Below are 576,716 nucleotides of genomic sequence, written 5' to 3' on the forward strand. Positions count from 1 at the left end.
TCACAGTAACATAGTAGATGATGGCAGAAAAAGACCTGCACGGTCCATCCAGTCTGCCCAACGAGACAAAATCACATGTGCCACTTGATTTGTATCTGTCATTTTCCGGGCACAGACCGTAGAAGTCTGCCTAGCACTAGCCCCGCCTCCCAACCACCAACCCTTCCTCCCCCCACCGGCTCCGCCACCCAATTTTGGCTAAGCTTCTGAGGATCCATTCCTTCTGCACAGGATTCCTTTATGTATATCCCACGCATGTTTGAATTCCGTTTCCGTTTTCATCTCCACCACCTCCCGCGGGAGGGCTTTCCAAGTATCCACCACTCTCTCCTTGAAAAAATACTTCCTGACATTTTCTTGAGTCTGCCCCTCTTCAATCTCATTTCATGTCCTCTCGTTCTACCGCCTTCCCATCTCCGGAAAAGGTTCGTTTGCGGATTAATACCTTTCAAATATTTGAACGTCTGTATCATATCACCCCTGTTTCTCCTTTCCTCCAGGGTATACATGTTCAGGTCAGCAATTCTCTCCTCATACATCTTGTAACGCAAATCCCATACTATTCTTGTAGCTTTTCTTTGCACCGCTTCAATTCTTTTTACACCCTTAGCAAGATACGGCCTCCAAAACTGAACACAATACTCCAGGTGGGGCCTCACCAACGACTTGTACAGGGGCATCAACACCTCCTTTCTTCTGCTGGTCACCCCTCTCTATACAGCCTAGCAACCTTCTAGCTATGGCCACCGCCTTGTCACACTATTTCGTTGCCTTCAGATCCTCAGATACTATCAACCCAAGATCCCTCTCCCCATCCGTACATATCAGACTCTAACCGCCTAACACATATGTCTTTCGTGGATTTCTACTCCCTAAGTGCATCACTTTGCATTTCTTCGCATTGAATTTTAATTGCCAAACCTTAGACCATTCTTCTAGCTTCCGCAGATCCTTTTTCATGTTTTCCACTCCCTCCCGGGTGTCCACTCTGTTACAAATCTTAGTATCATCCGCAAATAGGCAAACTTTACCTTCTAACCCTTCGGCAATGTCACTCACAAATATATTGAACAGAATCGGCCCCAGCACCGATCCCTGAGGCACTCCACTACTCACCTTTCCCTCATCCGAGCGAACTCCATTAACCACCACCCTCTGTCCGTCAACCAGTTCCTAATCCAGTTCACCTCTTCGGGTCCTATCTTCAGCCCGTCCAGTTTATTTAAGAGCCTCCTGTGGGGGACCGTGTCAAAAGCTTTGCTAAAATCTAAGTAGATGCCTGAGCAAAATCCACAATAAACCTCTCTCCCCCTCCTTATTCCTTCTGTCCTATTGCTAATGTAGTTCCTTTCCTCATTATAATTTTCATGATTATAAACTGCTTAGATGATGTGCCCTTATGATTTGGTATATCAAGAGTAAATTAAAGCCCCTATGTATGGAAAGGCTGGTACTTATTTTCTTATATAATAACTAGCCGTTAAGCCCGTTAAAACGGGCGAGATTTCCAGCAACCCTCCTAGCCGCCGCTCCCTCCCCCCTCCGTACCGGGCCCCCTGCACTGACCTGACAGTGCCTCTCACCTCCGTGTGAAAGCGCTGCAGGCAGCAGCAGATCGTTCTGCTTCTGCCTGCAGCGCTTCCACATGGAGGTGAGAGACACTGTCAGGTCAGTGCAGGGGTCCCGATATGGAGGGGGGCAGGAGCGGCGGCGGGGAGGGTGGAAGTTGTGCGGGATGTTCATTTCCAGGCTCCAGTGGCAGCGTCCGACTCCGTTTCCCTCTCTGTTCCGCCCTCTGACGTCATCACGTCTTGACACAAGGGCGGGACAGAGAGGGAAGTCTCTACTGCGCTTTTGCAGGTGAGTCGGTCACTTGCCATTTATATATTTGATACTCACTGTGAACCTGGCTGCCTGTGTCCATAACTTTGGGCTCCGAAGCCCCAGCTGACGTCACTGGACGTGATCAAGTTGGAATCTGTTTGTGTGCGTGCGTCAAACGTCAGACGCACGAACACAAACTGATTCCAACTTTATCATTCCTCCACGACTCCACGCTGCGCGACCGAGAACAGGACTTCGATTGGCGGGGGTGGGGTCCCCCGCCAACACAGGTACGCGACGGTGGCGGGGGAGGTTTGGCGGCGGGAAGGGGGGCTCGAGAGGGTCGCGACAGAGGGGTCCAGGGGTCAGGAACTCCGGGGGGGGGGTCTGGAAATTGGAGGGAGGGGGCTCTGCTAATCGGAGGGAGGAAGGCAGGGAGGTGGGATCTGCAAATTGGAGAGAGGGAGGCAAGGAGGTGGGGTCTGGAACTTGGACAGTGGGAGGGAAGGGTCTGGAACTCTGAGGGGGGGTCTGGAATTCGGATGGAGGGAGGGGGGTCTGGAACTCGGAGGGGGGTCTGGAATTCAGAGGGGGGGTCTGAAACGGGGGAGGGATGGGGGTCTGGACTTCGGAGGAGGGGGGGAATGCACCACCTGTACAAAAACTGGGCAATGTGTATTCCCTCTAATATTGCAAAAACTGAAAAACAGCCAAACACAATCCTAAAGGGTTGTGTAGAGTGAACATACAGCAATGAAAAAAAGTGGGAAATACCCTCAGAAACCGAGGCTTCCGCCAAGGTCTGAGCAACAGGACACTGATATCTATATACGATTTTTGTGTCCGTGATCTAGTTTCTTTCATGGGGTAGACTTTCTCACCTACTCTCAATCCAAACTGCCCATAATAGAGCACAGGTTTCAAAGCATTACTGAGTAGCCAAACTTTTCCAAGCTACAGCATAGCATAAATAAACTTAGCTTTATCAAGGCTGGCTTGGCAACCCCACATTTCAACTGCTGATTTTCATTCTTTCATTCAACGGGGCCCAAATCGTTTCACCCACACCAGGGCTTCTTCAGGAACCACTCAGTTAAATCATAATTTCAGGGCTATTGATCTAAGGTGAAAACAAATGTTAAACTCGGATAATTTCCAAACTTCCAAAACACTCACACACTCACAATCATGTTGACTAACCACTTCAAAATACAAAAGACAAAATGCATTGTACAAAACCCACCCAACCCTATGGCACTTACTTTAAGCTGACTAGACTTCCGCCCATCTCACTACTCAATATAAGGGCGCTCAAAAATGATGACAGCCATACAAAATTAAGAAATCACTGACGTCATTGAAATCGCAACTGCATTGCACAGAGATATAAACATCTTATACCAATATAGAAAAACAGCAACTATCTGTCACAGAACAAATATCGCCAATTCAAACCGATGACAAATGCATATACATAAAGGAACGCTAAATGAGTAATAACCCGTAGAGCTCAAAAGCATTCACGCGATCACGCAATCATGGGAAGAAGAAGGTGTTGTTTGGCTGTATGTGCGGGGATGTTGTAGGTGGGGCAACATGCTCACTTGATGATGATATATATACTGTTAAGAATCAGTGTGTGTGGCGATAACGTAATGGGACTGAAACTATATTCTTGGAATGTGGGTGGTATATCATCGCCCATTAAAAGAAAGAAAATACTTCATAATTTGAAGAAGAAAGGGGCGTCAATAGCTATGTTACAGGAGACGCATTTAACATCCCTGGAACATAAGAAACTACAAACTTGGTGGGTAGGCAATATGATAGAGGCCCCTGCGGTGGGGGAAAAAAGCAGGGGTAGTGATCTTATTCCACAAATCTCTTCAGGTGGAAAACCACATGTGTACGTGGATCTCGAAGGGAGATATATTGTGGCTCGAGTATTGATAAATGGAGCATCTTTTCTCCTGGGCAATTTGTATTCCCCCAATGTTTACAATAAACAGTTTTTTAGGAACATTATTAGCAAGTTGCAGTTGGCTAACCACACGGAGCTGATCATAGGAGGAGATTTTAATATAGTGGCGGACCCAGTCATGGATAGATCTCACAATGCTCATAGAACTTCCATTGATATCACAAAGGAAATACCGCTGCTATGTGATATGTTGGGGGTGGTGGACGTATGGAGGCTGTTGCACCCGGAAGTTAGAGATTATACTCACTACTCCCGGGCACATCACACCCAATCACGTATAGACTATATTTTGGTGGATGATGGGAGTTTTGCTAGGGTCCAGGCTGCGGATATAGATCCAACAATAATATCGGATCATTCGGCTATATTTATAGAATTGAAAGAGCGGGGTTCACAGGTCACACAAAGAAGGTGGAGATTTCCCCTAGAATTATATTATGATCAAGAATTCTTAGCATTTATAAGGGATAAATGGATGGATTATAAGGTTCATAATGGTGTACATAGCCATAATACAATTCTTTACTGGGAAGCAGCGAAGGCTGTTTTAAGGGGGGAGATAATTGCGTACTGTAGTCAAAAAAAAGAAACAAAGAGACAAGGATATAATTAGGCTGGGACGACAACTGACTACCTTACGGAGAGCATATGGTGTAACTTCAACAAACCAAATTCGAGAGAGGCTTTTGGCCAATCAAGCAGCTCTTAATTAACTGTTGCACCAAAGGGCGATTAAATCGGCTGCCTATTATATATATCAACTTTATAGATATGGGGATAAACATGGTAAACTTTTGGCCCAAATGGTGAGACAAAAGACAGGCATGCAAAGAGTGCTGGCCTTACGTCAACCTTCGGGAAGATTGGTACACACTGATGAAGAGATTCAGCAGATATTTCATAATTACTATAGGAAACTATATGAGTCAGATTCATCAGATGAGCTGGATCCAGGGATGTATCTTAGTAACTTAGACTTACCAAAACTGTCAGAGCAACAGAAAATGATGTTGAATAAACCTATAGACCCTGAAGAGCTTCGAAGGGAGATAAAGAGGAGTTCATTGAATAAAGCACCAGGCCCAGACGGGTATCGGGCTGAGTTCTATAAGCTTCTGGAGGTAGATATAGCAAAGCCACTAGCGGACTTCTTTAATACATCTGTAGAAGCTGGTGAGCTGGCATCATTACGTTTAGTAGATATAATGGTATTTCTTAACCCACAAAAAGATCCGACTAGGCCAGAATCATATAGACCCATACCACTAATTAACTATGAGTCTAAATTATTTGCAGGGATTATGACCAAGCGCCTAACAGGATTGTTATCAAAGATCATTGTGCTGCCTCAGGTGGGTTTCATCAAGGGTAGACAAATGGTTAAAAATATTCAGATGATCTTAGCATCGTTAGAGTGGGTACGTAACAAACAACAGGACTTACTAATAAGTTTTCATGCCGAAAAGGCATTTGACAGGGTTAAGTGGGAATTTTTATTCCAAATATTACGCACATATGGATTTGAGGGCTTTATTGAAAAGGCAGTCTCTACACTTTATAATGAGGCTAGGGTATGGGTCAATGGTGTCTACACACAAGCATTTACAATAAACAGGGGAACGCACCAGGGCTGCCCACTGTCTCCTTTATTATTTGCTCTAACATTAGATCCATTGATTCGGGAGATTTTGGGGAACCCTGAGATTACTGGGATCAAAATGGGAATTTAAGATTTCAGCTTTTGCTTATGATTTATTGGTCCACATATCTAACCCATGTCAATCTCTGCCGGTGCTATTAGACAGCTTTGCCGAATATGGGGCATTCTTGGGGTTTAAATTAAACACCCAAAAGTTGGAAGGCTTGCCCACTATCTCTTCGTTGCGGAATCGATGGGAGGGGGGTGGGGTCCATTGAGGTGGGCAGCAGAGGAATTTGCCTATTTGGGAGTCCTGTTGACTGCAGATTCTTGTCTAGTGTATAGGAGAAATATAGATAGACTTCTGCAGGACACGAGACAGCAGCTACTACAGTGTCAGCATTTGCAACTATCTTTGAGTGGGAGAATTAGTCTATATAGTATGATAATTTTTCCTAGATGGCTATATGTATTTAGACAATTACCGTTATACATCTTACAGAAAGACCTTAGATAGCTTAGATCAATGTTATCACGATTTTGCTGGGGAGGTAAGAAACCTAAGCTTAAACTAGAACAGCTATACGGAGGATGGAGATTGGGGGGCTTAGGACTAACCAATTTAAGATGGTACAACTGGGCATGCTTGTTAAGACATTTGGCGGATTGGGTATTGGGTACGGAAGAGTTTACACCTTGGGACTTGGAGAGAGATCTTTTCTGTCCCCTTCACCCACATTTCTTGCTCCATGTGTCCTATGGACGTATACCTAAATTGTGGCGTAAACACATCCTTTTGCCTGCCATGAGACGTACCTGGCAATACTTACTTTTGATATTGCATAAGAACCCTTATTGCATGGATATGATACCTTTTATTGGAAATTCCGATTTTGGCCCGGGGTTAGCACAGGAGAGAGTTGCTGAATGGGCGAAGAATGGGGTGGTCTGTGTAGCGGACATGGTGCAGGAATCAGGAGAGATTAAGTCTAGAGAGAATATGGAAACTATAGTGGGGAGTGGAAATTTGGATTGGTATTCATATTTCCAAGTATATAACTATCCAGCTTATAATCGAAAGTGATCGCCGGCCATCTTCCAACATAAATTGGGAGATGGCCGGCGATTTCTTAAAAGCGGCGAAATCGGTATAATCGAAAGCGGCATTTTTTTACAGCTAGATTAGCAAAGGCGAGACATGGGTGGGCATGGGCGTGGCTACCAGGTGGCCGGCTTTCGCCGATAATGGAAAAAAAAAGCGGCGTTAAGCAGTATTTCGCCGGCTTTACTTGGTCCTTTTATTTTCACGACCAAGCCTCAAAAAGGTGCCCCAACTGACCAGATGACCACTGGAGGGAATGGGTGATGACCTCCCCATACTCCCCCAGTGGTCACCAATCCCCTTCCAAACTAAAAAAATAAAACTAAAAACCTTTTTTCCAGCCTGTATGCCAGCCTCAAATGCCATACCCACCTCCATGACAGCAGAATGTGTTGTATCCTCCGACAGCCTTTCCCTGGTTGGGATGTGGCTCTGGGGTGAGTATGACATCTTTTCTGTTAGGTGCCCTGCAGAGAGACACATTACCAATGCATTGTGGTGGGTTTCGGGTACTGGACTCTACTCCCATGGTGCTTTTCCCCCCTGCTAACTGGGTCAGAGTGTGCCCTGTTTTGTTTCCTGTTGTAGTCCTTGCGGTAGTGGCCATTTTTGTAAGCCAGTTTTAGTTCCCTTTCCTGTGTTACCCACGTTAGAGAAGGTAGTTCTTACCTTGAATGGTGCTGAAAGGGCATTGTACACCATTGTGCCAGCTCTGACCTACTGCTAATCTTAGTACCAGGGGACTCTTTGCCAGTGGGGCACAACCTCTGATCTGCAGTTAACTGTGAGTAAACGTGGTTATTTCAAGAAAGAACTTTTTTCAGAGAGATTTAGTCTTCAGGTGTGAACTGGTGTGCCAAAGTTATACAGCAGCAATAAGTCCTAGAGGCTGTATGCAGGTCCCTGGAGCAATTTTAGTGGGTGCAGTACATTTGTGGGTAGTGGGTTTGGGGGGCTCAGCTCCCAAAGTAAGGGTGGCTGGTTGGTGTCCTGGCATGTCAGGGGGGCCAGTGCACTAAAAATGCTGGCTTCTCCCACGGCCAAATGCTTTGAATTTGGCCGGGGTTTGAGATGGCCGACATAACTTTCCATTATCGCTGAAAAACAAACCCGGCCATCTCAAACCCGGCGAACTCCACGGCATTTAGCTGGGCTGAACCGTATTATCGAAAAAAAGATGGCCGGCCATCTTTTTCGATAATACGGTTCCGGCCAGCTGTAGCGCTGCCGCCAACATAGATCGCCGGCGATCTATTTGGCCGGCGACGTTCAATTATGCCCCTTCACGTCTCCCAACTTAAACGGTCTAATTGTACCAGAGGGATATATAGAATATTAGAGCAGTTCTTTCTGCCATCGGAGAATGTTCAAATTACAATCTCAGCGATGTATAGAGCTATAGTCATGGTGAATCCACATAGAAACTATGGGGATATAGCGCAGAAGTGGACAGCTGAGTTGGGGGTGGAAATCCAGGATGGGGACATACTACAAAATCTGAGAGAGATATATGCACATACATATAACGCAAGACATAGAGAACTTCAATTTAGAATTATTACTAGAGCATACTTTTTCCCCAAACAGGCATATTATGCCGGATGTTTAGAGGAGCCCAAATGCTGTAAATGTGATGATATGGGCGTGTCATTGCTTCATATGCTTTGGACGTGCCCATATATAAGAGATTTCTGGAATAAGATAACGAGATACTGCGGGCACTTATTGCATAGAGAGCTTCATTTGGCACCCAAGGATATTGTGTTAGGAATGGTGGGGGGGGGGGGGGGGCAGGAGTCTGTTTAGACGGGCAGAACGCTCGTTGATCTATAAAGCCAATGTCATAGGGAAGCAGTGTATCTTACAATATTGGACACAGGAGTTGTCGCCCTCCTTTTGGCACTGGAGGAATGCCTTTCATGCTTTGTTGGTGGTTGAAGCCCGAGATGCCTGTTGCACATTTAATCGAAAGAAAAAATTTTGGGCAAACTGGGAACCATATATCCAATCGCTGCTGGGACGAGCACCTAGCCTGATTCTGAACTCCACGTCACTTTAAGACACAGTGAAGGAGAGGGTTTAGATCTTTGCTTAGGGAGGGAGTGTGGGGGATGGGAGGGGAATACAGGGGGAGGTGATAGGTATTGGGGGTAGGGAAATATAAGAGTTCAGGTTCCCTCCGGTTTGTTTGAATGTTTGCTTTAGGAATGGGAGTTAGGGGAAGTGGGGGCTGGGAGGGGGGTGGGGAGGATCCTGGAGCCTGGGGGGCAGAATGGTGAGAATGGATATTGGAAATATGGCTCAATAGGTGTAAGATTCACTACCTGCTCTATTGATACGGAGCTCTTTAGAGTTTAATGTAATGACATGATGTGGCTTTTAGGTGTGTTTATGAGTTAGTAAAAGTTATGCTCCGGTGGGTTGGGGGGGATCACATGCATTGTTAAATGATGAACTACAAATAAGTTTTTGTATCTGTTATATTATCGGTTCAATAAAGATAATTAAACATTAAAAAAAAAGAAATGGCCGTGCACTAATCATAGGGATTGGCGCACGGCCATTTCCAGGGGAGCTCTTACCACCACATATTTAGGTGATGGTAAAGGCTCCCATGCTAACCTGGCGGTAACTGGACAGCAAATACCACTTCCACCGGGAGGCTGTTCCACAGATTCACCACCGTTTCTAAGAAGAAGTATTTTTTCAGGTTACTTCTGCGTCTGTCCCCTTTTACCTTCATCCTATGCCCCCTTCTTCCAGAGTTTCCTTTCACAGAAATATGACTCACCTCCTGTGCATTTATGCTGTGTAGGTATTTAAATGTCTCTATCATATCTCCCCTCTCCTGCCTTTCTTCCAAAGTATACATATTGAGATCTTTAAGTGTGTCCCCTTACTCTTTATGACGAAGACCACTAAAGAACCGGCCCAAGAACCAAGTCAGTCAGTCACTTTAGGGTCCATGCCAAGGTCACTCAGTTTATTTATTAGTCATTATGCGGAACCATGTCAAAGGCTTTGCTAAAATCTAAATACACCACATCTAGCGTTCTACCTTGATCAAACTCTCTAGTTGCCCAATCAAAGAAATTAATCAGATTTGCTTGACAAGACCTGCCTCTAGTGAACATGAAAATTACTAAGGTCCATCAAGCCCAGTATCCTGTTTCCAAAAATGACCATTCTAGGTCACATGTATCTGGCAGAATCCCCCAAAATAGATACAGTAGATTCCCTACTGCTTTTCTCTAGGGTTAAACATTGGATTTCCCAGCTACAATAACAAACTTTGCCACATCATCTGACAACAAATTCCTGAGCTCAATTATTCATTGAGGGCAAAAATATTTTCTCTGAATTTGAGATTTGTTTCATCATGTGTAAGATAATGATTTGAACTTACTGGGCTTCACTAAACATCCCCCTAAATTTGTACCTGACATGAACCTAAGTGGGATTTGGCTTCTCTAACTGCTAGTCTACTGCTGCACTCTTAAAAGACCTTACCAGATAGTTCAGCCCAGTTACTGATCAAATTCATTCAGTATTAAATATGCAGTATTCAAAATGAATGTGCATATTTAACAAGGATGCATGTTATGTTCTACTTCCATGCAAGCATGTATGTGTTTTAATGTGTGGGCACTAGTTTTATCATACAATATAAGCATTTTTGCACCTCATTAAGGCAGTTATGACTTGTCTGTGGACCTGATTTTATAACAGGATCTGCCAATGTGCCTTTATAAAATTGGCTCCCAGTTCCAGCCCAAACAGCACGCAAATGCCAATGCAGAAATTTACACCTTATCTGAAAAGGTGTACGTTTGTGTGTGTACTCTGTTCATACATGTGCTTTTTATAAAATTCACATATATTTCACTTCAGCTCTGCTCTACCATTAAACTACATCCCTGGGAATGCCTATGTACGGATCACATGAAAGTATTTCTTATGTGTGTGTGTGTGTGTGTGTGTGTGTGTGTGTGTGGTTGCACAATTTTATAGAAGCCTTTTTTTGCTTGTAAAACTAGCTTTTTATGTGGAAAAAGCTGTATCAAATTACTCCCTTCAGTATGTCCACTGAATTAATATCTATGCTAAATCCACCTGAGGAGAATGTCTCTGTCTTGTCTTGCTGTACCAAGCAATGTCTGTATTTGCAGAATCAAAAGAGCCCTTATAGGTATGACCTGCCTTCCCAAAAGATCTTTTTTGTCTCCACCCTGCAGTGTAAACCCAAGGTTCTAGGTCAATTCCCACCTGGACTGTTACCACTGAACCAATTCCCACCTATAACCCCCCAAAAAATGCAAAACACACTAGGACAATCGGGCTCATTTTCAAAACACTTAGATGCACAAAGTACTATAGGATACTATGGTACATTGTATGTCTAAGTGCTTTGAAAATGAGCCCCTTAATATCCTTCACTTTCCCCTTCCAGATCGTTTGGGAGGGCAATACGCTCCCCACACCCCCTCCAAATATTACCTTTTACACATCCCTTTCCCCTTCCAGACATGCAGTTCATTTGAGGGGGGGGCAGTGCCCCCCCACCTTCCAAACTACACCCATCCAAAAAGAAAAGACGTAAAACTAGTCGTCCAGCATAAGTTTTCATCATAAAAAATTACTGCTCTACCCATGAAAAGTTATTCTGTTGTTATACTTCCTCTGTCTACATCCGCATGCTGCACAGGATATATATATATATATATATATATATATATATATACGGGGATGATGGCTGAACGGACGATCCTCCCTGTCAGCGTCTGAAAGAGCAGCACCACAACTCAATACAATGCACCACCAGGACTTATGGGAATTCATTCGTAAAAAAAAAAAAGAGAGAGACCAGGTACAGCAATGAAAACAAGAAGAAGCTCCAGTAAAAAAAAAAAAAAGGATATAGAGAGTGGGAAATGACTGGGGGGAAAGGTTCTGGGTGGGAATTGTCCCAGGGGGAATTGTCATAGGGGGGAATTGTCCCAGGGGGAATTGGTGGGTGGGAACTGTCCAGTTGGAACTGTCTGGGTGGCTACTCACTGGATATCAAACCCAAATCCTTAGCAGCTTGAATCCTCACACAAAACTCCTGAGTTCTTTGGGAGCCTGATTCATAATCAGTTGACTGATTCAGTAATTTGATAAGGAAATAATTGTACATTTGAATGTCGCAGACTATAATCTTTGGAATTATTTTTTAGTCTTTTGTATATTTTTCTGCATGTACCCCCAAATTATATAAAGGGCACTAAAATTGGGCACATAAGGGTCATTTAGCTAACCAAGGGCTCCTTTTACGAAGTGGCGCTACTGATTAGTGTGCACTGAATGTGAAGAAGCCCATTCAGTTCCCGTGGGCTTCGCATTCAGTGCACGCAGATTGGTAATGCTGTTTTGTAAAAGGAGCCCTAAATTAGCTAACTGATGATAAATTGGCATTGAGTTCCAATAATTGGCGCTAATTTGTGGTTACACGTGTAAGTGACTTATGCCCCTCTTCTATAAACTTATTGCCAAATTCTATAGTATGCAACTCCAAGGGGGAGTGGACAAAGGAAGGGCATGGGTGGTTCAGGGGCGTGCTGAGCAATTAGACGCTAAGTAATAGACATGTATGACAGTATTTGGGTCCAAATATTTACACCAGCCCTTGACATGGCGTAAGTGTTTGTGCCTAGAGTTAGGTGCCAAAATGCATACTTACATTTCTATTCACGATATTGCTGTTATAGAATTGGCACTTAGTGCCCAAAACTTTTGGTGCCCTTTACTGAATTGGGCCCATAACGTCCATATGTATAATTTGTACATTTCGTATCACATCAAAACAATAAAATTTTGAATCCTCAGCAACTGACCTCTGCTCTGTTCTTCAGAATCCAACTATTAGCTCCTATACTCTGCAACCTTGCAATCAAGTTCAAAGTCATGCTTCATAGTAACATAGTAGATGACGGCAGAAAAAGACCTGCACGGTCCATCTAGTCTGCCCAGCAAGATAAACTCATATGTGCTACTTCTTGTGTATACCTTACCTTGATTTGTATCTGTCATTTTCAGGACACAGACCGTAGAAGTCTTGCCCAGAACTAGCCCCATTTTCAGAACACAGACCATAGAAGTCTTGCCCAGAACTAGCCCCATCACCTAAACAGCAGACCCGCTTCAGTTTATCAATACAAAATAAATCTACAAATATTATTTTATGAGGACATTAATGCCTTCTGTGCAGGGCAATTTCTAATAGTTAATGTTCTCATCTTGCTTCGGAAGTAACGTGAGGCTGCTGCTAGAGATCACAGCTGCCATTTTGATGAGGCAGCCATGTTAGGCAGGAGCACGTAATTGCCCATATTCCCCCTGGACCATCATGCAGCTGCAAAGGTAGACTTGTGGGGACTTAAAGGGATGGGGGATCAGCCCAAGCCAAGCTGTTGCTTTGGGAGGGGAAGAATTGGAGGATTTGAGGCACCTCTGCCATTATTTGGGCCCAGCTGATAGTTATGTCCCTATAATTGTTTGAATATCAGCCAGGACCTGCATAAGCTCTGGTGGCCAGTGTACTTTCAGTTAGCCCCAGATATTTAATGCTGGTGCCCAGACATGGTCCGGCATTGAATACATGGGGCTTTTTATGCCACGGTATCAGTGTTTAAAAAAACGCTGATTGCAGCTGGCTGAATATCGACCAGTAAGGTGCCAAAGTACATTAATGCTTTGAAAGCATTAAATGATTATGCTAATCGCAAGCAATTAACACACGTAAACTAGCTTGCGGTAAGAAAAAACAAAAATCTATGCTATTGAGATCATAAGATGTGTGCATATGCAAAATAGCTCTTTATGTAATTATCTCAGTGAAAACGTATACATGGTAATGCAAAAAAATCTATCTCCTTAGATTAATGTTAAAATGTTATGCTCCTGAGTACTAATGCCTCCTTTTCAGGTGTGGTGATACATGACTTTTTTGCATCTCATTAACATCATCCCTTAATGTACATAAAAACCACATTTGTGTATGTTAATGGTAACATTAACACACTTTAGTACATCAGCATGAAATTAGCACAGAAGAATGAAAGATAAAACGTAACTTTTGTATTATGCTGCACACTGAAAGGAAATGAGGCCTACGTTATCTGTCTCACTTTACTGTAGCATACTCGATATCATGATTCTTCTGTATATATTGCCTGCATTTCCAAAAAACACATTTGCTGTAACCACTTCAGTACTTTAGGACCTAACACTTATTTACTATTTCACTGAGTGACTGACACTGGTACAGTGTTTGCTCTGTGTTTTCTATACAATGGACAGCTTAACCATTTATAAAATGAATAATGAATAACGTCTTTCTGTTTGCTTTGTTGCACACCACCCTTTCCAAGGCACTGCTTATATCTCCAGAAAGGAATGTGCTAGTGCAGCAGTAGTGAACTCCAGCAGCAGGCTGATCAACAATGCCTTAGTGAGAATATTGACTTAACATACATTTATATTCTTATATTTCTTTTTAGAAAATTATGATTTAACTTTGGCTTTATATTTTGTTCAAAATTTATTTGAGTACATTTCAAAAACAGTTCCACTTATTCATGGCGCATCCACAAGCACTAAGGAGATGCTTTAACTGTCCAATTCAGCTCAACAAGGGCCCCCTGTTTTGCCAGACCTGCATTAGGAGTTTACTCTTTCAAATCACCAAACCATTTCTTCCACCCTTCCACCCAGCTGCTTCTTTTATCAAGTTGCATTCAGGGCTTAAAATGATGGTAAAATAACCTCAGTCAAAGGCCAGGGTTGTTTTACTGTGTCAGGAGCCTCAATCCTCAGAGTCACAGCCCAATGCTCCTGGGTGGAAACTGAAGGGCCAGTATCATTACCTTCCCCCTACCCCCAAAGACATCTCCCACCCCACAAAGGCCCCCCCCCCCCCCCCCCACCATCCTGAAAGGCCTATCATACATATCCTTTTCAGGAAACCTGACCCCCTAGTGGTAGACAGTGCCAACAGGGCAAGAGCAACTGGGGATCTCTCCTGCCCAAAGATCAACGGACCATCAGGTATACATAGGGAAGGCCTTTCAGGATGGTGGGGGGTGAGAGATGTCACCAGAAGAGTGATGGCCTTGATCTGTGGTGGGGATGTCTTCAGGTGAGATGGTAGTGTGGTACATACTCAGATAACAACCTTTTGGGGTGTTATTGGGGAACCTGACACTTAGTATATATTACAAAAAGAACAGGACTCTGCCACGTTCCAACATTAGACAATGTAGTGTCATGTGTTCCCTTTTATCTTTATACCTGAATTCCCAATGCCCAAATAATAATAGAACTTAACTCCACAACCGAGTATTATAAAAATAGAGTGCTAATTTATTTACAATAGCAGCAAAAGAATATGAAAGTTGCAGGAATGAAGGCAGGAAATGGTCTTATCATAGAAACAGTTAAGAATAAATGCACAATATCCTGGGCAGACTTATAATTCAGTCAGCTACTCTACCCCCACAGCACTTAAAACATCAGTACATGGCAACTATACAACCTGATGTAGACGTTCAGCAGATGGCAGAGTATTCCTCAGATGGTCAGTCAGACAGACATCAGGGGCTGCACCTCAGATGAAATGTCAACACAGAAGCCTTTTATATCAGATATGAGCCCCTTTTTGTACAGTAATCATGAGCTCCAGCTGAGCTAATAAAGTGCATTCTGGCCTTGTCAGTGATGCACACATAACTTTGTTTCTCCGAGGACAAGCAGGCTGAATCATTCTCACACATGGGTCGACGTCTGCGTTGGCCCAGGAACTGGCATTTGACATAGCAAAAACAAAAAACTTTGCTAGAGCCTTCTGGCACGCGTGCACGTACCTCAGTTTCTTTTTTTCTGCAACAAGGTGCAGCAGGTTCCTCCTGTGCTCCTCATTTTGGCCCAGGAAGAAGAGACTTCTTTTTCAGCAATTTTTTTCGCATGTGTTTTTCCCACTGTTCTTTAGTTTCTTTAAGAAAAGAAAAGAGTTTGTTTCCCTTATTTACATCCTCAGTTCTTTTTACCTTGTTTTAAGCTTTCTTTTTCGACGCGGCTGCTTTTAGGCCATGCGGTCGGGTTTCTCCCCTTTTTTGTGCCCTTTTTACTAGGTACAATCAAGTCCTTTGATTTCGCCGGTGCCATTTTTCCTTCCATGTCATCGAAGACACCCAGCAGCTTCAAACATTGTACCGAGTACAGTGTCGAAGACTGCACCGAGTCGATGCGTCCCTTGATGTTGACGCCGCTGACATCGAAGGACTGGACTGAGCCCCAAAAGGTTTCTCACGTTGGGCTTCTTGAGCTACTTGGGTCCGTTTCTTCATACAAAGACACAGAGCACAACTAGCTGGGCTATGGTTGGCCAAAGGCACTGGGTATCAGTACCTGAGATGGTCCGGTTGCACCGAGTACAACCAGACCATCTCAAGTACTGATACCCATTCTTGGTGTATCCAGTACCTTTGGCCACCATAGCCCAGCTAGTTGTGCTCTGTGTCTTTGTATGAAGAAACGGACCCAAGTAGCTCGAGAAGCCCAACTAGATAAACCTTTTGGGGCTCAGTCCAGTCCTTCAACGTCAGTGTTGGCATTGGTACCAAGGTCGTCGGCGTCGACTTCAAGGGACGCATCGACTTCAGGAGCAGAGGTAATGGCTGCTGAGAAGTCAAGATGTGCTGGGAGCAGTGAGGTATCAAGTGGGTCTCCACCTGTCTCAAGGCCTTCTGCTGTACTTGCCCCCCGGGACTGACCATCGTCAGACCCGACCCCGAGGTGACGTTAGGATCTGACATCGTCCTCATTGGCACCGAGGAGCCTCGGTGATGGGCATCGAGCGAAGGCAAAGAAGCACCATTACCATTCGCCTTCGACACATGGTGCCGGGAGCTCCAGGGCATCGAAGGATTCGGCACCCGAGAAGCGTCAGCAACAGGAGGAGTGTTCTCCCTCCATACAGGAGGTGCCGATGCATCGGCCTCTTAGCAGTCCGGTTCCTTCTGAACCTCAAGCGATTCTGCCTCTGGCTGCTCCACCGGTCCCTCAGCCTTTTACATGGCGGCTCTCAAGCACATCCGGGCCCTGCTTCCAGAACTTCTGGAAGAACCGCTGCGCCAGTCTGTTTCGGCGTCGGGGGTGCTTGCACGTTCTGTGCCACCTGCTGCAGTGGCATCTGACCCTTCACCTGCGGTGAGGTCCTTGTCCTTGGTGCCACTTGCAGCGCTGGTGTCGGCTGCCACCCAGGTCGCCTCCTCTTTGACATCAGTGGAGGAAGCTTCACCGCAGTCCATGTGGGCATCGGCTTCTCGACATTGCTATCGACGTCGATCCTCAGCATCGAGGCAGGCTCAGTCTCAGAGCTTCCTTAGGGAACTGCTTCCTGATACTGAGGAAGAGAACTCATGGGAGTCAGAGGAAGAGCCCAGGCACTTCTCCTCCGATGAGTCTTTTGGGATTGCCTCTGAACCTTCCCCTTCACCTGAAAGGAGACTGAGAGCCTCTCCTTTACTTCGTTTGTGTGGGAAATGGCTGAGGCCATTCCATTCCCTATGAAAGTGGAGGATGAGCCCAGGGCTGAGATGCTCGAAATCCTGGCTACACCTCTCCACCTAAGGAGGCTGTGACTGCTCCCTTGCATAAGGTATTCAAGGAAGTCCTTATGCGAAACTGGTCATTCCCTCTGTCTGCCCCCGTGATCCCTAAGAACACTGACTCAGTATCGGATCCACGGTGAAACTGGGTTGATGAGGATTCCACCCTCAAGAGAGCCAAGAGTACTAGAGACTGTGCCTCGGCAGGCCCAGGCAGGGAAGCTAGGACCTTGGACTCTTTTTGGAAGGAAGACGTATCAGGCAGCTATGCTCGCTGCCCATATTCAGTCTTACCAGCTCTTCACAAGCATTCACTTGCAGAACTCGGTGAGGCAGCTGTCTACCTTGGTTGATGCCCTCCCTCCGGAGCAGGCCGAGCCTTTACGCCAGGTGGTCAGGCAGCAGAAGGTGTGTCGTAAATTCCTGGCCAGGGGCGCTTACGACACTTTTGATGTGGCATCCAGAATCTCTGCTCAGGGTATAGCAATGCACAGACTCTCATGGCTGCGTGTCTCTGACCTGGATCATTTGGTCCTGCAGAGGATGGCGGATGTACCTTGTTGAAGGGATAACCTTTTCTGAGAGAAGGTGGAAGATCTGGTCGACTAGATCAAAAAGCACAATGATGCTATGGCTTCTCTCTCCCGCTGGGTGCCTTCTGCTACAGCCTCTTCAACCAGGGGTTTTTTTTGGGGGGGGCACAGATTGCTCCCTATTCCTATGTTAGATGTAGGTACACTCCAGCGTCCTGACAGCCTGTTCAGGCTCAGCCCCAGCGCGCTCGTTCTCGTCAACAGCGTGCATCTAAGGCCCCTGCTGCTCCCCATCAAAAGCAAGGGACAGACTTTTGACTGGCTCCAGTGAAGCATAGCCACAATAAAAGTGTCTGTACCAGATGACTTGCCAGTTGGGGGGAGGATTATGTTTTTCACCAAAAGTGGCCTCTTGTAATCTCTGACCAGTAGGTTCTTCAAATAGTCCAGTTAGGATACACCCTCAATCTGGAATCCAGACCTCCAAATTGCCCACCGGGAGCTCATTCATACAGCTCTCAGCACTTGCAGAGGAACTCTCCACCCTCCTGATGGCCGATGTGGTTGAACCCGTTCCACCAGGAGAAGAAGGGCTGGGATTCTATTCCAGGTACTTCCTTGTGCAAAAGAAAACAGGGGGAGATGCGTCCCATCCTAGACCTAAGAGCCCCGAACAAATTCCTAGCCCACAAAAAGTTCAGGATGGTTTCCCTCGGCACCTTCTTCCCATGATTCAGGAGAACATTGGCTATGCTCTCTGGACTTAAAGGATGCACATTTAAAACAAATAGGAAAAATGTATAGTTACGCTTTGGATCTCATTGCCAGAACAAGTGGTAAAAGCAGTTAATGTAGCTGGGTTTAAAAAAAAAGGTGTGGACAATTTCCTGGAGGAAAAGTTCATAAATCATTATTAAGATAGACCTAGAGAAAGCCACTGCTTAACCCTAAGGTTAAGTAGCATGGAATCTTGCTACTTTTTGGTACTCTGCCAGGATGGTACTTGTGACTGGACTGACCACTACTAGAAACAGAATACCAGGCTAAATTGACCCTTGTTCTGATCCAGTAGAGTAATTCATGTGTTCTTATGTTCTTATCTTAGTGTTATTTTCAAACAACCCACTGAACTTAGTTCTCTGAATTAGTGTATTGTATCAAAAACACAACTGAGAAATAAAACGCACAGTGATACATACAATGCGATGCTATTCTGCAATTGGACAGAAGGTGGCAGCCTGCAGATTTCTTTAGAACTGCACAGCACATACTACTGTGACTAATCTGACTTAAAATGTCACAACTGACACTAGTGGCAATACATTCCAGTTACTTAATGTATGCATTATAAATATAAAGCCAGTCTTACACCTTATAGTGCTTCTTGAGTACACCAGCTCCCTGATCTAGATTTTTGCTTTCAAATAGAGACTGGTTCAAAACCCACAGCCACTGGTGGTTCATCGGATACATTTACAGGACAATTTTCAAAGCTTCTCCCATGGATAAACAGTAGTATATACATGAGTAAAGCTCCACAGAAAACTGTACCTCACCCCCTTTAATGCATGTTCTAAAGGGCATGGAATCAGAGGAGAAAGAAGTTGGGAAGGGAAAGTCTAAGCAGATATAAATGTTTGTGGTATACTGGACTCTAGTGTCTCCCCAGATTTTTAAAGGGAAAACCTACACAAGGATTTTGTTTCAAAATGCACCAGTAGCATACTCAGTAGCCTGCAAGCACCATGGGTGTATCAAAATTGCCTTGTTCATGCTTTATTGTTTTGATTTGTTGTTTACTACTTATTTTCAGTCTAGACAACAGATCCTGCCTTTTTGTCCTCTCTGCCCATTTATTTGTCTTCACCTGCACAGTAGCATGCTTAGACATGATCAATACTAGCCTTTAATTGTAATTAACCATGGATTTTTCTTTGAGAGAGCAGGGAAACTCCTCTTTTAAGAGGCAGACACATTCTTTTTGAACAGAGCTTGTGCATATCCTGGCCATAGATGGGCGAAGAAGAGCCCGCTTTTCTTTCATTTTTCAGCTACTGCTGACTTGAGGGATTGGGCACTATGGTTAGCTCAGACTCTAAGCCTCAGAGCTGCCAACATAGACCCTGCTAGGAGCTCTTTTAAGAAGACATTTTCATTTGGATGTCAGATTTAATTACTCACTTGTTCAAAACAGTTCTTATTTGTTAAACAGAGAATCCAAATCATTCATCACTCAAGAAATCTGACATAAAGGGCGGAACCAATACTTGTGGCATCCAGTTATCCCAGTAAAGCTGGAAAGGGAGGAGGCTGAACAGGAAAAAGATGAACTAGTGTTCTCACCCTAGCATTATAAAGCACCTTTAAATAACAAGTAGGAGGTACCCTGCTTCATCCTATGGTGTAGTCATGTTCTTCTCACAGAGATAAACGCTCTCACCAAGTGAAGTCACTGTAATCCTCATTCATTTACTCCACTTAAGCCAACAAGCAAAAGAATGCATTTTTATTACCTTTCTCACTGTGCAGATACCTTTATTGTTTGGAGCTTTTACACTCAGAGTAACTTTCAAGTCAGCTGGCATCACTTCTTCAAATTCTAGTGGTCCAATGCCTTTCACTTGCCCCCTTTCTTGAGCAGAATTAGAACCTGAGGCTATCAAAATCCAAAGCTTCTTGGTTTCTAGAATTGCCTCGGGCAATTGAGAGGTATAAACCCTAGAAAAATACAACAGCACTGCCTCCCCCCATCTTCAACAAAATATCATCATCTGCTCCATGTAGCCGCTGCATGCATATCCCTACCGTGAGAAGGAGTGAAGCCATGCTGACTGACACTTCCCCAGGCCTGCACTCACAGATCAAAGTGTTCTGTACGCCATGAGATAGTCGTGTCCATATATATGTCTGTAAGAAGCAGACACACAGGTGATGGTGACACCCCATGTCCAAGGCCATTCATTGATACATGGGTACCACTGTCCCCTATGTGGCAGATAAATGAGACAAACTCTGCATACCCCTGCAATCCATGTGGTGATGGCAATGGGACAAACCTAGCAGGCTTTGGGACGGGGGGGAAAGATGTTGTAATGGTGGGTTGTGAGGAGCTGCACACTGTCACTATTGGAACCCATTTGAGGAACAGGTGGCCTTCAGGATGACTCGGAGAGCTACTGTTTGAAGTGCTGACCAACTTTCCCCTCTAACAATAACATCAGCAGACAGTCATAGGGATCCTAGGGAACCCACACTGATGTGTCTGCTGATGCTCTTGACCTCTAAGAAACCAATGGTACCACATTTCACATCCTCTATTATGTTGGTACAGCAAAAGTAAACACGATGCCACATGCAGGCACCTCTGACTCACAGGCAAGGCCAAACCACTACCAACAAGGGAACATTAGCCAGAGGTCAATGGATAGTGGAAATGACATGAATTAATTTCTGCCTCTTTCCTATTATAATTGTATTTTCTTTTCCCACTGTGAAATAATATTGTAGCTGTACACCAATTTGATGGCTCGCCCTTAGGCAGTAAATCAAATAAAATGCAACCCTGAACCTTGATGAGATAGGAGGGTACACGTCTAAGAGACAGTAAATAAAGGTTGCTTCAACCACACATGTTGGCAATATGCCCCAGGCACCCTTTTGCTGAGATTAACCACAATTCCTTCCCTCCATAGAAAACTTGCCACTTGATGAGCCTTTCAAGAAGGAGGAGGGGGAGGAAGGAGAAAGAAGATGAAGAGGACAGGCTGGGTGCTATAGCATCCCAGTGCACTTGGGCAATAGCATCAGACCCCCACAAAGGCTACCTGACTCCTACTGGGTTCCTCCCCCCCCCCCCCCCCCACCCCATGAGCCCATCTCAGAGGCCAGTGAGAAGTGAAGCAAGAAGAGGGAGGGATGATGGGTATGTTGGGACCCATCCTGCCCCTGCAGCTTGTCCCCAGGCCACTACATCCAGCAGGGCAGCTGGGAAGACATCAGCTGCAGGAGTCAGTCCTCAGACCAATTGTTCAGGGTGTGCCCCTCTAGCAGCTGGTGTCCCCCTACCCCTCATTAGCGCCTGGTAATGATAGTGCTGACCATGAGCCATGATGGGTGGGTGAATTCCAGCATCAGTTTGAGGCTGTTTGGGGAGACATGATGCCAGCCTTCACCCACATCCACAGGATCATGGGCTTCAGTCACAAAATGCAAGGGATGCGGGCCGAGGTACATGCTCTTGCGGACGCCTTCAGGCACTGTGAAGCACAATACAATACAGTTTAAATACTTATAGTCCACAGCTTACTAAAGGTCTAGTGTGAATTACAAAAGTAAAAAGAAAAGGGGAATTATCCTCTGATCTACAGTAATTTTAAAATACATAGCAATTTAACAGAGTTCAAAATTTTCTGAAAAAAAAGTGTTTAACAATCTTCTGAATCTAATATGAGGATTCAATCCTTATTTCAAATGGCAGACAATGTTAGAACATAATAGCCATAATGGTTCATCTAGCCCAGTATCCGACTTCTAACAATGGCCAATTCAGGTCACAAGTACCTGGCAGAAACTCAATTAGTAGCCACATTCAATGCTACTAATCCCAGGGCAAGCAGTGGCTTCTCTCATGTCTATCTCAATAACAGACTATGGACTTTTCTTACAGGAACTTGTCCAAACCTTTTTGAACCCCAGGTACACTAACTGCTGTTACCACATCCTCTGGCAACAAGTTCCAAAGCTTAACAATTTTTTGAATGAGAAAGTATTTCATCTTATTTGTTTTAAAAGTATTACCATGTAATTTCATTGTGTGTCCCCTGATCTTTGTACTATTTGAAACAGTGAAAAATCAGTTCACTTGTACCTGTTCTAAACTACTCAGGATTTCGTAGACCTTAATCATATCCCCCCTCCTCCCCAGCCATCTCTTTTCCAAGCTGAAGAGCCCTAACCTCTTCAGCCTTTCCTCATGTGAGAAGCATTCCATCCTCTTTATCATTTTGGTTGCTTTTCTTTTAACTTTTTCTAATTCCGCCATATCTTTTTTGAGATACGGCGACCAGAATTGAACAGAATACTCAAGGTGAGATCACACAATGGGGTGATACTGAGTTGTTATAATATTGTTGGTCTTATTTACCATCCCTTTCCTAATAATTCCTATCATCCTGTTTGCTTTTTTGGCCACCACACACTGGGCAGAAGATTTCAGCCTATTGTCTACAATGACTTCTAGATCTTTTTCTAGCATCAGTTAACTATAATTTGGATTATTCTTCCCAATGTGCATCACTTTACATTTGTCCACATTAAATTTCATCTGTCATTTGGATGCCCAGTTTTCCAGTTTCCTAAGGTCTTCCTACAATTTTTCACAGTCAACATGTGTTTTGACAGCTTTAAATAATTTTGTGTCACCTGCAAATTTAATCGCCTCACTCGTTGTTCTGATTTCCAGATCATTTATAAATATCTTAAATAGCACAGGTCCCAGTACAGATCCCTCTGGCACACCACTATTCACCTTCCTTCATTGAGAAAAATGGCCATTTAAACTTTCCTTCTGTTTTCTATCAAAAAAAACAATTCCTTATTCACAGAAGGACATTCCCTCCTATCCCATGGATCTTTAATTTTCTCAGGAGTCTCTCATGAAGAACTTTGTCAAAAGCTTTCTGAAAATCTAGAAATATGGCATCAACTGGCTCACCTTTAACATGTTTATTCACACCTTCAAAGAAATTAAGCAAATTGGTGAGGCAAGACTTCCCTTGGCTGAACCCATGCTGACTCTGTCCCAGCATATCATGTTTGTCTATGTGTTCCTTAATTTTATTTGTTTAGTTTCTACCATTTTGCCCACCACTGAAGTCAGGCTTACCAGTCTATAACTTCCAGGAACCCTTTTTAAAAATTGGTGTTACGTTCAGCACCCTCCAATCTTCAGGTACTACGGATGATTTTAATGACAGGTTACAGATCACTAACAGCAGATCAGCAATTTCATGTTTGACTTCTTTCCGTACTCAGGTGTATATCATTTTGTCCAGGTGATTTATCACTCTTTAATGTGTCAGTTTGGCTCAATACATCTTCCAGGTTCACCGAGATATCTTTCAGTTCCTCTGCATCATCACCCTTGAAATCATTTCTGGTACAGGTAGACTCTGACATCTTCTTCCGTAAAGACCAAAGCAAAGAATTCATTCAGTCTCTCCACTATGGCCTTGTCCTCTCTGAGTGCCCTTTTTGCTTCTTATTGATCTAACGGTTCAATGCAGTGTTCCCTCTATGGTGAGCGTGTGAGCGATTACTCATACAAATCGGGAGTGTTGCTCACTTAAGATCAATGTTTGCTCACTTCAGAAGGATGCGAGACCCACAGGAACAGTAAAAAGTTTTGTTCCCACAGTAAAAAAATCCTTTTCTCCCTTCCCATCTTCCTCCCCGCAGTTCTCACTTACAGGATCCTGCAGCCTCCGTGGCCTTCCTCCTGCCGCGTCCCGCCCTCTACTGCAACTTCCTATTTAGCGTCAAACAGGAAGTTGCAGTAGAGAGGGCAAGACGAGGCAGAAGGAAAGCCACAGAGTGAATCGCTGCCGGCTGCAGGAACCCAAGGATCTTGGATAAAAACAGAAGACAGGCTGCTGCATCTATGTTGTTATTCTTTATTTTTTGTGGCATTTTTATTTAATCTCACTTATATTTTTAAACAATGCGGTTTGTGCAGCATACGGATATACACAGAGGAAGTATAACAGAATAACTTTTCATAGGTAGAGCTGTAATTTGTTATAATTCATAATCAGTGTGTCATTTGGAGGGCCTGGTTATAGGAACATGAGTTAGGTTGAAACTTTTTTTTTCCTGTGCCTAAATCAAAATAGAAAGATGGTTTATAGGAACTTGTTCCTTTTGTTTATGTGTTTATAGGAAACTTTCAAATAAATTAAAAATCTGTCGAATAAGTTAAAAAAATATTTTGTCCTCCACCTTTTAAGGCACTGCCTATCCAACTGGAACAGCTTTAGACTTTTTACAGATGGACCACGCAGGTAGCTCAGGACACCCCCCCCCCCCCCACCCCCCTCTTTTTTGGCTGTTGGACTATTTTCAGTGCTCACTTGAAAAAAATTGCACACAGCAGGTTGCTTCTTAGAGGGAACACTGGTCCCATGCATTCCCTCGCAGGCTTTCTGCTTCTGATGTACCTGAAAAAGGTATTACAATGAGTTTTTGTCTCTGTGGCAAGTTTCTTTTCATATTCTCTTTTAGCCTTCTTTATCAATGCTTTGTATCTAGCTTGACAGTGCTTATGTTGCTTCTTATTTTCTTCTTATCTTTTTTCCATTCTTTGAAATATGTTCTTTTGGCTCTAATAGCATCTTTCACTTCACCTTATAATCATGCTGACTCGTTTGCTTTTCTTTCCAGCTTTGTTAATATGTGGAATACATCTGGTGTGGGCTTCCACGATGGTATTTTTAAACAATGTTCATGCCTGATTCTAACCTTTGCGGCCAACCCTTTCAGCTTCTTTTTAACCATTTTCCTCATTTTATCATAGTTGCCATTTTGAAAATTACATTCTGCTACGGTAGATTTCCTTAGCAGAGCTGGTGGTTGGGATGCGGGGCTAGTGCTGGGCAGACTTATACGGTCTGTGCCGGGGCTGGTGGTTGGGCGGTGGGGATAGTGCTGGGCAGACTTATACGGTCTGTGCCAGAGCTGGTGGTGGGAGGCAGGACTGGTAGTTGGGAGGCAAGGACAGTGCTGGGCAGACTTATACAGTCTGTGCCAGAGCTGGTGGTGGAAGGCGGGGTTGGTGGTTGGGAGGCGGGGATAGGGCTGGCCAGACTTATACGGTCTGTGCCCTGAAGAAGACAGTACAAATAAAAAAGTAGCACATATGAATTTATCTTCTTGGGCAGACTAGATGGACCGTGCAGGTCTTTTTCTGCCGCCATCTACTATGTTACTATGTTAGTGACTTTACGTCATGTAACTCAAATTTTATCATGTAAAGAGAGGTGACAATACCTTTTTCAGATATATTGGAGAAAGAAGAAAAGATAGGAATGGAATTGCAAGACTGAAAGATAATGAGATTGGCTATGTGGACAGCGATGAGGATAAAGCGAATGTGCTAAACAATTACTTCTCTTCGGTGTTCACGGAGGAAAATCCTAGAGAAGGACCGTGGTCTGCTGCCAAGGGAACATCTGGGAATGGAGTGGATTCTGCGCTGTTTACGGAAGAAAGAGTTTATAAACAGCTTGAGAATCTGAAGGTGGACAATGTGGGGCCGGATAGGATACATCCCAGGATACTGAGGGAGCTCAGAGAGGTCCTGGTGGGACTTCTTAAAGATTTATTTAATAGATCTTTAGAAACGGGAGAGGTTCCATGAGATTGGAGATGAGCGGATGTGGTCCCTTGTCACAAAAGTAGAGACAGAGTGATTGCATGATGATATTCTTTCCAATGTGCCGATAATAGGGCATCCACTTTATCTTGGCCACTCCCCCTAAGGAGACATTTCTATAGCAGTACTTTTAAACCAAATTGAGCAAAATATTTTTTCTCTGAACACATAATTAGCTCTGGAACTCATTGTAATAGGATGTGGTAAAAGGTTTGGACTAATTCCTGGAGGCAAAATCCATAAACCATTATCAAGGTTGACCTGAGGAAAGTCACTGCTTATCCTTGGGGGTAGGTAGCATGGAATCTTGAGGCTTTTTGGTATTCTGCTAGTTACTTGTGACCTGGCTTGACCACTGTTAGAAGGACCTTTGGTCTGACCAGTATGGCAATTCTTATGTTCAACTGCTTCATGAATTATTACATACTAGTAAAAAAGGCCCGTTTCTGTCAGAAATGAAACGGGTGCTAGCAAGGTTTTCCTTGGAGTGTATGTGAGAGAGTGTGTGTGAGAGATGGAGAGTGTGATAGAGAGTTTGTCAGAGAGAGTGTATGTGAGAGACAGAGAGTGCGTGAGTGAGTGTGTGCCCCCTCCCCCTCCCTTTATGGTCTGAGGCCCCCCTTCCACCCCCACCTCTCTGGTCTCAGGACCCTCCTCACCTCCTCCCTCCAGCCACCCATGTCCAGCGACCCTCCTCTCCCCCTGCCCCCCCTGCAGCCACCCATGTCCAGCGACCCTCCTCTCTCCCTGTCCCACCTGTAGTCACTCATGTCCAGCGACCCTCCTCTCCCCTGCCCCCCCTCCAGCCACCCAGGCTGACGTCACTCACAGCTGATTACCAGGCAGGGTGAGGAGTAGGGAAACACGCGGAGCAAGTGGCAGGGAGTGGCACATCAAACAACGACCCTCCTCTCTGCCCTGCCCCCCCCTGCAGCCACCCATGTCCTGCGACCCTACTCTCCCCCTGCCCCCCCCTGCAGCCACCCATTTCCAGCGACCCTACTCTCCCCCTGCCCCTCCTTCATCCACCCAGGTTGTGTAACCAATTCTTCGGGGCAGGCAGGAAAGATCCCCGGTCCTGCCTGCCTGGTGCTGGCGCTGACGCGCCCCTGCTGCTGGATCGCTGTTCAAAATGGTCGCCGAGACTTCCAATGGCGGACTCGCGAGACTTCTGCTGAAGTCTTGGAGGCCGCCCTTGTAAGTATTGGCGGCCATTTTGAACAGCGATCCGGCAGCAGGGGAGCACCAGCGCCAGCAGCGGGCAGGCAGGACCGGGGATCTTTCCTGCCTGCCCCTAAGAATTGGTTACACAACCTGGGTGGATGAAGGAGGGGCAGGTGAGAGAGCAGGGTCGTTGGACATGGGTGGCTGGAGGGGGGGCAGGGGGAGAGTAATGTCGCTGGACATGGGTGGCTGTAGGAGGGGCAGGGGGAGAGGAGGGTCACAGGACATGGGTGGCTGGAGTGGGGCAGGGGAGAGGAGGGTCGTTGTTTGATGCGCCGCTCCATGCCACTTGCTCCACGTGTTTCCCTACTCCTCCCCCTGCCTGGGATTCAGCTGTGAGTGATGTCAGCCTGGCTACGGAGCCTAGCTCAGCTGCCTGGGAATCAGTTGTGAGTGACGTCAGCCTGGCTACAGAGCCTAGCTCAGCAACTCCGAAGGCGCCACGGACATAGGCAGACACATTAGAACATTGGTGGTGAGAATTATTATATAGGATTAGTTAGAACTAATTGAACATCACTGAAAGGGGATGGGATTTGATAGACCACCTTTCTGTGGTTACAATCAAAGTGGTTTACATATTATATACAGGTTCTTATTTTGTACCTGGGGCAATGACGTGCCTAGAGTCACAAGGAGCTGCAGTGGGATTGAACCTTGTCCCCCAGCTGCTGCACTAATCAATAGGCAACTCCTCCACTCACTAACATTAATTACAGAAACTTGATTCTTTTTAAAAGTCATGTGACACTGCAAGATTGTGTCTTCATCCTATCCAGAGATCTCAGACACTGAAACAGGATTTTGGGGGCACCTGACCAGCTAATGAAATTCTGATTTTTAAAAAATATTTAGTTATTTGGATTTATTAAAAGAATTTGACATTCTACTCTTCAAAATATTATCAAAATTGTTTACAAATAGTAAAAGAAATAATCAGAAAAATTTAGAGATTATAAATTTAACACTGAACAGGAAAATAACAATGGACTACAAAAGGAAAGGGATGAATGGCACAATTCAAAGCAAAGAGCAATATACAACTGAGACACATAAGGAGAAACCAGCATCTACAAAATGTGCTAAGACTTAAGAGCCTCACTTCAAAAAAAAATTTAAGACAAATTAAATATCTGATTAAAAAAAAATCCATGCCTTCACTCCTGGTTTGAAATTCATATATGAACTTTCCTGAAAGTGCAGTAACTTTTACTAAAGCTTAGCACATGCTGAATGCTAAGAAGCCCGTTTTATACCTATGTGCTTCTTAGCATTTATCGTGTGCTAAGCTGTAGTAAAAGGGTCCCTAAAAGTGGTATTCTGAGAAGAATCCAGTCTCAATCCAGACACTGTTGGGATAGTCAGGAAATGTGTCTGTGAATATCTAAGTTTACGAGCCAGTCAGTATCGAATTAAGTCAGCGTCTGAGTAAGCTGAGACCCCTGTATAATAAGGACAATGTGCTAGGTCTAAGATCTTAAACCTGAAACAGAAGCCAATATGAGATTCATCTAAGCTGCTGTACAGCAGGTATATCTTATTTATTCATGACATTTATACCCCACATTAGCCCGAAATAGACTCAAGTTCAATGTGGCTTACAAACAAACAATAAAGTGAATAAAACATAATAATGTACAGAATATAACAAAATTACAATAACTTCAAGAAGCAAATTAATACATATGCAGTACATAACCAGGGATTTAGACTATCTCAAGGACAAACAAATAATTAAGGGTGGATAGGTGAGAGCATAAAACTTTCAATTTTTTAAGTATAACAGTAATGAAATGACTAAATATAAGCATAAATTCAACTGACAATGTTAACTTGGAGACAGGCAAATTAAATCCTAGTAATATGAATAACATGATATGGAGGGACATTTTCGATATGACGTCTAAATCTGACTTTGGATGTTGTGCTAAAAACATCCAAAATTCAAGTAGTGAAGGTAGTGATTTTTGAAAAAGAAAAACATCTATCTTTTTGTTTCAAAAATGGCCATTTGTTAGACTTTGTTGTATTCAGTGCATCTATACTTTTGGACCATTTTTGAAAAATGCACAAAATCAAGTAATTGGGATGTAGGAGAAGCCAGGATTCATAGTAGACTGGCCACACAGACATCCCAGCAGAACAATGAGGCACCCTAGGGGGCATTGCAGTCGACTTCACATAAAAGGTCCCAGGTGCACATCTCACCGTTGCTCCCTTATCTAGTATGGTGAGCCCTCCAAAACCCACTGTACCCAACTATACAGCACTATAATAGCCCTTATACCTACAGGTGTCATTTATATGTAGGTACAGTAGGTTTTTAATGAGTTTTGGAGGGGTCACACGTTTCACCACAAGTGTAACAGAACGGGATATGAGCCTGGGTCCCCTGCTGTACAGTCCACTGCACCAACCACTAGACTACTCCAGGGACCTACTTGTTGTTCTAATAGGACTGGCTATAATATCTGAGCTGTCATAGAGTCTGGTATGTACTGTTTCTTTCACTTCTTGGGGGGGGGGGGTGGGAGGGGGTCAGTGACAACTGAGGAAGTAAGGGGGGTCATACCATAATCCCTCCAGTGGTCACCTGGTCATTTAAGGCATCTTTTTGTGACTTAGTTGTGATAAAAAGAGATCTAGACCAAAATGTCTAAATTGTAGCCCTGGACTTTTTTGTTTTGTTCCATTATGGCAGGAGAATGTCCAGTGTTAAGAATAGAAAAAAATAATTATGCAGGTCCTGGCCAATATTCAGTGTCGGGACCCACATAGCTAACTTGGCCAAATTAGGACAGCTTTGAAGTCCCTCCTGCCCGCTTAAATAGCTTTGAATATTGAGCAGAAGGTGTCTAGCAACCTAGTCCAGATGTGGAGTGAGTGGACAATCAGTTGCCACATGTATTAAAAGCTTGGGAGAAGATCCAGACTTTCACCTGCTTCCTGAGGTAGAAGTAATCTTGAGTTCAGTGTAGCCCCTCTGGGAATGAGTTCCAGAGTGTGGGGGCTACTCTTGAGAAGCCTTTCTGGTGGTATTGCTTTGTGTGATTTCTTTTGACAAGTTTACAGACAGTGACGAGGACTTTAGAGGGCTCAAAGCCATGTTGAGGGCTAACTTATCTTTTGGTACTCTGGTCCATTTTATCTGAGGGCCTGGAAAATCAAAGATAGAGTTTGTACCATTTGTACCACTATAAACACATCTAAGATCTTTTAGTGCTGCCGTTGCTAGGATGATTGGAACTGCAAGCCCATAGATGCAGTAGGGAAAAACCAGTTGATCTGGGTCAGGTCATATCCACAGGCAGCATATGTAGCATCTGACTGCACAGGCACATATGTCCTGCAGTCACTAGGAAGCAGTACCAGGTGCTGCCTCACTCCCCAGGAAGTAGTATTTTATATTTGAACAATAAATAAGTCACAGGCCAAAAGACAGTCCTGTTTCTCCAGGTTGTGAAACATTATGTGCTCTTTTTACAGCCACCTTTCCTACACATTGAACCCAGGGTGAAAGTTCTTTGTACATAAAGTCCTGTGAGTGGGTGGATAGTTATAAATATATGATGGATTCTGTACAGGAAGACAACATTACTGTATTGATGAGTCATCTTGCTTCTCTCCCCAGAATGCATTATTCGCTTTGTGCAATTTTATTAGCCCTTGCAGCCCAATGAGTTTCGTATATTGTAGCAAAATCAGCTTCTACCCCAGATAGTGGTTTAATATAGTAGATAATGTCTAGTGTAACTTATTCTACCTTACTACCTGCATGCTGAGGTGTCAACCTAAAAGCACAGTATCATCTATATTTCACCCTGCTCTTTTTAGTTTTCCATTAGGGGAAAGAAGTTTAAAAGGAATGCAAGAAAATATTTTCACTGAGAGGAAAAGGGGCACTTTGAACAAACTTCAGCAGAGATGGTAAGAGCCAAAAGTAACAGAATTCAAGCATGCTTGGGATTGACATAAAATTGGCAAGGGAAGGAAGGAAGAAGCTCACAGCCTGAGTAAGAGTTGTGGCAGCAGAGCAGACAGATACCAACAGGCAGATCCTTGTTTGCCAACAGCCTTGTGTCTTTCCATCCACCTTTCATAAGGAATTACTTATAGCTTCCATTATTTTTCATATATATTGGCCAAGAAGTACTAGAGAGCTATCCTAGAAGTAAGAAAGTCAGTGCTGAGCTCTTTCCATTACTGTGCTTTGCCTACTCACTAGATGCTAGAAAAATAAAGTTACCATTTCATCTAGGACAGGGTTATCCATTACCGGTTTTATCCCACTGAATATAAGGATTGTAGTTCTGAGTTCTTCAGCAAGAGCAAGACTTCATCACTCTGCGTGCAATTTGGATAAAGGAAAGAGCCTATCCTAGGTGATGCAGAATCATCTGGTATAGCTCTACCTGGTGCTCCCTTCTTTGTGATTTTGTAGCATTCCTTGAAGCATTAGGAATCAAGAGCTAGACTCAAGAAAAAAAAACAAAAATGCATCATAGAAAATGAGCGCAAATAAAAAATATATATGGTCTATCCAGTTTGCCCATCCATACCAACTACTAAGCTCTACACTTCCTTCCACAGTTACACAGTAAGGACCCAGTTCTACATATGGCACCTAAAAACTCAGGCTGAAAAAATTTTCACCTACACATAGTCTTTGAACCATGCCTAACTTTAGGTGAGGTTTATAGAATACAACTAGAGCCCTTACACAAGCCTAAACCTAGTCGCGGGAATTTACACCAAATAAAACCTGGTGTAAATACAGGCGCCTAAGTTAGGCATGGTGCAGGGGTATTTTATAACCATGTGTATCATTTTTTGTAATGCCCATGATCCACCCATTCCACGCCTATGGCCATACCCCTTAGAATTTATGCACACCACTTTATAGCGTATGCCTAGCAAGTTGTGTGTGTAAATTCTAACTAAACCCAATTAATGTCAATAATTGCCTGTTAAGTGGCAATTATTGGTGCTGATTGGCTTGTTAACGAATTACATTGTGCATGCAAATACAGAATATGCTTGAATTTGTGCACATAATTTCTGTTGCGCTATATAGAATCCAGGAGTAAATCCAGTCTGCCCAACAAGGTGGCCAGAGCTGCACCCGTCACATAAATACTGGTTGGCAATTTGCCATCATGCCAACCATATATAAACAGTTAAATATGATTCAGTCTTAGAACAATATATAAGTTTAAACCAAAAGTATTGCTAACAGTATTTAACTTGCTAATTTCAACATTAAAATGTCTTCATCTCCTCTTTGAGATCACAGCACCCTCACTCACAGCATATAATATTAAAGTGATAAACAATATGCAGACTTGGTCCATCTGGCTTTTGCCATCTACGGTTCACAGACCGCAGAAGTCTGTCTGGCACTGACCTTAGTCCACAACTGCTCCTACCCAACAATACACCTCAACAGCTCTGCTTTCCTTCCATTCTCTTTCTGTTTAAGCATACCCTGTGTTTATCACAAGCATTTTTCAATTCCCTCACCATTTTAGTTGCCACCACCTCTACCAGGCAGGCATTCTAGGCATCTCTGTGAAAAAGTGTTTTCTAATGTTACTCTTACATCTGCCGCCCTGCAACGGGAAAGGGATTTGATATACCGCCTTTCTGTGATAACAATCAAAGAAGTTTACATATATTATATACAGGTACTTTCTTTGTCCCTAAGTGGGCTCACAATCTAAATATTTGTACCTGGGACAATGGAGGGTTATGTGATTTGCCCAGGGTCACAAGGAGCTGCAGTGGGACTCAAAAGCAGTCCCCCAAATTCTCAGCCCACTATAAGCTATTAACCTACTGCTCCACTCCAATAAATTGCTTGCCACTAAGGCAAAGAATTGAGTCACCATTGCCTGTTTCCTGAGTACAATACTACAATCAGTAGAGAGGATCTACAAAGTATATAAATGTGGAGACTTGCTATATTGTCAAGTACTCTTAGCTGTTCAAGGGAGAGTCTCATACAGTCACCATAACAGTGGTTTCCTGAGTAAGCACAATACCCTCAACAAATATGGAAACATATATACCACTGATGACATTACTAGAAAAAAAAGTCTCCTTCCATTTTAAGTGAATTATGTGAAAAACATATTACATGTTCTTCATACCTACTGAAAGAGCCAGAACTAAAGCCAAAATCCCCCAATTGGTGGTAAAGATTGTAAAAATAATTGTTATCTTATTGCTTGCTTTAGTACAGTCTGAGTTGATCGCAGGTCTGTGTAAATGTGTTTCAGTGTATAAATGTGTATTGGGGGAGGGTGTCTAAGAATCCCTGTCCTTTATGCATGTGTGTCCACAGAGAAGCAAAGCAAATATTTCAGAGAAGAGGTACTGGGGATGTTCTGACACCCCTCAGTGGGACATGTCTAAGAGCTGGTGTAACATAGTAAAATAGTAACCTAATAGATGACGGCAGATAAAGACCTATACAGTCCATCCAGTCTGCACAGCAAGATAAACTCATTTCATAAGGTACAATGTGATACTACATATGTATACCTGATCCTTTTTTTGTCCTTGCCATTTTCAGGGCATGGACCATAGAAGTCTGCCCAGCACTGTCCTTGTTCTAAAATTTCTGAAGTTGTCATCAAAGTCCCTGGAAAGTTCCGCTCCAGCCCATCCAAATCTATTCAGCCATGATCAGGGCACAGACGGTAGAAGTCCTCCCAGCACTGGCCTTGTCCCCCAACTTCAGAAGCTGAAACTGTCCAGCCAATATCAGGGCACAGACCATAGAAGTCTGCCCAGTACTGGCTTTGCTTCCCAAAATTACCAGTGTTGCCGCCTAGTCTCAGCTAAGGTTCTTTGTATCAATTCCTTCTAAACAAGATTCCTTTGTTTTTGTCCCACACAATTTTGAATTCCGTTACTGTTTTCATCTGCACCACCTCCCGCAGGAGGGTATTCCAGGCATCTACCACCCTCTCATTGAAAAAATACTTTCTGACATTATTCCTAAGTCAACCCCCTTTCAACCTCAATTCTTGTCCTCTAGTTCTACCACCTTCCCATTTCTGGAAAAGGTTTGGTTGTGGATTAATGCCTTTCAAATATCATACCACCCCTGTTTCTCCTTTCCTCCAAGGTATAAATGTTCAGGTGGTCAAGCCTCTCCTCATATGTCTTGCTACACAAACACCATACCATTTTTGTCACTTTTCTTTGAACCGCTTTAAGTCTTTTTACATCCTTAGCAAAATATAGCCTCCAAAACTTAACACAGTACTCCAAGTAGGGCCTCACCGATGACTTGTACAGGGGCATCTACACCTTCTTTCTTCTGCTGGTTATACCCCTTTCTATGTAGCCTAGCATTCATCTGGCCATGGCCACCACCTTGTCACATTGTTTCGTTATCTTGCGATCCTCAGACACCATCACCCCAAAGGCCGTCGTCTCCTGAGCCGAGCTTATCAATCTCTCCCCTCCTATCTGGTACACCTCCTTTGGATTTCTGCACCCCAAGTGCATCACTCTGCACTTCTTTGCATTAAATTTTAACTGCCAGACCCTTGATCATTCTTCCAATGTTTGGAGATCTCATGGTTTTTACGCCCTCCAGGGTATCCACTCTATTGGTTATCTTCGTGTCATCCGCAAAAAAGGCAAACCTTTCCTTCTAATCCTTCAGCAATGTCTCGCACAAATATATTAAACAGAATTGGCCCCAGCCCCAACCCCTGAGGCACTCCAATGCTCACTTTCCTTTCCTCCAAGTGGATTCCATTTACCACCACCCACTGCTGCCTGTCGGTCAACCAGTTTCCAATCCAGTTCACCACTTTGACTCCTATGTTCAGCCCTCTCTGCTTATTCATGAGTCTTCTGTGAGGGACTGTATGAAAGGCGTTGCTGAAATCCAAGTAGATTACAGCTAGCGCATGTCTTTTATCCAGTTCTTTGGTCACCCAGTCAAAGAAGTCAATCAGATTAGTTTGGCAGGATTTTCCTTTGATAAAGCCATGTTGCCTCGTATCTTGTAACCTGTTGGATTCTAGAAAGTTAGCTATCCTTTCCTTCAGGAGCGATTCCATTACCACCAACGTGAGGCTTACTGGTCTATAGTTTCCCACTTCTTTCCTGTCTCTGCTTTTGTGAGGAGAGACCACATCAGCTCATCTCCAACCCCACGGATCCTCTCCTGTCTCTAAAGATATATTAAATAAATCATTACGAGGTCCTGCCAGGACTTCTCTGAGCTCCCTCTGTATCCTGGGATATATCCCATCCGGCCCCATAAGTTTGTCCACTTTCAGATTTTCGAGCTGTTTATAAACGCTTTCTTTCGTGAATGGCGCAATATCCACTCCATTCCCAGATATACCCCTCGGCGGCCAACTGTGGAACTTCTCTAGGATTTTCTTCTGTGAACACCAAAGAGAAGTAGTTGTTTAGCCTGTTTGTTTTATTCTCATCACTCTACACATAGCCATTCTTAGCATCTTTCACTCTTACAATTCCATTCCTAGCTTTTCTCCTTTCCCCAATATATTTATTTTTTTATTTTTGTTACATTTGTACCCCGCGCTTTCCCACTCATGGCAGGCTCAATGCAGCTTTACATATTACTGTATATACAGGTACTTATTTGTACCTGGGGCAATGGAGGGTTAAGTGACTTGCCCAGAGTCACAAGGAGCTTCCTGTGCCTGAAGTGGGAATCAAACTCAGTTCCTCAGTTCCCCAGGACCAGAGTCCACCACCCTAACCACTAGGCCACTCCTTCTCAAAAAGGTTGACTTCCCTATGAGGAAAGGTTGAAGTGGCTAGGACTCTTCAGCTTGGAGAAAAGATGGCTGAGGGCAGATATGATAGAGGTATATAAAATAATGAGTGGAGTGGAACGGGTAGACGTGAATCGCTTGTTTACTCTTTCCAAAAATACTAGGAGTAGGAGTAGCTACTAAATAGTACATTTAAAACAAATTGGAGAATATATTTCTTCAGTCAACTTGCAATTAAACTCTGAAATTCATTGCCAGAGAATGTGGTAAAAGCAGTTAGCCTAGAGGGGGTTTAAAAAGGTTTGGATATCTTCCTAAAAGAAAAGTCCATAAACCATTATTAAAATGGACTTGGGAAAATGCACTACTGATTTATAGGATAAGCAGCATAAAATGTATTGTACTGTTTGGGATCTTGCCAGGTACTTGTGACCTGGATTGGCCATTGCTGGAAACAGGATACTGGGCTTGATGGACCTTCGGTCTGTCCCAGTATGGCAATGCTTATGTTCTTATATGTTCTTGTCACCTCTCTTTACATCTTTAGCCATTTTGTTTTTCACCTGCGCTTTCGCTAGCCATATTTCCCTCTTCACACAGAGCACTGCTTCTCAACCCAGGTTTTCAGGATATCTACAATGAATATGCATGAGATAAATTTGTATACCAAGAAAGCAGTGCATGCAAATCTATCTCATGCATATGCATTGTAGATATCCTGAAATCCTGACTGGCAGGTGTGCCCCGAGGTCTGGGTTGAGAAACACTTCTGTGGAGAATGAGACCAGTGCAGAATTTTCTGGGTTTTCTCTTAAGGACTCAAGGTCAGAATTCCTGGAACTACAAGAGAGGGAGTGGAATGTTTAATTTTTTTGCTGTGGTAGAAGCCACCCAGATTTTTGAAGCAGTGGAATTAAATACAGTAGCTTCTGCTCTAGAACACTGGTAACTGAAATCTCTTCTACAGTGAATTCAGATGCAACTCAGAGGATAAACTAGCAAAGGGAACAGATCTCATTCTGATGCACGGAACCTACCTATGGATTTAGAAGAAAAGAATAATCCATTAGTTGGATCCAGATACATAAAGGGATGTTCCCCCCAAAACTAGGAAGTCCCTGAGAATGTGTGTATGTTGTCTGGTATAAGGTGAATCCCTGTTGGATGACTTGTATTTCTGTGGATGTTTGGATGTCTGTTCTGTTATGGAATGTTGTGATTTGTAAACTGTTTATCACTCACTGATGGTATCAATATTACTGGTGTGAGCAGTGTATTGTTTAATGTCAGGTGACTTTATCCTGCCCCTGTGGGCCCTAAAGCTGTGGTTCTCCTCACTGAAAGACTCCAGGAACTGCAGCAAGCTGGCTGGAACTCTACAGTTGCAAGCATGTCCCTGCAAAATAGCTGAGGATGAAGGATATAAATGTATCCAGTGAAGGGGATGGCCCTTCCTCCCTCTTTGCTACTCCCTGTCTGTGTCCTTTCAGCTTTTATTAAGAAACTGCCCATATTTCCCATGGAGGAAATGCCAAACCTGTGAGCCTGCGGGCACACACACACACACTGGGCTAAGGAGAGCAGTGGCTCAGCTCAAGTACAGCTTCCAAGAACTGCTCTGACGGCACTTTGCCACAAGAGGCTCATTGTTTGAACTCAGCCATTTTCCTAACATTGTGAGGTTTTGCTGGCAAGTGCGCAGCAGCCATCTCTCTGGAAGTCAAAGTATCATGTGCAAATGTAGAGTCAAATCCCAAATGCACTGCGAGTAGAGCACCTCATGAGTTCTGGACACTGGTTCACATTGTACCAGAACAGGAGGCTAGAATACTACTACTACTACTACTATTTAACATTTCTAGAGCGCTACAAAGTGTACGCAGCGCTGTACAAACACAGAAGAAAGACAGTCCCTGCTCAAAGAGCTTACAATCTAATAGACAAAAAGTAAAGCATTTAAATTTAAAATATTTAAGCAGTCAAGCACAAGAGAACAGTCACAGAAGGACAGAAGATGTTGAAGGGTGGTCAGTGTGATTAGGTGTAACTCTGGTTGGAGTAGTGGGAGAAGGTGATAGAAGAATAGAAATGGGTGAGGTAAAGTAATGAGTGGGTTGATAGGGAGGTTATATAGGACCTGATGTGGTAATACTATTATTATTACTACTAGTACTACTACTTATCATTTCTGTAGCGCTACTAGACATATGCAGCACTGTACACTTGAACATGAAGAGACCGTCCCTGCTCGACAGAGCTTACAATCTAATTAGGACAGACAAAGAGGACAAATAAGAGATTATTATTATTATTATTTATTGCATTTGTACCCCACATTATCCCCCCTATTTGCAGGCTCAATGTGGCTTACAGAGTGTTGTTATGACATCGTCATGACAGGATCTAGATACAATCAATATTAAGCAGAAGATGGAAGAGGGATAAGAGAAGGAAGGGTTATGTAGGGTGGTGTAGGGTATGTTTTAATTCTTAGGTGGGTTGGGTGGTGATAGTGTCCTTAAGGGTTCATTTTGTAGGCTTTGTTGAAGAGATATGTCTTCAAGGATTTGCAAAAGTTGGTTAGATTGTCCATGGTTTTCAAGGCTGTGGGCAGTGCGTTCCATAGCTGTGTGCTCCTGTACGAGAAGGTAGTGGCGTATACCTACTTATATTTAATTCCTTTACAGCTGGGGAAGTTCAAATTGAGGAATTTGCGGGCTGATCTTTTGGCGTTTCTGGGTGGTAGGTCCACTAGGTTTAACCTGTAGAGTGGGGCATCTGCGTGAATGATTTTGTGTACGGTCGTGCAGATCTTAAACTCAATGCGTTCCTTAAGAGGGAGCCAGTGCAGTTTTTCTCTTAAGGGTCTCGCACTTTCGTATTTTGTTTTTCCAAATATGAGTCTGGCTGCGGTGTTCTGGGCTGTTTGGAGTTTCTTAATAGTCTGCTCTTTGCAGCCAGCATACAGTGTGTTGCAATAGTCCAGATGGCTTATTACCATTGACTGTACTAGGGTACAGAAAATGTTTCTCTGGAAGTAAGGTTTCACTCTTTTGAGTTTCCACATCGAGTAGAACATCTTTTTCGTCGTGTTCTTCATGTGGGTATCGAGTGTGAGGTTTCGATCGATGGTGACTCCAAGGATCTTCAGATTTTCTGATATAGGAAGAGTGCAGTATGGTGTGGTTATAGTGGAGTATTTGTTTGTGTTGTATTGGGAAGTGAGTACTAGGCATTGAGTTTTTTCTGCATTGAGTTTTAGCTGGAAGGAATCTGCCCAGGAGTGCGTGATTCGGAGGCTTTGGTTGATCTCGTTGGTGATTTCATTTAGATCATGTTTGAATGGGATGTAGATTGTGACATCGTCTGCATATATGTACGGGTTAAGATTTTGATTAGCTAAGAGTTTGGCTAATGGTATCATCATTAGGTTGAAAAGAGTTGGTGAGAGGGGGGATCCTTGAGGAACTCCGCATTCCGGTATCCATGGTGGTGATCTTTCATCATTCGTTGTTACTTGGTAAGATCTGGTGGTGAGGAATCCCTCGAACCATTTGAGAACTGGGCCTCCGATTCCGAAGTATTCTAGTATATGAAGTAATATTCCATGGTCAACCATGTCGAAGGCGCTAGACATGTCAAATTGTAGTAGGAGTATGTTCTTACCAGTTGCAATTGTTTTTTTGAATGTGTTCATTGCAGACACTAGTACTGTTTCGGTGCTTTGATTTGTTCAAAATCCTGATTGGGACTCGTGTAGGATTGAGTGTTTAGTTAGGTACTCAGTAAGTTGTTTCGTCACTATGCCCTCCATGAGTTTGGTAATGAGCGGAATGGATGCAACTGGGCGGTAATTGGTTAGGTCCATTGTGTTTTTCTTAGCATCTTTTGGCAGCGGAGTGAGCAGGATGTTTCCTCTATCTGAGGGGATTAGACCATTTTGGAGTCTGTGGTTTACTTGATTCGTGATGTCTTTTTTTAATTGTTTGGGGGTGGTTCTTATTAGGCTAGTAGGGCACGTGTCTAATTTGCATTGAGACTTGGCATATTTTCTAAGCCATTGTGAGAGATCATCTACTGAGATCTTGTTGAAGTTGATCCATGATCGGTCTGGTCACTGGTGGGTGTTCACCAGGTTTTGGATTTAGGCATTCAAGGATGGTTGTGTATTCGATGGTTTTGGTGGGTATCATGCGTCGGAGCGTTATAATTTTTTCGTCGAAGAATTTCGCTAAGTTGGTTGCAGATGGGGTGTCTGTGTTATTAGAGGTAACTGGTGTAGTATTTAGGAGTTTATTTACGAGTGAAAAGAGTTTGTGTGTATCCTTGTAGTTTGGTCCTATTCTGGTTTTATAGTATGTTCTTTTGGTTTGTCTGATGTTGTATTTGTATTTTCTTTGTAAATGTTTCCAGTCTTTGAGGGTCTGTTCATCTTTTTTCTTGCTCCATGCTCTTTCTAGTCTTCTGACCTGTGTTTTTAGTTCTTTCAGTTCTTCATTAAACCATGGTGTTGAGTTTTTCCTATTTGAGGTTCTGGTTTGTAGCGGTGCTATATTATCTAATACTACTTTGCATCTGTTCTCCCATTCTTATAGAAATTGGGGTGAATCTGTGGGTGTTGTCCATTCGTCGGTGTAAATTTGTTGCCAGAATAGTAGATAAGGGAATTACTAAGGTGGGGGTGATAAAATAAGGGTACTGAAAAAGAGAGTAAGGGTAGGGGAGAGTAAGGGTTAGGAGTTAAAAGCAGCATCAAAAAAGTGGGCTTTTTGCCTAGATTTGAAGATGGCCAGAGATGGAGCTTGATGTACTTGCTCAGGAAGTCTATTCCAGGCATATGGTGCAGCAAGATAATAGGAGCTGAGTCTGGAGTTAGCGGTGGAGCAGAAAGGTGCAGATAAAAGAGATTTACCCAGTGAACAGAGTTCCCGGGGAGGAATGTAGGGAGAGATGAGAGTGGAGAGGTACTGAGGAGCTGCAGAGTGAATGCACATGTAAGTCAATAAGAGTAGTTTGAACCAGAGGCGTAGCTAGACACCCAATTTTGAGTAGGCCTGGGCCCAAGATGGGTGGCCAGAAGAATTCCGCCTTGTCCCACAAGTGATTTGGTCTCTCACTTTCTCGTCTGCATGTCAAATGTTCTCTCAAACATCCCCCTCCCCCGCATGCCTTTTAACTAGCAGATTTTCATTGGCTGTGAGCAGCAACTAATACACATTGCTCATGTTGGGCCCACAGCCTTCCCTCTGATGTAACTTCCTGTTTCCACATAGGCGGGAATACATCAGAGGGAAGGCTGTGGGGCCGGTTTGAGCAGTATGTATTAGTCACTGCAGGCGAAGATCTGCTATTTAAAGGTATGCAGGCGGAACAGTTGTTGGGAGTTTTCAGCTGGTGGGGCTTGGGAATCCTTGCCAGACACATTATAGATGTGCTGCTACTGGGTAGGCCTGAACTCAAAGTGGATGGGCCTGGGCCCACCCTGGCCCACCCTTGGCTATGCCACTGGTTTGAACTGTATGCGGCAACGGATAGGGAGCCAGTGAAGTGACTTGAGGAGAGGGCTAATATGAGCATAGCGACACTGGCGGAATATAAGTTGTGCGGCAGAATTTTGAACAGATTGAAGAGGAGAGAGATGGCTAAGTGGGAGACCTGTGAGAAGCAAGTTGCAAAAGTCTAAGCGAGAGGTGATAAGAGTGTGGATAAGGGTTCTGGTAGTGTGCTCAGAAAGGAAAGGGCAAATTTTGGTGATATTATAGAGAAAGAAACGACAGGTTTTAGCAGTCTGCTGAATATGTGCAGAGAAGGAGAGAGAGGAGTCGAAGATGACCCCAAGGTTACGAGCTGATGAGACAGGGAGGATGAGAGTGTTATTCACAGAAATGGAAGGAGGTGGCTCTACATTTCATTACTGTATCAGGTATGATTCTTATCTGCACCTTTCTCTCATCCCCCCTCCCCTGCTCTTCCTTCCTCCCTCACTTACTCCTGAATTTGCTCTTACACTCCAGTTGTGGGAAGTATTTCTGAGTTGGAGCTGCTGCTGTATCACATCTCTGGCCATCTTCTTGCAGATAATTGGCTTATTCTATTCATCAGAGCCAATCAATTGCAGGAGATAAGGAGAATCATCTGCAGCTTAGCCATGCTTCCATCTAGCTCCCATGGCTGCTGCCTCAGTGTTGTTGGATATATGATGTAGATCAGTAATGACAAAACTAGTGGGAACATTTTAGTTTTCTAACTCTGTCAGAAAAATAGCAAATAGAATTACCAACTTCATTGAGGTAGGAAGAAGCCTAAATCTATTCCTGAGCCTCCCCGGTTCGACAGCACCCCTTCTGCTTGCCGAGGGTTCCTCAACCAATGTCTTATGCTGTTTGAAATGCAACCGGCAGCCTTTTCTACAGGTAGACTCAAGATAACTTATATCATCTCTCTACTCTCTGGATCCACCTTGGCTTGGGCCTCTCCTCTCTGGGAGCACTGATCTTGGAGAATTTCTTTGCTGCTTCCGGTTAGTTTTCGATGTGCCGGGACGGCCCTCCTCTGCAGCCGCAGAACTTTTGCGAATTCAACAAGGCAATTGTTCTGTTGGTGCCTATGCCGTTCTCTTTCAAACCCTAGCTTCAGAGGTAAGATGGAACCAAGAGGCCCTTACGGCCATTTTCTGACAAGGACTCAATGACCGGATCAAAGATGAACTGGCCGGCCGGGAACTTCCAAATGCTTTGGATGCTCTGATCACCTTCTGCATCAGTATCGACGTACGGTTTCAATAAAGGTCACTGGAATGCTCTACTCAGCGCTGCTCTCAGAGACCATCTCCTCAGATGCCGCACCCTTCTTCTCCCAAAGGTGCGGCAAGCTCTACTTCTGGAGTCCCTAAAGAGTCAATGGTTATCGGACGGCATCGCCTCTCTGAGAAGGAGAGGGCTCACCATCGGGACAATCAACTTTGCCTCTACTGTGGGCAGGCTGGCCACTTCCTAAGACATTGTCCGAATAAACCGGGAAATGCCTAGACCCAGGGTCACTGAAGGGGGTGGCTCTGGGTTGTTTTTCGCCTCCTCCGGATAACCTTGTTTCTGTTCCAATCTCCTTGCATTGGAAAGAATTTTGTGTTAGCACCGAGGCTTTGATCAATTCAGGAGCAGCAGGAAATTTCATTGACGCCAGTGTCCTGAACCAACTAGGAGCTCCTTCTATTCCTTGCAAACCTACGCTACAAGTGACCTCCATTCAATGTTTAACTGTTCCCTACTCCATCACTCATATTGCCTAGCCCTTGCAGATGCAAGTTGGATTTTACATAAGGAGGAGATTCAATTTCTGGTGCTTCCCCGGGCCATTCATCACGTTATTTTGGGCCTACCCTGGTTACGACAACACGCACCAAGTATCAACTGGACTATTGGTGATATCGGCAGTTGGGGTTCTCAATGTTTCGCTACATGTCTCACGCCAGTGGTGCCATCCCCGTGGACTGTTGCTACCTCCCTGGGGGTCTTGTGCCCGTGTGATGCTTCTCTCCCCAAGGAATACCGTGATTTCCAAGACGTCTTTAATGCTCAGGAGGCGGACTCCCTTCCTCCACATCGCCCTTTTGACTGCCCCATTGAGCTACTCCCAGGCAAAATGCCCCCTCGGGGCTGGCTCTACACCCTTTCTCGGGAGGAATCTAATACCATGCGGGAATATATTCAAGAAAACCTCCATAAGGGCTTCATCAGACCCTCTTCATCCCCAGCAGGGGCAGGGTTCTTTTTTGTTACCAAGAAAGATGGCTCGCTGCAACCCTGCATTGACTACCGAGGTCTGAATGAAATAACCATCAAAAATCGATATCCGCTTCCCCTCATTCCAGAACTTTTTGACCGTCTGCAAGGGGCATCTATCTTCACCAAGTTAGATCTCCGAGGGGCATACAACCTAGTCCGAATTTGCCATGGGGATGAATGGAAGACCACTTTTAATACCCATGAGGGACATTTTGAGTATTTAGTTATGCCATTTGGCCTTTGCAACGCACCTGCGGTGTTTCAGGAATTCATCAATTTTATTTTTCAAGATCTTCTGTACTCCTCAGTCATAGTTTACTTGGATGACATCCTGGTTATCTCTACTTCTATTAAGGACCATGTCCATCATGTGCATACGGTCCTTCAGTGCCTCCGGAGCCACCGCCTATTCGCCAAGCAGGAGAAGTGCTCATTTCATCAACGGTCTATCCCATTCTTGGGATATATCGTCTCCTCGAATGGCCTCCAAATGGACCCCACTAAATTCCGAGCCATCCAAGATTGGCCCATGCCCCAGGGTCTCCGGGCCTTGCAACGATTTTTGGGCTTTGCTAACTACTACCGGCAGTTCATCCATCGATATTCCACCATCACTGCCCCACTCACCGCACTGACCAGGAAGGGAGCAGATGTGAAGAACTGGACACCAGAAGCCCAAGACGCCTTCACCACTTTTTAACGAGCCTTTCTGTCCACCCCTGTACTTCGAAGTCCTGATGTCAAAAGACCGTTCGTTATGGAGGTTGATGCCTCTTCCCTCGGGGCAGGGGCTCTTCTTTCTCAAGTCTTAGAGTCTGGCAAATGTCATCCCTGTTTTTTCTTTTCTAAAAAATTTTCTCCATCTGAATAAAATTATACCGTCAGAGACCGGGAATTGTTGGCCCTTAAATTGGCCTTTCAGGCACTACATCCTGGAAGGGGCCCTGCACCCCATCACGGTAATCATAGAACAAAAGAATCTCCTATACCTTCAGGAAGCCAAAAGGTTGAACCCAAGGCAGGCATGCTGGTCATTATTCTTTGCCCGTTTTAACTTCTGCCTGGTGTTCTAACTGGCCGAGACATATACGCAAGCTGATGCCCTATCCAGGGCCTTCGACCATTCTGAAGAACCCGAAGAGTGTTACCCCATGCTCAATCCTGCCTGCACTGCCTCCACGACCTTGGTCTCACCCAAATCTACGAGAACTTCCATGCCACCTCAATCCAGGAAGAAGGGCCTCAAATGGGGACACTCCTCCACTTTTGCTGGTCAGCCCGGTTTCCGTAAGAGTTTTAATTTAATATCTCAAATATTATTATTTTATTATTATTATTATTTACCAAATATTTATTACAAGTGAAACTTGATTAAGAAAAAAAACAGACTAAATTCCCTATTTATTGAAATACAAATAAATTGGAGATAAAGAAGAAAAAAAACAAAGGGAACTTATATCTGTCCTCTTTAGACCACTATTATTAGTGGAGCGTATTCATAGATTGTTTTGGAGAAAACCAAATGAAGAAAAAATTATAACGTATATAGCTTAACATGCACTAAACCTGTACCATATTGCAAATTATATTCCCAACCTTATTTTAAGGATATCAGACTGATTCCAACTTTTTTAGACCAACAAAAGCACTTAATTGTTCTGGTTGGAAAAGCACATATTTTAACCGTGAATATTTAATTACACATTTACATGGATAATTAAGATAGAGAGAGGCCCTAATTACTAGAGTCTCTCTTCTCAGGGCCAAAAAGGCGTTTCTTCTTTCTTGTTTTGTAATGTCTGGGTACATCCATATCTTTTTACCATAAAACATAGTATGTGCTTTCTTGAAGTATAACCGCTTCTAAATCCTGTTCAAATATAAAGGAAACTAGTAATGTCTGTCATTCTTTCAGAATCTTCTGAAATAGATGATTCTAATATGTCAGTTAAATTCAGGTCTTCATTTTTATCTTTTAAATGTTCTTGAGGGTCCTTTTCCAAAAACTCCTCTGGGTTCTTTTTTGGCTATATATAGTAAATCCGATTGATTGGAGGAATATGATCTGGTGCATAATTCAAAATTTCAATCAAGTATTTCTTAAATGCTTCCAAAGGACTAACCTCCAGAGTTCTAGGAAAATTTAAAAAACGCAAATTCAACCTACGATTGTAGTTCTCAATCTGTTCAATTTTCCTACTTATCAAATTTCTTTCTTTTATTGTTACTATTGAGAATTCTTGTAATTTCTTTACATCTTCTTTAAGTACGGAAATTTGAGTATTCTAATCTGTTTTAATAGCTTCCACAGATTTAGAAATTGTTTCAACTGTACTCACTAATGCCGCTATTTCTTCTGTTGAGTTGGTCAGTGTAACATCCAATTTTTGGAGAGCTTCCCATATGCTCTCCAAAGTCACCATCTCCGGTTTTGATAGTAGAGCTTTCCACTCTGTTTGATGGCCCAAAGGCCTCAAACCTCCATTGGTTCCCAACTCCTCAGAACTTCGAGCCAGGGGGCCTCCCTCACCGATTTCCAATTCAAGTGACCTCTGCTGGGAGTGGAGGCCTATGGGAAGAGGCGGTAGGTTGAGTACCGGGGGAGAAAGGGGAACATCTAATCCCAAGTTGCGTGGTTCTCCTTCCAACGAGACAGCGGGATTCCTCCCAGTAAACTGGTCAGGCGTTCTCACGGTGAATCTCTCAATGGTTTGTTGCATCGGTGAGGAGGTCCTTGCTGTCGAGGTAACGGCTTTGACTGTACCCTTTCGCTTTGTATGAGGCATTTTGTTAACGGGGAATATTGTTTAGTCACAACTTCCTCGAGAGAGCTCAACCGCGGTCACAGCATGCCGCCATCTTGACACACCCACAATATCTCAATATTATTGGTGGCCCCACATGGCTCAAGATATCATACATTTTGTTTCTACTTGTCCTACTTGCGCCCGGAACAAGTTACCTTCTAGCAAGACATGGGGACTCCTGCAGCCTTTTACCAGTTCCGCAACTCCCATGGCAGGAAATATCAATGGATTTTGTTACTGAGCTCCCTGAATCCCAAGGGCACACAGTCATTTGGGTAGTGGTGGACCGATTTTCCCGGATGGCCCATTTTATCCCCATGAAGGCCCTTCCTTCTGCTGCCACCCTTGCCACTGCCTTTATCCAACACATTGTCTGCTTACATGGTCTCCCTCTGCGGATCATTAGTGATCGGGGCTCTCAATTCACTTCAAGGTTCTGGAGAGCACTGTGCTCTACCTTTAAGATTACCACTCACTTCTCATCCGCCTATCACCCACAGACCAATGACCTTGTGGAACGAGTCAATCAAACTCTCAAGGCCTCCCTACGGATGTACACTGTCGAAAGGATGACTGGTTCGCATTGCTCCCCTGGGCAGAATTCGCCTATAACAACGGTTTTCATACAGCCTCTCATACCTCGCCATTTTTTATAGTGTATGGACGCCATCCTCATCTACCACTTCCAATCCCTCATACACAAGCCTCGCCTCTGCTCCACCGGACTCTCACTGACATTCAGGATATCTGGGCCAAGGTCCAGCAACATCTCTAGTACTGTGTTCAAGTTTGGAGTATATAAAAAGATTTGAACTGCTTCAGACACATGGACACACTGTTTATTTACAATTGAAATCCAGTGATGGACATAATGAGACCTTGATTCAAGTACACCAAACCAAACCCAAAGGTAGAGGTAAAGTAACCCTACATGTAATCCAAACAGCAAACCAAGAAGTAGGGGTGGACCAAGAAATCTTCACAGCCAAGGATCAATAAAAACACCTTTTATTCAGCACCACAGTGGGTGATCTCTTTGGGGTTTTTTGGCGGGCTTATTGGCATCTGACTGACTTCCATTGCACTCGAGCGGCTTATCATCAGTTGTACCTTTCTGCGCTCACATTGTGTGATTCTCTACAGCAAGCATCAGTCCCCTGATACAGATGGTTGTTCCGTTGAAACACGGCCTTGTGTTGGGTCATACAGTACTGTGGTGTGAATAAAAGGTGCTTTTATTGATCCCTGGCTGTGGAGATTTCTTAGTCCACCCCTACTTCTTGGTTTGCTACCTTGATTCAAGTAGAATTGTCACCTGCCATTTTAAGGGCTCTCATTATAGCCTCCCCCCCCCCCCCCCCCCCCGCGTCTCTGATCTGAGGATTTCATATTTGTTCATGTATATGTTTATTTTATATATAGTTTTTTCATAGTAGTTTGTCTTATATTACTTTTTGATAGGGTTACTTATTTTTGTATATTGCATTTTATCTAGTGGGATTGGGTTAAATTGGTCTTTATGTGCCGTTGTTTGCTACATTAGTATTTAAACCCACATAAATTTGTGTCACCTCTTTGTGTGGGTATTTTTTCAAGGCAAAACTTGGCATGTATTTGATACATACCCATCCCTGCCCTAAAAATTCCTCCAAGCCCTGCAGGTACTGGTCTCAGTCTATAGGAGGACGAGCATGTATCAATCCATATGGAGCTGTAGGACATTAGAACCAGAACCCTATGGCTGACTCTAAGCACTGTTAACACTGGTTTGCAGATTTGCCAGGAATTGAACAGGAGAGCTACTACTATATCAGGATATTCTTTTTTAAACTTTAATTGCTTCAGTGGGGATAAAAAGAAAATAAACTTGCATCCATTTATCAAACAAGAAAATCAATAGAAATCAAACAAAATAAAACATGGAAAAGAAAATAAGATGATACCTTTTTTATTGGACATAACTTAATACATTTCTTGATTAGCTTTCCAAGGTTGCCCTTCTTCGTGGGAAATAAGCAAATGTGCTAGCTGACAGTGTATATATAAGTGAAAACATTCAAGCATTACTATGACAGTCTGACAGGGTGGGAGGAGGGGGTGGGTAGGAGGTATGCATGGGGACATCAAAGCATATCATTGATATTCTAACAGGATGGGTGTGGATAGGTGAGGGGTGGGGTGATCAACAGAGACATACAGCTTTTAAAAAAAACTATTTCCATACTCTCATTGCTTGCCTCTAACAAATAAATTGTATTCTAATTCGGGATCCGACGGTTCTCCCCGGCCCCGGAGAGGCTCTGTACCGGGGGTGGTGGAGGGTGTTATACGCCGGGCAAGGCAAGCAGGCAGGCGTGTACGTGTCTGTGTGTGCCACGCCCATCGTGCTCGGCGACACGCCCCCTTCTCCGTGATTTGATCCTAACCTGTAGCTCCTGTTGAAGTCACGCCTCCTGCTTGTGCAGTGCTGCCCAGGCTCGCAGTCACACCTGCCCTTGCACGGGAGGGACTTGGGACGCTGATACTGACAGAGGCGAGAGCAAAGCTAAGGACATTAGCAACTAAAGAGCGATATCTGGACCTGAGGGAATTTACTTTGAATTGGTTTTGACAGTGGGAGGTGACTGAGGTGCTGGGACCCTGCTACATCCAGAGAGAAGCTTGCGCTTGCTGCATCCAGCTGCCTGAGTGGCTGTGGCCACTGCACTGTCTTCAGCTCTTGGTGAGTGAACGATCGTTTGCATTATTGCCCTTTGAGTGCATTTACTTCAGTCTTACTTCAAGTAACGTCCTTGGTTCTTACAAAACAACTTGGAGAGAAACTTTGTTGCTATTTAAATGCCCAAGTGGAATGGAAAGACCTAGTAAGAGCCTGCGTTCCTCTGCTCGTGATTAGGGAAGCTGTACCCAGAGGATTTCGGGTATGTAAGGGGCCTACCGTACAGGTAACAGCATTCAGTGCTCCGGGCAAGTATCGCAGGACAATTAACAGTGTGTGTGAGGCTGAGATTGTGAGAGATCACACTCTGATACAGTAAGAGGTACCATCCTGCAATGTCTAAACTTATTTTTTTTAATGTACATTTTACATTTGTGGGTGTTTATAACTTTAAATATTTTGGAAAAATTCTGTGGGATAATATTCTCCAGTGGATCACAGTGGTATAGTCAGATTAGTGAGGGGTTAGAAGCCAGGGCAGTTAATTAGCTCAGTACCCATGAAGCTTCATGAAATAGTGACTAAAGTGTTATGCCCAAGGGATGTGTGTAATGACAGTATAAGTTATGTGACCAAAGGCCCAGCACTGTGGTTGGAGTGGAGTAGCCTAATGATTAGTGTAGTGAGTTGATATCTTGGGAAACTGGTTCAATTCCCACTGCAGCTCCGTGTGACCCAGGACAAGATACATAACCCTCCATTGCCCCAGGTTCAAAAAATACCTTAGATTGTGAGCCTACTAAGGACAGAGAAAATAATATAATAGGATTGATATTCAGCTCATTGCAAGCAGCCTGTAATTGGCCCAAATCCTGGGCCGTTTCCGGTGACTGGCATTGAATATCTGGATTTATTTTGTCCGCTAAAAAGTTAACCAGCTATGCCGATATTCAGCGTGAACTGGTTAACATTTTAGCAGTCAAAGATAGGCTTGCTATTTAAGCAGCCTATTTTGACTGCTCAACATAGCCAGTTTGGAACTGAATATCCACGTCTAACCAATTATGTTGCGCAAACCAATTATCTCCCACTGAATATCCGCAGTTGGGAACTTAAAACATTATTTAATCGGCAAGGAGCCAGGGTTAAATAATTTTGAATATGTGTACAACGCTATGTATGTCAAGTAGCGCTCTTAGAAATAAGTAGTTGTAAAGTTTGTCACTTGTCACTCTCTGACATCTCCCTAGCCATTACCTGCTTTTAAGGTCACACTGGCTAGAAAGTTCTTATACACAATGACAGCTCCCTGTAACATCTCTGTTTATAGCAAGTATTAAATGTGTAAATTACAGCTACCCTGTTTCCCCGAAAGTAAGACATCCCCCGAAAATAAGACCTAGTAGAGGTTTTCCTGAATTGGTAGATATAAGGCCTCCCCCGAAAGTAAGACCTAGCAAATTTTTGTTTGAAAGCAGGGCCGCCGAGAGTCGGACAAGGCCGCCCCCCAACTCGAGGTCGCCGGGCCCCCCCCCCCCCACCCACCCACCCACCCACCGTCGCTCCCAGAACTAACCTTAAATGCCTCCTTTCACCTTCGCAGCAAGCAGCAGCAGGGCAGACCTCTCCTTCCTTCCCTGCCCTCGCGGACGTTATGTCAGGCAAGGGCGGGACATGGAAGGAAGGAGTGGCCTGCCCTGCTGCTGCTTGCTGCGAAGGTGAAAGGAGGCGTTTAAGGTTAGTTCTGGGAGCGACTGAGTGCGGGCGGGCCAACCCCGATCCAACCCCAATGTTTCCCCGAAAAATAAGACAGCCCCTGAAAATAAGACCTAGCACATTTTGGGGGGCAAAACTAAATATAAGACAGTGTCTTATTTTCGGGGAAACACGGTAGGATGTCCTTCTGGGCTCAGTACCATTGTTGCACATTGCCGTGAAGAGGAACCTATGCTTGCTGGCACAGGTTTTTCAATCCCCAAATCATCTATGGTGTGGGGTTATTACAGACATTCTCAGTAGAGAAAATCAGGGGATGTCACAGTCGTTACTCAGTGGTGACCCCTGGTGACTGGGTTTAAGATCTATTTTTACAGGGCTACAATGACTGGATTACAGTAAAAGTACTGAAATGAAAGCTCAGGACACCAGATTTCAGCCTTGAGCTAGTAAATTGGCAGTTCTGGTGTAACCTGATTCTTTAGAGAGCCCTCTCTACCTTCATTGAGCTCCTCAGGTGCAATGCCGAAGATTCTGGATGCTATGCTATGCTGTGGGTGACTTATATTCCGCAATAACTCCACTGGATTCACTGCGGATTACAATCAAGGAAAAGAAGCACCCAAGTCAGGTGGAATTACATTGCATAAAAAAGCAGAAAAACAGCCCCAAATTTTCCATTCCCTGCTGGCTAATAGTTTCAGCCAACCAAATGTCAGCACTGATTCTGTCACTGGCCTAGGGTGTAAGGTGTCCTCTAACACTGGCAGAATGGCACTCTCCCACTTCCCTGCCCCCCCTTCCCCAGTTCATTCTATCCTCCTTGAAGGCTGCTGGATAGAAGATCTGCCAGCTTCAGTTTCATTCAGTCCATGCATTCGAGGGTGTTCTGCTTCTCACCTCACTAGCTCTTTGGCACATTTAGTATTTGTCTTTTGTCTCTAGAATTGCTAGTGCGCTATTTGGGGTCACAAATGGAATTTATTTATACTGCTTCCCTGCTGATGGACCCTATACTTCTGTTCTCTCCCCAAATCGCCTTCTCGCAGCTCCCACATCTTAAACTATGCTGGGTGTTTTGTAAGCATTGCGCTCATGCATTGGTTAGTTTTTTAAACATGGTAGTGTTTAAGTATGGTTTTTACCAAGGGGATGTCCTGTATTGTAAGGGTGTATAGGGGCAGAAATTCACTAAAGCAAACAGAGAAATTAGCAAAGCACCCTGCTGAGTGCAGAGAGAACCAGTTTTGTAGTTGAAATTCATCCTGTCTGATCCCCATTACACCCACCCTTCATCCCTGGAACCTGAGGTCTGCCTGTCACCCAGCTCATCCTGCACTCACTGCCCTGTCAGGTTTATTTGTTCACTGCCATGACAGCTTTGCAGTGTAGTTGGAAAATCAGAATGCATGGGGCAGCAGTTTCCTTTCATCAGTTACTTTCTCTTTTGGCTTTATTCTAAAATCCCCCTGCCTTTTTTTCCTTGTGTGCAGTTTTAGAATAAGGGATGCGCACTTCCATTTGTAAAAATGCCTTTTGCACTTGTCACCTCTATACTGTTTAAATGAAGAAAGCTTTTTTATTTCATGGTGAGAACATCCATTGCTTCATGACCTTGAGTTGGTGGATTGCTCCCTGCTGTATCTTTTTTTCTAATCCCAGTTCTGCCACTGACTCTCTGGGAATGTGGACAGCCAGCCACAGGTATCTCCTTGGACCTTGGTGTGATAATGTTTGTGTTTTTTTATTGTAGAATTGATATGCTGCCTTTTTACTAACCAAAAGATCAAAGCACTTTACAAACATTAAAATTTAGGTAAAATGAAAAGGAACTCTAGTTAAGACAGTAACACGAGGCATATTTTCAAAGCACTTAGCCTTCCAAAGTTCCATAGAAACCTATGGAACTTTGGAAGGCTAAGTGCTTTGAAAATATATATAAGCATGTCAGTTCAGAGAGGAGGAAAAAAAAAAAGAAAAGGTGGGGGGTACAGCTCTGAGAATTTGCACAGGCTGAAAGCAGCGGATTCTGGGTCCTAGGCAAATCAAATGCCTGCTGGAAAAAGTGGGATTTTAATAATGATTTAAATCTTGCCAAGGAAAGTTTTGCTGTAACATTAGAGGGAAGATTATTCCAAAGACTTGGTGCCAAATAGTAGGATGCTGAAAATCTAGTGGCTTCGTAATGTGCAGATTTCAATGGTGGCAGAAGCAGTCGATGAACATCTAAGGAACGGAATGAGCGATTTTAGGTATATGGAATAACCAGTGAAGAAACGTAGAGAGGAGATCCTGTGTGCAGCACCTTGTGAGTGACAGTTAGGATTTGGAAGCAAATTTGGAACTTTATGGGCAACCAGTGTAACTGCAGGAAAAGAGGGGTGGTATGATCATATTTCTTAGCCTGAAATAATCAACGTATTGCTGAATTTTGAAGGGTGAAGGCATTGAAGCTGAACTTGAGAAATACCAGCATACACAGTGTTACAATAATGTTGCCTTTCTCAAGCAATACATGGTTTTGAGATGCTGTGTTGCTATAACATGCTGTATCACTCCCAAATTAGTTTTGCCTCTATAGAACAGCCTGTTTTGCAGAAGTGCACATTACTGTCCAGAAGCTGGAATAATAAGCGAATGTTTGTCAGAACAATTCAGCTAAAAACAGAATTCTTCTCAAAGTAAATAAGCACAGTCATAGAAACTCAGTCCCACTTTATATATAACCCCTGTGGCTCTAGTCACTCCCCCCCCCCCCCTTTTGCTGGCTTTTGTTTAATTAAGAATGGGACAGGCCATTGAAGGAGGCCAGATAAGAGAGCCGGCAGGGAGGGGACTCCCGTTGCCTCTGTTTACAATCCACCCATTTGAGCCAGTTCCGCTTTCCTCCATAGATCCAGCTTCTCAAAGAACAGCATGGGAATAAATTTTATTTGTTTATTGAACTTGTGCAAGCCCATTGATGTTATGGGTCCAAAGTGAAGTTGACTTTTAATACCCCTTTATTGAATGAAGATAATACATTTTCCTGACTAGCCTTCAGGATGTGCCATCCCCTTCCTCAGCTTAAAACAAGAGCAGATCCTGCCTGAATGTAGCTGTGAATTATAGATTACATGACAGTGGTGGTGGGAAGGGGGAAAGGAAGGAGGGCAGATGTGTTTGCAAGGCAATCAGAAGGTGACAGGATTGATATTAAATCTCCAAGTCTGGGTAGGTCTGAATTTTCCCATTGAGGAAGTGATCTGATCCTGAAAAGATATTGCCTTGCTGTCCTTTGTGACTGGTAATAGAGATAAGATTACCAGTCACAAATTACTTATCTCTTAGTTGCTTTATTCTGGAGTTTTTGGCCCTTGTGAACTGCAGTTTCTGTCCAGTTCAGTGCCACTAAACTGTTTTATCTAATCTAAGAATAGCAAAATTTTTCAGTACAGGGAGTCAGGGCCGCTGAGAGTGGGGTGGGGGCAGGGGGGACAAAATTCCCCGGGCCTGGGCCTCCAAGGGGGGCCCGGCACCGCAGTTCCCTCCACCCACCATGAGGCTGGGCCCCCCTGAATTCAAATCATAGTGCCTCACCTCGACCTCGCTCCGTGTGAGAGAAGCGCAGCAGCGGCAGTCTGCAGATCGCCTCCCTTCGGGCCTTCCCTCCCTGTGTCCCGCCCTCATCTGACATAACTTGCACGAGGGCGGGACACAGGGAGGAAAGGCCTGAAGGGAGGCGATCTGCAGACTGCTGCTGCTGTGCTTCTCTCACATGGAGCGAGGTCGAGGTGAGGCGCTATGATTTGAATTCAGGAGAGCCCGGTGGTGGACGGAGGGGGGCGGGTGGAGAGGGGGGACGACGACCTCGGGGGGGGGAGGGGCAGCGGGCCTGGCCCAGTCTCTTGGCGGCCCTGCACGGAGTAAACCCCAGGTATGACTGAGCCTTGTCATCTTAATATGGATCCTGTAGTAGTAGTAGCAAAGGAGGGCCAGACTGAGAGTATTCTGGGCCCCCTCCCCCGCACATGCTATCACTGCCCCATGCGGTACCGCCACCCCTCCCCACGCGCTACCGCAGCCCCGCAACCTTTACCTTCCATGTCCAGCATGTTCTCCAATCTTCTCTTCTGCCCTCCTCATGCCCAGCATGTCCCTCTGACTCCCCTTTCCCACCTTCTTCCATGCGGCAGCTAAGCGTGCCACTGCTGCTGCTGTCCGCAGCGGCTCCACAATTTAAAATGGCATCTGCGAAGTCTTGCGACAGTTTGTGGCCACCATTTGAAACTGCGGAGCTGGCATAGGACACGGGCAGCGGTGGGGAGAATCGTCACTTCACCAGGGCGGCTGTAGTGTGCAGCGGTGGCCACTAGACCACCAGGGCAACTGTAGTGTGCGGTGGCAGCGGTGGGCAAGGGCAACCAGGCAGAGCCTCTGGGCCCTCAGGCACTTCCCGGTTGCCCGAATGGTCAGTCTGCTGCTGTAGCAAAGGTTAAATTTCCAGTTGAGAGAGGACTGGGTATTGTTTGGGTTGCCTCCTTTGCAGTGTTCTATCTGTCACTCCTAGGTCACGTTGACTAGACGGGTAATTGTCCCTTTTCTCAATATAAACCCCTCCAGATGTGCTTTCTTCTTCTTTATCAGATTTTCCTCTTTACTTATTCCACAGCAAGAAATAAGAGATAACAAGAAGTCATATTTTGCCAGTTGCATTCCTCAATTAGATACTATATACACAGAGCTGAGAATTCAATAAAGGGGACCAAAGTCTGTGCACTGAGAGAGCATTTTATAACAAAATCAGGGCGCTCAGATTCCATTATTGAATAGAGCTCTGGCACTTATGCAGTATAAAAGGCAGGTGAAAATGTTAGCGTTTAAACATTTTAACATATTTAAGTTATTGAAAAAAATTAGAAAAACATAGAAAAATAGGATTAGAAGATCGATGAGCATTATGTCACTACCTCCGAGACATGCTTGGCTCATTCTAGCCATAACAGAGGTAGATGTGCGGATCTGATGATCTAATTAAAGGGTCTTAATCTACCAGACCAATGATATATGAATTTTAAAAGGTATATCTGAAGCTGAGCGTTATATGTTATTAAATTCTTGCGCCCTTCATCTATATAAGAAACTTTGCCTAAGGAAAGCGTTTAAACATTGGCATTTTTTGCACATCCTATATTTTCCTTGTAAGTGTGTGACCTGCTCATGCCCCCCCCCCCCCTCGAAGGCACAACCCCCTTGCAGTTATGCACTACCTTAGAGAATAGCACTTAAGTGTGGTTACAGCGTAACTGCCATTTATCCCCATTTTAGCACCCCCTGGTTTATGGCGCATTTTATATAGAATTAGAGGGAAGGAAATGATCAAATAAAACATCTCCCTTGGTATGACTCTTACCCAGAGGAAATTATATCTGTTCTCTGTGCCATGTTTTACCCTCTTTTGCTTCCCTCCCCACCATTCATTCATTCACTTACCCCTTACATCTGCTGTATCCATTCCACATCTGCCCCCACCCCCAAGATTCCTGATTGCTTCCCACAAGTCATTCTATCCCAAAAGCATTATCACCATTTTTCTTTGCTTCTCACCCCTTGTACGGCATACTCTTTCCAGAACTTGAACCATAACCTGCTATAGTGCACCGCTTTTGGTTTTCTATTTGATTTCTGTGCTCACATTTTAAATAAAGCCTTTCTTCCATTCTGCAAAACCACTGGCTATATGGGGTGGGGATGGGAGCGTCATCCCCCACCCACCATTGCAAGATCACTTTGGTGCTCATTTTCAAAGCACATAGGCCCTGCTGCTCAGAAGCAAATGTGGGTTCTAGATGCCATTAGCACCAGACTAGCACCCGTGTTTGCTAGTGCAGAATGTTCCGAGGGCTCCAGCGTAGGAAACAATAAGCGCACCAAAGGATAGAGCAAATAGCATGCTAAGATAGTCAAATGAGGTCATTTCCTATTCACTCCCAGTGCTCAGAGAACAGTGCACAAGAAAAAAGCTGCCTTACCGCTGCAAAAATAATGCCATCAGGGAGCATGTGCTAGGGTGCCAACTGACTTGCTCTCCAGTACATGACAGCAGAAGACTGCTCTGAGACCACCCCCTTCCCATCTAAGAGCCAACAGCTGAACACCAGCCTGTTCTCAAACCTTTTCAAATGCAGGCCCGCTGCTTAAAGCTCCGTTCCACCAAGGGTGAGGGTTGGAGGAATCCATGGCAAACATTTGTGGGTCATGACCAGTTTGGCGGTGCCAATCAAGTGCAGGGCCCACTGAGTGGAGTTGAGGAGCTTGTATGCTTCCGTTTTCTTCCAGTTATGGTGAGTATAGGAAGGAGAAGCAACACGATGAGATGGGAGTATCCCACCAGCTAGGTTCTGATGGCAGAGAGCTTTTCTGCGCATGCCGTGTGACAGAGCTCTTCTGTGCATTCCCCAGGCACAATCATCCCCCCCTTAACTTCCTAATGCTCAACACTAGCAGCACGCTTTTATTTGCATACCATTAGCATTGAGCATTAGCAAGTTGTTTTGCCGTGCTGTTGCGGTGTTATTTTTCCGGCGCTGTTCCATACAGCGCTGGACTTCTGATCATGAAAATGAGCCTCTTTGTGTACCAGTAATAGGGTAGTTAGCACAAACTACTTTACCGCCCATGAAGGTTTATTTCCCCCCACCCCCCCCCAAACACAACTTTGCAATTCTCTAACAAAAACAGCCTATATGTATATTCTAACTCCCTTCTCAAAGCCTGTTCAATTGTTGCAATCACCTGTGTTTAGATCTCCTATGAAAGAATGTATCTAGGTGCCCCCCCCCCCCCCCCACCTTGCCTTTTGCATTTTAAGCAGGTAGCCTCCTCTGAGCTTCACCTGAAAACCTTTCACCCTGGTAATATGTGCTATGTATTATTTTATTTATTTATTTACCACGAAGGAATTCACTCGAGGTGGTATACAGCAAGAATAAGGCAAACAAAGGCAAAAGACAATTACAGCAGTAAAAAATATTCAAATAACAATACAAGGTATGTTATAGTATGCCACATTACAATGTCAACACAGTATCCAATAAAACATTTTAATAGACAACATATTTTAAATAGTGTTTCCTGCAAGTCTGCTCCCTTTTTTCCATACAATTGCTAGCTCTTATGTGACCTCAATACCTAGGTCCCTTAATCACACTTGGGTTGATGCCCTTAAAAATGTCTTCTTGTCCCAATTACCCATCGATCAATTTATTACACTTCTGTGGGAGGGACACAAATTCTCATCTATCTTTTTAACTTGTGTAGTTCCTCCAGCCTTTCTTCATAGTGCCCTGCTTGCAAATAATGAGCAAATGTCCATTCGGTAATTGCCTTGTGTTCTTCACCTAATCAAACAAAGGGAATGTATTTATTGAAAAAAATGTATACCCCACACTATTCTACCTACTAGGTGGGTAACAAAAAAACATACACAATAATTTCCACTAAAGAGCACTGTCTGATCTCCCATCCTCTCGCAACTCCGTGAAGCCCAGTGTTGGAATTGAATGTTACTAGATTTCTGCTTCTTGAGCCAGTTTTTACTTTGATGTCTTCTGATTTGTTGCTCTGGTTCCTGCTACCTTCCTCTGTTCATTGTACCTTTTCTATATGCTTGAAGAGGTGCTCAAATACACACTGCCAGCATTTAGACTCGCATGTACAAAAAGACACTCTTTTATTTAGCACTCGGACACTGGGGGTGACAGAAATTCTCGTAGATGAAGGGGCCAGCGTATTGCAAGCTGTTCATCTCCACTGTACCAAGCCAGATGGAAATGCTAGTGCAGTCGAACCCTGATGTGATTGCTTCTTCAGTGCACCAGTATGGACCTGCCGAAGAACTGTCACTTGTTCTAATATGTTAAATTATCTTGTTTAGAAAAGGGTAGGTAACATTTTTCCAGAACTGGGTGATAGGGACAGTTGTCCAGGGTGTAATGCCCTTGGGTGGTGTAAAAATGATTGAAATGTAAGTGAGGCCTAGCAGTGGACGACAAGCCAGGCACCTCCAAACGTGGTGTGGGAAGAAGCAGGAGGAGAGAGAAAAACAGAACTGGTAATCGGAGTGGAGAGGGTAGGGTGTAGGGAGAAAGTGGGTTCAGGGTGGGACAAGAGCACAAATGTCTTGCATGCCCTGGATGCAAAAATGCCTTGTTATGGTTGTGATTGTCAGACTTTACCTAGGGATCCCAAGAGGGGATCTGGGGGAAGGGGATAGATGGAGAGAACCTGCAAAGCAGAACTGCTGTTCTTACACTGGTTTAAGCCACCAAATGTGCAGTAGCACGGTGATTGTCAGAGGTTCTAAGTAAAGGCAATGATATGTCGTTATTCCAGCAGAACCAGAGGTGAGTCACTGAGTCATTTATAGTATGATTAGGAAACTAGGCTGAAGGCATTGGCTCTCCTCATCACATTTGCCCTGGTAACTGCCAAGCTGTATGAGTGTTGTTAATTGTTCTCATACCTCACACTAACGTTATCGGCTTTTGTCTCACCTAGAATGTAAACCAATATTAGTGGTATACAAGGATTGATTTGATTTGATGTTCTCTTGAGGTACTCAGAGCAGTGACATAAAAAAAAAGGTGTGTTTTTGCTTAGCCTGTAGCAAAAAAGCCACACCACAGAGCCCACGACAGGATTGGATGTGGGCATTTCACAGCTCTGGGTCAGAATTTTACCTTTATGTCCTCAATAATCGGCTTATATGGGAAGGTCAAAGCAGACTTATTTCAAAATATTCAGGTTTGCTTAAAGACTGTAGGTTTTATTGGGTTTTGGAGAGGGGTTATGCAGCCTATGAGCTGATATTTTCCTGGAGAGTGTAGCTGCTTTGTTTAAGGCCCAGCTGGTTTGTTAAAGTGTGAATAAACATGAGGTAAGTACTGGCCTGAATGTGTTTCAGGGCTAGATGGATCAATTTCCATGCTGACAAGTTTGATTTAAATTTTGAAATTGCCCTTAATTATGGTATCAGTAAACCAAAACCAGAAAGGATACAGTGAGTATTTTAATATGTCTTACAGTTACAATGTGCAAAGGCTTATTGGCTTTGTAGACAGAATACAGGTGTGATGTGAGCAAGTTTGAGGCACTGGATCTCGGTGGGAGGGAGGAGCTTAGTAACGGAAAAGGTCTGTAGAGCAGTGCCCCTTCCCAAGGACTGAAGGTTGAGAGAGAGTTGGTCTTCAGATACTTCAAGAGAGAGGAACTTCAGAGATACAGGGCAGAAAGAGAAAATGTTCTGGATATGAGACTGAGCAGTGGAGAAAAAAGGGGGCTGACTAGAGAAAGAACTGCATGGGATAGGGGGATTGCTGCAGTAGAATCAAGTCTTTCCTGTAAATGGGAGGTAATTTCTCTATTACAGAGGTTCAGCAGATTCTTTGGTTCTGAGGGTTAGAAAGAGGTAAGAAGTAAACTGGACAGAGAAGTGGGGGGGACAGACACCGTGGCTATTTTAAATGCAGCAGCAGGACGAGAAGTCAGCATTTAGTGAAGGGAAGCCTTGATACAGCTTGGTCAAACATGTGTTGGCACAATAATCTCCCCTACAACGAAAGAACAAGAGACTGAGCAATACAGTGCACAGAATCTCCACTTGCCCAAGATAAGTACAACATTCCGTTTAAGAGTAAGAATAAAATATAGAAAATATAACAAAACAAAAAAAGAAAGATGTAAGCCGCATTGAGTCTGCCATGAGTGGGAAAGTGTGGGGTACAAATGTAACAAAAAAAAAAATCTTATTAAGCATTGGGACCAGTGAAGAACTGGGTATGAAACCTACTTCCTACTTATGAGAGAAAATTCTCTCAAGCAAGTCTACCTCTGACGATCCCTTCACATCTGCCATCACCATCGGAGTTCCAGGTCCTGTGCTGAGAACAGAGGGATATCATTGTCAGACAGGCTGCCACGTGACTGTTTCTGGAGTGAAGACTGTACGGTACCTCTTCCTGATACATAGTGGTACCAATAATTTTTACTGCATATAGAAAAAGTTGGACTAGAAGTTCTGTTGCACATTAGGGTGACAAAATCCAGAACTGGCCTGCACTCATTCTCTGTTTTCAGGGGAACCTACACTAGGGTTTAATGGATGGATGGCTCCAAGTTATCAAAGACTGACAGTACAGGCATTTTGCCCTTGTTGCCCTTTGGACCTGTGCATTTCAGAGATGAGCAAGACTAAAATGGATAGGGGAAGAACTTGGACCAATTTAGCCTTTCCCTGGTCAGATGACATCATCTGCTAAACCAGTGGTGTAGCCACAGGTGGGCCTGGGTGGGCTGTGGCCCACCCACTTAGGGCTCAGGCCCACCCAACAGTAGCACACGTTTAGTAGTTGCTGTGGGATCCCAAGCTCGGCCAGCTGAAGACTTCCTCCAGATGGTAACGAAAACGATACTCTCCATGATACTGGCACCTGCATATGTTCAGTTTTCAGCGCATGCCTGCTGCAGACTGCCAAGGTGGAAAGAAGCATTTTCCCACCAGCTATTTTTTGGGTGGGGGGGGGGGGGGGGAGAACAATTGGTTCCCACCCACTTCTTCCCTAGGCCCACCCAAAATCTGTTGTCTGGCTTACGCCCCTGTCTAAACATTAAAAATAAACACCGATTTGTAACTGGGGGATAATAATTGTTTAGCATATCTGCAAAGCATGGTGGATAGAAGTACAATAAGAAGCACAAGTGTGTGTGTATTAATTGACAGCAGCTGGTGACATCACCACAGTTTTATGAAGCTGCTGAAATTATGGTTTGGCATTTTATATTGTTTTTTATGTAGTGAGGTGGTGATCCTGTCATCTCCATAACTCAGTCAGTTTTGTTTGTGTAATCTCCCGGATCTCCTCTGGAACCCTTTTTAAAAATCTGCGTTACATTGGCCACCCTCCAATCTTCCAGTACCATGCTTGATTTTAAAGATAAATTACATATTACTAACAATAGCTCTGTAAGTTCATTTTTCAATTCTGTTAGTTGGGATGTCCAGGTGATGTGCTACTCTTCAATTTGTCAAATTGTCGCATTACATCTTCCCGATTTTACAGAGATTTGTTTGTTTCTCTGACTCGTCAGCATAGAATACCATTTCTGGCACTGGTATCTCTCCCACGTCTTCCTCTGTAAAGACCAAAGCAAAGTCCAGTTCTGTTCAGACTTTGCACTGCAGGGTAGGCCATCATATTGCATTGAGAGATGACTAGGATTCTGTCATAACCTCCTGAGAGCCTTTGGTTACTGGACGTTAATGTTGTTGCTTGTAGGAGAGTGGTTTCAAAACTCAGTCCTCCAGATCCCCAACCAAGGCTGGTTCAGTGGTTTTCTACACCTTGTCAATGGATATTCAGTACATGTATCTGTCTACGTTTGTTCTAGGAATCAAATTGATGTATTATGGTTATGCCTGAAACCCGGGCCTAGATGTGAGTCTTAGGTACAGAGTTTGGAAATAAGGATAGTCTGACCTCACAGCAGCTCTGTGAAAGCATCGTATCAGATTCTAGATGCCCGTGTTCTGATTTAGATCCATAATACCAGTGACGTTCATTTAGTGCTGAGATGTTTCATCTCGTGAGGCAGAGTCCAGGCTGTCAGAATCTCCTGTAGTTTGTAACAATAAATTTAGTGCAGTACCAACAAGAAAACTAACCAGATCACAAATCCAGTTCTATGTCTTTGTTGCTTTATTCAAAAAGTGTTTCCTGCTATCCTTTGGCCCTCTCTATAGTGGTGAGGGCAGCACTGCTTAGTCACTGTAGTATTACTTTTAATGATCTTCTGATGGAAAGAGGCCCAGTAAGATCTGTATCACTGTTGCTGTAGCAATGTGTACCAGCAAAGGAGGGTCCTTTGTTTAGTTTGGACATCCAGGGTTGTACTGAGCTGTGAGGAAAATGTACTCAAAAGCAGAGAACAAGGCTTCTGTTAACCTGAACATGGAAGCAGTTTGCTTTGGGGAAAAAAAAGTGTAAAAACTTCCAAAAACAAATATGTGGCATTGACTAATGTTCAGAAAAGTGCTTCCTTGTTCTCTAGATTTCAAGGTTGTTTTTACTTCAAAATGTAGAAACATTCTAACACCTTCCCTAAAATGAGGGACAGTAAGGACAGCTCATCATCCTATTCCAGTCTGCCTAGCTCAGTCGCTCTTATATGCTGTCACTACAAACTTAACTCAAGCTCTGGTCATCTCTTGCCCATGCCCTAATACCCCCCTCTGGATGCTGGTCTGGTCTGTTGTGGAAGGACTTATTTATAGCACATATTTTCCCCGTGTCATTTACTTTGAAAATTTTTTTGGAATGACATTTACCAAAACTCAGTTCATGAGTAGGTTTCCAGATAACTGGCAGAGCCTGAATTCATGATCAAACTATTTCATTCCATCTCTAGACACTCCTTATGATCTTGGGCAAGTCACTTTATCTCCTGTTGCCTCAGCTAACCCACTTAGAGTATAAGCTCTTTGGGACAGGAACTTATTGTACCTGACTAATAATACTTTGAGCTGCTTTATGCATTATTTGGAAAGGTGAGTAACACCCAAATTATTATTAGTTCATTGTGGCCAGTCTTGCATCTCTCATAGATATTAATGAAGGGAAAGACTTTCAGAAGTGAATTAATTTCCTGTTTCACTGAGTAATTGCTGCTATTTAATAACATACTTTATTGTGAGCTGCGAGTATCTCTTCCACTGCTTTTTTAAATGTACACAGAGGATATTGCTTACTAGCAGTGGCGTAGTAGGGTAGTTGACACCCGGGGCCAGTCATTTTTTAACACCCCCCCCCCCCCCCGAAATCCAGTACTAGGCATACCAAGAATACAAAACACTCAGGACCTATAGAGCAATTCTACCATACCATAAGCAGTAATTTGTACGAGTCACACAAGGAAAAGGAAAGCATCTTAAACACTACAGTGAGCACTAGAACATCAATTCACCTATTGTAAAACGAAAACATACAGCTTAGTACAGATCGTCGATCCTGCACAGTCAATGCCAACCGAAAGCCATGTCTTTTTCACAAATACAGATACACCCTAATCCACTAATCATAAACTTTCTATTTAGACAAAAATTAAACTGAACCCCCGATGCCAGACTCTGCATACAATGCAACACCACAGAAACAGAAAATGTCCTCTAGTACTGTGCAAAATATAAAGACAGCAGATGTAAATTTGAAAAAACTAACAAATACCAATCACCACTTTACAAATTAACAAATAGAAATAAAACAAATATTATTTTATTGGACTAATACATTTAGCTTTCAGAGGCCAAAACCTCCTTCCTCAGGTCAATTCAGTATAGTACTGTCAGACGCCGAACTGGATTCAACGAATCAGCACTGCAGCGTTACTTCCTTGAAGCACATGGCCACGGAGGAAGACGAAATACGGAGATTGTGGGTCGGACCTCGGCTGGCGGGGGTTGGGGCCCCCCGCCAGCAAAAGTAAGCAGCGGGGGAGGGTTGACGGCGGGGAGGGGGGCCAGGGCGAAATCTGCGGGGGCCCAGGCCCCTGTGGCCCCGCGCAGATACGCCCCTGCTCCCACCCTCCCTAATCCCCTTTAAGCACCCCTCTGAGCTCCCCCACACCTCCCCAATCCCCTTCTCCCCTCTCTGAGCTCCCCACCCTCCCTAATCCCCGTTATGCACCCCTCTGAGCTCCCCCACCCTTCCCCAATCCCCTTCTCCCCTCTCTGAGCTCCCCCACCTCTCCCCAATCCCCTTCTCCCCTCTGAGTCCCCCCCCCCGACCCAGCTGAGATCCGTTCTCCTGCTGCTCCTACCCTGTCCTGCCTTTACATTTTTTTTTTGAAGCGCCGGAGAGGGGCAGGCAGCGCACCTCGCGTCTGCCCTGCTAGTAAACAAGATCTTGTCGACGTCATCGTCCTTCCCACACTGAGTCCCGCCCGCCCTCGCGGTAATAGGAAGTTGCCTCAGAGGGGGCGGGACTCAATGTGGGAAGGGCGACGACATCAGCGAGATCTTCTTTACTAGCAGGGCAGACGCGAGGCGCGCTGCCTGCCACTCTCCGATGCTTCAGAAAAAAATTTTTAAAGGCGGAGCAGCGGGAGCGGAGCATCCCCCCCACCCGATGACACCCGGGATGGACCGCCCCCACCGCCCCGCCCTTGCTACGCCACTGCTTACTAGAATATGATGTTGGCAAGCTTGGAGTACCAAGACCCACGTCCTGCTGCTAGCAAGGGGGACCCAGTGTTTTTTCGCTAAAAAGAAAAAAAAGCAGAATATGGAAGCCCAAATCTGTCTGTGCTGTCTCGATGGCATTTCAGTTTTTCAATTGTTTTAAAAAACTTTCTAACCCAATGAAATTAGGAAACAGTTATACTAGAGGTGTTGAATGTCTGTCCATCTGTCTTCTAGGAGCAAAACTGAAAATGAATGGAATGAAATTTAGAATGAGGGGGGAAGAAAGACACAATGGGACCAATGTTCAGCTGGTGGCATTAAACCCGGAAATTCAATTCCGGGCCATGTCCGGGTACCAGCATTGAATTTCTGGGGTTTTGGAGACAGCTAACACATAGCCAGTTAATTTGATATTCAGCACTTAACCAGCTATGAGTTACCATATAAAGACAGGACTAGCTTTTATGTGGTTAACCTGGCTGGTTAGAGTGCCGACCCTGCCACTGGAATGCCCCCAAAATAGCCATTTTTCAGTTGGGCACTAACCGGTTAATTGCCACTGAAAATTATCAGTTAGCCTCAAACAGTCAATTTAATTGGCCAGGAGCCTTTTCTGGCTAGTTTGAATCACTTTGAATCTTTATTTATTTGCTATACCATAGTGGGCCTGAAATAGGCATCCATGCGGTTAACAAGTTAAATAAGGGGGGATGGGAGGGGAAGGAGTAGGGATAGAAGGGATCTTGGAGTGGTGAACCTGAAGGATTCTGTGACTAGATGGGTTTTGAGCAGTTTCTTGAAGGATGTAACAGTGGGCGGATTTCTGGTGTGGAGAGGGAGCTTGTTCCATAGTTTGGGGCCTAGGTATCTGAAAGCAGAATCACGTGAGTATGTGGGGTGAAGGATGGACAGAGAGGGGGGTGTGAGGAGGTTATTAGCTGAATGAAGACATTGTAGGGGATAAGCAGGTTATTGAGGTAGGCTGGAGCTGAAGGGAGATGGGATTTGTAAACTAATAAAAGAATCTTGTATTTAAATGGGCAGTGATTGGAGCCATTGCTCACAATGGAGTATAGAGGTAACATGATTGAAATGACGGGAGTTGTTAAGTAGTTTAACAGCCGTGGACTGAATAAATTGGAGGCCTTTTTTTAAAGGTGTATAAAGGGATACTGGCATAGAGGGAATTGCAGTAGTCCCCGTGAGACTACTGCAAAGAAGTGCAGAAGGGAGGATAGACCAAACAGTGAAAGTGAGCTTTAAATCAAAGGTGACTCCTAGAATTTTAATAGAGAGGGCAGGAGGAGCGGAGTTTATTTATTTGGATTTTACTTACACCTTTTCAGTAGTAGATCAAGGCGAGTTACATTCAGGTACCCCGGGTATTTCTCTGTACCTGGAGGGCTCACTATTTAAGTTTAAACCTGAGGCAATGCAGGGTTAAGTGACTTGTCCAAGATCACAAGGAGCAGCAGTGGGATTTGAACTGGTCACCTCTGGATGTCAAGATGGGTGTTCTAACCACTAGGCCACTTTTTCCAGTTCTCGTATTTAGTGGAGTTTAGAAAGAGGAGACTGGATTTTAATCAGGATGCAACATGGGTGAGACAGTTTGAAAATGGGCCAAATCAGATGAGGGGTTCCAGAGAAATGAGCGCCCACAAAATATGTCCCAATGCATTTCTGTGAAAGAAGTAATTCCAACTTCTATAACATATTAACGGAATGTGGTGAAACTTGGTTCGGGGGGGGGGGGGGGACGACAACAGTAAAAACACACACTTAGTTCAAACATTAGCCTAATCGGACTAGGGGATCCAGAGAAATGAGACCCCCCTCCCTCCCAAAAAAATATTGCCCAATGCATAGCTATGGAAAAAGGCATTTCAGCTTTTGTAGCATAGAAACTTGGAGTGAAATGCAGCAGTTACAGAACAGTGCAAGGCAATTTACACCTTGGATCTTGTGCACAGTGTCGGATTAAACTCTGGCCAACTTGATGGGTAGGCTGGATGGCCCGTGCAGGCCTTTATCTGCCGACATTTACTGAAGATTTTTCATATATAGATCTACCAGATATGCAAAGCAGGATTCGGGAAAGGAAGAGAAACAAGAGATATCATCATTGATGCACACTAGATAATTGAAAAAGCTATAAAGAGTATCAGAAGGGAGTTTGTATGTGTTTTATTAATTATGGTAAGACCTTTTGATTGTATCGACCATGTCAAATTAAGGAGCATCCTTAAAACAATGGGTATACCTGAACAGCTGATCACCCTAATGTGGAATTTGTACCAGGGCTGTGGAGTTAGTCGTGGAATCACAAGCAATTTGGGGTGGAATTAGAGTTGGTAAAAATGTACCGACGCCACAACTCCAGCTTCAAAATAAAAACTTAAAACATAATATATAGTAAATGTTTATTATTTTATACTTCATCCTGAATCTAAAATACTGTTAAATGTAAGTTATATTTACCAGTATTTTAGATCCAGAACAAAGATATATAATATATAGAACAAAAAATGTGAAGCCTAATATCAGGAGCTGGAGTCGCAGTAGAAAAATAGAGGAGTTGGAGTTAAAGTGTCGAACTTTAATTAAAAAAAACACTAGCCTGTGCTGAATTTAGCAATTGTTTGTTAATATATATCAATATATGAGGACATACAAGTTTCTCAATGGCAAACTAGGTATGTTCTAAATTCTGGACCGAGGCCCGTTCCTTATATAGGGAATTTGGCATCTTGAACACAAAAGGATTAAAGGAATACATAAAAAAGATTCATTATTACAGGAGCATAGGTTAGTTTACCAATAACTGCATGCATATAATTTATTGCCTCTGGGCTAGTCTCCTTCACCTCTTGACCATCAGATTATCCATTATATACTGAAGTCATAAATTGCTCCCTTAATTGAGATACAAAAGACTTATAATGTTTTTCCTTTCCTAAAGGTACCTAGGTCACTTAACAGTATACTATTCTATTCATAGTTAAACAGTAAGGTAATTCACATCCAGAAAGTGGTCATATATACTGGATTCTAGCCTATACTAAAATATATTTCTAAGGTAGAATTTTTTCCACAAAATGTTTGGTGTAAGAACTTCACAGCTCTGATTTGCACATTGGACAAGAAGCTACAATCAAGATAGAACATTGAATTCTCACTAGAAGGTCACATGACTAGACTGAAATGGTCATATTTTGGCCTCATGCGATGGCCAGAGTCCCCGAAAAGGCAGTTGTGCTAGGAAACGTTGAAGGAAATAGAGGGCATGGAAGACCAGCAATAAGATGGATTGATTCAATTGCCACAACAGTGAATGCTCTGCACACAAATAGAAGATTGACTTTCTCCAAAACATCCTATCTGTATGGTTGCCAGCAGTCAACTTTGACTTGATGGCAATTAATCAAATTAAACATAATATGAGCTAGAGAGGATACTTCTGTGACATACAACTCTGTAATCCTCTTCAAAATATACCGACTATATTTTAACTTTTAGCTGCATACTTCATACTCCATTCTTAACAGCTATTAAGCAAAATAAATTGCTTAATACAATGGAGGAAAAAGCCTCAAATGGGCTCCTTATAATTATGGCGACCAGCTTTCTATATCAAGGAGCATTCACTATCATCATTGGCAAAAGACCTCCATTAAATTTTAACTCGTACAAATCTCTTTATAGCAGAACTTATCTGAACACGATGCCCAGCGTTGTCCATACGCTATGGCCGACTATGGCCAGAGTTTCAAACCTCCTTCAGGGTGCGTGGCGGATCGCACTTTTGGATACAAAGCAACATATCAGTAGTTGAAAACTGTAATGCAACTTAGTTGCATTGAAGAGGATTATAGAGTTGAATTAATCAGTCATATGCAGTTCTCCAGTTTCCACCCCCACTTGTGAGTGAGTCTGCCCTGCCTGTGCATTGTAACTAGCAGCAGAGACTGTAGGTAGGATCCAGCCAATGGGGGGGGAACAGTGCAATTGAGGACCAGAAGCAGCTCCAATCATAGGAGGGGAGGAAGTGATCTGGAAGAAATTTCTATATGTAGCGGGAACTCTATTCCTCAGGAAAGTCATTCTTATCTGTACCCTTCCTCTTCACTGCCAACTCCAGATCCTTTTCCTTTTATCTTGCCGCACCCTATGCCTGGAATAGTTTTCAAGTTGGCATGTCAAGCTCCGTCTCTGGCTGTATTCAAATCTAGGGTAAAAGCCCACCTGTTTGTGGCTGCTTTTAAGTCTTAACTGCTATACTCACAACAAATAACCCCCTAATCCCTTATTTGTCCTGTTTATCTGTCTTGAGTATATTATAAGCTCTGAGCAGGGACTGTCTCACACATATTTTGTGTACAGTGCTGTATATGTCTATTAGTACTATAGAACTAAGTAGCAGTAGAAATTTGAGATGCGCTGATCTGCACCTCTCAATTCTTACTTAAACGACTTGCATTTCTGTATATCTCCTTATTGGATTTACCATCATGAATACGGAACTTCACACTAATGACTTGCAGTTATTATCCAAGTGTTTTAATACAATATCACCTCTACCTGCAAAGGAACGAGCATATGAGTGACTGCCTGCATCCTCTTCCAGTTTAACTATGAAGGTTGATCTGTGTAGGGCCCTGTGGTGTTAAGACCTGTCATGCCTGTGTGGGCTAACATTGTATTCAAACCAGCAGAGATTGGAATCAGGTAGTCACAGGTTAAAAGCACTGCTGCTTTAATTCCATTTTGCTGGAGATTAGGGAGAATAAATTAGGAGCAAGGGGGAATAAGGGGGAGGTTGAGAGCAATGGGGCTAGGAGAGAGGGAATAAGTGTTGGGGATGTGAAAGAGTGAGCAAGGGTGCTACCATCTGTGGGGTTTTTTGGCAGGAGAGGTGGTGACAGAGTCCCAGGGGCAGAGGGAGAAAGCTGCAGAGCTGACAGATCTGAATTTGTGTATTAGCCGTTGGGGGGAGGGGAGGAAGAGGAGGAGTTGAAGCAAGGGGTTAAGGGTAATGCTTCCTAATTTTCAAAGGGCGTATTTATGAAATTTAAGTATAAAAGCCTTCATCTTTTAGATATTTGGAAATTACAGGGTCAGTATTCAGCTGAGCAGGCTGTCCACTGATATTCAGTGGCACTACCCAGTTAATATCAATTCTGACTATCCCAATACAATTTGGGCAATGCTGGGGTGGTCAGGGGGTGAAGTTAGGGTAAAGCAGGAATATATGCAGACACTAGCCATAAAACTAAGTCCTGTCTCTACTGACACTGAATGAATATTATCCAGCATCTGCATAACTTCTGGGCCTGCCAGTGTCGTGATAAGGCGCAGCATTGAATATCCGGGTATACTTAGCTGGTGGCAGTCAGCTGACCACCACTGACTGAATATTAGCCTGTACATATTTTGAGACTACAACTGGTTATTACAGGTTTTCATGGAGCCATGCTCCTCTTCCCCTCCTCCATCTCGCCGTAGCTCAAAAGTGATACAAGGGGGGGAGCAGGTGTCCCAGATTCACTCATCAAAAATCTGCTAACTTTAAAATAGGCAGTGAAATGCATTTCTGTGTGGAGAAAAACATATGTTATGAAGCAGTACACTTTTTGAAACAGACAGTTAGGATAGCTGATCAAGTTACCTGCTCTACCTTTATAGTCTGTGGAGGAGTATCCTAATGATTAATGCAGCAGCCTGAGAACCAGGGAACTGGGTTCAATTCCCAGTGCAGCTCCTTGTGACATCGGGCAAGTCACTTAACCATTTATTGCCCGAGATACAACATAAGTATCTGTATATAATATGTAAACTGCTTTGATTTGTAACCACAGAAAGGCAGTATATCAAATCCCATCCCATCCCCTTTCCCTTTCTGACATGAGACGTCAAAATAGGCCAAACTTCTCTCACCTCAGTAATGAAGGTTTGAATCTCTTTTTGAAAGCTAGAAAAACATCCCTGCATGCAGTGGTGTGCTGGAGCTGGCTCGCACCAGCTCACGTGAGCCAGTTGTTGATTTATGTCCAATTTGAGCCGGTTGTTGCTGTAATCAGCTGGGGCAGGAGCAATCTCATACGTTCCTGCCCATGCAGTTTTCAATCTCCTCTGTATTGAAAGTGGCTGCTGTTTCAATGGCAGTCTCACGAGATTCCCACAGGAACTTGCAGCAGTCTCGTGAGATTGCTGCGGGAACTCGGGGCAGACATTTTCAGTAGTACGGATTATGGAGGCGAGTGCATGAGCAGGAGCGTATGAGGATCACTCCTGCCCCAGCTGGCCACTGGACCACCACGGCTGTGTAAGGTAAGAGCAGAGGGCTGTGTAAGGTGGGAGCAGGGAGCAGGAGGGGGTTTGAAAAACTTCTGCATGAGGGAGAGGACAAGCTACATGGATGAGTGGGTTAGAAGGGGATAAGCTGCATGAATAAAAGGGAGGTAAAGGGGACAAGCTGCATGGATGAGATGGAAAGAAGAGGACAAGCTGTGTGGATGAGAGGGAGAGAGAAGAGGACAAGCTGTGTGGATGAGAGGGAGAGAGAAGAGGACAAGCAGCATGGATGAGAGGGAAAGAAGAGGACAAGCTGTGTGGATGAGAGGGAGGGAAGGGGACAAGCTGCATGGATGAGAGGGAAAGGACAAGCTGCGTGAATGAGAGGAAGGGAAGAGGACAAGCTGCATGGATGAGAGAAAGGGAAGGGGGGCAAGCTGCACGGATGAGAGGGAGCCATGCCTTATATGAAGGGAAAGGAAAAGGGAGAAATGCAACATATAGAGGGGGCCATGCATGCTGCTCATGGGTGGGGGGAAAAGAAAGGGGGATATGCTGCTCATAGTTGTTTGCTTTTTTTTTTTTAATGCTCATGTATATTTACGTTTTTTGAAATATGTATGTTTTCTAATTTTGTATTTAGCGGATTATGGAAGAAAATGCATTTCTGTTAATTTTACCAGTATTTTCACTGCAAATATAATCTGGCTTTCTTGGGGGAGGGGGTCTCCAGTTTTTGTCTGCACATTTCTTGTGGCCCCCTATTTTGTGTATTTTGTATCAGTTAAGTTTCTGTCCATGTTCTGCATGTGTTAATGAGGTGAAGAATTCTGCTGGCATGTAGCGTCCTTATAGGAATGTGTAACTGTCCAGCTTGTTCCAGTTTCCCAATAGTGGGTAATTGGTATAGGGTGAGAAATAGTCTGACAGTAAATCATCTGTCAGATTTAATGTCAATAAATTTGTTGTATAAAGAATTAGCAGATTGGGATGAATAGCAAATATAGGCTACAGATACAAGAGTATGGTGAAAATCAATTGACCATTTGGAATTTACAGTAAAGCATATTGTATGTTGTAATATTATTTGTAAATTGGTTGCTGCCTGCATATATCATTTGTACTAATAGAATGTATAATGTTAAGTACATATCTATGGGTGGTTTTTTTTGGGGGGTGGGGGTGGGGGGGGGGAGAGAGAGCTTGTTAAAAATTTACCAGCACACCACTGCCTGCATGTCTACCACACTGAGGCCCTGCACAATCTCCCCAAAATATTTCATTAAATACAACAGAAGATGTTGTGTTTAAAATTTGCAGGAACTCCCCCAAAAATCAGCATTAGATACAGTAGAGAACCCAGTCCCTTTGTTTTGAAATGTTGCAGGAAACATGAAATGCTAATTGATTAACATAAATCTCTTCTTATAATCTGGCCTAAATTTACTTAGAGGGTTCTCATTTACTGTAAGTTACCCCTGACCTGTTATCATACTCTAAGTGTTAATATGAGCAGTAGTATGGATCCATTTTCAGTGGAATGTGTTTGAAAGTAAACATCACAAAAGGTTCATTCAGCTCAGCTCCAGCAAGGCCAGTAATATCAAAGGTTAAGTGTTGCAACTGCTGCTGTGTGTTTTCATAATGTTTATGCTGAGATGTGCCCCATACATTTACAGAACTTTGGGTTCAGAAGTGCAGCACACGCATTCAAGGGTGGAGAGGAGAGGAAACATTTGCATGCTCAGTTGTGACGCTGCATTCTGTCCTGGGTTTCAGAATAAATGGAAATTTAGAGATCCATTGAGGTGGTGCCAAGTCACACTCATTTCAAGGCTCTCTCACTCTCACACTGTGAGCCCCTTATGGGTGAAAGGGGGCATGGGCCTGTGTCCGCCTGCCTGAAGTGCAGTGCACCGACTAAAACTGCTCCAGGGACCTGCATACTGCTGTCATGGACCTGAGTATCACTTCTCAACTTCCTGTTCCACAAAAATGTTCACTTAATATATAGTGTGGATATCATGTATGTGTGTGTGTATATATATATATCTATATCTATATATACAGTGGTGGAAATAAGTATTTGATCCCTTGCTGATTTTGTAAGTTTGCCCACTGACAAAGACATGAGCAGCCCATAATTGAAGGGTAGGTTATTGGTAACAGTGAGAGATAGCACATCACAAATTAAATCCGGAAAATCACATTGTGGAAAGTATATGAATTTATTTGCATTCTGCAGAGGGAAATAAGTATTTGATCCCCCACCAACCAGTAAGAGATCTGGCCCCTACAGACCAGGTAGATGCTCCAAATCAACTCGTTACCTGCATGACAGACAGCTGTCGGCAATGGTCACCTGTATGAAAGACACCTGTCCACAGACTCAGTGAATCAGTCAGACTCTAACCTCTACAAAATGGCCAAGAGCAAGGAGCTGTCTAAGGATGTCAGGGACAAGATCATACACCTGCACAAGGCTGGAATGGGCTACAAAACCATCAGTAAGACGCTGGGCGAGAAGGAGACAACTGTTGGTGCCATAGTAAGAAAATGGAAGAAGTACAAAATGACTGTCAATCGACAAAGATCTGGGGCTCCACGCAAAATCTCACCTCGTGGGGTATCCTTGATCATGAGGAAGGTTAGAAATCAGCCTACAACTACAAGGGGGGAACTTGTCAATGATCTCAAGGCAGCTGGGACCACTGTCACCACGAAAACCATTGGTAACACATTACGACATAACGGATTGCAATCCTGCAGTGCCCGCAAGGTCCCCCTGCTCCGGAAGGCACATGTGACGGCCCGTCTGAAGTTTGCCAGTGAACACCTGGATGATGCCGAGAGTGATTGGGAGAAGGTGCTGTGGTCAGATGAGACAAAAATTGAGCTCTTTGGCATGAACTCAACTCGCCGTGTTTGGAGGAAGAGAAATGCTGCCTATGACCCAAAGAACACCGTCCCCACTGTCAAGCATGGAGGTGGAAATGTTATGTTTTGGGGGTGTTTCTCTGCTAAGGGCACAGGACTACTTCACCGCATCAATGGGAGAATGGATGGGGCCATGTACCGTACAATTCTGAGTGACAACCTCCTTCCCTCCGCCAGGGCCTTAAAAATGGGTCGTGGCTGGGTCTTCCAGCACGACAATGACCCAAAACATACAGCCAAGGCAACAAAGGAGTGGCTCAGGAAGAAGCACATTAGGGTCATGGAGTGGCCTAGCCAGTCACCAGACCTTAATCCCATTGAAAACTTATGGAGGGAGCTGAAGCTGCGAGTTGCCAAGCGACAGCCCAGAACTCTTAATGATTTAGAGATGATCTGCAAAGAGGAGTGGACCAAAATTCCTCCTGACATGTGTGCAAACCTCATCATCAACTACAGAAGACGTCTGACCGCTGTGCTTGCCAACAAGGGTTTTGCCACCAAGTATTAGGTCTTGTTTGCCAGAGGGATTAAATACTTATTTCCCTCTGCAGAATGCAAATAAATTCATATACTTTCCACAATGTGATTTTCCGGATTTAATTTGTGATGTGCTATCTCTCACTGTTACCAATAACCTACCCTTCAATTATGGGCTGCTCATGTCTTTGTCAGTGGGCAAACTTACAAAATCAGCAAGGGATCAAATACTTATTTCCACCACTGTATATATATATATATATATATCTTAACTAATAGTGTCCTCAGCGGTGCTCGTTACTAGAAATTGAACATAGTAATGGAGGACCTTGCGAGACTGGGAGAATGGGCGTGCAAGTGGCAGATGAAGTTCAATGTTGACAAGTGCAAAGTGATGCATGTGGGTAAGAGGAACCCGAATTATAGCTACGTCTTGCAAGGTTCCGCGTTAGGAGTTACGGATCAAGAAAGGGATCTGGGTGTCGTCGTCGATGATACGCTGAAACCTTCTGCTCAGTGTGCTGCTGCGGCTAGGAAAGCAAATAGAATGTTGGGTGTTATTAGGAAGGGTATGGAGTCCAGGTGTGCGGATGTTATAATGCCGTTGTATCGCTCCATGGTGCGACCGCACCTGGAGTATTGTGTTCAGTACTGGTCTCCGTATCTCAAAAAAGATATAGTAGAATTGGAAAAGGTACAGCGAAGGGCGACGAAAATGATAATGGGGATGGGACGACTTTCCTATGAAGAGAGGCTGAGAAGGCTAGGGCTTTTCAGCTTGGAGAAGAGACGGCTGAGGGGAGATATAATAGAAGTGTATAAAATAATGAGTGGAATGGATCGGGTGGATGTGAAGCGACTGTTCACGCTATCCAAAAATAATAGGACTAGAGGGCATGAGTTGAAGCTACAGTGTGGTAAATTTAAAACGAATCGGAGAAAATTTTTCTTCACCCAACGTGTAATTAGACTCTGGAATTCGTTGCCGGAGAACGTGGTACGGGCGGTTAGCTTGACGGAGTTTAAAAAGGGGTTAGATAGATTCCTAAAGGACAAGTCCATAGACCGCTATTAAATGGACTTGGAAAAATTCCGCATTTTTAGGTATAACTTGTCTGGAATGTTTTTACGTTTGGGGAGCGTGCCAGGTGCCCTTGACCTGGATTGGCCACTGTCGGTGACAGGATGCTGGGCTAGATGGACCTTTGGTCTTTCCCAGTATGGCACTACTTATGTACTTATGTACTTATCTAGCACCCACCTCTTCATCGATTACACTCCCAAATTCAATTCTATATATTCTTATACATTAATTATATTGCTTTGATTTAATCCATACTCATCTTTTTAGATGTGTCAGACTAGGGGTTAGTAGCGTCCGACATGCATTTTTTGCCCATACAATGGGCTGTCTCAAGGACTCACCCCTGCAAGGACAATAAGAAAGGGGAGGGGATGGTGGTGGAGGGAGGGAGGGAGCTGTAAAAAAATGTGGGTGGAGGGAGGCTGGAAAAAAGATTGGGAGGGAGGGAAATATATAAAAGGAGATGGAGAAAACAGGAGAGGGGGATATGCTGCTCATGAATGGGAGGAAAAAGAAAGGGGGACTTGCTCATGAAATGTACATCTTTTCATTTTGTATTTAGCAGAGTATGGAAAAAAATACATTTCTGTTACTTTACCAGTATTTTCACTGCTTATGGAATCTGGCTTTCTTGGGGTTTTGGCAGGGGCAAGGTTGAATGTTATTTTGTGTCCTCTTTTTTTTTTTTTTTTTTGTCACGGCAAATATGGTAACCCTACCTTGGTCTCCCATCTATTATGTATGTATATGTGTGAGAGCTATGAAACTTATTTGCATATTTGTAGTCACTAAATGGAAGGTAATTTTTAGCCTGGAGAATTTACACAGGTTGGTTACATGGTCAAATTCTTTATGAAATTGTCCTGATACTGCCTCCAGTCTATCTGCATCCTTTCAGAGACTTTATAGAAATGCAAATACCATTCTATATTGCTTCTTTCATTTGGACAAATCAAACTCAGGTATATTTATAAAGTATCACATACTGTGCAATGCACTACAACACTTAAATCTTTCTTTCTAGATTTATACATCATACACGTTGTCTGAAAAGTCTCTCATTTTGGCCTTCAGTCTCACAGGTTAGGATGGATCATGCTTGGAATTCTTGGGGCATGGGGAGCATGTAGTTTGGATGCTTCATGGACAATTTCCAACACACTCCCAAGCAGCAGCTAGACCCAATGGATATGGGGATGGAGAATTTGAGATGAGGCGACCTGTGGGTAGAGCCTTGTCAACTCAGATATCTGAGCATTGAGTGCAAGATGATGCAATAGGACTTAAATATAGGGAAGGACAGAGGAAGGCAGGGTTTCGATAGAGGTGCTAAAAAGACAGGGAGCCAGTGCATAGGCATCTCTATCGAAGCCCTGCCTTTTTGTTTGTACAATAGCTCTACAGTTGAATTTGTCACATTGCAGTGTTCAAGAGGTTTTGTGTAGGATTTGTCCTGTAATGTGGTGTTCCTGTGATCTGGCAACGCTGGGATAGCACTCTGGATAGTAACGTTCAGAACTTGGCAGATTATAGTGTGATCTTTATACTACAGTGTTCCTTTGGTGGTAATCTGGTTTTAACAAAAAAACACAGGAGTGGAAAGTACACAGATATCCCATGAGGAGTTGCATGGAAAGACAAAGAGTGGGAACAGAGTTAGGCTCTTCAAAATGGCCTAGAGATGCTGGATGAGGGTTGTGAACTTTAATTAATGATGACTCAACAAGGTACCATGTTTTGGCACACAGGGTGCCTTCTTCAGGAGTCTTGGTATACGTGTCAAAAAAAATCTGGATCCTCAATATGTGAACTTTAAAAAGACCTTTTGGGGTAGTGACGAATGCTGCTGCTGCTTCTGTATGCCGCCTTAAAGACCATCTCTTTTTAGAGTTCACATATTGAGGATCCAGATTTTTTTTGACACGTATACTAAGTCTCCTGAAGAAGGCCCCCTTTGTGCCAAAACATGGTACCTTGTTGAGTCATCATTAATTAAAGTTCACTATCCTTATCCAGCTTCTCTGGTCTGTCTTGAAGAGCCTAACTCTGTTCCCACTCTTTGTCTTTCTGGGTAATCTGGTTTTGTCATGTTATAGTGCAGTGTACCTTGAACAGATGTCACACATTGATTGTATAGTTTGGTCCGCTGTAGTTCTATGGGACACTTGGATACTGGCTGAGCCTCTGGAAACTGCGCATATATACCATGCCCTAAAAATGCTCACAGGGACCCCTGCTCTGTTGTAGCTTGTCTTGAACCAGTACTGAAAAAGGTGTAAACTAAATCCTTATAATAAAAATAACTCTATTCCATCTTTGAGTGGGATTTTTGTATAGTCCTATATATAAATATTATCCTTATGAAGTGGACCTGTCAGATTGGCGGGGCTGAGGGATACACTATGCACAGCATCATTTCTAGAGTCTGTGGCTACTGGTGGCTCAGAGATAGAATCCACCCATTACAAAGCAGGTGGTCAGGGGTTCAAGTCTCACTTGTTACTTTGATAAACATAAAGGAAGAAATGGATCCTCAGAAGCTTAGCAAAGATTGGATGGCAGCACCGGTGGTTGGGAGGTGGGGCTAGTAGTTGGGAGGCGGGGCTAGTGCTGGGCAGATTTCTACGGTCTGTGCCCTGAAAATGGCAGATACAAATTCAAGGTCAAGTATACATATAAAGTAGCACATATGCGATTATCTTGTTGGGCAGACTGGATGGACCGTACAGGTCTTTCTCTGCCGTCGCCTACTATGTTACTATCGGGCTCATTTTCGAAAGAGGAGAATATCCATCTTTCGACATAAATCGGAAGATGGGTGTCCTCCCAGAAACGTCCAAATCAGTATAATGGAAAGCCGATTTTGGACGTCTCCAACTGCAGTCCATCGCAAGGACGTCCAAATTTCAAGGGGGCATATCGGAGGTGTAGCGAAGGCAGGACTTCGGCGTGCCTAACACTTGGACGTCTTTCACCCTTAATCGAAAAAAACAAGGACGTCCCTGATGAACACTTGGACGTTTTCACCCAGACCTGTTTTTATTATGAATAAGGCACAAAAAGGTGCCGGAAATGACCAGATGACCACTGGAGAGAATTGGGGATGACCAGGGCTGTGCCAACACGGTAAGCGGGGTAAGCACCGCAAAGGGGGCGCCAACCTCTGGAGGGCGCCACCGCGGTGCCTACCCTCGCTGTCACCGCTTACCGCAGCTCGGCGCGAAGGGAAGACTGGAGACGTGATGTTGGCAGCACTTTCACTTACGCTGCTCAGCTGCTGCGAGCCTGCGACCGTCGGAGGTAAAAAGACAGGATGCGTCGCGCGCTTGCTCTGTGATTGCCACATCCCCCGCAGCACGCGCCCACTTTTCAGGCCTTTTTTGAGCTTCCTCCCAGCGGCGCGGCGTGTGTTTGTTCCGTGCACTGCACGTACGGCTACCATCCATGCGCCCTTCTCTCATTGAGCAGGTTGGCGACATCGCGCGTCTATTCTGTTCAAGGCTGCTGGTTGCCATTATTTCGGTGATTGGTACTGCTCTGTCTCTCCCTCACTCTGTTCCTCGCCACTGCTGCAGTGCTGTTATCCCGATTCCCAGGAGAAGCACGTCCATCTTTCTTTTGATCAAACTTTGATCAATAGAAAGATAGACGTGCCACTATCTCTCACCTACCTGCTACTATCTCCATTTTCAACAACCTCATTGTCCTCTTCAAAACCTTCTTTGGAATTGTCTAACAAATTCCTAACAAATTAAAAGAAGCAGTTATTACCCCAATCTTGAAGAAGGGAAAGAGTGCAGACAGCAGTTATTCTAATCTTTGTTGTATTTCAAATTTGTCTTTATTGCCTAAAGTGCTAGAAGTGTTTTAGACCAGTTGTCTGGTTTTGTGGAGAGGAACCAACTTTTGCATAGTCATCAGTCAGGATATAGGTATTATCACAGTACGAAATCTCTTTTGTTATCCATAGTAAATGAAGTATTAGTAAAGGCAGGTCAGGGTTTTGATGTTCTCTGGGTGCACCTTGATTTGAGTGCTGCTTTTGATACTGTCTCTCATTCTAGATTACATGATCAGCTGTGTAGAATAAGAATTGGTTTAATTCCTATCTTTCCAAACATGTGCACTTTGTATGTTGGAATCAAGAGATGTAATCTGATAGAAATGTCATTAGTTTTAATCTCTCCCTTGAACCATTGGCTGGGCTATTAGAAAGCTCAACTTCAGCTTTAAATTTTTTACTGATGATATTCAGCTGGTCATCTTTATGAAGATCATGTCTGATTTCAATCATAAGTTAATCATGTTGGATGATTGGTTTCAAGAACACAATTTGATTGTAAATAAAGAAAACTCTTCAGTGGCTATCTCATAAAGCTAAGCCAATGCTGCAACATAAACTACTTCTGCTTTAGGTTGATATTATTACCTTGGGTTTTCATTGTGATAATTCACTGAGGTTCAACTTGCAAATTGGCAGTATTGTGAGGTCTTGCTATTTCCAGCTGCAGATGATCCATCAGGGCCCAGGGAGAGGAGAAATTGCTGGAAATGGAGGGGAGGGGAGAGAGAAGAATTGCTGGATATGGATGGAGGAGGGAAGGACAGAAAGGGACAAGGATGGACATGGATGGGAGGGAAGGGCCCAGGGAGAGAGGACAAATTGCTGGACATAGAGGGGAGGGGAGAGAGGAGAATTGTTGGACATGGTTGGAGGGGAGGGAAGGGAAGACAGAGGGAGGAGATGCACATGGATGGAGGGGAAGGGGGAGAGAAGAAATGCTGGGTATGGATGGAGGGGAGGGAAGAGAGAGGAAGGAGATGAGGAAAAAGGAAGAGAGGAGAAAAACTGCACATGGATGGAGAAAATAGGCAGAAGCTGGATCCACTGGACAGTCAAGTCTGCGGAGGACCCAGCTTTTACTTATGGATATAGAGCAAGAAATGAAGAAGAAAGGAGGAAAGTAAAGAAATAAATGGAAAGGAAGCCCTGGAAACGGAGTTAAGAGGACAGATAGCAGCAGATTCAGATACTGGGCCAGCATGATCAGAAAAAGAAAGTCACCAGACAACAAAAGTAGAAAAAGATCATTTTATTTTCATTTTAGTGTTTGGAATATGTCCACTTTGAGAATTTACATCTGCTATCTTATTTTGCAATGTATAGCAATTTGTTTCTAAGAATATTGCTGACAATTCCTGTCAGTGTGGCAAGTGGTGAGCGATCATTTTCACGGTTAAAAATCATAAAAAATTATTTGCGATCAAGTATTTTGCAAGAAAGGCTTGTAAGCCTTGCCATGATTGCTATTGAGAATGATATATGTGCCCAGTTAGATATCAAAGATTTAATTACTAATTTCGTGAACATGAAAGCACAAAAAGCTAAGTGGTTGTAAACCCTCTATTTGTTCAGCAATCCCACAAAGATGCACTCTATCTTTCAGCTCCTATTTCCTTTGCATCTTGTGCCACACCGGGGGGGGGGGGGGGGGGGGGTGCCAACTGATAGTCTGCAGGGGGCACCAGAGACCCTAGGCACGGCCCTGGGGATGACCTCCCGTTCCTCCCCCAGTGGTCACTAACCCCCTCCCACCCTCAAAAAACATCTTTAAAAATATATTGTGCCAGCCTCAGATGTCATACTCCGGTCCATGACAGCGCATGCCTGTCCCAGGAGCAGTTTTAATGGGTACTGCAGTGCATTTCAGACATGCGGACACAGGCCTATACCCCCCCACCTGTTACATTTGTGGAGGAAACAGCAAGCTCTCCAAAACCCACCACAAACCCACTGTACTCATATATAGGTGCCCCCCTTCACCTGTAAGGGCTATGGTAGTGGTGTACAGTTGTGGGTTTGGGGGGGGGGGGGCTCAGCACACAAGGTAAGGGAGCTATGTTCCTGGGAGCATTTTATGAAGTCCACTGCAGTGCCCCCTAGGGTGCCCAGTTTGTGTCCTGGTGTGTCAGGGGGACCAGTGCACTACAAATTCTGGCTCCTTCCATGCCCAAATGGCTTGCATTTGGACGTTTTTGACATGGATGTCTTTGGTTTCGAAAATCGCCGAAAGTGAGAAACGTTCATGTCTACGGACGTCCAAATTTAAGGATTTGGATGTCTCTGATGGTATCTTTGAAATGAAAGATGGATGTCCATCTTGTTTCGAAAATACAGGTTTCCCTGCCCCTGGATTTCGCTGTTTTGCAAGGACGTCCAAATCGCAACTTGGGACGGTTCTTTCGAAAATGCCCCTCCACGTCACTGTCCTCAAAATTCTCATGCCATCCAGACAATAGCCTGATAATGAACTGAAAGTGCTAGCTGCTAAAAAAAATAATTAGGCACAGTAAATTTAATTAGAATACAACTCCCTTGGGCTCTCCAGTAATGTACAAGTATGGTTTATGGTTTTAACTTAATATACTGCTTTTCATATAAAATGGTAAAGCAGTGTAGACATTTTTAATCAATTAGGAAAAGAAAGGAAAAGAACTACAATTTCAATAGTACAGATAAATGCAAAAGTAACAGGTAGTTAAAAAATGAAAATTAGGTCAAAAGAAGAAGAGTTGAGTTTTTAGTGCATTCTTGAATTTAGGAAAAGAAAGCTCAAGGCACAGGTATTTTGGAAGTGAGTTTCAGAGAGATGTGCCAGGTAGAACATGGCCGAAATGCATGTTGACTCAGGATGAGCTGAAGATATTTTAGGAGTATGTAAATGATGATCATCACGGGAATGAAGGACACGTGGGAGTGTATGGAATGATGATAACAGACAAATAAGCTGGAAGTCTTAGTTGTAGTATTTTGTGAGTTAATGTAAGAATTTTGAAATTTATTCGGTAAGCTATTGGTAACCAGTGCTACTGTATCAGAAGGGGGGAGGGTAACATGATCAAAATGAGTCTGGTGGAATAAAAACAACTTTTTGTGAATGTATTAACCTGTGACTTGAAAGAAGTTTATTGCCAGAAATGATTTCAAGATATATTTTAAAATTGGAAACAAGAGAGAGAGATTTGCCATCAAGCAGTGGAGCCAAAATTGGAACTGGAAAATCTTCAGAGACCCAACTTCCAGTAGTCTTAAAGCAGTTAAGGGCAAGAAGGTTAGTAGCCAGCCAGTTGGTGATCTTATTCACTGACAGTTGCAGTGGAGAAAGATCAGGAGTAAAAAGATCAATGTAATGAACAAGGAGAATGTCATCCGCATAAGAAGACCTTGAATAAGTGTCGTCAAAGGAGAAAAGACAATATTAAATAACAGGTATGGGCGGGTGGGGAGGGGGCAAGGACCAAGTCCTGTGGTACCCCATAACGAAGAGACTTCGGAGAAGAAATAGAATTTGGAGTAACAACTGTGAATGATCGTTTGCTGAGAAATGATACAAATCATTGCAAAACTTTGCTACTCTGAAATTGACGGATAAGAAGAGAGTGATGCACTAGTGAAATAAGTAATGCAATTTTACCTAGAGCAGATTGAAGATCACTAAGGGGACTGGCTATGAGTGTTTCAGTACTATGAAATTGACGAAATCCTCACTATTTGGGGTGAAGAACATGCAGAAGAAGGGAAAAGAAAACAATAAGTCAAATGGTTCATAAAAAAGTGAAACAATTACAAAAAAATCTTATTTATTCAAATAGTTTTGCTGAATTATCCACCTCAAACTTAAGCATCTTTTGCATTTATTCACAGGGCTGGATAGATGTAAACAGCCTTACTCCACTGAATATCCCTGCTTAGTCCTGACCAAGTGATTTAAATGGTCAGGAGTCACTCCTGGCTGTTTAAATCATTTTGAATATCCACCCCTTTATTTTTAGTTTAGGATAAGGCAGTGTGGTAGCTTTTGATAATAAATATAAATAGAAAATGGAAATAAGGTGATATCTTTTTATTGGACTAATGTTAATACATTTTTGACTAACATTTGGAGGTCAAATTCTCCTTCCTCAGGTGGGGACAGGATTCCATAACAGCAATATACTGCCCTGACCTGAGGAAGGAGGTTTTGGCCTCTGAAAGCTAATTGAAAAATGTAAAATGCTGGTATATTTTTTAATTTTTGTTTTATTTTTATTTGTTAATTTGTAATAATGCAGTGATTGGAATATGTCAGTTTTTAAAATTTACGTCTGCTATCTTTACTGATTATCTGTATCTAACGTTTGGAAACTCAACCGTAAGCTAAGGACTAGTAGAGCTGAAGCCTGGTGGTCATATGGCAACCTAGAAACATTGATAGAAATCCTGAGGTTACTGGCAACCATAAAATACTTTACCGTTTACAGTGCTGCTGAACATCACTGTTCACATGGCCAGCAGATAGACTGGGAAGCTTGGTCTGACTGAGAGTTAAATGTTAAAGTACCTGCATATTTTGCCATGCATTATTTTTATTTTTTTTTTATTTTTTGGTATATAATTCCCTGGAGTGTATACATTGAAGGAGTCATTACCTGCTGTCTTCAAAAGTGCCCCTACTGTACTTTTTATTTTCTTTTTTAATGAGTAGTGCTCATACAGACGGATGTTTAAGCTGTGCTAAACATCCAATAGCCAAGTAAAATTTGTGGAGGAGTATCCTAATGGTTTACAGCAGCTAGCTGAGAACCAAATCAGTAGAGCCAGGAGAAGAAACAGCCGATGGGGATACGCAGTGCATTTTTTCTAGCAAAAAAGGTGCTAGGCCACCCTTCAGGGGTGAGGTGATCACTGAGGTACCCACCCCATAATAGCCAGGTCCCCTGCAGCCAGTCACAGAATCTATGACAAGACAGAATTGGTATGTAGAGCCTAAGTGCTTCCATTGAAACTTGGGGTCCATGGGGAAATTTTAGCAGACAATGAAAAGGTGCCAGTACTCAGTACCCCCTCAAAAAAAGCCCTGGGGATATGATAGAGTCCTATAAAATACTGAATGGAGTGGAATGGGTGGATGTGAATTGCCTGTTTACTTTTTCCAAAAATACAAGGGCTAGTGGGGCACACAATGAAGCTACTAAATAGTACATTTAAACCAAATGGGAGAAAATATTTCTTTGCTCTATGAATAATTAAAACTCTGGAATTGATTGTCAGAGAATTTGGCAAAAGCAGTTACTTGGTTCCTACATGAAAAGTCTGTAAGCCATTATTAAGATGGATTTGGGGAAAATCTAGTGTTTATGTTAGAGCAGGGGCGTAGCCACGGGTGGGCCTGGGTGGGCCCAGGCCCACCCATTTTCCCTCCAGGCCCGCCCATCCGCATTGCTGTCTCCCTTTTGTCCCACGGAGGCAGCGCTTCCTTCCTGCCCTGTCTTCTCCCGAAGCTCGGCTGCATCGGTCCCGACTCCCTCCCTGCAAGTAGAATCCTCCTTCGCCGGTCGCGCAGCTACGCTCCTCCCCCTGCCGCGTCTATCTGGCCCTCTGTGATGCACTTCCTGTTTAGGGCCGGATGAACACGGCAGGGGGAGGAGCGAAGCTGCGCGACCGGCGAAGGAGGATTCTACTTGCAGGGAGGGACCGATGCAGCGGAGCTTCGGGAGAAGACAGGGCAGGAAGGAAGCGCTGCCTCCGTGGGACAAAAGGGATAGAGACAGCGCGAAGGATGCGGATGGGCGGACCTGGAGGAAAAATGGCTGAGCTGCTGGGACATGGGAGGGAGAGGAGGAAGGGGCTGGAGGGAAGGGAGAGAGTTGCTGGGACATGGGAGGGAGAGGAAGAAGGGTCTGGAGGGAAGGGAGAGAGCTACTGGATATGGGAGGGAGAGGAGGAAGGTGCTGGAGGGAAGGGAGAGAGTTGCTGGGACATGGGAGGGAGAGGAAGAAGGGACTGGAGGGAAGGGAGAGAGTTGCTGGGACATGGGAGGGAGAGGAAGAAGGGACTGGAGGGAAGGGAGAGAGCTGCTGGGACATGGGAGGGAGAGGAAGAAGGGACTGGAGGGAAGGGAGAGAGCTGCTGGGACATGGGAGGGAGAGGAAGAAGGGACTGGAGGGAAGGGAGAGAGCTACTGGATATGGGAGGGAGAGGAAGAAGGGACTGGAGGGAAGGGAGAGAGCTGCTGGGACATGGGAGGGAGAGGAAGAAGGGACTGGAGGGAAGGGAGAGAGCTGCTGGGACATGGGAGGGAGAGGAAGAAGGGACTGGAAGGAAGGGATAGAGTTGCTGGGACATGGGAGGGAGAGGAAGAAGGGACTGGAGGGAAGGGAGAGAGCTGCTGGGACATGGGAGGGAGAGGAAGAAGGGACTGGAGGGAAGGGAGAGAGCTACTGGATATGGGAGGGAGAGGAAGAAGGGACTGGAGGGAAGGGAGAGAGCTGCTGGGACATGGGAGGGAGAGGAAGAAGGGACTGGAGGGAAGGGAGAGAGCTGCTGGGACATGGGAGGGAGAGGAAGAAGGGACAGGAGGGAAGGGAGAGAGCCGCTGGACATGGGAGGATAGGGAGAGAAAGAGGGGAGATGGATGGAAGGATGCAGAGAGAAAGGGGAGAGACTGGAAGGATGTGGAGAGAGAGAGAGAGGGGAGACTGAACAGAAAAGGGTAGAGAGATAGAGACACTAGATGGAAGGATCAGGAGAGAGGGTAGATGGGTGGAAGGATGAGGAGAGAAAGAGGGAAGACACTGGATGGAAGGGTAGGGAGAAAAAGGAGACGCTGGATGCAAAAGAAAGAGGGGAGCTGCTGGATGGAAAGAGGGAGAGGACAGAGTAGGGAAAGACTGGAGAATAAGAGGAAGGGGCATGTGGAGAACAATGGTGAGGAAAAGATGAAAAGCCATAGGTGGTGAATGGACAGGAAACCCTGGCAAGAGAAAGACGAAGGAAAGCAGAATCTAGAGACTGGGAGCAACACAGTGAGAAAAAGTAAATGGCCATACAACAAAGGTAAAGAAAATAATTTTATTTTAATTTAGGATAAAGTAATATGGTACCTGTGTTAATAAAGTTTCAGAGACCAATACTTACTTCCTTAGGTCAGGAGAGGATACCATAACAGCGTCATGCTGACCTGAGGCAGGAGGTTTTGGCCTCTGAAAGCTCATTGAAAAGGGTGTTAGGCTTTTAAATACATTTTCTGAAACCTGATGCACTGAAAAGCAGCACTTTACCCCTATGTGACAAATGCATCTGATTAGTGTGACTAAATTTTGCTGGGGAAGGGGGAATAGAGAGAAAATTTTGTGCCCACCCACTTTAGGTTCAGGCCCATCCAAAATTGGCAGTCTGGCTACGCCACTGTGTTAGAGATAAGCAGCATAAAGTATACAGCAGAAGATTTTCTTGGAGGTGGTTCTGGAGGAGAGTGGGCACTGTTACAGGAGACACTTTTTAAATTGTTGCACAGACTTTATATGCCCCCAACTTGGGTAGCTAAAGTATGGCCTAGACACTCGGCTTATTGTGCTAAGTGTATCCATGGTGAGGTAACTTATCTCCATTGCATCTGTGATCAGATTAGACAATTTTGGGAGAGCCTCTGTGTTGATCTGCAAACTTTGATATCTGAAAATATGCCCATGATTATGAAGCTGTGTCTCGTGGATAATGTGGATAATGATTTTGTTTATTAGAATTTATTTACTGCTCTTTTGAAGAAATTCACTCAAGGTGGTGTAAGGAAAGAATAAGTCGAACATAGGCAATAGACAATTACAGCAGTAAAAGTATTTGAACAACAGTACAAGATATGGTATGGTATAGTATGCTAGTATGTATGGGTTGGAAACAGATGATCCCTTTCCCTACTCATTCTGGAGGTCATATTTTAGATTTAGGGTTTTTTTTAAATGATGTTATTGGAGGTTAATTTTAAACCCATTCTGGGTTTGTAAGAGGCCTAACAGAGTAACTAGAAAGTTTAAACATCCAGATTACCAACTTCAGGTTTTAAAACAAGAATGGGTACTGTTGTTGAATACTCTTGATGTAACATCATTGTCTGATATGGTAATTTTTTGTCATGATTCTTTGGATCAGTGTTGGAGAAAATAGCACCTTTGGAAATAATTACTTTTAAACGGCTAATTTATCATGCCTGGTATACTTCAGAATTGAAGCAAGAAAAAAAAAAGAGAGTTGCAGAAAATGAAACAACAGTAGAAGTCCTGTTCTGATGCTTATACACAAAATGCTTATAATGAAACTTAAAAAAAAAATTGTGGGATTCTTTTTCGAAGCTATGGCAAAAGGGGCCTGTGCTGGCTTCGGTGCGTGTTTTTGATGTATGCCGAGGCCCGCTTTTACCGCAGCGGGTAAAAGGCAGGTCTTTCTTTTTTTTTTTTTTTTTAAAGAAATGGCCGTCCAGCAAGTGAATCACTTGCCGCGTGGCTATTTGGGAGGGAGCACTTACCTCCATCCATTGAGGTGGCAGTAAGGACTCCTGCGCTAACCTGTCAGTAACCGGGCAGCGCACAGTACTGCCAGGTACACGCTGGCGCTACAAAAATATATAAATATTTTTGTAGCGCCGGAAATGAGAACTACCATTGAGCTTCTGCAGTAGCTTGGCAGTACTTTCATCAATTTACTGATTTTGTTGAACAGAATCATTTACTTCATACTTTCAATGTGTTTTTTGTTCAAAGCATAGCACAGAAACCTTTTATATCAATGCTTGATGAGATACAGTTGGGCTTTGATAGAGGGGAAAGATTTTTTTTGGGGTTTTTTTCACTAGATGTTGCTGCTGCATTTGGTACTGTAAATCATGACATTTTTACTTTCACGGTTGCCTTCATCTTGAATTTCTGATAAGGTACTTTTATGGTATAGGTCATATTTAGCAAGATGTCAGCTTCAAGTTGTACAAACCCACTTTAAATCAGATTGGATGTCTTTGGTTTCAAGCATGCCACAAGGCTCATCACTTTCTTCTTTGTCATGTAGTCTTTTTGTGTATCTGGTGTGTAAGCTTTTAGCAAATCTTAGGTGTTGGTTATCGTTTATATGCTAATGATTTACAATAATATTTTCTCGTACCTGAGAGGATACATGAGGGATTTAAATTGGTCAAACTTTATATGTGTGCAGTTTGAGCATGGAGGTCTGCTAATCACTCATCTTCGAATGTGGCAAAAACCACAAATTGTTTGGTTATCATATAGTGATACAAGTACCACCTTCTTTAATTTTTTATTTTAAGGGCGTTACTTTGCCTATTTTGAATTCAGTTAGAAATCAAGGTATGATTTTGGATTCTTCTGTATCTTTTTACATTACAGATTGCTGTGGTTGTTTTATTTATTTAAGAATGAATTATTGTCTGAGAACTTTCATCTGGTAATGCAAAGTTTTTGTTTGTTTTAGACTACTTTAATGCCCTTTGTTGTGGTCTTCCTAGATCTTCTTTAACAGCCCTGCAAGTTGCAGAAAACTCTGCTGCCTGTGTAATAAGGGGGTATTATAGAACAGATAATATGACTCCCCAACTTATTAAATTGTTTTGGCTTCTGGTTATATGGTGGGTCAAATTTAAGATGCTTTTCCTGTTGTTCAAAGCTGTGCAGAATGATGCTCCAGCTACTATTTCTAAAGTTTAAAAGTTTATTGACCCAGTAGGAATTTAAGATATCAGTGAAGATTGTTATTGGATGTACCCTCATTCTATCAGGTCTGACTAGAGGAGGACCTTTCCTGGATGTTTGTGGAATGATCTTTCCCTAGAATTGCAGTAAATAACCTCACTAATGTCACTTAGAAAGCAACTTAAAAGGTATTTATTTCAAAGGCATATTACTGAAGATTCATTATGACTATGTTGCTTAATATAACAGATGTGGATGATTGATTATCATAATCTGCTATAATTTTTATTTATTTTTCTTATATTTTGTTTAGCTGTCCTTTGATTTTTAATTTCTCTTGTATATTATGATTATGTTGCATTTTATGTATGATTTTTGTTACCTGTTTAGATTTGGATAATTTGAGATATAAAACATTTTAATAGCATAGGTTTTAAGCAAAAATGGAACATATGGAGGGGCATAATCGAATGCAAACGCCCATCTCCATGGGCGCCTATATCTGTGGGCGCCTATTTCCGTGAACGGGACAAACCATATTTTCAAAAAAAGATGGGCGCCCGTCTTTTTTCCGATAATACGGGTTGTGCGGTGCAAATGCCTAGGAGTTGGCCGTTTTTCAGCTGGGTGCTATCGGTTTTCAGCGATAATGGAAACCGAAGGCACCCATCCCAAAAACGAACAAATCCATGGCATTGGGTCATGGGAGGGGCCAGGATTCATAGTGCACTGGTCGCCCTCACATGCCAGGACACCAACCGAGCACCCTAGGGGGCACTTTTACAAATAATTAAAAAAAAACAGTAAAAGAGCTCCCAGCTGCATAGCACCCTTCCCTTGTGTGCTGAGCCCCACAAATTCCCCCCAAATCCACTGCCCACAAGTCTACACCATTACCATAGCCCTAAGGGGTGAAGGGGGGCACCTACATGTGGGTACAGTGGGTTTTGGAGGGCTCAGCATTAACCAGCACAAGTGTAACAGGTAGGGGGGATGGGCCTGGGTCCGCCTGCCTGAAGTTCATTTCCCGGCATAACAACTACTCCAGGGACCGGCATACTGCTGTCAGGGAGCTGGGTATGACATTTGAGGCTGGCATACAGGCTGAAATAAAAAGTTTTAAAAGTTGTTTTTTTTTTTGGTGGGAGGGGGTTAGTGACCACTGGGGGAGTCAGGGGAGGTCATCCCCGATTCCCTCCTGTGGTCATCTGGTCATTTAGGGCACTTTTTTGGGACTTGTTCGTGAAAAAAAAGGGTCCAAAAAAAGTGCCCTAAATTCTTGCTAAAAACGGCTATTTTTTTCCATTATCGGCGAAAGCCGCCCATTTCTGTTTGGACGATAACCACGCCCCAGTCCCGCCTTCACCACACCTCCGACACGCCCCCGTCAACTTTGGCTGTTTCCGCGACGGAGTGCAGTTGAAGTCGCCCAAAATTGGCTTTCGATTATACCGATTTGGCCGCCCACGGGAGAAAGACACCCATCTCCCGATTTGGGTCAAAATATGGGCGTCTTTCTCTTTTGAAAATAAGGTGGATAGAGTAACAGGAGTTAGAAAATAAGGGGACTAATTTTTAATGAAAATGACACATGAAATCATAAAGATGCATGAGTATAATCCTCAGCTATGGTAACAATGGATTGAGCTGTAACTCATTGAGCATGAGGTATTTCTGCATGAAGCCTGTCTCATTGCTAACAAATGTGTTTTAATCCAATGAATACACCCTGAGCCACCTACACTTCCATTGTGGAAAAATTTTATGCATGACCTACAATGAATGGAGAGAGTGACTTACCATGTTTCAGGCAAGGGAGAGAACAGTTACCAACTTTATGCATGTTTAGAGCCATTTTGGGTCTCCTCGACAAAGCGATTATGTAGCACTCTTTTGATTTTTTTTATTTTTGAGGGGGGTGTTAGGGTTAGATGTGTTAAAGGGGGAATTTCTTTCAAAAATTGTTTAAGATCTGTTCATTATAGTGAAATGGACTTCTCTGTTTTGGCTTTTTTTCTATAAAATCAAAGATGATTTTTCCACAGTGTTAGCAACTGTAAAGTGATGCATGGAAGAGGAACCCAAAACTATAGCTGCATGGTGCAAGGTTCCCCATTAAGAGTCACTGCCCAGAAAAAGTATTTAGGTGTCGTCATTGATGATATATTGAAACCCTCTGTTCAGGGTGCAGCAGCTAAAAAAGTAAATAGAATGTTAGGAATTATTAAGAAGGGAATGGAGAGCAAATGTGGATATTATAATGCCTTTGTATCACTCCATGGTGAGACCATACCTTGAATATTGTGTGCAATTTTGGCCACCGTGTCTCAAACAAGACATAGTGGAATTAGAAAAGGTACAGGGAAGGGTGACTAGAATGATTAAAGGGGATCAGACAATTTACCTGTGAGGAAAGGCTAAAGAGGCTAGAGCTTGTCAGCTTGGAGAAGAGAAAGCTGAGGGGAGTTGTTTCAGTATTTTAATTTATTGTAAACTGCCTAGCGAGCCCATTAAAGTGGTATGTTTACATTTATTATAACTTTATATGAGTTATGAAAGAGGTCTGTAAAATACTGTGTGACGTGGAATGGGTAGACTTCAATCACTTGTTTACTGTTCCAAAATACAAGGCCTAAGGGGGTACATAATGAAGCTACTAAGTAATAAATTTAAAATAAATTGGAGAAAATATTTCTTTACTCAATGTGCTATTAAGCTCTGGAATTTGTTGCCAGAGAATTTAGAAAAAGCAGTGTAGTGGGGTTTAAAAAAAGTTTGGACAAGTTCCTAAAATAAACGTCCATGAGCCATTATTATGATGGACTTGGGGAAACCTACTTCTTATTCATAGGATAAGCAACATATTTTATTTATTTATTTATTTATTGCATTTGTATCCCACATTATCCCACCTTTTTGCGGGCTCAATGTGGCTTACAATTCATCGTGGATATGGGAAATAGAGGGGAACATACATTTATTATAACAGTTTTGCATTAAATGATAGTAATAAAGCAAAAGATAGTATAAAACATTTCTGGATAAGTCAGAGGTTATATAGTTACATGTGTTGCTCTTTGTAGTATATCTTGTCGAAGAGATAGGTTTTCAATTGTTTGCGGAAGTTTGTCAGTTCATAGACAGTTCTCAAGTTGCATGGCAACGCATTCCAGAGCTGCGTGCTCATATAGGAGAAGGTAGATGCATGCATTAATTTGTATTTCAGGCCTTTGCAATTTGGTGGGTGAAGGTTGAGAAAAGTGCGAGAAGATATTTTTGCGTTCCTGGGTGGAAGTTCTATTAGGTCTGACATGTAGGCTGGGGCGTCACCATGGATGATTTTATGGACTAAAGTACAGAGTTTAAACGTGATGCGTTCTTTGAGTGGGAGCCAGTGTAGTTTTTCTTGTAAGGGTTTTGCACTTTCGTATTTTGATTTGTCGAATATTAGTCTGGCTGCCGTGTTTTGAGCTGTCTGGAGATTTTTGAGTATTTGCTCTTTACAGCCGGCGTAGAGTGAATTACAGTAGTCCAAGTGACAGAGTACCAATGATTGTACCAGGTTGCGGAAGATGTTCCTTGGAAAAATGGTCTTATTCTTTTTAGTTTCCACATTTTATTCTTTTTTGGGGGATCTTGTCACACTATTTTTGCAAAACTTCACTGGCTACCAGTACAATACAGGGCCAAATTTAAAACTGTTTAATCTTCAAGGCCTTTAAAGGAAATGGCCCTCTACACATCTCCAAGGTCACTAAGGTCCTCCCAAGGAGTATCTCTAACTACACCCTTTCCAAAGGACATCACAGGATGTGATACCCTCAAGTGAGCCTTCTCTGGTGTAGCCCCCACACTATGGAATGCACTCCCTGAAAGGCACCGCTTAACCCAAGACTATCTATACTTCAGGAAGCAGGTGAAAGCTTGGCTCTTCCACCAGGCTTTTAACTCCTAACCTTTATTCACTTGTTCAGAACCCTTATTTTATCATCCTCACTTTAATATTCCCTTATCTCTTGTTTGTCCTGTTTAGATTGTAAGCTCTGTCGAGCAGAGACTGTCTCTTCATGTTCAAGTGTACAGCACTGCGTACATCTAGTAGCACTATAGAAATGATAAGTAGTAAGTAGTTAATGGAAGAAGTAACTAACTTGCTAGATGCACATGCACATTTATCCACTCCTAAGATAATATTCATACACTCTTCTGACCACATTTGCAACTTTCTTTAAAAGAGTAAGAAAATAAGGGATTATCTTTTTTCATTTTACCTATATCTTTGCTTACACCTTATGCTGTCTGTTAAAATGTTGAGTTGTTGCTGTACACTATCTTGAGTGAAGTCCTTCAAAAAGGCGGTAAATAAATCCTAATAAATAAATAAATTTGTGACCAGGTTTCGCCACTGTTGGAAACATTGTGGCAATGCTTATGGTCTTATTTCTACAGTTGAATAAGCAGGGAAATCATACAGAGCATGGTTCATGGAAAATTTTCCAACCTTCCTGTGTAGTGTTCGTGCATGTATGCACATCGGTGTTTTGTATCTGTAAGACATGCTCACAAAGTAATGTAACGGAAAAATTTTGCTCACGTCAACTCATTCCTTATTAACATGACACAGAGTTCTCTCCTGGGTGCTACAGTGGCAGTACTGCCCAGTAAATTGTGCCCTGGGAGGAAGTTTTGGACAAGCCTAGCTGTTTGATGACTGCCTTTTGATGCATTTTGGGCTCTGTAGTGCAGATTTTAAAGGGCAGAAGCAAAAGTACGCTTACCAGTCACTTAAGCATATCGCACAAATTACCCAGGAGGCTAGGGTAGTCAGTCCATGTGCTACTGCTTAATTTTCATATAATACAAAGTCAGACCTCAGCACATGTCTTGTTAAGAAGGTGAAACAGATGTATCATGTCAACCCCAGTGCTTCTTCATGATCCATCATACAGATTTTCTGCCAACTTTTTAACCTTAAAAAAAGGTACACATCATTTGTTAAATTATGTATGCTAACAGTAATAATCCCCACAAATAGCAATTTATAGAAGGCATATTAATGTATGCTGAATCCTGCTGTGTGGGGTTTTGTGTTTTTAACTCTGTGCAGGGTGGAGCAGCAGACTAGACTGTAGTAGTAGACGATGCATGATACCACCTTCTCCTACATGAGCACGAAGTTATGGAACGCACTACCTAGAGACCTGAAGACAATCAACAAAACAACTATCTTTCGCAAATCCCTCAAGACGTATTTCTTCAACAAAGCTTACAATGAAAACCCAGAGCTGTACTAATCCACCTCTGAAAACCCATCGTCTAAGAAAACCCATCGTTTAATATTCCTACTAAATTCCTTCCTTCTTCTCTCTACTTCTCCCCCTAATTAATCTCTGCACAACAATAATTGTACCTGACATCCAGGATTAACTGTGTATAACAAAACTATGTAAGCCACTTTGAGCCTGCAAATAGGTGGGATAAGGTGGGATACAAATGCAATAATAATAATAATAGTAGTGTTACCATCAGTCCCGGGGTCAACTAGAAGCAGTAGTGATGCACGTGTAAAAGATTTTTGGGTCATTTTTGAAGTTCTTTTCCTGTGTTTTTTGGTCTTTCATTCCCATTAATAACATTTTAACATATATTAGAACTTTTTTTAATCAGCTCTACACATGTTAATCCATAGGTTAACTTGTGTTAAATTAGTTTAGTGCACACTACATTTTTTTAAAGGTATACTAATGAACCAATTGCACACTAAAATTGCACATCCCTAAGAAGCAGCACTCTTTCGGTATCCTCGATCTAGCAGAGTAACAGTAAGAGGCAGGGCTGACTGTTGAGTCAAGGCAAAAATGTCAGAGGAAGCCCAGTCATGGCTCATTGCCCTCTCTCACTCCACCCGCTTTGGTTTCTTAGGTGCTCTGGTTGCTAAACAGCTTCAGAGAGCCTTGGAGCCCTGTATCATGTGTCCTCAGTGAGTAATTGTAGTGTTGAAGGACACTTAGAATATTAGAGCAGGCGGGCCTGCACCTCAAGTTACAGAAACTGGTCTCACACCTCTGCATTCCTACCATTCCAGGCATACTGCGGGGCTGTGTACTCTGAGACAGGCACCTCCTCACAGCCTCCTGTCACTACATCAGCCCTGCCTTGATAATAACACCGGGCCAACTGCACAGAAACACAAACAGAAAATGACAGCAGAGAAAGGCCATATGGCTGTTCTAGTCTGCCCATCTATACCAATTACTAAGCTCTACAATCCCTCCTTTATGCATGTCCCATGCTTTCTTGAATTCTCTTTGGGGACAATATTCATCTGGCGGCTGCCAGTGGGTTTTTTTTTTTTGTTTGTTTTAAATGCTAGCCATCGCCAACTGAATTAGATCAAGTGGAGGAGTGGCCTAGTGGTTAGGGTGGTGGACTTTCGTCCTGGGGAACTGAGGAACTGAGTTTGATTCCCAGCACAGGCAGCTCCTTGTGACTGTGGGCAAGTCACTTAACCCTCCATTGCCTGCTGCATTGAGTGGGAAAGCGCGGGGTACAAATGTAAGAAAAATAAAAAATATTGAGCTCTGGCCCTTGTCTGCCTACTGTGAAGTATCCAAGTTTATTATATAGTTGATATACCAGCTGTCGGCAAACACCATTTAAGCGGTTTAAAATAAGGGAAATACAATACTGCGATAGGAAAGGATGAAGATTGTGCTACTGCATGTCTATGGATCCCTTCACCATCCCAACCAACACTGAGCGTTGAACTGGCAGAATATTATCCAGGATAGCATTGTAAGAACATGTGAATTTAGTGCGGCTGCTAGGCGTTACCCAGGTACACTGATATTTAGCAGTGGGACCCGGAGAGCCACCCAGTTACATAGAACAGCCCTTTTGCTGTCCTAAGTTAACTGAATAGCTATTCAGATACTGCTGAATATCATCAGTGCCCAGAAAACTCCTGGCTCTGTCCCAGACCACCCCAGCTTGGGCTTGTACTTGGGATACACTGATCATTGCAGTTAGAAATCTATTTTCAAAATTTTCCATCCCTGGGGTTCCTCTTTAGATGCTGATGCTGTTTTAATTGGGGTGTCTCAGGAGGTTGCAGCCTCATCCCTTGAGGTCCCTCTTCAGCTATGTATGTTATATTCATGTTTCAATTGATGATTAGTACAGCAGGACCTTGGTACTGTTGGCTATCTAGATAGAAATTAATCCAGTTTGGCAAGTTCTTTTTTTTTTTTTTAATTTTAAACAAAATGATACAATCCAAAAAGAGAGGAAAAGAAATGGATAAACCATTCCACAATTTAGCAAAAACAAACTACATATTGTCCACTAGCTTTCTGCTGGACTCTGATATAAAAGAGAAAGGAACTCAGGAATCTCTAAGGTACATTTTATGCTTACATTGTGCAGCTAGGTCACACAAAAACACACCAATCCAAGAGTGACATTAAGAGGGTAATTCTCTATAGATGGCCTAAAATTAGGCAGCAGGATGATGTGCACTGAATGCGAGTTCTGTAATGGTAGTTGTGCACAGAACTGTCATGCGTGGGATAAACATAAAGGAATCCTGTTCAGAAGAAATGGATCCTCAGGAGCTTAGCCGAGATTGGGTGGCAGAGCTGGTGGTAGGAGGCTGGGCTGGTGGTTGGGAGGCGGGGATAGTGCTGGCCAGACTTATACGGTCTGTGCCAGAGCCGGTGGTGGGAGGCGGGGATAGTGCTTGGCAGACTTATACGGTCTGTGCCCTGAAAATGACAGTTACAAATCAAGGTAAGATATACACAAAAAGTAGCACATATGAGTTTGTCTTGTTGGGCAGACTGGATGGACCGTGCAGGTCTTTTTCTGCCATCATCTACTATGTTACTATGTTACTATGTTATAGAATTCTAGTGGAAGTCTGCACTTGCGTGCCTAACATTAGGTATCGGCACCAGCAAAATGAACATAAGAGTAGCCATACTGAGTCAGACCAATGGTCCATCTAGCCCAGTATCCTGTTTTCCAAACAGTGGCCAATCACATATACCTGGCAGAAACCCAAATTGTGGCAACACTCCATGCTGCAATCCCAGGACAAGCAGTTGCTTCCCCAGGTCTGCCTCAATAGCAGACTATGGACTTTTTCTCCAGGAAGTTGTCCAAACCTTTTTTAAACCCAGATATGCTAACCGCTGTTACTGCATCCTCCGGCAAAGAGTTCCAGAGCTTAACTATTTGTTGAGTAAAAAAGTATTTACTCCTATTTGTTTTAAAAGTATTTCCATGTAACTTCCTTGAGTGTCCTCTAGTTTTTTTGGCAAATCAAAAGAAAAAAAGCAGATCAAAAAAGACAAAAAAAATAGAACCGGAGGGTAACAGAAGAAGTGGTTTATTACAAGTTACCCAGAGGGAAGGAGTGACGGCCTATAGCATACACCTTCTCCTCATACCTGTGAATCGGAACCACAGCAGCCAGGTGGTTGTATGACTACATTTAGGGGTTCACTTTGCTTTTTACCCCTATTAGTTTTTTTACCCCTGACGCAGCCTGAGGGCGAAACGTGGCCACGTCGGGTAACTTGTAATAAACCACTTCTTCTGTTACCCTCCTGTTCTATTTTTTTTGTCTTTTTTGATCTGCTTTTTTTCTTTTGATTTGCCATTTCTGTGGCAGATCTTTGCCTTTTTTTTGTTTCTGTCTGCTCTAGTTTTTTTGTACTTTTGGAACGAGTAAAAAATCGATTTACTTCTACTTGTTCAACACCACTCAGGATTTTGTAGACCTCAGTCATATCTCCCCTCGTCCTTCTCGTTTCCAAGCTGAAGAGGCCTAACCTCTTTAGCCTTTTCTCATATGAGAGGAGTTCCATCCCCTGTATCATTTTGGTCGCTCTTGTTTGAACCTTTTCTAATTCCACTATATCTCTTTTTTTTTGTTGTTGTTGTTGTTTGAGATACGGTGACCAGAACTGAATGCAGTACTCAAGGCGAGGTCACACCATAGAGTGATACAGAGGCATTATAGTATTTTCAGTCTTATTCACCATCTGTTTCCTAATAATTCCTAACATCCTGTTTGCTTTTTTGGCTGCTGCCGCAAATTGAGCAGAAGATTTCAGCGTATGATCTACAATGACACCTAGATCTTTTTCTTGAGTGCTGAACCCCAAGGTGGACTATGATTCAGATTATTCTTTCCAATGTGCATCACTTTGCATTTGTCCACATTAAATTTTGTCTGCCATTTGGATGCCCACCCTTCTAATTTCCTAAGGTCTTCCTGCAATATTTCACAATCCGCTTGTGTTTTAACAACCTTTAATAGTTTTTATGTTATCTACAAATGTAATCACCTCACTCGTTCTGATTTCCATATTATTTATAAATATGTTAATTAGCACCGGTCCCAGTACTAATCCCTGTGGCAGTCCACTGTTCACCCTCCTCCATTGAGAGAAATGATCATTTAACCCTACCCTCTGTTTTCTGTCTATAATCAAATTTCTAATCCACACCAGAACCTTGCCTCCTATCCCATGACTCTTTAATTTTCTCAAGATTCTCTACTCATTCAACCACTTCTAATGCAAAGTCTCCCTCATCCTCAACTTAATTTTATGAAAGTTCTCATAATCAGCAGTCTGATTCTTAATATACCATCAGAATTATTAAATTTATCACTTTTTCTCCAGCAGCAAAAAAAACTACAACCAGTGGTGTTCCTTGGTCAGCTGCCATCTGGGCGGGGTGGTGGGGGTGATCCGCCCCAGGTGCACACTGCAGGAGGGGTACAGGGAGCAGCTGTGCAGCTGTCGGCTCTGCTGGTTCCCTGCTCCCTCTGCTGTTACTTCCTGTTCCGGAGCAGAGGGAGCAGGGAACCAGTGGAGCTGACAGCCGCACAGCTGCTCCCTGCACCCCTCCTGCAGCGCGCACCCGGGGCGGACCGCCGCCCACCACCCCGCCCTCGGTATGCCACTGACTACAATGTGTGTATAAGCATCATCTCTGCCATCTGTTCAGGCTACACAGTCAAACCCTAATTTACAGAATCAGCTTGATCAACATTCTCAAGAACAAATGATTGGTCTATCTCTTCCTCACAACCTAAAGAGGATGAATCTCTTCCTCATTCACCAGTTTCTTCTGTAGGACATTCAGTGTGTTCTCCTGCTCCATCACCTGAGCATCAACAATCTACTACTAGATTTAAACCTTCTTCAATCACTCATTCTCCTCCTAAGGACAATCCTATTTCTACAGAAGATATTTTTTACTCCAAATTTCTTCTCAAATTGGCTAATATAGTAGGTTCTCCACCCGGCTAGCGAAAGCGTAGTGGACGACAAAATGGCTAAAGAGGTAAAGAGAGGTGATAAGACCTTTTTTAGATATATTGCGGAAAGGAGAAAAAATAGGAATTGAATTACAAGACTGAAAGATATCGAGAATAGCAATGTGGAGAGTGATGAGGATAAGCGAACATGCTAAACAAATATTTTTCTTTGGTGTTCATGGAAGAAAATCCTTGAAAAGGACTGCAGTCAGTGGCAGAAGGTATATCTGGAAATGGAGTAGATATTATGCTGTTCACGGAAGAAAGCATTTTATAAATGTCTTGAAAATCTGAAAGTGGACAAAGGTTTGGGGCCAAATGGGATACATCCCAGGGTACTGAGGGAGCTCATAGAAGTCCAGTGGGACCTCTTAAAGATTTATTTAATAGATCTTTAGAGACTGGAAAGGTACCGAGGGATTGGAGACGAGCAGATGTGGTCCTTTGTCATGGGGAAGAAGTAGAAAACTACAGGCAGGTAAGCCTCATGTTGGTGGTAGGAAAAATAATGGAATCACTGCTAAAGGAAAAGATAGTGGACTTTCTAGAAGCCAGTGGGTTACAAGATCTGAGGCAACATGGCTTTACCAAAGGAAAATCCTGCCAAACTAATCTGATTGACTTCTTTGACTGGGTGACCAAAGAACTGGATGAAGGACGTGTGATAGATGTAATCTACTTAGATTTCAGCAAAACCTTTCCTACAGTCTCTCAAATAAGACTCATGAGTAAGCTGAGAGGGCTGAACATAGGACCCAAAGTGGTGAACTGGATTGAAAACTGGTTGACCAACAGGCGGCAGAAGGTGGTGATAAATGGAATCTGTTCGGAGGAAAGGAAGGTGAGTAGTGGAGTGCCTGAAGTGTCTGTACTGGGCCCAATTCTCTTTAATATATTTGTGCAAGACATTGCAGAAGGGTTAGAATGCCTTTTTGTAGATGACACGAAGATAGCTAACAAAGTGAATACCCTGGAGGGAGTAGAAACCGAGAGAAGATATCTCCAAATGTTAGAAGAATGGTCAAGACTCTTGCAGTTAAACCTTAATGCCAAGAAGTGCAGAGTGATGCACTTGGGGTGCAGAAATACAAAAGAGATGTACTGAATAGGAGGGGAGAGATTGGTAAGCTCTGCTCAGGAAAGGGACCTTGTGGTGATGGTGTCTGAAGATCTCAAGGTGACAAAACATTGCGACAAGGTGGTGGCCGCGGCCAGGCGGATTCTAGGCTGTGTAGAGAGGAGTATAACCAGCAGAAGAAAGGAGGCATTGATGCCCCTGTACATGTCACTGGTGAGGCCCCACTTGGAGTATTGTGTTCAATTTTGGAGGCCTTATCTTGCTAAGGATGTAAAAAAAACTTGAAGCGGTTCAGAGAAAAGCAACAAAAATGGTAGGGGGTTTAGGCAGCAAGACGTACATGGAAAGATTTGCTGACATAAACGTGTATACACTGGAGGAAAGGAGAAACAGAGATGATATGATACAGACCTTCAAATATTTGAAAAGTATTAATTTGTAAACAATCCTTTTCCAGAGACGGAAAGGTGGTAGAACTAGAGGACATGAATTGAAATTGAAAGAGGCAGGCTCAGGAATAATGTCAAGAAGTATATTTTTTTTCCACTAAGAGGGTGGTAGATACCAGGACTGCCCTCCCAGGGGAGGTGGCGGAGATAAAAAATGGTATCGGTATTCAAAAATGTGTGGGACAAATGCAAGGAATCCTGTATGGAAGGACTGGATACAAAGAAGCTTAGGGGAGATTAGGTAGGAAAAGCGCTGCTGGGCTGACTTCTACAGTTTGTGCCCTAATGGAGGCTAAGTAGATTTGGATGGGCCGGAGTGGAGCTTTTTGGGTGCTTTGACAACAACTTCAGAAATTTTAGAACAAGGCCCGTGCCAGGCAGACTTCTATGGTCTATGCCCTAAAAATGGCAAGGATAAATGAAGAACAGGTATACATATTTTGTAACACTTCATACCACATGTAATCAGTTTATATTGTTGGGCAGACTGGATGGACCGTACAGGTCTTTGCCGCCATCTACTATGTTACCCCTTCAGGAACAACCCAATCTGTGATAAATGGACAGCAGCAAAATATCTCAATGTCTCTAAAGAAACAGTAGCCCTTCCAGTTGCTCCAGTTCTTAAAGAACATTATCAAAAGCTGTGTCTAATGCCATATTCCATCTGTCCTACACAGAGGGCATTAGATAAGAAATACAAAGTTGAAGATGTATTGGGATTTGGTAAACAGCAACTACCACATGCATGTTTAGTTGTTCATTCTGCCGTAAGAAGAAACAAAACACAAAAAGATTTCATGAATCTTCCACTCCCCAAAGATTTAAAATTATGGATGTTATGGCACGCTGATTTTTTTTCAGTCTGCAATGCTCTCAGCTTGCATCTTAGTTCATACTTTCCGTCATGTAGAATACTTGTACACTATTATGGATAAGCTTGCAAAGCTACAATCTATGATACCTCATGAAAAGCTGTTTTTCTCACCATCATGTCTAATTTAGAAGATTTGTTCCAAACGGATGATTAGAGCTACCCACAAAAATTATGATACCTCTATTGAGGTGCAGCTTCTGCCATTGCCTCCTGTAGTGCAGCCTGGCTGTGAGTTTCAGGTCTTAAGTGAAGATGTTTTTGACAAAGTAGCTGATGCTCCATGTGCGGGAAATTCTTTATTTGGTGATAAGATTAAGGAATTGGTAGAAGGCTTCAGGGTTGATTGTACTACCTTGGACACCCTGAAATCTGATAAACAACACCATCAAAGATCCAATTACAAAATGTGGCCTTATTATTCATCAAAATCCCATTTCCAACAACGTAGAGCTTATGTCTCTGACAGATCATCGTATAATTGTAAAATAAACCAAGGACCTCAAGAGATAAAAGAAATCAAAAGGTTACGTCTTCAGTCCAACCAAAGCAAACATCTTCTTTTTGACAATCTTCTCCTGTCTGACCTTCCAGTCGTAGGAAGACTCCCAGAATATTCACCAAGTGGCGTACTGGCACGCCTGGCATAAATTCTATTCCCTTATCTAGATTTGGCTCATTGTAGCAGATTGTCCAGGAAAAAAAAATCTGACAGCATTGGATCTCACAAGTCAACTACTTTCTGAGTTAGGTTTTCTGATCAACTACAACAAATCCTACCTCATTCCGACACAGAGGTTGGCATTTGTAGGAGCATACCTCAACACAACCATACCACTGTTGAACTTACTTCCTCATTTCATCTTAACAAATACATCATTTTACCAGTATTTTTTTTCCTCCACCTCATCACTCAGACAACAACAGTTGCACACACTTGACTGAGCAAGAGTACATACTATGTACCTTGAAGGTACTGCTTCCCTTAATAGGCTTTCTCAGTTATTTCTGTCAGTTAATTCTGGTCACTCTAAACCAGTTAGTAAGCATACAGTATCGCACTGGATTGCAAGTTGTATGCACTTTTGCTACCAGAACAATAGTACTCAAACTCCTCAAACCATTCCAGATGTAACCACTCAAAGACTTCAAGCAATGGCTCCCCCACGACTCATCTACATCAGGCCTCCATGATAGACATTTGTCAAACAGCAACGGTTTCCTCTGTCCATACTTTTACTCCACACTACTGGTTGGATACTACTTCGCCAGCTGATTTCAGTTTCTATCAAGCTGTATTGGCTTCCAGCTTCCGAACCGACAACTGGCCTCTTCCACCAGACATAAGGAATCCTACATTTTATTTCCACATTATTTTGAATATAATGTACATTTTTATATTCTACCTATGTACAGCTTGGAAGTCTTCATCTGTGTGGCTACAAGATCTTCTAGTTCATGGAGAAATAAAAGTTCCTTACCTGTAATAGTTCTCCATGGATAGAAGATCTTCTAGCCACATAGTCTCTCCCTCCCTGAGTTGTTGATTGCTACTTAACCACGCCCCTTACCTCAATTTTCTTATCTACTATATATACTTTCTGTTTGGGCGGGAAGTTAGGGACATGCACAGCAGGCTTCTAAAGTTTGCAAAGCTTGCAGAAGGACCGGGTCAGTCTGACATCATTCATCTGTGTGGCTAGAAGATGATCTATCCATGGAGAACTACCATTACAGGTAAGGAACTCTTATTTCCAGGTACAGGTACCTTTATGCGAAGGCGGTAGAACGAGAGGACATGAAATGAGATTGAAGGGGGGCAGACTCAAGAAAAGTGTCAGGAAGTATTTTTTCACGGAGAGAGTGGTGGATGCTTGGAATGCCCTCCCACGGGAGGTGGTGGAAATGAAAACGGTAAAGGAATTCAAACATGCATGGGATAAACATAAAGGAATCCTGTGCAGAAGGAATGGATCCTCAGGAGCTTAGTAAGGATCGGGTGGCAGAGCCAGTGGTGGGAGGCGGGACTGGTGGTTGGGAGGCGGAGATAGTGCTGGGCAAACTTATACGGTTTGTGCCAGAGCCGGTGGTGGGAGGCGAGGCTGGTGGTTGGGAGGCGGGGATAGTGCTGGGCAGACTTATACGGTCTGTGCCCTGAAGAGGACAGGTACAAACAGGGGTGTGCTGGTAAATTTTTAACAGGCTCTTTCTTCAGACGTAGCCAGTTCTGCAGTTGGAAGGGCTAGGGGTGGCTGGGGTGGGGGGAGCAATACTTGCCTCTCTCTCTCCTCCCTCCCTTCGTGTGGGCACGCTAGGCATACCTTTGCTGGCAGCCAATAAATGGACTGCCACTACTCCCAACGTCTTGCTCTGAGCAGCATGCTGAAACTTCTCACACATGCTGGAGAAGTCCCAGCCTGCTGCTCAGAGCTGGAAACAAGGAGCGGGGAGCAGCAGCAGTCTATTTACTTGGCTGGCAGGGCTCAGCATCCCCACCAGCAAAGTAAAAGAGAATTCAGCAGGGGGCCCAAGCCCATATTTTGGGAGCCAGTTGTTAAAGTAGCCATGGAGGGCCCTATTTTAACAACCGGCTCCCAAAATTCTTAAAAACTTAACAACCGGCTCTTGCGAGCCTGTGAGAGCCTGCTCCAGCACACCACTGGGTAAAAATCAAAGTAGGGTATACACAAAAGGTAGCACATATGAGTTTATCTTGTTGGGCAGACTGGATGGACCGTGCAGGTCTTTTTCTGCCGCCATCTACTATGTTACTATGTTATGTCTTCCCCTCTCTATGGTAGACCAAAGGCAAGAAGCCTCTCTGGCCTGCATTGCTACTTTCTCTGCTCCTCCTGTTAGCACAGTGATCAGACTTTCCTTAGTCAGCCAATAGGTCTCAGGGGGAGGCAGGAACAGTAGCTTAGGAGACACCAGCCTTCCTTCCTGCTTTCCCCTGCAGCCCTGTATCCTGAAGCTTTTAGCTTTTGTGCCAGGAAAAAATATCTGGGATGCCCTGGTAGCCCCAGCAGCCGCTGAGCTGGTGTCTATGGCTGCATCTGCCTCGTGCAGGATGAGTTCTGCTCATAATTCATGATTTTGTTTGGGTTTTTTAAGTGGTTTTTAAAACCAGTGGGAGAAGTATAACTGCCTCAATCATATTGAAACCCGAGGCTCAAACTAGCAGTTATTTACGCTTATGCTTGATTCAAAGTTTTGAAGTATGTGTAAAATGGAAAGTACAGTTATGTTTTAAAGTCCACCCACACCACATCCAGAATGTTCCTCTTTGAAATCTAAGCAGGCTGTAGATATGCACTTGTAAATAGTTACACATGTATTCTCATTGGAATTTTACACTTGTAAGTGCAGGGGGAAGTTATCAACGTGGGCTATCGTTAAGATGTGTTATTTTACTGTTAATCCCAAGAGCCGCATTGAGCCTGCCATGAGTGGGAAAGCGCGGGGTACAAATGTAACAAAAAAAAATTATTAATAACTAGGAGTCAATATTCAGCCAGCAGTGCTTATCATTTTGTTGACTGTCTCTGGAATTATGTCCAGAAATTCAATGCCAGGCCGTGTCCAGGATTCGGCATTGAATTTCCAGGTTTCTGGAGCTGGTTAAGTGTGGTGATCAGCACATAACTGGATATGGGGCACCACATAAAGGTAGGACTGACTTTTATGCGGTCCGATTTATGCAGTTAACCTGGCCAATTAGGACTGAATATCAGCACTTAACTGGCCAAGTGTCAACTCTGCCCCTGAAATGCCCCCAAAATAGGTGATTTTGCTGTAAGCACTAACTGGTCATTAAGCACTAACCGGTCATTTTCAGCAGCACTAACCGGTTCAGTTCCGCTGAAAATGACCGGTTAGCAACCGGCCAGAGGCCGTTTCTGGTTGGTTAAATCGCTTTGAATATTGACCCTCTAGGTCTCTTGGCACAAAATTGGACCTATGCTAATATAGCACGAGTTAATGTTAAATAACACATCTTAACGGTAGTCCACGTTGATAACTTCGCCCCTTAGTAACATTAGAAAATATTTTTTAACGGTAAAAGTAATGAATGCATGGAACCAGTTCCAAAGGGAGGAGATAGAAGCAAGAACAGGAACAGAATTCAGGAAACCGTGGGACAGACAGTCCTCTGAGCCAGTCAGCCATAGATGTTAAAGGCTCCGTAGCCTCTCGCCCTCTCTCTTGAGCTGTTCAGCCATAGATGTTAAAGGCTCCCTAGCCTTGTGCCCCTCCCCTGAGATGTTCAGCTGTAGATGCTAAACATTTGGTTGCCTCGTGCCCATTTTCTGAACCATTCAGTTGTAGATGGTAAATACTCCGTATACTTATATGAATTCCCTGAGCTATTCATCTGTTGATTTTTTTTTTTTTTTCTGGTCTTCTTACTGCTAGAATTCTTTTTTTACTTTTCTTTATTCCTGTGCATGCCTAGTTTTGCTAGTCCCATAGGTTGTTTCTTGTTTCCTTTCTCTATAATTTATAGACTTTGTTGTCTTGCAGGTGAACATCTAGGAAGTAACATGAGTCTGAGTGGATCTACAAGCAGCTTCCCAGGTTCCTCAAAGTAAGCTGGAGCGTTTTTTAATATAAATCTATGTACTGCAGGTAGTGGAAATAGCCTGGAGGCTGGTACGAATGAGAGATCCATGTTCAATAAACACTGAGTGGGAAAGTTAATTTAACTGGACAGCATCATCTAGATATTCAGCCTGTATCAATATAGAATGAATATCTGGTCTCCAGTAACTTTAGGAAAATTATTTGGCTGACTAGTGCAGAATATCAGCTCTGATTGGCTAAAGTTAAAATGTGCTTTGGGGATGTCCTCAATACAGCCGCTTATATCTGGGTAGATTGTGCACACACTGGCCAAAATTCTATATATGGTGCCAAAAAAGCAGCACTGATAACATTTCATGCTAAGTGCTGTTCTATATCCACGCCCAATTTTACATGTGAGGATTTATACCAAGTAAGACTTAATGTGCATTCTTGCGCCTAAATTATGTAAGGATCGCCATTATTTTATTTAAAAAATAAGTTGCTTACCTGTAACGGTAGTTCTCCTTGGACAGTTGATCATCTAGCCACACAGCTGAAATGGATTCTGTATGATGTTACTGATCCAGCAGGGTCAGTAATGTCACCCAGGTGTCACTTCAGCTGTGTGGCTAGATCACACTGTCCTTTGAGAAAAATAAGTTGCTTTACTGTAAAGACAGTTATCACCTAGACGTCACTTTAGCTGTGTGGCTAGATGATTAAACTACCCATGGAGAAAAATAAGTTACTTACGTGTAACGGCAGTTCTCCTTGGACAGTTGATCATCTAGCTACACAGCCATGGAGAACTGCGTGTAAATTCCAGGAACACCCCCAATCTGCCCGTGCCCCCTTTTCGGATCGTGTGGATCCCAGCACCTAAAAATGTGTGTAAATTTTAATTGATGCCAATTAGTGCTGTTAATTGATTAGTTCTCAATTATCGGCACTAATTGGCTTATGCATTTAAATTGCGTACAGAAATTAGGTGCATGCCAAAATGTCCACATTTGGTTGTGAACGTCAAATATAGAATTAAGCCAACTATGACTTACCCAAATGAATTTCAAATGATCAGTGATTTGGGGAGGAAGGAGCTGGAGAATTTAGCCATGAAGATTGTTCAACCAAACAAACCTTTTGAATATCAATGTGTGATAAATTAAATGTTAAGGGATTTTGAGGAGCGGGTGTAGCTGAATTGTATGTGAGAATGCTATATTCATGCTTAGACATTGCTCCTCATAAATGAAGATTTTATTTTTGGGTTGGGTGGGGGGCAACTGGGCTAGCTGGACATTCTGACGTAAACTCAGCAAATGATGAAGTTAAACACTAGTTTTGTTTTACTACTACTACTACTATTTAGCATTTCTATAGCGCTACAAAGCGTACGTAGTGCATTCATTATATTCTGCCTTGGTCATTTGCTTTCTGATTCTCTGTGATTCTTTCAATACATTGCATGTTTTATAAGATATCTCCCTGCTTTATGCTGTGTAGCAGTCCTTGCAGCCTACTCTTCCTTTGTGATATTTTATTTCACAATATTTCAGGATTACCATACTTTATTTCCAAGAAATAGGGGTAAAACTAAAAGTCAGTAAAGAAGCTGAATGTGATACTTAATATGTTTCTGACCACCTTTCCACCTTCTTCAGGCCAATGCAAAATGAGCCAAGGTGGGATATTTGTGCAATCTGATGAATGAAAAGATATTGCACCTGAAAAAGTCTTTAAAATACCCTTCTCAGGATATTCCTGATAAAGGTGTGTAAGGGGGGGGGGGGGGGAAAGGAAAGATAGATGGAGAATAGGTAGGAAGTCTGAGAAGTTATCTTAGGGTGAAACAGCCATGAAGCTTTGCAAGGAATAAGTAATTTATGGGTTACGCTCCCCATCAGCTCCCATGTAATTCTAACACTTTTATTCATTTTGTTTCAGTGGGGGATCGACCAAAATGAGTGCAAAGGATTTATTTGGTGAGTTGGAACATGGAAAGAGTCCTCTGTGTGCTGTTGTATTGTCACTGCTAGGGAGGTTGTCTGCAGGGCCGTGCCAACACAGTAAGCGGGGTAAGCACCGCAGGGGGGCGCCGACCTCTGGAGGGCACCGCCGCGGTGCTTACCCTAGCTGCTTACCTCAGCTCCGCGCCGCCCTGGGGGCTTTAAATCTTTTACCTCCGACGGTCGCAGCAGCTGAGCAGCATCAGTGAAAGCGCTGCCGACGTCTCCAGCCTTCCGTTTGCGCTCGTTGGTTCCCTCAGTGTCCCGCCCTCGCAAGGAAATGACGTCAGAAGAACGCGGGACACTGAGGGAACGAGCGAGCGCAAAGGGAAGGCTGGAGACGTCGGCAGCGCTTTCACTGATGCTGCTCAGCTGCTGCGACCGTCAGAGGTAAAAGATTTAAAGCCCCCAGGGCGGCGCGGAGCTGAGGTAAGGGAAGGGCAGAGAGGGACATGGATTGGAGGGCAGGGCCCAGGGAGAGAGGAGAAATTGCTGGAAATGGAGGGGAGGGAAGAGAGGAGAATTGCTGGATATGGATGGAGGAGGGAAGGGCAGAGAGGGACATGGATGGACATGGATGGGAGGGCAGGGCAGGGCCCAGGGAGAGGAGAAATTGCTGGAAATGGAGGGGAGGGAAGAGAGGATAATTGCTGGATATGGATGGAGGAGGGAAGGACAGAGAGGGACAAGGATGGACCTGGATGGGAGGGCAGGGCCCAGGGAGAGAGGAGAATTGCTGGATATGGATGGAGGAGGGAAGGGCAGAGAGGGACATGGATGGGAGGGCAGGGCCCGGGGAGAGAGGAGAATTGTTGGACATGGATGGAGGGGAGGGAAGGGAAGACAGAGGAAGGAGATGCACATGGATGGAGGGGAAGGGAGAGAGAAGAAATGCTGGACATGGATGGAGGGGAGGGAAGAGAGAGGAAGGAGATGAGATGAGGGAAAAGGAAGAGAGGAGAAAAACTGCACATGGATGGAGAAAATAGGCAAAAGCTGGATCCACTGGACAGTCAAGTCTGCGGAGGACCCAGCTTTTACTTATGGATATAGAGCAAGAAATGAAGAAGAAAGGAGGAAAGTAAAGAAATAAATGGAAAGGAAGCCCTGGAAACGGAGTTAAGAGGAAAGATAGCAGCAGAATCAGATACTGGACCAGCATGATCAGAAAAAGAAAGTCACCAGACAACAAAGGTAGAAAAAAATAATTTTATTTTCATTTTAGCGTTTGGAATATGTCCACTTTGAGAATTTACATCTGCTATCTTATTTTGCAATGTATAGCAATTTGTTTCTAAGAATATTGCTGACAATTCCTGTCAGTGTGGCAAGTGGTGAGCAATCATTTTCATGGTTAAAAATCATAAATAATTATTTGCGATCAAGTATTTCGCAAAAAAGGCTTGTAAGCCTTGCCATGATTGCTATTGAGAATGATATATGTCCCCAGTTAGATATCAAAGATTTAATTACTAATTTCGTGAACATGAAAGCACGAAAAGCTAAGTGGTTGTAAACCCTCTATTTGTTGAGCAATCCCACAAAGATGCACTCCATCTTTCAGCTCCTATTTCCTTTGCATCTTGTGCCACACGGGGGGGGAGGGGGGCGCCAACTGATAGTCTGCAGGGGGGCACCAGAAACCCTAGGCACGGCCCTGGTTGTCTGCAGCATTGGACTGGAAGAGGAGTCTGCTGCTGGCTTCCAGGTGCTAAGAGAAAGCAAGGAGCAGCAGGGAAAATGGAGCTGGCTTAAAACCCACAGGAAAGAAACCATCTGCAGAAGGGTGCATTCTTCCATTTATTAAATGGATAGCCATCCTGTAGGGCAGACTATGCTCCTAGCAGTAGAGGAAACCTACTCTGTATCATTCAAGCAAGGTCAGCAGCCACCAGAGAGTGTCCAACACCTTGCAGGAATAGAGGCCATTGGTCATGTTCTCTAGGGCCTGATATTCAAAGTGAGTTATGTGTTTGTTGGCATGTTGGCAGGTTGCGAGTTCATAACTTGCTTTTAACCCTTATGGAGGTAATTGTGTGAAGTCAGTTTTGCATGTGTGTGGCCTTTTACAAAATAACCAACTGGTGTGAAGGAATGTGCTTTGACATGGCACGTACAGGGGCAGCATTTGAGCAATGTAGGCCTGATTTCTGTTGCATATCCTATGCTAGTATTTTTATAAAGACAAGTAATGCACCTATGAAATACCCAGTGTACCTATATGTAACTCACCTTGAACTACTATTGAAAAAGGTGTGAGCAAAATCTAAATATTATGTGTCTTTATAAAATAGTACCTAAGAAGGCGCCTATTTGCTCTCTTACCAGATCGCGTAAAGTTGGGCTCCAGAATGATGTACACTAAGCGCTGATTCTGTAAAAATTGTGTGTGCAATCACTATTGCAGCATACTAGCAAGTCTGCATTTATGTGCCTAACTTTTAGGCGTGAGCACTTACCCCAGCCAAATGGATGTAAACACTCACACCAAACTGTAAATGTTCTATCATCCATGTGTGCAACTGCTAGGCATACCCCTGACCTGCCCATGCCCCTCCAAGGTCTATGCCCTCTTGCAGTTGCAGTTACACACACAACTGCTAATTAGTGCCAATTAGCCCGATTAACATTAATTAGCAGCTTGTTAGCTAATTAAGTTATGCATCTAATGGACCTTATTCTGTAAATTGCATGCACAGCTTTGTGAGCTAGTTGCAAAGTTGAGCATTCAACTCAATAGAATTAAGGGATATATGAATAAAATTGGGTTGTTTTAACTTGCTAAATGGTCACATTTTAAGGGGAAGGGAAGACGAAGGTGTAGTCTGCTCTTAAATGTTTAGCAGTCATCTTCAGCTATTAACAAATAAGTTATGTGTTTAAAACTTTGAGACTTAGGCTAATTTTATAAAGCTTTCATAAAATGCTTCCTGCACATAAAACCAGTGTAAAAGAGCTTTTATATAACTGCAAAATGGCATCTGTATGTGAAAACTATGTGCATGGAAAGAGTTTTCCCATGGTATGTAGGTGCTTGGATAGAGCGGATGTGGAGCTGCGTTCTACATCTGCATTTAAAAAAAATATGTGGGTGCATATATTTACACCTCTTTTGGATCTGGTGTAAATCTGTGCCTGGATGTTTGTATATAATTGGGGCTGGTTCCGACAATCTGTTTTATGAAGGCATTTAGACAACTATCCAGCTTATAATTGAAAAAGAAAAACGCCTATATTGCGACCCAAATCGGGAGATAGACGTTTATCTCACAAAAACGAATAAAGCGGTATAATCGAAAGCCGAATTTGGACGTTTTCAACTGCACTTCGTCGCGGATGCGGACAAAGTTGATGGGGGCGTGTCGAAGGCGTGGTGAAGGCGGAACTGGGGCGTGGTTATCGGGCGATCAGAGATGGGCGCCTTTCGCCGATAATGGAAGAAAAATATGCGTTTTTAGCGAGAATTTAGGGCACTTTTCCTGTACCCTGTTTTTCCACGAATAAGGCACCAAAAAGTGCCCTAAATGACCAGATGACCACTGGAGGGAATCGGGGATGACTTCCCCTGACTCCCCCAGTGGTCACAAACCCCCTCCCACCACAAAATATGCCGTTTCACAACTTTTTATTTTCACCCTCAAATGTCATACCCACCTCCCTGGCAGCAGTATGCAGGTCACTGGAGCAGTTATTAGGGGGTGCAGTGGACTTCAGGCAGGTGGACCCAGGCCCATCCCCCCCCCCCCACCTGTTACAGTTGTGCTGGTAAATGGGAGCCCTCCAAACCCACTGTACCCACATGTAGGTGCCCCCCTTCACCCCTTAGGGCTATAGTAATGGTGTAGACTTCTGGGCGGTGGGTTTTGAGGGGGATTTGGGGGGCTCAACACCTAAGGGAAGGGTGCTATGCACCTGGGAGCTCTTTTACCTTTTTTTTTTGTTTTTGTAAAAGTGCCTCCTAGGGTGCCCAGTTGGTGTCCTGGCATGTGAGGGGGACCAGTGCACTACGACTCCTGGCCCTTCCCACGAACAAATGCCTTGGATTTATTCGTTTTTGAGCTGGGCGCTTTCATTTTCCATTATCACTGAAAAACAAAAACGCCCAGCTCACAAATTGTCGAATAAAACATGGACGTCTATTTTTTTTCGAAAATACGGTTTGGTCCGCCCCTTCACGGACCCGTTCTCGGAGATAAACGCCCATGGAGATAGACGTTTTTGTTCAATTATGCCCCTCTATGTTGCCTTCATAAAGTAGGTTTAAATAGGCACCTTTTGGACTTCACCCAGGTGTCCTGATATAAAATCAAGCCTTAATGAATACTCACAGTGCAGTCACCGGTCAAATGTATATTCAGAACCTTAGTGAAAGGGAGAGCGCTGTTGAATATATGTATAAACTTGAACCCCAGTGCGGTCCTTCCCTGAATATCATGGAGTGGAGGAAGAAAAGAGGCAACAAATGCATGAAACAAAGCGAATCAGACCAGCATGGTGAATAAAAGTTTGTTTGTTGAAGATAAAACACCACATAAAAAGCCCAGTGTGGCCATCTTTCGCCCTAAAAAAGGGCTGCATCAGGGATACAATAGGGAGTCAAAGCTCACACAAATTCCCTTCTTTAAAGATTAAATTAAAACTGGGTAACAAACAGTTTGATGCCAGATACTTTCACAAGAGCTTTTAATTAGCACTATAAGGCAATCAGTGCCACTATATTCTTGTTTCCGAGGATGCGGCCCTTTTTAGGGCGAAGCATGGCCACATTGAGCTTTTTATGTAGTATTTTATCTTCCATAAATAAACTTTGATTTGATTTATTAAAACGTATTCGTCTTTCGTCACAAGAATAACAAAGTGATATAAAGCCAATTTAAAAAAAATTAGAAAAGAATACTAACAAATGAAAGGACAGAGAGGAGAGGTCAAGACAGTTGGCTAGTGAATGCAACGAGACCATCCAGGCCTGGAGCATGGAGAAGGCCAATTCGAATAAGTGGGTTTTTAGAAGAGCCTTAAACAAATCTGTTTTTCTTCCTGCCCACTTTCCTAGTGTTTGCTTAAAGAGTTGTTAAGGGATATTGAAAGAGTGTTCATTACAATGCCAGAAAGGGGCATAATTATCAGTGGGAATATGGCTTTTAGCTTAGTTACTATTTAATTATTGAGGAGAATTGTTACTGGGAAAGTTTATCAGATATAAATTTTAGTGTATGATCTCTGTCACTTGTTATTGGGGATAACTACCAGTGCATGATAGTCACAAGTTTGATTTTCAGTGCTCATTGGCAGTATGTGATTGATTGTTTATTAGTAAGATCCTACTTAAGTTATACCATAGGCATGATATTGAGGGACCCACAGTAAAGGCAAAATTGTTATTTAAGTATGGTCTTACCAATTGGCTGTTTCCTACTGATAGGGTACTGCCAAACTATTTCTGTAATTTTTATCCATCTTGTGTAACTCCAGGAGCCCCCTTTCTGCCCTGCGGATGCTTATACCCTCCAGGATACTGTCAGATTTCTGAACATTGGGATTGAAATCAGGGTTCTGGGACTTTGTGCCTGCTAAAGTGTGGATGGCTGATATCAAAAGATACAGTAGCTCTGTGACTAGCCCCTTTTTACCCCTAAATATACCAGAGAACAGATAGTACTCCACAACAGTCAGCTTTGCCTTATACGTAGTAACTGTACTATACACTGTAGCATACAAAAATATTTACAAGAATATAAAGAAATCAGTTCTTCGATTATAATAAAGCATTAAAATTGATTTTAACAAAAGCGAATACCTTGCAGCATTGGTAAACGTGCACCCTAGAGGAAAGGAGAGATAGGGGGAGACTTAGGAGCAATGTCAAGAAATACTTTTTTACAGAAAGGATGGTGGGTGCCTGAAACGTCCTCCCACAAGAGGTTGTGAAGACAGAAACAGTGACGGAATTCAAGAATGTTTTGGATAAACACAGGGACAGAGATGAAGTCAGTGGCGTACCAAGTGCGGGGCGGTGGGGGCGGTCTGCTGCAGGAGGGGTGATGGGGCTGTCGGTTCCGCCGGTTCCCTGCTGCCTTTGCCCCGGAGCAGGAAGTAACAGCAGTGGGAGCAGGGAACCGGCGGAACCGACAGCCGCGTGGCTGCTCCTTCACCCCAGCAGGTAAGAAGAATGCACCCCCGGGGGGGGGGGGGGGGGGGACTTGGAAGTGATGCACCGGGGGTGACGGTAAAGTGCCGAGGGGATGCTTCACCCTGGGGGTGGACGTCATGCTGCATCCGAGGAGGACAGACGATGCTGCACCCAGGGGAGGGGGGTGTGCAGTGGCGAACCGCCCCGGGTGAAAGCCGAGTAAGAAACGCCACTGGATTAAGTATACCAGTGTTTAATCATGAAGTGAAACCTGTGCAGAGTATGAGATTTAACTTGGGCTACCTTGTTGAGCAGACTGGATGGACCGTTCAGGTCTTTATCTGCTGACATTTACTATGTTACTATGACGGACAAAACCAAAAAAGCATGAATAAAACACTCACAGGTCACACGGGGCCAAGGTAATATGGTAGAGATGTAAAGTTTTCCTAGGCAGCTCCTTGAGAGCTCTAATATCAAATAAATCTTTACTTGAGGTGAGAACTCTCCAACTATTCAGCCTCTGTGTAACATATTCTGAAACCAACCTTTGTAGAGCCCTGCTTGGACAGTAGTCTCTTCCTGGGCTAAATGCATCCAGATGCATTTCTTTCCTAATTCCAATTTTGGGTGAGATTTTGTACAGTTTACCTTTTATTAATGATGATGCATTTTGTGTGGAAATCTCCTCTGTATCTGCTCTGGCTTCAGGCTGGGGGAGGGGCTCAACTCTTTGGTTGAAGCTTTGTAGCTTTTCAGCTCTGCTTGCTGGAACCCCTGTGGTTGTTCTGGATTTCTTCAGCCTAGATCCACTTTGGGACTCATTTTCAAAGTACTTAGATTTACAAACTTCCATAGATTCTTATGTAACTTTGTAAGTCTGAAAATACACCTCTGAGTGTCTTCCTTTGTTCTCTCTCGGCTCCGCCTGCTGCTTGGAAGCTCCGCCTACTAGCTTCAGCTCATATAATGGACTAGATAGGTTCACTTCATCCATCCTCCTTGCAGGAGATAGTGCAAGGCTATTTAGCCCATTATATGGGTTGAAGCCAGTAGGCAGAGTCACAAATGCACCCACAACAATAGCAAACGCTATTGAAAGCAATAGTAAAAGATTATTAGAAATAATAGACTGCCTATGCATGGTCCATCTGTAAAATGCCAAAAGCCGTTCCAGTTGGATAGGCAGTGCCTTAAAAGGTGGAGGACATACTACAAGAACCCTTCCCCTCCTTTCCTATAAGCCCACCCAGCTTTTTCCACTTACCAAAATAACACAACAGATGTACAGATCAGTAGAACCCAAGCATTACAAAACAAGTAAAGTCATAAACAACACAGTTTATACCAATTTGTTTAACCACCCTTAGGTTTTGCCTTTGGGTTTAACAGTGCATGTAAGGTCTAGATAAATTAATTTAAACAATCTATTTAAAGCATATGCCCTAAATATGTAATACTTAATAGCAATAATGAAAGATTGATGGAATATTCACATAGCAGGCAGCCAACAGATTTAATGCCCAGTGAAAATAATTGAACTTGGTGGCTAACATTGTGCTGCTTGCTATTTTGTATTTTGGCAGTGTATTGTTTGCCTGCATAATAACATCTTGGCAATCTGTCTTTTAAGCAAATTTCCAATGCCACAGTTTTCAAGGATTTACACACTGTCACTGGAGAGCATATTGTGCTTCTTAAGATTAGTTATGATTGCACTGAAATGAGCTGCTTTCTTCTGTGACCGACATTTTGCCTATTTAATTTTATTATGTGCTAAAGAAAGTTCTGTTTCTGCATGTTCAAGTTTCCATTTTAGAGCTTGCTTTTGTGGTGTATCTGGATTATTTAACAAACCAGTGTCAATAGTGGCAGGTTCAGGAAGTGGCAAGTGTATTTCTTTATCAGAAATTGGTATGAGTGATGTATTAGATGATTGGTATGTATTTGGATTATTTAACAGAATTGTCTCTGTAGTAGCAGGTTCAGAAAGTGGCAGCTACATTTCTTTATCAGGATTTGGTTTGGGTGGTGTATTAGATGAGCATGTCTTTGGAGGTTTTCAGGTCTTTTCAAATGTTTGAAGATAAGATGGAAAAATATCAAATATGCTTGACACAGCACCTTTATGCAAACGAACAACTACCAAGCTACCTCTGTCAGTCATCATCCCTGAAGTGCTTTGAGCACAAAACTGCAGTTCGTGAAGGGACAAAATCTTTACATTGAATAGCAGAATTCCAACACTGTTGTATAAGGGGCTGTGATGGAAACCTAAGCAAAGAACATGTGACAATTACCAAACTATGAACTGTGGCTATTATTATATGGGTTACCCTAACTACCATCAGAGGCAGACACAGTCATGTAATTAACATTATAATTGTGTTTGTTTTGGGGTATTAATTGAGAAAATGGTGTTCTCAAATCATATTAGAAAGCTTGAAGTCCACTTGGTTAATTCTGCTGAATATCAATCAGCTAATAGTTTTAAGCCTAGATTTTGTTTGCTGAACTGACGCTGACTCATTTCCACTCCACCAGATTTGTTCCTGTCGCTTAGCTCCTTTTACTAATGCTGTCCCTTAGCCTTCATTATTCGCAGGACGCATCTTTATACATTATTTAGGGGATCTTTTACTAAGCTGTGGCAAAAGGGGGCGTATTTTTGACACACGCTGAGGTCCCCTTTTACCGCAGGGTTTTTTTTTTTTTAAAGAAATGGCTGTGTGGTTGCTGCGTGGCCACTACAGGGGGAGCATTTACTACCACCCATTGAGGTGGTGGTAAGGGCTCCCACGCTAACCTGGCAATAAGCAGATAACCTTACCGCTGAGTAAACACCAATGCTACAAAAATTAAAAAATATATTTTTGTAGCAGCGGGAATATCGTGCGCTAGGGGTGGGAACAACACTGCTTAGTAAAAGACCCCCTTTATATCTCTCTTGTAAATAGTAGTAATAAACAATATTAAGTGTATTTTTATAATATACCACTGTATTCCACAAAACAAAAGGAGCAAGTTCCCACATGCCATCTTTCTCTCAAACTAGGCACAGGAAATAAGAGTTTAAATGCTCCCAGGTTTCAACCTAATTAATGTTTGATGTGGGATATAAATGGCATAAATAAGTAAAGAAATACATAGATAAAAACTCTGTTAAGCACTTGATTTTCAAAACATGATGTCTGTTTTAGTGGCCCTATTACCATGAGAAAAAAACAAATCTCTGCACAAATATAACAGTGCTAGGGTGTCCCTATAACCAGCCCCTCTAAATGACACACTGAGTACGATTTATAACAAACTACTACTGTAACTATGAAAAGTTATCCCGTTATTATACTTCCTCTGTGTACATCCATATGCTGCACAGACCGGCATGAAAATATAAGTGAGATTAAATACAAATGCTACCAACAATAAAGAACGACAGCGTGGATACAGCAGCTCATAGCAGCTCCACCAACTGGGCAAACGCATTTATGTAAGCCACATTGAGCCTGCAAATAGGTGGGAAAATGTGGGATACAAATGCAATAAATAAATAAATAAATAGGTTTGTTTGCTTTGTTTTGAGTGGACACAGATCAATAGCTGCATAGGGAAAGGGAAACGCACACAGATAAGCCTAAGTGGCTTCAACTTTTTGATGTCATGCCGTCTCCTGTTCTCAATGAAACCTCCTTGCTCCAGATCAACAGACTTTCAGGGAAAAATATTGGGGGTCCTCAGGCACCCATAACACCCACAGAGCTAGCACCTGTGCTGCTTGTAGCACGCTGCCTAGTGCTCTGAAATATGTTTTTCCAGTTGCACACTTACATTTGTTCATAATGTTCATTTGCCGTTTTGTGAGTTACTTCATGATCTGTGCCTAAGGCAAGCATAATATAACTGCCTTCCTCACCCTTTTGTGCACTTTGACCTCCCTCCCTCTATCTCATACCCCCCAAAACGGTCTTGCGTCTACATAAGTACATAAGTATTGCCATACTGAGAAAGACCAAAGGTCCATCAAGCCCAGTATCCTGTTTCCAACAGTGGCTAATCCAGGTCACAAATACCTGGCAAGATCCCAAAAAAGTACAAAACATTCTATACTGCTTATCCCAGAAATAGTGGCTTTTCCCCGTCCATTTAATAATGGTCTATGGATTTTTTATTTAGGAAGCCGTCCAAACCTTTTTTAAACTCCACTAAGCTAACCGCCTTTACCACATTCTCTGGCAATGAATTCCAGAGTTTAATTACACGTTGAGTGAAGAAAAATGTACTCCGATTCATTTTAAATTTACTACATTGTAGCTTTATCGCATGCCCCCTAGTCCTAGTATTTTTGGAAAACGTAAACAGACACTTCACATCTACTCGTTCAACTCCACTCATTATTTTATAGACCTCTATCATATCTCCCCTCAGCCACCTTTTCTCCAAGCTGAAGAGCCCTAACTGCTTTAGCCTTTCCTCATAGGGAAGTCGTCCCATCCCCTTTATCATTTTCGTCGCCCTTTTCTGCGCCTTTTCTAATCCCACTATATCTTTTTTGAGATGCGGAGACCAGAATTGCACACAATATTCGAGGTGTGGTCACACCATGGAGCAATACAAAGGCATTATAGCATCCTCATTTTTGTTTTCCATTCCTTTCCTAATAATACCTAACATTCTATTTTCTTTCTTAGCTACAACAGCACACTGAGCAGAAGGTTTCAACGTATCATCAACGACGACACCTAGATCCCTTTCTTGGTCTGTGACTCCTAACGTGGAACCTTGCATGACTTAGTTATAGTTCGGGTTCCTCTTTCCCACATGCAACACTTTGCACTTGCTCACATTAAACGTCATCTGCCATTTCGACACCCAGTCTCGTAAGGGCTTCTTGTAATTTTTCACTATCCTCCCGCGATTTAACGACTGAATAACTTTGTGTCATCAGCAAATTTAATTAATCCCATCTCTCGGTCATTTATAAATATGTTAAAAAGCAGCGGTCCCAGAACAGACCCCTGGGGAACCCCACTAACTACCCTTCTCCATTGAGAATACTGACCATTTAACCCTACTCTCTGTTTTCTGTCTTTTAACCAGTTTTTAATCCACAATCGAACACTACCTCCTATCTAAGCACGGCAACTTTTTAAAAAGGACAGTCTTGCAAGGCTATCCATCCTGACTTCTTCCCAGGCAGATTTCAGGCTGTTTCCTGCCCCACCAGTCTTTATCTCCTTGGAGTATCCCCAGCATGTACAGTAAGCTTTGTGCTGGTTCCTTGTATACCGAGACCAGACATCCTTATGTTTTGCATGCTCTCTCCATATGCAGTTATAGTCAGACCATAGGCGCTGACTCCGTGGGTGCTGTGGGTGCTCGAGCACCCCCAATATTTTGACCCGCCGGAAGTTCCCTTCCCAGCCAGCCCAACCTGCCTGATGCCCGCCCTCTTCTCCCTCAACAGTCCTCCACCCTCTCCTTCCTGCGTGCCGCCCAAAATTTAAAACTCATATTACCTTGGGGTCCCGGCGTTAGCAGTGAAAGGCGAACAGGCTTGGCACTTCAGCCTTCCCTTCTCTCTCAGCTCTGGTCCCACCCTTGTGGAAACAGGACATGAGGGCAGGACCAGAGCTGAGAGAGAAGGGAAGGCTGAAGCACCGAGCCTGCTCGCCTTTCACTGCTGCCACTGGGTCCCCAAGGTAAGATGAGTTTTAAATTCTGGGTGGCACGCAGGAAGGCGAGGGCGGAGGAATGTTGTGGGAGAAGAGGTCGGACTGGGATTGGGACTGGCACTCATAGGAGAGGAAGGGGGCCTGGAACTGGGAGGAGAGGGAGGGGGCCTGGAATGGAGGGAGGGAGGGGGCCTGGAACTCGGAGGGAGGAAGGGAGGGGCACCTGGAACTCAGAGGAGAGGGAGGGGCTAAAAGGGGCAGGTGGGGCAAGTTACTGGACATGGAGGGGAGGGAGAAGAAATCGTTGGACATGGAAGAGAGGGCAGGGGAGAGATGAGACTTGTTGGACATGGATGGAGGGAGGGGAGGACAGGGGAGAGAGGAGAATTCACTAGACATGGATGAGAGGGGAGGGTAGGGGAGAGAGGAGAATTGCTGGATATAAATGGAGGGGGGAGAGGGTGGAGGGGGGAATGCACCACCTGTAAAAAAAAAAAAAAATTCAGCACCCCCAATCGTTTTGAAAAGTTGGCTCCTATGATTCAGACCCCCTGAACTCTATGTGATAGTGTCTCTGTGTTCTTCTGCAACTGTGTGCAGGTGACTTTGTTCTCTACATGTATAAACCCAAGTAGTTGTCTCTGTTTTCTATTCAGATTTATGGTCTGACTTCTGTGCTGCCTCTGAGCAGAGCAGGAACAGATCCAGATGTTGCCTATTCACACATGGGTGGTACCTGAGTAATTGCCAATATCAAGTGTGAATAAAAATGTATCCACACTCTTTTGCAGGCAGGATAAAGCAGACCCCAGAGTCGGTGTTGGGTTTTTTTTTTGTCCAGCCAGCCTCTGCTCAGACTCCAGACAGGTGGACCAACCATAATTAAATGTTTGTTACCTTATTATCTTACCAAAGCCTTTTCTTCTAAGCTCTAAAGAGGACTGCAGTCAATCCACTTCCACATATTTGTACGGATTAGTAAATAATACAGCAGGATTAGCTATTGAACTTTCTACTCAGCGCAACAAGAAATATTACCCCACACACGTGTCTTTTGTATGCAGCAACCATAGGAGGGCTGGCAGAGTAAACTCCCTTTTGTGCCATGTTCTTTTTATTCACGCTGTTTCATGCTCTCCCTAAGTGTATTTTACGCTCTAAAGCAGTATTTCGCAACCCGGTCCTGAAGGTGCACCTAGCCAGTCAGGTTTTTGGGATTGCCACAATGAATCGTGCATGAGATAGTGTTGCATTCACCAGGTCTCTAGTTTGTACAAATCTATCTGATGCATATCCATTGCCCCAGTCCTGTTCTTCTTGTTGGTAAAGTGCTCTGTACTGCAAACATCATTTTGGATAAGGTCAAGTAATCTTGTGGCTCTAGCCTCATTTACTTTGGCAAGAATTGTCCTTGTGGTTTTGGCTGTGATGCAGTGGCCATATTTCATTGTTATTGGACATATTGATGATAATAAATCTTTTCTCAGTTGTTGTCTTCTAGTTCCTTCACTCTTTCCTGGTGTCTGTGGTTCAAACGCTGATGCCATATCTTGCCTATGTGGACCAAGTGTCTGCATCTTTATCATGTTCCAATAGTAGAGCTGCTCATCGTAAAGGGACTGCTAACAGTGTTTTCTCTTTTTTACAGTAACTGTATGTTCATCTCCCTACAGTACAATTGAATTATGAACCCTTTTGCTACCAAATGCTTCTTAGATAAGTCTGCCTTTCAAGTCAGGAACATAAACTTTTCTTTCATTATTACCTAATTTTTCTTTATGTGCCTTGTTGCAATTTAGACATCCTTGTCCAGTTCCTTCTTTAGTGTTTCCATCTGTGATGTAGATATTTTCTTTATTGCTTAGACCCAGCTATGTGTGAAAGCTTCTGTCACAAGTCATGTGACTCATAGTGCCAGAGTAGGCACACCATCTTTTCAATACCTTGTGTGGCCTTAAAACCTGAGTCCCACTGTTCCATGATTTTATCACAGTTACAGCCTTAGCCCTTTGTGTGGATGCTTGTGGAGTTTTATGTTGTTGTTCTGTATAGATGGGCAGTCTTTCTTTACTGTTTCTCCTTGCATTGGAAACCTTTTCTGGTTTCCTTCTTGTGTGCTTTGTTGGCTGCAGTTTTCAGTACAGCTTTCTGTCCTTGTCCAAACATGATTCTCTTCCCTTTCAGGAATTCATTCATGAGTCTACCTTTCACAAACTCCAGTGCTGGTTCAGCCTCAAGCTTTGTCTCGTTTGCATTAGTCAGGGCTCTGTGTGATTCTGGCAGGCCTCAGAAGATTCAGGTTCTTACATGATGATTATCTTTTATATCCTCTCCAGTTGCTTCCAACTTGGCATTGATGTGCTCCTGCATCTCCTTTACTTTGCTCAAAAATTTGCTATAATTTCCTCCAGGAGAGAGAAAGCTTACTCTTTTTAAGATGGTCTTTTCATGTACCCTTTGCTATATATTCCACATGCTCATTGCTGATGTCACATTCCTTATATGTATTATCTGTATTAACGGATTATCTTTCACTAATAAAATTTTCTGTCCTCGGTTTGTTGCTGGCTTATCAATAGTGATAATCCTTTTTGCCCATCTTTGGATAGGTTCATTTCTTCTTACAGTGGGTAAGCTGAATAATAAGAACTGGCAACAGTTTTGGATCGCGTGATGGATTGAGAGAGAGCAGACGTGTCTTGGCTTTCTCCCGGGCGAGCCCCCCCTCTTAACCTCATAGAACGATAAAATCCGGGACTGAACCCTGAACGCTATACTCAAGGAGAGTGCATGGACCCCTTTGTAGTTCGGGAACAGAGGGTGATGTCGACCAGGACGGCAAAGAAAGAGATTGAAAAACTCCGAGGGCAGGGAGAGCACAAAATGGCGGCGAGCCCGAAATCGGAGAATATAACAACTTTTACCACAGCCCAAATCTCCCAGCTTACAGAGGCGGTGAAATCTGCACTGGCACCTCAATTTTCTAAGCTTTCTGACCAAATAGCGGGTATGGAAACCCGCTTGGAAGAAACGATACGTAGGACCGGGGAATTAGAGGTGCGCGTGTCTGATATTGAAGACACTGAATCAACCAGAGCATCTGACCTTAAAGAAATACGGCGCGAACTTGGACTTCTTACCCAACACTTAGATGACCTGGAAAATAGATCTAGGAGGTCGAACCTCCGCCTGATTGGAATACCAGAGTCTGTCCCGGACCGATCTCTTGCCGTGCAGCTTGAACGCTGGCTTAAAGCGGAATTCGCGCTCTCTGACAGTACGGGGCCTTTGTGTCTGGAGAGGGCCCACCGCCTGGGGAAACGGAGCAACACAGGAACCAGACCCAGAGCAGTAATCGTCAAGGTGCATAACTTTATACACAAAGAGGAAATTTTACGAGGGGCCCGTCTAAAATGGGATACACTGTCTTTTTTTTAAATTATTTATATATTTATTAACATTTTCCAATATTTTACAAGACAATCCGCTTGTTCGGGAAAAGTATCTAGTAATTTACAAAACATGTAAAAAAAAAGAAGAATAATAATACGAACAGGAAAAAAAAAAGTGAAGCCGGAGCTTCACAATAACAGGATAACTATACTCAAGTCCATACATATGATCCAAGATTTCAGGAAAATACTGGAGACAAATTATCTAAAGGTTTATCGAAAAAAAGGAAATTATACAAATACTGTTAAGTAGAGCAAACATTTATAATTAACGCTTATCCGTTTTCACTGAGGTTATGAGTGAAGATACATGAGACGGCTCTGTAAATACATATTTTTTCTCCTTAAGCCTTATTATACACTTGCAGGGGTATCTTTAAAAAAAAAGGTACCCCCCAAGTGTAGAACTTCAGGCCTAAGGAGCAGGAATTGTTTCCTTCGTCGTCGAGTCTCCTTAGAGACATCAGGAAAAAGTAAAACTTTTAAACCCAAAAAGGGTTTATCTCTATTTCGGAAAAACAAACGAAAGATCCAATTCTTGTCTGGTAATAATGCAACTGTAGCCACCAATGTAGCCGCAGTTGCTAGTTCGGTATCAGAAGTCTCAAGTAAAAGAGAGACATTAATCGGAGCTTCGGGTTGAGAGGTTCCTTTCCCAGGAATATAATAAACCATAGTCATTGGTGGCAAATTCTGTTCGGAAATTAGTAAATTTTCACGCATATAGCGTTTCAGCATATCCATAGGAGTAACATTTTGAAGTCTAGGAAAGTTGATAAATCTTAGGTTATGATTTTTAGTGTAATTATCAAAGATTTCCATTTTATCTCTAAGACTCGTCAAATCTTTCACCATAGTTGGTTGTAATGTTTCAAGCTTCATAATTCTCTGATCCAAATTAGCAAATTTCCCATTCAAGTCTTTAATCTGTTCCTCTTGTACCCCTAAATTACTTTCCAGAGATTTAACTTTAGGCTGAAGATCATTTATCTGCTTAAGGAAAACTTGTCCTAGATTGGAAACCAAATCCCACAAAGCTTCTAATGTCACATCTTTTGGTCTAGTCATAAATTCTTTAGGTAGTTCAAACCTTACAGGCTGGTCTCGGTCCTCACTCTGCCCCTCTGCTTCTCTCCCCTCAGTTTGCGGCGTTACCACGGGCAAACTGTTCTCCAGTCCCGCCTCTATAGTAAGGGAGGCTTCGATTCGGCGTTCTTCTGGGCCCCTGACCTCTATGGGAGTGGACCCCGTCGAATCCAGGAGGAAAGAACTGGCGCCAATCGGCTGGGGAGGAGGAGTGCGTTCGGCGGGGCTAAGGGTCACTTCAAAACCAGAGAGCGCCGAAGTCTCCGTTTCGCCGGCGCGCACCTCTGGAAGCAAACCGCCGTCTCGGTGAACTCCCTGCGATCTCAGATATCGATCCATCGGACCAGGTAATGAGGGAGTTAGCGGGGAAGCCCTACCCGCTAGTCTCCCCCTTCGTTTCGGCATTTTTTTTTTTTTTTGGGAGCGTGAGTCGCAGCAACCTAACAGCTTGCGGCCATCTTGGATCTGCCTGGATACACTGTCTTTTGATGGAGCGCCCATAAAAGTGTTTCAGGATTACTCAATAGCGGTACAAGAGAAGCGGAGGGCTTTTGGGCCTATATGCAGACGCCTAGCAGAGAGTAAACAACGATTCATGTTGTTATACCCAGCACTACTAAAAGTACAAATCGAAGGCGCGTGGAGAACTTTTCCAACGCCACAAGAAGCGCAACAAGGGCTAAAAATAGAAACAGACAAAAACGCTGAACAAGGCTGAAGTCAACACACAAGGAGAAGGAAGAACAGTAGAGGCCAAACCGAAATCAGGCAGACCTGATGAAACGGCCAGCAAATGTCTGCAGGACATTCAGTTAAGTTCATAGGAGCTTTGGTTACCACATGTTAACATTATGAAAATGTGTTCAGTTGAGAATTGTATAGATAAGCTGTATTTTATAAGGGTTCACCCTATTCAGATGCGTTATGAAAAAGAGGGGGGGCAGTCCACCATCATTAGATCCACACTCTTTCAACTGTAACGTGGGAGGAAGAGTGAGGGGATAATGGTAGGGAAGTATGGAGGGTTGGGTAAATACGGGAGGGAAGGGAAGGCAAGGCGGGGAGGGAGGGTAGGCAGGAGGGAGGGAGGGAAGGGAAGAGACGGATGGAAGGCAAGGCACAAGTAATACTACTGAAGGAATGTAGATACTTCATGGATGAAGGGTTAAGAAGGCACCATCAATCCAGATTAGAGGGTACTCGGGAACGGCAAGAAATAGTAGGGATCAATCAGGAGGAGGGGAGGGAGGCCACGGTGAGCTGGGCACCGGAGGCGGCGATGGACAAAAACGCACAGCTAGTTAGTTTTCTAAAATTACACTATACCCAAGGCCACATCGACTAGGTTCCTCACGTGGGGGGTGTTTCGACCCCTGTAAAGAGAGCTAAAATCTTGGCGGCATTAAAACGCCATAAAGCAGATGTGGCCTGCCTACAAGAAACTCGCTTAACCCCAGAAGAACATCAAAAATTGAAACGGGGCTGGGTGGGAGAAATACATGCCACATCAACAGAGGGAAGGAAGAGAGGGGTAGCGATTCTAATACGCAAAGGTCTTGTAGCTAAGTCCCACTTAATAACTAGTGACCCCCAGGGAAGGTATGTGATCATCCGTTTATGGCTGCAGTATAAAGAATACCTGGTAGCAGCGATATATGGACCGAATTTATATGATAAAGCATTTTATGAACAAATAGCGCAAATATGTTTACCATACAAGTCACTCCCACTGTTAATTTTAGGTGACTTTAACTTAGTAGCAGACCCAATGCTAGATTGCTCAACTCCAAGACGTGCAATGTGGGGGGGACCCAGTGCCAGAGCACTACATCACTTCATGCAAGATCTTGGAGTAGTAGATGCCTGGCGGAACCTATACCCAGAAAGGCGGGAATACACTCACTTATCTAGAGCACATGGTACTTTCTCTAGAATAGATTATGTATTGGTAGACAGAAGGCTATTCTCCCAAATAGAAGAAGTAGAAATCGGGCCAGTAGAGATATCAGATCACGCTATGGTGTGGGTGGCCCTGAAAGACTCAGACAACAGACAAGGTGCTGCGGGGTGGCGATTCCCAACATACCTAGCTACAAACAAAGACTTTCAGAGCTATGTTCAAAACAGATGGACAGAATACACAGAACTCAACGCAGAATATAAAAACCGCCCCACCATATTCTGGCCAGCAGCAAAAGCAGTTATAAGGGGAGCTATTATTGCATACACAGCTAGGCGAGAGCGTAGAATGACAGGGGCCATTATCAATTTGGAGAAAAATTTCCAAAAAGCGAAACGGAGATATATCCAGACACCGAATGATTACCATAAAGAACAAATGCAGGCGGCACAAATAGCGCTAAACACTTTGCTCCATGAGAGAGCTAATAAAGCGTTAATCTTTAGGAAATACAAACTCCAGAGATTTGGCAATAGAGCAGGGACGCTATTGGCAAGCTTGGTTAAACACAAAGGAGGGCCCCGTGTGATAACAGTGGTGAAGAACAGAGAGGGAGTGCCCCAACACAAAAAAGACACAATAGCACAGGTTTTCCAAGAATTTTTCAGCTCTATGTACAAACAAGGTCAGACACCAGACAAAGGGGCTATACAAAGCTATTTCCAAAAGGCAGGCATGGACCAACTGACATGTGATGAGGCGCGGGCCCTAGAAGCACCCATATCAGGGAAAGAGTTACAAGAAATTATTAAATCACTACCTACATGTTCAGCCCCAGGCCCTGATGGATACACTAGTGAATTTTATAAGATCTTGGGACCCTCAGTGATAGGGGTCCTCCAGGACTACTTTGAAGAGGTAATACAACAACAATCTTTCCCAGCGCATGCAAATGAAGCATTGATAACTTTACTCTTAAAACCAGGGAGATCAGACATACAGGCAGATTCTTATAGGCCCATCTCCTTAATAAACGTAGACGTAAAAATCTTGGCCAAACTACTCTCCAACAGAATCCACCAGTGTCTGCCTAGATTAATAAGTCCCAGTCAGGTAGGATTCGTACGTAATCGACAATCAGTAGTAAATGTAAGACGGCTATTGTTAGCTATGGGGCATTGTCAACAGGCAAAAACAGAAGCAGTGCTAATCAGCCTAGATGCTGAAAAAGCATTTGACTCTATAAACTGGGAATACATGTTTGAAGTGCTTCGACTTTTGGGGTTCCGGGGTTGGATACATCAGGCGATCCAAACACTATATTCTCACCCTACAGCTGCAATACTAATGAATGGAGTCCGCACCTCACAATTTCCCATAGCCCGGGGAACTAGACAAGGATGCCCTCTATCCCCCACATTATTTTTACTAGCGATTGAACCGCTATTGCGGACACTGATTGGGGAGAGGGGCATACCAGGGGTGGAAGTAGGGGGAGACACTGTCAAGGTGATGGCTTTCGCTGATGATCTATTGATAGTGACAGCTCACCCCGAAACGTCACTCCCCAGGTTGATTCACCATATGACTGTATTTGGAGGTCTGTCGGGCTTCAAGATTAATTTACAGTAATCAAACATTATGCAGGTGTTCCCCCAGGGGGCGAAGTTGCGGGTAACAGGGGACATTCAACTACAAATGAAGACAGCAATTAAATACTTGGGGGTATATATCCCACAAGACTTGTCTAAATTATATGAACTGAATGTCCACAGGTTACTGTCAGAAACCATAACAAAAATGGAGAGGTGGCAGGGACTCCCAATATCATTGTTAGGACGTATTGCTATGTATAACATGATGGTGATGCCATGCTGGTTATATGTATTCCAAATGCTACCAATGTATTTAAAAAGTATAGATGAGAAAAAATTGACCTCAGCTTTGACTAAATTCTTGTGGAGAGGAAAGAAATCTCAACTACCAATGAACTTGGTGGGTACTCCTAGAGAATATGGAGGCCTGGGATTGCTGAATATCAGATCAATGACTATAGCTTGTGCCATGAGGCACCTAAACGACTGGTTCAGAAACACTGCAGACTTCTCAGCAACAAAGATCGAACTTGAACTATTTAAACCATACCATTTTAGTAGCTTGCTTCATGGATTACAATGTCAAATATCACCAACGCTGGAAATATCCCACATTTTACCCACGGCTCAAAAAGCATGGAGGTGGATTTGCAAATTACATCACTGCTCTTTTAGGGTAACTCCACTCCTACCGTTGGGTGGCAACCCGGGCTTCCCACCAGGCCTCCTTTACAACATATTCACCCGATGGAAAAACCAAGGAGTTGCTTACCTACTACCAATACTTACCGAAGATGGGAGATTACAGCCACAAGTACAACTACAAGGAAGGAAACTTTTAGGACCCAAGGATCAGTTCCATTATTGGCAAATAAATCATTATGTGAGCAGCCTGCCTTGGGAGGCACTCGCAGAGGACATTCAGGAAGAACTACCAACAGCTCTATCTTTGAACTCACAACAAAAAGTACCATTACTGTATCACCACAGACATATAAAAGACACTAAATTAGAATTGGATTATGCGAAATATGCTAGAGACTGGAGCAAGGATTTGGCAGCGCACATACCCCCGAGTACATTTAAGGAATATGTGGTGTCGCTGAGACAGGTAAATAACTGGGCTGCATATTGGGAGACCCAGTATCGGTTCGCCGTGAGGTTGTATGTTCCACCCCGGAGGGCATTCCATATGGGTCTGTCTCCTGACGGGGCCTGCCCTAAATGTGGAGGGGGTGGAGCAACCCTAGGACACATGTTCTGGAGGTGCCCAAGAGTTGTGCATTTCTGGACCAGCCTAATTGGGCAAGTAGAAGGACTGTGGAAGGCAAGATGGACATACTCACCTTTGCTTTTATTTGGCAAGCCGGAACTCAGCAAACCGAGACCCAAAGGCTATACGGCATTTGTGAAAAGAGCCATCATGCTGGCGAAGAAAACAATTCTAATAGACTGGCTGGAGACAAGGGGACCATCGCTTCAGACATGGAGAATACAGATGATATCCCTATTGAGAATGGAGAGACTAATCTGCAAAGAAAAACCTTGCAAAGAGCTCAATCTATATATAGCGAGATGGAGCCCATTTCTAGACACTATGCCTTCTAGAACAAGAAGCCACTTATTGAATGTATAATTTTGTGCTTTGTCGACAGTTGTTATGAAAGTTAACTGTTAGAACGTTGAGGGGGGGGGGGTAGATGGGCTAGAGGGACGGGAAGAGAGGGAAGGGAGGGGGCAGAGTAGGAATGATAGGGTAGGGAAGTTTATAATGATGGAAGCTGTTACATTATAAAGATTGTATTGTTTACTACCATCAATAAAAATGATTTAAATATAAGAACGGGCAACAATGGAAGTTTAAAGTCCGAGTTTCGAGCTGCTGGTTTTCTGTTTTCTTAAATCTTACAGTCCTTATCTGGGAGCCTTCTAAGGTGTGCCAACTAGTTAGAGTACTTGCTGACAATCAGGGAAGCTTGGTTCAAATTTCACTGCTGCTGTTTGTGATCTTGAGTATGTCACTTAACCTTCCATTGCCTGAGATACAAACTTAAATTGAGAGCCCTCCAAGGACAGGGAAATACCCAGTGTATCTGAATGTAACTCACCTTGAGCTATTAGGGAAAGGGAAATGGGACTTCATACCGCCTTTCTGAGGTTTTTGCAACTACATTCAAAGCGGTTTACATATAGTCAGGTACTTCTTTTGTTACCAGGGGCAATGGAGGGTTAAGTGACTTGCCCAGAGTCACAAGGAGCTGCAGTGGGAATCGAACTCAGTTCCCCAGGATCAAAATCCACTACATTAACCACTAGGCTACTCCACTCCACTGAAACAGATGTGAGCTAAATCCAAGGTGATATTTTAATTCAATGCTTTTACTTTTAACTCTAATACCATTTTAATTTTGAATGTATTCTTGTGTGTATGGTTCTTTCCTTTAATATATATGGCGTTCTTTTTCTTTTCTCAGTTTTCGTTATACTTGTAAACCGCTTTGATTTGTGTCTCAAGTAAAGTGGTATATCAAAATAAAATAAATAATAAACAATAAATATTTAAGTAAATTGTGTGTTCTTCCAGGCTCCTCCAATCTTCTGGATTATTCTGAGCTGTTTTCTGGGTTGTTATGGGTTACAGAGCAAGCTGATTATAAGATATTCAAGAACAAGATGCAGCAGGAATCTTGAACAGGAAGTTAAGTAGTTTAAAGGGCTTTTCATCATGTTACAACCTGAGATAAGGAGTGCATGGAATCTCCACAGTTAAAGATCAGTAAGAGTAGGAACTGGATAGAATTAATTAATACTTCAGTCTTCAAAACAGACTGCACTGCTGATCTGTGAATTGTCCACAGTGTGTTACCATCCACACTGCAGTGCTGTGGAGGCTGCTGCTTTTATTGGCTTTGTCTTCTGCACCAGACATTGCTCTTAGTTGTCTCAGCATCTCAAATTGGGCATTGTGACCCCTGAGGCAGGCGTCTGTGTCTGCCGAAACATTGCCTATGTCTGGTCCTCGTGTTTTGGTGCTTTAATAAATCTGCTTTGAACTACATCTCCCTGGTGAATTTGGTCATACTGTCATCATCTACCCCTGCTTTGGCTTCTATGTTTGGGTTTCTGTAGAGGATGTCTTCCTGCTTCTGCTTTGGACATCCTCTCCCCATCCACCATCCAGTATCTCTCCTCTTTGTCTCTCTTCCTTACCCCTGCCATCCAGCATTTCCCCATCTGTCTGTCTCTTGCCCCCTACCATCCAGCATCTTCTCTGTTTCTCCATCTCTTCTCTCTCTCCCCCCTTCCCTGTCACCCAGTATTTCTTGTGTGTTTCTATTTCTCTCCCCTGACATGTAACAATGCCTGTTTCTCTTTCTCTCTCTACCATTTAGCATTGCCTCTTCCTATATTTGTTGTCTATAAGATGGCATGAACAAAAGGTGTAGGCTGGAAGTTATTAACATGGGCTATTGTTAAGCTGGGTTATTAGTAACTAGGAGGTGTATTTTCAAAGCACTTAGACTATAGGGGCTCATTTACTTTATAAGTCTAAGTGCTTTGAAAATATGCCACTAGTAACCTATGGAACTTTGTAAGTCTAAGTGCTTTGAAAATGAGCCTCTAGGTCTCATTGCATAAAATGGAAACAGTGCTAAAATAGCACAAATTGTGGTAAAATAACCCATCTTAATGGTAGCCCACATTGATAACTTTCCCCTTTAATTGTGTAGATCTAGGTGATGAATAAGGTATACTTAGTCAAGATAAGAAATGTGGTAGTCCTATATGATGAATTTTATACACCAGAGTTAGGATCTTGAAAGTAATTCTATGTTAGACTGATAGCCAATGTTCACTTTTTAACAATGGGGAGACATAATGAGCCCATTTTTTTAGCCCCCTTTAATGAGTTTGACTGCTGTATTTTGAATTATTTAAAGAGAACATAAATCAAGTTGTTGAATGCCAGATGACAGAGTAGTAGTGTAGTCAGTATTACTGATGACTAATGAAAGTGACAGTGTTTGTAACACATCTGAAGATCACTGATGCCCTATATAAGAGGCTTGGGGAGGCTAAGCCTTACCCACTGGACCCACTCAGTGCTGTGCAGTCACAGGGAGGGGGGTGGGGGGATATTTCCAATTGTTTATGCAGCCTTATAATGCTTTTTAGGTAAATATGAACTTTTTAACACTTTCTTTGAAAGGGAAACGACATGGGTAGTTTCTCCTTGAAAATTACCTAGAGTGTGTGTTATGGAGTGCACTTTTGTGTACCACGCACCTGCTATTTCCATGGTTAGCAGAACAGTGCAAATCCAGCTTTGTGTTTTTATTGTCCTCTAATATGCCCTGTGAAGCACCTCTTTTTGTAGTCTAGCTAAAAGCCAGAGCACTGTGGAAGTCTGCAAGTGCTATTAGCAATTTTCAACCAGGTAGATTTACCTGGATAACTAAACTCTACAAGCAAAATAAAACAAAGGTCAGTGACCCCGCATTATCAAGCACTTTTCACCAATTCAGAACATAGGATACATAAATCTGACTGTTTTTACTGCAGAGCTCCAGATTAAGGCTGTAAGAAAAACTGTACCTTGCCCTCCTCACGCATGCTGCCACTGCTTTCTTATCTTGTACTGCAGTACAGCCTCACTCACCCTTTCATCGCTGACCCTAAAGTCCAAGTTATCTTTCCCTGAATAAGGCAGATTGCAAGGCCAAACAAGCTACTTTATTCATTTTATATTTGCATCTCATTATTACTTAAGGGCAGGGTTAAAGGGTCATTCTGTGAGGGATGTTCCTGATCATAGGAGCCAACATTTCAAAATTATTGGGGGTGCTAAGCCCAATGGAAATAACCCCTCCTTGGACACATATAAGGAATTGTCTCAATATTGGGGGTGCTCAAGCACCCACAGAGTCGGCTCCAATGTTCCTGATAGAGAGGGTGGGAGTGAAGTTTGTTTTGATTTGTTTTTATAGTATTTTCGTAAATGTGTTCTTCTGTTTTTGTGTATATGTATTATAAACTGCTGAGGGCAGGAATTATCCTAGATAAGCAGTATTTTATATTTCTTGCAAATCAGCTTGTATTGTGCATTCATGCATTATTTTCATTTAATGTGATAAACGGTCTCTGTCATAAAACGTATAGGGACAGGCTTATGAACCTCAACACGTATACACTGGAAGAGAGGCAGGAGCGAGGGGATATAACAGAGATGTTTAAATACCTTGAAAATCTAAAGGTGGACAAAGCCGTGGGACTGGACGGGATCCACGCCAGGATATTGAGGGAGCTCAGAGAGGTTCTGGTGGGTCCTCTTAAAAATTTGTTTAATAAATCCTTGGAGATGGGAGAGATTCCTTGGGATTGGAGAACAGCGGATGTGGTCCCTCTTCACAAAAGTGGTGATAGGGAAGAAGCTGGAAACTACAGGCCGGTAAGCCTCACTTCGGTTATTGGAAAAGTAATGGACGCGATGCTGAAGGAAAGAATAGTGAATTTCCTGGAAGCCAGTAAGTTGAAAGATCCAAGACAACATGGTTTTACCAAAGGTAAATCGTGCCAAACGAATCTCATTGAGTTCTTTGACTGGGTGACCGGAGAATTGAATCATGGACGTGCTATAGACGCAGTGGCGTTCCTAGGGGGGCGGACACCCGGGGCAGCGCCCCGCCCCCCCGGGTGCAGCACCCCCCCCGATGCAGCGCGGACCCCCCCAATGCAGCGTGGACCCCCCCCCTAGGTGCACGCCACTGGGGGGGTGCCGCAGCGCACGCCTGCTCAGAGTTCCCTGACTAAGCGCGTTCGCTGCAGCTCCCTTGCTCTGACCCGGAACAGGAAGTAACCTGTTCCAGGGCAGAGGGAGCTGCAGCAAACGCGCGAAGTCAGCGAACTCAGAGCAGGCGCGCGCTGCGGCACCCCCCCCCCCCCCAGCAGCGTGCACCCAGGGCGGACCGCCCCCACCCCCCCCCCCCCCCCCTTGATACACCACTGTATAGACGTAATCTACTTAGATTTCAGCAAAGCTTTTGACACTGTTCCCCACAGGAGGCTCTTGAATAAACTTGACAGGCTGAAGATAGGACCTGACGTGGTGAACTGGATTAGGAACTGGTTGATGGACAGACGCCAGAGGGTGGTAGTTAATGGAATTTGCTCGAATGAGGGAAAGGTGAGTAGTGGAGTGCCTCAGGGATCGGTGCTGGGACCGATTCTGTTCAATATATTTGTGAGTGACATTGCCGAAGGGTTAGAAGGTAAAGTTTGCCTTTTTGCAGATGATACTAAGATTTGTAACAGAGTGGACACCCGGGAGGGAGTGGAAAACATGAAAAAGGATCTGCCAAGAATGGTCTAAGGTTTGGCAATTAAAATTCAATGCAGAGAAATGCAAAGTGATGCACTTAGGGAGTAGAAATCCACGGGAGACGTATGTGTTAGGCGGTGAAAGTCTGATATGTACAGACGGGGAGAGGGATCTTGGGGTGATAGTATCTGAGGATCTGAAGACGACGAAACAGTGTGACAAGGCGGTGGCCATAGTTAGAAGGTTGCTAGGCTGTATATAGAGAGAGGTGTGACCAGCAGAAGAAAGGAGGTTTTAATGCCCCTGTATAAGTCATTGGTGAGGCCCCACCTGGGGTATTATGTTCAGTTTTGGAGGCCGTATCTTGCTAAGGGTGTAAAAAGAATTGAAGCGGTGCAAAGAAAAGCTACAAGAATAGTATGGGATTTGCGTTACAAGATGTATGAGGAGAGACTTGCTGACCTGAACATGTGTACCCTGGAGGAAAGGAGAAGCAGGGGTGATATGATAAAGACGTTCAAATATTTGAAAGATATTAATCTGCAAACGAACATTTTCCGTAGATGGGAAGGCAGTAGAACGAGAGGACATGAAATGAGATTGAAGGGGGGCAGACTCAAGAAAAATGTCAGGAAGTATTTTTTCACAGAGACAGTGGTGGATACTTGGAATGCCCTCCCGCAGAAGGTGGTGGAGATGAAAACGGTAACGGAATTCAAATATGCGTGGGATAAACATAAAGGAATCCTGTTCAGAAGGAATGGATCCTCAGAAGCTTGCAGAGATTGGGTGGCAGAGCTGATGGTGGGAGGCAGGGCTAGTGGTTGGGATGCGGGGCTAGTGCTGGGCAGACATCTATGGTCTGTGCCCTGAAAATGGCAGATACAAATCAAGGTAAGGTATACACAAAAAGTAGCACATATGAGTTTATCTTGTTGGGCAGACTGGATGGACCATACAGGTCTAATAAAAAAGGTATCATTTTATTTTATTTTCTACTTTTTTTTTCATTTTTACTTATTAACTGGCAAGAAGAAACTTCAGGGTGACCAACAGGAGGAGAACCAGTTGGTCACATCCAAAGTTGATTTGACTGCTTTTTTATAAGATACTCAGGATGTGATAAATATTAGGTCCACTCTGATGGTCTCTTTGGCTCCTGATTTGGATAAGAATTTGATATTGAAGAGGTATTTTCAGAAAAAGAGTCAGTTTTGTCATTTTTCCAAATGTATCCAGAGCAACGCAACTCAGCCATAGGGCCTTTTTGGCTCTGAAACCTAGAATTCTTGCTCTGGGTGCTTCTTTATTCCTTAAGTTTCCATGCAAATGTATTCTTAATTTCCAGGGTAAAGATATTGTGTTTTGGGATTCTATAATTTGTAGACCACACTTTTCCCAGCGGGAGGTTCAAGGTGGTTAACATTATAAGATCACTCATCACTTAATGAGGAATTACATACTCAAAATGCTTATTACAATATTAATCTAAAATTTTCCAAAAAGAAAAGTTTTAAGATTCCTTTGAAACCTCGTGTAATTCTGCTCAACTCGTATTTGCCTAGGAAGGCCATTCCAAATTCTAAGTACTCAATAAGAGAATAAAGCATCAAAATGTTGTTTAAATCGAATATCTTTAAAAGCAGGATACTTTAACTGAAAGGAATTGCACAGTCTAGTTGATGAAAAAAAGAGATTTGAAAATAGTTGCATAAGTAATCCAGATGTATTTCCATACAAAGCATGAAATATTATGCAAATGGACTTAAAAGTAATGCGTGCCTGACTGGAAGCCAGTGACGTTTCTCAAAATAATGAGGTTTACCAAATTTTTTAAACAAAAAATCAGTCGAACTGCAAGGTTCTGAATTATCTGAAGTTTATGCAGAAGTTTAATACTTAATCCTATATACATAGAGTTACAATAGTCCAGATGCAGTAAAGGTTACTAATCAGTGCAAAGTGTATTTCAAAAAATAGGATCTGAGTAGACGCAGTTGTTTTAAACATTAGAAAGTGAGTCTCCATAAATTTTTAATGTGAGAGTCAAAAGTAAGGGATGAATCCATTATGACACCTAGTACCCTCAATTGTTTCTCCACTTTTAAACATTTCCCTCCTACCAACGGTATAGAATTTGGAATAGACATTGTAGAGGTGGAAAACCAAAGAACCTTAGTTTTGGTGGGGTTCAATTTAAGCAGGTTTTCATGGCCCAGTGTTGGATAGTATTCATACAGTCAGACACACTAATAAAAGTATCTTCCTGTAAGAGATGCACAAGTACTAACATTAAAATATCAACAGCACATGAGAAAAGACGAATATCATCAGGGAAAGTAATGGTACCTAAAGAGCTCATAAACAAATTACATAACATAGGAGATGGGGATGAGCCCTGCGGAGCACCACTACTTAAAAGCCAATCTTTAGAAAAAAAAACCCCACCTTTCCAGACCTACTACTCAAAAATTCACAAAACCTCTTCAGGACTGGGCCTCCAAAGCCAAGCTCACTTAACTTTAGCCTCAGTAGTTCATGATCCATCACGTCAAATGCAGCGGAGATATCAAATTTTAACAACAATAGCTGTTTTCTCTTAAATAGATAATTACAAGCGGTAGATGTCAGTGTAAGTAATAAGGATTCAGTGCTGTGTTGGGACATGAAATCTATGTTGAGAAGGATGTCAACAGGAAAATGATTCTATAAAAAGAGATAATTGTTTGCTATTTAATGTCTCCATTAGTTTAGTAAGTAATAGAATGCTGGCCTAAAACTGGAAGGGACAAGTCCTGATCTCTAGATTTTGGTATTGGTGTGAGTGGTATTTGGCTTACCTCTATAGGAAATTTACCTAACCCCAATTATAAACATCACTAACCATAAGATAATAATAGGTGGAGAATGAGTGAATAAATGTGAGGGACAATCATCAAGCACACAATTAATTTTTGTAAGTCTGGACAATAAGGCTTTAACATTGTCTCTACAACTGGAGCAGTTTCTTAAAGGTCATCAGAAATAAGTTCTTTGGGGTATTGTGAGTGCATTTAATGATGAGTCGTAGAATTAGAAATTAGGGTAGCCTAATTTTTTTCTTGCTTAGGTATTTCATTTTTTTGTATGGTAAAGTTATCTTCCTTGATGTGGGCTTCTGGTTTTCCTGTTTAATTCATGGTTGTACTTTAAATTCAATTCTTGTACATTTTTGTCTTGTTGACTTTGTTCTTATAAAAAAAAAAAAAAAAATATACTGAAGTCCAAGGCAGAAATTTGGTAGAAGGCTGAACGCCCACTAACAGGCTGTATCTTCTTCAGCTTCATGCAGGTTTGGGGCCCCCTGCAACATGAGGTTAAAAAGCGAGATTCTTTTCTCATTTCCTGGTCTTAAAGCTAACTTGCTCTGGGACATAGTATATTCAAATCAATAACAATAATATAGTAAATCATAAATATAATTTGTATTATTACCCACTTAAGATTTTATTGTTGTATTCATGGTATGTCCACTTTTCTTACACTAGTTCTGACTTTGAAGGCTGAAATAGTGTAAACATTTTGTATTCCCTAGAAAATCTGCATGGTGTATTTCTAAGAACCTAGTGTGCTGACTAAATACTGAATGAATGCTACCAACCTGCACATACTCCAGTGTCTCTGTAAGAAAACTAAGTAGTCCTCAGTACTACAGCCTCTTGAGGTCTACCAGTAAGAGCTTTTGCCAGGACTACAGCTTTATGGGGGTCTACAATTACTAAGCTTTCCTCATGAGGTCTATATTCACTACCACCAGGGAATATACTAAAAAGTGCTCTTTTTAGTATCGTAACCTCATGAGGGCCATATGTTCAGCAACCAATAAGAGCTCTCCTCAATACTGCGGCCTCATGAGGGCCATATGTACAGCAACCAATAAGAGATCTCCTCAATACCGTGGCCTCATGAGGTCCACCCTTCCTAGCACTGAGATGAGCACTCCCTGCTCTGTGGTCGCATAGAATCTACACTCACCATTGCAGAACTGTGCTCCCCAAGTACTGCAGCCTCATGAGGTTCCCATTTGCTCCGCCAACTACGCTTTATAGTCTCATGAGGTCAACAGTCACTGCTGTCAATCTTAAGTTCTCCCCAGATCCACACACTGCTGCCACACTGAGTGATTCTCCAGTACTAAGCTGTATATAATCTTATGGGTTACACACTTGCTGTCCCAATAGTAAAATCTTGTGTGTTTACACTCAGTGCAACTTAACTGAGTTCTCCCCAGTCTCACTTGTGCAACTAGAAATTTTTATGTTTCAACCTAGCAATTTCAGGTGTGTTCATATATAGAGCTCTGTGTACTGTTAATTCTGTGTAAACATAAACATTAAAAGGGAAGCTTAAACTTCAACAACAGGCTGGCAGATATTTGGAGGGCACTTGGTAGTGTTTGATAGCAGCAGATGGCTTAGAGTGACAAGCATACGGTTAATTTATCACATGTTCATGTCCACAAATAAACGTTGTTCTCACTTCTACATGGTATCTGCCAGCTGTTCAATTCAAAGTTTGTCTTTCCTGACTCTTTGTTATGGTTTATTTTTAAAACTCTTTGTCTTGGGAGATTGCTAAAAGCTGCTATAAATTAAACTGAGAAACCCTAGGGGTGCCTAGCGATCTGTAAATTATTAAGGGGTACTGGGAGTTTTAAAACTTCAGTAAACTGAAGTCTCTAACCTTTGGCTGTCAGTGTTGTGTGTCCGATCAGGTGTCTCCTCTCCCTCCACTCTCTATTTCAGTCAATAGCACCCTCATCCTCCCCGTCTCATCTGCCCACAACCTCGGAGTCATCTTCGACTCCTCCCTCTCCTTCTCTGCCCATATCCAACAGACAGCCAAGACCTGTCGCTTCTTTCTCTATAACATCAGCAAAATTCGCCCTTTCCTCTCTGAGCACACCACCTGAACTCTCATCCACTCTCATTACCTCTCGCCTTGCCGACTGCAACCTACTCCTCACTGTCCTCCCACTTAACCATCTATCCCCCCCTTCAATCCGTTCAGAACTCTGCTGCGCGTCTTATCTTCCGCGTAGACCGATATGCTCATATCACCCCTCTCCTCAAGTCATTTCACTGGCTTCCAATCAGGTACCGCATACAGTTCAAGCTTCTCCTACTAACCTACAAATGCACTCAATCTGCAGCCCCTCACTACCTCTCTACCCTCATCTCCCCTTACGCTCCTACCTGTAACCTCTGCTCACAGGACAAATCCCTCCTCTCAGTACCCTTCTCCACCACCGCCAACTCCAGTCTCCGCCCTTTCTGCCTCGCCTCACCCTATACTTGGAATAAACTCACTGAGCTCATATCCCTACCCATCTTCAAATCCTTGCTCAAAGCCCACCTCTTCAATGTCGCTTTCGGCACCTAACCATTGTACCTCTATCCAGGAAATCTAGACTGCCTCAATCTTGATTGACTGCACTTTTTGTCCTTTAGATTGTAAGCTCCTTTGAGCAGGGACTGTTCTTCTTTGTTAATTGTACAGCGCTGCGCAACCCTGGTAGCGCTTTAGAAATGTTAAATAGTAGTAGTAGTAAGTTTATCTAGTCCAGGGGTGGGCAACCTCAGTCCTTGAGGGCTGTAACACAGTTGAGCTTTCAGGATTTCCCCAATGAATATGCATGAGATCTATTTGCATGCACTGCCTCTGTTGTATGCAAATAGATTTCATGCATATTTATTGGGGAAATCCTGAAAACCCAACTAACTTGCAGTTCTTGAAGACTAAGGTTGCTCATCCCTGAAACCAGAGCTGAAAAAGGACAGAAGATTGGAATTGGATATCATCTAGTTGACAAACAGTTCCAAAGTAATTTCCTGACACACAGGCGAGAAAGAATGAACGTGTAGCCTCATCTCAAGTAAAAGCAAGGCTCCAGTTGTATCTGCATTGGGCTACTGTAATTTTCAATTAAATGCAAAACAGAGAGAAAGATGGAGAAAGCACAGCCACTCCTGGAATGGAAATAAGGCTGCCATTATCTAGGAATACTGTATAATGGTAGATAGAAAAGTGGAATGTCAGCCAATTTATAGGGGCTTTCCAGCACTCTGTCAGTGGAAGAAATTCATGACTCTTTCAACAGAATTTGCAAACTTCTCCATATTTAAGGTACTGAAATTCAAGCTCTTTATTCTAGGTCATGAGTGCTGCTATTTAACAGTGTAAGATTTAGGAGCAATGATAAGAATGTTGCTTCTCATCTCCTTCCTGAAGTGGGAAGTTGGTGTCTACTGGTGACCAGGCTGTGTTTGTAATAGTTATTGGAAATAAACCCCTTTTCCATAGCAGATATGGTTGGGAAAAAGAAAGAAAGAATGTTGTTTCCCTATGGCTGTGAGTAGATGGTTGGTAGGAGGAAGCATTTACTTGTAATAACTGTGAATTGGTTTATTATGTAGATGTGGGCATGACTATCGGAGATGACAAGTCTTGCTCATTAGGAGCATGCCACACTCATTTGAAAGCTTTCTCACTCTTGCATACTCTCAGCCCTACGTCTCATTCATCAGAGCGTCAGTACCAGTGCACTGATCTTGAAAGGGAAGCCTTAGAGATGTAAACCAAGTGATCCAACCACTAGGAAGAAATCTGAGCACACCTTTCCGCTACTGTTTCCCCTGTACATGCAAGTACATATACTCTGAAGCCGATGTACATACTTTTAACTACTGGATGGAAGGTAATTTTTAGCTCAAAATTGACCCAAATTGCTTCCCACTTTGTATTTCATTCAGAGGCTCCAGAAAACAGCCAGTATCATTTAATACCGCCTTGATTAATTTGCAAAGCAATACTACACTTAAATAATTCTAGATTTAAATCCTGGATGGTACCGTCTGAGGATTCTCATTCTTTGGCCTTCAGTCTCACTCCTTGGAGTGGTAAATCTGTGTCTTTGGGATGGTTCACTCTTGGCATCTCTGGGATATGGCTGTTGCCCACTATTGCTACATGTTGTTTTTATGGGGTATGATTATTGTAACTGTTGTGTGTAACTATCAATCTAGCAGATACTAATTTTAAACAGTAAATAATAAGCGGAGAAAGCATGGCTTCTGGAACTCTTTCCAATCATTTTGTGTGTGTGTAAGTCAGGAAAGGGGAGGGCAAGGCAGCTCTGGCCAATGGAAGACCAAGAAAGAGGGAACCAATCAATAAGATAGGAAGTAGAGCCTTTAAGGGTCCTTTCCCCAGGTTGAAAGAAGAAAGGAGGGACCTTCCAGAAGTCTCTGAGATGCTTTGGGAGGCTGGAAAAGAAGAGGAAGAACCCATGGACATCATTGAATGGGACATCTAGGAAGAAATGGTGGAGTCTTAAGAAACCTAAGGTAGTTTTCCTTTTTGTTTGCTGAAGTATTTTGTAGAAAGGCCAGTTGAGGAAGCAACTGGCTGTGAAAGCAAGTGGGTGGTGGCCTTCCTCCTTTTCCTTGCTCATACTACCCGGGCATGAAAAAGCTTTTGACAAGTGGGCTGAAGGAAACTGTAAATGTTTTTTTGTTTTGTTTTTTTCTTTTCTTTTTGTGGACTTTTAAAGCTAGCAACCCTTTTTGGAAACAAAGAGAATCCTCTCCCAAGGAAGAAGTTACTAAAGTGGAAGTAAACAGTTATAAGCCATTATTAAAATGGACTTGGAAAAATCTGCTGGATATTCTAGGATAAGCAGCATAAAATCTATTTTACTGTTTTGGGATCTTGCCAGGTACTTGTGACCTGGATTGACCACTGTTGGAAACAGATTACTGAGCTTGATGGACCTTTGGTCTTTCCCAGTATGGCAGTGCTTATTTCTTAATGTTTTAATAAGAACCTGGACATTTTTTTGAAGCCTTATGAACTTGGGCTGTTGGGGGGGGGAGAGAGAGAGAGAGACATTATTCTAATTTGCATATGCTGAAGAAGGGGGCCTTATTTGCATGTACTTTCCTTTATAGTGGAATTATTCTGTTTAATAAAGTATCCATTATTTACAAAGAGGCTATGACTGATTTGAACTTTGGTATACATTATTTCTCCTCCTCTCCCTGAGTAGAGAGTATAGAAAAAGAGTGACCTGAAACTTAGTGGGTCATGGCTTTATTAACAATTTCCTTTTGGAGGTTATTGCGGGAGGAGTTCTCCCTGAATCCTCTGGATTTTACACATTTTGGAAGTGGAGGACTGACAATATATATGTGTGTGTGTGCACGCACACACACACACACACACTTTCTTTTTGCTGTTTTCTCAACAACCACTTTGAATTTCAGTAAGATATTTTATGTACTTTAAATAATGTTTAATAGTAATACTACCTAGAGATTTTTGTGCATTAGAAATGTTTGACCAAAAACACAGTAAAATAACATTATTCAAACAATACAGTTAACAATGGGCCCCTTTTACTAAACTGCACTAGTGATTCCTGGTGCGGCAAATGCAATGAAGCCCATTCAATTCCTACAGGTTTCGGCACATTTGCCACATGGGAATCACTAGCACAGTATAGTAAAAGGAGTCCAGTATGTCCAAATTTTGCAATCACTCTGACAAACTTTCTTTACAGTGCTGAGCTTCCAGTTCTTGAGATGATATGCAGCCACTAATGCTTTCGCTCCGAAACCTTGTTCACGCAGTGTCTGGTTTCTCATTTGGTCTGCTTCTGACACCTTGCCCATGATTGCCGTTCCAATCTGAAATGCTTTTAAAGAAATTATCTGTAAATTTATATTATCAACTACAAATTATTCAAACTATTGTTTACAAAAGTCTACATCCATGTGATTTCATTAACATTAATGTCGCATCCCGCGTTCCTACCTGCTCCTCCGCCGCGGGGGGCGGGAGCCAGCGTCCTCCGCGGCGAGGGGTAGCGGCCCGGAGGCCTCGGCGGGGATCCGGGGGCCGCCGCAGTGATGGCTGTTCCGGCCGGGCCGGAGGCCGGCGAGTGCGGCCGCCGGTCTCTCGGTCGCCGGCTGTGGGGGCTATGTTCGCGCCGCCGAGGCGCGATGGTCGGCGTCTTCTTCCCTCCCAGACGGGAGGGCCCGGAGCTCCGCCTCTGAGGCGCCGGATTGGGAGGCCAAGTTGGTGGTCCCGCCTGGGAAATCGGACAGAGCCAATCAGAGGGGCTCTGCCGATACTCAGGGCCGGATTGGTCGACTTTACCTACGGGGGCGGGGCAGCTGATATTGTATTGTATTTAAGGAAGGGAACAGAGCTAGCACTTTGCTTCAGGTTCTGTTCCCGAGGCCATTCTCCATGGTTCCTGTGTTTCGTCGTTTCCCTGGTATTGCTGTTTCTGGATTTTGGACTGTTTCCTGGTTATCCCTGCCTAGCTGCCTGCCTAGACCTCTAGCCTGACTTTGACCCCTCTACTAGCCGCCTGCCTTGACCTCTTGCCTGACTCCGACTTCGCTATTGCTGTCTGCCCTGATCTGCTGCCAGTTTGTGGACATTTCTTTTCCACCTGCCCGCTTCTCTTCCGGTTCCAGCCAGGTCAGTCCGTCAACCCCGCGGTTCCTGAAGTCCCGATGACCGCCTGCAGCTGGGGGCTCAACCCTTGGTGAACGGCGGTCACCGCGGGTGAAGACTTGGGGTTGCACGGCTGTCCTCTGAGGTCCTTCTGGACCTTGCGGGACCTAAGGGCTCATCCACCTTGTGGACAAGACAATTAAGCTGGTACCCCTTTTTTTCCTCAAATAATGATAGTTTCACAGTGCAAACATTTTTTCAATGCAAGACAATAGCTGGGTGGTCACACTAAAAAGTCTGTGAACTTCCTTGTGTTTAATGATAATCTCATTCCACACATCATAAAAACATAGTAACAAATAAGGCTATAAAATTTCATGTTTAAATTCCAAGTGTTGCTGACAAAACAGCAAAAACCCTCTAGGTTTGCCTTACTTATATTGTGTGTGCGTGTTAATTTATACAGACATATACACACACATACATGTGGAGGGAAATTTTAGAAAGGAAGTCCAAGCTAGTATGTCATAGGTGGATGATCATTTCTCATAACTTTAAAACAGGATCTGCTGACACACAGTCTGCTGACTTTTCATTTATCTTGCTTGCTATGTCCAGCATGAAAGAGAAAAAGGATGGGGTTTGATATACAGTAAATTCTCAATTATCTGACCTAAACAAGACCAACCCGTTGTCAGATAAATGAAAAGTTGGATAATATGGAAAACAATGGTAACCCCTCAAACAAAGCAGAAACAAAGGCAGCAAAAGCAGGGTCTTGGCTCACAATGGTGGTAAAAGTAGGGGTTCAGCTTCGGAAAACGGAAAGAGAAGCTGCGTGATGTCACCGGGGTTCTGTTGGATCAAGCAGGAATTGAACCCAGTTCCTCTGGTTCTCAGGCCATGGCACTATATCATTAGGCTACTCCTCCACTCCAACATCCTTGTTACAAACTGAAACAAGGTACATGGATGTCTTTGTGGCAGCATAGGAATGTCCATATTATAAAATGCCACTTCACGGTATCAAAAATATCCTTATAGGAGGGGGTACTATATGTATCTTCACTTCTAATTACCCAACTCCATACATGTCTTCAATAACCCTACTTTAAACACTTAAAGGTATTAATGATTTAGGATCAGTCAGATATTCATGACACCACCATTTTGGCTATAATTGTGAACCATGCACGTTCTTATGATAGGCATATATTCTTCACTTGATCAATATTTTAATCCCCTTTAGATCAACAGTCAACTATATTATACTCAAACACTTATTTTTAAAATAAATTTTTGTTTTTCACTTAGCTTTAATAAATTTCTCTTCTTTTTCGTTTCATTAAATTCTTTTCCAAAAGCAATTACTCATCTCTGAGACTTTTAATCCGACATGAACTCATGTTTCGCACATCGTGCTGTGTCAAGGTTACGTCTCCTAGAATTAAAGAAAAGAATCAAAACTCCATCCCATTCTGTAAACACCTTCAATATTAAAAAATCCCAAATCATTCATTACCTCAGTATAACTGGAAACATCTCCATAGCTCATAGCGTTTCAAAATGGCCACGGCATTTTCCCCTCTTCTATTAAAGCTCCCATTAATTATTCCACAGCTGTTTTTAAGAGTCACGTAACGTAGAATCCATGGTAACTCCTCCCCTTTTAAATGACTGACATCCATTCAATCTCCTGATTTAGCCCATTAGGGCTTACTGAATTTAAAGAAAAAAATCCATGATTGTTCTTTATAATTTAAAATACTTTCTAAATTACCTCCCTCCCACCCTACTTTTATATTATCTATCACTCGCCATCTAATATCTGCAATCTCATGTTTCTATTCTATTCAATGCTGGACAAGTGGTGCTTCTATTTTACCAGTTAGAATACGGGATTTATGTTCATTCAAGCGTATCCTTATAGGACATTTACTTCTACCAACATATACCTTATTACAAGGACACATAATTATATAAACTACCATCATTGTAGTACAGTTGGTTAAGGTATATGGATTTACAGTCTTTCTCGTTTGTGGATCTATCCAACTTGCTCCAGATATTGTTTGTGTACACCATTGACATCGTCCACAGCATACATGTTGTGGGCTTACATCATCATCTCCCACCTTCCTCTTCTTCTTTTTAGATAATAGCTCTCCTATATTTTTCGCTCTAGAGAACGCCATCAAAGGTTTTTCAGGGAACATACCATCTAATTGCAAAATATACCAATTAGACATAATGGAGTTCACAATAAATTTAGTCTGGGAGGAGAAAGGAAGCACACAAATCAATTTTTCACCCTCTTCCCCTTCTCCTACCCTTTCTTGAAGGAGCAAATTCCTCTGGGCAAAATGAGTACTTAAATAAGCTCTTTTAAGTGTTCTGTCTGGATAGCCTCAATCTTTAAATCTTCCTTTCAAAATCTCTGCTTGCATTTTAAACTCAGATATAGATGAACACAGGCGTCTTAATCTAAGAAATTCTCCAATAGGTAAGTTGTTACGTAGGTGGAAAGGGTGAAAACTCTTGAAATGTAAGTAATTATTTCGATCTGTATCCTTTCTATGAATTGTCGTAAAGATTTTTCCCGCCACTTTTTGAATGTGGATATCCAAAAAGTCTATACATTTCTGGCTGTACTGGGCAGTAAACTGTATATTCGGATCTAATGAATTCATCCATTTTACAAATTCAACCAATGATATCTCCAATCCAGTCCATACAAGGAAGACATCATCCAGAAATCTTTTCCACATACTGACTGAAGTAAACTTAGAAGATACATATATCTGTTGTTCTTCAGATGCTTCCATAAACAATGCTGCTACAGAGGGAGCCAACGTAGCTCCCATCACCACTCCATGGTGCTGTAAATAATATATTCCATTATGCCAAAAATAATTCTTCTTAATCACCATCGAAGCCAACTCCATCAAAAATGTTGTGGAAATTCGTTGTGGAGACTGGCGCTTCTCCAAGTTCACTTTAATAATATTCAATGCAGCCTCCTGAGGTATGTTTGTGTAAAGTGAGGTTACATCGAGGGTAACCAGCCATGCTTCATTCGATATTCCGTCTATATTTTCAAGACAACGTAGCATATCCAAAGAGTCCTTTATATATGACTAGTAAAAAAGCCCCGTTTCTGATGCAAATGAAACGGGGGCTAGCAAGGTTTTCTTCTGTGTGCATGAGGGAGTGTGTGTGTCCCTGCCCTCTGCCCTCTCTCCCTTCCCCTGTGCTGTCTGTCCTCTCTGTCCCCTCCCCCCTCGGAGTCGAGTCCTTCAGTGTTAAGTTTCCTGCTGTGTTGTGTTTATGATACAGAGATAGTGAGGGCTTTTGCCCTCTCTCCCCTCCCCCCTCTGAGTCCTTCACTGTTACAGAGAGAGCAATTTGATTTTGTGCTTTGCTGTGTTTTCCTTCACTGTTTGTGTTACAGAGAGAGCGAGGGCGGGGCAGACACTCATGGGGAAACCGGATATCTCTCCCCCTTCACACTTCCGGCTGGAGGCTTCATTTAGAACGTTGGTGGTGCCTTTTATATATAGAGATATAATTTCCTTAACCATAGGTTGGAGAAACACATCTACAAATTTAGATAATGGTTCAAGAGCCGAATTTATGGTGGACACTATCGGTCTTCCCGGCGGATTTTCACGATCTTTATGTACTTTTGGTAAAAAGTAAATATACGGCACCGCTGGAGTTTTATTAATAAAAAATTCAGCTTCCTTTTTTGTCAACATCTCCCTCATTAGAGCTGGTTCTACAATCTCCATTATCTGCATTTTAATGTCGTTTGTCGGATCTCCTCCCAAAGGTATATAGAACCTAGTTTCATTCAATTGCCGGCTGGCCTCTACTTCATATTGATCTTTAGATTGAACTGTCACCGCTCCACCCTTATCCGCTCGCTGAATATATACTTCTGAGTTATCCCGTAACTCTCTCAAGGCCAGGGATTCTTTTTTGGACAGATTATGAATTATCCATTTCTTAGACGGATCCTTCTCAATCTTTAAAAGATCCGATAGTATCAGCTTCAAAAACGTCTGAATACCAGGATTCTTTATCTGTGGGTACCATTTAGATTTTAACTTCAAAACTGATATATCTACACTTGTTGCATGATTATAAAAAAAAAATTTTATTTGCAAAAGTCTAACAAATTGATATATCGCCACCCTCGTTTTAAATGGATCATATACTGTAGCTGGTACGAAGCCTAGCCCCAAATCAAGAACAGTTTTTTGATCTTCTGTCAACATACATCCTGAGATGTTTATTATCGTTGATTCTTTATTCAGTACATTCCTCTGTTCGTCAGGGATCTGTCTCCCTGATTCTTGAGCCGGCCTCTGCGTGTTCCGCGTCCTCGACCTCGATCTAAAGGGCGGCTTGAGTGGCCACACAGATATCCTTGTGGGGAGTAGCCTAATGTTTAGAGCAGTCAACAGAGAACCAGAGGATGCAGGTTCAAATACTCCTGCAGCTCTTTGTAAATATCTTTCTGTCTTAATTTTTAGCTAAATTGTGAGCCTTCTAGTGATGCACAAAATACCTGCTGTGACTTTTCTTACTCCTTCCAGTGTAGAACTGCTCAATTGGAGGGGGCGCTTCCCCTTCTGCAGTCAGACTTGGATGTGTATATTTTGGCTGCTCCCTAGACCCACCAAAAACATGTCCAGACCATGGTATTTGGACATCTATGCACTATCCTGGCCTCTGGCCAGAGACTGGCATGGAATATGTGGATTTTATTTTCAGTTATGGCATTTCCACTGCAGCTCAGTATTGATCCATTTATGATTTTGAGCAAGCCTTAGTTATTACAAGTGCTTTAAAAATATATATATATATTCTTTTATTGATGCTTCAAATATATGACAGATACAATAGTATTTTACACACTCTCTGTATTTACCTTAACTAACAGTTTTATCCTCTATGTCAGGGATTGTCAACCCAGTCCTCGAGAAACACTTAGCCAGTCAGGTTTTCATAATATCCACAATGAATATGTATGAGATAGATTTGCATGCTCTACCTCCTTTGTAAGCAAATTTCTCATGCATATTCATTGTGGGTATCCTGAAAACCTGACTGGCTAGCGGACTGGGTTGAGAACCCCTGCTCTTTGCACATTAACAGTCTTGTGCACTGTCCCTTATCCACCTGTACCTTGATTTTAATAACAATAATTATTATGCTACTTTTCAGATGTACAAAAAACAAGAATAGAGTTTCTAAAATAACCACCATATATACATGTTACTGTTGTATGTGTGTTTCTTGGAAAGCATAATACCGTGAAGCCAAATATGGTAATGTATTTAACCTTATGTCATCATCAACTATTTCAAAGGAGGAATTTTAAAGTTTAATCAGAGGGTGCCACTGTTCCAAGGCAACAGGTACTACTGTTTCTCCACCACTAGTTGGTAGTACACATAGCAACCAGTAACAAACTACATGGTTAGTCATTAGGTGTCACCATACAGAGCAACAATTAAGAAGGCTGTACCATTCAATCACTGGAATTCGCAGTAGAATTTACAACAAAGTCACAAGGTGTTGCTTGCTGATCGGTTTGCTGTTTTTTTTTTGTTCTCTCCGTGGATTAAACTGTTATATAACCACTTGCATACAAAAAGGATTTATCCAAGCTAATCAGCTTCTTTTCAGAGAAAGTTGTTTGTGACCCCTGAGGCAGGTGCTTTCGCACCGAAACAAGGACCGTGTCGGGTCCTTGATATGAATTTTCTAAATAAACTGCTTTTTGATATTATCTCCCTATTGGTTTGTACATCTGTGTTTGTTGTTTGCTTATGTGTGTGCCTGTGTGTCTGGGTTTTGTCACCATTTGTCTGAGCAGAGCACTTTTGGCAACTATCCACAATGTCTCTACTTCTTTCTAGTCCACATCGGGCAGTCTGAAATCTCTCAGACCAGCATCTCTCCTTTCATCCCCAGTTTATGGATATCTTCAATGATATCTTTGTCCAGCTTCTCCATTTGTGCTGGAGGTCTGTAGATGACAGTGTGGATACAGGTTCCATCTTCTCTTTGATCCATATTACTTCCTCTTTTCCCCAGGTACGCTGTATTTCAGCCACTTTAATATTGTTTTTCACATACAGCGCCCCCTGTACCACCCTTTCGACCCTCCTGAGCCCGCTTTAATATTGTTTTTCACATGCAGCACCTTTCTACCACCCTTTTGACTCTCCTGAGCCTTTCTAAATAGATTAATGCCTGGTATGTAGTATCCCACTCATGGGAATCATTGAACCATGTCTCTGTGATAGCAACAGTATCCAAGTCTGACTCAAACATCAAGGCTTGCAAATCCTGAACCTTTTTACTTAAGACTGTGAGCCTTTGTGCTCATTACTTTCTGTATGTTGCTGATGAACAAGTTGCTTAGATGGTTTTTATATTCACTTTCTTTTCCATTGCTGTCACACTTTTGCTGCGGGTGACTTCCTGAATTTCCTCTGCTTCTTTTTGTGATTCCCATTCCCTAGTTTAAATGCCTAGAAACATATTGTCCGAATTTCTCCCCAAGGATTTTTTTTCCTGCCACAGAAAGATGTAGCTCATTACAGTATAATTTTTTGTTTTTTTTCCATATATTGCCTCAAACTCCTATGTATCTAAAACCTTCTTGACTACACCAGGCTTTGAGCCATTTATTGTACTTCTCTGTATTATATAGTCTTTCCTCCCCCTTTTCATATGTAAGTAGTATTTTGGAAAAAAACTACAGTCTGAACCAAAGACTTGGGATAACGTATTTGGTTCAGACTGTAGTTTTTTCCCCAAATACTACAGTTCCCTCTCCCAGCGTCTGTGCTCTTAAGTGTGCTATTGGCCAGGTCAGTTGTCCCCAGGTAGATTACAATATCAGTGTTAGAATCCTTACTCTCTTCTTTGAGCATAGTTAGTACGTAGTATGCCGCTAGAAAGGAACCTGGAAGGTATTTAATCTTGTTGGGATCCATGGACTGTGTTCCTAAGTTAATGCCTCTGATATTGGAGTCCCCTAGCAGCAAGGCATTTTTCTGTTTTGAACTGTTTTGTCAGTGCTTTGTGGGTGACCTTTTTTGCATTGAGTTACTGTAAATGGGTGTAAAAATAACTTTGGCCCATTCTGGGGTTTACCTGGGTTACCTGCTCCTCTCTGTGCCATTTTTGACCATTTTAGGTTTTTTGTTTGTTTTCATTATTGGTGGCCAGTGCTGTGCTGGTCTGGGTTGATCTAGGCATTCCTGGATTCTTCTTACGCTAGCTTCGGCTGGCTCCCACATCATTGGAACCCAGTTTGGGTCCTGCGAGAGTCCTGGGGCAGGGAGCAGCAAAAATGCAGCAAGTGTGAATAGGCGCGCTGCCATGAATGAGAGGCATCGCGGGGAGACAGTAGGAAAATGCCTGTCTTTGGGCCTGGTCCGCCGGAGCTCCAGAGAATGCGCAATGGGTCAGGTGAGTTTCTGGTAGACCGCAATTGAAGCTGGGGCCTCAATGTTTGAGATTTCGTAGTGGGCGTCTGAGGATTATCATGCGACGGTGGCATCGAGACCCTGAAGAAGGACATGGACCACCAGAGGGATATGTAGGGATTAAGTTAGGAGGTCTTGTGGCCTCAGGTTTATTTTATTTTATTTTGGCATTTTTTGACTGTTTTTTGGACCTCAGGGAATTGTTTTAAAAATGTTCTTTTATAGTCAGGAGGTCTAGAGGTTCCCTTTAGGTGGACTCAGCTGTTTAAAAATTTTTTTAAGTTTATTTTTGAGGGTTATTTTACTCTGTTTGGGTACAGATTGCCTTATACTACCCGGGATGCAAATTTTTAGAATCTAATAGTGGTGCCCGCAAGCGAGAATTTATTTTAACGTATGTTGAAAGTGTGGTGTAGTTTCATTGAATTTTAAGGTCAATATTTGATAAAATTGTATAATATGGCAACAGAAAATGGGTTTTCTAAAATTTAAAACATGGACTGGGTTGTGTTTGACATGACATGGGTGATGGTATGGTTTTTTTTTTTAAATGTTGTGTTATTTGGACTCTGTTTTGTAAAGAAATCCATTTTCCCATTGAAATCAATGGGAAAAGTGCGTTTCAAAATGTATATTTCCACCAGGTTCCAAAGGGTAAAAAAATTAAACATTTCATATTCATGTGGTTGATTGACTGCGGAGGGTCAGGTGACCCAAGCCTACGTCTTGTCTCCTGGGCGACAGTTGTAACTATTGTCAGAGGAGCCCTGGATGTCAACGTGGCTGGACGTGTGTCTGTGACCTCAGAGAAAGAAAGTGACTGATTGATGGTATGGTTATTTGAATAGCCTGAGTTTGAAAAGGAAAGTTTTTTTTTGAAAGAACTGTTAATGATTTGAATGTGTTAAGCCTGTATGTTATCTGGACAGAAAACTGCCCCAAACTGTTGGAGGCACATTAGTGTGAAACTGAATTGTGTGCCAGGGGCCAATTTGGCCAGTTCACTATCTATTGAATTTGGCGGAGGACAAGTAAGAGCACTTTAAAGAGCTTGTGTGTGTGTTTGATATAGGAACAGGAATAGTGACAAGGCCTGTTTCCAGTATTGGAAGGCTGAGATTGTCTGTAAAACCTATTCCTGGTTGGAGTTAGTTCTAATTGGAGGAACTGGTAACTGTGTTGATTGATTGAATAAAGGCCTGAATGAATTACGGCTGGATGAGCTGATAGGCTTATATTTAAGCGCTCAATGAGAGAGTGAACAGGTGATGTTTGGGCCAAGACATTTTAAGCAGCCTGGCTCCTATAGGATAGGGTCTAAATAAAAGAATAGGAAGATTTACAGGGAAGAATAATTAATTTTTATTTTAAAAATTAGTTAAATCCTCACACTAATCTTATATCCCATAATCCAGGAAAGGTTTTGTGTATAAGAGTGATGGAGATAAGGTTTTTCCTCCTTTTTAAGTTCACTGTAAAGGCAGGTAACAAGCCTCCAAAGACAGTATCACAGGCCCCCACACAAGCAAGACTAAAGCCCTGTCAAGACTTCCAGATAAGTGGCGATTACACCTGCACATCTAAAGATAACAACATAACATTTTGGGACTTGATTAGTGCTGGGGAGGAGTTTTATGATTTTTTTCACAGTTACCTGAGAAGGTCTGATGCGTCCTGGTTGGAGAACCTGAAAGATAAGGTAACACAAAGGATCAGTCCTTTTAAAGGAAAATTTGGGATAATAAAAGTATAAAAGGTCAAAGTAAGGAAAAGGTTAATTTATTTAAAAAACAAAAAAAACCACATCTGACAAGTGTACAAATGTTTCTGGTTAAGCTTGAACTTGTTGGGTTGCTTGAAGTAAATTCTTGTATACACATTCCAAAAGAGAGAAAATTGATGGAAACTGTTGGAACAAAAATTTTCTTTGTTGTGCAGTTTTAGTTTATACATTTCAGAAACTCTGCACCTTACACCTAAGTGTGCACATTTAAACATCTCATGCACTTTAAAATTTGGATTAACAATACATAGCTGCATTAAAGACCATTAAAGTAATATTTTAAAACATATTTATGCTATTAACTGTTTTTACATTTTAAAAATGTTATATTTATTATATCTTTGTGCAATAAGAATATTTTAAACATCATCATTGTCCTTTTTCTTTTGAATTCCCTATGTGATGCTGATTTATAGGGAAACCCAAAGGCCATGACATTCTTACATCCAAAAGCTGTAATAACATCTCACACCACTAGGGCATCCACATTACTTTCTTTCTCTCTGGTTCCACCTTGGTTCTAATTTTTATAAGTGCCATAATGCTCTAATTTTATTTTTACTTTCATGTTGTTTAAAATCTATAGTCCATATGGTGTACCATTTTCAATGGGGTAAAGTATACATGAACAGGAATATACTTAAAAACAGTTTTAAAAACAAACATATTAAATACATCAAAAAGACAGTCTTAACTACCATGACAAGAAGACATAAAAAAATCATAGCATAATATCATAGATCATCACCAAAGGTTTGTTGAAACAAAGAGATATTCAAACCTTTTTTAAATCTTTCAAGATTCCTGACTGTTCTCAGAAAGTATGGCAATGGATTCCATAATTTCAGACCAGCAATATAAAAAAATAGATCATCTGTTTTCCTCTAATTTAACAGAATGGAATGATAGAAATCTATATTTGTAGAATGCACTTCAGAGGTTGATACAAACATAAATTCGTAGCCGTGACAACAAGTACATTGTTATTTTGAACATTGAAAATCAATAACTAAATTTTCCATTATGTTCTATCCCACTATTCCAGGACAAGTGGGTAATTATGTCCATCGACCAGCAGGTGGCGATAGAAAATCCAGAGCTGAGCACTACTACCTAGCCACATGCTAGCCCCCCAGTATCTTCTATCTCCAGCAGGTGGATGGACATACTTCGTTTCTCTCTGTGTTCCAGTTGGTTTCTCTTGGTCCGGTTGGTGACTGGTTCCCAGTTGAGTCACACTTGAGGAAATTTAGACATACCTGGTGGTGCTGGGTCCCTGTCTTGATCCCGCCTGGAGGCTTTCTTCCCTTTATTTCCCTCCTGAGCCTCTCTTGTGGCAGTGTCTGTGCAGCAACCTACAAAAAAAAAAAAAGAGAGAGAGAGCCACGTTTGCTTCTGGCCGTATCAGAACGGCTCCAGTCCGGTGGTGTCGGTTGTGGCTGGGGAGGTGAGGAGGTTGGAGAATTCGGGGGGTGCACACCCTGTTTCAGGATCTAGATGGTGAGTTGGGGATCTGTTAGCGGGCCATGGTAACAGTCGTGCGGTTCCTGCGGCGCGCCTCTTTTTCTATTAAACACTAGCGCCAAAAGTTTAAAAAAAGAAGAAGAGGGAGCAAGTTAGCGGGCTTACAGTGCACTCTTGCGAGTCGGGCCTCTGACCAGGTGTTTCTTTGGCACGGTGGCATGTCGGTCCCCGCTGAGGTGGTGAGGTGCTGCTCCTCCTGTGGGGGTAGATGCTCCTCGGGCTGCTGCACAGTGTGCAGACCAGTGTCCCCGAGTGGAGGAGGAGATCCTGGTGGCCTTTCTCTGGGGATAATGGGCCTGGATCAGCGCTCTGGGTCCCCGGAGGGATCTCTTGGCGACTCCTCTCTGGCGGAGGTGGAAACCAGCCATTTTGTCCTCTGCAATCAGGGAACGTGCTCTGCTAGTGGCAGAGAAAGGGGCAGTTGCAGCAAGGGGCTTACCTGATCAGGGTATGCCTTTTTCCCCTGAATTTGTCTTGTTAATGAACCGGGCATTTTTATTGAAGCAGGGGGACGCTGCTCTGCCTACTCCAGGGGTCCCGGGAGGTTCGGAGTCAGACTCAACCCCTCCTTCTCCCAAGAGACTTTGGCCTATCCTGTTGGACGACCCTTTGGAGGGTTGTTCACCCTTTTCTCCGGGGTCAGACGCATAGTCCGCTTCATCTTGCCAGCTCAGTGGGGATTAACATTTAAACCCGTTTGTATTTGAGATCATAAGCATCACCAGTGGATTTGAACTGGTGCTCCTAACCTTGAAGCTGCTTCTCCACTCTCTTGGGACAGGGACTTTCCTTGCCATTTGTTCACATTGATTATATCCAGTGGTGTTCTGGAGCTGGTTCGCACTGGCTTGGAAGAGCCGGTTGTTAAGTTTCTTTTTGGGTTTTTTTTGTTTTTTTAAAATTTGCAAGCCAGTTGCTGAGCCAGGTCGGCTGGGGCAGGAGCGATCCTTCTATGCTCCTCTCTCAACCCATTCCAGCTTCAGGCCCCCCCCCCCCCCCCCCCCAATCCTGGTAGCCAGTCAGATGCCCTCCTGCTCTCTGCACTACTGTCCTTCAATTTTTCAGGCAGCGCCAGTGAGGTAAGCACACTGCCTTCAGCAACCCGGACACTCTTCCTCTGCTACAGTTTCCTGTTGGAGGGGCGCTGTAACAGAGGGAGAGCATCCGGGGCCACTCAAGGCAGTGTGCTTGCCTCACTGACCCTGCCAGTGGCCTGGAAAATTAAAGAAGGGCAGCAGTGCAGGGAGCGGGAATGGAGCGAGTAGTACCGGATCCTGCAGGGGAGAGCATGCAAGAAGTGCTGCAAGGGAGGAGAAGAAACATAAGTCACCACATCATCAGACTGTGAAGGAGGAAGGGGAAAGGAAGGAGAAAAGCCAGACTGTGTTGGGGGAAGACAGGGGTGATGCTAGGTCAGATAGATAGGAATGCAGAGATAAGGTGGATAGTGGACATAAAGAGAAAGGAAGTGACAAATGGACAGAGAGACTGTAGCAAAACTGTTAAGAGAAAAAAAGAGGAAAGCAGAAACCAGAGACTGGTACCAACACAATAAGACAAATAAAATGACCAGACAAGAAAAGTAGAAAAAAGTTTTATTTTCTATTTATTTATTAGAGTATGTGTCTGCCACAACTGTTTTTAGACATGGCTGCCTGGGGCCCACAAGAAAAACCTCACTCATTGGCCTTCAATCTCCAGCATAGTGGTGGTAAATTTCTAGCTTTGAGGAGAGCCTCCCTTGCTATCTCTGAACTCCTTTACCTTTGCTGGTAGGGACACTGAGATCCGCCAGCCAAATAAATACTGTCACTGCTCTCCACTGCTTGTCTCTGGCTCTGAGCTGCATGCCAGGACTTCTCATGCAAGTATGTGTGAGAATTCCTGGCATGCTGCTCAGAACCAGAAACAAGCAGCAGGGAATGTCAGTAGTCCATTTATTTGGCTGATGGGGCTCAGCTTCCCTACCAGCAAAGATATGGTTAGCATGCCCGCACAGTGGAAGGGGGGAGAGAGGAATGCGTTGCCCCCTAGTCCACTCCAGGCCCCCTCCCCCGCCGCCCCCCCAAAATAAATTGCAGGGCTGGCTACACCTGGAGAGAGAGCCCATTGTTAAAATATTTCCCAGCACACCACTGCCAGTGTCTAATTCAGATAACTGAGACTTCAACTTCCTAATCAGTTCCCTTAATAATGTGGATGGATGTGTCTCATGTACTTTTTGTATCTTCACCACTTCAGCTTTGTTTTGTCTTTTACTGTTGTGTGCTCTTCTGATCCTAGCCACTTTCTGAATTAGTATACCCCTCATATATGACTTCCCCGCATCCTATACTATTCCTTGTAGATACATCCCCAGTATTATTGAAGAAAAGAAATTCCCTCCACTTATCCATAAGCAATTTATGGGTACTAGGCCTACTCAGCATTCTTATATTGGCAATCCACATGCCTCCCTTATTTGGGCCTCTGTTGAAAACCACCCTCCCTGTGACCTGTGCATGCTCCAAATAATAGGATGTATGGTTACCTCTCCCCAAAGGCCTACAGTTCATTTATCCACCTAAAAATAGTCCAACCTGGAGTATGACACATGTCTGCCCAAATAGCATGTCCAGTTGCAAGTATACCATGGACAGCTAAGCTTTTGGACTTTCTGGTAAATGAACAGCTTGAGAATTTTTTTAGAATCTTTTGACATACTACGTAGAATATAACATGGTTTTAGGCCTCGACATAGTACAGAGACACTGCTTCTTGTTCTTACCGGGCAGCAAGGGGGTGCACGGAACACTAGCATGGCTGTTGGCTCCACCAGTTCCCTGTCCCCCTCTGATGTTTTTTCCTGTTCTGGGGCAGGGGACCGGCTGAGCTGATAGTCGCACAACTGCTCCATGCACCCACAGGTGGTGAGGCTGATGCGCTTCGAAGGAGGGGAGGTGGTTGATGCGTCAGAGAGTTGATGTGCCGGGGGGGGGGGGGGTGTAGCGGTGACACACCACTGCTTACCACTAAAGTAATACAGGTTTTGAGCAGAGGTCAACAAGTTTTATTATTGCAGTTTGATATATTTGCAATTGACGCTACAAATCATTCAATTCTGCTTTTTCAGTTAAATTAGAGAGGTGTTACTCAGAAAGTATTGAGTTGGTTTGAATTATTTTTGAAGGTTAGATCTTACTGTGTCAAATGGAAAACTGGTAGATCATATAGCTGGAGTACTGGATGTGGAGTGCCACAGGGCTCGCCGCTTTCACCTTCTGTGTTTAATATATATTTGAGTTCTTTGGGTGATTATTTAAAACTAGTGAGATAACTGTGTTATCTTATGCAAATAATATTTTTTTGTTATGTCCAGTGTTGAAAGTTTTGTTGATACTTTAAAGTCTATTAGATATTATATTTCTGTTGTAGATGGTTGGATTTTTTAAAGTTAAATAAACACGAAGATACTTTGGTTTGGAGATGTCAATATAATTACAGTGAAGTCAGTAATTTTGGATGCAGGTGAAATTTTAGAAATAGAGGATCATTCAAGATTATTGGGTATAATCTTAGATTCAGGCTTATGGTCTGACAGGCAAATAAATGCCCTTAGTAAAAGATTTCTTTTATAAGCTTGGACAATTAAGGGTAATAAAATTAAATTTGCAACAGGAGGACTTTAGGGTTCTAGCCCAGGCAGTTTTGCTACTCCAACTGGATTATTGTGATTTGCTATATTTTCAGATGACAAGATATTTACAAAATCGTTTGCAGCTGATCCAGAACACTGCTGTCAGGCTGGTTTGTGGGCTGAGTAGTTTTGATAGTATGTTTTCGATGCGTGATCTTCACTGGTTACCAATACGTTAACGTACACATTTTAAGACAATTTGTTTAATTTTTAAATCAGTTTTTTGTTTAAGTTTGGAGGGGTTAGGAGAATTACTTGTTGTTCCTACTGCTAGTAGAAGATTGGGTTATGTAAGAACTTTGAAATTAGGTTTTTGAGAATTATTTATCTTTTTTGGGGGACAAGATTATGGAATATGTTACCATCAGATTTAAGACATGTATCTTCTTTTTTTTTTTTTCCCAATATATTTTATTGACTTTCTTTCTAAACATACAATAAACCAAGAGACAAGGAAAATCTAAACAAGAAAGGAGAAGGGAGAAAATAGTGTCATGCTCTTAACGTCATAAGAGGCATATATTAAAAAAAAATTGATACAACCAGATAATGATTGGGCTGTAGTGCAGTATGAAGAGATTGAAGATAATGTTCCATAGGAGTCCAAATTTTTCTTAGAGAAAGTTGTCCGAAATTTTTCCGCCATTGTATATTCAAATTTTTGATGTTGTAAAACTGTGTTCCACCAGAACTGGACATTTTAATAAGTAAGCAGATTTCCAGTTTTGTAGTATATGCTTCTGAGCAGTAGTAAGCAAAATGTCCAATAATTTTGCCTTTGGAGCTGATAAATTCAGTTGTTTAGAAGATGACTTGAAAATTACTATGGAGGATAAAAGGTCACAATCAGTTGACAAGATCTGTTGAATGATGCACTGTATTACTTTCCAAAATTTAAAGACTAGGTCACATTCAAAAAGCATATGAAGCAAGGTACCGACATGCTGGGAACAGTGCCAGCATTTATCAGAAGATCAAAGCCCTGCAGCAGCAAGTTTACGGGGTGTCCAATTGGGTTTATGATATAAAAAGAACATTGATTGTAACATAGAAGCAGAGGAAAGAGGCTTCACTACTTTTATCCAAAAATGAGTCCATGCTTCATCATCTAGAGCATATCCAGTGTCCAGTTGCTAACTGTTTTGAAGAACTAGATTGAAATTATATGCACTTTTAATGAAAAGTTGATAGATACAAGATGTCGTGTGACCATTTAGAATCAGTGTTTGTGCATTGGAAAACAATGAGGGTAATTGATGCGTTAGTAAGATGAGGTTCGGCATTGCATTAACACTGTGAGATAGTTGTAACCATTTAAAGTACATAGAATATGGCAAAGAAAATTGTTCAATAATTTCAGAAAAAGACCGAATACTTTTGTCTTCATTTACAATATCTGAGAGAGTCAAAATACCTTTATCTATCCATTCCTTCCAAAAGAAAGGAACCTTATTTACTAATATATGAGGGTTATACCATAGTGACATATGAAAAGACAAGGTAAAAGTAATAGTTTGTAACTTATCCAATTCTATCATGCATTTAATCGTGGAGATTATTATATCATCTATGTTATGAGATGGAAATGAGGTAGATGAGAGCAAAAAAGACAAATGAAGTGGGTATACCATAGCTTCTTCAAAAAGCAACCATGTAGGTTTATAGTCAGATTTATGATAAAACCAATTACATGCTTTAATGAGAAATAAAAGATTTATGATAAGTGTGAAAATCAGGAAACAGAATACTTCTTGAGTCTTTAGTACTTTTAAGTTTTTTGAGAGCAATTCTGGGATGTTTGTTTGACCATAGAAAGGAGGTCAATAATTTGTCTATCTGAGAATAAAAAGTGAGAGGAAAAATAATTGGGAGCATACTTAAAGTGTAATTAATTTTAGGAGAAACCATCATTTTAATCGTTTCAAGACAACCCCGCCAAGATAAATTTAAGGGGTGCCAGGTATGTAACAACAATTTGAGGGATTTAAGAATTAGGTCAGCATTAAACTGGATAGTATCTGAGAGTGAAGTAGCATTGCCCAGACCAAATTGAAAGATTTAGCAATGTCAGGGAGTGAGTATTTATTAAGGGGTAATAATTCAGTCTTTTGTTGATTGATTTTATAGCCTGAGAATTGGGAAAAGAGAGTAAATCGATGAGGTTAGATATTGATTGATGGGGACTAGACAGATATAGCAAGACATCATCTGCGTAGGCTGAACATTTCATTTCCAAATCCTTGTATACAATACCCTTTAGGCGAGTGTGAGACCTAATTGCAATCAGGAGTGGTTCAAGAGCTATATTGAATAAGTACGGAGAGAGGGGACAGCCTTGTCTAGTACAGCAATGGAGGACTATCTGAATCGATAGTATATTGTTAGTAATTACTCTAGCAGTTGGATTAGCATACAAAGTTTTAATTTTTAACAAATATTCAGGGGGACACCCAAACCAGGATAAGGCTTCAAAAAGGTAATTCCATTCAACCCTGTCAAAGGCCTTCTCTGCGTCTAGGGAAAGGGCCACAACTGGCTGGGCATAGGAAGATGCTATATGGGATAAGTGCAAAAAAAGCCTTGTGTTGTCGCTAATAAGTCTACCAGGCATGAAACCTACCTGACCCAGATGAATAATTTTAGATATGATTTTTTTTATTCTATTTGCAAGAATTTTAGCATATAGTTTATAAACAAGATTTAATAAAGAAATGGGGTGGTAATTAGATACAAAAAGAGGGTCTTTATTGGGTTTAGGAATCACAGTAATGATTGCCTCCGAGAAACGGCTAGAAGAAATATTTTCAGGAGATAAATCATTAGAGAGATTTAAGAGGATAGGTAAAAGATCTTCTTTAAACGATTTATAGAACTCGATGGGAATCCCATCAGAACCCGGGGACTTCCTAATCGGGGTGTCTTTAATGGCAGTGATGAGCTCTTGCTCAGCAATCTGAGCCTGAAGAAATTTGATATCATTTTCCGTCCGCTTAGGGCTAACTAGTGAGGATAGAAAATTATTCGTTAAATTTGGGGACTGAGGAGACTCAAATTGGTACAATTCAGAATCGAAATGAACAAATGCTTTAGAAATATCCTTTGTGGATAAAGCCATGCTGTGATTAGAGAGTTTAATAGCAGAGATCTAGACTTTAGATCGTTTTCTTTTAAGATAATCTCTCTATATAAAACGCACCACCAATGTTCTAATGAAGCCTCACTTTTCCAACGTTCTAAAAGTGAGGCGACAGAGATCAATTTTTCATCCATGACTGTCTGCCCCGTCCACACGTCAAACGTGATGACCTCGCGGGCAGAGCAATGACACTCACAGACCGTGTCGCACGACTGATTGGCTGAAGCCAAGGATGATGTCGCCAGCACAGCCGCTCCACAAAAAACAAAAAGCCAAGGAAAGGCGGGAGGAATAGGGAAACACGTGTAGCGTGTTTCCCTACTCCTCCCCCTGCTTAGGAATTCATGCAACTCAGCACCCCCCCCTTCCGATACAAACACAAAACAACCCCCCCCCCCCCCCAATGCATCTCATTTTACAACTACAGGCAATGTGCAAACACGAAGATCCGCCTCCTTTCCTTTCCAGGGTCACAGTTCAAATTCCTCAACTCCACCCATGGATCTCAATCTACAGGCAACACACGAGCACGAAGATCCGCCTCCTTTCCTTCCCAGTGTCAGAGTTCAAATTCCTACAGCTCACCCACAACCACCCCTTCCGATACCACAACTACTACTTATCATTTCTATAGCGCTACTAGACGTACGCAGCGCTGTACACTTGAAAACCACCCCCACACACACACATGCATCTCATTTTACATCTACAGGCAATGAGTGAAAACGAACATCCGCCTCTTTTAAGTTATGACAGCAAGCAACGAATCACCCTGACAGCAACGAATCACCCTGACAGCAACGAATCACCCTCCTTTTCCTAGCAACCTAGCATGCAGGAAGAGCTTTTGCAGCCAATCAGCGATGGTCTTATTGTTGGTGCTCCTGCGCTTGGGGCTGACTACTACTCTGTGCTCTGAAGAATTGCTTTCGCGAGGCAGGGTTACAAATGACCAGTGGCGTACCAAGGGGGGGGCGGTGAGGGCGGTCCGCCCCGGGTGCACGCCGCTGGGGGGGTGTCGAGGCGCGCGCCTGCTGCGAGAGTTCGCTAACTTCTCTCGTTCGCTGCAGCTCCCTCTGCCCCGGAACAGGTTACTTCCTGTTCCGGGGCAGAGGGAGCTGCAGCGAACGAGCAAAGTTAGTAAACTCGCAGCAGGCGCGCGCTGTGGCACCCCCCTCCCCCAGCGGCATGCACCCAGAGGGGGCTGTTTCGCGGGGGGGGGGTGTCTTTTGCCGGGGGGGGTCCACGCTGCATCGGGGGGGGGGGGCGCCGCCCCGGGTGTCCGCCCCCCTAGGAACGCCACTGCAAATGACACAGCTTCCCAGCAGCAGATTGGGAAACACTTAACATGAACCTAAAAGAAGCAACTCCTCCTCCCCTCTTCCCAACAGCAAGCAAACCAGCCGAGCAAGCTCGCTCCTAAAGTGTTAACGTTGATGTGGCAATAAAAGGGTTAAGCGCTGCAGTCGCTGACACGGTACCATTGTGCTTCTGAGGGAGAGATGGGACAGAAAACACAGATTTCTTTTACATTCAATGTGTATTTCTCATGTTAACATGAAAAATACTGAGGGTTTGGTTGGCTTTTTAGTTTTCCACTTCGCAATTCTCTTTGCTGCGGTTCTGCTTCCTTGGGAAGTTCTGTGCATGGTAAAGCACTTTCAGCACTGCTTTTGCACTTAACCTGCAGTTCACAAAACAACATTTTTGAAAGCTTTCTTGCCTTTTACCATATGCTTACAAACATTTAATTACTTGAAAGGAGTATTGACAGTTCTTTTCCAAGCATTTCATTCCTGAAATACCTTAGTCAGTAATCTCTTTTCTTCACACACACTCACTATCGGACTCACACAGTCTGTCTGTCTCTCTGTCTTACACACACTCATACAAACACTCTGTCACAGTGACCGCCCCTGTGGTCCTGCACACACACTCTCTCACATCAGATGGAAGGAGAGCAAGGGAAGGAGGGGGTCATGGAACTCAGTTCCACACACACACACTCTCTCTGTATCACAAACACACAGTCTCTGTCACACACACAGACACACTCTTTCAATCCCTCTGTCTCACTCTCACACACACTCACTCTCTGATTCACATAGTCTGTCTCTCTGTCTTACAAACACAGTCTCTATCACACACACACACACACACTTTCAATCCCTCTGCCTCACTCTCACACACACTCACTGTCTGATTCACACAATCTGTCTCTCTGTCTTACACACACTCTCACTCACACAAACACTCTGTCACAATGACCGCCCCTGTGGTCCTGCACACACACTCTCACATCAGATGGAAGGAAGGCAGGCAAGGGAAGGAGGGGGTCATGGAACTCAGTTGCACACATACACTCTCTGTATCTCTCTGTCACACAAACACACAGTCTCTATCACACACACACACAGACATAATCTTTCAATCCCTCTATATCACTCTCACACACACACACTCTCGGACTCACACAGTCTGTCTCTCTGTCTTACACACACTCTCACACACACAAACACTCTGTCAAAAAGGACCGCCCCTGTGGTCCTACACAGGGCCTCCTCCTTCCTCATTATACACCCTTCACTATTACTCCATCTCATTACAATACTTTAATATTAAATATTTGGTTAACAAAAAACAACTAATCAATATAACCTTGCCAGCGCCCGTTTCATTTCTAACAGAAACAGGTCTTTTTTACTAGTTTGCTAATAATTTACTACTTTTATCTTTTTCAGTATAATGCTTGGAATGAAACTCAAAAATTTGCTGACCAGCTTTAAGACTAAGCAATTTATTTATCCTATACTTTAAATTAAAGTATTAAGGAAAATAGTATTCCCTGTCTGAAAATATTTAGATTCTGCATCTTTAATTTGAGATTCAAGCTGTATTATTTGAGCACTATCCTTTTTAGATTTGTGGGCAGCTAGCGATATAAGTTCACCATGGAGGGCTGCTTTAAAGGCCTCCCAAATTATTATTGGACCAAGAGTGGAGGAGGAATTGTTAATGAAAAATTCTTCAATGAAAGTTTTCAATTTTATACAAATTTCTTCTTCTATAAGAAGGTTTAAAGGGAGTCTCCAAAGTGGGGTCTTCTAGAAGATAAAGTAGACCAGTTTAGGGCGAATGAGATTGGTGCATGATCAGAGACTACAATTGGTGAAATATTGGAGGTGATTGTTTCAACAAGACTATTAGAAATCAAAAAATAGTCCAATCTAGAGAAACTTTTATAAGGGGAAGAATAAAAAGTGTATTCTTTAGATGTCTGATTACATAATCTCCATGGATCAATGAGATGTAATTGGTCTATAAGAGAGTGTAAAGTGATAGATGATTTTGAAGGTGACACCTTACTTTGAGAATGCCTATCTAGAAAATAATCTAAAGGAATGTTAAAGTCTCCTGATATAATAATAGGAATAGAATCCAGTGACTGTATTGTTTGAAAGAGATTTGCGAAATACTCAGGAGAGTCAGTATTTAGGGCATATAAATTTACCAACAATACTGAAACATTATAGACACTTTGACAACTATCCATCTACCATTTGGGTCAATAATCTGCTCTAAGATAGTTGCATTGACATCCTTATGAAACAGTATTGAAACTCCATGTTTCCTACCAAGAGAGGGAGAATCTATAGAGGAAGAAATCCAATTACATTGTTTAATAAGAGGTAGAGTAGAAGAACGGTGAGTTTCCTGTAGAAATAATTATTCCTGGTTTGAGTTTTTTTGAGATAAGTATTTTCTTACGTTTTATAGGATGACTTAAACCATTTACATTCCATGTCACAATGTTAATTGGACATAGCTCAAATCAATTCTCTATCTTAATTTATAGGAAGAAATGGATATATAGCACATAGCCCATTACAAAGAAAAGCCATATAGTTAAGAAAAATTATGCATGTCTGACAAAAAACAGAAAGGAACAGCATAAAGAACTAAGAAATTAGTTAAACCAAAGAGATGAAATAGAGATAAGAGAAACTGAGAGTAGAGACGAGATGACACTCAGAGAACCCTGCAAAATCTGAAGTATAGAAAGGAAAGGGTGATCTAAGGAACCATAAGTATAGTACCAGTAAATAAAAAAAAAAAAATAATACACAATGTGTGTTGAAACAAGGTGTAATAATAGCATGCGAGCATAGAATGTACTAAAGCAATTAACCATATAATATAGCTAATAACATAATAAAATAACTGAGAGCCATCTGAGAAGGCCGATAAATGCAAAGACAGATATAAATATGTGTTGAAAAAGAATCAGGGAGACATGCCGTGAGACTGCATTTGATCAAGATATATCTGCAATTGTTCAGGTGAATCGAAAAACTTAGTAGTATTATTTAATGTTACTTGCATACGAGCGGGATATTGAAGGCCATATCTGGCTCCAAGAGATCTGAGGCGCGGTCTCATGTCCAAAAAGGCTTTCCGCTTCCTAGCAGTAGTTTTTGCCAGGTCGGGCACAATCAGAAATCTTTTCCCATCAAATTGAAGATCTTTTATTGTACTTGCCGCTGTTAGGATTTGTAATGCCTGTTGAAATTGCAGAAGTTTGTAATAGTCGGTCTTGGGCTTTGAAGGCCTTGTTTATGATGAGATGGCGATCTATGAGCTCTTTCAAACTGTAACAGGAGGTCCGCCTCCATATGCAAGACTTGCAGGAGCCAAGAGGTAAGAAATTGTATAACATCAGATCCTTCTGCACCTTCCTTTAAGCCAGTGATCCTAACATTGTTTCTCCAGTTCCTGTTAGAGAGATCTTCGATCTCTAGCTCTAATTTTCAGAAACGCTGATCAGTTTTTTCCTGTTGCTGCGCCATAGTCAGAGTAGTTTGATCTGCACGTGTTTCTAAGGTCTCAACATGGATTTGAAAAGCTATTAAGGCAGATGAAAGGGATTGCAAATCCGATTTCAGATCACAGGTTGTTTGAAAGTGTTTAGTCATTAGTTCTTTTAGAGCTTTTATTTCTTCTGATATCCGACGTGGAAGGCGGTAATCTTGCTTGTAAGGCCTTCTCTGGTGTTTGCAAGTCAGTTTTTGTTCGCTTAGAACCAGTCTGAGGCAAATTAAGAGAATCCAGCTTCGACGATTTAGTTAAAGACATTATATAAGTAGTTGTTTTAGCCGATGATAGAGGAAAAAGGATTTCAATTGATGTTAATTTGGAACAATATTCTTGCTAGAGCAGGGCAGAGAGATCTTCAAGCGTCCATTCTCATTGGTAGCTCCACAGCGCCCCAAGACATGTATCTTCTTATTTTTCTTTTAAGAAAGGTTTAAAGACTTATTTTATTGATCAATAATTGGGATATGTTAGTTGCTATTTGTGTACTGTAAACTTTTGTGATGTTATCTCTCTCTATTGTAGAGTTCTCTTAATATGTAAACCACCATGAATCCTTTTTGGAAAAGGTATAAAAGACTCCACTAGAATAGAATAGAATGTGTATTGCTTTTGTGAGAGTTGGAATATTTTCCAGACATCCTCTAACGCTTCACTAAAAGTCCACTTCTAAAAGTGAGCCCTTCCTTAACTTCTTCCTGGTGTTCTATCCAATTTTGCCTACACTATATTCATGGCCCCCCCTTCCCCCCCCCCCCCCCCCCCCCCCCCCCAGGATAAGATCCCCAGATCCCTTGGAGCAAATAATATCAAACAATTCTGAAAAAAAAGGATCTCTTCAGGCCCACCAGTGCATATACATTGAGCAGGGTAAATTCCCACTGATTCTATCCTCCGCGAAATCCAAACATAACGACCCTGGCTGTCCTCTCCCGAGCTGTACTTGAATGAAGGGCATATGCTTACTTATTAGAATGGCCACCCTTCGAGTCTTCGAGACCCCTGACAAATAATAGATCTTACTCCAATTGCCCCCTTTAAGCTCTAACATTTCAACAGGCTCAAACTTTAGCTCTTGTAGCATTGCTATGTCCACCTCCAGTCGGAGGTCTATCAGATGTTTTAAATTCACTTCCTTCTAATTGGGTGATTAGCCCCTCCCATATTCCAGGTGGCAAGTTTAACCCCTTCCTTTGCTGTAATGAGAGCTGCTGTCCACAATCTCATCCCCCACTCCCCCTCTGTCCCCCATAGCCAACATTCCACCTACATGGCTCTATTCCTCCAATCCTCAACAGGTGGGCAAAGCTATCCCCTCCCCCGCATCCCCTCCCAAAACCACAAAAAACCTTCTTATATTCCAATACCCCTTCCCCTCTACCTCATCATACATTTTCTCCCTCAACCCACGCACATCACATCATGGACTTTATCCATTCCTGGGACTTTGCTGGAATCATCAGGCAACCCACTCAAAAGGACACATTCTCGACCTCCTCTCCTTCAAGACTGTTGATTCACATTCCTTGCAATTAACTAAAACTCACTGATCAGCTATCCCTTGGTCGGACCATTTCAAGCTCAAATGTACCTTACTATGGCAGGTAAAGGGTTCACATCGTACCACACCCCAGCCATCTTACAGCACGAGAGGTTTTATCTATCCCAAGATATTCTGGGAGTCCATGTATGAGACAGCTTGGCTGGAGCCGGTGGCCTCCGAGAACTTCCTCTTGCACTGGGATGATCGATGCAGTACAGTATTAGATGCCATAGCACCAATCAGAACAAGGACCAGAAAGCGGGTTATCGCTGCCCCTTGGTTCAATGAACACCTTAAGAAACTAAAATCCATTAGCAGAAGACTCGAACAGGCATGGAGAAAGTGTCAAGACACTCATCATCTCACTGCCTGGAAGCAGTTGCAGCGAACGTACAAATATGCGCTTAGACATGCAAGAGAACTCTATTACAAAACCAAAATTGAGCCGGAATACAAAGACACAGAAAAACTCTTCCACTTTGTTCACAAATTATTGGATACCAGTGCGCTCACATTATCCAGTACAGACGCCCCATCTGCTGCTAGCCTGGCCAAATACTTTAAGGAAAAAATCGAAACGCTACAGAGTTCCTTACCTCAGAAAAATTCTAGCGTAAGTGATTTCATCAATGGCCTGTTTCCGAGCACAGTGGAACAACCAGCTGACCGTTTTTTCTCAAATTTAAAACTCCTTTCCAAGAATTTAGTCAAGCAGGAACTCTGCAGATTTTCCAGGAAGTTTTGCAAACTAGATATTTGCCCAGCTCACTTGCTCCAATGTGCCCCTGATTGCTTCCTTGCAGACTTAACACTGCACATTAACTTCATGCTTGGCAGTGGAAAGTTCCCAGAGAACTATGGAAACATCTTACTTACCCCGATTCCGAAAGATGCAAAGAAAAAATGCCATGATCTTACCAACTATCGGCCGATTGCTTCTATCCCGCTTTTTGTGAAATTAATGGAGAGCATGGTAAACAAGCAGCTCAATGAGTACCTGGACAAGTTCAACATTTTGCATGATTCACAGTCGGGATTCCACCCACTTCACAGCACTGAGTCCGTGCTTGTCACACTTCTGACTAACTTTAAACGGGAGATAGCAGTCGGAAAGAGCATTCTACTATTGCAATTTGACATATCCAGCGCTTTTGACATGGTGAACCACCACATCTTACTACAGTTGCTCGATTACTTTGGTGCCAGTGGAAACATATTAGCATGGCTGAAAGGTTTTTTTAACATCCAGAACCTACCAAGTGAACTCCTGCTCAAGCTTATCTCCTATCTGGAAGGCTACTAGTGGTGTGCCACAGGGCTCCCCACTTTCCCCGACTCTTTTCAACATCATGCTGGTCCCTCTGGCCACTGCCTTGTCTAAACTTGGTCTAAACCCGTTTATTTATGCCGATGACATCACAATCTCTATTCCTTTTGCAACTGACCTTAGCGAGATCCTTGCAGAAATAAGACTCGGACTACAAACTGTGCTTAACTGGGCCAACTCCTTAAATAAATTCTCAATTCTTCACGAATCTCAATCAGGATTTCGGTTGAACCACAGCACTGAAACAGTACTAGTGACTTGAATGAATAAATTTAAACAAACAATTGCAACTGGCAACAACATACTTCTCTTACAATTTGACATGTCCAGTGCCTTCAACATGGTCAACCATGGAATATTACTACATATCCTAGAATACTTTGGAGTCGGAGGTAATGTTCTCAACTGGTTTAAAGGATTCCTGACCACAAGATCATATCAAGTAACAACTAATGCGGCAATATCTGGCCCATGGACACTGGAATGTGGAGTCCCTCAAGGATCCCCCCTCTCACCAACCTAATGATGATACCTTTAGCCAAGCTACTAGCCGATCAAAACCTCAATCCATACATATATGCAGATGATGTCACGATCTACATCCCGTTCAAACATGATCTAAAAGAAATCACCGACGACATCAACCAAAGTTTCCAAATCATGCACTCATGGGCTGATGCATTTCAGCTAAAACTTAATGCAGAAAAAACACAATGCCTTATACTCACCTCACAACATAACACAAGTAAATTCACCACCATAAACATACCCAACTTTTCCCTTCCCGTCTCAAACACTTTGAAAATTCTTGGAGTTACCATTGATCGAAATCTCACACTCGAAAACCACGTGAAGAATACCACGAAGAAGATGTTCTACTCCATGTGGAAACTCAAAAAAGTAAAACCTTTCTTCCCAAGAGCCATTTTTCACAACCTGGTACAGTCAATGGTACTAAGTCACCTGGATTATTGCAACGCACTCTATGTTGGCTGTAAAGAACCAGATCATCAAGAAACTTCAGACAGCCCAGAATACCGCAGCCAGACTCGTATTTGGAAAAACAAAATATGAAAGTGCAAAACCCCTAAGAGAGAAATTGCACTGGCTCCCACTAAAAGAACGTACTGCATTCAAGATCTGCATGATTGTTCATAAAATCATTTACGGAGACGCCCTGACCTACATGCTAGATCTTGTGGACCTACCTCCCAGAAACGCTAAAAGTTCTGCCTGCACATTTCTTAATCTACACTTCCCCAACTGTAAAGGACTAAAATACAGACCAACACATGCATCCAGCTTTTCCTACATGAGCACACAGCTGTGGAATGCACTACCAACTAACTTGAAAACAATTAACGAAATAACTCACTTTCGTAAATCTCTGAAAACCTATCTCTTCAACAAGGCCTACCACGAGAATCCATAATTTACATAGTAACATAGTAGATGACAGCAGAAAAAGACCTGCACGGTCCATCCAGTCTGCCCAACTAGATAAATTCATATGTGTATACCTTACCTTGATTTGTACCTGTCTTTTTCAGGGCACAGACCGTATAAGTCTGCCCAGCACTATCCCCTCCTCCCAACCACCAGCCCCGCCTCCCACCACCGGCTCTGGCACAGACCGTATAAGTCTGCCCAGCACTATTCCCTGCCTCCCAACCACCAGTCCCGTCTCCCACCACTGGCTCTGGCACAGACCGTATAAGTCTGCCCACCACTATCCTTGCCTCCCAACCACCAACCCCTTTTTCCCCCACCGGCTCCGCCACCCAATTTCAGCTAAGCTCCTGAGCCACCCAATTTCGGCTAAGCTCCTTAATTATAACACTTCTCCACTCTTCCCTTTTCTGAATGTCTTCCTTCTACACTGTCAGGGCCGGTCCTAGGGTCTCTGGTGCCCCCCTGCAGACTAACAGTTGGCACCCCTCCCCCACCCTGTCTAGCATCTCCTTTCTCTCTTCTCCCACCCTGTCCCCTTTTTCAGCCCAGTGCAATTCTCCTTCGCCCCCATCCCCCTCCCATTTATGGCCACCTGCCCTGCCTGCCCTCTTCTCCGACTCCCCCCAACATCCCCCTTTTTCTTCCTGCCACCCTGCGTGGTTTAAGTCTTTTTTAAATTTACCTCCGTCCCAGCAGCCGCGTCATTTCAAAGCCCTGCCCGTCTCTAGCCTTCCCTCCCTTCGTGAGTTCGTTCTCTCAGAGTCCAGCCTTCTGACGTCATTTCCTCTTTCCTCGAGGGCGGGACTCTGAGGGAATGAACTCGCGAAGGGAGGGAAGGGTAGAGACGGGCAGGGCTTTGAAATGACGCGGCCGCTGGGATGGAGGTAAATAAAAGATTTTAAACCCCCAAGGGCGGCACGGTAGGGCATCGCAGCGCCCTTGAAGGCAGGCGCCCCCTTGTGGTGCTTACCCCACTTATTGGGTTTGACCGGCCCTGTACACTGTTTGCCTAGCTCTTTTTTGTATCCTCGGTCTCTTTGTAACACCAATTGTATCTGTACCCTGGAATGGCGATGCCATAACAGATCTTTGTAAGCCACATTGAGTCTGCAAATAGGTGGGAAAATGTGGGATACAAGTGCAATAAATAATAACGCCCCTGAAAAGCTCCACTGCAGCCCATCTAAATCTACTCATCCACGATCAAGGCACAGACTGTAGAAGTCTTGCCCAGCTCTGGCGTTGCTTCTCGTTTAGCAGTGTTGCTACCTAATCTCCGCTAAGCTTCTTTGGATATATTCCTTCCAAACAGGATTCCTTTGTGTTTATCCCACACATTTTTGAATTCCATTACTATTTGCATTTCCACCACCTCCCTTGGAAGGACACCACCCTCTCAGTGAAAAAATACTTCCTGACATTATTCCTGAATCGGCCCCCTTTTAACCTCATTTCATGTCCTGTATCTAAATCAGCTTCCCTTCTCTGGAAAATGTTTGTCTGTGGATTTATACCTTTCAAATATTTGAATCTCCATGAGACTCATTTTCAAAGCACATAGACTTACAAAGTTCCACAGTAACCTATGAAACTTTGTAACTCTAAATGCTTTCAAAATACACCTCTATATCATATCGCCTCAGTCTCTCTCCTTTCCTCCAGAATATACATGTTTAGGTAAGCAAACCTTTTATCGTATGGCTTGCTATACCAATCCCATACATTTTTTGTTGTTTTTCTCTGAACCAATTCAAGTCTTTTTACATCCTTAGGAAGATACAGCCTCCAAAACTGAACACAATACTCCAAGTGGGGCCTCACCGACTTGTAGAAGGACATCAACACCTCCTTTCTTCTACTGGTTATACCCCTCTCTATGCAGCCTAGCATCCTTCTGGCTTCAGCCACCGCCTTGTCACATTATTTTTTTCACCTTGAGATCCATGGACACCATCATCCCTAGTTCCCTCTCCTGAGCCAAGCTTACCAATCTCTCCCCTCCCATCTGGTACATCTCTTTTGGATTTCTGCACCCCAAGTGCATCACTCTGCACTTCTTTGCATTAAATTTTAACTACCAGACCCTTGACCATTCTTCCAATGTTTGGAGATCCCTTCTTATGGTTTCTTCGCCCTCCAGGGTATCTACTCTATTGGCTTTCTTTGTGTCATCCACAAAAAGGCAAACTTTTCCTTCTAACCCTTCAGCAATGTCTCTCTCAAATATATTAAAGAGAATTGGCCCCAGTACCAATCCCTGAAGCACTCAACTACTCATTTTCATTTCCACTGAGTGGATTCAATTTACCACCACCCTCTGTCACCTGTCAATCAACCAGTTTCCAATCAAGTTCACTACTTCGGGTCCTAAGTTCAGCCCTCTTAGCTTATTCATGAGTCTTCTGTGAGGGACCATATCAAAGGCTTTGCTGAAATCTAAGTAGAGTACATCTAGCACATGTCCTTCATGCAGTTATTTGGTCACCCAAAGAAGTCAATCAGATTTGTTTGGCAGGATTTTGCTTTGGTAAAGCCATATTGCCTCTATTGCCCCATTGGCTTCTAGAAAGTCAACTATCCTTCAGCAGTGACTCCATTATTGTTCCTACCACTGACGTGAGGCTTACCAGCCTGTAGTTTCCCACTTCTTACTCATCTCCGCTTTTGTGAAAAGGGACCACATCAGCTTCTCTCCAATCCCACGTAACCTCTCCCGTCTCTAAACATCTATTGAATACATCCTTAATAGGGTCCCGCCAGGACTTCTCTGAGCTTCCTCAGTACCCTGGGATGAATAGCTTTGTCCACTTTCAGATTTTCAAGCTTTTTATAAACTCTTTCTTCCGTGAATGACGCGATATCTACTCCATTCCCAGATGTTCCCTCGGCAGCAGACCACAGTCCTTCTCTAATATTTTCTTCCGTGAACATTGAAGAGAATTTTATTAGGATTTATCACTTTTTTGAAAGAATTCACACAAGGCAGTATACAGCAGAATAAGTTGAAAATATGCAACATACTACAGCAGTAGATATATTTAAATACAAGGTAAGGCAAAGTATGCTATATTACAATATCCAACACAATATTCAATTAAACATTTTAATAGACAGTATAGGATGTAAGAAAAGATGGAACATATAGATAGATAAGCTAGAGTAACAGGAGTTAGAAAATAAGGGGACTAATTTAATGAAAGCTGCACACAAAGTCAAAGGTGCTTGAATACAATCTCTGCTAGGGTAGGAGTGGATAAGCAAGTCGTGCTACAAGATGTGCAGTCACTGTTAGTCCTTGTGTGAATGAGACTAGCAAGTTATGTTCTGCTCGGTCTCCTGATAGGTTCTCTATACTCAGGAGAATAGCGTGCAGTTAACCAGAGTATAGAATGTCACTATAAAGATTCAGAACTCTGGAACCAAAATCTTTATTTAATACAAATTTAAACAAATGGAAACAACTTACAGTTAGATGTGCTGGATAAGAGTTTCTGCCTTGCAGAACTGGGAGTCGGTTCTCTACCAGCTCACCCTGTATACATTGGGAGCTGGGAGGTCTCAGCACCGAGAGAGTAGATGCTGTGAATACTTATAAACTGGTAAAAACTTTGTTATTTTACAATAGCTTGAAGTGGGAGTATGCAACAAGGTACAGCAAATCAACTCACAGTTCTTAGAAAACCATGCTGCAGGCACTCTTTAAACGCTAAAGGAGAAAGAAGGGGTGGGCTAGAATCCAGCATACACAGGGACAAGAACCAGTGATGGCTCTGCTGAAGAAGTTCCTTGTTTTCCAAGGAAGTCTTGTGTCAAAGCTCCCAGGTGGTGCCAAGTTGTCAATGATGATCTGTAGTTCTGTATTTTTGATGGTGTTTTGGTGGTAAGTGTCTGGTCTTTCGTCAGCTGGTTGATGCGATGAAGGTTCAATGTTGATGGCAAAAATAGTCATCTCAGGACAGATCTCTGCATCAGAGGCAGGGTTTATAAGTTCAGAGGAGTTCTCTGTCATTGGAGATGTGTGGTTTCCATTAGATGGGATGCTGTCACTGCTTTGGTGGCACAATCTGCTGGATTTTGGTCAGTTGGCATGTAATGCCATTGTTCTGGTTGTGTTGACTTTTTGTATTTGCTCTACTATGTTGCTGATGAACACTTAAAATCTCCTGCTTCGGTTGTAGATGGTAGCCCAAGACAACTTTACAGTCAGCTTAAAAATTGACTATATGTATTTGAATGTCCATTTAATTGAGTATCATTTCTGCTATCTCTACTGTTAGCACTGCTCTACACAATTCTAACCGTGGAATGGTATGATCGGGTTGTGGGCAGTGGTGTACTGGTAAATTTTTAAAAGGCGCTCTCCCCGCCCTGCAGTTTGGGGGGGGGAGGGGATGCAGAGGTGGACTGCGGGTGAAATGCATTACTCTCTCTCTCTCCTTCCCCCCTCATGTCAGAGCTCCCATTAAACCATAAGACCACCATTAAACAACAAATCTTTATAGCCCAAATCAAATGCAGCTTGCACTTTGGAATTTCTCCACCGAGGCTTCTCATCCTGAGACCCAGCCAAAAAATTTTAGGGTCCAGACCTTCAGTTTGAGAACTCATTCCTGCTTGAGTAAACAGCTTGGATCAAAGAAACTAAAGGAGAATGTTGTCATGCTGAAGTACAAATTTTGATAATGAAACTGTGATTGAATGTTTACATAGCAAACACCCTGAGCCAACAGATTTCTTTTCCATTGAGCATAATTAACTTTGTATGAACTTGGCTACTAATAGTGTGCTGAACTGAACAATTCTGACACATTTAAACTGACTCTAGACAGTTCTGCATGAAGGAAACCTTCCCTCATTAATCAATACATTATCTGTGAAGCAGTAGAAATAACAGAAAGGCAAGTGCATTTTTATAATATTCCACAAAGCAAAAGGATCAAGTTCCCACATGCCATCTTTTTTTTCTTTTTGTAGGCACAGGAAAAAAAAAGATTTTAAATGCTCCCAGGTTCCAATCTAATTCATGTTTAATGTAGGATAAAATGCCATAAATAAGTAAATAAATAGATAGAAACTCTGAATGTTGAGCACCTGATTCTCATAACATGTCTGTTTAATGGCCCTTTACCAGGAGAAAAAAACGTACATTTACAGTATCCTCCCCACCCCATAGAAACTCTGAATGTTGAGCACCTGATTCTCATAACACGATGTCTGTCTAGTGGCCTTTAACCAGGAAGAATAAAATCTCTGCACGTTTTACAGTATCCTCCCCACCCCACCCACCCACCTACCTATTTCAGACCTCCTCCCCACTCTCCCGGTCCCCCGAGCACAGGGTCCCAGCACATACCTGAACTGAAGCTACCCTGGTGGTCTAGTGGATTCTTTAGGGCAGGAAAGATCCCCAGTCTTTCCTGCCCGCTACCGGCGCTGACCCTCATGCTGCTACATGTTCTTTAAAATGGCTGCCTAGACTTACAACAGGATATTGGGCTTCATGGACTTGTGTTCAACTGGTAGAGTACCTGCACAACTCAAATGATCAGTCATCTCAGGAAACTGTAACTTGTCCATAATAATACCCAATACCAGGGAACTCTCTCTTCTTAGGAGACTGAGACAGTGGCTAAACCCAGGGTCTCTCTCTTGTCTCAGAAGATTGGCATTGTGCCCAAATTGAAACCCATTCCCAGGGTTAGTCTCTCGTCTCAGGAAACTGGCAGTGCCCACAGAATAATACCCAGTCCCAGTGACAGTCTGTAATGTCACTCTGTTTCATTCTGCTTTTCATGGTAATGACAATTCCACATACAGCTTTTTGAAAACACACAAAGTTCTTTTTTTTTTCTAGTGTATTCTATCCATCCTGAATATAAAGGGAGGATAGCAGAGAAGGTGAATAGAGGTGACCCTGCCCCACCTCCAACAGAAATGCCACATTTCCTTCTCTCTGCAGACAGCACATTGGAAACAGTTTTGTTTACTGCTGCTTGTGGTGTTTGGTTTGGAGTGGTTCCATTTAGCCGCATCTGCTCCTGAATGTGTCTGATGTACAGTGCTTTTCTTCTGGACCTCCTCCTCTTTGCCCTCACCCTGCAGCATACATACTCCTGCTGTTTATTGCCTTCCCTGTGTACTCTTCCCTTCCTAATGTGCACTACTAAAACAGTTACATAAAAATTAATTTTCTTTCTCACAGTTCAAAGTGTCTCTCTGTCAGAGCATCTTGTTCTGCAGAATATCTTGCCTTTCCTTTTGCCATTTTAAATATCTCAACATCCTCAGTAACAGCAGTTTAGACAAATAGAGGGACCCTTTTCAGGGATGAAAGAAATATCTGGCTTCTATGCCAGGCTTTGTAGAAGGTGACAAGTATTAACATGATGGGACCATGGAATATGCTATGCAACAGCTGCTGCTTTTTTTTTTCCTATGTTTTAAAGTGTGGGTGGATAGTGCAAAGAGCAGTTGTGCAATTAGCCTCAGGATCTTGAGACTGTTCAAAGATCTTGTCCTGATGATGATAATCCTCCACTTAACAGTGTTCTCTCTCCTTTTTTTCTTTTTTTTTTGCAGAGCAAAGGAAGAAGTATTCAAACTCCAATGTAATCATGCATGAGACCTCCCAGTATCATGTGGAGGTAAGTCCTGTTCTTGGAGAGACTTTCAGCAGCTGCTGCCATCACAATGACAGTGTTTTCCCTCTCTAAACCTGCAGCTGTAACACTATTTCTCTCATAAACTTCATTTCATTATCTGCAGATTGCATTGTCCTTCAGCCATTTTGATTCTTGTAACACAGGTAAATATATGCTCTCCAGTGTGCCTCAGTCATTTCCTATGAAGGGCTGAGAGTGGAGATCAGGGTCCATTGCTATTCAGTCTTATATCTTCTGAGATTGTTGCCTTAAGTTGCTAATTAATTACTACCAGTTCTGATGGGTGAAAGTTTCCATCATATCCCTTGTTGTTCTTATATATTCTGAGGTTCATAACGCTATAAAAACCATCTGGCAGTTTTCACAACATACAAGGGGGAGGCATTTTCTATAGACTATGCAAAGAAAGGGGGTTACATATGAAACTGGAGGAAATAGTTTGAGAGGTGTGGGTATTTGGAAAGGCCCAGCAGTATAGGACATGATATTTCATCGCACATGGAACAGATTCAGAGGATAAGTAGTAAAGGTAATGGAGGAAGAAATGGGAGGTGGAGTTGCTCCTGCAATGACATAGATGTCAGAGGCAGCTGAGCAGACGAGTAGGCCAAGAGACTTATCTGGCAACAACTACTATGTTACTCTGAGGTCAGTAATCTGCAGGGTGTTTACTACAGTTATTTGGGTAACGTTAACTGGATATTCAGCAGCACTTGTCTGATTGTCTGCTATTGAATGTAATCAGTTAAAGAGTTAAAGGTATCTGAATAACTCACGCTCTCTCTCGCTCGCTCGCTCGCTCTCTCTCTCTCTCTCTCTCTCTCTCTGATTTGTTAGTATTATCTCGTTTAGGTATTCAATATTGCTTCTACGCTGGCGACATCCAGTTTTATTTTCCAGTGAAGAGTACTGTTATTACCACTTTGTCTTTTTTAGTGATGTGTCTGCAAATGTTTAGGTTGTGGTTTAATGCTAATACTTAAAACCGAATGTAGGGAAAATGCAGATACTATTTTTATCAAACCAGTTGGATCCCATGCAATTGCCTTGTTCAGTAAATTTGATGACGCCAAGTTTGCAGTTCCTTCAGAGTGTAAGTATCTTGGAGTTATATTGGACTCTAAGGGCCCTGTTTACTAAGCCATGCTAGAGGCGCATTAGCATTTATAGCACGTAGTTAACTTTGTGTAGATGCCCATGGGCGTCTACATGGTTCGCATGGGCTAAAAACACTAGTACACCTTAGTAAACAGGGCCCTATTTTTCACAACACAAGTAAAGCATGTTATTCAGAAGGCCGAGACTGTTAAAACGCCTGAAGAAATTATCAGAAGTTATTTTCATACAGTGTTGCAGGTGATGATCTTATCAGTTTTAAATTATTGTAACTCACTTTATTTAGGCCTTTCAAAAACACTAGTTCCAGGGACAGAGCTATTAGTAGGACTGGGTGGGCCCAGGCCTAACCAGTTTCTCCTAATCCACCAATTGACGCGGTCTTATGCTGAGTTGGGAGTGCACAACCTTTCAGGAAATATGGCTCCAGCTTCCTTGCCTCTGCTCACAGCCACATGCATTAGACAGTCAGCAGGAAAAACAGGAGCTCTCCTCTCCAGTTCTCCTGCCTGCAGTAACCGACCTAATTTTATTTTAGTGTGGGTCGGGAAGTCAGCCCCTCTAGCACCACGCCACCACTGGGCTTTTCACTGCCTAGGGGGGGGAAAAAAGGCATATTTAATGATTAAATATACCTTTTTTTCCCTCTAGGCAGTGAAGAGCCCACATCCACCAAGAAGCCCACCACCGGCATTACACTGTACATTTAACAATATAATTTACCTGGGCAGCTGGGCCCGAGTTTTCAAAATTTGTGGGGTGTGGTGGCAGATATCTCAGAGAGCACTGTAGACTGTGCTGTGCTCTGTGTGCTGGCTGGATCCTGTGCCTGTTTGCGGCCACAGAGGGGTGCTGAGGCCTTGAGGGCTCAACTAAAGGCCGAGTGAGCTCAGCGAAGGCCCAATAACGTCTTTTCCAGCCCCTCTAGCACCACACTGCCACTGCTGAAGCTGTTGAGTGTTCTGCTGCTCGCGCCCCCACGCCAACCGTCAGTAGTTTATATTGATGCAGGACAGCTGTTGGGCACACTACATAGAAATCCATTATTAAGTGCTACTCAAACCTTTATACATAGTGCGCAACCATATTAGCTCTGGGCCCACCCAAAATGTCAGGTCTGGCTATGCCACTGAATAGTTCATTCTTTAACTTGTTCAGAATTCTAATGCTAAATTATTGATGGGTTTGTCAAATTTTGATCAGATCGCTAGCATTAAAAGAGTTACATTGGTTACCTTTCTGTTGGTGTATCAGGTTTAAGGTATTGACATTGATTTTTAAGCCTTGATTGATGATGCTTCACTTGCTTTGGCTCAGTCACTAAGGCTTTATCGGCCTATTCATAGTTTATGGTCTGCTGACAAATTATTGTTAGATATTCCATCATCTAAATATGTCAGACTGGAAATAAATCGTACAGCAACGCTTCAGATTGCAAGTGCATGTATTTGGAATATGTTGCCTACTGAATTACATATGACAACATCAATACTCAAAATCAGGAAATAATTAAGTGTTCTTTTCTCTCAGGCTTTCTCAGATTAATAGTTTTTCTTGAGAAATCCACCTTTTTTACAGATTAACTGGCTGTGCTGCAGCTCTGTCTGTACATTTTAGACTTAGCAGCTCTGTCTCTGAATCTCCCCCACAAATTCAAACTTAGTGGGTGTGACCTGATTCTCTGTTAGAGGGGCAGCCTTCTATACCAGTTTTTCTTGAGAAATCCACCTTTTTTACAGATTAACTGGCTGTGCTGCAGCTCTGTCTGTACATTTTAGACTTAGCAGCTCTGTCTCTGAATCTCCCCCACAAATTCAAACTTAGTGGGTGTGACCTGATTCTCTGTTAGAGGGGCAGCCTTCTATACCAGTTTTTCTTGAGAAATCCACCTTTTTTACAGATTAACTGGCTGTGCTGCAGCTCTGTCTGTACATTTTAGACTTAGCAGCTCTGTCTCTGAATCTCCCCCACAAATTCAAACTTAGTGGGTGTGACCTGATTCTCTGTTAGAGGGGCAGCCTTCTATACCAGTTTTTCTTGAGAAATCCACCTTTTTTACAGATTAACTGGCTGTGCTGCAGCTCTGTCTGTACATTTTAGACTTAGCAGCTCTGTCTCTGAATCTCCCCCACAAATTCAAACTTAGTGGGTGTGACCTGATTCTCTGTTAGAGGGGCAGCCTTCTATACCAGTTTTTCTTGAGAAATCCACCTTTTTTACAGATTAACTGGCTGTGCTGCAGCTCTGTCTGTACATTTTAGACTTAGATCCCTCCCACCCACCCCTAGGGTGATAGTTCTTATATACCCTCCCAAGCAACCTAATCTGCCTGCAGATAACTGCTCTGTCTCTGTGTTCAGGCTCTTCATCTCCTTTCCTCCCACATTTTTCAAACATAGTGGGTGTGACTTGTTCTTACTGGGCAGTGCCTACCTGCCTGCTGCCTACCATTCCAGTTTTAAGCCTCTAATCCAGCTCTGCCGTTCTATCTATCGCTTAACACCTCAGTCACTACATATATACCCGTAACACCTCAGTTACTACTTATGGCCCCTTTACACATTCTCTTCCTTGCCCTGTCCCTTCCTAATCTTTTTCCCCTCCCCCTACCGCTGTCTACCACTGGAACTCACTGCCCACCCATGTCCTCTCCCATCTTGCTCACTACTGCAATACCCTACTCACCCCCGTCCCTCACCACCTCACCATCTCTCCTGTCCCCCTCCTCCTTCCTAGCTCTCAACCTTCAACACTTCCTTCCTGCCATTAACCCATCCCCATTCCTCCTAAGCGCATCCCGTCTTCGTCGCCTTCATCGCCCTACCTCCCCCACCCTCCTCCGCACTCTCTTGCTCCTCCTCCTGCTATCCGCAGGAGACATCAATCCCAATCCAGGTCCCCCACACCTGTCCTCGTCCTATCCATGCAAACGTTTCCGGGATGTCTCCAATCTCATATCTATTCCCCTCCTCCCCCCCTCTTCCCTCCCCTTCTCATGTGCACTGTGGAATGCCCACTCGGTCTGCAACAAACTTCCCTTCACCCACGATCTCTTCATCTCTCATTCCCTTCACCTGCTTGCCCTAACTGAAACCTGGCTCTCCCCTGACGACTCTGCCTCAGTTGCGGCTCTATGCCATGGAGGCTATCTCTTCTCCCATACTCCCCGCCTAGTTGGCCGTGGAGGAGGCGTCGGGTTACTACTCTCGCCCTCCTGTAGCTTCCAACCCCTCCTCCTACCACAGTCTCACTGCTTCTCATCCTTTGAAGTCCACTCCATCCGTCTATTCTACCCGTTGCCACTCAGAGTGGCAGTCATTTACCGCCCCCCTGATAAATCCCTCCCTTCCTTCCTCACCGACTTCGATGCCTGGCTTTCTGTTTTTCTTGAACCCTCATCTCCATCCCTCATTCTCGGAGACTTCAACATACACGTTGATGACCTGTCCAACTCTCACGCTTCTCAGTTCCTCACTCTAACATCCTCCTTCAACCTCCAGCTATGTTCCACCACCCCTACTCACCGTGATGGCCATTGCCTTGACCTTTTCCTCTCCTCTTCCGGCTCACCCTCCAATTTCCACACCTCAGCTCTTCCTGTCTCTGATCATCACCTGATCACCTTCACACTTCTTCACCCTCCCCCTCAGCCCCGCCCAACATTAACCACTACTTCCAGGAATCTCCAGATTATTGACCCTCCCACCTTATCATCTAGTATTTCTAATCTCCTCCCCTCCATCATGTCCTCCGAGTCTGTTGACGAGGCTGTCTCCGCTTACAATGCCACTCTCTCCTCTGCTCTGGACACCCTTGCACCATCCACCTCCCGTCCCACAAGGCGTACTAATCCCCAGCCCTGGCTGACCCCTTGCATCCGTTACCTTCGCTCCTGCGCCCGATCTGCTGAACGCCTCTGGAGTAAATCTCGCACCCATTCAGATTTCCTTCACTACAAATTCATGCTATCCTCCTTCCAGTCCTCACTATTCCTTGCCAAACAGGACTATTACACCCAATTGACTAATTCTCTCAGCTCTAACCCTCGTCGTCTCTTCGCCACCCTTAACTCCCTCCTCAAAGTGCCCTCCGCTCCCACCCCCCCGTCACTCTCTCCTCAATCACTGGCTGACTACTTCCGCGACAAGGTGCAAAAGATCAACCTTGAGTTCACTACCAAGCCACCTCCTCCTCTTCACCCTTCAACCCTCTCCCTCAACCAACCAACCTAGACCTCCTTCTCCTCCTTTCCTGATATCTCCGAGGAGGAAACCGCCCGCCTTCTTTCCTCCTCAAAATGCACCACTTGTTCCTCTGATCCCATCCCCACCAACTTACTTAACACCATCTCTCCTACTATCACCCCCTCCATCTGTCATATCCTCAACCTCTCTCTCTCCACTGCAACTGTCCCCGACACCTTCAAGCATGCTGTAGTCACGCCACTCCTCAAAAAACCATCACTAGACCCTACCTGTCCCTCCAACTACCGCCCCATCTCCCTCCTACCCTTCCTCTCCAAGACACATGAGCGCGCAGTCCACAGCCGCTGCCTTGATTTTCTCTCCTCTCATGCCATCCTTGATCCGCTTCAATCCGGTTTTCGCCCTCTTCACTCGACAGAAACAGCACTTTCTAAAGTCTGTAATGACCTGTTCCTTGCCAAATCCAGAGGCCACTACTCCATCCTCATCCTCCTGGATCTATCCGCCGCTTTTGACACTGTCAATCATGACTTACTTCTTGCCACACTGTCCTCATTTGGGTTCCAGGGCTCTGTCCTCTCCTGGTTCTCCTCCTATCTCTCCCACCGCACCTTCAAAGTTCACTCTCATGGATCTTCCTCCACCCCCATCCCCTTATCTGTTGGTGTTCCCCAGGGATCGGTCCTTGGACCCCTTCTCTTCTCAATCTACACCTCTTCCCTGGGCTCCCTGATCTCATCTCATGGTTTCCAGTATCATCTCTATGCTGATGACACCCAACTGTATCTCTCCACACCAGACATCACCGCGGAGACCCAGGCAAAGGTATCGGCCTGCTTATCCGACATTGCTGCCTGGATGTCCAACCGCCACCTGAAACTGAACATGTCCAAGACCGAGCTTATCGTCTTTCCACCAAAACCCACTTCTCCTCTTCCTCCACTTTCTATCTCAGTTGATAACACCCTCATCCTCCCCGTCTCATCTGCCCGCAACCTCGGAGTCATCTTTGACTCCTCTCTCTCCTTCTCTGCGCATATCCAGCAGATAGCCAAGACCTGTCGCTTCTTCCTCTTTAACATCAGCAAAATTCGCCCTTTCCTCTCTGAACACACCACCCGAACTCTCGTCCACGCTCTCATTACCTCTCGCCTGGACTACTGCAACTTACTCCTCACCGGCCTCCCACTTAGCCATCTATCCCCCCTTCAGTCTGTTCAGAACTCTGCTGCACGTCTCATATTCCGCCAGAACCGATATACTCATATCACCCCTCTCCTCAGGTCACTTCACTGGCTTCCGATCAGATACCGCATTCAATTCAAGCTTCTCCTTCTTACCTACAAATGCACTCAGTCTGCTGCCCCTCACTACCTCTCTACCCTCATCTCCCCTTACGTTCCCGCCCGTAACCTCCGTTCACAGGATAAATCCCTCCTCTCAGTACCCTTCTCCACCACCGCCAACTCCAGGCTCCGCTCATTCTGCCTCGCCTCACCCTATGCTTGGAACAACCTTCCTGAACCCTTACGCCAAGCCCCCTCCCTGCCCGTCTTCAAGTCTTTGCTTAAAGCCCACCTCTTCAATGCTGCGTTCGGCACCTAACCCTTACCGTTCAGTGAATCCAGACTGCCCCAATTTGACTGTCCCTATCGGACCGACCGTTCACTTGTCTATTAGATTGTAAGCTCTTTGAGCAGGGACTGTCTCTCTTTGTTAAATTGTACAGCGCTGCGTAACCCTAGTAGCGCTCTAGAAATGTTAAGTAGTAGTAGTAGTAGTAGTAATAGTATAAGGCTGCTCACAGTATGACACCTTTCTTTGGGTTTTTTTTTTTTTAGGATTAAGATATTTTTGTAGTTGTCTTAGTATGTTTGTTGTGACTGGCTGAGATTGTTTAAATTGAACACCGCCTAGTACTATTGGATAGAGTGGTTTATAAATATTTTAAATAATTATAGGCCTGCTATTTCTGCGATCAGTCTTACCCAGGTAAGGTTAGCCAGATAGTGCTGGTATTCAACTCTAACCACAAATGTAATCCCAGCCATGGAATTTATTGAGCCCTGCTTCATCTTAACCAGCTAAAAGTTTCTCTCATAACAAAATTTTAACCAGGCAGCACAGAGAGGGAGAGGGATGGGGAAGGTGAGGACGATGTTAAACACCAAGATTATTCCACATAACTCTAAATGTTGTTTGAACAGATCTTTTGAATATCAATCACTCCATTGCTATTTAAAAACAGTAGAGACAGAGAAATGATTTTCTCATGAGCTGGGCAGCCAGACTAACTTGGAGGATACAGGAAGGAAAGGGATCTCCAGCCAGTGGCGTACCTAGGGTAGTTGACACCCGGGGCCGGTCATTTTTTAACACCCCCCCCCCCCCCCCCAAATCCAGTACTAGGCATGCCGAGAATACAAAACACTCAGGACCTATAGAGCAATTCTACCATACCATAAGCAGTCATTTCTACGAGTCACACAAGGAAAAGGAAAGCATCTTAAACACTACAGTGAGCACTAGAACATCAATTCACCTATTGTAAAACGAAACCAGACAGAATAGTACAGATCGTAGATCCTGCACAGTCAATGCCAACTGAAAGCCATGTCTTTTTCACAAACACAGATACACCCTAATCCACTATAGAATAAGTAATCATAAACTTTCTATTTAGACAAAAATTAAACTGAACCCCCAATGCCAGACTCTGCATACAATGCAACACCACAGAAACAGAAACTGTCCCCTAGTACTGTGCAAAATATAAAGACAGCAGATGTAAATTTGAAAAAAACTAACAAGTACCAATCACCACTTTACAAATTAACAAATAGAAATAAAACAAATATAGAAAGTAAAATAATACCATTTTATTGGACTAATACATTTAGCTTTCAGAGGCCAAAACCTCCGTCCTCGGGTCAGTACAGTATAGTGCTGTTACAGTATCCTATCCTGATCTGAGGAAGGGGGTTTTGTTCTCCGAAAGTTAGTCAAAATATATTAAAATTAGTCCAATAAAAAGATTACCTTATTTACATGTTCTATTATAAACATTTAACACATCTATAATACTTTATCCTAAAGCAAAAAAAATAAAAAAATATATTTTATTTACAGTTTGTTGTCTCTGGTTTCTGCTTTCCTCATCTTCTTTTCACCGTCTTCCTTCCATCCAGCATCTGTCTTCACTCTCTCTCTCTGCCATCCAGTGTCTGCCCTCTCTGCCGTCCCTTCCATCCACTGCCTGCCCTTTCTCTCTGCCCCTTCAATCCACCATTTGCCCTCCCTCTCCCATCCATCTGAGCGCTTCTAGGTTGAAATATTTTCTCCCCTCCCCCTCCCCTGTCTGAGATCCCCACCCCAGTTCCCTTCTCCCCTCCCCTTCCCCCATCTGAGACCCCCACCCCAGTCCCCTTCTCCCCACCCCAGTCCCCTTCTCCCCTCCCATTTTCCCCTCTGAACACCCCCACCACAGTCCCCTTCTCCCCACCCCAGTCCCCTTCTCCCCTCTGAGATCCCCACCCCAAAGGCCCAAAGAAGAAAGCGAATGACATAACCAACTACCGCCCGGTAGCATCCATCCCTCTGGCAGTAAAACTGATGGAAAGTATGGTAACCAAGCAACTTATTGACTACTTAAACAAATTTTCAATACTACACGAATCACAATCAGGATTTCGATCCGACCACAGCACTGAAACAGTACTAGCCACTCTCCTAACATAATTCAAACAAACAATTGCAACTGGCAACAGTATACTTCTCCTACAATTTGACATGTCTAGCGCGTTCGACATGCTTAGTCATAAAATACTATTGAACATCCTTGAATATTTTGGGACTGGAGGAAGCGTACTGAGATGGATCAATGGCTTCCTAACCGCAAGAACATACCAAGTGTTAGCTAATTTGAATACCTCATCACCATGGAAACCAGAATGTGGAGTACCCCAGGGATCTCCGCTCTTACCTACCATTTTCAATCTGATGATGACACCACTGGCCAAATTGCTATCCAACCAAGGCCTTAATGCTTATATCTACGCAGACGATGTCATGATCTACATCCTGTTCAAACAAGACCTAACTGAAATCACAAATGAAATCAAACACAGCCTCCAAATAATGAACTCATGGGCGGATGCATTCCAACTAAAGCTCAACGCAGAAAAAACACGTCTTATCCTCTCATCACAATATAACACGAACAAACCCACCACTATAAATACCCCGGACTACTCCCTACCTCTTTCGGACAGCCTGAGCAAATTGAAGCCGCCTTTTAGCCGTTGTGAACCGCTACCATCCTCCTGGTTCAAATTACCCAATCTTGGGCTGATACCCACTCTTCTCCTCATCATCAACCATAGTTTACAAAATGGCCTTTTTTCCTGATGCATGGAAGCTTGCCACAATTCATCCATTCCTAAAAAAAAAAAAAAAATCTAATATTGACCCAACCGTGCCAAGTCACTACCATCCTATTTCCAATCTTTGTTTTGTGTCAAAACTCTTGGGAAAAGTGGTCTTTTATTCCATTAACATCCTTTTCTGAACAAGATTTAGCCCTACATCCCCAGCAGTCAGGATGTAGACCAAATTACAGTACCAAGACTGTGATGACAGCCTTGCTTAGTGAAGTACATTCTCACTTTGACAAACATAACATTGTTCTAGCAGTTTCCCTTGACCTATCTGCTGTGCCTTGACCTTGTTGATGAAATGTTGCTTCTACCACATCTTGCCTCTCTAAGGATCACTGGCACAGTCATTTTATGGTTCACTTCCTTCCAGCATTCTTTCTGGGTCTGCACTCATGAAGAGTTATCGCAGCAATGGCAACTTTGCTGTGGTGTCCCCCAAGGTTCAGTATTATCCCCTCTTCTGTTCAACCTGTTTCTTAGTTCCCTTGCATCACTTATCCAGTGTTCTGGGATTTCTTTACATTTTTATGATGATGATATTCCCTTGATTTTTCCCACTAGCTCACACTCCAAAGATCTAGACTCCCTCCAATCCTGCCTTGACCAAGTGGATAAGTGGTTAAGTGCACATAGACTACTTCTTAATTATGATAAAATAGTTGCTTGTAGGCTAACGGGCCCTATGCCTCAACTCTCTGTCCCGTTATCACTTATCGTTCCAGACCCAAATTTCTGCCTTGTCCAGATCTTGTTTCTTTGTGTTCTGGCAGTTATAGTTGATTTGTCACCTTTTCACCCATGACTCTATTCATGCCGTTGTTTTTTTCATGACGAGGCTAGATTACTGTAACATAGTTTATACAGGTCTGTTTGGATATGCACTTAAAAGGCTTCAGATGCTTCAAAACGCCACCATCAGATTACTGTGCCACGCCCACTACTATGTCATGTCACCGACCTACTTAAGAACCATCATTGGCTACCAGTCAAACATCTATAAGATTGTAGTTCTTACTTTCAAGGCTTTGAGGCTTGGAAGCCTAGGCTATCTATTTGATCTCACTGTACCTTATTGTCCTAGCGGACTCCTCAGATCCTTCAACCACCACCGCTTAGTTTTTCCCAGCTCTAAAGCTGTACTGTTTGAGTCCACCTGACACACTGCCTTGGTCAGTTGTGTAATATAGTAAGTTTTCAATAAACCATAAACAATTCACAGCATCTACTCTCTCAGCTTGGTGCTGAGATCTCCCAGCTCCCCTTGTATACAGGGTGAGCTGATAGAAAACAGACTCCCAGTTCTGCAAGGCACAGACTCTTGTCCAACACATCTAACTGTAAGTCATTTTCTTTGTTTGAATTTTCATTAAAGAAGATTTTGATTCAAGAGTTCTGAGTCTTCGCTGTGATGTTCTATACTCTGGTTAAATGCATTCTAATCTCCTGATCCTTGCAGCACTCTTCCACTGAGAGAAATGTCTATTTAACTCTACCCTCTGTTTTCTGTCCAATAATCAATTCCTAATCCACACCAGAACTTTTCGTCCTATCCCATGACTCTCTAATTTTCTCAGGAGTCTCTCATAAGGAACTTTATCAAATGCTTTCTGAAAATCTAGATATTCTACATCAACCGGCTCTCCTTTAGTGGAGAGGAGGAGTAGCCTAGTGGTTAGTGCAGCAGACTATGATCCTGGGGAATTGAGCTTGATTCCCACTTCAGGTCCTTGTGACTCTGGGCAAGTCACTTAATGCTCCATTCTCCCAGGTACAAATAAGCACCTATACATACTATGTAGACAGTTTCGAATGTAGTTGAAAAAAAACACCGAAAGGCAGTATATCAAGTTCCATTCCCTTTCTCCTTCCCCTCTTTATCCACGTTCGTTTATTTTTATTTATTTCCAGTGCTTGATACACCACAAATTGTTCATACAGCAACTATGCGGTGTACAACATAAAAGCGATTAGGGTACAGATACATGATGGAGGGAGGACAATTATGTAGAGGAAATCCTTCAGAAAATGGAAGAAGGAACCGACTGAAAATAATAAGAAACAGCAGAAGGAATGTCTAGTCAAATGCAAAGCGCTGATAAGGAAGGCAAAGAAGGACTTTGAAAAAAAGATTGCATTGGAGGCAAAGAGGCATATTTTCAAAGCACTTAGCCTTCCAAAGTTCCATAGAAACCTATGGAACTTTGGAAGGCTAAGTGCTTTGAAAATATGCCTCAAAAACACATAGTAAAATTTTTTTTTAGGTATATTAAAAGCAGGAAGCCGGCAATAGAATCGGTTGAACCACTAGATGACCGAGGGGTAAAAGAGGCGATCAGGGAAGACACAACCATAGCGGAGAGATTAAATGAATTCTTTGCTTCGGTCTTCATTGAGGAAGATTTGGGAGAGATACTGGTGCCAGAAATGGTATTCAAAGCTGACGAGTCGGAGAAAATGAAATCTCTATAAACCTGGAGGATGTAATGGGGCATTTCTACAAATTGAAGAGTAGCAAATCTCCTGGACCGGATGGTATTCAACCCAGAATACTGATATAACTGAAAAATGAACTTATGGAACTATTGTTAGTAATATGTAATTTATCCTTAAAATCAAGTGTGGTACCGGAAGATTAGAGGGTGTCCAGTGTGTAACGCCGATTTTTAAAAAAAGGTTCCAGATGAGATCTGGGAAATTATAGACTGGTGAGTCTGACATCGGTGCCGGGCAAAATGGTAGAGACTATTATAAGAACAAAATTGCAGAGTATATTCAAAAACATGGATTAATGAGAGGAGTGGCCTAGTGGTTAGGGTGGTGGACTTTGGTCCTGAGGAACTGAGTTCGATTCCCACTTCAGGCACAGGCAGCTCCTTGTGACTCTGGGCAAGTCACTTAACCCTCCATTGCCCCATGTAAGCCGCATTGAGCCTGCCATGAGTGGGAAAGCGCAGGGTACAAATGTAACAAAAAAAAAGCCAACATGGATTTAGTGAAGGGAAATCTTGCCTCACCAATCTTATATTTCTTTGAAGGGGTGAACAAACATGGATTAAGGTGAGCCGGTTGATATTGTGTATCTTGATTTTCAGAAGGCGTTTGACAAAGTACCTCATGAAAGACTCCAGAAGAAATTGGAGAGTCATGGGATAGGAGGTAGTGTCCTATTGTGGATTAAAAACTGGTTAAAAGATAAAAACCAGAGAGTAGGGTTAAATGGTCAGTATTCTCAATGGAGAAGGGTAGATAGTGGGGTTCCCCAGGGGTCTGTGCTGGGATCGCTGCTTTTAACATATTTATAAATAATCTAGAGATGGGAGTAACTAGTGAGGTAATTAAATTTGCTGACGACACAATGTTGTTCAAAGTTGTTAAACCGCAAGAGGATTGTGAAAAATTACAAGAGAACCTTACGCGACTGGGTGTCTAAATGGCAGATGACGTTTAATGTGAGCAAGTGCAAAGTGATGCATGTGGGGAAAAAGGAACCCGAATTATAGCTACGTCATGCAAGGTTCCACGTTAGGAGTCACCGACCAAGAAAGAGATCTAGGTGTCGTCGTTGATGATACGTTGAAACCTTCTGCTCAGTGTGCTGCTGCGGCTAAGAAAGCAAATAGAATGTTAGGTATTAGGAAAGAAATGGAAAACAAGAGTGAGGACCTTATAATGCCTTTGTATCGCTCCATGGTGCGACCGCACCTCGAATATTGTGTTCAATTCTGGTCGCCGCATCTCAAAAAAGATATAGTGGAATTAGAAAAGGTGCAGAGAAGGGCTACAAAAATGATAAAGGGGATGGGACGACTTCCCTATGAGGAAAGGCTAAAGCAGCTAGGGCTCTTCAGCTTCGAGAAAGACATCTCAGGGGAGATATGATAGAGGTCTATAAAATAACGAGTGAATGGGTAGACGTGATGCGTCTGTTTACACTTTCCAAGAATATTAGGACTAGGGGGCATGCGATGAAGCTACAATGTAGTAAATTTAAAACGAATCGGAGAAAATGTTTCTTCACTCAACGTGTGACTAAACTCTGGAATTCGTTGGCAGAGAATGTGGTAAAGGCGGTTAGCTTAGTGGAGTTTAAAAAAGGTTTGGACAGCTTCCTAAAGGAAAAGTACATAGACCGTTATTAAATGGACTCGTGGAAAATCCACTATTTCTGGGATAAGCAGTATAAAATGTTTTGTTCATTTTTGGGATCTTGCCGGGTATCTGTGACCTGGATTGGCCACTGTTGGAAACAGGATGCTGGGCTCGATGGACCTTTGGTCTTTCCCAGTATGGCAATACTTATGTACTTTATGTTTCTTCACTCAACATATAATTCAACTCTGGAATTCGTTGCAATAAAATGTGGTAAAGGTGGATAGCTTAGCAGAGTTTTAAAAAGGTTTGGATGACTTCCTAAAGGAAAAGTCCATAGACCATTATTAAATTGGACTTCGGGAAAATTCACTTTTTCTGGGATTCCGTCCCTTCCATAGTACTGAAACTGTACTAGTCACTCTTCTAGCTAAATTCAAACATGAAATTGCCATAGGTAAGAGTATATTCCTCCTCGCGTTTGACATGATAAATCATAATATATTGTTGCGTCTACTTGATCACTTTGGGATTGGAGGAAATATACTTAATTGGATCAAGGGCTTCTTAATCACCAGAATATACCAAGTTAAATTAAAAATAAACATTTCAACACCGTGGAATGCACATTGCGGACTACCTCAAGGTTCCCCATTATCACCAATACTCTTCAATATAATGATGTCCCCTTTGGCTAACTTTTTATCCAGTCAAAGCCTTCATCCGTTCATTTATGCAGATGATGTTATAATATATATCCCTTTCAGACATGACCTTTCTGAAATCTCCAATGAAATCATGCGCTGTCTAAACAATGGATTCATGGGAAATTCATTCCAATTGGAATTAAACACCGAAAAAACACACAGTCTTATCCTTTCATTCCCATACAATAATTATACACCCTCAACTCTGAACACTCCTGTTTATTCTCTTCCTATTTCTGATAGCCTCAAAGGTGTAACTATTGATAGCCACCTTACACTTGAGATCCAAGTTAATTCCATTATAAAGAAGATGTTTCATTCTATGTGGAAACTAAAACGTCTAAGATCTTACTTCCCGAGGGAAATATTCCATAACTTGATACAATCAATGGTTCTGAGCCACGCAGATTACTGCAATGGATTATTTGCGGGATGTAAATTACAGCTTTTGAAGAAGCTCCAGACAGCCCGAAACACAGCAACCAGGCTGACATTCGGTAAAACACATTTCGATAGCACTAAACCTCTCCGATCAAAACTGCACTGGCTCCCAATCAAGGAACGCATTACCTTCAAAATTTGCTCTTTGGTCCACAAGATTATCTACGGTGAAACCCTGGGATACATGGTTGAACATGGTTGACTTGATAGATCTTCCGACTAGAAACAGAACCAAAGCGTCACGTTTCTATCTGAACCTTCACTATCCAAGCTGCATTGGACTCGGATACAAATCAACCTATGCATCCAATTTCTCCTACTTAGGTACACAAATGTGGAATGCACTACCAAAGAGTGTGAAAACGATTCATGACCATCTAAACTACAGGCGATCATTAAAAACCTATCTGTTTTGCAAGGCCTACTCTACTGATCCAACTTAAATGCCTTAACTCCGTAATGCATCAAAACCTCACATCGTAATGAATATTATATATTCCTTAGTTTCTTGACCCTTGTTGTACTTGTATACCCTAACCTTACCTGACCCTTATTTTAAACTGTATTTGTTTAATATCTATTGGACTTGGCGATCGCCTTGACAGTATTATGTAAGCCACATTGAGCCTGCTAATGGGGGGGAAAATGTGGGATACAAATGTTACAAATAAGCAGCATAAAATGTTTTGTACTTTTTTGGGATCTTGCTAGGTATCTGTGACCTGGATTGGCCATTGTTGGAAACAGGATGCTGGGCTTGATGGACCTTTGGTCTGTCCCAGTATGGCAATACGTATGTATTTCTGTACTTATAAGATTCATTAAACAGGTGTGTCTTGAATAAAACCGTAAATTTAGGGTAGGAGGATTCTGAACGGATGGAAGATAGGAAAGAATTCCATAGAGGGTCCTAGAAAATTGAAGGTGGAAGGAAGGGAGGGAAGGAATAGTGAGTAAGTTACCAGAAGCAGATCGGAAGGAGTATAAATGTATGTAAGGGGTTAAAAGGAAGGAAAGGTAAGCAGAAAATGAAGGAAGACAAAATTTAAAGACAAAACAAAGAAGCTTAAACTTGATACGGGCGGAAACCAGAAGCCAATCCTGGGAACAGAGAAGAGGGTCACATGATCGAAGCGGCGTGAAGTAACTTAACAGTGGAGGACTGAACAAGCTGAAGATGTTGATAGATGAAGAGGGAAGACCAGCAAACAAAGTAATCAGTCCCTCAAAATGACGACATGATTAAGATTTAGGATAAATTACTACTCTGATGAAAGGTTATTCCGTTGTGATAGTTTCTCTGTGTACATCTGTAAGCTGCACAAGTCTGCATGTTTTTAAATATAACTGATATAAAATAACAATATGCAACGACAATGTGGATGTAGCAGCTGATAGTTTGTTTTGGAAGTACCAATATGGCGGCTGCACGGTGGAGATGGCTTGAGCCTTGTGACCTCAGGCCTTCTCCTGCCTTATCAAATCTCTTTCAGTGAGCTGGAAGATAAATGAACCCCCGCCAAAAAAATGTCACAATGCGTTTCTATGGGAGAAGCACTTCCAACAGCTCCAACAGCTGTTTCACTCTATTTTAACCAGTAGATGAAATCTCCAGCAGGAAGCTTCAATGATGTTTTGCGGTTTGGTTGACTGAAGAAGAATATCGAAACGGGACCATTGTAATCAACACACAAGCTGGAGCGTGCTTTCAAAAGATAAGTGTATTGAGGCACTTTTTGTAAGACTGTGATCAAAGAAAAAATTGATGCATGAACAGTGTTTTGAATATTTAAGACATATATAAAAAAATAATCAAAAAATATTAATAGCTACGGGAGGTTTTTCAAGTCGATGATGACTTTTTTTGCGTGCAACCAAAGAATTTTTCTAAGTGATTGCCGCAACAGTTGAGACTTTTGTCACGTTTTCACAGCAGGAACTAGGTTTGTGAGCCCTTGGGCCACTGCTGAGGAGTGGCAGCTGCAGGCAAACCCACCCCACACCAGAGACAAGGCAGAACTCTGACAAACAGTTAGGCTTCACCTGCACATGGCCACCTTTCACCAGGAGTTGAGCTCCTGGCTGCAGGCAGCCGGCAGAACTTATAGGACAGGGCAGGAACAGGATCCCAACTAGGGACTGAGGGTCAGAGGGGAAAGGAATATACAGGGGGCAGCAAGGCAGGGAACGGATAAGCGAAAGGACAGAACTGAAAGCTGCAAGCAACCACTAAAGACAGGAGACACAGACAACCTAAGAACTACACAAAGAACTACAAACAAGGAACAAGACTAAGAAACAAACAACCCTAATCTAAACTACACACAGACTAACTAGAAACAAACAAGAATCACAAGCAAGAACAGAAGTGCAGCAAGCACCAACAAACCAGGGCCTAAGGCAAGGCAAAGCAGAAAGGTTTCCAAATGGCTAATAAGCCCAGCAGCAGCTGAGGCTCAGCTGCAGCAATCACCAGGCAACTACAGGTGCTGTGCAGGTTCAAACAAAAAGAACAAGTCTGGAAGATCCGGACCGGACTGGGCTGAAATCTGGAACGGGTGACAGTAACCAGACAGTCCATAGCAGCCACCAGGTCTGGCCACCAGGTGGCGAGAAGGAGAGTACGAAACATGGGCACAACAGTGACAACTCCCCCCCCCCCTTTTTTTGAAATAGACACCATAGTACTGCTAGTGTTGTGTGTTAGTTTACCTAAAGTTGCCAACGTTGGCCCATCCCAAAACTGGAGACTTACCACCGCTATGCAGTTTCTCTCGTGGGTATCAGCCACATCTTAAACCAGCTCTAGCATACGTACATTCCATAAACATTCTAATCAATAAATAGAAAATAAAATTATTTATTATTATTTATTATGATTTATCCTTTGTTGTCAGGTTTCTGCTTTATTCTCTCTTCTTTTAATTCTTTTGCCAGGGCACTTCTTCTCTCTCCATGTCCATCATTCATCTTCCCTCTACATCCCTATCCACTCTGTCCCCTCTGTGTCCCTGCCTCTGTCCTCCTGCTATGTTGGCATTCTCCCTCCTCTGTGTCCTTATTACCCTGTTCATCATCTCTCCTCTGTGTCCTCTCTCTCCCCACACACCACCCACCCCCACCTCTGAGGCATCCTCTCTCCATCTCTCTTCTCTCCAGTCCCCCCACCATCTGCAGGAGCCAGCATCTATGTTTCTTTCCTCTTGTCCTGCATCTGCAGGGGCCAGCATATTTCTTCCTTTCCTCCTGCCCCCCAACACCCCACCCCATCATTTCTTTTCCTTCTCTCCACCCCCAGGGGCTAGCATCTCTTTTCCTTCTCTCCTGTCCCTTCACCCCCAGGGTCCAGTATTTTTCCTTTCTGTCCCCCTGCCCCCAACCACCATCTTTTTCCTTCCTGCTCCCCCCCTTCACCCCAGTAGCCAGCATCTCCCTCTCTCATCCCTTCCTCCTACTCCCCCCCCCCTTCCGAGTCTAGCATCTTTCTCTGTTCTTCCTTTCCCATTTCTTCTTCTTCATCCCAACCCCTCCCTTCCCCATGGAGTCCAGCAAGCATCCTTCTCTCATTTCTCCTTCCTGCATTGCCCCCTGCCTTTGGGTACAGCATTGTTCTGCCTCCTACCCTGGACATCTTTTCCTCCCCTACTCCATCCACCATGTGTGGATTGGCACCTCTCACTCTCCAACCCCCCCCCCCCCCCCCACCCACCCCCGTGCACCATGAGCCTTGCCTGTCTGGCCAGCAGCATTGAAGATGCTCTTTCCAGCTGGCACAAGCCTACTTCCCTCTGCCAAAGTTGGCCATCCTCCTCCTCTGATACAACTTCCTGTTTCTGGTGGGTCAGCTGTGACAAAGGGAAGGAGGCCTGTGCTGGTCAGGAGGAGCATCTTCAATGCTACCAGCCAGACAGGCAAAGCTTGTGGTGAGTTGGGAGCAGGGTGTGCAGAGTGAAGATACCAACTGCCTAATGGGAAGAATAAAAGCAGAGAGATATGCCAACTGTGGCAGCGGCGAGCAGAGTAAATGCATGTGACAAACACATTTAGATATGTGAGCTGCAGAAGGGGCCTAAATATGTGTGTCACACAGCAGATGCGTGTAACTTGACATATTTGTTTACCGCAGGGCTCTTTTTAAAAAAATTTTAATCAAGTAATTATTCAGCAGCTCTCTTTCCCCAACTTTTGTTTCCTGCTTTTTTTTTTTTCACTGATTTATTTTGGGGTTTTGTTCTTCAATATATATTTTTTTAACCTCGGATGCCTAGGCAATGTACAATTAAGACATACATAAAACCTGTACAATTAAGACATACATAAATCCGTGCACCTCCCTTTCCCAGATTTAAATACCAGTTTAAATTGGACTTGCACCAAGGACTAAAGGTCACAATACCTTTTGTAAAGATGTTTATCCTCCTAAATACCTCCCCTGTCACCATATGTCCCCCAGACTTCCTTGTACGAGTCTTTAAAACAGAAATGAAAGCTCTATGTGAAAATGATTCCTTCTACTGCTCTTGCCTATTGCACACCACACCCTCTCCTGTTCCTTGAACTGCTTTTGAAGCTTTCCTAGCTCCTCATCTTCCACTTCGTCTGTACCAAGGTCCACCTCCCTCTTGTGTTTCTCTACTATACTTTGGACTTGTTGCCCATCCCTCTAAGCAACAGCACTGAATTTACAAGGGTAATATTATGACTTGAGTATATAGAGCAGCATTTTATTTGCTCAAATAGGTGCTTATAAAATTGTCCACAGCTATATATGCATAAAAATTAGGCACTCAGAATGCTCTGCTTTTATGTAGTATAGACACACAAATTTCTCAGGGATGGAGAATTGATGAAGTGGGGACAGGACTGCCCCTCATTCATGTTTCTTTCCTATTTTCCCTACATTAAAAAAAAAAAATAAAATTCACAGAAGCACAGATTCCTACTGGTACATATGTGCACAATATTACTCCTACCTTGGAGCAGATGTAGCTTTGTGTGTCAGCTTTTGAGTAATACTCTTGATAATACTGGGGATCCTGATCTCAGGCCTGACATTCGACCACCGCCCTTATACTCCCTCACACACACTGCACACGTACCCTAACCACCAAATCATAAGGCTCCTATCTGATTATCCAGACTTTATGCAACAGAACATCACAACACTAACAAACACCAGAATGCATGCACACACAGGGACAAACAATACCATCAACCTACCAAAACACAAAAATAATCCCTTATAAGATCGAGCCTGGAGAATAAACGCCCTCTATAACCATCTCAGTTTCTGCCTATTAGCTAAATGCGAGGTCACTTGGAAACAAAACCACTACAATCAGACTGGATAGAACTCCACACACCAGGCCTGGTTGTGTTCTGACAGTGACCCACTCTTAAATGAAATCTGTCCTCCAGGCTACAAATTGTTACTTGTCCTGAGAAAACTAAAGAAAAGAGGAGGTCTAGGCCTTATGTAGAACGAGATGTTTAAAATCACTCTGACTCACTTCACTCATCAGACCTAGATATAATGGCATGTAAAATAGAGAACATCACCCTATTAAACCCATTGACATACATACTATTCTATTGCCCACCAGGGAAACGGCGCACAGCTAGTACAGACTTCTTTAATTTTTCTTGCCAAGAATGTAGACTTGACAACCTGCACCCTACTACAACAAGAACAGAAAAACAAGAACACCACACACCTTCACAACCAGAGGGAAGGCAGATAATCGCACCATCTGGATGACAGCAATGAACGACCAAAGAAACATATCACCCAATAACACCCACTTCTTGAGAAATTGGGATGAAGTAAGTGAAAATACGCTGATGAAAATAGCACCACTCAAAAAGAAAACAAGAACTAAAAAACAACCACACCCCTGGTTTAATAATGAGCTCATACACATGAAGAAACTCTGTAGGAAACTAGAAAGCAAATGGTCCAAAAACAAAACAGACATAAGCAAAACAATTTGGAGGAAAGTCCACAAGAACATATAACAACAACATTAAAAAAAAAAGTGAAAGCAGAACACTATAGTACATATGCAAATCCAGAACAAATCAATGTGAAGAAAATATTCAAACTTATGAACAGCCTACTAAAAACCCAAACTGTACTAGCATCATATGAAACATCACCAACTGCAGATGAACTTGCACAACATTTTGAACAAAAAATAGTAAAAACTAGATCAAACCTTGTGATAACAAACATCCATCACAGAATTTCTACACGACTGTGAAACCCACAATGTGCACATCAAGGCAGACAGAATCTAGTCCTCCTTCAAGACATCCACAACCAGCACAATCAAGACATTACTGACAAAATATGCACATGCAAACGGTCTACTAGATAACTGTCTTAACTATATGATGAAACAACCACCAGATTGGTTCACTGAAAACCTTACCAAACACTTCACATGCATGTTTTCAAATTGTCAGTTTCCAGCAGAAAAGGGCAACTAGCCTTCCATCTCAAAGAGAAAATAACCAAAATCAGAGCACAATTCAACAATACCAAAAAGGAATATGAAGTAACCAAACATTCTGACATGGTAATACCCACGGATATGACATGGGATAACTGCCACACCATGAAATGGTCCGAATTAGATTGACTAACTGGGAAATTCTCCAAATCCCACTCCCGAATAGACATATGCCCATCAAACCTCATGAGCTGCGCCTCTCCAAAGTTCAAATCCCTTATCTACAACTGGCTGACCGACTCCATATCCAGAGGTTCCTTTCCACCATCATTGGGAAATATTATCCTCACTCCCATACGAAAACCCCCCCAAGAATCAAGGGCCAATGTTAACAACTACCGACCTGTAGCATCTATACCATTCCTGATAGAAACATAGAAACATGACAGCAGATAAGGGCCAAGTGACCCATACAGTTTGCCCATCCTCAGTAACCACTAACTCCACCTTTTCTAAGGAATCCCACGTGCCTGTCCCATGCTTTCTTAAATTCTGACACAGTCCTCGTCTCCATGACCTCCACCAGGAGGCCATTCCACTCATCCACCACCCTGTCCATGAAAGAGCTTTTTCTTTGATTCCTCCTAAGCCTGTTTCCTCTTAACTTCATTGTATCCCCCCTCGTTCCAGAGTTTTCCTTCATTTGAAAAAGGCTCACCTCCTGTACATTAACGTCACTGAGTTATTTAAACGTCTCTATCGTATCCCCTCTCTCCTGCCTCTGTTCCAGCTTATACATGTTGAGGTTCCTAAGTCTGTCCCTATATGTTTTATGACCGAGAGCACTCACCAATTTTGTAGCCACCTTCTAGACCGACTCCATCCTGTTTATATCCTTCTGTAGGTGCGTTCTCCAGAATTGCATACAGTGCTCTAAATGGGGCCTCACCAGAGACAAGGGCACAATTGCCTCATTTTTCCTGCTGGTCATCCCTCTCCTTATGCACCCAAGCATCCTTCTGGCTTTAAGTGTCATCTTTTCTACCTGTTTGGCCTTAAGGTCATCAGATACAATCACCCCCAAGACCCGCTCTTCTTTCGTACACAGAAGAAGTTCACCCCCTATATTGTACTGCTCCCCTGGATTCTTATAACCCAAGTGCATGACCCTGCATTTCTTAGCATTAAATCTTAGTTGATAAAGTTAATGGAAGGAATAGTCACCATACAACTAACTGAATACCTGGAGAGATTCAATATACTACACAGCTCACAATCAGGATTCAAATTTCAGCACCAAAACCACTCTGTGATCTGATACATGGTATAAACACCCTTCGGGCCAAGAGGAAGAAAGCACATCGTGCAGTTTGAACCCTCAAGTGCCTTCGATGTGGTAGATCACAAATTGCTCCTAATGATCCTAAACAACATCAGCATAACAACAGGTCATGTACTAAACTGGTTTTGAGGCTTCCTAACAAGCAGATCTTACCTAATTAGGATGAATGGAACATACTTAGAAAGAGCCCCCAGGGCTCGCCACTCTCAAAGCAGCGGGCTTCAGAACATTTATATACATAGATGACATCACCATACTAATTCCAACAAATGACAACATTCAATAAAACAACATATAGAGGGCTGCATCACCCTAATCACAAACTGGATGGCAATGAACCAATTAAAACTAAATTGTGATAAAACAAGATTCCTACTGACGGGCCATAACACTACTATAGAACAAAACAGTTCCTTCTTAGTGAATGGTTTATCCTACAAACTAGAGCCCTCCCTCAAAATCCTAGGCATTACAATAGACCAAAACCTTATTTTACACAAGACTCGTGGTACAAGCTCTAATTCTAACTCAGCTAGACTACTGCACTATTCTAATTAAACTGTCCTAAAAGCTTAATATGCAAACTACAGACAACACAAAACACAGCCATAAGACTAATCTATGGTCTGAAAAAATTCAACAAGGTCTCTCACCTATATGCCCAGCTAAACTGGCTACTGGTAGAGGCCAGAATTATCTTTAAACTCTGTTGTTTTGTCTTTAAAATCTTTCAGGGCTGTGCTCCCCAATACATGTTCTCTTTACGGGACAAGAAACTCTCTAAAATTATCCTTCCCATCCTTCAAAGAATTTCAACTCAAGAGACTTTTCTCAAGCCTATTCTCTTACCAAGCTGCCAAGTTCTGGAAAGCCCTACCGACACCAATGCTCAACATCAACTTGTACACTCAATTCCGTAAAGCCTTAAAATCGTTCTGTTCAAGAAATATGTCTTGCCAAACTCCTCGTAAATCTGATTCCCCAACATGACTTTTTCAGTATGTCTAACGTCAAACTGAAGTCCTTTTCACTGCATCTATGTATTACACTGACTTATCTACCTGCTAACTGACTCTTTAATCTGCTATGAAACTTTTCTTCCCAATGTAATCTTGTTGAATTCTCTTTACTGTGTAATCCGCTTCGAACCTCTCGAGGTGTGAGCGGAATATAAGCACTGGGGTAAAGTGGAGGAATGGCCTAGTGGTTAGAGCACTGGTCTTGCAATCCAGAGGTGGCCAGTTCAAACCCCACTGCTGCTCCTTGTGATCTTGAGAAGTCACTTAACCCTCCATTCTCTCAGGTACAAACTTAGATTGTGAGCCCTCCTGGGACAGAAAAATATCCAGTGTACCTGAATGTAACTCACTTTCAGCTACTACTGAAAAAGGTGTGAGCAAATCTAAATAATAAAGTAAACAATTTTGTAATGGTGCATAGGCAGTTTTAAAATAGACGCAACATATGTGCTTATGTGACTTGACAGCCTAGATGACATGTTACAAAAAAAAATTACCTTCAAATTGACTTCCTCCTCGTTAATTCCTTAACTCTATACGGTGGTATTAGAATTTGCATTTCTGTTCAGGTTTATATTTATTATTACTTTATATATATATATATATATATAATAAGTACAGATCCTGTTACATTGATAATGTGGGATATAAGACTAAATAATAAATAAATGGAAATGACCTGTGTATAATATGTAAACCACTTTGATTGTAGCCACAGAAAGATAGTATATCCCATCCCCTTTCTCTTTCCATTTCCATGTACTGTTCCTCTTGAGGGGATAAATCAAAGCCAAAAGAGGAGAAGATAAAACAGACTCATGGCCAGAGCATGTATACCACAGAGGAAAAGAGGGACAGGGACAACATGACACAGACGTCCAATATACAAACAAATCTTTTCCAGAGACAGGCATGGCAGAACTGAGGCTGCAGGGAGGTAAACTCAAGAGAGCCTCTGCCATCTTTTGTGCAGCCCTAATTACAGCTGAACCCCTCATCAGCTTTAATCTCTGTTGCAGGTGCTTCCAGTAGTTCCCCTTCTGCACCTTAAATATGGGGTTACATTTTTGCAGAAGACCAGGACAAGTTCTACCAAGTATACAATAAGATGAATTCATTACTGTGGAAGCTGTCCTGCAATTTCTCTGTTTAAACCAGGGGTGGAATTTAAGTACTATACACTTTCAACTTCTCAGCTGCAGGTGTTCGATAGAGCGAGAAAATCCAATTTAGGAACAAACTTTGAATGAGAGAGCAAATTATCCTAATTCTAGATGACTTCTGTTCTAAACTGAGGAGCAATGGAGGGGTAGCCTAATGGTTAGTTCAGCGGACTAAGATCCTGAGTTCAATTCCCACTGCAGCTCCTTTTAACCCTGGGCAAGTTACTTAACCCTCCATTACTCCAGGTACAAAAAAAAAAAAGCAAAACTTAGATTGTAAGCCCACTAAAGACAGAGAAAGTCCAGCTCTGTGTACTTCTAGTAGCACTATAGCAATGATTAATAGTAGTAGAAATAGGTCTTATAATCTCCTCCTCAAAATCAAGAGAATAAAGTATAGTTCTGACTTTATATAAATAAGAAACAAAAAATCTGACCCTAATTTGTAGAGTCAGTAGAAGAGGAATGTGGGTGAGTTTTTTATATCAAAAGATATAAGTAGTGGCATCATGTAGATATCTATCTACGTGATGCCACTACTTAATATAAAAGAGAGATTTTACAAAAGGTTTCAACCACTTAGCTTTTCATGCTTTCACATTTATGAAATTAGACATCAATGAACCAATTGCTATCTAGGCACATCGCACACATATCCTTCTCAATTGTCAGCAAACTGTTAGAACAATGTTGATCACACAAAAACATCTCCACATACAGATACTTCCCATACCCACATCACATACACTCTTTCACATATCCACATATCCACCCACACACTTTGTACACCTTTCTAACACATTTATCAAAGCCTCATACATACATACATACCAACGAATATCTCCCCGCTATTACCACTCCTCCTTTCGTATATTGTGATTCTAATACACATACTCTTGAAACACTACCTAACTCTCTATCCCCCTATACCAGTAGTCAATGGCGTAGGAAGGGTGGGGCAGTCCGCCCCGGGTGCACGCGCTGGGGGGGGGGGGGGGGGTGTCGGCTCACAGGTTACTTCCTGTTCCGGGGCAGAGAAAGCAGGGAAGCAGCAGAGCCGACGCAGCTCCCAGTGACGTGCACTGGGGTGGATCGGCCCTCCCGCCTGCTCCCCGCTGAAAGGTAGGGTGCGTTTCGGGAGGGGAGTGCTCCGGGGGGGGGGGCGCCATGCCCTGCACCCCGGGGGTGGGGTGCGCAGCGGCGACCCGCCCCGGGTGTCAGGCACCCTCGCTACGGCACTGCCAGTAGTCTTCATTAGTTTTTAAGTCGGGGCCATTTTAGGCCCTAAAGGGCAGAAATATCTTCCTATGTGGGACCATGATGCATCTGTCCCCAGCAGAACACAATTCCTCTTCAAATACAGGAAAAGTGAGCACAAACTAAAAGGACTAATGTATACAGAAATTAAGCTGAATGCATGCAGCGCAGTGCCAGAGAACTAGAGAGAAATGCATTTCCTCCTGTACAGTACAAAACATAACGACAGAAAATGTAAATTCTCAAATCTGACATAGTTTAATCACTAAACTGAAAATAAAATCATTAATCCTACCTTTTGTTGTATGGTGATTTTATTTTTCTATTCATCTTTTTCCGATCCCTGGTTTCACTTCCATCTGTCTCTGCTTTTAACTCAGTTTCCAGAGCCTCCTGCTCATTCATTCATTTTATTTTATTTTATGTGCAATTTCTTCACTTACTGCACTGATCTTTTATGTACAGTTTTCTTCCATTTTTCTCTGCTATCAACTTGTTTTACCATCTTTATTAAAGATACATCTAGTAGAGACGAGGGAATCTACATTTTCTTGAATGGAACAAACTGCAGATGGTGTTGTCAGTGCTAGTTTCTAAAGACACAGTTAAAAACTATTTTATTTATTTATTTATTGTGCATGCATATGGTCAGCAGTGATGGTTGAGAAGTAGTACTGAATGAGGGGGCTCTATTTGATTGACACCTCTGTTTGTGTCATATCTTGTAAAGTTTGTATTGTTTTATGTGAATTGTAACCCGCCTAGTGATTAGGTAAACTAGAAATCTGCAATAAACAAATACAATAAATATCCTATATAATAATTCTCACCTCCAGTGTTCTATTGGTCTTGCTGCCTGTGTTCGTGACTTCTTCCGAGTTGGTCTGCTAGACTCCGTAGCACAGGCTGACATCACCGTACCCATTATGATGACCACATCAGAACCTGCGAAAAAAGGCGCCCATTGGTCACGGTGACGATGGCCAAGCAGGGGAAGAAGATGAGCGCTGTCAGCAGCAGCGAGTAGGGCACGTTGCTGGCGTAGTCCAGGTTACAGAGCAGCAAGGCCCGCGAGAAGTAGATGCGGATCACAGCACCACCAGGGATGGCGATGGGAAAGAGCAGGGCGGCAGCAGCCAGGCTGCGGCGATCAGGAGCCACACCCGCCGCCGGCTCATCAGCAGCCTGTAGTGCAGCTGGAAGAATACTCGGAGGGAGGGAGGCCCTGAAACTCGGAGGGAGGGGACGACCCTGAAACGCGGAGGGAGGGGGGACCCTGAAACTCGGAGGGAGGGAGGGGACGAACCTGGAACTCGGAGGGAGGGAGGGGGGATGACCCTGGAACTGGGAGGGGGGGCCCCTGGCACACACTCTCATTCTCACCCACACACTCTCTCTCACAGACACACTCACACCCAGTCTCACTCTCTCTCTGTCACACACACACACTCGCACATTCACTCTCTCTCTCTCTCGCAGAGTCACTCTCATACACAATCCAAGGAAAACCTTGCTAGCGCCTGTTTCATTTGTGTCAGAAACGGGCCTTTTGTACTAGTTAACAAATATTGCCCATTTACAATATTTTGTGGTTTATGAGACAAGTCGAAGTTGTTTACAATATAAAATCAAGTAGAAAAGATGGAAAAGAACTATAATTCAAATAGGAAAGAGCCAGGCATTCCAGGGAGAAAGATACAAGAAACAAAAGTTCAGTTCCAATTGCAGAATCCAAGGCCTACAATCTATGGCTTTTTAATCAGGCTTTCAGTGCCCAGTAGTGGCTGTTGGATCTATGTTTACAGTTTTTCCCTTCTTCCCCCTTCTCCTACCCTTGTTTTCCAAGGAATTCTTGCATGATTGGCTGTGTTTTCCCCATTGTCCTATCTAACAAATCACAGTTCCTTTCTTAGTCTCAATTTTTATTCTATCAATTTATTCTGTAAACCACTCAGTTCTGTCCTCAGATGTAGCAGTATATCAAGGGCGGATAAACAATCATAACTATCAAACAAAAGCTTTACCAAAAAGATGAGTTTAGCAGCACACAAAGGAATAAGCAGATTGTTCCAAAGATAAGGGTCTTGGGAGGGCCAGGAAAGGTGATGATCTTTAACAGGACATAAGGCACAGGAGGGGGTTATAGGGAAAAAGAAGGAAGGATGAGTATGAGGGAGAACCAAAATAAAGGGCCTGAAAAGTTAAAACAAGAACCTTGAATTGTACTGTATTTTTTCGGGAGCCAGTGAAGCTGACAAAAAAAGAGGGAACACATGGTCACACCTATGGGCACGGCAGAGAAAATGGGCTGCTGTGTTCTGAAGAGATTGAAGTCACTTTATTACTGATTAAGCAAGGCCAGCAAAGATCACAGCATAGGTGCCAACTTTTCAAAATTATTGGGGGGTGCTAAGCTTAATGGAAATAACCCCTCCCTGGACACATACAAGGAATTTTCTCAATATTGGGGGTGCTCAAGCACCCACAGCACCCACAGAGTCGGCTCCTATGGATCACAGTACGGTAATTGAGTGTTGAACCAACAAAGGCATGATAAGAGTGTGACGTGCATTGGAATTCAGGACACATCTGATAGACCTAAGGTTATAGAGATTTTAAAAAAACCTAATTCAGGATCAAAGAGATGTGTTATGAGAACGTAAACCTTTAGCATAAAATGACACTAAGGAAATGGAGTGACTCAACTATGGGTGTGGGAGAATTTTTAAAAAATGGGAACTACAGAGGGAGATGGCCATCGGGCAAAGACACTAATAACTGTGCTCCATTGCCCTTAGAGGTAGCTTACCTGCCCCTTTATGCCTAAATGAAAAGGGAAGTCGCAGGCTCCCTTCAGCTTGCTTTCTGTTCCCCTTCTGTGACAAACGGAGATTTAGCAGTTTGTGCACCAGAGTGCCGCTTCGGGCATTCCTTCTGCACAGGGCAAGAGGATGAACCCTCATTTGGGGAGTGATGCTTCGCTCAGCCTGGCTGGTTCATTTATTCCTCCAGCACTCTCTGATATAGCAATGCTTGAGATACTGTCAGTGGCTGGAACTACACCGCTGGTTGCAGTTTCTGTTGGGGGTGCTGGCTCTGCCTTCCACCTCTGGAGTTCTTATATGTGGAACCAGAGGTTCTATCCCATTCTCTCCTGGACAAGCTTTAGATGATCTAGGGAGGAGATTAGTTATTCCTCCTTTGGTGAGACCGATAGAGGTGACTCTTGACTCCATCTGGAATGCTTTAGATTCACTATATAAGGTATGTGCCTTATGCTTGCCAACTACTGGTGAAAATGCTGTCAGGATCCAGAAATTGGAGGAAACCGTGACTTCTAATGGAGGGAAAATTGAAGAACTTTCAGGTCAAGTGCAACAGTTTTGCAAGAGTGAATGTTATTTCAGAGAAAGTTGGTGAATTTTGAGAACTATACAAAATGGAACTTGTTTGTTAAACTTTCCTCAATTAATGCCATTATCACCTAAAGAGTTGCTCTATAAATATTTGAAAGAGGTTTCTAAATATACAGCTGAAGGCTTTCCTCCATTACATAGGATTTACGATCTTCCTACTTCAAGGAAACAGTCTACTCCTGAAAGAGACCTGTCTGCAGTAGATGTTTTTCTTCAGATAGTTTGGACCTGGTGGGCATTCTAAAGAAGTCCCACGAAAAAGTTATTACAAGGTCTATTTTATTAGTGACTTTCTGTTTTCCAACCAGATAAGGATGTTTTAATACTACTTTAAAACTAAAGACTTAAATTTTGTTGGAGGGCAAGTATTGATTTTTCCTGATGTGGCTAGGTCTACTTAATCCAGATTAAAGCAACTCCTAAACCTTTGTCAGCGAGTTATTGAGTTAGGGGCTAAGTTTCAATTTAAATATCCCTGCAAATATGTTGTTCTGTTTGGTCATTTATTATTTTTTTATGATTCTTCTCAATTGCATTTTTTCTTAGAAGGCAAAGGTTCTGTTGTTAATGGAGAAAGAGCTGCCTCTTTAATGCTGAGCAACTGTAGTAATTGACATTCAACTTGCTAGTTTTCTTTGTTTTCTGTATTAAGCCCTTCTTCCTCAGGGGTAATGGGATTCTTGCCTCACCCATTAGTGGACTATATAGTCAAATGTTTGTCTCAAATTTCAGTTTTTGTTTGTTGAATTTCTTTTTATGGCTCTTTATTCAAAGTATTCTTTGATGTATTTATTGTATGCGAGTTCAAATAAAAAAAAAGTGCACATCAAGTGAAAGAAAGCTTGCTTGTCTTACAGTGCCCCGCTTTCACACAGTGTGCACTCTTTAAAAAGAGTGCAGATGACAGCCCATCCCTACTGTATACACAAGCACTGATGGAATGAGGTAGACACACACATTCATAGAGATGGAGAAGCAGAGAGAGTCACAGAAGGAAAGAGGCAGGCTGCCACAGATACAGATAGAAATGAAGAGGGAGAGCCATTGAATCACAGAAAAACATGAAGGAGGAGACACACAAAGTGGGGGAGACACAGGGCTCTATTTTTTTTTTTTTTTTTTTTTTGCTCAACTCTCCCTCCTGAACTTTAGAAAGTGATTCTCAAAAGAGCTACATAAGACCTACTCCTCAGAGCTGATTGGTTTTCAGGAGCTAACTGAGCCAGTCAACCACTGAAGGCAGCAAGTTGTGCTCTGACTGCTTCCTACTGCTTGGGCCACTTTTCTTCTCTTAGGCCGCCTGTCATGAATGCAGTGATCAGGATCAGTTCACTGGCACTGAGGCTGTGATGAGTGAAGGGACTCAGAGTGTGAGAACCTTCAAATTAGTGTGACACACTCATAATGAGGGAGGGAAGAGGCTTAGAGTGTGCAAGTGAGAGAGTCTTCAATGAGTATGACAGATTTCTAATGAGTGAGGAAAGGGGCTCAGAGTGAGAGTGCCTTAAGGTAAGTGCAGAGGTGGACTGACAGTGATTTGGGTCCCTGGGCACTAAGGGTCATGGGCTCCTAATCCCCTATCAAAAATTATTAAAATAGATGGCAGCTAGGGGAGAATAGGCCCCTTGGGCATTGCCTTTCTGTCTCAATGGTCAGTCCTCCCCTGGGTGAATATAACACATTCCTAATGAGTTGGAGAAGGAGCTCACAGATAGAGAACAAGAGTGCCTTCATTTCAGTGTGACACACTCCTAATGAGTGAGAGGCTCAGAGTATGCGAGTGAGAGAGCCTTCAATGAGTATGACAGACTCTTAATGAGTGAGAGAGTCTTGAGCTAAGTGCATGGGTGGGCTGACAGAGATCTGGTCATTAAGGATCATGGGCCCCTAACCACTTATCAAAAACGGTGATGGAAGCTATGGAAAAAAGGTCCCCTACTGTTGTGGGCCCTTGGGCATTGCCCTATTGTCTTAATGGTCAGTCCACCCCCTGGGTGAGTGTAACACATTCCTAGTGAGTTGGAGAAGGGGCTGACAGATTGAGAACGAGAGCGCCTTCAGCTGAGTGTAACACACTCCTAATGAATGAGAGAAGAAGCTGTGCGAATGAGAGAGCTTTCAAATGAGTGTGGCACACACAATGAGTGAGAGAAGGGGCCCACAATGAGAGAGTGACAGAGCCTAAAAATGAATGGGCTGTGTCGGCATTACCACGTGGCTTAGTAAATGGGGGGTTTGTTGAGTGAAACTTGACATTTTTGCAGTAGTCCTGCCAAAATAGATAAGGCAGCTGAGTATTTATTAGGCATACAATAATGATGTAGGGAATCTGCTGGTCTTTATGCAGTAAGCTTACTTCCGAATAATGTTCTGCAGTGTTTCTGATCTCATCCAGAAAAGGATCCAGAGCACTCTGTCAGGTTTTTATTATTCATGTAGAATGGCATTGCTGTGTGTAGTAATATTTCTTTAACTGCTAATTTTAACTTCCATGAGCACCCTCTTACAGTCTGTTACTGGCTCGGTGGATTAGAGAAGCATTCTGTCTCCCTATCAGGTATTTATGACAGCTTCTTGGTGTAATCACATAAGATGTTTAATTTTATTTTATTTTCTGTTTCCCATTGATATACATTCATTTGGCAAATATACAAAATAATGTAAAACACCTTCCTTCCTTCCTTCCTTCCTTCCTTCCTTCCTTTTGGAAGTCTCTCTGTATCCTCATTAATATGAACTTGTGTTAAATTTCTTTCTTGATACATTGTTTGCATGTAAGATATTAATCAGAAAATAAGAATAAATCTCTCTTACATGCCCTTACTAAAACACTCTGCCCAGTTTATCCTTGAATTTGACTTTTTCAAAATGTAATATTTTCATGTTACTTTTTGCCCTTTCTTCATTTGGTCTGATTTCAGAAGATCTCATATTGTGGTCAATTTTTTCTTCAATATTCAATGATATGTAGATCATCCACTGCCCTTCCTTGGTTACTAAAATCTAGACCCAAACTGGATGGGACTTCTACATAATGGAGATGAGTTAGAGAGGACAAAGGAGGTAGAGCAAGAGACTGCGGGGATTTTCAATTTGATCAGATTTTTCCAATTTGCAGCAAATGATTTCAGCTCACATCAAGACCATCCCATATCCATTTGCCGAGGTTCAGACTGTTCTGAATCCTGACCGATTTTCCCGCTTCTTATGGGCGTCATCTGTCAGTAGTTTGGATTCATCTTAAGCTGGATGCTGAGTAAAGCTGAGGTGGGAAAGCCCGGTGAAGTTATCAGCAGTCCTCAGACTGCTATCCTTGCTCTCATAATTCACCATCATTTATTTAATAATCGGATTATTTTCTCCCTATATCGTAGTGTCTAATTTCATTATGTAATCCACATTCAATATGTGATACCAATTGTATGTAATCCATGTTAAATATGTGTTACCTGACTGTTCATTATATCATCCATGTTCTATATGTATTACCAATTGTATCTGTATTCTGAAATGGCATAAGTCATGACGGAAAAATTGTAAGCCACATTGAGCCTGCAAATAGGTGGGAAAATGTGGGATACAAATGCAACAAATAAATAAATATCTGACATTAGCAGGGTCGGTGCAAGATGATATTAGCATACTGGGTAACATACTTGCCTTACGTTTAGGCATGAGCACTTAATGCCAGCCATAGAGCTGGTGTAAATTGCTGAAACTTGCATGTAAATTGTAATAATCTATCATTTATGTCCAGACCTGAGGAACAAATTTCTGGCCTTCAAAATCTGCTCGAAAATATATTAAATTGGTGAAATAAAAAAGGTTTCATCTTATTTTCTTTTTTTGTTTTCTTTTATTTGTGTTTATTAACCTGCAGAAGTTGCAATTCCAGCTAAATTTACAACATTCACATTTAGTACAGTGTCTGAAGAGTCAGAGAAGTCATTACAGAAGGGAAATGGACCACACTGAGAATATGGTCCTCTGTTTTATCCAAGTTCATACATTTTCTGTGTTTTATTTCCAGCATCTGGCTACATTTGTGATGGATAAGAGTGAAGCTATTATAACAGTTGATGATGCCATCAAAAAACTTGTCCAGCTAGAGGCCAAGGAGAAGATTTGGACCCAGGAGATGCTGTTAGAAGTGAACGATAAATCCATTCGACTACTGGACTCTACAACAAAGGTATGAGATACGGAGAGGGGCAGGATGAGCATCTGAGAAAGGGGGAGAAAATATAGAATCATTCAAAACTTTTGATAGTTGGTCTATCCAGTCTGCGCAGCTGCGCTAGCTACTAAGCTCTACAGTTCCGTCTTCTCCCTCTGAGATCCTCAATGCTTTTGTTCCATGCCTTCTTGAATTTATATACAGTCCTAACCACCACCCTTTCTATAATGAAATATTTACATAAGTACATAAGTGTTGCCATACTGGGACCATGGGCGTAGTTTGACTGTTTCATTTGGGGGGGCATAGTAGCATATTCATTTATATATATATATATATATATATATATATATATATATATATATATATATATATATATATATATATATATATATATATATAAATATATAAATATGCTAATATGGAGGAAGGAAGGGAGAAAGAGCTGGCTTTTTTATGAATAACCATAATGAATATGTACAGTGGGGGAAATAAGTATTTGATCCCTTGCTGATTTTGTAAGTTTGCCCACTGACAAAGACATGAGCAGCCCATAATTGAAGGGTAGGTTATTGGTAACAGTGAGAGATAGCACATCACAAATTAAATCCGGAAAATCACATTGTGGAAAGTATATGAATTTATTTGCATTCTGCAGAGGGAAATAAGTATTTGATCCCCCACCAACCAGTAAGAGATCTGGCCCCTACAGACCAGGTAGATGCTCCAAATCAACTCGTTACCTGCATGACAGACAGCTGTCGGCAATGGTCACCTGTATGAAAGACACCTGTCCACAGACTCAGTGAATCAGTCAGACTCTAACCTCTACAAAATGGCCAAGAGCAAGGAGCTGTCTAAGGATGTCAGGGACAAGATCATACACCTGCACAAGGCTGGAATGGGCTACAAAACCATCAGTAAGACGCTGGGCGAGAAGGAGACAACTGTTGGTGCCATAGTAAGAAAATGGAAGAAGTACAAAATGACTGTCAATCGACAAAGATCTGGGGCTCCACGCAAAATCTCACCTCGTGGGGTATCCTTGATCATGAGGAAGGTTAGAAATCAGCCTACAACTACAAGGGGGGAACTTGTCAATGATCTCAAGGCAGCTGGGACCACTGTCACCACGAAAACCATTGGTAACACATTACGACATAACGGATTGCAATCCTGCAGTGCCCGCAAGGTCCCCCTGCTCCGGAAGGCACATGTGACGGCCCGTCTGAAGTTTGCCAGTGAACACCTGGATGATGCCGAGAGTGATTGGGAGAAGGTGCTGTGGTCAGATGAGACAAAAATTGAGCTCTTTGGCATGAACTCAACTCGCCGTGTTTGGAGGAAGAGAAATGCTGCCTATGACCCAAAGAACACCGTCCCCACTGTCAAGCATGGAGGTGGAAATGTTATGTTTTGGGGGTGTTTCTCTGCTAAGGGCACAGGACTACTTCACCGCATCAATGGGAGAATGGATGGGGCCATGTACCGTACAATTCTGAGTGACAACCTCCTTCCCTCCGCCAGGGCCTTAAAAATGGGTCGTGGCTGGGTCTTCCAGCACGACAATGACCCAAAACATACAGCCAAGGCAACAAAGGAGTGGCTCAGGAAGAAGCACATTAGGGTCATGGAGTGGCCTAGCCAGTCACCAGACCTTAATCCCATTGAAAACTTATGGAGGGAGCTGAAGCTGCGAGTTGCCAAGCGACAGCCCAGAACTCTTAATGATTTAGAGATGATCTGCAAAGAGGAGTGGACCAAAATTCCTCCTGACATGTGTGCAAACCTCATCATCAACTACAGAAGACGTCTGACCGCTGTGCTTGCCAACAAGGGTTTTGCCACCAAGTATTAGGTCTTGTTTGCCAGAGGGATTAAATACTTATTTCCCTCTGCAGAATGCAAATAAATTCATATACTTTCCACAATGTGATTTTCCGGATTTAATTTGTGATGTGCTATCTCTCACTGTTACCAATAACCTACCCTTCAATTATGGGCTGCTCATGTCTTTGTCAGTGGGCAAACTTACAAAATCAGCAAGGGATCAAATACTTATTTCCCCCACTGTATGAGATATCTCATATATATTCATTATGGTTATTCTCAAAAAAGCCAGCTCTTTCTCCCTTCCTTCCTTTCTTCCTTCCTTCTTTCCTCCTTATTCAGAACTCCCTCTTCCTCTCCAGTAGTATTTCCCCACTCCCTTTCCCATACCATGCCAGTGTAGACCTTAGAAATGCATAAGCTCTATATGTAGATCCTTCAAGAGGTAGTGTGTCATGATTTAGGCTCTACAACCCTTTCTGATGTTTTGGTGCCACCTCAGTAACACACAATCTCTCCACTGCAAAACACTATACACAAACTTGTGCAAAAACCCACTCATACTCAAACCATAACAGCACTAATTCCAAGGACAGGACAAGCTACAACCTTATGCGTGGAAAGGCAGCACTGTAGTTACACCGGGCTCCAAAACACCAGTACACTACCTAGTGACAAAAAAAACAAAAGAAAAAGGGCTGCAGATACTACACACTAGCAGAATACTGCACCTTGATCACACATGACACAACAGATATGACACAAGGAACTAGAAATAAAAAAAAATATGAAGGCAAAATACTGAACTGGAAAGTTACCTCAAGAAGTCAGACTCAGCATGCAGCAATACTAGAAATATTGAAACTTACATGCAAAATATCACAGATGCACATTTCCAAAAGCTGACATATTCCAATTAATAAATTCTGAATAAAATATTCATTTGTTTATGTGTGTGTGTGTGTGTATATATATATATATATATATATATATATATATATATATACACACACACACACATAAACAAATGAATATGTTAATATGCCTCTCCCTATCCTTTGCCCCCCGATATGAGACAGTCAAACTACGCCCATGTATCTAGATTTGGACACATTCCTGGAGGAAAATTCCATAGTTTGCTATTGAGCCAGACATTAGTAGCTTGCCCCAGGATTAGTAGCATGGAATGTTGCTACTAATTGGGTTTCTGCCAAGTACTTGTGACCTGGCTTAGCCACTGTTTGGAAACGGGATACTAGGCTAGATGGACCGTTGGGGTGAGCCAGTATTGCTACTCTTATGGTCTTAAGTGTTTGACTATCAAGCGAGAGGGGATGGTTTTGTGGAAACAGCTTGCAGAGGAAACTCAGTGTGCCTGCATTATCCTAAAATGCATAAGTATTGCCATACTGGGACAGACCGAAGGTCCATCAAATCCACAGTGGCCAATACACAGAAAACATACAGTTAAGCAACTACGCTTTCTTTGTGTCCACAGACTTGCAGTTTTCACTGGAAATATCCCTATAGTGACTTTGAAAATTGGTGGCCAGAGGACTTGTATATTCACTGGCAGCTAGTAAACATAACAGTCCTTTTGAACGTCAGCCTACCAGTTTTCAGGGCAATGATAATTTTCATAGCTTGGTTCTGAAATCCATTCCACTTATGGCTCTCTGTGACTGGTTTTGTAGGCCCTACTGTAATCTAGTGTAGTCCAATCCTTGTTCTGCTTTACAGGAATCTCAAAATATAGTTATATCTCCTCCATATTTTGGGATCCTTTTGGCCTTATGACTAACATCCAGGTATTGAATCTGAATCACTACTTCCATTACATGTAAGTTTCTTGAGTATATTAATTCCTCAGTCTTAGCAGAATGGAACAGGTTTTTTTTCCAAGGTCTGCTTATATTTTATACCATCCATAATCTCTCTTGAACTTCACAACCTCGCTGTCCCTGTTAGCAGAACAGTGATTGTAAACACAAGGCAAAGGCAAAAGCAACAATGGAGTAAATGAATGCCCTCAAGTGGCCCAACCAAAGCTTAGATCCGAGTCCAATACAAATTCTGTGGTAAGACTGCTGTCCACAGATGCTCCCCAATCAAACCAAAAGAGCTGGAGATATTCTGCCCAAAAAGAATGGGCATAAACTGCTCCATCCTTATCTGCAAAATTTGGTAGATACTTATCCTATGCAACTCATGGTTGTTAATGGTTGTTTTTACTACAAAAGGGGCTTTTGCCATGTATTAACTTAAGGAGGTGTGAAAGCTTATGCCAGTGGTCTTCACTCCCAGTCCTCAAGGGCCACCAAAAGGTCAAATTTTCAGAATATCCCTAATGAATATGCATGGAAGAGATTTACATATAGTGGAGGTAGAAGGTATACAGAAATCTCTCGTGCATATTCATTAGGGGTATCCTGAAAACCTGAATTGTTGGCAGACTTTGAGGACTGGGAGAGAATATCTAGGGCTTATAAAATCAATACTTTAGGGTTTCATATTCTTAATTACATTCTGAATATTTCCATCGCTATTGTTTTCTGTTGAAAGTGCACAGTAAGTTGTACAGACCAGTGAAACAAACTTCTACTTTAATGTGTTTTAAATTGTATTAATATAGGCCTCAGAATATGAAAAATGTACAAAGGCTTGTGCAAGGCAAAATGGAGGAGTAACATAATGGTTAGTGCAGGGGCCGAGACCTGGGGAACTGGGTTAGATTCCCACTGTGGCTCCTTGTGATCCTGGTTTTTGCTGCAGGTGCAAAAACTTAGATTGTGAGCCCAATAGGAGCAGAAAAAACACCTGTATATAATATGTAAACCGCTTTGGTTCTACCACAGAAAGGCAGTATATAAATAATCTAATAAAACAAAGTACCTTTTATTGGACCTGCATTATCATTATCCAAAGAAGGATGACATCTGAAACTAAGGTTTTTGTGGTCTAGAAAGCTCATGTATTTTATCTTCTTTAAATAATTCATGTATGGAGTAGAAGCAACAGATGATGGGCCAGAGTCTTAAGTTGTCTGCCTTCTGTTACTCTGTGATTACATGTAGAGAACTGCAATCATTTGTCTTCTCTGAATATGAACATTTATGTCTATCCTGTGATGCACCATAGAATCTGATTGTTCTCTGATTTAACAGGAAGAGCTGGAAGACTTCCCACTGTCCATCATCCATCACTGCCAAACAGTGGCAACAGCTATGCGGTACTCCTCTGTGCTACTTCTGGTGTGCCAGGACTCGGAGCAAAGCAAACCAGACATTCACTTCTTCAACTGTGATGTGGAGGTCAGAAGCAGTGGGAAGGGCATTCACAAACAGCAAGGCCCTGCATCACAAAGATGCTAACACTCTAATAATAGAACTAATAAAAATGCATGATTTGTTTTAAATTTAGTTTATACCTTTTCATCAGTAGCTCAAGTTGAATTGCATTGAAATACACTAGATATATCTTTTGTAAGAACTTTTCACTAGCTTTATAATAACAAAGTAATATTTATTTGATTTTTACTACCCCCCCCCCCCCCTTCTTACTTCTGTCCATCTAGGTTGCCTCAGGGAGACATCATGCATGGTGTCTGTCCTTACTCATTCCCCTATAGTTTTCTTCAGGCAGCTGTCACACACAGCCTCTCACCTCATTCCCTTCTGTTTCTCTGTCCTCAGGGACTCACACACCATTTCTTTACTCTTCCTGCCTGGCTCTTATTATTTCCACCTCTCTAGAATAGGAGAAATTGGGGTGCAGTTGTGCTCATCTTTTCCAGAAACCTGAGGAAGGAGAACCCTGATGAATTTAAGCCATCAATATGGCCTATGCTTCAGTATCTTTTGCTAAGAGGAAAAGATTTCAGGAAGTGGGACATGTCCATAGCCAAACATGCACACTATTTACTGTAAAAAAATAAGAAATGGAAAATCTGTAAAGAAAGGAGATGGAGAAAGTAAGCCTAATACCATGGTAAAGAAGGAGCAAGCAGGGTCCATGACACTGAGGGATGCTAGCAGCTCAGCGACTTTCATACAGCTGGAGTTGCTTCCTGGTCTCTGCTGTGTCGAAATGAGGCTCATGTTTTTTTTCTCTTGCAGGCAGAAATGATCCATGCTGATATCGAGAGTGCTCTTGCAGACAAAAAACAGGGAAAGAAACTGCGACCACAGACACTCAAGTAAGTGCAGCCACCACAGGGATGGAATGCCATTGTAGCTTCAGAAATAAAGTGCAATGATTAGAATCTAAAAGGCAGACATATTAAATATGTCATTTTCTAAAGGGAAGGCACTTTGATCCTCAGGACTTTATCACCACATCTCGTCCATCGAGATGGATAAAAGGCTGATTTTTAAATCTCAAAAATTCACTGGGCACAGGGATCCCTTACGTTGTATAGGTATTTTGTTACCATGTCACCCTGCTCAACTATATATAGGACCCAAGGGGCAGACAGAGCTCTGAAGTCTCAATGAGTGGTTGAGACGATGTTGCAGGAATGAGGGATTTAGATTTGTTAGGAACTGGGCAACATTCTGGGAAGGGGAGGTAATTCTGAAAGGATAGATGCCACCTTAACTGGGATGGAACCAGGCTGCAGGCACTAATGTTTAAAAAGGAGAGAGAGCAACTTTTAAACTAGAATTGGGGGGTGGAGGAGAAGCCAACAGTCACTCAGGAGCATATGGTTCAGAGTGGAATATCCTTAAAGGATACTATTAAAACAGGATATTGAAGGAATCCCAGTAGGAGGTTTCAACAATGGTGAAACAAAACCAGGAGTGTTTAAGGGGAGAGCAGAGTAAAGGAAGCAAATTATCCCCATCAACTTCTGAGCAGCTTGTAGATGCAGGGAAAATACACAATTTGAAGTGTGTGTATACAAATACTAAGGGCCAGATGCACTAAACTTAACAAGCCTTTAACGAGCAAGTAGATTACCCTGGCATGCACTAAACGCCCTTTTCCGATGACGATAGCAGCTAACGAAAACAGAATGCAGATGAGCAAATCATGTAGAAACCCTATTGTAATGAGATGCACTAACATTTTCTGATTGCCTTAACGGTGGAAAATGTAGCGAGAGGTCTGTACCTCTCGTTGGGGCTGCGCGGGATTGAAAACTTCATGAAATGTGGCGGAAAAAATGGCCAAGTGCTCATCATGGACGTCCATTATGGGCGTTCTTCACCCCAAAAAACCGCCCAAGTGTGTCCTTTATGGACGTTCTTCACTATTTAAAAAAACCCCACCCTTAAGCTTTATTAAGCTCCGTGAGTTCTCCACCAGTGATGAGAGAGGCAGGCGGCAGCGCTCAGTTACAGCAAGGTGTAAATTATACTTGTACTTGTTCTGCAGTCCGGTGCGTTCAGACAGAAGACAGCAGGGAAAAAAAAGAAACACCTCTACACCGGTAACACAGGAAAGGATATGAGAAGCCGGGACTGCGACATGCTAAATGCTGGAGACTTTCTTTCACCCACTGCAGCTGACTTCCACCCACGCCGAAAAGCGCGCGCCGGGCACCGCACCGTCATTCACCTATCCAGCATTGACTTTCCGGCCTGCTCGAGAGGTTGCTATGTCTGGCCTGCATACTAGCTAGCTCGTGTGTGAGCATGCGCTGAAGGGAAGACTTGTGGGATAAATGGTGTACGTAGGTTTTAACTTTTCTGCAAAGAAAAGAATGCAAGCAGTTTGATGAGCTTGTCTCGGTGCAAGGAGGTTGGCACCCTAGGCGAACCTTCAAGAATTTACCCCCCTTCCCCCACCCTACACACACAATTAATTTTCAGGCCACTTGCCTGCAGCCCCTCACCTTCAAGATTTTGTCAATTAAACAAAAATTGTGGAAAAAGGTAAAAGTCGGATCCTCTTCTCGGAGTAGCCGAGTAGAGTTCTTTTTTTTTAACTCCCACTTCCGTGTGCAGCGAGCTCCCTTGCTGATGTGCTCTATTCTGTGGCAGGTGACCCGTGTCCCGCTCTCACAATAAGAACTCTGTATCAGGGTACTGCCATCCTTCTGGTGGGAATGTGCTGAATCCAGCCCTTTTCCCAAAAGGGACATTTTTATTATTGCGGGGGTGGATAATGGCCAAATAAGACGTCCATTTTGGGCAGCCTCCCCCCCCCCCCCCCCCCAAATAATAAAAATTTCCTTTTTGCCCGTCCTTCACTCAGCTGAGAGACCCGGAAGTCTCTGAGCCAATCACAACGCGTTTAGCTCAGCTAAACACACTGTGATTGGCTCAGAGACTTTCAGGTCTCTCAGATGAGTGAAGGACGGCCAAAAAGAAAGTTTTTATTATTGCGGGGTTGAATGATGAAGCCTGCAGCATCGGAGCCTGCAGCAGGCCGTGGAGGGGGTGAGCGGCGCGGCGTCAGCAGGCGGCACAGGAGGCATATTTGGCATGCGCAGAGCAGCCAGCATAACGCTTTGCTGCTCTGCGCTTGCTCGACCGGCCGATTGGCTGACTGTTTAGTGATGGAATAGAGAATTCAAGTGAGCTGCAATGAGCAGCTCATTTGCATTCCCTTTCCTTGATGCGCAGCCGTTCCCTACCGATTCACTATGGATTCGGTAAGGGAACGGCTCTTCCGACGACTTTAGTGCATCTTGGCCTAAAAAATAAGATGGGAGAGTTAGAATATATAGCACAAAATAAAAGAGGTAGATATAATAGGCATCTAGGAGACCTGGTAGAAGGAGGATAGTCAATGGAATACTGTGTTATCATGATACAAATAATACCCAATGATGGAATGGATCAGATTGTGGAGGGGGGGAGCATTGTGCCATATATTAGAGGGAATTGAATCAAACAAAATATTCTGCATGAAGCAAATAGCATGGAATCCTTATGGATAGAAATTCCATGTGTGAAGGGAAAGTGTATACTAGTAGGACTGTACTACTTTCCGCCAGGAGAGAACGAACAAACTTTATAGTGTCTATTGAACAGAAATTCGCTGAACCACAAAGAGAACTTTATTTAAATAGCAGAATGTTGTGATAGACCATGCTGAAAACTGCTGTCAAATCGAACCGTAAGAGAATCATAGCCTTTCCTCTTGATAGCATGCTTTTCGCATCAGCTACAGTTGAAAAAAGGGTACTTTCCATACTATAACATGGTCTGAACCCAAACTGCAAAGGATTTAAACAATTATATATTTATCCAAAACTCCATCTTCTGTTTAACTGAAGAATCAGTTTGCAGCCCTCAAGGCAGAAGAGCTGAAAACTAGGGCTGCTCATCGATTAAAATTTTTAATCTCACAATCAATCGTGAAAAAAATTTTAAACTTTCAATTAATCACATAAAACATTCCCACTCACATTTCCTCCTGTTCAGTACAAAATATAGATAGCAAGAACTGACATGTTTCAATTACTAAACTGAAAATAAAATCATTTTTCGTACCTTTGTGGTCTGGTGATTTTATTTTTCTAACCATCTTGTTCCCTGTCTCTGTGCTCTGAACTCTGTTTCCAAGACCTTCTGTCCATTCACTATATCTTTTCTCTCCTCCTTTCTTGTTCATTCCCTCCCCTATATCCATCTTTCATGTCCAACTTTCTTCCATTTTTCTGCATCCTTCTCATGTCTATCTAGTTTCCAACTCTTCCCTTTCCCTCCATCCATGGGCTGCAAATTCTTCCTCTTTTCTCTTTCTTTCCCTGCCATCTATGTGCATTTCCCTTCTACTACCTTCTGTTGATGTCCACCATCTTCCTTCTTTCTTTTTTTCATCCCCCATTTCCACATCTATCCCTCTCTTCCCCTGCCATCCAGCATCACCCCTTTCTCTCCTCTTTTCCCGCTTTCTCCAACCATCCAGCATTGCTTCTCTCTCTCCATCATCCACCATCTACCCATCTCTCTCTGTTTCCTCTCACCATCCAGCATCACCACTCTCTCACTCCCCCCACTGTTCAGTATCACCCATCTGTTCCCTCTCATACACCACCATCCAACGTTATTCTGTCTCTCGGTCCTGCCCCCCAACCATCTACCATCACTCCCTCCTCCTTTCCCCACCACCACTACCAAAAAACAAAACCATCATCTGTCACTGCCCCACCTCTCTCTCCCTCTCCTCTCCCCACCCCAACCATCTATTATTGCCTTGTCTCCCCTATATCCTGTATTGCCCCATCTTTTCCCCTCCCTATAGTGTGCACTGCTCTCTCTCTCTTCACTCCCCCATAGTGTGCACTGCCCCGTCTCACCTCATCCCCATATCCTGCGTTGCCCTATCTCTTCCCCCAGCTTCCGTATCCAGTTTTGCCCCATCTTGTCTCCCTGTCCCCTCCCACTTGCTTACTCATTTTAGTTGGTCTGGAGCTCGAGCGCCGATCCCTTACTTCTCACTTCATCGTGGCTGTAGCAGCAGCAAGCAAAGGACAGGCGCAGGGACTTTCCTCTTCATGCTGCCACTGGCTGTGCCAGACCCAGGAACAGGAAGAGAGAACGTCCCTTCGCCTGTCTTTTTCTTGCTGCTGCTACAGCTGCGGTGAAGAGAGAAGCAAGGAATCAGTGCACGAGCTCCAGACCATCTGAAATGAGTAAGCCAGTAGGAGGGGGAGAGGACGGGGAAACAAGATGGGGCAAGCTGGATTCAGGGGATAGGGAGACAGAGGAATGCATTAAGTACGTTAAAATTTTTAACGCTAGTTAAACATTTAGCATGCTAACTGTGTTATTAACGTGTTAAATGTATAGCCGTACTAAAAACATCTAAAAAAACAGGAGGAAACAAAAATCAAAAATCCCAAAGCTGCTGGATCGTGGCCAATAAGAAGCAAACGGTAGTGATGATTCTGAGGGGTACTGAGGTGCCCATCTGCCGACCAGACATGATGTCTATGGAGGTGCGCTGTCTGCTTGGTGCCAAAATTTGAGATGTAGCGGAAAGATTGCCTAGACTCATCAAGCCCACTGACCACTAACCTCTGCTGCTATGCATGTTGGCACAAATAACTACAAGGTATCCTAAACATATCAAATGTGACTTCATGGCTCTGGATCAGACGGTGAAGCACCTAGGTGCACAGGTAGTGTTGCCATCGATCCTTCCTGTTGAAGGTAAAAATGAAATGAGGGAAGCTTGCATACTGGAGCTAAATGTGTGGCTGCGTGGATGGAGCCAGCACAAGCACTTCAGTTTCCTAGACCACGGGATGATTTTCCAAGAGCTACTGAGTAGTGATGGTGTCCATCTTTAATGGAAGGGATAAAGTGTCTTCAGTAGCAGACTGGCTAAAGAGGGCTTTACACTAAATTTGCTGGGGATGGATAAGAAAAGCCCCAAAGTCACTAATAACCCTCAAGATGTTAAGACATCAAATATCCTTATAGAAAAGGGAAAATAGAGTAGCATCTGGAGAGCCTTGTATACTAATAGGAAACAAATTTCTAGATCTAGAGGCTACCATGATAGAAGCTGACTTGCATTTAGTGGCGGTCAAGACCTGGTTCACAGTGAACCATGATTTGGATATAGTTATACCTGGCTGTAATCTATTCATGAAGGACAGGGTAGTAAAAAAAAAAAGTGGAGTGACATTATATGTTAAGAATAATATTAAATTGACAGAACTGCAGGATATATGGGATAAGGAAGAAGCACTGTGGGTTAAACTGGTAAGAGGGAAAGGAAAATGTATTTACATTGGTATAGAATGTAGGTCATCTTCGCAGTCAGAAGGAATGGACAGAGACTTAATTGAAGACATCCACAAGATAGCTAGGAAAGGGGAAGTACTACTGATAGGTGATTTTTAATATGCCAAACGTCGATTGGGGTGTCCTTGCTGTGTGGTTGCCTAGAAGCAAAGGGATCCTGAATTTCCTACAGGAAGAATTGTTTCAGCAGTGAGTAACGAAACCAACACGGGATGGAGCTATTCTAGACCTGGTGCTTACAAAAGGGGAGAATGCTTCTGATGTTGTGGTGGGAGATCATTTGGTATCTAGTGATCACTGAATGGTATGGTTCAATATTAAGACAAAGGAGAAGAGGGCGTATTCAAGATTGAAGGTCCTAGATTTCAGAAGACCTAACTTTGCACATGCAGGAATTTCTCAAGCAAGAGTTAGTTGGATGGGAACTGCTGAAAGAAGTAGAACAGCATTGGGCAAAAATGAAAGGAGCTATTTTAAAGGCAACAATCCTTTATGTTAGAGAATTATGTAAAAGTAAGGGGGAAAGAAGGCCGCTCTGTTTCTCAAAGGTAGTAGCTGAAACATGTAAGGAAAGAAGGTTAGCCTTCATATGTTACAAAACGTCTCAGAAAGATGAAGACAGGCAAAAATACTTGGAAAAGCTAAGAGAAGCTGGAAAAGCTGTCAGGAAAGTGAAGAGGCAAGTGTGTTGTCTAGTAAGTTTTGTCTCTTTGTGGATGATAACAAACTCTGTAATAGAGATGGTGTGGATAGCATGAGGAAGGATCCGGCAAAGCTTGAAGAATGGTCCAAAAATTGCCAACTAACATTTAATGCTAAGAAATGCAGGGTCATGCACTTGAGTCACAAAAACCTGAGGGTGAAGAGCTTCTGTGTACAAAAGAAGAGCGGGACTAGGGGCTGATTGAGAAGAGCGGGACTAGGGGCTGATTGAGTGTATTGACCTTAAAGTGGCCAAACAGGTAGAAAAGATGCTCAAAGCCAGAAAGATGCTCAGGTGCATAAGGAGAGGGATGACCAGGAGGAAAAAAGAGGTGATAGTGCCCTTGAACAAGTTTCTATTGAGGCTCAATTTAGAATACTGTGTGCAATTCTGGTGAACACACTTAAATATAAACAGGATGGAGTTGGTCCAGAGGGCGGCTACAAAATTGGTCAGCAGTTTCCATCATAAAACATACAGGGACAGGCTCATGAACCTCAACATCAACATGTATACGCTGGCAGAGAGGCAGGAGAGAGGGGATATGATAGAGATGTTTAAATATCTCTGTGGCATTAATGTACAGAAGGTGAGCCTTTTTCATATGAAGGAAACCTCTGTAATGAGAGGGCATAAGATAAAGTTAAGAGAAAAAATGCTTAGGATGAATCTGAGGAAATATTCTTTCACGAAAAGGGTGATGGATGTATGGAATGGCCTCCCGGTGGAGGTTGTAGCGACGAAGACTGTGTCAGAGTTTAAGAAGGGAGGAGTTAGTGGTTATTGAGGATGGGCTTCACTAGAGGCAGGTCATGCCAGACAAATATGATTGATTTATTTGACTGGGTGACCAAACAGTTGGTCATGGGAGGGGCACTAGATGTGGTGTACTTGGATTTTAGCAAAGCCTTTGATACTGTTCTGCACAGGCGACTGATAAATACTGTAAACTGAGTGCCCTCAGTATGGGACCTAAAGTGACTGACTGGGTTAAACACTGGTTAAATAAAATGAGACACAAGGTAGTGGCAAATAGAGCTTGCTCTGAGGGAAGGGATGTTATCAGTGGTGTACAGCAGGGATCGGTCCTCGAGCCATCTCTTTATAATATCTTTGTGAGTGATATTGAGGAAGTACTGTCTGGTAAGGTTTGTCTGTTTTCAGATGATACCAAACTCTGTAATAGGATGGATATCTCGGAGGGTGTGGATGGCATGATCAAAGCTTGAAGATTGGTCCAATAATTGGCAACTAAGATTTAATGCTAAGAAATACAGGGTTATGCACTTAGGTTGTAAGAATCCAAGGGAACAGTACAATATAGGAGGTGAAGTGCTTCTGTGTTCAAAAGAAGAGTGGGACTTGGGGGTGATTGTGTCTGATAATCTTAAGGTGGCCAAACGGTAGAAAAGGCGACAGTCAAAGCCAGAAGGATGCTTGGATGCATAAGGAGAAGGATGACCAGCAGGAAACAAGAGGTGATAGTGCCCTTGTATACAGTAAGTCTCTGGTGAGGCCCCATTTAGAGTACTGCATGCAATTTTGGAGACCAAACCTATTGAAAAATGTAAACAGGATGGAGTCGTTCAAGAGAGTGGCTAATAAATTGGTAGATGATCTCTGTCATAAAACAAATAGGGACAGGCTTAACATGTATACGTTAGAAGAGAGGCGGGAGAGAGGGGATGTGATAGAGACCTCAGTGGCATTAATATACAGGAGGTGAGCCTTTTTGAAATGAAGGAAAACTCTGCAATGAGAGGGCATAGGTTGAAGTTAAGAGGAAATAGGCTTAGGAGGAATTTAAGAAAATACTCTTTCACGGAAAGGGTGGTGGATGTGTGGAATGGCCTCCCAGTGGAGGTCGTAGAGACAAGGCCTCTGTCAGAATTTAATAAAGCATGAGACAGGCACGTGGGATTCCTTAGGAAAAGGAGGAGTTAGTGGTTACTGAGGATGGGCAGACTGGAAGGGTCATTTGGCCCTTATCAGCCGGTCATGTTTCTATGTTTTCATGTTTACTCTTTTGAAAAGTACAAAGACTAGGGGGCACACGGTGAAATTACATGGTAATACTTTTAAAACAAATAAGAAATATGTTTTTCACTCAATGAATAGTTAAGCTTTGGAACTTGTTGCCCGAGGATGTGGTTTCAGTGGTTAGCATATCTGTATTTAAAAAAGCTCTTGACGAGCTCCTGGAGGAAAAGTCTGCTATTGAGATAGACATGGGGGAAGCCACAGCTTGCCCTGGTATTGGTAGCATGGAAAGTTGCTACTATTTGGGATTTTGCCAGGTACAGTACTTGTAACCTGGATTGGCCACTGTTGGAAACAGGATATTGGGCTTGATGGACCATTAGCCTGACCCAGTATGGCTATTCTTATGTTCTTCAAACCACTATAGTTCCCTAAAATGTGAAGGTCAATTAGTGCATCCTTTACACACTAGTTATGTGTTACATTCTAGAGGGCTGAATCTGACAAAAGAGGTTAAATGTAATATTTTGATCCATCCTCTTGGTACCATATGATAATGGATTTGTAAAAGTGAGGCTATTCCTTGGTATATGACAGTACGGTTGCCCATTTTTGGAAATGCAGATTTCCTCATAGGCATGACTAGTAAATCCTTTGAAGTTTGGGAGGCAAGGGGCAGAATACTGGGGATCAATATAGTGGATGAAGAGGGCCATGTTTCATTATATCCCAGCTTTAAAAATCAAACTCACTTGTTGGAGAGTGATAATCCTGCTTATATACAAATAGGCATTCTATTCAGACACTACCAGTTGCACAGTTACAGGAAAATATGGTGGAGCAGATTGAAGAGACCTTTGTATTAGCTACTGAAACCGATTACAGCGTTTTCTTTTTATCTATAGTGTTATTGGCAGATCACACTATTCGATTTGGCAGGTTGGGCAGAGAAGTAGCTATGAGATTTAAGGAGTTGATAAAGCACAAGAATTATTGACGGCATTATTAAAACATTGTCCAGTAAAATTGATCAATGCAGATTTGCAGGAATAATGTTATAAATTTATATTTAGAGCTTACATTGCAGCAAACAGGGAAGTTAAGATGCACATTGCTGAAGATAGTTGCTGCTTGAAATATGGAACAGAGAAAGCTAATTTGGGGCACTTTTTTTTTAAACTGTTTATTCAAATATTTTGATAATAAGCAAGTACAAAAGTACATCATTCAACCTCAAGCTGTAAAGTCAGCACTAGGGTAGGAACAAACCTACCCCCTGCTCCCAAAACCCACTTCTTCCCAGCGCCACCTCCTACCTCACCTCCTACCTCATCCTCTTTACCCCCCCCCCCCCCAACTGCTGTTCCCGCCACTAAAAGAGCACACATTGTTCATTCTTCAATGAGCACCAAGCCCCTCCAGCCAGTACCCTCCCCCATCTCACCTCACTAAGTAATCTGACCCATATGATATCTAAATCAGCATTAAAGTAAGCTATGTCCATTCTTGCTGTGCAGGATCATCAAAACATCGATGATGTCTGTCCATAAGTTGCTCCAAATCACAAACCACTGTCAAACGAAGTTTCCAGTCCTGTACAGTAGGTCCATTAGATTGTTTCTACTTGGCTACTATTTCACACTTAGCTGTGGCTAAGCACATCTTCTTGAGCCGAGACTGCAACTTATCGCCCCTCTGGTTCCCCACTCCAAGCACCTTTTTTAGCACTGTAGAGTTATTAGGGTTTTCTGAGAAAAACTGTTAATATTCAACAGTTATTGTGGCTTCATTTGCCCCTCCAGCCTCAACTCTTCCTATTGATCAATTCTACATTTATGACTCTTTAAAGAAGGGCATGCGTCCCTCATGGGACGACATTGAAAAACTCACCTGCACATAAGATACAGGATCCTGTCTTGCCAAAGGGATTGTTTTAATATCTAAACAAATTTTTTTTATAGTAGAGAAAGGGGGTGACGAGGTCTATTTCTGTGGATAACATTCTCATCAGCTCGTAACCTTGGGGTCATCTTCGACTCGTCACTCTCCTTCTCTGCACATATTCAACAGACTGTTAAAACCTGTCATTTCTTTCTCTGTAATATCAGCAAAATTCGCCCTTTCCTTTCTGAGCACACTACCAGAACCCTCGTCCACACTCTTATCACCTCTCGCTTAGACTATTGCAACTTGCTTCTCACAGGTCTCCCACTTAGCCATCTCTCTCCTCTTCAATCTGTTCAAAATTCTGCTGCACGACTAATATTCCGCCAGTGTCGTTATGCTCATATTAGTCCGCTCTTCAAGTCTCTTCACTGGCTTCCTATCTGTTTCCGCATACAGTTCAAACTCTTCTTATTGACCTATAAGTGCATTCACTCTGCAGCTCCTCAGTACCTCTCCACTCTCATCTCTCCCTACATTCCTCCCCGGGAACTCCGTTCACTGGGTAAATCTCTCTTATCTGCACCCTTCTCCTCCACTGCTAACTCCAGACTCCATTCCTTTTATCTTGCTGCACCATATGCCTGGAATAGACTTCCTGAGCCGGTACGTCAAGCTCCATCTCTGGCCGTCTTCAAATCTAAGCTAAAAGCCCACTTTTTTGATGCTGCTTTTAACTCCTAACCCTTATTTACTTGTTCAGAACCCTTATTTTATCATCCTCACTTTACTATTCCCTTATCTCTTGTTTGTCTTGTTTGTCTGTCCTAATTAGATTGTAAGCTCTGTCGAGCAGGGACTGTCTCTTCATTTTCAAGTGTACAGCGCTGCGTATGTCTAGTAGCGCTATAGAAATGATAAGTAGTATTAGTAATTATATTACATGTTCATTTTGGCAATCAGGAGTATATAGATCCATTGACGAATGTCAAATCCCCTTAATATTGTACATTAGAGAAATTTGTTATAGGCCATGATATTAAAAAGACTTAGAGTGGATAGAAGGGATCCTCGAAAATGGAAGATGTATCAGCAAATCTGGGAACCCATTTGGATGGCTTTACCATTGAGGGTGCATAGCTGGTTGCTTAATTACTAACTGCTTTGCGATTTGATGGTGATTATCTTAGTCCTAGGGGAGAGGTAGTGGGCTATGGTTGTTTTATTAATATTGGTTTGATAGAGGTGGCGGGGGGGGGGGAAGCTGGGAAGTGGAGTTGGGGGACAGATTTTGAAAATCTGACAAAACTTTAATCTGAGATATAATGTTTCACATGCTGTACTGCAAAATGCTGTTTCTTGTAATTATCTACTTGATTGGAACTATGAAATGTCATCGCTGATGGACTTAATTTGTTATTATATAACAGTCTTCTGTTTGAATTATGTTGAATTTGTGAATAAAATGTTTTTTTTAAATCTCAAAATAAGACTCACGTGAAATAAGGCTGCTTATTTTGAATACAGTGCCTTATGGATGAATGTCCATATAACAAAATCATCACATGGTAGACTTTCTTTGGTCAGAAATTGCCTACAGCAAATAATTCAGAGCTGGATGAGATGCACTGGTAGATGTGTTAAGGGGAAGATTGCACTATTGCTGCCTGTGCTGTACTTTTAGCTGTGGTGAAGCAGTGTATGTGAGGGAATCATACTGCTGCAGCTTGTACTGTCTGTTCTGTGGTGACAGTTTGTGTGTATATGTGTGTATATATATAACCTGTTTAGTGGTGAGGTAGTATGTGTGTGTGTGTGAAGCTTGTATTGTTGTGCCTGTTCTGTGTAGTGTGTGTGTGTATAGCTTTCTGCACTATCCCTTTTCTGTAGTGGGACATTGTGCAATATGCGAATTTATAAACCAAACTACTTAGATCTTTAATATGGCAGTTTTAAGATTTGTCTTATACTGGAATTTTGATTATTGTTGTTTGACTCTTTAAAGTTACAGCATTTGGCTAATGAACTGGTGTGGTTAGAGTTTGGTGCTCTGCTTGTTGAGTCACTGAGAGTTCCAGTGTTGACATCAATATTTTTCAATAGGGTGAACCAAGAAAAGATCAAAACTCAGAGAGAATCTATTCTGCCAGCCCAGGGACCTACTACGAGCCCCAAGCCCAAAGGATTCCAGATGAATGCCAAGAACCGTGTGATCCCTCCATCAGCGCCAAGTGAAATAGGTACAGAAGGAACTTGAGTTCTGGCCTTTAAGCAGGGATGAAGCAAGGGGTTCTAATACTCTGCAATCTATAAATCACATACTCCCCTTGCCATGTCCAGCATCTTATCTTTCCTACCAGCTCAGCTTCACCTTCACCCCCACTCCCCAACCATGCCTGTTGCTGCCAGGTGCAGCACTGTCCTACCTCTGCATATGAGATGCAGGAAAGAAATCTAGTGCCTGTCTCCAGTCTCGCAGGACTTGCAGCCGAGTTCCTTCCTGCTGTACACAGCTTAAAACTAAGAGCTGAGTCGCATGTGCTGAGGCAGAGCAGCACTCAAGGCAGCTTTTGGTATCCCCCAAATGTTCATAATATCCACAAACCAAGGGAATCAAAGTCAATCACATAACTTATAAAATAATGTGCATACTCTGTGTAATCATTTAAAATTAAGATTAAACACCTAATGACCTCAGAAATATAACTCACCCATGCAACTAACCAGAAATCTGGTAGCTAAAGGAGGGTGGACAAGTTTTTTTCATTCATCAGGTCCTTCACACTGCAAACCAAAGCCCTTAACCAACGTTTCCTTCACAAAAAGCAGTGTGGCAGAGCAAACCAAATTAAATGAATACACTGTGAAAAAGTACTAACATAACATAAATCAATGTAGCAATAATCTTTTTACACAATAGAATATCAAAATTCAGCAATACTCCTTCAAAATTAGTCCTTCACTACAGATCTTACTACTATAGATTCTCCAAATGAAAAAATTTTAAACATGTAATTATCTTCATGCTAGCAGGCAAGAAACACTCCCACCCGACAACTCCACAATCACAGTGCCTTGGAAAACCAATGTTTCTTAATACTGCCCCACTGAGCGTTCAGCAATCTTCACAGCCTCCCTGAATTCTCGTTAAGGTACTATAGCCCAATGCTGTACTGTAAGCACTGCACAAATTCTTTATAATACTTCACAAACCTATTGCACTGTAGACACTGCACACAGCCCTATGTAGTATGGCGTTGACTTGAGATAGAGGTACAGCCTCAAAACACTGACCTACTGTTCTTCTGTATCTGGCAGAGTTTGATCGGCGGAGCACCAGCTCACAGGAGCAAGAAGAATCCCGAGAGGTTTTAGCCCAGAAGATTGAGAAAGAAACTGTGAGTGGGAGACATGCGGGGATCTGTGTCCTGGGTCAGTCTTTGTGAGTGGTTACTGGGAAGAAGTGAGGGATCTGTGCTGCTGATGGAAATCCACGACATATTATCGCAGGACACGTTTATCCGTTCCTACCCTAGCTAAGATAACATTCAAGCACCTTTCTGACCCCATGTGCATTCTTCTTTAAATTAGTTCCCTTATTTTCTTACTGTGTTCCATCTTTGCTTCCACCCTATGCTATCTATTAAAATGTTTTATTGTGTTGACATTGTAAGTTGCGAAACAGAAGGGCACTTTTTCTCGAGGAAAGACATGTAGCTTCAGCTAATGTGGTCAGAGCTTACCCTGGGATGAATGTTGAATGCTGGATTACTACCTGGGTTGAGAAGCTAAGTGACTATATATTTTATTTTTGCTGTGCACATGCTTTTTTTGATTGTTGATTATCTGTTCCAGTGGTTTGTTTTCAAGAGATATGTTATTAACTTAGCACTTCATTATTCATTTTATTAACAACTTAACCGCTTTTTTTTTTTTTTTTTGCTGCAGTATTTTTTTCTCCATTAGGGAGTTGTTTTACCCTGCAGTTAGTTTCAGAGGCTTAAATTGAAACCTATGATGTGAGTCAGTTAAAGGGAAGACCATCTATGTAGGCGCCCTAGGCTCTTGAGGTTTCCTTTATTTAAATTTATTATATGTTTGAAATCCTAAGTTATTAACTATTAGAGCAATTTGTGGTATAGTAAGTAGTATACTATGCCATATTTTGTATTATTTGAATATTTTTACTGTTGTAATTGTCACTTATGTTTGACTTATTCTTGCTGTACACCGCCTTGAGTGAATTCTTTCAAAAAGATGGTAAATTAAATCCTAATAAATACATACATAAGAGCACTGATATGAGGTAGGCATGGGTATCCTTATACACAATACTTCTAACTGAACTCTACAACTTCACCCCAGTCCTAGCCTCTAGTATGTCTGTCTTGCTGTTCCAGCACCGAGCCCTACATACACCTCTACCATTGTTTTGGTTTCCAGCATTTTTCTATTCTACACTCCTTTCTTTTCCAGCATTGAGCTCTCACAATTCTGCCAACGTACTTCAGTTCTGACCTTCAGCACCCCCTGCTATTCCAGTACTCAGTTATACAGCCAGCTATGCCAGTGCAGCATGGTCCTTTCCTTCAGAGCAGTGGGTCCCAAACCTATTCTATTCACCCCACAGCTTGTCTGACTTTGTCTAGGCATAACAAATATGCAAAAGATACACTAGAAGATCAGTACTTATATATGTGACTTTATATCATACATATTTATTTTGGATATCCCTAAAACCCAGCTGGCTAGGAGTACTTAGGACAGATTTGGGAAGCACTGCTATAGAAATAACTTTAGTTTATACTGCAAGAGAAATCTTCAGTCACTTGTACTGCCATTTAATTTGGCATGTAGTTTACAGTGATATAGGAAGACATTACCAAGCAATCAGTGAGCTCTTAAATACAGTACACAGGGACTGCAGTAAAGAGCTGAATGTTCACCTCTACTCACACAGCAGACTTCTGCACCCCATTCTGATTATGTTTGGTATTTTTGATTTATGCAGTTTTCCTGGGTTTCTTTTCAGCAAACACTGAACTGCACCTTGGATGACATTGAATTCTTTGTAGCAAGATTACAGAAAGCTGCCGAAGCCTTCAGACAGCTAAACCAGAGGAAGAAAGTTAAAAAGAATAAGAAAAAAGCTCCAGCAGGTACATCTATCTCCCTGGGGGTAGCTAGCACAGTCTTCTATCTCCCTGGGGGTAGCTAGCACAGTCTTTTATCTACTCGTATAGATGATTGCAATGTCACTTTGTCTCATCCTTTTGGGAGAGATGGAAAGTGAAACATCACTAATGCTCAAGTTTCCAGTTCAGTTGCCTCTGGCAGTATGTCTGCTGGAGAGTTGCCTGGGCCCAGGCCCATGTTAATATCATAGACAGCTGATGGAACTTCTTTTGTTAGCTGAGCCCTCCTGGGACAGAGAAATATCCAGAGTACCTGAATGTAACTCACCTTGAGCTACTACTGAAAAAGGTGTGGGCAAAATCTAAATAAATAAATAAATATAGCTTGCTTGATTACACCCTGGCTTAATCAAATGCATGGTGTTGTGAAATGTCTGCTTTTATTCTAAGGGGAAAATGTGAAGTATGATCATATCTGGGGTCCTGTTTTTTTACAGTTCCAAAAGCTAACTTAGATTTGTTTTTTGTTTTTTTATGGGGGTGGGGATGTCATACAGGCTACAAAAATCCATTCTATGGAAGGTTTTGCTATACTGTAATGTTACTGGGTCTAGTATTTAAAACAAAAATACCTCAGCTCCTTTATACAACCAAAAACACATTTTGAGATGTCTGTATATATGGTAGAAACCTCCAGCCCTCCCCCTTTTTTTTCCTTTCTGCTTCTCCACCTCCTCTTTCTTCCCCTTTTTCTTAATGTGATTCTAGTTGTGAATAGTTGCTTCTTGAATGTGAGCTCCAGTTTTGCCATGATTTGTAAATGTTGCTTGTTGTACTGTGGTGAGCTCCTGCTTCTATTGTATTGTATTGTATTGAAATCCAATAAAAGATATTAAACTTAAAAAAAAAAATTGTAACATGGTATATTACTGTATATGTGCTGTTGTGTCCCCAACTTGTGGCAACTTGCTTTATATATCCAAAAGAGTCTTTTATGTCAAGTTTTTTCCAAAGCACTACTCAGTGCCGTATCACATAAGACACTTTTAAATGTGCACAGTACGTTTGCCACTTATCTCAGTGTTCTTGTCCACACTACCGTTGTTTCATGATATACTCTCTATGATGTTTAAATTGCCAGTATATGACATTCAAACTCTGATTTTCAACTCCTGAACGTTGTCACTACGCAGCTCTGAACTCTTCCGTTTGATGCTACTGCTGACGTTCATGTGTAGCTGAGAGGCTTCCTGGTGAACCTCCAAAATAAATCAAATAGTTAACTAGTCATCAGTTCCTCTATGCGTGACCGCATTTCGTGGTGCTTCTTGAGGAGGAACCACTTCCCATGATCTATGTCAATTACAACAACACACATCCTATCACAAACTTCACAATTTTATTAATTGTACAATTATATCATTCTATATTCTTCCTAGTAATAATGCAAATGGCTGCTTACCCATGGGAGTATTGTCCTAACGGAAGCCTGGATTTCTGCTACTGATACTTCATATCCATTCTGTCTTCTTCCGGGGTTAAATACCTAACCTCTGAATTTACCACACCCTTGCTTAAATACTCTTTTGGATATACAGTGGGGGAAATAAGTATTTGATCCCTTGCTGATTTTGTAAGTTTGCCCACTGACAAAGACATGAGCAGCCCATAATTGAAGGGTAGGTTATTGGTAACAGTGAGAGATAGCACATCACAAATTAAATCCGGAAAATCACATTGTGGAAAGTATATGAATTTATTTGCATTCTGCAGAGGGAAATAAGTATTTGATCCCCCACCAACCAGTAAGAGATCTGGCCCCTACAGACCAGGTAGATGCTCCAAATCAACTCGTTACCTGCATGACAGACAGCTGTCGGCAATGGTCACCTGTATGAAAGACACCTGTCCACAGACTCAGTGAATCAGTCAGACTCTAACCTCTACAAAATGGCCAAGAGCAAGGAGCTGTCTAAGGATGTCAGGGACAAGATCATACACCTGCACAAGGCTGGAATGGGCTACAAAACCATCAGTAAGACGCTGGGCGAGAAGGAGACAACTGTTGGTGCCATAGTAAGAAAATGGAAGAAGTACAAAATGACTGTCAATCGACAAAGATCTGGGGCTCCACGCAAAATCTCACCTCGTGGGGTATCCTTGATCATGAGGAAGGTTAGAAATCAGCCTACAACTACAAGGGGGGAACTTGTCAATGATCTCAAGGCAGCTGGGACCACTGTCGCCATGAAAACCATTGGTAACACATTACGACATAACGGATTGCAATCCTGCAGTGCCCGCAAGGTCCCCCTGCTCTGGAAGGCACATGTGACGGCCCGTCTGAAGTTTGCCAGTGAACACCTGGATGATGCCGAGAGTGATTGGGAGAAGGTGCTGTGGTCAGATGAGACAAAAATTGAGCTCTTTGGCATGAACTCAACTCGCCGTGTTTGGAGGAAGAGAAATGCTGCCTATGACCCAAAGAACACCGTCCCCACTGTCAAGCATGGAGGTGGAAATGTTATGTTTTGGGGGTGTTTCTCTGCTAAGGGCACAGGACTACTTCACCGCATCAATGGGAGAATGGATGGGGCCATGTACCGTACAATTCTGAGTGACAACCTCCTTCCCTCCGCCAGGGCCTTAAAAATGGGTCGTGGCTGGGTCTTCCAGCACGACAATGACCCAAAACATACAGCCAAGGCAACAAAGGAGTGGCTCAGGAAGAAGCACATTAGGGTCATGGAGTGGCCTAGCCAGTCACCAGACCTTAATCCCATTGAAAACTTATGGAGGGAGCTGAAGCTGCGAGTTGCCAAGCGACAGCCCAGAACTCTTAATGATTTAGAGATGATCTGCAAAGAGGAGTGGACCAAAATTCCTCCTGACATGTGTGCAAACCTCATCATCAACTACAGAAGACGTCTGACCGCTGTGCTTGCCAACAAGGGTTTTGCCACCAAGTATTAGGTCTTGTTTGCCAGAGGGATTAAATACTTATTTCCCTCTGCAGAATGCAAATAAATTCATATACTTTCCACAATGTGATTTTCCGGATTTAATTTGTGATGTGCTATCTCTCACTGTTACCAATAACCTACCCTTCAATTATGGGCTGCTCATGTCTTTGTCAGTGGGCAAACTTACAAAATCAGCAAGAGATCAAATACTTATTTCCCCCACTGTATAGGGCAGGTTGCCGCGGGTTGGGGATACAACAGTACATATGCAGTTAAATACTATGTTACAATTTAACAAGTTATTAAGTGAGGTGGATTGACAAGATCAATGTTAAAATTCATTAGGTAATGTTGATGTGTATTTCTGAATGACGTAATGAATGTGGAGTGAGAGTGAATGCTGAGTGAGCTTTAGGATAACATATGTGTTAATGTAAACTGATACAATAAAATAAGTATAAAACTGAAAAAAAAAAAAAAGAAACCTAAAAATAATATGGGAGAGTTCAAGCATATAGTACTAAATATAATAGGCATCTTAGAGACCTGGTAGAAGGAGGATAACCAGTGGGACACTGTTACCAGGATACAAATTATATCACAGTGACAGGGTGGATCAGATTGGAGGTGGGGTAGTGCTATATGTTAGAGGGAATTAAGCCAAACAAAATAAAAACTCGGCAGGAAAAAACATAGAATCCTTATGAATAGAAATTCCAAATGTGAAGGGACAGAGAACACTGGTAGGACTATACCAACATCCACCTGGCCAGAACTTACAGACAGATGACAAAATGTTGACAGAAATTAGGGAAGCTAATACATTTGGCAACACTATAATAAATTATTTGTTACCCCAATAGTCACTGGATAAGTATCATATCAGGAAATGCTAGAGAGGTAAAGTTCCTAGATGAAATAAATGACTGCTTCATAGAGCTGCTGGCTAAGGAACCAACAAGAGGGGGAGCTATTTTAGACTGAGTCTTTAGTGGAATGTAGAACTTGGTGCAAGAAGTAATGGTATTGGTTCACTTGGCAATAGTAATCATAAAATTAATAAATTTGAGTTAATAACTGGAGTGAAAACACTAAAGAAATCTACTGCATCAGCATTTAACTTTCAAAAGGGCAACTATGATAAAATGAGGAAAATGTTTTAAAAAGCTAAAAGGAACAGCAGCAAAGGTTAGGAGTTTAAATCAGATGTGGACATCTATCTTGGATGATGACTAAGTACCTAAAATTTCTCACTGAAATTCAAAGCAGTTGCTGGGGAAAAAACCCCAAACTCTAGGGGGTTACATTTTTTGCCTCACTCTGTATGATTTTTTCACTTTTATTGGTGTTTCATATGACATGTAATTTTCAAGGGGCTAGCTCCTGTACTTTTCAAGATACTGTATAAGCAATCACACCTAGAAAAATCAAAGGATCAAATTGACCCCTTTGATATTTCAGCCCATCTTACTTTCTTCAGGGTGAAGCAGAGTCTGTGTGTGGGACTGTTTTTTGTAATATTTCTCAGTCTGATGTGGGAAAAGTCATGAGAGGAGTGGAGTAGTGGCCTAGTGGTTAGGGTGGTGGACTTTGGTCCTGGGGAGCTGAGTTCAATTCCCACTTCAGGCAGCTCCTTGTGACTCTGGGCAAGTCACTTAACCCTCCATTGCCCCATGTAAGCCGCATTGAGCCTGCCATGAGTGGGAAAGCGCGGGGTACAAATGTAACAAAAATTAAAAAAAATAAATAAATTTAGCATCTCCAGAGGAAAAGGAGGGGTGTGGGTCTTTGTTCAATTTGAAGTAAAGGTAGTGAAACTGTTGGTCAAAAGGGCTCAACTGGACAGGAGAGGCAAATGACCTTCCAGTGAAAAATCTTTGATCAACTGATCAACGTTGTATGTGCGTACAATGTGCTGCGACGTCAGACTCCGAATTGGATTCAAATCAATCAACAGCGTTACTTACAGCATGGCCACGGAGGAGTCGGTTGAAGAAGAAATATGAAGACTTCAGGTTGGCTGGCGGGGGTTGGGGTCCCCCGCCAGCAGAAGAAATATTTTTAAAAGCAGGAGGAAACGGGGCCCCCCCGCCAGCAAAGGTAAGCAGCGGGGGAGGGTTGACGACGGGGGGGGGGGGTGGAGAAAGTCGGTGGTGGCGGTGGTGGCAGTGGGGGGGAACTAAAATGTGCCCCCTCCCTCTGGCTCTGGCCCCCCCCCTACCCCCGGACTCCAGATACGCCCCTGCTTACAGCAGTCGCTGAAACCAAGTACCTTTTGAACGGCTTCTCATACATAGGTAAAGACAATCACCAACAGTGCTGGTGTTAAACATGCTGGGGCCCAGGGCAGAAATTAAGGAATGGATCCCTGAAAGGAATCTTGGTGAACCTGAAAGATGTACTGAACCAAACTGACAAATTAAAGAGTAGTAAATCACCTGGACCGGATTACATACATCCAAGGGTACTCAAAGAACTCAAGTATGAAATTGCTGATCTGCTGTTAGTAATTGTAACCTGTCGTTAAAATTGTCCGTAGTACCTGAAGATTGGAGGGTGGCCAATGTGACACCGATTTTTAAAAAAGGTTCTAGGAGTGATCCGGGAAATTATAGACCGGTAAGCCTGACTTCAGTGCCGGGCAAAATAGTGAAAACTATTATAAAGAATAAAATTAGAGAACACTTAGACAAATGTGATTTAATGGGACAAAGTCAGCATGGCGTCAGCCGAGGGAAGTCTTGCCTCACCAATTTGCTTCATTTCTTTGTAGGCATGAATAATCATGTGGATAAAGGTGAGCCAGTTGATGTAGTGTATCTAAATCTTCAGAAAGCTTTTGATAAAGTTCATCATGAGAGACTCCTGAGAAAATTAGAGTCATGGGATAAGAGGCAAGATTCTGGTGTGGATTAGGAATTGGTTATTGGACAGAAAACAGAGGATAGGGTTAAATGGTCATTTCTCTCATTGGAGGAGAGTGAACAGTGGAGTGTACAGGGACCGGTACTATTTAACATATTTATAAATGATGTGGAAATCGGAACGATAAATGAGGTGATCAGATTTGCAGATGATACAAAACTATTCAAGGTTGTTAAAACATTTGCAGACTGTGAAATATTGCAGGAAGACCTTAGGGAATTGGAAGACTGGGCATCCAAATGGCAGTTGAAATTTAATGTGGACAAATGTAAGGTGATGCACATTGGAAAGAATAATTCGAATAGCACAACAAAAAAATTTTTTTTTGTGTGCTACTGGGCAAAAACCATTTATCCTATACTAAATTCAGTGTGCGTATTCCAAATCTGAAGTCAGAATTGTTGTAACACATCAGGAAATTTTGTTATGCATAAGTTTGCCCAAATTAATTAAGCACTTGGAAAGCATTGAATAATTTTTTACAGAACGAGTTTTACTCCAACAATTACCTGATCTACATCAAAGGTTTCGTAGTAAACAGTATATGAAAATGTAATGGAATAACAAAATTTCAAAAAAGTCTCGTATTCCAGTTTAAAAGTCTTACTTCTGCAAGGCCCAGGACTGTTAAAAGTGCTTCAGGCATCTGCTTTTGCGTTTATGACTGGTCATATTTTCCCGTTGCAAAAACCAGCAGTAGTCCCCCATCATGTTGGGATTCTAGCAGCCTTGATATATGTTCTCCATTGTAGAAATGTCTTTTATGGAACCTCTCTCCATGTTCATCACTTACGTGTCCCAAATTGGGTGGGAAAAAGTCAAGATGGGAATGTAAGAAATGCATTTTCAATGACATTCGGCAGCCAAGTTGTTCATATGCTTTTAAGCATGTTGTCTACTAGTTCAGCATAGTTTTCAGCTCGTCTGTTCCCAAGGAAGTTCTGCACTACTAGCATTAATGCATCCCAAGCTGCAAGTTCCAGAGGGTTGAGTTTTGTTCTGAATGTGTCATCATGCATTAGTTTGTTGATTTCGGGGCCAATAAAAATTCCGGCCTTTATTTTAGCCTTAATTTTCAGTGTTCTAAACATCTTCAAATACTGGAAACCATTTCCATCATGATCAAGTGCAATTACAAAATTTTTTATTAAACCAAGTTTAATGTGAAGTGGTAGAAGATAAACTTGAAGTGGATCGACCAGTGATTTGTGTTGTACATTGTACTGACCAACTGTATGCTCGACTCTAAGAGGCCACTGTCTCATTTTGAAATGATTTTTATCATCACAACTGTTCCATAGGTACAAGAACCACATATGCTTCGTGTACCCTAACTGTAGGCCAAGCAGCAGTGCTACCACTTTCAGGTCAGCACAAATATTCCATTTATGTTCAGAGTATTTGATCATTTTCAAAATTAACTCCATAGAAGCATGAGTCTCTTTCATTCCAACCCCATGAGCCAATGGAACAGGTGGTTTTTCGTTACCATTGTGCAACAAGACAGCTTTCAAGCTCGTTATCATCTAACTCCATTTACATCAGTACAGAAACAGACATCGCTTTCCATTGCATAGTATGCAGCTAACTTGGTGTGTCGATGACGAAAGTGTGAAGTTGTGGTGCTTCGTTGTAGCAAATTCCATTCCCAAAATCTAGAAGCTAGCAGTTCTGACTTTTCTTTAGATAATGACAGATCTCTTACCAGATCATCTAAATCTGATTGGCTCAGCAAGTGCGGCTGACCCTTCAGTTGTTCTGGATCAGGAAATACATCATGCCAATCAACATCTTCATCAGGATCAGAAGCATCAGTTTCAATTGCTGTTCCTGCTGCAGGAGGGGCAGGCACTGGATTCTCTACATTGTGTGGTACTGGTTTAAGAGCAGACTCAGTCAGGATACACAATTTGGGACTTGTTTCTCTTTGAATATCCGGCGATTTTAGTCATGCAAAAATAACAGTGGTGATTTTTCTGCTCACGCCAAACCATCGGCACTGCAAAAGCCATTCCTTTCCTTTTACCATTCAACCACTGCGTTAGTCCAGAGTAACACACAGTGCAACAAACATGAGGTGCCCAGCTTTTATCTTGATCTCCAATTTGACAGTCAAAGTAATACTTGTAAGCAAGACGCACTCGCTTTGTCAGATTCTTGCGCTGATCAGTTTATTTGCCACATATGTAGCAGAAATTGTCCGGATCGTTAATACATTTGCGTCTATCCATCTTGCCTTATATACTTACTGTTGACATCAGCCAATAGACCTGTCTGAGCGCATCCAGGCACGTCCGTTGGAATATTTCCAATATATATTCCAATGCATTAATATTAGAAATGAATAGGCTTTGCATGTATAACTTAAAATCTAGACATGTCAGGCAAATTCGGAGTTCATATTTGGAATCCGCGGGTTCGATTTAGTATAAATCACATGTTTTTCTCTCAATAGCAAAATCATTGTTGCATTGTTGTAGGGTCCACTGGGGGGGGTCAGCGCTCAAGAAAAAGATTTGGGTGTCATTGTAGATAATACTCTGAAATCTTCTGCTCAGTGTGTGGCGGCGGCCAAAAAATCAAAAAGGATGCTATGAATTATTAGGAAAGGGATGGTGAATAAGACCGAGAACACTATAATGCTTTTGTATTGCTCCATGGTGCATCCGCACCTTGAGTTTTGCATTCAGTTCTGGTTGCCATATCTCAAAAAAATGTACAGTAGAATTAGAAAAGGTTCAAAGAACAGTGACCAAAATGATAAAGGGGATGGAACTCTTCTCATATGAGGAAAGGCTAAAGAGGCTGGGGCTCTTCAGCTTGGAAAAGAGACAGATGAGGAGAGATATGATTGAGATCTACAAAATCCTGAGTGGTGTAGAACAAGTAGAAGTAAATTTATTTTTTACTCGTTCCAAAAGTACAAAGAATAGGGGACACTCAAGGAAGTTACATGGAAATACTTTTAAAACAAATAGGAGGAAATATTTTTTTTTCACTCAACGAATAGTTAAGCTCTGGAACTCTTTGCTGGAGGATGTGTAACAGCGATTAGCGTATCTGGATTTTAAAAAGGTTTGGACAAATTCCTGGAGGAAAAGTCCATAGTCTGCTATGCAACTGCTTGCCCTGGGATTTGTAGTATGGAGTGTTGCCACGATTTTGGTTTCTGCCAGGTACTTGTGACCTGGCTTGGCCACTGTTTGGAAAGCAGGATACTGGGCTAGATGGACCATTGGTCTGACCCAGTATGACCACTCTTATGTTCTTATCCCCTCTCTTCCCTGCCCCCCTCCTCCACCATGACTACCACCCATAAAACAACTTTGAATGACTTCTTCACACATACACACACACAGCACAGACAGACCTTCAAAAAATATAAATAGAATTATGAAGACCAAAACTGAATTGGGAATCCCAAGAAGTTAAACTCGGTAAATACTGCAACACTGCAGAAATAAATACAGAAATGTACTGAACACAATCAATGGTGTAATCGAACATGTGGGTGGGTGGGGGGTGCAGCAGTGGCAGCAAGAGCTTGTGGACGTAAATAGGAACAACATAGTTTGAAATGTCTATATGCGAATGCCAGGAGGCTAAGAAATAAGATGGGAGAGTTAGAATATATTGCACTAAATGAAAAATTAGATATAATAGGCATCTCTGAGACCTGGTGGAAGGAGGATAACCAGAGGAACACTGTCATACCGGGGTGCAAATTATATCATAGTGATAGGGTGGATCGAATTGGTGGAGGGGTAGCATTGTATATTAACGAGAGCCTTGAATCAAATAGATTGAAACTTCTGCAGGAAACAAAACACTTCTTGGAATCACTGTGGATTGAAATTCCATGTGTAAAGGGGAAAAGGATAGTGATAGGAGTGTACTACCGTCCGCCTGGCCAGGATGAACAGACGGATGCAGAGATTTTAAAGGAAATTAGGGACGCAAACAAACTGGGCAACACAATAATAATGGGCGATTTCAATTACCCTGATATTGACTGGGTAAATGTAACATTGGGGCACACTAGAGAGGTAAAATTCCTTGATGAAATCAAGGACAGCTTTATGGAGCAGCTGGTACAGGAGCCGGCAAGAGAAGGAAAAATTCTAGACCTAGTCCTTAGTGGAGCACATGATCTGGTGCGGGAGATAATGGTGCTGGGGCTGCTTGATAACAGTGATCATAATATGATCGGATTTGATATTAGCTTTGAAGTAAGTATACATAGGAAATCAAATACGTTAGCGTTTAACTTTAAAAAAGGAGACTATGATAAAATGAGAAGAATGGTGAAAAAGTAATTAGAGGTGCAGCTGCGAGGGTCAAAAATTTACATCAGGCATGGATGGTGTTCAAAAACACCATCCTGGAAGCCCAGGCCAAATATATTCCACATATTAAAAAAGGAGGATGGAAGACCAAACGACAGCCGGTGTGGTTAAAAAGTGAGGTGAAGGAAGCTATTAGAGCTAAAAGAAAATCCTTCAGAAAATGGAAGAAGGAACCAACTGAAACAGCATAAGGAATGTCAGTCAAATGCAAAGTGCTGATAAGGAAGACTAAGAGGGACTTCGAAAAAAAGATTGCGTTGGAGGCAAAAACACATAGTAAAACTTTTTTTAGGTATATTAAAAGCAGGAAGCCGGCAAAAGAATCGGTTGGACCACTAGATGACCGCGAAGTAAAAGGGGCGATCAGGGAAGACAAAGCTGTAGCAGAGAGATTAAATGAATTCTTTACTTTGGTCTTCACCTAGGAAGATTTGGGTGGGATACCGGTGCCAGAAATGGTATTTGAAGCTGACGAGTTAAAGAAACTTAATGAATTCTCTGTAAACCTGGAGGATGTAATGGGACAGTTCTACAAACTGAAAAGTAGCAAATCTCCTGGACTGGATGGTATTCATCCCAGAGTACTGATAGAACTGAAAAATGAGCTATTGTTAGTAATATGTAATTTATCCTTAAAATCGGGCATGGTACCCGAAGATTGGAGGGTGGCCAATGTAACGCCGATTTTTAAGAAAGGTTCCAGAGGAGATCTGGGAAATTATAGACCGGTGTGAGTCTGATGTCGGTGCCGGGCAAAATGGTAGAGACTATTATAAAAAACAAAATTACAGAGCATATTCAAAAGCATGGATTAATGAGACAAAAGTCAACATGGATTTAGTGAAGGGAAATCTTGCCTCACCAATCTATTACATTTCTTTGAAGGGGTGAACAAACATGTGGCTAAAGGTGAGCCGGTTGATATTGTGTATCTGGATTTTCTGAAGGCATTTGACAAAGTACCTCACGAAAGACTCCAGAGGAAATTGGAGAGTCATGGGATAGGAGGTAGAGTTCTATTGTGGATTAAAAACTGGTTAAAAGATAGAAAACAGAGAGTAGGGTTAAATGGTCAGTATTCTCAATGGAGAAGGGTAGTTAGTGGGGTTCCCCAGGGGTCTGTGCTGGAACTGCTGCTTTTTAACATATTTATAAATGACCTAGAGATGGGAGTAACTAGTGAGATAATTAAATTTGCTGATGACACAAAGTTATTCAAAGTTGTTAAATAGATACGTCATGCAAAGTTCCACGTTAGGAGTCACAGGCCAAGAATGGGACCTAGGTGTCGTCGTTGATGATACGTTGAAACCTTCTGCTCAGTGTGCTGCTGCGGCTAAGAAAGCAAATAGAATGTTAGGTATTATTAGGAAAAGAATGGAAAACAAAAAGGAGGATGTTATATTGCCTTTGTATTGCTCCATGGTGCGACCGCACCTCGAATATTGTGTTCAATTCTTGTTGCCGCATCTCAAAAAAGATATAGTGGAATTAGAAAAGGTGCAGAGAAGGGCGACAAAAATGATAAAGGGGATGGGACGACTTCCCTATGAGGAAAGGCTAAAGCAGCTAGGGCTATTCAGCTTGGAGAAAAGGCAGCTCAGGGGAGATATGATAGAGGTCTGTAAAATAATGAGTGGAGTTGAACGGGTAGATGTGAAGCATCTGTTCACGCTTTCCAAAAATACTAGGACTAGGGGGCATGCGATGAAGCTACAATGTAGTAAATTTAAAACGAATTGGAGATAATTTTTCTTCACTCAAGTGTAATTAAACTCTGGAATTCGTTGCCAGAGAATGTGGTAAAGGCGGTTAGCTTAGCGGAGTTTAAAAAAGGTTTGGACAGCTTCCTAAAGGAAAAGTCCATAGACCATTATTAAATGTAGTTGGGAAAAATCCACTATTTTAGGGATAAGCAGTATAAAATGTTTTGTACTTTTTGGGATCTTGCCAGGTATTTGTGACCTGGATTGGCCACTTTTGGAAACAGGATGCTGGGCTTGATGGACCTTTGGTCTTTCTCAGTATGGCAATACTTATGTACTTATGTACTCTGCTGCCAGCTGCAGAGCTTGGAGAGTTCTGGTTGCCAAACCAGAGGAGAAGGAGGTGGTCTTCAGTTGGCTGGTCTTGGGGATCCCCACCAGCTCATGTTTTTCTATTTTGCATTCAGGCAAGAAGTGGGAGGTACCAGGGGGAGGACAGAGGATGGAGAGAAAATTTGGTGCCCACCTTCTTTTGGCTCATGCCTGCTCTCTTCCCCCCCGCCCCCCCCCCCCCCCCCCCCCCCCCCCCCCCCCCCCCCCCCAAAAAAAAAAATCAGCCATCTGGCTATGCCACTGAATACAATATAAAAACACCTGCAATGCACATATTCCAAAGCTAATATATTTCAGTTAATAAATCCAAAATAAAACCCTGTTTTCTGTCTTTGTTGTCTGGACATTTTATTGTTCCATCATGTTGGTTCCAGTTTCTCTTTTTCACTTTGTGTCTGTGCTCTGCTAATTATTTTTCCAGTGTCTGATGTTCATTTCATTATCTCCTGTCTTATACCTGTCTCTAACATATTGATCTTTCGCTTGCAGCTTTTTCATCCTTTTTTAATTTTTCTTTCCTACCTTTGTTTACTCAGGCTTTTTCTTTTTAATTTTCAGATACCTATCATCTTTCTATCTCCTCCTCTCACCTAGCTCTCCCATTTCCTATTTCTTTCCATCTACTCCACATTACCACATTTCAACTTCTGTACTCACTATGCTCCTCTCACTCAAACCCGTCAACCTCTCCCAAATGGTTTAACCATTTCCAGTGTCTCCCCTCCCTCTGTCCACTCTTGTAGCCCAGCATCTCCTCGTCCTAGGCGGAACACAGCAGATTGAAAGCGCCAGGGAGGCCTTCTGTGACATATCAGGATCGCTGCCATGCCAGCGAGCCCCTGAAGAGAAACATCCATTTTAAGGTAGACTGGGAAGGTGAGGGGCAGGGAGGGAGACATCAGACCAAGGGAGATGTCGGACTGGGTAGGGAGAAGATGAAGAGATGCCAGACCATGGGCCCCCTGGAGCTGTGGGGCCTAGGGCAGTTGCTCCCCCCCCCCCCCCCAACACTGATGAGTCTCTTTTAGAACATATTGTCCTCAAGCTGCTAGGCTCTTTCATGAACAAGGGGAAAAAATGTTACTACCCAACAATATTTTTATTTTCGTGAAACTAGCTGAGAAATTGGAATCCAAGAGACCAAGCTTCATGGTCACAAAGAGAGGTTCCTCTATTGGTGAAAAACTTCAGAACGAATCTTTACAACACCATAGTGGTGAAGCATGATGATTGCATGAAGCATGATGATTGCATGTTTACCAAGGGAAAGGTAAATAAAAACTATTCTGCTACTGAGCATCCTCTATCCGGATGTCCACATTGGATCAGACTGAAAGAAGGTAGCTGATACAGTTGCTTTTTACAACAAGACAAAACTGGGGATCAACACTTTGGATCCAATGGCTTGAAAGTATTCCACAAAACTGAGAAGTTGCGGATGCCGATTTCCAGGTTTTCCACAACATCTTTGATCTGGCTTCAATTAACACAAACAGTGTTGCATAATATTGTTACTGACAAGAATATAAGTTTATCCTTCAGTTAGCTTTGGAGCTTTGTTAGCATCACATCTCAAAAAAGTGTAGGCTACAGACACCTGTTGACTAAGAAGAGCCTGGAGGGAGCTGCAGTTGATCTAAATACCAGATGGTGATATGCAATGGAAAAAAAAACATGAAAGTTTGTGGAGCCAGCAATAAGTTTGTGTATGGAAAGGGACCAGAAAAGTTGACAAGCACTTTGTCTTGCATACGTTCCAGACTAACTGATATTCATAGAATGACTCTTGTTTTAGAAACACCTTTGATTTTTACTTCCATTTGTTTAATTATTTGTTTATCATTTTCACCAATTTTCATAATTGTTTGAAAAATGAATTTTCAATCAGTTATAATGAATAAACATTGATTTTTATTTTAAAATACTATATTTGCTTGTAATTCTGTTGAGTTAACTGTAGTTACATCTCCCATGTTTACATAAGAAGTAGTTTAAAATTAGGGTCAAAATGACATGCTATTGGTTATCCTAGGTAGGGAAAATTATTGGTAGTTCTAGTGTTAAATGGCCGTGTAGTAATGTGAACAAGGGTGGGCCCCAAGTCCTGGTAAGGCGGAGCCACACAGCAGTTGCAGGTGAAGGAAAGCAACATATATTAAAGGTGTTAGTTCAGGGGTCCTGTTCCATCAAAAGATAGGAGAAAAAGGCAACATTTAAAAAAAAATCTGTAAATGTGACAATGTCGTTGTGTGGCCTATTTCTGCAGGGCCATTTTGTACCGTACTGTTTCTCAGCACACTTTATTTGTGTCTGGTCTGGTTCCTCAAAGTTACCAGTGTAATCTCTAGCAGTTACTCGGGGCAAAAATCTTCATCTCAATGAAATCTCCAAGATGTTTTGGTCTGATAATACAGTTCCATAGCAACGTCTATCCAGATAAGTGTATGATCAGACACTTCCATCAGGCGTATGCGCTGATTGCACTGAGGAGAAGCCCGCTGAATCAAGAGGGTAATCAATTTTAGAGAGATCCATGGGCCCAAACCAAATGTGTAACATCCTTTTCATTAGGTTATAATAAGTGCCATGGGTCAACTAAATCTATAATGCCTGACAAATATATCTCAATCCCTTCTCTTTCTCCCTATGGGATACCACTAGACTGGGTGATCTATCCATCTGTGGGTCCATAACGAGGTTGAAATCCTGTGCCAGTATTCAGGGTTTACCAACGTAGACATTGCACAAGCATGTGATTTGTTTGTAAAAGGTCATAACTATTTGGGTCATACAGTGGTGGAAATAAGTATTTGATCCCTTGCTGATTTTGTAAGTTTGCCCACTGACAAAGACATGAGCAGCCCGTAATTGAAGGGTAGGTTATTGGTAACAGTGAGAGATAGCACATCACAAATTAAATCCGGAAAATCACATTGTGGAAAGTATATGAATTTATTTGCATTCTGTAGAGGGAAATAAGTATTTAATCCCTCTGGCAAACAAGACCTAATACTTGGTGGCAAAACCCTTGTTGGCAAGCACAGCGGTCAGACGTCTTCTGTAGTTGATGATGAGGTTTGCACACATGTCAGGAGGAATTTTGGTCCACTCCTCTTTGCAGATCATCTCTAAATCATTAAGAGTTCTGGGCTGTCGCTTGGCAACTCGCAGCTTCAGCTCCCTCCATAAGTTTTCAATGGGATTAAGGTCTGGTGACTGGCTAGGCCACTCCATGACCCTAATGTGCTTCTTCCTGAGCCACTCCTTTGTTGCCTTGGCTGTATGTTTTGGGTCATTGTCGTGCTGGAAGACCCAGCCACGACCCATTTTTAAGGCCCTGGCGGAGGGAAGGAGGTTGTCACTCAGAATTGTAAGGTACATGGCCCCATCCATTCTCCCATTGATGCGGTGAAGTAGTCCTGTGCCCTTAGCAGAGAAACACCCCCAAAACATAACATTTCCACCTCCATGCTTGACAGTGGGGACGGTGTTCTTTGGGTCATAGGCAGCATTTCTCTTCCTCCAAACACGGCGAGTTGAGTTCATGCCAAAGAGCTCAATTTTTGTCTCATCTGACCACAGCACCTTCTCCCAATCACTCTCGGCATCATCCAGGTGTTCACTGGCAAACTTCAGACGGGCCGTCACATGTGCCTTCCGGAGCAGGGGGACCTTGCGGGCACTGCAGGATTGCAATCCGTTATGTCGTAATGTGTTACCAATGGTTTTCGTGGTGACAGTGGTCCCAGCTGCCTTGAGATCATTGACAAGTTCCCCCCTTGTAGTTGTAGGCTGATTTCTAACCTTCCTCATGATCAAGGATACCCCACGAGGTGAGATTTTGCGTGGAGCCCCAGATCTTTGTCGATTGACAGTCATTTTGTACTTCTTCCATTTTCTTACTATGGCACCAACAGTTGTCTCCTTCTCGCCCAGCGTCTTACTGATGGTTTTGTAGCCCATTCCAGCCTTGTGCAGGTGTATGATCTTGTCCCTGACATCCTTAGACAGCTCCTTGCTCTTGGCCATTTTGTAGAGGTTAGAGTCTGACTGATTCACTGAGTCTGTGGACAGGTGTCTTTCATACAGGTGACCATTGCCGACAGCTGTCTGTCATGCAGGTAACGAGTTGATTTGGAGCATCTACCTGGTCTGTAGGGGCCAGATCTCTTACTGGTTGGTGGGGGATCAAATACTTATTTCCCTCTGCAGAATGCAAATAAATTCATATACTTTCCACAATGTGATTTTCCGGATTTAATTTGTGATGTGCTATCTCTCACTGTTACCAATAACCTACCCTTCAATTATGGGCTGCTCATGTCTTTGTCAGTGGGCAAACTTACAAAATCAGCAAGGGATCAAATACTTATTTCCACCACTGTAAACAACTAAACTGCTGTAATTGTTTATTGAATATATTTTGACTTATTCTTGCTGTACACGATCTTAAGTGAATGTCTTCAAAAAGACAGTAAATAAATCCTAATAAATAGAATATTTCACCCTTGAAGATTAATTTGGAGCATCAAATAGCACCCCTCAGTGTCATTGGCTATTAGGTGACTTAACATGTAAAGATTTTCTAATGAGGACTGCCACACGTCCCCACCACCACCACCACCACTTCTACACCCTGAGGAGGAAGAGTACACCTCCTTACCCATTGTCGCTTCAGCTTTTGGTGTTCTACGTCTGAAAGCCTGGTTTCTTGGAGACATACTCTATCAGCTCTGACTATTAAATGTTGCCAACATTTTGATCCTCTTAATGGGGGCTGTTATCTCAGCTACATTCCAGGATACAAGTCTATTAAGAAAATAACTCAAAAAGCTAGTGTATGTAAGAGTATTATCCCAATATTCAATTTCATTTTCCCAATTCTGAGAGCCCCCCCCCCCCCCCAGGATACTCCCAAGCAGCATACAAACTTTTCCATTCCCCAAACAAGTGGCATACAGCAGGATTGCATCATCACTTATGCCATACTTTAATTATTTAATAGATCTCTGTCTTAGTACCCAGCATCTGTGCATTACTATGACTCGAAGCCCCTCATCTCCTCCCCTCCACCCTTTAGACCCCCCTACTCCCAACCTCTTCATTCCCCACACCTCCCCATCCCCCACCATCCTCTTTACTGGCCTGGGCTTCCAGGATGGTATTTTTGAGCAGCTTCCATGCCTGATGTAAATTTTTGACCCTTGGCAGACACTCCTCTAAGGTCTTTTTTCACCGTTCTTCTCATTTTATCATAGTCTCCTTTTTGAAAGTTAAACGCTAATGTATTGGATTTCCTGTTTATACTTACTCCAAAGCTAATATCAAATCTGATTATATTATGATCATTTTTATCAAGCGTCCCCATCACCATTACCATTACCTCCCACATATATATCCTGTCTAACACTAAATGGCTTACAATAAAAACTAAGACCAAACATCAACTAACAAAAACATCTGAACAGGATATTTTTATCAATTAATACACCTCAACATTTAGGTATTAATGAAAGCTTGCAGAAGCAAATGTGTCTTTAATATTTTCTTAAACTATTGAATATATCCATGGACCCTGCTCCATAATAATGGACCTGCCACGAGAAAGCACATGCTGTTGTCTCTGCATAATGGATTTTACTCAAAATTAACAAACATCTATCATTGTCAGATCTCAGTTGTCACAGTAATCTACACAGCTGTATTATTTGTTTCAGATACTATGGGCTGGCTTCATACAAACTCTGATAAATCAATGTCAAAACCTTATACTGAATCTGATAAAAACACAGGCAACCAGTGTATAACTGCTTTAATAGAGGTGTAACATATTCAAACCTAGTACCTCCCCCCCCCCCTCGCTGATTTCTGGATTTCTTGCTCTATTACGTGACTTAGCCATTCCTAGATACAAATCATTACAGTAGTCCAATCTTGTCAGTATTAAATGTTGCATCACTGTCCGAAAATCATAAGTACTCAGAATAAGTTTCAACTTGACTAATATACGTAAGTTGAAAAAACATGATCTCATGACCTATCCTACTTGTTCCCGAAGAGACAATTGGGAATCTAAGATTACACACAAACTTATCATTTGCTGCTTCACAGGTACTAATATGTTGTCCAATGAACATGTAACCAAAGATAACTTACTGGATTTCTTATCCCTATTTCAGTTTTCTTCGAAAACTGGAACAGCAGCCAATGCTGTTGCCTCTGGAGGCATTGGAGTCTAGGCTGGCCCATGTGGTATCTTCCCTTGGGGGAGAAAGCTTCCCCACGGCCAGATGGTGCACCTGCACCTCAGCACCTTGAATGGCCTGGACATTCCTCCAATAGACCGAGGCAGGTGATGACTCATTTCTCCCAGGAGGAGCTTTTTGAATCTGAGGTGGGCCAGTCATGGAATTCTGACATGGTGCCGACTACTTCTCGGAGGGGAAGTCTTATTGCATCCCCTCAGACCACTTCCCTCCACAGGAAAGAAGGAAGTCCCTTACTGAGGGACTCTCCTTTACCAGTTTTGTTAAGTGATTGGTGGCTGCTAAGTTGGAGACTAAGGACGAGCCTAGGGTAGAGTTGTTGACCATTCTGTACTACAACTCTTATCAATAGGGAAGCAATTGCTGTACCCCTCCATGCCAACCTCAGTGATGGACAGATGAAGAATTGGGAGACCCCTCTTTCTATGCAGGTTATTCCTAAGAAGGTGGATTTGATATACTACATCCAAAAGGCTCCAGGATTCGAGAAGACCCAGTTGCTGCATGCCCCATGGCGATTGAATCTGGTCTCAAGAGGGCCAAAAGCTCCAGGACTTGGGCAGGGAGGCCAGGACTCTGGATTCTGCTGCATCCAGGCCTATCAACTCTACACGAGCCTGTACTTGAAGTCCATGGTGCAGAGTCTGCTACACTTTGCAGACACTCTTCCATCACAGCAGACTGCAGAGTTTCATCAGCTGGCTACACAGCAGGAGGAATGCAGGGCATTCCTGGCCAGGGACATGTTTGATACTTTTGATATTTGCGTCCCTACTCTCTGCCTTAGGAGTGGAGATGTGTAGACTCTCATGGCTGCACGTCTCAGACCTTGAACCAGCAGTTCAGGAGAGATTAGCAGACGTTCATTGGTGAAGAGATAACCTATTTGGCAACAAGATGGATGAGGTCATGGACCTCATTAAGAAACTCTCTGACACCATCAAGTCCCCTGTCTTGGCAACCTCCTTCTGTAACCACCTCCTCGTGAAGGTTTTCAGCTTGGCCTCATAGGACTGCCTACTTCTTTCAAAGGTGTAGATTCACTCTTTCTACCTGTCCCATCCAACAGGCTCAACCCCAGCGCTCCCAGCCCAGGCAGCAGCACACCTCAAAGCTCAAACTGGTTCCCCAGTCAAAGCAGGGGACAAGCTTTTGAGTAGCTCCAAGATATCATATCCAAGTAGCTATTCCGTGTGACCTACCAGTAGGGGAGGAAGCTGATTTTTTTTTTCCTGGAAAGGTGGCCCCATGTAACCTCTGACTGGTGGGTTCTCTAAGTAGCCTGCCACGGTTATGCCCGCCATTGGTGCAAACATCCTTCAAATTGCCCACCAAAAGCATTTTAACTCAGCGCTCTGCACAAGGACGTACTTGCAGAGGAACTCTCCTCCCTTCTAAAGGCCAGTGTGGTTGAGCCCTTTCCACCAGGGCAAGAAGGGAAGGGATTTTATTCCAGGTACTTCTTTGTGCCCAAGAAAACGGGAGAATCTCATCCCATCCTAGATCTGAGCAGCCTGAACAAGTATCTGGTCAAGGAAAAGTTCAGGATAGCTTTCCTGGGCACCCTTCTCCCCATGATTCAGGCAAATGATTGGCTATGTTGTCTGGACTTAAAGGATGCCCATACCACATTCAGATACTTCCCAGTCACAGGAGGTATCTCAGATTTCATGTGGGGAAATGCCACTTCCAGTATCATGTACCACCCTTTGGCCTTGTGTCAGCTTCCAGGGTCTTTACCAAATGTCTAGTGGCAGTCACAGCATTGCTACACATACTGGGAGTGCATGTGTTTCCCCAGTTGGACTATTGACTGGTCAAGAGCACATCGAAGGAGGGTGCTCTTGACTCCATGTGGAGGACTATTGCTGGAGCTATAGGGGTTCATGGTCAACTATCCAAAATTCCACCTGCATCCTGTACAGCAATTGGAGTTCATTGGAGCCCTGTTAGGCATGGTACAAGCTCGGGCAGATGCTCTAATAGTCATTACCACTTAGGTCCGCAGCATCCAGCAGGTCAAAGCTCAGCAGACGTGCTGGGCCACATGGACTCAACATTTCATCACACTCTTGGCGTGTTTTCATTTGAGGAAAGCCCAGTGATCCTACCTTCCTAGTGGTCTCAGGCTAAGGGGATCCTAGTGGATGTCATCCATATCACTCCCAATTTGGCTCACTTCTCTGGTGGACCATTCGCTCCAGTTTGACCCTGGGACTACCATTCCAAATTCTTCCACCTCAGAAGGTCATAGCCACAGGTGTGTCCAACCTGGGCTGGGGGGGCCAATGTAGATGGGCTCCACACACAGGGGCTTTGGTTCACCCAGGAAACTTGACTGCACATCAATCTCTTGGAGCTCTGGTCAATTTGGAATGCTCTAAAAGCTTTAAGAGATCAGCTGATGAACCAAATTATCTTGATTCAAACAGACAACCAGGTTTCCATGTATTATATGAACAAGCAGAGGTGTATGAGATCCGACCCCTTGTGTTAGGAGGCAGTCAGAATGTGGACCTGGGCCACCAGCTATGGCATGGTGCTCCAGGCTACATATCTGGAAGAGAAACAGAACAGTCTGGTAGACAAGCTGAACAGGATCATGTGACCGCATAAGTGGTCTCTTAACATGGGCATTGCCCACAAGATCTTCCGAGAGTGGGGCTCCCCCTCGGTAGATCTTTTTGCCACTCATATCAACAACAAAGTCCCTCAGTACTTCTCCGGACTGAGGTATATGCTGCTGGCCTGCTATGCAATCTTTCTCCTCCATTCCTCTAAAAGGGAGGACTCTCCTGAAACTCAAGCAAGACATGGACTCTTGATCCTCATTGCCCCATTCTGGCCAGGGTAGGTGTGGTTCCCTCTTCTTCTGGAGTTACCCTCTAAAGAGCCATGAAGATTGGAATGTTTTTTGACCCTCATTACTCAGAATGAGAGGGGTCTCTTCTTCATCCCAACCTCCAGTCCCCACCTCTCGTGGCCTGGATGTTGAGAGCCTAGAATTTTGCCTCCTCTGCCAGAGGGTGTCTCCAGTGTCTTGCTGGCTTCCAGGAAAGATTCCACCAAGAGGAGTTACTCTTTTAAATGGAAGAAGTTTGCAGTTTGGTATGAGATTAAGACCCTAGATCCTCTCTCTTGCCATACACACAAACTGCTTTGGGGGGGGGGGGGGGAGTGATGTGCAGTATGCTTTTTAAAACCGTCAACGAACTGAAGATGGAGAAGCTTTCCTGTACTAGGCTCCATCATTAATGCTGCTCTCTACTGAGAACACCTGCTACAGGTAAGTACCTGGGTTTTATTACTTGTTTAATGATTTTATGCAAGTAATTTTGGTTGTATGGTTTGTTTGCTTTTTTTATTGTACAATACCGAGATATTTTTATCAGTGATATAAATTGGCAGCTATTTTGTACACTGCATGAAACAGGCGTAGAAAGAAGGAACAGGGATTACCCATGGTAAGACAGGTCCAGCAGATACATTGCATGAATTGGAGATGGGAGTGATGCATTGAGACAGAATTAGGATATAAAGGAGGACATAGGATGATGCAATATTTACAACGTCGCCATGCTTTTCAGTAAAGATCTACCTGGTGAAAATGCAGGTTTAAGTGTCCACTGCTACTTTTTATCCAAGAGACTGAAGCCTGAATCTGCATGATTTTCTTCTGTCCTACAGAGGGTATGCTCACACTGCGAGCCAAGCCTCCCACAGAGGAAGAGTTTATTGACTGCTTCCAGAAGATTAAGCTGGCCCTCAACCTCCTGGTAAGGCACAACAGCATTGATAAATACTGTATATTCTTCTGAATATATTCCGTCTTGTTATGGCTTCGTGCCTAGTGAACTAATTTGATCTTGCTGTAATTAGGAGGGTAGAAACAGAGAGTGATTAGTATATAGAGGTAGTCATTGTCTTGTTGTTTGTGTTTGTTAGTATTTTTATTGTGAATGTTTTAATATTGGAACCCGCTTAGGTTTTAGGAGGACTATAAGTGGGATAAATAAATATACAATAATTCATATCTCCTTCTGACCTCAGCGGTGTAAAGAAGGTTCTCTGAATACTTGGGAGATAAGTTACAAATGTGTCGATTTCAAAAGAAGGTTTTGTATTGCCAGGCAAGCATTCAAGGCTGCTGCATAGTAAAGCATGGATGCAACTGAAAAATCTGTGGAAATGAATATAATTATTTTGATTTGGCTTTTTTTTTTTTCAATTATTTGTGCATTGCTATGCAAGCTGAACAAAGCTGATAAAAGTGGAAAAATAAAATGGTAAAGAGGACTCCCTATCCATTCCAAACCATTTTAGGATTGTTACTGTGGCTACAGATTTCAGGACATGCTGATCGAGTCCTGGCTTTACCGTACTGTGTGCAGAGACATAAAGGGCCCTTTTACAGAGCGGCAGTAAGCTGAATGCGGGCTTACCGCACGTTAATTTGGAACTACTGCTGGCCAAACATGGGCACCGGTGGTATTTCCAGCCCCAGCGCACACAATTTGCCGCTCCAGGGAAAATATTCCAGCATGGCGCTAACCTGGCAATAATTGAGCAGCTTTTAAACAAAAATTATTTCTCTCATTACTCAAATTATATATATAATTACTTTTTGTGCAGAATCCAGTAAAATATATAGATATTTATTTGTTGTGCTCAGTTTTTTGGTGTATTGCTGTGGACTGAAAATCCAAGCTTAGCAGGGACACCTGCTAAGCTTGGATTTTCAGTCCACAGCAATACACCAAAAAACTGAGCACAACAAATAAATATCTATATATTTTACTGGATTCTGCACAAAAAGTAATTATATATATAATTTGAGTAATGAGAGAAATAATTTTTGTTTAAAAGTTTTCATGAAGGTGTCTGTTATATTTACCAATTTTGTAATTTGAAACCGTTTCTTATAGAATACCCAGAATTACGTTTGGTAATAATTGAGCAGCACCACACGATACCTGGTTAATGCCAGGTTAGCCAGGAAGCCCTTAATGCCACCTCTGTGGATGCCATTAAATGCTCCCCCCTCGCAGCATGGCCACGCAGTAAGTGAAATCTTACTGCATCGGCATGCCATTTTTTTGCCTTTTTACCTGCTGTGGTAAAAAGGGCCACAGTGCATGGCAAAAAGGGCCTCCACCGCAGGGCCCTTTTTACCACAGCTTGGTAAAGGGATCCCTAAGTTTCTTAGAACATGTAGTCGAGGAATCCAAACAGTGATTCCTACAATTGAGGAAGTAAAACCAAGACTGAATCAATGAGTCTGGAAAATCTGAAGTCAGCTGGCAACCCCAAGATAGATTACAAATACCTCTTCTGCAAGTAAGCACTTTTTGACTCCGCTGCTTTGATCCTACTGTTTTGACCCTTCCGATCTGACCCCCACCTTTTTGGCCTGGCCATTTTGACCCCCTCACTTTGATGCAGCCTGCGTCCTTGGCATCTCTCAGCTTGGAAAAGAGACGGCTGAGGAGGGATATGATAGAGGTTTACAGAATCTTGAGTAGTGTAGAACAGGTAAAAGTGAATCCATTTTTTCTTTTCACTCTTTCAAAAAGTACAAAAACTAGGGGATACTCAATGAAGTAATTGGGTTTCTGCCAGGTACTTGTGACATGGATTGGCCATTGTTTAGAAGCAGGATACTGGGCTAGATAGACCATTGGTCTGACCCAGTATGGCTATTCTTATGTTCTAAGTCACATCAAAATACTTTCAAAACAAATAGGAGAAAATATTTTTACACTCAACAAATAGTTAAGCTTTGGAACTCATTTCTAGTGGATGTGGAAACAGCAGTTAGTGTACCTGGATTTAGAACATAGGAGTAGCCAAGCCAGGTCACAAGTACCTGGCAGAAACTCAATTAGCAGCAATTACTACTACTACTACTACTACTATTTAGCATTTCTATAGCGCTACAAGGCATACGCAGCGCTGTACAAACATAGAAGAAAGACAGTCCCTGCTCAAAGAGCTTACAATCTAATAGACAAAAAATAAATAAAGTAAGCAAATCAAATCAATTAATGTGAACGGGAAGGAAGAGAGGAGGGGGTAGGTGGAGGCGAGTGGTTACAAGTGGTTACGAGTCAAAAGCAATGTCAAAGAGGTGGGTTTTCAGTCTAGATTTAAAGGTGGCCAAGGATGGGGCAAGACGTAGGGGCTCAGGAAGTTTATTCCAGGCGTAGGGTGCAGCGAGACAGAAGGCGCGAAGTCTGGAGTTGGCAGTAGTGGAGAAGGGAACAGATAAGAAGGATTTATCCATGGAGCGGAGTGCACGGGAAGGGGTGTAGGGAAGGACGAGTGTGGAGAGATACTGGGGAGCAGCAGAGTGAGTACATTTATAGGTTAGTAGAAGAAGTTTGAACAGGATGCGAAAACGGATAGGGAGCCAGTGAAGGGTCTTGAGGAGAGGGGTAGTATGAGTAAAGCGACCCTGGCGGAAGATGAGACGGGCAGCAGAGTTTTGAACTGACTGGAGAGGGGAGAGGTGACTAAGTGGGAGGCCAGCAAGAAGCAGATTGCAGTAGTCTAAACGAGAGGTGACAAGGGTGTGGATGAGGGTTTTGGTAGAGTGCTCGGAAAGAAAGGGGCGGATTTTACGGATGTTGTAAAGAAAGAAACGACAGGTCTTGGCGGTCTGCTGGATATGAGCAGAGAAGGAGAGAGAAGAGTCAAAGATGACCCCAAGGTTTCGAGCTGAGGAGACAGGGAGAATGAGAGAGCCATCAACAGAAATAGAAAATGGGGGGAGCGGGGAGGTGGGTTTGGGGGGGAAAATGAGAAGCTCGGTTTTGGTCATATTTAATTTCAGGTGGCGTTGAGACATCCAGGCAGCAATGTCAGACAAGCACGCTGAAACTTTGGTTTGGATGCAAGGTGAGATATCAGGGGTAGAAAGGTAGATTTGGGAGTCATCAGCATAGAGGTGGTAGGAAAAGCCATGGGATGAGATTAATGAACCAAGGGAAGAAGTGTAGATAGAAAAGAGGAGGGGACCAAGAACAGAACCCTGGGGTACGCCGACAGGCAGAGGGATAGAAGTAGAAGAGGATCCACCAGAGTGAACACTAAAGGTGCGGAGGGAGAGGTAGGAAGAGAACCAGGAAAGGACAGAGCCCTGGAATCCAAGTGAGGACAGGGTATCGAGAAGTATGCTGTGATCGACAGTGTCAAAAGCAGCGGAAAGATCAAGAAGAATGAGGATGGAATATTGACCTCTGGATTTAGCCAGTAATAGGTCATTGGAGACTTTAGTAAGCGCAGTTTCGGTTGAGTGGAGAGGGCGAAAACCAGATTGTAATGGGTCAAGAATAGCATGTGAGGAGAGAAAATCAAGGCAGCGGCGGTGAACAGCACGCTCAAGTAATTTGGAGAGAAAAGGAAGGAGGGAGATGGGTCGGTAATTAGAGGGACAAGTAGGGTCAAGTGAAGGCTTCTTAAGGAGAGGTGTGACCACAGCATGTTTAAAGGCAGCAGGGACAGTCGCAGTGGAAAGTGAGAGGTTGAGAATGTGACAGATAAAAGGAATAAGAGTAGGAGAGATGGCATTAAGAAGGTGGGTGGGAATGGGATCAGAGGAACAGGTGGTACATTTTGAGGAAGAAAGGAGAAGTGTAGTTTCCTCAATAGTAACTTCAGGAAAGGAGGAAAGGGAATGAGGGGAAGGAGAGAGAGGGGAACGGACTAGTGGAGGGAGAGCTGGTGAGGTAGAGAAAGCAAGGTTTATCTTTTGAACCTTGTTGTGAAAGAATTCAGCAAGGGTCTGAGGAGATAGTGAAGGGGGAGTTGGGGGAGGGGGCACCTTGAGGAGAGAGTTCAATGTGGTGAAGAGAAGTCGAGGATTAGAGCCAAGAGAGTTGGTCAGTTGGATATAATAATCCTGTTTGGCACGTAAAAGAGCAGATTGGAAGGAGGTCAGCATGAACTTAAAGTGTAAGAAATCAGCAAGGGCCCGAGATTTCCGCCAGAGGCGTTCGGCGGAGCGGGTACAGGAACGTAGGTAGCGGATATTAGAAGTCAGCCAAGGTTGGGGTTTTGTACGCCTTACAGGGCGGGTCATCAAAGGTGCAAGAGTGTCTAAGGCAGAGGATAGAGTATTGTTGTAAGAAGAAACAGCCTCGTTGACAGACGTGGATGGTGCCACAGTAGAGAGGAGGTTTGAAACATGGGAGGATAGAGATGAAGGGTCAATGTCGTGAAGATTCCTAGATAAATTAGATAGGATAGGACGGGACTGGGAGGGAGGAGATTTAAGTGTGAAAGTTATAAGATGGTGATCAGAGAGGGGAAGATCGGAGGCAAGGAAACTAGAGGGTGAACAGTTGGAGGAGAAGATGAGATCAAGACAGTGACCATTTTGATGAGTGGGGGAGGTGGAGCATAGTTGGAGATTAAAGGACGACGTTAAAGCGAGTAACTTGGAAATATAAGAGTTGGAAGGATCATTAGCAGGAATATTAAAGTCACCAAGGATGAGAGAGGGGGAGGAAGGATCATGGAAGAAGGCAAGCCAGGCATCAAAGTCACTGAGAAAGGATGAAAGGGACTTATCAGGGGGACGATAAATGACCGCTATTCGAAGAGGCAGAGGAGAGAAAAGGCGGATAGAGTGGACTTCAAAGGAGGAAAAACAGTGAGATTGAGGTGGAAGAAGGGGTTGAAATCTGGAGGAGGGAGAGAGAAGTAGTCCAACACCGCCCCCACGGCCAGCAGGGCGAGGAGTATGTGAAAATAGATAACCGCCATGGCACAGGGCTGCGACTGAAGCAGAGTCATCAGGGCAGTTCCATGCTACCAATCCGAGGCAAGCATTGGCTTCCCCCATGTCTGTCTTAATAGCAGAGTATGGACTTTTCCTCCAGGAATCTTTTTTAAAGCCAGATACACTAACTGCTGTTACCACATCCTCCAGCAGAGTTCCAAAGTTTAACTATTCGTTGAGTGAACAAATATTTCCTCCTATTTGTTTTAAAAGTATTTCCATGTAACTTCATTGAGTGTCCCCTAGTCTTTGTACTTTTGGGATGATTAAAAAATCAATTTACTTCTACTCCTTCTACACCACTCAGGATTTGTAGACTTCAATCATATGTCCCCTCATCCGTCTCTTTTCCAAGCTGAAGAGCCCCAATCTCTTTAGCCTTTCCTCATACGAGAGGAGTTCCATCCCCTTTATCATTTTGGTTGCTCTTCTTTTCTAATTCCGCTAGATCTTTTTTGAGATACGGCGACCAGAACTGAACGCTATACTCAAGGTGCGGTCACACCATGGAGCGATACAAAAGCATTACAGTATTTTCAGTCTTATTTGCCATTCCTTTCCTAATAATTCTTAGCATCTTGTTTGCTTTTTTTTTGGCTGCCACTGCACACTTAGCAGAACATTTCAGCATATTATCTACGATGACACCTAGATCTTTTTCTTGAGTGCTGACCCCCAAGGTGGACCCTAGCATCAGGTAACTATGATTCGGATTATTCTTTCCAATGAAAAAAGATTTGGACAAGCTCCTGGAGGAAAAGTCCATAGTCTGCTATTGAGATAGGCATGGAGGAGGCCACTTGCCCTGGATTCAGTAGCATGGAATGTCGGATTTTATTCTGGATTCATTAATCATCTATGGGGGGGGGGGAAGTTTTTTAACTTGGGCAATTAAGACTGGTCAGATCTTATTTTGACCAGCTGAATTTTGCTTTGCTTATTCAGGCACTTGTTCTATCTCATGCTGATTATTGTAATGTTTTTTATTTAGTACTATCATCTAGGCTGATGTCTAAATTACATCTGATTCAAAATAAGTCTGCTATCTTAATCTTCAGGTTACAAAATTTTGACAGGATCACACCATTCTTGTGTTCACTCCATTGGCTTCCAGTTCATAAACGAGTATTATTTAAAGCTGTCTGCTTATTATTCCAAGTAATTTACGGCCTTACATTGGCGTTGCTAATAAATATGTTTAAAGATTTTTTTGTTTGGCTACTCGATACAGTTACAACGATTATTGTTACTTTGTTCTCCCAGTGTGAAAGTGTCCATTTTTAAAAATATTTTAATTCCTTATTCTCTGTTGTTGTTATTCCATTTTGGAATAGTTTACGTGTTCTGGTGCATCTTCAATCTTCCTATATTGTATTTAGGAGGAAATTGAAAACTTATTTGATGATTGAGAATTTATTGTTGTAATTGTTTTATGCTATATTCAGTTGATTTGTTGTAAACCTTAGTGAACCTTTAAACAATAAATTGATATTGATATCTGACGTTAGTGATATGTAACTTGTTAAAATCATGCGCAGTACCTGCAGATTGGAAGGTGGCCAATGTAATGCCGATATTTAAAAAGGGTTTCGGGGTGATCCGGAAATTACAGATCAGTAAGCCTGACTTCAGTTCTGGGCAAAATAGTAGAAACCGTTTTATAAAGAAAAATTACGGAACACATAGATACACATGGTTAAATGTGACAGAGTCATCATGGGTTCAGCTAATGGAAGTCTTACCTCACCAATTTGTTTCATTTCTTTGAAGGCATGAATAATCATGTGGATAAAGGTGAACCGGTTGATGTAGTGTATCTAGATATTCAGAAAGCTTTTGACTAAGTCATCATCAAGTAATTGGTGAGGCCCCACTTGGAGTTTTGTGTTCAGTTTTGGAGTCCATATCTTGCTAAGGATGTAAAAAAAAAGCAGTTCAGAGAAAAGCACGGCATGGTTCTGCACCACATGACATATGAGGAGAGACTTGATGACCTGAAGATGTATACCTTGGAGGAAAGAAGAGACAGGGGTGAGTGATACGGACATTCAAATATTTGAAAGGTATTAATCTACAAATAAACCTTTTCCAGAGATGGGAAGGTGGTAGAACTAGAGGTTGCAGGAGGGCCAACTCAGGAATAATATCAGGAAGTACTTTTTCACGGCGAGGAGGGCAATGTCCTCCTGGGGGAGGTGGTGGATATGAAAACAGTAACAGAATTCAAAAATGTGTGGGATAAACACAGAAGAATCCTGTATGGATGGTGACGCATGTAATTGAGAAGCAAAGCCATTACTGGGCAGACATCTGTGGTCTGTGCCCCGATCATGGCTGGACAGGTTTGGATGGGCTGGAGTGGGACTTCAATGGCAACTTCAGTAGTTGGAGAACAAGGCCAGTGCCAGGCAGACTTCTACAGTCTGTGCCCTGAAAATGACAAGAACAAATCAAAATCAAGTACGTGTATGTAGTATCACATCACACCTTATGCTATGAGTTTATCTGGTTTGGCAGACTGGATGGATTGTACAGGTCTTTATCTGCCATCATCTACTATGTGGCAATGTTCTTTTGTGAATTAGGAACTGGTTATTAGACAGAAAACAGAGGGTAGGGTTAAATGGCCATTTCTCTCAGTGGAGGAGGGTGAATTGTGGAGTGCCCAGGGATCTGTACTGGGACTGGTGCTATTTAACATATTTATAAATGATCTGGAAATCAGAACAAATTAGGTGATTAAGTTTGCAGATGACACAAAAGTATTCAAAGTTGTTAAAACACATGCAGACTGTGAAAAATTGCAGGAAGACCTTAGGAAATTGGAAGACTGGGCATCTGAATGACAAATGAAATTTATTGTGGACAAATGCAAATTGATGCACATTGAGAAAAATAATAGAAATCATAGTTACCTGATGCTAGGGTCACCTTGGGAGTCAGCACAGAAGAAAAGATCTAGATGTCATTGCAGACAATACACTTAAATCTTCTGCCAAGCGTATGTCGGCAGCCAAAAAAACAAACAGGATGCCAGGAATTATTAGGAAAATAAGACCAAGAATATTATAATGCCTTTATATTGCTCCATGGTATGACCTCTCCTTGACTATTACATTCAGTTCTGGTCGCCGTATCTAAGAAATGATTTAACGGAATTAGAAGAGGTTCAAAGAAGAGCGGCCAAAATGATAAAGGGGTTGGGACTCCTCTCATATGAGGAAAGGCTAAAAAGGTTAGGGCTCTTCAGCTTGGAAAAGAGACAGCTGAGGGGGGATGTGATTGAGGTCTACAAAAATCCTGAGTAGTGTAGAACGAGTAGAAATGAATCAATTTTCTACTCGTTCCAAAAGTACAAGACTAGAGGACACTCAATGAAGTTACATGGAAATACTTTTAAAACAAATAGGAAGAAATATTTTTTTCACTCAACGAATAGTTAAGCTCTGGAACACGTTGCCAGAAAATGTGGTAACAGTGGTTAGCGTATCTGGATTTAAAAAAGGTTTGGACAAGTTCCCTAGAGGAAAAGTCCATAGTCTGTTATTGAGACAGACATGGAGGAAGCTACTGCATACCCTGGAATTGGTAGCATGGAATGTTGCCACTATTTGGATTTCTGTCAGGTATTGTCACCTGGATTGGCCACTATTGGAAGCAGGATACTGGGCTAGATGGACCATTCATCTGACCCATAATGACTATTCTTATGTTCCCTTTTTGTGTTTTCCTGTATTTTCCTTTGTCTTCCCTTAGTCCTGCTCTTCCCCTCCCTCCTTTTTTTCCCTCCTTCCCTTTTTACCCCTTTCAGTAGGCATACTGTTTCTGCTTATGCCCACAGAACCGTTTAGAATACCCCCTTATAATGCAACAGTGTTTGGTTGTTTGTAATACAAGGGTATATAATTGTAATATACCATCTCTATGCAGCAGCTCTGTTTGTTTTCAATAAAAAGAAAAAGAAATATCTCCAAACTGACCAGAAACTTCTGCAGTTAGTCAGAGATCTTAACAATCACACAAATTTGGAATATCTCCATGGTGTTGCAAATGACTTCCTAATGACCTAGTGTGGGTCTGGTTTTAATTCAGTATAAAAATGTAATTAAATGTAAAAACTTATTATTTTATTAAACTGATTTTAAATGAGGGTTCAAATCATCTGGGATCAAATTGGTGGGGCTAGGGTCAAACAGCGGGGTCAAAATGTTCTGCATTCCTCTACTGCAGAGGGCTGGGGAGAAGTGGGGGTCACCTTCCCTATTAACACACTGAGCCTTTTCCTCATGTTTCAGGCCAAATTAAAGAAACACATTCAGAACCCAAGCTCCTCAGAGCTGGTCCACTTCCTGTTTGGGCCTCTGGAACTGGTATGTATTGCCTATAGTTTGATCTGAAGTGCTGTGTGGGAGAATGTAGTTCAGGATAACAGCTACTGAGTTTAAGTCAAAGGGAGACTTGTGGTCCATCGTATTCACCATTTTTAGCTGCTACACAGTGATTCAGGGAAAAGCAAACAGTTTTTAGTGTCCCAGCAGAATCATTGCCCAAAATGCCTGTTTCTCTGGAACAGCAATGACATTTCTCCCATACCTCTTCAGTCGAGTCTCTTGTGCACTGTCCTAGCCAATGTTGGTTCAAATAGTCTGCTAGTTTTACTAATGACTTTTCCTTGGAAAATAACAGATTATTTCTCCATCTCATCTGTATAGGAAAATATTAGTTATATAATTACTAGGGATTCATTTTGAGTTACTTAGGGTTAGTATCATGTTTTGTAGCTACATCTTCATTACTGATGTGATTGAGAATTTCCCACTGTCTCATTCATGAAGAAATCTCCTGTTTACCAGTTTAAGCAGGGCTGGTCTTAGCAATTGTGGGGCCCTGTGCAGACCAGTTCAGTGCTCCCCCCCCCCCCCCCCCCCCGTTCCAATCTAGCCCTGCCCCTTGTTGACAAGATGTGTTTTAAAACATTTTTTATTTCAAATAAAGACAAATCAAGCAAAACTTGTACAGAAAAACTAATTCAAATATGTACAATGCTAACATAGGAAACCTTTGGGTTTAAAAAGCAAAACCATGTGCATGTAAGGACTGGATAAATTAATTAAAACGTATCCCCTTAATATGTAATACTTGGTAGCAATAATGAAACAGTGATTGAATATTCACATAGCAAGCAGCTTGAGCCAACAGATTTATTTTCCACTGAACATGATTAACTTTGTATGAACTTGGCTGCTAGTAGTGTGCTGAACTGGACAATGTTGGCACATCTATACTGACTCTGGACAGTTCTGCACGAAGGAAACCCTTCCCTCATTAATCAATACCTTCTCTGTGAAATAGTAATAATAATTTTAAAAAAAGGCAAGTGCATTTTTATAATATACCACTTTATTTCACAAAGCAAAAGGAGCAAGTTCCCACATGCCATCTATTTTTCTTTTGATGTAAGCACAGGAAAAAAAAAGATTTAAATGCTCCCAGGTTTCAATCTAATTCATGTTTAATGTGGGATAAAATGCCATAAATAATGTGGGATAAAATGCCGTAAATAAGTAAATAGATAGAAACTCTGAATGTTGAGAACCTGATTCTCATAACATGATGTCTGCTTAGTGGCCCTTTACCAGGTGAAAAAAATCTCTGCACAAATATAACAGTGCTAGGGTGTCCCAGTAACCAGCCCCTCCAAATGATTACAATTTATAAAAATTACTACTCTTCCTATGAAAACGTATTCCATTATTAAACTTCCTCTGTGTATATTTGTATACTGAATAAGCTGGCATTTTTGAAAATATTTAAATGAAATTAAATAAATATGCCATCAACGATAAAGAATGATAACGTGGATGCAGCAACTCGTAGGCTTGGAAGGAATGGATCTGAAGCAACTTAGCGGAACTTGGTTCGGAATCTGAACATATAGCACTGTGTAGAGCTCCATCACATTCTTAGTGTGGATTCTGCCTGACCTTGTTTGTGGAACCTTGCAGATTGTTCAGAGTATTGGAGGCCCGGAGCTGGCCAGGTCTGTGCTCAGCCCTCTTCTCTCCAAGGATGCCACAGACTTCCTGAGGGGACACTTGACACCAAAGGAGATGGCACTCTGGGAGTCACTGGGTGAGACGTGGACTCGATCCAGGTAAGTGAAGCTATACAATCTGGCAATAGCATGAAGTTAGCCACATAAGCTAGTTTACTATTATTTGTTATACCCCAGGAAATTAAATCTATTGAACTTGTAGCCAGAGGAAGTAGCAAAATTCCATTGGGCATGGTGACCACACACTAATTTGGCGAATAGTTTTTTTGTTTTGTTTTTTAATTGTATTTTTTTTTATCAGTCATTGGTCAAATGAGACCATCTTTATGCAACTCTGGTTATAGAAATGAAGGATTTATGTCTCCATTAACATTTATGGGAGAAGCCATATCATTATTTTGTTTACTTAATTGTGTTTTTGTAGGCTACACGTTATAGACTAACCAATTTATTGAAGCATGAGCCTTCGAGGACTACAGTCCTTTTCATCAGATATGTGAAGTTTAGCACATGCATGTTTATACAGGAATTTGTATGTGGGAGGGAGAGGGATACAAAGGCCAAAATAGGCAGTGCAGGGGCAGTCGGGGTGGAGTTGGGGAGGAGGCAGCTCTAATGTGGGACAGTCCATATTCCGTGCACAAAAGGCTGTCCTGTCTTTGGCTGCTTAGCTATATGGGTGCCAGCACTGAATATCATTTGGCATCCAAGTAATTTCTGGGGCACAGTCATCAGATCACTGATCTGATCTTCCTCCACCCCCTGATTTCCCCTATCCTCCCACTCCAATCCCCTTATTCACACTCTTATCACCTCTCGCTTAGACTATTGCAACTTGCTTCTCATAAATCTCCCACTAAGCCATCTCTCTCTCCTTCAATCTGTTCAAAAATTCTGTTGCACGACTAATATTTTGCCAGTGTCGCTAAGCTCATGTTATCCCTCTTCTCATATCACTTTATTGGCTCCCTATCTATTTCCACATACAGTTCAAACTCCTCTTATTGACTTACACGTGCATTCATTCTGCAGCTCCTCAGTACCTCTCCACTCTTATCTCTCCCTACACTTCTCCCTGGGAACTCTTTTCCATGGGTAAATCTCTCTTATCTGTACCCTTCTCCTCCACTGCCAACTGCAGATGTCGTTCCTTTTATGTTGCTGCCATATACCTGGAATAGACTTCCTAAGCCAGTATGTCAAGCTCCATCTCTGGCCGTCTTCAAATCTAGGCTAAAAGCCCATCTTTTTGATGCTGCTTTTAACCCCTAATCCCTATTCACTTGTTCAGTACCCATGTCTGTTTTATCATTCCCATCTTAGTAATTCTTTTATCCCTTATTTTTCCTGTTTGTCCTGATTAGATTGTAAGCTCTTTTGAGCAGGAACTGTCTCTTCATGTTCAAGTGTACAGCACTGTGTACGTGTAGTAGCGCAATAGAAATGATTAGTAGTAGTAGATCCAATCTCTCCTCCATATCCCCCTTTCTGATCCCCTCACTCTGCTCCTCTAACTCCCCCCCCCCCCCCACCCATTCTAACCCCTTCTCTGGTTCCAATCTCCTTCCCCAGTGCTGGTACCCCGATCCCTCCCCCACCTGGCTCTGGGTTCAAAATGACAGCAATAAACCCCTACTGGTAGTCTCACAGTACTACTACTATGGATCAGCCTTCCATTTAAGGGCATATTGTGGAGCAATGAAGTACCCATGGCAGTACTATTGACTTGTAGATACAAGTCTTACAGTCGTGCGTTTTGAAGAAGTGTACCTGAAAGTCAAAGGCATGGCCATGGGTATCTGCATGACTACTACTACTAATCATTTCTATAGAACTACTAGATGTATGCAGCGCTGTACACATCATAAGCAGATACTTTCTCTGTCCCTAAGGGGTTCACAATCTAAGTTTTTTGTACCTGGGGCAATAGAGGGTTAATTGATTTGCCCAAGGTTACAAGGAGCTGCAGTGGGAATCGAACCCAGGTTGCCAGGATCAAAGCCCACTGCACTACCCATTAGGCTACTCCACTATATACTAATATTTTCATGACCAAGTTAAAGCACTTTCTCAACTCCTGCACCCAGAAGTTTCTACTCTACGTCTCTACCTAAGTTACATTGATGATATCTTCATCATCTGGGACCATGTACTTGTAGCCCTTAATAAATCCTGTCAAAAATTCAGCAATCCCACTATTAATCTGAACCTAGAACAGCCCACACAATAGGTTCACTTTCTGGAAAACACTATGCAATTATATGAGGAACACATAAGAACCACGTTATACCAAGTTCCATGATAGTTTATTTATCATTTGATATACTGCATCATTCATAATACCATCTAAGTGGTTTACAAATCATATATAAACATAGTAATAAAAATAGAAAAGAATTTAAAATATGTTAATAGAAATAGATGTCTTTACCTCCATGTCCTACTGTTCCCCCTCCCCCCCCTCCCCCCCCCCCCCCCCCCAGGGTTCTGCCACAAGTAGGCTGAAACTACACCTGGTTCAATCTCTAAAATATTTATTTTAAAAAAAAAAAATTTTGTGCACTTCTAAATCTGTCATAAAATAGCTAGTGGCGTAGCCAAGGGTGGGCTTGGGTGGGCCCATGCCCACCCACTTTGGGTTCAGGCCCACCCAGTAGCAGCATACCTATGATGTGGCTGGCAGGGATCCCCAAGCCCCACCAGCCGAAAACTCCCAACAAGTGTCCCTCCTGCATACCTTGTAAGTAGCAGATCTTCACCTGCAGTGAGCAGTGACATTCATACTGCTCGCACCGGCCCCACAGCCTTCCCTCTGATGTATTTTTGCCTAGGCGGAAACAGGAAGTTGCATGAACAGTGTGTATTAGTTGCTGCTCGCTGCTGGTGAAAATCTGCTATTTAAAAGGTATATGGGAGAGGGGGGATGTTTGAGAGACTATATGGCATGCAGGCGAGAGAAGGAGAGACCAAATCACGTGTGGGACAGGGCAAGGTTCTTCTGCCCACCCATCTTGGGCCCAGGCCCACCCAAAATCGGGTGTCTGGCTACGCCCCAGGGCTAGGCACTAAAGCCGTAGCAAGTTATTCCACGGGGAAGGTCCCAGCACACTAAATATAGATGAGTGAATATTATCAAAGCAGACTGGGTGGAAACATAACCTAAAAATAGCCAAACCAATGGTCCATCTAGCCCAGTATCCTGCTTAGAGCAGTGGCCAATCCAGGTCACAAGTACCTGGCAGAAACCCAAATAGCAACAACATTCTGTGCTATCAAACTCAGGGCAAGCAGTGGCTTCCCCCATTTCTGTTTCAATAGCAGACTGTGGACTTTTCCTCCAGGATCTTGTCCAAACCTTTCTTAAACCGAGATACGCTAACTGCCGTTACCACCATTGATTCCAGAGCTTAACTGTTCTTTGTGTGAAAAAATATTTCCTTCTATATGTTTTAAAAGTATTTCCATGTAATTTCATTTAGTGTCCCCTAGTCTTTGTGCTTTTTGAAAGAGTGAAAAATCAATTCACTTTTACCCATTCTACACCACTCAGGATTTTATAGACCTCAATCATATCCCCCTCGGCCATCTCTTTTCCAAGCTGAAGAGCCCTAGCCTTTCCCTATATGGGAGGAGTTCCATCCCTTTTAGCATTTCGGTCACTCTTCTTTCTACCCTTTCTAATTCCGCTATATCTTTTTCGAGATACAGCACACAGAATTGAATGCAATACTCAAGGTGAGATCACACCATGGAACAATACAGAGCTATTATAATACTCTTGGTCTTATTTTGCATCCCTTTCCTAAAAATTCCTAGCATCCTGTTGGCTTTTTTGGCCACCACCACACTAGACACAAGATTTCAGTGTATTGTCTACAATAACACCTAGATCTTTTTTCTTGAGTGCTGACTCCTAAGGTGGACCCCAGCATCAGGTAACTATGATTCGGATTATTCTTCCCAATGTGCATCACTTTGCATTACATTTCATCTTCCATTTGGATGCCCAGTCTTCCAGTTTCCTAAGGTCTTCCTTAAACCTTTCACAATCCGCATGTGTTTTGACAACTTTGAAGGCATGAATAATAAGACATATGAGGATACACTTGAGGATCTGAACATATACCCCCTGGAGGAAAGCAGAGACAGGTAATATGATACAGACAAATATTTGAAAGGTATATTTTACAAACAAACCTTTTTCAGAGACGAGAAGGTGGTAGAACTAGAGGATGTGAATTGAGGTTGCGGGGGGGGGGGGGGGGGGACACAATTCAGGAATTAGGAAGTACATTTTCATGGAGATGGACCTGAAATGCCCTCCCATGGGAGGTGGTGGAGATGGAAATGGTAACAGAATTCAAAAATGCATTGGATAAACACAAAGGAATCTTGTATATAAGGCAAAGAACCAAACAAGCTTTAGCAGTAATTAGATAGCAACACTGGAAATTGGGAAGCAAAGCCAGTGCTGCGCAGACTTCTACGGTTTGTGCACTGATCATGGCTGGACAGATTCAGCTTCAGTAACTGGAGAAGGTCAGTGCCAGGCAGACTTCTGTTTTATTTTTGTTTTGTTTTAATAACTCTTTATTTAAGATTTATGAACATCACACAATGCACAACACTTGAGGCAAAATGAACTCTTCATCACCTCTATTATACAACAATACAAATATCAATAGGAAGTTCAAGATCCCCTCCGTCCCCCATATCCCACACCCTGGTTGGGAGGGGGGACTAGTGCTGGGCAGACTTATACGGTCTGTGCCGGGGCTGGTGGTTGGGCGGCGGGGATAGTGCTGGGCAGACTTATACGGTCTGTGCCAGAGCTGGTGGTTGGGAGGCGGGGATAGGGCTGGCCAGACTTATACGGTCTGTGCAATGAAGAGGACAGTACAAATAAAAAAAAGTAGCACATATGAATTTATCTTCTTGGGCAGATTGGATGGACCGTGCAGGTCTTTTTCTGCCGTCATCTACTATGTTCATGTCCTCCCCCTGCCAACAACACTTCAAATTTAGTCTGTGCCAGGTACTGAGGTGCTTTCGCCCTGCTATTTGAATTTAATTTTTGACCTGCAAATAAGGAAATATGTTCCTCCTGTGTAGGCCATATCTTTATTGTAGGTCAGAAAAGGCTATGGCTTGACCCCCCCTTCCACTAACTGCCCAAAATAACATAGCTGAAGCTTCTCCCAGCAATGAAACACCCCACCCTCCCTTCCTGGTTGAAAAGCAGGCGTGTACCCAATAGGTTGGAAATACATACCTGCGCTTCCCTCCACAGCTTAATAGTGGTTCATATGAATGGATTGACTATGCTCTGAATCTCCCTAAAACTCAACTCCACCCAAGGCAAATAGCCCAAGCAAGGTAACCCATGAGGTAGATCCATAAGCTCTCTCCTGACTAGAACTATTTTTTCAGGTTTTATGATCCCATTCTGGAATGCATTACCAGCTACTATTAAAAGATAGTTTTTCTCTTTCCGAAAGAAGATTAAGTCCTACCTGTATATCTAATCTCAGTTTTAAAGAAAGATATCTTATTTGAATTTGTTCTTTTGGATATGTATCTTGTATTTGTATTCTTTGATTTTTTTATAAACAGCACTGGACTCGTTTATTTTTATTTTTGTTACATTTGTACCCTGCGCTTTCCCACTCATGGCAGGCTCAATGCGGCTCAATATAACATCAGAAAGATTTTATTGAAGATACCGCATGTAAACAAATTGCCCGACATAGGCCATGTTTCGCCCACCAAGGGCTGCGTCAGGGGCTAATTTGAAACCTTCTGAAAGGAGCAACTCTAAAAACGGAAAACTTGTGGTGTATAATAGATTGGAAAAAACCAGCGCATACAGCAGATGCCTAAAATGATGTGACTCTTAACACAACACAAGCAAATGCAATTTGTTTACATGCGGTATCTTCAATAAAATCTTTCTGATGTTATATTGATCTGCTGGCTTCTTTTTCCATATTGGATTTTGCAGATCGCTTGCCTTGTTGTTTTTTGAGGCTCAATGCGGCTTACATGGGGCAATGGAGGGTTAAGTGACTTGCCCAGAGTCACAAGGAAGCTGCCTGTGCCTGAAGTGGGAATCGAACTCAGTTCCTCAGTTCCCCAGGACCAAAGTCCACCACCCTAACCACTAGGCCACTCCTCCTAGGGGAGGGAGGCAGTATATTCGCTTGGATTGGGATTGGTGTAGAGATCTTAGAGGTTAGTTAGGCGTGTATGATACCAACAGATGTGACAAGAACAGCAGCAGTCCTGAATTTTGTATTATATGCACTAGAGTTACTCATATCCTGACATGCCAACAATTCTCAAGTCTCAAACAGATACTCCCCAGCAACATCCACTCAGGGACTAGACCCTGCCAGAAATCCAGATGCCAACTCTGTTCCCACAGTCTCCCAGGTAGGGCTAAATTACATCAACTATAGCATCCAGGGCTTATTCACCTGCTCCTCCTCCAAAGTATAATATACCGTAATCTACCAGCAATGTCCCTCTGCTGTCTACATAGGACAAACAAGTCAGTCCCTAAGAAATAGAATATATGGACACAAATCTGATATTAGACGGCACTCATCAAAAAGCTTAACACCATCACCTTATGCCTGAACAGAGACAATGGATTCGTGGACCTAACTATTCTAAGATCATCTATCTTGCCCATCACAACTGACAGTTAACTGAACTGTTCAGCCATGATCTCCCTCTTTTCACACCCTGCCCTTTACTTTTCAATACTTTCTCTTTGTATCCCTCTCCCTCACACATACATATTCCTGTATATGTCCATGTACTGAATTTCACTTAATGCATCTGATGACATAGATTCTGGTTCTCGAATGTTCATACCTCAATAAATTGGTTAGTCCATGAGGTGCCATCTGCCTCTGTCAGTTTTGTTATACCAGACTAACATGGCTACTCCTTTTAAAGCTTTGGAGATTGTAATTTTGAGAGATGGTTTCCACCTTCAGGTGTGTTTTCTGAGAATACGCTACAAACAATCTGCAAAAATAAGACTTACCCCTTCTACTGTTGAGTGGGATGACGTAAAGGAAAGTTGACCTTGGGCAGTGCACTAATGCTAGAAAAAAAGATGCTGATACTCAGAAGTAGGACCATCTTTGGGAGGGGGTGACCACCAAGCTCTCCTGAAGGATGGAAGCAGCACAGGACACAGGGACTTTAGCAAATCAACATTATCTGTCCCTGCAGCCACCCTCATTCAGTACACTTCCTGTTCAAAGGAAGCAGCTATGGGAATTCTAATAAGTGCAGGATTACCTGTCCCTGCAGACCCTCAGCCCATTCTGCCTGCCATCAATCCCTGCAATTCTGAATGGAACTGGCAGGCATTCAAAGCTGTACTTGGATGGTAGGGAAGTGAATTGAGGTGGCAGCACAGAGCTTGGTGCCGCTGCAGTAACCTTGCCTCCCAATATTGCTCTCCAATTGCCAATGGATTAGCTACAGAACAGAGTATGTGAGGCAACGCCAAGTTGCACGTTTAATTTGGGAGCTGGCTGGACAGTATGAGCATTTAGTGGAAAGGGTGGAAACGTACTGGCACATATGCATGAAAAACCTCTGATGGAAGTCAACACCTTCCTGATGCATCTCTGTCTTATTTATATTTCTGTAAAGAGCTGATTGGCCCAAAGAACCTGTGGTTCCACAGTACATCCCTAAATTCCACAGTGGCTGGCAGCCTCCTCTGGAAATCTTCCAAGGAGCCCCCTGGGAAATGGACCTTGGTCACCCACCAGATACCTCTGGACAGGAACAGGTCAGTCTTCAGTTCCTTTCTCACACTTGTCTTAGACATAAAAGGGCTGAAACCTATTGCAAAGTGAAACAAGAATCATATCACACCTCTAAAAAAAAAAGTTTTTTGATCTTTTCAGTGGTCATCAGTCAATGGGTATCCAAGCCGTAAATCATCTTTTAAAGGCGGCCAGACAGTGGATCCGTCCCAAGGCATGCAGCAAGGAAGCAGGTAAGACCATCCTGTAGCTCGGCCTGGTTTCCTACATCCTGGCTTCATACACTGTATGGTATTTAAGAGTGACATTAGCACTCAAGTACTATAGATAGATCTGTTTGTCAGGCTAATCCAAATATGTAAATTAACCATTAGTTAGTTACAGTATATGGAAATAGAACTCATGACTGGCCACCAAAGATGTTTTGATAAGCAGATGCACTATGAAAGGCAGGTTAAAAACAAACCAAAAAAAGCCCAAAGTATCAGTTATGTTTATTATATAAAGAAACTCAAAACATTAAAATACTGTACACAAAATATTGTGATCACAATAACAAATAACAAAAATGACAAACTTAAAACCAGTTGTTCATGAAAACCATACATGGCCATGTTTGCACAGGTCTGTAGCAATGCAAAAGTGCTGAATGGAGGGTCCCTTTTTAGTTTCCAGATCTGGCCTTCCATATCCTGGCTGGCTGAGACTGTGAATGCTGCAAAGGCAGCATTCAAAACCACTTGAGGGTAGGGGGAGATATGGTCATTGTTAAGGGTGACACCTGCTGGCAGGATTTAGAGCCCACAATCTATGATTTGGCTCCCAGCCTAAAGCTTGCTGCTACAATGACTAAACTAGGAACCAATTAAAATGATGGGATTTAAAGAAAGGGATAAATCACCAGATAGTTGTAGCTCCAAAATCTAGCACTGGCTCTGATTGAGCTAGAAGGAAAAGGAGAAAAAAGGTTCAGTTCTCAGGACAGACTTCTCTCCAGTGTGGCCAGTGCTAGGAGTGCTGCAGAGGTAATACATAAATGAAAAAAAATATATATATAACCTGCAGGTTCCATATAAACTATGTATGTATATGTATATATATATATATGTATATACACACATATACACAGAGATACATATTGGTATATATATATAGAGAGAGAGATATAAATTGGCCAGACGTAGGGCCCACATTAACTGGGTGCTGAAAGGATCCGAGCCCATATCTGAGGATTGCCAGTGCAGTGGCTATGCTGAAGTGGGAGGGGGGATATAAAATCAGGAGATAAAACCTCCAGCTGTGCCGTAGCCCAAAGGAGAAATTTTCAAATGAGTAGGAGGACAACAGAAGCAGGCCAAACAGATATTAAGGGTGAGAATTTATTTGTGTGTATTGGGATTTTTTTTTTTTTAGAATTGCAGTTTTTCTGCTCTGAGTCCCTTGGGCTTCCAGGGCTAAGATCTGATTCCTTGCACTGTCATTTGCAACTTTCTGAGGATTGCTTTTATTTTAGTCACCCTCCCGATTTGCTTTAGTCCAGTCACTACAGTGACCGTCCTGAACTTGGAGGCACCTTCTGAAATCCTGAGATCAAAGGCCCTAAACCAGCCACTAGGTGTCACCCTCTGCCTTCTTCCCCACTCTCCAGTACTGTGAATACTGTCTCTGCAGTCTAGTGTTGGTCAAAACTGGGAGTAGAAGATGTGAGCTAGAAATTGAGCCCATGTCCTCTCTGTTCTGTGGCAATACATATTGCTGTTAGCCACTGAGCAGGCCCAGGACTGATTTTTATAACAGATGTGATTTCCACATTCACTGTGGTGAGTAATCTTTAAATATTTAAATGATGATCCCTTTTCAGACAAAAATATGAGGCTACTACTAAATAAATAAGAACAATTTGCAAACTGTTGTACATGGCTAAATAGTTGTAAATCTGTGTGAAAAGCACCGCTGAAAATTGTCCACACCCTGCTGTAGTAAAGGTTCTTGTGTTGGCCCGTCTCAATCCTGCAAGCAGAATCATATACAAACGTCCTATTGGTAGAATGTAAATTCATTTTTCCATCGAAAAACAGAATTGAGTTAGGCATGCAAGTGGGTGCCAGGGTAGAACTGCTGTCCCAGAGCCCAGAACTGATTGTAAAGTACCAAGCCACCTTAAGAGTCTGGCTGTCTTCATTTGCAGTGTCTGCAATACCACTGCCACCATCTCTAACCCTAGTGCGTAAGCTATAAATTGTAAAGTCACCTTGAAGAGTATCTGTGCTGGTCCATTTTGCTTCATCACTTTGGCTGGAGTTGATTTTACGTAGCTGCTATGAAGGCTTCTGCAGTTGCTCTAGAAGTGGCTGCACTATGAGCCTGGATAACTCAAGGGACCCTTTCACTATATAAGAATAGTCATACTGGTTCAGACCAATAGTCCATCTAGCCCAGTGTCCTGTTTCCAACATTGGCCAAACCAGGTGACAAGTACCTGACAGAAACCCAAATAGTAGCAACATTCCATGCTACCAATCCCAGGGCAAGCAGTGGCTTCCCCATGTCTGTCTCAATAACAGAGTATGGACTTTTCCTTCAAGAACTTGTCCAAACCTTTTTTTAAACCCAGATATGCTAACTGCTGTTACTATATCCTTTGGCAAAGAGTTCCAAAGCTTAACTATTCATTGAGCGAAAAAATATTTCCTCTTAAAGTATTTCCATGTAACTTCATTGAGTATCCCCTAGTCTTCGTACTTTTTTGAGAGAGTAAAAAATAAGATTCACTTCTACTCATTCTACACCACTTAGGATTTTGTCGACTTCAATAATTTCTCCCTTTTTTCCAAACTGAAGAGCCCTAACCTCTTTAGCCTTTCCTCATATGAGAGAAGTTCCATCCTTTTTATCATTTTGGTCACTCTTCTTTGAATCTTTTCTAATTCCGCTATATCTTTTTTGAGATACGGTGACCAGAACTGAACGTCACACTCAAGATGAGGTCACAGCATGAAGCGATACAAAGAGATTATACTATTCTCGGTCTTATTTACCATCCCTTTCCAAATAATTTCTCCCTTCAGCCACTTGTTTTCCAAACTGAAGAGCCCTAACCTCTTTAACCTTTCCTCATATGAGAGGAGTTCCATCCTTTTTATCATTTTGGTCGCTCTTCTTTGAATCTTTTCTAATTCTGCTATATCTTTTTTTGAGATATGGTGACCAGAACTGAACGTCACACTCAAGATGAGGTCGCACCATGAAGCGATACAAAGATATTATACTATTCTCGGTCTTATTTACCATACCATCCCTTTCCAAATAATTCCTAGCATTTTGGGGGGGGGGGGGGGGGGTTGCCGCCACCACACACTGGGCAGAAGATTTCAGCGTATTGTCTACAATAACACCTAGTTCTTTTTCTTGGGTGCTGAACCCCAAGGTGGACCCTAGTTTGAGTCGGATTATTCTTCCCAATGTGCATCGCTTTTCACGTGTCATTAAATTTCATCTGCCATTTGGATGCCCGGTCTTCCAATTTTCTATTGTGAAATTTACCAAGAATTCTCAAAGCTGTATTCTGTAACATTTGCAGACATAACATTAATATTTGGTATACCAGCATACACCATATTGCCTTAAAAAAGAAGTGAAATGAGAAAAGCATAAATCAGTGTATGCAAGGCTGCCTTATCAAAATAATTTTTAACAGCCCATAATTGACACAATGTAAAAAAAAAAAAAAACACCTACCCAATTCTTCCATCACCTAATGGGCCATCTGATACATAACATCTCAAGTTTTTATATAAGGTTGTCACATCTTTTCACATAAGAAAAGAAATAGTGCTTCCCACCTCCTGCCAAAAGCCTCATTGAAATGCTTGTGAGACGGCACTGAATACAGTAGATTGCAAATATGCTGTAACCTGCTACTTGTAAAGAAACTGCATCACTAAGAAAATCAGCTTAGCTATTTTGTTCCACTTGATCCAAATAGGACAGGTATATGTCAGTTGTTTAAAAAAAAATTCTAGCAAACTGGCTTGGTTCTTTTATGAACAGGTGAATATTACTTTTCACTCCAAAGTCACATCTCATACAATTAGTGCTTCTGCATCCACAATAGGCTTCTTCAGGTCTGCCTTGCTGTACACCATCTGCAAACTAGCTCTCTGGTGCTCTCTTCACACTTGCACTGTACACTGCTGTTTGGACAAACCAGGACAGTGTCTTTGGTTAAGCGGTGCTGACTAGTCCCTGGCCCTGTCACAACTCTTGCATTTGTCTGAGTAGGTTGCTCCAAGGACTCAGATGATTCAATACAGAGCAGCCTTAAGCTTGGGAGTCACCCATTTGTGTGCCTATCTCATTCTTCTTTTCAATGGAAAAAGCAATCTGGCTGATATTCAAAACTATTTAACTGTCTAGGAACAGCTCCTCGCCAGCTAAATAACATTTTGGCGCCTAACTGCAAATATTCAGTGAGGGTTAACTGTCTATTTTAACCGCTAAACATAGTCATTAGGTGCAGATATTCAGTACCAAACCAGCTATTCAGTACCAAACCAACTATGTTTAGCAGTTAAAATTAGCCTGCTATTTATACGGCCTGTCTTTTAACCGTTAAGCACTTAACCGGTTAGCACTGAGTATCGGCTTAACCGGTTAAGTTGCCATGGTCAAAAATGGCCCAGCGCTGACTATCCGGATTGAATGCCAGTAGCAAGCAATCAATGCGCTGAATGTTGCTCACCTGTCTATGTGGTTTTTATAGACAACAGATTTATAAGGCACACAATCCCTCCTACCTCTCCAAGAGCTGTCTCATTCTTTCTAGCTTTGGAAAGAGAAGCTGAGGAGACCACTGCACTTTAAGTTCTTAGTTCTGACACAGCATCATCAGATGATGTCACCCACTTGTGTGCCTAATCAATTTTATTGTCTAAGGAAAGTACCTGTCTGTAAATAAATCCTCCAGCAGCAACAGAGTTGCTTGTGATTATAGAAATTGCTTCTTCAAAATACATAGCTTCCTCCAGTGCTTTTTCTGGGGTCTGCTATCTTTACAGTTTAGAAAGAATGAGGGAAGCCCGTACTGGGGAGTAATGTTTCACAAACCCAGGCTTTTTCAGTGCTTTTGGGCTCACACCTTCCCTATTTGTGGGTAAAAGCCCTTTTTTATGCTCTGCTGAATCTCATGACATCATTACTCCATCAGCTGGATACCTCTCAATATTAAATCTGGAGGGCTGTATGTTCTCCGAGGACAAGCAGGCATCATAATCTCACTTTGGGGGTGGTGTCATCCACAGAACCCAGTACGGACATTGCCATAGTGCACTGTCACTTCAAAATTTTCAGGCAGTACCACCACCACACTTGCACAGGTACTTTCCCACTGGATGCTCAAACGCGAGACCAGCAGTCTATTTTCCACAGAGCAGAGAGGTTGGTTTTCTAATCTGTTGTCAGCGTTTCAAACTTTTGCTTTTTGGTGCCTTCCCTTTTTCGGGATATTTTTTCTTCATATTTTTCTTTTTGTGTATTAGTTTTGTTCAATATATTCATTTTTTAAATGTCACATTTTTTTCACTTTTTGGCCTTTGAGGCCTCTGCGCCCTTCTTTTGCCCGGGAAACATGCGACTGCTGAATCTCCCCGGCCATAGAATCTTTCAACCTTATGTCGGCCGTTTTTCCCTCCATGTCAACAAGGGTGCCGAGTGTCTTTACGAAGTGTACTCAATGCAACAGAATTATTTCAGTCACAGACTCCCATAACTAGTGTGTTCAGTGCTTGGACCTTAAAGCTGGTGGGGTCCAGCATGAAAAACATTTTCATTCTGCATGAGCATCGAGCATGGCAGAGGATTCGGCATTCAACGCAGAACCGGCATCAGCATTGAGATTGGATGCACTGACGCAATATCAAGATGGTATGATGTCGGACTCGGTATTGTGACCGCATAAGGACTCTGTCCTCTTTGTTGGTGCCGCGTACATTGAGGGACCTGCAGCGTAAAAAAAACCTAAGAAGCATCACCATCGTTCTCCCGCCAGGCACTCTAACATCTCTCCTGCTTTGACATCCTCTATGCACGGGAAGCATCCATGCCACAGTGACTGCTCTCCTACGCCTACACAGGCTAAAAGTTAGGCTGCGTCTACACAGCTTTCTCAACTGGCACAGACACCTACTCTGCAGGAGAATATCTGGGCTGTGCTCAAGGAGGCGCTCTCAGGGCTTCTGCATCACAGTCTATACAGGCTTACAAGGATGCTTGCGCCAGCCTCAGCCCAGCCCATTGATACATCAGAGGGACAGTTACGGGAGAGTCCTGCACACAGGCTCGACACCGAACGTTGGGGGCAGCATGAACCTGACGTGTGCATCAACATCAGCAGATGAACTTTATCCAACCTCAGTCTCTTCTGCCTCGACACAGAGTTGATGCTGTAGTCGATGCTCTCTTCCATTTACTTCGTAAGAGCAGTACTTTGAAGAATCAGACTCTGACCTCTCCTGGGAGACAGATACCTATAGGATCCCATGTGATCCTTCTCTGCTGCTTTGTCCATGAGATAGCTTAAGCCACACTTTTCAAATCAGAGACAGAGGAATAATCTAATTCAAAACCCTGAAGTTCTAGATTATGGTTCTCGTCCTAGAGAAGGAATCACTGTTCCACTTCATACAATTGTAAAAAATAGTCTGGTCAAAAACCGGGAGACTTCACTATCAGTTTAAGTTGCTCCAAAGAAAATTGATACAGTGTATAGGATACAGAAATGCACTGGGTTTGAGAAAACACAGTTACCCCATCGTTCCCTAGTTGTAGAATCTGCTTTAAAATGCACTCGCAGTGTGAGATCTCACACTTCTCCTCCTCCAGGCAGAAAAGCTAGAACATTAGACTTGTGGCAGAAAAACATTTCAGGCTCCAGTGCTAACCAATCACGTATTAGATTATCAACTTTTCCACAATTTACTTGAAATCTCTAATGCAGAGTACTCTCTCCTTTGCAGAAGTCCTTCCCCCTGAGAAAGCTGATGAGTTCCATAAGCTTCACAGGAAACTTCTAGATTGTCATAAATATCTGGCAAAGCAAGTCTTTGATGTCTCGTCTTGCATTTCCACTTTAGGAGTAGCAATGTGGCATCCTTCCTGGCTCAGAGCCTCTGACCTCGAATCTGCTGTCCAGAAGCATCTTGCAGACTTCCCTTGTCGTGCAGATAATTTGTTTGATGACAAAGCTGAGGAATTGGCTGACCTAATAAAAAAAAAAAACTTATAGATGCTATAAAAACTCTATCCAGGCCACAGACTCCTGCGACCTCTTCTTCAAGAAGACTTACAGGAGGATTTTGACGCTCTATTTACTATATACAGTGGGGGAAATAAGTATTTGATCCCTTGCTGATTTTGTAAGTTTGCCCACTGACAAAGACATCAGCAGCCCATAATTGAAGGGTAGGTTATTGGTAACAGTGAGAGATAGCACATCACAAATTAAATCCGGAAAATCACATTGTGGAAAGTATATGAATTTATTTGCATTCTGCAGAGGGAAATAAGTATTTAATCCCTCTGGCAAACAAGACCTAATACTTGGTGGCAAAACCCTTGTTGGCAAGCACAGCGGTCAGACGTCTTCTGTAGTTGATGATGAGGTTTGCACACATGTCAGGAGGAATTTTGGTCCACTCCTCTTTGCAGATCATCTCTAAATCATTAAGAGTTCTGGGCTGTCGCTTGGCAACTCGCAGCTTCAGCTCCCTCCATAAGTTTTCAATGGGATTAAGGTCTGGTGACTGGCTAGGCCACTCCATGACCCTAATGTGCTTCTTCCTGAGCCACTCCTTTGTTGCCTTGGCTGTATGTTTTGGGTCATTGTCGTGCTGGAAGACCCAGCCACGACCCATTTTTAAGGCCCTGGCGGAGGGAAGGAGGTTGTCACTCAGAATTGTACGGTACATGGCCCCATCCATTCTCCCATTGATGCGGTGAAGTAGTCCTGTGCCCTTAGCAGAGAAACACCCCCAAAACATAACATTTCCACCTCCATGCTTGACAGTGGGGACGGTGTTCTTTGGGTCATAGGCAGCATTTCTCTTCCTCCAAACACGGCGAGTTGAGTTCATGCCAAAGAGCTCAATTTTTGTCTCATCTGACCACAGCACCTTCTCCCAATCACTCTCGGCATCATCCAGGTGTTCACTGGCAAACTTCAGACGGGCCGTCACATGTGCCTTCCGGAGCAGGGGGACCTTGCGGGCACTGCAGGATTGCAATCCGTTATGTCGTAATGTGTTACCAATGGTTTTCGTGGTGACAGTGGTCCCAGCTGCCTTGAGATCATTGACAAGTTCCCCCCTTGTAGTTGTAGGCTGATTTCTAACCTTCCTCATGATCAAGGATACCCCACGAGGTGAGATTTTGCGTGGAGCCCCAGATCTTTGTCGATTGACAGTCATTTTGTACTTCTTCCATTTTCTTACTATGGCACCAACAGTTGTCTCCTTCTCGCCCAGCGTCTTACTGATGGTTTTGTAGCCCATTCCAGCCTTGTGCAGGTGTATGATCTTGTCCCTGACATCCTTAGACAGCTCCTTGCTCTTGGCCATTTTGTAGAGGTTAGAGTCTGACTGATTCACTGAGTCTGTGGACAGGTGTCTTTCATACAGGTGACCATTGCCGACAGCTGTCTGTCATGCAGGTAACGAGTTGATTTGGAGCATCTACCTGGTCTGTAGGGGCCAGATCTCTTACTGGTTGGTGGGGGATCAAATACTTATTTCCCTCTGCAGAATGCAAATAAATTCATATACTTTCCACAATGTGATTTTCCGGATTTAATTTGTGATGTGCTATCTCTCACTGTTACCAATAACCTACCCTTCAATTATGGGCTGCTCATGTCTTTGTCAGTGGGCAAACTTACAAAATCAGCAAGGGATCAAATACTTATTTCCCCCACTGTATCTAAGCATCCTTACACTCTTACACCTCCTCCACCTCAGAGGACTACTTTCCAACACTCACATCCAAGTCATCAGCGGAATCAAAAATCTCAGACTCCTCAGCCTAAACAGCAACCCAGTTTTTGACTCCTTTCTAGAGAGCATTGCCACCATACAGTTGTCTGTGCGAAGCGACTTAACAGTAGGAGGATGACTTAGTCTTTTTCATCAAAGGTGGCCTCTCATAACCTCCAAACATTGGGTGCTACGTACCATACAGTATGGACAATGTTCTGCTTTGGGATAAAAAGACCTCTCGACTATCCACCAAGAAAGTCTTGTTTCAACTCTCTCCAGGCAACACTACTTTGAGAGGAGCTCTTTGCCCTCTTCTGGCAGAATGCAATAGAACCAGTTCCTCTGCTAGACAGGGGTCAAGGGTATTATTCAAGATACTTTCTCATACCAAAAAAAGACAGGGGGAGTAACAATCAAGTCACGATCTGCAAGACTTAAACAATTTTGTACTCAAAGAAAAATTTCACATGTTTTCCCTGGAATCGCTGCTTTCCATAATACAACTCAACTACTGCCTTTGCTCTCTAGATCTCAGAGAGGCATATATGCACATAACTACTCTCCCTGCGCACAGAAAATTCCTTTGCTTCCGCTCTAGAACTTAGCATTATCAGTAGAAAGTCTTACCATTCGGCTTGGGCTTTGGCTCCTTGAATCTTCACAAAGTGCCTAATAGAGGTAACTGCAATACTTCACAGGTGGGGCATACACATCTTTCCCTACCTCGTCGACTGGCATAGGCGGTCGGTGGCCCAACTGTTTGGGGAGGCTAAAGGGGACTGGGTCAGGGGCGGTGCCAGGGGGTGGGGCTTACATCCATAATTATCTGACAACACAGAAAAAAATAAGTAAAAGTAAAAAGTAACAAGTAAAATACCTTTTATTAAATTTAAATATTAGATATGGATCATATGTCAAAGAATAAAGTGGTTGCTCAAACTGTCTGAGAGCTTGATGGCTGAACAGTATAGTTGGAAGGAAAGTGCATTTCTATAGAATAGGCAGTCAGAACTTTTGGATGACACAAAAGCACCAGCGCTAAGGTCCAATTTCCAGAGTGCAGAGATACCAAGGGTGTCCCATCCCAAATGTGAAAAGTACCACCCCAGTTAGGGAGATTCAAGGTTAGCAAGAGAAAGTTGAGCTACTACTGAGAATGCTATGAGCTAAATTAAGTTCAAATTCTAATATTAGGCATATTGAAAAGTAATGCAAAACCTTAAAAAAGTCACTCAGGACCTATAAAGCAAATTGATTGTAACATAAGAATAGCCATATTGAGTCATACCAACAGATTTAAATTTCAGAAACTGACACATTCCACTCACTAAATTAAAAAATGAATAAATATTTGAAACAAAAATGTACAATAAGGTGATACCTTTTTATTTGACTAATTTAATTTTTAAACTAGTTTTTTGGAGTTTACTAACCTGAGGAAGGAGGTTTAGGCCTCTGAAAGCAAGTCAAAAATGTATTTAGTCCAATAAAAAGCTGTCATCTTATTTTAAATTTTTTTGTTTTATTTTTATTTATTAACCTGTAAAGTGGACTAACATGGCTACTTCATTCTACATTAAAAATAATTTTACCTTTGCTATCTGGCATCTAATTTTTCTAATTGTGCAGGTCGCAGTCTCTGGTTACTGCCTTTCTGTCTTTTAACTCTTTCCATATCTCCTGTTCATTTATAATTTTTCTCTCTTCGCATGTCTTCTTCACATCTTCTATTACATCCATCTCAGACACTGATTTTTCTTTTCTGCTTTCTTCCATTTTTCTGCCTCTCTGACCACTCAGACTTATCCATGCTTCATTTTCCCTGTTTTCCATCTTTTTCCCTCACCCAGGGTGTGTGTGTGTGTGTGTGTCTCAACTCCCCCTCAGCCATATCGAATCTGTTTCTCTCTCTCCCACCCCACCATCCAGGATCTTGTGTGTATGTCTCTCTCCCTGCCTGCCATAATCTCCTCTCTGTTTCTCTCCCTCCATCTAACTTTTCCCCCTCCCTGCCATGCAGCATCTCTTCTTTCTCTTCCCCTGCCCCAGGCACCCAGGATCTCCTCTCTCTCTCTCTCTCTCTCTCTCTCTCTCTCTCTCCTACCTCACATCACATACCATACAGATCTCATCTCTGTCTCTCCCCATACAATGCACCTCTGTCTCTCCCACACCTTCCAGCATTGCTCCTCCCTCTCTCTCTTCACTCTACACCTCAGCCTCTCTTCTTCCACTGCCTGTTTTTCTTTTCACTATCTAGCTTTGCTCCTCTGTCTCTCCCCCCCCCCAATGTCTAGCTTTTTGCTTCTCTGTTTCTTCTCTCCCCCTAATGTCCAGCTTTGCCCATCTACCTCTTCTCCCCCAAAACATCTAGCCTTGCTTCTCTGTCTGCCCCCCCCAAATATCCAATCCAATATTGTGCCTCTGCTTCTTCCCTCCCCCATCATCCTCTCTGTTTCCTCCCATTTCCTGCCTCCAGCATTATCTTCTCTCTCTTTTTTTCTTCCCCCCTAGCCACAAAAAGAAAAAGAAGCTAGAACTTCCCTTCCATGCTGCCTTGCTGCCAAACCCGCTGCCTCTCTGATTCAGTGGTCATCGGTAAACAAACACTGTGCACAGAGCCATAGAGCTCTGCATGGCATCACTGACAGCTCTTCTGGTCCCACCCTCTATGATGCAACATTCTGTTCGGGCAGGAATCGGCAAGCTGTCAGCGACGTGCAGAGCTCTATGGCCCCGCATACAGTCTGTTTATTAATGGCCACGGAATCGGGGAGCAGAGAGTCTCAGGCAGAAAGGCAGCAGGGAGGGGACGCTCCAGTTAGTACCTTATGCTGTCGCCAGATTGGGAAGTGCTCCAAAAGAGCTTGCATTTGGGCTGGGGAGGCTTAGCCTCCCCAAACCTCTTATACGGGACGCCTATGTCGACTGGTTAATCAAGGCAGCCTCCCAGGAGTCTGCACACACCTCCATGCTATCTGCCATAATATTTTGTATAACTCCTCGGATTTGTGATCAATTACCCCAAATCATATCTTCAACCAGTTTAGACCTTAAAATTTATAGAGGCTCTCATGAACCCTACTCAGGGCTGAGCCTTCCTTCCTCGATCGAGAGCAAACATACTGCAACTCTCCACTTAGGTGTTCAGAGTCTTCCAAGTATCTGCTCATCAGATGCTCCGCTTAGTTACATGGCTTCAAGAGTCCATGTAACCACCATTGGCTTGACTTCACTTTTGTATTCCTCAGTGGACATTCTACTCTCAGTGGTCTCAAGCCATGGGATTTCTCTCGACCCATATTCAAGTCACTCCATAGTGACACCACTCTCTGCTGTCATGGATGGTATTCCAGGAACTCACCTGAGGTTTTCCATTTCAGCCCCCCTCCCCCGCATCACAAGGGCCTTACCAAGGATGCCTCCATAGTAGGTTAGGGTGCTCACCTTGATGGTCTCTACACACAGGGTTCTTGGTCCCTATGGGAATGGCATTATATCAACCTCCTGGAATTGTGAACAGTCTTGAACACCCTCAAAACTTTCCAAGACTACATTCTTGCTCAGATAATACTCGTTCACGCAGACAGCCAGGTTACGATGTATTAACTGAACAAACAAGAAGGAACAGGTTCTTAGTACTTCTGTTGCCAAACAATCCAGATATAGACTTGGGCAGCTTCTTGAAACATCTCTATAAGAGCTGTTTACCTAGCCAGCAAACAGAATGCTGTGGCAAACAAATTGAGCAGAGTCATTCAGCCTCACAAATGGTCTCTCAGCATCTCTGTGGTTCGTTGAATATTCCAGCAGCAGTGGGGGACCCCAGCGATAGATCTCTTCACTTCTCCTCAGAACAACAAGCTTGTCCGCTTTTGTTCCAGGATATATGCTCCCAACCATACAGCCCCAGATGCCTTCTAGCTCCATTGGAGAACGAACCTTCTATATGACTTTCTCGCACTACCTCTCATTGGGAAAACACTTCTCAAACTATTGAGACCAAGGGACCATGGTTCTAATTACTCCCTACTGGCCACATCAAATCTGGCTGTCTGTTATCATGCAAAGAACCATTGAGGTTAGATCCTTTTCCAACCCTAATAACCCTCACTGTCTAACCCTGATGGATTGGTTCGTGACAATGTAGATTTATGCTTCTTAAACCTTCCTGACAGAGTCTATAGGATACTCCTAGCCTCTAGGAAGCCACCTACACAGAAATGTTACTGTTTCCAGTGGAAAAGATTTTCCTTCTGGTGTGCAGCCACATCACTCAACCCTGCTAGTAGTTCTCTGCCTACCCTTATGGCGTGCCTCCTCCATCTTTTGGATTCTGGCCTCAAAACTAAGTCAGAGTACAGTTGAGTACCATTAGCACGTTTCACTTCAAAATTGATAATAAAACCAGTTTCTGTTCATCCTTTGATAGTAAGATTCATGAAAAAGGTTTGTTTCATACCAAACCTCCTATCAAACAACCTTCTGTGGTTTGGGATCTCAATGTAATCCTCACACCTCTCATGAAACCTCCTTTTGAACCACTTCATTCCTGTTCTTTGAAGTTCCTCACATATAAGGTAGTGTTCTTAATAGCTCTTACTTCTTCCAGAAGAGTAAGCTAATTTCAAGCCCTTGTGGCAGACCCACCTTACACCAGTTCTACCACGAGAGGGTTGTACTCTGAACCCACCCCAAATTCCTCCCTAAAATGGTATTGGAGTTCCACCTCAATCAGTTCATTGTACTTCTTGTCTTCTTAAGCTGTTTTCTCACCTTGGAGAAGCAGCACCGCATACCTTAGCCTGCAAACGTGCTCTAGCATATTATCTGGTGTGTACAAAACCTCATAGGAAGTCTTCCCAGCTTTTTGTATTCTTCAACCCTAACAGAGTAGGGATACCTATCACCAAATGTACTATCTCTACTTGGCTGGCTAGCTGACTGTGAGGCATATTTTGAAAGCACTTAGACTTACAAAGTTGCATAGTAACCTATGGAACTTTGTAATTTTAATGCTTTGAAAATGAGCCCCCCTGTATCTCCTACACATATACTCTGACTGGACTGATCCTTCATGGTCATGTTACCACTCACAGTGTAAGAACTATGGCAGCCTCAGTAGCCCATTTCCACTCTGCTTCCATTGAAGAAATTTGCAAGGTGGCAATGTGGTCTTCTATTCCACACCTTCTCTACTTACTACTGTCTGGAGCTGTATTCTAGGCAGGCAAGCCAGTTTGGGCAAGCAGTTCTGCAGGAATCCTTTTTACTACTTAAAAGTCAACTCCACCCACCAGCTATTTTGTTTCCACCATGCTCACTATGTGACCAAAATAATTTAAGTTGTAAGCCTGGTAGCTAGTGAGTCCCATGTGAGAATATTATGCCTGCTTGTCCTTGGAGAAAGCTAAGTTACTTACCTGCAGCAGGTGTTTTCTGAGGACAGCAGGCATATATTGTCTCATCCCTCTGACCTCCCTTTGGAATTGTCTTCTTAGCTTTAGTACTGTACTGCTGGTCCCGTACTTGTGTTGAGCAGGAAAGCACCCGCCTATGCGCAGTGGGGGCACTATTAACATTTTAAAGCAACAGTGCACTGTGGCAGTGTCCACACCGGACACGTGTGAGAATATATGTCTGCTGTCCTCGGAGAACACCTGCTACAGGTAAGTAACTTAGCTTTACAAATCTTTTTCTTGTTTGTTTGGAAGGTTTTTTTTTTGCACCGAGAGAGGCACTATTAATGGGGAGAATGTCATTGTCTTGATCTGTGTATACTCTTTCTTTAAGGAACTATGAGGCACAAGCAACGGGACAGCCCAAGAAATATGCCAAAATCAGATATGATTTCACTGCCCGAAATGCCAATGAACTCTCAGTGCTAAGAGACGAGGTCCTGGAGGTAAAGACATACCCTATTTTCTTACACTGTGTTCTCACCCAGGGCTCTGAGGACAAACTTAGATGGTACTAGTGGGCTATAAAACAAAAATGGTGCTGGTCAAGATCTCCAGAAGTAATCCAACCCATCCTTCTGGCAAGATCTACTCTACCAATATCATCCCAGACCTCATACTTTTTCTCTGCAAGAGCTTTTCTGTTCTCTATCCCAGGGTAACTAAAGAAAGTTAATTTCTCTGCTTTCAAAGACTTAGGGATCCTCACCCTCCAGACTCTGCTTCACAAAATCTCTTCTTGACTCCCAAGAAGCACTACAGTAAAAGTCTCCCTCTCTCCTAGTGGAAAGAAGAGGCTGAGAACAGAGCCTCCTTGGCTGCCTCCCACTGTTCCTTGGAATGACAACATCCTCCCCATGCCTGAAAAGTTCTCTTTTAAACACACATTTACAAACATATTGATTGCTACAACAGAAAATATTTTTTCTTACCTGTCCTGGTATCAAATTGAGCTACAGGGTCTTCTTCCATCATCTACTTTGTATGTTACTATGTATGTGTATTTCCTATCCCTATCATAGGAAAAACTCTACTGAAACTCAGTCTTCTGCATTCTATTAATGAATTTGCATTTGATTGCAAATTACTAGTAGGAATTCATCTGTTACAATGTGTTGTCTCATATATTGAGAAAACTTAAGTAATGATAGTAATATATAGCACTATAGCCAGATAACAAGTTTCTTGATTTGACCCTATTGGTTTATTTAGTACTAGTAATGAAGGCCCATTTCAAATCGCAATGAAACGGGTGCCAGCAAGGCTCCCCTCCGTCCCTTTGTGTCTCCGGCCCCCCTGCACACTCCGTGCGAATGTGCTGTGACCCTGGCCCTTTTGGCACGCCCCCCCCAGCGTCCGTGACCGTTCACTTCCCCTTGATGTGTGTGTTGCCACTGCACCCCCTTCCACCCCCACCAATGTCGTCGCTGCCGGCGCTACCCCCTCTCCGAAGGCCCCCCCACCCCACTGACCTGCCAAAACAGAAGATTTCAGCGTCATGTGAATGCCCCTGCAGTAGGAACCGATAGAGTAACGTGTGCTCCGCCCTCGACGTCATCGCGTTTTGACGCGAGGGCGGAGCAAAGCTACAGTGCAGTACAACGTTGGAGCTGATAATGTGCTCCGCCGTCATTACGTTTGACGCGAGGGCGGGGCCCACAGACTGTGATTTTGTGTGGCTTCAGAGCTTCGAACTTACGAACCTGGCTTCAGTGATGTCAGTGCAAATAGAACGTTGAGGGTGAGTTTTATATATATATAGATTTTTATATCCCACCTTTCGCAAGGCACCAAAGTAGTTTACAATATCACTAAACTAGAAATCTAGAAAAAAAGAAAAGTATTACGTAACTCTGACAGGACAGAATAGTGTGGGCAGTACACATATTAAGTAAAGAGCAAAAACAGAAAAGCAACACTAATATCACAATAGAGAATATAGAACTCCTGTGAAAGCTGGTGAATGAAGTCTTCTTTGTTTCCATATCCAGTCTTAATTGGACAAGTAGTAGCAATGTCTCTGACCAAAAAGAAATCACTGTGGCAATTTCCAACTGCTATTTGCTTGCAGGCAAAAGAACACATTTAGTTCCACAACATGTGCATTTGTACCTGGAATGAGCAGAGGTGTAAAGGGGTGCGGAGCAGGGGCATAGCTAGGTGGGGGCAAGGGCCCCACAGATTTAGCCCTGGCCCCCTCTACTTTTGCCCCCCGCCACTTTGGATCCCGCCGACAACCCTCCCCCGCCAAGTACCTTTGCTGGCGGGGGTCCCCAACCCCCGCCAGCCAAAGTCTTCTTCAGCACCAGCCTCCAGTGCCTTCGCTGATCTGTTTCTGTCAGTCCTGACTCCTGACGTCCTGCGTGCACGTCCTGTTTGTAGCCTCGTGCAGGACATGCATGCAGGATGTCAGGACTGACAGAAACAGAACAGCAAAGGCACCGGAGACCGGTGCTGAAGAAGACTTCGGCTGGTGGGGGTTGGGGACCCTCGCCAGCAAAGGTACCTGGCGGTGGTGGGAGGGGGGTTCGAAATTAGCGGGGGCAGCGGCAGGGGGAGTTGAAAGTGGCGGGGGGGGGGTTGGCAGCTGGGCGAGGTGGGCTAAACTTCCCCCCCCCACCTCAGGCTCTGGACCCCCCTCCCGCCGAGGTCTGGCTACGTCCCTGTTGCGGAAAGGGTGGGAATTGTACCAATTAACATAGTAGATGACGGCAGATAAAGACCTGTATGGCAGGGGCGTATCTGAACTGCGGCGGTAGGGGGGGCCAGGGCCAGAGTGAGGGGGCACATTATAGCCCCCCCCCACCGCCGCCACCGCCATTGCCGATCCCCCTCCCCCCAGCTGCTGCCATTGCCAATCTCCCCCCTCCGTTGTTGTCGCCTACCTTCGCTGGCGGGGGACCCCAACCCCCGCCAGCCGAGGTCCGCGTCCTCCTGCCGCTGCCGGCTGCCGTTAAAAGAATTCCGTCAGCTGGCGGGGGACCCCCAACCCCCGCCAGCCAAGCCGAGGTCCTTTCATTTCTTCTTCCAGTAAAGCTGGCGCTGAAAGTTTCATCTGAGTCTGACGTTGCTGCACGTTGTACATGCAGACTCAGAAACAGAATGAGCTTCATTCTGTTTCTGAGTCTGACGTCCTGCACGTACAACGTGCAGCGACGTCAGACTCAGAAGAAACTTTCGGCGCCAGCTTTACTGGAAGAAGAAATGAAAGGACCTCGGCTTGGCTGGCGGGGGTTGGGGGTCCCCCGCCAGCTGACGGAATTCTTTTAACGGCAGCCAGCAGCGGCAGGAGGACGCGGACCTCGGCTGGCGGGGGTTGGGGTCCCCCGCCAGCGAAGGTAGGCGACAACAACGGAGGGGGAGGGTTGGCAGCGGTAGGGGGGTCCAGGGCGAAATCTGCGGGGGCCCAGGCCCCTGAGGCCCCACGCAGATACGCCCCTGCTGTATGGTCCTTCCAGTCTGCCCAACAAGATAAACTGATTGTATGTGATAACTTTATATGTATTCCTGTCCTTGATTTGTCCTTGCCATTTTCAGGGCACAGACCGTAGAAGTCTGCCCAGCACTGGCTGTGCTTCCCAACTACCAGTGTTGCCACCCAATCTTCACTAAGCTTCTGTGGATCCATTCCTTCTAAACAGAATTCCTTTGTGTTTTTTCCATGCATTTTTGAATTCTGTTAACCGTTTTCATCTCCACACCCCCCACAGCCTCGCAGGAGAGTATTCCAAGTATCTACCACCCTCTCCCTGCAAAAATACTTCCTGACATTATTCCTGAGTCTGTCCCTCTTCAACCTCAATTCACAATGGTGAAGCTGAATCAAAAATAAGGCGGTGAATTTGAATTAACACACAATCTCACACAGGCAGACATGAATCAATTGTTGAATGCTTTGCTTTGCAGATAAATTGGGTTATAGTAAAAGAGAGAGAGAAAAAAAGGTTTATTTCTCTGAATTCTTATGCCTATTTATATAGCATTTAAGAAGTTTGCAAATTTGAGTTGGTTTTAATTAACAGCTGGATGACACATAATTCTGTATTTCCAAAACTGTGTGTATCGTTTTAATCTGAAAAATGAGACATAAGAATTTGTGGAAACTTTTTCCTTATGCAATTTTCAAAGCATATGTATGTTTTTCACTTTGAAAATTAATGCAAAATTTGTGGGTCTAAAGTACCCACATATTTTGGAACAATGCAGCAGGTTGGAATTATTCTGTAAGACTGCAGAGTAGATATTCAGCTGCCAGCTGGGCCATGTCCGGGTACCAGCTTTGAACATCCTGGTTTATGTGGCTTTCTGTCCGTTAAGCGGTTAAGTGTGATATTTAGCACTTGGTCCTATGTTTATGTTTGTCACTTAGGCAGTTGTGTTTTATGCGATCTGATTTAGCCACTTAGGTGGTTAACTGTTGACTCTGCTCCCAGACCACCCACAAAATAGATGGTTTTCAGTTTAGCAGTCAGTACTGATATTCAGTACCACTAACCGGTTAAGTACCGCTGAATATCGAATAGCCCCGGCCCACACAAGAGACTTAAACAGCCAGGATCCTCTCCTGGCCACTTAAATCATTTTGAATATTGACCAGTGCAATTTTACAATATGTCACCTTGGTTGAGATGCCAAGTACCTGTTTTAAGCCTGTTTTAGAAAGAGACATGTGCATGTATGTCATTATAAAATAGCCCCACTAAAGTAGTCAAAATATAATGAACCCACCACAAACATTAACACCAGCTGATGTAAAATGTGCTCAAAATATGTGACCCTGGCCACACTCTACCCAGAATCCACACCCAAACATACCTACACCCAATTTGAATAAAAGCACACGTGTTCTTGTCATCACAGGTACTTTTACACAGGGATAATTGTATGAGAGGCATTTTGCATGCATATACTAGCATATTGTCACTAGCCAGTTAAATCATTTGTGTGGGACTATCCTCTGATGTTCAGCTGCACTTGGTTAGTGAAAGCTGACTATTTTGTGGACAGGCTGGGGTAGAGTTGGCAGTTATGCAGTTAAGTGCCAACATTCAGCACTTAGCATACTGAGTGGAGTGGAACAGGTGAATTGCTTGTTTACTCTTTCCAAAAATTCTAGGACTAGGGGGCATGCAATGAAGCTACTAAGTAGTGAATTTAAAATAAATTTCTTCACTCAACATATAATTAAACTCTGAAATTCATTGCCAGAGAATGTGGTAAAAGCAGTTAGCTTAGCATGCTTTAAGAAAAGGTTGGATACTTTTCCTAAATGAAAAATCCATAAGCTATTATTAGGATGGACTTGGGAAATATGCTGCTAGTTGCAGGTATGTTCTATTTTGTTCCTTCCTTTTTGTTTCAGAAGCCTAATAACTAGGGATTCCCAAATGTGATGATAATATCTTGCTTTTCCTCAGATAAAGTGAAATTACTCACCTGTGGTAGGTGTTCTCCAAGGACAGCAGGACACATATTCTCACATCTTTGCCCTCCTCCCCTAGGAGTTGTATTCTATCAGCTAATATATTATACTGTCTGGTCTCACATGGTGACGGGCAAGCAGGAACATGTGCTCCCATGCATGATTGACAGTCCCAAAGCTTCTAGAAGTTAGAATGCTGGGGTGTGATACCCAGATATGAGAATGTGTCCTGCTATCCTTGGAGAACATCTGCTACAGGTGAGTAACTTCACTGCATTCTATAAGGTATACATGTAAGTTGGAACCCCACCCATGCTCTGCCCTGTGTATGCCCATAGTGCAAATACACACTATCACATGTATTTATAGAATAGTACTTGGATGCCCAATTGCCATGTACTTAGTCTCAGATGTCAAGCTGCATTGTTAGAATTCAATATCTCAGCTTTCTCTGAGACCAGGCAGGACAATTAGTTCTTACATGCAGGTGACATCATCCATGCAGCCCCAAAACAGACACTACCCAGTATTCTTTTATCTTCTAGAAGATTTTGGCAGGCTGACCACACGTATACCTTCCCACCTGTTCGACTCGCACAGGACCTTCAGTTTTCTCTCATCCACAGAACAGAGATGTGTCCTGTACTGTCTCTAATGTGCAGTTTTTGTGCCTCTCAGTAATCCTTTATGCTGGCGTTCCTTCCGTTTCTTTTAGTAATGCAGACATTTTTTTCTTTTTTTTTTTTTTCTTGTGTTCCCTTTGTTTCCTTAGTGTTTTTGGCACTTTTAAGAGTTCTTGTTTCTGCAGCTCAGTTATTTTTCCAGATATGTCCCAGAAAACTCCCAGTGAGTTTAAGAAGCGTTCAAGGTGTGGTAGGACTATGTCTGTGACTGATCCTTACAACTGGTGCCTACCGTTTCTTGGCCTTGATAAGTCCTCTCACTGTAAGCTCTATTGTCAACTGCTGAAAAGAACACAGAAGAGTAGAGAGGCCCTGTATGAGAAACTTTATGGCATGCTGAAGTCCAATCCATTGACCTTGGCACTGGAGGCATCAGGAGCTGCACTAGACACTGGGGATGCATCAACTTTGAGGAGGTCTTTCCATGTCTCGCCATTGGGCATCAGTAGTGCCTGCTCGGGATGAGCATCATCAGACGTAACATTGAGGTCCTCCACGAGGATTCCTCATCGGCACCAAGGGATCCCAAAGTTGTGCATTGAGCAGAGGCAAAGATGCACTGCTACCAAGCATGGTACCAAGAGCTCTGGGACACCAGCACATCAGGTACCCGAGAAGCATCAGCGCCAAGAGGACCGCTCCCCTTCCATAGAAGCGATGCCGATATGCCAAGACAGGACCGTGCCTCTGATTCAGCTCCCTCATCTTTGCAGGGTGTCTCCATACTGGCACGGCCATGCCATTACCAATGCCTGACCCTGACAAATGGTTCCTGATCATGTTACAGCAGGAGCTGGAGTGTATCCTGGCTTGGCACAATGCTGAGGCAGCAAAGGTGTCCTTGTTAGCCACGATGCTGCCACAGCCCATTTGAAGACCTACTCCCTTCCTGTCAGGAGATCGTTAATGGTGGTGCCCTGTTGAGCCTCAGAGCCAGCACTGATGTGGTGCTTCTGTCCAGCCCATCGAGGGAGGAAGTGATCCCGGAGAGCAAGAGAGGACCTTTACCTTGGTGCTGTCGCCCAGAGCATGGCCATGCGCCCTGTGGTCCATGGCAGGTGCAGACTCAGACATTTCTTGAAGAGTACTTTGCTGAGTCTGATACGGGCAACTCCTGGAGGTATAAGGTGGAGCCAGAGGAACCCTTGGAGGAGGGATCCCTTGGCCTGCCTTCTGAATTCTTTCTGCCCCAGGAAAGGAGAATATATCCCCCAGAGGAGCTCTCCTTTGTCAGCTTTCTAAGGGAGATGGCTGAAGCCATCCCATTTAATTTGGAAATTGAAGACAAGCACTAGGCCAAGATGTTGGACATCCTTGATTATGACCCCCCTCCAAAGGAGGCTGTGACAGTGCCCGTGCACAGCATCCTTAAGACTGCATACATGAGAAATTAGGAGACCCTTCTCACTGTACAGCTTGTACCAAAGAAGGCTCCCAGATTTGAGAAGGAGCAGTTTCCGCATCATTCCATGTTGGTCGAATCCACTCTCAAACGAGCCAGAAGTTCGAGGCCCATGCCTCAGTCCCCCAGGTAGGGATGCTTGTACTCTGGAATCTTTTGGGAGGAAGATGTGTCAGGGTTTGATGCTTATCTCCTGCATCCAGTCCCACGAGCTCAGAGTGTTTACTTGAAGAACTTGGTGCACAGTGTGATGGAGTTTACAGACACACTACCTCCAGAGAAGACCACAGAACTTCATCAGCAGGAGGAGTGTCAAAAACCCATAGCCCAGATAGCTTATGATGCTTTTGATGTGCTGTCCAGGCTTTTTGCTTTAGGTATTGGCATTCGCAGGCTCTCATGGCTTCATTTCTCAGACCTAGAACCAGCGGTTTAAGAAAATGTGGTGGACATCCCTTGCAGTCTTTTGGGGGGACAAGGTGGAAGAAGGCTCTGACCTCATTAAGAAAAGGACAGATACCATCAAGTCCCTGTCTCGGCCCACTCCTTCTGTGGCCTCCAATTCTCAAAGGCTTACAGGCGGTAGTTGGAAGGGTTCTTACTACTCTCAAAGGCATAGGTTCACTTCCTCAACTTGCCCTCCTCATTAGGCCCAGGCTCCATGCTCCCATCATCGGCAGCAGCAAGCCCAGAAGACCCAACCAGCTCCCTAATCTAAGCAGGGGACAAGCTCTTGCCTGGATCCAGCAGAGCATAGCTGACATAAAAGTTCTTGTTCTGGAGGGCCTACCAGTCAGAGGGACAATGAACATTTTCCAAGCAAGGCAGCTCCTTGTAACTTGTGACTGGTGGGTTCTTCATATAGTCCGGCAGGGTTACACCCTCAGTTGGCAACAACTTCCTCCAAATGTCCCACCAAGAGCATCAAGGCTCAGCTCTCAGTATCAGGTAGTGCTCGCAGATGAACTCTCCTCCCTTTAAATACCCAAGTGGTTGAACCTGTTCCACCATAGTAAATATAATAAATGTAGACCAAGACCCAAACGGTCCATCCAGTCTGCCCATCAAGGTGGCCAGAGTTGAATCTGGCACTCTGCTCAGGTTCCACCTCTTCCTGATTAAATACCGGTATATTTTATTTCTGAGGATTTCATCCCATTCTAGACCTAAGGGCCCTGAGCAAATATCTGGTCAAAGAAAAGTTCAGGATTTCCCTGGGCACATTTCATCCCATGATTCAGGCAAATGATTGACTATGCTCTCTGGAACTGAGGATGCCTGTATCCATATCCAGATACATCCCAGTCATAGGAGGTATCTCAGATTTCAATTAAGGAAACACCAGACTAGTATTGCGTTCTGTTATTTGGCCTCGCATCCACTCCCAAAATGTTTACAAAATGTCTTGCTGTAGTCGCAGTGTTGCTTCACAGTCTGGGAGTATATGTGTTTCCCTATCTGGACAATTGGCTGGTGAAGAACATATCAAAGGAAGGTGCTCCAGAATTAATGTGAGGAACTATTTTGCGTGTTGGCGTTTCTGGGGTTTATCAACTACCCAAAGTCCCACCTGCTCCCATTTCAGCACCTGGATGCTATTCAAAAACACTACCCTGGAAGCCCAGACCAGATACACTTCCATGTATTAAAAAAGGAGAAAGGAAGGTCAAATGACAGCCAACATAGTTAAAAAGTGAGGTGAAGGAAGCTATTAGAGCTAAAAGAAAGTCCTTGGAATAGGAGGCAATGCCCTTCTGTGGATTAGGAATTGGTTGTTGGGCAGAAAACAGAGGGTGGGGTTGAATGGCCATTTTTTTCAAATGGAGGAGGGTGAATAGTAGAGTGTCCCAAGGATCTGTACTTGCACCGGTGGTATTTAGCATATTTATAAATGATCTGGAAATCAAAACAACGAGTGAGGTGATTAACCCCCCTGTTTACTAAGCCATGCGGCAATGCTGACACAGCCCATTCAAAGTGAGCTTAGTAAGCAGGGGGTTGAATTTGCAGATGACACAAAACTATTCAACGTTATCAAAACACATGCAGATTGTGAAAAATTGCAGGAAGACTTGGCATCCTAAATGTTAAAACTAAATGCCAACAAAACAAATGTCAAGAATCTTTAACAGCTGTAATTCCATTTGCCAAGGTTGCTCCCTGACTCTGGATTGGTCAGCCAAAATCTTTGGATTTTCCTTTGTTCTCAGAGCAAGTAATCATCTTTAAAAGTATTATTTAGGTTTAAACAACTCAACACAGTTAGCTCTTACTTTTATGAGAATCACTTTATTGGTTCAGAGTCTGAAATAAATCAGACTTTTGGAATGTTCTGTATCTTGGCATCTAAATGAAATTACAGCAAAGACATCAACTTCTGGAGAATACAGCAGTCCAGTTAATTTTCTGGATCAAGTAAATTTGAGTGTGTATCCCCTCTATTAGTGAGGCTTCACTGGTTCCCATTTTATGTTCAAGTTTTATTTAATTCGTCCTGTTTTGTTTTTAAGATTTTGATTTTCCATTTACTATAAATGGTAACTGAATATTACATCTTCAGATGTTAAGTTTTCCTTTATTTAAGAGGGTTCATTTTAAGGAAATTGTTAGAAGGCTCTTATTTCAAGTCGTGCAAATTTAGAATAGTTTACCATTGGTAATAATGCAGACTCTCTCATATATTGTGTTACACAAATGTCTGAAAACCTACTTGTTTCAAAAATATTTGCTTGATAATTATTCTTAATAGGCTTCTATTATAATGCAGTGTATACGTTTGTTTTATTGTGTATATTTGTGAATTTTATTGTACTCCACTTTGGATCATCTTTGGGATTAAGTGGACTATAAATGTTTGAGTTTAGATATATGCACACATATATGCTAGTATTCTAAGCATTTTTACAAATAGGGAATCATTCTATTGCCTCCTTTTAGGTTCCTCAATGCTATGTGGTGAGAGTCTATTCTATAATGATATCTGGGAGCCAGATTTCCATTGGAGAATTGTGCCACAGCCTAAAATCTATGTGCCTGATGACACACCAGCCATAGACCTGATGTAACTACCAGCACCTAAATGTTAGAAGGGCATGCATAATTTACAGTATTCTATAACTAGCACACATAAATGACAGCACCACCCATTCTCCGCCCATGTGTCCATCCCCTTGCATTTATGCACTTGTGTGTTCCCTTACAAAATAGTGCTTAGCTGTTTTGCTTCCACTTACAGGTGTAAGTGTACACTTACCTCTGAACGTGCAGGTATTCTGTATAGTCATACATGCAATTGACACTTAAATGTGGGCAGCACTCCCCTCCGTGGCTAACATTGTTAGCCTCTTGGATCTTTGCTGTCCTATCCTCTGCATTTTTAAGCCTTGCTGGGTACCATGTCACTCTTCATGCTCCTTGTCATTGACTGGTTTACACTTTCGCAGGTGCTGGATGGTAACAAACAGTGGTGGAAACTGCGGTCTCGGAGTGGGCAGGTCGGTGTAGTTCCCTATAACATTCTGGATGTGATAACAGCTGAAGATCTCGCCAGCGAGGTAGAGCTATCTCACAACCAGGTAACAGCATACATCACATACCTAAATGGCAACATAGCGTTCTGTTAGAGGTGATAAAAATTGATTCAGTGGTAGAACTGAGGTCATTGTCATAATAGTGGTTATTTTAGAAGCTCTGTTTTACTTTGGATGTCTGAAAACTGGCATTTAGACATCCATATTCCATGGATGTCCAAATCCCAATTTTATAAAGCCAGGATATGAATGTCTAAAACTGCAGTACCTCCGTATAGCAAGGGAGCATGGTCTGGGTGCGTTTTGGGTATGACCAGGGAGGGGTCAAAATGTGGATGTCCAATTCCAGTTTCAGAAGGGAAAAGGACATACATGTCAAAAAAAATAGACATTGTTATTTGTGCCTGGTACTAAAGTTCTCTGATTGAACAGTTCTCCATTGGATGGAGTAAGAGAAATCACTGTAGATCATTTTTCTGTCCCTGGAGGGCTCACAGTTTAAAAAAAAAAAGAAAAACTAAAGAAAAGAAACAAGGAGCCGCAGGGGGATTTGAACCGGTATCCTCTAATTCTCTGCCGTAGTTCTCAGTCAACTGCTCAAACCACATGGATGCCTGGGTGGCCATTTATAATATGGATGTTTCTGTGCTGCCACAAAGCCGTCCATGTTCCTTGTTTTGTTTGTCCCATTTACAGTTTGGATATTTCAGTTTGTAAATTGAATATTTATGCTGGACATGGCCAGCACTTAGATACCCATTTGTCATGTATTTTAGAACAGTCTATATGTCAGCAGATCCTGTTCTAAGATACATAAGAAATGGACATCTATATGTAATATACAGACTTGGATCGCCAAATTCTGAGCTGGATCTCCTTTCTAAAATGCTGCTCAGCATCTGCTGGTGTGACACTACAAAACCTTATGTCTCACATCATCGAGAAAACAATTTATGATGTCTTGACACCTGAGGCATGTTGAAGCAGTTATGAAAAAATATTTCATCTCGTGTATCCAAATGCCCCTCCAGTTCTAGAAGTGGCTATAGAAAATACTGTTGGGTTATGCCTGGAGTTCTGAGGGGAGCTGCTGAATCCTACTGTCTCTGGAAGAAAACCATATTTTGTTTTAAATACAGAGTTATTGTAGTGGTATTAGTGTGTGTGTGGGGGATGGGGGGTTATTTCCTGGAAGAACACATCCAGGTGTTTATATTCTATTTGTGCTGTACAGTGTTAGACTGTGGGCTGGGAGTTACAGCAGTCTTTCAGAGGTACAAGTAGATATTCCATCAGCAAGCAGGATTGGGTCAGGCACACACAAGTGATGTCATTCGATGGCACCAGGATGAAACAGCTTTCCCAGAGCTCAGAACTAACTTTAAAGCTCTGTTTGGTAAACCCTTCCCTCACACAGCAGTCTTGATTTTGTTTTTTCCGCTGTGCAAAACAGATGCATAACCATCTTGATTGTTGAATGAAACTGCTATCAAAAATTCAAAATAAGCGCTTAATTTCTAATCCCCAAGATCAAGAGTGTTATAAATAATGAGGCATTTCTGTTCACATTTGCATTCCGATATGTTTGTCATCTTTCCTTATCTTATTTTGTATTTTTCAATAAAAAAATATATATATATATTGCAGTTGAAACTGGAACTCTGACCCTGCACTTAGTCTGATAGGAAGATCCAGAACTTTGACACACATTCCAGATGTCAACAGTGCAGACTGAATGTAAACAGAAGAATGTCTCTGTGAGTTCAGAGAAACATATAACATGACAGCAAAATGGGCAAATGCAAAGAGGCATATTTTCAAAGCACTTTGGGAGGCTAAGTTCCATAGGTTTCTATGGAACTTTGGGAGGCTAAGTGCTTTGAAAATGAGCCTGAAAGTGATCCACATTGGGAAGAACAATCCAAATCTTAGATACCTGATGCTAGGGTCCACCTAGAGGGGGGGTGTCAGGCATCCAAGAAAAAGATCTAGATGTTGTCGTACACAATACACTAAAATCTTCTTCCCAGTGTGTGGCGGCGGCCAAAAAAGCAAACAGTATGTACATAAGTACGTAAGTATTGCCATACTGGGAAAGACCAAAGGTCCATCGAGCCCAGCATCCTGTTTCCAACAGTGGCCAGGAATTATTAGGAAAGGGATGGTAAGTAAGACTGAGAATACTATGATGCCTCTGTATTGCTCCATAGTGCGACCTCACCTTGAGTATTGCATTCAGTTCTGGTTGCCGTATCTCAAAAAAGATATAGCAGAATTAGAAAAGGTTCAAAGAAGAGTGACCAAAATGATAAAGCAGATGGAACTCCTCTCATATGAGAGAGGCTAAAGAGGTTAGGGTTCTTCAGCGTACAAAAAATTCAGCTGAGGGGAGATATTATTAAGGTCTGTAAAATCCTGAGTGGTGTAGTCGAATAAAAGTAAATTGATTTTTTTAGTCTTTCAAAAAGTTCAAAGACAAGGGGACACTCAAATTTACGTGGTAATGCTTTTAAAACAAATAGGAGGAGATTTTTTTTCACTCATTGAATAGATAAGCTCTGGAACTCTTTGTCAGAGGATGTAGTAATAGCAGTTAGCATATCTGGGTTTAAAAAATTTTTGGACAAGTTCCTGGAGGAAAAGTCCATAGTCTGCTATTGAGACAGATATGGAGAAGCCACTGCTTGCATTGGGATTAGTAGCATGGAATGTTTGGATTTCTGCCAGGCACTTGTGGTCTGGATTGGCTACTGTTGGAAACAGGATACTGGACTAGATGGACAATTGGTCTGACCTAGTATAGCTATTCTTATGTTCTTAAGATCCTTTCTGCATCATCTCTCCTGCTCTTCCAGACTTGCAACCACGAGTTTTGTAAAGCAGTCTGCCTGGCCAAATGTTCTTACTTAGATCACCAAATTGAGACTACAGCTAATAGCCCTCAATCACTCTTCAATATTTTCCAAATATTTTTCCCCATCCTCCACTTCCTTCCCATCTTATAACCCATTGCTTCTATCCTTGCTTGCCCACGCTTGGCAATCAAAAATACTGTCACTGTGCCAGTCTTTGCTCTCCACTCCCATGGGATTGTCCCGCCGCTTTCTGCCCCAGTCCCTTTACACCCACCTCCTCATCTTTACCTGTCTCCAGCTGGTCTGCGTTTATAGTTCCTACTCTACTTCAGTCAATCACACCATCTAATCACTTAACCCCTTTTCTTCCTCTTGACCCTATACCAGCCAAACAGCTCTCAACAGTTCTTGTGCCTCTCATCCTCTTTCTCATCTGCCTCAACTTCTCCGAAGCCTCAGTCCCTCTGGCCTGGAAGCATGCCCTAGTTACACCACTTCTAAACACACACCTAATCTTGATTCCACAGGATCCACCATGACCATAGTACTGAATCCCTTCTTCTTAATGACAAAATACACTGTTAACTTTACCAACACCAGTCAGTCATTCTAGTCTATCTAGATCTCTCTTCAGCTTTTGATATTGTTTATCACAATCTTTTGCTCCATAGGCTTCACTGTCTGGGTATCTCTGATATTGTTCTCAGGTGGTTCACAAACTATCTCTCCAATCGCACTTTCCAACTCACTCATCAAAGCTGACGTTCTGCCACCTTCTCAGTTCTTTCTGGTGTTTCTCAGGGCTCCACCCTCTCCCCCTCACTTTTCAGTGTCTTCCTTGCAAACCTTCTCACAATTATTCAGGATCAAGGTTGCTCCCCTTTTTGTTATGCTGACGATATTCAAATCTTTTATCCGGTTCCCTCTTCCACCACTTTCATTGCCCCTCTCATTGATGTCTCAGTGGTTATGCAAGCACTTATTGTTCCTCAGTGCCATGAAATGCGAAGCTATTCATTTCCCAATGTCCCTATCATTCTGTCTTTGATAATCACCCTCTCCAAGTCCAAGGATCAGTCAGAATCCTGGGGTTCCTGTTTGACCCTAAGCTTTCATTCAAACCCCAAAACATTGCATTCACTCACTTCAACCTCTGCTTTCACTTTCACTGTGCACTCTCCTTCTCACCCTTGTAATAGCTCACCTGGACTACTGTAACTCGCTTTATGCTTGCCTCCTGCTATCATCCCTTAAATGCCTTCAACTTGTTCAGTCCACAGCTGTCAAGTTACTTCATCATGAGGCATATTTTCAAAGCACTTAGCCTTCCAAAGTTCCATAGAAACCTATGGAACTTTGGGAAGGCTAAGTGCTTTGAAAATATGCCTCCATGTACACCGTTTCGATCATGTTGCCTGTCTCCTCCACTCTGAACACTGGCTCCTATCTCCAAGCACATCCAATTTAAAATTCTCCTTTTTGTTTTCAAAAGCCATCTTTCTACCACCCCCACCTATTTGAACAACCTTCTGATACCCTTTGCTCCCACACACACCCTCCACTCCTCTTCCTTTAATCTTCTTGTGCTGCCTTCAGCACAGGCTCTTTGCCTTGATATTTCCTGTGAGTCAGACTTTAGCTACCTTGGACCTTTCCTCTGGAACTGTCTCCCGGCACAGCTCCGCTCGAAGTCCTCTCTCCCCAAGACTCATCTGTTTACCAAGGCCTTTGCCATACCAACATCCTAAACCAACCCTGTTCTGTCCTCTTTCCTCGTCCTCTCTCCTTCTCTTTCTCTTTGCTCTGTCCTAGTTTCTCACTGGCTGTTCCGCCTCTGATAGTTTGTTATCGCATAGCTGCCCTTAACCAACCACATTGTGGTATATCAAGCCTGATGAAATAAGTAAAAATAAAATATTTATTCAAAGAAATGAAGCAAATTGATGAGGCAAGACTTCCCTTGGCTGAATCCATGCTGACTCTGTCCCATTAAACCATGTTTGTTTCTGTGTCCAGTAATTTTATTCTTTATAATAGTTTCCACTATTTTTCCCAGATCTGAAGTCAGGCTTACCAGTCTGTAATTTCCTGAATTGTCCCTGGAACCCTTTTTTTTTTTTTTTTTTAATCATTTATAATTTTTCATTTTACAAGGGTCACTTGCAAACAGTAATACAGAGATGACTGTACATTAATACATTAGAGGGAAACAATCTCAACTAGATAAATGGATTATATACAATTTTTCTCTTTCTTAGACCACAAAATAAATAGGGAGAGTGAAACAAGACAAGGAGATCAATTAAACAACCGTAAACAAAGAAAACGTGGTATTAACCTGATTATCCCCAGTTATTATTTATCTGAATCATTATTCCACATTGATCGTCTGATTGGCTTCTTCAAACCCAAGACGGTGTACAGTCAATTAATTTCGTTGGAAACATACTTATTGTCCAATATTAGTGGAAATAATACACCTGATTTCATTTTTTCCCCTTTAAAACCAGAAATTATTTAACAATACAAACACTTGAATCTCCAGTCCAATTCCCACTGATTAAGGTAATCCCAGTTTCGCAGGCTTCACTCCTTTTAAATTAATATACTAAGAGGAATCATTTCAGAGGAAAAAACTTTAGGAGTCATACCCGGAACTCTGGGGGAACAACAATCTCAATATTAATCATCTGTAATAATATTCATTTTGTTCAAATTTTTCTGGTCTATTATCATTTTCAAAATCTTAACCATTTCCTACTCCTGTAGAACTTCATTTGCTCTATCAATTTTTCATTCTCAAAAGATTCGATTCGATTATCCATGTGGCTCACTAATAAGATTATATCTGAAACAAAATTATTTACTACCACCGTTAGGTCCTGAAGCGCCTTCCAGATGATATTCAATGTAACCTCCACGGGAGCCAAAAACTCCAAGATGATAGCTCTTACGGGTTTAGGAGTGGCACCGCTGACACTGGTTCAGCTGTAAACGACTTCTGTTTCAGCATACACTCCTAACTCAGTCCTCCACTCCTTTGGACATGGTGATTAAATGATTCGAGAGCGATGAAGTTGTTTCCAGGTCCAAGAACATCGACGCTCCTTTGCCGGCGCTAATCAATGGACTCATCAACCCAGTCATCTGTGGGCAGCTCGTCGCACAGCGGTCCCACACTTGCTGCACAGGGGACAAAATGCTGGTCATCGGCGGCTGACCCCTCATTGTCCCCTTCCTCTCAGTTAAGGTAACTGCAAATGCAGAGAGGAAATTTCAAGTAAACAAAGACAGAACTTCAGAGAACAGCTGGGCCGTTGAGCGTACGAGCTTCAGGTCACCATCTTTCCACTCTCCCTAGTTTGGGACACTCTTTGTCTGGTTTCTCCTCAGAGGCCTGTCTGATATGGGTAACCCTTCAGCATAGCCCTCTGAGTCATTGAAACACAGAAGCCCCTCCACCACTACAAGGTGGTGTCCCTTCGGAGGGGCCTGGAACCCTTTTTAAAAATCGGTGTTACATTGGCCACCCTCCAATCTTCTTGTACTACAGACGATTTTAATGACAGGTTACAGATATCTAACAGCAGATCAGCAATTTCATGTTTGAGTTCTTTCAGTACCCTAGAGTGCATGCCATCCAGCTCAGGTAATTTACTACTCTTTAATTTGTTGATGTCTTATCATATCTCCTCTCTCCTACCTTTCAAAGTGTGCAAATTGATATCTGTAAGTCTGTCCCCCTAGACTTTGAAGTAGACTACTGATCATTTTAATAGCCATCCTCTGGACTGACTCAATCCTATTTATATCCTTTAGAAGGTGGGAAAAACTTAAAGGAATCCTGTGCAGAAGGAAGGGATCCTCAGGAGCTTAGCCTAGAATGGGTGGCAGAGCTGGTGGTTGGGAGGCGGGGCTAGTGTTGGGCAGACTTATACGGTCTGTGCTGGGGCTGGTGGTTGGGAGGCGGGACTAGTGCTGGGCAGACTTATACGGTCTGTGCCAGAGCCGGTGGTGGGAGGCAGGGATAGTACTGGGCAGACTTATACGGTCTGTGCCAGAGCTGGTGGTGGGAGGCGGGACTGGTAGTTGGGAGGCGAGGATAGTGCTGGGCAGACTTATACGGTCTGTGCCAGAGCTGGTGGTGGGAGGCGGGACTGGTAGTTGGGAGGCAAGGACAGTGCTGGGCAGACTTATACAGTCTGTGCCAGAGCTGGTGGTGGAAGGCGGGGTTGGTGGTTGGGAGGTGGGGATAGGGCTGGCCAGACTTATACGGTCTGTGCCCTGAAGAGGGCAGTACAAATAAAAAAGTAGCACATATGAATTTATCTTCTTGGGCAGACTGGATGGACCGTGCAGGTCTTTTTCTACTATGTTATTATCCAGCTTATAATCGAAAGTAATCGCTGGCTATTTCCCGACACAAATCGGGATATGGCCGGCGATTTCGCAAAAGCGGTGAAAAGCATATATTCAAAAGCTACATTTGTGATAGCTTTGCCGCTTTCCCTTCGCCTCGCCGGCGAAAGTTCAAAGGGGCGTTTTGGCAGCGAAGCAAAGGCGGAACATGGGCAGGCTTGGGCGTGGCTACCAGATGGCCGGCTTTCGCGGATAATGGAAAAATAAAACCCGGCGATAAGCAGTATTTCGCCGGGTTTACTTGGTCCTTTTATTTTCACGACCAAGCCTCAAAAAGGTGCCCCAACTGACCAGATGACCACCGGAGGGAATGGGGGATGATCTCCCCTTACTCCCCCAGTGGTCACCAACCCCCTCCCACACTAAAATTATTAAAATACAAACCTTTTTTGCCAGCCTGTATACCAGCCTCAAATGTCATACCCAGCACCCAGACAGCAGTATGCAGGTCCCTGGAACAGTTGTTGTTGGTTGCAGTGGACTGCAGACAGGCAGAGCCAGGCCCATCCCCCCCTACCTGTTCCACTTGTAGTGGGTAATGTTGAGCCCTCCCAAGCCCCCCAAAACCCACTGTACCCACATGGAGGTGCCCCCCTTCAGCCCTTAGGGCTAGTGTAATGGTGCACACTTGTGGGCAGTGGGTTTTGGGGGGGGATTTGGGGGACTCAGCACACAAGGGAAGGGTGCTATGCACCTAGAAGCTAATTTGGTTGTTTATAAAAGATGTTTGAAGTGCCCCCTAGGGTGCCCGGTTGGTGTCCTGGCATGTGAAGGGGACCATTGCACTACAAATGCTGGCTCCTCCCACGGCCAAATGCCTTGGATTTCGCCGGGTTTGAGATCGCCGGCAGTTTTTTCAATTATTGCGGAAAAACAAAAGTGGCGATCTCAAACCCGGCGAAATCCAAGGCATTTCGCCAGCCCACACCGTATTATCGAAAAAAAAGATGGTCGGCCGTCTTTTTTTGAAAATACGGTTCCGGCCAGCTGTTGCGCCGCCGCCAAAATAGATCGCCGGCGACCTATTTCGCCGGCGACGTTCGATTATTCCCTTCTATGTTACTATCTCTGGAACTAATGAAAACCCACCTGGGTGGAAGAAAGCCAAAATCTCAGAACTGCATGCATTACTCTAAATGAGGTCTCATACAGAGGCATTATCACATTTATTTTTATGTCCCTTTTCCTTTTGGCCAATCCTCTCACTTTGTACCTACGCATTCTTGTGGCTTTTTGTCATTTTTTTTCTACCTGTTGGCCACATTAAAATCATCATATATGATCACCTCCCCCCATATGCTGCTCTTCTTTTGTGCACAGAAGTACATCCTTCCCTCCTTCCCCAACTGTGCTGCTCCCTTGCATTTTTGCAGCCCAAATGCATGGCCCTGCACTTCTGTACATTAAATATTAACTGCCGTATTCTGACCATTCTTCAACTTCACTTGATCGTTCCTCATGTTAACCACATCTTCCAGTGTGTTTACCCTGTTATAGATTTTGATGTCATCTGCAAAGGGGCAAACCTGACAACTCTTTTGCAATATTGCTCACAAAAGTGTTTAAAAGAACCAAACCAAGGACTGATCTCTGCAGCAGACCATTGGTAATGTACCTTTCTTCAAAACAAACTCCATTTACTAGTGCTTTTTATCACCTCCCATTCAATCAGTTTATGACCCAGTCAGACCAAGTGCACTTGCTTTGTTTATGAGTTGCCTGTAAGAGATCATGCCAAAGGCTTTGCTGAAATCTAAGTATACTACATCAGCACTCTGCCAATCCAGCGCTCAGGTCACTCAATGAGGGTAATCAAACATATAAACGGCGAGTGACCGAACTCACTCGCAAATGCACAGTAAATACCCTGTCTGTCCCGCCCCCGCGTCAATACGTGATGACGGGGGCGGGACAGAGAGGGTCTGTACTGCGCAAGGGGAGGGACAAAACCGCCATTGCTACCGCTCCCCCCCCCCCCCAAGGTCGCCGCCGCCACCCACTTTCCACCCGGGCCGGGCATTCGCTCCGCTATAGAAACAGCGCGGGAGCAGAGCACACAGCTCAGCTGAGCTGCAGTTGGCCTTCCTTCCCTGCCTGTGTCGGGACACAGGCAGAGAAGAAGGACGGCAGCTCATCTGAGCTGTGTGCTGCGTTCCCGCGCTGTTTCAATAGCGAAGCCAGGGCCCGGCCCAGGTGGAGGGGTGGCGGCGACTCCGGGGGGGGCGTAGCGGTGACCTCGGAGGGGCAGCGGCGAGCTCGGCGGCGGGCTTTCAAACCCCCCCCCCCCCCCCCGTCCTATAGTAGCCCGTTTTTACGGGCTCAACGGCTAGTTGATTATATTCCACTGGCAAGACTTTTCCAAATTACTGTCTCAGACCCTGAAATCCCTGAAATCTGTTTCAGCAGTGTTTCCAATAATTTGCTCACAACTGAGATCAGACTAACAAGTTTGTATTTCCCAGGCTTCTCCATACTTTAACTTTTGTGGAGCTCAAAAGTGTCCTCTTTGACAGGCATTGAAGTGGAGAAAAACTTCTCTGCTTGCTTAGAAAGAAGAGAGAAGAAAGCATCTGCACAGAAGCTGTCTGACTGTGCACTCAGGTAGATTGCCCTCTATGGATATTGCTTCTACTTCCATGCACCATGGCTTTAAGAGGGCAATTTTTATAAGAGGACACATGGAGGGGAATAATCGAAGGGCGCCGGCGATGTATTTTGGCGGCGCCGCAAACAGCTGGCCACACCCGTATTTTCGAAAAAGATGGCCGGCCGTCTTTTGTTTCGATAATACGGTTCCGGCCAGCCAAATGCCTTGAATTTGGCCGGGGTTTGAGATGGCCGGCTTCGTTTTTTAGCGATAATGGAAAGTTATGTCGGCCATCTCAAACCCCGGCCAAATTCAAGGCATTTGGCCGTGGGAGGAACCAGCATTTTTAGTGCATTGGCCCCCCTGACATGCCAGGACACCAACCGGGCTCCCTAGGGGTCACTGCGGTGGACTTCAGAAAAGCTCCCACGAGCATAGCTCCCTTACTTTGGGAGCTGAGCCCCCCCCAACCCCCCCCCCCAAAAAAAAACCCCACTACCCACAAATGTACTGCACCCACTAAAACTGCTCCAGGGACCTGCATACAGCCTCTAGGACTTATTGCTGCTGTATAACTTTGGCACAGCAGTTCACACCTGAAGACTAATCTCTCTGAAAAAGTCCTTTCTTGAAATAACCACGTTTACTCACAGTTAACTGCAGATCAGAGGTTGTGCCCCACTGGCAAAGAGTCCCCTGGTACTAAGATTAGCAGTAGGTCAGAGCTGGCACAATGGTATACAATGCCCTCTTTCAGCACCATTCAAGGTAAGAACTACGTTCTCTGACGTGGGTAACACAGGAAAGGGATCTAAAACTGTCTTACAAAAATGGCCACTACCGCATGGACTACAACAGGAAACAAAACGGGGCACACTCTGACCCAGTAAGCAGGGGGAAAAGCAGAGCCTACCAACTACCAATACCTATGCCCACCACAATGCATTGCTGATGTGACTCTGCAGTGCAAATAACAGAAAAGATGCCACACTCACCCCAGAGCCACATCACAAGCAGGCAAAGGCTGTCGGAGGACAGAACACGTTCTGCTGTCATGGGGGTGGGTACGGCATTAGAGGCTGGCAAAAAAGTATTTGTAACCTGTTTTTTATGCTGGGAGGGGGTTGGTGACCACTGGGGGAGTACGGGGAGGTCATCCCCAATTCCTTCCGGTGGTCAAGTGGTCAGTTCGGCCACCTTTTTGAAGCTTGGACTTGAAAAGAAAGGGACCAAGTAAAAGCGGCCAAATGCTCTTCATCGCCAGGTTTTTTTTTTTTCCATTATGGGCTAAAGTCGGCCATTTCTTAACCCCGCCCATGTTCCGCCTTTGCGTCGCTGCCAACATGCCCCCTTGAACTTTCGCCGGCTCTGCGACAGGAAAGCGGCGATGGTGTCAAAATAGCGGCTTTCGATTATAACAATTTGGCCGCTTTTGCGAGATCGCCGGCCATCTCCCGATTTGTGTCGGAAGATGGCCGGCGATCACTTTCGAAAATGAGCTGGTTAGTTTAAGAGGGAATGTATGCACCTACTTAGGTGCTATTTTATGACAACACATAGGTGCCTATGTGTCTTTATAAAGTACTGGCATACATAGCAGAAGTCACACCTGGAATGGAGGCGCGGTATTTATTTATTTTACTTATTAGGATTTATTTACCACCTTTTTGAAGGAATTCACTCAAGGCTGTGTACAATAAGAATAAATCAAACATGAGCAATAGACAATTACAGCAGTAAAAATATTCAAATAATACAAAGTATGGCATAGTACAGTACATACAATGTCAACACAATACCTAATAGAACATTTTAATTGACAGTGTAGGGTATAAGCAAAGATGGAACATATAGATTGGTAAAGAGAGTAAGAGGAGTTAGGAAGTAAGGTGACTAAAGAAAGTTGCACATGAGGTCAGAGAGATGGTTAAATATTATCTCATCTAGGATAGGAGTGGATAAACGTCCTGCTGCAGTATGTGCAGCCTGTGTCACTCCTGTGTACTCTCTGTGTATCAGCTGTGTACATTTTAGAAAATTCAAATAAAATAAAAAAAATGACTTCAAGACCATAGCACTTGCCTGGGCTCTCCACCCCAAAGCAGATACTGTATCAGTTTTGTAGTGTAGTCTGTGAGAGCTTTCTTGTCATTCATATTTGATTGTGCACCAACTTCTCCAGCATAGAGCCAGCACAGATGTTGTTTTGTTCTCCAATCATAGTGCATATGTTCAAATTGTCATTTCCTATGCAGTAATCTTCAGACCAACCTCTGCTAAACCCTACTCCCCATTCTGGTCACAGCTACTGGAGAAGGTAGCATTCGTTCCTACAGAAGACGTTGAATGATTTTGTCGAGAGCGTCTGTAGAAATCTTATATCGGTTCAGTATCAGGAATAAGGCGTAATGCAAGCATCTCAATTCACAGATGTTGCTCATGTACTGAGGAAAAGTTATTTATCTTGAAATCTAATAGTATCTCTACTTTGTCTTGGATTCTGAACTCCCTGTAAGGCAGTCTTTACCTCCCTCTTCCCTGTGTTCAGAGAGCTCTCAATATGAACTGTCAGCTTACCCAGACCCTGATTTCATCCCATGGCAATCTTCCTTAGAGAGAGGAAATATTCCACAGGAATTCCCGCTGACTCTTCTCCTACTTGACACAAATCCCATATGACGATATCTTTTACCCAAGATACGCATAGCATATGTTGGTTTCCTTTGCTCTACAGCAAGAAGCAGAATCTTGATGCTTTGTCTTTGGCCTCTAGAAGCACCAAAGCCCACAGTAGCCATTCCAACACACAACCTCTTACATGATCAACAGTTTGTTCTGGAAAACCTCACAATCAATTCAGCCTGTCTCTAAAAAGATGGACTTAAAATATGAAGTTTAAACTGCTCTCCATGGTAAATAAAGGTCTCCTACCTGACGCACCTAACTATATTTCTAATCCATAGACTCATAATCGTTCCTTATGATCCTTCCAGCATCATTTATTGCAACTTCCCTCTCCTCCAGCATCCAATTCAATTTCACTTGTGAAACTATCAAAGCTATAAATGGCAAGTGACCGACTCACCTGCAAATGCGCAGTAGAGACTTCCCTCTCTGTCCCGCCCCCGCATCAAGACGTGATGACGGGGGGAGGGGGGCGGGTCAGAGAGGGAAACTGCGCAGAAGGGGAGGGAGGGAACCGCTGATGTCGCTACCGCTCCCCCCCCCCCCCCCCGGAGTCGCCACCACCCCCCCTTCACCCGGCCCGGGCCCTCTCTTCGTTATTCAACTTACAGCAGCGCCGAAACAGCAGCAAGCAGCTCAGCTTCAGCTCCCGTCGGCCTTCCTTCCCTGCCTGTGCCCCGCCCTCGCCGACGTGACGTCACACGAGGGCGAGGCACAGGCAGTGAAGGAAGGCCAACGGGAGCTGCTGCTTGCTGCTGTTTTGGGGCTGCTGTAAGTTGAATAACGAAGAGAGGGCCCGGGCCGGGTGAAGGGGGGGCGGGGGCGACTCCGGGGGGGGGGGGCGGTAGCGGCTACCTTGGGGGGGAGGGGACATGGGAGGTCTCAGAAGGAGGGGGGGCCTTGGAGCTGGGAGGGCTGGACTGAAGGGGGCCTTCCAGCTGGCTGGGAAGAAGGCACGGGGGGGGGCCCTTACAGTTGTGAGGGAATGGGGCCCTTACAGTTGTGAGGGAGAGCAGGGGGCCTTGGAACTGGGAGGGAGGGAAGGGGGCCTTGGGAGCTGGGGGGGAGGGCCTGGGGCCTTGGAACTGGGAGGGAGGGAGGCGGGCAGGGGGCCTTGCAGCTGGGAAGGGGGGAGGACTGGAGCCTTGGAGCTGGGAGGGAGGGACAGAGGGGGCCTTGGAGCTGGCAGGGAAGGAGGATGGCAGGGGGCCTTGCAGCTGCAACGGGAGGGGGGCCTTGGGAAAAAAAACATTCCAATACGCGCCCGTTTTAACGGGCTTAACGGCTAGTATTCTCATATGCTGCTGCTAAACTGTGGTGCACTCTACCGATTAATATTAAATCACAGCTCACACTGTCCTCCAAAAAGTCACTCAAAACCTGGCTATTTACTTGTGCTTTCTTTGCATATATTTTTTTCTCTCTCTTCTCTTGCTTTCCTTGTTTCAAAATTTATATTGTTAACTACTTTCTTTGATGCTTCTTTGCAATTAGCGGTATATCAAATGCCTATAAATTCATAAATAATCATCGGGGCTGGCCCTACTGTTGTATAACTGCATTGTTGCACATGGCCTTGCTTTCCTGCCCTTTTTGACTTATGCGAACGAGGTCCTTCTATGATTCTCTGCACATGGCCCCACATTTCTTCATGCTACACAGGCTGCCCCTGTTAACCATTGCCTTAATTCGATAAAATTTAACTTTCTTATTTCTCTGTAGTAAAGTCAGCAATGAAGAAAGTAGGGCTGCATCTCAATCAAACTTTTAATCACAAATAAATAAATAATTAATCGCGCGATTAAAGGTGTGTTTTTTATTTACTTTTTTTCCCAAAGGAGCTCCTTGTAACTCTGGGCAAGTCATGTGATTACAAAGTTTAATCAAAATGCAACCTTAAAGAATATAAAGTAATGAAAAGATAAGAAATATGAAATACAAATTGAAAAATCTAAAACAGCAGGCAGAAGAACTATAAACAGCCTTACAGTTTTCATAACCTACTTCAGAAAAGCAAGCCTAGAAGAAAGAAAAGAAGACCGAGTCAGCACGGCTTTTGTGTGGGGAAATCTTACCTGACCAATTTACTTCAATTCTTTGAAGGAGTAAACAAACATGTGGACAAAGGGGAGCCAGTTGATATTGTGTATCTGGATTTTCAAAAGGCGTTTGACAAGGTACCTCATGAAAGGCTACAGAGGAAATTGGAGGGTCATGGGATAGGAGGAAATGTCCTATTGTGGATTAAAAACTGGTTGAAGGATAGGAAACAGAGAGTGGGGTTAAATGGGCAGTATTCACAATGGAGAAGGGTAGTTAGTGGGGTTCCTCAGGGGTCTGTGCTAGGACCGCTGCTTTTTAATATATTTATAAATGATTTAGAGATGGGAGTAACTAGCGAGGTAATTAAATTTGCTGATGACACAAAGTTATTCAAAGTCGTTAACTCGTGACAGGATTGTGAAAAATTACAAGAGGACCTTACGAGACTGGGAGATTGGGCGGCTAAATGGCAGATGACGTTTAATGTGAGCAAGTGCAAGGTGATGCATGTGGGGAAAAAGAACCCGAATTATAGCTACATCATGCAAGGTTCCACGTTAGGAGTTACGGACCAAGAAAGGGATCTGGGTGTCGTCGTCGATAACACACTGAAACCTTCTGCTCAGTGTGCTGCTGCGGCTAGGAAAGCGAATAGAATGTTGGGTATTATTAGGAAAGGTATGGAAAACAGGTGTGAGGATGTTATAATGCCGTTGTATCGCTCCATGGTGCGACCGCACCTTGAGTATTGTGTTCAATTCTGGTCGCCGCATCTCAAGAAAGATATAGTAGAATTGGAAAAGGTGCAGCGAAGGGCGACTAAAATGATAGCGGGGATGGGACGACTTCCCTATGAAGAAAGACTAAGGAGGCTAGGGCTATTCAGCTTGGAGAAGAGACGGCTGAGGGGAGACATGATAGAGGTATATAAAATAATGAGTGGAGTGGAACAGGTGGATGTGAAGCGTTTGTTCACGCTTTCCAAAAATACTAGGACTAGGGGGCATGGAATGAAACTACAGTGTAGTAAATTTAAAACAAATCGGAGAAAATTTTTCTTCACCCAACGTGTAATTAAACTCTGGAATTCATTGCCGGAAAATGTGGTGAAGGCGGTTAGCTTAGCAGAGTTTAAAAAGGGGTTGGACGGTTTCCTAAAGGACAAGTCCATAAACTGCTACTAAACGGACTTGGAAAAATCCAAAATCCCAGGAATAACATGTATAGAATGTTTGTACATTTGGGAAGCTTGCCAGGTGCCCTTGGCCTGGATTGGCCGCTGTCGTGGACAAGATGCTGGGCTCGATGGACCCTTGGTCTTTTCCCAGTATGGCATTACTTATGTACTTATGTAAGTGTAAAGCATCTATAATATACCAACTGGCAAGGATCCCAGGCTGTTGGACCTGTGGAGGGTGAATTTATAAGAGGGCACCTGTACTAAGTCAGCTTTATAAATACAAGTAAATAATTATCTGACTTTATAAAACACTAGCATAAGTGGCAAAAATTGTGCCTACAATGCAGGCATGAACATATATACTTGCCCTAAAGCAGGTGTACTGAGCCAGATCGAGAAATTAAAGAATAGTATATTTATTTATTTGTAAAACTTGATATACCGCCGTGGCCTAGACATGTAGACATAACACGGTTTACAGAGTTGCAAATAAAAGCTGCAAATTTGTACATATAAATTCGTATATTTAGACATCAAATTCCAGCATTTAATTAAGGACCTGAACCAGATGGTATACACCCCAGGGTACTGAAAGAACTCAAATCTGAAATTGCAGATCTGCTGTTACTGTTGTTAAAGTGATCCGTACTACCTGAAGATTGATCTGTACTGCTTGAAGATTGGAGGGTGGTCAACGTAACACCTGTTTTTTAAAAAGGGATCCAGGGGTGATCTGGGAAATTACAGACTGGTAAGCCCAATGTCAGTGCGGAGCAAAATAGTGGAAACTATTATAAAGAATAAAATCACTGAACAAACAGACAAACATGGTTTAATGGGACAGAGTCAACATGGATTCAGCTAAGACAAGTCTTGCCTCGCCAATTTACTTTATTTCTTCAAATGCGTGGATAAAGATGAGCTGGTTGATGCATATCTAGATTTTCAGAAAATGTTTGACAGTCTGTCTTGAGAGATCCCTGAGAAAATGAAAGAGTCATGAGATAGGATGCAATGTTCTGTTGTAGATTAGGAATTGGTTATTGGATAGAAAATGGAGGGTAGGGTTAAATGGCCAATTCTCTCAGTAGAGGAGGGTGAACAGTGGAGTGCCCCAGGGAATCTATACTGGGACTGGTGCTATTTAACGTACTTATTAATGATCTTAAAATGGGAACAACAAGTGAGGTGATTAAATTTGCAAACGACACAAAACTATTCAAAGTTGTTAAATGCGTGTGGATTGTGAAAAATTGCAGGAAGATCTTAGGAGGTCTTTTACTAAGCCACAGTAGCATTTTTAGTTAGTAGTAGAAATCAGCTGGTGGTAAACACCGAGACGCCCATTATATTCCTACTACTACTATTTAACATTTTTATAGTGCTGCACAAACATAGAAGAAAGACAGTCCCTGCTCAAAGAGCTATGGGAGTTTCTGCGTTTACCGCCAGCTGATTTGTACTACAAGCTAAAAACGCTACCGCGGCTTAGTAAAAGACCCCCTTTAGGAAGTTGAAAAACCAGGCATCCAAATTGCAGATGAGATATAATGTGGACAAGTGTAAAGTGATACACCCAAGAAAAAGATCTAGGTGACATCGTGAACAATACACTGAAATCTTCTGCCCAGTGTGTGGCGGCGGCCAAAAAAGCAAACAGAATGCTAAGAATTATTAGGAAATTGATAGAAAATAAGGTAAAGAATATTATAATGCCTCTGTATCGCTCTATGGTGTGACCACATCTTGAGGAGTTATGTGCAGTTCTGGTTGAGATATCTTAGAAAAGATATAGCAAAATTAGAAAACGTTCAAAGAAGGGCCTCAAAAATAATTAAGGGGATGGAACTCCTCTCATATAAGAAAAGACTTAAGAGATTAGGACTCTTCAGCTTGGAAAAGAGATGGCTGAGGGGCGATATGATTGAGGTCTACAAAATACTGAGTGGGGTAGAACGGGTAAAAGTGAATCTATTTTTTTACTCTTTCAAAATGTACAAAAAATAGGAGACACCCAAGGAAGTTACATGGTTCTACTTTTAAAACAAATAGGAGGAACTATTTTTTAAACAACAAATGGTTAAGCTCTGGAACTCATTGCCAGAGGATGTAGTATCAGCAGTTAGTGTATCTGGATTTAAAAAAAATGTTTTACAAGCTCCTGGAGGAAAAGTCCATAGTCTGCTATTGAGAGAGATCTGGGGAAAGCCACTGCTTGTCCATGGGATCAGTAACATGAATCCTGCTACTTATTTGGGATTCTGTTAGGTACTTGTGACCTAAATTGGCCACTGTTGGAAGCAGGTCTTATGTTCATTTAGAGCTGGAATGAAGTGGTATGATTAAGAATAAAGCAGTTTCAAGGTAATTTATTAAAGGTTACAGCGCATTGTCTACTGCAGGTCCCATTACATAAAATGAGCTCTGCAGCAGATTGCATGCAATAACATCATTAGCGCACAATAATCTTTAGTGAATGATTCCTTATGCTAAACAGAAGCAGTGGATATTGTGGAGAAATGCTTCAGCCATGGTAACAGGCCACAGCCTTCTGATACGAGTGCCGCTTTTTCCAGCATTGGCTAGAAGCAGAACACCTAGTGATGGCCAAACAGAACAGAGACTGCATATTACATTAATATGTCGGTGTCATCACTAGCAAAGACTCAGGTAGTGTCTTGCAAGGTGGCCTCTGGAGGCAAGAGAGGAAATGAAGAGAGATTTCACTTGAAGCATGGGGAGGATGTTATTTTCTGGAAGAAAGTGTGAAAAATAAGAAAAGGCAAAACACCTCATCTGTAGTCAGAGCCGTAGCGAGGGGAGCTGACACCCGGGGTGGGTCGCCGCTGCGCACCCCCCCCCCCCCGGGTGCAGCACGGCGTACCCTCCTCCCGCTGGAGCGCATACCTGCGGCGAGGGACAGGCGGGAGGGCCAATCCGCCCCGACTGCACGTTGCTGGGGTGTGTCGGCTCCGCACTGGTTCACTGCTCTCTCTGTCCCGGAACAGGAAGTAACCTGTTCCGGGGCAGAGAGGGCAGTGCACCAGCACGGAGCCGACACCCCCCAGCGGCGTGCACCCGGGGCGGACCGCCCCCCCGCCCCCCCTTCCTACGCCACTGTCTGTAGTGTATCTTCAGAACCCTAAGAAATGTTTAGGCAAGGGGCCTAAGCCTGCCACATTTTTTTAATGCCCTTTCTGAATGTCTTTGTTCTGTAGTCTGGCAGCAAATACCGAGGTGATGTGAGCCCCAGAGGGATGATGGCTTCCAGCCCTAGCCACAAAGTTCCAGTCAGTTATGGTGGAGAGAAATGGGCAAGGGAATTGGCAGGACGACCCGCTTCTCAGGATGCCAAAGAGCGTAAGTGTAAAATATCACATTCCACCCCCCCTTCTTACAGCAGTCCCCTGATGAAGAGAGCGAAACACTAGACACATTAGCAGTAGGTCCGACGTTAATAAACTACACCCCCCCCCCCCCCCATTCATCAGCAGTCCCCTGATGAAGAGAATGAAACACTGGACACATTAGCAGTAGGTCCGACGTAATAAACTACCCCCCCCCCCCCTTTACTAAGCCATGCTAGCGGCTGCTGTGCACTAATGCCGACACAGCAGCTGCTAGCCCGGCTTAGTAAAAAAAGGGGATAAGTGTCTATTGGATTGTAAAAAATTGAAATATAGAGATGTTTAAGTTATTACGAAGAACTGAAAAATCTTTTTAAAAATTTTGTTTTTACAAGTTGGAATGTTGGGACCAATGACTATTGTTGGTGTGTAGCAGATAGCAAAAAAAATTATGTGCTGGAAATGCGCCACCTCTGAAGGTCTTATTGGGCTATATTTCTATATATGGCACCATAAAAAGCCGCGCTTAAAGTTAGGCATGGTTTATAGAATAACGAGAATCACATCTAGCTTTAGGCACAGTCATTTGCACCAACTGAAACGTGGCGTAAATGTATGCACCTAAAATAGGCTTTTATCGCTGTTTCTCTATAACGCGCGCATTAATATTAGGAACGCCCCTGTTCCACCCATTTCCCTCCTATTTCTGTGCCTCCTTTTTCAGATCATGCATAAATGCCTATTAAATCTAGTGCCAATTATTGCTTGTCAATTGGCACTAATTAGCTTATTCATTTAAATTGTGTGTGCAAATTGGGCATACACCCAAATTTGCACATGCAATTTTTGGCAACTTTTCATAGAATTAAGAGGATTATGTATAATTATAGGATGTTTGACTGACTGGTGTGTAAACATGATGATATTTAAAATTTGTTATAGATATATTTAAGTAGTGCCGTAGCGAGGGCGGCTGACAACCGGGGCGGGTTGCCGCTGTGCACCCCCCCCCCCCGGAGCGCATTCTTACATTGAATTAGGACGCGAGGGGCGGGCGAGAGGGCTGATCCACCCCTGTGTGCACATCGCTGGGAGCTGCGTCGACTCCACTGGTTCCCTGCTCTCTCTGCCCCGGAACAGGAAGTAACCTGTTCCGGGGCAGAGGGCAGGGAACCAGCGGAGCCCCCCTTCCTACGCCACTGTATTTAAGTAAATGAAACAGATCATTGGGATCATGCTTGAGGTTGATGAAATTGTCCCTGCGTCTATAAACCAGTCCAACTGAAATAGATGAATCATTTGTAAACATTAGAGCTGTGGTAAATCTAGTTTAATTTGCATTGTGGCCCCCTTTTGGGGGAGTAGGTCCCCTGGACTTCCAGCAGCTATTTCTACCTCACCCTAGGTCAACCGAATAGGCTGTTCCAGTCCTGTTTTCTTCCCCATCGTGTGACGGATTTGTAGTTTTGGGGGGGTTTTTTCCATTTCTCTATGAAAATCTTAACTATCAACCCATGCACACAGTGGAGAAAAGCAAGACTGGGTCACCCTGTTTGCTTAACTTTAGATGGGAGAGATGACCCCAGTTAAAGCTCAGTTAGAATCAGCCTCTAATGGACTATGGCACCATGAACCTTTATTTGTAGCTACTTTCCGGTTTCCCCTGTTTTATAACCCTTCAGCAGGCACTGTGATATTCTTGACCCAAGTGCCAAAGACTGCAGCTTTTTCTGAAGTCTAACACCCCAAATCTGGCTACTAAGTGTCATTATTTTGAGATCCCTCAACAGAGGAACTCTGAATGCTGCATGTGCAGCATACCCAGTCTGGGCTAACCACAAAATAGAAAGTGGGCTCAGAAACTGAATCCAGGTCTTGCAAGTAAAGTTTCCACTGTACTGAGGTCAAGCTGAGGAGTGGGTCAGTTCTGGTTTTGCCCTTTTGCAAGCATAGACACATTGAGCCTGCAAAAAAGTGGGAAAATGTGGGTCTTCCGTAAAGAGAAACTTGCTTCCTTCCTTACTAAAGCTCTCCAGGTCCTTTCCCCTGAAGAAGCCCCACCAGCGAAACGGGTCCGTTGGGCGGGGTAGCCCATCCTTTACGCTGCTTCAAGCTAAGTGTTTTTGCATTTTGATGTCTAGAAAGTTTTGAGTTGCACAGTGGATGTAGCATTCTTTTTATAAAAATTTTCTTAAAAAATATTTGTCCAGTATAAGGGAGGAGGTTGGATTGTGACCGATGATTGAAGTATGGTGATTCTCTATGAGTAATTTCAGCAATCTGGCTGATTATCACCTGTCTGAGGTCTTTCCCCCCCCCCCCCCCCCTTATTGATTTTTTGATATCCTACATCTGGTTACAACAGATTCGCTTATTGATTTATTGTTGGATACAAATGTAACACATAATAGGCATGGGGACTGGTATATGGGGGGGCTGCCCAGACAGAGCGGTCTAGCAAGTATAAATAGACTATAAACTATATAGAAAGGATTATATATGCAATTTATGTACTGTATATTTGTAAACCTCTATGAACCCTAATAAGGGAAGACTTGAAGTAGAAATGCATGTTTAAAGTAAAAACTGGAATATTATTCCATTCATGCTGTGCAACAAAGCCAGAACTAGATGAGCTTATTTAGGATGACCCGAGGAGGGGAGGGGGAGGTTGTTATTGTTTGTGTATCACAAACATTTGCTGATAAAACATACACACCATCTACAGATTTGACCTCTACAAATTTTGACTAATAAACTGGTCAATAAAACAGAAGTGGGAACCCAAGTCTGAAAAATGTACAAATTGTTGTTAATTAATGATAATTCTTTTGAAACTTGGTAGTCCAATAGCCACCTGCATATCCTAAGAATGCCTACAAGTGAAACCATGCCTGATGGATGCTTGTGGTCTTAACTGGGGGTTTGCATTGCATTTGGTATTTGTAAGGGTCCAAGCCTTCCCCAGTTCTTGAGTTTATGGTCCTTGATTTGCAGAACTGATCCATCATATGGATGAGGTGAACGATGAACTGTTAAAGAAGATCACCACTAAGACACATCCTCCAGCAAAGAACTACAAGGTGGAGAAGACCCAGCAAGTGTATGTGCCCCTCACTTTTGAGTCTGGCCCTGAAGAGGTGAAAGCTTGGCTGGAAGCCAAGGGCTTTACTAAAGGGTAAGTGCATCTTAGATTTATTGTCTGGAGGGCAGAAAGAGGGAGAGCTTTCTTTGGTCTGTCACATCTTACCATATTCTTGTCACATCTATGCTGTGGTGCAATATGTAGGCTTTACCTAGGGTAAAGATTAGAGGACTGTACAGCTCATCCCCTGAACTTGGATTGGTACTATTTGGAAAGCCCACAATTTGTTTAAATGTGATAGAAAACAGCTAGAGGTTAAGGGCAATCCAAATGAAAAAGGGTGGCTTCTTGGCTCCAGAGTGAGTGAAAATTAACATTTTTACTTAACAGTAATATTTAAAACATGGTGTCCCTGACAGAGGTAATAAGATCTATGATTGTGTTCTATTGGAAATCCAACCCCCAATTAAACCATTGATTCACTCTGTCTCCCATGCACATAAGAATTGCAGAAGTGATCTGCTGGGTTAGACCAATAGTTCATCAATCCAAGCATCCTGTCTCTGACAATGACCAGTTCAGGTCACTTGAAAGTACCCAGTAGAAATAGGAAAGTCCATTCCCTGTAACTCCCAGAAGTAAGTCTGTCTGGGTAATAATTGCTTCTCTCGTTATCTAATGACACCAAAACAACAGTTTTGCAGAACTCAGAAACTACAAGAAAGTTTGAGCATACATGGGAATGCCCACAGCCAGCCACGTGTAAGCTACCTCAGTTATTGTATGTCAATACTAGTGTTGGAACATGTTGTGTGAACAGCTCATCCACATGTTTTTATTCCATGTAGTGTTTTTTTTTTTTTGTTGAGAAGAGAGACTCTTTTATTCCCTTTTTCTATAACTCTTTTTTTCTGGATCCAGCTCTATAGATTTGAACAAAAAAGCCTCTTTCACTTTCCTTATCTTACTACCTTGTCAAGATTGAGTTCAACTTTCCATCTTCAATATTTAGCATGGCAGATGACCCACAAGCAGGTTTAAAAGATGCTTAAAACACAGCAGGAAAACTCAGTTTTGGGTATTTGTGGGGAGGATGAGGTGGGAGTTAGAGAGAGCTCTGGAGAGCTTGGGGGATAGTTGGGAAGGGGTGGGGGAGATGTTCTCTTTCTTTGGTTACAATTGGTGGAATTTTGTTTCAGGGGTGGGTTCTTCTTTTTCCTTTTTCTCCTCTTCATTTTCTTATCACTGGTGAGCACCGTTGCTATGGAGGAAGATGAAGGCAGGGACGTCCTCCTGGAAGTCATTTTTTTTTTCTGGAACACTCTTCCTTGACGCCAGTGCTGACAGGGGAGATGTCTTGGAATGTCTGTGGTATCACCTTGCCTGTTAAGAATAGTAAGATCTTACAGGCGTTGCACAGGCAAAACAGCCACATAGCAATGTTACAGAAGATGCACTTGAATGGCATTGAACACAAGAAGTTGTGTCATTGGGGTTCCAGGGGTGATCTGGGAAATTACAGACCGGTAAGCCTGACGTTAGTGCTGGGAAAAGTAGTGGAAACTATTACAAGGCCTCTGGGGACAGGGATCATAAGAACATAAGTATTACCATACTCAGACAGACCCAGGGTCCATCATGCTTGTTTCCAAAAGTGGCCAATCCAGGTCACAAGTACCTGGCAAGATCCCTAAAGAGTAAACCAGATTTTATTTTGCATATTCCAGAACTACTTGGGATTTTTCCCAAGTCCATTTCAATGGCATATGAACTTTTCTGTTAGAAATTTGTCTATAAACATTTTTTTTAAATCCTGCTAAGCTAACCGCTTTTACCATATTCTCTGGCAATGAATTCCAGAGTTTTTAATAACTTGTTGAGTGAAGAAGTATTTTCTCCGATTGGTTTAAAATTTACTATTTAATAGGTTCTTTGCGTGCCCCCAAATCCTTGTAATTTTGGATAAAATAAACAAGTGATTCATATCTATCCAGTCAACTTCACTCAATATTTTATAGGCCTCTGTCATATCTCCCCTCAGCAATCTCTTCTCTAAGCTGAAGAGCCCTAGCTTCTTTAGCCTTTCCTCATAGTGAAGTCATCCCATCCCCTTAATCATTTTTGTCACCCTTTTCTGTACCTTTTCTAATTCCACTATATCTTTTATGAGATTCAGTGACCAAAATTGCACACAGTATTCGAGGTATGGTTGCACCATGGAGCGATACAAGTTAATTGGAAATAGTTATTTACAAACAGTACTGGGACTAGGGGACACTCCATGAAATTAACTAATAGTAAATCTGAAAAACATTTAAGAAAGTAGTGGGCCAATATTGAGCCGCCGTAGTCAGTGTTTTTATAATAAAGGCCAGTCATTGCTGCTAAAATAAATCTGGATATTTGGTGCTTATATCCAGAAAGGGTGGTCAGTGTCGGCGCTATCCAGACAATGGTGAATTTAAGCCCATTATCCAGATAGCTAATTGGAATAAAGTTATGGCAACTTTTTTACTGTCCTCACTTTATGTTCAGATAGTTAGCCAGTTTGTAGACTGAATATCGCTGCTAGCCAAGGACTGCCTTTGTTCCACCCATGGACTGGCATGCCACCGGGATAGTGCCAAAGTGGTTTGTTAAAGTATTCAGTGGCATTATCTACATAGGACTACTGAATATCCCATATAAGTGACCAGGATATTCAATCGCACTATGCAGACATTGCTTCTGAATATCTTTACAAACTTCAGCACTGCCCTGATGCTACCTTGATCTGTAACAATCTCTGCTGAGGGCTGCTGTGCTTCCCAAGGCTGTCCCCAGGTGCTGCAGCCAGTGGGAACACCCTGGGAGCCCTCTGCATTCGGGCCCTCTCTGATCTGTTCAACCTCAGAGAGCATTTAACTCCAGCATGGTCTGAGCCCCGCCTCTCTGACTCAGCCTCAGCAGACTAGTGCCACCTGCTGTAAAGTGGTTGAACTGCACAGTGAAGAAGTGCTCTTCACTTATACTATCCACTGTCTCACACCTAGTTAAGTTAGTATGATAATTTCTTGAGATCATGGCAGTTCTGACCTGGTCCTGGATGCCTACTACTCCCCAGCACTTTGGGAAACCGGGGCAGGTCCTGACAGCTGAGAAGGGTGGAAGCTGGGCCAGAATACATGTTAGAAGGAGAAGTTAAGGTTTTTAACTGTTTTACTGTTTGTGTTTCCATAGGACAGTGGCACAGCTGGGTATCCTGACAGGGGCACAGCTTTTCTCCCTTAACAAGGATGAACTAAGGAAAGTGTGTGGAGAGGAAGGATCCCGGGTATATAGCCAGACCACAGTGCAAAAATCTCTGCTGGAGGTAAGAGAGGCATTCCAATCCCTCAACAGCACAAGTGACTTTCCTTTGTTATTAGTGCAGTACATTGCATTGGTTAATCGCCTTTTGTCAATGTTATCGGTGCAGTGTATGTTTCTACGGTAAATCCACACCTTTTGGTGCTTCAGCTCTGGGGGATACCATAGGATCAGTTCTGTGGGTGCCAATAGGTGTTGAGCCCCTTCATTTTGTACAGAGATAGGTAATTTTGTATTGTGTTTGGCACCCCTAATCACTTTGAAATATTATGACCAATGGTGGTGGGAGGGGGGGGAACAGTTTTGCTACTCTCTTAATATACAAATATAAGAGAATATAATCCCCTGGATTCTATAAAGAGTGCTCAAATTTGCGTTCCCACATTTGGGTATGACCCTGAGATGTGCTTGCAACTAAACTGGGTAACTATCCAATTAATGTCAATAATTGAGTGCTAGCAATCAATTATTGATCTTAATGGGCACCAATTTGGATTTCCACATGCATCTTGGTATAAGCTGTTCTATAAACACTGCGCACCCAAATCCCATAGCACACAACCCTAAAGGGGGTGTGACCATGATAGGGGCATTCTGGGAAATTTGCTTACAGTGTTACAGAATACTGTGGATGTGCTCTGAAATTGGGCACCTGGAATTACACCTGGTTTCAGCAGGCGTAAATCCTGGCACCCAAATTTGGGGGCGAGAATTGGAGCTACATGCTATTCTATAAAGGATTCTCAACTCGGAGTGTCCTTTATAGAATAGCATTGGGCGCCAATATTTTCTAGCGTCCAAATTTGGGCACTATTTACTGGATTTGGTTCCATATGAGTTTTGATTGTATGTATGTTTTGATTCTAACATGCTTAGATTTTATAGATAAGGTGGGATAGAAATGTGTTGAATAAAATAAATAAGAGTTGCTGTATTGGGTCAGACCACAGGTCCATCTAGCTCAATATCTTGCTTCCAACAGTGGCAAATTCAGGCCACAAGTACCAGGCAGAATCCCAGAAAGTAGGAAGATTTCGTGCTACATACTAGCAGCACTATGATGTAATAGAATCCTGAAATTTTCCAAAACCTGACCTTTATGGTAAATGGAGGGAGTGATAAACATAACTGAACACACGTTTAGAAAGAGACCTCTTTACATTCTCTTTTCAATGTAGGGTGGGGAGGGGAGCTGGGGGATTAAAATGTGGGACATAGTTGGGAAATTTGTCCAAATCTTTTTTCAGACTCCAAAGCCAGAGCAGTGGGGCTGTTGTGCTCCAGGCAGCCTGTGGAAAGGAGGAAAGGAGGGGGTGAGCCTTATACAGAGTAGAGAACAACCCTTCTGCTTCCTAATCCAGCCTCTTACTGTCTACTCCCTCTCTCCCATGCCCCACCTCTACTGTTCAGTTTAAACACTGCTGATCCTTACTGACCTATTTCTCAGTAATATTTATGCTTTTGTTTCTTCCAGAAGAACCAGGGTGAAACGGAGCTGCAGGAAATCATGAAACGGCGCCAGGAGAGGATCGATTCTTCCAACTAAAGAGATCCTGTTTGTGGGGAGGGGATTCTGTTCAGTTCTTTTGGGGTTTGTATGGGATTGTACCGTTAGTAATAGTGAGAAGGAAGAAAACAATGAGAGGGAGATGGAGAGAAAAGAACAGAGCTGAATGGGAAATGAGAAAAAAACGCCTGGTATTCCAGTGCCCTGGACGTGAAAATGAGCCTGTCCCTCCACACTCTGCTAAGGCCGAACTTCCTTTTTCTAATGATATGGCTGGCACTGGCACTGAGCATTTACTATTGCATGAAAGTATTATTTTTTATATATATATATATATATATAAATATATTTTACAGAAACCCTAGATGGACACTTTTCACCATGAGGAAGTTCTGAGATCTGGCAAGAAGGCTTGCTTCATGCCTTTGGCATAGATCTAGTCAAGTGATTTGCTGTATGTTAAATTTATTTTACTCTGTTCCTAATATCTGGTTATAAGAGTAGGTATGAGCTTACTGTGGTTATGCAGGACATGCACGGAAGTCTAATGGGCATTCCTCACCAGCTGTAGGCTCTAGGTTTGAGAATTTTGCATGCAGATGTGCTCAAGTTCTGCTTTTTTACAGAAGAGGAAGTAAAAGGAAAGCCAGAAAGCAGAGCTTGGGAAAGTCAAATGATTTGCTCTTTCCTTTAAATCTTCTCCCTTTCTTTATCGGCCACCTAAAATAAAATTCTGCACCTGTGCTCTCTTCCTGACTCCACGCTTTAAGAAAATCACTATGGTATTTTCTTCAGATGGCTTCAGATCATTAGGGAATATGTCTTCTGTCCTGGCATTTTAATTTTCAATCAAGAAGCATTCAGGGTTTTTTTTATTTTTTTTATTTCCAAGCACTGGCATTGTATGTAAAACCTAAAACACTTTGGGATAACTACAACTCCTGTGAACCTTTAAGATGACTACAACTCCAAGGAGGCTATGATGTACATCAGATAAGCCAAAGTAAGCCAACTTCAACTGTGTGCTCAGATTTCAAGAGACATTGGCCAGTCGCCTCCATTTTAAATATCTGATCTCAGTTCTGTTCAGTTCTGACATTTGCATGTGATTTGAAACTAACCTGGTACACATACAAGTTTTGATAGTGTGTGAAATTACAAACATATTCTCTGTAATCAGTTGGCTGTGAAGAGATTTCTGCTGTTTCTTTTTCCTGAGAAAGATTTATGCTGCTTCCACTTTGATGAATCTTAAATACAGTAAATGAGCCACTGCTGTGCTGTTACTTGTAACTCCTCCATTGCACCAAGATATTTAAGGCAACAATATAACAGTACAAAAAAGCACAAAGACCAGGGGACACAAAGAAATTACATGGAAATACTTTTAAAACAAGTAGGAGCAACTATTTTTTCACTCAAAGAATAGTTAAGCTCGGGAACTCGCTGCTGGAGGATGTGGTAACAGCGGTTAGCATATCTAGGTTTAAAACCAGGTTTGGAAAAGTTCCTGGAGGAAAAGTCCATAATCTGATATTGAGATGGACATTGGGGAAGCAACTGCTTGTTCCTGGGATTGGTAGCATGGAATTTGGCTACTATTTGGGATTCTATCAGGTATTTGTGAGCTGAATTGGCCACTGCTAGAAGCAGGATACCGGACTAGGTGAACCATTGGTCTGACCCAGTATGGTGAATCTTAACAAATTTGAAAATTCTTTTCCAAAACAAGAAATGGACACCTCTCATCACCCATAATTGTTAAAGTATCATTTGGAAAAAAGAAGGAAGACCTAGGAATAGATATGGATAGGCTGGAGTGTAAATTTTAAGGGACTTCGACGTTAGCTTCAGAACTTTTAGTACAAGAACAGTGCTGGGCAGACTTCTATGGTCTGTGCCCTGAAAATGGCAAGGACAAATCAAACTGGGGTAGACATATAAAGTATTGCATACCATGTAAAATGAGTTTATCTTGTTGGGCAGATTGGATGGACCGTACAGGTCTTTATCTGCCATTATTTACTGTGTTACTATGTTACTAGATGAATAAAGGCAGAGTAGACAGCGTAGAGTGGCTGAGAAGGATGCCAGTATTGCAGAAAAGCTTACATCAGTTGGAAGCTTCCTGGGTACTGTCCAAATGGATCCCAGAAACCAACTAGGTATCAGCTGAACTAGGAGCTGCACAATGAACTGTTTCATCATGGGGTTTGCTGACCAATTCCCCTCCATGCTCCTTATCCTCTGCACATTGGATGTATGATATAGATAAGCTTTATTCATAATAATTATGGGCACAATAGTTAAACTGTATGCCTTTGCTCCATGAATCCAAGTAGCTTTGGTAAGGGAAAGGAGGAGTGGCCTAGTGGTTAGAGTGGTGGACTTTGGTCCTGGGGAACTGGGTTCGATTCCTACTGCAGGCACAGGCAGCTCCTTGTGACTCTGGGCAAGTCACTTAACCCTCCATTGCCCCAGGTACAAATAAATACCTGCATATAATATGTAAGCCGCATTGAGCCTGCCATGAGTGAGAAAGCACGGGGTACAAATGTAATAAAAAAAAAAAAAGGGATGGGATTTGATATACCATCCTTCTGTGGTTATAGTCAGTGGTGTGTGTGTGTATACACACACACACACACACACACACATATATATACACACACGCACACATATATATATATATACACACACGCACACATATATATATATATATATATATACACGCACACATACCCAGGTACTTATGTTGTACCTGGGGTAATGGAAGATTAAGTGACTTTCTCAGAGTCACAAGGAGCTGCAGTGGGAATCCAGCTCTGTTCCCCTGGTCCGTTGGCCACTGCACTAACCATTAGGTGGCTACTCCTGCTTCAATTATTGCTTCTGAAGAAGTCCCACAGCATTTTCTGTGTGCTTTTTCTGCAGGGACTTTTGCCTCCCCTCACCTATCCCCTTTCTTGAGAAACTTTCATTCTATCTGCACATTGTGGCACAACAGAGATTATGTACCTAGAGGGTGGCTGGTTTTCAAAATCCTATGTCCATGAGTAAACATTGTTTTAGAATTACCTCCTAAGTTAGCAAGCTACGGCCTCAAGCTTTAAATTAAATATTTCCTTTTAAATTACCTGTAAAATATGTAATCCAGCCATAGGTGCCAGTGCCACGAGTATTAAGAACACTTAAGGACTCCTAATATTGAGAGGGGCCAGCCTCTCCATCACAGTCCCCTCAATCTTCCTCCTCTTAATCTCTCCATTCTCACCCACCAATATCATTGTTGATCAGAGCACCTACAGAGCTAGCACCTATGGATCCATCCTTGGCAATTTTCTCCATCCTTTTGGAAGCAAGTAGGCTAGTTCAGCTAAGTGGTATTTCATTGGTAAGAGTTCTCCAATGCATATACAGTGCAGACCTATCAAAATTATAACCCATGCATCTGTGCTCTTGTGTCTTTTATATTTTGGGGGAGGAGACAGAGATGGGGGGAGAGACAAGGATGGAAGCCTCTGGGTACATTTGCATTCGAGCACACTCAGAGTGTCAGTCCGTGAAGAGTGCACAAGACAGCTGTAGATGTGGGTTAAATGTCTTATTAGGGAAAATGAGATTTGGGATGGGACAACTTCCCTTTGAGGAAAGGCCAAAGCGGCTAGGGCTGTTCAGTTTGGAGAAAAGACAGCTGAGGGGAGATATGATAGAGGTCTATAAAATAATGAGTGGAGTGGAATGAGTAGAAATGAACCACTTTGTTTACTCTTTCCAAAAATACTAGGACAAGGGCACACAATGAAGATACAAAGTAGTAAATTTAAAACAAGTCAGAGAAAATATTGCTTCATTCAATGTGTGATTAAATTCTGGAATTCATTGCCAGAGAATGTGGCAAGAGCAGTTAGCAGGGTTTTAAAAAGGTTTGCATATTTTCCTAAAAGAAAAGTCCACAATCTATTATTAAGATGAGGAAAATCCACTGCTTATTTCTAAGATAAGCAGCATAAAATGTATTGTACTTTTTGGGGATCTTGCCAGATACTTGTGACCTGGATTGGCCACTGTTGGAAACAGGATGCTGGGCTTGATGGGTGGACCTTCGGTCTGTCCTAGCTTGGCAACGCTTATGTTCTTATGTATATGAAACACGGGGCTAGATTTTACTAAAGCACACTACCGCATTTACACACACTCTAACACTGTTAATATGTGCTATTAGAAACAGATCTAACTACATAAGATGGGGCCTGTGGTCAATAATGCATTTCAGTACATGGTAAGGGGTAGTGCCTTTTAGCAAGTCTAGCTATAATGTTCCTATTTATATCAGCTCTCTGTTTTCCAAATCGGCATCAGAAATATCCACACAAATCTCAGGGTCCTTCATAAATAAAAATGCAGTGAATCTAGAAATGTCAAACTACACAACAAAACCTAGGCCAGGGGTAGGAGTAGAGGGAAGAGTTTGTTTTTGTTCCCCTAGAAGAGTTGCATGAGGACATAAATTTCACCCTTCCTCCCATATGAATGCCAGGTGTTATAGGACCTCTTTTAACAAGCTGCAGCAAAAGGACCTGGCACTGGCATCACGTGCCGAGACCCCCTTTTACCGCAGCTGTAAATGGCCGGGTGGCAAGTAAAGCACTTGTTCAGCCATTTGGGGGGGGGGGGGAGCCCTTACCATCACCCATTGAGGTGGCAGTAAGGGCTCCCATGTTAACCCGGCAGTTATTGGGCAGCACACGTCATTGCCCGATTACCGCCGCGTACACTCCGGCGCTACAAAAATAAATACATTTTTGTAGCACCAGAAATGACGGCATGCTAGGGGTGAGAAGTACCACTGAGCTGCTGTGGTACCCCGGTGGTACTTTCGGTATAGTGAATGGTAAGCCCATGTTGGACTTACTGCCGCTTAGTAAAAGGAGCCCATAGTGACTTCCTGTGCTAGAAACAGGTGTCTAATTAACAGTTCTACAGCCCCTCCCCCCAAAAACACACTATTTTTCAGGTTAACAAGAATATGCAAATCAGCATAGTTATTAGACCAAATGTATGCAAATTAGTCTCATGAATATTAATTATAGACATCCTATGAACCAGACGTGGCTGGAGGCTTGTAGGACCAGGCTGAGAATTACTGACTGATTAGGGTGTTACATGAGAGAAGTGCCTGATTCTATGTCCCCTGGAAACTGTGTGCACTGCTAGTCCAGAGAGGAGGCCAGGAATGGAACCCAGGTATTCAACTCAGAGCATTAATAAGGGTGGCTTTTACCATTATGTTTAATGAGTTATGCATGAACCTTTCCCTTTGGTTCTCACACTCATTGATCAGTGCTCAGTTGAAATGATGCAGTACAGTTTTAACGCACATGTGGTCACATAATTTTATAGAAGTCCTTTTCTGTGTGAAAAACAGGCTTTTTGCATGGAAAAGTGTTATAAAATCACCCCCTAGGGCTGAGTTATATGCATAACTCCCTTTTGTGTGCTAAAGTGCTCTTGAAAATATATTCCATGATGTCTAGAATTGAGCTCTAGATTCAAGGAGAGACATGCAGAGGAATTTCTTGCAAATGGCAGATGAAAATGAAATTCCAAAGTGTTTTCACCCTGCCTAACAAGACAGAATGAATATAACCCAGCATCACTGGAACCAGTGGAGCTTCTTCATCTTGAACAAACTTAAGTGCAGCAGAGAAGTTTTAATGTGTCATGGACCTAGCTAGCAGTGCTCCATAGAACTGTGAGCTAAGCCAGAAGGCAGGAGTAGAAAACATTCCATCTGTCTCTGGTTCCTGGTCACACCTTTATGTGTGGGCTGTCTAATATACTTATACTAAGATGATCACCATCAAGTACGCAATTCACAAGCATAATTGTAATTTGTAAGATTATAAAATGACTGTATTCATATATAAGATTTATTAAAATGGTTAAGTTATAAAAGAAATTAGTGTTCTCCTTTCAATATTTCTTGTATATCACTCAAATCAGCCTGCTGGGTCTTAATTATAGTTTGGGTTTTTCTTTCCCTGTATATCCACTCTTTACAGCTTCCTATTTGGATTAGGGAGCCATCATGCACAGCCTTTTTTTCTTCCTTCTTCCCATTTAGTTGCTCTTGTTTGGGATTCGTCCCACGCTGCCTTCCTCTTTACTGTTTTGCTAAGGGGAAGTTGGATGAGCTCCTGAAGGGTTGGAATGTGTGTCTATAGATCATAATAAAAGTTTAAATTTTAAGTGACAGTCCATAGAGATGCCATATTTGGAAACCACTAACACGTTGCACGTTGGTTGGAGAAAAACTGTTTGGTATTAAATATGGCTAAGACCCTAACATGTTGGCTTAGTGGCCATGGAACTTGTCCAGATATATTTGGGGGTTATGATTGATTCACATTTAACTTTTAATGAACAAATATTAATTGTTATAAAAAAGGCATTTTCCACACTATGACTTCTACATTCAGAGCTATTTTTTTTAATTTTTTTTATTTATCATTTTCAAAATAAAATTTACATTAAGTAAATATAGGAAAATCAAGTAAATGTACAAAGGCATATTTTCCCCCACCCCTTCAATTCAAGGAGTAATAAAGCAATTACACTGTTACTTAGTCCACAATATGAGATCAAGATATAAGGAAATTAAAGAAAAACATTCTCACTCATAAAAAACTAAACTAATTATAAGGGTAGAGCCCAATTCCTGCCTGCGGTTTCAGCTCCCTACTGGGGTGACCAGATCTCTTCCGCCACCACTCTCTTTAGCAGTTATAAACTGTCGCAGCTTATCTGGTTCAAAAAATACATAGTATACTGTATTTAAGGACATTATACATCTACAGGCAAATTTCAGTTTAAATGTGCCACCTAGAGCGAGAACCCCGGGCCTAAGTCCCAAAAATTCTCTTCTCCTTCTCTGAGTGTTTTTACTGAGATCTGGAAACATTTGTATTTTTGATCCAAAAAACTGGGCAGTAATATGTCTGAAGTAAAGTCTGAAAACATGAATTCTATCAGTCTCAAAGGAAAAGGTAGCAAGAAGGGTCGTACGCTCAGTTACAACTTCTAATGATGATGTTTCTAAGAATTGTGTCACATTCATTTCCGGAGTCTCTATTTGAGCTACATTAGCTCCTGTAACATAGAAAGCCTTCACAATAGGAGACATAGCTTCTTTTGGAATACCAAGTACTTCAAGAAAATATTTTTTCAGCATTTCTATAGGTGATATTAAGGGGGGTCTTAGGAAAATTCAAAAATCTCAGGTTGTTACGCCTGAGTTGATTATCAAAAAATTCAATTTTCCTTCGAGTCAAATCTTTTTCAACAACCATATTAGCAACAACTGTCTGTAAATTCTTTATTTCTTGCAGATTTGACTCACTTTTTACTTCTTGTTCCTGAGCCTTTGATTCCATCGTTCGACGAAAGTCCTTTAAATCCTTAACTTCAGTGTTAAAGGAATTTGTTAATTGTAGCAGAGACTAATTAATGGTCTGGATCACCTCCCAGAGGGCCTCCAAAGTAACCGCTGCGAGTTTACTCCTCACACCGAGCTCCTTGAGCGGGGTCTCCTGGGTGAGAGAGGGCGAGGAATCAAAACCTCCCGCCCCCTCTTCTGTTGACACTCCTCCCGGGGTCAAAAAACCGATGGGGCCGCCGCTAACCTCAGCAAGGGTCATCTGAAGTTCTCCCATCGTTTCTGGCTTCCCGCTCGGTCTCGGCAGCGCAGCTTGCAGGGGCGGACTCAAAGAAGTTGCCTCAACGCTAAGATCCCCCTGTTGTCCTGGGATCCAACCAGGGCAGGAACTTGGGCGCCCGGTGCACGAAGGCCGAATGACTCTAGAGTCGGCTGTTGGAGCGCTGGATTACGGCCGGGACTCGTAGCGGCTTTTGCTCTGACTTTCCCCTTCCTTTTCACCATTATCATAGGTGAAAAAAGGGTAAGCGCTACTAAAGCAGAGACTGTCGTTCGGGAGCTTCGTGACACACACCCTCACACGGTCGCCATTTTGATCTCAAAAACCATTCAGAGCTATTTTGATGAGAAAACGTTGCATACTCTCTTACATTCGTTTTTTGTGTCTAGATTTGATTATGAAATCTCAAATAATGGAGAAATTACTTACACTACAAATATTCAATCACAGGAGTGGAGGAGTGGCCTAGTTGTTAGGGTGGTGGACTTTGGTCCTGGGGAACTGAGTAACTGAGTTCGATTCCCGGCACAGGCAGCTCTTTGTGACTCTGGGCAAGTCACTTAACCCTCCATTGCCCCATGTAAGCTGCATTGAGCCTGCCATGAGTGGGAAAGCGCGGGGTACAAATGTAACAAAAATATAAAAATAAATATAATATAAATTGTGAATGTTGACACTCAGAATCTTTGTGGTAGTTTCAGCTATATACTGGTAATAAATAGAAATAAAACAAAACAGAAAGAAAATAAGATACCTTTTCTATTGGACTAAATACATTTTTTGATTAGCTTTGAAAGGTAACCCTTTTTCAGATTAGAATCTTGCATTGAAACACCCACAGTAAAAATGATTGTGTGGTGAAAGATTTAAGTGATAAATTCTCTGTCTTTCTCCTCCACCATTGTCGGCAACGTACAACTTATCACTTAGATCTTGCACTGCACATGGAAAATCACTTTTCCTTCAGGCGTTTCAATGCAAGATTGTAGCAGCACCTGAAACCAGGAAGACATTGAGGTAAGTGACTGATTTATAATCTGTTATTAGAAGTCTTTTCAGAGTTTCATATCAGCACTACAAAAAGGACCTGGTATTGGTGCAATGATTGAATTTTCAGTTTTCAGTATGTAGCTAATAAATAGAAATAAAACAAAACATAGAAAAGAAAATAAGATACCTTTTTTATTGGACTAACAATACATTTTTGGATTAGCTTTCAAAGGTAACACTTCTTCAGTTCAGAAATAAGCAAATGTTCATAAATAACAGTATATAAGTAAAACATCAAAGAATTACAATGACAGTCTTCACAGGAAGAGGATGGGTGAATGAGAAACAGGTAGAGATGCATGGTAGATAAGAGGGTGACAAAGCAGTAGAATTTTATGGTTTACTAGTAAAAAAAAAAAGGCCCATTTCTGACACAAAAGAAACGGGCACTAGCAAGGTTTTCCTCGGAGTGTGTATGAGAGAGTGTGTGTGAGAGTGACTGAGAGAGAGTGAGTGTGGGTGCGAGTGTGTCAGAGAGTGTGTGTGTGAGAATGAGAGTGTACGAGTGCGTATGTGAGCCACAGTGAGTGTGAGAGAGTGTGTTTCACACAGATACAGTGTGTGTGAGAGAAACAGAGTGTGAGAGAGTATGTGTGCGATACACAGACTCTCTGTGAGAGCAAGAGTGTATGAGAGTGGCTGTGTGACACATAGAGAGTGAATGTGATGCAGTGTGAGACATAGAGTTTGTGGTAGACGGTGTATGAGAGTGAGAGAGACTCTCTGTGTGTGCCAGAGATACCTCCCACTCCCTCTCTGTGGTCGCAGGACCCCTCCCTCTCTGTGGTCGCAGGACCCCTCCCCTTCCCTATCTGGTTCCCCTCCCCCCCCCTCCTTTCAGGTCTCAGGACTCCCCCTCCCAGGTCTCTGGACCCCCTCCCCTCTGGCCTCAGGACCCCTTCCCCCTCCGTTGTCTCAGGCCCCACCCCTGCTGCCCTCACCACCAGGCCCCCCCCCCCGAGGTCGCAGCTGTTCCCCCCTTCCCCCCCCCCCCAAGGTCACTGCAGCCACTGCTCCCCCCTCCACCCCCCCCCCCCCCCTCCGTCCGACGTCAGCTCAGCTGCCATTTCCGGCCACTGCTGCTTCTCCTGTCAAGCAGCAGTGGCTGGTACAAAAACACCAAATTGAACCTGCAAAAATGTTTTTAAAAAGGAAGCGGGGCACCATAGGCAGCCATCGGCTGTCAGCTCTGCATCCGCTCCTCTCACCTCTCATGTCACTGCCCTTGGAATAGAACCCCGGAGGAGTGCAGCGACGTGAGAGGTAAGAGGAGGAGCGGATGCAGAGCTGACAGCTGATGGCTGCCTGCGGTGCCCCGCTTCCTTTTTAAAAGCATTTTTGCAGGTTCAACTTGTTTTTTTGGTTTTTGTACTGGCCGCTGCTGCTCAACAGGAGAAGCAGCAGTGGCCAGAAATGGCAGCTGAGCTGATGTCGGACGGAGGGGGGGAGCGGCGGCGACCTGGGTGGAGGGTGGAGCAGTGGCTGCTGCAACCTCGGGGGGGGGCATGGCGAAGGGCTGAAACCGCCTCCAACGTTCTGACCGCTGCTGTGTTTTGATTGGACACTTTCGCTGCTGACGCACCCGGAAGTGGGAGGCGTAAACAGAAGCACGAATGCCTCAAGGCTTGTGTCCACGCAGTCAGCTTCAGAACATTGGAGGTGGGTTTTATTATATAGGACAGTGATGGCGAACCTTTCAGAGACCGAGTGCCCAAGCAGCAACCCAAAATCTAATTATTTATCGCAAAGTGCCAACAGGGCAATTTAACCTGAATAACAGGTGCCGGTACTCATTATGGGCAGGGTCACCACATATGACTCCACCCCTATGATAGCCACACCCCTTACACCAGCCATGGCGCATATAAACAGACATCCCCTCTCTCTCCCCACACTTCCATCTGGAATTTCCCCTCCCTCTGCTACCCACTTCCATCTGACATTTCCTCTATCTCTCTCCTTCCCACTTCCATTCAGCATTTCTCCTGTCTCTCTTGCCCACTTCCAGGGCCGTGCCTAGGGTCTCTGGTGCCCCCCTGCAGACTGTCGGTTGGCGCCCCCCCCCCCCCCATCCAGCAGAGCAGGAACAGAAGGGAGCAGGCAAGTAAGCCGGACCTCAGGAAAAAATAGCACTGTATGTATCCCTCATTAATAAGTCTCTGACTCTAAAGTTTAGCAATTTCATTAAAGCAAAATGTATTTTCACATATCACATCCTATCCAAGGAGAATGTTTTATATATGTCACCCGTCTGTGGTAAAACTTCACACAGTATCAAAATATCTCTAATATGTAGTCGTGCCAGCCGAGGAAACTAACTGTGCTCAGCTCACAAGAGACAGAGTGAACATAAAATAAAACTTCATCCTTAAAAGATATCGGATGAATGCATGAAGGTGAATATGAATTCCTGTGAATGGAATCAATTTGATTTACAATAAATCCAGATACTACTCCCTCATATATATAACAAAAAATTATTTAAGTGGAATGGAATTATTTGACTATACTGGTAAACAGAAAGAAATACTCTATTGCATTCTAATCTCCTTTGCACCAAAGGATATAATTCAGATCAAACATTTATCTCTGATCAACTATCTCAGATCAAATATTTATTTCAGATCAAATATTAAGGTTTCCTTGCTTACAGTCACTTAAATCTACCTAGCCTTTATATAGCTTATAGGATTTAAACACTCTTAAACTGAAATTCACCCTTTTCTGTTCTTCATAAACTTCAGATCCTTTTCTCACTAGAGAAACTTCAATCGCCACCAATCTCTTTTCACTGTATAGGAGTGGTGAGAGAGAGAGGGGAAATGCTGTATAGGAGTGGTGAGAGAGAGAGGGGAAATGCTGTATAGGAGTGGTGAGAGAGAGAGAGGGGGAATGCCAGGATTGGGGAGGAGAGAGACAGGGGAAAAACAGATAGGAGTGGGGAGAGAGAGGGGAACTGCTGAATGGAAGCAGGGATGAGGGAGGGGAAATGCTGTATGAAAAGTGGGGAGGAGAGAGAGGGAGTTCATGGAAGTAGGAAGGAGAGAGAAGATAGAGGGGAACTGCCACATGCCCACTTCCATGCCCTCCCTCATCCCTGCTTCCATTCAGCAGTTCCCCTCTCTCTCCCCACTCCTATCTGTTTTTCACCTTCTGTCCATCATTTCTCCCCCTTCCATTTTTTTTATGTCTGCTTCTTCCGATAAGCAGCAACAGTAGGCAAAGCAAGAAGTAGCAGTTGCAGGGCCTCAATGCTCCTGAATGCATTGTTGTCTCTGCCAGTTGCCTGCCCCACAACAGGAAGCTGACATCAGAGGAGCAGGGGGAAAAGAGTTACCAGTAACAGTGGTTCTCTGTGAACAGAAGATCTTTCAGCCACACAGCCAAAGTAACACCATGACTACTCACTGACCAGGGCCTTTCAAAGCTTAGAAAGTTCTTGAAGAGCTTTATGTGCATGTCCTCCATTTCCTGCCACTGTAGTAACAGTATAAACACTGAAACAGCTGTGGAACCCTCAGTTCATTGACAAGCACATGACAATTAGGGAGGGAGGGAGGGAGGGAGGGTGAGTGTGTGTGGCTGAAAGATCTTCTGTCCATGGAGAACCACTGTTACAGGTAAGCAACTTTTTTTTCTCTATGGACAGAAAACTCCTTCAGCCACACAGCCGAAGACTCCCAATCTGAAATAAAAACATAAAGGAATCAGTCGTAAGCAGTATAGATAGTCATTCAAATATACGCGTACCTGGGTATGGTGGTGGTGGAATGTAGTCGCTCACTCTGCAGTCGAGAGAACAGTATGACCAAATGAAGAATCCTTCAGTGATGCAGCTTCTAGACAATAATGTTGAGTGAAGGTATGCAGTAGTGCTGTCCAATTCACAATTCAAATCGATTCATCAATTTGTTTTGGACGAATCAATTTGAATCGATTAGTTTTGGGGAAAAATTGGGAGTTCCGATCTGGGATTTCCCCCACATCCCTCCCACGCTGTCACCCAAGCTGCTGCTTCCCTCCCTCCTGCTATCACCCAAGCCGCTGTCGCTGCTTCCTTCCCTTTTTCCCCTCATGCTGACACCCAAGCCACTGCAGCTGCCCAAGGTCTCTCTGTTGTTAGTGCAGGCAAGAAAGTCTTTTTATTGGCGCACAGCCAGAACAGGAACTGACATCAGGGGGTGGGACCGGCAGCCGAGCCAAGTAAGGAGGTTTAATAGACGGGAGTGGAAGTGAGCCACCTATCTAGTCTACTGTAAGCAAGTAAGCCAGTTTGGTTAATCTGTGTGTCCACTCCCCCACGCAGCCGTCATTGCTGAAAACAAAGCAAGCAAACCTATGAGCTGCTGCTTCCACGTTGTTGTTCTTTATTGTTGGTCCACATCTGTAACAAGTCTAAAGCTGTTCCAGTTGGATAGGCAGTGCCTTAGGTGGAGGAGAAAATAAATAAAAATTGAATATCACTAAAACAGCTTCACATATTTTTGTAGCTGGTAGAAACAACAATTATAAACTCTGTAGTTTGTGCCCATTTTTCTTCACTGTTCTTCTACACAATACAGATGGCCAGATTTCAGTGAGGATATCCTGTTTCCTGATGGGTTTATTTTAACTGTTGTTGTAATCTGCCTTGGGAAGCCTGGTGCTATAAAGATGATGGAATATATTGAAATTACATGGAAATAGAATTAAACTCTCCTTTCATTGGGGCACATGGAATCATATTTTCATCTGTTTTGTAGAAGTTTACCTTTTAGATACACAAATGGATTATTTTGTTTTGAACATGTTTCAGGGGCAAACAACCCATTGGTTTAGCTCTGAACAGCAGCAATAAAATCACAAAGAAAGGTGCACCTGCCAGCCATGAGTATGATCTTGCCCAAAAACTCATTTATGTTTTGCAGGCTTTTGAGAAAACCACAACAATTGCATCTGAAGAACAGTATGTTTCTGTGTACGCCAGCCACCTCTGTGCCCTCAGAAAGAATTTTTTCTGGCCAAATTATAGCTGCAAGACGCAGTTGTCTGAAGCCAGCCAAAGTGGACAAAATGATTTTTCTTAATAAAAACTAGAAGATGTAGGACTTGACCAAACTTCACTTTTCACATGATGTAACACTGCATGGCGTGCTCACACTAAAGTTTGCCTTTGTTTAATTGCTGCTGTCTGGTTTTTGTTTTTTTTTTTACCCTGTGTGTTATAATATTAGCATGTGTGCCTCACTGTTTCAATCAAATTAAATTGAAAAACCAATTTTTTTTAAAGCATTGAATCGTACCAAATCAAATTTTTTTTGACTGAATCAGACAGCACTAGTATGCAGAAATGACCAAGTTGCTGCAAGACATTTGTCCAATAAGGAGGAGTGTCAAAGATGAGCTTAAGTAGATGCCATCGCTCTTACTTTGTGAGCTGTAATATGAGGAATAGAAGAAATGGTAAAATTATGTATCATACAGTGGGGGAAATAAGTATTTGATCCCTTGCTGATTTTGTAAGTTTGCCCACTGACAAAGACATGAGCAGCCCATAATTGAAGGGTAGGTTATTGGTAACAGTGAGAGATAGCACATCACAAATTAAATCCGGAAAATCACATTTTGGAAAGTATATGAATTTATTTGCATTCTGCAGAGGGAAATAAGTATTTGATCCCTCTGGCAAACAAGACCTAATACTTGGTGGCAAAACCCTTGTTGGCAAGCACAGCGGTCAGACGTCTTCTGTAGTTGATGATGAGGTTTGCACACATGTCAGGAGGAATTTTGGTCCACTCCTCTTTGCAGATCATCTCTAAATCATTAAGAGTTCTGGGCTGTCGCTTGGCAACTCGCAGCTTCAGCTCCCTCCATAAGTTTTCAATGGGATTAAGGTCTGGTGACTGGCTAGGCCACTCCATGACCCTAATGTGCTTCTTCCTGAGCCACTCCTTTGTTGCCTTGGCTGTATGTTTTGTGTCATTGTCGTGCTGGAAGACCCAGCCACGACCCATTTTTAAGGCCCTGGCAGAGGGAAGGAGGTTGTCACTCAGAATTGTACGGTACATGGCCCCATCCATTCTCCCATTGATGCGGTGAAGTAGTCCTGTGCCCTTAGCAGAGAAACACCCCCAAAACATAACATTTCCACCTCCATGCTTGACAGTGGGGACGGTGTTCTTTGGGTCATAGGCAGCATTTCTCTTCCTCCAAACACGGCGAGTTGAGTTCATGCCAAAGAGCTCAATTTTTGTCTCATCTGACCACAGCACCTTCTCCCAATCACTCTCGGCATCATCCAGGTGTTCACTGGCAAACTTCAGACGGGCCGTCACATGTGCCTTCCGGAGCAGGGGGACCTTGCGGGCACTGCAGGATTGCAATCCGTTATGTCGTAATGTGTTACCAATGGTTTTCGTGGTGACAGTGGTCCCAGCTGCCTTGAGATCATTGACAAGTTCCCCCCTTGTAGTTGTAGGCTGATTTCTAACCTTCCTCATGATCAAGGATACCCCACGAGGTGAGATTTTGCGTGGAGCCCCAGATCTTTGTCGATTGACAGTCATTTTGTACTTCTTCCATTTTCTTACTATGGCACCAACAGTTGTCTCCTTCTCGCCCAGCGTCTTACTGATGGTTTTGTAGCCCATTCCAGCCTTGTGCAGGTGTATGATCTTGTCCCTGACATCCTTAGACAGCTCCTTGCTCTTGGCCATTTTGTAGAGGTTAGAGTCTGACTGATTCACTGAGTCTGTGGACAGGTGTCTTTCATACAGGTGACCATTGCCGACAGCTGTCTGTCATGCAGGTAACGAGTTGATTTGGAGCATCTACCTGGTCTGTAGGGGCCAGATCTCTTACTGGTTGGTGGGGGATCAAATACTTATTTCCCTCTGCAGAATGCAAATAAATTCATATACTTTCCACAATGTGATTTTCCGGATTTAATTTGTGATGTGCTATCTCTCACTGTTACCAATAACCTACCCTTCAATTATGGGCTGCTCATGTCTTTGTCAGTGGGCAAACTTACAAAATCAGCAAGGGATCAAATACTTATTTCCCCCACTGTACCTGATAATTTTCTTTCCATTAATCATAGCTGATCAATCCATAGACTGGTGGGTTGTGTCCATCTACCAGCAGGTGGAGATAAAGAGCAATCCTTTTGCCTCCCTATATGTGGTCATGTGCTGCCGGAAACTCCTCAGTATGTCGATATCAAAGCTCCATCCGCAGGACTCAGCACTTTGAGAATTACACCCACAAAGGGACACTCTGTCCAGCTCACCACCGCCGAAACGGGGGAGGGGAATCAACCCAGCTCATCCCCACACAAGTAGGGGAGGGGAATCCGTCCAGCTCATCCCCGCGGAGCGGGGGAGGGACACCACACCTGCCGATGTGGGGGGATCTGGCTTAACCGCAACCGCGGGAGGAGCTGGCTGACCCTAACACCGCCGAAGCGGGAGGGATATAAGGCTGCCCTACTGCCGCACGAAGCGGGAGGGAGCGCCGGCAGAATTCAGATCTCAATCCAGCCCCGTAAAACGGAGGGGAGAGGAATGCAGCAGCTCACTGTAACACAAAATCGTCTCAACTCCAGAAGAATTCAATCGAAAAAAACTTGAACATGAAGATCCTCCTGAACAGGAACAGAAGACTAAACTTGAACCTGAAATGCAACCAGAATATAAACAGTACAGATATCTGGGAGGGGCTATGGATTGATCAGCTATGATTAATGGAAAGAAAATTATCAGGTATGATACATAATTTTACCTTACATATCATCATGCTGATCAATCCATAGACTGGTGGGATGTACCGAAGCAGTACTCACCCAGGGCGGGACGTAGAAATCCATGACTGGAACACTGAAGCTCCAAACCGGGCCTCCGCCCAAGCAGCCACAGTCAAGCGGTAATGCCTGGAGAAGGTATGAGCCGATGCCCAAGTTGCCGCCTTACAAATCTCTTCCAAGGAGACGGACCCGGCCTCTGCCATCGAGGCTGCCTGTGCTCTAGTGGAGTGAGCCTTCAGCTGGATAGGCGGCATCTTCCCCGCGGCCACATAAGCCGCTGCAATGGTTTCCTTGACCCATCGTGCCACTGTAGGCTTGAATGCCTGCAGACCCTTACGAGGACCTGCGAACAGCACAAACAGATGATCCGACTTCCGGAAATCATTGGTCACTCCCAAGTATCTGATGATGACTCGTCTCACATCCAGAAATTTGAGAGCAGAGTACTCCTCTGGGTAGTCCTCCCTACGAAAGGAGGGTAGGCAGAGCTGCCGCTTCACATGGAAACGAGAAACAATCTTGGGCAGGAAGGAAGGCACCATGTGAATAGACACTCCTGCCTCAGTGAACTGCAGGAAGGGCTCCCGACATGATAGCGCCTGGAGCTCGGAAACTCGTCTGGCTGAAGTGATAGCCACCAAAAAGACTGCTTTCAACGTCAGGTCTTTCAGAGATGCCCTCGACAAGGGCTCAAAAGGCGGCTTCTGCAAGGCTCTTAGCACTAGATTGAGATTCCACGCAGGCACCACCGAGCGCAGAGGAGGGCGTAGGTGATTAACTCCCTCGAGAAAGCGCACCACATCAGGCTGCGAGGCCAGGGAAGCACCCTCCAGGCGACCCCTGAAGCAAGCCAGAGCCGCCACCTGGACTTTAAGGGAACTGAGCGACAGGCCTTTCTCCAGACCTTCTTGCAGGAACGCCAACACTGAAGAAATTGGAGCAGTGAAGGGAGAAAGAGAGCCTGCCTCACACCACGATGCAAAGGTATGCCAAATCCTGGCGTAAGCAGTAGAAGTAGAGCGCTTCCTCGCTCTCAGCATAGTGGCGATGACCTTGTCTGAGAAGCCCTTCTTCCTCAGACGCTGCCGCTCAATAGCCAGGCCCTAAGACCAAAGGGGGAGGGATCCTCCATCACCACGGGACCCTGATGCAACAGGCCCCGCTCCGCTGGCAGCCGCAGAGGGCCGTCCACTGAGAGCCTGATCAAGTCCGCATACCAGGGACGTCTGGCCCAGTCCGGACCCACCAGGATTACCCGGCCCAGATGCTTTGCCACCCGGCCTAGCACCCTGCCCAACATGGGCCAGGGCGGGAACACATAGAAGAGCTCCTGTGTCGGCCACTGTTGGAGAAGAGCATCTACTCCCAGAGATTGAGGGTCCCGTCCTCTGCTGAAAAAGCGCGGCACTTGGCAATTGGCCGATGACGCCATCAGATCTAGGCTCGGCTGGCCCCAGCACTTTGTGATGTCCAAGAACACCTGAGCAGATAGCTGCCACTCTCTGGGATCCAAGGTATGGCGACTGAGAAAGTCCGCCTTGACATTCATGACTCCCGCAATGTGGGCCGCCGACAGCTGTTCCAGGTTCGCTTCCGCCCACTGGCATAGATTCATGGCCTCCTTGGCTAGAGGGGTACTCTTGGTACCTCCCTGGCGATTGACATAGGCCACAGCCGTGGCATTGTCCGACAGGACCCGTACCGGCTTCGTCGCCAGTACCGGGAGAAACTCCAAAAGCGCCAACCGAATGGCTCTGAGTTCCAGGAGGTTGATAGGCCACTTTGCCTCTGCAGGAGACCAGAGCCCTTGCGCTGTCCTTCCCAAGCAGTGGGCTCCCCAGCCCGTCAAAGAGGCGTCCGTCGTGACGACAACCCACTCCGGGGTCACAAGAGGCATTCCTGCGGACAGCTTGTCTGGCCTCAGCCACAAGCTCAGCGCCTTGCGCACCGCTGGATCCAAGGGAAGGCGCACAGCGTAATCCTCCGACACTGGAGTCCATCGCTGCAGCAGAGAGTGCTGTAGAGGTCTCATATGGGCCCTGGCCCAAGGCACTACTTCCATCGTGGCCGTCATAGAGCCCAACAGCTGCACATAGTCCCAAGCCCGAAGAGGAGAGGCTACTAGGAACTGGTCCACCTGAGCCTGAAGCTTGACAATCCGATTGTCTGGCAGGAATACTCTGCCCACTTGGGTGTCGAAACGAACTCCCAGATACTCCAGGGACTGAGTCGGGCGCAGCTGGCTTTCTCCCAGTTGATGGTCCACCCCAGGGCGCTCAAAAGAGCAATCACCCGGTCTGAAGCTCTGCCGCACTCTGCATAAGAGGGGGCTCGGATCAACCAGTCATCCAGATAAGGATGGACTTGTACTCCTTCCTTGCGTAGGAAGGCCGCGATGACCACCATTACTTTGGAGAAGGTCCGCGGAGCAGTAGCCAACCCGAACGGGAGGGCTCTGAACTGGAAGTGTCGGCCCAGGACTGCAAAACGCAGAAAGCAGTGATGAGGAGGCCAGATGGGAATATGCAAGTAAGCTTCCTTGATGTCCAAGGATGCCAGGAACTCCCCTGCCTTCACTGCCGCTATAACAGAGCGGAGAGTCTCCATTCGGAAGTGCCGAACTTTCAAGGCCTGATCGACCCCTTTGAGGTCGAGGATAGGCCATACAGAACCTCCTTTCTTTGGTACCACAAAGTAAATGGAGTAACGTCCCTTGCCAAGCTGATCTTCTGGCACCGGAACGACCGCACCCAGGCGGATCAGATTGTCCAAAGACTGCTGCACTGCCACAGCCTTGACCGGAGACTTGCAGGGAGAGTGCACAAACCCGTCTCTTAAGGGTCGGCAGAACCCTAGCTTGTAGCCATCTCTGATGACTTCCAGCACCCAAGCGTCTGACGTTACCCTGGTCCACTCACCCAGAAACGAGGATAGACGTCCCCCAATCTGCTCTGGGCCATGGACCAGGGCCCCGTCATTGTGTACGAGACCCTGGGGGAGGACCGGAGAACGCACCTCCGGGACGGCGGTCTCTGCGAAAGGAATGCTGCTTGGGGGAGAAGTTCCTTTTGAAGGAAGAGGGGGCAGAGGAGCCCGACTTGCCCGGGCGATACCGACGGGCTTCCTGAAACCGTCCTTTGGAGGAACCGGGGCGGGCACCACTGGCCCGAGCCCTGACCTCCGGTAACCTCTTGCCCTTAGACGTGCCGAGATCGGTCACAATCTTGTCCAGCTCGACCCCAAAGAGCAGCTTGCCTTTAAAAGGCAACTTAGCCAGGCGAGACTTAGAGGCGTGGTCAGCAGACCAATGCTTCAGCCAAAGCCAGCGCCGTGCAGAGACTTTAACTGAGGCTCTCAAGACATCAATCAGCAAGTCTGCCAAGTAAGCCAAGCCCGATTCGAGGGCCGGCCAATTAGCCCTCAAGGAAGGATCCGAGGGGGAAGCCCGCTGCACAATCGTCAGGCACGCCCTGGCCACATAGGAGCCGCAAACTGAGGCCTGCAAACTTAAAGCAGCCGCCTCGAAGGACGACTTTAAAGCCGCCTCCAATCTTCTGTCTTCGTCCTTTAGGGCCGTGCCACCTTCCACCGGCAACGCCATTTTCTTAGTCACCGCAGTGATTAAAGAATCCACGGTAGGCCAAAGAAAGGCCTCCCGTTCACCTTCAGGCAGAGGATAGAGGCGGGACATAGCCCTAGCCACTTTAAGGCTCGCTTCTGGGACATCCCATTGAGCCGAAATCAAGGTGTGCATGGCTTCATGCACGTGGAAGGTTCTAGGCGGGCGCTTTGTCCCCAGCATAATGGCAGAGCCAGCAGAGGCTGAGGGAGAGACGTCCTCCGGAGAGGAAATCTTCAAGATGCTCATGGCCTGCACTAACAGGTTGGGCAAATCCTCTGAGCGAAAGATCCGTGCTGCAGAGGGGTCATCCTCTCCATCCGAGCGGGAATCCGTCTCCTCCAAGGAATCCCCAAAGGACCGTTGGGAGAACTCAGATACGCTGCCCTCATCTACATCAGAGGAGACAGAGTCCTCTAGGGCCTAGAAATCCACCGAAGGGCGTTTGCTTCCGGAGGCCTCAACCCCTTTATTGGACAGGGGAGCAGGGGCAGCGTTTTGCATAAGAAAAGCCTGATGCAGCAGCAAAATGAACTCAGGGGAGAAACCCCCCAGACTGCACTTCTGCAGCCTGGGCCACGACCCTAGACGCACCCTCAACCGGCGCTCACAAGAGCGGGGGAGAAACATGCTGCGCATCCAAAATGGCGTCAGGCGCGAAATTCCAAGAAGGAGCCGCGCGTGAAAAACGGCGCTTAACTTTTGCCACTTTCTTGCCGTCACCCGAATCAAGGGCGACCATAGCATTAACGTCTCCCACCTCGAGGGCGGCCCAAGAAGAAGCCGTCCGAGCAGAGTGGCTGGCCAAAATGGGGGGGGGGGGGGGTGAGCAGCGGGGGATGGGCGTTTATGGCGGGAAAAACCGCCGCACCGGAGGAAGAACCGGGACACTGACCTGACTCCGAACTGACGCCCAAAAAAGGCGATTCAGGCTTTGAAACCCCCGCATCCCCACTAGACGCGCACACGTGGTCCGGGGAGCGATTCTTCGTGCCCTCGCCCTCCGACGCCATAAGCCACGTGGAGACCGAATGGGGAACCCCCTACCCGCTACAAAAGGTAAAAATGACCTGCTTCTCGCTCCATGCTGTAACGAACTGGTGTCCCAGTGAGCAGCTGCAATAAACGCTGATATAAACGTTGAAATAAACGCCCTTAAAGGACGTTCAATTTTTTTTTTTTTTTTACGGAGCCAGCGGGAGGGGGGAGAAAAGGAGGGACCTGGCACCACCAGGTTTGCACTTGCTCAAGAAGAGCCCTCAATCCCAGGTACTCAACAAAACCTAAGGATTAGGCTTGGAGACCTAGCCAGAGCTGCTGCTGTGTGTGACCACCACCTGCTGAGATAGAGAACATACTGAGGAGTTTCCGGCAGCACATGACCACATATAGGGAGGCAAAAGGATTGCTCTCTATCTCCACCTGCTGGTAGATGGACACAACCCACCAGTCTATGGATTGATTAGCATGATGATATGGAAACAAAGATTTCTGCATGCATCTGTTTTTGCTACCTTCAATCTCAACCATATGGTAACTGGTTCTTGATGATGAAGGTCATGGATAGAAATTGTGAAGGTTTTGTGGAAGTAGAACTCACTAGATTGAGAGTACCGGGTACCACAGTTGTCCGGTCCAACGAGCAGCTTCTGATAGTGTTTTTTGAATTATCCTGGCAATGAGTATTATTGGAGGGAATGCATACATGAGATTGAGGGACCACGAAATTTGAAAAGCATCTTGGTCAAAACTGTTCTGACTTGGCCACCTGGAGCATCATTGCTGATATTTGTTCTGTGGGGACACAAAGTGGTTGATATCTGGTTGACCCCACTTGGCAAAAGTTTTTACATAACTATGGTCTTGAGAGACCATTCGTGAGGTAGAAGTTTTCTGCTGAGAGAGTCTGCTAATGTGTTGAGATTGCCTGGAAGATAAACTGCTGAGATGTACGACTTCAAGGCAAGAAAGAATTTCCAAATTAGAACTGCTTCCCTGCAGAGGGAGTATAAAACCCATGCCTCCTTGTTTGTTCACATAGTGCCTGGCTACTTGATTGTCTGTATGGATTTGTATTACTTGATTGAGTAAAGATTGATGAAACACCTTTAATGCAAGTCGAATTGCAATCAACTCCAGAAGATTGATGCTGCAGAAGTTTTCTGCTGGGGACCACAACCCTCGTGTAGTTGTGGTTTGTAGATGTGCTCCCCATCCCTGTTTTGACGCATCTGTTGTTAGAATGACAGATGGCGAAGGTGGTTGAAATGGAGCTCCTGTGAAAATGTTAGAAGGAAGAGTCCACCAATTCAATTGTTGGATGAGATTGGTGGGTCTGGAACTTTAGAACTGAGAGGTTGAACAGATTGTAGGTGCGCTAATGGATACACATGTACTATTGATGCCATGTGACCTAACAATTTGAGAAGTGTTCTGACTGTAGTGATCTCTACAGATTGACTGTGATGGAGAAGGGAGAGTATCTCCTGAAATTTTTGTGGAGGTAGTTTTGCTCTTGTTAATGGAGTAATTAGAGTTGCTCCAATAAAGTCTAATTGTTGAGTTGGTATCAAATGCGGACTTTTGTTATGAGGAAACAGAGACCAGAAAGAAGACAAATTGTAGCATCTAACATCTGTAGATTGGCCTGGGGAGATGATGCTACGATGAGCCAATCATCAAGGTATGGAAAGATTTAATGACCTTTCTAGTGTAAGTGAGCTACTGTCACTACTATACATTTGGTGAACATCCTGGGGGTTGAAATAAGGCCGAATGGTAAGACTTTGTACTGATAATGATTGTTGACGATGACAAATCTGAGGTACTTTCTTGGTAAAAGATGGATTGGAATGTAAAGGTACGCATCTTGTAAGTTCACTGATGTTAACCAAGCATCTTTCTGTAGAAAAGGTAGGATTGTTGCCAATGTTGTCATACAGAACTTCTGTTTTGATAACATATTTGTTGAGTGCTCCTAAATCTAGGATGGCTCGAAATCCACCTCTATTCTTTTTCTATGAGGAAGTACCAGGAATAAAAACCCCTGCTGTGCTCTTTGAGAGGGACTTCTTCTATTGCTTGCACTTCCAGAAGTCTGTTTACTTCTTGATGGAGAAGAAGTTGGTTCAGTGGCATAGGGTACATTTTTGGTAAACGATGAGGTGGTAGACTGAGAAGGGGCAATGAATATCCTAAACGTACTATTTGAAGTACCCAAGTGTCTGTTGTTATTTCTTTCCAAGCCTCGTAAAAATTCTGAATTCATCCTCCAACTGGAATTGATTGGAGAATACTCTGCTCAAAAACTAGTACTCTGTTTCCCTGATTGGGAAACTGTAGTTGATGGAGTTTTGTGATCTCTGTTGAATCTTAGATTATATTGTTGCCTTGGTCTAGATGTTACATTACCATATGAGGATCTTTGATGTGAACGACAATTTTGATTATCAATTTTTCAATGTGAAATAAGGCAAACATTTATAAACTAATTTAAAGTGACATTTTGTCCCATTTTTTTGTTACATTTGTACCCCACGCTTTCCCACTCATAACAGGTTCAATGCGGCTTACATATTATATACAGGTACTTATTTGGACCTGGGGCAATGGAGGGTTAAATAGTAACATAGTAGATGACGGCAGAAAAAGACCTGCATGGTCCATCCAGTCTGCCCAAGACAAACTCATATGTGTATACATTACCTTGAATTTGTACCTGTCCTTTTCAGGGCACAGACCATATAAGTCTGCCCAGCAGTATTACCCGCCTCCCAACCACCAGTCCCGCCTCCCATCACCGGCTCTGGTACAGACCGTATAAGTCTGCCCTCCCCTATCCTCGCCTCCCAACCACCCCCCTCTTCCCCCCAACTGCTCCACCACCCAATTTCAGCTAAGCTTCTGAGGATCCATTCCTTCTGCACAGGATTCCTCTATGCATATCCCACGCATGTTTGAACTCCGTTACCGTTTTCATCTCCACCACCTCCCGCGGGAGGGCATTCCAAGCGTCCACCACCCTCTCCGTGAAAAAATACTTCCTGACATCTTTCCTGAGTCTGCCCCCCTTCAATCTCATTTCATGTCCTCTCGTTCTACCGCCTTCCCATCTCCGGAAAAGATTCGTTTGCAGATTAATACCTTTCAAATATTTGAACGTCTGTATCATATCACCCCTGTTCCTCCTTTCCTCCAGGGTGTACATGTTCAGGTCGGCAAGCCTCTCTTCATAAGTCTTGGAACGTAAATCCCATACCATCCTCGTAGCTTTCCTTTGCACCGCTTCCATTTTTTTAACATCCTTCGCAAGATACGGCCTCCAAAACTGAACACAATACTCCAGGTGGGGCCTCACCAACGTCTTATACAGGGGCATTAAAACCTCCTTTCTTCTGCTGATCACTCCTCTCTCTATACAGCCTAGCAATCTTCTAGCTACTGCCACCGCCTTGTCGCACTGTTTCGTCGCCTTCAAGTCCTCAGATACTATCACCCCAAGATCCCTCTCCCCGTCCGTGCCTATCAGACTCTCTCCGCCTAACACATACGTCTCCCTTGGATTTCTACTCCCTAAGTGCATCACTTTGCATTTCTTTGCATTGAATTTTAATTGCCAAACGTTAGACCATTCTTCTAGCTTCTTCAGATCTTTTTTCATGTTTTCCACACCCTCCGGGGTGTCCACTCTGTTGGAAATCTTGGTGTCATCCGCAAAAAGGCAAACTTTACCTTGTAACCCTTCGGCAATGTCACTCACAAATATATTGAACAGAATCGGCCCCAGCACCGATCCCTGAGGCACTCCACTACTCACCTTTCCCTCCTCCGAGCGAACTCCATTGACCACCACCCTCTGGCGTCTGTCCGTCAACCAGTTCCTAATCCAGTTCACCACTTCAGGTCCTATCTTCAGGCCATCTAGTTTATTTAAGAGCCTCCTGTGGGGAACCGTGTCAAAAGCCTTGCTGAAATCTAAGTAGATGATGTCCATAGCACGTCCTTGATTTAATTCTCCCGTCACCCAGTCAAAGAATTCAATGAGATTCGTTTGGCACGATTTCCCTTTGGTGAAACCATGTTGTTTTGGATCTTGCAACTTATTGGCTTCCAGGAAATTCACTATCCTTTCCTTCAGCATGGTTTCCATTACTTTTCCAATAACCGAAGTGAGGCTTACCGGCCTGTAGTTTCCAGCTTCTTCCCTATCCCCACTTTTGTGAAGAGGGACCACCTCCGCCGTTCTCCAATCCCTCGGAACCTCTCCCGTCTCCAAGGATTTATTAAACAAATCTTTAAGAGGACTTGCCAGGACCTCTCTGAGCTCCCTCAATATTCTGGGGTGGATCCCGTCCGGTCCCATGGCTTTGTCCACCTTTAGCTTTCCAAGTTGTTGATACACACTCTCTTCAGTGAATGGTGCTATATCCATTCCATTCTCAGGTGTACTTTTGCCAGTCCCTCGCGGTCCTTCTCCAGGATTTTCTTCAGTGAAAACCGAACAAAAGTAGCTATTTAGTAAATTGGCTTTTTCTTCATCATTATCTACAAAGCGGTTCGCTGTATCTTTTAGTCTCACAATTCCCTTTTTAGTCCTCCTTCTTTCACTAATATATCTGAAGAAATTTTTGTCGCCCCTCCTTACATTTCTAGCCATTTGTTCTTCCGCTTGCGCCTTCGCCAGACGTACCTCTCTCTTGGCTTCTTTCAGTTTCATCCGGTATTCCTCCCCGTGTTCCTCTTCTTGAGATTGTCTATATTTCTGGAACGCCAACTCTTTAGCCTTTATTTTCTCAGCCACTTGCTTGGAGAACCATATCGGTTTCCTTTTCCTCTTGCTTTTATTTACTCTCCTTACATAAAGGTCTGTGGCCCTATTTATTGCTTCTTTCAGCCTGGACCACTGCCCTTCCACTTCCTGTTTGTCCTCCCAGCCCATCATCTCCTTCCTCAGGTATTCCCCCATTTTACTAAAGTCAGCACGCTTGAAATCCAGGACTTTGAGTTTAGAGTGGCCGCCCTCCACTTCAGCCGTTATATCAAACCAAACCGTTTGATGGTCACTGTTTCCCAGATGTGCACACACTCGCACATTTGACACACTATCCCCATTTGTGAGCACCAGATCCAGCATCGCTCCCTCCCTCGTGGGTTCCGTCACCATCTGTCTGAGCAGAGCACTTTGGAAAGCATTAACGATCTCTCTACTTCTTTCCGATTTGGCAGATGGAACCTTCCAATCTACATCCGGCAGATTGAAATCTCCCATCAATAGAACCTCTTTTTTCTTTCCTAATTTTTGAATATCTGCAATCAGATCTTTATCTAGTTCCTCTAATTGTGTGGGGGGTCTGTAGACAACACCCAAGTGGACAGTAGTTCTATCCTCTCTTTTTAAGGTGATCCATATCGCTTCTTCTTTTCCCCAGGTCCCTGTCATTTCAGTCGCCATGATATCATTTCTCACATACACAGCTACTCCTCCACCTTTACGACCCTCTCTATCCTTCCTAAATAGATTATAGCCTGGTATGCTTGTATCCCATTCGTGGGAACTGTTGAGCCACGTCTCTGTGATTGCAACAACATCTAAGTCTGCTTCCACCATCAGGGCTTGAAGGTCATGAACTTTATTGCTTAGACTACGAGCATTTGTGGCCATTGCTTTCCACCTATATTTCTTGGTATGTGTTTTAACATTAGTGATTTGGGGGTGTCTTTTCACTTTGGGTACCTTCATGTCTTTTTGTTCCAACTTTGCTTTTTCCTCTGCTTCAGTTCTATTTTCAGGAGCATTACAGTGCTTTAATGGAGCAAAAGAATTATTTAGTGGCAACACTTGTGCGGGTGGATGCTTCTGTGTCACATGACGAAGTCTGCCTGAGCCTACTGTGAACCATCTGTTATGTGGTTTTATTCTTTGAGGGAGTGGTGAGAAGCTATTTCTCTGTGCAGTCCTAGAAGCTGGTTTAATTGTATCCAATTTTTGCATTACTTTACTGAGCTCTTGTTTAAAACTACATAGTTGAAGACAGATAGGGCAAGCTTTAAGTCTCCAGATGGTTGGCCTTGAAACTAAAGTACCACAATTATTGCAGAGAATAAAAGTCATCCTGATTTCTTGAATTGGGTATGAACAGGTGTACTTAGTTGGGGTTAACAGTCTGTAAGACTGCCTGTGTATGATTAAGTTTAAGTTAATTAGGTTTGGTTTGTTTATAAATGAGTGGAAAACCCTGGGGTGGGTGGGATGTGGGGAGGGTGGGTGGGATTATAAGTCCCAAGTGCCAGCTAACTACTGAGTTAAGGCAATTCTCTGGGTGGGACCAGAATTTTCAAATGATTTAACTTCCAAATTTGCCCTAGAATATAAAAAATAAGCTTTCCTTGTTGTACTATAAATCCAGATATTCCCAATAATTATATCAGTTTCAACAATGTAAAATGCACTTTAGAGCCCCAATACAATACAGCCTCCCTCTCAGAGCTTGGTAGGAAGAGAAGAAAGAAAATAAGAGGTTTCACAGGGCAAGAAATTAATTAAGCACTAAGCTTTAAATTAAAGAGAATATCAGGAATCTCACCTTAGCCAGCAGGTTGAGAAGTTTGGAATTTAAAAGGTCCAAATTTGTTATTACTTTGGAGGAGTTTGCTTCAGAGTCACAAGGAGCTGCCTGTGAATGCAGTGGGAATCAAACCCAGTTCCCCAGGACCAAAGTCCACCACACTAACCACTAGGCCACTCCTCCACTCCATTTTCTATTGTACATTCTTCTTTCATACCTTCAGTTACTTTCACACCAAAAACCTCCTCTCCAGTACATGGTGAGTAAGCCACTCTCTCAAATACATTTTCTTTTAAAGTGGAAGCTCTAAGCCACACTACTCTTCTAGTAGTAATAGCAGTCACTGCTGCTCTAATTGATGTATCAAAGCCATCACTGGGTGCTCTTATCATATGCTTTGAGCATTCCTCAAAGTTGTCCATAATTTTTCAGAAAGGTTGCTGAATATTAGATGGGAAATTGTCAGCAAGTATTAAGATACTCTACAAAATGATATTGACGTACAGAAATACTTGCTGCCAAAATTGCAGCTTGAAAAGATTTCTTTCCCATCTGATCCATGCACTTTAAATCTTTATTTGGTGGACAAGATGGACATTTTTGGTAGAATTAGATTTTTTCATGGCCAACTTAACCACTATGGAAGAGTGGGCTAATTGTTGTTTTCATGTCCCAAAATATTCTGAAACTTGTATTTTGTATCGATAATGCACTTTACAGGTTCTGTAGAATAAGGAGTAGACCATCCAGCTTATTTTCGAAAGTGATCGCCGGCCATCTTCCGACACAAACGCGGCCAAATCGGTATAATCAAAAGCGGCTTTTTTGACAGCATCGCCACTTTCTCGTCGCCTCGTCGGCAAAAGTTCAAGGGGGCATGTCGGCGGTGAAGCGAAGGCGGGACATGGGCGGGCATGGGCATGGCTACCAGATGGCCGCCTTTTGCGGATAATGGGAAAAAAAAGCGGCGTTAAGCAGTATTTCGCCGGCTTTACTTGGTCCTTTTATATTCACGACCAAGCCTCAAAAAGGTGACTCAACTGACCAGATGACCACCAGAAGGAATTGGGGATGACCTCCCCGTATTCCCTCAGTGGTCACCAACCCCCTCCCACACTAAAACAATAAAACTAAAAACCTTTTTTGCCAGCCTGTATGCCAGCCTCAAATGCCATACCCACCTCCATGACAGCAGAATGTGTTCTATCCTCTGACAGCCTTTCCCTGGTTGTGATGTGGCTCTCGGGTGAGTGTGACACCTTTTCTGTTAGGTGCACTGCAGAGTCACATCAGCAATGCATTGTGGTGGGTGTAGGGTAGTGGGCTCTACTCCCATGGTGCTTTTCCCCCTGCTTACTGGGTCAGAGTGTCCAGTTTTGTTTCCGGTAGTCCATGAGGTAGTGGCCATTTTTGTAAGCCACTTTTAGATCCCTTTCATGTGTTACCCACGTTAGAGAACTTAGTTATTACCTTGAATGTGGCTGAAAGAAGGCATTGTACACCATTCTGCCAGCTCTGACCTACTGCTCATCTCAGTACCAGGGAGACTCTTTGCCAGTGGGGCACAACCTCTGATCTGCAGTTAACTGTGAGTAAACGTGCTTATTTAAATAAAGGACTTTTTCAAAGAGATTAGTCGTCAGATGTCAACTGGTGTGCCAAGGTTATACAGCAGCAACAAGTCCTAGAGACCTGTGTGTATGCAGGCCCCTGGAGCACTTTTAGTGGGTACCGCAGTGCAATTAAGGCAGGCGGACCCAGGCCCATCCCCCCTACCTGTAACACTTGTGCTGGTAAATGGGAGCCCTCCACAACCCACTGTACCCACATGTAGTTGCCCCCTTCACCCCTAAGAGCTACGGTAGTGGTGTACATTCATGGGTGGGGGGGTTGGGGGGCTCAGCACCCAAAGTAAGGGAGCTATGCATGTGGGAGCTTTTTCTGAAGTCCACCGCACTGACCCCTAGGGTGCCCAGTTGGTGTCCTGGCATGTCAGGGGGACCAGTGCGCTACAAATGCTGGCTCCTCCCACGACCAAATGCCTTGGATTTCGCTGGGTTGGAGATGGCTGGCATTTTTTCCATTATCGCTGAAAAACAAACCCGGCCATCTCCAACCCGGCAAAATCCAAGGCATTTGGCCGGGCTAAACCGTATTATCGAAAAAAAGATGGCCGGCCATCTTTTTCGATAATACGGTTCCGGCCAGCTGTAGTGCCACCGCCAACATAGATCGCCGGCGATCTATTTGGCCGGCAACGTTCGATTATGCCCCTCCATATGGTTCTGTGTATATCTTGCAAAAACTGATCTAAAGGTAAAGAAATAGTCTGTTTCTGAAAATTAAAATATTTAAGGACTTGAACGCTCATCAGAAGCTAACTATTGCTTGGAAATAGATAGTAAGTTCAAAGCTGTTGATAATTTAGAAAGGAATTTTGCATAACTTAAATCTTCCTGAAAAGAGGATTGTTTGTGGAGATGTAGAAAGAGTATCCTTCTTTGTTCTCTTAGGAGACATTGGAGAAGGAGAATGAGAGTGAGATTGTGGTCAGGTTGGAGATGAATGCATCGTCTTGTTGCGTGTGTGAAGGAAATACAACCACAAAAACGTTTTAGATATGAATGATAAAGCTCTCTCATCAGCCGATTGTGGGAGATGCAGAGGAGTCGACGGTACTGAAAGCTGCTGTTGGGGAAGCTGAGAGTAGTAGGAAAGTGCTGCTGTTGGAAGAATTTTGATGATAATTTAAATAATTCTGCAGGTGATTGATTTTGTTGTTGGTGTCATTCAGAATGCTGAGGTGGAAGCGAGCTATGTGTAGAGCTGGACTTATGTGATCAGTAGGATCATCTTGATCTGGAAGAACAAGGAGCCAAATTATTATAATAGCGATTATGTTGGCGCCGAGTAGAGCTATGATGCCGTAGATATCGAGAAAAGCTACGGGAGCATACCGAATCCGTAGAAGATGATGAAGTTGATAGACATGGACGCTGAGGTCTAGGTGCTGAGGAAGGAGAAGGGGTCAGACGGCATTGAGACAAAGCTGTGAAGTCATCATTGATGTGGGCGTTATTCTCTTTATTATGCTGTTCAGCACCGATATTCTGTTTGGAGCCAAGAGCAGCATGCATCGTTTGAGAAGCAGAAACCTGATCACCTAACACGCCAACATGAGTGAAAACAGGTTCTCCCAAAATCATAGCTTGTGGGAAAAGATGAAGTAGTAGGTTTTAGCTTCTTTTTAGAAGATGGTGTTTCCATTGCTTTTGACAAATAGTTTTTAAGGGGTCCTTTTACTAAGGTGTACCGAAAAATGGCCTGCACTGTTGTAGTTGCGTGTATTGGACACGTGCAGGTCCATTTTTCAGCGGGCCTGCAAAAAAGGCCTTTTTTGGCCAAAAATGGATGTGCACAAAATTAAAATTGGCATGCATCCATTTTGGGCCTGAGACCTTACCAGCACCCATTGACTCATCAGTAAGGTCTCGCGCGTTAACTGAGTGCGTACAATGCCGATTACTGCCCATTTAGCGCTGCGTGCCAGAAAATAAAATATGTTTTCCAGCGCATGTAGTGGACGCACTTAAAAAATGAAATTACCAACCGGGACACCAACCGGTAGTTGGGTGGTAATTCTGAATTGGTGCGCTTTGGGCATTCGTAGGCGCCTATGGAGCTTAGTGAAAGGACCCCTAAGTTTTAAAGTTGGATTTCCTACATTTTTGTAGTCATTTTTTATATTCTCTACAGCTGTCTGATAAATGATACTGACCCAAACAACGTAAGCAGTGGTCATGCGAGTCCGAAGAGGACATTCTTCTTGCATAGGTACTGCAAAATTTATAACCTGGCTTTGACATGGGGAAAAATATATCAGCTATGTTGAATTCACAAATAATGAAAGTAGAAAAGAAGAAATAACTAAATAAATAATTCTGTGAGGGACTAAACTGGCAGTGCGGGTAGTTACGCTACCACAGAGAAAAGGAACTACAGTGGCAGGAAGTGTGGGACATGCGCACAAAGCTCTTCGAGACTGCTTTATTGAGCAGCTAGTATAGGAGCCAACAAGAGGAGGAAAAATTCTAGACCTAGTTCTTAGTGGAGTGCATGATCTGGTGCATGAGATAATTGTACTGGGGCTTCTTGGTAATGGCAATCATAATATGATCAAATTTGATATTGGCTTTGGAGTAAGTACACACAGGAAATCCAATACGTTAGTATTTAACTTTCAAAAAGGAGACTACGATAAAATGAGAAGAATGGTGAAAAAAAACTTAGCGGAGCAATTGCAAAGGTCAAAAATTTACATCAGGCGTGGATGCTGTTCAAAAATACTATCCTGGAAGCCCAGGCCAAAAATATATTCCATGTATTAAAAAAGGAAGAAGGAAGACCAAACAACAGCCAGCATGGTTAAAAAGTGAGGTGAAAGAAGCTATTAGAGCTAAAACAAAATCCTTCAGAAAATGGAAGAAGGATCTGACTGAAAGTAATAAGAAACAGCATAAGGAATGGCAAGCCAAATGCAAAGTGCTGATAAAGAAGGCAAAGAGGGACTTTGAAAAAAAAGGTTATGTTGGAGGGAAAACCATACAGTAAAAATCTTTTTTTAGGTTATATTACAAGCAAGAAGCCGGCAAAAGAATCAGTTGGACTGCTAGATGACCGAGGGATAAAAGGGGTTCTCAGGGAAGACAAAATCATAGCGGAGATATTCAATTAATTCTTTGCTTTGGTCTTCACCGAGGAAGATTTGGGAGAGATGCCAGTGCCAGAAATGGTATTCAAAGCTGACGAGTCAGCGAAACTGAATAAAATCTCTATAAACCGGGGTCACGTGATGCAAGAGACCTGAGCGGACGCCTGGTGGCTCGGCTCCCCGCTCCTCACCTAATTTTTCCCCCATGGAACAAGAGTTAGATGACTAATCACTTCTAAAACAGACCAGCGCGCACACAGAATCAGCTGAGCCGCGGGACGTGAGGTTAGAAGAAGGCTAGAGCGAAGCGGCATGCCAGTAAAGACGCTGCGATCGGGGAAGGAGAAGAGCAACGTGGTGAAAAACAAAATGGCGGCGCAATCCCCATTTGCCTCATCGATATCGCCGGGACGCGGTCAGAGCCTCACTCCGCAGCATGAGGACATAGTCCAAATGTCCCTGAAAAATATGTCTCAGCTGCTGGATGACAAACTAGCTAAACTGCATACCGGCATGGACGAAATTAAGGAGTGCCTAGCAGGGCACGCAGCCAGGCTACAGCAAGCAGAGGAGCGCATCTCTGCACAAGAAGACCAAGCAGTGGCGGCAGAGGGGCGTCTCGGCACCCTGGAATCCCAGATGCGCACACTGCTCGACCGTGTGGAAGACCAAGAGAATAGGGGAAGACGCAACAATGTTAGATTTGTTGGCATCCCCGAAACAGCTCTGGACTCGGACCTAAAGGAACTGGCAGAAAAATGGCTGCCCCAACAGATGGGACTTGCACTGGAATCGGGCAAGGTGGAGAGGATCCATCGCATAGGAACGCGAAGAGAGGGAACAGATCGCCCGAGGGTAGTCATTGCCAGATATTTAAACTATGCAGATAAAGCTAAAATTCTGGAGCAATACAAGAGACAACGCAATCTGGAATACAAAGGGAAAAAGATTTTATTATTCCAAGATTTTTCATTCCGGGTCATGGAGCAGAGGAAGCTGATGGCGCCATATTGCACGAAACTATTTGAGCATGGCATCAAGTTCGCATTCCAATACCCGGCCAAAGTGCGAGTTACTCACGACAACCGCACCGCCACCTACACAAAGGTGGAGGAAATCCAAGCGTTTCTGGAGAGAGTGGCGAAAGCGCCGCGGCAAGACATGGAGGCGATCGCAGAGGGACAGCAGTGAGTCAGGAACTGTCTCGAACAGGCACCTCACTAGAGGAGTAACAGAGCAGACAATGGACTTGGAAAGCCTTGAATGGAGCAGCGGCCTAAGTGTGGTCGATTTGATGTGGAGGCATGTGTGCAAAAAAAGTTTTGGCAGATAATTGGATCAGTGCTTTAGCGGATCGGAGATCAATGAAAGATATGACTGGCCTGAGACGCCTGGTGAATAAACTTTGCGCACGTGGAGCGGAGCTTCAGCGGCACAGGAGCCAAGGATCACCGTCACTGCTGGTCACTCGACCAACGATAGAGTCTTGAAGGGGACCGTATGTTTGGCCTGGCCGCCGGGAGCCACTAACACGGTGGCCTTAGAGCGGCTAGGCGAAATGTATGGGCGAAATATATGAACGATATAAAGTCCATCCGAGACAGACAGTAAGCTTAAAATGAGGCTTAAATTGCTGCAATGTTAAAACTGATCTAGGTACCATACTATTTACCATTTACTATTCAATGTTATGTTTTTGGGTTTCGTTTGCAGTTCAGATAAGTGGGAATGGGCTATGGTCCTAAAGTTGGAATGTTGATATGTTGGAATGCAAATTATTTTTCTGAATCAACAATGTTGATATGGGGGGAGCGGGTGGGGGCGGGGAGTTGAGGCATATCTTAGTCGGGGTTGGTTGAGGGGGTTCAAACCTCAATCATAGGATACAAAAGGAAGGTGAGTGAGGATGTGAGGGAGTGGATGGAAGATGGATGGGAAAAGGATGAGATGTCACGAAGAATGGATGCATTTGTGAGTCTGGGGATGAGAAAGGAGGCTGTTTGGGATCTCAGGGTAGGGGGGGAGAGGAGAGGGGAAGGGGGGGCGGGCTGGGAGGGACGAGGGGACGGGGAGAGGGGAATTAGGCATATAGGACCGAGACCTGGGAGAAAGGGTAGGGAAATGCGACAGTGGAATCAGGGCTCTCACTGTGGTGCTCAGAGGTCAAGGGTGGCACAAGACGCACACCGGAGAATGACTTTGAGGGGAGGCATAGCTGGGATGCCGCTCCGGAAGGGTTTCAAAGGCAGAACACACAGTAACAAAACACTAGTGTGGAGAAATGGGTAGCATTCGTATAGCTTCTTTAAATGCAGATGGAATACACTCACCCATTAAACGCAAAAAGATCTTGCAATATAGCAAACAACTAAAAGTAGGGGTTCTATTGGTACAGGAAACCCACTTGTCAGCCACAGAACATCTGAAATTGAAACAAAGCTGGGTGGGAGAACTAGCCTACTCGTCCTTTAACAATCGGCAGAGGGGAGTGGCCATCCTCTTAAGTAAAAGCTTAGATTATACGTGCCACAGGACGGTCCAAGATTCTGAGGGCCGCTTTGTGATATGGATGGGCATCCTGAGTGGGTCAAAGGTGGCTTTATGTTCGGTGTACGCCCCTAACGTATACTCCCAAAAATTTTTTCTCAAACTTATAGCAGCCCTGGTTCCACTACAAGAATATAAACTGATCGTGGGAGGGGACTTTAACATCACAGCAGATCCCCTAGTTGACTGTAATCCACCAAAGATGAGGCCTAAGGATGCAGAAGACAGAGGCGTAGGGTTGCTACAGAGGGACCTGGGACTTGTGGATGTGTGGAGGGTATTGCACCCGGACGAGAGAGAATATACTTTCCTTTCCACTGTCCACGGGTGTCAGGCAAGGCTGGATTGTATCCTATTAACACAGGGCCTTTTTTCTGTGAGCAAGGCGGCGGGGATTGAAATAGCCGTGGTATCAGATCACAGCCTGGTATGGGTGGATGTGGCCTTGGGTGGGGCTAGGAGTAAAGCGGGATGGCGAATGAACCCAACACTGTACCAGGAGCAAGAATTTAGAGACTATCTGCAACAGGAATGGCAGTTTTTTCTAGAGGATAACAAAAACTCTGTAAATGATCCGGTCGTACTATGGGAGGCAGGGAAGGCTGTATTAAGGGGCAAAATCATTGAATATACTGCTAGGACTAGGAAGATAAGAGAGGGGGTGCTCCTTGACCAGCTCACAAAACTGCAGAACGCTAGGGCAGCGATGATGAGAGGAGATGAGAGGGCAAAGGACACTTTTAAGGAAACAAAAGTCCAGATCAACGAGACATTGAACAAAAGGGCAATGCGGGATATACAAATATACAAATATAAATTACATAGGTGGGGGAATAAAACGGGGAGTCTATTAGCATCCATGGTACGCAGTAGATCTGCAAAACATTTTATCACTAAAATTAAAAATAGAGGGGGACAAAAACTAGAAAGGGAGGAAGAAATACAGGCAGCGTTTGTGGATTTTTACAAATCATTGTATGATAAGGGGACTTGTGATGAGGGTAAAAGGGAGGCCTTTTTCCAGAATCTTCAGCTCCCGACACTTTCTCAAGACCAAAGAGAAGCGTTGAATGAGAGAGTCTCGGGTGAGGAAATTCAAGCAGCCATCAAAAAGCTAAAACTAGCCAAAGCGCCGGGTCCTGATGGGATAGGGCCAGAATTTTACAAGATTTTAGGAGGAAAGATAGCAGGGCCGTTTAGTGATCTATGTGAGGCATTGTGCACGGAAGGGCAACCCACGGGGACTTTGACACATGCCACCATCATAGTGCTGCCGAAGCCGGGGCGCGATAAAGAAGTGCTGGGATCTTATCGTCCTATATCTTTACTAAACCAAGACATTAAGCTGTTTGCCAGCATCATGGCCGCCAGGCTGGGGAAGGTGCTTCCCCATTTGGTACATGGAGACCAAACGGGATTTGTGCCGGGGAGATATGCGTCCACAAACATCCTCAGAGCGATTAGTGCCTTGCAGGATAAGGGAGGCAAGACGGGAGATAATATTATTGTCAGCCTAGACGCAGAAAAAGCTTTTGACAAGATACTGTGGGAATATCTTTTCTGGGTGCTTCCCCAATTCGGCATCTACGGGGAATTTCTGCGGGGGACGAGAGCGCTATACAGGAATCCGACGGCACAGATCTTGATAAACAACGCCTTGTCGCAGTCGTTCCCACTGCTCCGGGGCACGCGCCAGGGATGCCCTTTATCTCCAATGCTATTTGTACTGGCCTTGGAACCCCTGGCGAGTAAAATTCGGCAGTCCCAAGAACTAACAGGAATTCGGATAGGGAAGGAGGAATATAAAATAAATCTTTTTGCGGACGATATGTTAATCTTTTTAGGGGAGGCGACTTGTGGTATCCCCACCCTCATAGACATGATCCAACGGTTTGGCTCCTTCTCCGGCCTCAGGATCAATTTTGACAAATCAGAGGCTATGGCGCTATCCAAAAACTGTAAGTGCCAATGCTGTTCAGACTTTCCGTTAACTTGGGCAAAGGGGCCGATGAAGTACTTGGGAGTCTTCCTTCACGTAGATCACAAGGTCATGTATAAAAAGAATGTAGCCGAGAAGGTGGACGGGATAAGAAAATTGTGCCATCAATGGAAAGACCTACCAGTATCATTCTTGGGACGAGTGGCACTTGTCAAAATGGTACTTATCCCTAAGATACTGTACTGCTTACAGATGCTGCCAATATGGGTTCACAGTAAGGATGAGAGGGTATACCGGGGAGCTATAACCTCCTTCATTTGGGGGGGGCGAAGGGCTAGGATAGGTTATGGCAAGCTGGTCCGGGACAGAAAGGAAGGGGGAGTCAACTTACCGGATCTCCGTCTTTACAATGTTGCAGCGCTCCTTAGATGGATTCACGAAATACACACGGGTTGCTTCAAATATGCACCGCCACGGGTGTGGAAATTCGCAGCCCACCCTTGGTCGGTATTTAACACCTTACATGGTAGGAGATCACAGATACAGATCTCTCCTCTTTTATTGCCATTACGCATGGCATGGGATTGGTGGCGACAGAGGGTGGGGGAAGCAGTAGGTCCCTCTCCATTCATAGAATTTCTAGATAATCCTGACTTTCCCGCAGGGAGGGGATCTCGATATTTTAAGGAATGGGAGCAGAAAGGTTGTAGATATGTAGGGCAGGTGCTAGAAGAAGGGGGATCCCACATTCTATCCTTCGCAGAGTGTCAGGCTAAATGGAATATCCCACAACATTTATTTTTTTCTTATTTACAAATCAGGCACTATGTGTCATCCTTGAAAAAGAAGAGTAATAAACTCCCATCCTTTACCGCACTAGATGTAGTGTTCAAGCAACTGCCCCCGGAACGCAATAAGCTTTCAGTCTGGTACCAAGTGGGTAAAACATGGAGGCCAACCAATTATGTGGACACGTTGGCCGCCAGGTGGAGCTCAGGGGTGGGCAGCGCGGTGTCGGCAAGGGAGATTAAGAGATGCTTTGAATTGGCCTACAAAGTAACCCCCAATGTGAGCTGTCACGAAACTCAGTTGAAGATCCTGCACCGAGTGTATCTTACTAGGAGTAGGGGAAAGGCCATGGGACTATGGGCATCAGACGACTGTAATAGATGTGTAAACCACAAAGGTACCCTGACGCACCAATTTCTAGAGTGTTCGGCATTGCGGACGTTCTGGAACGGTGTGTTGGGGCATCTGGACGATGTGCTAGCACAACCTATAGAATGGAATTATAGAGTCCTATTAATGGGCTTGGATTCAGATTTGGTCACACAGGGACTGAACCTGTATCAATGCCGTTTTGTTTTACTGGCGCTGATCCTAGCGAAAAAAATCATCCTACAGTATTGGGTGAACGAAATCCCTCCTCCTCTTACGCAGTGGCACCGTAGCATGAAGCAAATGGCAGGCTGGGAAGGGGGAGGCCAGTTTGAATTCCCATGGGATAGGCCTCCACAGGGCCGCTCTCTTTGGAGAAACAGCTTTGCGAAACTGACACAGCTGCCCCCTGGGAAAGCCTCTAGGGGTTAATGTTTAATGATTGATATTCAAAGGAATAAAGGTTCAAGGGAACCACTGCATAACAACATAACTCATTCGGTACAACCAATCATGGTGACAGGAACGTTCTGTACCTTAGACACTCAGGTCTTGGTTCTGTAGGGGAGGGAGGGGGGGCATGGGTGGAAGGGGGGGGAGAAAAGATGAAAATTAGAGAGGGATGTGCACACAGCGATGAGATAGAACATGTCATTTGATTGTTTGTGCCACTATTGGTTTGCGATGTAACATATCACTATTATTATTATTTTTAAATGTAAAGCACTCGAGTGATAATATGTGTCATTGCTATATGGAGAACTTTCGGATGTTTGTACGTTTCTCTTGCTAATAAAAAAATATTTCAAAAAAAAATCTCTATAAACCTGGAGGATGTAATGGCGCAATTTGACAAATTGAAGAGTAGCAAATCTCCTGAACCGGATGGTATTCAGCCCAGAGTGCTGATAGAATTGAAAAATGAATTTGCGGAACTATTGTTACTAATATGTAATTTATCTTTAAAATCAAGCATGGTACCGGAAGACTGGAGGGTGGCCAATGTAACGCCAATTTTTTAAAAAAAGGTTCCAAAGGCGATCCGGGAAATTATACACTGGTGAGCCTGACGTCGGTGCCGGGCAAAATGGTAGAGACTATTGTAAAGAACAAAATTACAGTGCATATTCAAAAGCATGGATTAATAAGACAAAGCCAACATGAATTTAGTGAAGGGAAACCTTGCCTCACCAATCGATTACATTTCTTTGAAGGGGTGAACAAACATGGATAAAGGTGTGCCGGTTGATATTATATATCTGGATTTTCAGAACGCATTTGACAAAGTGCCTCATGAAAGACTCCAGAGGAAATTGGAGAGTCATGGGATAGGAGGTAGCGTTCTATTGTGGATTAAAAACTGGTTAAAAGATAGAAACCAGAGAGTAGGGTTAAATGGTCAGTATTTTTAATGGAGCAGAGTAGATAGTGGGGTTCCCCAGAGGTCTGTGCTGGGATCGCTGCTTTTTAACATATTTATAAATTATCTAGAGCTGGGAGTAACTAGTGAGGTAATTAAATTTGCTGACGACACAAACTTATTCAAAACTGTTAAATCTCAAAAGGATTGTGAAAAATTACAAGAGGACCTTACGAGACTGGGCATCCAAATGGCAGATGACTTTTAATGTGAGCAAGTGCAAAGTGATACATGTGGGAAAGAGGAACCCAAATTATATTTACACTAGTAAAAAAGCCCCGTTTCTGATGCAAATGAAACGGGGGCTAGCAAGGTTTTCTTCTATGTGCATGTGGGAGTGTGTGTGTCCCTGCCCTCTGCCCTCTCTCGCTTCCCCTGTGCTGTCTGTCCTCTCTGTCCCCTCCCCCCTCGGAGTCAAGTCCTTCAGTGTTAAGTTTCCTGCTGTGCTGTGTTTACGTTAAAGAGATAGTGAGGGCTTCTGCCCTCTCTCCCCTCCCCCCTCTGATTCCTTCACTGTTACAGAGAGAGCGATTTGATTTCGTCCTTTGCTGTGTTTTCCTTCACTGTTTGTGTTACAGAGAGAGCGAGGGCAGGGCAGACACTCATGGGGAAACTGGATATCTCTCCCCCTTCACACTTCCAGCTGGAGGCTTCATTTAGAACGTTGGTGGTGCCTTTTATATATAGAGATAATGCAAGGTTCCACATTAGGAGTCACTGACCAGGAAAGGGATCTAGGCATCATTATTGATGATGATACGTTGAAACCCTCTGCTCAGTGTGTGGTGGCTAAGAAAGCAAATAGAAAGTTATTATTAGGAAAGAAATGGAAAGCAAAAATGAGGATGTTATAATGCCTTTGTATCGCTTCATAGTGCGATCACACATCAAATAATGTGTGCAATTCTGGTCACCGCATCTCAAAAAAGATATAGTGGAATTAGAAAAGGTACAGAGCAGGGCGACAAAAATAATAAAGGGGATGGGACGACTTCCCTATGAGGAAAGGTTGAAGTGGCTAGGGCTCTTCAGCTTGGAGAAAAGACAGCTGAGGGGAGATATGATAGAGGTATATAAAATACTGAGTGGAGTGGAACGTAGCCATGAATCGCTTGTTTACTCTTTCCAAAAATACTAGGACTAAGGGGCACGCAATGAAGCTACAAAGTAGTAAATTTAAAGCAAATTGGAGAAAATATTTCTTTACTCAACGTGTAATTAAACTCTGGAATTCATTGCCAGAGAATGTAGTAAAAGCAGTTAGCTTAGTGGGGTTTAAAAAAAGTTTGGAAAGCTTCCTAAAAGAAAAGTTCATAAGTCGTTATTAAAATGGATAAGCAGCATAAAATGTATTGTACTGTTTTGGGATCTTGCCAGATACTTGTAACCTGGTGGAAACAGGATGCTTGGCTTGATGGACCTTCGGTCTGTCCAGTATGGCAATATTTATGTATTTATGTAGCTTTCTAAGCTTTGAAAAGCCCGGGTCAGTGGTGTAGCTGTTGCGTCATTTCGGCTGTGTGGCTGAAAGAGTCTTCTGTCCACAGAGAATCGGCAGAGCCGACAGCACATGCACAAGCACTGCAGCCCTGCACTTGCTATTGCTTGCACTGCGGCCCTGCACCTGCTATTGCTTGCTTTCCCTGCCGCTGCTGTTTGTCAGAAAAGGAAAACAAAGTGCCAGTACACACTGTACCAGCACAAATAAAGCCCTGTTCCGTACATGCTCTTGAGGGTGTTACGATTATTACAAGACAACCGATTGGTCTTTGTTTGATTATCAAGGGAAAGATAAGAATCAACTCATAATAAAGTGCTTTTTTTGGCACCGGTTTTATGGCATGTTCTTCCGAAGGATACTAGAGCTGAAGCTAATTTCTAAAAAGTTAAGATTTTAGTTTTAAAAAAACATTCTTTAAACAAGCGTTCACCATTGAAGTAAATAGAGGTGAGAGGATACATTAGTGTTCCTGCTGAAAAAAATGAATATATGAGGGCCCTTTTACTAAGCGGTGGTAAGCACTAATGTGTGCTTACTAAATGCTAAAAAGGAAGTACTGTGAGATCCCAGTAGTTCTGAGATCAGTGTGCACCAATCTTGTGCTAAAACATTTCATGTGGGGGGCATGTTTGGGGGTCAAGAGTAGGTATGCCCTGTGTTAACTGACAAATTGCTGCACAGTGCCGATTAGCTCATGAGCACTTACCACCTAAAAATCAGGTCGTGGTAACGGCTCACTCGGTAATGGCCATTCGCTAATTGGGAAATCAACACATGGCCACCGCAAGTGACATTTGCAGTTCCTCAGACTACTGCATGCTCTTCTTCACTGAGGGAACACATTTGCTTCTGACACTTCACTGGCTAATGCTGGTATTGCTAGAGCCAGGGCCGGTCTTAGGCCGAAGCGACCGAGGTGGCTGCATAGGGCCTCGCGCTTAAGGGGGCCCCGCGTGGCGCACCTCAGCCCTCAGCCTCCTCTGCTCCATCCCCAGCGCTTCGGAATTACCTGGATCCGAGTCCGACGTCTGCACAGCATCAGTGAAAGCGCTGCCTGTCTGACGTCTCTCCACCAGCCTGTTCGCTTCGCTCGTTCACTCCCTCTGTGTCCCGCCCTCGAGGAAATTATGTCAGAAGAAGGCGGGGCACTGAGGGTACAAACGAGCGAAGGGAACAGGCTGGTGGAGAGACGTCAGACAGGCAGCGCTTTCACTAACGCTGCGCAGATGCTGAAATCAAATGGAGGTAAATTTAAATAGTAGAAGAGAGAAGAGGGCGGGCAGGTGGACATGGGAGCAGGAGGGATGGGGAGAGAGGAGCATTGACAAGGATGGACATGGATGGGAGGGCAGGGCCCAGGGAGAGAGGATTAATTGCTGGACGAGGAGGGGAGGGTGGAGAATTGCTGGATATGGATAGATGGAGGGGGCAGGGGACAGATGGACATGGATGGGAGGGAAGGGCCCAGGGAGAGAGGAGAAATTGCAGGACATGGAGGGGAGGGCAGGGGAGAGAGGTGAATTGCTGGATATGGATGGATGGAGGAGGGAAGGGGAGAGAGGAGCATCGATGGACAAGGATGGACATGGATGTGAGGACAGGGCCCAGGGAGAGAGGAGAAATTGCTGGGCATGGAGGGGAGGGCAGGGGAGAGAGGAGAATTGCTGGATATGGATGGATGGAGGAGGGAAGGGGAGAGAGGCGCATCGATGGGCAAAGATGGACATGGATGGGAGGGCAGGGCCCAGGGAGAGAGGAGAAATTGCTGGACATGGAGGGGAGGGCAGTGGAGAGAGGAGAAATGTTGGGCAGAAATGAAGGGAAGGAAAGACAAAGGAAGGAGATGCACATGAATGGAGGGGAAGGGAGAGAGGAGAAATGCTGGACATGGATGTAGGGGAGAGGAGGAAAGTAGATGCACATGGATGGAGGGGAGTGAGGAGAAATGCTGGATATGGATGTAGGGGAAATTGCTGAATTTAAGGGCTGGATCAGAACACTTTGAAAGCAGATGCTGAAACTGGAGAAAGATAGGGACAGGGCTACAGATGGTAGGCAGGACACATAAGGACACAGGAGGATGGTGGACATGGTGAGAGAAAAAATATCAAATGGAAAGAAGACACTGCATAAAACAGAAGACACTGGGACCAAAGCGAATAGAAAAACTAAATGATCAGACAACAAAGGTAGAAAAAAAGTATTTTATTCAGAATTTATTAATTGGAATATGTCAGCTTTTGGAAATGTGCATCTGTGATATTTTGCATGTGTTTCAATTTTTCTAGTATTGCTGCATGCTGAGTCTGACTTCTTGAGGTAACTTTCCAGTTCAGTATTTTGCCTTCATATCTGTTGTGTCATGTGTTTTTCATGTGTGATCAAGGTGCAGTATCCTGCTAGCGTGTAGTATTTGCAGACCTTTTTGTTTTGTTTTTTTTCACGAGGTAGTGTATTGGTGTTTTAGAGCCTGGTGTAATTACAGTTCTGCCTTTCCACGCATAAGGTTGTAGCTCGTCCTGTCCTTGGAATTAGTGCTGTTATGGTTTGGTAAGGTTATGAGTGTGCTTTTGCACAAGTTTGTGTATAGTATTTTGCAGTGGAGAGCTTATGTGTCGGCACCTCTGACCCCCCGGAGTTATGAGAATTGGAACTACTAATTGTAGTGGACTTGAACTGAATAATTTCTGGGGAGGGGGGTTTCATGATTGCATTGTGCTTATTATTTCAATCAGTTTTTCTGTACAAGTTTAGCTTCATTTGTCTTTATTTGAAATTTCATAAATAAAAAATTTTCTAAAAATTGAATAATCTTATCAGTGGGGTGGAGCTGGGGCGGGGCCCCACCAAATTGGCACTTGCTAAGACCGGCCCTGGCTAGAGCGTTATTCTTTTATAATTTTTATGAAGTTTCAGGTTCCCCTAGCAACATCTCAACAGGTTGTTATCTGTGAATGCCCCACACAGGCATCCATACACACATTGCAAAAGTAAATAACAACTTCTAAAATGTACATCCCAAACTTAATTTTTTATTTCCTCAGTTCCATCTTCCAAAATTCTAGACAGCAGATATACAGATCAGTAGGACCCAAAGCAGTCTAAAACAAGTAAAGGCAGAAACAACACATTTTATACCTAATTGTTCAACCACCCTTAGGATTTGCCTTTGGATTTAAAAAGCAATACCATGTGCATGTAAGGTCACCAAAAATTAATACTTGGTAGCAATAACGAGACATTGATGGAATATTCACATAGCAGGCCTCCAACAGATTTATTTTCCACTGAGTAGAGGAGTAGCCTAGTGCTTAGTGCAGTGGAGTTTGATCCTGGGGAGCTGGGTTTGATTCCTACTGCTGCTCCTTGTGACTCTGGGCAAGTCACCTATCACTCCATTGCTCCAGGTACAAATAAGTACCTCTATATACTATGTAAACCACTTTGAATGTAGTTGCAGAAACCACAGAAATGTAGTATATCAAGTCACATTTCCCTTTCCACAAACTTTGTATTAACATAGCTGTTAATAGTGTGCTGAACTGGACAATGTTGTCACATTTAGACTCTCTGGGCAGAACTTCTGTATGAAGGAAGCTTTTCCCTCATTACTACTACTACTACTACTACTACTTAACATTTCTAGTTATTCAATACTGCTCTATAAGATAGTAGTAATAATAATTAAAAAAAAAAAAAAGCAAGTGCATTTTTTTAATAATATACCACTGCTTTTCATAAAACAAAAGGAGCAAGTTCCCACCTACCATCTTCCTCTTATGATGTGTGAATAGGAAAAAAGATGTTAAATGCCCCCAGGTTGCAACCTAATTAATGTAGCTTCCTCGTCCCAGAAGGCCCTGCAAGCTGTACTATTACCCGTGGCCGAATACCTCAAGCCTGCAGTTCACCTCTGAGCGAGGAGACAATTAAACTAACCTCGCCTCCAAAGTCCTAGACCATGGAAGGGAAAGAAAACTAAAAAGATTTTAAGACCCAGTAACCAGACAGATGGTAAGTACAAATTGTTTATTTAAACCCAATTTGGGGTATGGAAAAAAATTATGTTCTTAACACATTAGGTCCTTTTGTAACATAAAAATACATTTATACATAAACTGATAGCATAATTTTCTTCTTACAAGTGCAGCAGTAGAACAGTGAAGCCAACAGACAAGTATTAACCAAAGTATCTTATTTGTTCTCTCTCAATCTATAAATTCCCTTTATATTGTGTGTCTCAAGAATCAATTATTTTGAATTACTTTGTCTTTCAGGTGTGAACACCAAGATTCAGTCTCTACAACAGGTAAATCAGATTAAACTGTGACCTTTCAGTGTCCTTTTGCAATGTCCTTTTTCATAGGAGTGAAGACTTATCTTTGGCCCTTCTTGGAGCTTCTTTATTCTTCCCCCTTGTATGTTGGAGCTCAGGATCTTCTCTTTCAGTACAGAAACCTACTGCCTCATCCTTTAAATGAAATCAACAAAAAAAACTTCCTTCCTAACAGCAGGAACAGCACTAGCTGGGATTCTGGGATAACTGTGGCTTGCTAACTACAAAAAAATAAAGAATAATTGTATAGCCTTAAATAGTTTCTCTGTTCTTGTACTGAGCTCCCTAACTAAGGAAGGGCACTCTCTTCATTGGATCTTGCAGTCACACAGAGTCACACAGCTCTCAGCATCTTTGCCTCTCCAAATTCATGCAATCCTCCACGCTAGTGCACCAGCATGTGAACACACATACTGCAAGCCCAACCTTAAACTTGGAGACCAGTTTTCCTAGTGGCTTAACTGGGATACTTGCACAAATTTGGTTTACACAATCATGGTCTCTCTACCAGTCTTAATTGTAAAACTTTTAAACAGCACACAAACAAAAATCAGTTTTAGTTCTTTTTTTTTCACTGTTCAAATCCAACACTTTTCTCCTCCAGCTCACCTCAACTGCACTCAGAGCTCAAACACTTGCAGAGAAATTCCCTTTCATATACTTAAACAGCACACAGAAAAATCAGCTTTAGAACTTTCTTTCTCTGCTCAAATCCAACATTTTTCACTTTCAACTCTCTTCACTTGTATTCAGGAATTTAAAGCTCACAGAAAAACTTACTTTCACACACTTTTCTGCCTAGAAATCCAGTCATGCACTCAGAGCTCTCTCATACACACCTTTTCTCTCCAGTCTCTTCTACCCTTCCCCCTACTTCCTGGCAAGCAGTGTTGCCAGGTGGAAAATTTTTTTCCCACCCAATCCAACGCAAAAACATCTAGACTGAAAGCCCACCCCTTTAACATTGCTTTTGACTCGTAACCACTTGTAACCTCCTCTCCTCCTTCCTGTACACATTAATTGATTTGATTTGCTTACTTTATTTTTTGTCTATTCGATTGTAAGCTCTTTGAGCAGGGACTGTCTTTCTTCTATGTTTGTGCAGCACTGCGTACTAACTTGTAGCGCTATAGAAATGCTAAATAGTAGTAGTAGTAGTAGAACACAGGGTGTTTGCCTCATGGACACTAATTAACATTTTTTTACAATCTCCATTTTGGAAAATAACTTTCCATAGGAAATAATAGAAAAGCTATACTTTCAGACAAAACCCCATAACATTTCTATACAATCAGATCAAAACATCTCGCAATTATTGGCGCCATCAAACTATACATACAGTGCACCTTTCACATGTTTAAACACACATCTAAATGCATTTACAGACTTTTATCTAACACTCAGAGCATTGGGGCAAGCCGCAGACAGCACAGCTCCATGACCATGAAGGAAGTCCAGAACTGCTTCTGGAGTCACAGCACTGACCACCAACAATCTCTGGGAGCCCAGGTAAAAATAAATAAATAAATAAATATAACCCACCGGGTTATATTAATGTTTTAAAAAACCCCAACAACTTCGTACTTATAAATAATAACTCTGATTGTTGAGCACCTGATTCTTATAACATGTCTGTTTTTTCTCTCCATGAATACAGGAAGTCCCTATAACCAGCCCCTCCAAATGACAATGATTGATTTAGAAATCTTAGTTTCTTACCTGTAACGGTAGTTTTCCGTGGACAAAGGATCTTCTAGCCACACCCCTTGAATATACGCCACGATGACGTGCGTGACCCGGCCATCCAATAGCAACGCTTTAAAAAGAAAGCAAAGAATTAGCGGATTCCCGCCCATACATATGGTATAAATACCCTTGACAGCTCAGACCAGTCAGTTTAATAATATAGCTACGACAACCAGGGAGGGTAGGGAGGGATGGTGTGGCTAGAAGATCCTTTGTCCACGGAAAACTACCGTTACAGGTAAGAAACTAAGATTTTTCCATGGACAGGATCTTCTAGCCACACCCCTTTAAGACTCCCAAGCCAACACAGGTAACCAAAACATGCAATCATTAACATGAAGTATAAAGTAAATCCCATGTTGGAGATCTGTTACCTGTGATAGGAGGAGGAGGACAGTTGTCGGTTACATAGCCTCCCGCAGTATTGACAGTCCAAACAATGAATCTGCCCGTGAAGCTGCATCCAAACAGTAATGCTTTGAAAACGTATGCAGAGAGGACCAGGTAGCTGCTTTACAGATATCAATAAGAGGTGCTCTATGTAGAAATGCAGTAGAGGCCGCCATTGAACGTAATTTATGAGCAGTAACATGAGGATGTGATGAATGCTGTTTATAACAAAAATTTATACACTGAGTCACATATGATGATAAAGTTCGTTTTGATATTGGCTGTTGAGCCTTACTATTGTATGATAAAAAAAGCTGTGAAGGTCTATGACTATTTGATGTACGTTGCAAATAAATGGATAATGCTCTGGTACAATCCAATGTGTGCAACCTACTGTGTTGAACAGATTGATGTGGAGGAGGAAAAAACACTGGTAAAACAATAGATTGATTTATATGAAAAGAAGAAACTACCTTTGGCAGAAACTTCGGATGAGGACGTAGTATCGCTTTATCATGTAATACTTGAGTATAAGGACTGTAATATACCAGTGCATGTAATTCCCCAATTCTTCGAGCTGAAGTGATAGCTATAAGAAACAGGGTTTTCCAAGTAAGATATTGAAGGGTTGTTTCTTGAAGAGGTTCAAAAGGAGGTTCCATAAGTTTTTCTAAAACTAAATTCAAATCCCAAACTACTGGAGGTAATTGAATCGGAGGTTTAAGGTTAAATAACCCTTTCAAAAATCGTTTAGTGATGGGATGTGACATGACAGTGCAACCATCAATTGAATCATGAAAAACAGAAATCGCCGCAACATGTACCTTTACTGAAGATGCAGCTAGTTGTGAATTAGATAAAGAAAGGAAATATTCCAATAAGGAAGAAATTGAACAGGACACTGGGTCAAGTTGATGTGCTGTACACCAATGACAAAATCTTCTCCATTTTGAGGCATAAACCATTCGAGTCGAGTGCTTCCTGGAAGCCAACAAGACTGCAAGAACTGGTTGAGAAAAAACTAATGATTGATTTGAAGATACCACGCAGTGAGCTGGAGGTGGTTGAGATTTGGGTGTAGAAGCTGACCATTGTTCTGTGAAAGAAGGTCTGGAACTAGAGGCAGAAATTGTGGTGGTCGGATAGTTAACTGGGTTAGCACAGGAAACCACACCTGTCTCGGCCAATATGGCGCTATTAGAATGAGTGATGATTTGTCTTGGAGAACTTTCTGCAACACTCTTGGAATAAGAGGGATTGGAGGGAATGCATAAAACAGAGAATTTGTCCAACGGATAGCAAATGCGTCCTCTGCTATTCTGTTCTTTGCAGGCCACCTTGAACAAAATCTCTGACATTTGTTGTTCTGTGGGGAGGCAAAAAGATCTACTAGAGGCCAGCCCCACATCTGGAACAGATCGTGAATAATTATGGTCTTCAGTGACCATTCGTGAGGTTGAAGACTCCTGCTTAACACATCTGCAATCTGATTCTCCCGACCTGGTAGATAAATTGCTTGAATCACCGAATTGAGGGAGAGAACTAGGTTCCAGAGTGTGACAGCTTCTTGACATAGATGAAGAGAACCCATACCTCCTTGCTTGTTGATGTAAAACATTGCTACTTGATTGTCTATACGAACTTGTATCACTTGGGATCGAAGAAGATGGTGAAAAGATTGAATAGCTAATCTGACCGCCCTCAATTCTAGAAGATTGATGGAATAACTCTTCTCTTGAGTGGTCCAGCAGCCTTGTGTCGAGAAGTGGTCGATATGCGCTCCCCATCCCACTTTGGATGCGTCTGTGGTAAGAACTTTTGTTGGAAGAGGTGACTGGAAAGGCGCTCCTACCAAGAGATTGTGTTGATGTGTCCACCAAGAGAGCTGACGTTTGATTCGGGAGGATAGAAGAATCCTTGAAGTAAGTGGATCTTGATACTGAATCCACCTGTTCTTTAAATACCACTGTAAAGGTCTCATGTGCAGACGTGCTAGTGGAAGTACTGCAACTGTTGATGCCATATGACCTAACAGAATTAGAAGAACCCGAGCTGTTATGATTTTCAGTGATTGAAGATAGTGAACTAATTGGATAAGCAATTGAGCTCGAAGGAGCGGTAACTTCGCTAGAGACTCGTATGACACCAGATCCGCTCCGATGAAAGTCAATCTTTGTGTTGGGATCAAATGTGATTTTTTGTAATTGATCACTAAACCTAACTTTTCGAGAAGCACAATGGTAGTTTGTAAATCTTGAAGATTCTGCTGAGAAGACTGTGCTACAATCAGCCAATCGTCGAGATATGGGAAAAGGACAATTCCTTGTCGATGTAATTGAGCCACTGGTGCTATGACACACTTCGAGAACACCCTTGGAGCTGATGTTAGACCAAAGGGCAGAACTTTGTACTGGTAATGTTGCCCTTGACAGACAAACCGAAGAAATCGTCTTGAAGAGGGATGAACAGGAATATGTAGGTAAGCATCCTGTAGGTCTATGGCTGAAAACCATGCTCCCTGATTCAATAGAGGGAGAATGACTTGTAACGATGTCATTCGAAATCGTTGTTTTGGGAGAAACTTGTTGAGATGCCGGAGATCTAGTATCGCTCTTTGACCTCCATCTTTTTTGGGAATGAGAAAAAATCGGGAGTAAAAGCCCTTGTTTATGTCGTGAGCAGGTACAATCTCTATAGCATTGAGTTGAAGAAGTCTGCATACTTCTTGACGTAATTGAAACAGTTGAGAACTGGGGACATGGAGATGTGTAGATGATCGAAAAGGTGGGGTTTGTGAAAATACCAGAGAATAACCATGTTGAACAATCTCCAGAATCCACTTGTCTGTTGTTATTGATCTCCAAGCAGGGAAAAAATGTTGAATCCTGCCCCCCACCGGATGTTGGGTCTGGGAAGGGTCAAAAAGATGGTGTAAGCTTTTGCGTCTGATGTGGTTGAATAGGCTTCTGAGAACGCCTTTCTCTAACCGGTCTAGGATGAAAATTGTATCGGTGATACTGAGATTTAAAATGAGAAGTTGACCGTTGAGGAGGAAAAGATTTCCTTTGAAAAAATCTATTCTTAGTATTAAAATAAGGCAAGCGTTTATAGTTTGATTTTGAAGGCTGTTGTTTATCCTGCTCTAACGTATCTAACGTTGTACAGTCCTCTTTAAGACCCTCAATTAACTGTTTTACTTTATCTCCAAACAAAGAATCCCCAAGACAAGGAGCATCAGCTACCTTGTCATGAACATCTTCTCCTAATGCCGACGCTCTTAGCCATGACAAACGTCTGGATGCAATAGAAGTAGCCGCAGTTCTGACCGAAGTGTCAAACTGATCATGAATAGTTCGGATCATTTGTTTAGAACTGTCTTCTAAATTCAGCAGAATTTGCTGAAAAAGTGGCATGTTCTGTTGCTGAATCAATGATTGTAATTTAGATAAGTCTTCCATGATGGTATAAAGGTATTCAATCTGATGGAACATGTGAATCGCAATACGTGCTGACAACATGGAAGACTGAAAAGTTTTCCGTGCTAGAATGTCCATAAATTTCAAATCTTTTGGTGGTGGATGGTTGGTGATATCTTTCTGTAACTTACTTCGTCTCATGGCTGATTTGACTACCAAAGATGCATGAGGAAGTTGCAACTTTTCATGACCCAGAGAATCCTGAACCTTATATTTATTATCTAACGACCTTTGTGTAGGTCTAATTGAATAAGGTGTGGACCAAACTAATTTTTGATGATCTTGAAGCACCTGCGGTATAGGCAAGGCTATTGATTGCTTGACTAAATTTAAATATTTAGTGACAGATCTTTTACCTTCAGAAATCTCCCCTTGAGATGTAAGGGGTATATGCAAAGTAGTCACTAATTTGTGTAAAAATTTTGTATAAGACTCATCTTGAACAGGAAGAGTCTCTTCCTGAGACGTGGAAGGAATAGGTGGAAGCACAGGTAAATCTTGTCCTGTGGTAGTCTTGTGTGAATGATGCGAAGAATCCACTGAAGGAGGTGGTGAATTTACTAATGACTTCACTGACAATTCGTCTTGCACCAAAGGTGAAGGAGAAAAGGCACATAATTGCTGTCTCTGAGGTGAATGAGGTAGAGAAATTGAGTCAGAATGAACTGCAGGCTGCTGTATTTTTTGCTGGTTTTCTAACAACTTCGTTAGCAAATCCACTATTTTCAATTGTGTAGTGGAAGAAGTGGAAGAACGCCCTCTAGAGGAGGCATGAGAAATAGACCGAGTCGATCCCCTGCAACTAACAGAGCGGGAGGGTGATCGAGCCTGCCTTCTGCATCGCTTTTTCTGAGGAGTAGCAGATGAAGAAGAAGAAGAACTGGATTGGACAGTGCTTCTGCCTCGAGGAAAACACTCATATCTTGAGGAATGTCGATGGTGCCGTGCACTAACCTGCCTGGCATCGATCATGGATCCATTGCTCGAAGTCGAGCTGGCTGACCTTTTACGACGTCGAGGGTTGTCATGACGATGTCGAGCATCAGCTGATCTCGAAGATCTATGATGCCGACGTCGATCTCGAGAACTGACCTCGATGTCAGTGACTTCTCTCCTCGAAGTCTGCTGTCCATTTTGTATTGAAACAACCTGATCCCCGGGCACTGAGGCAAGGGGGAGAGCAAGAATGGACGCCTCCTGATCCCCGGGCACTAAGGCAAGGGGGAGAGCAGGGAGAAGGTAAAATTATGTATAATCATACCTGATAATTTTCTTTCCATTAATCATAGCTGATCAATCCATAGACTGGTGGGTTGTGTCCATCTACCAGCAGGTGGAGATAGAGAGCAAACTTTTGCCTCCCTATATGTGGTCATGTGCTGCCGGAAACTCCTCAGTATGTCGATATCAAAGCTCCATCCGCAGGACTCAGCACTTAGAGAATTACACCCACGAAGGGACACTCTGCCCAGCTCACCACCGCCGAAACAGGGGAGGGGAATTAACCCAGCTCATCCCCACACAAGTGGGGGAGGGGAATCCGTCCAGCTCATCCCCGCGGAGCGGGGGAGGGACACCACACCCGCCGATGCGGGGGGATCTGGCTTATCCTGCAACCGCAACCGCGGGAGGAGCTGACTGACCCTAACACCGCCGAAGCGGGAGGGGTACAAAGCTGCCCTACAGCCGCACGAAGCGGGAGGGAGTACCGGCAGAATTTATGTCTCAATCCAGCCCCGTAAAACGGAGGGGAGAGGAATGCAGCAGCTCACTGTAACACAAACTCGTCTCAACTCTTGAAGAATCCAAGTGAAAGAACTTGAACACGAAGTCTTTCTGAAATAACTGAAGACTAAACTTGAACCTGAAATGCAACCAGAATAAAAACAGAACAGATATCTGGGAGGGGCTATGGATTGATCAGCTATGATTAATGGAAAGAAAATTATCAGGTATGATTATACATAATTTTACCTTCCATATCATCAAGCTGATCAATCCATAGACTGGTGGGATGTACCGAAGCAGTACTCACCCAGGGCGGGACATTGAAATCCCTGACCTCAACACTGAAGCTCCAAACCGGGCCTCCGCCCGTGCAGCCACAGTCAAACGGTAATGCTTGGAGAATGTATGAGCCGAAGCCCAAGTTGCCGCCTTGCATATCTCTTCCAAGGAGACGGATCCGGCCTCTGCCATCGAGGCCGCCTGAGCTCTCGTGGAGTGAGCCTTCAGCTGGATAGGCGGCACCTTCCCCGCGGCCACATAAGCCGCTGCAATGGCTTCCTTGACCCATCTTGCCACTGTAGGCTTAGCAGCCTGCAGACCCTTACGAGGACCTGCAAACAGGACAAACAGATGATCCGATTTCCGGAAATCATTGGTCACTTCCAAGTATCTGAAGATGACTCGTCTCACATCCAGATATTTAAGAGCAGAGTACTCCTCTGGGTAGTCCTCCCTACGAAAGGAAGGGAGACAGAGCTGCTGATTCACATGGAAGCGAGAAACAATCTTGGGCAGGAAGGAAGGCACTGTGCGAATAGTCACTCCTGCCTCAGTGAACTGCAGAAAAGGCTCTCGACATGAGAGCGCCTGGAGCTCGGAAACTCTTCTGGCTGTAGTGATAGCCACCAAAAAGACTGCTTTCAACGTCAGGTCTTTCAGAGATGCCCTCGACAAGGGTTCAAAAGGCGGCTTCTGCAATGCTCTTAGCACCAGGTTGAGATTCCACGCAGGCACCACTGAGTGCAGAGGAGGGCGCAGGTGATTAACTCCCTTGAGAAAGCGCACCACATCTGGCTGCGAAGCCAGGGAAGCACCCTTCAGGCGGCCCCTGAAGCAAGCCAGAGCCGCTACCTGGACTTTAAGGGAACTGAGTGACAGGCCTTTCTCCAGACCTTCTTGCAGGAACGCCAACACTGAAGAAATTGGAGCAGTGAAGGGAGAAAGTGAGCCTGCTTCACACCATGCTGCAAAGATACGCCAAACCCTGGCGTAAGCAGTAGAAGTAGAGCGTTTCCTCGCTCTCAGCATAGTGGCGATGACCTTGTCTGAGAAGCCCTTCTTCCTCAGACGCTGCCGCTCAATAGCCAGGCCGTAAGACCAAAGGGAGAGGGATCCTCCATCACCACGGGACCCTGATGTAACCGGCCCTGCTCCACTGACAGCCGCAGAGGATCGTCGACTGAGAGCCTGATCAAGTCCGCATACCAGGGACGTCTGGGCCAATCCGGACCCACCAGGATTACCCTGCCGGGATGCTTTGCCACCCGGTCTAGCACCCTGCCCAACATGGGCCAGGGCGGGAACACATAGAGGAGCTCTTGTGTCGGCCACTGTTGGAGAAGAGCATCTACTCCCAGGGATCGAGGGTCCCGTCCTCTGCTGAAAAAGCGCGGCACTTGGCAATTGGCCGATGACGCCATCAGATCTAGGCTCGGCTGGCCCCAGCGCTTCGTGATGTCCAAGAACGCCTGAGCAGATAGTTGCCACTCTCCGGGCTCCAAGGTATGGCGACTGAGAAAGTCCGCCTTGACATTCATGACTCCGGCAATGTGGGCCGCTGAAAGCTGCTCCAGGTTCGCTTCCGCCCACTGGCAAAGACTCATAGCCTCCTTGGCTAGAGGGGCGCTCTTGGTACCTCCCTGGCGGTTGATATAGGCCACAGCCGTGGCATTGTCCGACAGGACCCGTACAGGCTACAACACCAGTACCGGGATGAACTCCAATAACACCAACCGAATGGCTCTGAGTTCCAGGAGGTTGATAGACCACTTGCCTCTGCAGGAGACTAGAGCCCCTGCGCTGTCCTTCCCAAGCAGTGGGCTCCCCAGCCCATCAAAGAGGCGTCTGTCGTGACGACAATCCACTCCGGGGTCACCAGAGGCAATCCTGCAGACAACTTGTCTGTCTGCGTCCACCAGCTCAGCGCCTTGCGCACTGCTGGGTCCACGGGAAGGCGCACAGCATAATCCTCCGACATCGGAGTCCAGCGCAGCAGCAGAGATAGCTGTAGTGGTCTCATATGAGCCCTGGCCCAGGGCACTACTTCCATCGTGGCCGTCATAGAGCCCAACAGCTGCACGTAGTCCCAAGCCCGAATAGGAGAGGCTACTAGGAACTAGTCCACCTGAGCCTGAAGTTTGACAATCCGATTGTCTGGCAGGAACACTCTGCCCACTTGGGTGTCGAATCGAACTCCCAGATACTCCAGGGACTGAGTCGGGCGCAGCTGGCTCTTCTTCCAGTTGATGATCCATCCCAGGGAGCTCACAAGAGCAACTACCCGGTCCATAGCTTTGCCGCACTCTGCATAAGAGGGGGCTCGGATCAACCAGTCGTCCAGATAAGGATGGACTTGTACTCCTTCCTTTAGCAGGAAGGCCGCTATGACCCCCATTACTTTGGAAAAGGTCCGCGGAGCAGTAGCCAACCCGAAAGGGAGGGCTCTGAACTGGAAGTGTCGTCTCAGGACTGTAAAACGCAGAAAGCGTTGGAGAGGAGGCCAGATGGGAATATGCAGGTACGCTTCCTTGATGTCCAAGGAAGCCAAGAACTCTCCTGCCTTCACTGCCGCTATAACAGAGCGGAGAGTCTCCATGCGAAAGTGCCTCACTTTCCAGGCCCGATTGACCCCTTTGAGGTCGAGGATAGGCCGGACAGAACCTCCTTTCTTTGGAACCACAAAGTAAATGGAGTAACGTCCCTTGCCAATCTGATTTTTTGGCACCGGAACGACCGCACCCAGGCGGATCAGGTTGTCCAAGGTCTGCTGCACTGCCACAGCTTGACCGGAGACTTGCAGGGAGAGAGTACAAACCCGTCTCTTAAGGGTTGGCAGAACTCTAGCTTGTAGCCGTCTCTGATGACTTCCAGCACCCACGCGTCTGAAGTTATAGTGGTCCACTCGCCCAGAAACGAGGACAGCCGTCCTCCAATCTGCACTGGGGCGTGGACCAAGGCCCCGTCATTGGGTACGAGACCCTGGGGGAGGACCGGAGGGAGCACCTCCGGGACGGCGGTCTCTGCGAAAGGAATGCTGCTTGGGGGAGAAATTCCTCTTGAAGGAAGAGGGGGCAGAGGAACCCGACTTGCCCGGGCGGTACCGACGGGCTTCCAGCAACCGTCCTCTGGAGGTACCGGGACGAGTACTAGCCCGAGCCCTGACCTCTGGTAATTTCTTGCCCTTAGACGTGCCGAGATCGGTCACGATTTTGTCCAGCTCGACCCCAAAGAGCAGCTTGCCTTTAAAAGGCAATCTAGCCAGGCGGGATTTAGAGGCGTGGTCAGCAGACCAATGTTTCAGCCAAAGCCACCGCCGCGCAGAGACTGTCTGAGCCATGCCTTTAGCTGAGGCTCTCAAGACATCATACAGCAAGTCTGCCAAATAGGCTAAGCCCGATTCCAGGGCCGGCCAATCAGCCCTCAAGGAAAGATCCGAGGGGGAAGCCCGCTGCACCATAGTCAGGCACGCCCTGGCCACATAGGAGCCGCCAACTGAGGCCTGCAAACTTAAAGCAGCTGCCTCAAAGGACGACCTTAAGGCCGCCTCCAATCTTCTGTCTTGGGCGTCCTTTAGGGCCGTGCCACCTTCCACCGGCAACGCCGTTTTCTTAGTCACCGCAGTGATTAAAGAATCCACGGTAGGCCACAGATAGGCCTCACGTTCACTCACAGCCAAAGGATAGAGGCGGGACATAGCCCTAGCCACTTTAAGGCTCGTTTCCGGGACATCCCATTGAGCCGCAATTAAGGTGTGCATGGCATCATGCACGTGGAAGGATCTAGGCGGGCGCTTCGTCCCCAGCATAATGGCAGAGCCAACAGGGGCTGAGGGAGAGACGTCCTCCGGAGAGGAAATCTTCAAAGTGTCCATGGCCTGTAAAAACAGGTTGGGCAAATCCTCTGGGCTAAAAAGCCGCGCTGCAGAGGGGTCATCCGCTCCATCCGAGCGGGGATCTATCTCCTCCAAGGAATCCGCAAAGGACCGTTGGGAGACCTCAGACACGCTGCCCTCATCTACATCGGAGGAGACAAAGTCCTCCAAGGCCTGGAAATCAACCCGAGGGCGTTTACCTCTGGGAACCTCAACCTCTTTATCAGAAGAGGGAGCAGGGGCAGCGTTTTGCATGAGGAAAGCCTGATGCAGCAGCAAAACAAACTCGGGGGAGAAACCCCCCAGACTGTGCACTTCCGCAGCCTGGGCAACAGCCCTAGACGCACTCTCAACCGGCGCTCGCAATAGCGGGGGAGAGACATGCTGCGCATCCAAAATGGCGTCCGGCGCGAAACTCCGCGAAGGAGCCGCGCGGGAAGAACGGCGCTTAACTTTAGCCGCTTGTGCCGTCGCCCAAATTAAGGGCGTTCATGGCATTAATGTCTCCAACCTCAAGGGCGGCCCACGAAGAAGCCGTCCGAGCCGTGTGGCCGGCCAAGATGGCGGAGGCGAGGAGCGGGGGATGGGCGTTTATGGCGGGAAAAAACCGCCACGCCGGAGGAACGACCGGGACATTCATCGGTCACTAAACTGTCACCCATCAAGGGCGAATCAGGTTGTAAAACCCCCGCATCCCCTCTAGAAGCGCTCCAGCGATCCGGGGAGCGACCCTTTGCGCCCTCGCCCTCCGACGCCATATGCCACGAGGAGAAGAATCGGGGAACCCCCTGCCCGCTATAAAAAGGTAAAATTACCTGCTTGCCGCTCCGAGCTGTAACGAACTGGTGTCCCAGTGAGTAGCTGCAATGAACGTTTAAAGAAACGTCGAATTAAACGCCTTTAAAGACGTTTAAAATTTTTTTTTTTTTTTTTTTAAACGGAGCCAGCGGGAGGGGGGAGAAAAGGAGGGACCTGGCACCACCAGGTTTGCACTTGCTCAAAAGAGCCCTCAACCCCAGGCCTCAACAAAACCTAAGGATTAGGCTTGGAGGCCTAGCCAGAGCTGCTGCTGTGTGTGACCACCACCTGCTGAGATAGAGAACATACTGGGGAGTTTCCGGCAGCACATGACCACATATAGGGAGGCAAAAGTTTGCTCTCTATCTCCACCTGCTGGTAGATGGACACAACCCACCAGTCTATGGATTGATCAGCTTGATGATATGGAATGGCCACATCCTGAAGCGTTGAAGCTGCTGCTGTTGTGGCCGCCATATGTGGTGAAGTTTTGTCAGAGGAGCTGACCGATCGAGTTTCAGACTGAGACGCTGTTAGATACTGTTGTAATTTAAACGCCCTAATGTCCAAAGATTTCTGAGACATATTTTTACAAGCAAAACAGGACTTGGTATCGTGATGTTCACCTAAACACCTCAAACATCTAAAATGTGTATCTGTGAGAGATAATTTACGGGGGCATGTAGCGCAAGCCTTAAACCCCGTTTTCTTTTGAGACATAACGTGATAAATTTAAATTAATTGACTGACTAACTGAGTAAATAGTAAAAACCGGGTCGCTGTCAATCGCGGAAAAAATAAAACTGACTGGTCTGAGCTGTCAAGGGTATTTATACCATATGTATGGGCGGGAATCCGCTAATTCTTTGCTTTCTTTTTAAAGCGTTGCTATTGGATGGCCGGGTCACGCATGTCATCGTGGCGTATATTCAAGGGGTGTGGCTAGAAGATCCTGTCCATGGAAAACTAATTACTACTCTAACCAATACTTCCTCTATGTGCATCTGTATGCTGCACAAGCCAGCATGTTTGAAAATATGTGAGACTTTGTTTTGAGTGTACTGGGATGACGGCTGAGGGGGAAGGGGAAACAGAGGCTAATTGGCTTCAACTTTGTGACTTCATCCTTTGTCCTGTTTCCTCCAAGGAGGTTTAATAAACAGGAGTGGGAGGAAGCCAATTAGGTTAATCTCTGTTTCTACTTCCCCAGTGCAGCTATCATCTCTAGTACATTCAAAACAAAGCATGCTTTCCTTGTGCCATCACTATGCAGTGGGTAGGCAGTGTCTTAAAAGGTGGAGGATAAAGGATTTTTTTTTTTACATTTAAATCACACATTATCCCAAGCAAAGCTAGGTTCCATGTGGCTTACATTTGAAAATACAGTGAGACAGATTAGCATATATACCCAACTGGGCATTTCAAAGTTTATCCTTTGATGATGCCACATGTTCAGAAATCACAGCCATAAGTATAGGCAGTTATTCAAAAATTATCACATGCACACACCAGAACAGGCACCACATCCATCACACTGCAAAAGTAAACAACAACTTCTACAGAGTACATCCAAAATGTAATTTTTATTTCCATCTTCCAAAATTCCAAACAGCAGATGTACAGATCAGCAGGATTCAAAGCAGTCCAAAACAAGTAAAGGCAGAAACAACACAGTTTATGCCTAATTGTTCAACCACCCTTAGGATTCACCTTTGGGTTTAAAAAGCAAAACCATGTGCACGTAAGGTCTAGATAAACAAATTAAAACAATCAAAGTTTAAAGGAAATGCCGAGAATATGTACTATGTGGTAGCAATATAAAACAATGATGGACTATTAATTTAGCAAGCAGCCCCACTGAACATAATTAACTTTGTATAATGGACCTCAGCGGCGACTCATCTCTTAAGAGCCTGAAATTTTCTTAGCTCTCCTTACCTCTTCATCAGTCCAAATTTTTCATCCTATATCTTATCTTATTTTAAACTTTATTTGTATTTTGTAATTTTCTTGAAGCTTTGAACGCAAAATCTTAGCTTTAGGTGTAGTTTGTAAATAGCGGGGCCAAAATAGCCCCCAGATAACCTGAGAACCTATACCAAAATAGGACTCACAAAATCAGATTGATGAACCAAGGCTTAATTAATTTATTGTAAAAAAAAAAATCATCCTTGCAGGAGGCGTGCGTCTCTGTGTCTCTAAACTGCGAGCCACACACACACACACTTTCTATAAGATTCCACAGATTTTATAGTTACATTTAAGTGTCTACCCCTAAGTTTTCTCATTGGACACTGTTTAAGCAACTGGGACTTCTCACTCTTTTCCCCCTCCCTTTTGCTTTCTTCATTCATAGTTCCCTGCTATCTCACAGATGTCCATTTACTAGTACTACTACTACTTATCACTTCTATTTCCTGCCTTCTGGCCTTGGGCTATCACAACCTCTCCTTTCATGGACTCATGCAACAGTTTATCTCAGCTCTGGGGCCTGACTGAAGTTTTTCCCTGTGTCTCAGTATTTTACAAGCCCCCTTCCTCCTCCTCCTCCTTACAGAAAAACACAAGTCCTTTGTCTAATAATTAAAACAGCTATAATGCACTTCTTTCTGTTACAAAAGAGCTAGTGTTTTTCTTCAGGGTATCCTACCCTGGGTTCCACCCAGCACTCGGGAACCGTGGACCTGCCATGTCACCAAGTGCCAAGGGAAACTTTAAGGCTGCTGCAGTGACCTATCTGACTCCAAGACAGGTGTGCACTTCTGTCTATGGATACAGATCATGGCCATGAACCCTTAATTAGTAGATGTCCCTATGCTCTTTCTAAAACCCAATTTCATTCTTTTCTTGTTAGAGGATCTCTGTTAGGAGAAATAAAGAGAGTGAGAGATAAAGTATTCTAAAGTGTTTAATACATACCCAAGTCAGGTTACACAGAAAGCATCAATTATAAGAATATACAGATATATTCTTAGGGGAGATATCTTCACGGAGTGATACGCAATCGGACTTCCAGCTTCAGCCTCTCCCATACATATCAGTGGTCAGGCATATTTGTACTCTTTTTACTGCATTGAACCCAATTACCCCCCCTAAAAAAAACTTCTTCTGTACATATGTCCCAAGATTAACCGCAGATTTCATTATCTTTACTCTGGAAAAATCCCCCCACCTTTTTCCGGCAGATGGGACCTTGTTTTTAACCACAAACTTTCCTAACTTTCTGTGCTCACAGGCACCTGGCACGCTCTGTGGTCAGAGCCCAGTTTCACCATCTTCAACTGCCACTGTCACTGTCATTTTTATTAAATTCTTTTACAAGCAAACATTTTTCTATTAGAATCTTCACTTGACCTAACTTTGCCAGTTAGGTCGGGCCAAGATTTTCCAGCAGGCCCTTGGCTTGGTTGTAGACCTCAGCTTGTACCATATTTCTACGTATCCCCTCTTGCTGGCCCCTCAGAGGGGGCAGCATCAAGACAAGCTGCTAGGTGATCACCATCTATTCCAGAAGGTGGTAGGTGAGGAAGTGCATCAAGGCTATTGGTGAAACTGGTGAAACTGTACCGTGGAGGTGCAGTGTGAAACCAGAAGTTTCATGCATAAGTACTAACATATGCATAATATCTGAACATAGGATGTAACCCCTCTAGAAACTCTTTTGACATCTGTGGTGAATCAGTTGGGATACCTGTTAAGCTTTACTTAAAACTTAATCTATTATATCTACAAGCATGATTACATATAATAATGCGTCTACTTTCATAAAAGTTACTATACCCTTAAAATTCTATGATTTAAGCTGATTATATTTCTCTATGGAGTATACATTAACTAGCACTGCTTAGTACTTAGTTATCCCATGTGTTCTACTAAATAGTTGCAGGTCTTTCTACAGCTGCATAGTGGTTTGCCCAATACATGGGAAGATAATCCAGTGTATTTGTCCCATCAGTATTGGATAAGAGATTTTCATACAAGACATATTGTCCTGTAGGTCCTTTCTTGCTTATAGCAGTTTCAATTATGCGTTCTACTAAATTTCTAGCACATGGGATTATACAGCATCCTACAAGCACAAAAATTGCTATTACCGCTATGATGGTGGTAGCTGCTGAAATGATAAATGTCTTCCATTTTCCAAATGCTTTATCCATCCAACCTGTCCAAGAGGTATCAACTCCAGAGTTGGTTGCAAGTTCCTTAGAAAGTGAATTGAGGCCTTCCAGTGGTAGACCTCAGCTTGTACCATATTTATACACTAGAGCCTGACCTCTACGTTTACACCTATGTTATATGGAAATGCAATATATTTATTTCCCACAGGTGTAGCTTGTAAACAGTAGGACCACTGGCTGACATGCGGCATGTTTAGCTAGAGCTGTGTCAGGGTCAAGTCCAATAAAGAAACAAAATAATAAACCACAGTTAGCAAGAAATATATGCATGCACCAAAAACCTTTTTTTTTTAAATAATGCACGTGTCACTTAACTTTAACTTACCGCATTGAATGCCCCTGCCTTATATATAAAGCTTTAAGTTTGACCGCTCCTATTAAACTGGACAATGTTGGCACATTTAGACTGACTCTGGACTTCTGTTTGAAGGTAGCTCTGCTCTCAATATTTAATATTTTTCTTTTAAATAGTAGAAATAAACAATATCAATTGCCATAAATAAGTAAATAAATAGAAACTCTGAATGTTGAGCACATGATTCTAACATGATGTCTGTTTTAGTGGCTTTTTACCAGGAGAAAAACATTTCTGCATGAATACAAGAACATATGCCAGGGTGTCCCTATAATCAGCCCCTGCAAATGACAAACTGACTAGGATTTATAATAAATTACTAATCTACCTATGGAAAGTTATTCCATGCTTATACTTCCTGTGTGTACATCCGGATGCTGCACATGCTGGCATGTTTGAAAGTATAAGTGAAATTAAATGAAAATGCTACCAACAAAAGAACGACAACGTGGATGCAACAACAGGTAAGTTTGCTTTCTTTGTTTTGAGTGTACTAGAAATGACGGCTGCGCGGGGAGTGGAAACAGAAATTAACCTAAATGGCTTCAACTTGATGACGTCACGTCACCTCCTGTCTATTAATCCTTGGTTTCCTCAACCGCCTTGGCAACGGCAAGTATTGGGCTGGGGGTGTGCACGCTGTCTGTCGTCTCCAGGTTACGAGACTCGTGCGCATCACGTCTCCATAGCAACAGCAGCACGCAAGATGGCGGAGCTACAAGAGAAGGATAGCGCTGGTAAGGTTGGCGTTTCGGCAATGTCTGGCAAGCCCGGAATCAGACGTCCAGTTCGCTGTGCCGCTGGGACCCTGAGGGGCAGGGTGGACAGAGGAAGACGAGGAGTAGCCTCACTGGAGAAAAGCCTTCTCTCATTTGGCTTAGAAGTTATTTGCCCGCTTATCCCGGGCATATTTAATGTTTCTTTTGTATAATTTATTTCAGCAAGGCTATACAAACGGATTTCCCCACCTCTTTTGGGTTTATAGCTCAGTCCAAACTGTGAGCCTTTATTCACAGTCGCCTGGAATGTTTTTCTTTATTTTATCTCTTCCCCATTTCTTTTATAGCTAAGATGTAGCAATAACAACCCTTGGCTATGGTAAAGTACAAGTCCGTAGTCTGCTATTGAGACAGACATGGGGGAAGCCACTGCTTGCCCTGGGATTGGTAGAATTGAATGTTGCTACTAAGAGGGTTTCTGCCAGGTACTTGTGACCTGGATTGGCCATTGTTGGAAGCAGGATACTAGGCCAAAATGTATCCAGTTATGTTGAAGGTGTTTGAGGTATGCCAGGGTGCAGTTACATTGCTATGCAGTTAAACTTAGGCTGCACAACTAGCTAGCCTAAAGATACCCGGATATTGAACATCTGATTTAAGTGATTAAGGCCCACTATCCACTTAAACTTATCCTGATGCCTTTATTTAGTTGCTGGCCCACTGAATATCAACCGCTATCCACAATTTCAGCCACAATTCTCCAATGTATTGCCGAACATAGGTGCCAGCTCTGTCCAGTCGGTGTTGAGCACTCTCAATATTGAATGAGTTCATTAAGTTCAGGGAGGGATCATTTCTGTTGTATTTGACACCCCCAATCATTTTGAAATGTTGGCATCTATGCCTCTGAAAGCCCATAGCGGTAATGTGACTTTAAAAAAAATAGTATATTCTTCCAGTGAGCTCAAGTACAGTCCTTTAAAATGTGCATTTTTAATAGTTTTATGGTCTTACTGGGAAAGAATTTTTGACAGGTCTGTGGTTTCTAGAAAAATGTCCTTGGAGAAAAATAATTCTCTTTTGTTCTTCTGCAGAGGCATTGGTAGCAGAACTACATAAAAAGATTACAGAAGCTTTTGATGTGTTTGACCATGAGAACAACAAAGTTGTGGATGTCAGGTCTGGAAATGTTTCTTTTTCTGTTGTGTAATGTATTGTCAGATATGTGAGTGAACAGCAGAATTTCTTTTAAAGTATTAGAACAGTACAGTGCAAAAATCCCTCATTCATGGTCTTAAAGTAATATGGGCCACAATTGGCACCAATGGAAAATGCACCTATGCATATTCTATAAACCGTGCCTAAAGTCAGGCATGGTTTATAGAATGTGCATAGTGCCTTCCATGAAACTAAAATTTAGGTACAGCCATTTACACCAATGAAAAGCTGGTGTAAATGTCCACACCTAACTTTAGGCATGGAATGGGTTGTTTGTTAGCATTGCGCATAAATTGTAGGGATGCCCACGACCTGCCTGTGCTCCTCCCATGGCCACACCCATTTTTGAGATACGCACAGTACAATTTACACAGACTACTTTATAGAATACATTTAGCGAGTAGTGCATGTAAATTCTAATTAATGCCAATTAGTACCGATAATTGCTTAACATCCAATTATCAGTGCTGATTGGCTTGTTAACCAATTGAGTGTTGCGTGCAAATCAGAATATGCCCAGATTTGAATGCTCAACTCTAGTGGCACTATATAGAATTTGCAGAAGGGCTCCTTTTACAAAGCTGTGCTACCAATTAGGGTGCGCTGAATGCAAAGTAGCCCATGGGAATAGAATGGGCTTCTTTGCATTCATCTGGCTGCCAATCGGTAGCGCAGCTTTGTAAAAACAGCCCTAAGTAAAATAACTGATCTATTTTTCTTTATAAAAAATAAGTGACTTACTTGTTATCTTGATATTTCATTTAGTTTCTAGGATTTATAACTCACTTTTATAACATGTAACAAAACAAGATGAAGTAAATAAAATTTCAAAGACAACAGAAAATACAACTAAACTGTCTCATCTTCCATATATATCCCCACCTTTCCTAATATCATTCATAACACTAACTCCTAGCACAGTTTTCCTACATTACCATGAACTCTCTATCCCATTTCCACGTTATCACAAATTGGAAAACAGACATATTTTAAGCAGTTTTCAAAACCTTGTATAATCAAAAAATTGAGCTCTGATGGCATTGTGTTCCAAAGCTCTGGGGCAACCACAGAAAAAGTTTTCATTCTACATCTAACATGTCGTGTTTTCCTTACTGGCTACATTCCTGCACTAATCCCCAAAGTTCTCACACAAACTTAGGGCCCTTTTACTAAAATAAATAAATAAAGGGCTACCGTGCGGCAGCTCGGAACTACCACCGGCCCAACACAACTGCCGGCGGTAGTTCTGCTTTGAGTAAACGCTATTTCCATATCATCAACCTGATCAATCCATAGACTGGTGGGTTGTGTCCATCTACCAGCAGGTGGAGATAGAGAGCAAACTTTTGCCTCCCTATATGTGGTCATGTGCTGCCGGAAACTCCCCAGTATGTTCTCTATCTCAGCAGGTGGTGGTCACACACAGCAGCAGCTCTGGCTAGGCCTCCAAGCCTAATCCTTAGGTTTTGTTGAGGCCTGGGGTTGAGGGCTCTTTTGAGCAAGTGCAAACCTGGTGGTGCCAGGTCCCTCCTTTTCTCCCCCCTCCCGCTGGCTCCGTTTAATAAAAAAAAAAAAAAAAAAAAATTTTAAACGTCTTTAAAGGCGTTTAATTCAACGTTTCTTTAAACGTTCATTGCAGCTACTCACTGGGACACCAGTTCGTTGCAGCTCGGAGCGGCAAGCAGGTAATTTTACCTTTTTATAGCGGGCAGGGGGTTCCCCGATTCTTCTCCTCGTGGCATATGGCGTCGGAGGGCGAGGGCGCAAAGGGTCGCTCCCCGGATCGCTGGAGCGCTTCTAGAGGGGATGCGGGGGTTTTACAACCTGATTCGCCCTTGATGGGTGACAGTTTAGTGACCGATGAATGTCCCGGTCGTTCCTCCGGCGTGGCGGTTTTTTCCCGCCATAAACGCCCATCCCCCGCTCCTCGCCTCCGCCATCTTGGCCGGCCACGCGGCTCGGACGGCTTCTTCGTGGGCCGCCCTTGAGGTTGGAGACATTAATGCCATGAACGCCCTTAATTTGGGCGACGGCACAAGCGGCTAAAGTTAAGCGCCGTTCTTCCCACGCGGCTCCTTCGCGGAGTTTCGCGCCGGACGCCATTTTGGATGCGCAGCATGTCTCTCCCCCGCTATTGCGAGCGCCGGTTGAGAGTGCGTCTAGGGCTGTTGCCCAGGCTGCGGAAGTGCACAGTCTGGGGGGTTTCTCCCCCGAGTTTGTTTTGCTGCTGCATCAGGCTTTCCTCATGCAAAACGCTGCCCCTGCTCCCTCTTCTGATAAAGAGGTTGAGGTTCCCAGAGGTAAACGCCCTCGGGTTGATTTCCAGGCCTTGGAGGACTTTGTCTCCTCCGATGTAGATGAGGGCAGCGTGTCTGAGGTCTCCCAACGGTCCTTTGCGGATTCCTTGGAGGAGATAGATCCCCGCTCGGATGGAGCGGATTACCCCTCTGCAGCGCGGCTTTTTAGCCCAGAGGATTTGCCCAACCTGTTTTTACAGGCCATGGACACTTTGAAGATTTCCTCTCCGGAGGACGTCTCTCCCTCAGCCCCTGTTGGCTCTGCCATTATGCTGGGGACGAAGCGCCCGCCTAGATCCTTCCACGTGCATGATGCCATGCACACCTTAATTGCGGCTCAATGGGATGTCCCGGAAACGAGCCTTAAAGTGGCTAGGGCTATGTCCCGCCTCTATCCTTTGGCTGTGAGTGAACGTGAGGCCTATCTGTGGCCTACTGTGGATTCTTTAATCACTGCGGTGACTAAGAAAACGGCGTTGCCGGTGGAAGGTGGCACGGCCCTAAAGGACGCCCAAGACAGAAGATTGGAGGCGGCCTTAAGGTCGTCCTTTGAGGCAGCTGCTTTAAGTTTGCAGGCCTCAGTTTGCGGCTCCTATGTGGCCAGGGCGTGCCTGACTATGGTGCAGCGGGCTTCCCCCTCGGATCTTTCCTTGAGGGCTGATTGGCCGGCCCTGGAATCGGGCTTAGCCTATTTGGCAGACTTGCTGTATGATGTCTTGAGAGCCTCAGCTAAAGGCATGGCTCAGACAGTCTCTGCGCGGCGGTGGCTTTGGCTGAAACATTGGTCTGCTGACCACGCCTCTAAATCCCACCTGGCTAGGTTGCCTTTTAAAGGCAAGCTGCTCTTTGGGGTCGAGCTGGACAAAATCGTGACCGATCTCGGCACGTCTAAGGGCAAGAAATTACCAGAGGTCAGGGCTCGGGCTAGTACTCGTCCCGGTACCTCCAGAGGACGGTGGCTGGAAGCCCGTCGGTACCGCCCGGGCAAGTCGGGTTCCTCTGCCCCCTCTTCCTTCAAGAGGATTTTCTCCCCCAAGCAGCATTCCTTTCGCAGAGACCGCCGTCCCGGAGGTGCTCCCTCCGGTCCTCCCCCAGGGTCTCGTACCCAATGACGGGGCCTTGGTCCACGCCCCAGTGCAGATTGGAGGACGGCTGTCCTCGTTTCTGGGCGAGTGGACCACTATAACTTCAGACGCGTGGGTGCTGGAAGTCATCAGAGACGGCTACAAGCTAGAGTTCTGCCAACCCTTAAGAGACGGGTTTGTACTCTCTCCCTGCAAGTCTCCGGTCAAGCTGTGGCAGTGCAGCAGACCTTGGACAACCTGATCCGCCTGGGTGCGGTCGTTCCGGTGCCAAAAAATCAGATTGGCAAGGGACGTTACTCCATTTACTTTGTGGTTCCAAAGAAAGGAGGTTCTGTCCGGCCTATCCTCGACCTCAAAGGGGTCAATCGGGCCTGGAAAGTGAGGCACTTTCGCATGGAGACTCTCCGCTCTGTTATAGCGGCAGTGAAGGCAGGAGAGTTCTTGGCTTCCTTGGACATCAAGGAAGCGTACCTGCTTATTCCCATCTGGCCTCCTCTCCAACGCTTTCTGCGTTTTACAGTCCTGAGACGACACTTCCAGTTCAGAGCCCTCCCTTTCGGGTTGGCTACTGCTCCGCGGACCTTTTCCAAAGTAATGGGGGTCATAGCGGCCTTCCTGCTAAAGGAAGGAGTACAAGTCCATCCTTATCTGGACGACTGGTTGATCCGAGCCCCCTCTTATGCAGAGTGCGGCAAAGCTATGGACCGGGTAGTTGCTCTTGTGAGCTCCCTGGGATGGATCATCAACTGGAAGAAGAGCCAGCTGCGCCCGACTCAGTCCCTGGAGTATCTGGGAGTTCGATTTGACACCCAAGTGGGCAGAGTGTTCCTGCCAGACAATCGGATTGTCAAGCTTCAGGCTCAGGTGGACTAGTTCCTAGTAGCCTCTCCTATTCGGGCTTGGGACTACGTGCAGCTGTTGGGCTCTATGACGGCCACGATGGAAGTAGTGCCCTGGGCCAGGGCTCATATGAGACCACTACAGCTATCTCTGCTGCTGCGCTGGACTCTGATGTCGGAGGATTATGCTGTGCGCCTTCCCGTGGACCCAGCAGTGCGCAAGGCGCTGAGCTGGTGGACGCAGACAGACAAGTTGTCTGCAGGATTGCCTCTGGTGACCCCGGAGTGGATTGTCGTCACGACAGACGCCTCTTTGATGGGCTGGGGAGCCCACTGCTTGGGAAGGACAGCGCAGGGGCTCTAGTCTCCTGCAGAGGCAAGTGGTCTATCAACCTCCTGGAACTCAGAGCCATTCGGTTGGTGTTATTGGAGTTCATCCCGGTACTGGTGTTGTAGCCTGTACGGGTCCTGTCGAACAATGCCACGGCTGTGGCCTATATCAACCGCCAGGGAGGTACCAAGAGCGCCCCTCTAGCCAAGGAGGCTATGAGTCTTTGCCAGTGGGCGGAAGCGAACCTGGAGCAGCTTTCAGCGGCCCACATTGCCGGAGTCATGAATGTCAAGGCGGACTTTCTCAGTCGCCATACCTTGGAGCCCGGAGAGTGGCAACTATCTGCTCAGGCGTTCTTGGACATCACGAAGCGCTGGGGCCAGCCGAGCCTAGATCTGATGGCGTCATCGGCCAATTGCCAAGTGCCGCGCTTTTTTCAGCAGAGGACGGGACCCTCGATCCCTGGGAGTAGATGCTCTTCTCCAACAGTGGCCGACACAAGAGCTCCTCTATGTGTTCCCGCCCTGGCCCATGTTGGGCAGGGTGCTAGACCGGGTGGCAAAGCATCCCGGCAGGGTAATCCTGGTGGGTCCGGATTGGCCCAGACGTCCCTGGTATGCGGACTTGATCAGGCTCTCAGTCGACGATCCTCTGCGGCTGTCAGTGGAGCAGGGCCGGTTACATCAGGGTCCCGTGGTGATGGAGGATCCCTCTCCCTTTGGTCTTACGGCCTGGCTATTGAGCGGCAGCGTCTGAGGAAGAAGGGCTTCTCAGACAAGGTCATCGCCACTATGCTGAGAGCGAGGAAACGCTCTACTTCTACTGCTTACGCCAGGGTTTGGCGTATCTTTGCAGCATGGTGTGAAGCAGGCTCACTTTCTCCCTTCACTGCTCCAATTTCTTCAGTGTTGGCGTTCCTGCAAGAAGGTCTGGAGAAAGGCCTGTCGCTCAGTTCCCTTAAAGTCCAGGTAGCGGCTCTGGCTTGCTTCAGGGGCCGCCTGAAGGGTGCTTCCCTGGCTTCGCAGCCAGATGTGGTGCGCTTTCTCAAGGGAGTTAATCACCTGCGCCCTCCTCTGCACTCAGTGGTGCCTGCGTGGAATCTCAACCTGGTGCTAAGAGCATTGCAGAAGCCGCCTTTTGAACCCTTGTCGAGGGCATCTCTGAAAGACCTGACGTTGAAAGCAGTCTTTTTGGTGGCTATCACTACAGCCAGAAGAGTTTCCGAGCTCCAGGCGCTCTCATGTCGAGAGCCTTTTCTGCAGTTCACTGAGGCAGGAGTGACTATTCGCACAGTGCCTTCCTTCCTGCCCAAGATTGTTTCTCGCTTCCATGTGAATCAGCAGCTCTGTCTCCCTTCCTTTCGTAGGGAGGACTACCCAGAGGAGTACTCTGCTCTTAAATATCTGGATGTGAGACGAGTCATCTTCAGATACTTGGAAGTGACCAATGATTTCCGGAAATCGGATCATCTGTTTGTCCTGTTTGCAGGTCCTCGTAAGGGTCTGCAGGCTGCTAAGCCTACAGTGGCAAGATGGGTCAAGGAAGCCATTGCAGCGGCTTATGTGGCCGCGGGGAAGGTGCCGCCTATCCAGCTGAAGGCTCACTCCACGAGAGCTCAGGCGGCCTCGATGGCAGAGGCCGGATCCGTCTCCTTGGAAGAGATATGCAAGGCGGCAACTTGGGCTTCGGCTCATACATTCTCCAAGCATTACCGTTTGACTGTGGCTGCACGGGCGGAGGCCCGGTTTGGAGCTTCAGTGTTGAGGTCAGGGATTTCAATGTCCCGCCCTGGGTGAGTACTGCTTCGGTACATCCCACCAGTCTATGGATTGATCAGCTTGATGATATGGAAGGTAAAATTATGTATAATCATACCTGATAATTTTCTTTCCATTAATCATAGCTGATCAATCCATAGCCCCTCCCAGATATCTGTTCTGTTTTTATTCTGGTTGCATTTCAGGTTCAAGTTTAGTCTTCAGTTATTTCAGAAAGACTTCGTGTTCAAGTTCTTTCACTTGGATTCTTCAAGAGTTGAGACGAGTTTGTGTTACAGTGAGCTGCTGCATTCCTCTCCCCTCCGTTTTACGGGGCTGGATTGAGACATAAATTCTGCCGGCACTCCCTCCCGCTTCGTGCGGCTGTAGGGCAGCTTTGTACCCCTCCCGCTTCGGTGGTGTTAGGGTCAGTCAGCTCCTCCCGCGGTTGCGGTTGCAGGATAAGCCAGATCCCCCCGCATCGGCGGGTGTGGTGTCCCTCCCCCGCTCCGCGGGGATGAGCTGGACGGATTCCCCTCCCCCACTTGTGTGGGGATGAGCTGGGTTAATTCCCCTCCCCCGTTTCGGCGGTGGTGAGCTGGGCAGAGTGTCCCTTCGTGGGTGTAATTCTCTAAGTGCTGAGTCCTGCGGATGGAGCTTTGATATCGACATACTGAGGAGTTTCCGGCAGCACATGACCACATATAGGGAGGCAAAAGTTTGCTCTCTATCTCCACCTGCTGGTAGATGGACACAACCCACCAGTCTATGGATTGATCAGCTATGATTAATGGAAAGAAAATTATCAGGTATGATTATACATAATTTTACCTTCTAGTGCTACAGAAAATCTGTAATTTCTAGCACGGTGCTAACCTGGCGGCACTGCCTGGTTACCAGCACATTACCGTTGGAGTTCTTACCACCACTTTAATGGATGGCAATAAGTGCGCCCCCCCCTCCGCATGGCCACATGGTAAGAATAATCTTACAGCATGGCTATATCTTTTTTTTTTTTTTAAGGGGCTTTTTACTTGCTGCGGTATAAAGGGCCCTGGCGCATGGCAAAAATTGGACCCGCTGCTACCACAGGACCCTTTTTACTGCAAATTGTTAAAAGGACCCCTTATCTGTTCTGATGCAGGTATAAATGTGTGCATGGGGCAATTCTACAACTGGACCCCCTACAGCACCTCCATTGGGTGCCCCAAGGATGTGTGGTAGGAGCCTGTTGTGTAACAGCAGCTGGGTACCTAGGTGCTATTTTATAGAATACTAGCATAACCCAGTATTGATGCCCCTAACATTTTCGTGCCCACAATTATGCCAGCCATAGACCTCATGTAAATGTGGCAGAGATGTCCGTGTCTTACAATATTCTGTAAGTTTTAGATGTAACTACGAGCCCCCTACCCATAGTCCACCCATGCTCCATCCCTGTGTGTGCCCCATGCATTTATTCACTATGCTACATATGTGCGTTGTTACAGAATAGCGCTTAGGCCCCCTGCTCGCACTTTTGACTAAGTATACATTTACACACATAAGTACTAGTATTCTATAACTTTATATGCGCAAGGGATGCATAAATGTGGGCATCTAGTTTATAGAATTGCCCTTTATGTATATACAGGTATTTTATAAAGTACATGTACATCATAATTGCCTCCTCTACCCAGGAAAGCCAGTGGGTGGTTCGTGTAAAAGTCTGTGTATTCTTGTTGATAAGCATACTTCTAGAAGTCCATACAACTATTTATTTGCCACATCTACTTTAAAACAGTTTTTATTGAACATTCCAATAAAGATGTGATCAGCCATCCAACAATCAATCAATGCATTCAATGTTTACATTATCTTTTTTTTTGTTTTTAATAATAGCTTTTATTAAAGAATTCTGCAAATCACAGCAATAAGTAACCAGTTTGGGTACAGCATCAGCCACAAACACAGTAAAAAATATTACAACAGATATCACCCTACTGGAAAGCTGTACAGGTATTCTCTAATCCCCCCTATTTAACCATCTCCCCCTCCCCCCCCTGAAACCCCCACCCCCCATACTCTGCTGCCTCTATAGGACAAGCAGGGAAGAGTCCGGGCAGGCAGACCATTTCACATATGGGTCCCAAATATTATGGTACAATAGTACTCGACCAGTTCGTAAGGCTGTTAATTTAGGCATCAGATGGATGTAGTCCAACTTGCGCAGTATCACTGAGAGACCAGGCAATGCTGTCTGTTTCCAAGCCGCAGCAAGCACCAAGTTGCTGGCTACAAACACATAACATAGTAACATAGTAGCATAGTAGATGACGACAGAGAAAGACCTGTACGTTCCATCCAGTCTTCCCAACAAGATAAACTCATATGTGCTACTTTATGTGTATACCTGACTTTGATTTGTATCTACCATTTTCAGGGCACAGACCGTAGAAGTCTGCCCAGCACTAGCCCTGCCTCCCAACCACTAGCCCCGCCTCCCACCACCGACGCTGCCACCCAATCTCCGCTAAGCTTCTGAGGATCCATTCATTCTGAGCAGGATTCCTTTATGTTTATTCCATTCATTTTTTAATTCCGTTACCGTTTTCATCTCCACCACCTCCCATGGGAGGGCATTCCAAGTATCAACCACCTCCCACGGGAGGGCATTCCAAGTATCAACCACTCTCTCCATGACTTCCTGACATTTTTCTTGAGTCTGCCCCCCTTCAATCTCATTTCATGTCCTCTAGTTCTACCGCCTTCCCGTCTCCGGAAAAGGTTCGTTTGCAGATTAATACCTTTCAAATATTTGAACGTCTGTATCATATCACCCGTTTCTCCTTTCCTCCAGGGTACACATGTTCAGGTCAGCAAGTCTCTCCTCATACGTCTTGTAACACAAATCCCATACCATTTTTGTAGCTTTTCTTTGCACCGCTTGAATTCTTTTTACATCCTTAGCAAGATATGGCCTCCAAAACTGAACACAATACTCCAGGTGGGGCCTCACCAACGACTTATACAGGGCCATTAACACCTCCTTTCTTCTGCTGATACCTCTCTCTATACAGCCTAGCAATCTTCTGGCTACGGCCACCGCCTTGTCACACTGTTTCGTCGCCTTCAGATCCTCAGGTACTATCACCCCAAGATCCCTCTCCCTATCTGTACATATCAGACTCTCACCGCCTAACACATATGTCTCCCGTGGATTTCTACTCCCTAAGTGCATTTCTTCACATTGAATTTTAATTGACAAACCTTAGACCATTCTTCTAGCTTCTGCAGATCCTTTTTCATGTTTTCCACTCCCCCCGGGTGTCCACTCTGTTACAAATCTTGGTATCATCCGCAAAAAGGCAAACTTTACCTTCTAACCCTTCGGCAATGTCACTCACAAATATATTGAACAGAATCGGCCCCAGCACCGATCCCTGAGGCACTCCACTACTCACCTTTCCCTCATCCGATCGAATTCCATTCACCACCACCCTCTGGCGTCAGTCCGTCAACCAGTTCCTAATCAAGTTCACCACGTCGGGTCCTATCTTCAGCCTGTCAAGTTTATTCAAGAGCCTCCTGTGGGGAACCGTGTCAAAAGCTTTGCTGAAATCTAAGTAGATTACGTCTATAGCACGTCCATGATTCAGTTTTCCGGTCACCCAGTCAAAGAATTCAATGAGATTCGTTTGGCACGATTTACCTTTGGTAAAACCATGTTGTCTCGGATCTTGCAACTTATTGGCTTCCAGGAAATTCACTATCCTTTCCTTCAGCATCACTTCCATTACTTTTCCAATAACCGAAGTGAGGCTTACCGGCATGTAGTTTCCAGCTTCTTCCCTATCACCACTTTTGTGAAGAGGGACCACATCTGCTGTTCTCCAATTCCACAGAACCTCTCCTGTCTCCAAGGATTTATTAAACAAATCTTTAAGAGGACCCCCAGAACCTCTCTGAGCTCCCTCAATATCCTGGGGTGGATCCCGTCCGGTCCCATGGCTTTGTCCACCTTTAGATTTTCAAGTTGTTCATACAACTTCTTCTGTGAATGGTGCTATATCCGCTCCATTCTCATATGTACTTTTGCCAGTCAATCGTGGTCCTTCTCCAGGAATTTCTTCTGTGAAAACAGAACAAAAGTATCTGTTTAGCAAATTTGCTTTTTCTTCATCATTATCTACATAGCGGTTCGCAGCATTTTTCAGTCTCACAATTCCCTGAAGAAATTTTTGTCGCCCCTCCTTACATTTCTAGCCATTTGTTCTTCCACTTGCACTTTCGCCATAAGTAATCAAATGATGGACATGGGTCTTCACCCCCACCAGTTTAACATGCAGGAGACAGTGGTCCATCCTCATAGGGTATGTGAGCTTAGTGACGCTGTAAACAAACTTCAAAACATTAGTCCAATACTCCTGGGTGCGGGGACAAGCCCACTATATGTGATACATATCTCCATCATACCATACTGATGCCAGCATAAAACTGACTCCAAATGGAACATTTTAGCCAGCCGCTTGGGAGTATAGTACGAGCCATGCAGGATCTTGTACCCATTTTCCATTAAGGAACTAGATATAGATACTTTAAGCAATGACCCAAAGCCCGCTCCCATTTCAGCAAATAATGCATGGCAGGTTTACTATGGGAGAGGAGAGCCCTATACAATCTGGAAATTCCTCCTCTTCCCCCCTCATCATCGCCCTCTCCAAATTCGTTTCTGCTAACTCAAATCCCCTCTAGCCTTCCTAGAAATAAAATCCCGCACTTGGTGGTATTGAAAAGTCTGAGAGATAGGGATCCCATATTCCTCATGGATATCTTCAAACGAAACAAAATACCCCACTTCCCAAACCTGCCCCAACTCATGCAAACCCAGTTTTTCCCATGAACCGTACCCAGAGGCCACAGTCCCTTGGGCAAACTGGGGTGGGGGGGGGGGGGGGAATCGAATGAGCATATGTAGATAATATATACGACCCTGGAAGAACTTCCTCCGAATTTCCCTCCAAACTAATAGGGGCCTCTGAAGTAGCGGTGGAGTCTCCCGAGCAAGCCTCCCTAAAAGTTTGTCGGGCAGTCAAGGAACTGCTGCCAGTGGATATGGATCCAGCCATGTTTGTTTGAGGGATTTCCACAATTTACCCACCCCCTGCAGCCATTCCGCCAGCATAATAGGCCAAAAAAGAAGGGACACCCATCCCCCCATGTGCTCGCAGTTGATACATCACCTCCCTTCTCACTCAGGGCGGCCTTCGCTTCCAAATAAATGAGAAAACTCTATGTCTCAGGCCCCGAAAAAATTTCTCAGGCAAGGAAATGGGAATTGCCATAAACAGATAAAGCAACTTAGGAAGTAGTATCATCTTAGTCGCTTCAATCCGGTCCAACCAAGAGATTGTCAAGTCCTCCCATCGCTCAAGTTCCAGGAGAAGCTCATGGAGCTTCCTGGAAAGTTTGCCTCATAAAAATCCTTAAACCTTTTTGTCAAATGAACTCCAAGATACCGTATACCTCTGGACGCCTAGTTAAAAGGAAAACTAACCTTTAATCTAGCTACTTGGTCATCAGGAATAGTCACATTCAAAGCTTCTGACTTGTTCATATTAATTTTAAAGCCTGAAACCTGACCATAATCATATAGGACCGAGGTTAATACTGAAAAAGAAACACTGAGATCAGCAAGAGTCAGCAATATGTCATCAGCAAACAACAAAATTCAAGTCTCAATCCCCCCTCTTCTTAACCCCTGAATCTCTGGGTGCATACGGATATAGATTACCAAGGGTTCAACCACCAATGCAAAAAGAAGAAGGGATAGGGCGCAACCCACCTCATACCCTGAGACAGAGGGAACAAAGGAGACCTCTGGCCATTAATATGAACTGAAGCACAAGGAGCTGCATAGATAACATGAAGCCAATGGAGAAAGGAACCTGTTATACCAACTCTCTCCAGAGCCGCAAACATAAAAGGCCAATGTACCCTATCAAACACCTTTTCTGCATCATGTGATAATAAACATAAAGGTACCTTTGCAGTCTCAGCGTAATATAGAAGGTGCAGGGCGCGTCGTATATTATCAAATGTTTGACGACCATGGATGAAACCCACCTGATCTTCATGAATCAACAGAGGGAGATAAGCGCATAGCCAATATTTTAGTAAAAATCTTGTAATCCACACCCAAGAGAGAGATTGTGCGGTAAGATCCACACAGCTGAGGATCTTTAACTGGTTTGGGTATAACTGTGATGGTTGCAAAATTCCATGTCTCCGGAAGCATCTGGCCCTCATTAAAGGAATTAAAGACCCCCGAATATAAAGATATTGTGGGGATTCGGGTAGGTAATCAAGAACATAAAATTATGCTTTACGCAGATGATATACTCTTTGTTCTAACGGAACCTCTTCACTCCCTAGCAGCAGTTCAACATACGCTGTGACGGTATGTAGGTTTATCAGGATTTACAGTTAATGTCTCAAAATCTGAGCTGCCTAACCTCACAGTGGGGGAACCTCAGTTGTCAAAATTGCGTACCCTCTTTCATTATAGGTGGGCACACTGATCTATCCGCTATTTAGGGGTTCATATCCCAGCAGATCTGGATCAGCTTTATGATTTAAATTATCCCCCTTTGCTCTCTAAAGTGATGGATGATCACAACCAGTGGGAGGGACTGGGAGTTTCATGGGTAGGTCGTATCAGTGCGGTAAAAATGAATGTGCTCCCGAGATTTTTGTATCTTTTTGCATGTCTCCCATTGTGCACTCCTAAAGGATTTCTACTTAAGCTTCAACGCAAAGTATTTCATTATATATGGCAGCATAAGCCTCCGCAAGTATGTCAGGCTCAAATGCATGCTGAGCAGGAACAGGGAGGAATGGGGGTTCCCAATTTTGCTCAGTATTATCGAGCTGCACAGCTGACTGCTCTTTTTGATTGGATGATATCCCCTTCGAAATGCTGGGTACAATTGGAACAAGCTGTGGCGGGTAAGATGCAGTTGACCTATCTACCTTGGCTTTCATTATCACAGTTACATACATAGATGGACTTAGCACCCTATAGTATGGCCTGAGTGTTAGCGGAATGGTATGATACGAGACGGAGGCTGTTTCCAAAACAATGTGTGTGTGTGTGTGTGTGGGGGGGGGGGGGTTATACTGCAATCTCTGGAATTTGTAGAATATAATCACTACTACTTCAAAAATTCTACACAGCAACAGTGTTCAAGGGTGAATATGGACTCTCAAACATGAAAGTTGGTGGAGAGCAACCAGGGCCGTGCCGACACGGTAAGCGAGGTAGCAACGCAGGGGGGCGCCGACCTCTAGAGGGCGCCACTCACTTGCAAAATCTTTTACCTGAAGTTGTGATTCTCCTCTCTCCCCTGCCCTTCCCGCATCAGGAAGTGAAGGTAGCCCAGCAGTGCTGAGACAGACACGCTGCTCTGCTAAAGCTGCTTCAAAGAGTACAACCAGCAGCTATTTATGGCTTTGGTGTGTGAACAACTTTCATTCAGGGTGAGCTGGAACAACATTCAAATTAAAGAGAACAGGTTTGGAGGCAGGTGTGCAAGTGAGACTTGGGAGAAATAAAAAATAAATAGTGTAATTGTTATCTGTAAGTGGTTCAAAGTTTTTGTTTTTTTGAGCATGTACACTGAGAGGAGGACATGACTGCAATGATGTGTACATAATTATCATAGCTACAGCTAAAATCCATTTAATTGGCTGAGGTTCAAAGTGGAAGTTTAGCTGACGTATAGTGTAGAATAGCTGGTAAGTAAAAATCTGATTGCTTTTTTTGTGTGTTTGTTTTTATATAAAACATTCTGCTTGGATAGGGAGAGTTTGTGATATTTGAAAATACATTTTGCTTTAATGAAATTGCTAAAACTTTAGAGTCAGAGACTTATCAATGAGGGATACATACAGTGGAAAGGAAGCCCTGGAAACAGAGTTAAGAGGACAGATACCAGCAACAGAATCAGATACTGGGCCAGCATGATCAGAAAAAGAAAGTCACCAGCCAACAAAGGTAGAAAAAAATCGTTTTATTTTCATTTTAGTGTTTGGAATATGTCCACTTTGAGAATTTACATCTGCTATCTTATTTTGCAATGTATAGCAGTCTCCAAGAGACTGGGCTCCCAGTGAGCCAGGGAGGTCAGACTGTGTAAATGAGATGAAGAGGCCCCCCCCCCCCCCACTGTAACAAAGACAGGAACATGCATAATCAAAGCTTAGGTCTCTGCAGTTACAAGGGCTGGCCATTCCTAATTATGCTAATAGTTTTTAATAGGCTAAGTCCCACTGAAAAGCCTCTTTATAAAGGCAGTGCTTTCTCTGGAGAGCAGTGTTAGGAAACAGCAGGAATTGTGTTTATTTGTTTAAACTGCTTTCCTGTGTAAGCTAATTTACAGTTTTCTAGTATATGCTTGACATTGAAGGGTGTGGTAGACCCTTTTGTCAGGTCTGGCTGTGCCTGTAGTTTTCAGTCTAAAGGAAAGACAGGTAGCAATGGAGAAACATCTAATGAAGAAGCGAGACGGGGGGGGGGGGGTACCAACTGATAGTCTGCAGGGGTGCACCAGAGACCCTTGGCACGGCCCTGAGAGCAACAGTGTTCAAGGGTGAATATGGACTCCCATCATAGATTCATCCGGGTTCTTAGCATCAACTCTCTCGGAAGTGTATAAAAGATGGGAGTCCAAAACAGCTAGTTTTGGACTAGTACAAAAACAGCTAGTACAAAACAGCTTCATCCCCTTTGAGGTTTTGAGAGAATGATATGAGCTTACTGAAGCAGATTACTTCCCATACTGTCAACTATGAATTTTATTTATAAAAAGGTACTGCCTGATTGGTGACAGGGAGACCAGGCCATACTGAAACTCTTTAAATTGGGAGTGGGGAAAGGGTTAATTTCTAGACTATATAAAGCACTGTTGTATAGCAAACCAATCACCCAAAAGTATGAACATAGCTGGGAGGATCTGCTGGGAGTGCCTCTATCTGACTCACAGTGGCAAATTATTTACACAAGATTACCAAAGTTACCATTGCTTCTAGCTATATAGAACATAGTTATAAGATGCTTTTTCAGTGGTACTACACCCCAGCACGTCTGAAAAGGATTTTTGGCTCTGGCACTGGTCTCTCTGCTGGAGAGAGTGTGGATCGGAGGGAACCTTTGGTCATATCTGGTGGACTTGCCCTAAAGTTCGGAGATACTGGGAGATGTCACGTTTCCTAGGTCATCTGTTGGGAGCAGAAAGTGAGCCTTCTGCTCTTTTTTTTTTTTTTTTTTTTGCTTAATGGCTCTTCTTTATGACTCATATGGTGGTCACTGCGGCAAGGCTGTGTCTAGCAGCGGCTTGGAGGAAACCTGAAGTCCCCAGCAAGGACTAGCTGATGGTAAAATTGGACTATCTTTATTTAATGTCAAAATTAACAGCCATTAAGTGTGACCAGATAGGCTCATTCTTAGCTGTGTGGGCTCCCTATAAGAAATTGATGGGTCATGGTTAGTAATATGGGGGAGGGATGTGGGGGTAGTAGTGACCCATTGGGGCCACCAAGAGAGCTCAAGCTACTAGAATAAATGATAACTTTTTTGGGGGGGGAAGGTGGGGAAGGAAGGGGTGGGAACAGTGTGAATTGCTAATTATATGTGTATTGCTTGATGTTGGCATTCAGATTGTGTATATTGTGTTATAATTAATAATAAAAGAATTGAAAAAGGAAAAAAAAAGGAATTAAAGACCCGCAAGAGCAACAGGGCCAAAAGCCTACCAAATACCTTATAAAATTTGTTAGTAAAGCCATCTGGCCCTGGTGCCTTAGCAGTAGACAGGGCCTGAATCGCTTGAAAAACTTCATCTAATTCAATGGGTCTAGAAGGCCGTTGCTGAATCCCAGGAGTAAGCCTGGGTTGGGGAACTTGTTCTAGAAAGGCAGATATATTAACCTCTGAAGGAGCGATGTCTGGGGTATAAAGTCTTTAATAGAACTGCTGAAATAGCCGCTGTATATGTAATTGATCCGAAGTTACCACCCCATTTTCATCTTTCAGACCGGCAATATGGTTTCGTGTAGTCTGCTGCTTAAGTTTATGAGCTAAAAGTTTACTAGCTTTGTTGCCAAACTCAAAGTGAGTCTGCCGAACCCGCTGAAGTTGCTCTGAGAGATAAGCTAATTGTAGTTCGTGTAGTTCTTGACGAAGTCTATGAGCTTGATCTGTCAGCTGGGCAGAATGTTGGGGTGCCTGTCAACTTAAGCATCTCTCTACCTCCAACAGTCACCTACACAATAAATCTTCCATATGACAATGCTGTCTTTGAACATGGGCCTTCAGTGCAATAAAGTGACCACGCATTACCGCTTTCAACCCATCCCACAAGATGTCCGGGGAAACCTCACCATTATCATTAAATTGAATATACTCTTTAATTCAATCTGAAGTATATAGGCCATATCCAATAGTAGAGAATCATCTAGCCACCATTCCAGTTGTGCTTTAGGGGGAACCGAAACATGGAGCTGTAGTACAACTGGGCTAGATCAGACCACGTGCGAGGCTGAATCCGGTGATCCAAAATCCTATGGAGAAAAGTAACCTCACCTAGCCACAGATCTATTCGTGAAAAAGAGTTGTACACAGATGAAAAAAAGTATATTCCTGGTGAGTAGGGTTAGCTTGACGTCAAAGATCTAACAAGTGCCATCGCGCAAGGAATGCACGAAACATCTCACAATCCCACTGTGCATAGTGTATTGCCGTGGTGGAATTACCCAGCCCAGGATCCATCGTTAAATTAAAATCTCCTCCCATTAGTAGTAACCCTACCTTATGTTTTAATAATAATTGATCTAATTGCTGGAAAAAAATGCCATGCTCAGCATTAGGGCCATAAACATTTAATAAAGTGTACCTCTGGTTCCCTAGGGCAAATATTAAGAGTAAAAAACGCCCCCCTCTATCCCTAACTACTTTCTCTATCTGCCACGGGTGGGAGTCAGCAAACACTACCATTACCCCCTTAGTCTTCTTACCATCTCGATTGGAAGCAAAATATTGTAGGGGATATTTACGATGCTTACATAAGAGTTCATTAGCTGGTTTCAAGTGTGTCTTCTGAATCAGGGCAATATCAGCCTTTAACCAGGTCAGCTCTTGGAACGAATGCTGATGTTTCATGGGAACATTTAACCACCTGACATTCAGGAGCACTAAGGTTATATCAGACAACAGAGGCCAAGTTTTAGATTAGAAGAAGCAATTATCAAGCCCCACATGCAATCTCCTCCCCATGCCCAACCCAGCCACCCTCCTTTCAAGCCAGAACCACCCCTTACCCTCTTTCCACCCCAACCCCTCCATCTCAACTCCCACCCTCCCTCCCCTAACCCCCCACCTGGTTCTAAGGCCCTCCCCTACAAAGAAAGGAAGCATCCAACAGAGGAAGTGAGCCTCCCCCTCCCACCCCCCACATCACATAGTCCCATATTGTATAACAGTTTAAATTCCCAAACTCTCAAACACAACATGCAAACCATGATGGGAATGTGACCCATTTTTCTTAAGCTTAAATTTCAAAAATTCAATTTAGGGTCTGCAATGTTAGCATATATAAGTCCAAAACATAGTGTCCCAGTCCCAAGTATCTAGAAATACCACCACATCAGGTAAGTTGACCAGCAGATTTCTGGCGCTCCAACCTCTTATTTCCTTTCGACACCCTTTACCATTTCGGGTGTGCTGACATAGAAACAGATCTGGCTTTGCCCAGCGTCGCTGAAGACTTGTCTGCATCTCCCTCTGGCAATACTTCACGTGCTTCAGCCACGGATTTAATCTGATGCATATGGCCAGCCTTGTAAAATGCCAGAGCAAATGGATGTCTCCAGCGGTACCTAATGCCCAACTCACGCAGCCTCACAGTAACCGGCTTCAGATCTGCTCTTCTTTTTAATGTGATTGAGGCCAAGTCTTGATACACTGCCACCTGATAAGAATCCTACTTGAAGTCAATCTTTTGGCCAGCTTGTAGCACCCGCTCCTTAATCTTGAAGTCTTGAAAACAGGCAACTATATCTTTAGGAAGGTTGTTCCTCATTATGCCCAAGGCCCTATGGGAGTGCTCTAAGAGAACCTCTTTGGAATTAATAGCTGATCTGGCCTCTGTTAGTAAAGCGCTCACCAGCCTCTGCACCACGTCTTCACAATCTAAATAGGCTGGCGACTCAGGCAGACCTCTAAAGTGGAGATTAGGCCTTCAACTTCTATTTTCCAGGTCCTCCATCTTATCCGTCAATTGCTGAAATCCTGTGCGCATCTCCACAAACTGCTGATTTAGGGAGTTTATCCCTCCCTTATGCTCCTCCATGTGGCCCTCCAGCTCTTCCATGTGGTTACCCAGATCGCGGATTTCTCCTCGCAGGTCCGCTCCCAAAGCCGCTAGATCAGTTCGGACTGCTTTAAGGTTGGTCTGTATCTCTAGAAGCCAGTCTTTAAGCTCTGGAAACACTATGCTCTGGTCCTTCGTGGTCCACACCTGATAAAAACAAGTCCTGGGGGGAAGATCCCCCAGAGTGGCGCACCAGGCCCAAAGTCTCCGACTCCATCGCTGCCATGTGCTTCACCGCTGAGCTGCCTGTAAAGGCATATTGAGAGAAGTCTGCGGGTGCACTCATCCCCAATCCACCTCCGCTGTGTGTGTTTAACTGCAGACACCCAAATCACACTGCGAAATAAATATAGAAATGGAGCAACGCCAAGAAGATTAGCGTGGGGGAGCGGAAGCTCTCTCCACAAGCGACCATTTTGCCTGGTGATGTCACTTCCTCCAGTGTTTACATTATCTTCTCTGTCTTCCCATCCCTCACCCCTTAATATAACACCAGCCTCTTATACATAAATTAAACTGATAAAGAAACATACAAAGAGAGAATCTACCCAAGATGAGGTTTGTTTTCTGATAACCTCTCTTAATACTCCTCCCCTTATATACTCACACTTACCACATCTGAAACATGTTTTATATTCAGAAAATGGTTTATAAAGTTTTCTGCAAATTATAATAAGAAAGACAATAAGGAGGAAGACACACTGTACTATATCCAGCTTGTGAAGACGTGAAGGAGGAGAGATGCAAGGGAGAGAAATGAAATGAAAGCAGTGGAAGGAGGAGTGCAATAGGGAAAAAGAAGATGAATAACTAACAGGGAGAAAAGGAGAAGAGAACAAAGAAAGGAAGGAAGAGAGAAGAATGAGAGACGTCAGAGGGAGAAAATAGGAGAGCACAGGAGGAAGAGGAGGAGAGAGGAATTTAGAGAAAAAGGAGGTAAGAGGCTAGGGAGGAGCAGCATACCCTATTGCATTAAAGGATATCATAAGTGTACCAAAGGAAAGTGAGAGAAACCACAAAGAGGAAATAGAAGGAAGAGAGAGATGATAGAGAGGATGAGTGGTAGGAGGGGAGGAAAAATCCGAGAATAAGGAAACAGACTCCTCAGCAGTTTATGCTACACATGATGGTGCTACAGTTTGCGTTTTGCAACAGATAGCATCTATGCCCATCAAACAGGCCTGGTGTGCCATCAACCACTAGAGAGCAGCAACAGGGCAAAGGGATTTGTGGAGTTAACTCACAGTAAGGTACTGTAGATATTCATCTTCCAGGACAGGTATGTCTCGATTCCTGTATTTTCCATCGTTATTGGGGATCAGATATAAGAAGTCCTTGGAATTATCCTTTCCTTATTAGGCAGTTAAATTGTGGAGCTCTTTACCTGCTTCTCTTAGAAGAATTCCTACATATTGGTCCTTTAGCAAAAGTTTGAAGACTTATGTTTTTCAAACATTTTACAGTTAGTCGTGATACTGTGGTTAGTTTGTTTCTGTCTTAATATTGTAACTGTGAAGAGTTAAGGGGCTGTCCTGGCCTGGGTAGGCCACTAGGAGGCGCTGTTCCCATAGAAATGGGGGAAAAGGTCCAGGTCATGTCATTATTGAGGAGTCCACCAGGGGAGCCAGTAGGGGAATGTCCAGGTGGAGGTTGCTAGGACCAAGGAGAGTCCTGGGCTGGAAACAGGTGTAGGTAGTTAGGGGCTGGATCCTGCCTGGAATTCAGGGGGAAGAGCCTGAAGGGGTGGAGAACCTAATTAACCACCTTATACCTGCCTGGGTAGTGAAAGAGAAGAAAGAAGCTGGGACCTGGCAGTTTGAGGAAGAAGATCCCCTTTGAAGGTGCTGGCTGAACTTTGTGGACTTTTTGAAACCATCTGCTGAAAAGGTGACAGCTGCACTACCAGCTGAGAAAGTCTTTAAATGAAAAAGAAAATGCTTTTGTAGGGCTGTTAGAACTGTGAAAGTTTGGGGAATTGCTTTAAGTATGGAAAGGGTTTAATTAGAAGACTCTGAGTAACTGCCTTTTGTTATGTTTGAGTTGAAGAAGAAATGTTTTGAGTTCAAGAAGAAATAAGCCCTGAAGAGTATGTGAAATGGCCACTAATAAAAACCTTTGCTTATAAGACGCCTGGTGTTGGTGAACATTTGTGAAGGAAGCTAAGCAGGGTCAGCCCTGGCCAGGTCCTGGAAGGGTGACCAGTTCACATAACCCACTTTGAACCAGAGTTCTGGGAGTTGGCGGGCTATGAAACTCATATTAACTTACAATCAGTGTTTATACCTGAGACAATGGAGGGTTAAGTGACTTGCTCAAGATCACAAGGAATGTCACTGGGAATTGAACCTTGGCTTTCTTAGCTCTTAGCCCACTGCTCTAGCCTGTAGACTACCTACCTCTCCACTCCAACGGGTGATGCACACAACTCTGTTGATGGAAAATTTAGGACAAAGACAGTGCAATTGTGGCCATATAACCAAATTTGTAACCCGTGTAGTAAAGCACTGTTATGTATGCTCCTTCAATGAAGGAAAAGAAACTTCCATCCTATCTTGGCATTGATGTTTAGCTTCTGAACATATTGCTATATGAAAGAGAAGAATAGAATAGAATAGTGTTTTCTCTATATGTAGATAAATCCAGCAGAGTGTATTCTGTTCTCCTTCCTTCTTTCTTACTGATGGCACCTATTGGTATAGAAAATCTATTTGTCTCTGTACCCCCCCCCCTCCCACCAATGCCCGACTCCTCTGACAATCTTGCTAATCTCAAGATGAGCAAATTTCCCAGTTACTTTTATGGTTTAGGCAACCCTTGATGCACTGAAGTAACTTTACCAATATGTTTATGGTAAGATTTCATATCTCTTGTGTTGCTCAGAACCCTGCCCCACCCTTAGCCCTAAGTGTTTACCAAATGTGTACCGATACTGGTGATCTGGTTTTATTTAATTCATTGATTTTTTTTTTTTTTTAGGGAGATCGGTACCATTATCAGATCTCTAGGTTGCTGTCCAAGTGAAGGAGAGCTTCATGACATGATTGCAGAAGTAAGTGTTGCATGCTTTTGCTGTCAGTTTTTATGCTTTTTATGCTTGTAATTATTTTTGCAATTGTAGTGCAGTTGGAATGCATTTGTTCATTTTAAAATAGTATAACTATTGATAGTGCGGTTGTTTCTGAGGTTCAAAAAAGGCCATGTTTCCTTATGCACTGTATGTCTATAGTTGTATAATTGTATATTTGGCTGAAACAGTTAAAGACATGGTGGTTCATTTAATCCAACCTTCTAATTGCCTGACATAGGAAGATGAAAAACCCTGTGTACCTGCAGTGCAATGGAAAACGGTTTCTTTATGACCTGTGGACAGTATAAGAGTAATTTTATGTAGTCTTTGTTTCCCCAAGGACAGGCAGCCCAGTGTATCCTTACACATGGGTGACATCATCCGACAGGCCGGTGCAGATGCTGCCCAGTCTAATATCTCTTTAAGATGCTTTTGGCAGCGTCCCTACCGTACATGCGCATGTGCGTTCATGCTTGAGCATGGAACCTCCAGTCTTCGTTTTTCCACAGAGCAAGGAGGTTGTGTTCGCGTTTGCTTCTCTCGGCGCTTATACTAGTTTCACTTTCTGTGTCTTCCCATTTGGGTACCTTGCTTATTTTTCTTTTTTTTCCCTCATATTTTTAGTTTTTGTTGTTCCTTATTATTATTTTTAGTTTATTTTCAGCCCTTACATTTCATTTTCACAACTCCAAGGCCCGCTTAGGCCAGAGCATTGGCCTCAATTTGAGACAAGCCTTTTTTGGTCTCATTTATTCTGCTATATTTAAAACAACTATTAAGATTCAGTCCTTACAAAACACATCTGTTCGTTTAATATGTCATTATGAAAAATAAATCGTGTGATTCCTCTATTGAAAGTCAGAAGCCGCAAAAGTGGAAGACTACAGAATGGAGCAGATCAAGATGGCATCTGAGAGAGGGTGTGTGGTTTGAGAGCTCCTGAACCCTCGTGAAAACGTACCGAGGGGGAGTCCTCTTTCCCTAAATATATGGGAAAAAGGAAAGGAAAAACCGGGGCTAAAGCCTCTCCTAGCCCCGGTGATGGCCCAACTTTTCGGCAAACGACTCTCGAGGTTTTTCGAGTTCAAACACCTGAAGCGCAGATACCGACCTTGATTGGCTCCCCAGGATTGTTAGAGGATCTTAGCAGTGAGGCTTGATCTTTGAGTCCACAAAACAGCCCCTCCGAGACCTGGAAGAGATTTTATGCCGATATGAGAGCAGCAGTTAGATTCCCTGGCAGCTAGAGGAGGCCCTACCGGATTTTCAACGCCAGATGAGATGAAAACTATTAGGAAAGAGAGGGGTGATGATTCCTCGTTTTCCTCTATCGTGGCAGCTCCTGTTGTGGGAGTTGGAGAGAAATCGAGACCTGCTGTTGTAACCTTAGAGGCCCTGTGGGACGCAATCCAGGTATTAAACTCATCGCTACTTCAAACTACGAACTTATTTAAATCAGAAGTAATTAATATTAAACAATCTCATCAAACTTTAAGTTCGAGGGTAAAAACACAAGAAGACAAATGTGAGTTATACGACGTAGAGTTTAAAAAATTTCAAAGTCTCGTTGGAAATGTTGTTATAGAGAGAGAAACTGTGCAAAAAAAGATGGAATACTTAGATAACCAGTTGAGACGAAATAATTTAAGATTCTTACATTTCCCAAAATCACCTTTGATACCAGCTGCAGAAATGCTAAGAAAATATTTTACCGAAATTTTGGGTATTCCAAATGAAACAATACCTCCTATTGTAAAAGTGTATTATATCACAAGAGTTAAATCATCATTTACAGAAGCTTCTCCAAAGTTAAATTTGACGGAAATCCTTGAAACTTCCTTAGAGACAGTTAATGAATGTACAACTCTTTTGGCTTCTTTTGCCTTCGAATCGGACAGAAATAACATATTCAGACTTTACTTTAGATTTATGGCTACAAAATTTCTTGGATCAAAAATACAAGTGTTTCCTGATATAAGCAAGTCTACACAGAAAAGGAGAAAGGAATTTTGGGGGTTAAAGCCACAAATTCTTGCGTTAGATGGAACTTTCTTGTTGAAATTTTCATGTAGATGCTTAGTCTCCCTGAAAATGATTAATTATGTATTTTTTGACCCAGGAAAAATTTTATATCTAAAGTAGTGATGAATTTACCTTGAATGCTCAAACAGGGAGCTAAAATCGCTGGTTGTATTTCTGTGCTTCCCCCTCTCAGTTAAAAATTTAACTATATTTTCTGTTATGAAATTTCTTTGTGTCTTGATCTAAATGATGTGGACTAAGATAATGGTTTATTTCCTAAAACTTGATCTAAAGGAAAAGAGTTATTTTCCTTAATGACTGTTTTCTTTAATTTCTTTTCTTTTTTTTTTTTTTTAATTTTTTCTTTATTTGATTTTCAAATTACAAATATACAAACACTTGGTTAGGTAAAACTGGATAGAGGAGGAAACATTATTATAAAGCAAGGAAACTATTTACATACATAATTTCCTACACTCCAAGTCCACTATTGGGAGTTCAAAATGTACAATAAGTTGAAGAAAAATAGCAAGCAATCCAACCTAATTAAGTTGAGATAACGGACGTATATGGGTCGTTTCATTAATTATCAAACGCTATCGCTGGTTGGAAGCACTGTTCCAACAGTCTTTCTAGCTGTTATAAACATTTCCAGTTGGGGTGGGTCGAAGAAAAAAACATTTTTCAGTTTGATAGGTGACTAAACACTTGCATGGAAATTTTAGGAAAAAAGTGGCTCCCAAATTGATCACTTCTTGTTTCATCTGAAGAAACTTTCTCCAGCGCAGCTGTGTTTCCCTTGATACATCTGGGAAAATATTAATTTTTAAACCCTTGAATAACTTTTCACGGTTTTTATAAAACATTCTCAAAATCCAAGGTTTATCTGGCAATAAAGCCACTGTAGCCACCAAAGTGGCTGGCACTGCTAAATCTGTGTCTGATGTCTCTAATAATGCAGATATATCAAGGGGTTGATTTTCTTGTTGTTCTTGCTGTCGCAAATTCCCAGATGGTAAATAAAATACTTGTGTAAAAGGAGGCATATTCTCCTCTTTAATCTGAAGAATTTCTTTGAGGTATAATTTTAATATCTCTTTAGGAGCCATGTTAGACACATAGGGAAAATTCAGAAACCGTAAATTATTGTTCCTAGGAAAGTTCTCCATATTCTCTGCTTTTCTTCTTAAGTTAACTACATCCTTTAACATAACATTTTGAACTTCTTGCAACTGTTGTATTTCTTTGGCTTGTTTTTCAACCTGTGTGTTTAACCGTTTAACTTTATCTTCAACACAGTCTACATCTTGTTTAAGTTTTTGTATTTGCGGTAACAAAGCTTTGCCCAGATCTGCAATTAAATTCCAAAGACAATCAAGTGTCACCTCGGGAGGGTTACTTTGAAAAACTGCCAGTGAAAAGGCTCCTACCTCCGATTGCAAGGAAACTTCACCCCCGCTGGAAATTATTCTTTCCTCCATTGTTGTCTCAACCAACGTATCCAACGTTTCTCCGAGGACAAGCAGGCTGCTTGTTCTCACGACTGGGTGACGTCCACGGCAGCCCCCACCAACCGGAACAAAACTTCGCGGGCGGTCCCGCTCGCAGGGCACGCCCACCGCGCATGCGCGGCCGTCTTCCCGCCCGTGCGTGACCGTTCCCGCTCAGTCTTTTCTTTTCCGCGCTGGAGAGAGACGTGTTCGTCTCTCTCTCTGTCAGCCCCGGAAACCGGATCGCGTTGTTCGCGAATCTTCTTATTTTTTTCTTTCGTTACCGCGTTTATCTTTAGTTTTCTTTAAAAAAAAAAAAAAAAAACGCGCTGAACTTGTTTTTCCCTCGTTTCTTAGCGGGGGCGTCGCGTTGCGGCCTTGTGGCCGCGCGGTCGATTTATTTTTGAGGTGTGATTTTACCGCCACAATCGACGACTTTGATTTCGCCGATGCGATTTTTCCGTCGATGTCCTCGAAGGTCCCGAGTGGATTTAAAAAGTGTGGTCAGCGCGGCCGGCATATCTCGCAGACCGACACTCACGCTTGGTGCCTCCAGTGCCTCGGGCCGGAGCACGATACCAAGTCGTGTACTTTGTGTCTCGGTCTCCGGAAACGGACACAAGTAGCGAGGCAAGTTCTTCGGGACCGTCTTTTTGGAACTTGCGCCGGCCCCTCGACGTCGACTTCGACGGCATCGGTATCGACGGCCGGTTCTTCGGTACCGGTATCGATGTCCACGAAATCGGCACCGATGGCATGGACCCCAGGAGCACAGGTCCCGTCGGCCCGCCGGTCCTCCGGTGACGGCAGGGGTGAGAGGCCGCGTGGGCAATCGGCCCCGGTCACTCCCTCTACCCAGGGCCCTCGGGACCGAACCCTGTCGGACCCGGTCCCTCGAGGCCGAGGGGTATCGACCTCCTCCTCCTCCATTCCACCTAGCGCCGATGACGGGCACCGTAAGAAAACGAAGAAGCACCGTCATCGGTCGCCATCGATGCATCCGGCTCCCGGCGCCGGAGAGGAGTCGACGCCGAGAAAGCGTCAGCGTTGAGAGGAGAGGTCCCCCTCTGTAGTAGAGGTACCGCCGCGTCAGGGTCCCAGCACTTCGGTGCAGTCTCCTGGACCCGAGCAGCTTCTGGCACTGACGCCTCTACCGGCCCCCCCGTCTTCCCGGCAGCGGGCCTGGACGAGTGCCTCCGAGCCATCCTTCCAGGGATCCTGGAAGGGCTGATGCGCCAGACTGTGCCCCCTCGGCGCCGTTGACTGTGGCGCCGGCGAGCTCTAGCCCGGTGCCGAGGCCTCCGACGCCGCTTGCGGCGCCGGTCTCGACCGCCACGCAGGTGGAGTCCCCGTCGACGTCGATGGAGGGAGCTTCATCCCTGCCGGCGCGGGAGTCCACCGCTCGACGTCGAGCCACCGAGGCCTCGGTGCCTCGACGTCGAGCCGGGCCCGGTTGAGGACTCAGCTGCACGAGCTTATGTCCGACACCGAGGAAGAGGCCTCGTGGGGGAAGGAGGAGGACCCCAGATATTTCTCCTCAGAGGAGTCTGTGGGCCTTCCCTCCGACCCCACTCCTTCACCAGAGAGGAAGCTCTCGCCACCTGAGAGCCTCTCCTTTGCCTCCTTTGTCAGGGATATGTCTATTTGCATTCCCTTTCCCGTGATCTCTGTGGATGAGCCGAGGGCTGAGATGCTCGAGGTCCTCGACTATCCATCACCACCTAGAGAGTCCTCCACGGTACCGTTGCATAATGTCCTCAAAGAGACACTGCTTCGGAACTGGTTGAGACCATTATCTAATCCCACCATCCCCAAGAAAGCAGAGTCCCAATACAGGATCCACTCGGACCTAGAGTTAATGCGGCCCCAATTGCCTCATGACTCGGCGGTCGTGGACTCTGCTCTCAAGAGGGCACGGAGTTCGAGGGATACCGCCTCGGCACCCCCGGGGCGGGAGTCTCGCACTCTGGACTCGTTTGGGAGGAAGGCCTACCAATCTTCCATGCTCGTGACCCGCATCCAGTCTTACCAGCTCTACACGAGCATCCACATGCGGAATAATGTGAAGCAACTGGCGGACCTGGTTGACAAGCTCCCGCCGGAGCAGTCCAGGCCTTTTCAGGAGGTGGTCAGGCAGCTGAAGGCGTGCAGAAAGTTCCTGTCCAGGGGTATATATGACACCTGTGACGTGGCATCTCGTGCTGCGGCCCAAGGTATAGTGATGCGCAGGCTCTCATGGCTGCGTGCCTCTGACCTGGACAACCGCACCCAGCAGAGACTGGCCGACGTCCCTTGCCGGGGGGATAATATTTTTGGTGAGAAGGTCGAGCAGCTGGTGGACCAACTGCATCAGCGGGAAACCGCCCTCGACAAGCTCTCCCACCGGGCGCCTTCAGCATCCACCTCAGCAGGTGGACATTTTTCCTGGGTCCGGCAGGCTGCGCCCTATGCTTTTACCAAGCGTAGGTACACCCAGCCGGCCCGAAGGCCTCGTCAGGCACAGGGACAGTCCCAGCGCGCTCGTTCTCGTCAACAGCGTGCGCCTAAGCAGCCCCCTGCGCCTCCACAGCAAAAGCCGGGGACGGGCTTTTGACTGGATCCATGGGAACATAGCCGCCCTCAAAGTGTCCGTACCGGACGATCTGCCGGTTGGAGGGAGGTTGAAATTTTTTCACCAAAGGTGGCCTCTCATAACCTCCGACCAGTGGGTTCTCCAAATAGTGCGGTGCGGATACGCCCTGAATTTGATCTCCCTGCCACCAAATTGTCCTCCGGGAGCTCAATCCTTCAGCTCCCATCACAAGCAGGTACTTGCAGAGGAACTCTCCGCCCTTCTCAGCGCCAATGCGGTCGAGCCCGTACCACCCGGGCAGGAAGGGCAGGGATTCTATTCCAGGTACTTCCTTGTGGAAAAGAAAACAGGGGGGATGCATCCCATCCTAGACCTGAGAGGCCTGAACAAATTCCTGGTCAAAGAAAAGTTCAGGATGCTTTCCTTGGGCACCCTTCTGCCAATGATTCAGAAAAACGATTGGCTATGTTCCCTGGATTTAAAGGATGCATACACTCACATCCCGATACTGCCAGCTCACAGACAGTATCTCAGATTCCGCCTGGGCGCACGGCACTTTCAGTATTGTGTGCTGCCCTTTGGGCTCGCCTCTGCCCCACGGGTGTTTACAAAGTGCCTCGTGGTGGTAGCGGCGTATCTACGCAAACTGGGAGTGCACGTGTTCCCATATCTCGACGATTGGCTGGTCAAGAACACCTCGGAAGCAGGAGCTCTCCGGTCCATGCAGTGCACTATTCAACTCCTGGAGCTGCTGGGGTTTGTGATAAATTACCCAAAGTCCCATCTCCAGCCAGCCCAGTCTCTGGAATTCATAGGAGCTCTGCTGAATACCCAGACGGCTCAGGCCTTCCTTCCCGAAGCGAGGGCCAACAATCTCCTGTCCCTGGCTTCACAGACCAGAGCGTCTCAGCAGATCACAGCTCGGCAGATGTTGAGACTTCTGGGTCATATGGCCTGTACAGTTCATGTGACTCCCATGGCTCGTCTTCACATGAGATCTGCTCAATGGACCCTAGCTTCCCAGTGGTTTCAAGCCACCGGGAATCTAGAAGATATCATCCGCCTCTCCACCAGTTGCCGCACTTCACTGCACTGGTGGACTATTCGGACCAATTTGACCCTGGGACGTCCATTCCAAATTCCACAGCCCACGAAGGTGCTGACGACGGATGCATCTCGCCTGGGGTGGGGAGCTCATGTCAATGGGCTTCACACCCAGGGTCTGTGGTCCCTCCAGGAAAAGGATCTGCAGATCAACCTCCTGGAGCTCCGAGCGATCTGGAACGCACTGAAGGCTTTCAGAGATCGGCTGTCCTACCAAATTATTCAAATTCGGACAGACAATCAGGTTGCAATGTATTACATCAACAAGCAGGGGGGCACCGGATCTCGCCCCCTGTGTCAGGAAGCCGTCGGGATGTGGCGTTGGGCTTACCAGTTCGGCATGCTCCTCCAAGCCACATACCTGGCAGGCGTAAACAACAGTCTGGCCAACAGACTGAGCAGAGTCATGCAACCGCACGAGTGGTCGCTCCATTCCAGAGTGGTACGCAAGATCTTCCGAGAGTGGGGCACCCCCTCGGTGGACCTTTTCGCCTCTCAGACCAACCGCAAGCTGCCTCTGTTCTGTTCCAGACTTCAGACACACGGCAGGCTAGCGTCGGATGCCTTTCTCCTTCATTGGGGGACCGGCCTCCTGTATGCTTATCCTCCCATACCTTTGGTGGGGAAGACCTTACTGAAGCTCAAGCAAGATCACGGCACCATGATTCTGATCGCGCCCTTTTGGCCCCGTCAGATCTGGTTCCCTCTTCTTCTGGAGTTGTCCTCCGAAGAACCGTGGAGATTGGAGTGTTTTCCGACTCTCATTTCGCAGAACGACGGAGCGTTGCTGCACCCCAACCTTCAGTCTCTGGCTCTCACGGCCTGGATGTTGAGGGCGTAGACTTCGCTGCGTTGGGTCTGTCGGAGGGTGTCTCCCGTGTCTTGCTTGCCTCTAGGAAGGATTCCACTAAAAAGAGTTACTTTTTCAAGTGGAGGAGGTTTGTCGTTTGGTGTGAGAGCAAGGCCCTAGAACCTCGTTCTTGCCCTGCACAGAACCTGCTTGAATACCTTCTGCACTTATCAGAGTCTGGCCTCAAGACCAACTCAGTAAGGAATCACCTTAGTGCGATTAGTGCTTACCATTATCGTGTGGAAGGTAAAGCCATCTCTGGAGAGCCTTTAGCCGTTCGATTCATGAGAGGCCTGCTTTTGTCAAAGCCCCCTATCAAGCCTCCTACAGTGTCATGGGATCTCAACGTCGTCCTCACCCAGCTGATGAAACCTCCTTTTGAGTCACTGAATACCTGCCATCTGAAGTACTTGACCTGGAAGGTCATTTTCTTGGTGGCAGTTACTTCAGCTCGTAGGGTCAGTGAGCTTCAAGCCCTGGTAGCTCATGCTCCGTATACCAAATTTCATCACAACAGAGTAGTGCTCCGCACTCACCCAAAGTTCCTGCCAAAGGTGGTGTCGGAGTTCCATCTTAACCAGTCAATTGTCTTGCCAACATTCTTTCCCAGACCGCATACCCGCCCTGCTGAACGTCAGTTGCACACATTGGACTGCAAGAGAGCATTGGCCTTCTACTTGGAGCGGACACAGCCCCACAGACAGTCCGCCCAATTGTTTGTTTCTTTCGACCCTATAACAGGATAGGGATCGCTGTCAGGAAACGCACCATCTCCAATTGGCTAGCAGATTGCATTTCCTTCACTTATGCCCAGGCTGGGCTGAATCTGGAGGGCCATGTCACGGCTCACAGTGTCAGAGCCATGGCAGCATCGGTGGCTCACTTGAAGTCAGCCACTATTGAAGAGATTTGCAAGGCTGCGACGTGGTCATCTGTCCACACATTCACATCACATTACTGCCTCCAGCAGGATACCCGACGCGACAGTCGGTTCGGGCAGTCGGTGCTGCAGAATCTGTTTGGGGTGTAAATCCAACTCCACCCTCCAGGACCCGAATTTATTCTGGTCAGGCTGCACTCTCAGTTAGTTGTTCTTCGTAGGTCAATTTCTGTTATACCCTCGCCATTGCGAGGTCCAATTGACCTGGGTTCTTGAGTGAGCCTGAGAGCTAGGGATACCCCAGTCGTGAGAACAAGCAGCCTGCTTGTCCTCGGAGAAAGTGAATGATACATACCTGTAGCAGGTGTTCTCCGAGGACAGCAGGCTGATTGTTCTCACCTACCCTCCCTCCTCCCCTTTGGAGTTGCGTTTTTGATCATTTTTGCTTGTCATTCAACTGAGCGGGAACGGTCACGCACGGGCGGGAAGACGGCCGCGCATGCGCGGTGGGCGTGCCCTGCGTGCGGGACCGCCCGCGAAGTTTTGTTCCGGTTGGTGGGGGCTGCTGTGGACGTCACCCAGTCGTGAGAACAATCAGCCTGCTGTCCTCGGAGAACACCTGCTACAGGTATGTATCATTCACTACAATGTAACCCATAACCAAGCTGTAACAAATGTATTTTCATTATTCATATCTTATTGTAAGCCACACTGAGCCCGCAAAGAGGTGGGAAAATGTGGGATACAAATGCAAACAATAAATAAAATAAACATCGCTCCTTCGCGTTCTTCAGCCCTCGGTCTACCTTTCCGGGATCAGACTTGATGACGCCGCTAGCGAAGAAGCGAATCCTCGTTGCGCTGGAGGAAGAGGAGGTGTTCGAGCATTGTGGCTCAAAGATACTTCCAGCTCCAAGGATCCCTGCGCGCCTCCAACTGCGGCAGAAGACACCAGCGAGCCGCTAACCGGTGTACTTGCGTCCTGAACCCGCTATAGAAAAGAGTCTATAGGACCGTTTCGGGTCGGGGTTCCCAGTCGCTGGTGGGCTATGGCAGCAGCTTTTCCCCTTCTCTTCGGCATTATTAAGGTATTATTTGGTGGAAAACCGCCAAACTAAGAGAGGAAACTACTTTCTGCAGGAGCTCCAAAATACATCCGTGCTACTCAGCGGCCATTTTGAAAGAAGTTTCTTTAATTTCAATGCATTTATATTTTGTGAATGTATAATATTGAAACTTATAAATAAATAAAAAAAAGTGGAAGACTATGGTCCACTACGTGTAAGAATCCTTGCCAAAAAGAGTATTGAGACCGTCCGGTCTCATTACTCTATTAAATAGTCACCACTGGCTCCAGTTTAAGATTTACTTCTCACCTTTAAAGCCTTTAGGATACCTTTCTACTTTGACTATACCTTAGACTCCAGCTGAGTTCTTAGATCCTTTAATGACTATTGTATGATTCTGCCTGGTCCTCGGGCAACCCAGTATGAGTCTACGAGGCATTCTGACTTTAACTGCCCCTGCATTCTGGAATTTGCTCCCATTAATAATACATGAAGACCGCGCTTTAGTAAGTTTCAAAATAGCTGTTAACACCTGGAGTAAAATCAAAGGAGTAGAGCTGAAGAAAATCTTATATTTAAAGGGATTTTATTCACTACAATAGATTAAAGAACCAGATGTCCAACACTGACCGTGTTTTGCCCTTTGCAGGGCTGCGTCAGGGGCAATAAAGACTGTTAATAAACATAAAGAAACAAGTACATAAAAGTAAATAAATACATACATAAGTGATTACATAATAATAAACTTGGAAATAATGCCACAAACCTATAATACCATTTTCCGCACGGGAATTGCTAGCACGGTTTAGTAAAAGAGGCCCATAGAAAACTAGCAAGTTTGCACTGTCATATCTTATGAACTGTAGGAGATTTCCTAATGGTTTGGTAAGGTCATGTTTGATCTGTGCTCTAAGCATAAAAAGGCAGTATGAGAAGGTGCCTGTCTGATTCACCACAGCTTCAAGTTGTGCTGCAGAGTGTGCAGGAAAGATAGTTAGTAAGTGTACCTTTTACTCTTTATGTGCTGCAGTTTTAAATACTGATTTTAGATATATTTTTAAAGTTCCAATCTCTTTTACTATATAGTTTGATTGATGAGGTATAGCTCCTATTTATTTTTCTGTTTGGTAAGCTCACTTTTGACTGGACACTATGGGGAGTTGCTTGTCAGACTCACTATGGCTCATAGAAAGCTAGTGTCAGACTTGTGATTTCTTGTACCAAGTAGAGCTCTGCTGAGCCCGGTACTCGGACCAGGTTCTTCTTGGTGGCTGGACAACCCCGGGTTTCACCTGCGCAGACCGCCGTTCCCCAGAGGTTGAGCCCCTAGGTGCGGGCGGCCTGCAGGACTTACGGGACGGAGCTGGAAGCAGGGTGATGAATGTATCGGCCAGGCAGGCAGCAGGTCAAGAGAGTAATCCACGTACAAGCGGCAGTCAGTAGGCAGGCGGCAGGCAAGAGAGTAATCCAGGTACAGGCAAGTCAGTAGGCAGGCGGCAGACAAGAGAGTAATCCAGGTACAGGCGAAAGTCAGTAGGCAGGCAAGAGAGTAATCCAGGTACAGGCAAAAGTCAGTAGGCAGCCGGCAGGCAAGAGTAATCCAGGTACAAGTAAAAGTCAGTAGGCAGGCGGCAGGAAAGAGAGTAATCCACATACAGGCGAAAGTCAGTAGGCAGCCGGCAGGCAAGAGAGTAATCCAGGTACAGGCGAAAGTCAGTAGGCAGGCAAGAGAGTAATCAAGATGCAGGCGAAAGTCAGTAGGCAGGCAGAAGGGTAATCCAGGTACAGGCAAAGTCAGCAACGAGGGACCAGTAGATAAGAAGCAGCCTACAGAGGTAGATACACCTACCAAAGTAGAAGCCGAAGCATGGAGTCCAGGGAGAGCTTAGCTGATAAAGTGCTGGCATCTGACATCAGCAGGGAGAAGGAGCACAGCCATAGGACAAGAGCAGGGGAAGGAAGAACCGGAAGACCAATAGGAGAGAAGCAAAGGAAGCCAGGCAGAGGAAGAGCAGACCCAGGTGGGTGGAAGCAAAGCAATCAAGGAGCCTGGAAGCCAGGCAGAGACAGAGAGCAGAAACCAGGTGCATGGAAGCAAAGCAATTAAGGAGCCTGCAACCACTGCTCTCTGAACAAACCTAGAGAGGACTACACACACATGGCTCAGGCAGTGCCAGCCAAGTGTGCGTGTCGATGGGACCCTGCACAGCCCGAGGACACCGCTTGCAGTGGCGTACCAAGGGGGGGGCGGTCTGCCCCGGGTGCACGCTGCTGGGGGGGGTGCCGCGTGCCTGTCGGCTTCGCTGGTTCCCTGCTCTCTCTGCCCTGGAACAGGTTACTTCCTGTTCCAGGGCAGAGGGAGCCAGTGGAGCCGACAGGCGCGCGGCTGCTCTTCCAGCAGCCAAGAAGGCACCCGGGGGGGTGTTTGATGCTTGAGGAGGTGTTGATGTGCCGGGGGTGTCATGCTGCACCCTGGGGGGATGGACGCCGCTGCACCCGGGGGGTGGGGTGCACAGCAGCAATCCGCCCCGGGTGGCAGCCGACGTAGGATCGCCACTGGCCACTTGCATTGAGGTAGGGGACATGACAGCTAGCAAGTTTGCACTGTCATTCCTTGTGAACTGTAGGAGGTTTCCAAATGGTTTCTGTTTCTTATTTGTTCCTAGCTTTTTTATCACATAGGTGATACCTATGATTTACACCTAGTGGGTATGTACTGTTACTTAATGCTACTACTACTAATCGTTTCTCTAGTGCTACTAGATATACACAGTACTGTACACACATTATGTGCAGGTACTTTCTATGTCCCTAATGGGCTCACAATTTAAGGTTTTGTACCTGGGGCAATGGAGGGTCAAGTGGCTTGCCCAGGGCAAAAAAGAGCTGCAGTGGGAATTGAACTCAGTTCCCCAGGACCACAGTCCGCTGCACTAACCATTCAGCTACTCCTCCACTCCATGTTTTTAGCTAGTTATTTTATGTGTTATGTTCATACATATATTTATTTTACTATCTATAATCAAGACAGTATTTATGTCCTTTTTTAGTGGTTTTACATTTTACTATTGTTCCTTTATTTGCATGGTTTTATTATAAGTTTGTGGTGTTATGTAATTACTTATATATTTATTGTTATGTTCTTGTTTATTATGTTTGTTACTTAGTGATTTTATATGTTTATTAACAGTCTTTATTATCCCTGACGCAGCCCTGCAAAGGGCGAATCACAGCCTCTTGTCGGGCATCTGGTTCTTTTATCTATTGTAGTGAATAAAATCCTTTTAAATACAAGATTTTCTTCAGATCTGCTCCTTTGCTTTTACTAAATTGGATCTTGCAGATCGTCTGCCCTATTATTTTTTTGGACCAACAGGCCTATGGAACCTGAGAGGGAGTGAGTTTGACAGCATGGCACTCCCTACTTGTTAAGTTAGTCTTGTACAGTCATTTTCTCTAGTGTTTGGACTGGATGTTGGTCTTTCCTATTAATGTAGTTCCTTTTCTTTTATAGTTTTTTAGACTGTAAATTAAAGTCATCATCTTATAATTTGATATGTCCAGCGCTTTTGATGTTGCTGATCACAGTATTCTATCCTCACTACTTGTCGAGATGGGCATATGCAGAAACATTCATTAGTGGTTCATGGGCTTCCTAAAATCTAGAGCATACCAAGTTAAAATGTCTGGATCGATCTCACCAGCCTGGTTCCCAGACTATTGAGTGCCACAAGCTTCTCCTGTCTCTCCCACCCTTTTTCATATCATGATGGAACCATTAGGCTGTATACGGAAAGTCAAAGGTTTAAAATCTTTTACATATGCTGACGATGTCACTATTTGCCTACCTTTTGATAATCATATTCAGGACATCCTTAATACCATCCAAAACATCCTGGATCTGATGGAAAATTGGCCATCCGCTTTCCATCTCAAATTAAACAGGGCAAAAATTAAATTCCTAATCATTTCTAATCCTAATAACAATTAGAACCTTACCAGCTTCGCAATCAATCAAATGACTTACCCACTAGAGTCTAATACTAGGGGTGGTCATTGACCAATTTTTAGCCTGCGAAGACCAAATCAACTCCGTGGTTGGTTGCCAAAGCCTTCAAGTCTCTTTGGAAGCTAAAAAGAATTAGACCTTTCTTTCCAACAACCATTTCCATTCCCTTGTCCAAACTCTGGTTTTATCTTAGTTAGACTACTGCAATGTGGTTTACTTAGGGAACAGGGAATTTCTAACTCAGAAACTCCAAACTGCCTTAAACACAGCCGCTAGATTGGGCATCTCTACTCCTGATCAGATTACATTGGCTCCCTATCAAAGCCAGAATCGTTTTCAAAACTTGCACATTCATTTGTAAAATAATGTATGGGATGGCTCCAGAACATCCTCAGAAGTACACTTTCCTAGCTACAAAAATATCAGATTTAAATTAACACTAATTAGGGATTTCTCTCACTTAGGTGTCAAATGGTGGAACTCCATTCCAAGTGAAATAAAACATATCTCTAGCTACTTAACTTTCTGCAAATTCCTAAAGGCATTCCTTTTCAACAAGTTTCTACATAAACTGTAATGAATCAATGTTTCTGAACTGTTACCATTCTACTTCTGATGTCCTTAAACAATATTACTGTAAAACTACTCCATTGTTTTACAACATTACATTTAGCTATAATGTTATATGAATTTGCTTTTTTCTTCAAGCGACATTACTGAAAAACTCTTTTGTTGCATCGTTTGCTATATTTAACCTGAAAAATTTGTGTGAATCTGTTTCTTTGAGTAATTTTATTGTAAACTTGTTGCCTGACATTGTTATATATTATGCTATACAAATTGTGTAATTCTACTTCTTAATAATAGAATTTGGATAATGTGGGATATAAGATTCAATAAATAAACCACTTAGCCCTGCTTGCCAGCCAAAGCGGTATAATAAGTCCTAACAAATAAAAAATAAAATTGAGCCCTTAGATTTGTCCACGTTTTCTTTTTTTCCTGATGGCCCAGAAGACCCCCAGTGGCTTCAAATAATGCACTCAGTATAGTTGGGTGATTTCTGTCATGGATCCTCACAATTGGTGTTTAGGGTGCCTTGGGCCCTAACTATGGCTCTTCTAACTGTGCTGTTTGTTCAAAAATGTAGAAAAGAACACATACCTTGCAGCTCTCATTGTTAATAGAGGAAGCTACCCCGGAGTCGATGAGTAGCACACAGGCCAGGACCTTCTTCCAGTAGACCAAGGCGGGCTCAGACTTGACATCTCATGATGAGTATTTTGCTGAGTCTGATTTTAACCGTTCATAGCTGGCTGAAGAGGTGCCAGAATATTTAGCTGAGGAAAGGTCTTTTGGCATTCTTTTAGATCCCTCTCCACCACAGAAGAGGAGGAAGTCTTCTCCAGAGAACTTCTACATCAGTGGTTTTGTTAAGAAAATGGCACAAGCCATTCCATTTAAGTTAGAGTCAGAGGACAAGCCCAGGACGTGGACTATGATTCTTTACCTTGAGATGCAGTGATGATGCTTCTTCACAACATTCTGAGGGATGCACAGATAAAATATTGTGAGACCTCTCTCTCTGTGCAGGTTGTGCCAAAGAAGGTGGATACTATGTATAGAATCTAGAAGGCTCCTGGATTTGAAAAGGTTCAGTTGCCACATCATTCCATTGTGGTTGAATCTGAATCCTGGATTCTTTTGAGAGGAAAGTTTTTATCAGGCCTTATTTATTTATTTATTTATTTATTTATTTATTTATTTATTTCGATTTTGCTCACACCTTTTTCAGTAGTAGCTCAAGGTGAGTTACATTCAGGTACACTGGATATTTCTTTGTCCCAGGATGGTTCACAATCTGAGTTTGTACCTGAGGCAATGGAGGGTTAAGTGACTTGCCCAAGATCACAAGGAGCAGCAGTGAGATTTGAACCAGCCACCTCTGGATTGCAAGGCATTGATGCTCGTTTCCCACATCCAGTCCAACCAGCTCTATACAAACCTCTACTTGAAGTCCTTGGTGCAAAGTGTACGTGACTTTGCACACAGTCTCCCACAGGAGCAGACTACGGAATTTCACCAGCTGGCCAACAAGCAGAAGGCCTGCTGGAGGTATCTGGCCAGGGTCACTTTTGATACTTTTGATATTGTGCCCAGGCTCTCCGCATTAGGTGTGGGGATGTGCAGACTATCATGGCTGCGTGTCTAACCTTGAACCTGCAGTTCAGGAGAGGTTAGCAAATGTACCATGCCTGGGAGACAACAATTTGAGGACAAAGTAGAGGAGGCCACTGACCTCATAAAGAAACATATTGATACCATAAAGTCCCTCTCTTTGCCAACTCCTTTTTCATTCTCCACTACTCAGAGACATATTGGTGGACCCATAAGGGGAACAAAAGAAAAGTGACCTCTTCTGCTCCAGAAAACCTGCCACATTTCCAACAACACCTTCTGCATCTCCTGGAGTCACAAAGTTCTCTTTTTCATTCCTCCAATCCCTCATCTGTTCAGAGTTGTCCAGAAAAAATTCAAAACAGTCCTCGATAAGTCCCACGTCACCCTAGTGACCCTCTTTTGGCTTTTGCAACTCTAGTTTCCATGGCTACAAATGCCAGTGCAACAGCAGCCCCTTCGTCTAGGATCTTGATGCTCCCTTTGATCCAGCAGGAAAGCCACCTAGTGCACCCCAACCTCAAAGTTTCTCTCACTTTCTATATAGATATTGAAAGCCAAATAATATCTTTTCCGCTGTCAAAAATTGAAATAAGTATGGGAACCATCCACTAGAAGACCAATGGCCAGATTCAGTAAATGGCACCCAAAGTTAGGTGCCATTAAGAGCCACGCTAATCCTCTGATGCTATATAGCACGCCTAAAGATCCATGTTGAAAACCAGATGTATTCTATAACAACGAGCGTAACTTAATTGGCTTAACAAGCTAATTAGCATTGATAAAAGCACTTAACAAGCAATAATGAGCTAGTGCTCATTAGTATTGGCAGTAATTAGAATTTACATGCATAACTCGCTAAGTGTATTCTGTAATGCAGTGCGCCTAACTTTTAGCACACACAGGCAAAAAGGGACGTGGTTATGGGCAGGGATATGGTCATTTCATGGGCATTCCAAAATTTACACGAATAATTATAGAACATGACCCAGTTCACCTAAATCTACATGCCAGGATTTATGCCATGATTTCGTTGGTGTAAATGGGCGCGCGTAGTTTTAGGCACTGGGATATCAACTAAGTGTTCTATACACCGTGTCTAAATCTAGGCACTGTTGATAGAATACACTTAGGTAGAAATGTTTTCTGCGTGTATTTTTTAGGCGCCATTTCTAGAATCCTTCCCTAAGCGCGCCATTTCTGTAAAGTAACCTTTATAGAGTTGTGCTTAGTGCAGATTCCTGCACCCAACTTTGGGTGGAAGGACTTAACGCCTGCTGAAACCTGGTGTGAATGCTGGTGTGTTAATAATCTATATGCAAAAAAGTCAATCCCTCAAAATCCCTCAAAATGAGGTTACAGGGGCATATACCAAAAGCGCAGGCTACAAAACGCTATACTCCACTTAATAATTTGTGAAGGGGTACACAGAGAGTTCAGTATAGGCTGTTCCCACAGCTGAGCTGGTTTTTAGTGAGTCTGGCTGCAGAGCGACTCACTAGCAAGCTCTGTACATCATAGTTTACTCTCTTTAAAGTGTTTCCCTAATTTTTTGTAAATACACCATTACAAACTTAAAGTGAAAAATAATAAGTGAATGTTGCTCACTTTTAGTATATCTCCAAGTGCAAGGAGAGCACTCCTCTATGAAAAGAAAAAACAGCCGAGTTTTCTGAAAACTTGAACTTATCTGGCTATAGCACAACACATGTACTGTATCATATGCACTGGAAAAATAGTCTACCAGGAATGAACTTATCTGAGTCTGAAGTTCTGTCAGTGTTTTCTGACAATTTCCTGAAGTATGCCACGTAACTGACCCTATTCTATAACACTGCGCCAAAATTTTGGGAATGCTCCTGACCATGCCCCTTCTTGCAGTGCCCCTCCCCTGGCCATACCCCCTTTCAAGTTCCTTGCAAGACAATTTAGGCATGCAGTGTTATAGAATAGCACATAGGCAGATCTGTGGGTAACATAGTAGATAACGGCAGAAAAAGACCACGGTCCATCCAGTCTGCCCAACAAGATAAACTCATATGTGCTACTTTTTGTGTATACCTTACCTTGATTTGTATCTGCCATTTTCAGGGCACAGACCGTAGAAGTCTGCCCAGCACTAGCCCCGCCTCCCACCACCGGCTCTGCCACCCAATCTCGGCTAAGCTTCTGAACAGGATTCCTTTATGTTTATCCCATGTATGTTTGAATTCCGTTACCGTTTTCATCTCCACCAACTCCTGCGGGAGGGCATTCCAAGTATCCACCACTCTCTCCGTGAAAAAATACTTCCTGACATTTTTCTTGAGTCTGCCCCCCTTCAATCTCATTTCATGTCCTCTAGTTCTACTGCCTTCCCATCTCCGTAAAAGGTTCGTTTGTGGATTAATACTTTTCAAATATTTGAACGTCTGTATCATATCACCCCTGTTTCTCCTTTCTTCCGGGGTATACGTGTTCAGGTCAGCACAGTGACATTCCTAGGCTGGCTGACACCCGGGGCGGATCGCCGATGCGCCCCCCCCCCCCCGGCGAAATTACACCCCACCCCCGGGTGCAGCGCGACCCAACCCCGGGTGCATTTTTTTACCTGCTGGGGGGGGGGGGGGGGGTGCCGCGCGCCTGTCGGCTCCGAGTCCGCTCGTTCCCTGCTGCTCCCTCTGCCCCGGAACAGGAAGTAACTTGTTCCGCGCAGAGGGAGCAGCAGGGAGGGAATGAGTGGACTCGGCCAACAGGCGCGCGGCACCCGCCCAGCGGCGTGCACCTGGGGCGGACTGCCCCCACCACCCCCCCCCCCCCTTGGTACGCCACTGGGTCAGCAAGTCTCTCCTCATATGTCTTGTAACGCAAATCCCATACCATTCTTGTAGCTTTTCTTTGCACCGCTTCAATTCTTTTTACATCCTTAGCAAGGTACGGCCTCCAAAACTGAACACAATACTCCAGGTGGGGCCTCACCAACGACTTATACAGGGGCATTAAAACCTCTTTTCTTCTGCTGGTCACACCTCTCTCTATACAGCCTAGCAACCTTCTAGCTACGGCCACCGCCTTGTCACACTGTTTCGTCACCTTCAGATCCTCAGATACTATCACCCCAAGATCCTTCTCCCTGTCCGTAAATATCAGACTCTCACCGCCTAACACATACGTCTCCCGTGGATTTCTACTCCCTAAGTGCATCACTTTGCATTTCTTTGCATTGAATTTTAATTGCCAAACCTTAGACCATTCTTCTAGCTTCCGCAGATCCTTTTTCATGTTTTCTACTCCCTCCTGTGTTACAAATCTTAGCATTATCCGCAAAAAGGCAAACTTTATCTTCTAACCCTTCGGCAGTGTCACTTACAAATATATTGAACAGAATCGGCCCCAGCACCGATCCCTGAGGCACTCCACTACTCACCTTTCCCTCATCTGAGCAAATTCCATTAACCACCACCCTCTGGCGTCTGTCCATCAACCAGTTCCTAATCCAGTTCATCACATCCGGTCCTATTTTCAGCCTGTCAAGTTTATTCAAGAGCCTCCTGTGGGGAACCGTGTCAAAAGCTTTGCTGAAATCTAAGTAGATTACGTCCTACTTAGTGCCAATGAACTTCAATAATTGATTGTTAATGCTCATTAACTAATTACTTTGCATGTGGATCTGGGATCCATGCCGAAATTTGGATAGCCTTTATAGGTTCCAGGGACATAAGCCTTAAGATAGACATGTTTCACCCAGTGGTATGCCAGATATTCAGAAGACCTTTCCTCCTGTTCCATTTCTTACCCTTTAGAAACATAGAAACATGCCTTTCATAATGTAAATAGTTATGATCATCACAATTTATAATACTGTTCCTACATTTCCTTGTTTTACTGTATTCTTTACCATGTAAGATGCTTTCTTTTACTATGTAAGCCGCACTGGACCTGCTGTATGTGGGAAAGAGCGGGGTATAAATGTAAAAAATAAATAATGGCAAATATAGGCCATATGACCCATCTAGCCTGCCCATCCTCTGTAACCCCTTTTCCTAAGCAATCCCACATGCTTATCCCATGCTTTTTTAAATTCTGGAACAGTCCTCGACTCCACAACCTCCACTGGTAGGCCATTCCATGCCTCCACCACCCTTTCTGTGAAATAGTACTTCCTTAGATTACACCTAAGCCCTCTTAACTTCGTCATATGCCCCCTCATTCCAGAGCTCTCCTTCAGTTGAAAAAGGCTCTCTTCCTGTACATAAACGCCGTTGAGATATTTAAACGTTTCTATCATGTCTCCTCTCTCTCTCCTCTCTTCCAGCGTATACACGTTGAGGTTCATAAGCCTGTCCCTATAATTTTTGCATTCGAGACCGCTTACTAATTTTGTAGCTGCCCTCTGGACCAACTCCATTCTATTTATATCTTTCTGTAGGTGCGGTCTCCAGAACTGCACGCAGTACTGCAAATGGGGCATCACTAGGGACTTATACAACGGCACTATCACCTCCTTTTTCCTGCTGGTCATGCCTCTCTTTATGCACCCAAGCATCCTTCTGGCTTTGACCATCGCTTTTTCTACCTGTTTGGAAGCTTTACGGTCATCAGACACAATCACCCACAAGTCCCGCTCTTCCTTCGTACACTGAAACACTTCACCCCATATACTGTACCTTTCCCTCGGATTCTTGCAACCCAATTGCATGACCCTGCATTTTTTGGGATTAAACCTTAGTTGCCAAATATCGATCCATTCCTCCAGCTTTGCTAGGTCCTTCCTCATGTCATTCACACCTTCCAGGGTGTCCACCCTGTTGCAGAGTTTGGTATCATCCGCAAAGAGACAAACCTTACCAGAGAGCCCTTCTGCAATATCGCTCACAAAGACATTAAAAAGAGCCGGCCCCAGGACCGATCCCTGCAGTACTCCACTGACGACATCCTTTTCTTCAGAGCAAGCTCCATTTACCACTACCCTCTGTCTCCTTCCATTCAACCAATTTTTAACCCAACCAGTTACTCTAGGTCCCATACCAAGAGCACTCAATTTATTTATCGGTCACCTGTGTGGAACCATGTCAAAGGCTTTGCTGAAATCCAAGTATACCACATCAAGCACCCCTCCCACATCCAACTGTTTAGTCACTCAGTTGAAGAAGACAGATTCGTCTGACACGACCTGCCACTAGTGAAGCCATGCTGCCTCGGGTCCCGCATTCCATTTAGTTCAAGAAATCTCACAATCTTCCTCTTTAGAATTGTTTCCATTAGCTTACCACCGAGGTCAGCCTGACAGGTCTGTAATTCCCAACCTCCTCCTTACTTCCACCCTTTTGCAAAGGAATCACATCCGCCTTTCTCCAGTCCATCGGAACTACTCCAGTTTCTAAGGAAGCATTGAAGAGGTCCATCAGCGGAGTCGCCAGAACTTCTCTGAGTTCCTTGAGCACCCTCGGATGTATCCCATCTGGCCCTATTGCTCTGTCTACTTTTAGTTTGGCTAGCTCCTTAAGAACACAGTCCTCCGTGAACGGGTCTTGGTCTACCATACATCCATCCCCTTTAGCCTTTTAACTACTTTTACAACATCAATCTCAAGAGTAATTCCATGAGGTTACACTTGTTTGCCATAGTGGCCTACCACCAGCTCATGGATGGCAGATTAGTCTCTGACAATCCTCTGGTTTCCCCTTTCATAAAGGGTCCTCTCCACTCTAAACCACCCATCCGCTTCTCACCTTCACCTTAGGATCTCAACATAGTCCTCGCTCGTGTCATCCAGATACTGTTCGAACCTCTAGGAGAAACTACTGTAAACTCCATCTCTCCTGGAATGTTCTTAGTAGCTATTACTTTGGGTAGACAAGTCAGCGAGCTACAAGCCCTTGAATTCATTCTTTAAACTCGGTTCTTTATACAGTAGTGCTACATACACATATCCCTTTCTTCCTAAAGTTGTCTTGGAATTTCATCTCAACCTATCAGTTGTCCTACGCATATTCTTCCCAAAACCCCACCTCCACCCAGCAGATATCCCATTGCACACACTGGACTACAAATGAGCCCTGCTTTTTTTTTTTTACTTCAAAGCTACTTAACAGATCAGAAAGAACACTAATTTGTTCATCTCTTACAATCCAAATAGTCCAGGATATGGTGTAACCAAGCAAACTCTTTCCCATTAGAACTTACTGTACTGAGTTTTGTTATGCCCAAGAACAACACTCTCTGGGAAATATCACCAACCATCACCTCTGAGGAAAATCAGCTACCATAGGCAACTTGAAATTAACCACCATCATAGACATTTGCAAAGCTGCAATGTGGTCTTCAGTCTATACTTCCACTAAGCACTGTTTGGTTACTATCAGGCTCATTTTCAAAAGAGATGGATGTCCATATTTTGACATAAATCGGAACATGGACGTCCATCTCCCAGGGACGTCCAAATCGGTATAATCGAAACCTGATTTTGGACGTCTCCAATTGCAGTCCATTGCAAGGATGTCCAAATTTCAAGGGGGCGTGTCGGAGGCGTGGTGAAGGTGGGACTTGGGCGTGCCTAAGACTTGACTACTCACATGTCCTTTAGATTTGACTACTCATTTGTCCTTTAGATTGTAAGCTCTTTGAGCAGGGCCTGTCCTTTTATGTTAAATTGTACAGCGCTGCGTAACCCTAGTAGCGCTTTAGAAATGTTAAGTAGTAGTAGTAGTGCCTAAGACTTGGACGGCTTTGAGCCATAATCGAAAAAAGGAAGGATGCCCTAAAGTAGAACTTGGATGTTTTCACCCGGACGTGATTGTTTTACGAATAAGGCACAAAATGGTGCCCGAAATGACCAGATGACCACCGGAGGGCATCGGGGATGACCTCCCATTACTCCCCCAGTGGTCACTAACCCCCTCCCACCCTCAAAAAACATCTTTAAAAATATGTTGTGCCAGCCTCTATGCCAGCCTCATATGTCATAATCAGGTCCATGACAGCACATGCAGGTCCCTGGAGCAGTTTTAGTGGGTGCAGTGCACTTCAGACAGGCGGACCCAGGCCCATACCCTCCCTACATGTTACGTTTGTGGAGGAAACAGCGAGCCCTCCAAAACCCACCAGAAACCCACTGTACCCACATCTAGGTGCCCCCCTTCACCCGTAAGGGCTGTGGTAGTGGTTTACAGTTGTGGGTAGTGGGTTTTGGAGGGGGTTTGGGGGGCTCAGCACACAAGGTAAGGGAGCTGTGTACCTGGGAGCATTTTATGAAGTCCACTGCAGTTCTCCCTAGGGTGCCCGGCTGGTGTCCTGGCATGTCAGGGGGACCAACCAGTGCACTAGAAATGCTGGCTCCTCCCACGTCCAAATGACTTGCATTTGGACGTTTTTGACATGGACGTCTTTGGTTTCGAAAATCGCCGAAAGTCAAAGGTGTCCATGTCTAGGGACGTCCATGTCTAAGGACGTCCATATTCAAGGACGCCCTTGGTATTTTCGAAAACGAAAGATGGAGGAGTAGCCTAGTGGTTAGTGCAGCGGACTTTGATCCTGGGGAACTGGGTTCGATTCCCACTGCAGCTCCTTGTGACTGTGGGCAAGTCACTTAACCCTCCATTGCCCCAGGTACAAAATAAGTACCTGTATATATGTAAACCTCTTTGAATGTAGTTGCAAAATACCACAGAAAGGCCGTATATCAAGTCCCATTTCCTTTCCCCTTTTTTCGAAAATACGGTTTTCCCCACCCCCAGATTTGGAAGTTTTACAAAGACGTCCAAATCCAAACATAGACGTTTCTTTCGAAAATGCCCCTCCACGTCACATATATGGACAGTTCAAACTACAGAACCTCTTTACTTAGTTCTCCCTTCCCATTTCAACATACTGGGTCACCTCAAGCCAGCAACCTCAGCTCTGAAACTACCTACTACATGACTTCATATCCTCTGCCTTGTCCTCAGAAACTTACCTGTAATGGGGATTATTCATGGACAACCGGGTTATTGTGAGTTTCCTGAGTTTTGTAGAGTAACAAGTCTGCATTGGGCAACAGAGAATGATATCACTCACCATATGGCTCCATTCCCTTGCTGTCCACAAAGAGCCTCTATTACAGGTAAGCAAGTATGCTATACCTAAATCTTTTCCCTGGTTAATGTTAACCAAAACTTTAAAAGTACATTGTACCTTCTGTAGGAGGAGATATTCCACCCACCCATTTTATAGCTTCTCATCTTGTCTTTCACTTTATACCTCTTTTCTCACTGTATTTTTGTAAACTCAAAGAAATTTGTAATACATTTATAATATGAAGGTTTGATATTATGTACCAAAATGAGAATATTTTTTTATTTCTTTTTCTAAATGAGTGTTAAATATAATAAAATAATGGAAGAATTGAAGCAGAGACTCTGTGGGACCCATCTGGTGATTTATTGCATCTATTTTTTTTTGTTCAAGAATGACTTTTTGTCTATCAGTGGTCTAAATTGCAGTTTCTTTTAACCTTTCTTTGGTTTGCTGAATAACAGTAAACTAATTGTGAGTAATATGGAGAAGGTTAAATATGACAGTCCTCTGTTTATTTGTGTTTTTATTTTATTTATTAACATTTGTTATACCATCATTCATGGAACATCATGGTAGTTTACAAAAATTTTAAAACAAAGCAGAAGCTACGAACAAACAATTAAACAAACATGTCTAAACAAAAACAGCACAACAAAACAAAATCAAACCAGTATACAAAAGGGGCCAAATTCTATAAATGGTGCCTTAAAAATCGGTACCAAAAAACTACATGCTTACCGCAATTCTATAAACAACGTCTAAAGTTAGTCGTAGTATACAGAATATGCTTAGCGGCCGTTCTTGCTACTAAAATTTAGGCCTACCCATTTAAGCCACCTAAAACCAGGCCTAATTGCCTGTGCCTAACTTAGGCACAGATTGGGTGTATTCCATAAAAATGTGCATAGTTTTCTGAAATGCCCACGACCCGTCAATTCCATTTGAATTTACGCACACCACATTATAGAATATGCCTAGAAAGTTGTGCATGAAAATTCTAATTAAAGCCAATTAGTGCAACTAATTGGATAAGCACCAATTAGCACTGATTGGCTTGTTAATTAAGTTGTGCTCACAGTTTGGCCATGCACATACAACTTAAGGCGCCATTTATAGAATTTAGGGGAAGGAGGGGAATTATTTAAATCTAAAGGCATTGCTTTAAAGGTTCCACATTTAGCAGTCCTCATAAGGGAGGGAATACTCAGTTGTTAAAAGATCCATGCGCTAAAAAGGAAATAATCATGAAAAAAAATAGTCAAGTATCAAAATTAAGAAAATAGCTGTGAAAAAAGCCACGTTTTCAGTGCCGCCGTTAATTTTCTTTCTGAAGGTTCTAATTGCAGAGAAAGTGGGAGAGAATTCCAGAATTCAAGGCAGTGCAACAAAAGGCTGTCTCAAAAGGAATGTAGGCATATCTTTGTGAACGGAATGCAGAGGAGATTTTTAGTTGCAAATCTTAATATTCGTTGAGAAATGTGAGGAATTAGTAAAGAAGATAGATAAGATGGGGCCCCCGCAAAATAAGCATGAAGAGTAAACAGCAGAATTTTATATTTAATTCTACTAGCAATGGGTAACCAATCTTGCTCATTCAATAATGGGGCAGCATGATCTATAGTGGAGGAGTGGCCTAGTGGTTAGGGTGGTGGACTTTGGTCCTGGGGAACTGAGGAACTGAGTTTGATTCCCACTTCAGGCACAGGCAGTTCCTTGTGACTCTGGGCAAGTCACTTAGCCCTCCATTGCCCCATGTAAGCCGCATTGAGCCTGCCATGAGTGGGAAAGCGCGGGGTATAAATGTAACAAATAATAAATACATACTTTACTGCTGTATTTTGTAACACTTGTAAGCAGTGGTGTGCTGGAGCCGGCTCACACCGGCTCGCATGAGCCGGTTGTTAAATTTATTGGCATCTTGCGAGCCGGTTGTTTACAGAGTGCAAGCCGGCTTGCCTCTCCTCCCCCCACCCCGCGAGCTGTAGGTTCCCCCGCTCCGCAGGTCATCCATCATCTCCTGTCTGCCCTCAGCTCCCTGATAGCCCTCGTTTCCTTCCTGCCGCTGCCCTGCCTTTAAATATTGTATTTTTCCTTGAGTCGCGGCGCCAGCATTGAAGGCAGCAGGCTCGGCTCAGCTCCAGCCTTCCCTCGCATGGTTCTGCCCTCACGAAAACAGGAAATACATCAGAAGAGGGCGGAACCATGCGACGGAAGGCTGAAGCCGAGCCGAGCCTGCTGCTTTCAATGCCGGCGCTGCGACTCAAGGAAAAATACAATATTTAATGCAGGGCGGCGGCAGGAAGGAAACGAGGGCTATCAGGGAGCTGAGGGCAGACAGGAGATGATGGACGACCTGGGGAGCAGGGGGGCTGAAAGAAGGCAGGAAATGTCTGGCATTGAGTAGGGGAGGGGCTAGAAGGGAGATGGTTGACATGGGCTGCTGGGGAGGGGAGGCTGGAAGGAGATGGTTAACATGGGTGGATGGAGGGGATGGCAGGGGGGAGAGGAGGGTTGCTGGACATGGGTGGATGGAGGGGAGGGAAGGGGAGAGGAGAGTTGCTGGACATGGGTGGATGGAGGGGAGGGCAGGGGGGAGAGGAGGGTTGCTGGACATGAGTGGATGGAGGGGAGGGGAGAGGAGGGTTGCTGGACATGGGTGGATGGAGGGGATGGTAGGGGGAAGAAGAGGGTTGCTGGACATGGGTAGGTAGATGGAGGGGAGGGCAGGGGGAAGAGGAGGGTTTCTGGACATGGGTAGGTGGATAGAGGGGAGGGCAGGGGGAGAGGAGGGTTGCTGGACATGGGTGGGTGGATGAAGGGGAGGGCAGGGGGAGAGGAGGGTTGCTGGACATGGATGGATGGAGGGGAGGGCAGGGGAGAGGAGGGTTGCTGGACATGGATGGAGGAGAGGGAAGGGAGAGAGAAGAAATGCTGGACATGGATGGAGGGGAGGGAAGAGTGAGGAAGGAGATGAGATGAGGGAAAAGGAAGAGAGGAGAAAAACTGCACATGGATGAAGAAAATAAGCAGAAGCTGGATCCACTGAACAGTCAAGTCTGCGGAGGACCCAGCTTTTACTTACGGATGTAGGGCAAGAAATGAAGAAGAAAGGCAGAAAGTAAAGAAATAAATGGAAAAGAAGCCCTGGAAACGGAGTTAAGAGGACAGATAGCAGCAGAATCGGATACTGGACCAGCATGATCAGAAAAACAAAGTCACCAGACAACAAAGGTAGAAAAAAAATCATTTTATTTTCATTATAGTTTTTGGAATATGTCCACTTTGAGAATCAGGTGCTCAATATTAAAAGTTTATATTTATTTACTTATTTATGGCATTTTATCCCACTTTAAACATGAATGAGATTGGAACCTGGGATCATTTAATTTTTTTTTCCTGGAGTAATGCATTGCCCCCCCCTCCCCCCCAAGGCTCACTCCCTGGCTATAGCCAGCTCTGCAATTTGGTTGGGGGACGCAGAGGTGGACCAGGGAGAGAGCCTGTTGTTAAACATTTACCAGCACGCCACTGCTTATAAGCATCTTATAGAGTAAGTAAGGAGTTTAGAAAGTAGGGTATTACAAGAGTCCATCTGACTCATCACAAGAGCATGTAGAATTTTCAACACTCTAGAATCTAAATAGGGTTTTTCAGTTACCTTGCTTGTCTTAAAGCATAGAAAGCTTTTTGAATCATATGAGAAGCAGCATAAAATTTATTGTACTGTTTTGGGATCTTGCTAGGTACTTGTAACCTGATTGGCCACTGATGGAAACAGGATTCTGGGCTTGATGGACCTTTGGTCTGTCCCAGTATGGCAATACTTATATACTTACTAGCCGTTGAGCCCGTAAAAACGGGCTGGTATAGAGGTTTTCCTCCCCCCGCGGTCACCACCGCTCCCCTCCCCCCCCCTCGAAGTCGTCGCCGCCGCCACCCCTCCACCTGGTCCGGGCCCTCTCTTCACTTCTGAACTTACAGATCCATTCGCCGAACGCAGCAACGCACATCAGCTGAGCTGCCCCTTCCTTCTCTGCCTGTGTGTGTCCCGCCCTCGCTGACGTTACGTCACAGGAGGGCGGGGCCACAGGCAAAGAAGGAAGGGCTCACTGCAGCTCAGCTGATGTGCGTTGCTGCGTTCGGCGAATGGATCTGTAAGTTCAGAAGGGAAGAGAGGGCCCGGGCCGGGTGGAGGGGCGGCGGCGACTCCGAGTGGGGGGGGAGCGGTAGCAACGTCGGCGGCGCAGTTTCCCTCTCTGTCCCGCCCCCCCCCCCCCCCCCCCCGTCATCACGTATTGACGCGGGGGCGGGACAGAGAGGGAAGTCTCTACTGCGCATTTGCAGTGAGTACGGTCACTCGCCGTTTATATGTTTGATGGGTGAATGTAAGAGAGTAGTCAATTAGAACACCTAATTACAAAATCATATCCTTAAATGGAACAGGGATTAAATTCAAAATAGGTTGAAAAGATGATGTTTTAGGATTACTAGAGATCCAGAGGCATTCAGACTTAAGTGGATTAAAAAGAAGCTATTGATTAGTTATCAACTGAATAATTTTGTCTAAATTAGCAGAAAGTGTAGCTTATTAAAAATTAGATATCATCTGTATAGCTGTAAGAAGAGATAACCAATGTCCGAATGAGAGTGGCAAGTGGTACTAGAAATAAACAAACTAGGTCTAAGAATAGACCCTTGTGGGACTCCCCAGTAAGCTCTGTAACAACTGAGTATTAAGGCTTCTCAGTGCAGTGTACTTACCTTGCTTCAGTGGCAGCAGGTTTCTACCCTTTCATTCTTTCCCGCTAACCAATTCTTTTTTAATTATTTGTTAAGGGTAAATTAAAATCTGTTCTGTTTGTAGGTAGAAGATGAAGAACCTACAGGATACATCCGTTTTGAAAAATTCCTTCCAATGATGACTAGAGTTTTACTTGAGAGGAGGTGAATAAAATGATAGTAACTTAGCTAGAGATCACATATTAGACTTTGTCGGCTATGCCTTTACAAAGTGCTGTTGTTGAGGAGTACATCAGTCTGGAGAGCTGGGTTTCATTCCTGAGCTTTTCTTCTGCTTTTTGAGCTAGCCAGAGCTGAGGAATGCTATAATTTGTGCTGTACTGATAATTCTGTGGTTTAGCTGTGAATTTTTTTTTCTCTGTTTAAAGCAAGTGAATATTTGCTCCAGATTCACTGCTACTTATGTTCCCATATGAGGAAATGTGGCCCTAATCCTAGACTAAATTATACCACCTAGGGAGGTAGTTTCAGTCCTGGATTATTTACTCCAGTGGTGTTTTTTTCACATAAACCTGCCTGTTTCTAGATTCTTCCTTCCACACCCAACAAAAGTTGGAGAAAGTAAATTTAAAGGCCACATAGAAGTTCAATGTTTTTTTCTGTTGTGGGAGAGGCTGTAGCCTGCATTAGCCCTTGTGAGTTGTGATTCTCATTTGATATGTATGATACTGGCCAGCAGGTAGGCCATCCAAAACTGGTGTGCAGGCTGCTAGTTTACCACTCCCCAATATACACAAACTCCTCCTCTCTCCTAAAATGCATGTAGATAGTGTCAAGTCCATATTAACTGAAATATGGGAAAGTATGCATTTTTAAATAACTTTATTATTCATATCTTGCAGTATTTGTTTTGGTACTATTCATTTTTCTATAGCCATTAAAACATTGCATTTATTTATTTATTTGTTTTATGGTTTGCATATATAGAAATATTGTACAAAATGGATTACAAAGGAATGTGCATAGAGAAACTAAAAGTCAAAACAGAAACACAGATCTACTGACAACATTCAAAGGCTACATACAGTAACACAGTAAATGACAACAGATAAAGACCCACATGGTCCATTCAGTTTGCCCAACAAGGTGGCCAGAACCACTCCCGCCACTCTGTGCAAGCCCCAGTCACCCATGCTTAAATGCTGGTTGACAAGTCACCACTATGCCAACCGTATAGGCAGCCAAACATGATGGGAATGATATGTGGTTATAACCAAGACTCCCAAGTATCGATGATAGTAGTCAAGTTACAGTCAAGATGTCTTCCCCTCCCCTCTGAGCTGCACAGCACCCTCAGTTGCAGCATGTGACAAGTGATGTACAACACTGGAGTTGCTGAAGCTTCACCTATTTTTTGCCATTTGCGGGACTTGGACCATAGAAATCTGTCTGGCATGCTCCCACAATGCTGGAGATGCTGAATCTTCTTTCAGTCTTTTACCGTTTGTGGGACTCAGAGAGTAGATTTCTGTTCAGCATCGGCCTTGGTCCTCTCATGCTGGATTTGGCTAATCTTCTTTCAGTCTTTTGCCATTTGCGGGACCCAGACCATAGAAATCTGCCCGGCACTGGCCTTGGTTCCCCCAATGCTGGAGTTGCCAAATCTTCTGTCAGTCTTTTGCCATTTGTGGGACATAGACCGTACAAGTCTGTCCGGCATTGGCCTCAGTTCCCACTACTCTTGCCCAAGATAACACCTCAATAGCCTCTGAATCAAAATATATTACCAAATTCAACTAAATGTGTAAATAAATACATTTGTTTTCAAAACTCTATATGGCATAACCCCTGATTATATGCAACTTTTAATTGATATCCCCCTTTGCAACACTCTCTTTGGTTCAAGAGATTATCTAACACTCCACTACTTCAGTTATAAAAATGTGATCTACAAGTCAATCTACATGTCAGGATTCCCTTACCTGTGTACCAAGTGGTGTAATTCTCTCCAGAAATTCATCAGATGGGAGCCTAATTATTTGACATTCCAGAAATACCTTAAAGCCTCTCTGTTTAAGCACTTTCTCATGGATGATCATAATTAAACTGCTAATTATACAATTATTCCGTTTTCTCCGTTCCGTTCTAACTGTTATTATACATGATGACTATAAATTATTACCTTTTTGCGTCTAGCATTCTTCTCCTTATTATACCTGTTTCTTCTGGGATCAGTGAAGAACATCTTGTTGGGGTGACTTTGGGCTCCCAATCTGGAAAGAGGAATGAATCTGGAGTTGCTGGAATGGAGAGTGGTAATGACAGGCTCAAGCCTCAGGGGCTTGGGGTTGAGGAGGATGTTCATTGTCCGGACAAGGTTGGCAGATGATGCTGTTTGGTCAGTCAGTTGCATAGAAGCTTGAGCCATATGGTCTGATCTGTAGGCCTTTCGAGCTGTAATCCCGAACAAGGCAATGATAGTGATATCATACAATGTGACAGCAGTGGCCTGTGTGAACTGGTAGAGTCACACCAAGATTCAGCATGTGGCCACAACGATATAGGCGCTTGTGGTTTGGGTGGAGTGGTACCTATTGGATTTGTGACAATCACATAGGATCTCTTATGGAGAGGAAAACATAGTAGATGGTATGGATGGGCAAACTGGATAGCTATATGACCTTTATCTGCCATCATTTTCTGTGTTTTATGTATAGGCAGCACATGCAGCCAGGATGGACAGACAGACTTCCTAAGCAGAAATACACTAGATCCAGAAGAGTGGAGACTGGCTGATGAGGCCTTTATGAGTATTGTGCAGTACTGCAATCAGCATGTGATGGACCTCATGGCTACAGCCTGCAACTTGAAGGCTCCCATATATTTCAGTTGCAGAAAGGAGCTTTAGTCAGCAGGAATCAACGTGCAAGTGTAAACATGGCCCACAAGTGTTTTTTTTTTAAATATGTTTCTGTCATGGCCCTTGGTGAGAAGGGTTCTTCAAAGGATAGGAAGTCACAAGGGCCTTGAAAGTGACCCTTGGATTGGCTAAGGAAGCCTTTGTGTGGAGATCTGGTGAGGTTAGCAGTTAGGGTCCTATTGTTGCTTTCAGCAGCAGAAGGACTGCTGGTCCAAATGCAAGGTCCGTTTCCTTTTTGTCTTTTGGCTTTGCTTTCCAAAGGGCAAGGCTGTGAAAAAGAGGTTACTCCAGCCACGTTATAGCTGTCCTATTGTGCTCCAGAAAGAGGTCCACATCTTTTGGCATATGTCAGAGTGTGGGAGATTTTTCAAAGAATGGTGTATGGAGTGGCAGATTTCACTTGCATTTGTTAGTGGCAGATATATTAGAGTTTCTGCAGATCTGCAGGACATTCTGGAGAGGGGTTTAGCCTTAGCATCTCTTAAGGCTCAAATTGCTGCTGTAGCATGCTTTAGAGATTTGATTTAAGGCAGAGAATTGGTAAACCATTCGAATGTCGCCGTTTGCAAACTATATAAAGAGGAAAGGTCCCACTTAATTTTATTTCTCCGAGGACAAGCAGGCTGCTTGTTCTCACTGATGGGTGACGTCCACGGCAGCCCCTCCAATCGGAAACTTCACTAGCAAAGGCCTTTGCTAGTCCTCGCACGCCGATGCGCACCGCGCATGCGCGGCCGTCTTCCCGCCCGAACCGGCTCGTGTTCGTCAGTCTTCTTTTGTCTGCGCTCTGGATGGTCGTGTTTTGCGCCGTTTCGCGCCCCTCAAAGTTGACCCTAGCGCGTCTTCGCGTTTTTTTCGCTTAAAAAAAAAAAATAGAGAAAAAGACCTTTACGGTCTTTACCCCTTTCCCGTGTTTCCAGCTTTTGCCCCGCGTAAGTTTCCTTTCGCTTTCGGGGTAGGCCTTTTTCAGGCCTCGGTTTGGGTTTTTTCTCTCCCTATTTTTGGTGCCTAGTTCACCATTACGAGTTTTGACTTCGCCGGCGTGATTTTTCCGCCCATGTCATCGAAGTCTCCCAGCGGCTTCAAGAAGTGCACCCAGTGCGCCCGGGTAATCTCGCTCACTGATAGGCACGCGTCGTGTCTTCAGTGTCTGGGGGCTGGGCACCGCCCGCAGGCCTGTAGTCTTTGCGCCCTTTTACAGAAAAGGACTCAGGTAGCGAGATTGGCCCAGTGGAATGTGTTGTTCTCGGGCTCTTCGTCGGCAACAGCACTGGGGGCATCGAGTGCATCGGCGTCGACAGCTCCAAGACCTTCGATCTCGGCATCGGCTGCATCGACTGCATCGTCGGTACCGAGACATCGGAAGGCTGCATCGGCGTCGGTGGTACCGGGACCTCCACTAGTGCTGATGTCGTCGGACGGTGGTGCTTCGACTGGAGTGCAGGTGAGGGCTGTCCATTCCCCTGCTGGTGGCGGTGAGCCTTCGGGTGGGTCTCCCCCTACCCTGAGGGCTCCTGCGGTACAGCCCCCCCCGAGACCGACCTTCTTCGGCCTCGGCCCCGAGGAAGCGACGGCTGGATTCTACGTCCTCCTCGTCGGTACCGGGAAGCTCGGGTGACATGCTTCGTTTGAAAAAATCAAAGAAGCATCGACACCGGTCTCCTTCCCGCATCGGTACCGAGAGCTCTGGGTCGCCGAGGGAGTCGGCACCCAGTAGGTATCGGCACCGGGAGGACCGCTCACCCTCTGTTCAGGAGGTGTCGATGCGCTCCACCTTGGACAGCCCGGAACAGCCTCCACGCCCGGAACAGACTCTGACCTCGACGCCTGCATCGGTTTCCATGTCTTTCTCCACAGCCGCCCTGCACGAGAGTCTCCGGGCCGTTCTCCCAGAGATCCTGGGAGAGCTGTTGCGCCCTTCCCATCCGGTACCGGGGGTGCTTGCGCCACCGGTACCGTCGAGTGAGGCGCCGGCCGGCCCCTTGCCCGGGGTGAGGTCTCCGACATCGGTGCCGCTTGCGGTACCGACTGCGGTCGCCTCCCAGGAAGGCTCCCCGACGACGTCGGCGGAGGGAGCTTCGCCGGTGCTGGCGAGGGAGTCTACCTCTCGACGCTCCCACCGTGGCCGTGTTTCCACGGAGTCGAGCCGGGCACGGCTTCAGACACAGGTTCATGAACTTGTGTCTGATACTGATGGTGAGGCCTCGTGGGAGGAGGAGGAGGACATCAGATATTTCTCTGACGAGGAGTCTGATGGCCTTCCTTCTGATCCCACTCCCTCCCCTGAAAGGCAGCTTTCTCCTCCCGAGAGTCTGTCTTTTGCGGCCTTTGTCCGGGAGATGTCTACGTCCATCCCCTTCCCGGTGGTTGTGGAGAACGAGCCCAGGGCTGAAATGTTTGAGCTCCTGGACTATCCTTCTCCACCTAAGGAAGCGTCCACAGTACCCATGCATCATGTCCTAAAAAAGACATTGCTGGCGAACTGGACCAAACCTCTAAGTAATCCCCACATTCCCAAGAAGATCGAGTCCCAGTACCGGATCCATGGGGACCCAGAGCTGATGCGCACTCAGTTGCCTCACGACTCTGGTGTGGTGGATCTGGCCCTAAAGAAGGCTAAGAGTTCTAGGAAGCATGCTTCGGCGCCCCCGGGCAAGGACTGTAGAACCTTAGACTTCTTTGGGCGGAAGGCCTACCATTCTTCTATGCTCGTGGCCAAAATCCAGTCTTACCAGCTCTACACGAGCATACATATGCAGAACAATGTGCGGCAGTTGGCGGGCTTGGTGGACAAGCTCCCTCCTGAGCAATCCAAGCCATTTCAGGAGGTGGTCAGGCAGCTGAAGGCGTGCAGAAAATTCCTGGCCAGAGGGGTATATGATACCTTTGATGTTGCATCCAGGGCCACTGCTCAAGGTGTGGTGATGCGCAGACTCTCATGGCTGCGTGCCTCCAACCTGGAGAATAGGATCCAGCAGCGGATTGCGGACTCCCCTTGCCAAGCGCACAATATTTTTGGAGAGAAAGTCGAACAGGTGGTAGAGCAGCTCCACCAGCGGGATACCGCTTTCGACAAGTTCTCCCGCCAGCAGCCTTCAGCATCTACCTCCACAGGTAGACGTTTTTATGGGGGAAGGAAGACTGTTCCCTACTCTTCTGGTAAGCGTAGGTACAATCCTCCTTCTCGACAGCCTGCGGCCCAGGCTAAGCCCCAGCGCGCTCGCTCTCGTCAGCAGCGTGCGCCTCAGCAAGGCTCCATGGCTCCCCAGCAAAAGCAGGGGGCGAGCTTTTGACTGGCTCCAGCAGAGCATAGCCGACATCAACGTGTCAGTGCCGGGCGATCTGCCGGTCGGGGGGAGGTTGAAAGTTTTTCACCAAAGGTGGCCTCTTATAACTTCCGACCGTTGGGTTCTTCAAATAGTCCAGCAAGGATACACCCTCAATTTGGCCTCCAAACCTCCAAATTGCCCACCGGGAGCTCAGTCTTACAGCTTCCAGCACAAGCAGGTACTTGCAGAGGAACTCTCCGCCCTTCTCAGCGCCAATGCGGTCGAGCCCGTGCCATCCGGGCAAGAAGGGCTGGGATTCTATTCCAGGTACTTCCTTGTGGAAAAGAAAACAGGGGGGATGCGTCCCATCCTAGACCTAAGGGCCCTGAACAAATATCTGGTCAAGGAAAAGTTCAGGATGCTTTCCCTGGGCACCCTTCTCCCCATGATTCAGGAAAACGATTGGCTATGCTCTCTGGACTTGAAGGACGCCTACACGCACATCCCGATACTGCCAGCTCACTGACAGTATCTGCGATTTCAGCTGGGCACACGTCACTTCCAGTACTGTGTGCAACCCTTTGGGCTCGCCTCTGCGCCCAGAGTGTTCACGAAGTGCTTGGCTGTAGGAGCAGCGGCGCTTCGCAGGCTGGGAGTACACGTGTTCCCCTATCTCGACGATTGGCTGGTGAAGAACACATCCGAGGCAGGAGCTCTACAGTCCATGCAGATGAATATTCGCCTCCTGGAACTACTGGGGTTTGTGATAAATTATCCAAAAATCCCATCTTCTCCCAGTACAGAGACTCCAATTCATAGGAGCTCTGCTGGATTCTCGGACGGCTCGTGCCTATCTCCCAGAGACGAGAGCCAACAACTTGTCCCTCGTCTCACGGGTGCGAGCGTCCCAGCAGATCACAGCTCGGCAGATGATGAGATTGCTGGGCCACATGGCCTCCACAGTTCATGTGACTCCCATGGCCCGCCTTCACATGCGATCTGCTCAATGGACCCTAGCTTCCCAGTGGTTTCAGGCTGCTGGGGATCTAGACGACGTGATCCACCTGTCCACGAGTTTTCTCAAATCCCTGTATTGGTGGACGATTTGGTCCAATTTGACTCTGGGACGTCCTTTCCAAATTCCTCAGCCACAAAAAGTGCTGACTACGGATGTGTCTTTCCTGGGGTGGGGAGCTCATGTCGATGGGCTTCACACCCAGGGAAGCTGGTCCCTCCAGGAATGCGATCTGCAGATCAATCTCCTGGAGTTACGAGCGGTCTGGAACGCTCTGAAGGCTTTCAGAGATCGGCTATCCCACTAAATTATCCAAATTCAGACAGACAACCAGGTTGCCATGTATTACATCAACAAGCAGGGGGGCACCGAATCTCGCCCCCTGTGTCAGGAAGCCGTCAGCATGTGGCTCTGGGCTCGCCGTCACGGCATGTTGCTCCAAGCCACATATCTGGCAGGCGTAAACAACAGTCTGGCCGACAGGTTGAGCAGGATCATGCAACCTCACGAGTGGTCGCTCAATTCCAAGGTAGTGCGGCAGATCTTCCAGGTGTGGGGCACCCCCTTGGTGGATCTCTTCGCATCTCAGGCCAATCACAAGGTCCCTCAGTTCTGTTCCAGACTTCAGGCCCACGGCAGGCTGGCATTGGATGCCTTCCTCCTGGACTGGGGGGAGGGTCTACTGTATGCTTATCCTCCCATACCTCTGGTGGGGAAGACTTTGTTGAAACTCAAGCAAGACCGAGGCACCATGATTCTGATTGCTCCCTTTTGGCCGCGTCAGATCTGGTTCCCTCTTCTTATGGAGTTGTCCTCCGAAGAACCGTGGAGATTGGAGTGTTTTCCGACCCTCATCACGCAGGACGAAGGGGCGCTTCTGCATCCCAACCTCCGGTCTCTGGCTCTCACGGCCTGGATGTTGAGAGCGTAGACTTTTGCCTCTTTGGGTCTGTCAGGGTGTCTCCCGTATCTTGCTTGCTTCCAGGAAAGATTCCACTAAGAGGAGTTACTTCTTTCTATGGAGGAGGTTTGCCGTCTGGTGTGACAGCAAGGCCCTAGATCCTCGCTCTTGTCCTACACAGACCCTGCTTGAATACCTTCTGCACTTGTCTGAGTCTGGTCTGAAGACCAACTCTGTAAGGGTTCACCTTAGTGCAATCAGTGCATACCATTACCGTGTGGAAGGTAAGCCGATCTCAGGACAGCCTTTAGTTGTTCGCTTCATGAGAGGTTTGCTTTTGTCAAAGTCCCCCGTCAAACCTCCTACAGTGTCATGGGATCTCAATGTCGTTCTCACCCAGCTGATGAAACCTCCTTTTGAGCCACTGAACTCCTGCCATCTGAAGTACTTGACCTGGAAGGTCATTTTCTTGGTGGCAGTTACTTCAGCTCATAGAGTCAGTGAGCTTCAGGCCCTGGTAGCCCAGGCCCCTTACTCCAAATTTCATCATAACAGAGTAGTCCTCCGCACTCATCCTAAGTTCTTGCCAAAGGTTGTGTCGGAGTTCCATCTGAACCAGTCAATTGTCTTGCCAACATTCTTTCCCTGTCCTCATTCCTGCCCTGCTGAACGTCAGCTGCACACATTGGACTGCAAAAGAGCATTGGCCTTCTATCTGGAGCGGACACAGCCCAACAGACAGTCCGCCCAATTGTTTGTTTCTTTTGATCCCAACAGGAGGGGAGTGGCTGTGGGGAATCGCACCATATCCAATTGGCTAGCAGATTGCATTTCCTTCACTTACGCCCAGGCTGGGCTGGCTCTTGAGGGTCATGTCATGGCTCATAATGTTAGAGCCATGGCTGCGTCAGTGGCCCACTTGAAGTCAGCCACTATTGAAGAGATCTGCAAAGCTGCGACGTGGTCATCTGTCCACACATTCACATCTCATTACTGCCTGCAGCAGGATACCCGACGCGACAGTCGGTTCGGGCAGTCAGTGCTTCAGAATCTGTTCGGGGTTTAGAATCCAACTCCACCCCCCTAGGCCCATGTTTATTCTGTTCCAGGCTACACTCTCAGTTAGTTGGATAAATTGTTAGGTCAATCTCAGTTATGTCCTCGCCGTTACGAGGCCCAATTGACCATGTTTGTTTTGAGTGAGCCTGGGGGCTAGGGATACCTCATCAGTGAGAACAAGCAGCCTGCTTGTCCTCGGAGAAAGCGAATGCTACATACCTGTAGAAGGTATTCTCCGAGGACAGCAGGCTGATTGTTCTCACAAACCCGCCCGCCTCCCCTTTGGAGTTGTGTCTTCACTTGTTTTGTCTTGCTACATATGGGACTGACGAACACGAGCCGGTTCGGGCGGGAAGACTGCCGCGCATGCGCGGTGCACATCGGCGCGTGAGGACTAGCAAAGGCCTTTGCTAGTGAAGTTTCCGATTGGAGGGGCTGCCGTGGACGTCACCCATCAGTGAGAACAATCAGCCTGCTGTCCTCGGAGAATACCTTCTACAGGTATGTAGCATTCGCTTTCTGAGAAGTTCTTGAGAGGACATTTCTGTGGGTAAGTGACATTATTGTACTCTGTGCTTGGTAACTTAAAGATTGGGTTTACAAGAGGAATTGTAGAATATTGATAAACATAGAACTAAAAAAAAAAAAAAAAGAAGAAGAAGCAAACTTTAGCTAGTCGCCATACCCTTTTCCCCATAGTTTTAAAACTTGAATTTTCTACCACAGCATTAACAGATAGGCCCTACTGTGCCTTCTAGAAACTATTTTGGTCCTCATTCCCACCCACCCCTAGCTCAACTCTTCATTTATTGTCAATTATTCTAATTAGGACAACAAGAGGGGAGTTTTCATTACAGTTTTCATTACATTTAATTAGTTTCTGAAAAGCAAACACTAAATAAATTACAAATTACACCATATAATCTTAACTCTCTTTATATTCATCTCATATATTTAGTACCTTAAGAAGTCTTAATTAAACAACTCTATAATACTAGGATGCAGACAGTAGTCCAACAGCAAGGGGTGCTATCCAGTCTTTTGCATTAAGTGTCACATGTATGATTATCTCCCAGTTGGTGAGAGGTCATATGTTTGTGCTCAATACAAAGAGCTCCTAGCTCTTGGAGAATGAGTCCATTCTCTTGAGGCTAGAGTAGCAGAATTGGAGGAGTTGAGGGACACAGAGAGGTACATAGAGGGAGGCCTACAGAGATGTTGTAGAGAAGTTGCACCTCCAATGTGGCAGCCTCTTTGCTGCCTTGGAGGAGGGAGGTCTTCTAAAAGGACAGCATCAACCTGGTGCAGCTGGAAGTATTCCTGTAGCCAGGACCACCACATCAGGGGATACAATATCCTCTCGCACCGAGGCTGTGTCTCCAGGAGCTTCTGCCCAGGAGAGGCAGGGTTAAGACAGCTGTTGTAGTTGGTGATTCGATTATTATGCATGTAGATAGCTGGGTGGCTGGTGGATATGAGGATCGCCTGGTCACTTGCTGGCCTGGTGCGAAGGTGGCGGACCTCATGTGTCATCTAGATAGGATTTTAGATAGTACTGGGGAGGAGCCAGCTGTCTCGGTACATATGGGTGCCCAATGACGTTGGAAAATATGGGAGAGAAGTTCTGGAAGCCAAATTTAGACTCTTAGGTAGAAAGCTGAAATCCAGAAACTCTAGGGTAGCATTTTCCGAAGTGCTACCCGTTCCACACACCAGGGCCCAAGAGACAGGCAGAGCTCTGGAGTCTCAGTGTGTGGATGGTGCAGGGAGGAGGGTTTTAGATTTGTAAGGAACTGGGCAACATTCTGGGGAAGGGGGTGCCTATTCTGGAAGGATGGGCTCCACCTTAACCAGGATGGGACTAGGCTGCTGGCATCGGCATTTAAAAAGGAGATAGAGCAGCTTTTAAACTAGAAACTGGGGGAAGACTGATAATCGCTCAAAAGCGCATGGTTCAGGATAAGGTATCTTTCAAAGATATCACCAAAACAGGGAAGATAGGGTATCCTGATAGTGAGACCATAGTAGATCAGGTGTCCTTAAATAAAAATAAAAAAAAAAGACGAAAGATTGCAAATTAATACTGTCAAGTACTGAGCATGATGTAAATAGGAGCAACAAACATAGTTTGAAATGTCTAAATGCGAATGCCAGGAGCCTAAGAAATAAGATGGGAGAGTTAGAATATATTGCAGTAAATGAAAAATTAGACATAATAGGCATCTCTGAGACCTGGTGGAAGGAGGATAATGTCACATCTGTGGCCGTGACCACCCTCAGCCTTACCTTCTTTCTGGGGGTCAGCAGCTCTGCTGGCTTCTGTCTGTGTTTGTGCTTGTCTTGTCTCTAGTCTCTGTGCTGATTGCTTCACTAGACCTCAACTGTGTGGGCTATGCCTCTCTAGGGAGCCAGCATCTAAGATGACTGCCACCGGCTTTGTGCCAGCTTCCAAGATGGCTACTGCTTGTCTTTCCTGTGGGCTCACTTCCTGTATGTGTCAAGCCTCTCTTTGGGGTCTGTGTACTTCCTGCTTCTGCCCTATTGCTGGTGACTCATCAGTGAGAGCCTTCATAAGGAAGCGCTGTGCTTGCAGTCAAGGCCTTTTGCATAAGTGTTATTCTCTTATGCCAGGTCAGGTTAGTAAGTGTCTGCTGCACTACTGCTTAGCCTCTCTCTAGGTTCCAGCCCAGTTTCTTTCTGTGTCTGTCTCTCTGTTGTCCTTCCGTGGGGGGGTCTTCCCTGCCACTGTCTGTCTGTGGACTGCAGGTCTGTTCCTGGCTTACTCTGTGTTTGGGGTGAAGCCTCTGTTCCTGGCTTACTCTGTGTTTGGGGTGAAGCCTCTGTTCCTGGCTTACCCTGTGTTTGGGGTGAAGCCTCTGCTCCAGGCTTACCCTGTGTTGGGGTGAAGCCTCTGTTCCTGGCTTACCCTGTGTTGGGGTGAAGCCTCTGTCCCTGGCTTATCCTGGGTTGGGGTGAAGCCTTTGTCCTGGTTTACTCTGTCTGTTCTCCTGTCTGCCCCAAAGACCCTTGGCCTGTTATTCCTGGTTACTCTGTTGCTCTGCTGCCAGCCCAAGACCCCTGGCCTGTTCTTCCTGGTTTGCTCTCTTTACCCTAAGTCCTGGCTTGCCTAGCCTGTGTGCCTACCCTGCTTGTATATCCTGAGTGTATATCCTGAATCCTGTATCTGTCTAGCTAGTGTGTATTTCCTGGGTGGTTATTCCTGTATCCTGTCTCCACCTAGCTAGAGGGTTTACCCTGTGGATATTCCCGGATCCCCGTTCTGCCTAGTGTGTAGGCTGCCCTAGTCCTTGCTCCTGCTAGGCTTCTGTACGCCTTGTGTTCCTTGGTCTGTCTTCTGGGTCTTGCTAGTGGCTGTGCAGCAGCACACTGTCTAAGTGTAGTTCCTAGTCTAGTCTCCCTCGTGTATCCCAGACCCAGGGTGGGTCCTCTGGATCTTCAGTTCCTGCCTTATCCTGCAAGTCCTGCCGGCCGCCTGCACTTCGGAGCTGAACTCCGGAGGAACGGTGGCTAAGTGCAGGTGAAGCTGTTTCTGTTTTGTCTGTTCTAGTTGCCTGCCTTGTACTACTCCAGTCCAGAGTTCCAGTACTGCTCTTCTGTGTTTCCAGTCCCCAGGTGGTCTTGCCTGCCGCTGCCACTCCTCGGCAGTGGCCCAAGGGCTCACAAACTCCAGTCCTGCCTCGAGGACCTGACAGAATGCCAAGGCCCTCGAGAACGCAACAGATAACCAGTGGGACACTATCATACGGGGGTACAAATTATATCGTAGTGATAGGGTGGATCGAATTGGTGGAGGGGTAGCATTGTATATTAACGAGAGCCTTGAATCAACTAGATTGAAAATTCTGTAGGAAACAAAACACTTCTTGGAATCACTATGGATTGAAATTCCATGTGTAAAGGGGAAAATGATAGTGATAGGAGTGTACTACTGTCCGCCTGGCCAGGATGAACAGAAGGATGCAGAAATGTTAAAGGAAATTAGGGACGCATTCAAACTGGCCAACACAATAATAATGGGTGATTTCAATTACCCCAATATTGACTGGGTAAATGTAACATCGGGGCACGCTAGGGAGGTAAAATTCCTTGATGAAATCAAGGACAGCTTTATGGAGCAAGCTAGTACAGGAGCCGACGAGAGAAGGAAACATTCTTGACATAGTGGAGCGCATGATCTGGTGCAGGAGGTAATGGTGCTGGGGCCGCTTGATAACAGTGATCATAATATGATCGGCTTTGAAATAAATTTACATTGGAAATCAAATACGTTAGCGTTTAACTTTAAAAAAAGAGACTATGATAAAATGAGAAGAACGGTGAAAAAAGAGGAGTGGCTACGAGGGTCAAAAATTTACATTAGGCGTGGATGCTGTTCAAAAACATCATCCTGGAAGCCCAGGCCAAATATATTCCACGTATTTAAAAAGGAGGACGGAAGACCAAACGACAGCCGGCGTGGTTAAAAAGTGATGTGAAGGAAGCTATTAGAACTAAAAGAAAATCCTTCAGAAAATGGAAGAAGGAACCGACTGAAAATAAGAAGAAGCAGCATAAGGAATGTCAAGTCAAATGCAAGCACTGATAAGGAAGTCTAAGAGGGACTTCGAAAAAAAGATTGCGTTGGAGGCCAAAACACATAGTAAATTTTTTTTTAGGTATATTAAAAGCAGGAAGCCGGCAAAAGAATCAGTTGGACCGCTAGATGACTAAGGAGTAAAAGGGGCGATCAGGGAAGACAAAGCCATAGCGGAGAGATTAAATTAATTCTTTGCTTCGGTCTTCACCGAGGAAGATTTGGATGAGATACCGGTGCCAGAAATGGTATTCGAACCTGATGAGTCGGAGAAACTTACTGAATTCTCTGTAAACCTGGGGGATGTAATGGGGCAGTTCTACAAACTGAAGAGTAGCAAATCTCCTAGACTGGATGGTATTCATCCCAGAGTACTGATAGAACTGAAAAATGTACTTGCGGTGTTATTGTTAGTAATATGTAATTTATCCTTAAAATCAAGCATGGTACCAGAAGATTGGAGGGTGGCCAATGTAACGCCAATTTTTTAAAAAGGTTGCAGAGGAGATCGGGGAAATTATAGACCGGTGAGTCTGACGTCGGTGCCGGGCAAAATGGTAGAGACTATTATAAAGAACAAAATTACAGAGCATATTCAAAAGCATGGATTAATGAGACAAAGTCAACATGGATTTAGTGAAGGGAAATCTTGCCTCACAAATCTACTACATTTCTTTAAAGGATGAACAAACATGTGGATAAAGGTGAGCCGGTTGATGTTTGAGCTCATTTTCGAAAGAGGAAGGTGCCCATCTTTCGACACAAATCGGGAGATGGGCGTCCTCTCAGGGTCGCCCAAATCGGCTGGGCACCTAGATGTGGGTACAGTGGGTTTGTGGTGGGTTTTGGAGGGCTCACATTTACCACCACAAGTTTAACAGGTGGGGGGTGGGGGGGGGGGATGGGCCTGGGTCCACCTGCCTGAAGTGCACTGCAGTACCCACTAAAACTGCTCCATGGACCTGCATACTGCTGGAGCTGGGAATGGTATTTGAGGTTGGCAGAAAATATTTTTAAAGTTTTTTTTTTTTTTTTTTTAGGGTCGGAGGGAATTAGTGACCTCTGGAGGAGTAAGGGAAGGTCATCCCCGATTCCCTCCGGTAGATATCTGGTCAGTTCGAGCACCTTTTTGAAGCTTGGTCGCAAGAAAAAAGGACCAGGTAAAGTTGCCCAAGTGTTCGTCAGGGACGCCCTTCTTTTTTCCATTATCAGCCGAGGGCGCCCATGTGTTAGGCACGCCCAAGTCCCGCCTTCACTATGCCTCTGGCATGCCCCCGGGAACTTTGGTCGTCCCCACGACGGAAAGCAGTTGGGGACCCCCAAAATCAGCTTTTGATTATGCCGATTTGGGCGACCCTGTGAGAAGGATGCCCATCTTGCGATTTATGTCGAAAGATGGACGGCCTTCTCTTTCGAAAATAAGCCTGCAAGTCCTCCAGTTTCCTAAGGTCTTCCTGCAATTTGAATAGTTTTATGTCATCTGCAAATTTAATCACCTCACTTGTCATTCCGTTTTCCAGATCATTTATAAATATGTTAAATAGCACCAGTCCCAGTACAGATCCCTGAGGCACTCCAGTATTCACCCTCCATTGAGAAAAATGGCCTTTTAACCCTACCCTCTGTTTTCTGTCCAATAACCAATTTCTTATCCAAAGAAGGACATTGCATCCTATCCCATGACTTTTTAATTTTCTCAGGAGCTTCTCATGAGGATGTTACATAAGAATAGCCATACTGGGTCAGATCAATGGTCTCATCTAGTCCAGTATCCTGTTTTCAACAATGGCCAGGCAGGTCACAAGTATCTGGCAGAAACCCAAATAGTAGCAATATTCCATGCTACTAGTCCCAGGGCAAACAGTATCTTTCCTCTTGTTTATCTCAATGGCAGACTATGGACTTTTCCTCCAGGAACTCGGCCAGACCTTTTTCAAACCCAGATATGCCAACTGCTGTTATCACATCCAGAGTTTCAGAGCTGAACTATTTTTGAGTTTTAAAAAATTTCCTCCTATATTTCTATATAATTTGATTGAGTTTCCCCTGGTCTTTGTACTTTTTGAAAGAATGAAAAATTGATTCACTTTTACCCATTCTACACCAGTCAGGATTTAATAGACCTTAATTATATCCCTCCTCAGCTGTCTCTTTTCCAAGCTGAAGAGCCCTAACCTCTTTAACCTTTCCTGATAGGGGAGAAGTTCCATCCCCCTTTATCATTTTGGTTGCTCTTCTTTAAACCTTTTATAATTCCACTATATCTTTTTTGAGATATGGCGACCAGAATTCAACACAATACTCAAGGTGAGGTCGCACCATGGAGCGAAGCAAAGACGTTATAATATTCTTGGTCTTATTTTCCATCCCTTTCCTAATAATTCCTAGCATCCTGTTTGCTTTTTTGGCTGCCACTGCACTCTGGACAGAAGGTTGTCTACATTGACACCTAGATCTTTTTCTTGAGTGCTGACTCCTAAGGTGGACCTGTGTAACTGTGATGTGGATTTTTCTTCCCAATGTGCATCACTTTACATTTGTCCACATTAAATTTAATCTGATGTCCACTCTTCCAGTTTTCTAAGGTCTTCCTGCAATTTTGGCTTATGGTAGGTTCTTTGTTTTGGTCATGTGCTAAATAAGTGCTGATATCTAGTTGCAGTGCATGTCTGGAGTGTTTTATTGCATTATGTAAACATATTTTAAATTAATTTTACCTAGTTTATATCTAACTTGTTCATTTTGCTGGAATATTAATATACAATAGGATCCTGGGTGGCCAGTTAAAGAAAAGGGAATCTTTCTACTATTTTATAATAAACTTATATTAGATAGTTTGACTGTTAAATGCTGATTGCTGTTGTGAAATCTTTGCAGGTATCGCCCAAGCACAGAAGATGTCCTTCTGCGTGCATTTGAGGTTTGTAAAAAAAAAGAACTATTGTCTTTTTTTCTTATGTTGTATTTCTTCTCTGCAGTGAAACAATTTCCTTTTCAGCATACCAGACCAGTCCAGACAAATAGGTTATGTCCATCAACCAGCGGATGGAGACAGAGTAAAAATAGTTCTTGTTATCCGCCCCTTAAGGGTATTGTGCAGCCTGAAATGTTCAGTATTTCCTCCGTCACCAAATGGATGGTTGAAGGATTGTGGTGCTTTTCATCCAGCTCCTGCCCCAGTTCAAACTGGATGTCAGGTGAGCAGGGGGAATCCTCTTGGAGGATGTATGCTTCTTTACTTGATGAAGTAATTCTGGATGGATCTGGGTGACACTTCGTGGTGCCAGATCCCTCCCCCCCCCCCCCCCCCCCCCCACTCCTTCGCTTTTCAGCTGTTATTGAGGAGTGTTTTCAGAAGGCTAATACTAAACTTACTTATGTGAGTTGGATACCAGTTTCTTGTTCTTTTTATGGGATCCTGAACAACTAGTAAGTACTTTCACCAGTTCCTCTTACTGCTTTCCTAAGTTTAAGAAATGTGATAGACAAAATCTCAAGGAGGCCCCCTCCCCTTCTTGACATATTCACTAAGGCCCGATTCCCCCTTCTGCATGCTCTCCAAGGCCCCCTTCCCCTTTTGTATGTCTCTGAGGCCTCCTCCCCCAATTCAGATAGTCCTCTCAGACCTATCTTATTGCCTGGTGGGCCAGTGGCATGATGTGAACAGGAAAGAACCCCAGTCACTCCAGTACAAAATGGCCATAGTAACCTCTAGCAATACTCTTGCACTGCCATTAACAAAAAAAAAAACACTCACCACCACTGGTTGAGTGTCACGGTCGTTCCCAGGTTTCAGGCTCTCAGTCATCTTGCCCCCTAGTGGCCAGACCTGGTGGCTGCATTGGATTGTCTGTGTGCTGTTTCCCGTTCCAGACTTCAGCCCAGTCCAGTCTGGATCTTCCGGCCTGCCAGACTTGCTTGTCTTGTTTGAGCCTGCACAGCACCCGTAGCTGCCTTGTGATTGCTGCAGCTGAATCTCAGCTGCTGCGGGGCTTATTAGCCATTTGGAAACTCTCTGCTTTGCATTGTCTAAGGTCCCTGATTTGTTGGTGCTTGTTGCACTTCTGCCTAGTCCAGTTTATAGTCTGTATTCTTGTCTGATTCTAGTTTAGTCTTTGTGTAGCTTCTTGTTCTGTATTGCTTGTTGCCCAGTCTTGTTTCTTGTTTTTATGTCTTTGTCTAGTGCTTGGTTGCCTGTGTTTCTTGTTCAGTGGCTGCCTGGCAGCTTTTAGTTCTGTCTCCTGTCTATCAGTGTTTCTTCCCTGTTTCAGTGACTGCTTGCAGCTTTCAGTTCTGTCCCTTGTCTGTCTGAGATTATGCCTAGCCTCCCTGTGTGCTGTAGTCCCTGTGTGTATCCTGCTGGTTTCCAGTTCCTGCCCTGTCCGGTAAGTCCTGCCAGCCACCTGCACCCAGGGGTGCAACTCCTGAGGAACGGTGGTCAAGTGCAGGTGAAGTCTAGCTGTCCTTGTCAGAGTTCTGACTTATCCCTGCGTGGGGTGGTTTTGCCTGCCGCTCCTCGGCAGTGGCCCAAGGGCTCATGGTCCTAGTTCCTACTTTTGAAAATGTGACAGAATGCAAAGGCCATGAGCTCGGCAACATCACCCTACCTGCTGGGCCTCCAGCCTAAACCTTCTGCTCCTGTTTCCCTTGTGAAGTTCGGTTCTGGCCTTATGGTTGTTTTTGACCTTTTCATGACACTGGAGGAATATCGTAGAGAACTTTTATCTGATCCACGCGTGAGGAGGCTGCATGAAGCTTCAGCGGAGAGGAAGCGTGTCCAGCGGCTTGGGCGCATGGTGAACCCAGTTTCTGCCATTGATCCTAGGACCCCGCTCTGGGAATACCGTCACCTACTTGTCTCTAAACCAGCCCTGCGGGATACTCTGGAAGCTGCCGTTGAGAGAGAGCGTGTTGGGAAGCCCGAGGTCCAGGCGTTCCATCAGTCCATCTTGAGGGACGCTCTCAGCCGAATGGTACCGGAGTCCAAGCCGAGTTCCAGTTCCAGCCATGCCGCTGAGTCCATGCTAAGTTCCAGGTCCGGTCCGAGCGACACTTCTAACCGAGCCTCCAATCCCAGTTCAAGTGGCGCTTCCACTCAAGCCTCGGAAGCCAGTCCGAGTGACGCTTCTAAGCGAGCCTCCAATTCCCGTCCGAGTGACGCTTCCAGTCAAGCCTCTGAGTCCAGTTCGAGTGGCGCTTCTAACTGAGCCTTCGATTCCTGCTGAAGTGGCACTCCTAGCTGAGCCTTTGCCGAGTTTAAGTTTCAGCCAAGATGATGCTGAGTCCACTCCGAGTTTGAGTTCCAGCCAAGATGATGCTGAGTCCACTCCGAGTTTGAGTTCCAGCCAAGATGAGGCTGAGTCCGGATCGAGTTGCAGTTCCAGCCAAGATGCTGAGTCCGGATCGAGTTGCAGTTCCAGCCAGGAGGCTGAGTCCAAGCCGAGTTCCAGTTCCGGCCAAGATGCTGAGTCCAAGCCGAGTTCCAGTTCCGGCCAAGATGCTGAGTCCCAGCCGAGTTCCAGCTCCAGCCAAGATGCTGAGCCAGACCGAGTCACAGTTCCAGCCTAGATGCTGCGCTGTCAAGGTTGTGCCCATGTTTCGTGCTCTTCCTCTCGCCACCTGGTGGCTGCAATGGACTGTCTGGTTATTGTCACCCGTTCCAGATTTCAGCCCAGTCCGGTCCGAAGTCTCTAGTCCTCACAGCTTGGAAGTTGAGAAGTCTCTAGTCTCTGCTGTTGGTGTTCTGCAGTCCATCCAAACCTTCCTATAGCTGCTTGGAAACCATCCACTAGGCAAGTGTTTGCATTCAAGTGGAAGAGATTCTCAATCTTGTACTTTACTAATAGTCATAACTCGTATTATATGTCCTGCTAGAACAACAGTAGAAGATGATTCAAAAAATCTTGAGAGATTTACATCTTGGTGACCAATTCCACCCTTACTACCTGGTAAACCAGGTATTGAGCTCTCACTAAAGGTTGTAGTGTGTCTGATGGTAGCTTAAGCACTTCTTTAAAGTATTTTTTGACTACCTCAGCAGGCACAATCAAAGGTGACCTTGAAAATTTCAAGAATCTTAAGTTGTTTTTCTGCAATTGATTCTCTATAAACTCCATTTTCCTTGAGGTAAAGTTTTTGTCCAAAGGCTCTACAGATTCCCTGCAACTCAGTGACCTTAGATTCCAAAGTTGCCACTTAGCAGACTGTTGATCCAAAGCTAGTATCTTAACATCTTCATTGACCAGAAATATGGGCCAAAAAGAGGCACAGACCTTAGGATCCTTGACTTTTTTATGGATTAGATTAATCACAGCATCTAGCAACAAACCTATTTCACCATCACCCCCTCTCAGCTCATTAAACAACTCCATCAAAATAGGTGCTAGTTCATCTAACAAATTCCTGTAAAAATCCAAACGAAATCCAAAGGAGTCACGTAATGACTGCATAGCGCGTGGACTCTGCCTGGGGCAGCTGCTCATCTCCCACTCGTAAAACCCACCTATTATAGAGGAGAACCAATCGGGTTGCAGTGGAACAGTTTCTATTTGTGTTGTGGATCATTGGCAACGACTGGCGTTCTCACTGGAGGTCTATTTTGTGGTGATGAGTGTAAAAACGAGGCAGCTGATCTCAGTGTAGAAAGCTGACCCCAGCCAAGATGGAGGATGGCCCAGATCAACAGATTCTTATTATGTCAGACGAAGTGGTGAAACAGCTCACACAGAGGGGCATAATCGAGAGGGACGCCCAAGTTTTGCTGAGGACATCCTTGCAAAATGTCCCGATGGAGGGGCGAGGAAACCCGTATTATCGAAACAAGATGGACGTCCATCTTTCATTTCGATAATATGGTTGGAGACACCCAAATCTTGAAATTTAGGTCGTCCCTAGAGATGGTCATCCCTAGACTTGGTCGTTTCTGATTTTCGGCAATAATGGAAACCAAGGACACCCATCTCAGAAACGACCAAATGCAAGCCCTTTGGTTGTGGGAGGAGCAAGCATTCATAGTGCAGTGGTCCCCCTGACATGCCAGGACACCAGCCAGGCATCCTAGGGGGCACTGCAGTGGACTTCATAAATTGCTCCCAGGTACATAGCTCCCTTACCTTGTGTGCTGAGCCCCCCAAATCTCCCCCAAAACCCACTACCCACAACTGTACACCACTACCATAGCCCTTATGGGTGAAGGGGGGCACCTACATGTGGGTACAGTGGGTTTGTGGTGGGTTTTTGAGGGCTCACACTTACTACCACAAGTGTAACAGGTAGGGGGGGTATGGGCCTGGGTCCGCCTGCCTGAAGTGCACTGCACCCACTAAAACTGCTCCAGGGACCTGCATACTGCTGTGATGGGCCTGAGCATGACATTTGAGGCTGGCACAAAAGATTTTTTTGAGGGTAGGAGGGGGTTAGTGACCACTGGGGGAGTAAGGGGAGTAAGAAAAACAGGACCAGGTAAAGTCGTCCAAGTGCTTGTCAGGGACGCCCTTTTTTTCCATTATGGGTCGAGGACGTCCATGTGTTAGGCACGCCCAAGTCCCGCCTTCGCTACGCCTCCAACACCCCCCCTCCCCCGTGAACTTTGGCTGTCCCTGCGACGGAAAGCAATTGGGGACGTCCAAAATCGGCTTTCGATTATACTGATTTGGACGACCCTGTGAGAAGGACACCCATCTTCCATTGAGGCACAGGAAAATCACCAATCAACTTGGAGAACAGCTGGCATAGATGCAGTAGCGCAGTGCTGAACTGTCAGATTGCATTGATGAGCAAGAGAATCGTAGTTGGAGGAATAACCTTCATTTCATTGACCTCACAGAGTCTGTGCCGGACAAGGATATTTTGGCTTTGTGTGAGCAGGAACTGCCTGCGAGCCTGGGCCTGAATGAAGAGTGTGGCCGCATTATGGTGGATTGAGCTCATAGACTGGGGCAGAACATAGTTCAGGTGCCAGGCCTAGGCCAGATATTTTTAGGATTTTGAACTATCTTGTCAGTGTAAGGTTTAGCCTATCGTGCCTAAAAGGACCTTGAACTGCGCATCTCTACAATGTTGCTATTCGAGGAGTGTTCTGCAACAGTTGCCTCTCAGAGGAGAGAGCTTGTCCCTTATTGTTCCCAACTCTCTAACTGCAGAGTGTGGTTTGTGCTGCAGTATCCCGCTCGGGTTCGAGTGTTCCATCAGGGCGTGATGAAGTTTTATTCCACTGTGGCTGACTTGAGTCTTTTATTGGCACTTTGTACTGCCCTGAGGATCCTGAGTGAGCATTGTTTCTCATTTCTTCCTGCCAGGGGTGAGCTGTACGACTGCTGCTGGGTTACTGTCTCCTTTTGGATCCCTCTTAGAGGAGAGTTGTCTCCTGCTGGAGAGGGGGCTTTGTTGTCCTATGGTACCAGCCCTCTTGAGGATTGCTGGACTGCACATTGTGAGCCCTCTTCTTTGATAGCCCTAGTTTGCTTTTAGCATGAGCCGGGCGGAACCTGGCTGGCTCCTAATGTTGCACCTTGTTTTAGCTGATGTGGTTTTCTGTTTTGGTTCCTGAGCTTTCTGTTTTGTTTGTGTTATAGAGTGGTATGGGGGGAAGGGGAGCTGCCTGAGCCTTAGGTTTATGGGGGAGGCACTGAGAGTTTGTTGCCTATGGGGAGGGGGGAGGAAGAGGGGAGGGGACAGGGTGGTTGTGGGAGGGTGGGGAGTGAATGGTATAAGAAGAGTATGGGATGACCGGTATGGTGTGATTGGAGTTTGGGTGATTGATGAGTTGGGGGTGTGCGCAGGCGTTTTGGTGAGCAAGGCCTTGGAGGTGTGTTACTGTGATTTGGTGTAGGTGGTGGGAGGGTTTGGGCTGTGGCCCTCCTACTTGGGTAGCATGGTATACTGAGCTGTTGTTATGGGCTGTTTGAAAGTTTTGTCTTTCTGTTTTTCTGATTTTTGTTTTTATCTTGTAAACCGCTATGACCTTGTTTTTAGAAGTGGTGGTATATTAAGCTTCCCATAGACGTAAACACAAAATACTTGCTTTCCTTAAAAAAGAAACAGGTGAAGGTTGCTTTGCTCCAGAAAACCCACCTATCTAAATTGGAACATAAAATGTTGTCCATGGATTGGGTGGGGGAGGTTTGGGCATCTGCCTTTAAAGGTAGGCAGTGGGTGGATGGCCATTTTACTATGGAAGGGGATTGATTTTATGGCCCATTAGGGCTTGATGGATGCCCAGGGGCGCTATATAGTCGTGGCAGGGGAGGTTAAAGGAGTGAAATTGTTGCTAGCTAATATCTACACCCCTAATGTGTAGATTAGGAGTGTAGATATTGACCTAAAAGACCCAACAACTCTTTTCTAAGTTGTTGGGTCTTTTAGGTCAATTTGACAGTTACTGTTTATTGTTGAGTGGGGACTAACATAGTGGTGAACCTCTTAGTGGACTGTCAACCATCCCATCCACCTTGTTCTCATTTAAAAGGGGGGTCATTTTTCTGCTTTCACACCTGAACCTCTTGGATGCTTGTCATGTCCTGCATTCCCTGGACTCTGATTCTTTACCTTTTATACACCAGAATTGATTATTTTTTTATCTCCAACTCTCTTTTTCCATCTCTGGCCTCAGCCGACATTGTTCCTACTATTCTGTCAGACCATTCTGCACTTAAATCCTGTGTAGTTCCAAGATTGTCACTTTCAACAGTTTGTGTGCAAAACCTGGCAGGAATTTTTAAAAGATAATGATGGAGGCAGGGGGGCTGAAGTGGGGAAAACATTTGTTAGTGCCACTACCCTTTGGGAAGTGGGCAAGGTAGGGTTATTTCTTACCTTAGTCATGCTCAGAAGAAGAGGAATGCTCAGTTGCTAGCTCTTACTGTCTGTTCTCATTCTTTGCTAAGAGGCATATTGCCATTCTTAATGTTGTGAAGTGGGAGGAGCTGACCTCGGTGTGGAGAGAATTAGATTCTGTTGGCCCAGGAAGCTATAAATAACATCCTCCTCTATAAGTATAAACTATATAAAAAGGGGAAATTCCACGGGGAAATTGTTGGCCAATTTGGTTCGGCCGAGTAGTGTGCAGAAATATGCGACTAAAATTCGGGCAGAAGGGACTATTTTGAAGGGTCGAGTTCCCATTACATAGGCCTTTTTGGACAGCGTTTGTATAACCTTGAGGCCCCTAACAGTGCTGCTAGGGAGGAGTTCTTTGTGGGTTTGACTCTTCTACAATTGTCCAGTACAGAAGGCCGTACCGCTATGATCATGGAAATTATGCAAGCTATCAGTAGTCTGAAGGCTTCCAAGTCCCCTGGCCCTGATGGGTTCAAAGGCAATTATCACGATGATGGTGCATTTGGTGATGGAGTCCTTGTGAGCTGCGTTTCAAGAGTTTGTCATGCTGGGCTCTTTGGGTCTAAATCAGAACCATGCTCACGTTGTTTTGCTTCCCAAACCAGGCAGGGATCCCAAGTTGGTGGGGTCTTATCATCCCATCTCCCTTGTTTATCAGGACCTTAAATTGTTAGCATCTGTTGACGTCCAAGCTGAATGAGACCCTTCCCAAATTGATTCATGTGGACCAAACTGGATTCATCCCGGGGCACTATGCCTCCATTAATGTTTTTTGCACCCTGCTGGCATTGAAAGGTATGCCTGGTGAGGGGGCAGGGGGGCCTTTGATCGGGTTGCATGGGATTTTATGTATTGGATGTTGGAGAGATATGGGATTGATGGGACCTTTTTGCAATGGATTCAGGCATTGTATGCAGCCTCTGAAGCGTGATTGCTGGTGAATGGAACCCTTATGGAACCTATTTTGTTATATTGGGGAACTCTACAGGGGTGCCCTCTGCTTCCTCTTCTTTGCATTTTGATTCTGGAACCTCTGGTGATTAAATTACATGCAGATGCTTCCATTTCTGTTATCTGTCTTGGTGATGCAGAGCAAAAAAATCCATCTTTTTGCTGATCATATGCTGCTTTTTTTGTACGACCCTGTCTACGATTTGAAAAGGGTGATGCAAACGTAGATCATTTTGGCACGTTTTCTGATCTAAAAATAAATTATAAGTCAGAAATCTTGTGCAAGGGCTCTTTTGATAGAAGGTGATTACGAACGGTGTTATGATGGGCCTTGGGGGCTATTAAGAATCTGGGGATTTATCTCTGTGCTGATGCGAAGTACTTATATAAGCTGAATGTTCTTGATCAGTTGGATAATATTAAGAAACTATGCGATCATTGGAAAGATCTTCCTTTGTCCCTCTTAGGCCATAGCACTTTATTCAAGGTGGTGGCCTTGCCTAAGTTCCTTTACCTGCTTCAGATGGTTCCTTTCTGGTTTACTTGCAAGGATGAGGGCTGGCTTAAGAGTATACTGCGACAGTTTCTGTGGTGAGGTAAAGCAGTTCAGATTAGTCTTGCTAAATTAGCACTTCCTTGGGATAAAGGGGACTTGGGTACCTCTGACATTCGCTTATATAATATAGATGCACTCGTGCGCTGGGTCCACGAGCTATAGAGTGGCAGCCAGAAGTTTTTTTTATTCTACTATTCACAGTGTCCTAACTAATGGGACTGAACCTTGCTTCATGGCCATGGTGGGGGTGAGTGGTACTCAGGTGTTCTTTTGTTGTTGTCCCTTTTCACAAGGCATGGAATTGGTGGCAGCATTTTTGGTGCTGCTCCCCCAAATTTTCCCCTTTTTTGGCCCTTACTGGGAACCCTGGTTTTGAGCCAGGTCTTATTCTGGGTGGTTTTCAGGATTAGAAGTCACAAGGATGTGTTTGACTAGGCGACTTCCTCCCATTAGATTCGGAGACTTTCCCCTCTTCTGCTCAAATTAATGAAAAATGGAATCTTCCTAAGACAAATTTTTTTTCTTATATTTGCAGGTGCGTCACTTTTTCTATACCTTGCAGGGTACATGGCAGAAAGTGGATGACCTCCGGGTCATGGAGGAGAACTTTCAGGCCTTGCCCCGACAGTTTAACACATTTTCTAGCAGGTCCAGCGCTAGGGTCTCTGGCACCCCCTGCAAACTATCAGTTGGTGCCCCCCTCTCCCGGTCCAGCATCCCCCCCCCCCCCCCCGCTCCCTTTTTCAGCCCAGTGCCTTAAAAGGTGAAGAACAAAAGTTGTTGTTTTTTTTTTTTTGCTATTCCACAGCTTTTTCATATATTTGAAAGCTTCCCATATGTAGATATAATTATCATGAAATAAAAATGAATATCACTAAAACTGCTTTAAAAATTATTGTAGCTGGTAGAAACAGCACAAATAAAGGCTGTATTTTGTGCATGTTTTTCTACACTGTTACAATAATACATGGCCAAATTTCATTGAGGATATCATGTTTACTGATGGTTTCATCTTAACTGTTGGTGTAATCTGCCTTGGGAAGCCTGGTGTTATAAAGATTGGAAGTAAAATTAAACTCTCCTTTCATTGGGTCACATGTAATCACATCTTCACCTCATCTCTTTTGTACAAATGGATTATTCTGTTTTGAGCATGTTTCAGGGACAAGTGGTTTCATAAGTCCAAATAATAAAAGTATTTTCTTTCATGCAGATCTCTCATTTGTTTAAACATAACTAAATGGGCTATAAGCCCAATTTGAACTCTGGTTCTTTCTGATCATGGTGGGCCGTGTATGGCATCCAAGAAGTCGCTATGGAACAGACTGTTGTCCTTTACTTCATCTGATGTACTGGATCCTGTTGACACTGATTCCTGAGGTGTCTTTGCAGTTTATTAGCCATGGTATATAAGGCTCAGAACAGTACATAAGTACATAAGTAGTGCCATACTGGGAAAGACCAAAGGTCCATCTAGCCCAGCATCCTGTCACCGACAGTGGCCAATCCAGGTCAAGGGCACCTGGCACGCTCCCCAAACGTAAAAACATTCCAGACAAGTTATACCTAAAAATGAGGAATTTTTCCAGTCCATTTAATAGCGGTCTATGGACTTGTCCTTTAGGAATCTATCTAACCCCTTTTTAAACTCCGTCAAGCTAACCGCCCGTACCACGTTCTCCGGCAATGAATTCCAGAGTCTAATTACACGTTGGGTGAAGAAAAATTTTCTCCGATTCGTTTTAAATTTACCACACTGTAGCTTCAACTCATGCCCTCTAGTCCTAGTATTTTTGGATAGCGTGAACAGTCGCTTCACATCCACCCGATCCATTCCACTCATTATTTTATACACTTCTATCATATCTCCCCTCAGCCGTCTCTTCTCCAAGCTGAAAAGCCCTAGCCTTCTCAGCCTCTCTTCATAGGAAAGTCGTCCCATCCCCACTATCATTTTCGTCGCCCTTCGCTGTACCTTTTCCAATTCTACTATATCTTTTTTGAGATACGGAGACCAGTACTGAACACAATACTCCAGGTGCGGTCGCACCATGGAGCGATACAACGGCATTATAACATCCGCACACCTGGACTCCATACCCTTCTTAATAACACCCAACATTCTATTCGCTTTCCTAGCCGCAGCAGCACACTGAGCAGAAGGTTTCAGCGTATCATCGACGACGACACCCAGATCCCTTTCTTGATCCGTAACTCCTAACGCGGAACCTTGCAAGACGTAGCTATAATTCGGGTTCCTCTTACCCACATGCATCACTTTGCACTTGTCAACATTGAACTTCATCTGCCACTTGCACGCCCATTCTCCCAGTCTCGCAAGGTCCTCCTGTAATCGTTCACATTCCTCCTGCGACTTGACGACCCTGAATAATTTTGTGTCATCGGCGAATTTAATTACCTCACTAGTTATTCCCATCTCTAGGTCATTTATAAATACATTAAAAAGCAACGGACCCAGCACAGACCCCTGCGGGACCCCACTAACTACCCTCCTCCACTGAGAATACTGGCCACGCAATCCTACTCTCTGCTTCCTATCTTTCAACCAGTTCTTAATCCATAATAATACCCTACCTCCGATTCCATGACTCTGCAATTTCTTCAGGAGTCTTTCGTGCGGCACTTTGTCAAACGCCTTCTGAAAATCCAGATATACAATATCAACCGGCTCCCCATTGTCCACATGTTTGCTTACCCCCTCAAAAAAATGCATTAGATTGGTGAGGCAAGACTTCCCTTCACTAAATCCGTGCTGACTTTGTCTCATCAGTCCATGTTTTTGTATATGCTCTGCAATTTTATTCTTAATAGCCTCCACCATCTTGCCCGGCACCGACGTCAGACTCACCGGTCTATAATTTCCCGGATCTCCTCTGGAACCTTTCTTAAAAATCGGAGTAACATTGGCTACCCTCCAGTCTTCCGGTATTACACTCGATTTTAGGGACAGATTGCATATTTCTAACAGTAGCTCCGCAAGTTCATTTTTTAGTTCTATTAATACTCTGGGATGAATACCATCAGGTCCCGGTGATTTACTACTCTTCAGCTTGCTGAACTGACCCATTACATCCTCCAAGGTTACAGAGAATTTGTTTAGTTTCTCCGACTCCCCCGCTTCAAATATTCTTTCCGGCACCGGTGTCCCCCCCAAATCCTCCTCGGTGAAGACCGAAGCAAAGAATTCATTTAATTTCTCCGCTACGGCTTTGTCCTCCTTGATCGCCCCTTTAACACCATTTTCGTCCAGCGGCCCAACCGACTCTTTGGCCGGTTTCCTGCTTTTAATGTATCTAAAAAAGTTTTTACTATGTATTTTTGCTTCCAACGCTAATTTCTTCTCAAAGTCCTTTTTTGCCCTCCTTATCTCCGCTTTGCATTTGGCTTGGCATTCCTTATGATCTATCCTGTTACTTTCAGTTGGTTCTCTTCTCCACTTTCTGAAGGATTGTTTTTTGGCTCTAATGATTTCCTTTATCTTACTGTTTAGCCACGCCGGCTGACGTTTAGTCTTTTTTCCCTTTTTTCTAATACGTGGAATATATTTGTCCTGAACCTCCAGGATGGTGTTTTTAAACAGCATCCACGCCTGATGCAAGTTTTTTACTCTGCGAGCTGCTCCTTTCAGTCTTTTTTTCACCATTTTTCTCATTTTGTCGTAATCACCCTTTCTATAGTTAAACGCTAGCGTACTTGATTTCCTAGTTTCACTTCCTTCAATGCCAATATCAAAACCGATCATATTATGATCACTGTTATCAAGCGGCCCTCGTATCGTTACCCCCCTGCACTAGATCATGAGCACCACTAAGGACTAAGTCTAGTATTTTTCCTTCTCTTGTCGGCTCCTGAACTAGCTGTTCCATGAAGCTGTCCTTGATTTCATCAAGAAATCTTATGTCCCTTGCGTGTACAGATGTTACATTACCCCAGTCTATATGCGGGTAATTGAAATCCCCCATTATTATTGTGTTGCCCAGTTTGTTTGTGTCCCTGATTTCCTTTAACATTTCCGCATCCGTCTGTTCGTCTTGGCCAGGCGGACGGTAGTACACTCCTATCACTATCCTTTTCCCCTTTGCACATGGAATTTCAATCCACAGTGATTCCAAGGAGTGTTTTGCTTCCTGCAGAATTTTCAATCTATTTGATTCAAGGCTCTCGTTAATATACAGTGCTACCCCTCCACCAATCCGATTCACCCTATCACTACGATATAATTTGTACCCCGGTATGACAGTGTCCCACTGGTTATCCTCCTTCCACCAGGTCTCAGAGATGCCTATTATATCTAATTTTTCATTTAGTGCAATATATTCTAACTCCCCCATCTTATTTCTTAGGCTCCTGGCATTCGCATATAGACATTTCAAACTATGTTTGTTGTTCCTAAGTACATCATGCTTAGTACTTGACAGTATTAATTGGCAATCTTTTGTCTGATTTTTATTGTTATTTAAAGATACCCGATCTACTACAATCTCTTTTGCAACCTCACTATCAGGATACTCTATCTTCCCTGTTATGGTGATATCTTTGAAAGATACCTTATCCCGAACCATGCTCTTTTGAGCGACTGTCGGCCTTCCCCCCATTTCTAGTTTAAAAGCTGCTCTATCTCCTTCTTAAACGCCGATGCCAGCAGCCTGGTCCCACTCTGGTTAAGATGGAGCCCATCCTTTCGGAATAGGCTCCCCCTTCCCCAGAATGTTGCCCAGTTCCTAACAAATCTAAAGCCCTCCTCCCTGCACCATCGTCTCATCCACGCATTGAGACTCTGGAGCTCTGCCTGTCTCTTGGGCCCTGCGCGTGGCACAGGTAGCATTTCAGAAAATGCTACCCTGGAGGATCTGGATTTCAGCTTTCTACCTAAGAGCCTAAATTTTGCTTCCAGAACCTCTCTCCCACATTTTCCTATGTCATTGGTACCCACATGTACCAACACAGCGGACTCCTCCCCAGCACTATCTAGAATCCTATCTAGGTGACACGTGAGGTCCGCCACCTTCGCACCAGGCAGGCAAGTCACCAGGCGATCCTCACGTCCACCAGCCACCCAGCTATCTATATGCCTAATGATCGAATCACCAAGTACAACAGCTGTCCTAACCTTTCCCTCCCGGGCAACATTTGGAGATATATCCTCGGTGCGAAAGGATAATACATCCCCTGGTGGGCAGGTCCTGGCTACAGGAGTACTTCCTACTTCACCAGGGTGATGCTCTCCTTCTAGGAGACCTCCCTCCTCCAAGGTAGCACAGGGGCTACCTGACTGGAGGTGGGACTTCTCTACAACATCCCTGTAGGTCTCCTCTATGTACCTCTCTGTCTCCCTCAGCTCCATCAAGTCTGCTACTCTAGCCTCAAGGGAACGGACACGTTCTCTGAGAGCTAGGAGCTCTTTGCATCGGGCACACACATATGACACCTCACCAATTGGGAGATAATCATACATGTGACACTCAATGCAAAAGACTGGATAGCACCCCTCTCGCTGCTGGACTGCTGACTCCATCTTAGTGTTTTTTGAGTTTTTCCGTAATTTAAAACTTGCTAAAGTATTAAGGATATCAGCCTATCACTAACTTACAGTTCCTCCTTTAAACCCCAATCTTCAAGTTCCGAAAGCACAAGCAAAATTTGTTCACTTACCAGAGAAATATCCTCTTCTCCCAGAACTTATTAGAAGGAAAGCTTGAGCAGAGGCCCCGAGTGGATCGGAACGGACCTGGGAGTCACTCTGGCGAAGGCTCCGAGGATATGCAGATGAGCTGCAAGTCCTCCACGGCACCTGGTAGGAGCACTGTGCACCTTGAGCAGAGGCCCCGAGTGGATCGGAACGGACCTGGGAGTCACTCTGGCGAAGGCTCCGAGGATATGCAGATGAGCTGCAAGTCCTCCACGGCACCTGGTAGGAGCACTGTGCACCTTGAGCAGAGGCCCCGAGTGGATCGGAACGGACCTGGGAGTCACTCTGGCGAAGGCTCCGAGGATATGCAGATGAGCTGCAAGTCCTCCACGGCACCTGGTAGGAGCACTGTGCACCTTGAGCAGAGGCCCCGAGTGGATCGGAACGGACCTGGGAGTCACTCTGGCGAAGGCTCCGAGGATATGCAGATGAGCTGCAAGTCCTCCACGGCACCTGGTAGGAGCACTGTGCACCTTGAGCAGAGGCCCCGAGTGGATCGGAACGGACCTGGGAGTCACTCTGGCGAAGGCTCCGAGGATATGCAGATGAGCTGCAAGTCCTCCACGGCACCTGGTAGGAGCACTGTGCACCTTGAGCAGAGGCCCCGAGTGGATCGGAACGGACCTGGGAGTCACTCTGGCGAAGGCTCCGAGGATATGCAGATGAGCTGCAAGTCCTCCACGGCACCTGGTAGGAGCACTGTGCACCTTGAGCAGAGGCCCCGAGTGGATCGGAACGGACCTGGGAGTCACTCTGGCGAAGGCTCCGAGGATATGCAGATGAGCTGCAAGTCCTCCACGGCACCTGGTAGGAGCACTGTGCACCTTGAGCAGAGGCCCCGAGTGGATCGGAACGGACCTGGGAGTCACTCTGGCGAAGGCTCCGAGGATATGCAGATGAGCTGCAAGTCCTCCACGGCACCTGGTAGGAGCACTGTGCACCTTGAGCAGAGGCCCCGAGTGGATCGGAACGGACCTGGGAGTCACTCTGGCGAAGGCTCCGAGGATATGCAGATGAGCTGCAAGTCCTCCACGGCACCTGGTAGGAGCACTGTGCACCTTGAGCAGAGGCCCCGAGTGGATCGGAACGGACCTGGGAGTCACTCTGGCGAAGGCTCCGAGGATATGCAGATGAGCTGCAAGTCCTCCACGGCACCTGGTAGGAGCACTGTGCACCTTGAGCAGAGGCCCCGAGTGGATCGGAACGGACCTGGGAGTCACTCTGGCGAAGGCTCCGAGGATATGCAGATGAGCTGCAAGTCCTCCACGGCACCTGGTAGGAGCACTGTGCACCTTGAGCAGAGGCCCCGAGTGGATCGGAACGGACCTGGGAGTCACTCTGGCGAAGGCTCCGAGGATATGCAGATGAGCTGCAAGTCCTCCACGGCACCTGGTAGGAGCACTGTGCACCTTGAGCAGAGGCCCCGAGTGGATCGGAACGGACCTGGGAGTCACTCTGGCGAAGGCTCCGAGGATATGCAGATGAGCTGCAAGTCCTCCACGGCACCTGGTAGGAGCACTGTGCACCTTGAGCAGAGGCCCCGAGTGGATCGGAACGGACCTGGGAGTCACTCTGGCGAAGGCTCCGAGGATATGCAGATGAGCTGCAAGTCCTCCACGGCACCTGGTAGGAGCACTGTGCACCTTGAGCAGAGGCCCCGAGTGGATCGGAACGGACCTGGGAGTCACTCTGGCGAAGGCTCCGAGGATATGCAGATGAGCTGCAAGTCCTCCACGGCACCTGGTAGGAGCACTGTGCACCTTGAGCAGAGGCCCCGAGTGGATCGGAACGGACCTGGGAGTCACTCTGGCGAAGGCTCCGAGGATATGCAGATGAGCTGCAAGTCCTCCACGGCACCTGGTAGGAGCACTGTGCACCTTGAGCAGAGGCCCCGAGTGGATCGGAACGGACCTGGGAGTCACTCTGGCGAAGGCTCCGAGGATATGCAGATGAGCTGCAAGTCCTCCACGGCACCTGGTAGGAGCACTGTGCACCTTGAGCAGAGGCCCCGAGTGGATCGGAACGGACCTGGGAGTCACTCTGGCGAAGGCTCCGAGGATATGCAGATGAGCTGCAAGTCCTCCACGGCACCTGGTAGGAGCACTGTGCACCTTGAGCAGAGGCCCCGAGTGGATCGGAACGGACCTGGGAGTCACTCTGGCGAAGGCTCCGAGGATATGCAGATGAGCTGCAAGTCCTCCACGGCACCTGGTAGGAGCACTGTGCACCTTGAGCAGAGGCCCCGAGTGGATCGGAACGGACCTGGGAGTCACTCTGGCGAAGGCTCCGAGGATATGCAGATGAGCTGCAAGTCCTCCACGGCACCTGAGAAGGCAACCGGTGGGAGAGCTGGGCACCTCTCAACCAAGAAAAGGCTTACCAGGGGTTAGGCCGAAGCCAGCATTCCTCCCCCTGAGGGTCACCTGATCCTGGCTAAGAAGTACCTGGTAGCTCTGGGTAGGTGGAGCTCTTCTTTTGTGCACCCTTTTTCTTCTCCTCCTTTTTCTTCCTTTGGGTTTCGCTCGCCTGGGGGGGGTGCATGTGTGGGGGAGGTTGCATATTTGGTTTCTTAGGGATAAAATAGGGGATAATTGAACAGCAGGAGGCCTAGGTCTGGTCTCGGATAAGATCCAGCTGAGAGGGTGCTGAGTTTGAGTTCTTTTTTTGTCACTTTGAAGCTCATTTTCAAAAGAGAAAAACATCTAAAAAGTGGCATAAAGCAGCATTTGGACGTTTTTCTCACAAAAACATCCAAATTAATATTTTCAAAACCAATTTTTAGACATTTTTCTATGAAGTCCATCAGAAGTGCGTTCAAAACACAAGGGGGCATGTCGGGCGCATGTTAAAGGCGGGATTTGGGCGTTCCTAAGACTTGGATGTTTTACCACCATAATGAAACAAAGAAAACTGTTCAGGACTAAAACAAAGATGTTTTGAGCTAGACCTGTTTTTATAATGAATAGGGCACAAAAGGGTGCCTTAAAAGACCAGATGGCCTCTGGAGGGAATCAGGGGCTACCACCTCAGTGGTTACTGACCCCCCTCCCACCCCCCAAAAAATGTGAATAAAACTATGACTTCCCAACCTCTATGACAGCCTCAGATGTTAGAGCCAGGTCTATTAGAGCAGCATGCAGGTCTCTGGAATAGTATAGTGGTCAGTGCAGTGCACCATGGAGTGGGAGACTCAGGGCCCTATCTCCCTCTATCTGTCATATTTGTGGTGGAAACCGTGAGCCCTCCAAAACTCACCAGAAACTCACTGTACCCATATATAGGTGCCCCATTCAACCATAAGGGCTATTGTAGTGGTGTACAGTTGTGGGCAGTGGGGTTTGGGTGGGTTGGGGGGCTCAGCAGACAAAATAAGGGAGCAACGGTGAGATGTGTATCTGGGAGCATGTTTTTGACATCCATAGCAGTGCCCCCTAGGATGCCCCGTTTATCTCCTGGGATGTGTGGGGGACCAGTCTACTAAAAATACTGGTCCCCCTACATCCAAATGGCTTGATTTTTCAACGTTTTTCACGTGGACAGTGAAATAGTATTTTCGAAAACAAAAGATAAGACGTTTTTCTTTTTTGAAAATGACCTTCTTTTCTATTCGGATTTTGGACGTTGTTTTTACAAAATGTCCAAAGTTGGACTTAGACATCATATCGAAAATGCCCCTCTTTGTGACCCAGAGTATTGTTGTTTTGCTTGTGCATGTTATTTCTCACATTTTCTGTATACTGTTTGGCCTTTTGCTGTTGGTATAAATAAAGTAAAAAAAAATCCGAAGGAAATCCATCAGGACCTAGACTCCTCTGGAGCAATGGAGTTGCAATCACATGCCGATCATTGCCGATAGTAACTGATACACTTAGCATCTCCTGTTTTTGAATGGGAATCTGAGGAAGGGACCATCCCTGCAAGAATTACATGATCTCCTCTGATACTCCTCTCCCTTATACAGAGCGCAATAAAAATTCTTAAAGACCTCTGCTGTTTCTAATGGGAGTATGAACCATAGTCCCCTGAGGAGAGAATTCCACCCCTCCCACCCATATATTAGTGGTGGTCAATTTTTATGTAATCATTTGTGCTAATAATGCCCCAGCTTTATTACTGTGTTTATAACATTTTTGTTGGCCAGTTCTAAAAGCTTGGATGCACAGTGTGCTCAATTCATTATACAAGACAGCAGCACCTTCAGTTTATGTTTCAGTTCAAAAGCCCAAATCCAGTTCTCCAGTATAGTCTGTTCTTGCCGCTTCTGTATATAGAAGAATATTGCTCTGATGGGTGAAGCTCCAAGAATTCCTGTAATTTTCACTTAATGGACTAAAATTGGTGTCTGTCAACAAAGAGAAATTAAGGCGACAGTGACCATCAGGATGATTCCATCCCTGATATATACAGGGTTATGGCAATGGGGTAATGATCTAAAGGTGAGTTTTGACAGTATTTTTATATCACCTACATGACCACCTAAATGGGTACTACACAAGAAGTATCTATTCTACTGTGAAACTTATGGTGAGGGAACGTAGTATGTATAGCATCTATCATTAGGATGTTGGTCTCTCCAAATGAAACACAACCCAAATAGAAACATTGCCTAATGAATCTTATCAGATAATTGCAGCCCCCTTTTGGGCCAGACCTGTCAGTATGTGGGTGAGGCAAATATTCCAATCCCTCTGAAAAGTAAATTTGAGGAATAACATGCTAGAATTGAAAAAAAGTGCTTAAAAAATTCCAAGGTGCCAGTGTTTGGACCATAAATATTGGCTAATGTCAGATCATTACCAAATAGCTTTCCCTGCTTTGTCATGTGAAATACTGAAGACCTAGGGCAGAGCTCAGACGTCTTTAGTTCCTGTCTCAATCTCCTGGTTAAGGAGCATAATCCATAGGTTCTGGACTGGTCTGGTTGGACTAAAGGAAAGAAAATTAATCGGTAAGACCTAATTTCTCCATTGTATAAGTACTCCCAGTTAACAAAGGAAGCTTCAAAAAATGTTTATCTTTTAAATTTTACAAATTATTAAACAACCGTTGAAATATTTGCAAAACACTTTCTATCTTTATTAAACATCTACATAATTAAATTTTTTTCTTTTACACAATGTCATAAATAGAACATTAACACAATCATTCACTCTCTTTCACACATCACATCATATATAAAACGCTACAGCAATTTCCTCAAAAGATAAATCAGCTTCTCCTGTGTAGTTTCATAAAACTACACAGGAGAAGCTGATTTATCTTTTGAGAAAATTGCTGTAGCGTTTTATATATGATGTGATGTGTGAAAGAGAGTGAATGATTGTGTTAATGTTCTATTTATGACATAGTGTAAAAGAAAAAAAATTAATTATGTAGAAGATATTTAATAAAGATAGAAAGAGTTTTGCAAATATTTCAACGGTTGTTTAATAATTTGTATTATATATTGATTACAACCATTAGTGTTGAGTGAGCCTTACTTGGAACCTTTCTTTTAAATTTTAAAGACATCAGTACCACGTAGATGATTAAGGGCATTAACCTCCTTAGTTCCTTGTATAAAGCCATGGCTGGAATGAGCACTTCTATAAACGTTGTGCTCATATATACATGTATTTTGCATTGCAAAATGGGAAATACTTGTATAGTTTATTGACCTGCTCAAACCTTGCCTATGATACGTCCCCTTCAAATCTCAGCATCTTGGCCATCTATACATATAGATAGCACCTTACTGAAATTGCTATGTACTTTTGTAGCAAATCTACATGTGCAAATGTCACTGTTTACACATACTGATCATTCTAAAATGACCTCCAAATTGAGGGCCCCAAGGTGGTCACATTTATAGATTCCTTTGAAAATTCATCCTTATGTGTATAAGTTTTGCAACTCCTTTGTTTTGATAAGCAAGCACCACATTCCCATTCTACTTTCTGACATTCAAAAAAAAGAAACCTTAAAACACTTTTGAGAAATTGAGTAGGCAGAAGTCCTTTATTTTGTTTTCTCTATAACTTTTTGTTTTAGAAAATGAGATGTAATATTTGTAAGGTGCCTGGCTAAACATATGCATTTATGGCTTTCCTAGGTGTTAGATCAAAATCAGAAAGGGTTTCTTACCAAAGAGGAGCTGATCAAGTACATGACTGAAGAAGGTAAAGTGACTAACTTTTTTTTCTCTGAGGACAAGCAGGCTGCTTATTCTCACATGTGGGTTGACGTCCACTTCGGCCCGGGAATCGGCGTTTTGCTAGAGTCTTCTGGCGAGTGTGCAGCACTGACCCTACAGCCTTCTCCGATGGTGGATCTCGATGAGCGTATCCGGGTCCTGCTTCCAGAACTTCTGGAAGGACTGCTGCGCCAGTCTGCTTCGGTGTCGGTGCTTGCGCCTTCCATGCCGTCTGCTGCAGTGGTGAGGACCCCGTCTTCGGTGGTGCTGATATCGGCTGCCACCCAGGTCGACTCCCCTTCGACGTTGGTGGAGGAAGCTTCGCTGCAGTCCATGCGGGCATCGACCTCTCGACATTGCCATCAAGGATGTCGTTCCTCGGCGTTGAATCACTCTCAGTCTTGGAGTTCCGTTAGGGAGGTACTATCCGATTCTGAAGAGGAGCGCTCATGGGAGTCAGAGGGAGATCCCAGATACTTTTCTTCCGATGAGTCTTATGGGATTCCCTCTGAACCTTCCCCTCTACCTGAAAGGAGACTGTCTCCTCTTGAGAGTCTTTTCTTTACATCTTTTGTCTGGGAAATGGCTACGGCTATTCCTTTCCCTATGGAGGTGGAGGATGAGCCCAGGGCTGAGATGTTCGAGGTCCTGGACTATCCCTCTCCACCTAAGGAGGCTGTGACGGCTCCTTTGCATAAGGTACTCAAGGAAGTCCTTATGTGGAACTGGTTGTTCCCTCTGTGTGGCCCCGTGATCCCGAAGAAAGATGATTCCCAGTATCGGATCCACAGTGAACCTGAGTTGATGAGGTCTCAGTTACCCCACAATTCCATGGTGGTGGACTCCACCCTCAAGAGAGCCAAGAGTACTAGGCACTGTGCCTCGGTGCCCCCAGGCAGAGAAGCTAGGACCTTGGACTTTTGGGAGGAAGAAGTATCAGGTCACTATTCTCGCCGCCCGAATCCAGTCCTACCAGCTCTTCATGAGTGTACACTTGCAGAACTCAGTGAGGCAGCTGTCTACTTTGCGAGCCTTTTCGCCAGGTGGTCAAGCAGCAGAAGGCATGTCGTAAATTCCTGTCCAGGGGCGCTTACGACTCTTCTGATGTGGCATCTAGAATCGCTGCTCAAGCTATAGTGATGTGCAGACTCTCATGGCTGCGTGTCTCTGACCCTGATCATTCAGTCCAGCAGCGAATGGTGGATGTACCTTGCCAGGGGATAATCTTTTTGGTGAAAATCTTGTTGATCTGATCAAGAAGCATAATGATGCTATGGATTCTGTTTCGTGCTGGGCGCCTTCTGTTACAACCTCCTCATCAAGTCAACAGCGTGCGCCTAAGGCCCCTGCTGCTTCCCAGCAAAAGCAAGGGACGAGCTTTTGACTACCTCCAGTTAAGCATAGCCACTGTAAATGTGTCCATACCAGATGACTTGCCGGTTGGGGGGAGGTTAATGTTTTTTCACCAAAGGTGGCCTCTCATAACTTCCGACCGGTGGGTTCTTCAAATAGTCCGGTTAGGATACACCCTTAATCTGGAATCCAAACCACCAAATTGCCCACCGGGAGCCAGGGCCGTGCCTAGGGTCTCTGGTGCCCCCCTGCAGACTATCAGTTGGCGCCCCCCTCCCCCGTGAAAATGATCGCTCACCACTTGCCACACTGACAGGAATTGTCAGCAATATTCTTAGAAACAAATTGCTATACATTGCAAAATAAGATAGCAGATGTAAATTCTCAAACACTAAAATGAAAATAAAATTATTTTTTTCTACCTTTGTTGTCTGGTGACATTCTTTTTCTGATCATGCTGGCCCAGTATCTGATTCTGCTGCTATCTGTCCTCTTAACTCCATTTCCAGGGCTTCCTTTCCATGTATTTCTTTCCTTTCCTCCTTTCTTCTTCATTTCTGGTCCTCAGCTTCTGCCTATTTTCTTCATCCATGTGCAGTTTTTCTCCTCGCTTCCTTTTCCCTCATTTCATCTCCTTTATCTCTCTTCCGTCCCCTCTATGTCCAGCAATTTCTCCTCTCTCCCTGAGCCCTGCCCTCCCATCCATGCCCATCCATGCTCCTCTGTCCCCTGCCCCTCCATTCATTCCTATCCAGCAATTCCCTTCTCTCCCTGCGCCCTGCAATCCCATCCATGTCCATCCATGCTCCTCTGTCCCCTGCCCACCTCCATCCATCCATATTAAGCAATTTATCCTCTCTCCCTGGGCCCTGCCCTCCCATCCTTGCTCCTCTGTCCCCTGCCCACCTCCATCCATCCATATTAAGCAATTTCTCCTCTCTCCCTGGGCCCTGCAATCCCATCCATGTCCATCCATGCTCCTCTGTCCCCTGCCCACCTCCATCCATCCATATTAAGCAATTTCTCCTCTCTCCCTGGGCCCTACAATCCCATCCATGTCCATCCATGCTCCTCTGTCCCCTGCCCACCTCCATCCATCCATATTAAGCAATTTCTCCTCTCTCCCTGGGCCCTGCCCTCCCATCCATGCTCCTCTGTCCCCTGCCCACCTCCATCCATCCATATTAAGCAATTTCTCCTCTCTCCCTGAGCCCTGCCCTCCCATCCATGCCCCTCTGTTCCCTGCCCCCTCCATTCATTCCTATCCAGCAATTCCCCTCTCTCCCTGAGCCCTGCCCTCCCATCCATGCTCCTCTGCCCCCTCCATTCATCCCTATCCAGCAATTCCCCTCTCTCCCTTCTATGAACCCTTCCCTCACATCCATGTTCCTCTCTCCCCTGCACTCCCGCTCCCATGTCCCAACTGCCCGCCCTCTTCTCACCCCCAACATCCCTTTCCTTTTTTTCTTTTAAATTTACCTCCGTCCGGCAGCACAGGCGCAGCGTCAGTGAAGGAGGCGGCGCTCCCAACATGTCTAGCCTTCCCTTCGCTCAGTGTCCCGCCTTCTTCTGACGTCATTTCCTTGACGTCAGAAGAAGGTGGAACACTGAGCGAAGGGAAGGCTAGACACGTCGGGAGCGCCGCCTCCTTCACTGACGCTGCGCTGCCGGACAGAGGTAAATTTAAAAGAAGAAAAAAAAGGAAAGGGATCTTGCAGGAGAGAAGAGGGCGGGCAGTTGGGTAATGGGAGCGGGAGGGCGAGGTAAGCATGGTGTGGCGGCACCCCCCAGAGGACGGCGCCCCCCTGCCATGCTTACCCCGCTTACCGTGTTGGCACGGCCCTGCCGGGAGCTCATTCTTACAGCTCCTAGCACAGACAGGTGGGATTCTATTCCAGGTACTTCCTTGTGCAAAGAAAACGGGGGATGCGTCCCATCCTAGACCTAAGGGCCCTGAACAAATTCCTAGTCTGAGAAAAGTTCAGGATGGTTTCCCTGGGCACCCTTCTTCCCATGATTCAGGAAAGCGATTGGCTATGCTCTGTGGACTTGAAGGGTGCCTACACACACATCTCTTTACTCCCAGCTCACAGGAAGTACCTTCGATTTCAGCTGGGAACGCAGCACTTTCAGTACTGTGTACTGCTCTTTAGCCTGTTATCTACACCCATAGTGTTTACAAGGTGTCTAGTGGTAGTCGCAGCGTAGCTACGCAGACTGGGAGTGCATGTGTTTCCTTATCTTGACGATTGGCTGGTGAAGAGCACCTCGGAGGAGGGTGCTCTGGAGTCCATGCGAATGACTATTCAGGTGCTAGAGCTACTGGAGTTCATAATAAATTACTCCAAGTCCCATCTCACTCCTGTCCAAAAATTGGAGTTCATTGGAGCACTGCTGGACACGAAGACAGCTTGGGCTTATCTTCCCGAGACAAGGGCAGACAACCTCCTGTCCTTGGTGTCCACAGTTCGAGCATCTCAGCAGATCACGGCTCGGCAGATGTTGAGACTCTTGGGGCACATGGCCTCTACAGTACATGTAACACCCATGGCATGTCTTCATATGAGATCAGCTCAATGGACCCTAGCTTCCCAGTGGTATCAAGCTACAGGGAATCTGGAGGATGTGATCCAACTGTCCACCGATTTGTGGAATTCTCTTCAGTGGTGGACAATCCGGTCCAGTTTGACCATGGGACGACCATCCCAAATTCCTCAGCCATAAAAAGTGCTGACGACAGATGCATCCCTCCTAGGGTGGGGAGCTCATGTAGATGGGCTTCACACTCAAGGAGCCGGGTCCTTCTGGGAAACAGGTCTTCAGATCAACTTTCTGGAATTTCGAGCGATCTGGAACACTCTGAAGACTTTCAGAGATCAGCTATCCAACCAAATCATCTTGATTCAAACAGACAATCAGGTTGCGATGTATTACACTAACAAGCAGGGGGGCACCAGATTTCACCCTCTGTGTCAGGAAGCTGTCCAGATGTGTCTTTGGGCACGCCATCACGGCATGTATCTCCAAGCCACTTATCTGGCAGGTGTAAACAACAGTCTGGCCAACAGACTGAGCAGGGTAATGCAACCTCATGAGTGGTCGTTGAATATGGGCATGACCCGCAAGATCTTCCGAGCGTGGGGCATCCCCTTGGTGGATCTTTTTGCCACTCACATCAATCACAAGGTCCCTCAGTTCTGTTCCAGGCTTCAGGCCCATGACAGACTAGCATCAGATGCCTTTGTCCTTCATTTGGGAACAGACATTCTGTATGCATATCCTCCCATATCTCTAATAGGGAAGACTTTGCTGAAACTCAAACAAGACCGTGGAACCATGATTCTGATTGCACCCTTCTGGCTGCGTCATATTTGGTTCCCTCTTCTTCTGGAGTTGTCCTCCGAAGAACCATGGATATTGGAGTGTTTTCCAACCCTCATCACTCAGAACAAGGGGTCGCTTCTACATCCCAACCTCCAATCTCTGGCTCTCAAGGCCTGGATGTTGAGACCTTAGAATTTGCCTCCTTGGGTCTTTCAGAGGGTGTTTCCTGGGTCTTGCTTGCTTCCAGGAAAGATTCCACGAAGAGGTGTTACTCTTTCAAATGGAGGAGGTTTGCTGTCTGGTGTGACAGCAAGGCCCTAGATCCTCTCTTTTGTCCTACACAGACCCTGCTTGAATACCTTCTACACCTGTCAGAGTCTGGTCTCAAGACCAACTCAGTAAGGGTTCACCATAGTGCAATTAGTGCTTATCATCGGCGTGTAGAGGGTAAGCCTATCTATCTCTGGACAGCCTTTAGTTGTTTGTTTCATGAGATGTTTGCTTTTGTCAAAGCCCCCTGCCAAACCTCTGCCGGTGTCATGGGATCTCAACATCGTTCTCACCCAGCTGATGAAAGCTCCTTTTGAGCCACTGAATTCCTGCTATCTGAAGTACTGGACCTGGAAGGTCATTTTCTTGGTGGCTGTTACTTCAGCTCGTAGGGTCAGTGAGCTTCAGGCCTTAATAGTGGATTCACCTTATACTGAGTTTCATCACAACAGAGTAGTCCTCTGCACACACCCTAAGTTCCTGTTGAAGGTGGTGTCGGAGTTCCATCTGAACCAGTCAATTGTCTTGCCAACATTTTTTCCCCGTCCTTATGTGCCCACCCTGGCGAAAGCAGCTTGCACGCCTTGGACTGCAAGAGAGCATTGGCCTTGTACGTGGAATGGACGAAGCCCTTCAGACAGTCCACCCAGTTTGTTTCTTTTGATCCCAACAGGAGGGGAGTCACTATCAGAAAACGCACAGTCTCCAATTGGCTAGCAGACTGCATTTCCTTCACTTATGCCCAAGCTGGGCTGACTCTGGAGGGCCATGTCACAGCTCATAATGTTAGAGCCATGGCTGCGTCGGTGACTCACTTAAAGGCAGCCTTCATTGAAGACATTTGCAAGGCTGCAACGTGGTCATCAGTCCACACATTCACATCTCACTACTGCCTCTGTTTGAGGTTTAGAATCCAACTCCACCCCCATAGACCCGTTTTATTCTGTTCCAGGCTGCACTCTTAGCTAGCTGTATATAGTTTCAGGTTAACCTATTGTTATGATTCTGCTGGATCGGCAGGGGAATGTTTGGGACTCACTCCTGATTGGCTTGTCAGGGGCTGAGCCAACAGATGTCAGAAGCCTGATCCATTTAAGCCTGCCTTTCCCCTGCAATCATTGCTTTGGCGTTGATTGCTCTGATTGCTTGCTGAAGCCAGTCTGCGCTTGGTCGCTTGTGTTCATGGAGTTTAGCCTTTCTCCTCGTGCTTGCATATTCTGTGTCAGTGGCGTAGCCACAGGTGGGCTGGGGCCCACCCATTTATGGCTCAGGCCCACCCAACAGTAGCACATGTTTAGTGGTAACTGGTGGGAATCCCAAGCTCTACCAGCTGAAGATTTCTCCTGATGGTAACAAAAAGCTACTCTCCACGACACCGGCACCTGCGCATGCTCAGTTTTCAGTGCATGTCTGCTGCCAAGGTAGAAAGAAGCATTTTCCCACCAGCTGAGCTAATTTGGTTTTTTTTTTTTGGGGGGGGGGGGGGGAGAACACTTGGTGCTTGCCCAATTCTTGCCTAGGCCCACCCAAAATCTGTTTTCTGGCTACGCCCCTGTTCTGTGTGTGTGTGTGTGTGTGTGTGCTGGGTTCTCCCAGCATGAGCCTGATTGCCTCACTCCCCACACCTGGTTTGCTTTCTCCTTCTTCTCTAACGTAGTACTGTCTGGGGTAAGCTTGTGCCTTGAGTCATTTCAATTTATTTGTTTAACTTTCTCTCCCTCGGTTTTCCCTTTGTTGTGCTGAGCTTCTGCTCTGCTCCCTGTGGTTCTGCCTCCCCCTATCCTTGTATTTTGCTCTTGTTTGTTTGTTTGTTTTAGTTCTCTTTGTTTGCTGCAGCTGTCTCCTCTGTACGGGGAGCAGCATTCCTTTTCTGGTCTGTGTGTGTCAAGGCAGCTTCCTCTGTTGCTTACTCTCCCCTTTATCTTTGTCTGCTGAGTAGCTCTGCCCTGTTTTTTTCCCTTTAGCAGTTCCCTTTTTCCCTTGGGGCTTGTGGGGCCAGCTTTGTATATTCGTTAGGTAGTTCTCCCTTTCCCTTTGTATGCTGTATATTCAGCCTAGTGTGTTCCCTGTATGCTGTAGGTACAGCCTAGTTCCCTTGTGTGCTGAATGGTTCAGCCTAGAGTGTATTCCTATAGGTGGTTTTCCTTCCCCTTTCCCTTAGTGCTGTAAGGTACAGCCAAGAATGTTCCTATGAGTGGCTTCTCCTTTCCCTGTATTGTTGTATGCTGTAGGTACAGCCTAGTTCCCTTGTGTGCAGAATGGTTCAACCTAGAGTGTATTCCTATAGCTGGTTTCTTTTTTCCTTGAGTTTTGTGTTGTATAAGCCTAGAGTGTTTCCTTCTGGGGCTTCCTGTATTCTTGTTTGCCTGTGGCACAGCCTTGTATACCTTTAGAAGCTTCTGCCTCTCACCCTTTCCTTTGTGACTCTACTCTGCACTGTGTGCACTTCTTGTGGCCCAGTTCTATGTGGAACCTTTGTTGTTCTTTCTCTGTTCCCAGAGTGTGATGCGGTTCCTGGTCGGCCGTGAGGCCCACTTGCTTGGTCTCTGCATGAGTGGGTTCCCGATCGGCCGTGAGGCCCGCCTTAATGCTCTATCTCCCACTTTCTGGTGGTGCCTGTTGGCTGTTGTGAGTGTGCGGGGTTTGGTGGCTGGGGTGGTGCATAGGGCCTGTTCAGTCCACCCTAGGCCATGGCCAAAATCCTATACTAGGCCTTGGCCTGGGCTCAAGGATTCATGTCCAGAATAATACCTATGTTATGTCCTCGCCGTTGCAAGGCCCAGTTGACCAATGGTCATTGTTTTGAGTGAGCCTGGATGCTAGGGATACCCCACGTGTGAGAATAAGCAGCCTGCTTGTCCTCGGAGAAAGTGAAGATACTTACCTGTAGCAGGTATTCTCCGAGGACAGCAGGCTGATTATTCTCACAATCCCTCCCACCCCCCCTTGGAGTTGTTATTTGTTATGCTTTTTGACAACTGAGGTACGCGCTCATGCGACGAGCGGGAAGTCAGTCTGCGCATGCGTGGTGACGTGCGCCAGAAGACTCTAGCAAAACTTTTTTGTTTTTGCTATGGCAAAATGCCGATTCCCGGGCCGACGCGGATGTCGACCCACGTGTGAGAATAATCAGCCTACTGTCCTCGGAGAATACCTGCTACAGGTAAGTATCTTCGCTTTATGAATAAGATATATACACTGGTGGAGAGTGGAGTACTTCCAGGAAATGCTGAATTTTCTCTCTTTAGCCTACTGCCTCATAGCAGAAGTACAGCCTTCACAGTTTCTCCCAGGGTCATTATCAGACAACTTATCAGAACATCATGCTCCTATGATTGTCTTTTCAAAATTCCTGAGATCAATTCCTAATATAATTTTGCTTATGGGAACTTTGTTTTTATGGCCACAAAGCATTAAAGCATATGAAAATTACTCTTACTGATCAGAATATTTTTCCAAATCCAGGTATATCTTTTCCTTGGGAAGTAATTTGATATAAGAACATTTTAGTTGATCTTTTGTATGTTTTTATGATGACATTTCTGTATGTTAAAATCATAAGCTTTAAATAATGGTATCCTATATAGTATACTAGACAAAATTTCAGCAAAAGAAAATGGAGCAAAATATGCTAATAATGAGCTGAATAAAGCTTAACTAACCCAAACAATTGAAAGTATGTGGTTATCAGGTTGATAGCTTGCTTTTTTCTTCTATTTATAGTGGAGAAAAAGACCTCTGTAGTCACCGCGTGGCAGCAGAACAATAAATGCACTCAGTGCCCGCGTTTCTTTGACTCCGTTATTATTACTGGTCAAAAAAACTCCACTTGTGTGTGAATATGGGCTATAAATGAAGTAAAGTAAATCCCATCAAGAATAGTCAAAATTGTGATGCTTAACAGTTGCTTAAACAAATAATGTTACTTAGCTTTTTCAATTTTGCCCAACGGGGCTGTCCGTTTCACTCCGCAATCTAGCTTCCTCAGTGGGCCAAGTAACACATGGCAAATCACGATGCCTTATACAATGGCATCCACTACTCAAACAGAAGTTTTCCCAGTACTGAGTATGCTTCCAATTACTAGTGTTGCTTCCTATTCTCTGCTAAGCTTCTTTGGATCTGTTCCTTCTAAACAGGATTTCTTTGTGTTTATTCCACGCGTTTTTGAATTCTGTTACCGTTTTCATCTACATCACCTCCTTCGGGAGGGCATTCCAGATATCTACCACCCTTTCTGTAAAAAAAAAAATACTTCCTGACATTGTTCCTGAGTCTGTCCCCTTTCAACTTCAATTCATGTCCTCTAGTTCTATCGCCTTCCCTTTTCTGGAAAGGTTGGTTTGCAGATTAATACCTTTCAAATATTTGAACATCTGATTATATCACCCCTGATTCTCCTTTCCTCCATGGTATACATTTTCAGGTCAGTAAGTTTCTCCTTGTACATCCTGCAACGCAAATCCCATACCATTTTCGTCGCTTTTCTTTGAACTGCTTTAATTCATTTTACATCTTAGTAAGATGTGGCCTCCAAAACTGAACACAATACTCCAAGTGGGGCCTCACCAATGACTTGTAGAGGGACATCAACACCTACTGGTTATACCCCTCTCTATGCCGCCTAGCATCCTTCTGGCCACAGCCACCGACATGTCGCATTGTTTCATCAGATCCTCGGACACCATCACCTCAAGGTCCCTCTCCTGAGTCGAGCTTACCAATCTCTCCTATCTGGTATATCTCTTTTGTATTTCTGCACCCCAATGCATCACTCCATAGTTTTTGGCATTAAATTTTAACTCAACTCACAAAGTACTCACTATTCGCTTTTATAATAATACCTTTGCTTATAACCTTTATTCAGTTATAATCAGTGGATACATACAAACTTCACATATAACACAAAGCAACCCCCGCGGCGACAGAGGTGTGAAAGGGAAGAGTTTGGGGGAGGCTTTGGGGGGGAGGAGAGGGGAAGGGGAGGGGGGAGGGGAAATGTTAACCGTTTTTTGAGGAGGGATTGGCACATTTTGTTCTAACGCACAGGCCTATTTTGGCCCTGCTATGTGTTCATGCTGTCAGATGTATCTCTCAAAGACTTGATATTAATACACATTACAACTTGAAACGCGAGTAGAAGAAATGAGGGAGGGTGCTGAGGGTGGGGTGTAAAGGCATAAAAAGAAATGGAATGGCAACAGCAGAGGAACTGGTAATTGTTGATGATGTTGTTAATGCTTTCTTGTTGCAATATTTTGTACGTAACCTTGAACCTTACGCCAATAAACAGATTTAAATAATAACACAAAGCAACCCCAGTATTCCTTAACTACTAGCCCCTCAGTCGCTCACATTTGCACATAGCCTTCATATCTTATACAATACATTCACCTAAAGCAGTATGTTCTTGACTGCTACATACCCAAAAACATCATTTCATGACATGCCATATAATCTTTACTATACATTAGAGATGAATCTCAACACCCCACCCACGCTGTTCAAACGCTTAACTGTCCATGTCCAACTCCTTCAGAGTTTACTTGCAGTCACATCATAAAATGATGATAGGAATGTTAAATGTCACCAAATCAACGATGAAAGCCTTTTCTTTCTCTGCTGTATTGGCTACTTCCTGGTGAGATTGTAGCGTGGAGCTAGAGACAGGCTGCTAAGGAAACCACCAAAGCATATGTTAAAATGTTCTTAACACATCCTGGTTCTCTTGCCTGGACTCTTGACCATTCTTCTAACATTTGGAGATCCCTTCTCATGGTTTCTACTCCCTCCATGGTAGCCACTGTATTGGCTATCTTCTTGTCATCTGCAAAAAGGCAAACTTTTCCTTCTAATCCTTTAGTAATGTCTCTCAAATATATTAAACACAGCACTGATCCCTGAAGCACTCCACTATTCACCTTCCTTTCCTCTGAGCAGATTCCATTTACCACCACCCTCTGCTGCCTGTCGGTCAACCGGTTTCCTATCCAGTTCATCGCTTTGTGTCCTGTCCTCTCAGCTTATTCGTGAGTCTTCTGTGAAGGACCATATCAAAGGCTTTGCTGAAATCCAAGTACATTACATCTAGCACATGTCCTTCATCCAGTTGTTTGGTCACCCAGTCAAAAAAGTCATTAAGATTCTTTTGGCAGGATTTTCCTTTAGTAAAGCCCTGTTGTCTCCGATTCTGTAACCCGTTAGCTTCTAGAAAATTAACTATTCTTTCCTTCAGCAGCGACTTCATTATTTTTCCTACCACCGAAGTGAGGCTTACCGGCCTGTAGTTTCCCACTTCTTCCCTGTCTACGCTTTTGTGAAGAGGGACCACATCAACTTGTCTCCAGGCCTCAGGAACCTCTCCCATCTCTAAAGATCTATTAAATTCTTAATAGGTCCCTCAAGGACTTCTCTGAGCTCCCTCAGTATCCTGGGATATGTCCCATCCGGCCCCATAGCTTTATCCACTTTCAGGTTCTCAAGCTGTTTATAAACACTTTCTTCAGTGAACTACACAATATGTACTCCATCCCAGACACTCCCTCGGCAGCCGACCGTGGTCCTTCTCCAGGGTTTTTTTCTATGAACACCGAAAAGAAGTTTTTATTTAGCACATTCGCTTTATCCTCCCCACTCTCCACATAGCCATTCTCAGCATCTCTCAAGTCTACAAACCACAGGAATGTTATTTGACATCATCTGGAGGTTTTTCCCCAAATTCTGGGCTCCAGGCAGACTTGGGTCGATATGCCCAAGAGTCCTTTCTCATTGCCCACATTTCTTCTTGCATCAGCCAGATTGCCATCTCGATATTTCTAATATGGTCACAAGTTCTTTTCTTCAGAAAGGCATGCCTGGCAAGTTTTAAAATGTATTTAACCAACTGAAGTGGCTGAAAAAAAATTCAACAGTTGCTATTGTGTTATGTAAATGGAGGAAAAAAGCCTCTGTATTCCTGCTTCAGAACATAATCGTGTCTGTTAAACCGGGGTGGAATCTTCATAGGCTAAAAAACCTCCAATAGGAACTTTAATGAACAAAAAATCACACCAAACGAACACTTATCTTTAGTGCCGCCAATGCAGTTGCAATTTGGTTTCACTCTTGTGCGCCTGACGGGGTCCCGTTTCGCCGTCGCAGGCTTTATCAAGGGAACAACCTCATGCTGCGATGTGAATCTGTAAATAAAGACACAATTAGCCCCTGTACCAGTGCCATACTCATGTGCTCAATCTAATTCGTCTGACCTGCTTGCAACCGCATTATGATTACTATGCCCAACTGTACTCATCCCTCCGTTGGAAAGCTCTATGTATCTTTCTGATTTGGATCTTTTATGGTTGGATCCAGACTGTTTGGCTATACTAAATTCTCCTTTTGTGTCGGGGGAGGTATCTTGGGCTATACAAAGGGGACCCTTCGGTAAGGCTCCTGAACCAGATGGCTATAGAGAAGAATTCTATAAGATTCTGAGAGAGGAGGTTGTACCCCCACTGACTTCTATGTTTAATACTATAGTAGGAGAGGGACGGCTGCCTGAATCCCTGCGGCTAGCCCAGATAGTCGTTTTGCCGAAACCAGGTTGCAATCCACAGAAACCGGAATCGTATCGACTGATCTCGTTGCTCAATTACAAAGCTAAATTATTTGCAAAAGTTTTGATGAACCGTCTATCTCGTATAATTCCTGATATGATTGTTAGGCTTCTCACGGAAACACTGGGTTTGTGAACCCTGCAGCGGCAGGCAAAACCACCCCACACCAGAGACAAGGCAGAACAGGACTGGAACCCCGGACTGGAGTTGCAGCTGAGGCAAACAAGCTAGAACAGGCAGAGCAGGAACAGCTAGACTTCACCTGTGCTTGACCGCCAGTCCCTAGGAGTTGAGCCCCTGGGTGCAGGTGGCCAGCAGGACTTACAGGACAGGGCAGGAACTGGAAACCAACAGGATACACACAGGGTCTAGAATACACAAGGGAGGCTAGGCAGAATACTAGACTAGGACTCTCAGACAAACAATACCACACTAGGTAGAAAGCAGACAGGCTCCAGAACAAGGACTGAAAGCTGCCAAGCAGCCACTAAGAAAGAAACACAGACAACCAAGAACTAGGCAAGGAATACAAACCAGAAACAAGACTAGGAACTAAACAATAAAACCAAAGCTAAACTACACACAAACTAACTAGAACCAGACAAGGAACTCAGACTAGAAACTGGACTAGGCAGAAGTGCACAGAGCACACCAACATACCAGAGACCTTAGACGATGCAAAGGCAAACATAGAAGTTTCCAGGTGGTTAATAAAGCCCATCAGCAGCTGAAGTTCAGCTGCAGGAATCACAAGGCAGCTACGGGTGCTGCTCAGTCACAAACAAGCAAGTCTGGCAGCCCGGAAGATCCGGACCGGACTGGGCTGAAGTCTGGAACATGTGACAGTCCATAGCAGCCCCCGGTTCTGGCCACACCAGAGGGCGAAGTGAGCACAGACAAGGAAACAGTCACCATCGTGACAATGATTGAGGACTCTCAAGTGGGTTTTGTGCAAGGCTGCAACATTACTAAGAATGTGAGAAAGATTCTTACTACTCTAGAGTTGGCAGCCGGTCAATATGTTTTGATGCTGAAAAGGCCTTTGACAGAGTGTTGTGAGACTTTTTGTTTGAGGTATTGGATGCTTATGGTATACAGGGGGTTTTTCAGGAAGCAATTGGGGCTTTGTATTTTCCTCCTCAAGCTCAACTGTGGGTGAATGGATGCTTTCCTCCCCCTTCTTAATATATCGTGGTACCAGACAGGGTTGCCCATTCTCACCACTTTTGTTTGTCCTTACTCTGGATCCCCTCCTATGTGACATTCAGAGGAATCCAAACATAAAAGGCTTTCAATTAGGTACAGATACCTTAAAAATAGCAGCATTTTCTGATTATTTGGTGGCTCATGTGATTAATCCCCAAGTATCAATAGGGGCTTTGTTAGAATGCATGACGGAATTTGGGGGTTTTTAGGATTTAAGTTAAGTCTCGACAAATCATAAGCATTGCAAAGGGCAGGGGATCAGGATGGGGTTTGGCGGGGACATTATCCGTTGAAATGGGCCGGTGAATCTTTTTGCTATTTGGGGGTGCTTTTGGCTATGGGGACTTCGAGGCTATATTGTTTGAACGTTGATAGGTTGTTAAAAGACACCAAGCTTCATTTCAAGAAAAGGAGTCATTTACCTTTATCTTTAATGGGCAGGATAAATCTCTTTAAAATTATTATTTTTCCTCGCTGGCTTTATGTTTTGTGACTTTTACCATTGAGCCTTTTGCGGAAAGATCTCCTGCAGTTAAATAGGATGTGTAGAAAATTTTAGAGGTATATAAAATAATGAGTGGAGTGGAACAGGTGGATGTGAATCATCTGTTCACGCTTTCCAAAAATACTAGGACTAGGCGGCATGCGATGAAGCTACAATGTAGTAAATTTAAAACAAATTGGAGAAAAAGTTTCTTTACTCAACGTGTAGTTAAACTCTGGAATTTATTGCCAGAGAATGTGGTAAAGGTGGTTAGCTTAGCGGAGTTTAAAAAGGTTTGGACGGTTTCCTAAAGGAAAAGTCCATAGACCATTATTGAATGGACTTGGGGAAAATCCACTATTTCTGGGATAAGCAGTATAACATTTTTGAAACTTTTTTGGGATCTTGCCAGGTATTTGTGACCTGGATTGGCCACTGTTGGAAACAGGATGCTAGGCTTGATGGATCTTTGATCTTTCCCAGTATGGCAATACTTATGCACACCATCCAGCAATCACTAGATGCCAAATGATCACCCACTATAACATCAGAAACACTCTCCCCATTCATAACCATCATGTCCAATATGGCCCCATTCCATGTGGGTTCCATTACCAACTGCTGGAACAGTTCTTCGTGTTTCTTCGTACTTCTAAAAGAGCTTGCAGCAGGGATATCCCAATCAACATTTGGCATATTGAAATCACATATTAATATTATGTCCCCTTTCATCTCTATCTTGTGAATGTCTTTAGTTAAATCTCAGTCCAACATTTGTGCTTGTATATCTCACCAATGTAAATACATTCCAGCCGATATTCAGATGGCTGCAGTCGGCGTTTTTATGTTGGTCGCTGGCTATATTCCCAGATATTCAATACCGGGCCAAGTCCTGACACTGGCATTGAATATCTAGTAGTATGTTGGCTGCTAAAACTTATGCAGTTAAATGCAATATTCAGCACTTACAGTGGTGGAAATAAGTATTTGATCCCTTGCTGATTTTGTAAGTTTGCCCACTGACAAAGACATGAGCAGCCCATAATTGAAGGGTAGGTTATTGGTAACAGTGAGAGATAGCACATCACAAATTAAATCCGGAAAATCACATTGTGGAAAGTATATGAATTTATTTGCATTCTGCAGAGGGAAATAAGTATTTAATCCCTCTGGCAAACAAGACCTAATACTTGGTGGCAAAACCCTTGTTGGCAAGCACAGCGGTCAGACGTCTTCTGTAGTTGATGATGAGGTTTGCACACATGTCAGGAGGAATTTTGGTCCACTCCTCTTTGCAGATCATCTCTAAATCATTAAGAGTTCTGGGCTGTCGCTTGGCAACTCGCAGCTTCAGCTCCCTCCATAAGTTTTCAATGGGATTAAGGTCTGGTGACTGGCTAGGCCACTCCATGACCCTAATGTGCTTCTTCCTGAGCCACTCCTTTGTTGCCTTGGCTGTATGTTTTGGGTCATTGTCGTGCTGGAAGACCCAGCCACGACCCATTTTTAAGGCCCTGGCGGAGGGAAGGAGGTTGTCACTCAGAATTGTACGGTACATGGCCCCATCCATTCTCCCATTGATGCGGTGAAGTAGTCCTGTGCCCTTAGCAGAGAAACACCCCCAAAACATAACATTTCCACCTCCATGCTTGACAGTGGGGACGGTGTTCTTTGGGTCATAGGCAGCATTTCTCTTCCTCCAAACACGGCGAGTTGAGTTCATGCCAAAGAGCTCAATTTTTGTCTCATCTGACCACAGCACCTTCTCCCAATCACTCTCGGCATCATCCAGGTGTTCACTGGCAAACTTCAGACGGGCCGTCACATGTGCCTTCCGGAGCAGGGGGACCTTGCGGGCACTGCAGGATTGCAATCCGTTATGTCGTAATGTGTTACCAATGGTTTTCGTGGTGACAGTGGTCCCAGCTGCCTTGAGATCATTGACAAGTTCCCCCCTTGTAGTTGTAGGCTGATTTCTAACCTTCCTCATGATCAAGGATACCCCACGAGGTGAGATTTTGCGTGGAGCCCCAGATCTTTGTCGATTGACAGTCATTTTGTACTTCTTCCATTTTCTTACTATGGCACCAACAGTTGTCTCCTTCTCGCCCAGCGTCTTACTGATGGTTTTGTAGCCCATTCCAGCCTTGTGCAGGTGTATGATCTTGTCCCTGACATCCTTAGACAGCTCCTTGCTCTTGGCCATTTTGTAGAGGTTAGAGTCTGACTGATTCACTGAGTCTGTGGACAGGTGTCTTTCATACAGGTGACCATTGCCGACAGCTGTCTGTCATGCAGGTAACGAGTTGATTTGGAGCATCTACCTGGTCTGTAGGGGCCAGATCTCTTACTGGTTGGTGGGGGATCAAATACTTATTTCCCTCTGCAGAATGCAAATAAATTCATATACTTTCCACAATGTGATTTTCCGGATTTAATTTGTGATGTGCTATCTCTCACTGTTACCAATAACCTACCCTTCAATTATGGGCTGCTCATGTCTTTGTCAGTGGGCAAACTTACAAAATCAGCAAGGGATCAAATACTTATTTCCACCACTGTATGTGACTTTCCCAACGAGTTTCTGAAAGAGGTTTCAATGTCAGAGAGGGAACGTGCTTCCTGAGAACTGCCCAGTGCTTCGTTGATGATGAGAAAAACTTATATAACTCTTGAACTGTTCCAAAGAAGCCAATGGTCTCATGACTCACTTTGGCAGCATCATTTACAACTAAGTTCAGGCTGTGAGCCCCACATGGAATGTAGGAAGCACGAGGGTTCATGTTTAAAATCAGCCTCTGCAGCCCATTTCTTTTCCCTCTCATATTGGCTCCGTTGTCGTAGCCTTGACCCCTTATATCACCAATATTAAGATACCAGGTGCGCAGCTGATTGATAACAGTGTCACATAGACCCTCTCCAATTGAGTCATGAACTTCTAGGAAGCCTAGGAAATGTTCTTCAATGTCTACATTTCCTTCTTTGCAGTTAACAAAGCGAATAATAACAGTCATCTGCTCAGTGTGACTGACATCTGGTGTACAGTCCAATATTATAGAATAGTACTTTGCTGTCTTGATTTCAGATAAGATCTTCTCAGTGATGGCATTGCCCAAAAGTGTAATAATTTGATTTTGTATGCGATTGCTCAATTAATGGATTTTGGATTCCTCTTTTATAGCCCTCCTTATATGTGCTACCATGACAGAATCAAACTTTCCAAACAGTTCGACCAGTTTAAGAAAGTTGCCATTATTTCTTTCAAAAAGCTTTTCAGATGTGCCTCGTAGAGCCAGACATTAAGATCCAAGAAATTTGATTATTTCGATGAGCCTTTCAATTACATATGACCAATGTTTTTTTTCTAGCTCATACAGCCTTTGATGCTGTGAATCAAGTGTAGTTTTGTTTTTCAGATCCTTTCTGAAGTCAATCCAGATTTTTTAATGTTTCATATGAGCTAGACTTGTTTCATGTGTATGCAGTGCTTTGGATACATTCCTCCAGTTGTTGTAGCCAGTCGATATAAAACTACTGGATGATTCACTTGGCTCTGTTGGTGAAAACAGTTTTCAGCAGAAACAGAACACGTGATCTGTGGAAACTGAGGGCTAGATGCATCAACCAAACGTTAAAAAATCTAAATCGTAAAAGTGCTTAATGAATTTGAAACAACGAAGAATGCACAAAAAAAACAGCTCAGAAATGTTCGGTGCGGTATTGAAAAGTACAATGTATCAAGCGTACGTTATCCCGTCGTCAATTTGCTCCTTAAGCATGCGCAGAGCAGCCACAAACGTATTAAACCTACGTAGGTTGCTTACATCAGACTGGGGCGTGCGAGGGGGGGATCCCGACCTGCAAGCCTTTTAGCTGTCTGATCTAGCAGAAGAGTGCAGTTGAAGATAACTCTAAAAAGAATGACCCTCGACCCTCGTAAATCCCCTTTTGTAACAAAAGACCTCTTTGCAGTTTGTTTACAGTACTGGGAAAATTGGCTTTAGGGGATAGAGTGTTAATTTTCAAAGCTGTTGGAGAAGGGGAGAGACAGGATTTTTAAGCTGCAGGGAGGAGCAGTATGTTTTGTTTTGTAATGATGCAGGGGAAAGCGGAGAGCCACGTGTTTGTGTTTGTATCTCACTTTTCTTTTTAAACTTGCTGGCTTGGATTTTTATGGTGCAGGGGGCAGCGGAGAGATGGTAGCTCAGGCCTTAAAGACAGGTCTGAGCACACGTAAAATTTCTGACGGTAAATGATTCGTTGCAATCATCGGTATGGTTAGTGCATTCCGAATTGTCCACAGTTCAATGGTAGTTTCTCCTTTGCATTCCGTTTTCGTTAGCTGCTTGCTTCGTAGGAAAAAGGCCTTTAATGCATGCAACGGTTAGGAATTTCCTTCCTTAAAGGGTTGTTAGAGGGTCGTTAAGGTTTAGTGCATCTAGCCCTGAGTACAGTAACCATGTGGAAAGAAAGTTTAAAAAAAAAGGTTCATATTTTATTTCAATTTTCTAAAAGCAACATAGGCACTGTTGTACCTTTCATAAAATAAACACTAAGGACCCTTTCACAAGGCATGCTAGTATTACGCTGAAGATACTCACATATTTTTGTACTTATTTAGCCATCAATTTTTTTTTTTGCCGGGGGGGGGGGGGGTTAAAATGGCTCACTTTGCTTTTTTCCTGTCTGCCTCTTTGCCTTTCTGTTCCATGATCAGCTTATTTTCCTTTCCTGTGCCCTTGTAGTCTCCCCTCCTTCCTCCCTAATTCTAGCTTGTTCTCTTCCCCCCCCCCACCCAGAAATTTCATTGCCTTTGTCTTTCCTTTCTTCCCAGCTGGTGGTTCACTCCCATGATGGGCCAGGTCCCCCAACCTGCAGGGCCTTCAAATCATCAAATGCACTTTCTTTATCCCCATAAGTAGGCCCAGGCCATTACAGTAATCAAAACAAGGCGACAAAGACGATGTCTTACCAATGAATGATGTCAGCAAAAAACAAAATTAATTGCAGATCCAATCCAAGCAGCGGCTCTCCTCTGTCCTCTCCTCTCAGCAGCACTCCAACGGCGTCGGCAACACCCGGTCCTCGACGTCCTTCAAAGTTCGGTCGACTCAAAATAACTCGACGGCAGTCGGTGGACCTCGCACGGATGGTCGGAGACTCGGACTGCCTGCCTGGCAATGTGCTCCGCATCCGTGTGCGTGGAAGAGCTAGGGTGGTGCCAAACAGCCGAGCGCTGCGCATGGGAAGGCAGCGCATGTACATAGGCGCCGACGCGGTACAGTAGAGGTTTATTTTTTAAATTTTAATACAACACTTGGAGTCGGCCAGCGGCGCCCTTGAAGGCAGGCGCCCCCCTGCCGTGCTTACCCCACTTACTGGGTTGGCATGGCCCTGGTCTCTGGTTGGCAAAGAGAAGCCGTCCTTATCCGCAGCCGCCGGGACCTAAGGGCAGCCAGGGCCCTAAGCCAAATATTCCTGCAACCTCAGAGACTGTCAGCAGACCCTCCAGTGTTCCCCAAAAACCTAAAGACTTTAGGCATGAACGTCCTTGTTACTAGTGTGAGCGCACAGGACATTTCAAAGCGGATTACCCAGATAATCCCAAGCCTGCACAAAAGAGCATTCCAGTTCCTGCACCACCTAATCTGGTGGCTTTTCTGGGTGGCTCCAGTACCATTAAGGAGACCCACACAGTTTCTGCAGCACAAAATGTTATTGGCCATTCATCAAACAAGGAAGCCAATGGATTTCCACAACACTACAGCATCCCAGTAACTGTGAATCAGACCCAGGTGACTGGGCTTGTGGACACTGGCTCCAGCATGACTTTGTTACAACCAGAGCTAGAGCCAGAAGGTGCTATTCTTCCAGAGCGCACTGCAGAGGTAGTGTTAGCCAAAGGATCCAGAGAGACTGTACCCATCGCTCGAGTATAAAGTAGGCATAATGAAAAACATCCCTTCATAACTTTTGTGAGGTGTTTCAGGATATACCAGGGAAGGCAGGTGGACATAAGGATTCTGACAGGAATGGGGACTACAGCATTCACCAGGAAGATGTGAGAGAACAAATCAGTAAAAGCCACCCACGCACGCTCCCCTTTCTGGATTTGTTTGTTTGTTTGTTTGTTTTTTTGTAATAGCACACATGGCATTCTTCTAATGGAAGACAGTCTACAGTAGCAAAAACAGTGTGACATACCTAAGAATGCTAGTTACTCTGCCATAGATAGTTTCATGATATCCCCCCAGTTTCTCTCTCCATCCCCCCTCCCTTACCTCTAGAGCTGGGCTCAGGCTTCGGATTTTTTTTTTTAAAGTTTTTTATTTATACATTTTTCAATAATATACATAGCCATAAACAAAGCTTTCTCTTTCGAAACTAAGCTGGATGCTGTCTTTGGCTCTGCGGATCCCCTGTCCCAGAAAAGGAAGTTGATGTCAGAGGGGCAGAGGATCGGTAGAGCCGACAGTGCGCAACTGAACATTGTTGCCCCATGCCTGTTACTCCTTGATTTGCCTGCCACTGCTGTTCGGGAGAAGCAGCAGCGGGCACAGGAGAGATGCTGTATGGGAAAGAGGAGGCAAGAGGAAAGAAATGTTGGATGGGGAGAGAAGACACAAGGGGAGAAATGCTAGATACAGAGAGAGAAGGCAAGGGAAGAGGCTGGAGGGGAGAGAGGGGGCAAGGGGAGAGATGCCAGATGGGGAGAGAGGGGGCAAGGGGAGAAATGCTGGATGGGGAAAGGGGGCAAGGAGAGAAACACTGAATGGGAGAGAGGAGCAAGGGGAGATATCTTGAATGGGAGAGAGGGGCAAGGGGAGATATGCTGACTGGGAGAGGGGGGCAAGGGGAGAGATGCTAGATGGAAAGGGAGGGGGCAAGTGGAGAAATGCTGAATGGAAAGAGAGGGAGCACGTGGAGAAATGCCGGATGGGGTGAGAGAGGGTAAGTGGAGATATGCCGGGTGGGGAGAGAGGGGGCAAGGAGAGAATAGAAATGGAGAAGAGAGAGATGGAAGTAGGGAAGAGAAAGGGGCAAGCTGTCAGTAGGCACAGTCAAAAGAGGGGGAAATGCTGGATGGAAGTGGGGAGGAGAGGGGGGCAAGATGTAGGTAGACATAGTCAAAAGAGAGAAATTGAAGATTGGATAGTTAGAAAGAACTAAATATGGACAAAGGCAGAAAACAAAATTGAAGAAAGCTGAAAGAAAAATTAAGAGAGAAAAATGAGAATAAACAGGAAATCCTGGCAATAGAATTAAGAGAAAGGAAAGTAGAAACCAGGAACTGGGACCAACACAACTGAAAAAAAAAGTACGGGGCCAGACAACAAAGGTAGAAAAAATAATTTTATTTTTAGTTTAAAGTAATATGGTTGCTATATTCATTTTTTGTTTAATTTGTAGTTGTTAATTTGTAATGTAGTGAATGGATTTGTTAGTTTTCAAAATTTACATCTGGTATCTTTATAGCAGTACAAGGTGAAAATATTTTTGTTTTTCTGATGTTATCCTGCGTGCCAGAGTCTGGTTTTAGGGGGTTTCACCCAGGGGTGTAATGGCAAATTTTTTAACAACGGGCATAGCCGGCCCTGAAATTTTTTTTGGGGGGGGGGAGAATAAATGCCTCTCTCTCTCCCCTCCCTTGTGCGGGCACGCTAGGCATACCTTTACCGAGCCCTACCAGCCAATAAATGGACTGCCACCATTCTCTGCTGCTTGTTTCTGGCTCTGAGCAGCATGTTGGAACCTTCTTGCGTTTGCATGAAAAGTCCCAGCCTGATGCTCAGAGTCAGAAATAAGGAGCAGGGGGCAGCAGCAGTCTATTTACTTGGCTGGTGGGGCCAGCATCACTGCCACAAAGTAAAAGAGAATTCAGGAGGGGGTCCAAGCCCACATTTTGGGAGTCATTTGTTAAAGTAGCCATGGGGAGGCCTACTTTAACAACCGGCTCCCAAAATTCTTAAAAACTTAACAAACGGCTCTCGCGAGCCCGTGAGAGCCCGCTCCAGCACACCACTGGTTTCACCTGAATTTTTGTCTACATATTTTATTAGTTTATGTGTTAGGTGGTGAGAGTCTGATAGGTACGGACGGGGAGAGGGATCTTGGGGTGATAGTATCTGAGGATCTGAAGGCGACGAAACAGTGTGACAAGGCGGTGGCCGTAACTAGAAGGTTGCTAGGCTGTATAGAGAGAGGGTGACCAGCAGAAGAAAAGAGGTTTTAATGCCCCTGTATAAGTCGTTGGTGAGGCCCCACCTGGAGTACTGTGTTCAGTTTTGGAGGCCGTATCTTGCTAAGGATGTAAAAAGAATTGAAGCAGTGCAAAGAAAAGCTACGAGAATGGTATGGGATTTGCGTTACAAGACGTATGAGGAGAGACTTGCTGACCTGAACATGTATACCCTGGAGGAAAGGAGAAACAGGGGTGATATGATACAGACGTTCAAATATTTGAAAAGTATTAATCCGCAAACGAACCTTTTCCGGAGATGGGAAGGCGGTAGAACTAGAGGACGTGAAATGAGATTAAAGGGGGGCAGACTCAAGAAAAATGTCAGGAAGTATTTTTTCACTGAGAGAGTGGTGGATGCTTGGAATGCCCTTCCGCTGGAGGTGGTGGAGATGAAAGCGGTAACAGAATTCAAACATGCGTGGGATAAACATAAAGGAATCCTGTTCGGAAGGAAGGGATCCTCAGGAGCTTAGTGGAGGTTGGATGGCAGAGGCGGGGCTGGTGGTTGGGAGGCAGGGTTAGTGCTAGGCAGACTTATACGGTCTGTGCCCTGAAAAAGACAGATACAAATCAAGGTAAGGTACACACAAAAAGTAGCACATATGAGTTATCTTGTTGGACAGACTGGATGGACCGTGCAGGTCTTTTTCTGCCGTCATCTACTGTCTTACTATGTTTTTTTTGGACCTAGGGACTTGTTTTCTATTTTCAATGATGCCTTTTTATATACTCTATAGCTGGTTAAAGGGGCATGGCTGCTGTAGGGGTGGAGCCATAGATAGTGACCCCCACCCTTAAGGTTGGCCCTGTATGAGTATCGGTACCTTTTTTCCTACATAAATAACACTGCATATATCACATAAAAACATCAGAGACATACATAACTTAACAGTATTCCATAAATTACACACAGAAGTTGAAACCCCACCTGTATTCCACCCATATTCCTCCCCTGTGTACACTTCTTTTGCAAATACATGTTATGAAATTTAAGCAGGTATTGGTAGAAGAGCAGTTAGGTGGCAATCTGGCATATATGTGTGTTGTGTGCATATACCTCCATATATGCTAGAATTCTAAACATTTGCATATGTAAAGCACATGTAAATGTGAGCACCTAGGTTATAGAAATGTTCCCAAAATGCTGTTCTACGTGCTCAACAGACCTTATAAAATTACCCCAAAAAGTACCCATGGGCTTTGCAACAATGTGTGTGGTGTGATAATTGCTTGTAAAGTCTTCACATTGGTGCAGAGCAACAGTTTTGACCCAGTGTGTAAAACTGTCTTCAAGATGAATATTTTAGCTGGTATGTGTATGAGTCCTGATGAAGAGCTTATTTTTAGACTAAAATATTGGTAAGTTTATGAATTAAGACATTTTATATTTGTGATTTGCCTGACTTTCCTAAATATTTGTTGTCATTTACAGGCAGATGATCAAAAGCAAACGCCAGCACTAGAGGCTGTTAGCGCCATACTAGCGCCGGTGTTTGCTACCACCCCATGATCAGAGCCCTTGAGCTCGTGAAACAACACGCTCGAGGGCTCTTAGCGCAAGTAGCATGCAAATACATGCTAATCAGCGCTTCCATATCATCAAGCTGATCAATCCATAGACTGGTGGGTTGTGTCCATCTACCAGCAGGTGGAGATAGAGAGCAAACTTTTGCCTCCCTATATGTGGTCATGTGCTGCCGGAAACTCCCCAGTATGTTCTCTATCTCAGCAGGTGGTGGTCACACACAGCAGCAGCAGCTCTGGCTAGGCCTCCAAGCCTAATTTTTAGGTTTTGTTGAGTGCCTGGGGTTGAGGGCTCTTTTGAGCAAGTGCAAACCTGGTGGTGCCAGGTCCCTCCTTTTCTCCCCCCTCCCGCTGGCTCCGTTAAAAAAAAAAAAAAAAAAAAAAAAAAAAATTTTAAACGTCTTTAAAGGCGTTTATTTCGACGTTTATTTAAGCGTCTATTGCAGCTACTCACTGGGACACCAGGTCGTTACAACTCGGAGCGGACAGCAGGTAATTTTACCTTTTTATAGCGGGCGGGGGTTCCCCGATTCTTCTCCTCGTGGCACATGGCGTCGGAGGGCGAGGGCGCAAAGGGTCGCTCCCCGGGTCGCTTGAGCGCTTCTAGAGGGGATGCGGGGGTCTTAAAGCCTGATTCGCCCTTGTTGGGTGGCAGTTTCGTGACCGATGAATGTCCCGGTCCTTCCTCCGGCGTGGCGGTTTTTCCCGCCATAAACGCCCATCCCCCGCTCCTCGCCTCCGCCATTTTGGCCGGCCACGCGGCTCGGACGGCTTCTTCTTGGGCCGCCCTTGAGGTTGGAGACATTAATGCCATGAACGCCCTTAATTTGGGCGACGGCACAGAAGCGGCTAAAGTTAAGAGCCGTTCTTCCCGCGCGGCTCCGTCGCGGAGTTTCGCGCCGGACGCCATTTTTGATGCGCAGCAGGCCTCTCCCCCGCTGTTGCGAGCGCCGGTTGAGAGTGCGCCTAGGGCTGTTGCCCAGGCTGCGGAAGTGCACAGTCTGGGGGGTTTCTCCCCCGAGTTTGTTTTGCTGCTGCATCAGGCCTTCCTCATGCACAACGCTGCCCCCGCTCCCTCGTCTGGTAAAGAGGTTGAGGTTCCCAGAGGTAAACGCCCTCGGGTTGATTCCCAGGCCTTGGAGGAATTTGTCTCCTCCGATGTAGATGAGGGCAGCGTGTCTGAGGTCTCCCAACGGTCCTTTGCGGATTCCTTGGAGGAGACGGATCCCCGCTCGGATGGAGCGGATGACCCCTCTGCAGCGCGGCTTTTTCGCCCAGAGGATTTGCCCAACCTGTTGTTACAGGCCATGGACACTTTGAAGATTTCCTCTCCGGAGGACGTCTCTCCCTCAGCCCCTGTTGGCTCTGCCATTATGCTGGGGACGAAGCGCCCGCCTAGAACCTTCCACGTGCATGATGCCATGCACACCTTAATTTCGGCTCAATGGGATGTCCCAGAAGCGAGCCTTAAAGTGGCTAGGGCTATGTCCCGCCTCTATCCTTTGGCTGTGAGTGAACGTGAGGCCTATCTGTGGCCTACCGTGGATTCTTTAATCACTGCGGTGACTAAGAAAACGGCATTGCCGGTGGAAGGTGGCACGGCCCTAAAGGACGCCCAAGACAGGAGATTGGAGGCGGCCTTAAGGTCGTCCTTTGAGGCGGCTGCTTTAAGTTTGCAGGCCTCAGTTTGCGGCTCCTATGTGGCTAGGGCGTGCCTGACTATGGTGCAGCGGGCTTCCCCCTCGGATCATTCCTTGAGGGATGATTGGCCAGCCCTGGAATCGGGCTTAGCCTATGTGGCAGACTTGCTGTATGATGTCTTGAGAGCCTCAGCTAAAGGCATGGCTCAGACAGTCTCTGCGCGGCGGTGGCTTTGGCTGAAACATTGGTCTGCTGACCACGCCTCTAAATCCCGCCTGGCTAGGTTGCCTTTTAAAGGCAAGCTGCTCTTTGGGGTCGAGCTGGACAAAATCGTGACCGATCTCGGCACATCTAAGGGCAAGAAGTTACCAGAGGTCAGGGCTCGGGCTAGTGCTCGTCCCGGTACCTCCAGAGGACGGTTTCAGGAAGCCCGTCGGTACCGCCCGGGCAGGTCGGGTTCTTCTGCCCCCTCTTCCTTTAAGAGGCATTTCTCCCCCAAGCAGCGTTCCTTTCGCAGAGACCGCCGTCCCGGAGGTGCTCCCTCCGGTCCTCCCCCAGGGTCTCGTACCCAATGACGGGGTCTTGGTCCACGCCCCAGTGCAGATTGGAGGACGGCTGTCCTCGTTTCTGGGCGAGTGGACCACAATAACTTCAGACGCTTGGGTGCTGGAAGTCATCAGAGACGGCTACAAGCTAGAGTTCTGCCGACCCTTAAGAGACGGGTTTGTACTCTCTCCCTGCAAGTCTCCGGTCAAAGCTGTGGCAGTGCAGCAGGCTTTGGACAATCTGATCCGCCTGGGTGCGGTCGTTCCGGTGCCAGAATGTCAGCTTGGCAAGGGGCGTTACTCCATTTACTTTGTGGTACCAAAGAAAGGAGGTTCTGTCCGGCCTATCCTCGACCTCAAAGGGGTCAATCGGGCCTTGAAAGTGCGGCACTTTCGCATGGAGACTCTCCGCTCTGTTATAGCGGCAGTGAAGGCAGGGGAGTACCTGGCTTCCTTGGACATCAAGGAAGCGTACCTGCATATTCCCATCTGGCCTCCTCATCAACGCTTTCTGCGTTTTGCAGTCCTGGGCCGACACTTCCAGTTCAGAGCCCTCCCGTTCGGGTTGGCTACTGCTCCGCGGACCTTTTCCAAAGTAATGGTGGTCATAGCGGCCTTCCTGCGAAAGGAAGGAGTACAAGTCCATCCTTATCTGGACGACTGGTTGATCCGAGCCCCCTCTTATGCAGAGTGCGGCAAAGCTGTGGACCGGGTAGTTGCTCTTTTGAGCTCCCTGGGATGGATCATCAACTGGGAGAAGAGCCAGCTGCGCCCGACTCAGTCCCTGGAGTATCTGGGAGTTCGATTCGACACCCAAGTGGGCAGAGTGTTCCTGCCAGACAATCGGATTGTCAAACTTCAGGCTCAGGTGGACCAGTTCCTAGTAGCCTCTCCTATTCCTATTCCTATCTACTGTCTTACTATGTTTTTTTTGGACCTAGGGACTTGTTTTCTATTTTCAATGATGCCTTTTTATATACTCTATAGCTGGTTAAAGGGGCATGGCTGCTGTAGGGGTGGAGCCATAGATAGTGACCCCCACCCTTAAGGTTGGCCCTGTATGAGTATCGGTACCTTTTTTCCTACATAAATAACACTGCATATATCACATAAAAACATCAGAGACATACATAACTTAACAGTATTCCATAAATTACACACAGAAGTTGAAACCCCACCTGTATTCCACCCATATTCCTCCCCTGTGTACACTTCTTTTGCAAATACATGTTATGAAATTTAAGCAGGTATTGGTAGAAGAGCAGTTAGGTGGCAATCTGGCATATATGTGTGTTGTGTGCATATACCTCCATATATGCTAGAATTCTAAACATTTGCATATGTAAAGCACATGTAAATGTGAGCACCTAGGTTATAGAAATGTTCCCAAAATGCTGTTCTACGTGCTCAACAGACCTTATAAAATTACCCCAAAAAGTACCCATGGGCTTTGCAACAATGTGTGTGGTGTGATAATTGCTTGTAAAGTCTTCACATTGGTGCAGAGCAACAGTTTTGACCCAGTGTGTAAAACTGTCTTCAAGATGAATATTTTAGCTGGTATGTGTATGAGTCCTGATGAAGAGCTTATTTTTAGACTAAAATATTGGTAAGTTTATGAATTAAGACATTTTATATTTGTGATTTGCCTGACTTTCCTAAATATTTGTTGTCATTTACAGGCAGATGATCAAAAGCAAACGCCAGCACTAGAGGCTGTTAGCGCCATACTAGCGCCGGTGTTTGCTACCACCCCATGATCAGAGCCCTTGAGCTCGTGAAACAACACGCTCGAGGGCTCTTAGCGCAAGTAGCATGCAAATACATGCTAATCAGCGCTTCCATATCATCAAGCTGATCAATCCATAGACTGGTGGGTTGTGTCCATCTACCAGCAGGTGGAGATAGAGAGCAAACTTTTGCCTCCCTATATGTGGTCATGTGCTGCCGGAAACTCCCCAGTATGTTCTCTATCTCAGCAGGTGGTGGTCACACACAGCAGCAGCAGCTCTGGCTAGGCCTCCAAGCCTAATTTTTAGGTTTTGTTGAGTGCCTGGGGTTGAGGGCTCTTTTGAGCAAGTGCAAACCTGGTGGTGCCAGGTCCCTCCTTTTCTCCCCCCTCCCGCTGGCTCCGTTAAAAAAAAAAAAAAAAAAAAAAAAAAAATTTTAAACGTCTTTAAAGGCGTTTATTTCGACGTTTATTTAAGCGTCTATTGCAGCTACTCACTGGGACACCAGGTCGTTACAACTCGGAGCGGACAGCAGGTAATTTTACCTTTTTATAGCGGGCGGGGGTTCCCCGATTCTTCTCCTCGTGGCACATGGCGTCGGAGGGCGAGGGCGCAAAGGGTCGCTCCCCGGGTCGCTTGAGCGCTTCTAGAGGGGATGCGGGGGTCTTAAAGCCTGATTCGCCCTTGTTGGGTGGCAGTTTCGTGACCGATGAATGTCCCGGTCCTTCCTCCGGCGTGGCGGTTTTTCCCGCCATAAACGCCCATCCCCCGCTCCTCGCCTCCGCCATTTTGGCCGGCCACGCGGCTCGGACGGCTTCTTCTTGGGCCGCCCTTGAGGTTGGAGACATTAATGCCATGAACGCCCTTAATTTGGGCGACGGCACAGAAGCGGCTAAAGTTAAGAGCCGTTCTTCCCGCGCGGCTCCGTCGCGGAGTTTCGCGCCGGACGCCATTTTTGATGCGCAGCAGGCCTCTCCCCCGCTGTTGCGAGCGCCGGTTGAGAGTGCGCCTAGGGCTGTTGCCCAGGCTGCGGAAGTGCACAGTCTGGGGGGTTTCTCCCCCGAGTTTGTTTTGCTGCTGCATCAGGCCTTCCTCATGCACAACGCTGCCCCCGCTCCCTCGTCTGGTAAAGAGGTTGAGGTTCCCAGAGGTAAACGCCCTCGGGTTGATTCCCAGGCCTTGGAGGAATTTGTCTCCTCCGATGTAGATGAGGGCAGCGTGTCTGAGGTCTCCCAACGGTCCTTTGCGGATTCCTTGGAGGAGACGGATCCCCGCTCGGATGGAGCGGATGACCCCTCTGCAGCGCGGCTTTTTCGCCCAGAGGATTTGCCCAACCTGTTGTTACAGGCCATGGACACTTTGAAGATTTCCTCTCCGGAGGACGTCTCTCCCTCAGCCCCTGTTGGCTCTGCCATTATGCTGGGGACGAAGCGCCCGCCTAGAACCTTCCACGTGCATGATGCCATGCACACCTTAATTTCGGCTCAATGGGATGTCCCAGAAGCGAGCCTTAAAGTGGCTAGGGCTATGTCCCGCCTCTATCCTTTGGCTGTGAGTGAACGTGAGGCCTATCTGTGGCCTACCGTGGATTCTTTAATCACTGCGGTGACTAAGAAAACGGCATTGCCGGTGGAAGGTGGCACGGCCCTAAAGGACGCCCAAGACAGGAGATTGGAGGCGGCCTTAAGGTCGTCCTTTGAGGCGGCTGCTTTAAGTTTGCAGGCCTCAGTTTGCGGCTCCTATGTGGCTAGGGCGTGCCTGACTATGGTGCAGCGGGCTTCCCCCTCGGATCATTCCTTGAGGGATGATTGGCCAGCCCTGGAATCGGGCTTAGCCTATGTGGCAGACTTGCTGTATGATGTCTTGAGAGCCTCAGCTAAAGGCATGGCTCAGACAGTCTCTGCGCGGCGGTGGCTTTGGCTGAAACATTGGTCTGCTGACCACGCCTCTAAATCCCGCCTGGCTAGGTTGCCTTTTAAAGGCAAGCTGCTCTTTGGGGTCGAGCTGGACAAAATCGTGACCGATCTCGGCACATCTAAGGGCAAGAAGTTACCAGAGGTCAGGGCTCGGGCTAGTGCTCGTCCCGGTACCTCCAGAGGACGGTTTCAGGAAGCCCGTCGGTACCGCCCGGGCAGGTCGGGTTCTTCTGCCCCCTCTTCCTTTAAGAGGCATTTCTCCCCCAAGCAGCGTTCCTTTCGCAGAGACCGCCGTCCCGGAGGTGCTCCCTCCGGTCCTCCCCCAGGGTCTCGTACCCAATGACGGGGTCTTGGTCCACGCCCCAGTGCAGATTGGAGGACGGCTGTCCTCGTTTCTGGGCGAGTGGACCACAATAACTTCAGACGCTTGGGTGCTGGAAGTCATCAGAGACGGCTACAAGCTAGAGTTCTGCCGACCCTTAAGAGACGGGTTTGTACTCTCTCCCTGCAAGTCTCCGGTCAAAGCTGTGGCAGTGCAGCAGGCTTTGGACAATCTGATCCGCCTGGGTGCGGTCGTTCCGGTGCCAGAATGTCAGCTTGGCAAGGGGCGTTACTCCATTTACTTTGTGGTACCAAAGAAAGGAGGTTCTGTCCGGCCTATCCTCGACCTCAAAGGGGTCAATCGGGCCTTGAAAGTGCGGCACTTTCGCATGGAGACTCTCCGCTCTGTTATAGCGGCAGTGAAGGCAGGGGAGTACCTGGCTTCCTTGGACATCAAGGAAGCGTACCTGCATATTCCCATCTGGCCTCCTCATCAACGCTTTCTGCGTTTTGCAGTCCTGGGCCGACACTTCCAGTTCAGAGCCCTCCCGTTCGGGTTGGCTACTGCTCCGCGGACCTTTTCCAAAGTAATGGTGGTCATAGCGGCCTTCCTGCGAAAGGAAGGAGTACAAGTCCATCCTTATCTGGACGACTGGTTGATCCGAGCCCCCTCTTATGCAGAGTGCGGCAAAGCTGTGGACCGGGTAGTTGCTCTTTTGAGCTCCCTGGGATGGATCATCAACTGGGAGAAGAGCCAGCTGCGCCCGACTCAGTCCCTGGAGTATCTGGGAGTTCGATTCGACACCCAAGTGGGCAGAGTGTTCCTGCCAGACAATCGGATTGTCAAACTTCAGGCTCAGGTGGACCAGTTCCTGGTAGCCTCTCCTCTTCGGGCTTGGGACTATGTGCAGCTGTTGGGCTCTATGACGGCCACGATGGAAGTAGTGCCCTGGGCCAGGGCTCATATGAGACCACTACAACACTCTCTGCTGCAGCGCTGGACTCCGATGTCGGAGGATTATGCGGTGCGTCTTCCCTTGGATCCAGCAGTGCGCAAGGCGCTGAGCTGGTGGATGCAGGCAGACAAGTTGTCTGCAGGAATGCCTCTGGTGACCCCAGAGTGGATTGTCGTCACGACGGACGCCTCATTGTCGGGCTGGGGAGCCCACTGCTTGGGAAGGACAGCGCAGGGGCTCTGGTCTCCTGCAGAGGCGAAGTGGTCTATCAACCTCCTGGAACTCAGAGCCATTCGGTTGGCGCTTTTGGAGTTCATCCCGGTACTGGTGCTGAAGCCTGTACGGGTACTGTCGGACAATGCCACGGCTGTGGCCTATGTCAACCGCCAGGGAGGTACCAAGAGCGCCCCTCTAGCCAAGGAGGCTATGAGTCTATGCCAGTGGGCGGAAGCGAACCTGGAACAGCTGTCAGCGGCCCACATTGCCGGAGTCATGAATGTCAAGGCGGACTTTCTCAGTCGCCATACCTTGGAGCCCGGAGAGTGGCAGCTATCTGCTCAGGCGTTCTTGGACATCACGAAGCGCTGGGGCCAGCCGAGCCTAGATCTGATGGCGTCATCGGCCAATTGCCAAGTGCCGCGCTTCTTCAGCAGAGGACGGGACCCTCGATCCCTGGGAGTAGATGCTCTTCTCCAACAATGGCCGACACAAGAGCTTCTCTATGTGTTCCCACCCTGGCCCATGTTGGGCAGGGTCCTAGACCGGGTGGCAAGACATCCCGGCAGGATAATCCTGGTGGGTCCGGATTGGCCCAGACGTCCCTGGTATGCGGACTTGATCAGGCTCTCAATCGACGATCCTCTGCGGCTGCCAGTGGAGCAGGGCCTGTTACATCAGGGTCCCGTGGTGATGGAGGATCCCTCCCCCTTTGGTCTTACGGCCTGGCTATTGAGCGGCAGCGTCTGAGGAAGAAGGGCTTCTCAGACAAGGTCATCGCCACTATGCTGAGAGCGAGGAAACGCTCTACTTCTACTGCTTACGCCAGGGTTTGGCGTATCTTTGCAGCGTGGTGTGAAGCAGGCTCACTTTCTCCCTTCACTGCTCCAATTTCTTCAGTGTTGGCGTTCCTGCAAGAAGGTCTGGACAAAGGCCTGTCGCTCAGTTCCCTTAAGGTCCAGGTAGCGGCTCTGGCTTGCTTCAGGGGCCGCCTGAAGGGTGCTTCCCTGGCTTCCCAGCCAGATGTGGTGCGCTTTCTCAAGGGAGTTAATCACCTGCGCCCTCCTCTGCACTCAGTGGTGCCTGCGTGGAATCTCAACCTGGTGCTAAGAGCATTGCAGAAGCCGCCGTTTGAACCCTTGTCGAGGGCATCTCTGAAAGACCTGACGTTGAAAGCAGTCTTTTTGGTGGCTATCACTTCAGCCAGAAGAGTTTCCGAGCTCCAGGCGCTCTCATGTCGAGAGCCTTTTCTGCAGTTCACTGAGGCAGGAGTGACTATTCGCACAGTGCCTTCCTTTCTGCCCAAGATTGTTTCTCGCTTCCATGTGAATCAGCAGCTCTGTCTCCCTTCCTTTCGTAGGGAGGACTACCCAGAGGAGTACTCTGCTCTTAAATATCTGGATGTGAGACGAGTCATCATCAGATACTTGGAAGTGACCAATGATTTCCGGAAATCGGATCATCTGTTTGTCCTGTTTGCAGGTCCTCGTAGGGGTCTGCAGGCTGCTAAGCCTACAGTGGCAAGATGGGTCAAGGAAGCCATTGCAGCGGCTTATGTGGCCGCAGGGAAGGTGCCGCCTATCCAGCTGAAGGCTCACTCCACAAGAGCTCAGGCGGCCTCGATGGCAGAGGCCGGTTCCGTCTCCTTGGAAGAGATATGCAAGGCGGCAACTTGGGCTTCGGCCCATACATTCTCCAAGCATTACCGCTTGACTGTGGCTGCTCGGGCGGAGGCCCGGTTTGGAGCTTCAGTGTTGCGGTCAGGGATTTCTATGTCCCGCCCTGGGTGAGTACTGCTTCGGTACATCCCACCAGTCTATGGATTGATCAGCTTGATGATATGGAAGGTAAAATTATGTATAATCATACCTGATAATTTTCTTTCCATTAATCATAGCTGATCAATCCATAGCCCCTCCCAGATATCTGTATTGTTTTGTTCTGGTTGCATTTCAGGTTCAAGTTTAGTCTTCAGTTACTTCAGAAAGACTTCGTGTTCAAGTTTTTTCACTTGGATTCTTCAAGAGTTAAGACGAGTTTGTGTTACAGTGAGCTGCTGCATTCCTCTCCCCTCCGTTTTACGGGGCTGGATTGAGACTTATAATTCTGCCGGCACTCCCTCCCGCTTCGTGCGGCTGTAGGGCAGTTTTGTACCCCTCCCGCTTCGGCGGTGTTCGGGTCAGTCAGCTCCTCCCGCGGTTGCGGTTGCAGGATAAGCCAGATCCCCCCGCATCGGCGGGTGTGGTGTCCCTCCCCCGCTCCGCGGGGATGAGCTGGACGGATTCCCCTCCCCCACTTGTGTGGGGATGAGCTGGGTTAATTCCCCTCCCCCGTTTCGGCGGTGGTGAGCTGGGCAGAGTGTCCCTTCGTGGGTGTAATTCTCTAAGTGCTGAGTCCTGTGGATGGAGCTTTGATATCGACATACTGAGGAGTTTCCGGCAGCACATGACCACATATAGGGAGGCAAAAGTTTGCTCTCTATCTCCACCTGCTGGTAGATGGACACAACCCACCAGTCTATGGATTGATCAGCTATGATTAATGGAAAGAAAATTATCAGGTATGATTATACATAATTTTACCTTACTGCATTCATCCCCAATGATCAGCGTCCAGCGCGCCAAAGATTGGGTCGCTGGCCGCGCCAAACCCTACGCCAGCTCCGAGCTGGCGTTAGGATTTGCATATGATTGGGGAGGAATGGGAGTCCTGTCCAACATGCGTTTGCATGCTGGCAGGCCCCCATTCCCCCCTACAGCAAACCTGCCAGTGAGGGCAGTTGAGGATGTCCAAAATTTGGATGTTTCTGTGACGGGGCAGTTGAGGACGTCCAAATTTTTGCCGTTTTGGATATCCTTAACTGCCCATTGCAGAAGCGTCCAAATTTTGGACGTCCTCAACTGCCCCATCGCTATACCTCTGACACCCCTTGAAATTTGGCTGTCCCTGCAACAGGGCAGTTGAGGCCGTCCATCTTCCGATTTAAAGATGGACATCCTTCTCTTTTCATTGGTCTCCAGCCCAGACCTGTCAAACAAGTGTGGGAGGATTGTGCTGAGCACATGCTCAGGCACAATTCTCCCGCACTTCTACCCCATAATCAGAGATAATTGCGCTGCTTAAATTTGCATGCATTATCTCTGATCATATGTCTAATAGCACCCCGCGCTATTTTAGAGCGCTGTTTGGAACAGCGCGGGGCTTTTGATCATCTGCCTGTCAGTTTGGGATCCCTTTAATTCTTAAAATAGGAGTAGATTCACACTACCTTTTGATATTATATGATGAAAGATGGGGCAGAACATTGTGTAATTCTTCTGTTTGATATACTATAGCGAAAGATGGGCCAGAGTGCTTTGTGATCTTTCTGTAAGTCATTGATAGAACGCTTTTTATTTAATTCTTACTATGTGAGTTAAGAGTATTTGTATTCAGATGATTTAATACTTTTGAGTTGAACTCTTAAAACAATGTGGCTGGTTGTGAGGTTCTTATGATCTGGCTTGTATCTTTATTAGACCACATACTCTGTTCCTTCTGAATTCATTCTAAGACTCTTACTAGGAAAGTAAGATAGAGTAAGAAAGCTACACTGAGGATATATGATGAAGTATGGAGGTAAATATGTTGTGTCTCTTCTTCTAGGTGAGCCTTTCACCCAGGAGGAGATGGAGGAAATGATATCTGCTGCTGTGGATCCAGACAAGCAAGTTCTTCATTACCGGGACTATATCTCCACAATGGTTGTAGAAGAACGTTGATGACAATACAGTGCTAAGCACAGCATTGCCAATTTATATGAAAGTCTTTTATGATTTGAGTCACAATTAATTGGTCAGCTGGGGAGGACTAAATATGTCAGCATGGTCTCTGGTGTGCATGGTTCAAAGTGAGATGGTGGCAGATAAGGATTAAAATGGCCCATCTAGTCTATTCAATAAAATGGTCTGGATTATAGCTGCCACACTACTACTACTACTTGACATTTCTAAAGCGCTACTAGGGTTACACAGCGCTGTACAATTTAACACAGAAGGACAGTCCCTGCTCAAAGGAGCTTACAATCTAAAGGACAAATGTACAGTCAGTCAAATAGGGGCAGTCTAGATTTCCTGAAAGGTATAAAGGTTAGGTGCCGAAAGCAATATTGAAGAGGTGGGCTTTGAGCAAGGATTTGAAGATGGGTAGGGAGGGGGCTTGGCGTAAGGGCTCAGGAAGTTTATTCCAAGCATAGGGTGAGGCGAGGCAGAATGAGCGGAGCCTGGAGTTGGCGGTGGTGGAGAAGGGTACTGAGAGGAGGGATTTGTCCTGTGAGCGGAGGTTACGGGCGAGAACGTAAGGGGAAATGAGGGTAGAGAGGTAATGAGGGGCTGCAGACTGAGTGCATTTGTAGGTAAGAAGGAGAAGCTTGAACTGTATGCGGTATCTGATTGGAAGCCAGTGAAGTGACCTGAGAAGAGGGGTGATATGAGTATATCGGTTCAGGCGGAATATAAGACGTGCAGCAGAGTTCTGAACAGATTGAAGGGGGGATAGATGGCTAAGTGGGAGGCCAGTAAGGAGTAGGTTGCAGTAGTCAAGGCGAGAGGTAATGAGAGCGTGGACGAGAGTACGGGTGGTGTGCTCAGAGAGGAAAGGGCGAATTTTGCTGATGTTAAAGAGAAAGAAGCGACAGGTCTTGGCTATCTGCTGGATATGCACAGAGAAGGAGAGGGAGGAGTCGAAGATGACTCCGAGGTTGCGGGCAGATGAAACTGTGCAGGTTATCTCTGTGCAGTTTACCACCCCATGCCTTCCTAAGAAGTGAAATTCATTTTATGGCTATTTTGAGCTAGAGTATTCAGTGCTTAGTTTTCATCTTGCATTTAAAGATCCTTTGTATATATTCCACTGCATTTTGAATTTCATCACTAATCAATCACCTTCTCCAGGAAGGCATTACAGGCATCCACCACTCTCTCATGAAAAAAAACATTCCTGACATCGCTGCTAAGTTTGCCTCCTTGTAAATTCATATTATATCCTTAGTTCTATAGCCCTTGGCCCTTTCCTTCTTCACAGAAGCTACTTCATTAAGGGCAGAGAAAAAAGCATCGAACCAGTCCTGATGTTAAGCATCCATTGATTCAGATGAATCCAAAGAACCAGGGTAGACAGACCATACGGGCAACCGGGCAGTGCCTGAGGGCCCAGGGCTTTGGGGGGGCCTAGTACTTTCCTCCCAAGTGCCCAATGTGTGACATAATTCGCTCTCCTTCGAAACCGTGACACCGCCATCTCCTCCCCCTCCTGTGATCCCATCTCTGAACCCCTCCTCTTTGCAGGTGGGACACCAGCAGCTAAATCGGTCATCTCATGCTGACGCTGAAACTTCCCTCTGCTGCGGTCCGCCCCTCATGACATCACTTCCTTCTTTCACAAGCATGGGCTGCAGCAGAGGGAAGTTCCAATATCAGCAGCAGATAGCTGATTTAGCTGCAGGACCAAAGGAAAAAGTCAGTTGCACGGGAAAAGGGAGGGACAGCAGCAGGGGTGGGTCCAGTGCTCCTCATTGCCCAGGGGTCCAAACCACTGTTAGTCTGCCCCTGCAAAGAACAATAATTTATTGAGGTTTCCCACAATATTTCACCATCAACAATCTTCTTCCTATCCTTTTGTTAAATATACAGAGGGTACAGGAAATGCATGGGTGTAAGTGTGCAGCTGGAGCCAGCATTTTATTTAAAAAAAAAACCCAGTATCACTCAGCACCTTGTAGGTGACAAAGCCAATGCTTGCACATATAAGTGCTGATTTTTGCTACTTCTGTGTGTGCACTTATTTCTAGTATGACAATAGACAGTTAAGGAACTGAGCTCCTAAAAGCAAATTTTTACATTTTCCAATCAATATTCAGGTAGTGTCAGTCGGTGGGTTTTTTTTTAAATTGCCCTTATGTGGAAGGTTGTTCCCTAGTAGCTCGTAAGTGATGGGGGTTCACTCCTGCTAGGTCTAAACCCCTCCCCCCCATCAAGGTCCAAAAGCAGGGGGAGGGGGGGAGAGGTCTGGAAGTGGGGTGCTCTTGAGAGGGTGGGGGTTTGGAAGGGGTGATTAACAGGTAGAAAACAGAAGGTAGGTTTTAAAAGGCTATTCCTCTTAGTGGAGGAGGCTGAAGTGCCCAGGGATCTGTATTGGGACCAGTGCTATTTAACATACTTATAAATGATCTAGAAATGGGAACAATGAACGAGGAGATTAAATTTGCAGATGACAAAGAAGCATTCAAAGTTTTTAAACTTTTTAGACTGTGAAAAACTGTAGGAAGACTTTAGGAAATTGGAAAAGTGGGCATCCAAATGGCAGATGAAAAATAATCCAAATCAGTTATCTAATGTTAGGTTCCACCTTAGGAGTCAGCACTCAAAAAAAGATCTAGGTGTAATTGTGGATTGTAGGCTGAAATCTTCTGCCTAGAGTGTGGTAGCGGCATAGAATGCTAAGAATTATTAGGAAAGGAATAGAAAGTAAGTCAAAGAATACTATAATGTCTCTATCACTCCATGGTGCAACCTCACCTTGAATATTTTGTGCAATTCTGGTTGCTGTATCTCAAAAAGATATAGCGAATTAGAAAAGGTTCAAAGAAGGACAACCAAAATGAATAAGGGGCTGGAACTCCTCTCATATGAGGAAAGGCTTAAGAGGTTAGGGCACCTGAGCTTGGAAAATAGATAGCTGAGGGGGGGGGGGATATGATAGAGTTTTACAAAATCCTGAATGGTGTATAACATGAATCGATTGTTTATTATTTCAAAAAATACTAAAATTATGGGATGCTCAATGAAGTTACATGGTTACATTTGTTTTTAAAATAAATAGGAGGAAATATATTTTCACTCAACGAATAATGAAGTTCTGGAACTCATTACCAGAGGATGTGGTAACAGTGGTTAACAATCTAGGTTTAAAAAAGGTTTGGACACGTTTCTAGAGGAAAGGTCCATAGTCTGCTATTGAGATAGAAATGGGGAAAGCTCTGGCTTTGGTACAATGGATTCTGCCAGGTGCTTGGAGTATGGCTATTCTTATGTTTTTATATGGCTGATATTTCAGCCGTCAGTGTTTTTTTTTAAATGCTGAACCTGGCTGGCTAAATTAGCTCTGGATAGTCAGTGACTGATGCTGGCCACTGGGGCTTATTCAGCTGGAACCCGTATAACTGTCTTATGCGAGCCCTGGCCGAATATCAGCTGGAATCCACATGACCTTTTTTTTTTTTAAGCCCCTGATCCCCCTCCATCCTTCCTTCCCCCAGCTCACTGCCAGGCAGAGCCCCCCCACTGAATATCTCCCCATCCCCCCTCTGCAGTCTAGATACCACCCCCACCCCCGTCCCGGGCCTACCTGATGATCCTCATAGTCCATGGTATCATTGGGGGCAGTAGCAAAGCCCCTCGCTCCTGTCCCTTGCGGCTTCCTGGGTACTACGAGCTGCTGTGAGAAGTTACGACAGACATTTTCTTAGGGATGCCTCAAGGATTAGGAGTGAGAGAACTTCACTCCTGCTACCAATTGGTCAGGGAAGGGGGCTACTTGGGGAGACCTACTGTCTGCTGGGGAGGCGCAATGTTTTGGTTTTAGCTTTGGTTTTGGCCAAAACTGAGCAGCGAATTTCAGTTGCAGATTTGGTTTCAGCCAAAACTGAAGTTTTGCTTGCCAGCTAGAATGGATCCCAGGAAGGAGAGACTGTGTGTTTGATTCAGAAGGGGATAGGTTTGCCCCAGAACACAGAAGGTTGGAGAAAAATGGCTGAGGGGAGATTATAGAGGTCTGTAAAATAATGAGTGGAGTGGAATGGGTAGACATGCATTTTTGTTTACTCTTTCCAAAAATACTAGGACTAGGGGACACGCAATGAAGCTATAAAGTAGTAAATTTAAAACAAAGGAAATATTTCTTAACGTGTAATTAAACTCTGTAATTCGTTACCAGAGAATGTAGTAAAAGCAGTTAGCTTAGCAGGGTTAAAAAAAAAAGACTTGGATGTCTTCCTAAAGGAAAAGTCCATAGACCATTATTAACGTGGACTTGGGGAAAATCCACTGCTTATTTCTAGAATAAGCAGCATAAAATGTATTGTACTGTTTTGGGATCTTGCCAGGTACTTGTGACCTGGATTGGCCACTGTTGGAAACAAGATGCTGGGTTTGATGGACCTTCGGTCTGTCCCAGTATGGCAATACTTATGTACTCTAAAACGACTATTTATTATTAAAGGGAAAAGTGCAGAACATTTTAGTGTTTATTGAATGCTGTTGCTGTATAAACTCAAACCAGAAAGACTACTTCAAAGCAGTAATTGTATTTAAGTTCAGTAAGTTGAGTTGGAGCATCCCATATCTGTCTTTGAGTTATCTTTTGGAGGGATTTCTACCCCAGGGCCTTGAAAGGACATCCCTTCCACCCGGACAGGACCTGTTCTCCTTGAGAAGAGTGTGGATGCTGAAAGCAAAGTAGGGAGAGGACCAGGAAGAAATATGTATTCTGTGGGGGCCTTGGTGACAAATAACAGCGATGGACCACTTCCCCTACATTCTCTTTCCAAAAAGATCCATATTGGTTCAATTTTCTCTTCAAGCTCCTTGCATTGCAGTTACTTTAAAATTGGCTTTCACCTAAAGGGCTATTCTTCTACCTTTCTGGCCTTCTCCATCCCTCCGAAAGAGATTATAGCCAGGTAGGTTGTGTCACGAATGGGATTCATTTAACCATGTTTCTGTAATAAAAACAATATCTAAGTCTGCCTCTAACTTTAGGGCTTGCAGCAGTAGCATAGCCAGAGCTCAGTTTTTGGGTGGGTTTGGAAGTGGACTGGGTTGGCATGGCCCTCGCATTTCCTCTCTGCCTGCTACACCATCCTCCCCTGCCCCCCCCCCCCCCCCCCAAAGTGGTAAAAAATAATACCTTGGCTGGCGGGGATACTGAAGCCCCATCTGAAGAGTCCTCTCCTGAGTACCCTCCCAATCTGTTTGAAACCTGGGGCAGTGGGTGGCATGCTTACAGCTGTCAATGGCCCCCTCACGCATCCTCAGTTCACACGTATAAACTGTGCATGTATGGAGGCAGTCAGTGTCTGTGGCTGGAGGCGTGCTTCTGACTACCCTGGGTTTGAGACAGTTTGGGAGGGGGGGGCCTCCGGAGAGGACTCTTCGGCTGGTAGAGCTTTGGAATCCCCGCCAGCTACACTGACCTTATGTGCTGCCTCTGGGTGGGCCCATCAATAGCTATGTCATAGATATGAATAATGGTTTGTATAAGACAGAAAAAAACAAGTAGCACTGAACCTTTTGTCAAGATTGGAGCCATGCTTCCACTCTTTAATCTCAATATCAGAGGGGGAACCCCCTCCCCCTCAATTGCATGTCAGTATCAGAGTGGCCGTTAAAGTCTGTTGGTCCTAGGGACCCAAGACATTTTAAGATGGCATTGGGAGAAGGGGCAGGGGCTACTGCAGTGGGCCTAGTGTGAGGTATAGCAGTTAAGAGCCTAGACAGCAAAGCAGAGGTCATCAGCTTGCGTTTTGTTTCCCCAAACACCATGTACATCACTTTTTTTTTCAGCAGATACTATCTGGTGGGAAGACAAAAAGGTTCTGGGTTGGTGACATTTCCTGAACTGGCACAAAATTAAGGATCCTGTTCACACAATGACTGCACTTTATTTCTCTTGACCTCTTTCTCACATACGTTTGCACCTGGGCTGGTAAGCCAGAGAGGTACTGACTTGGTGCCAAATAGCTTCACTGGCCAACACTTATCTATTCCCTCCATTCTTCTAACTCTCTGTAGCACCTGTACTCAGCAAATTTCCCAGTTAGCCAAAATAAGTTTTTTGGTTCTCCAACAATTACGGTCAGTCCGGCGGTATTTTGATCAAGAGACTTTTCACTCCCTCGTCCTTTCACTATTGGTAACTAGACTTGACTATTGCAGTATAATCTATCTTGGCTACAGTGGGTTTCTGGTGAGTTTTGGATGGCTCAAAGTTTCCACCATAAGTGTAACAGGTAGGAGGAGGTATGGACCTAGGCCCACCTGTCTACAGTGCACTGCACCAACCATTAGACTACTATGGGAACAAGACTACTGCTGTAATGGGCCTGAGTACAAGGACCAGACTACAACATCTGAGGCTGGCATAGAGGTTGGTAAGTAATATTTTTAATCACATTTTTTTTTGGGGGGGGAGGAGGTCAGTGATCACTGGGGGAGTAAGGGAGGGGGAGTCATTCCCTTCAGTGGTCATTTAGAACACCTTTTTGTGCCATGGTCGTTCTAAAAACAGGTCAAGCTCAAAATGTCTTAGTTTTAGTCCTGGACAGTTTTGTTTTGTTCCATTATGGCTGAGAAACATCTAAGTCTTAGGAATGCCCAAATCCCACCCTTAACATGCCCCCTTGATATTTGGATGCACTGCAGACAACCAGCATAGAAAAACATCTAAAAAATAAAAATAGGTTTAAAAAATATGGATTTTTGTAAGAAAAACATTAAAATGCTGCTTTAAGCCACTTTTTAGACATTTTTCTCTTTCTTAAATGAGCCCCACAGTGATTGAACTAATACTTTCAGGCTTTAGAATTGTGTTTTATGTATCTGCTGTGTAGTGTAGTGGGTTTGCTTTGTAGGCTTAATTCAAGGGATTAATCTTACTAATTAGAGACCCCAAAATAAATTTGATCTTTATTAATAGGTAACTAATATGTGACTTCTTTGATTATCCTACCGAGCAATACTAATGTTGGACTGGTAACAGTTTTAGTAGGGCCAGATCTCTATAGAATATAATACATAAAGGGCCCGATATTTAGCTGGTGGCAGGCAGTGCCTTTGCTGTTTGCCTCCAGCTTTAAACCTGGACGTTCAATGCCGGGCTGTTTCCAGTAACTGACATTGAATATCTGGGTTTATTTTGGCCGCTAAAAAGTTAACCAGCTATGCTGATGTTCAGCGCTAACCAGTTAACGTTTTAGCGGTCAAAGATAGGCTAGCTATTTAAAGCAGCCTGTTTGACTGCTCATCATAGCTGGTGTGGCTCTGAATATCCGTTACTAACCGTTTATCTCCTGCTGAATTTCTGTGGTTAGGTGCTTAAATTATTATTCCATATCATCAAGCTGATCAATCCATAGACTGGTGGGTTGTGTCCATCTACCAGCAGGTGGAGATAGAGAGCAAACTTTTGCCTCCCTATATGTGGTCATGTGCTGCCGGAAACTCCCCAGTATGTTCTCTATCTCAGCTGGCTAGGCCTCCAAGCCTAATCCTTAGGTTTTGTTGAGGCCTGGGGTTGAGGGCTCTTTTGAGCAAGTGCAAACCTGGTGGTGCCAGGTCCCTCCTTTTCTCCCCCCTCCCGCTGGCTCCGTTTAAAAAAAAAAAAAATTTTAAACGTCTTTAAAGGCGTTTAATTCGACGTTTCTTTAAACGTTCATTGCAGCTACTCACTGGGACACCAGTTCGTTACAGCTCGGAGCGGCAAGCAGGTAATTTTACCTTTTTATAGCGGGCAGGGGGTTCCCCGATTCTTCTCCTCGTGGCATATGGCGTCGGAGGGCGAGGGCGCAAAGGGTCGCTCCCCGGATCGCTGGAGCGCTTCTAGAGGGGATGCGGGGGTTTTACAACCTGATTCGCCCTTGATGGGTGACAGTTTAGTGACCGATGAATGTCCCGGTCGTTCCTCCGGCGTGGCGGTTTTTTCCCGCCATAAACGCCCATCCCCCGCTCCTCGCCTCCGCCATCTTGGCCGGCCACGCGGCTCGGACGGCTTCTTCGTGGGCCGCCCTTGAGGTTGGAGACATTAATGCCATGAACGCCCTTAATTTGGGCGACGGCACAAAGCGGCTAAAGTTAAGCGCCGTTCTTCCCGCGCGGCTCCTTCGCGGAGTTTTGCGCCGGACGCCATTTTGGATGCGCAGCATGTCTCTCCCCCGCTATTGCGAGCGCCGGTTGAGAGTGCGTCTAGGGCTGTTGCCCAGGCTGCGGAAGTGCACAGTCTGGGGGGTTTCTCCCCCGAGTTTGTTTTGCTGCTGCATCAGGCTTTCCTCATGCAAAACGCTGCCCCTGCTCCCTCTTCTGATAAAGAGGTTGAGGTTCCCAGAGGTAAACGCCCTCGGGTTGATTTCCAGGCCTTGGAGGACTTTGTCTCCTCCGATGTAGATGAGGGCAGCGTGTCTGAGGTCTCCCAACGGTCCTTTGCGGATTCCTTGGAGGAGATAGATCCCCGCTCGGATGGAGCGGATGACCCCTCTGCAGCGCGGCTTTTTAGCCCAGAGGATTTGCCCAACCTGTTGTTACAGGCCATGGACACTTTGAAGATTTCCTCTCCGGAGGACGTCTCTCCCTCAGCCCCTGTTGGCTCTGCCATTATGCTGGGGACGAAGCGCCCGCCTAGATCCTTCCACGTGCATGAGCCATGCGGCTCAATGGGATGTCCCGGAAACGAGCCTTAAAGTGGCTAGGGCTATGTCCCGCCTCTATCCTTTGGCTGTGAGTGAACGTGAGGCCTATCTGTGGCCTACCGTGGATTCTTTAATCACTGCGGTGACTAAGAAAATGGCGTTGCCGGTGGAAGGTGGCACGGCCCTAAAGGACGCCCAAGACAGAAGATTGGAGGCGGCCTTAAGGTCGTCCTTTGAGGCAGCTGCTTTAAGTTTGCAGGCCTCAGTTTGCGGCTCCTATGTGGCCAGGGCGTGCCTGACTATGGTGCAGCGGGCTTCCCCCTCGGATCTTTCCTTGAGGGCTGATTGGCCGGCCCTGGAATCGGGCTTAGCCTATTTGGCAGACTTGCTGTATGATGTCTTGAGAGCCTCAGCTAAAGGCATGGCTCAGACAGTCTCTGCGCGGCGGTGGCTTTGGCTGAAACATTGGTCTGCTGACCACACCTCTAAATCCCGCCTGGCTAGATTGCCTTTTAAAGGCAAGCTGCTCTTTGGGGTCGAGCTGGACAAAATCGTGACCGATCTCGGCACGTCTAAGGGCAAGAAATTACCAGAGGTCAGAGCTCGGGCTAGTACTCGTCCCGGTACCTCCAGAGGACGGTTGCTGGAAGCCCGTCGGTACCGCCCGGGCAAGTCGGGTTCCTCTGCCCCCTCTTCCTTCAAGAGGAATTTCTCCCCCAAGCAGCATTCCTTTCGCAGAGACCGCCGTCCCGGAGGTGCTCCCTCCGGTCCTCCCCCAGGGTCTCGTACCCAATGACGGGGCCTTGGTCCACGCCCCAGTGCAGATTGGAGGACGGCTGTCCTCGTTTCTGGGCGAGTGGACCACTATAACTTCAGACGCGTGGGTGCTGGAAGTCATCAGAGACGGCTACAAGCTAGAGTTCTGCCAACCCTTAAGAGACGGGTTTGTACTCTCTCCCTGCAAGTCTCCGGTCAAGCTGTGGCAGTGCAGCAGACCTTGGACAACCTGATCCGCCTGGGTGCGGTCGTTCCGGTGCCAAAAAATCAGATTGGCAAGGGACGTTACTCCATTTACTTTGTGGTTCCAAAGAAAGGAGGTTCTGTCCGGCCTATCCTCGACCTCAAAGGGGTCAATCGGGCCTGGAAAGTGAGGCACTTTCGCATGGAGACTCTCCGCTCTGTTATAGCGGCAGTGAAGGCAGGAGAGTTCTTGGCTTCCTTGGACATCAAGGAAGCGTACCTGCATATTCCCATCTGGCCTCCTCTCCAACGCTTTCTGCGTTTTACAGTCCTGAGACGACACTTCCAGTTCAGAGCCCTCCCTTTCGGGTTGGCTACTGCTCCGCGGACCTTTTCCAAAGTAATGGGGGTCATAGCGGCCTTCCTGCTAAAGGAAGGAGTACAAGTCCATCCTTATCTGGACGACTGGTTGATCCGAGCCCCCTCTTATGCAGAGTGCGGCAAAGCTATGGACCGGGTAGTTGCTCTTGTGAGCTCCCTGGGATGGATCATCAACTGGAAGAAGAGCCAGCTGCGCCCGACTCAGTCCCTGGAGTATCTGGGAGTTCGATTCGACACCCAAGTGGGCAGAGTGTTCCTGCCAGACAATCGGATTGTCAAGCTTCAGGCTCAGGTGGACTAGTTCCTAGTAGCCTCTCCTATTCGGGCTTGGGACTACGTGCAGCTGTTGGGCTCTATGACGGCCACGATGGAAGTAGTGCCCTGGGCCAGGGCTCATATGAGACCACTACAGCTATCTCTGCTGCTGCGCTGGACTCCGATGTCGGAGGATTATGCTGTGCGCCTTCCCGTGGACCCAGCAGTGCGCAAGGCGCTGAGCTGGTGGACGCAGACAGACAAGTTGTCTGCAGGATTGCCTCTGGTGACCCCGGAGTGGATTGTCGTCACGACAGACGCCTCTTTGATGGGCTGGGGAGCCCACTGCTTGGGAAGGACAGCGCAGGGGCTCTAGTCTCCTGCAGAGGCAAGTGGTCTATCAACCTCCTGGAACTCAGAGCCATTCGGTTGGTGTTATTGGAGTTCATCCCGGTACTGGTGTTGTAGCCTGTACGGGTCCTGTCGGACAATGCCACGGCTGTGGCCTATATCAACCGCCAGGGAGGTACCAAGAGCGCCCCTCTAGCCAAGGAGGCTATGAGTCTTTGCCAGTGGGCGGAAGCGAACCTGGAGCAGCTTTCAGCGGCCCACATTGCCGGAGTCATGAATGTCAAGGCGGACTTTCTCAGTCGCCATACCTTGGAGTCCGGAGAGTGGCAACTATCTGCTCAGGCGTTCTTGGACATCACGAAGCGCTGGGGCCAGCCGAGCCTAGATCTGATGGCGTCATCGGCCAATTGCCAAGTGCCGCGCTTTTTCAGCAGAGGACGGGACCCTCGATCCCTGGGAGTAGATGCTCTTCTCCAACAGTGGCCGACACAAGAGCTCCTCTATGTGTTCCCGCCCTGGCCCATGTTGGGCAGGGTGCTAGACCGGGTGGCAAAGCATCCCGGCAGGGTAATCCTGGTGGGTCCGGATTGGCCCAGACATCCCTGGTATGCGGACTTGATCAGGCTCTCAGTCGACGATCCTCTGCGGCTGTCAGTGGAGCAGGGCCTGTTACATCAGGGTCCCGTGGTGATGGAGGATCCCTCTCCCTTTGGTCTTACGGCCTGGCTATTGAGCGGCAGCGTCTGAGGAAGAAGGGCTTCTCAGACAAGGTCATCGCCACTATGCTGAGAGCGAGGAAGCGCTCTACTTCTACTGCTTACGCCAGGGTTTGGCGTATCTTTGCAGCATGGTGTGAAGCAGGCTCACTTTCTCCCTTCACTGCTCCAATTTCTTCAGTGTTGGCGTTCCTGCAAGAAGGTCTGGAGAAAGGCCTGTCGCTCAGTTCCCTTAAAGTCCAGGTAGCGGCTCTGGCTTGCTTCAGGGGCCGCCTGAAGGGTGCTTCCCTGGCTTCGCAGCCAGATGTGGTGCGCTTTCTCAAGGGAGTTAATCACCTGCGCCCTCCTCTGCACTCAGTGGTGCCTGCGTGGAATCTCAACCTGGTGCTAAGAGCATTGCAGAAGCCGCCTTTTGAACCCTTGTCGAGGGCATCTCTGAAAGACCTGACGTGGAAAGCAGTCTTTTTGGTGGCTATCACTTCAGCCAGAAGAGTTTCCGAGCTCCAGGCGCTCTCATGTCGAGAGCCTTTTCTGCAGTTCACTGAGGCAGGAGTGACTATTCGCACAGTGCTTTCCTTCCTGCCCAAGATTGTTTCTCGCTTCCAGGTGAATCAGCAGCTCTGTCTCCCTTCCTTTCGTAGGGAGGACTACCCAGAGGAGTACTCCGCTCTTGAATATCTGGATGTGAGACGAGTCATCATCAGATACTTGGAAGTGACCAATGATTTCCGGAAATCGGATCATCTGTTTGTCCTGTTTGCAGGTCCTCGTAAGGGTCTGCAGGCTGCTAAGCCTACAGTGGCAAGATGGGTCAAGGAAGCCATTGCAGCGGCTTATGTGGCCGCGGGGAAGGTGCCGCCTATCCAGCTGAAGGCTCACTCCACGAGAGCTCAGGCGGCCTCGATGGCAGAGGCCGGATCCGTCTCCTTGGAAGAGATATGCAAGGCGGCAACGGGGGCTTCGGCTCATACATTCTCCAAGCATTACCGTTTGACTGTGGCTGCACGGGCGGAGGCCCGGTTTGGAGCTTCAGTGTTGAGGTCAGGGATTTCTATGTCCCGCCCTGGGTGAGTACTGCTTCGGTACATCCCACCAGTCTATGGATTGATCAGCTTGATGATATGGAAGGTAAAATTATGTATAATCATACCTGATAATTTTCTTTCCATTAATCATAGCTGATCAATCCATAGCCCCTCCCAGATATCTGTACTGTTTATATTCTGGTTGAATTTTAGGTTCAAGTTTAGCCTTCAGTTACTTCAGGAGGACTTCGTGTTCAAGTTCTTCTTTCACTTGGATTCTTCAAGAGTTGAGACGAGTTTGTGTTACAGTGAGCTGCTGCATTCCTCTCCCCTCCGTTTTACGGGGCTGGATTGAGACATAAATTCTGCCGGCACTCCCTCCCGCTTCGTGCGGCTGTAGGGCAGCTTTGTACCCCTCCCGCTTCGGCGGTGTTAGGGTCAGTCAGCTCCTCCCGCGGTTGCGGTTGCAGGATAAGCCAGATCCCCCCGCATCGGCGGGTGTGGTGTCCCTCCCCCGCTCCGCGGGGATGAGCTGGACGGATTCCCCTCCCCCACTTGTGTGGGGATGAGCTGGGTTAATTCCCCTCCCCCGTTTCGGCGGTGGTGAGCTGGGCAGAGTGTCCCTTCGTGGGTGTAATTCTCTAAGTGCTGAGTCCTGCGGATGGAGCTTTGATATCGACATACTGAGGAGTTTCCGGCAGCACATGACCACATATAGGGAGGCAAAAGTTTGCTCTCTATCTCCACCTGCTGGTAGATGGACACAACCCACCAGTCTATGGATTGATCAGCTATGATTAATGGAAAGAAAATTATCAGGTATGATTATACATAATTTTACCTTATTATTTATTATTATTATTAACATTTGCTACCAGATGCACGCAGCGCTGAACACCTGACATAGAGAGACAGTCCCTGCTCAATAGAGCTTACAATCTAAAAATAATACAGACAGACAAGACAATTAAGGGCGAGGGAAGTACTGGGTGAGAAGGAACAAGGGGAGGCAAGTGAGTAGTAGCTAGGAGCCAAAAGCAGTGGTGAAAAGGTGGGTTTTCAGCATAGATTTGAAAACAGGTAGAGATGGAGCTTAGACGTACAGGCTCAGGAAGTCTATTCCAGGCATAAGGTGCCGCGAGGGAAAAGGGACGAAGCCTGGAGTTAGCGGTGGAGGAGAAGGGGGAAAAGAGAGATTTGTCCAGTGAGCAGAGTTCACGGGGAGAGATGTAGGGAGAGATGAGAGTGGAAAGGTAATGGGGAACTGCAGAATGGATGCATTTAAAGGTCAGTAAGAGAACTTTGAATTGTATGCGGAAGCGGACAGGGAGCCAGTGAAGTGACTTGAGGAGTGGGCTAGTGTGGGTATAACGATTTTGGCGGAAAATAAGTCGTGCTGCAGAATTTTGTACAGACTGGAGAGGAGAGAGATGGCTGAGAGGAAGACCAGTGAAAAGTAAATTGCAGTAATCCAAACGAGAGGTGACAAGGGTTTGGATAAGGGTTCTGGTAGCGTATTCAGAAAGGAAGGCGGATTTTGCTAATGTTGTAGATAAACAACAGGTTTTGGCGATCTGCTGAATATGCGCAGAGAAGAAGAGAGAGGAATCAAAGATGACTCCAAGGTTACGAGCCGAGGAGACAGGGAGGTTGTGAGAGCCATTAACAGAGATAGAGAATGGGAGAAGAGGGGAGGTGGATTTAGGGGGAAAAATGAGAAGTTCAGTTTTAGTCATGTTTAGCTTCAGATGGCGTTGAGACATCCAAGAAGCAATGTCAGACAAGCAGGATGGGATTTTGTCCTGGATTACAGTTGAGATTTCAGGGGTGGAGATGTAGATCTGAGAGTCATCTGCATAAAGATGGTATTGAAAGCCATGAGATGAAATCAGGGTACCAAGGGAAGAAGTATAGATGGAGAAAAGGAGGGGTCCAAGGACAGAACCTTGGGGAACACCAACTGAAAGCGGGATGGAAGTTGAAGAGGAACCGCCAGAGTGAACACTGAAAGTGCGAAATGAGAGGTAAGAGGAGAACCAGGAAAGAACAGGGCCCTGGAATCCAATCGAGGATAGCGTATCAAGGAGTATGGTGTGGTCAACAGTGTCGAAAGCAGCAGATAGGTCAAGAAGGATAAGGATAGAGTAGAGACCTCTGGATTTAGCCAGTAGCCGGTCATTAGATGCTATTTAACTGTCTAGGAGCTGTTCCTGCCTGGTTAAATAGTTTGGAATATTGGGGTGAAAGAGTATAACTTGATTTCCCCTTTTGAAGTGGGGGTAAAAAGCCTAATGTAAGCTGATGAACAAGATTTGTAAAGGAAAAAGTAAAGTAACAGTAAACCTTGTTTTATATATATATATATATATATATATATATATATATTAAAGAAAGAAAACCCCTTTTAGTATAAATCAGGAAGAGACCTGATTAAAAGCAAACAGCTCAAAAGTAACTGCAGCCACAAATTATTTTCTCTCAAAACTGGCTGACATTTAGGTAGAATTAATTGAAGGAGATAGGCAATGGGTTAGGCAGACTATATAAGAAGTGGGCTGAAGGGCAGGGTGGGAGGGCCTAAAGAACCAAAGATCTGTGGACTATGTTAGCTGTATGTATTAAAAGACCTTGCTACACCTCTGCTTTGCAACAGACCCTGTCTACCGGGGTGTAGCTATAGGGGGGCCTCGGGAATACAGACTTTCTGGACTCTCTGTCCCTCCTTCCCCCACCTCCACCTCTTCCCTTCTCATCACCCCTTCTTGGTCCAATATCAGACCTGCCAAGTCTCCCACGTTCAGTGGGTCATCTCCCACACTCCTTCTGAGACACTGCCACTCTCCCACCACTGTACCACCACTGCTGCTTCTCCTGATGAGCAGCAGCAGTGGCTAAATAACAAAAATAAGTGTGGAGCTGCAGCCTTCAGGCATGAGCTGTAGGTTCTGCCAGTCCTCTGACCCTGATGTCAACTTCCTGTTCCGGGATAGAGGATCGGCAGAGCAATAGCGCGTGCCTGAAAGCTGTGGCTCTGTGTTTGTTTTTGTTTTGGCGCAGCCACTACTCATTGGGAGAAGCAGCAGTGACTGCAAGAAACAGAAGATACCAGGGGGAGGGAAAGGAGGGCATGCAGTGAGAGACAGGAGATGAGTAGAAAGATGGGGCAAGAAAGGGGAAACACACTGGATGGAAAAGGGCTGGAGAGAGAGAAGATGCTAAGTAGAAGGATAGGGAGGAAGGGGAAGACCCTGGCTGGAAGGATGGAGAAAGGAAGAGGAGAGATTCTGAATGGAAGGAGGGAGACAAAGAGGGAAGACTGGAAGGATGGAGAAAAAGATAAAACAAGCTGGATGGAAGGGTAGGGAGAGAAAGAGGGGAGAAATGGAAGGGTAGGGAGAGAACGAGGAGATGCTGGATGGAAAGATGCAGAAAGAAAGGGGGAGACAAAGAGGGAAGATGCTGGATGGAAGAGTAGGGAGAGAAAGAAGGGAGATGTGTAGGGAGAGAAAGAGAGGAGATGCTGAATATAAGGATGCTGTACAGTCCATGCAGATGACTATTCAACTCTTGCATCTACTCGGGTTTGTTATACATTACCCAAAGTCCCATCTTCTTCCAGTTCAAAAACTAGAATTCATAGGAGCTCTGCTGAACTCACAGACGGCTCATGCCTATCCAATTTGACCTTGGGACGTCCATTTCAAATTCCTCAGCCATAAAAACTGTTGACAACAGATGCATCCCTCCTGGGGTGGGGAGCTCATGTCGATGGGCTTCACACTCAAGGAATTTGGTCAGTTCCCTTGCCGGGGGGATAATCTACTTTACAATAACACCACTAACTTACAGAAGTAACACAAGGACTCTACCTAGGAAAATGCGACACAGTAAATACTACAGTGGGACCTAGAATCAATATTGGAAAACTGAATTATTACAGATGCGTAATCAGAAACTCCATGCAAACGGAGTACCTGGTCTTGGTTACAAACACTGAACACAAATAGACCCTTGCCAGGTACCTTGCCAGGTACAGAATAAGTGAGCACAAAGTTAAAATATGAATAGGTAGACAAAAATTAAATTTGAAACCCAAGAAGCCACACTCTGCAGGCAGTGCAACACGAAATAGAAACAGCACCCTGAAAAATATAAAGAAAGCAGTGTAAATTTGCTGTGAAATTGACATTTTCCCTTTACTGAATTAAGAATAAAATTCTTTCTACCTTTGACATTTGTTTTTGTTTTTTTCCAATCATGTTTATCCCATTCTCTAGTTTCTGCTTTCCTCTGTCTTTTCTTAACTTTCTTTACAAGATCTCCAGACTATCTGCCACTTTCAGCTTTCCTTAAGTTGTTTTTGTGCTTCTCTATTTTTCAGACTTTTTTCATTCTTCCTATTCAGTCTTCAATCCTCTTTTTTTTACATCTACCTACAGCTTATTTCCTTCTCTCCATCTTTCCTGTGTCTCCCCCTCTTCCTCTGCCAGATTTCTTTTTTTATTTATTTATTTATTTATCATTTTACTTAATTACATTCACATTTATCACATAAATGTAAGGAAATACAGAAATTAATATAAAAAGGAAAACATTTTCTCTCAACAATATATATTTACATAATTGCCCACAATTGGAAGATCCAAGATCAGGAAAACAATCTTAAAGAAAATAAGAAAAACTCAAAATGGTTAATCTTACACTTCACATTTTCTGAGGGAGGAAGGTTAATCGGTTATTGCAGCCGGTACAGTGGTAACTGAAGGAAGTTGCTGCAGAGCATTCTTCATCTGTTTCCACAAACTCTTATAATTTCTTAGGTTCAAACAAATATGTAATAAGGAAATAAAACTCTTACAAGGGAATTACGCTAGGAAGGTCCCACCTAGGGCAATCCTCCGCCAGATTTCAACCCCTTCTTCCACCTCACTGTTTTTCCTCCTTTGAAGTCCACTCTATCCGCCTTTTCTCTCCTCTGCCTTTTCAAATAGCGGTTATTTATCATCCCCCTGATAAGTCCCTTTCATCCTTTCTCAGTGACTTTGATGCCTGGCTTGCCTTCTTCCATGATCCTTCCTCCCCCTCTCTCATCCTTGGTGACTTTAATATTCCTGCTAATGATCCTTCCAACTCTTATATTTCCAAGTTACTCGCTTTAACATCCTCCTTTAATCTCCAACTATGCTCCACCTCCCCCACTCATCAAAATGGTCACTGTCTTGATCTTATCTTCTCCTCCAACTGTTCACCCTCTAGTTTCCTTGCCTCTGATCTTCCCCTTTCTGATCACCATCTTATAACTTTCACACTTAAATCTCCCCCCTCCCAGTCCCGTCCTATCTTATCTAATCTATCTAGGAATCTTCATGGTATTGACCCTTCATCTCTATCCTCCCATATTTAAAACCTCCTCTCGACTGTGGCACCATCCACGTCTGTCAACGAGGCTGTTTCTTCTTACAGCAATATTCTATCATCTGCCTTAGACACTCTTGCACCTTTGATGACCCGCCCTGTAAGGCGTACAAAACCCCAACCTTGGCTGACTTCTAATATCCGCTACCTAAGTTCCTGTACCCGCTCTGCCGAACGCCTCTGGCGGAAATCTCAGGCCCTTGCTGAATTCTTACACTTTTAAGTTCATGCTGACCTCCTTCCAATCTGCTCTTTTAGGCGCCAAACAGGATTATTATATCCAACTGGCTAACTCTCTTGGCTCTAACCCTCGACTTCTCTTCACCACTTTGAACTCTCTCCTCAAGGTGCCCCCTCCCCCAACTCCCCCCTTCATTATCTCCTCAGACCCTTGCTGAATTCTTTCACTACAAGGTTCAAAAGATAAACCTTGCATTCTCTACCTTGCCACCTCTCCCTCCACTAGTCCGTTCCCCTCTCTCTTCTTCCCCTCATTCCCTTTCCTCCTTTCCTGAAGTTACTATTGAGGAAACTACACTTCTCCTTTCTTCCTCAAAATGTACCACCTGTTCCTCTGATCCCATTCCCACCCACCTTCTTAATGCCATCTCTCCTGCTCTTATTCCTTTTATCTGTCACATTCTCAACCTCTCACTTTCCACTGCGACTGTCCCTGCTGCCTTTAAACATGCTGTGGTCACACCTCTCCTTAAGAAGCCTTCACTCGACCCTACTTGTCCCTCTAATTATCGACCCATCTCCCTCCTTCCCTTTCTCTCCAAATTACTTGAGCGTGCTGTTCACCGTCGCTGCCTTGATTTTCTCTCCTCACATGCTATTCTTGACCCACTGCAATCTGGTTTTCGTCCTCTCCACTCAACTGAAACTGCGCTCCAATGACCTATTACTGGCTAAATCCAGAGGTCAATATTCCATCCTCATTCTTCTTGATCTTTCCGCTGCTTTTGGCACTGTCGATCACAGCATACTTCTCGATACCATGTCCTCACTTGGATTCCAGGGCTCTGTCCTTTCCTGGTTCTCTTCCTACCTCTCCCTCCGCACCTTTAGTGTTCACTCTGGTGGATCCTCTTCTACTTCTATCCCTCTGCCTGTCGGCGTACCTCAGGGTTCTGTTCTTGGTCCCCTCCTCTTTTCTATCTACACTTCTTCCCTTGGTTCATTAATCTCATCCCATAGCTTTTCCTACCATCTCTATGCTGATGACTCCCAAATCTACCTTTCTACCCCTGATATCTCACCTTGCATCCAAACCAAAGTTTCAGCGTGGTTGTCTGACATTGCTGTCTGGATGTCTCAACGCCACCTGAAATTAAATATGACCAAAACCGAGCTTCTCATTTTCCCCCCCAAACCCACCTCCCCACTCCCCCCATTTTCTATTTCTGTTGATGGCTCTCTCATTCTCCCTGTCTCTTCAGCTCAAAACCTTGGGGTTATCTTTGACTCTTATCTCTCCTTCTCTGCTCATATCCAGCAGATCACCATGACCTGTCGTTTCTTTCTTTACAACATCCATAAAATCCGCCCCTTTCTGAGCACTCTACCAAAACCCTCATCCACACCCTGTCACCTCTCGTTTGGACTACTGCAATCTGCTTCTTGCTGGCCTCCCACTTAGTCACCTCTTCCCTCTCCAGTCAGTTCAAAACTCTGCTGCCCGTCTCGTCTTCCGCCAGGGTTGCTTTACTCATACTATCCCTCTCCTCAAGTCGCTTCACTGGCTCCCTATCTGTTTTCGCATCCTGTTCAAACTTCTTCTACTAACCTATAAATGTACTCACTCTGCTGCTCCCCAGTATCTCTCCACACTCGTCCTTCCCTACACCCCTTCCCGTGCACTCAGTTCCATGGATAAATCCTTCTTATCTGTTCCCTTCTCCGCTACTGCCAACTCCAGACCGCTCCTTCTGTCTTGCTGCGCCCTATGCCTGGAGTAGACTTCCTGAGCCCCTACGTCTTGCCCCATCCTTGACCATCTTTAAATCTAGATTGAAAGCCCACCTCTTTAACATTGCTTTTGACTCATAACCACTTGTATCCACTCGCCTCCACCTACCCTCCTCTCTTCTTTCCTCTACACATTAATTGATTTGTTTACTTTATTTTTTGTCTACTAGATTGTAAGCTCTTTGAGCAGGGACTGTATTTCTTCTGTGTTTGTGCAGCGCTGCGTACGCTTTGTAGCGCTATAGAAGTAGTAGTAGTAGTCCTCCGCACTCACCCTAAGTTCTTGCCGACATTTTTTCCCCATCCTCATACCTGCCCTGCTGAACATCAGTTGCACACCTTGGACTGCAAGAGAGCATTGGCCTTTTACACAGAGCGGACAAGCCCCTTCAGACAGTCCGCCCAAATGTTTGTTGCTTTTGATCCCAACAGAAGGGGAGTCGCAGTTGGGAAACGCATCATTTCCAATTGGCTAGCAGATTGCATTTCCTTCACTTATGCCCAAGCTGAGGGTCATGTCACGGCTCATAGTGTTAGAGCCATGGCGGCGTCGGAAGTTAGCCACTATAGAAGAGATTTGCAAGGCTGTGACGTGGTCATCAATCCACACATTCACATCTCACTACTGCCTTCAGCAGGACACCCAACGCGACATTCGGGCAGTCGGTGCTGCAGAATCTGTTTGAGGTTTAGAATCCAACTCCACCCCCCTAGGCCCATTTTTATTCTGTTCCAGGCTGCACTCTCACTTAGATGTTCTGCTTCATAGGTCAATCCTTGTTATGTCCTCACTGTTGCGAGGCCCAATTGACCTTTTTTGTTGTTTTGAGTGAGCCTGGATGCTAGGGATACCCCACGTGTGAGAACAAGCAGCCTGCTTGTCCTCAGAGAAAGCGAAGATACATATCTGTAGCAGGTATTCTCTGAGGACAGCAGGCTGACTGTTCTCACAAACCTGCCCACCTCCCCTTTGGAGTTGTCTTTTCCTTGTTATTGCTTTTTGATCTAACTGAACGGGGCTCTCGCACAACTGGCGGGAAGATGGCCGTGCATGCGCGGTGCACGTGCCCATGCGCTTGAAGGCTCTAGCAAACGTTTTGTTGCTATGGAAGAATTCCGTTCCTGGGGGCTGCCATGAACACCGACCCACGTGTGAGAACAATCAGCCTGCTGTCCTCGGAGAATACCTGATACAGGTATGTATCTTCGCTTTTTGCAGGTGTTATTTATTTTCTCCCTTCCGTAGCCCTCGCAGGGAGGGGAAAACACAAAAAATAATGACAGAGAAGTTAGGCTCAGTTAGGCGCAATCAGTTATTATCTTTATTGATATCTTACAGAGCCAAATACAAAAAATAGTTCTCTCTCTAGAGCAGGTTGCCAATCAGCAGTGCACATCCTGAAAGACAAGGTCTGCTCAGCTAATACTGCCCCGGACATCACATGTATACTGTTACAAGTTACGTTTTCCCAGAAATCATGTGATTTCCCATAAACCAGAACCATTAGGTAGCCTTATACCATATATGGATTGGTCATGTATTCTATTAGTCTCTCCTGATGTGTTTGCACGTGCCCAGTCAATGGCCATTGGCTAGTCAGTTATCAGTATAGCGTGCAGTTAGTGACAGTAAAAAAATTACATAGAACAATACCCTTGTGTCCTTTCTCTGTCTATTTCCCCAAATCTGAAACATTCTAGGCTCACTGTGTCCTCAGTCTGTTGTTCACTAAGGTTACATCATTATATCCAGTTTATATGAAAAGCCTCATCTCAGCTTGTCACGGTCGTGCCCAGGTTTCAGGCTCTCAGTTATCTCGCCCCCTGGTGCCCAGACCTGGTGGCTGCATTGGATTGTCTGTGTGATGTTTCCCGTTCCAGACTTCAGCCCAGTCCAGTCCAGATCTTCCGGCCTGCCAGACTTGCTTGTCTTGTTTGAGCCTGCACAGCACCCGTAGCTGCCTTGTGATTGCTGCAGTAAACCTCAGCTGCTGCTGGGCTTATTAGCCATTTGGAAACTCTCTGCTTTGCCTTTGCATCATCTAAGGTCCCTGGTTTGTTAGTGCTTGTTGCACTTCTGCCTAGTCCAGTTTATAGTCTGTATTCTTGTTTGATTCTAGTTTAGTCTTCGTGTAGCTTCTTGTTCTGTATTGCTTGTTTCCCCAGTCTTGTTTCTTGTTTGTGTGTCTTTGTCTAGTGCTTGGTTGCCTGTGTTTCTTGTTCAGTGGCTGCCTGGCAGCTTTCAGTTCTGTCTCCTGTCTATCAGTGTTTCTTCCCTGTTTCAGTGGCTGCTTGCAGCTTTCAGTTCTGTCCCTTGTCTGTCTGAGATTCTGCCTAGCCCTCCCTGTGTGCTGTAGTCCCTGTGTGTATCCTGCTGGTTTCCAGTTCCTGCACTGTAAGTCCTGCCGGCCACCTGCACCCAGGGGCTCAACTCCTGAGGAGCGGTGGTCAAGTGCAGGTGAAGTCTAGCTAGCCCTGTCAGAGTTCTGCCTTATCCCTGTGTGGGGTGGTTTTGCCTGCCACTGCCACCCCTTGGCAGTGGCCCAAGGGCTCAAGATCTTAGTTCCTGCTTTTGGAAAATGTGACAAAATGCAAAGGCCATGAGCTTGGCACAATCACCCTACCTGCTGGGTCTCCGGCCTATGACTTTTTCCTTTGTTGGCACTCTGGGGTTCTGGCCGAGGGTAGCTCCTAGTTCCAGTTCGGATTCCGGTCTCGCCTCAGTTCTGACCTTTATTGTGGGATAATGCTCCAGGATTACCGTGATAGACTTTGTTCTGACCCGGCCTTGAAAAATACTCCTGAAGCTGCTGCTGAGAGGGAACGCCTCGGGGGGGGCTTGGTTTCCGGATAAACCCAGTTTCCGCCACTGATCCTAAGACCTCGCTCTTCAAGTACCGTTACCTGCTTATCTCCGATCCAGGCTTGCGAGATACTTCGGAAGCTACCATTGAAAGAAGACGTCTGAGAAGTCCCGAGTTTTTGGCTCGCCTGCCGCCTTTTTGGAGGCCCAGTTTAGCTTCTGGTCTGAGTCTCAGCCGAGACGCTGGGCCCAAGCCAAGTTTGAAATCCAGTCAAGATGATGCTGAGTCCACTCTGAGTTTGAGTTCCAGCCAAGATGAGGCTGAGTCCACTCCGAGTTTGAGTTCCAGCCAAGATGATGCTGAGTCCACTCCGAGTTTGAAGTCCTGCCAAGATTATGCTGAGCTAACTCTGAGTATCAGTTCCAGCCGAGATGCTGAGTCCGGATCAAGTTGCAGTTCCAGCCAAGATGCTGAGTCCGGATCGAGTTGTAGTTTCAGCCAGGAGGCTGAGTCCAAGCCGAGTCCTAGTTCCAGCCAAGATGTTGAGTCCAAGCCGAGTTCCAGTTCCGGCCAAGATGCTAAGTCCCAGCCGAGTCCCAGCTCCAGCCAAGATGCTGAGTCCAGACCGAGTCACAGTTCCAGCCTAGATGCTGCGCCTAAGCCAGTTCCAACCAAGATGCTGAGTCCAAGTCAAGTTTCAGTTCCAGCCAAGTTGCTCAGTCCCAGCCGAGTTCAAGCTCCAACCCAGCTACCTCCGCAGGTTTCACCATTGTTACCCATGGAGACCTGAGGTCGGGGGGGGGGCTTGAGGGGGAGATACTGTCACGGTCGTGCCCAGGTTTCAGGCTGTCAGTCATCTTGCCCCCTCGTGGCCAGACCTGGTGGCTGCATTGGATTGTCTGTGTGCAGTTTCCCGTTCCAGACTTCAGCCCAGTCCAGTCCGGATCTTCCGGCCTGCCAGACTTGCTTGTCTTGTTTGAGCCTGCACAGCACCCGTAGCTGCCTTGTGATTGCTGCAGCTGAATCTCAGCTGCTGCTGGGCTTATTAGCCATTTGGAAACTCTCTGCTTTGCCTTTGCATCGTCTAAGGTCCCTGGTTTGTTGGCGCTTGTTGCACTTCTGCCTAGTCCAGTTTATAGTCTGTATTCTTGTCTGATTCTAGTTTAGTCTTTGTGTAGCTTCTTGTTCTGTATTGCTTGTTGCCCAGTCTTGTTTCTATGTCTTTGTCTAGTGCTTGGTTGCCTGTGTTTCTTGTTCAGTGGCTGCCTGGCAGCTTTCAGTTCTGTCTCCTGTCTATCAGTGTTTCTTCCCTGTTTCAGTGGCTGCTTGCAACTTTCAGTTCTGTCCCTTATCTGTCTGAGATTCTGCCTAGCCTCCCTGTGTGCTGTAGTCCCTTTGTGTATCCTGCTGGTTTCCAGTTCCTGCCCTGTCCAGTAAGTCCTGCCGGCCACCTGCACCCAGGGGCTCAACTCCTGAGGAGCGGTGGTCAAGTGCAGGTGAAGTCTAGCTGGCCCTGTCAGAGTTCTGCCTTATCCCTGTGTGGGGTGGTTTTGTCTGCCACTGCCACTCCTCGGCAGTGGCCCAAGGGCTTACGATCCTAGTCCCTGCTTTTGGAAAACGTGACACCGCTCCAGCAAAGTCAGCAAAATATGTATCCCTGAAGTGTCTGTTCTCAGCTCCTGAGAAAGCAGTACTGTATGTTACATGTGAGAACCAAACTGAGCAAAGTACAGGCCTTAGGCCTAGCCCTTAAGAACAGGCCAAGCATAGGAAGGCATATACATTTCCCTCTTGAAAGGCTGAATAGTGAGGAGCATGAAGCTTTTCACACACTCGGAGCACACACAGAGGTGGTAATTAGGACTGGGTTCTTCAGAGCCAGTGTCGCAGAGAGAAAAGGTCACAAGGGATGATTGTGTTAAAAAACTAATTAAAAAGAAAAATATAATTTGAAAGGACAAAAATGGGGTGCAGGAGAGAATGATATGTCTAAGGGGAAACATAAAGCAATGGTATGGTATCATGAGTACAAGTGGGCCAGGAACAATTAAAACAATGGTGGCATATTTCTTACACAAGAACACAAACCTGAAAAACAAGCATCAACAGAAAAAAAAAAAACAACTGGATGAGCAGATATACAGTAAATTAATAAATTGCAACATATAATATCAAACTTTCTTAAAACCACTCAGCAATAGTAGCGGCCTGCAAACCAGGAGTAAAGAAACTGAATCAAGTTAAGTGCTAGAGAATCAAGCGTACATAGGTACAGTTAACAGAAGCATTCACAGTAATATATGGGTATAAGTAAGTGGAACAATACAAGAAAATATGAAAACAGCACAAGAAGAATTAACAGGAATAGTTAACCTGCATAGCAGCAGACATCAGATTAAACCAAGCATTAGAAGACTAGGGGTGGAGAGTGAACAAAAAAATAGAAGAAAAACAGTTGTAAGAATCCTGCAATTAGAGCAACAGTGTAGAGTTCAACAGCTAAAAAGCAAATACTTCATTATGGTAAAAGTCCAGAATGCAAAGTCCAAAATTAACAAATCCTTCTCAAGTTTCAGACAAAACAGTAGATGAAGGGCGAAGATCAGATAGATGGTTCCAGGAAGAATCCCCTTCAAGAAAAACAGATGTTGGGGCAAGAGTTCAAATGCAAAAGTGGCCAGATTAGAAAAGAGCAGTGTAAAGTTTGTGTGGTACTTAAACAGCAGGTACTCAGCATCAAGCTTGAGTGAAGTTCTCCAGCATCCAATTGTAGTGGTCTTGAGAATGATTCCTTTCCCGGTCTCCAGTATTTGGTGTCTGTTTAACTGTGTCTATGACATGGAGCAGGAGGATGATAAGAAGTATACCACAGATGACTCCTAGGACCAACCTGAGTGTTATCTGTCGGTCAAGGTCCTGATTGTTCTCCTCCTTTCCAGTCGTCCGAAGGGACTCCAAACTGTGATCTCAGTCAATTGTTCACGTGGGTCATCTGGGTCAGATGTTAAGGCCTCCATTTCAACCCTAAATGCTCACTTGGGTTGTTGTTTTCTTCACCGGGTTTGAGACGAGGGTTCCTATTAAAGCACCTCCCCTTTGCAGCCGGGCTTACCCTTGTGAGAAGTTGGTCAAATCTGATTGCTTAATGTCAGCTCCTGGGTCTGCTACCTTCTTGCAGATCGATACAGATGTGGGGGTACTCAGCAGTACTTGGTATGGACCTTCCCAGCAAAGTGAAGCTCAGTTTTCCCTCTTAATACCCTTGATTAGGACCCAGTCTCCTGCTTGGACCTTTTCAAGCTCAATAAGTTCAGGATCTGTGGACACTACTAACCAACAACAGAAAAAGAAAAACACAATGGAAGCGGTAAAGGGATGCCCCCCCCCCCCCAGTGGGTTTGTATGTGAACAATTTCAAACAGCTCAAAACTATCTCCCCTTTGCCTAAAGAAGAACCAAGGGCACCAATGTCTATCTAGGATATTATATGAGATCAGCCAAAAGTGTACCAATTCTCCAGTATTAGGTCTAGGTAATGGTATGCTTCCCCGTTCAAGTTTAAGTAGACCAATCCCATAGATGTCAATTGTTTCTAAAATAAGAGTCCCTGGGCCTGTGGTCCAAGTGTCAAGTAAAGGTTTACACAATATAGAAAACCTGAGAGAAGGACTCCAGGCAGTGTTATCATTTGGACCGAGGTCCCAACTCAAAGCAGACATGAAAGGGTTAAAATGCTATAACAGTTCTTGCACAAATAGTGGAGTAAAACAGAATGTAAATTCTCTTTTTATCAACAAAACTGTTGCAAACAAGGCAGCGAGAATAATGACAAGCAATGAAATACATGAAAAATCTAGAACCATATGTCCCCAATCATACAGTATGAAGTATGGCTGAGTCAAGGTTTTGTTACAGGTAGCAGACTTCAGATATCTGAACCAGGAAGTATGATTTTTGCAGCTTTACAGCAGCAACTGACAAGGCCTCAATTTGCTTCCAAGTTAAGTGTGTGTAGGATCTTTAAGCTGATCTGGAATGACATTAGACAAAGAAACTGGTTTGTGAGTTAACGTTTTCTTCAGATATGTTGCCAGTGATTTCTATATACTGCCTGACAAAAATGCAAAGGGAGTCAATCCTGTTCTCCCTGAAAAGTGTACATTATGAAGAGAAAAATGTACAGTATTGGGAAAATTTGACAAGGTACCTCAGGAAAGGCTACAGAGGAAATTGGAGGGTCATGGGATAAGAGGAAATGTCCTATTGTGGATTAAAAACTGGTTGAAGGATAGGAAACAGAGAGAGGGGTTAAATGGGCAGTATTCACAATGGAGAAGGGTAGTTAGTGGGGTTTCTCAGGGGTCTGTGCTAGGACCGCTGCTTTTTAATATATTTATAAATGATTTAGAGATGGGAGTAACTAGCGAGGTAATTAAATTTGCTGATGACACAAAGTTATTCAAAGTCGTTAACTCGCAACAAGATTGTGAAAAATCTTACGAGACTGGGAGACTGGGCGGCTAAATGGCAGATGACATTTAATGTGAGCAAGTGCAAGGTGATGCATGTGGGAAAAAACCCGAATTATTGCTACGTCATGCAAGGTTCCACGTTAGGAGTTACGGACCAAGAAAGGGATCTGGGTGTCGTCGTTGATAATACACTGAAACCTTCTGCTCAGTGTGCTGCTGCAGCTAGGAAAGCGAATAGAATGTTGGGTATTATTAGGAAAGGTATGGAAAACAGGTGTGAGGATGTTATAATGCCGTTGTATCGCTCCATGGTGCGACCGCACCTTGAGTATTGTGTTCAATTCTGGTCGCTAATTTCAAGAAAGATATAGTGGAATTGGAAAAGGTGCAGAGAAGGGCGACTAAAATGATAGCGGGGATGGGACGACTTCCTTATGAAGAAAGACTAAGGAGGCTAGGGCTTTTCAGCTTGGAGAAGAGACGGCTGAGGGGAGACATGATAGAGGTATATAAAATAATGAGTGGAGTGGAACAGGTGGATGTGAAGCGTCTGTTCACGCTTTCCAAAAATACTAGGACTAGGGGGCATGCGATGAAACTACAGTGTAGTAAATTTAAAACAAATCAGAGAAAATTTTTCTTCACCCAACGCGTAATTAAAGTCTGGAATTCGTTGCCGGAGAACGTGGTGAAGACGGTTAGCTTAGCAGAGTTTAAAAAGGGGTCAGACGGTTTCCTAAAGTACAAGTCCATAAACTGCTACTAGGGGAAAAATCCACAATTCCAGGAATAACATGTATAAAATGTTTGTACGTTTGGGAAGCTTGCCAGGTGCCCCTTGGCCTGGATTGGCTGCTGGCGTGGACAGGATGCTGGGCTCGATGGACCCTTGGTCTTTTCCCAGTGTGGCATTACTTATGTACTTATGGGAAAACTCGTATGCTGTAAATATTCTTGTTACCATCCCTCTTGTGGAGTTGCCTGATCCAGGAAGGGTACTTCTTTATCTATCTGTAAAAGACTGTCATAGCAGCCAGTCGTTGAAGGACAAGAGGGCATATATAGAAAATTAGAAACAAAAACATGTGGAAACATATGAGTGTACAGCTAGTAAGCAGACAGAAAGCATTATAACTAAAAAGGTAACATAAATTACATAAATATCCTGCAATTAATACATCACACAAATGAGTCCAACAAAATTCTCCATCCAGCAAGGCAGCTGTAGATGTCACTGTTTGGAGACTAGTCTCGCAGCATGCTTCAGAAGGAGGCCAACATAGGGTAAATAAAGGTGCTTGGAAGGAAAAGCAGAGCAATAAGGGTGTATAGATGAGGTCTAATTTCTGGCAAGTTCTTAAAAGGGCAGTAGCTCAAAAATATTGTCAGGTTTGATACTTTATGCAGATCTAATTTAAGTTAATTTGGAATAAAAAAATACAAAAGAGTATACCATATACATTCCCCTGTATAAACAGTACAGCATACGTCGATACCGCCATTCACGTGCTCTGACCATCAAATCAGCGTGCAGTGTGCTTTCTAGATATTGTGCCATGTGACTTTCCAACAATGCATTCAAGTGGCAGCAAACAACTTTGACAATGTCTCATTCATTATTAAGTGGAACATCCCTATAAGCTTTCACAGAATTACCCAAAAAGGAATGGGAATTTGTCATCCATCGATATCGCAATTAAACTTCCTGCAATGCAAAACATAACTGTAAATCATTATTAGGGTAGTAGCTCCCTCTAGTGGCTAAAATAAGGAAAACAGCGAGAAAGTGTGCAATGAGATGATGATAACAAAATAGCTCTCTAGCCGTGAAAGAGAAGGCAATTATTTAGGGTACACTAGAGCAACAGTGTCAGACAAAGCAAAATGCTTCTGAAATAGCATTAATCTAAAAGCACGTTAAGGTACACTGTGCCTGGGAGGGATGTCTGTGAAATCTCAGTGACCTAGAGTACAGAGCATACATGGGCATAACACTATCATGAGAATTAAACACATTTAATAGTGCAGTACACACACATCTGTTGTAATTAAATTGAAAGAGAAGGGAATTTAAACCAATTGGGGCAAACTAGGTGCTGTCCTTGTTCCAGTAGAAAACATGTTATTGCAAGGTACACAATATATGTTAACTTCTTAATGTAAACATTCATATAGATTTACGTTTCCTGTGAGGCAGTGTCTAGAGTGACACAGATATTAATGAACTAAACACTGTAAGTAAAACAGGAACTGCAGGGCAAGGTTCATAAGCAGTTAGCATGTGGACACAACAGAAAAAAAACACAGGCAAGAACCCCACAGCAAATCTCACAGTTAATGTCAAAATCCAAAAGTGAATGTGAAATTTGGAAACCAAGGTAAGAAAAATCAGCTTTAAGAAAATTCCTGATGAGGCACAAACAAGGTAAAATTAGTTGTGTACAATCTTAGTAGGAGGAATGAAACCAGCTGGAAATACGAAAACTGCATTACAAAATTAGCATGCCATCAGAAATAAAAAGACAATTTTACGAACCTAAAAAAAATATAACTGCAAACAAAAAATCAATTAAACAGAGTAGGACAATGAGGGCCTCTGCTTCAAAATCACTAAACATACACATGTCATTAAGTTACACTTTTGAAAATCAAATACTGATGTGACTATTATTCTCTCTTTTGTATTAATGACGTGACTATTTGTAAGGTAGAGGAAACATTTTAAAATAATAAATTGTGAGAGCAATTTAAACAAGAGCAAACTGAGGAGATCACGTGATGAGTTGAAGAGAGCAGACGTGTTGTAGCTCTCCTCTGAGACCTCGCCCTCGCACCCGGCAGCGAGGGCCACGGTTCCAAATCACCACCCCAGGAGGAGGAGAGTGAAAGGGACTTTATGGACCAGTTTGTCACTCGATCAGAGTCCAGCATGCCTCCAAAAAGCGGAAAGAAAGAGGAGAAGACTAGAATGCTCGATTCCAAGATGGCCGCGCACCCGACACCAGAAAAAACCCCTGCGGAGTTCACTGAGGCACAGTTGCAGCAACTGACTGTGGTGGTCAAATCAGCAATGGAACCACAACTTCACCAACTACAGCAACTCTCGGGGCAGCTCACCGCTTTTGAATCGCTACTAGCGGAAACTACAAAGTGAACGGGTGAATTAGAACAGCGAATGTCGGCGGTGGAGGATGAGGAGGCCGGAATATCGTCGAGGTTGACGGAACTCGCAGAGCTGGTGCAGAAACACTCACAGCTTGTAGACGACTTGGAAAATCGATCGAGGCGAGATAATTTGCTTATTATCGGGTTCCCGGAATCCACTCCGGAACACCACTTACCAGAAGTACTAGAGAAGTGGCTAAAGTCGGAATTCGCCTTGTCGGATAGTGTTGAGCCACTGTGCCTTGAAAGAGCCCATCGTGTGGGACGCAAGACAGGCCCAAATCAGAGGCCAAGAGTAATTATGATAAAAGTACACAATTACATCCATAAAGTGGAAATATTGCGTGGGATGCGGCAGAAACGAGACTCTTTAGTTTTTGAAGGGGCTCCTATTAAAATATTTCAAGACTTTTCGGCTGCACTACAAGAACGACGCCGAGCATTTGGGCCCACATGTAAATCTTTAGCTATCACTAAACAAAGATTTGCCTTGATATATCCTGCGATTCTAAAAGTATATCACCAGGAGAAATGGCAGACTTACAGAGCACCACAGGAGGTCCCAGCAGAATTACTTAGATCTCTTCCTCCTTGAGGCTGAAACTTGGACAACCAGAGAGATCTGGGTGATAAAGAGCTCTAATTGTTGGAGTAGTGAGTATTTTGGTGGAACGGGCCAATGTAATTAAGGTTAAATAAATTGCTGTTTTGGAGTGCCGGGTGGTGGGGGAGAGGGGAGGTCATCATCATTGATTTCCATAAAATTATAGTTGGGTTAATAGTGAGTAACAGGTTGAATAAGGGATTAGGTCAGGGAAGGGGGGAGGGGGGCTGGGCTGGGAAGGGTGATAGGTTGAGATACATGATTTATGCACATTGTACGGGACTTACTAGGCTCACATGGGACACCTATATAATAATGGGAGATATACACATAAGGTGGCGAATTGGATCACGGGGTTCCTTGGGCGAGGCTGGGCGCCCGAGGAATGGTGTCAACCCTTTAGAATCAGCGATGGGAAAGTCACACAAATGTAACAGTTAAGTCCATCCGCTTCTCCACGTGGAACGTGGGAGGTATTTCAACCCCGATTAAAAGAGCAAAAATCTTATCAGCCCTAAATAGGCATAAAACAGACGTGGGTTGCTTACAAGAAACCAGACTCTCGGAGGCAGAACACGCAAAGTTAAAACGCCAGTGGGTGGGAGAAGTACACTCATCCGCATCCGGAGACCGTAAAGGTGGGGTGGCCATATTAATTCGGAAAGGGCTCGCGGCCAAGTCAGAGGTAATTGCAGTGGACCAGGACGGGCGCTATATTCTGATTCGGGTATGGATACAGGACAGGGAATTTGTGATATTGGGTTTATATGGCCCAAATACATATGATCCAAAATTTTTTGCCCAGTTGGTCCAAGTGTGTATGCCCTACTTCTCGAAGCAGCTCATGGTGATGGGCGACTTCAATCTGGTGTCTCAACCACAATATGATTGTTCTAACCCTCGCTCGGCATATAGAGGAGGTCCGAGATCACATGCCCTATCTCACTTCATGCAAACATTAAATTTGGTGGATACATGGCGTGGTCTCCATCCAACAGAACGAGACTACACCCATGAATCTCGTGCCCACAGGACTTTCTCCCGACTAGATTATATATTGGTTTCTCATACCACCTTCCCATGGGTGTTGAATGTGGAAATTGGCCCGGAGGAGATTTCGGACCACTCCATTGTGTGGATGGATGTGGAATCCTCAGGGTTTTATCAGCAGGCGAGGAGGTGGAGATTTCCAGTTCACTTGTCTCAAGATAAGGATTTTAGATCATATTTAGCTCAGAAATGGGAGGATTATTCCAATAATAATGATCAACATAAAGATCAACCGGACTTATTTTGGGCAACTGCCAAAGCAGTGCTGCGAGGCGATATTATAGCCTATGCCTCAGCACATAACAAGAAAATTGCCTCAGCAATTTTAAAGCTAGAAAAAGACCTAAATAGAGCCAAAAAGCAACATCTTAAACACTCTACTGCATCCACAAAGGAACAACTTCACACAGTCCAGGTGGCCCTTAATTCCCTGATACACCAAAGAGCTCGACGTTCCATGGCATACCAAAAATATAAATTTCAACGATATGGGGATCGGTCGGGGGCCTTTTTAACGAGATTGACTCAATCCGGGGGACCGCGGAAACCCATAGTTACCCTTAGAGACCATAAAGGAAAACTCCATAATAAGAGTGAGGAGATAGCTGGAATCCTTAAGAACTTCTTTAGCTCCCTATATGAGTCGTCTCAGACAGTGGGCAGCAAAGAGACCATTCAATTCTTGGACCAGGTAGGCTTACCACACTTGACAGAAGAAGAGCAGGGTGATCTAGAACGTCCCTTAAATCTCAAAGAAATACAAGATGTGATCAAATCTTTACCTGTTGGGTCAGCACCAGGGCCAGACGGATATTCCGGGGAGTTTTATAAGCTGCTACCCCCTTCCTTCTACCCTAGGATACACGAATTTTATGAACAGATCATTGGGGAGGGTACATTTCCATCACACTTTAATAAGGCATTTATTACGTTAATTCATAAACCAGGCCGTCCGGAGGATCAGGCTAACTCTTATAGACCTATCTCCTTAATTAATGTCGATCTCAAGATCCTAGCCAAAATTATAGCTAATCGTCTATCAAACATTCTACCCAGATTGGTTGGAGAGGAACAGGTGGGATTTGTCAAAACCAGACAAGCGGCTAGTAATGTTCGTAGATTATTACTGGCTATGGCATCTAGCCAACAACACCAAATTCCAACTTGTATGTATTCCCTCGACGCTGAAAAAGCATTTGATAAGATCGAATGGGAATACATATTTACGGTATTGACACACGTAGGGCTTGGGGGGTGGATTTTTGGGGCCATAAGAGCGCTGTACTCAGACCCGGAAGCAGCAGTGCTAATTAATGGAGTACAGTCCCAATCTTTTCACATAAAAAAGGGTACTAGACAGGGCTGCCCTCTTTCACCATCACTCTTTATATTGGCTATGGAACCCCTGCTGAGGGCCATCAAACACTCGGGAGAGATCCCAGGGGTGCGAGTGGGAGGAGAAACAATTAAGGCCTTGTCCTTCGCAGATGACCTCATGATTATCACCACACAGCCGCAGACTACTCTGGGAAAGTTGCTGGATATGATCCAGGAATTTGGGAGAATGTCAGGTTTTATTTTAAATGTGCATAAATCGGTAGGCCTCAGGGTTTTTCCTACAATTAAGGGCGCACAGGAATTGGGCACTCCTTTATCATGGGCTGAGAATAGAATTAAATACCTGGGTACGTATATAACTCAGGATATGACAAGACTATATCATGAGAATGTAACTCCTTTGATGGAGATGACTTGTCACAGGTTGAAGCTGTGGACAGATTACCCCCTGTCCCTATTAGGAAGAATAGCACTGTACAGTATCCTGTTGGTGCCGAAGTGGATTTACATCTTCCAGACGCTGCCTCTCTTTCTCAGACCTGAAGACGAGAAGAAATTGAATAAGCACCTACAATGTTTCTTATGGAGGAAAAAGCGGGCCCGACTATCCATCAAGTCTTTATGTGTCCCGGTGGAGCATGGAGGGCTAGGTCTGTTAAGCATTCGTTATCTCACTATAGCTAGTAGCATGAGACATATTTCAGACTGGTTTCGGTCAACATCGGTATTCTCGGCTACTCAAATGGAGACGACTCTCACCCGGGATACTCATTTTAGTTGCCTGCTCCATGTGGGAGGAGGTCCATTGCCACCCATATTAACAGACTCATATATCCTCCCCACGGCAAAAGCAACCTGGAGGTGGATCTGTCGTCACCATCAGTTCTCAGCAAGAACGACTCCATTTATGGCTATTTGTGGTAATCCTGGCTTCCCCCCAGGGAATATCTATCCTGCTTTTGCCAGATGGCGGAGGAACGGGCTAATCTATTTAGTCCATGTACTAACAGAAGAGGGTCAGATGCGGTCGTTTGAGGAGTTACAAAATCAATTCAGACTACTACCCTCGGATCGTTTCCATTATTACCAACTGAGACACTACGTCCATAGCATCCCATGGACAACACTAACAGAAGATGTGCAGGAGGAGCTGTCCTCCGCCTTTTCTTTGCAATCACAAACAAAAGTGCCAATGCGGATGCATCACAGACATATTAGAGACTCAGTACAGGAACTCAACTATATGGCACTGGCAGCGTCTTGGAGTGAGGAGCTGTCAGTGTCAGTGTCAAGGCCAGCTCTCCAAGACTTTGTTCGCAGTATCCAGAGTTCCTCAAAATTGGTGTCGTATCAAGAGATGGATTATAAGTTTATAATGAGGATACATATGTCACCTCGAAGGGCATTCCATGCAGGAGTGTCCCCGGACGGAGCATGCCCTAAGTGTCTGGCCCAGGGCGCTACTCTGGGCCATATGTTTTGGTCCTGTCCCAAGATAACAGCCTTCTGGACTAATTTATTAAAGTATACTTCGACACTGTGGCACACACCATGGAAACGCACTCCCCTTTTATTGTTTGGAAAACCATTACTGACCACCCCCATACCAGCAGGATATAAAGGATTTGTACGCAGAGCAACTACAATAGCGAAAGCAGTTATATTGAAAGAATGGATTTCCTCCAAAAGTCCTACCATCCAACAATGGCGCAGTAAAATGATTGACTATATGAGGTTTGAGTGGAGAGAGGCTAAGTCTGACTCCAGGTTTTCAGAATTTGCCTTCTTTCGTATTTGGACACCCTTTTGGCAAACGCTCACACCAGCCGGGAAAAGTCACCTTATGAACATGTGAAGCCCTGTGAGAAATTAATGTATATGTTTGCTAATAAATATCTCACTATCAGGGGAAGGAGGGAGGGGGGAGGTAGGGAGGGAGAAAATGTGAGCAATACCTTTGCATTTGGCAGAGTTAGTAGATATATGAAAGACTCAAATGTTTTCAACATAAGTTGCAATAGTTGTTACAACGAGTTCAAATTCTGTATAATGCTTTATTTACACTTACTTGGTTGTAATTGATTATCTGACTCACAATAAACAGAAATTGAAATAAATAAACAAGAGCAAACTGAGGCAGTTGCCTAGAAAAGCACTATAAGAGCACAAAATACTGTACTGTAAGGTATATATAAAAAAAATTAACAATAGCAATGTAAGTGACATGGAGAGCACTTAAACATTTATCGGTTCTCCTTCAATGAAAGAGGCCGCATAAAGACAGACGAGCAATTGAAAGTCAAGGAATTAAGAGTTTATAATGTACATTTTGCTATAGAAATTCAATACTGAGCATGATGTTTAAAGGAAACATGGTATTATATACAAGTATATATATATGATAAATTACCAAAATGGTGTTGTAGAACTAGAAGTGACGTCGTACACATAGCTACTCCAGAGTTTAAAATTGTACAATAGTACAGTTTAATGCTCCATCAGAATTAAACTGCAGCTAAAATCTCGATGGAGTGCATTAAGAAAAAATAATTAAAAAATGTATATATATATATTATATTATATTTCACTGGTATAGCAATGCCAATTAATAAAAGAACATGGCTAAACATGAAAGAAAGATTGATATTTACTGTACCATATTTCAAACAGACATTAATTATATAACCGTCAAACACAGTAACATTGAGACTGCAATCAAAAGTGTCTAGTTTCCATAATTGAGAGAGAAGGATGCTATTTTCTGTAGCCAAAGTTTATTAATGATTCAAAGCAGAAAAAAGGACAGAATTTTCAATTTTTGTGAAATAACAGACAAACAAACAAGGGGATTTTTGAGCACAAACAGAGTCCACTCCTGAAAGTTGGGTAGGAGGTAGGAGGCCTGCACTAAACCCATTTCAAATGGGAATTCCATCTGCATAATTTAGAGCAGTAAAGCTGGCATGCTGACAGGAACCACCTGTGAATTACTCAGTTCTGAATTGCAAAGGTTCAAAGTGAAAGTTTAAGCAAGCAGGCAAAGGGGGGGGGGGGGGGGTGTAGAGGGAACAAACAATTATCCTAAGGAACAGTAGCTAACGGGGCTACAAGGAGAAATCCATAACAATCTTAAGGTAATAAAACAGGGTTTAAAGGAATCATTGCCCTGTTACAGGACATAATTATCAAGGCAAGCAGCTGAAATGTCCCTGAAACAAAATAGTAACTGGCAGTCTGTAGCACAGCCAGGGCCCGGTCTTAGCAAGTGCGGGACCCTATGCAGACCAATTTGACGGGGCCCACCCTAGCCCCGCCCCCACCCTAACTCCATCCCACCTAGCTCCGCCCCATCCTAGCTCCGCCCCACCCTAGCTCCACCCCCACCCTAACTCCAGAGCCGGCCACCCAGGGGCGTAGCTACGGGTGGGCCTGGATGGGCCCAGGCCCACCCAGTTTAGCCTCAGGCCCGCCCGCCAGAAGCAGATCCTTATTGTGACTGTCTCCCGCCCCTGCCGCAGCGCTTCATTTAATGTTGTCGGCGCTGCTGTTACAGTTTCCCACCCGCGGTGGCGCTTTACACTTTACCTAATAGCAACGCTACAGATGCAGCGCTGACGTCCGAGTCCGACGTCCTGCTCCGGGGCCATCCACGTTGATGTAACTTCCTGTTACGGAGGCGGGACGCGGAAGGCCCCGGAGCAGGACGTCGGACTCGGATGTCAGCGCTGCATCTGTAGCGTTGCTGTTAGGTGAAATGTAAAGCGCCACCGCGGGGGTGGAAAACTGTAACAGCAGCGCCGACAACATTAAATGAAGTGCTGCGGCAGGGGTGGGAGAGGGTTAGGAAGTCAGTGGGGTGCTGCGTGCTGGCCCAGTAAGGGGAGGCAGGGAGGGGAGGGAACAGAAGGGTGCTGGACTTGCCAGGGGCAGAGGGTTGGAGGGAAGGGAGAGAGGTTTTGGGATTTGCAGAGGGGAGGTTGGAGGGAAGGGAAGAGATTTTGGATTTGCAGAGGGGAGTTTGGAGGGAAGGGGAGAGATTTTGGATTTGCAGAGGGGAGTTTGGAGGGAAGGGAAGAGGTTTTGGATTTGCAGAGGGGAGGTTGAAAGGAAGGAGAGAGGTTTTGGGATTTGCAGAGGGGAGGTTGGAAGGAAGGGAAGAGGTTTTGGATTTGCAGAGGGGAGGTTGGAAGGAAGGAAAGAGGTTTTGGATATATAGGGGGGTGGAAGGAAGGGGAGAGATGCTGGATATGCAGGGGGGGAGGGAAAGGGAAGAAGTGCTGGATATGCAGAGGGGTTAAAGTGAAGGGGAGAGGTGCTGGACATGTATGGGGGCTGGATGAAGGGAAAGAGGTGCTGAACATGTAGGGGGCTGGATGAAAGGGAGAGAGATGCTGGACGTGTGGGGGGGGGGGGCGGAAGGAGAGGTGCTGGATATGCAGATGATGATATGCAGAGGGAAGGGAGAGAGATGCAGGGAGAAAGAGCCAGATGCATAAGGGGAAGGAAAGAGGGAAGAGAAGCTGGTTGGGGGGTGGGATCAGAGAGGAGAGGGACACATTGGTGTGGAGGAGGGAGAAAGGGGACATAGGGAAGTATACAGATACAGAAGGGAGATGATGGCATTAGGTGGGAGCATGGGGACAGGGACACAAATGTGATATGCTGTATGGGGATAGCACATGGGCACAGAGGGGTAATGCCTGACCAAGAGGGGGGGGGGGGGGGGTATGGAATAGAGATAAAATGCTGGACACTGGAGAGGGGGTATATGGACAACGGGGGGGGGGGGCTAGATACCAGACAAGGGAGAGAATAGGAACGCAGAAGGGATATGCTGGGCATGGGGTGCATAGGTGAACAGAGGAATGATGATGGATGAGGGGATATGAACACAGGGGAGATAATGAACAAGGAAATATAGGAAAACAGAGATGGGAGATGGATGATGGACATGAAGAAAGAGAAATGTCAAATAGGAGACCCTGGCAATGAGTTAAGAGAAGACAAAGGGAAGCAGAAACCAGAGACTGGGACCAATATGATTTGAGAAAAATGACCAGACAACAAAAAGGTATAAAAAATATTTTATTTTCAATGTTGTGAATATAATATGTTGGATTTGGAATGTACATCTTGCCAAAGGTGATGGTAAAACATGGCTGGGGTCCAGGACAGAAATCTAGGGAAGGACCCCAAAGTCCATTACCAGGCTGCGCCTTCAGCTTCCAGCATGCAGGCTTTCTCTGGCCAAGGAACCAACCCCTAACACCATCCCTGGCATGTGCCATCTTTATATTTTGCACAGGAGCAATGCCTTTCTTTCTTTCTCTGGTGTTGTACTACATGCAAGGTCTAGTTTCTTGGGGTTTCCATTTAATTTATATTTCTAGAGTTTGTGGTCACTTATTCTGTATTTGGCATTTGTGTCTTGTGTGTGTGACTGAGGTATTCTGTTAGCATGAAGTTTCCATGTAGCATTCTGTAGTAATTTGGCTTGCTCAGCTTTCCTGATAAATGTATTTGTATTGTAGGGCCCTACTATAATATTTAAGGCACTTCTTTTTCATAGGTAGGATCTTTGTTTTTGAAGTTAGTGTTAGCATGGTAGATTTGCTCAAGGTTCTGAGTGACTGTTTTATAGATTTTTTAAAGTTAATTTATAATAGGTCTGTAATTGAGATTACACTAGAAAACAAAATTTCTTTATATGATGAGTTTTATGGAGAATTGTCCTTGCTGTGCTCTGTATCCATTGTTGGTGGAGGGCCAGGAGGTTCTCTGGATGCAGAATGTGTTTGGCTTCAATACCATATACAGTGGTGGAAATAAGTATTTGATCCCTTGCTGATTTTGTAAGTTTGCCCACTGACAAAGACATGAGCAGCCCATAATTGAAGGGTAGGTTATTGGTAACAGTGAGAGATAGCACATCACAAATTAAATCGGAAATCACATTGTGGAAAGTATATGAATTTATTTGCATTCTGCAGAGGGAAATAAGTATTTGATCCCCCACCAACCAGTAAGAGATCTGGCCCCTACAGACCAGGTAGATGCTCCAAATCAACTCGTTACCTGCATGACAGACAGCTGTCGGCAATGGTCACCTGTATGAAAGACACCTGTAACACAGACTCAGTGAATCAGTCAGACTCTAACCTCTACAAAATGGCCAAGAGCAAGGAGCTGTCTAAGGATGTCAGGGACAAGATCATACACCTGCACAAGGCTGGAATGGGCTACAAAACCATCAGTAAGACGCTGGGCGAGAAGGAGACAACTGTTGGTGCCATAGTAAGAAAATGGAAGAAGTACAAAATGACTGTCAATCGACAAAGATCTGGGGCTCCACGCAAAATCTCACCTCGTGGGGTATCCTTGATCATGAGGAAGGTTAGAAATCAGCCTACAACTACAAGGGGGGAACTTGTCAATGATCTCAAGGCAGCTGGGACCACTGTCACCACGAAAAACCATTGGTAACACATTACGACATAACGGATTGCAATCCTGCAGTGCCCGCAAGGTCCCCCTGCTCCGGAAGGCACATGTGACGGCCCGTGCCAGTGAACACCTGGATGATGCCGAGAGTGATTGGGAGAAGGTGCTGTGGTCAGATGAGACAAAAATTGAGCTCTTTGGCATGAACTCAACTTGCCGTGTTTGGAGGAAGAGAAATGCTGCCTATGACCCAAAGAACACCGTCCCCACTGTCAAGCATGGAGGTGGAAATGTTATGTTTTGGGGGTGTTTCTCTGCTAAGGGCACAGGACTACTTCACCGCATCAATGGGAGAATGGATGGGGCCATGTACCGTACAATTCTGAGTGACAACCTCCTTCCCTCCGCCAGGGCCTTAAAAATGGGTCGTGGCTGGGTTTTCCAGCACGACAATGACCCAAAACATACAGCCAAGGCAACAAAGGAGTGGCTCAGGAAGAAGCACATTAGGGTCATGGAGTGGCCTAGCCAGTCACCAGACCTTAATCCCATTGAAAACGTATGGAGGGAGCTGAAGCTGCGAGTTGCCAAGCGCCAGCCCAGAACTCTTAATGATTTAGAGATGATCTGCAAAGAGGAGTGGACCAAAATTCCTCCTGACATGTGTGCAAACCTCATCATCAACTACAGAAGACGTCTGACCGCTGTGCTTGCCAACAAGGGTTTTGCCACCAAGTATTAGGTCTTGTTTGCCAGAGGGATTAAATACTTATTTCCCTCTGCAGAATGCAAATAATTCATATACTTTCCACAATGTGATTTTCCGGATTTAATTTGTGATGTGCTATCTCTCACTGTTACCAATAACCTACCCTTCAATTATGGGCTGCTCATGTCTTTGTCAGTGGGCAAACTTACAAAATCAGCAAGGGATCAAATACTTATTTCCACCACTGTATGTGTTGGAGGACCATGGCTCAGTGGGGCTGAATAGTAGTGCAGTCTATTGTACTTCCCTTAGCTCTAAATTGGCCTGCAGCCACTGAAGCCTGCACTGCAACCCTCATTGAAGTTATGGGGAGTGGGGTAGAGACAGAGCATGGGTGCATCAGGTTTGCTGTTTTTTTTCTTTTTCAAAAAAGTTGGCAAGTCTAGTGCCCACCCATCCAACCTGTTGGCCCACCCAAAATTGCCTTCTGGCTACGCCACTGCGGCCACCCCTCCCTCCGAGCTCCAAGGCCCCCAGCTCCAGGGCTTGTGGATCCTGCACAGTCAATGCCAACTGAAAACCATGTCTTTTTCACAAACACAGATATACCCTAATCCACTATAGAATAAGTAGTAATATTTAAACTTTCTGTTTAGACAAAAATTAAACTGAAACCTCCAAGATGCCAGACTCTGCATTCAATACAACACCACAGAACAGAAAATGTCCCCTAGTACTGTGCAAAATATAAAGAGAACAGATGTAAATTTGAAAAAAAAAAACTAACAAATACCAATCACCACTTTACAAATTAACAATAGAAATAAAACAAATATAGAAAATAAAATAATACCATTTTATTGGACTAATACATTTAGCTTTCAGAGGCCAAACCTCCGTCCTCAGGTCAATACAGTATAGAGCTGTTACAGTATCCTATCCTGACCTGAGGAAGGGGGCTTTGTTCTCCGAAAGTTTGTCAAAATGTATAAAATTAGTCCAATAAAAGATTACCTTATTTCTCCGAGGACAAGCAGGCTGCTTGTTCTCACTGATGGGTGACGTCCACGGCAGCCCCTCCAATCGGAAACTTCACTAGCAAAGTCCTTTGCTAGTTCTCGCGCGCCCGCGCGCACCGCGCATGCGCGGCCGTCTTCCAGCCCGAAACCGGCTCGAGCCGCCAGTCTTCTTTTGTCCGCACTCGGTACGTCGTTTTTCGCCGTGTCGAGCCCCCGGAAAGTCGACCTCGCGCGTCCAAAGTTTCTTTGAGCGTGTTTTTTTCTTCGGAAAAACTTTGTTCTACTGCGGGTCGGCACCGAGAGCTCTGGTCGCCGGGGATTCGGCACCCAGTAGGCAGCGGCACCGAGAGACCGCTCACGCCTCTGTTCAAGAGGTGTCGATGCGCTCCACTCGCGGACAGCCCGGAACAGCCTCCTCCGCCCGGAACAAGGTTCTGACGTCGACGCCTGCTCGACCTCTCAGCCTTTTTCTGCAGCCACTCTGAACGAGAGCCTCCGGGCCAGTTCTCCCAGATGATTCTGGGAGAGCTTTGCGCCCTACCCCTCCGTACAGGCGGTGCTTGCGCCTCCGGTACCGTCGAGCGTGGCGCCGGCTGGGCCCATCGCCCAGGTTGAGGTCCCCGACGTCGGTACCGCGTGCGGTTGCCGACCGCAGCCACCTCCCAGGAGGGCTCCCCGACTACGTCGGCGGAGGGAGCTTCGCCGATGCGGGCGAGGGAGTCTACCTCTCGACGCCCCCATCGTGGACGTGGCTCCACGGAGTCGAGCAGGGCGAGGTTGCAGACACAGGTTCGTGAACTTGTGTCTGACACCGAGGGTGAGGCCTCGTGGAGGAAGAGGAAGACCCCAGATATTTCTCTGACGAGGAGTCTGAGGGTCTTCCGTCTGATCCCACTCCCTCTCCTGAAAGGCAGCTTTCTCCTCCTGAGAGTCTGTCTTTCGCTTCCTTTGTCCGGGAGATGTCTACGGCCATCCCCTTCCCGGTGGTTGTGGAGGACGAGCCCAGGGCTGAAATGTTTGAGCTCCTGGACTATCCTTCTCCACCTAAGGAAGCGTCCACTGTTTCCCTTGCAACCATGTCCTAAAAAAAGACATTGCTTGCGAACTGGACAAAACCCTTAACTAATCCCCACATTCCCAAGAAGATCGAGTCCCAGTACCGGATCCATGGGGACCCAGAGCTGATGCGCACTCAGTTGCCTCATGACTCTGGAGTTGTGGATTTGGCCCTAAAGAGGCTAAGAGTTCTAGGGAACATGCTTCGGCGCCCCCGGGCAAGGACGCTAGAACCTTAGACTCCTTTGGGAGGAAGGCCTACCATTCCTCTATGCTCGTGTCCAAGATCCAGTCTTACCAGCTCTACACGAGCATACACATGCGGAACAATGTGCGGCAGTTGGCGGGCTTGGTTGATGCTCTTCCCCCCGAGCAAGCCAAGCCTTTTCAGGAGGTGGTCAGGCAGCTGAAGGCGTGCAGAAAATTCCTGGCCAGAGGAGTTTATGACACTTTTGATGTTGCGTCCAGGGCCGCTGCTCAAGGTGTGGTGATGCGCAGGCTCTCATGGCTGCGTGCCGCCGACCTGGAGAATAGACTCCAGCAGCGGATTGCGGACTCGCCTTGCCGTGCGGACAACATTTTGGCGAAAAAGTTGAAACAGGTGGTAGAGTCTCTCCACCAGCGGGACAACCGCATTCGACAAATTCGCCCGCCGGCAGCCTTCAGCTTCTACCTCTACAGGTAGAACGATTTTTCGGGGGAAGGAAGACTGTTCCCTACTCTTCTGGTAAGCGTAGATACAATCCTCCTTCCCGACAGGCCCTGCGGCCCAGGCTAAGCCCCAGCGCGCTCGCTCATCGTCAGCAGCGTGCGACTACAGCAAGGCCCCGCGGCTCCCCAGCAAAAGCAAGGGGCGAGCTTGTTGACTGGCTCCAGCAGAGCATAGCGACATCCAAGTGTCCGTGCCGGGCGACCGTGCCAGTCGGAGGGAGGTTGAAAGCTTTTCACCAAAGGTGGCCTCTCATAACCTCCGATCAGTGGGTTCTGCAAATAGTCCGGCAGGGGTACACCCTCAATTTGACCTCAAAACCTCCAAATTGTCCACCGGGAGCTCAGTCTTACAGCTTCCAGCACAAGAAGGTACTTGCAGAGGAACTCTCCGCCCTTCTCAGCGCCAATGCGGTCGAGCCCGTGCCATCCGGGCAAGAAGGGCTGGGATTCTATTCCAGGTACTTCCTTGTGGAAAAGAAACAGGGGGGATGCGTCCATCCTAGACCTAAGGGCCCTGAACAAAATATCTCGAAAAAGAAAAGTTCAGGATGCTTCCCTGGGCACCCTTCTCCCCATGATTCAGCAAAACGATTGGCTATGCTCTCGGGACTTGAAGGATGCCTACACACACATCCCGATACTGCCAGCTCACAGACAGTATCTGCGATTTCAGTTGACACACGCCACTTCCAGTACTGTGTGCTACCCTTGGGCTCGCCTCTGCGCCCAGGGTGTTCACCAAGTGCCTTGCTGTGTAGCAGCGGCGCTTCGCAGGCTGGGGGTGCACGTGTTCCATATCTCGATGATTGGCTGGTGAAGAACACATCCGAGGCAGGGCCCTGCAGTCCATGCAGATGACTATTCGCCTACTGGAGCTACTGGGGTTTGTGATAAATTAATCCCAAGTCCCATCTTCTCCCAGTGCAGAGACTCGAATTCATAGGAGCTCTGCTGGATTCTCGGACGGCTCGCGCCTATCTCCCAGAGACGAGAGCCAACAACTGTTTGTCCCTCGTCTCGCGGGTGCGAGAGTCCCAGCAGATCACAGCTCGGCATATGTTGAGATTGCTGGGCCACAATGGCCTCCACAGTTCATGTGACTCCCATGGCCCGCCTTCACATGAGATCTGCTCAATGGACCCTAGCCTCCCAGTGGTATCAGCCGCTGGGGGTCTAGAGGACGTGATCCACCTGTCCACGAGTTTTGCTCAAACTCCCTGTATTGGGTGGACGATTTGCTCCAATTTGACTCTGGGACGTCCCTTCCAATTCCTCAGCACTAAAAGTGCTGACCACGGATGCGTCCCTCCTGGATGGGGAGCTCATGTCGATGGGCTTCACACCCAAGGAAGCTGGTCCCTCCAGGCACGCGATCTGCAGATCAATCTTCTGGAGTACGAGCGATCTTGGAACGCTCTGAAGGCTTTCAGAGATCGGCTGTCCCACCAAATTATCCAAATTCAGACAGACAACCAGGTTGCCATGTACTATGTCAACAAGCAGGGGGGCACCGGATCTCGCCCCCTGTGTCAGGAAGCCGTCAGCATGTGGCTCTGGGCTCGCCGTCACGGCATGGTGCTCCAAGCCACATATCTGGCAGGCGTAAACAACAGTCTGGCCGACAGGTTGAGCAGGATTATGCAACCTCACGAGTGGTCGCTCAATTCCCGTGTGGTACGACAGATTTTCCAGGTGTGGGGCACCCCCTTGGTAGATCTCTTCGCATCTCGAGTGAACCACAAAGTCCCTCAGTTCTGTTCCAGGCTTCAGGCCCACGGCAGACTGGCATCGGATGCCTTCCTCCTGGATTGGGGGGAGGGCCTGCTGTATGCTTATCCTCCCATCCCTCTGGTGGGGAAGACTTTGTTGAAACTCAAGCAAGACCGAGGCACCATGATTCTGATTGCTCCTTTTTGGCCGCGTCAGATCTGGTTCCCTCTTCTTCTGGAGTTATCCTCCGAAGAACCGTGGAGATTGGACTGTTTTCCGACCCTCATCACGCAGGACGAAGGGGCTCTTCTGCATCCCAACCTCCGGTCTCTGGCTCTCACGGCCTGGATGTTGAGGGCGTAGACTTTGCCTCTTTGGGTCTGCCAGAGGGTGTCTCCCGCATCTTGCTTGCTTCCAGGAAAGACTCCACTAAGAGAAGTTACTTCTTTCATTGGAGGAGGTTTGCCGTCTGGTGTGACAGCAAGGCCCTAGATCCTCGCTCTTGTCCTACACAGACCCTGCTTGAATACCTTCTGCACTTGTCTGAGTCTGGTCTTAAGACCAACTCCGTAAGGGTTCACCTTAGTGCAATCAGTGCTTACCATTACCAAGTGGAAGGTAAGCCGATCTCAGGACAGCCTTTAGTTGTTCGCTTTATGAGAGGTTTGCTTTTGTCAAAGCCCCCTGTCAAGCCTCCTACAGTGTCATGGGATCTCAATGTCGTTCTCACCCAGCTGATGAAACCTCCTTTTGAGCCACTGAATTCCTGCCATCCGAAGTACTTGACCTGGAAGGTCATTTCTTGGTGGCAGTTACTTCAGCTCGTAGAGTCAGTGAGCTTCAGTTCCTGGTAGCCCAGGCACCTTACACCAAATTTCATCACAACAGAGTAGTCCTCCGCACTCACCCTAAGATTCTGCCAAAGGTCGTGTCGGAGTTCCATCTGAACCAGTCAATTGTCTTGCCAACATTCTTTCCCCGTCCTCATTCCTGCCCTGCTGAGCGTCAGCTGCACACATTGGACTGCAAGAGAGCATTGGCCTTCTATCTGGAGCGGACACAGCCCCACAGACAGTCCGCCCAATTGTTTGTTCTTTTGATCCCAATAGGAGGGGAGTGGCTGTAGGAAAACGCACCATATCCAATTGGCTAGCAGATTGCATTTCCTTCACTTACGCCCAGGCGGGGCTGGCTCTTGAGGGTCATGTCACGGCTCATAATGTTAGAGCCATGGCTGCGTCGGTAGCCCACTTGAAGTCAGCCTCCATTGAAGAAATTTGCAAAGCTGCGACGTGGTCATCTGTCCACACATTCACATCTCATTACTGCCTGCAGCAGGATACCCGACGCGACAGTCGGTTCGGGCAGTCAGTTCTTCAGAACCTGTTGGGCTTTAGGATCCAACTCCACCCCCCGAGGGCCCTGTTTGTTCTGTTCCAGGCTACACTCTCAGTTAGTTGGTAAATTTTTTAGGTCAATCTCAGTTATGTCCTCGCCGTTGCGAGGCCCAATTGACCATGGTTGTTGTTTTGAGTGAGCCTGGGGGCTAGGGATACCCCATCAGTGAGAACAAGCAGCCTGCTTGTCCTCGGAGAAAGCGAATGCTACATACCTGTAGAAGGTATTCTCCGAGGACAGCAGGCTGATTGTTCTCACAAACCCGCCCGCCTCCCCTTTGGAGTTGTGTCTTCCCTTGAAGTGTATTGTCTTGCTACATACTGGACTGGCCGGCTCGAGCCGGTTTCGGGCGGGAAGACGGCCGCGCATGCGCGGTGCGCGCGGGCGCGCGAGGACTAGCAAAGGACTTTGCTAGTGAAGTTTCCGATTGGAGGGGCTGCCGTGGACGTCACCCATCAGTGAGAACAATCAGCCTGCTGTCCTCGGAGAATACCTTCTACAGGTATGTAGCATTCGCTTTACATGTTCTATTATAAACATTTATTAACACAGCTACAATACTATATCCTAAAGCAAAAAAATATATATATTTTATTTACAGTTTGTCGTCTCTGGTTTCTGCTTTCCTCATCTTCTTTTCAGTCTTCCTTCCATCCAGCAGGGCCGGTCTTAAGGCGAGGCGACCGAGGCGGCCGCATAGGGCCTCGCGCTCAGGGGGGCCCCGCGCAGCGCGCCTCAGGTCGCCCCGCCCCGACCGCCCGAGCACCACTCTCCCTCCCTCCGAACTTCGAAGTTGAACAAACGCGCGACGGCAACGTGGTGGTGGGGCGGTCCGCCCCAGATGTCAGCGGGGGGGGGGGTGCTCCGAGTCCGCTCCCGGCGCTGCTCGTCCTGTCTTTAAATATCCAATTTGAAGCGCTGGAGTAACAGGCAGCAGCGCCTGGCGTCTGCCCTTCTACTAAAAATCTCTTCGACGACGTCATTGGGCCTTCCCACATTGAGTCCCGCCCTCCTCTGAGGTAACTTCCAATTACCGCGAGGGCGGGCGGGACTCAATGTGGGAAGCCCAATGACGTCGTCGAAGAAGATTTTTAGTAGCAGGGCAGACGCCAGGCGCTGCTGCCTGTTACTCCAGCGCTTCAAATTGTTTTTTTTTTTAAGGCAGTGAGGGTGGTGGGCCTGGGCGGCAGGAGAATGGAGCTGGTAGGTGGGGAGGGACTCAGATGGGAGAAGGGTGTGGGGCTCTCAGGTGGGGGGGGGAGGGGGTTCTCAAATGGGAAGGAGACTGAGATGGGGAGGGGGTTCATGGATGGGAGAAGCGGAAGGGGGTGGGGAGGGGGTTCGGGGATAGTTGAAGGGGACGGGTGGGGAGGGGACTGGGGTTCTTGGATGGAGAGACTGGGGAGGGGGTTCTTGGATGGGAGAAGGGGACGGGTGGGGAGAGGACTGGGGTTCAAGGATGGGAGAAGGGGAGGGGGGTCTTGGATGCTTGAAGGGGACGGGTGGGAGGGGACTGGGGTTTTTGGATGGGAGAGACAGGGGAGGGGGTTCTCAGATGGGAGAAGGGGACAGGTGGGGAGAGGACTGGGGTTCAAGGATGGGAGAAGGGGAGGGGGTTCTTGGATGCTTGAAGGGGACGGGTGGGGAGGGGACTGGGGTTTTTGGATGGGAGAGACAGGGGAGGGGGTTCTCAGATGGGAGAAGGGGACGGGTGGGGAGAGGACTGGGGTTCAAGGATGGGAGAAGGGGAGGGGGTTCTTGGATGCTTGAAGGGGATGGGTGGGGGAGGGGACTGGGTTTTTGGATGGGAGAGACAGGGGAGGGGGTTCTCAGATGGGAGAAGGGGACGGGTGGGGAGGAGACTGGGGTTCTTGGATGGGAGAAGGGGACTGAGGTGGAGAGGTGGTTCTTGGATGGTTGAAGGGGACGGGTGGGGAGGAGACTGGGGTTCTTGGATGGGAGAAGGGGACTGGGTCTGAGAAGGGGCAATATGGAAAAATGGGGGCCATGCCTGGGGCTGGTGGGAAATGGGGTATGCGTGGGTCAGGTGGGAGAATGGTTCTGAAAGGGGGGGCCCTAATAGAAGGCATGTGGATGAAGGGGGCTGGAACTGGGGGCTGAAAAGGAGGTTAGGTGGGATAAGAGGCTGGAGACTGAAAAGGGGCAGGGGCTGGGACTGGGGGCTGAAAAGGGGACAGGGAGAAGTGGCTGGGGGGGCTGAAGCTCGGGACTGGCGGAGAAAAGGGTTGGGGCTGAAATGGGGGACTGGTGGGATAGTGGAGCTGGAACTGGGGGCTGAAAAAAAGGGGCAGAAAGAGGGGCAGATCCTGGATGGGGGAGCAAGAGGAAGGGCAAACCCTGGATGGATGGGGAGGGAGGGCAAATGGCGGATTGAAGGAGCAGAGAGAAAGGGCAGACAGTGGATGGAAGGGATAGAAAGGGCAGACGGTGAATGGATGGGGGAGAGAGAGAGAGGGCAGACAGGGGCAGATGGTGGATGGAAGGGGCAGAGATAGAGGGCAGATGTGGATGAAAGGAGCAGGAAGAGAGGGCAGACATTGGATGGAGGGGGACAGCAGAGAGGGCAGACACTGGATGGCAGAGAGAGACCGAAGACAGATGCTGGATGGAAGGAAGACAGTGAAAAGAAGATGAGGAAAGCAGAAACCAGAGGCAACAACTGTAAATAAAATATATATTTAAATTTTTTTGCTTTAGGACAAAGTAGTATTGTAGATATGTTAATAAATGTTTATAATAGAACATGCAAACAAGGTAATCTTTTTATTGGACTAATTTTAATACATTTTGGCTAACTTTCGGAGAACAAAACCCCCTTCCTCAGGTCAGGATAGGATACTGTAACAGTACTATACTGTATTGACCTGAGGAAGGATGTTTTGGCCTCTGAAAATTAAATATATTAGTTCAATAAAATGGTATTTTATTTTCTATATTTGTTTTATTTCTATTTGTTAATTTGTAAAGTGGTGATTGGTATTTTTTTTTTTTTTCAAATTTACATCTGCTGTCTTTATATTTTGCACAGTACTAGGGGACATTTTCTGTTTCTGTGGTGTTGCATTGTATGCAGAGTCTGGCATCTTGGGGTTTCATTTTATTTTTTGTCTAAATAGAAAGTTTATGATTACTTATTCTATAGTGGATTAGGGTGTATCTGTGTTTGTCAAAAAGACATGGCTTTCAGTTGGCACTGACTGCAGGATCGACAAGCCCTGGAGCTGGGGGCCTTGGAGCTCGGAGGGAGGGGTGGCGGGCCCTGGAGCTAGGGTGTGGGCGGAGTTAGAGTGGGGGCAGGGCTAGGTGGGGCCCATCAAATTGGTCCTGCATAGGGCCCCGCACTTGCTAAGACCGGCCCTGCCATCCAGCATCTGTCTTCGCTCTCTCTCTCTGCCATCCAGTGTCTGCCCTCTCTGCTGTCCCCTCCATCCAATGTCTGCCCTCTCTCCCTGCCCTTCCGTGCACATCTTCCCTCTATCTCTGCCCCTTCCATCCACTGTCTGCCCTTTCTATCCCTTCCATCCACTGTCTGCCCTTCTCTCTGCTTCAATCCACCATTTGCCCTCCCTCTCCCATCCATCCGGGTCTGCCCTCCCTCTCGCTCCCCTTCCATCCAGGATCTGTCCCTCTCTCTGCCCCTTTTTTTCAGCCCCCAGTTCCAGCCCCACTATCCACCAGTCCCCCGTTTCAGTCCCAGTTCTTTTCTCCCACCAGTCCCAAGCTTCAGCCCCCAGCCACTCCTCCCTGTCCCCTTTTCAGCCCCCAGTTTCAACCCCAGTCCCCAGCCCTTTTCTCTCACCAGTCCCAAGCTTCAGCCCCTGCCCCTTTCAGCCTCCAGTCCCAGTACTAGCCCCCTTAGCCACCTACCCTCTTTTCAGCCCCCAGTTCCAGCCCCCTTCATCCACATGCCTTGTATTAGAGCCCCCCCTTTTCAGCCCCCGAACCATTCTCCCACCTGACCCACGCATGCCCCATTTTCCCCACAGCCCCATGCATGGCCCCCATTTCCCATATGGCCCCTTCTCAAACCCCATTCCAGCCCCCTTCTCCCATCTGAGTCCCCCGTCTCCCATCTGAGTCCCCCTTACCCCCTCTCCTCATCTGAGAACCCCCCACCCTGCAACCTTCTCCCATCGGAGTCCCCCTTTATCCCTCCCCCCATCTGAGAACCCCCCACCTGCACCTTCTCCCATCTGAGTCCCCCTTAACCCCCTCCCCCCATCTGAGAACTTCATCCCACACCCTTCTCCCATCTGAGTCCCCCTTACCCCCTCCCCCAACTGAGAACCCCCATCCCACACCCTTCTCCCATCTGAGTCCCCTTACACCCTTCCCCCAACTGAGAAACCCCCATCCCACACCCTTCTCCCATCTGAGTCCCCCGACCCGACCCACCTACCAACTCTGTTCTCCTGCTGCACCCACTAACTTACCTCAGAGGAGGGCGGGACTTAATGCGGGAAGAGCCTATTACCTCAGAGGAGGCGGGACTTAATGCAGGAAGGCCGGCCCGACGACGTGCAGGAGATTTTTACTAGCAGGGCAGACGCGAGGCGCTGCCTGCTACTTGGCGCTTCTCAAATTTTTTACAGAACAGTGATCGATCGTCGGGGGGGGGAGCGGCGGGGCGGGGCGACCCCAGGCACGCTGCGCGGGGGCCCTATGCGGCCGCCTCGGTTGCCTCGCCCTAAGACCGGCCCTGAGCACAGCCACAGATAGGCTGAAGGGAAAAGCAAACAGTAATAAATAATGTGACAAGCCGTTAACCCTCTCACAACTAGCCAAGACTCAGAACAAAAGTACAAGGGAAACAGGTCAGAGAAAAAAATTCCATCTTAGACTTTAACAATTTAAAGAACAGTGCATACGCAAATGACAGATAAAGACAATAACTGGCACACCCTATTTTAAAAGACACAATCTAGAAATTAACTTACCCCCCCCCCATCAAAATCAACAACAACAACAACAAATACTTACAGACATCTTCAAAAATTCCAGACATGCATCCACGTGTCCACCCAGCTCACCTGCACTTTATGCTAATGACCACAGCCATCTAGACTTTTGCAGGAAGATTCAAAACACCCTGCAGGTTCCTCACATCATATCTCCGGAGTAATCCTTCTTATCTTTCTGAGCCAAGCACCCGAGAAGCGTTGACGCTGGGAGGACTGCTCCCCTCTATACAGGAGGTGTCGATGCATTGGCTGACAGACAGCCCGGTACCGTCTCCTCATCCTTTACATTTTCTGGCTCCGACTCCTGTACCAGCTTCCCTGCCTTTCCCGGTAAAGACTCTGGACAAGCGCCTCCGTGCCATGCTTCCGGGTCTCTGGAAGGGCTGATGCGTCAATCTGTTTCTGGTACCGATGGTGCTTGTGCCCTCGGTACCATTGACAGCAGCGCTGGCTGGCTCCTTGCCTTTGGTGGGGGTCCCCGACACCAGTACCACTTGCAGCATCAGCTTTGGCAGCCACCCGGGTTGACTCCCCATTGATGTCGTTGGAGGGAGCTTCATCGCTGCCGCCAAGGGAGTCGACTTCTCTACGACACCATCGGGGACATCGTTCCTCGAGTCGAGACGGGCCTGGTTTCGGACTGCTGTTCGGGAGCTTTTGTCCGACACCGGGGAGGAGAGGGAAGAAGAGGATCCCAGGTATTTCTCTTCCGAGGAGTCTTGTGGCCTTCCTTCTGACCCCACTCCCTCTCCTGAAAAGAAAGCTTTCTCCGCTGGAGAGTCTTTCTTTCTCCTCTTTCGTCCGGAAATGCCTGTGGGCATTCCCTTCCCGGTGTTACTGAGGATGAGCCCAGGACAGAGATACTCGAGGTCCTCGACTATCCTTCACACCTAAGGAGTCGTCCACAGCTCCGTTGCATAAGGTTCTCAAGGAGACTTTGCTTAGGAACTGGACGAAACCCTTATCTAATTCCACCATCCCAAAGAAAATTGAGTCCCAGTATAGGGCCCATGGAGAACCTGAGTTGATGAGGACACAGTTACACCTCACGACTCTATGGTTGTGGACTCTGCCCTGAAGAGGGCTGGCAGTTCTAGGGATTTTGCCTCGGCGCCCCCGGGGCAGGAATCTAGAACTCTCGACTGCTTTGGAGGAACGCCTATCAGTCTTCTATGCTCGTGTCCAAGATCCAATCGTACCAGCTCTACACGAGCATCCATATGTGGAATAATGTGAAGCAACTGGCGGACCTGGTGGTAAACTCCCTGCGGAGCAAGCCAGGCCTTTTCAGGAGGTGGTCAGGCAGCTGAAGGCATGTCGTAAATTCCTGTCCAGGGGTGCTTATGACACTTTTGATGTGCATCCAGGTCCGCTGCTCAAGGTATAGTGATGCGCAGACTCTCATGGCTGCGTGCCTCTGACCTGGAGACTAGGACTCAGCAGCGGCTTGCGTATGTTCCTTGCCGGGGGGATAACATTTTTGGCGAGAAGGTCGAGCAGGTTGTAGAGCAGCTCAACCAGCGGGTCCCCGCCCTCAACAATCTCTCCCACCGGGCGCCTTTAGCATCTACCTCAACTGGTAGATGTTTTTTCTGGGGCAGGAGGAGTACCCTATTCTTATAATAAGCGTAGGTACACTCCCCTGCTCGACAGCCTTCTCAGTTCAGCCCCAGTGCTCTCATTCTTGTCACAGCGTGCGCCTAAACGGGCCTCTGCAGCAGTGGCGTACAAGGGGGCGGTGGGGGCGGTCCGCCGCCGGGTGCACGCCGCTGGGGGGGGCCTCGCGCCTGTCGGCTCATCGTTCCCTGCTCCCTCTGCCCGGAACAGGTTACTTTCCTGTTCCGGGACAGAGGGAGCAGGGAACGAGCGAAGCCAACAGACACGCGACCCCCCCCCAAAGCAGGTAAAAATGCACCCGGGGGTGTCCTTTCGCCAGGGGGCGTGGGGGGGGGTCGCATCGGCGATCTGCCCCGGGTGTCAGCCACCCTAGGAACGCCACTGCTCTGCAGCTCCCCAGCAAAAGCAAGGGACGGGCTTTTTTACTGGCTCCAGATGAGCATAGCCGCAGTAAACATGTCTGTGCCGGACGACTTACCAGTTGGAGGGAGGTTAAAATTTTTTTCACCAAAGGTGGGCCTCTCGTAACCTCCAATCGGTGGGTTCTCCAAATAGTCTGGTTGGGGTACACCCTCAATTTGGCGTCTACACCTCCAAATTGCCCACCGGGAGGCTCAGTCTTTCAGCTCCCATCACAAGCAGGTACTGAAGAAGGACCGCGAGGGAACTGGCAAAAGTACACCTGAGAATGGAATGGATATAGCACCGTTCACGGAAGAGAGTGTGTATCAACAACTTGGAAAGCTAAAGGTGGACAAAGCCATGGGACCGGGACGGGATCCACCCAGAATATTGAGGGAGCTCAGAGAGGTTCTGGCGGTCCTCTTAAAGATTTGTTTAATAAATCCTTGGAGACAGGAGAGGTTCCAAGGGACTGGAGAACAGCGGAGGTGGTCCCTCATCACAAAAATGGTGATAGGAAGAAGCTGGAAACTACAGGCCGGTAAGCCTCACTTCGGTTATTGGAAAAGTAATGGAAGCGATGCTGAAGGAAAGGATAGTGAATTTCCTGGAAGCCAATAAATTGCAAGATCCGAGACAACATAGTTTTACCAGAGGGAAATCGTGCCAAACGAATCTCATTGAATTCTTGATTGGGTAACTGGAGAATTGAATCATCGACGTGCTATAGACGTAATCTACTTAGATTTTAGCAAAGCTTTTGACACGGTTCCCCACAGGAGGCTCTTAAATAAACTAGATGGGCTAAAGATAGGTCCCGAAGTGGTGAACTGGATTAGGAACTGGTTGACGAACAGACGACAGAGGGTGGTGGTAAATGGAGTTCGCTCGGAGGAGGGAAAGGTGAGTATGGAGTGCCTCAGGGATCGGTGCTGGGGCCGATTCTGTTCAATATATTTGTGAGTGACATTGCCGAAGGGTCAGAAGGTAAAGTTTGCCTATTTGCGGATGATACTAAGATTTGCAACAGAGTGGACACCCGGGAGGGTGGGAGGGAGGGAGTGGAAAGCATGAAAAGGGATCTGAGAAGCTAGAAGAATGGTCTAAGGTTTGGCAATTAAATTCAATGCAAAGAAATGCAAAGTGATGCATTTAGGGAGTAGAAACCCCACGAGAGACTTATGTGTTAGGCGGTGAGAGTCTGATAGGTACTGAGGGGGAGAGGGATCTTGGTGTGATAGTATCCAAGGATCTGAAGCGATGAAATGGTGTGACAAGGCGGTGGCCTTAGCGAGAAGGTTGCTAGGCTGTATAGAGAGAGGTGTGATCAGCAGAAGAAAGGAAGTGTTGATGCCTCTGTACAAGTCGTTGGTGAGGCCCCAGCTGGAGTATTGTGTTCAGTTTTGGAGGCCGTACCTTGCGAAGGATGTTAAAAAAATGGAAGCGTGCAAAGAAAAGCTACGAGAATGGTATGGGATTTGCGTTCCAAGACGTATGAGCAGAGACTTGCTGACCTGAACATGTATACCCTGGAGGAAAGGAGGAACAGAGGTGATATGATACAGACGTTCAAATACTTGAAAGGTATAATCTGCAAAAAAATCTTTTCCGGAGATGGGAAGGCGGTAGAACGAGAGGACATGAAATGAGATTGAAGGGGGGGCAGACTAAAAAAAGATGTCAGGAAGTATTTATTCACGGAGAGGGTGGTGGATGCTTGGAATGCCCTCCCGCGGGAGGTGGTGGAGATGAAAACGGTAACGGAATTCAAACATGCGTGGGATATGCATAAAGGAATCCTATGCAGTAGGAATGGATCCTCAGAAGCTTAGGCCAAAATTGGGTGACGGAGCAGGTGGGGAAGAGAGGTTGGTGGTTGGGAGGCGAGGATAATGGAGGGCAGACTTATACGGTCTGTGCCAGAGCCGGTAATGGGAGGCGGGACTGGGGTTGGGAGGCAGGAAATACTGCTGGGCAGACTTGTACGGTCTGTGCCCTGAAAAAGGCAGGTACAAATCAAGGTAAGGTATACACATATGAGTTTATCTTGTTGGGCAGACTGGATGACCATGCAGGCCTTTTTCTGCCATCATCTACTATGTTACTATGTTACTTGCAGAAGAACTCTCTGCTCTTCTCAGCGCCAATGTGGTCGAGCCCGTTCCACCTGGGCAAGAAGGGCTGGAATTCTATTCCAGGTACTTCCTTGTGCAAAGAAGACAGGGGGATGCATCCCATACTAGACCTAAGGGCTCTGAACAAATTCCTGGTTTGAGAAAAGTTCAGGATGCTTTCCCTGGGCACCCTACTTCCCATGATTCAGGAAAATGATTGGCTATGCTCTCTGGACTTAAAGGATGCTTACACCCACATTCGATACTTCCAGCCCACAGGAAGTATCTTCGATTTTGTCTCGGAACCCAACACCTTCCAGTATTGTGTACTGCCTTTTGGTCTGGCCTCGGCACCCCGGGTCTTTACAAAATGCCTGGTGGTGGTCGCAGTGTTGCTACGCTACGCAGACTGGGAGTGCATGTGTTCCCTTATCTCAACGATTGGCTGATGAAGAGCACCTCGGCGGCAGGAGCTCTACAGTCCATGCAGATGACTATTCAACTTCTTGAGCTACTCGGGATTGTTTTAAATTACCCTAAGTCCCATCTCCTTCCAGTTCAAAGACTATAATTCATAGGAGCTCTGCTGGACTCACAACAGCTCATGCCTATCTTCCCGAGACCAGGGCAAACAATCTTCTGTCTCTCATCTCCATGGTCAGAGCGTCGCAGCAGATCATAGCTTGGCAGATGTTGAGACTTCTTGGCCATATGGCCTCCACAGTCCATGTGACTCCCATGGCACGTCTTCATATGAGATCAGCTCAGTGGACCCTAGCTTCTCAGTGCTACCAAGCTATCGGGAATCTAGAGGATGTGATCCATTGTCCATCGGTAAACAACAGTCTGGCCGACAGATTGAGCAGGATAATGCAACCCTCACGAGTGGCGCTCAACTCGCGTGTGGTGCGCAAGATCTTCCAAGCGTGGGGCACCCCCTTGGTGAATCTTTTGCCACTCAGCTCAATCACAAAGTCCCTCAGTTCTGTTCCAGACTTCAGGCCCACGACAGACTAGCGTCAGATGCTTTTCTCCTCAGTTGGGGGGAGGGTCTTCTGTATGCGTATCCTCCCATACCTCTGGTGGGGAAGACTCTACTGAACCTCAGGCAAGACAGAGGAACCATGATTCTGATTACTCCCTTTTGGCCGTGTCAGGTTTGGTTTCCTCTTCTTCTGAATTTATCCTCAGAAGAACCGTGGAGCTTGGAGTGTTTTCCAACCCTCATAACTCAGAACGAGGGGGTGCTTCTGCATCCCAACCTCCAGTCTCTGGCTCTCATGGCCTGGATGCTGAGAGTGTAGAATTCGCCTCTTTGGTCTCTCTGAGGGTGTCTCCCGAGTCTTGCTTGCTTCCAGAAAAGATTCCACAAAGAGGTGTTACTCTTTCAAATGGAGGAGGTTTGCTGTCTGGTGTGATAGCAAGGCCTTAGATCCTCGTTCTTGTCCTACACAGACCCTGCTTGAATACCTTCTACTCTTATCAGAGTCTGGTCTCAAACCAACTCCGTAAGGGTTCACCTTAGTGCAATCAGTGCTTACCATCAGCTTGTAGAAGGTCAGCCTATCTCTGCACAGCCTTTAGTTCGATTCATGAGAGGTTTGCTTTTCTCAAAGCCCCCTGTCAAACCTCCAACGGTGTAATGGGATCTCAATGTCATCCTCATCCAGTTGATGAAGCCTCCTTTTGAGCCACTGAATTCCTGCCATCTGAAGTACTTGACCTGGAAGGTCATTTCTTGGTGGCTGTTACTTCAGCTCGTAGAGTCAGTGAGTTTCAAGCCTTGGTGGCCCATGCTCCCTATACTAAATTCCAACACAATCGAGTAGTCCTCCGCACTCACCCTAAGTTCTTGGCCAAGGTGGTGTCGGAGTTCCATCTAAACCAGTCAATTGTCTTGCCAACATTCTTTCCCCGCCTCATACTCGCCCTGCTGAACATCAGTTGCACACATTAGACTACAAAAGAGCATTGGCCTTCTTTCTGGAGCGGACAAGCCCATTCAGACAGTCTGCTCAAATGTTTGTCTCATTTGACCCTAATAGGAGGGGAGTCTAGAGGGTCATAAGTACATAGTACATAAGTAGTGCCATACTGGGAAAGACCAAAGGTCCATCTAGCCCAGCATCCTGTCACCGACAGTGGCCAATCCAGGTCAAGGGCACCTGGCACGCTCCCCAAACGTAAAAACATTCCAGACAAGTTATACCTAAAAATGCGGAATTGCGGGTCATGTCACAGCTCATAGTGTTAGAGCCATGGCAGCGTCAGTGGCCCACTTGAAGTCCGCCACTATTGAAGAGATTTGCCAGGCTGTGACGTGGTCTTCATTCCACACATTCACATCTCATTACTGCCTTCAGCAGGATAGCCGACACGACAGTCGGTTTTGGGTAGTCTTGGGAACTTAGGATCCAACTGCACCACCCCTAGGCCCATTTTTATTCGTTCCCGGCTGCACTCTTCAGTAGTTGTTTCTTCGTAGGTCAATCCTTGTTATGTCCTCAACCGTTGTGAGGCCCAATTGAACTTCCTGATGTTGTTTTGAGGTGAGCCTGGGGGCTAGGGATAACACAGTCGTGAGAACAAGCAGCCTGCTCGTCCTCGGAGAAAGCGAATGATACATACCTGAAGCAGGTATTTTTCCGAGGGACAGCAGGCAGGCTGATTGTTCTCACAAACCGCCCGCCTCCCCGTTGGAGTTGGTTCTTCTTTTCATCTTTGCTCTTTGATCTAACTGATGTCCCCGCACGTTGGGCGGGAAGATGGCTGCGCAGGCGCGGTGCGCGCGCGTGACCGAAGGCTCTAGCAAACTTTGCTGCTAGGAAAATTTCCGGACCTCAGGGCTGCCGTGGGCGTCACCCATCAGTGAGAACAATCAGCCTGTGGCTTTTCGAGGCAAGATGACGTCCTGAGCTGAAGCAAGTACTGAGCTCCTGAACTGTCATGGATTGTCAGCGGAAGCGGTCTTTTCTTCCCCGTTTGCATGGGGAAAAGAAAAGGGAAATCCAGGGGGCAGGCCTCCTTAACCCCTGGAGGGAATCCCGTACTTCGCCAGACTACACTGAGGATGTTTGCTACTCAGGCACTGGGAACTCCAACGCCCACTGTGAACAGACATTCCCTCTCTCTTTTAGAGATGGAAGCCCACAGCATAGAGGAGATCTCTTTGAGCTCTCCCTCGAGCAGGACACCTCCCAGACCCGGTAGCAGTTTTTTACAAGCAGAGGAGCAGATCAAAGAACAACCTGGAGTGGTGATTGCTTCTTTGTTATCTGGAGGAGGCCCCCCTGCTACTTCTACCCCAGAGCTGTTATCTTGTGAAGGACCAGAGACCCTGGGGTCTGCTACTGTGACCTGGAAGAGAAGAGGAAAAACCGAACCTGGTGACATTGGACACCCTATGGGATGCGATTCAAGAGCTGACCGGCTCTCTCCTCCAGGTAACTCAAACATTTACAGAAGAAACGAGTGGTTTGAAAAAGACCTATATATCTTTGTCTGAGACTGTTCAAAAACAGGAGGAAAAAATTCTAAAGCGAAATAAAAGGCGAAATAAATCCTTACAAACTTTTGCAGGGGCAGCCACAAAGAAAGGGAGATTGTTAACAGGAAATTAGAGTACCTGGATAATAATGCCAGAAAATTAAACCTAAGACTGCTTAATTTCCCGAAATCTCCGATATATCGGCTCTCGATATGTTAAAGAAATACTTTATAAAATTCTGGCTATTCTGAAAGAAGCATATCCTCCAATTACAGGAAAAGGAACTTCAATACAACAGCACAGGGATGAATCTAACTGAATTTCTTTAAAGTTCCCTTGAAGTAATTACTGAGTGTACCACTCTTTTGGTATCATTTGTGTTGAATCTGACAGATATAACATCTTCCATTCAGTGGCGTACCAAGGTGGGGGCGGTCCGCCCCGGGTGCACGCCGCTGGGGGGTGCCGCGGCGCGCGCCTGCTCCGAGTTCCCTAACTTTGCTCGTTCGCTGCAGCTCCCTCTGCCCCGGAACAGGTTACTTCCTGTTCCGGAGCAGAGGGAGCTGCAGCGAATGAGCGAGTTAGCGAACTCGGAGCAGGCGCGCGCCGCAGCACCCCTCCCCCCCAGCGGTGTGCACCCGGGGGAGTGTCATTTCACCAGGGGGGGAGGTGTCATTTAGTGGGGGGGGGCACGCTGCATCCGGGGGGAGGGGGCGCATTGGCGATCCGCCCCAGGTGCCATCCAGGCCAGGAACGCCACTGCTTCCGTTTATACTTTAAACATATGAAGACATTGTTCCTCGGTTCCAGAATACAAATATTTCCAGACTTAACAGAGAGACTTTGAAAGGAAGGCGTGAGTTTTTGGGTTTAAAGCAGAGGACTCTTACTTTGAAAGGAACATTCCTATTGAAATTTCCCTGCAGATGCTTTCTTTCTCTTAGCTCTGTTAACTATATGTTTACCAATCCAAAATGCAAAGTTTTATTGCCTTTAAGGAGGAAGAGAATCCCGTAGGCTAATGCTGTTAAATTCAATTGTGGGCATAGTAGTTCTCCTGCTCGTATGTTTATAGTATTTCTTATTTTTAATTTTTGCATTGTGTTTTGCCTCACTTAATAGTTGGCTAAATAAATGAAAGTATTTACCTAGAGGAGGTTAAACCTCCTAGATTTATATTTCTTTTTCAGTTTTTTATAAAATTCAGTTACTGCTTTTGCAGTCATGTGATTGTAAAATTAGAAAATTAAAAATAAAGAATTAAAAAAACAATCAGCCTGCTGTCCTCGGAGAATACCTGCTACAGGTATGTATCATTCGCTTTCTCTCCCTTGAGCAGGTTGCCAATCAGCAGTGCACATCCTGAAAGACAAGGTCTGCTCAGCTAATACTGCCCAGGACATCACATATATACTGTTACAAGTTACGTTTTCCCAGAAATCATGTGATTTCCCATAAACCAGAACCATTAGGTAGCCTTATACCATATATGAATTGATCATGTATTCTATCAGTCTCTCCTGATGTGTTTGCACGTGTCCAGTCAATGGCCATTGGCTAGTCAGTTATCAGTATAGCGTGCAGTTAGTCACAGAGTAAAAAATTACATAGAACAATACCCTTGTGTCCTTTCTCTGTCTATTTCCCCAAATCTGAAACATTCTAGGCTCACTGTGTCCTCAGTCTGTTGTTCACTAAGGTTACATCATTATATCCAGTTTATATGAAAAGCCTAGTCTCAGCTCCAGCAAAGTCAGCAAAATATGTATCCCTGAAGTGTCTGTTCTCAGCTCCTGAGAAAGCAGTACTGTATGTTACATGTGAGAACCAAACTAAGCAAAGTACAGGCTTTAGGCCTAGCCCTTAAGAACAGGCCAAGCATAGGAAGGCATATTTATTTATTATTTATTTATTGCATTTGTATCCCACATTATCCCACCTCTTTGCAGGCTCAATGTGGCTTACAATTCATCATGGATACTAGTAGTAGAAGAGGATATACATTTGGTTTACAGAGGGTTATGTGTTACATGGTGGTGAAATACATAACAGTGATAAAGCAGCAGACATTATAAAGACAATGCTAGAAGTTTTAAAGATTGTACAGTTACACATGTTGATCTTGTGATAAATCTTGTCGAAGAGATAGGTTTTTCAGTAGTTTTCTGAATTGGTCAGTTCATAAGCCGTTTTCAGGTTCCGTGGCAACGCATTCCAGAGCTGCGTGCTCGTATAGGAAAGGTAGATGCATGCATCATTTGTATTTCAGACCTTTACACTTGGGAGGATGAAGAGTAAGGAATGTGGCGAGAAGATTTTTTTGCATTCCTGGGTGGTAATTCTATTAGGTCTGACATGTAGGCTGGGGCGTTACCATGGATTATTTTATGGACTAGGGTGCAGAGTTTAAATGTGATGCGTTCTTTAGTGGGAGCCAGTGTAGTTTTCTCGTAGGGTTTCGCGCTTTCGTATTTTGATGAGCCGAATATTAGTCTGGCTGCCGTGTTCTGGGATGCCTGGAGTTTTTAATATTTGCTCTTTGCAACCGGCGTAGAGTGAGTTACAGTAGTCCAGATAACTGAGTACCAATGATTGTACCAGATTGCGGAAGACAGTCCTTGGAAAAAAATGCTCTAACTCTTTTTAGTTTCCACATTGAGTGAAACATCTTTTTAGTTATATTTTTCGCATGATTCTCAAGTGTTAGGTGTCGATCAATGGTGACTCCAAGAATTTTTAGGGTGTCTGAAACTGGTAGATTTAGTTTTGGTGTGTTAATAGTGGTAAATGTATTCTTATTGTATTGCAAGGTGAGTGCCAGACATTGGGTTTTCTCTGCATTAAGTTTCAGCTGAAATGCATCTGCCCAGGAATTCATGATGTGTAGGCTTTGCGTGATTTCATTGGATATTTCTCTTAGATCTTGTTTGAATGGGATGAAGATCGTTACATCATCAGCGTATATATATGGGTTTAGGTTCTGATTCGATAGTAGTTTGGCCAAGGGTGTCATCATTAGGTTGAATATGGTTGGTGAGAGGGGGGATCCCTGTGGAACTCCGCATTCAGGTGTCCATGTAGCTGATGTGGTTGAATTTGATGTCACTTGATATGAGCGTGAGGTTAGGAACCCCTTGAACCAATTAAGAACGTTGCCTCCGATTCCGAAGTATTTGAGGATACTGTGATGTGGGCTGAGATGTTGACCAAACTCAAGTCTACTATAATGGCAGTGTTTAAGTTATGGGATAATGTTGACTATAGTTTAAACTGTGTTTCCAAAGTTTCCATAGGTGTGCATGGGGTTTATGTTGATGCAGGACAGCTGTTGGGCAGAGTGTTTACTTAGAAATCCATCATCAAGTGCACTCTAAGGCATTATTTAAGAGTTATATCAAGCACTACACACATCTATATGCTTAGTGCCCCCCCCCCCATGTTAAGTCTGGACCCTCCCAAAATGTCAGGTCTAGCTATGCCACTGCTGCCTACTAGACCAGGTGACTGCTTTAGCTATGGGTAGAGAAAAGGTGGGGGAGGGGCAGGAGGGCTAGTACAAAATACTTTAAAATAAATAAAATGAAGTAGGAATGCCACAGATAAATTTCTCAATGATACTAAGACCAGTGGTAAAACAATCAAATATCAATCTAGTGTAAATCAGTCCAAAGGACATCCCCAAAAGCACGACAAATCAGCTCAAAGAACATTCTTACTGCTAGGAAACTCCATTATAAGAGGAATTTATTTAGGAACACAATTCAAGGGTCCCAACCTAGTGAAATGCCTTCCAGGATACTCTGCTACCAGAAGTACCAACCAAATACTGAATGTGATCCTAGAAGAGAGTAAGGATTTTAATACTGAAATTGTAATCCATCTAGGGACAAATGACCTGGCCAACAATATCAAGTTTGGAGCACAGAGTGTTCCAAAAGCAGGGACTCACGTCTTTGGTTCGGACTGCAGCTTTTTCTGAAGTAATGGGAAGGGAGAGGACAGACTATGTAAAACAGAGGAGTAATAAACAG

The 576,716-nt window shown here is 44.7% G+C and overlaps 2 protein-coding genes across 3 annotated transcripts; both read left to right on the forward strand.

Annotated features, from left to right (window-relative positions):
- The first annotated feature begins 49,211 nt into the window (after positions 1-49,211).
- On the forward strand, positions 49,212-327,839 carry EPS8L2 (EPS8 like 2). Of its 2 annotated transcripts, XM_030201299.1 has the most exons (22): positions 96,776-96,780; positions 98,022-98,023; positions 106,895-106,958; positions 108,881-108,918; positions 178,004-178,068; positions 211,760-211,921; positions 216,901-217,047; positions 217,852-217,931; positions 230,114-230,250; positions 231,329-231,408; positions 233,043-233,169; positions 255,432-255,520; positions 264,822-264,896; positions 266,532-266,680; positions 274,256-274,397; positions 274,516-274,607; positions 289,194-289,305; positions 299,810-299,941; positions 318,884-319,025; positions 322,010-322,190; positions 325,317-325,449; positions 326,920-327,839. In XM_030201299.1, the coding sequence occupies exons 3-22, from the start codon at positions 106,915-106,917 to the stop codon at positions 326,989-326,991; spliced, it is 2,199 nt and encodes a 732-aa protein (XP_030057159.1). In that variant the 5' UTR covers positions 96,776-96,780; positions 98,022-98,023; positions 106,895-106,914; the 3' UTR covers positions 326,992-327,839. The 2 variants fall into 2 exon arrangements, with proteins under 2 accessions (XP_030057158.1, XP_030057159.1); XM_030201298.1 differs by lacking the exons at positions 96,776-96,780; positions 98,022-98,023 and adding an exon at positions 49,212-49,461.
- Positions 327,840-389,740: 61,901 nt separating this feature from the next.
- Positions 389,741-514,033, forward strand: EFCAB2 (EF-hand calcium binding domain 2). Its single transcript, XM_030199523.1, has 7 exons — positions 389,741-389,860; positions 390,937-391,021; positions 412,753-412,825; positions 441,914-441,993; positions 458,425-458,467; positions 478,693-478,759; positions 513,742-514,033. The coding sequence occupies exons 1-7, from the start codon at positions 389,830-389,832 to the stop codon at positions 513,855-513,857; spliced, it is 495 nt and encodes a 164-aa protein (XP_030055383.1). The 5' UTR covers positions 389,741-389,829; the 3' UTR covers positions 513,858-514,033.
- The last annotated feature ends 62,683 nt before the right edge of the window (positions 514,034-576,716 follow it).

The sequence above is a fragment of the Microcaecilia unicolor genome, chromosome 4 (genome assembly GCF_901765095.1).
Source record: "Microcaecilia unicolor chromosome 4, aMicUni1.1, whole genome shotgun sequence".
In the NCBI taxonomy this organism is placed as follows: domain Eukaryota; kingdom Metazoa; phylum Chordata; class Amphibia; order Gymnophiona; family Siphonopidae; genus Microcaecilia; species Microcaecilia unicolor.

Bases quoted from the DNA above. Each gene is read 5' to 3' on its own strand.
- EPS8L2 (XM_030201298.1), top strand. From the start codon at position 106,915: ATGAGTCTGAGTGGATCTACAAGCAGCTTCCCAGGTTCCTCAAA. The intron at 266,681-274,255 runs GTAAGTGAAGCT...ATTTCTGTAAAG, and splicing joins GAGACGTGGACTCGATCCAG to AGCTGATTGGCCCAAAGAAC. The intron at 325,450-326,919 runs GTAAGAGAGGCA...TGTTTCTTCCAG, and splicing joins TGCAAAAATCTCTGCTGGAG to AAGAACCAGGGTGAAACGGA.
- EFCAB2 (XM_030199523.1), top strand. From the start codon at position 389,830: ATGGCGGAGCTACAAGAGAAGGATAGCGCTG. The intron at 441,994-458,424 runs GTGAATAAAATG...AAATCTTTGCAG, and splicing joins AGAGTTTTACTTGAGAGGAG to GTATCGCCCAAGCACAGAAG. The intron at 458,468-478,692 runs GTTTGTAAAAAA...TGGCTTTCCTAG, and splicing joins TCCTTCTGCGTGCATTTGAG to GTGTTAGATCAAAATCAGAA.